Source organism: Ruditapes philippinarum, unplaced genomic scaffold (assembly GCF_026571515.1).
Source record: "Ruditapes philippinarum isolate M1 unplaced genomic scaffold, ASM2657151v2 ctg1578_1_1_1_1, whole genome shotgun sequence".
NCBI classification, from domain to species: domain Eukaryota; kingdom Metazoa; phylum Mollusca; class Bivalvia; order Venerida; family Veneridae; genus Ruditapes; species Ruditapes philippinarum.
In genome coordinates, this window is record NW_026862400.1 from 1 (window position 1) to 409,568 (window position 409,568).

The window sequence follows — 409,568 nt, forward strand, 5'->3', positions numbered from 1 at the left end:
ACAAAACTTAACCAAGGTGTGACGCCGACGCCGACGCCGACGCCGGGGCGAGTAGGATAGCTCCCCTTTTCATAGAAAAGTCGAGCTAAAAAATGAATATGCTCCCTAAAGTTTTGGTAATGAAAAATATGCATTTATTGTCTTAATAAATTCATTCAGATACATGTCTTTGAAATTCTTTTCTATTCATAGATGGGTGGGGTAAAGAACTGAAATGGGAAGAAACACAAAACTGAAGTCCTATAAACATAAATACGGGTGAAACTATGTTTCACAAAATTGATAATTTTAGCCCAGTTTATAATCGTCTATTTATACCTTCTAGTGTTAATAATTCTGGGTCTTTTGGTGGTTCTTCTTCAACAACTCCATTTGTTTTCTCATTCTTGGCAGGACTAGCATCCTTCATTTCAACATCAGTTCCACCCACAACCATCTTAAATTACACTTTTTACGAGATTCAAAAACTTTAATGTCAAACCCGAGAAACGAATGTGATTTATGTATTTCTTTCACTTTAAACACATGCCGGTTCCTCAGAATGATTTGCAAAATGTGACAACAAATAATGGCGAATTGTTTGATAGCGTCGCAGCGAATTTCTTCAGGAAAGGAATGTTTGTGGTTTCGAATGTGAGAAAGGCTTTGAAAGTAATATTTATTAAAATTCTATGTGTTGTATTTATTCATTTTTGAGTGTACTTTGTATAGTTTTTCAACAAAATTCGAATTTGCGGACAGAATAAACCGTTATAAATTTATTTCGTAACGTATAAATGGTTTTAGGTTTAACACTACTAAATTCTGCAGTATGATGAAGTATAAAATGGTTGGACAAATTCATGAATATAACTGACCCCATATCCACAATTTCAGGGATGGCATCTAGGGATGGAGCGAAATAGGTGGGTAGGCATTAGACAGGCAAAAAGGAAAAAAAGAGATATTTAAGTTGTATTAAGAATCTTACAGCTTAAAAAAGCACACTATGGAGTCCAATACCATACATATATATATAGCTGGGATGTACGTATGTTCCAGTATATAGGTACTAGTAATTGACAAAATTTGCCTACTGCAAAGCTAAAGTGATGGTGAATTATTAGTTTTCTCTTGAGCCGATAAATATCTGTAATATTGTAACTTTCATTGAGGGTCAGTGTAATATAAATCCGTGATATAAATAACTTTTTTAAATGATGTACATATAAATTACATTTTTTAAAATGAATTATAAACATAATTCCGTTTGGTTCCTTACCTGCTCCGCCAGTTGTATAATTTCCGTTTGTTTGCCATGATTTAATTCGGCACTCAAGTGTGGCAATATTAAGTTACTGGAATTTGTCGCGTTACGTGCATGAATATTGCTCTCCATTCATCTTCAATAAATCTAAGTCCTAAATGAGAAAATTACGGTACTTATGATAAAAGTATATTTATATATATATATATACAATACGTACACAGTCATCATGCTTTATATAACATAATTAAGTACGTATTCAGTGCAGAAATGGTGCACCTAAGGCGCACATGAGAATATTAATTGAAATAGCGTTAAAAAATGCATGTGCGAATCTCACAAAATGGGTTTCAATATACAAAGAAAAGATTATAGTACTGGTGTTGCTTTAGACAGGGAGTTTGAACTCACTTGTTTGATAGTTATTAAGTAAAACTTTCTGTAAATGAGCTGACAATTGGGCTTAACAAATCATGCAACACGAATTTATAATATGAAGCGGAAATAAAAAAAATCGTTACCATGATCATGTCGAACATAATTAACTGACTAAAATCTTGAGGAGTGAAATTTGGTCACTTTAGTTCTACGTACGTACTTCGCCCGATCCAACATCAAATTTAAAAACAGATGAGAATATGAATTATTTGTAATTATATTGTATGTACGACTTTTTTACTACGGACATAATTATAGCAGCAACATCTATAAAGATTTTTTTAAATATAATTAATGCTTGAAAAAATGTGCTATTGTAGCACGGATTTATATTACAATATAAATCCGTGATTGTTGTAATGTTTTTTTTTTTTTTTTAAAGAAGCAACGCTTATATCAATGCCAAGGGGCAGGAGGTGATGTGTTCGCACACTTGGTTCAAGCAAGAAAATTGGTTGCAAACTTGACATAATGCCTACCGACTCTTTAATATTTACAACACCCGCACGTATTTTCCAGTAGGTTTTGTTGCTATTTTGAAATTCTTAAATATGCCTATTCCATTAAGCAATGATAATCGGTTTAAGGGCTCAGCTTCAAAACTTCTGATATTACGAAGTTATTGAAGATATAAACTGGTTATGTACATTTTTTTAGATTTGACAAGTGATAGTCCACGGCGATTTAAAAGCTCATTTATTCGTATCTGTAAGTACTGCACTACTGCAAAGGCATTCAGTAGGGCACCGAACAAAAGGCAGAAGAGGCCACAAAAGTCCGGACATGGAGTGGTCACACCAGTAAATGATAACAATTAATAACTAAAGAAAGAAACCCCTAAATGTCAACGCCATTTAAAAACAATTTTTAAAGAAAGTGAAAAAACACAATTGCGTTTATATTTTTTTAAGGAATATCTGTGACTTATCAATATGATCTTCGCTGAATCCTTTGGCAGTTTAATATTTGACTGAAAAAAATTAGTGCAACCATAAATGCGTGAACTACCATACCCTGAAGTGGATTGAGGCATTTCTCACAGGCCGCACTCAGCGTGTAGTTGTTGATGGAGCAACGTCCGACCCAGCACCCGTTATCAGCGGAGTCCCCCAGGGAAGCGTGCTCGGACCCATACTCTTCCTGGTCTTCATCAATGACCTGCCACTTCATGTCACGTCCAAGGCCAGGCTCTTTGCTGACGACTGTGTGGTATACCGGGAAATCGCCACTGAAGAGGACTGCCACATTTTACAGGATGACCTGAAGAAGCTGGCATTGTGGGAGAAACGCTGGGGCATGAGTTTCCACCCAGAGAAATGCAGCATAATCAGGGTCCACAGGAAGAGGAACCCCATCATATACCCGTACTCCTTGAAGGGTCACACACTTGAAATAGACTCGATAACCAAGTACCTCGGAGTCCATATGTCTGGAAACCTCTCCTGGAATCAACATGTTGACAAAATTGTGAAGAAGGGCAACAGTACACTCGGCTTCCTTCGACGCAACCTGCGCATCAGCAATGAACAGGTCAAGAGCACAGCCTACATGACCAGGCCTTGAATATTGCTCCACCATCTGGAACCCTTATAGCAAGGACCTTACACGCAAGCTCGAGATGGTCCAGAGGAATGCTGCAAGATATGTGACGAACCGTTACCACAACACCAGCAGCGTATCCTCCATGATCCAACACTTGGAGTGGGAGACATTAGAGTCACGACGGACCAAAGCCCAGCTGACCATGATGTTCAAGATCACCAATGACCTTGTGGACATACCAGTCAGCGATTATCTCACCCCTGCCCCGAGCCGCACTAGAAGTGACCACTCCAAGAAGTTCCCTCTACCATCCACATCTACATCGTACTACAAGAACTCCTTCTTCCCTCGTACAGCCACAACCTGGAACAGCCTACCTGCCTCCGTTGCAGAGGCCCCTGACTTGGTAGATGTAGATGTACAAGTTTGCAACTAAAATGCGCTTGAACAAGGTATTTTCGTGTATTTGAACTTGGAACATGCAAATTCAAACATTTACACAGCATTGAAAGATACATATTTTGTCTTGTTTGGTGAACTTTGAAACTTACCCGGACTTTCACTTGTCAAATCAGGGTTCGACATTAACGGGATCCCGGGATTCCGAGGATCCCAAAAAGTCGGGAGGAATCTCTGTGATTCCTAGCTGGGGATTCCGTTGGGATCATTGAAAAATTGCTGTGAAATATTTTTAAATTGTCTGACTTAATATCATTGAATCACAAATATTCAAGAAAAGTGTTAAAAAAGACTGGCACAACTGCAAGGTTCAAGAAAGAAAAGAAAAATCCCGCCGGTAAAATCTACGCTCTTGTATCATGTACGCCAGTTTTCCTTTGTGCAGTGACTGCTATCAACTCATTTGCGATATATAATGAAAAATATTTTGGCTAAAGAAACATTCTTGAATAATTTTATATCATGCATTGACTTTATAATATTAAGTTGTAAAATATTCAAAAAAGAAATGTAATTATCGTATAATTATTACACAAGCGGTGTGTACTTCAAATATGTGCTGATCGGCGTTGCCGGCGATAGCTACGAAGTTAACAAGTGTTTGTTGTTGGGGGTTTTTTTTTAGTCCTATAAATATGACGTCGCTTTGAGATATTTTTGCTTCTGGGCTTGACCGACAAAAACTATAACAAGCCTGTAACGTCTAATATATTGGACTAGGTTTTTTTTGTGCCAAAATTCGGTATTTGCACAGATATACATACACCTATATACCTATTAAACTCCATGGTATTTGTGATCATTGTAAATTTTCGTAAAAAATAGTGAAAAAAAAAAGATTACTGATGTATTTTTTTTTCTCCCTGCAGTACAGCAAAAGTATGATTAATAAACAGAATACAAATAATCCATACTTTTCAGTTTAAAATCCTTTTTGAAACTCTACAGCCTATAAATGCTAAAAAATATTGTCTAACTAAAGTCTGAAGTGTACAAAGGTCAATCAAGGTCACGCATAATTTACACAAAAAATAGAAAAATCCTTAGGTGAAACATACACCAAATGACGTATATTTCATCTGACAGTTCTTTCAGCCAATCAGTGTTCTGAACTACATGACTGCTGCATGCGGTGACTGCCTTTGATGTGACAGATGTCAAAACTTTAAAAAAAAAATCAATACACACAGAGAGGAAAAGAATCGGACATTTCAGTGTAAAAATTGAGGACAATAAATTTGGATATTACAAATCCTGTCATGGACTTGGTAAAAATGAAATCATTTGAAGGTACCCTACTTGTAATGCAAACAAAACTTTTTTCTGAGTAAAAAAATTAACAAAATATTTATTTACAACAATCTATGGGATATTTCCTTTTAAACAAAAAAAGTGTACAGTAAGCTGAAAATCACTTATTTTTTTAAAGTGATCATAATTAAACATTACTTTTAAATGACATAATAGTAAATAGTTTCCAAAAGTTATCCATTCCAGAACTCACTGGAATATGGAGCCTAATCATTACCTGTAATTTTTTTTAAAGATCTACAGATCATAAGTGGGCTCTATTTCAGTGAACCCTATCTGGGAAAATGTTTCCCCAGTTCATTTAACTTCAAAAGTTCAAATTGCCCAGTCACTTGCATTATACCTTCATTTACAGAAACTGGTTCACAATTATCAACACCAGGGAGAAAATAGGATTTAGCTAAATTTGTATTTTCAAATCGAACTCTTGTTCAGTGAGCTTATATTGTTATTCTGTTTCCGTGCATGTAAAAATGTATTATGTATTAATTTATCTTAGCGGTCCAATTATATATATATATTAGTAAACACTTTGAAACACTTTTAAAACTTTAAACAGCAATATTTCCAGAGGGCTTATAAACTACATTTTCTGCATCTGAAACAAGGAAATATATATCCTGTATGTTGTCTTAAAAAAAGAATTTGAAATCGGTTTGCTGCACTCCCTTGTTATTCTTCGCCTTCATATTTTACTATTTTGATCTGAGGAATCCCTGACATTTAGGAGGAATCCCTGAATTAAATCTCAGGGATTCCTATGGGATCCCTTGTAAAAACAGTTAGTGTCGAACCCTGCAAATATCAAAAAAAAAAATTGTACAATTTATGTAACATAACCAGTTTATATCTCCAATAACATATAACGTAGTACTACTTCTAAAAGCTGATACCTTAAACCGAGTGTGCCATTATCATTTCTTAAAGAAATAGGCATATATTAAAGAATCCCCAATATAAACAGCATACAAACCCGAAAATACGTGCGGGTGTTGTAAATATTCATGACTCGGTAGCCATTTTTTCAAGTTTGCAACCAATTTTCTCGTGTGCAACCGCTTCACGTGCGTCCGTGATTTACAAAAATAAATAGAGTTAAATAAAACGATGTGGAGTGGAAAGAATTCATGCGAAACTGACAGAAAAAAAAACAAGAAGATAAATTTTATTCCTAGCTAGATCTTCATATATAGATCTACATGATGGTTGTACATACATGTAGACTACGTATTTAAGTTAATACATGTATATTGAATCATATATATATAAATATATTTATTTCAACACAGATCTACATTCAACTCCGTGGTAACCCAATGCCCCCGGATCTGGCTAAAGGCCAAATTTTAGTCTACATTCATGCTGCGACCGTGGGTCGTATGCGTGTGAAAAATCGATTTGCGCTAACAAGACTTCGCAATTTCCTACTTTGTGATAAAAGGTGGTCGACGAACGATCAATAAAACAGCCTCTTTATCAGATGAGACTAAATACATTCTACTACATTCACAAAACTACAAAATGCCTGATTATCAAAAGTAAAGCAAAAAATTAGGCAGACGATAAACTTAGCAGACGACCCTTGCGGTTACATACGTCATATTTGTGTCGGTACCACCCAGAGCATGTACGATTCACGTGGGTCCGTCTGCCCAATCAACTCCAGGGGATTCCCGCATGGAGTGGGTGACGTCAGGGTTTACGATCCATATATGGATTTCCTCTCCCCACCCATTTTTAACCTACTGGGGACGGGACATATTTTTGTGACGGTAAACCACATTTATTTTGAAAAAAGTTGGATGATTTCCTTGTTTCATATTGTGTAGTGGTTTGCTATTCGCGTGAAACGGAATTAGCACGCGCTATTGATTCGGAATCCCCCCGTACTGTAATCTTATTATTCACCCATCCCGTGGGGTCGAGGAAAATATTTCAGCGACCACTTGTTAGCAGAGAGTGGGAAATAGCCAACATATTTTGGTAAGAATTTAGATTTTTTCTGCCAGAAACTATGATTTAAACCATGATATTGTAAGCGGGTTAGAGTTCTAGTTTCACTTTAGGATTCACATGTGTTGTTTTGTTGATAAACACTGTTACAGTTTGACAGTTTTTATGGAGAAATTCGTTTAATTACATAAAAAAAGTTCGTATTGGCCGATAATGTGCCTATATCTCGATACAATGGTATTTTGTGATTTATTTTTATTTTAGAAGATTTTGTGATAGAAATAATCAATTAATGAAAATAAGATTTGTGCACGTAATGTACATGTATGTATACATGTTTCTTGTATATAATGTACTGCAAGGGCGTAGTTGGTGACGAATAGGTAAAGGGGCGTTGTCATCTAAAAAGATAAATTGTTCCCATAGATAAACAATTTATTTGTTATTCTCTTGTTATTGCATTTGTGTTGATGTTTTAAAAAGATCTGCTATTTAAGACTTCTGATTCCATGATTATAAGGTATACTGTAGATATCAATATATTATTAGTTTTAAAGATTTTTTAACAGGTTATATGGTCATATTTGAAAGGTTATTTGTATATATAACCTGAGCTGTTAGGTCATATAACCTGTCAGGAATATTTATAACAAATTTATAATACAGCAAACTTCCTTTTTAGTGAAACAAATAGGAATTCTTTATAAATTGACAGCAGGAGCATGTATATAAAACCATATAAACATTATAATTGTAACTGTTGGCTCTGTGTCAGTGTGTGCCGCTTTTCCTAGTAAACATAAGCTGCCATTCCTAGTAAACATATTAAAAGCTGTCACATTTCCGAAAAAAGTTGATTATTTTTATGTGTAAATATAGAGGATTAAATAATTGGAAGCTTAATTATCAGTATCAGCTGGTTTGTAGCCTTCAAACTGAGTACCCCTGTACAGAACCTCCATGTTAATGTTTTATTACAATATATAGTGCCAGGGAAGTCTTCCTTGATTTATTGTATGTCATTGTTTCAACTCTGAGGTCTCAAAGAGATAGTCTATTCATATCAAATAAGGGTTTATGTTCCCTTTCTAGCACATTGAGTAGTGCTGACAAGGGCTAATTTTCATATCGAACAGGCTAAAACAGTAACTTTTAATCAAAGTAGATTAAGTAAAGCTGCGGTCTCACTTACTCCCGGCAGAGCCCAGGACCATCCCAGTAAGTTACCAGGACGATCCGAGGTGAAATTATTGTTGCGGTCACACTTACCCCGGCAGCACTACGATAGATCCCAACTAACCACCCAGGATGCGCTCCGGATCATCCAGGCAGAGCCCAGGTGAAGCTACGGCTCATGCCAGTGCTTTCCCGGTCATTTCCCGGATGACGCCGGAAGAGCCCCGGCTGACCCAGGCAGAGCCCCGGTAGATTCAGGCAGAGCTCGGCAGAGCCCAGGACGATCCAGGCAGAGCCCCAGTAGAACCCCGGTGGATTGAAAATGCCCGAAAATGATAACATTGATACATAATTTTTATTTAATATAATATCTATTGTTCCAGAATAGTAATTCATGATGATTTTCTGAAAAATCCTTATGCCATACTGGATAGAAGGGAAATGGGAAGGGTTTTAATACAAACAAGTGCAATCATCGCAAATTGTCGTTACTCTTTTGAAATGATCCGGGCTTTGCCGGGGCTCTACCGGGATCAACCGTAGCTCTACCTTTATCCTCGGGGGCTCTGCCTGTAGTTACCGGGGCTCTGCCGGCATATACCAGGGCTCTACCGTAGCTCTACCGGCTATATCATACCCGGTTTGTGCCGGCAGAGCTACGGTGCTATAACCCCGGTCGTTCCCGGCAGAGCTAAGGATGAAGCCGGCAAAGCTAGACCTTCCCGGATCATCCCAGACCACCCCGGTGATATTAAATATTTTATTCCATCCGGGGTCGAATGCCGGATGTTCCTGGATCATCCCGGACGTTGCCGGCAGAGTTACGGATGTACTCCGGTTGTTCCCTGTCATACCCCGGTCGTTCCCGGATCACTACGGACGTCTACCGGGGCTCTGCCGTGGCTTTGCTGGGATGTAAGTGAGACTGTAGCTTTATCAGCTCTAATGAAAAGTGTCTTGAAAGGAAAGGAGACAAAAAGATTTCCTTCCCTTCTCTTCAAAAAAAACCCACAATATTTGAAGTCTGATATGATAGGGCTATGAAAGAAAATCCATTTATTTGATACAAGTAAATTAGAGGGTAATTAATTATCTCACATTATCTTTACCTGGTTGGTCCTCCTTTTCTGAGTTTCTCCTTTGCTGAGTTTCTAAATTTACCTGGTTGGTCCTCCTTTTCTGAGTTTCTAAATTTACCTGGTTGGGCTTTTCTGAGTTTCTAAATTTACCTGGTTGGGCCTCCTTTTCTGAGTTTCTAAGTTTATGTGGTTGGGCCTCCTTTTCTGTGTTGCTAAATTTACCTGGTTTGGCCTCTTTTTCTGAGTTGCTAAATTTACCTGGTTTGGCCTCTTTTTCTGAGTTGCTAGATTTACCTGGTTGGGCATCCTTTGCTGACATTGAATTTACTGGCCCATGAGTAACCCAGCAGGGACTACAGCTCTCATTGAAAACTGCAGATTGATCGATATGTCATTGATTTCCAATAGTTGATTTAATATTAATTCACAATTTGGATTGTCGAGTTGAAAGCCATTTACTCCATGTCTTGAGAAAATATTTATTTTGTCTGAGAGAAGTCTATTAGTCACTTCTGCACTCTGCAGTCTTGGCCAACTTAAAGCCTGATTTTATTTTCAATAAATACCATAAACATATTTTCTTTGTTTATAATTAGCTCACCTGTCACAAAGTGACACAAAGTGACAGGGTGAGCTTTTGTGATCGCTTTTCGTCCGGCGTCCGTCCGTCGTCCGTCCGTCCGTCCGTAAACTTTTACTTTAAATGACATCTCCTCATAAACCACTAAGCCAATTTCATCCAAACTTCACAGGAATGTTCCTTTGGTGGTCACCTTTAAAAATTGTGCAAAGAATTTAATTCCATGCAGAACTCTGGTTGCCATGGCAACCGAAAGAAAAAACTTTAAATATCTTCTTTTAAAAAACCATAAGAGCTAGAGCTTAGATATTTGGCATGAAACATCTTCTAGTGAGTGTCTACCAAGTTTGTTCAAATAAAAGCCCTGGGGTCAAAATTGGCCCCGCCCCGGGGGGTCATTGATTTTCCCTATATACATATAGTAAAAACTTAAAAAATCTTCTTTTAAAAGAACCAAAAGAGCTACAGCTAAGATATTTAGCATGAAACATGTTCTAATGGGTGTCTACCAAGTTTGTTCAAATAAAAGCCCTGGGGTCAAAATTGGCCCCGCCCCGGGGGGTCATTGATTTTCCCTATATGCATATAGTAAAAACTTAAAAAATCTTCTTTTTATAAAGAACCAAAAGAGTTAAAGCTTAGATATTTAGTATGAAACATGTTCTAACAAGTGTCTACCAAGTTTGTTCAAATAAAAGCCCTGGGGTCAAAATTGGCCCCGCCCCGGGGGTCATTGATTTTCCCTATATGCATATAGTAAAAACTTAAAAAATCTTCTTTTAAAGAACCAAAAAAGCTAGAGCTAAGATTTTTAGCATGAAACATGTTCTAATAGGTGTCTACCAAGTTTGTTCAAATAAAAGCCCTGGGGTCAAAATTGGCCCGCCCCGGGGGGTCATTGATTTTCCCTATATGCATATAGTAAAAACTAAAGAAATCTTCTTTTAAAGAACCAAAAGAGCTAGAGCTAAGATATTTAGCATGAAACATGTTCTAATGGGTGTCTACCAAGTTGTTCAAATAAAAGCCCCGGGGTCGCCCCGGGGGGTCATTGATTTTCCCTATATGCATATAGTAAAAACTTAAAAAATCTTCTTTTAAAGAACCAAAAGAGCTACAGCTAAGATTTTTAGCATGAAACATGTTCTAATAGGTGTCTACCAAGTTTGTTCAAATAAAAGCCCTGGGGTCAAAATTGGCCCCGCCCCGGGGGGTCATTGATTTTCCCTATATGCATATAGTAAAAACTTAAAAAATCTTCTTTTTATAAAGAACCAAAAGAGTTATGGCTAAGATATTTAGCATCAAACATGTTCTAATAGGTGTCTACCAAGTTTGTTCAAATAAAAGCCCTGGGGTCAAAATTGGCCCCGCCCCGGGGGTCATTGATTTTCCTTATATGTCTATAGCAAAAACTTAAAAAATCTTCTTTGAAAAAACCCAAATAGCTAGAGTTAAGATATTAAGCATGAAACATCTTTTAGTGAGTGTCTACAAAGTTTGTTCAAATAAAAGACCTGGGGTCAAAATTGGCTCCGCCCCGGGGGTCATTGATTTTCTTTATATGTGTATAGCAAAAACTTTAAAATCTTCTTTGAAAAAACCCAAATAGCTAGAGTTAAGATATTAAGCATGAAACATCTTCTAGTAAGTGTCTACAAAGTTTGTTCAAATAAAAGCCCTGGGGTCAAAACTGGCCCGGCCCCAGGGGTGTCATTGTTTTTAACTATATGTGTATAGTAAAAACTTTAAAAAAAATCTTCTTTCAATAAAGCCCAATGAGCTAGAGCTTAGATGTTTAGCATGAAACATCTTCTTATGGGTGTCTACCGAGTTTGTGCAAATAAAAGCCCTTGGGTTAAATTGGCCCTGCAACGTTGGGGGGGGGTTGGGTGGCCTATATACAGGTGAGCGACCTCAGGGCCATCATGGCCCTCTTGTATAATGTATACAGTAATATAAAGTTTTGATTTATTCAGATTTGAGTTAGTTATTTCCCACAATCCCCTTTCTCAATCTGTCATAAAAAAAATTTTTTTTATACCAATTACGCAATTATTGAAAATTTGGAAGAAGAAAAAGAATGGCTCTTAAAAGAAAAATATCAAATATTTTGACATGGAAGCATCATTTTATGATTTAAATATATTATCCTGTTTATTTTTTTTACAGGCAGTGTACATGTATTTGGAATGACATCAACTCAACCTACAAATGCCTCAGAATGGCAGCTTTACAGAGTTCTACAACGTGCTAATTTATTGCAATATTATGATACATTCGTAGCACAAGGTATGTATGTAATACTGATTTAAAGTGTCCAATTACATTATTTTAGAATAAATGAGCAAATAAACTTTTACTCAAAATAAACAAAATGCTTTCAATAAATTATTTCTTTACTGTTCAGTCTTGAAGTGCTTATAGCGAAAATAAATGGAATAAACCATTCGTTTAATAGTTGGTCAGGCTAGTCGATATTTTTGCATGTAGTGTTTCATGACCTTTTACCTTTAACCTGTATTATCGATATTCCAAATTTTGAAATTTACCAGCAGTATAGTGCCAGGCCAGCCTGCGCATCTTTGCAGCCTGACTAGGCTCTATAATTTTGTCTAACCAACTTTCATCTTGCTGTCCCCAAAATTGAAAGTGATCATTGCCATCAAAAAAGGAGGGAGGACAAGTCCATTTAAGACATTCAGCAGCACTTAAAGCTGGGTTTGAGGAGTTACAAAATTGATGATGAATTTTTGTAATTAGATATTTGTGATGAATTTTTGTAATAAGATATTGAATCCTTTGAAAGTAACAACAGTGAAACAGGATAAATCTATTTACAATAATCAGGGCTGTAATTAAAGCTAACATATTTGTTTATACTGAAGTTATAATATCATTATTATTTAATTTGGTTATTTAAAATCTTTATGTAATTGTATTTAAGCTAAAGATGTTCAGTAGAAGGTGGTTAAAGAAAAAACATGCTATTTTACTTAATAGTATTACCACTTTTAAGTATTGTGGAATTAAGGATCCCATGGCTGAGTGGTTATGGTTGTTTACTTCAAACCACTTACCCTCACTGCTGTGGGTTCAAATCCCAAGGACTGTTGATTCTTTCATCTAATGAAGCTATCAAGCTAGTTTACAGAACATCAGTGGTTTTACTTAGATGCCTTTTGTGCCTGAAATAATGAGGGGCGCCTGAGGTCTTCCTCCACCACCAAAGCTTGAAAATCACCATATGGCCTTTACAGTATTGGTACAAAGTAACCCCCCCATAAACATTGTGGAGATAGAGACACTTTTTTAAGCATTGAAAACAAGCAAAGTTGCCATATTTACAAATAGTTGTCAATGGTTTGTTTTGAAAAAGTGATAATTTGTATTCTATGTCATAGTTAAATGTACACAGTTTTTGTATGGACATTGTATATCTTTAGCAAACACAGTGGTGTCTTTTGTGTGTAATATACCGTTAATTTTGTTTAAAAACAGGGGGAGATGATGTTCAGCAGTTATGTGAGGCTGGGGAGGAAGAGTTTCTGGAGATAATGGCATTAGTGGGGATGGCCAGTAAGCCATTGCATGTTAGGAGACTGCAAAAAGCCTTGCAGGAATGGGTTGCAAATCCAGGTTTGTTTTACATAATTATTTTCTTAAATACTGTTACTTGCATGTATTTTCATATGTGTATTTTGTTCCTTGATGATGGGATTTGGGCATATACAGGACTTTTGACTGAAGATTGTGCCCAGACTCTGACAGGCAGAAAGTTGACAGGAACAATGGTCCTTAATCTTTGCAAATACATTGCTTGTAAACATGGTAATGTATACCTTGCACCAGCTTTCTACCCTCGCCCAACTTTGTATACTATTTATATGTGCAACATCTAATTTAGTGTTCCAATATGGTTCTTGTATTCAAAAAGTTTGTATAATGTAATAGCCATGCATGTAAGTCTTTTGCTAAGTTTTGACATTAATTAGTAAATACGTCAGATGCTTGTACATAGGTGCTGCCTGATTTTATCAAGTTTTTAGACATTTGGAATCTTTGGCTTAGTTTTGATTCATTGTGGCACATGTATTAATCTTTATGTTTATAATTATAAAAACCAAGAAGATTTTATTGGCAATATCCACACCAGTTTGAAGTTAACTTTTTTTGAAATTTCACATCATTCAAATTAGCAATTTATCATATTGTACTTGTCTTCTTATTTTTACAGCTGCATTTCAAGGTACAGGCAACACATCCACAAGCTCTGTAGTGAGGGAGCCCCCAACACATGTTTACTCTTTACCCAGCACATCCACAGAGGGGACTCAGTCCCCATCATTAAATTGGAATATCCAGACCACCCCGCAGAAAAGTGTTAGCCCAGTCAGTATGATTCCATCTTCCAGACCTGTTGATCTACACACTGACCTACTACAAGGACAGGTAATTTGATGTTCATATTGCCTATATAATATAGCCAAGTGGTAGAGTATCCACTTTTATTTTCAGGAACAAAGCATGATTTAAATTTATATGTGTGCTGAATTCTATGAGGAGGTAAGGAGGCCACAAAATGGTCCATTGAAAGCTATGCTGCTGAGCTTTAGTGTGTTATTACTAAAGAGATGGATTCAACCATAAAAAATTAATGGTCGTTGTTTTTTTTTTTCTGCCACAGCTTAATCAAAAACAATGCTATGTTATTAAGCGGTTATTTGGTTTCGTTAAGACAAAACTTAAAAGAACAAAAGAACAATGTATTTTCAAACTTTCAGGAAAATATTTCCATCCAAAATATATACTCAGTCAATACTGAAAAAGTGGTTTGTTGGCTCAGTTTGTCTCTTAATGCACACTGAAAGATGCAATCTAATTTAAAGATTTACTATGCTTATATTTAAGTAAAATATTTTTATTACAGAAATTTATTGAAATCCATGAAATCCTTACTGTAAATGTTTAAGTTGAATAAAAAAAATGTACACTGTACATACTAGTATGTATGGGTATTCCCGATTAAAGGTCAAATGCAGTTGGTCTTTTCTTTAAAAAAAACCTGCCAATTTTGTTCATGACACAATATATTCTTATAGAGTGTAGAGTTTCAAATATAACACATCTACTTTGAATGAAGTGGAAACATGTTCAGTTTATATTTTTAAAGAGACTGATTAGTAATTATCAATATTTTCAGCAATAAATTTGAGCATAGTTTATCTTTAACTGAACAAATAACTATTTATACACAGTCATTTCACCTGTCAAGATGTCTTTAAGTTTGTAATACTGCACAAACACTCCTATGGATTGAAATGAAATTTTTTTACATGAACATCCATTTGAAGAAGCTGTGTGTATAGATAATATAAACTAAGTGATTGCCCAATGAAAATGTATGTTACCAAGATGAAAATGTATGTTACAAAGATGCAGTATTATAAATGAGAATATCTTATATGTGTATTAAATTGTGATATAGGAATTTATCTGTCCATCTTTCTTATGTGTTATTTTTTACAGATGAAGAAGCAGGGGGTGTCACCGATTCAAGCCGCGCCATACCTCGGGGAAGACCAGATAAGTGAAATAGCCAACTGTGCTGCTAAACTTGTCAAAAATCTCCCAGTTTTTGAAGCCAAACCCCTTAACACAAAGAAAGAAATCAACAAACAGATCTATGTAAGTATTAATAATTTTGTTGATGATTTTTGTAAAATTTGATAAAAGGTGGATCAAAATATTGATATTCTCAGACAGAAAAATTTAGAGAACTCTAAAAAGTTACTATTCTTCAAAAGTTCTGCTTGTGTTAGAGACAATCATCAGAAAAAGACTGACTCTTTTAATGTTGTACTTTGTAAAATCTGATTGGAAATTTTCAAATAATTAAACTTATGGACAACCTAGCTGGTGATACAAAATGTACTTCTTTACTATCTGGCAAGTATATTTAAGGAAAGTGGTTCAATCCAGGTGCCTGCTGCAGCTGAAATAATGCATGGACGAGGTCTTATTTCACAAATGTCATTAACAAGTTTTTAAGATGGGACAGACCACTGTAGGTTCGAACCCTACAGGTACTTTGGATTCATTCACATGATGAAGCTATCCCGCTAGCTTATTCGAAGGTCTGGTGGTACCTGCTCACACTTGAAATAATGCTCAGATTATCACCCTGAGATTACCATATCACCTTTAACAGTGTCAGTTTGATTTAAAACCCGAACAAACATTACAAATTGTCTTGGTAAGCTAGGTGTCATTTAACCTTGACATTGTTGATGTTACTTAGAATCCTACTCAAACATCAACAACCTTGCAGTGTAAACATATGTTTAATTTTATTTTGCATACAATTAAATAGTACTTATGTTTGTTGTTTCTCATAGAATCATGCCGGAATATTTATGCATGAAATCAGCTTAGTGTTTCTGTGTTACAGGATATAATAGCTCTTCCAATAGATTTTTCCAAGGAAAGGTTAGAGCTGATGAGAAAATATGCTGCTATTTATAGACGCTTTGATTCCGAGAGAATCTACTCAAAGCCTATGTCAATGCATGAGGTATGTATATAAATGTTACAGTATAGGTGGTTTACCCTTACCATGCTTTATATCTAAAGTGGACTTGTCCATTTGTCATTCTGGACAAAACCATTCATCATTTGTAGGGACAATTTCATAATAAGTACTTGCAGAGTAGCAAACAATGCAGACATTGATCAGCCGGCATGATCTTGGTCTGCATTATTACCATAAGAAGAATCTGGATGGCCAGCAGACCAAGGGTTGATTTTTGTATCACTAGCTTTTCACCTAAAATTTAATGTGGTTTAAATCTTTCCTACTTGGAGTGGTTATGTGTGAAAGCTGACCATTTTGGTTTGGGAAGATCAGTTCTACCTTGGGCCGACTGTTGCCAGTCCCGCTTAGGGAGGAGTTGATAATGCCTATCAAGTGAAATGTATTAGGATTAATGATAACTGTGCCAGAGGACCAATTCTTTGGCTCATTGGGACATAGCATTGCGTTTATTTCCTTGCTAGTGAGTTGTTGTATGTTCAATTCCCACACAGGAGGACAACAGTGGGCATGATAGAGGTTGCCTCTAACTCTAAGATATTTATTAAGCCAATTTTCCATAAAATTTCATGCAGTAAGCTTCCTTATTTGAAATTGTAGCCAGTTCCAAATTAAAGTTCTTATGAGCTAAATTTATGATAGGCTTCTCCCAGAGATAGCAAAAGGTCTTTTACAGCTTCATTTACATGTTTGTGTTACAAATGTTAAATGTTCATAAGAAGGGTCATATTCTTTCAAGGTTCACAATGTCAGGCAGCTTCTAGTCAGTTGTAGATTATATGTTCACCATAAATGATCATTAGAATAGATATAGATATTCACTTAAAACAGATTATTCTGCTTTTTCAAACTTATTGTTGGACAAGTTTTCTACAGTTGTTTTATTATGCAAAGTATGTCCTGAATACTGGGACTGCAGGACTAATTTTCTTTTGTAGTTTTAATGCGCAAATATTGTCTGTCTGTCTGTCTTTGAACTGTAACATATAACATTTACAGGTGTGTGTAAATGAGGCATCAGCCCAGCTTTGTTTTCATATGCCGACATTGCTTACAAGACGAGAAGATTTATTTCCCCTGGCAAGACAGGTGGTGAAAGATAGCGGATATCAGTATTCCAAAGGACATTCCAGGTTGGAGCAAAAGTATTGTATAAGATTCTACAGTAACATCAGCATGTTTATACATGTGCATGTATTATACTTGTTATTTTGTGTAATAAAATTGACCAGCTTTTAATTTGGAATTGTCCATTTCAACAATTAAATTGACCTGCCAACAGTATAGGGTATGGGAAAACTTGTCATTTAGATATGCAGGCTTTCCTTGCTGTAACAAATAATTATCTCTGTTAGCCAAGATTGGTACCATCTCTGTTAGCCAAGATTAGCAAGGTAGTCCGTCACCAACTGGGAAAACCCAGGCATTTTTAGGGCTAGGCAACAACTGTGCAATGCTACATGATTATAGGTAGTAAGTTTGAGAACTTTGTTTATTAAAACTGAAAAAAAAGACATTTATTTACTGCTGAAAATAAATATGAAACTTTCTAAATCTTATGACCACATTTTTACAACTCAATATTTTATCTAAGAATGTAATAGTAGGTATGATACTGCAGGTATAAAATCAGTTTATGTATGAAGGTGAAATTCCTCTAACAGTAGGGTTATTTTCTCATTTTGAGAATCATTAAGGGAAGCCTAGTGGTTCAAGTGTCTCTACCCAGGGATTATCAGTTCAAGCTCTTATCAGGTCAACCATGTTTCTTCATATGACACCAGTACTGGTTGGTTCCAGGAAGCAGACTTGAAAGTGATTAATATAAGTTGCAGAAATTTGTTTCATAGTCAAGTTTAGATAAATATGTTTAAACCAACTACAGTCAAAGGACATAACTATTCGCCACTTTCAAAATGGCGGCCAATAACGCGATCTTAAGCAACAAAAAGGAGACGGTCATTATTGGATCATAAGTAATCATCTTACCTTAATATTTTGTCACATTTCCTTTCATTCTTATTACTTCTTTAATTCTATGTGGAATTGTTCTATAAAGACCTTGTATACGCTGTAGAGATATATTTTCCGATATATGTGAAATTTCGGCAATCAGCTGTTTGCGCTTATTTATGTAACTTACCCAGTGTTTCAATCGTCGTTTGATGTGTAAACAAAGATTTTCTATTATATTTAAGTCAGGAGAATATGCTGGCCATGATGTTGTAGTTACATCATTTTCTGTTAAATAATCTTTAACTTACCGGCTCTATGAACGGGGGCATTGTCATCTTAGAACACATAGTCATTATTTCCAAAATGCCTTGCAATAACTGGCCATAAATTATTGTCTAACACATCTAAATATTTCTGTGCATTTATATTACCCTCAACAGCAGTCAAAGTTCCGATACCCCCAAAGCATACACATCCCCAGACCATAACACTAAGCTTAGCCCTGGGAGCGGGACAAACTAAGTGAGGTTTATATTTTTCGTCGTCTTTCCTCCAAATAAAAATGTTGTTATTTTTCCCTGATGACCACCTGACTTTCATCACTAAGTATCCTCTTACTCCAGTGTTCTTCCACAGTCCAATGTTTTCTTTCATTACACCATTCTACACGATTTTTTCGACTACCCCTCCAACAACCATCCTCTTCTGAACAGCCCTCCTTTTATACCCCAACTGGTGAATTTTTCTTTCAATAGTTTTATCACAAAAAGTTTTATCCGTACCTGTATTCATCATATCCGTATCATCTCTCAAAGTCCTTTTCCTTTTACATTTTATAATCCGTGAAAGTTTTGTTCTGTCTCGTTCCGTAAATAATTTTTTCCTACCCCTCCCACTACATTTTCAACACTTCCATACTATTGATATTTCTTTATTACACTTTTAATTGTTGATCTAGGAATACCCAGTAATCTTGACAATTCTGACTGATTTTTATTCTCCTTATAACCATTTATAATCAATTCTCGTACAGCCCTACTTAATTCTTTTGTTTTCGGGGCCATTTTTAAAAACGCCTATGAAATAAACTTTTAAACAATGCAGACGAATTATTGAGCTGTATATTATGTCACCAAAGACTGATTGAACTTTGGCCCAGTTTACATGAATAATACTATCGGCTATTTATAGGACACATCTTAAATTCTAAGGATACATGTATATAGTGTGTAGCGCGAACAAGATTAAAAAGGTTGATTATTATAAATTATTTATATATGACTTACTGTTGAAGATTGCCTGAAAATAAAGATTTGCACTGCAGTTTGTATTATGGCCTTTTTTTATAAGCAATAAAAACTGATTGACTGTATCTTATTATCTTATTAAGCAATAAATTGAAACTTAGATGAAGTAGTATTTGTCAAAGAGGAAAAAGGTTTGATACTATCTATTGAAATTTTGAAAAAATTAAAATTCAAGCATTAGTTAAGTTGAAATCTAATTATCTTGGAATAAAAACAAATGAGATCAACAATATTTTTAATTTCCAATAGAGCAACAGACCTCAACCCTGAAAATCCAAGCAAGCGTCAGAAATTGGAAGCTTTAATATCTGATAGTAAAGGGGACCAGTCTTTAGAGAAAGCCAAGAGAGATGTAAGTAGTACATGTTCTTCTATTATATACACATGTATGAGTTTAGATTCTTGTACAGAAACTTTCAAGCTAGATTGGGGAAAGTTGATAGTTCTACTCCGGTGCCCCCTCTTGTCTGATATAATGTTTGGAGGTGCCCTTGACAATTCTTCCAACAATATAGTTGGTTTATTATAATAAATTATTTATATATGACTTACTGTTGAAGATTGCCTGAAAATAAAGATATGCACTGCAGTTTGTATTATGGCCTTTTTTATAAGCAATAAAAACTGTTAAGGTCATCCTTTTGGATTTCTAGAAAACTTAAAACTTAAAGAGTTGAACAAGCTTTAATGATATCATTTGCTATATTAATGTAGGAGAGATTACAACAAATCAGTCAGGAGTTAGCAATGATATCAGAGAAGCAGGAACAGATAGTGACAGACCTGGAAACAGCCAAGGAAAGCCAGGATATGGATAAGGTAGACACTCTACAGTCACAGCTAGAACAGATCACAAATAAACATCTACAACTTCTCACTGAGCAGAGTGATCTACTCAGAAAGCAAAGGTGAGGTCTAATTCTTTGTTTTTGTAATGTAGTCCCTCGTTATTACTTAGACACTTTCACTTACCTCACATAGATAAAATTTAGATATGTCATAAGTTCTGCCTAGAACCCACAATGATTTAGTTTTACAAAAAACAACAACAACATGGAATTCCTTTCTTCTACAAGTAGGATATATCTGATTGAAACTGGTCACTTGTGATTCATTCTGTTTTTTTTATAGATACAATGTTTAGGAAATAGATATCGATTTTGAGTGCATTGTTGCGGAATAATGCAAGGTTTAAGTTGAAATGCACAGGAATTTAATCATGAAGGCCGATAGTTCTGAGTGATAAATTACAAAGCATTTGAACAATAAACCATGCATTATTATACTATAATGTAAGACAAATTAATATTTACAATCCAACCTCGATTATTCAAATTGCTTGGGACTGAAAATTTACTTTGAATAATAGATGGGTTCGAATAATCAAAGTCCGAATATAGTGATAGACGACAACTATTCAACTTTAGTCATACGCCAATTATAGCAAAAGTACCGTTTACAACATACTTGTTTCCATTAATCAATCGAGAAAATTAAATAGCAAAAATGAATTTTTATCGGTACTGAAGACATAAATACTTGCATTTTATACCTGGCACATTATGTAGCACATAAGGATACGGTACATGAAAATTATCGCTGTCATCTTCAAGCATTAACAGTAACATCATTGGACAAGGTACAAAATTTTATTCATAGACAAGATACATATAATTATAATATATAATAAGGATATATTGTGCTATGGACATAATGCACCAATTTGAAATGAAAAAAGGATTTTGTCATTATTCATATAGAAATATATGTTAGTGTGTGCTTGTTTATTTATTGCTTTACTTAAATTGTATACTTTCATCTTTTTATTAAAATTAATAGATTGATTACTTTTAACCGTCCAATTATTGCATACAAATAATTTTTGGTAATTAAGGTATTGGCACCCTAATGCATTACCTCCACTTTGAAGAGTATTCAAATAGGCTAGAACTACTGTTAACTACATTGAAAATGAGGGGCCGTGGGTTCAATCCCCTGAAGGTCAACTTTTTTTTTTCTTTCTTTTTTTCTTTTAACATTTTTTATGTATCTCTCATGTCCCATTTGGAAAGAAAAAATTGTTTAATTTAGATTTTTTAATTTATTTAGGTATTTATTGGCTAAATTATGCTAAATCTAGTAATAAATAATGTACCTGATATTTCCAAAGTGTAATAAAATCAAAACTATACGGTAAAAGTATTTCATATTTTACAAGATCAACCAATATACCTTTTTTAAAAATTTAGGGAAACTTTGAAAACAGGCACTCATTTGGGTAAATTTTAAGATTTTTTTAAATTAGGCTTCCTAAGTAGAAAAATGGTCAGACATGTGGTAAAAATGGGTGGGGTAGGGTAACATTTTTATACAGATTTCATAAATTTTAAGTAGTAACCATAATTTTGCTTATGTGGATTGTTAGCTGAATGGTACTATTTGTTTCTTACCAAAAATTAATGGGAAAACATTTTTCATTAGAATGTTATTATGCTCCCCGAAAAATTTCGGGGGAGCATATAGTCGGCGCCTTGTCCGTCTGTCCGTCCGTCCGTCTGTCCGTCCGTTTTCTTGTCCGGAGCATAACTTGAAAACCCTTGGAGATAATTTGTTTAAACTTCATACAGTGGTAGAGGGCATTGAGGGGGAGTGCAGTGTCAAAGAACCATAACTCTATTTTGCCCGGTTTTTGAATTATCTCCCCTTATAGAAAAATCTTGTCCGGGGCATAACTCGAAAACTATAAGAGATATCAACATGAAACTTTGTAGGTGAATAGATCTCAATGGGTAGATGTGCAGTGCATAAGACCAATAACTCTTTTTGTCCTGATTTTGGAGTTATTGCCCTTTGTTAATTTCAACATTTTGAACTTTGTCCGGAACATAACTCTAAAACTATAATAGATATCAAGATGAAACATTGTAAGTAGATAGATCTCATTGAGTAGAAGTGCAGTGCAAAAGAACCATAACTCTGTTAAGCCTCATTGTTGAATTATCTCCCCTTATAGAAAAATCTTGTCCGGGGCATAACTCGAAAACTATAACAGATATCAATATGAAACTTTGTAGGTGAATAGATCTCAATGGGTAGATGTGCAGTGCATAAGAACAATAACTCTTTTTGTCCTAATTTTGGAGTTATTGCCCTTTGTTAATTTTAACACTGAACTTTGTCCGGAACATAACTCTAAAATTATAAGAGATATCAAGATGAAACATTGTAGGTAGATAGATCTCATTGAGTAGAAGTGCAGTGCAAAAAAACCATAACTCTGTTAAGCCTCATTGTTGAATTATCTCCCCTTTTAGAAAAATCTTGTACTGGACATAGCTGTAAAACTATAAGAGATATCAACAGGAAACTTTGTATGTAGATGTATCTCAATGGGTAGATGTGCAGTACACGAGAATCATAACTCTGCCTTGCCTAATTCTGGAGTTATTGCCATTTGTTTATTTTTACTTTTTGAATTTGTCAGGAACATAACTCGGAAACCATAAGAGATATCAACAAGAAACTTTGTAAGTTGATAGATAACAGTGATTAGAAGTGCAGTGGAAAGAACAGTAACTCTGCCTTTCCTAATTTTGGAATTATTGCCTTTGAACTTTTTCCAGGGACATAACTCTGAAACTACAAGAGGTGTACTTTCCTGTGTCAAAAACCTATTCGGGGAGCATCACCCGGCTCAAACCGGGCTTACTTGTTGCAGATTATTTAAAGGTTTCCGCATTTCTAAAAAAGGGCCCTCATAACATCCTAGCATGAGTTCAGAAAAGTGGCCATAACTTGATTTCGGTACGGTAAACTTTGTTTAAATTTTGCATACAGGTGTACTTTAAGGTATACATCTGACCTATGATGTCAATTTTTTAGTTTCTGATAGTGCCCATTAGGGTCCTAATACCTTAAGTTAACTTCAAAACAGGCATAATTATCACGATTGTCAAATACACTCATGGTTGTTAAAAAATTTTCACATGTTTTGACGGTCAGCGAGTGGATCAGCGGCAGTTAGTCTTGCTTCGAATAAAAGCTGTGAAATTCTGTCATAATTGTATAGTCGGCACCAAATTTTTACTTCGGAAAATGGGAGGTATTCGGTTAATGCATTTCGAATAATACCTTCATATTTATATTGAATTATATGAAGATGAAATTGGGACTGCTGATCAACTTCGGATAATGCCGGATATTCGAATAAAGGGTTGTCGAATAACCAGGTTCGGACTGTATTTACATTCTAATATGCTTATAAAAAAGAGGATTGATAAAAGTATGTTTAAAGGAACTCCACTGAGGTTCATAAGCCTAAAAACATAAAATTTTAATTTCTCACATAGATCAACTGGTGCACATTAAACAGAAATATATACAAAAGATAATTAAAAAATATACCTAGAAATACACTGAAAATGGTATGTTTGTGTTATTCTCAGTCCAATTTGAGTGAAAAGCTTTTAAAGGCTTTTCAATTTTAGGTCATTTTTGACAATTAAAACAAGTATTCTGGAAAAACAAAACAGGCTAATGATCTGAAATTTTGCACACATATTGTCGGTATAGACCTACATCAGATGGAGTAATAATCTCAAAAATATATTTCCAGTCCCTTCATGTCAAAAAACCTCAGTGGAGTCCCTCTAACTATGTTGAGTGTAGAATAAATTTTCCTGATGTCATTTGGTTTATTGATGTCAAATATGTCGTCATATGATGTGCAAGTATTTTTTTTGTGCTGTGCATATATCGTGTTACTATGCGCTTGATTGCCCTATCTATTTGATAGGGGAATAGTGTGAAGCCTGTAAGAATAATGGTTTTAGCAGATATACTAAGAATTGAAGACAGATGTAGTATAATTTTCTATCTGCATTAATTACCTGGTGGGGCTCTCCAAAAATTTTGATCAAAATAATGTCATGACTGTTCTCTATTTGTTAAAAAAATTTTAGCTGTTCCCTTTGCATAGAAATCTATTACAGTATTGGCATATTTTTGTTTAATGAATTGCTTGGTGGTATGGTTTATTGTATATGCAGGAGTTTAAGGTGTACCAATGAGCCAAAACAGGAAATATGATTTTGGCAAACCTTAGGTGTTGCATGCTTCATAGTAACATCAGGATTCAAAACCAACTCAAATGCTGGAGCCAAGAAATGCAAATTTTGAACCCATTTAGTCGCCTCTTACTATCATGCAGGGTTAAACAGTGGCTGCAATTCTGATACATTAAGGCTTTCAGGCAAAGCCCCAGCCACAAATCACATATATTATTTAGTATCTTTTGATACCACCTACAAATTGTCATGCTTGTTTGTTTTTTTTTATTATTGCCCCCTGTTACTACTATACACATAGAAATCTAAAAAAATTATTCTCTTCATATGCCAATAAACAATCGAATTGAATAATAATAATAAAAAAAATCTATTATTATTTCAGCTTTGAAGTTTATATTGACTTCGACGCAAGCTCAGATCGTGATGGTGAGTGGATATTTTATTGTAGATCATTGTCTCAATATATATTTGAGCCGCGTCACGACAAAACCAACATAGTTCGTTTGCGACCAGCATGGATCCAGACCAGCCTGCGCATCTGGGCAGTCTGATCAGGATCCATGCTGTTCGCTATCAGTTTCACTACTTGTAATAGAGTTGGTAAGCGAAAACAGCATGGATCCTGATCAGACTGCGCGGGTCTGGATCCATGCTGGTCGCAAACTCACTATGTTGGTTTTGTCGTGATGCGGCTCATATATATATTGTTGTCTTTAAAGCTGCATTTTATAAATGTGTCAAAATATTTTGCAACCAGCCTAAAAACTAATATAGTTCCAATAATCTTTTTCATAACAGCGTAGTTGTAAATCTGATCAAATATTGCTTTGAAATAATTATTTTAAAAGGAAAACCTGACCGTAAAACTGAAGTTTAAATACAATTTTTTAATACTTAGGAATACTATTAATTGCTTGTGCATGTAAACAGGAAATCGAGACATCACATTATTTGTAACATGGGATCTGCAGGATTTACCCCTCTAATCTGAGTTTGCTTTGACTAAATTTTACGGCTATAGTTTCATGATGCACTAGGCCTACTGTTCACAATAGATTAATCTTCCTGACTTTGTTGATTTTCTGTTGATGTTTGAATCACCCAATTTTGAAGTGGAAATTGTACTTTCGATTTTTGCCACCTGGAGGTTGTAGATTTATACACTTATGAAACTCATTGTGGTAGCTCAAATAAGCTGGACTCCAGAATAAGACCTAAAGTCTATGGTCAACTCATTTTATTAATAATTGTAGCCTTTTCTGTTTTTATGAGATTAATACAATGCAGCTTTAATTGATTGAATTTGCTATTTGGATGATTGAATATGGTACAATACAATATCGTACAAATCAGATAGCCTCGTGTTTCGGTGCTCTTTCTATTACTAATACAAATTTGGATATTTGGATAAAGGGCGCTTCCTTTCAAGCACATATTACAACAAAATAACATGACATTTGCAGACTCAGTTTGATTAACTTTTTACCCTATGAGCATATTGTGAAAAATGGCCGTTTTCATTGAAAAGCCTCCTGTTACAAGTTCAAACTGCTATGAAAAATGCTTCAATACTGATGAAACTTGGCACAAATGTTGACTGGACCGTAGCCTCTGTAACAGCATGCTCAATCGTAACTTTCCTGTTATCATGGTAATGGGGGTGGGGGGGGGACGTCTCAAAATTGTCAAAAATCACTATTTTGCATTTGTTTTTTTCCATCAAAACTGATTTTAAAGTGCTGCAACTTCTCAATGAATTGAGATAGAGTAAAAGGCTTTTCAGCGTCGGATACTAGTTTCCCTAAGATCGACCTGAGGCCATTTTTAACCTGTCACATGTCCAAACAGAAAGGGGAACATCCCCCTTCTGGCAACCCCCTGATGTACCATTTTGATGGGGGGGGCTGCGCCAAAAAGTGGTCACTTTTTTTAAACAACATTTCTCAAACGAAACAGTGTTTGGAGCCTAAATAGGGCATTTTTTCACTGTTTGGGTTGAAAAGGGGGGGGGGGGGAAGCTGTCGTAACAGCTGTAAAAAGATAATGAAAAGTGCAACATCCTTCATGCCCCTAGCACTGTCTTGAGCGATACTCAATTTTCAATACAATATAATTAAATACAATAGAAAAAAATATATATATATACAATTTCTGTATTTGAAACTTGCAAAGCAGCCAGCATACAATACAAATAATACTGCATGGAACATCAGATGCCTTAGTTTTTAGAACATAATCGTAAATTATATAACATTTTATAACATAAAAAAAACAAAAAACAAAACAACAAAAACATCAGATGAATTATATAAAAGTATTGATTAAGAGACTGACGCTGTCTGACCCAGACATTGTATTTTATTATAATTCAATTTTGTTATGTCAGAGAATTTACTTAGGAACTGATTTCATGATACTATATGTCATTGACATCTGTCTAATGTTTGCTATTATGAATTGCATCATCTGAAAAACTTTTGAAGTGATAACAGATTTTATTGGCATCCTTGTAAATCATTTATATAAAGTGAGCTTATTTCCACTTCCTTTCCTTAAGTGGAAAAAAAAATGTATGTTGATAAATCAACAGTACATGTAGTTATAATGGTTATTTTAGCTTCAGTATTTACATGGGTGCAAGTTTTCAGGCATATGCCTGAAACTCAGGTTTTTTGTGACAAATTTCATCATGTTTTACTATTAGATTATGTAGGAAAATGATTATGAAGTACAGTTTTGTGTTTTTTTTCCAAATTTTCAAATTGCTTCCATGTATTTAATTTGGTAAAGGTTGTGTTGATGATTTCAGACTCAAACCTAGGTGCTAGTGGCTCCTCGTCCCCAGCGCAGACAGATCGCACAGAATCCACCCAGCAACACCTCACCCTGAAAAGTATGCTCACAACGGGACTCATGCCAAAGTCTTCTTTCAATCAACTGACCTCAGCTGGCGGCCCTTCAAAAAACACGCTGTTTGATGAAGGTCTGCGCTTCGCCCAGCAGTATGGACTGGGCGATTTTGCCCAGGAACTGAAAACATTACAAGGCTCGCCGGAGGAGAGCGAGGGGCAGTCTGACTTAATTTCTAGTTTATTCTCTAGTGGGCTGTTACGTGCAAATAAAAATGGTGCAACAAATGGGGACAGAGTAAGCCCGAAGCCTTCAGAAGAGGCAAGCAATGGTGAAAAAAGTCCGGCTAAAGAATCGCCCAAGAGTATAAAAGAAGAAGTTGACAATGTAAATGGTGTATAACACTATTTTCAGTATTAGATATGTAGCTGTCTCTATATATATATCAGAAAATGGAGATATTTAATGAGCTTAAATAAGGTCATTAGGTCTTATATAAGAAATATCAATTTCAAGATATGAAAAATCTGTTTCAAAGATGAAATGTACATATATGAAGTAATGTATATATGTGAAGCAGATGGTTCTATATTATTAGTTTAAACTTAAAGTTAAAACTGTATTTATTAAGATTTTTGCAAACAAATAATCAATTAAACAAATCAGATATTGATGGTCAATATTAATTGATGTGATTAAGTAATGTGATTAAGAGAAATGTTGTAGTCATCTTTAGTATAAAGTGCTCAGAGGGTAAGCTTTTGTGATCACATGATGTTATCAAAATACTTCATCCATACATTTATTATAAACAATCCTGTACTGTTTAGCTTTAAATTTCGAAAGTCATCTTATTGTTGAAATTGTCTAGTTACAATGAATGGAAGCAATTATTAAAGGGGTTGGCAGTAGGGTTGTCATTGAATATTGCAATATCATCCATATTTATCATCCCATACAATATCGATACACACCTTCAAATATCAATACAAGTTAAAGTAAGCAAATATTAAGAGGATATTTTTGCATTTGCGTGAAATATGGAATATATTTTCACGAAACATGATAAAATGCCACATATTTTCATGAGCCGGTACGGCGAGTGAAAATATGTGGCATTTTATCATGTTGAGTGAAAATATATACCATATTTCACGAAAAACGAAAAAATAACCTTTTTATTTAATTTCATTATCAAAGAAAATGGTAACGAATCCCCTTGCTTGCTACCAACTACAATTGTACAGCGCGCAGTAATTTATGCGTAAGCACGCGCTGTTTGGCGCTACATTGTGACGTCATGTAAACAACTCTTTAAACGTCTGTACAGCGTTAACCACTGAATTAAAGATATTGGTGTTCAGATTAATTTTCTTAGTTAGACCATTTTCTATCATGCTAGATAGTTTTCAAAACAATATTCAAGAAAAAGTTGTTTTGTATTTATCAGATTTTTCAAACAAAACGGCGAAAGAAGTCCCTTAAAATAAATATGAGTTTTGAGTGCGCCCACTTTCATATTTATATTTCATATTTATTTTTAAAAAATATGAAATATATTTGACTGATATAGCACCATATTTCATGGGTAAAATTAAATAAACCTGTCTATTTTTCCTAATAAGAGAAGTCACTTTTTTCTCAGTTTTCTTGTCTAACTTGAACTTTTAATCTCCATTTTCAAATGTCAGCGTAAAAAAAAACAGGAGAAAAAAACAAACTTTCTGTTAGTTTGAAGTATTTGCATGCATAGCACCATGATCCCAATTTATAACACATATTGAAATGTTTTTCATTGTATCTTCTGTTAAAGTCGATATATCGTCGAAATTTGTCTCTTGATATATCGATAAAAAATCAATGACAGCCCTAGTTGGCAGTATTTATACAGCTTTCTTGATAGTACTCAACTTTTCAATACAATTTTCAAAACTGCCTTTTTTTTGTCATGTCCACTTACCTGGATAGTTCTTAACCCTTACTACACGAAATATTTTTAACGGACTTGTCCAACAATACCTTAGAAAATTTCAAAGTATGTACTGACTGTGTAGCAAACAGTGCAGACACTGATCAGACAACACAGATGTGCCAGCTGATCTTGGTCTGCACTGGTTGCATGGGTAAAATTCTGTGGGTAAAAAGTACATATTCTTGTAGATGATTTAAATTTTGCAGATTTTTTTAATGAAATAAGTTGTTGTACTCAGTGAGAAATGTGTATATATTCATTAAAACTATGTTATAGACATGTTGATGTTCACATATGTGTATATATTTTCTATGTTCAACATATGTTCACACATGTGTATATATCTCTATGTTCAACATAATTGGCTTTATTTGTGAATTTAGTGTAGATACACAAAATTTATGTACCTGTGATAAAGTTGAGTTTCTATAAAATTAAAAGATACATGTCTGCAGGCTTTCTCTGCAGTACCTTGATGCTTCTGTAATTTCTAAATATATTTATAACTTTGCAATTATTATTTCTTTATTTTACAATAGCTTTAAAAGTACTTACCAATGGACCTTTCCGTCTTTTCATAGCGGAACATTTAGCCACACCTTTTCCATTCATTGCTAGGTTAACTGCTCACAAACAGTATCACAAACATAAGCACGTGTTATTTTGTGCAAACAAGGTCAACCAGTGACTATGTATTATCTCAGTGAAGCGATTGGATAACAAGTTAGCCAATTTACATAAAACTGTAAACACCGGAAAGGTCCATACTATATCATTTCCATTTAATGCCCTCGGGAGCTTCCATTTTTTTCAAAAGGGAATGAGGGGGGGGGGGGCTTATTTGAACTTTAAAAATGTGCTTTGAAATATGTTTTGTATTACAAATCAAAAATCATTATTCATTATTATGAACTAATGTATAATACAGGATTTTTTTAAAATGATTTTACATTACTGGAGTGTCATTAATTGTTATTTTTTTAAATAACAATATTGGTATGTTTGGTTTGCTCTTACTTAATGGATTATAAATCTATAAGGTAAGGGTTTTCTTCTACAAAATGTGGCTGAGGGGGGGGGGGGAGAGATAATTAAAGGGTGGCGTTAAATAGAAGCAATATGGTATGCAAAAATATATTGTTACAACTAATAAAAAAAAGATACAAAGATGAAAGATGAAACTGTCAAATCAATAAATTCTCTTCACTGATCTTTCAAAGATCAATTAATAGAATAATATTAGGGGATTGATTACCTAGAAATATACTCTGAATTAAATTTAGAATCTATATTTTTTGTGCTTTTTAGTCCTTGAATCAAATTTGAGTATAAAGTGTTATAATGATAACATTAAAAAGGATTATTCTAAAAACACAGATGTAACGATGGATCTGAATTTGTGCTCACAAGTATCTGAAATTGTGCTCACAATTATGGTATAGACCTACATCAGATTGTATAAAACACAAAAATTATTTCCAGTCCAAATCATGTAAAAAATGTGGAGTCCCTTGTAATAAGTTTGTTTTCATAGGAGCTAAGACCCTATTAATCATCTAGGTTCATGTAAATGTGTAAACTTGTGTAGTAATTCTATCTATTCATGTCATCATTGTGTTTTTAAAGAGGTCAAACTAGTGTGCATTGGATAGAAGCTTTAATTTCTAATATACATGTATTATTTAGTATGTGTACTACATGTACTTTAACAGTGTTATATTGTATTATATACATGTAGCATTTGTAGATTTACAAGTTTAATTTAGCAAGAAAGAAATACCCAGTTAAGATAAGTGTTTATTAGTTAAAGCGACATAAAAGTACTTGTGCCAGTCATTTTAATTATACATGGCAAGATTGTATATGCTATGCCAAGTTAAAAATGAAGACAGATTTATCTTAGTCAAAGAAGAATATTGGTACTTGTTATACTAAACATGAACTGTGTCACTTTTGAATGTTCAAAGAATTGTACATTTGTACATCATACAGTAATTGTTGTTAACTGTTTGTGTGTGTATTGTTGATTCTGTTGCATTCAGTTTGTAACACTTTCTTAGATTTGATATTTCAGTGGAAGGGTGGGGAGGGGGGCATTGTGGCTGAGTGGCGAAAGTTGCTGCCTTCCTAAACATTCGACCCGTAACCTTACCACAGTGAAGAGTAATCTGTCACGAAATTTAGAGTCTTTCATGCAAGGAGGCTATCCAACACACTTACAGAAAAGTTGATGGTTTTACGCAGGCACCAACTGGTGCATGTATTAATTTACTCATGTGTCCACAAGAGTTCCTCCATCTGTAAAGCTAGAAAATCGTCATGTGATCTTTTCAGTCTCACTGTGAGTTAAAACCCTCAGACCAAATTATTAAAGAAATAAATAAACATTTAACCTACTGAATTTGAGGTATGTATTCGTCCTGCTTTGAATTTGGAACAGTCCATTCAGAGGTTAAGGGATTTCATTGTCAAAATGCAAAAAACTGATCAGCCATCAGTATAGAGTCTGGTCAGACAGCATGTATGTGCAAGCTAATACCAGGCTGTATACTGGTAGCAACAATTGATCACTTTTTTTCCATCAGGTGGAAAGATCAAATTTGCTATTATAAAGTACGCAATCAAGTTTTGTCATTTTGCCAGTTTTAAATCATTGATTTTATATTGATTAACCTATAGCTGGGTGCATTAGGATAGGCTATTGTAAGTTCAAAAGTTTTAATAGCTTTATGTAACATTTTATTTGCTAAATGGCACCAGCTGAAATGATCATTTTGTAAACATTTTCTAACATTTGTGTATACATGTATATCTTTAGAAATTCAGGTTTATAGAAATATAAAAGTACATTTCAATTTTTTATGGAATATTTTTTGTAGAAAAAAAATCTGCATTAAGAGAATATTTTGCTATAATATTTTTTGTATGTTACATTATGACATACCAATAGAGTCACCATTTTGCCAAAAAGTTGACCAAAAAGAATCTCTCATGATATCCATTTTAGGTCTGGATTTATCACATTGGCAGTGTCATTATCTTCTTAAAGTGGCTTCACTGTGCTTGAAAAAGAGTATAATATATAATTTGAAAAATCTTACATAAATCAACTGGGGGAAATGGAAAAAGATCATTAAAAAAAATCTATATTTGAAGTTAAATTTAAAATCCAAATTTGTGCGATTTTTAGGCTGATTTAAGTTTAAAGCATAGTAAAAAAAAGTATTATTCTGGAATAAGGTGGTTAGCAAATGATCTGAAATTTTGTCAACTTATTATTGTTAAAGACATTCAGCAAATAGTATGTATATATCTCAAAGAAAAGCTATTTCCAGTACTGTAAAACAAACCTGAGTGAAGTCCCTTTAAGATCATAATTTGTGTTTTATTTTATTTCATTGATCATGAATACTGCAGTAATATCAGGTATTCTGTACACATCACACCTGTTTTATATTGTTTGAAATGGACACCATACCAATAATATATATTTATAATACAGCATGTCTGGGACATGAAATTTTTCATTGGAAAATTTTTACATCTATATTTAGTATATTCATGGCTGCAGTAAATTTATGACGTAATTTTCTCTCTTTTTTCCCCCCTCTTTATGAAGGACTTAAGCTGTACTATAAATTTGTTATAAAAGTTTTAAACCTTATATGGCAATGATTGAACAGTTGTTCAAATAAATGATAGAGAGGACATTTATAAGCTTTATAGCTTTCTGCCCAATCCCAAAATGTACTTTGTAAATATTGTTCACTTGTTAAATGTTTTGTCGAATAAATATGTTTAAACCAAACCAAATAAATGATAAACAGTAGGTGGTTTTCATAAAAGATAAAAAAAATGCTATGTGGTTTTCACAATGATTTATATACAGTAAATGGTTTTCACAATAAATGCAAGGTGGTTTTCACAATAAATTATACATGCTAATTGGTTTCACAATAAATGATAAACACTAGGTAATTTTCACAATGAATGATAAACACTTGGTGGTTTTCACGATAAAAGATAGAAAATAATTGGTTTTCACAATAATTGGTATAAAAGAAGTGGTTTTCACAATAAATGATATAAAATAAGTGATTTTCAGAATAAATGATGTAAAAAAAGAGGTTTTCACAATAAATGATATAAAATAAGCAATTTTCACAATAAATGATGTACAAAAGGAAATTATCACAATAATTGATATGATATATTTGTGTGTATGTATTTCTTCTATTCACTATTATAGACTAAACATTTTGTCAGGATTGGTACATTTATTGAGAAAGTATTGACAAAGTTATAAACTTGATCCTGTTATTAATTGATGTTCTTGTATATTTAAAACTATTGGACTTTATTTATTTTTGTTTTTGAAAACAAAATATCTATATTTAGTTTGTAATGTCATGGTTTGAACAGGCGCGACCAAACCCTTATCTTACTTTCAATTTGATTAAATTTGATGCTTTTCAAGTGTGTGGGTTTTTTAGGGGGAGGTGGGTTGGAGGAGGAGAATTTGGTGTGGTAGGGTTATACTATTTTGTAATAGTAAAATGTGAAAATATCACTGTCAATTATGTTCTAAATGAGATGTTATTTGGTGTTGTTTTGATGAGAATATTTATGATTGTTTGATTGTTATTATGTTGTGTATACTGTGAATGTTACTGCACTGAATCATGATAAAACATGAATATATTATATAGTGAGTCATAAAATTGTTAAATTGTTAAAATTGTGTTGTTTCTTTTCTTTTTAGCTCACCTGTCACAAAGTGACAGGGTGAGCTTTTGTGATCGCTTTTCGTCCGGCGTCCGTCCGTCCGGCGTCCGTCCGTAAACTTTTGCTTTAAATGACATCTCCTCATAAACCACTGAGCCAATTTCATCCAAACTCAACAGGAATGTTCCTTTGGTGGTCACCTTTGAAAATTGTTCAAAGAATTTAATTCCATGCAGAACTCTGGTTGCCATGGCAACCGAAAGAAAAATCTTTAAATATCTTCTTTTAAACAACCCTAAGAGCTAGAGCTAAGATATTTTGCATGAGACATCTTCTAGTGAGTGTCTACCAAGTTTGTTCAAATTAAAGCCCTGGGGTCAAAATTGACCCCGCCCCGGGGGGTCATTGATTTTCCCTATATGCATATAGTAAAAACTTAAAAATCTTCTTTTAAAGAACCATAAGAGCTAGAGCTAAGATATATGGCATGAAATGTCTTCTAGTGAATCTCTACCAAGTTTGTTCAAATAAAAGCCCTGGGGTCAAAATTGACCCCGCCCCAGGGGGTCATAGATTTTCCCTATATGCATATAGTAAAAACTTAAAAAGTCTTCTTTTAAAGAACCCAAAGAGCTAGAGCTAAGATATTTAGCATGAAACATCTTCTAATGAGTGTCTACCAAGTTTGTTTAAATAAAAGCCCTGGGGTTAAAATTGGCCCCGCCCCGGGGGTCATTGATTTTCCCTATATGCATATAGTAAAAACTTAAAAAATCTTCTTTTAAAGAACTCAAAGAGCTAGAGCTAAGATATTTAGCATGAAACATGTTCTAATGGGTGTCTACCAAGTATGTTCAAATAAAAGCCCTGGGGTCAAAACTGGCCCCGCCCGGGGGGTCATTGATTTTCCTTATATGTGTATAGCAAAAACTTAAAAATCTTCTTTGAAAAAACCCAAATAGCTAGAGTTTAGATATAAAGCATGAAACATCTTTAAGTAAATATCTACAAAGTTTGTTCAAAAAAAAGCCTGGGGGTCAAAACTGGCCCTGCCCCAGGGGTGTCATTGTTTTTAACTATATGTGTATAGTAAAAACTTTAAAAATCTTTTTTTTAAAAACCCAATGAGCTAGAACTTAGATGTTTAGCATGAAACATCTTCTTATGGGTGTCTACCAAGTCTGTTCAAATAAACAAATAAAAGCCCTTGGGTAAAAATTGGCCCGGGTGGGGGGGGGGCTATATACAGGTGAGCGACCTCAGGTCCATCATGGCCCTCTTGTTCTTTTCTGTGTTTGCTTCCAACTGATGATCAGATCATATTGCGACATTTAATGAGTTTATGGTGATGAAAGAAGTCCTGAGTTATCGTAACCCTCATGTCTATGCATTATTTCACAAAGGCCGCCTCTGATAAAGCCACTTGACTTTTTGTCGATCTTTTGCTCATTTCTATGCATTATTTCAAAGAGGCCGATTCTGATAAGGCCACTATACTTTTTGTCGATCTTTCGCTCATGTCTAGGCATTATTCACAAAGGCCGCCTCTGATAGAGCCACTTGACATTTTGTCGATCTTTCGCTCATGTCAATGCATTATTCACAAAGGCCGCCTCTGATACAGTCACTGGGCTTTTTGTCGACTTTAGGCTCATGTCTATGCATTATTTTACAAAGGCCGCCTCTGATAGAGCCACTGGGCTTTTTGTCGATCTTTCGCTCATGTCTATGCATTATTTCACAAAGGCCGCCTCTGATGGAGCCACTGGGCTTTTTTGTCAATCTTTCGCACATGTCTATGCATTATTTCACAAAGGCCGCCTCTGATGGAGCCACTGGGCTTTTTTGTCAATTTTTCGCACATGTCTATGCATTATTTCACAAAGGCCGCCTCTGATGGAGCCACTGGGCTTTTTTGTCGATCTTTCGCTCATGTCTATGCATTATTTCACAAAGGCCGCCTCTGATAGAGCCACTGGGCTTTTTTGTCAATCTTTCGCACATGTCTATGCATTATTTCACAAAGGCCGCCTCTGATGAAGCCACTGGGTTTTTTGTCGGTCTTTTGCTCATGTCTATGCATTATTAGTCCCCTACTGGTTTAACCGGAGGGGACTTTAGGTTTACCCTCTGTCCGTCCGTCTGTCTGTCTGTCTGTCAGTCCGTCCGTCCACAAAACTGGATCCCGCGATAACGCAAAAAGTACTGAAAATATTTTTATGAAACTTGATATATTGATAGATGGCAGTATGGAGATTATGCACGTCTTTTTTTTCTTCCTATGTTGAAAATTCTGGTTGCTATGGCAACAAATAGTCTGAAAATATGGCAAATTTAACACATAAACTGGATCCAGTGATAACTCAAAAAGTACTGAAAATATTTTATGAAACTTGAAATATGGGTAGATGGTAGTCTGGAGATTATGCACATTATTTTCTTTCCTTCCTATGTTGAAAATTCTGGTTGCTATGGCAACAAATAGCCTGAATTTCAAGATTTCTGATTTAAATTTTTCAGCTTTTTCACTATAAGTTCTTTATTTCTTAAGGTGTTTACTTCAAACTTTAAATATAAGTTTCTGGCCATCAACCACGTCATATGTGACAAGGTTTACAACTCTAGCACAAAAATTATCACTATTACCTCCCTTGAACTTAGAATTTTTATGAAAAAAAAGTTGCCTTTTTTAAATAACTTATTTATTTTTCAATGTATCTACTTCAAACTTCATATATAATTATGTTTCTTATTATCACTCAACATTTTTGAGAAGGTTAAATATTCTAGCAAGACTATTTCCAGAATTATCCCCCCTTGAACTTAGATTTTATTCGAGAAATTGGTATTTTTCACTCCAACTTCTTCATTCCTTATAGGATTTACTTTAACATTCCACATCATAATTATATGACAAGGTTGTCTAAACATAATTTCCTTACTAGGCAGGGAAACTTAACACATTACTGTGATATAGACAAACTTAGAACTCAAAAGATTTAAGTTCATTCATGTCATTCATCCACTGGTAAAATTGAATGGCCAATGGCCCATCAAAATGTTGCTGGGGTTCTAACCAGTAGGGGACTTATGGATTGCTTACAATACTATGATAATTGCTTGTTTCACAAAGGCCGCCCCTGATAGAGCCACTGGGCTTTTTGTCGATCTTTCGCTCATGTCTATGCATTATTTCACAAAAGCTGTCTCATAATGCGTTTGCAACAAGCATGGATCCAGCATAGCCTGCGCATTCACGCAGTCTGATCAGGATCCATGCTGTTCGCTTACCGACTGTATTACAAGTATAGAAACTGATAGCGAACAGCATGAGCTTGATCAGACAGCTCGGCTGGTCGCAAACCCAATATGTTGGTTTTCTCATGACGCGGCTCAAATATGTTTTAATTATTGAACGCTGAGACTACGCATCACGTTAAATAAACCCTTTTTCAGTTCAATGTTTTGTCGAATGCTAATAAAAAAACAAAATGTCCACATTATGATTGTGTATTTATTTTCATAATTTTATTTATACTGTCTCGTCTTACAGAAACAGGTTGGGCTAGGAATCTGGTTTGATGTTTAAATTCTCCAGAAGTGTTTTTTGCTATTGATCGCTTTTCCACACGGGTGCTTTTTGCCACAGGAAAATGTTGTGTCGCGTTCAGTGAACGTGTATTTAATTTTCTTGTTATTTTACATTTAAAACTACTTGACAAGCCGTTGAATTTTGAAGATACGTGGGGATGATCAATGTATAACATAAATCTCACTTGCAAAGTTGTTCATCGATACAGACCCTTAAATCTCACTTTTAGAGTTCTGAATTAAACAAGACCCTTAAATCTCACTTTTAGAGTTCTAAATTAAACAAGACCCTTAAATCTCACTTTTAGAGTTCTGAATCGAACCAAACCCTTTGAGGAATTGTTTAATACAACCGACCCTGAGTATAATCTATAGGCTTTTAATGTTTATTGTATAATTATATTATAAGAGCTAGGTCTACAAGTATCAGAGAGGCTAGGCATTTATTACATTAAGGAGGCGGGGCTTATCATAACTGGCAGTTACATTCTTTATCTCGGTTTCTTATTTCATAAATCTTACAGGCGCAAATTTCAAAGAAACTAGCGACATCAACAGCATCGCTTTAATTAAAGCCTATATGTCCGTCCTTGATTTAAAAAAAGTTACAGACGCTCCGAATGTCAGGTTACATAAAGCTTGAAATATCGATAACATATCCTATTGAAACGCTTTATCATCTTGTAGTTATTTTATACTGGATTTGTAATATTCTCCATTGTAATTTTCATTACATTAAAGTCGCATTATGTTCATTTTTCATTGCCAAGTTCAGCATAATTGACTATATATTTCAAAAGACTACATGTACTATGATGGCGATTGACCAACAATGTTAAGCATACAATTTAAATTTACCGAAAATATGAAAAAGATTGTCCCACTCATTTTATAAATTGAATGTTAAAGGTAAATTCCGATGAATATTTACAGTTGTTTCCTTGGTCGAGATGAGTTATTTATCGTGCTTGCAAAATAAATTATAAAATTGAAATAAATTATGACTTTTGATTTTCAACTGTTCACTCAGCAAATGCCTTTGGATTGGCATTATGTCACTTAAAGGGTTTCTCTAAAAAGAACAGAAAAACCAAACAACAACATAATCAAAAACACTAAATTTGAGCATCTTTCAGTATCAAATCTTATTGCACGTAAGAACTTTCGGTATATACACTCATGACATGTGACACACAGGTCTGTAGCTTTCTAGTAAACTAATTGTTTATGCAGTTAGTCATCGGTGAAGTACAGTTATGTCTAGGTTACATTAGGTAGCTTTGTATTTCCTTAAAGCTACAGAAATCATTATAATGAAAGCTTTATCAAATTCCCATTATGTAAAATAAATTTGCTCGGATAGATCTTAATACAGGCAGCAGATGGCACATTTGTATGCATTTGCTATTACTAATGACTAGTGCTATTGCTTGATTTAATACCTTCTTTATTTACATTCACTCGGTGCATATATTTGTCGCAGCAGATGCCTTTCTTCCAATCTGTTAGCACTCACGAATGTTTATGTAAGGAAATAAATATTATTTTTTTATGAACTTTGATTATGTTCCCATATATGTAATAGCCATAAACTGTCAGGATTTTATAATACACTTAACAATTAAGGAAAAAACGTTAATTTTCCTTCTATATACGTATACATTCCGAGCTATATCATGTGTTAAGTACTTGTTTATTAATGTTTTATGTATTTGTATATTAATGTACAACAATTTATGTGCATTTATCGGCAGATAAATCGTATATATTGCCAAGTCAGCATGCATATTTACTAAGTGTTTACAATCATTTACAAACGTATTTACAAATGTATTTACAAACATTTACAAAGCTGCAATGTACAAGCTATTTGCCTGTGTAATATTTTTATGATTTCATGTCATGAAATAATATTTTCATTTAATATTGATACTGTTAAGTTGAATATTCGATACAAATCTTATAATTGACTGTCTAGTAAAAGTATTGGGCCCATTGTGCATTAGAAATGTTATTGATTAATATATTAAAAGTATTTTAAAGTATTTTATTTGGTGTTCTGTTATACAAAAAAAATATTCAATCGGTCTTCTTTTTTTTCTGTCGTTGCCTGTTGGTAATTTATACAGTTACAAGTAGTATATTGATTTAGTATATTTTGTGTGGAAGTGAAAAAAAATCACAGTACACATTTTGCTACTTTTACAACTAATAATTTCATGTTAAGCTTTATATATTTCAGGTGATATATAAACACCTAACATGGACTAAAACCATCATTTAAACATTATATCAATCATGTATGCCCTAACATTTATTTGTTTCTGAGGCATATATTGTGCCTTTTACTATAATCACGGCTGTAAGTAAAGCCGTGCTAAATTAGAAAATTTAACTCTTACCAATAGTGCGGGATCGGGGGCAAAAGCTTATGATAGCTAATCACTTCACTTATTTAGCCATCCATGTATTCATTTATTTTCAATTTTAACGTGTTTTTTATGATGGTAAGTGTCTTTTAAAAATGAACTACAAAAAAACAACAACAAAAAAACAGAAAAAAACAACAACAAAAACGACTCGGTTTATAAAAACTTTCATGGAAATCTTTATTAGCTGAGCATTTTTCTTTGCAATACATTGACGCAGAAAGAAAAGGAACCAAATTTATACATATATAATATAATAAGATGTTAGGATCCCCTTGTCTGGACACAGCAATTCACTAAATTGATCTGTAAAAAACATGTAATGCTAAAAATGCTGTAAAAACGTTTTGCATTTATTTGGCGCAGATGATGCGATTGGTACCTAGTTTTCATACTATAGCTCATTTGTTTTGTTGTAAACCAATGATTTATATCAGCTAAGAATGGCACTCTTTTTGTCAAAAATGAGGCTCATTAGTATGGAAAAAAAACAATCATTCTTTCCTACCATTTAACCTAAATTGTTAATGGGACCTCGTTAATCATTTCTATTCAGGTCGAGACAGGTTGAACACGTATTTTACAAACATCCGCACTTTACGACAGACATTAATACATTGATTACCACAGAGAGTTAACGCATCTCCTTTATGCGCTTGCAAGAAATGATATAAATGGAATAAGATAAACTTGCAAAAATGGTACACAAACCGTGTTTTTGCTCACAATAAACTTATACAAGCTTGCAACAAATGTGATACAGTGATACCGTTTCTACACTGCGAAACAACAATATAATACGAGTATGAAAAGTTAAAACTACCAAAACTTTAGATTTTGAGATTACTAAACCAAGGGCTCTACCAGCGGACATGGCTACATTTTTGGCAATTTCTGTAAAATCAAGGAATTCATTTAATACAACACCAAAATATCTATAACTATGAGTAATCTGTAGGTGTGACGGTCCAATTTTATAAACAAATCTTATCTGTATACAACTAGGTGGTCTAAAATGAACAATATTAGATTTGTTACAATTGACAACCATAAAATTATTATTACACCAAACGTTTAGAATATCAAGCAGCTTCTGTAAATCTGCAGCTTTTTCCGCTAAGATACCAATATCGTCTGCAAATAATAAAATACTTATCAGCTCATAATTTACTATAATTGCAATATTTGCTTCTTTTATAGCAGTAACTGAGTCATTGATGTATAGGTTAAAAAGTAGAGGTGACAGCGGGCAGCCTTGTTTCGAACCGAAATTTACTTCAAACCACTGCGAATCAAAACCATTTAACCTGATACAGCATTATATATGCATTAAATATTGGACGCATATTTCATACTTTGTTTTCATATGTTAACTGTTAACCTGGGGGCATTATTGCCAAAGGACGCATGTAATTCCTATATTCGACTTATTCTACTTGTAATAATTAGGTTTTGTGACTGGCTGCAAGAAAAAATATATATTAAAATTGAGCAACTGACAATTCCGACACTTGGTCGCAAGTCTTAACTAACCTGCTGAATTTGAAAAATTCACTTTTCAAGTTTTATTTTTTTTAAACTGTCTTCCAGTCTGGGAATATCAAGACTGAAATTTTTAAAGTGAACCAGCTGGTTCTGTCTGGAAGGCAATAAAAAATTATTTACTAATATTGAACTTTTATTGAATTTTTCTTGAATAAACTTATAATGTTGGATCCATCTCACGCTGAGTTCGTAGCTAGAATCCACGACACCCGGATTGCTAAGTGGAAAACGTATACAAATGTGTTTATCTCTAAGGTACTCTATTGCATGAATTGTGGTCGTTAGTCTATAAAACCCACTTAGATAACTTCAATTTCAACCGATTATTTTGTACATCGCAGCAAATCCTTTCCTGTTTAATAGATTGCTTGTCCCCATATCGCCTGAATAACCTTAATATTGACATAATTCAAGTTGTGTAACATGAATTTAGATATTGTGACATTTAACGGTAGTGTTGTGACATTTTACGGTAAGGGAATATGGTGCGACATTTAACGTCATCATTGCGACGTTGTTTTTTTTTAATTTGGTCTAATTTTTGCTAGACTAACTTTGTTATCTTTGACTGGATTGGCTTCTTACTGGGACAAAACAATCCTTTGTACTATACTTTAAAGCAGATTAAATTGACTGTGTTTTTAACTAAAAAGTGACCTTGACCTTGAAGGTCAAATTGTTTAATTGTGTTTGATTCTTGCTATAATTGGCTATTACTTTGTTGATATTTTTTATACTTGAACAGATATATACCTGTAGGAAGATGTCATAAAGAACATCAAACACAGTTTGACCTGGAAACATTATTAAATGACCTTGAACTTCAAGGTTAAATTTTAAATTTGCTTAATTAATGCTATATTTGGCTATAACATTGTAAGTAATGACTGGATTGTCTTCATAATTGGACACAACTATTCCTAGACAAAGCATTCAAGAAGATTTAATTGAACCTGACGTTGACCTTGATTTGAACTCAGCATTAAAGGACACATTAGTGAATTTTACTAAAATTGTCATAATTTTGTTCTTGAATTAGGATTTGAAGAATGCTAAACAAAAGAAGTTTCTTTGACAGGACCGATGTCTTAAATCTTGACCGCCATGTTCAATATTTTTTTAAATTAAATTTTGTATAAATTGCCATAAACTTTGTCAATTGTTAATTATAGTGGACAGATTTTATACAAACTGCGACAAAACAAAACTAATGTAAACACCGACATGTTGAAAAGATTTGTTTGACCTTGATCTGTAAATACGTTTGACTGTCAAGGTCAAGGTTATATTTTGTACAAGAATGTTATATTTTCTTTGAAAATTCTTTATTGCAATATTCTTCCTCATTCTTCTTTTTCGATGTATTTGAATTGAAAAAATGAAAATATTTTTACTGTTTAATATCATTTTAACCACTCCTATGTTAAATACATGTATTCAATGTCCACTTCAATATGTTGAAAATAACTTAAATGTGTCAAATATCTTATGTAAATCAGCAGAAATATTTCAGATATATTCAAATATAAAAGTACAGGAATTTTGTATTGTATTGACATCAAAAACAAGGAGTGTTATACGTATGACGATATTTGTTTAAAAAAGACGCATAAAAGACATATGTCCTGAGATACAGATGAAATATGTGCCGCACATATTTCTTAAATCAATCAATCGTATGGCCATTAATTGTCACTTGATTGCTCCTATATCTCATTATGTCACTTCTAATGTAGACATCTTGTAAATGAACTACCGCCTGTTGTATAATGTTTTAAAAACGGTTAATTTTGTTGTTCAAAGGAGTTTTAAAGCAGAATTTTTACATGTAGACATGTGTGGGCTAAGATACAATATCATGTACTTGGTGATATACTGTAAACTTTCTCCAGCAAACTTGGAATAATACTGTTATTACGAAAAGAAACATGCAACAGACTTACGTAACATAAAATACGCGACATTTCTGTCAAGTCAAATGATTATTAGATTTAACAAACCAAAATGATTTAATTCAATTTTATTTCTATCATAATTCACACAGGAGATAGTATACAACTGAATTAAAATTTTAAAGCAAGCAAAAGCAGACCTGTGTGCTTAGAGAGTCTTATATATGTGTTGGTGAAAGTAAATATGTTTAAACTACAATGCAAGAACGACAAAAAACCCGTACAATGACTACAATAATCAAGATTGAAGTCAATTTAAATTTTCATTTTGTTTCGAAATTATATTTTTTTAATTCAATATCTTATGTCAACCAAACTATGGCCTTGGAATGGTAAACAATAATTAAAATGCTAGTTAACAATTATGTTACAGAAAAGTTCTTTTGAATGTTAATATATATTTATGACAATCGTGATCTTGAAATATATCATGTGGTCAAGATAAAAGTACAATTTTACTAATGGTTCTTTTTTTATTTTGCCTCTGGCTGAAATAGTTTTGCATACAAATACTGTGGAATGGTGTCTTTATTCTTTAATGTAATAAGGGTGCATACTATTTTGAAAAGTCTAACCAGGTCCCGATGTTATAAAACTATTTTTCTGAGTTCTTCCTCAAATCTTTGAATTTTCATTGGTCAGTATACATTCTGTGAAAGTTTCTGACCAATCAAATACATGATATCTGATTGTATAAGCTTAGAGAATTTCTTTTTAACCTTGGACCCAGGAGTAGGCTTATCAGGCTTGTGAAACGACACCAAAATGTTATAAATGAATAGAATGCATAGAAGACATTGAATGCATGTATGTATGTTTTAATCTCGTTAGAAGATTCCCGAGTAAATCGATTTAATATAATCAGATGTTCGCGTCAATGTCAGTTATCTTATGAAACAGATCAGACAATTTGACAGACATTATATCATTTCATAAATGCACCATGTGGTCCTACAAATATTGATTAGGTGTTGAAAAGAATTCATGCAAATACATGTATTTGCGATTTTTCCATTTTAAAGAATTCTTGGGCAAGAAAAGAAGGGTTTTCTGTACAACTATTCCAACTATTATATGGTCAAGCGGGGTTATTTGTTTAACAAAGGGACGAACCAAAACATTGTTGTTGTTACTGAAAACGGATATCAGATAGAGTGATTTACAGTTCGATCCAGGGAGGAAGGTAAGTAAAAGACGTTTTCAAACTATCTTCAGATATGCATATCGACATGATTCAAATGTAATATACTAGTACATGTCAGCGGATAAAGCTTCAGTGTACTAGTTATTAGTGTTGTATTTTATAAAGCCGATGTAAATTTACTTTGAAAGAGGGTTTCTACACACAGGCTTTATGTACGAACATTTGTTAACGTTAGGATTTTTTTTTTACTTTTTAGTAGGCATACACAGATGATTTTTTATAACCAGGTGTAATTTTACTTTAAACGATTTTTAAGCATTATTGAAAGCCACCAGACAATAAACACAACACGTTTATTTTAACAGTTCCGTTGGAGCACAACTTAAATCTGTATTTCTGTAAAACCAAGCAAAAAGAAGTCATCAGCCAAGTAAATAATAATTTATGTTTGCACGCATATTTCATCTTTTCTTTGTACGTGATACTTGCTTTATATTCTATTTACAATACCGTTACGCTGATTGTTTATGTTATTCTGTTTTTGCCCGAATATGAATTCGAATATGAATGGAAAATAAAGATAGGCTTCAATTACATTAAATCAACAAAGGAAATTATTGTTATTAACTTTAACAAGAAGCGTACAGTTCTTGAATCGGAGACAGCAATATGTGAATAATAAGAGAACTTTATTAAGAGTCAATTTTTGAGGGGTCCGTGGGCAGATGGATCTTCATTACGCATATAATACATATTGCGTATGTTTCTAATAAAAATACTTTCAACTATCAATTATTTACGGGTAAAGAGGTCATCCCTAAAATTATTCTTTTCCCTTTGTTTTTTTTTAATTTCAAAATGTTACTTGTAGCAAGAATTTATCGATATCCTCCTCTCGTTGTATATTGGCGCTTTCTCGACAATGTTGATTATGTTATATTATGAAAAACAGTTCAGATGACATCAGTGCCACAGAAGGGCAAAACAATACCGAACATAAATAAATAAAAAAGAATACACACATCCAAATAGATTTTAAAAAAAACTGAACCCGAAATCTTTATCACAATTATTAAAGCTTAGATTATTTGCAAGGGTGGTATCTGGTTTTAGGTAGAAATAAATTCCTGAAGTAAAGTAAATGGTGGAATAAGAAAGCAGCACGAAAATTGTTTCTGAACTTGAGATGGCTACTTTTTTCAAACAATACATGTATAATGACGATGATACTATATTCTACATTATACCATTTTCATATTTGAAAGTTTGATTACGTTAAAGATATGCTAGGACCGTAGATGGTGCATCATTGGACACTGTCGTTTATATATAGGTTCAATCAAACTTAGCCTGAAATCATTTAAATTCAGCCATTTTGGAAGACCTTCAATGTTACCGAATTTCCACTATTGAAATAAATAAAATAGCTTTGTACAGTCCGATATAAAACATAATGCTGCTTGTTTACTGTTTCGATTTTTTTTTAATTGCTCCTTTTCCTTACTTTTTCTTAAGTTAAGGATTTATTTGGAAATTTCAAATTTAAAAAATTGGCATGAACACTACGGTTTGAAATTCGTATAAATAATGGTTATTCAAACTGCTTTGACCTTTAAGCTTTTGCCAACAGTTTAGAGCCTGGTCAGTCTGCACGACAGGACACTCTGACCGGTTTCTATACTGTTGGCTAGGAAACTAAATATTTCTTTATATCCCAATAATAATAATTGACAGGCTTGAAAAGTCCTTTTAAGAATACCACGAAGGTAAAGGTTAGAAAATAAGCGTTTTCTTAGGGACTTAGTCTTAGTCTTTTCTGGTAATTTCCAATTCGTTTGGTATGCTATTGTGAAAGATAAATTTGAATTTTTCCAATGTTCATTTATACATAAGATAATTGTCCCTAGCATTGTAAATTTGTCAGTGGTTAAACATTGTTTTCAGAAAACAATAATTGATTTTGTTGTTGTTATTGGTTGTTGCATTTTGTTGGGGTTGAGAGGCTTTTTGTTGTTTTATGATGTTGTTTACATTGTATTGATATTTCCAGAAATATATTTCAATCGAATTTTACTCATTGAAGTATTTATAGATATTACTTAAATTAGGTACGGTTTAGTTAGTACAATCGTTTCACTTAAGAAGACCATATGCTTTTAATTGGTTAAAGATGTAATTTATGAGCCTTTGTGGCAATATTATAATTATTATTCATGTAGTATTTGATATGATTTATATTATTTTAAACATATAAAAAATATGAAAAAAAATGTTTATGCATATAATTGTTTCACTTCTTAACTTAACTTCTACGATAGCATTGACAAGCATACATTTTAGGTTGCATTACAATCTAGTGGACCTCACTTATAGTGGACTGGGATAAAGCGGACACTCGGTTATAATGAGCAGTTCCGCTAAGTCTCGATTTCCCTCCTTTATTTTATATAAAAATCAACAGTTCAAGTTGTGTAGCAATTGTTGCATTGTTTAAAAAAAAAAGTTGAATATCACTTTTGAAAATACATAATATTACTTTTGAAAATACATTTTTGACCATGAGCCGAGGAACAGAGAAATGGTATATGAAATATGTTATAGATATGCTAGTCAATATTTTTTGTGATATGATAGATATTGTATTAAATAGGCCATGTACCATGGAATTATAATATACTTTTTCATTCAGAAAGTCGTCCGTTAATTATGAATAACTGTAATAAAGTAATAAAGAAGTTTGTCGAGAACAAAGCATTCAAAACAATGATATAAAGTGCTGTGTCGCACTGCAATGCCACACTCTTCTTCAATGATGCTCTTTTTAAGTACAAATTCCTTCAACGTATATAACAGCGGCAATTTTATGGTTGGAAATAAAAAAATGTATGTTTCTACATTATCATCATATTTTTGCTGCTAATGGATATGTATCAGTATTCAACGTTTTGTAATAATACATGCCTCTTATATCATAAAATGACATATAAATTGAAGAATCTTCTGATATTCAAGAGCAAGATAAATTGCTATTTGTGTCAAGGATAATGTATATTGCTATTTGTGTCAAGGATAATGTATATTTCTATTTGTGTCAAGGATAATGTATATTTCTATTTGTGTCAAGGATAATGTATATTTCTATTTGTGTCAAGGATGATGTATATTTCTATTTGTGTCAAGAATAATGTATATTTCTAATTGTGTCAAGGATAATGTATATTTCTATTTGTGTCAACGATGATGTCTATTTCTTTTTGTGTCAAGGATAATGTATATTTCAATTTGTGTCAAGGATAGTGTATATTTCTATTGTGTCAAGTATAATGTATATCTCTACTTGTGTCAAGGATAATGTATATTTCTATTTGTGTCAAGGATAATGTATATTTCTATTGTGTCAAGGATAATGTATATTTCTATTTGGTCAAGGATAATGTTTATTTCTATTTGTGTCAAGGATAATGTATATTTCTATTTGTGTCAAGGATAATGTATATTTCAATTTGTGTCAAGGATAATGTATATTTCTATTTGTGTCAAGGATAATGTATATTTCTATTGTGCCAAGGATAATGTATATTTCTATTTGGTCAAGGATAATGTATATTTCTATTTGTGTCAAGGATAATGTATATTTCTATTTGTGTCAAGGATAATGTATATTTCTACTTGTGTCAAGAATAATGTATATTTCTAATTGTGTCAAGGATAATGTATATTTCTATTTGTGTCAACGATGATGTCTTTTTCTTTTTGTGTCAAGGATAATGTATATTTCAATTTGTGTCAAGGATAGTGTATATTTCTATTGTGTCAAGTATAATGTATATTTCTATTTTTGTCAAGGATAATGTATATTTATATTTGTGTCGAGGATAATGTATATTTATATTTGTGTCAAGGATAATGTATATTTCTATTTGTGTCAAGGATAATGTATATTTCTATTATGTCAAGGATAATGTATATTTCTATTTGTGTCAATGATAATGTATATTTCTATTTGTGTAAAGGATATTGTATATTTATATTTGTGTCAAGGATAATGTATATTTCTACATGTACTTGTTTCAAGGATAATGTATATTTCTACTTGTGTCAAGTATAATGTATATTTCTATTTGTGTCAAGGATAATGTATATTTCTATTTGTGTCAAGGATAATGTATATTTCTACTTGTGTCAAGGATAATGTTTATTTATATTTGTGTCAAGGATAATGTTTATTTATATTTGTGTCAAGGATAATGTATATTTCTACTTGTGTCAAGGATAATGTATATTTCTACTTGTGTCAAGGATAATGTATATTTCTACTTGTGTCAAGGATAATGTTTATTTATATTTGTGTCAAGGATAATGTATATTTCTACTTGTGTCAAGGATAATGTATATTTCTATTTTTGTCAAGGATAATGTACATGTATATTTATAAAGACATTCACTTTACGCACTCTGTTTGAACTTTCCTGATTTTACCGATAAGGCAATTACGTGCATGTGTGTTCTCATTTAGCATAACAAAATACGTTGTTTTAAAAATAAAATGACGTTGTTACTGCGCCTTCTTTTAAATTTTATTGTTCTTTGTTCACGCTCATGACAGGTCAATCTCATATAAAGACAAATCTTTTGTTATGTTTTTCTTATCTCAAACCATTTAATTGCTGCAAAAGAATGATTTTGAATTTAATTGATGCACCATATGCCACTAAATGGCATTTGCATTATTGATTGTGCGTTGAAGTTTAAGAAGAGAGCAGCAGTTACGTAAAAATGTTTATTTTGCATTATGCCTTTATAAAAACTGCCATCAAATCTTTTGATATTTTTAAATATAAAAACATAAATCACAGAATGACAAAAAAGCAAAGACTAACGAACGTTGTCCACTACCTAATAAAATGATTCGAGACATTTAAGTTCACAATCGAAAATTTTAGAAAAAACAATCATTTTTTAAATAATTTTTAGTAATGCACAGTAGATCAAACAGACAATGGAAAACTGAAGGACTAACTGATTCACATCGATAAAACACACAAAACGTACTAATGCATCAAAAATTGGAAGTAATGTGCTAAGCCATTGTGTTTCTTGTGTGTTCCTATATGCAAAACATGGATACAATATACCTTTATTGGATTTAATTCTTTCATGATTTTTATCATTGGACCAACTTTAAAAAAGTTATTTAAAAATGTCATAAACATTGTTAACTGTGAATTGACAGTTTAAAATTACATGTTCCATTTTAGGAACATTTTCAACATTGTTGCCCATGGACAGACTCAAAATCAAACAAAGTGTATAACATTTTCAAAATGTTGCTTTTTTGGCAATTTTGTTACACACACAAAAAAGAAAATATAAAGAAAAAATCAGTATAATTTTTGCCGTGATGCTGTTTACTTAAAAGCGTACAAAGTTTTTGATATTTTTTTGTTTCTATCATACAGATTTTAGATTATTTTAGATTTATTTACCAAATACATGAAGGCAATATGACCATAAGAACAACGTTATGCATAATGTACATTTATATATAGAACAAATATTACATCTTGTTCTTAAGGGATTGCTTAAGGCTTATGCCATCTACCAGTTTCTAATTGACATCCTAAAATGTTATAAAAATTATTTAAGTTTTCAATGTTTACCATAGGCAGATATAACTTTAATAAAAAATGAAAAAATAGCACTCTTGTAGCGTCTCTAAATTCTTATGCCAATTTTGTATGAATGTATCAGGTAATCTCTGTTTAACATATGTTCTTAAATTTACATATTTACTCATACGTTTCCCTGATTTATCCAAAGCTCATTAAAAATTGTAAATATCAACAAAAAAGAGTTAAAATACCAGACACCAGACTTAACCTCGGTATTGTATTTGGTTATCTACACAAGATACTGAATGAATATAAGAATTCAATGACTTGAATAAAACATGTAATATGTATCATACGAGCCTCTGGCGACCATTATAATTTAAGGTGTTCTTTAATTTTAAAAGTTCAATAAATTAAGTGACGAAACTACACGAATACAAAATTCTATTTATCACATATTAAAAATAAAAACGGTTTACTTAAAAACAGTAAAACAAAAAATCATTTTTCATTTTCTTCGAGCACTCCACAGATGTTGCGAGCCGTAGTTTAGAACTGATAAAATAAGCTAGTTTACAGTTAACTGCCTATGACCTACAAGGAAATCAAATAAGCTCTTTTTCAAGTTTATACAATGCTTTCAATGATTCTCCAGATTTTGTTTCATGTACAAAACCATGACTGCTAAACGGTAAAAAATTCTACTGAAACTCGCAGCAGAACTTTTTGGTCCAGAACATTTTATCTTATTAACATAAAATATTCAAGTATGTTAAATAGTCGACATATTCTATATTAAAACTTTTGCAAGAATCTTCTATAAGATTATTAAAACAACATATTTATGCCGTTTATGTGTAATATACAGGGGATATTTGTTTGTTTTTGTGTAAGAGGAAATTTTGTTTCATCAAGTGAGCTTTTAATTCAGTATTTCTCATGAGTGGCGTATCTTACACAACAAACAAAAAATATTCTTTTTATTTTTTGTTTCAATACCAGTTAAAATGAAATTTCCTGAATATTAACTAAATAGAAAAAATAAGTATTTAACTGCAAGTTCTATAATTTCCTTTATATATAAACTGTAATATCAAAATCTGATTGGTAGCCCTCTATTTCAGACGAATTCCTCATTAATACATAAAGTCTTGAGTTCAAAAAATCAACGTTAAACGATGAAATTATTACTTTTATTATAAAAACATGAGTGATCACTTGTTTTCATAATTAAAATTCTAGAAGAAGGAAAACTTACACCTTGTCGATTTCATTTCCGTTATTTTCGGCAGAAAATTATACATTAGACTTTGCTTGTAATGAAAGCGGCGGCCAGTTTTAAAAGTTGTGTATTTAACAGGAATAAAATGTGCTTGATTCAGAGGGATTTCATTTTGAATGTGTTAGTCATACCCCTATCATAAGAGAGAATACTTATTAAAGCATTGTAACAAACAATAATTAAATAAATATTGACAGATGTTTAAACATCCATAAAGCGACTGGGAATTTGGAAAACATGGAATTTTTTAAAGGCTTCTTACGAACGCTGGGTTGTTTACTTATTCTTCGGGCTGATGATTTTCATTGCTTTTAACATTGCATTAGGCAGTTATTGCTCGAAATATACTTAAATTTGCCAAAATGTCAACAAGAGCAGTTTTTCATGTGAAAGGAATTGTACTTTTCAGACTGTTAAAAATGAAAAAAAATGAAATTTGTAATTTGAATAAATTGAAGTAAGTTTTATATTTTTAATACGTTTGAAATAAAAGTTATTTATCAATTTCAGGTTTGCTCAAAATAGCTCTGACAATGTGGAAATTGTTTGCAATAATGAAATTGAGGTACTACATGGTGAAAAATCTGTAAAAGTAGTATGTCATTATAAAATATATTTTACACGGAAAATCCACTTAAAAACATAAAATAAAAGGAAATAATTAGTAAAATATAGCTTTATATTTTATGCTTTTCAGTGGATTACTGATTTACCCGTGAAAATTATATTTGATAATTTAGCAGTGAAAATTATCAAAATATAACTTCACACTTTTCAATTTTGAAACTAATTTTTGAAGATTTTCCCTATGTGGTACTTCGATTTTAGTTTTGCTGACAATTCTGACAATGTCAGGCTGATTAAAGAAAAAGAAATGCTGCTGAAATTGATAAATAACTTAAATGTTAAAAGTAATAAAAAGAAGAAAACTTACTTCTATTCATTAAAATTCCAATCACCAAATTTCGTCTCTAAATGTTTTTGTTTCATTTTTACAGTCTGAAAAAATACATTTCTTCCACATGCAAAAGTACTCTTGATGACATTTGGGCATGTTAAAGTATCCTACGAGCAATAACTGCCGTATACTTTATGAAACATTGAAAAGCAATGACAGCCATCAGCCGAAGAATAAGTAAACAACCCAGCGTTCTTGAGCCAGCTTCCAAGTTTTCCAATTTCCAAGCTGAATTTTTTTTGAATGATTTCACATCTGTCAACACTTAATTTTTGTCTGTTACAATCCTCAAATAAGTTTTCTTTCTTTTTAAGTATGACTAACAAATCCAAATGATATCCCTCTGAATCAAACACAATTATTTTCCTCCCGTGAAATACACAACTTAAAAAAAAGTATTAGGATATACTGAAAAGTACGTCACCACGCTTAGCTCAATAAGAAGAACATCGGTTTTGTAACCCTGGGGGTCACCAGTTCGATCCTCGGCTTGGCATCACTTCTCCGTGGCAATTGATCTCGGACAATGAATCTTATGGCCATATGTCACTCACCGCTGATTCAGAAATTATGTCAGATTAATAGTCTGTTACTTGCAGAGAAATTGGTAAAAAGTGGATAGTTATCCTGAAAAGCCCGTTAGTTGGATTTGGAGATGTTGATTACTTATGAAGGTACCAGTTTTCCGAGATGCGCAGAAAATTAAAATCATGTATATAATCTTCACACACAACTAGGCTGGTACATAGATACTGTTTAGTTTACTTTAGTACAACAAGGCAGATTAATAGTGCCTAGTAATATAAACCAATGACAATGGAGTCCTCCTTTTAATTGCTAAAATTGTAAAATACGTATGACTTTTATGCGTGGAATATGGATAGCGCTGAGATGTACAAAAAGCATAATAAATTCAAATTCAAAATGTTTGAGACCTTTTGCACACATCGACAGAGACATCCTTTCTTATAAAATAATGCTTAGGTAGAGATTGCACTGGAATTTTATAACCTATGTTTTTTTTTAAATTTAGATGGAATTTTGTGGACTAAAATGTTAAAAGGGTGATATTGAAGTAGAAACAGTTTTCTGTACTGTTGTCGAAAGTTTTATGTCATACATGTTATTTGATTTAAGCTATGAAATAGATTGACATTTTATTTTTCGAAACAGCTGTGCATATTTTACAAAAATTATTTATTTTAATTAAAACATCACTTAAAGGGTTAATGTCAGAAAACGACATAAAACTGCTCATCTTGCTATGTGTACTTATTCTTGCTGGTTTCATTTCCTATGCAGATAATAAGCAATATTTCCAAATCCCCAAGAACACTTGAGCTGTTAGTTTGCACAAGAGTATGAACGTTTCTTTTTTTAAATGTGTATATAAAACTTTCACTTCTGTGTAATTGTTTTATCTAGAATGCAATGTCAAATTTTAGACAAATCTTGCTGAAGAAGAAATAGAAATTGCGTCGTGTTAAATGAAAACCGTAACATTAAATTCCCTTATTTAAACATTAAATATTTGAAACAGATGATACGATGTTCAAGTGTAATGTAGATCTACTGTGAAATGTTACAAAAACAGTCTACCGCAGTCACAATCACAGTTTACTATTATCTAGTTAATGTGAATTTGATCTATGTTGCATTCTTCGTTATTAGCAAGCAATAATCGAGTGATAATCGTGTAAATATTTTTTTCAAAAATAAAAATGCATAGGTCAAAGCAATTGAACATCATTGTTGTAAACGAAACAAGAAGCAAGATTTTAGGGTGTGGTTTCCGTCTGATTATGTTAAAAAAATAATTAAGAAATCTTACATTAGGACTCGGTCAGCCTGGACTATGATGAGCAAAAACACAATTATGTATGTGGAAATAAATGTTTCATTTCTGTCCCATCTGTATTCAGTATGGTCAAACATAATTATATAGAATTTATGAACTAAAATTTTGCTTTTAAAGCATATACTAAGTTAACATATAGACATACAACGAACTAAAAAAATTAAACTAAAAAACAAAACAAATTTATTCAATCTTTGCATGATCATAGCATATCTTAATAGAAACAATTCAAGAGCAGATAACTTGAAAACGAGATTGGTGACCTGACAAATGTTTCTATGATCATATTCTAAGAGCATGTCGAGTTTAAAATATATCATGTTATGTATTTTTTATCTGTCATATGTCTTTATGTATCCTTAGTATAAGCCTTTAATATTGATAAGGTTAAATTTAATGCCCTGTCATTTTTTAATTAAAAGGGAACAGACTGGGACTTGTGACTCATGTCTCTCGGCGATGTTCTGCTTGTACAAACAACAAAACAGTATATAAATCATACTATTGAAAAAAAATGAAACAGAATGAAAATGAAAAAACATTTTTTGTTCATATGAAAAGCTAAAATAACAGTTATAAAAGAAATATACAAATTTTTATCTGAGGAGTAAGAAATCCGGCACTTAAACCTCGGAAATAGTGTTCACAAATGTTCAATGCCTTATTTTTAATATTGGACCTATCTTTTAACAAATAAAAACCTGTAGTGATTTACAAATAATGCAAAGCTAACTAAGAAATCACGCAGGACAATTTAATTAACTAAGTTTATGACGGCTGAGTATACATGTTTTCTATGTTTAAGCTTATTGATTTCATCAACCCAATAAGCAGATCAAATACAATGATCTTTAACACTTGCTGTGCAGATTCATGCGGAGAATCCACTGAGGGTGTTCAGATTATTTTTCTATAAAGAGACTGATTGTTTTGTATACAATTTGTACCATACGATAAAGGTCTTAACTAATGCTCGCGAACAAAATTCCAAATTATTGGGTTTTTATTGTGCAAAATGATTAAAAATCAAAAAGTATTTAGATGTTTGTAAACAAATTAATTATTGCTAAGAATTACATATTTAATCTAAGTATTTTTTTTGAATGTTTTTCACTTTAAATGCACGAAATTATCATTGTAGGAATTTAAAGTTTTGTGTTTTAGGCTTTTGAACTTCAGTGCAATGTCTTTAATGACATTGTTAATTGTTTTATTTTTATACATGTTTTATATGCAATTACTCGTTTGTGCCTGAAATAATATATGGAAGGATAGGCCTGATCTCTTTGTTTGGTTAACTTCAGCTTTTTTTCGCAACAGATTTATTTAGATATATTTAGACATTTTCTATTTTTTTTCTCACAGTTGCTCAACATGGCAAAATTATTTTCAATTTTAAGGTCAGTAACCGTTTGTCTGATCGTTCGTTTACCGCAATTGGCTGTTTTTGCGTCAATGACATTGCAATGTTATTTTTCAGATTCATTTCTTTACTTTCGTACCGACCAAAATGGAAAACTATTGTTTTATTTTTTTTGATTTCCGAAGTTCAGTAAACTGTGATTGTGACGGCGGTAGACTGTTTTCCTAACATTTCACAGTACATTACACTTGAACACCGTATCATCTGTGACAAGTATTTAATGTTTAAAAAAAAGAAATTTAATGTTACGGTTATCATTTAACACGACGCAATTTCTTCCTCAGCAAGATTTGTCTAAAATTTGATATTGCAGGCTAAATAAAACTGAACGTTTTATATACACATCTAAGATAAAAGAAGCGTTCATACTCTTGTGCAAACTTACAGCTCAAGTGTTCTTGGAAATTTAGAAATATTGCTTATTATCTGCATAGGAAATGAAACCAGCAAGTATAAGTACACATAGAAAGATGAGCATTTTTATGCCGTTTACTTACAAAAACCCCCTTTGAGTGATGTTTTAATTAAAATAAATTAGTTTTGTAAAATATGCACAGCTGTTTCGAAAAATAAAATGTCAATCTATTTCAATGCTTAAATCAAATAACATGTATGACATAAAAATTTCGACAACAGTACAGAAAACTGTTTCGACTTCAATATCACCCTTTTAACATTTTATTCCACATAATTCCATCTGAATTAAAAAAACATAGGTTATAAAATTCCAGTGCAATCTCTACCTAAGCATTATTTTATAAGAAGGGGTGTCTCTGTCGATGTATGCCAAAGGTACCAAACATTTTGAATTTGAATTTATTATTGAACATGTCTGTGCCTTTTTGTTCATTTTAGCGACATCCCTTTTCATCATTTTTATTCGAAGAATTAAAAACATAAGTATACACACGTATATTTATCTAACGTTTAATTTTAGCAGTTAAAAGGAGGACTCCACTGAGAGCTTTTGACATGACTAGGCACTATTTAGCTGTTTTGTTGTTAATAAAGGTTTTATAAAGTTTTAAGCTGTCTTGTTGTACTAAAGGTTATTAAACATTCTAAAAAAATATAAATAGTGTATATGTGTACCAGCCTGGTTGTGTGTAGATTATATAAATAGAGGATATTGAATGAGTGTAGTTTAATACTAAATTTATTGAACGAGTTGAATAAAATCATATTATGCGAGCCTCTGTTGAGCATAATATTGTTTTATTCAACGAGTTCAATAAATTTAGTATTAAATCAACACGAATATAATATTCTATTTATCACATTTATGAAATAAGAACAGTAAACTGTTAAAAAGAGTATTTTTTCAATGACGCGTCGATAGTGTAACACTAACATTAGCGCATAGCGCAAATGACGTCAGGTCAAAGTGTTATTACACTAGTTTATTTCATGCTTTCCAGTGTTTTATTACAATATCTCAGATGATTATATTCTGATAAACCACTAATGAAATTTATAAAATATAATTTTCACTGTGCTTATTTAGGAAAAGAAAGTAAATGTCATCATACATCATGTTAAAAATTTAACAAAATTAAAGAAATTTAACAGAACTATATTTCAAAACTTATGATGTGACGTCATGATAAAATGACGTCACAAAGGAAAATGCGCGACGTTACGCGGCAAAATCAGTAAAAAAAATACTTAAATCACTTAAAAAGCATAAAATAAAAAGAAAATTTATTTGTTTTACATATAAAATTGAAATATATTTCAATCGTGAACATCAGCTTTTATATTTTCACTATATTTTCAAAATATTGCATCTGGTGTTCACTCAGTGAAATTATATTTCAATCTTACATGCAAAACAAACAAATATCCTCTATGTAATATCGTTTTTATTAAATGGCTTTATTACACTCCTGCGCCGCGGTTTATGTGATAAATAGAGGATATTGAATGAGTGTAGTTTAATACTAAATTTATTGAACGAGTTGAATAAAAACATAATTATTATGCGAGCCTCTGGCGAGCATAATATTGTTTTATTCAACGAGTTCAATAAATTTAGTATTGAAACTACACTAATATAATATTCTATTTATCACATATATAAAATAAGAACAGTAAACTGTAAAAATGAGTAATTTTTCAATGACGCGCCTTTGGTGTAACGCTAACATTGGCGCGCTTTAACGCTATGTTTCTATATAGCGCAAATGACGTCACGTCAAAGTGTTATTACACTAGTGTAATATCGTTTTTATTAAATGGCTTTATTACACTCCTGCGCCGCGATTTATGTGATAAATGCATTTTCTGAGCATCTCGGAAAATTTGTACCTTCAATAAGTAAAACCAATATGTCCAAATCCACCTAACCGGCTTAACTGGATAACTAACCACTTATTACTAAATTCTCTGCAAGTGACTAACTACAAATCCGACATAATTTCTAAATCAGCGGTGAGAGACAAATGACCAGAAGGCTAAACGTCCGAGATCAATTGTCACGGAGATGTGACGCCCAGCCGAGGATCGAACCGGTGACCCCCAGGGTTACAAAACCGATGTTCTTCTTATTGAGCTAAGCGTGCGGTCGTACTTTTCAGTCTATTCTATAATGTGTGAATGTATTTACTGTAAGTGAAAATAAAGTTTCCAGTAACGTCAGTGCTTTGATTTATTTGTAAAATAAGCCATGTTGATTAAATAAAGTGTATGCCTGAAATGTAGTATACACTTGTAGAATTATCAGATCAGCACCAGCATTTTGTCAAAATTGCATGACTCGTTTTGATTTTCTTGCAAACCTTAGACATACAAATAAATGGGTATATTTTACGTTAATTAGGTCAAATAAGTACATTTATTATCTTTTGTCCATGAACGCATGACATGCACATGTTGCCCTTTGCAAGCCTTTGTCATATTGACAAAAAACGTTTTATCTTTGACAGATAGAGAACATGAATATTGAAACGATAATTAATAATGTTAATATACAGAAATCAGTTTTTTTACGGAAGATTTATGAGGTCAGAGCGTCTCATTTTCTTGCGCATGCGCAAACTAATAAGAAAATATCGTTATTATCGACATGATAACGAAATGACTAATTTTCTTCTCTAGTTTTATAAGGTCAAAGCGCCTCGCATACTTATACTATATAACTTTTCTCATACTTTGTATTGCAAGTCTCCACAGACAAAAATAAATAGCACCCTTTACATATTTACTTGGCAAGACGAAATTTGTGTCTTTGCAAGACACATATAACATAACATATCATAACATAACATAATCTTTATTTGGCATTAAATAGCTTGAAAATACATAAGGCCAATTTAAATTTATTTACATATAGAAAAGGGATAAACGTGTTTCAAATGAGTGTACAACGTTTAACAATTTACGGAAGAATGTTAAAAAAACGGCATTACAATTAATTATTTCATGCTTTCCAGTGTTTTATTGTAATATATTAGATGATTATATTCTGATAAACCACTAGTGAAATTTATAAAATATAATTTTCACTGTAGCCGGACTATATCTGAATGCAGGTGAAAAGAAAATCAAAACTGAATGGAATAACAGGCAAAAATAAATGCCGTCATGCGTAAATTTTGCTTCTTTCGGAAAAGAACGTCGATGTCACCATACATTATGTTAAAAATGTAACAAAATTAGAGAAATTTAACAGAACTATATTTCAAACTTGTTGATGTGACGTCATGATGTTAAGACGTCACAAAGGAGAATGCGCGACGTTACACGGTAAAATCAGTAAAAATTACTTAAATTACTTAAAACGCATGAAATAAAAAGAAAATTTATTTGTTTTACATATAAGATTGAAATATATTTCATTCGTGAACACCAGCTATTATATTTTCATTCGTGGCTACGCCACTCGTGAAAATATTGCATCTGGTGTTCACTCAGTGGAATTATATTTCAATCTTACATGCAAAACAAACAAATATCCTCTATTTAACCTCTTAATTTACATATTTTTTCAGTTTATTGGATTCTCGATATTCTATAGCTGTCTTGTTTGAAATGCATAATATTAATATTTTGATAAAGGTTGTTAGGAAACACTTGATTTCACTTGACTTATTATTTACTTTTCACCAATTAACAAGTTTATTTCATTTTACATGTAAAGAACCACAATGAAACACACAAACACATGTTCCGTTTACATAGGTAATAGTGTACAGTTTCAATTAATTCTTATTCACTTGAACCAATGACTTTGCCCCTGGACTACCGTATAAAATATTAATAAATAAATGACCTTATTATAGACCAGTTTTGAATATTTTGTTACTTGTAAGTAAAAGATTTTTTTTTTCAAAACTTCTCTTTCTGTTATGTAATAGCGTGAGTTTCTTCGAGTTAAACTGATACCACAACAGAAAAAGCAAAGATTTACACATTTTTCCAAAAATGAAAGTCAGAAGTGTTTGCTATTTTCCCAGATGCTGATTTTTTGTTGTTCTTGTCAGCTTTTATTTTATCAAAAAGAAAAAAGAAAAGAATATTTGAAAAGAAAAATATGTACACAATTTCTTCGACTAATGCTTGACAGACATCTTGACGAATTGGTGCGAATCCATTGATATGGTATGAAAGATATGTAAACCGCATAACAGCAATCCCCCGGTATAATTTTGTATTTCGCTATCAATTTAGGAAATTGTACAAGTATATTGCCAACAAAAAGATCATTTATGTCAAGGGTAAATATGACTGTATCAACTTTCATTTGAGCAATTAAAGCTATTTTTATTTTCAGTGTTTTGTTTAACAACACATGTTTTAATATTTTTTAAGGTAATTCAACGAATTTAAATGTTTACAACGCATTTCATCGTCTATATATTGAGTATAACAGATCTGAAAAAGCACAGCTGTTAAATGGTTTGATAAAAATCGTTTTTTTTTACACATATCACCAATGTTTCCATTTTTGATGCAACTTAAATATATTATAACCTGAAACCTTGATTGTGCTTTTTGTAATTAACGTGAATTTGAAAAAGGTATAAAACAAAGCAAAAAAGCATAGAGTTTACACATCTATATTTTGATAGGTGCGGTAAATTGGCAAAAAATAATAATACATTGGGGACAATAAGACAATAAAGTAAGCAAACAATCATTATAAAAATGTCCTTGAATCTAAGTAGATATATCTATCAATATCATGTTTCCAACATCAACGTTGTATAAGTTAACTTTCAAGAACGTCTAAACCAACCAAAACACAGATGAAATTTATCCATTGATGTGCCATTTTGATATCATAAATAATCTATTATATACGTATTTTATGGCTAAATTATGACTGTAATTTGATTATGTATATGTATAATTCTGTTTAATATACAGTTATTTTCCGTAAATATTTGATTACAAAATATTGCTGTCTGTAGTGCTTTCTTTCAATGCAACCGTGCTGTTTCGAGGGTAGGTTTTATATTATTTCAAAACATATCTTATATCAAAATGGTTCGTGTATAAATTAATTATTGCAACTTCCCAGCTATCAAACGACACATATGACTGATTGTTTGAAATATGATACGCCTATTCTGGACCAAAACATTTTGCATTATGAATCGACATTTTGAATTAATTGCCAATTCCGAGACTTGCGTGTAAAATTACATTTCCGCCTTATTTACGAGCAATATGCCATTAAAGGGTATATTATTACAGAATGCTTTGTGCGTATTAACTTAGCTTGTATGAGCAAGCTTTACACATATTATATTGAAACATAATAGTAAAATCGATATTTTGAAAAGTGATACTTGCTATATTTTGAAATAATAACGATATATCACACATTTGGAATAAAATTGCAATTACGCTATTTCGGGAACGTTAACATATCTAATAATGATATTGTCCCCAAATGTTTCATTGCAGATTTAGCCGATATTTTTATCATACTGAACACTGATGTTATATCTAAATTGAATAAAATTGTTTTATTTGTGTACATACATATTTATTTTTTATGAATCAGTTTGCTATATGTTTTAGCAAATTCATATTTCGTTGCACTGATTCATTATCCAGAGAAAGAGAATAGAGAATATATTGAAATGCAATTGCCATTGTATAAATCTAGGTATTTTTTCAAGTTTCTTTTTAATTGTTTCTTTAACAATTCGTTCTTGCAGCTCATGTTGTGCAAAAGTGGGCATCTCTAGTTGTTCAAGGACACCACAAGGTGGTATTTTCAGCTGTTGGTGCAGAAAAAAATATGACTTTTGCGATATCAAAATCATTGATTCAAGACTCTTGTTTCATCGCTTGTTTGTTTGCACTCTTGAACAGTTGTTTGATGTACTTATAACATCACTCAAAAGAACTTCCTGATTGTTTGTCATGTCCTGTCTGTTTCCTACGCACACACCTGGCACGCACAAGAAACGCGCTCTAGGTGTCCCGATGTAACTTAATCTGAAGATATATTTACTTAGCGAGCCATTCTATTAGAAATAAATCTGGGTATGAAGTACCTTGTCACAGCTGCTTATCGTTATGGTAACTAAATATATCATATGACGCGCTACCTGTTAATACAAATTGTCGATTAGTGCTCACACAGTTAGAGTACCTCTTTCAGTTGGCGCCCGGAGTTAGCACGGGGTAGGTTATTGTTCTATTCTTTTATATATATATTTTTTTGCGGCTTTTCAGTTTCCAAATGATTTTACTAAAATATAATAATAACTGAATGAGCTAAAGGTTTTCCCCGTTTAGTTTTGCTTGTAGTTCATGTGTTTTGTATCATTTGCCATAAAAGCACAATTTGTCATATATACCACGGTCATGTTGCAATAATTACACATCAGTTTTGTTATCGGTAAATTCTGCATATCTGAATAAAACTTTATTTACATGTTATAAGCCATTTGCAAGTAATAAAATTGAGCCGTGTCATGACAAAACCAACATAGTGTGTTTGCGACCAGCATGGATCCAGACCAGCCTGCGCATCCGCGCAGTCTGATCATGATCCATGCTGTTCGCTTAACAACTCTATTACAATAAAAGAAACTGATAGCGAACAGCATGGATCCTGATCAGACTGCGCGTATGCGCAGGCTGGGTTGGATCCATGCTGGTCACAAACCCATTATGTTGGTTGACGCGGCTCAAATACTTATCAGTTACAAGGTTTTCTTGCCTTCTATAGAAACATATTCTCATGAAATGCAAAATGGATGAATGAGTAAATATAAAACACACACACGAAATTATAATTCTAGAAGCAAAAACAATTCTCGATTTGTTTTGTTTGTTTTTTAACTTTTATTTTTTTATATTTTTTTTTATTTAAGCACCCTTTTATTATACCACTAAGATATGAAAATGCACGAGTTTTCTCGGGTTAAGCTTGAACATACAAGGCGAATGACATAATAACGTGGAATGTAGATGTACGAAAATAACGTGCAGTTTTCTTCGTGCATAAATCTGAAGAAGTGCAAATGAGCATTTGTTATCATATTATACGTTTCGTAAAAAGGTACAGTCTCATACATATAATACCGCCAAAATCATGGTAAACAGTTTTGATGGGAACCAATGAGTATTCTTAGAAATTAACAAAAGCAAACGTATATCTATGCAACGTTGATGACAACGAAAACGTCTGTAAAATATGAAATTGTGGACAAAAGACTGAAATCGTTGACTTTGGTTAAATTGTATCTGTAAATGGACAGGAGATGATTGATGCCTTCTTCCGCTTTATTCCCAAACACTCTCCCTTTCATCGGCTTTTGTAAAATCGACTTTTAAAAATTACAAGGGAAGAATTGACAATCAAAGAAACTAAAGAGGTGTTCTTTAAGGCGCGTATTCTGATATATTTTTTGCGTCAAGTCATTTAACCTTTAAAGCGTTATCAAAACGTCATCATGTTTTTTTTTTCACTGCTTAACATATGTTGCGGTGAAGAAATCGAAACATTTCTTTGGCAAGAAGTATTTAAACATAACATAAATTGCTGAGTGTATTTTTCACTTTAATAACAAGAATATATAAGCTACAGTAGATTGAGATTCGTTAGTTTAATGAATATTTTCGCAACGGGCTTATAAGAGGTAATGTGAATTTTTTTATTATATTATATAAAATTATATCGTATGAAATAAAAGCATAAAGGCATCATATGTTATGGTCATTAATTAAACAAAATAACATAAAGTTCGTTGGTAATCATAATATCTAAAACCCTCTAACAAGAATTAAATCATTTTCTAATCTTAAGTTTTTAAATATTTAGTATTATAGAGAGGCACGGTTTCTTAATAAAAAAATGTAAGAAGAATAATGTACATAGCTTAACGCAGATTTACCCTTGTCTACCTACTATAGTTGCTCTATTTATGTTTTCTAAAGAAATGACATTACATACAATATTCTTGTGTTTTTCCACTTTTGCTTCCATCATAAGTTTTATCATTATTTTCCCTTGATTCATATATTAGCTTAGATTATAGAAGTGATATGCGCTCAATTTGTTCTAGTTGAAATCTCATAATAACATACGCCATTGTATTTTTTATAATTAATATAAAAGGCAATGTATCATTTGCAAAGCCTGCCGATCATTTCTTGGATTTATTTTTTTATGGGAATGGCCCATCCACTAATTATGATCAATTTTGATTAGAAAGTGACGCTAAAAATAAACAGACAAATCTATTTATTCGTTTTTCCAAGGCATAATTTTATACGAATAAAATTAATTCGGAAAAAGTAAAGGTTTTAACGGTCCGACATTTTCGCTTTTTAATTAACAACTACAACGTTATTACTATGAATTGATAATTATTATTATTTTATTTTTGAAATTATTTCAATATTAAAATTGTAAACGTATTCTTCTTTAATCGCTTGTCTTATGTATGAATATGTTATTGATATGAAATTGTATCGGTTTTGCAAAGAAGAAAAATACAAACACAATAGAATATTATTAAACTTAACTCTAACTGCAATGCTGTTTAACTGCTTGCACATCTTGTACTCCGTCAATAATAATGATTTACACTTTTGTAGATGTAATAAAAAAATTAACAGTTTTAGGTTTGGTCCAGCAAAAATATTCTATTAATTAATCAAAAAATTTTGTGTCAAATAATTTCCTATATAATAGAAATGTCAAAGTTTTAAACAGAACAGTGATTTAAAGATCTTGAAAATTTCCCGGAAATCGTCACACGTGTTAGATTTGAAACATATTGTATAAAATATATAACATCGGAAAATAAACAAACAAGGATGTACTTTTGCTGTAAACAATAATATTCATATATAGCCCTAGGGATGATATTAAACTATTTTATGTATATGGCATATGTAAACGTTCTTGTAACCATGTGTGACAAGAAGGTATTTGAGTGGATCAACTATAACCAGTGATAAGATTACAATGGAAACTTTTAGACAGCTCTCCTAGTTGCAAAGGGAATCCCTGAAACACAAATGAATGGCAGTTTTACAGTAGCTGTGAATAACGTTTGGTTGAAAAATATGACCATGTGATGCTTTCAATAGCACTTTCATAATCATCAACATCTCTTTGAAATATGTTAGTACATTCTGTTATCAAGAACGTTTGTTATTGTTAGTTAAAGAAACTCCGCTGAGCTCCAAAAAAGCCTTAAAACATACGATTTTAATTTCTTGCATCAGAATAAAATATTATATTGTTAATGTAAATAGAGTGTCGACCTTCAAGCAATGATTTCATGCATATGCTTTTGGCTCTTAAAACTATACAAACATATTTCTTTTTATACAAGTATCTTGGAAGCATTATGTTTCAAAATTCAAACAGTAATTTTGTAAACTATAGCCACCAATTTTATCTCTGTATACACTTTAAGAATATCACTTCTCGTGTATAACGTAAGATGTGTCAAAACATGTTTAAAAGTTCTTATACATTTTTATACTGGGGTAAGACAATGGTCTAATCTAGTTAATTTTAGTATTATTGTTCTTAATTTGTAAATCCAGGATCACCTTGCATAAAACATTTTCTTTTCATCGAATGTAAATAATGATGTATTTCTTTAACGTTTTAACTCATTTTCAATACGCTTTATTTTCTTATAAATTGGTTAACTCAACAAGAGATTAAAATATCTTTTCTTCTAGCTGTAAACAAATCATTGCTATATTTCACTCCGATATATGTTTTAAATGTAGTGAAAATTCGCTGAGAGTTTTGTCATCAATAATCCTAAAGATTTCAATCATGACATCTGGATGAATAATTCAAGATATTTGCCGCAGGCTAGCTTATCAAATTGATGTCATTGTATCATCGTAAAAATAAAAAAAGAATCTATTTCACCTATCAAACTATAGAAATTGATTTGTCTCTATAGAAGGCAAACGAACGTTTTAGGCGCTACAGTGAATAGAACGTATATGAATTTTGTATTAAACTGTCAAGTCTGCAAAGCAGCAATTACACATATATAACTGTGCGCCAACCTCAAAACTCAGCAATAATATGTTACATAATATATTCTTGTATTTTATTTCTATTTAATAACATGTTTATGCACCAGATATTTGATAACAAATGAATATCACAAGTTGAAAAATATTCCTTCTACAAATGATTTAAACGACAAAGAGAGGTAAGTGCAACAAACAATCAATTCATCAGAAAAAGGAATCACAACTTTTAAAAAGTACTTATTTGTGTACAGCTTATTTTACATCTACGGATTTCATAGATGTTTTGAAAGCATTGTCAAATGGGTATGAAATTCTGAAGCAGGACTGGTCCTACATAAGTCAAGAACAATCTTGTTAATTTAAACTGTCAAACTTATTAAACCGGTGATGGGGTGGGACATAGACAGTAGGTAGATTGCATTTATCACTGCCATTCATGGACAAACCGTATCTAAAACATTTTCAATTTTGCTATGTTAGAAACTTTTTAGGGTTTCAGTTTTTTTCTATCATACAATTTTTTTTTTCTATTTCAAGTTTCGTTTTTTTTTGTTGTTTTTTTTTCATCTTACAATTTGTTTGTTTTCGATTTCAGATTTCACAGCTGACAATAAGACTAAGACCGGAACGCTGCAACAGCGGCAATGAGACATTTATATCAAATCGGAGTGGTGCTTTTGCTGGGTAAGACAAATTTTGTAATCACATTAAGCTGTATCGGGATTTTACGGCGGCAAAAAATATGTGCCACTGGACACCTACTGAGCTGTATTTCTGTGTCCAAATGGAAAATGATTGTATTCATGTAAAAGACTGGAAATGTTGTTTTTGTATTTATTTGTTACGGTAGCTGCTCTCATTATATAACATGGGCTAAACGTTTGCAGCATTGATTTCGTCTGGCATTCACATTATATATAATAATAATTATCATACATACATACATGTATTTAATTTACTGTGTGTTTTATTGAGGATATTGAATGAGTGTTGGTTTAATACTAAATGTATTGAACGAGTTGAATAAAATGATATTATGCCAGCCTCTGGCAAGCAATATATTGTTTTATACGAGTTCAAAAAGTTTAGTATTGAATCTACACGAATATATTATATCACATAGATTCAAAATAAGAACGGTATTGACGCGCCAATAGTACAACGAAGTATAACGAAAACGACGTCATCCCAAAATATATGCACGGTCGTGCAATTCCATGTCGAGACATTATATACAATATGCATTTTCGTGAACTTTAGGCCGCACTTCACATACGGGAAAATCTCATTTAATTCCAATTATAACATAAATTGACCGGGAAAGTTGTCACGAGGAAATGGCTTCGCATTTTGGCAAAAAATAGTCAATGTAAGAAGAAAATATAGGCCAATTCCATTAATACAGTGACATTGCTTATAATTCTTATGTATAAGATATGTTATGTCATTAAAATTGTAAATAAACATACATGCATTTAACAAAAAAGCCATGTGCATCAAATTACATGTATTTTTAATGTCTTGCAATTTAAAGAAAATGCTATGCAGGGGAGATCACTCGACAGCAGTAAAAATAAAGAAAGAAAATGATTGAAAATCGCCATCTGTCAATAAGAGATGGTATTTTTGCGGACCTTTACCCTTAACAAATTAACTATCTGAAATGGACTTGTACATCTTCCAAATTGAACTCATCCATTCACCATTCAAAGTTCAATTTTATTTAGTTTGCATATTTCTTGTTTAGGTCATACACATTATTTAACTTGAGGTCCATACGCCGTGTGTTATGTACATGTAATTGCACAATATTCCATATGAACACATATACAGGTTTTTCTTAATTCAAAATATTACCATTTCATTCTTAAATGCTTAAGCCGGTGGTGTTTTTCGGTTGTTTTTTCTACTCTACTGAGTCTGTCCAGATACTGAATATATAATGTATATTTTTACAATAATGAGTGAATATAAATATTAACATGACTGTAGACTAAAACCTGTATATTATTTTTATCCTATCGTAAAATGAAAGGATTATTGTTCTGTAATTTTATGACATTTGATTATAATGCCAAAATTTAAATTAATTGATATTTAGAAATTTTACCAATTTCCTACTACTTAATCCGGTGTTACGAGACTGTGAACTATAGCTTGCACTTACCACTTCTGTACATTAACCGAGCCTGCAACATTTTCAATTTTGCTGTTTTCTGCGTTCCTTGAGGAATCCCATTTTTCAATGTTAGCGCTAGCTGTACAATAGAAATTTGGTAATCTTAAGAACAATTTAGGTTGTCAGCACCTTTGTAAAATTTGTAAAAGGTTGTATTCCGTCCCAGATAATGCAATGAACACCTTCAAACTGTCTCTACAGGAGTAAATATTTCTGCAAATGAAATATTGCCTGATTCGTCGATAGATAGATAGATAAATAGATAAATAAATAAATGGGGTGAAATTGCAGCGCCTTGCTTTCTTCCGCATTAAAACGTTAAAGGTTGAGAGAAAAAAATAGCTATAGATAAATAAAAGGGCCAATATTCCAGTATTATATGATTATGTCTCCAGTGATGCCTATTTCATCAGCATTAGGAAAACCGAGAATTCGATTTTCATTCATTTGTATTTGTTTTCATTGCTCTAGAGTGATCTCCCTTTTCGAGATTTTTTAAAAACACAAGTGCATTGTCGTATATATTTGTATATGTTAAATTTATTAAATGATTTTCTCTTGTCTGTTACATATCACAATCTTCATTAACATTAAAGTAACCTACAGCAATCTAGTGATTTGATTTGATGAATATGTCTTCATTCAAGATTATTTTAATCCTTTGAAACGAAATTTGTAAAATGAAAAAAATGAATCCCGAAAGAAATGACAAACATGTCAAAATTGAAAATGTTGCAGGCTCAGTTTGTTTGAGTCTATCTATGGACTGTAATGGTTATTGCAACTACCAGCCCACTATCACCGGGTTAGGCAGAATTCGACATTTTGAATTTTGAAACATTCGCAGATATGTTCATATAGCGGTTTTCATAGAACCTTCAATGTGACACGTAAGGACCACTCCATGAAAAGCGGCATGTGGTCCCAAAGTAAAAAAATGCGTTGCACTTAACGAGAAAACTAAATAAAATGGAAAATATGTCTACTTTGATAACAGTTGTGGAAAATTTATCAACTATATTAGTTGAAGCTTAATTTTGTTCATAAAGGGGTATATGATGATTATTTAAAAAAATATAAATGTACTAATTCGTTTATCAAGACGCCAGTGTGAAATATATGCAGACTACCACGCTAAATCAACTGCAAAATATGATACTGAAGTTCAAGAAAGTTCCCTAACAGCATCCCCACAATATTTCAACATTGAATACGGGGCATAATTTTTTTTAAAAAAGGTTATCAAACAGTAAAAGACTTTTGCATATGGAACATTTACTTCTTTTTTTCTAGTTATAATAAATAAAAATGCCATGGAATTTTACAGACCTATCGAAATATAAAACATTTAAGAGCAATGTTTCTGTAACATAATTTTGGTTAGGACAATCAGTGAATTGTGTTGGTTAAAGAGAATTAAGCTATATAATATTTGATAGTTTTTTAAGGTTTATTATTTCTGTATTTGTTGATTAAAGTCATGCTACATCTTACTGATTTCCAAATTTGTTAATTTACTTATTATTCGGTGGTGCATACATGAAATAATCGCTTACATTTATCAAATTACAGATGAATATACGGTGAGTGTACAATCTATTCTGTTCACATCTATAATTAAGGTGCTTTAAATAACAAACAACACCTTTTGTAAAGACGGTTCACGTAATTATGACTAAAAGATAACGTGATTTTCAAGACAAGAAAGCAAGTTCTCCTATGTCAAAACGGAACAAAAACATTTTGATAAGATCAAAACATGTTTTTCGTTAGATAACAACGTATCAGGTAACATTTCCGATACGCCATCACGGCATCCATTTAGAATGCCAAGACAACTATGAAAAGAAGTCATTATAAGCGTAAAAAGGTCATAATGTCAATTTAAACGAAAAAAGTATGCGTTTGCTAGTAACTCTTGCTTCTGGACAGATATTTTTTTCATCATTAATGTTAAAGCTTTTTGACAATCTTGAAGCCACAAAATTGGCTCAATCTTTTAGTAGTTTTAATGAACAATCGTGCCAGATGAGGCTATTGATTGAAGTTGAAACTCTATGACAACTAATATATGGTCAAGGCCGGTTGTTTAACCTAAGACAGATCAATCTTTACAAACATAATCACCGCCCACAGATTTTGTAATCTACGACTTTTTAAAAAAATGTTTCTTTTTCATCATTTAAAAATACAAATAATATATATAAGACAATGAGTTTTCGATTACTAAAAAAACCAAACCACGCAATATAGGATTTACATTTTCACGAAGACCAGTCCTGTGTATGCTTTTATCTGATGATTTGTAACATGTGTTGTTTATCAAATAAAGACTTTAAACGAAAGCTGATAAAGAATCTATTGCATAAAAGAACGCCTGGCATGAGGCTATTTCTTTATCCCAATGGTATTTCATTACTTGTTAGAATTACAATAGGAGCTAAGCAAAACAATCATTGGGGCATGTAACATATGCGCTCAATTTGAACGCCTCTTGGTGTCAGAATATTGTGTCTTGTCACAGCTTGATAGGGAGCATTGATGCTATTGTTGCGGTGCATTGATTGACGGTTGGAAATTTTCGTCCTTTTAGATAATTACAATTACGGCTTTTATTGTTTGACTTGAAAGAGAATCGTACTTACAGTATCAAAAGGCTGATTCTTGTTTATTTCATTTGCATATACACTGTAGAAAAAATCTAGACAATCCAACAACATAAACAAACAAAATGCTGTTCTTTCTCACTGAAACGTCAGTTTTTTTTGTTTAAGAAATTGAGTGGTTGCTTAATAATGTGATACTCGGGTTATGTGCTCTCGTGAGTGCATGACGAAGTTTTATTATATGATCTTAATATAGTTACATTCTCATTGGTCCAAATAGTAGTCAACACAACTTTTTATAAAATCATATTCACTGGGTGTACTATCATATTCACTGGCTGAATTGGATTTTTTTACAGTCTGAAATTAGATTGAGACTCATATTGAATTATCATACACTGTAGACTTTTGATTACGCGTATTTATTAAAAATAATTTTTGCTTTTTGTTTAAACTTAAATTTCTATATTTTATGAAAAAAAAAAAAACATTTTGAAATTCTTTGTCTTTTTATGTACTTTTTCGTTCTTTTATATGATATATAACTACAATGGCAAAAACACAGATCAAAATTTAATTGTACTCGTCTTCAATATCATTATTGTTTTCAATATAAGCAATATGCCGATTATTTTTAGGAGCGTATGCGCTTGCGTATGGATGTAACAAGAGCGGAAACGTCGTGTTTTGGATAAAATTATAACAATGAAAATAATTTTACAAGTCTTTATTTGATGCAACAAAAATGAATAATCACCATTATATCATCCTAAACGGAGTTTTATTTGTTAAAATTATGAGTACATCACAGAGCTGTATGCATAGTAGAAATTGTCATTCTAATGGAAATTTTAATATTTGGGATGAAATTTGTTTTTTTCATTAAATATACAATTAAGGTCAATAAATATGATCATTTTTAAAAATATTTTATTGTATTAAATAGCGTAATAAAACAGTCTTTTCACTTATTTCTACATTTAAAAAAATTAACGTAATGGAAATAACAAACTTTATGATAATTAAATACATTTTGTTGATAAAATAGTATCCTATAACTTTTTGATAGATCTTTTTTAATCCGTAAAGGTTAAAAAAAAATATTGACGATGAATGGTCTTATATGGTCAAATTTCCTCACTCATTCACTCACTCACTCACTCACTCACTCACTCACTCACTCACTCACTCACTCACTCACTCGCTCACTCACTCACTCACTCAATCAATCAATTAATCAATCAATCAATTAATTAATCAATCAATTGCTGATTCACTAACGTCACTGTATAACATTTTTTAATTAAAGGTATATTGTCTGGTCAGCTTAAGGCGGAAGATTTGGAAAGTTATGGCTGTTCTCAACATGCATTTACTGTATGTCATCCTAATGCAATATGTACTGACATAGACGAAACAAATTTCACTTGTACGTGCAAGGAAGGTTATGAGGGGGATGGTTTGCTAGCTGGTCAAGGATGTGGACGTAAGTTTATTTTCCAATTTCCCTTATCATATATTTATTATACAGAGAGTTTCATCTACCATTAAAGTTAGAAAGTCGCCATGTACGGCCTTTAAAGTGTTAGTCTTCTTGCGAAGGGGGGGGGGGGGGTTCAGGGTTCATGAATTAGAATTGCAGTCACATTTTATCCTTTCGTGATCGTAAGAGGGACTTAATTGATTCGGATTACTTTAGTCTATGCATCACAAAGCTTCAGAAGGTGAGGTGGTTTTGACTCCTGGTGTTGCCTTGATGTATGTAACACCGCAAGACCATATTTCCTGTTTCGGTGCCATACACCCTAATTGTGTTGGTACACCGAAAAGAAAAATATCTTAAGTGCACCCAGATGATCTATGTTAGAATTTCAAATGGCATGTTTTTAGGTATTTGGACCTCAGTGGAGTTCCTTTAATCTATACAAATTGCTTATTAGACATATGTTATACTTTTTTCAGCAAAACTATGTACGCAAGATAGTGATTGCCACACTAATGCATTCTGTAATGATGAAAAGATGTGTGAATGCAACAAAGGTTACGAGGGAGAGCCAAATTTACTCTGCACAGGTAAATAATTTAAAAGAAAGAATATAAATGAGCCGCGTCACGACAAAACCAACATAATGCGTTTGTGACCAGCATGGATCCAGACCAACTTGCGCATCCGCGCAGTCTGATCTGGATCCATGCTGTTAGTTATCAGTTTCTCTACTTGTTAAAAGGTTTTAAAATGTTTCAACTCTTAAATATTACATATTGAGTACTTTTCTATCAAATATATAAATATATCTCAAGGAAAACATTGTTACTTTTCATAAGTTATTTCTAGTTTACAATGTATATCGTGCCCAAAGAAAATTTGTTTTCAATCACTGTCTTAAACACTTATTTTCACAGTGTATTCAAAAGTTCGAATTTTAGATATATGTCATTAAAATTATTATTATTAGATGTTCTTTGGTTTCATCATTAAATGACCGTTCAATTTAATTCAACATTGGTCTACATCTTTTTAAAACGTTTTGTAAGCCGATGTTGAGTTTCCGTGGTAATTAAATTCCAAATAGTTCGTGACGGAAATAAAAATTTACGATAAAAGTAAAGCTCACTTAAAGAAATAAAGACACCCTTTCATTTCATACCAACCAAGTTTGTTTTATACACAGAGTAAAAAATGATAGACCACGAACTTTTTAGTATTCCTCGTATATAACAATTGTATTTATTTCTTCTATACACAGATATCGACGAATGTTTAATGAACTTGTGTCATCAAAATGCAACTTGTAATAACACAGAGGGGTCATTTGTGTGCAGATGCAGGACTGACCTACATTTCTATGGAAACGGGACACACTGTAGTCGTGAGTTACTGCTTTTACTTATTGTCAAAATATGTCAATATTTATATATTTTCAATCTCTTGGTAATCGGCAAAAACGCGGACCTTTTAATTTTGTCCTAAGTTTACACGGGCCTATTTGATTTTATCCTAAATTTACACGGGTCTTTTGATTTTGTTCTAAGTTAACACGGGTCTTTTGACTTTGTCTTAAGTTTACACGGGTCTTTTGATTTTGTTCTCAGTTTACACGGGTCTTTTGATTTTGTTCTAAGTTTACACGGGTCTTTTGATTTTGTTCTAAGTTTACACGGGTCTTTTGATTTTGATTTTTTCCTAAGTTTTCACGGGTCTTTTGATTTTGTCCTAAGTTTTCACGGGTCTTTTGATTTTGTCCTTAGTATATACGTGTCTCTATAAGTTATTGTATTCTATCAGCCGCACTGTATTGCTGAGTTTTATCGAAGAATTAAACCGATTATTCGGACTTTGTCGAAGTGTGAAACCGAATATTCGTATTATAGCAAGTATGTTGAATTTACAAATTTGAAGTATGAAACCGAATAGTCGTAGTCTAGCAAAGTAAGAAACCAATTATGTTAAATCTACCATTTAAGTCGAAGAATGAAACCGGATATTCTTTTTTCCTGGCGAACAGGGCCTTTCAAATAGAAATGCCAATTACTTTTATTCTTATTTATCGATTTATCGTAAAATCCAACGAGAAGAGTATAACCTAATATTTTGTTTTGTTTTTAACAGATTCATGTGAAAACGACAACCATTGCGAGACAAGAACTGAAGTCTGTGATATCCCTACAGGGCTTTGTAAATGTAAACCGGGTTTCATTGATACACCACAGAATTGTCAAAGTAAGTCATATTACTGAAAAAAAAGTTTGATGTTTTATTTTATCTTTTTCTCAAGATGTAGATTCCTCTCTTCGTGAAAGCTGTGATTATAAAAGGCTTGAGTTTTGCTCATTTGCTTGCTTTTCTCTCTTTTATGGCCTGTTGTTATAATTAGCTGATAACTTTAATAGTAAATTGTTAAAGTGTCATGAATTAGTTTGCCTTTCCTAGGATTTTAACTATATACTTAATTGTTATAATATTAGGAAAGCCGCTAAAGTAACTGGTAAACCTTTGTCGCCGTCTGTTTGGTTGTCAGCGATCTAAAACAGGTCATAAACTTCCACGTACAATATACTTAAAACAATATGTTTTTGCTCATCTTTTTTTAATATTTAATTTAAATGAATTTTTGTTCTGTCAAAAAATATTTCTCTGACATGAATTTTTGTCCGGTCGGTTTTGTTTCAAACATTGCTTTAAAATGTTTGTTTTAACAGGGCGATAAAATTTTATTGTTTTCTTTGTAGACATAAATGAATGTGAGGACGGAACACATGATTGTTCTGAATATGCGGAATGCACGGATACTCCTGGAGGATATGTTTGCACGTGTTTCAATGGCTACAAGGGAGACGGCAAATCTTGTGAAAGTAAGCACTATTTGGTATTATTCTGCTCTATATTATGACCTTTTTATTCCCTTAAAGTGAAAATAGATCAAATCGTCTCAAATTTCCACAACTCTGTGTAAAGACAGTTTTCATATATATCGTTTTTCGGCAAGAGTTGAAATGATTTCCGCTACATATTCAAAGATTGTCACGTTTTCGTGCAGCGGAGAATTGTAAATGCTGTTCAGAACAAAAGACCGTTGGGGACATTTTAACTTCATCGATTCCCGATTTCATCTCCGTTCCCATCGGTCTTTCGTTGTTTGGAAATGGAAGTACAAGTCTATTTATGACCAGAATAAAATAAAACAAACAAAACATATTTCGGATTAAGATTGAAATATACATCACTTTCAACTTCAAAAACATCGAGGGTTTACAATAGATGACGTCATATACGAGTAAATGCAGACGACAATTAAAACACTTGTTAAAATACCGATCATGTAGTTAAGAACTGTTTATGAAGACACTTATAAAAAGTTTGAACACATCTAGATACAAAATACCGCGGAATATCTAACAATTCATTATAAACAAAAGTATAAAAAAACAAATGTACTTTTAAAAATCACCGTATTATTAGCCTATTTATCTATTATAGAATTACCAATAAACTGCCACGAAGTTCGTATCATGTTTCCGAAAGCCTCATCTGGCCGGTATACAATAGATCCTGATGGTACGGACGTTCTTGGACCAATCAATGTAAGTTTGTGTTGAATATGTTCCTAAAATAATCTGCATCATTCTAAAAAAATTAGTAGTGTGTAACACTTTCACTGTACGTAAGTAACATCGATTTCCATTCGGAAATCACGGCGTTTTTATTTGCACTTTTGTGACGTCGTTTTTTTATTGGATATTTGTGACGTTTATATAATCCAGTCATGAGCCCGTGCTTATTTGTGAAAATGGGTGCTGTGCTTTCAATTGCCATGATCATAATCAAACAGAGTCTGTTATCTTATTGCTCTAGATTGCCCCTTTTCCCAAAATTTTACTTATTATTTGTGTCCACTCTAAAGTCTAATTTTGAACTTTAAAAATAAAATTGGTTATACCTTATATATTAATTGATTTCAAGATAAAGATTCGCAACGAAAATATACGAGAAAACGTGCTTGAGTAACATTTGTTTTTAGTGTATACCATGCAAATTTACAACATTATCTTGAGCGCTTTTTTCTTGCTTTTAATAGGTGTACTGTGAACTAAGAGTTGACTTTGGGATAACGAAACTGAAAATTTTAAACCCCAACAACTGGATCAAAGGAAACACAAAGGACATTACATACAGATATGAACAAACTCTTGAGGAAATTAAGGCTGTTATAGAATCATCTCAGTATTGTTTCCAGAAACAGAGGTAAGCCGACAAACCTTGATATTACATTAACCCTAAACCTGCCAGAACTGAACGTTCCTAGGCTATGAGCTTTTACAGTCAATATAGACCCAAGCCAGCCGTCGCAAGCGAGTTATCTGGTCTTGCTCAATATAATTGGCAGCTCAAATTTAGTATTATAATATTGAACTCATTTAAACCTCGAATAGATTGTTCCATACTCAAAGCAGGGCAATTCGATCAAGGCCGGAGATTTTATGAACTGGTCCACTTATACGATTGCATAATTGCCAATACGTCTTCGTATTTTGGGCGATATCTATATATATACATATGCCATAAGTTTGACAGTTTCCCTTTTTCTGAAACTTCGGCCGACCAATCCCTGGGCAAGGGCGGGGAGCAGTTGGGACGATCAACTAAGGATTTACCTCTCGTCTGTCCCTTCGCTGCCTGATCAATTCGGGGTTAAAATGCTATGTTTACAATTAACTAGTGTATAAACTCTTAACAATAATCCTCAGAATTATTAAGATTAAATTGCATTATTTTCGGGAGATGTGCCTTTCTTAGAAATCGAAAAACGACATATATACTCGTACATGTTATATGAAAATTGACACAAATTAAAAGACAAACAATTATTGGAAGTTAAATTTAAAATCTAGGCGAATGTCGTTAGAGTGGAAAAAGATTTTTAGATTGTGACTGTCTTTTGACTTGCAAGCCTTTACTCACCAAAAATTCGTTAAAGTGTATAAAGTTATGTAAATATCTGTTACAAATACATATTGTTTGAATTAAAAATAAAATAATTCAAAAATGTTGTGTAAAAGAAATATGGTAGTATCTTGTCTTAACACTTTTAAAATCCAGCATAATATTTTGTTCGAAAACATTTTTTTTTCTATTTACAATATGAGCCGCGCCATGAATAAACCAACATAATGCGTTTGCGATCAGCATGGATCCAGACCAGCCTGCGCATCCTCGCAGTCTGATCAGGATCCATGCTGTTCGCTGTCAGTTTCTCCACTTGTATAGAGTTGGTAAGCGAACAGCATGGATCCTGATCAGACTGCGCGGATGCGCAGGCTGGTCTGGATCCATGCTGGTCGCAAACGCAATACGTTGGTTTTGTCATGACACGGCTCATATCTATTTATATAACCATTCTATGTAATAAATCATTCAAGAGCCGACCATTACATTATGTAAGCAATATAAATTCACTGTTGAATATTTTCATAAAAGCATTTCATAAGATATAGCTTTATACTTTTAACTGTGTGGCGTATAACTTAACCAGCTAAATATAGCTAGTTTCCATTTAGTTCCGGAAAATGTTATTCTAATTTTATGAAGTATCCATGTGTGATAAATGATAGATAGACTTTTTACTCTAACAACCTCCAGATATAATTGTTGGAATATGATATCAAGGTGATTATACAGTTCTTTTTAATGTTTATTTTAAACATTTGCCAGTTAAAGATGGAAACACGTCAAGTATTTAATATTCAAATTTATAAGTCATTATTTTGGTATAAATTAAGCAATATATATAATCCCTGAAAAACGTGTGTTAAAGTTTGTGCTAAAACAGTCTGTCTTCCTCTTCGGCAATTCGCCCGTATTTGGAATGACAGATTAATTATTTTATTGTCATTTTTCATATACACCCCTTAATTATATAAGGGGTTTTATGAAATGGCTTTTTTTATCCTCTTAAACCAAAGGGGACAATTGTGATGCGTACATATGGTCGTGCGGTCACTTGCTTTACATTGCCCTTGATGCGTGTATGAGGTCGCACGGTCAAATATTGTAACTTTACTCAGTGCATGTACATTACTCACTTAAGCCCATCTTGAACAATATTCCCAGAACACTTCTCACACCATGAACATTACTCACTGAGCACTTCTCACACCATGAGCAGTACTCATTAAGCACTTTTCACACCCTGAACATTACTCACTAGCACTACTCACACCCTGAACATTACTCACTGAGCTCTACTCACACCCTGAACATTACTCCATGAACACCACTCACACCAGAATATTACTCACTGAACACTACTCACACCATGAACATTACTCACTGAACACTTCTCACACCCTGAACATTACTCACTGAACACCACTCACACCATGAACATTACTCCCTGAACACTTCTCACACCCTGAACATTACTCACTGAACACCATGAACATTACTCCCTGAACACTTCTCACACCCTGAACATTACTCACTGAGCGCTACTCACACTCTGAGCATTACTCACTACTCACATCATGAACATTACTCACTGAACATTACTCACATAGCACTTCTCATACCATGAACATTACACTTCTCATACCATGAAAATTACTCACTGAACACTTATCACACCCTGAACATTACTCACTGAGCACTTTAATTCTTACTTCGTGAACATCTCTCACTTTATGCATAAATACCTGACCTGTTATTCTTACTATTACAATGGGAATTTTACGATAACATTTTGTTAAAAAAAGAGCACAGTCATGTCAATGTTTGATGTTAAATCTATTGTTATTTGAATAAAAGATCAGAGTATGGATATATATATCAATTGTGTTAATCGTGTAATGACACTAAGTGTTGTACATGTAATTATCATATAGAAGTATGATTTTAATTTGTTGAAGGATAAAAGGAAAAACTTACTATGCTATATTGTATAAAATTTTAAATATGCAACGTTATTGACGTGTCAGCCTAAAAAATTGTTTTTTGTTTTTTTTGTTGTTTTTTTGTTGTTGTTTTTTTTTATCTTTAAGTATTATTGTCATTTATTTTACAGTAACAAATGCTACAAAGGCGCACCGTTTATGGACGCCTTCAATGATTGGTGGGAAGATGGGAACGGGGATATTCAGTACAACTGGGGTGGTTCAACCGAAACTAACAACGTAAGAAATTCTGTTTGTTTCTTGTATTTATTGAACATATCTTATTTTGAAGAAATAATGTATTACCCTTTTTCATTTGATATTGTTTCAGAGATGTCACATTTCCAAGAGTGATATATTCCAATATTAACTGAATAGTCAAACAAATGCGTATATGTATCATTACATGAAAATGTAGAATCAGATACCGATTGACTTTGACTATTTTATGCTGTGATTTTTTAATTTCACATTGACACTGTTTACTTGTGTTAACGTGTTAAGGTAGAAGATGTCAGATGCCTTTAGTACATTTTACCTATGAGCCGTCATGACAAAACCAACATAGTGGGTATGCGACCAACATAGATCCAGACCAGCCTGTGCATCCGTGCAGTCTGATCAGGATCCATGCTGTTCGCCATCAGTTGATTACTTGTTATAGGGTCTGTAAGCGAACAGCATGGATCCTGATCAGACTGCGCGGATGCGCAGGCTGGTCTGGATCCATGCTGGTCGCAAACACACTTTGTTGGTTTTGTCGTGACGCGGCTCATATATTCTATCTTCAGTGTCTATGCGGACAGTTTGATGTATGTGATACAGCGAGTTCTAACTGTAACTGTGACGGCACCACTTTAACAAAACAGGATGAGGGAAAAGTAACTAATAAAACATTACTGCCTATACAGCACGTGCACTCAGAACCCGGAGTAGGTCGAAGTCTTGTAAAACTAGGAGATATTTTTTGCGCCAACAGAACATTTGGTATGTACAATTATTTTACATACATCATCCCCGTATATGAATAAAAAATAAAGTATATAAATAAAAAATAAACAATAAGTAAATATAGATTTAATCATGTTATGAAAATAAATTTAAGTTATAAGCGACGGATGATCATACGTATACGCCCTCCGACCAATATCTCTTCAACGGCGGCAGCAAATTTTACCCAGGAGACTAGTCAAGCTGGGATATTCCGTCTGATCATGGTCTATACTGTCCGCTACTCGGCCAATACTGATGTTTTGACATTTTTTTTATTTTTTCCTCTTAAAATGATCAATGTTGTTTTTCCAAATTGAAAGATGAACGAGTTTGTTTAAGATATTTAATGCAATAAGGGTCAACAAGAAAGACCTTTCATTCCTTCTATTCTTCCCTAAATAGTTATAAACTAACGCGCGCATGTGTACTCTTGTTTTAGTGTTATTTTTTAATTTGACATTTTTGTATATATCCATGGGGAGAAAATACTTTTACAATTAAAACCACTCACGCATTTTCAGTTGAATTGGAATATTTCGATAGACTATATATGATATAAGTCTCTGAAATATGGGGAAACTTATGTAACAAATGAGCCGCGTCACGACAAAACCAACATAATGGGTTTGCGACCAGCATGGATTCAGACAAGCCTGCGCATCCGCGCAGTCTGATCAGGATCCATGTTGTTCGCTTACAAACCCTATAGCAAGTAGAGAAACTGATAGCGAACAGCATGGATCCTGATCAGACTGCGCGGATGCGCAGGCTGGTCTGGATCCATGCTGGTCGCAAACCATTATGTTGGTTTTGTCGTGACACGCATTATCATTGTCCCATTATAGTTACATCATTGGAAAATAAAGAAATTCTAATGCTATAGTAAAACTTTTACCGTAAGTATCTGTCAATTAACTCACAAGATCACTTAAAAAAGCATTGACAAAATCACAGATAAGACAAGTGTAGGCGTGTGAAAATAAAATACAAAATTGATATACACACTAATTCTCGTTCTTTTGAATTCGTTTAGATATTCCACTGGATTGTAATGATGCCAAATGGAACTACAGAATCAATAAAGATGGGGTTGTTCTCGTTGATTTTGATGGGCCAGATGGTGGACTTGAACCGTATCCCGTTTTATGTGACATGGAAACGTACAAACACGTGGGCGTGACAGTGATAAAAGTTAAAGGGTAAATCAAACCGAGTCTGCAATTTCCACGTATTTGTGCTGATTTTAATGCTTCTGATTGATCACTTTATCTACATTTTATTGTAGATATGCCTAGAGTGACTTGACAGTATCATTTTTGTAGCATTCTTAACCAAACTGTTTTAACAAAGTTACATGTATGGGAATGTAGACTTGATAGGGTTATGTAAAATGTATAAACATAATCTGTTTATATTTTTACAACAAATTTCGTGACAGGGTAATGTGCAAAATGGTTTAACAAGTACAACCTGATGAATTAAATGCTTAAAGAAAACAACTGAATCAGGGATTTAAAAAAAGTAAACAAAGTGACCATATTGATATTTCAGGCCGGTCAAACTTATTTCAGGCCAAACAAACTTATACCTCAGGTCGGCCATATAAAAGCATGACAGGTTGACCATACTTCTTTTTTTCTAATCGTTCATAATTTTATTTTAGGTCAAGCTCGTTCAGTGGGCAGGGGACACACCAGTTGAAATATACTTCTAGCGATGAACATATTATGGCTTTGATCGAAAATTCGAAATTTTGCTCCCAGGACAGCCAGTATGACTGCAAGGTATTAAAAGTTTGTAAAGCACAAAATCTTTTAACAAAATTACGAGATTTAGCGCAAGTGATATTAGTAAAAGGATGCTGTTAAAAATAAATGTTTGTTTTCAGTCGGAATTATTTATATCATTCATGAATATTTTGAAGCTTGCAGATTTATAGGAATATTAAACATTTCATCATTTTCCTGTTTTAATGTTGAGCTGAATGTTTACTGCTTAAGCCGGTGCTAAGGTGGGGGTAACTTAATTGCACTTATCACATCCGTCAACGAACAGACTAAGTCAAACTGATCCTGCAACAATTGCAATTGGGCAAATTTGGGGGCATTCTTTAAGGTGTTCAGTTTTTCTATTGTATACACCATATATGTTGACATATCATCAAAGAATTTGTCATTAATATGAAAGGCAAGAGGTTCATCGTTTTATTCTGAATTATTTAATTTTGAGATGTATGTATACTGACGGATTGAACCCACTTAGTCTTATGATGTATGGGTCAGTTTTTTCGTATGTAGGTATCCGTATGTAAGGTACATGTAAGATACTGTAAAGCACAGTTGCTAGTGTTTGTCATGTGTAACCAATGCGATAGCGGCATAGATAGTGCCGCGTGATCCACACAATCAATCAACATTCCTTGACAATAAATGGGGCGTCCGGGGCCGAGTGGTTAAGGTTGTTGACTTCAAACCACTTGACCCTCACCGCTGTGGGTTCGAATCCAGACAGGGACTTTGGATTTATTTTTTTATGTGAGGAAACTATCCAGCTAGCTTACGGAACGTCGGTGGGTTTACTCAGGTGCCTGTTCGTGCCTGACATAATTTACGGAAGGGCACCTGAGGTCTTCCTACACCAGTAAAGCTGGAACGTCGCCATATGACCTATATGTGTCGGTTAGACGTAAAACCCAATCAAAACAAAAATTTGTCAATCAAAATAATCAGATGATGCAATCAGTCAAGTCCTAGCATAACACCAAAAGCATGTTTTTGGTGACAGATGTTTTCATATTGAGTTGTTTCTTGGAAATGAAGCCACATTTTCTAAATTTATCTTTATTGGAGCACAGCTGATGCATATTTCTACCTACGCAATTTTTTCAAAGTCCTCGTCATCGTATTTTTATGTTCACCATAGTATTTCCTTTTCCTATGTAATGCATTTATGTAGAGTAGGATGGGTAGGGTAAGAGTATGTAGGTGAGAGGAGTATAGTAATATCGGAAAATAACAAGTGGAGTGGAGTGGGAGTGGAGTAGAGTGAAGTGGAGTTGGATGGAGTAGAGTAGAGTGAAAACAGAGTAAAGTGGGAGTAGAGTGAAATGGAGTGAAGTGGGTGTAGAGTGAAGTGAAGTGGAGTGAGGTGGGAGAAGGAAAGGGAGTGGGGTAGAGTAGAGGTAGCGCAGTGAAGAGTACAGTAGATCAATTGAAAATCAGTTTTAAATAAAAAAAATATATATCATTTGATTGTATAACATTTTTATTGGCTACACATAATGTTTTTTTACAAGGCTTTCTTTGTTTCCTTTATAATGTCTTTCATATAAATATGAAATTGTCTAGAAGATTTGCTAATTCTAAAATTATGTTTTTCATACAGAATTCTCAATTCCTGTTCCGTGACGGTGAATGGAAAGGTTACGTAACTGATTTACGTGATCAAAGGCTGGAACATGGTCCAGGCGGTATGGGCATTTCAGGATCATGTGGCTGTGGTGTTTTAAGTGTATGTGCCAACGGTAAGTCTATATCAATATCCACTGTAGTATTACTTTTAGAAAGGGGCTGTGCCTAGTTGAAAAGGTTTTAAATAGGAAAATGATATGTTATAGAATAATGTACCCAAAGCTAAGTTTATAGGAAAATTAACAATAATGCACAGGATTATACTCTGATTCAAACAAAGACGTACATATATACTTTCTATATTTGGGGCGTCCGTGGCCTTGTGGTAAGGTTCTTGACTTCATACCACATGTCCCTGTCCGCTGTGGTCTTGAATCCCCGCAATGGCATGAATTGACCCGTGCGTGCCTGAAATATTGCACGCAGGGACATTTGAGGTTTTCCTCTATCAGTAAAGCTGAAAGGTCGCAATATGCCCTTCACAGTGTTGATGCCACGTAAAAACAAACCCTCAAAAAATCTTTCTATATTTCTATCTAGAAGCCGACAAGTGCAACTGTGATTTAAAAGATGGACAGAACAGAACAGATCGCGGGAAAGAAACCAACAAAGATTTCCTCCCATTTGCCAAAGTAACACTGAATGACGTAGGCGCTGGTAGCACCGGAAAGTTTAGCGTAGGCGCCTTGATGTGCAGTCAAAGAGAGTTCGGTAAGAAAATCCTTTCACCGACTTTTCCTTAACCCTTAACCTACCATATTTCTATAATGTCCAGCTTTGAATTTGGAACAATCCATAACAAGTTCAAGGGATTTCAATATTAAAATACAAAAATTGAGCTGCCAACAGTATAGAGCATGGTCAGACTTCATCAATGACCAGGCTGACCTAGCTTTATACTGGTGGCAAAATTTAATGTTTATCACTTTTGGTTCCAGCAGGTCAAGGGTTAAATATCATGAATAATTTCAAAGGTCAGATCATGTATCATAGCCTTATTAAGGAGCTGATTTTCATCACATTAGTCAGGGTGGTAGATATTTCCATTTTCGATTTCAAAGATTTATGATTATCATTCAATACACAATACGTGTATAAATATAATGTATATTACAACTTGTTAGATCAAAAGAGACTTAAAGTTCCTTGATATTTTGAACAGGCGGCGGTTTGATAACTGGAAAACATCGTCTGTTATTGAAAGACCCATTATGTCATAAAAATGCTTTTATTCTTATTTTTCAAAGATTTTTTTTTTATTTTTGGTGTCTTGATATAGTTCCAAAAGCTTCTCGATGGACAAATACCTGATCTTTCTTTTGATTCTATTGCTTTTTTGGCAATATTTTTTTTTGTATGATAGTTAAAATACTATTTTAATTGCAATTACCACAACCTGAAAGCAAACGGAGTCTGCAACATTTAAATTTCGCTGTTTTGGTCGTTCTTTAAAGTTTCCATTTTTCTTAGTGGGGGAATTATGTAAAAATTTGATATTTTTTCATACTTTCTGGTTTACAAAAGGTGATAGAAATTACAAAAGGTGATAGAAAAATAGGCCTAACTGTCAGTGGTTATGCTTAAATAAATATGCTTATGTAAATTTATAACTTACATTGTTATGAACGTTTAAGTCCATTTATAAATAACTAATTTTTATAACAACAGGAATTCCAGGCACGTGTCAAAATCTTGTAGAGGACGATGAAACAGCGGTGTCCGATGTTTACTTGATTGATCCAGATGGTGCCATTAACTACGACAACCCAAAAGGTAAGTTAATAGTCTAACTTATTGTATGAGTTGCTATTTTATGTATTGGCAATATCTTCCCTCTACTCTGACCCAGAACAAAAACAAATTTCACAAAATCTAGCATTGGATGTCGGAATATTTTGACTGCAAGAAATGTACGTTATTCTGGCCTCAAAGTTCACATAGAGGTTTGTTGTGTTTTTTTAAAGTTAATTTGCTTAGTTTAAAAGTCACATGATAGGCTTTTAAAACTACAATGTAATCTCAATAATTTCTGACAATTTGAACGAAACTGTTTCAAAATAAATATATCTAAAACCAAGATTCAAACAAGTGTGCTTTTTATGATTATTTCACACCATATGTTATAAGGCCCACATCTTATTTAAAACGACTTTTTATAGGTATAATGTCAAGTTTATAAACATGTAAATTAAATCAGTGTTAACAAGTGGGGTTCAGATTCAATGTAGATCTATTAAATAAAAATAATATCTTTGATAAAAGCAGGCTTTGTTAATTTAGTTTTTCGTGCCCTTTCACGCTGATTGTAAAACGTGACCGATTACTAGTAGTCAAACTCACCATGCTTCGGTGTGGATAGCAAAGCAAAGGGTACCATTGCATAGGAGATTGTTCTATACCATTTCATAGGAGTTTGTTCTAGCAAAGCAAAGAGTACCATTGTTATGAGTTTGTTCTAGCAAAGCAAAGGGTACCATTGCGTAGGAGTTTGTTCTAGCAAAACAAAGGGTATCATCGCGTAGGAGTTTGTTCTAAAGTATTTCGTACAAAGCAAAGGTTAACATTTTGCGTAGGTGTTTTTATACCATTGCGTAGGAGTTTGTTCTAGCAAAACAAAGGGTACCATCGCGTAGGAGTTTGTTCTAGCAAAGCAAAGGGTACCATTGTGTAGGAGTTTGTTCTAGCAAAACAAAGGGTACCATCGCGTAGGAGTTTGTTCTAGCAAAGCAAATGGTACCATTGCGTTGGAGTTTGTCCTAGCAAAGCAAAGGGTACCATTGCGTAGGAGTTTGTTCATGCAAAGCAAAGGGTACCATCGCGTAGGAGTTAATTGTTCTGGCAAAGCAAAGTGGAGCCACTAGGGGACTGCCACTGCGTAGGAGTTTGGTAAAGAGTCAGGTTCATGATCTGATTACTAAATTGATTTTTTGAACATTTGCACAGATAATCAACCACCTTTCCCAGTATACTGCGAGGTTAAAGAGGGGCCACGGTACGGTGTTACAATTGTATACCACTCAGAAAGGACCGAGGTAACTATATTTTTTCTGATTTTACACTACAATAGGGCTATCACATTAATTTGAAAATATAGATTTGAAATCTGTTTTACAAACATACATTTTCTTGCGAAACGGAAAAATGCAGTTTGTCTCTTTATGAAAAAAGTGGCTCTGTTAAATGTGTCAGATCTTGGACAAACGATAACATCATTTTATGTCCAAGGTCAGGTAGCAATGGCATATATCACTTTCAATGTTGTTGTAGAGCGCAGTGTGGTAGATTCACTTGGGCTCCGATAAAGGTCACTGATTTTAATCGTTTTGAAAGACACTGCTAATTTCATTTTGAGAAAAATTTAATTACTTTGCTATTGTAAAGGTAAATGGTACATGCAAGCAATGTATACTATTTTCAGTGTTGGCATAAAACTTTATTTTTAGTTCGCAATTTCTGGAAGACTTGAACTTTTCTACCTTTGGGCTAACAGCATACAACTTAAGGCTTTAACAGACCGGTCAACAACATGTGTTCAACGAGTCGAGTACAGCTGCAAAAGCGCACCAATTCACAGTAAGTTTTTTACAAATATTCATTATTGCCGATGAAAGACATGCACAAATAACATTGTGGTCTAATGATTTGTAAATGAACATTTAATGTAACCATGGACACAGAAATAAGTAATACATTACTTTACGCCCACTATGGAGATTTATTTTTCAGGAAACGGCCAACAGATGTAAACTATAGGGGCCTATAAATGCATTAGCAAGAGTTATTGCCCTTTTATAATTGAGAAAGATTGGTGATTCTACTCTGGTTCCCACTCATGCCTGATGTAATGCACCATAGGTCACCTGATTTCTTCCACCACTAGTATGACTTTTTCAAGTTTTACTGTGTGAGTTGTGACTGACATTGATTAAACGCACACATTCCTTTCACATTTTATGTAGTTTACTTCAGTTCAACTTTATGTGGCTTTGTTCGCTCAAAGCTTTTATGATATGAAATGTGTTATTAATTTGTTGTTGGTATTTTGACAGATCCTGATAATGGTGAAGCATTATTGGAGTTTTATTCACAATCAAATGATGCTCTAGCCTATCTCCAGGGTGAGGTTGAACAAAACCCTTCATGTGCATGTGGTCTTGATGTGCCTAACTCATGTGCTGATGACAGTTTTAACTGTAACTGTGATATTGCGGACAATACAAACAGGTATTATATACTCCTTTGTTTTTCACTTCTATGTTTTTCAATTTTTCAAAGCTGGAGTGGGTTTTTTGTGTCTGCGTCCAGATGGTGTTTTAAAATTACACTGAAGACTCACAACAAATAGGCAATGCATTGACTAAGTAGATACAAAATTAAAGATTTTAGTTGAATAATCAAGAATTTTGGTTTAAACACTAAATATCATAAATAGACTTTGTGACTCAAAATAATTGTACTGGATGAAAAGCGAATTTAAGCAATTTGTTTTATTATTCTGAGAAAAACAGATGTAATTAGAAAATTAAACATACAATAGTTTTAGCAGACGACAATTTTCCCAGCATGCAAGAGCTTTACATATGTGTATAACAGCTTAAGTACATATGAGCCATGTCACGACAAAACCAACATAGTTGGTTTGCGACCAGCATGGATCCAGACCAGCCTGCACATCCGTGCAGTCTGATCAGGTTCCATGCTGTTCACTTACCAACTCTATTACAAGTAGAGAAACTGATAGCGAACAGCATGGATCCTGATCAGACTCCACGGATGTGCAGGCTGGTCTGGATCCATGCTGGTCGCAAACCCATTATGTTGGTTTTGTCATGACGTGGCTCATATATCTATATCATAAGTTTCATTTACACATATAGGACGGATAACTGGATGTTTAAAAACAAAGACCACTTGCCGGTTGCTGTAACTGATTATAACAACCAAGGAAATGGAGAGGGAAATCTATTAGTAGGACCATTGGAATGTAGAGGTTTGTTTTAATAATTTAACTTACTATATATAAAAGATAGTTCCAGTTTTTATGCTATTACCAATTTTATTTTGAGTCTACAAATATTTGTATTTCTGTCTGATCCACAACAAAATGTTGTAGCTTGGCTGTTTTGGAACTATATGTGTGTTTCTTTTTTTTTCTTTCTTTTTTTTATCAAGATGAAATAAATAGTGTATTCACTATTCAGGAGGAAAGGCCTTTAATTATGGACGAAAATGAGAGAGCACTAATTGATTAAGGCCTGGGCCTAATTTTGTGAACTTCAATCAAGTTCCAAATGCTGATCCAAAAATCAACAGTTTAAACAAGTGATTTACTAGACAACTTTTAACATACATGTATATCGCCAGTAGGTAACAATTCTTATTAGAAATATAATATCTCTATTTGACAATGTCTTGAATTGAAAGAATAAATATAAACTGATTGTTTTGCAGAACTGAATCCGTCTTGTGCTGATCTGGTGACACATAAAAGTAATTACAAACTGGTTCATGAACAAAAGATGCAAGATGGAGAATATGTGATAGAGCCTTTACCTAACAAGCCATTTACTGTAATATGTACAGGGACACTAACAACTGTTCCAACAGATATAGGTAGGTCATATCCATACTGTTATGGTATCAAGAAAGATAACTCTTTAAGTTATATTTCAAACTGGTAATTGTGTTACTTCCCTTTACTCACTAACAACCAGCCTTACAGATATAGGTAGGTCACTGTCATGGTATCAAGAAAAGATAACTCTTAAAGTAATATTTCAAACTGGCAATTGTGTTACTTCCCTTTACTTATTATATATTTATTATCTAAATTGCTATGTGGTACATTATACATGTGGCCCTATCTGATAACAGCATTCTCACCTGAGATCAGTGTTCATTACAATTAACATATGTTAACATATTCAAAAATAAATAAAAAAAGCTAGAATCTTGTTATATTATCCCTACAACATAACAAAACATCTTATAATCTTACAACACAAATTATGAAAGGAAAAAAAATATGTTTCTGTCTATTCTTGATACATTATGAAAACATTTCTTTATCAAAATTTTTCACAAGATAATGGTCTACCTTTTTAATGCTATCTTCTGAAACAATTTTTTATTCTATACTATTATGCACTTAATTAGTATCTTCAAATCTTGTTACACAATTTATACAAAGAAAATTACATGTTTTATTGAAATAAACTACATCTGACATTGTTTATAACTTTATTATAAAATCTATATTCTATCTTTAGATGATGGTGATCCGACAGGAGGCAAGCCAGATGAAGGAGTCAGTAAATGTTATAATGTTCAATATAAATCTGCTGATAGAGTATCTGAAGTAACCACAGAACAAGTCCAGGTAACCTGAAACAAACTTTCTTGTTTTCCAAAAAAGCATATCTGCAGTGCCTTGTTTGTTAACACATTATTTACCTTTTACCATGGAATTGTAAAACAAAAATTGAAATCTTTCAAACCATTCATGACTTTAAGTGAAAATCTTTAAAATCATTATGATTTTTAGAGAAATCTTTAAAATCAGTATGATTTTTAGTGAAAAATTTTCACTTGCATTCATGATTCTTTGTGAAAATCTTTTAAACCATGCATTCATCAATTTAGTGAAAGTCTTTAAAACCATTCATGAATTTTAGTGAAAATTTTTTAAGGCCATTCATGATTTTTAGTGAAAATCTTTAAAACCATTCCTGATTTTAAGTGAAAATCTTTAAAAACATTCATACTTTTAAGTGAAAATCTTTAAAAACATTTATGACTTTAAGTGAAATTTTTAAAAACATTCAAGATTTTAAGTGAAAATCTTTAAAAACATTCATGATTTTAAGTGAAAATCTTTAAAAACATTCATGATTTTAAGTGAAAATCTTTAAAAACATTAATGATTTTATGTGAAAATCTTTAAAAACATTCATAATTTTTAGTAAAAATCTTTCAAACCACTCATCATTTTTTGTGAAAATCATTAAAATATTATTGTACTCACTGAATATGAACAGTGCATACCATAATATCAGATGGCGTGGATGTGCTGGTTGATCTTTTAGGTTTGGTCACATTGATAGAATCTGTTGCCACCAGCAAGTTTACTTTTAAAACTTGCCATAAATAATTTCAGGACCTGCTTTTTATTTTCAAGCTGTTACCTCATGCCCTAGTTTTGATATTTTTTATTTCTTTTATTTCAAGGCCTTGGTTTCAGTGAGCAGATTTTGTAGTCAGACAGCCAACCACCAATGTGTAAATGCTCCAGCAACTGAAATGACATCTTTTTCAACATGTGGTGGTGATCCACAGACAGGTAGATACATTATAAAGTATATTTTTATACTTTCAGGAAAAGTTTTGGATCCGGTTGTTCAAAACATTGGTTAGTGTTAACCAGTGGTTAAATTCATTATCCGCTCGGTTGGATAAATTCTGTTGCTCAAAACTTATCCAACGTAGGATAAGTAGTTTTAAAGTCCTACGTAGGAGTTATCTTTTTTTATAGAACATGTTAAAGTGGCACTAGGACGCTTCCGTAGTATTGTGGTACTTAACCAGTGGATAAATACGCAATCCACTGGTTAGGTAGCCAGGGTACTATCAAACTGTCGAACAATAAAATTTTTACCACTGGATAGCTGGCCACTGGTTAAGGATTTAACCAGTGGATAAGCTATCAATTGGTTAATTTTAACCAATATTTCGAAAAACCCGGTCCAGGAAGCATGTAGTCACCACTTTGTTCTTCTGTACTGTAGAACTTAAGTACTTCCCACATGTTTTTTCTGCAGCTTCTCATAGAAACTTCATATATTGACCTGGGCAATAACTTTAATATTTGTCAGACTGATACCTTATTATGGTCCACAATATTTAAGTAGAGGTCGGTTAAATTGGAGTCAAGGTCACTAGAGCTTAAAATAAATAGAGGATATTCAAGTTTTTTCTATAAATACATGATTTATTTCATCGAGTGGTATGAAAATAAATATTTCATGAGTGGCGGTAGCCACGAGTGAAATATGGTAATTTTCATGCCACAAGATGAAAATAAATCATGTATTTAATAGAAAAAAACTTGAATTTTCTGTTTATTATATACATTTTTCTCTTTTTTTGCGATAAAAATATGAAAGACTTTCCCTTAAATTTTGTGTACTGGCAGAATTAAAAGAAAGTAGTCCGGCGAGACACCAGTGAAAATACGGAAAATATGTTTCACTGCAGTGAAAATAAATTTTTACAGTGAAAATACGGAAAATGAAAAATATGCATTTTTATTTCATCAATATTTCTCAATATTTCATTTATAAGTATATAATAAATTGCATACTTGTGCTCATACAGCCTGTTTTTCTAGATAAATGTATTTTATATTTAGTAATCGAACATTTCCACTTTGAGTGGAGTAAAATGGCCAATGGGGTCAGTGGTGTTAAAAACAGATTTGAAAATACATAGTTTTAATTCATTGACCAGTGTCTTTCACAGTTTGGTAGTTGTTTTACTTATTTTCTTATAGAACCTTTGTTAATTTATTTGGTAGGTAAATACCTCAGGTGGGCCTCTAGTTTAGATGGAGTGAGGGGTCACTGGGGTCAAGGTCATAAGCACTAAAAATATATTTATACATTTTTGCTCATACATTCTTGTTTTGTTTTTTTTACCACTGACTTTCATATAAGAAAAATTACATCTCAGATAGTCCTCTTTCTTTTGGTAAAGTGAACTATTAACATAGGCAAAAATGCAATTTCTGGGAGTATTTTTAACCTTAAGTGTTATATCTCTTACTTGAATAACAATTGTTGAAAAACAAGGGAGAACCCTCTTGTTTACATTTTTGATGTATGATGTTCATTTCCTTACTTTTACATTGTATAACAATTTTAGGATGGTTTGGAAGCGATGGTGCAGATATGTGTAAATGCGGAGTTGTGGGTGACTGTGATGGCGGTACCGACGCTAAGTGCAATTGTGATGTCGTAGATGGTGACAAACGTAAAGATGGTGGCACAGTCGTAAATACGACGCAGTTAGCTATATGTAAATTTGTGTTTTTGATCTGGTTTCCATTTAAGTTTCACGGGCCCACTAGTGATCACCATTTTTGCTTTCTTATTACGACATTTTTCAATTTGTTTTGCGACAGACTAAGAACTGGTACGTATGTGTAGTCAATGACTATATTTGAACTGCGTCTAGCTTATTTGGTCTTTGGTCTGTTTAAATAAAGTTTGAATAAATGTTCGGAAAATGATGTCATAAATGATGTCATTATTTAATTGCACACCATTTATTTATACATGTATCTAATTTTCTATTTTAAAGGAATTGTTGATGTAAAATTTGAACTAATGATGTAATGAACGCCACTGTTAATAAAACAGTTGATCAAAATAATTTAGTGTAAAACAAAATTTTGATTCATATGCCACATTAGGATCAATATTTATAGAAACCGCTCACTACATGTATTGCCTTTTCCAGGTAAGTTCATCTCTTGTGATACTTAAATAGTGTTTGTATTTAACACTTAACCTGCTGTATTTGTGTAATAGATTTTCCCTGTTTTGAATTTGGAAGTTCGGTTCTTTCAAAGTAGGGGTTTAAGTGAAATCAAAGTACAAAAATTGAGCTACCAGCAGTGTTGAGCTTCAGGTCAGACTGCATGGCTGTACTTCTATAATGATGTCAAAGAACAAGAATTTTGACATATATAGGGTCCGTACTCTCAGTGCCTGAAAGGGAGAATGAACCCTCATTACTAAAGCATAGAATACACACACACATTTTTTATAATATATAATGCCAATGTAATATATTTATATAGGATCGACTAAATCTTGTCAAGAATGGAGAAGACGAGGAAGAACAAAGTCTCAGGCAGAAAGTGTCCACATTGTCAGTGGTGGTGTTGATGATGTTGCCACGGTTATATGTAGATACTCAGTGGAACCTCCCTTTGGTGAACTTGTAAGTTTTTACCACAGGTGTTCAGCGTGAATAATGGTCAGATTATTATTATAAATTAATCTCCCCTTGATCATCATGAACAAAATTACTGTCCTGAGCACCTATTTACATATAATATACAGTAACGGGTACTGGATAGTAATTTTATTATATATTATATATAGTGAATGGTTATATATACTAAACGGGTGCTGGATAGTTACAAATGCCTGTTGTTTTGACCTTTTTCTTTCTGATTAATTTAAAACAATCCTCTTTTTTAGGACACAAACAAGTCCTATGGATAAAGATTTGATTATTTCTTTTACAAATAGCATCAGTGTTTGTAATTTCATTTACTGTACTACAATGACATATAGGTCCCTGGCTTTAAAATTTATAAATGTTCTTAATGGGGTCTTTAAATTATCTTTTGTTTACTGGAGAGTTTGCATTTTTTTCCTAATTAGCAGACCCAATTTCATAACTGGGGGAAAAAAAACCAAAAATCCTTTTTTTTTTAAAAAAAGGTATACTTTCCGGTTGGCTTTCTTTTAGGGATTCTTATTCCCTTCTATTTTATCGCCACATCAAACGTTGTTTGTGTTTGTGGAAGCCTGTAAAAAATCGCCCCGTTACATTTTCAAGCCGGGATGTTATATTTTCCGATCCTTACAAAGATTCGTTTCAGCATGAATTATTGTTTATAAATTGCTTGTAGGTTATTTTAGTTCTATCTATTCGGGCATCTTTTCTTTTTGGTGTGGGTTCCAGTTTCCTCACTTTGAATACTGTGAATCACCTTAGGATATTGAGGGCCTTGGCCTTTTAATTTTTTTTTTTTTCCTTTTTTTTGGGGAACGTTATATCTTGATGAACTGCAGCTAGGCTTCATAAACCCAGATCCCCCTTTAAAAAATTCCATTTTATTTAGTTCCGCCCATTGTTTCTTCGGGTTTAGGACACACGCTTTTTTACTTGGGGAGCCATTTGCTGCTTTTATTGAATGGCCAGCTAACGTGTCACATTGAAGGCTCCATTGGATAACCGACCATATGAACACATCTGCAGATGTTTCAAAATTCCTAAAATTTTACCCAGTTCATGTTTTAATGTAAAATTCTGCTTTTTTTCCGGTGCTAGGTGGGCGACGGTGTTTGCTCTTGACAGTACTGCGTCCAAGAAGCAGGCTTAATCAAACCGAGCCTGCAACATTTTCAATTTTGCCGCATTGGGGCTTTCTTTAGGGATTCTTATTTCACTCTATGTCACTCAGTTTGTAATTTCATTTGCTGACTTCACATAAAACAAAATACTGAATGACCAAAACTGCTCCAATCACAATGTTTATATGTTAAATATATTTATTATATATCAGTGTATAAAGTATATTCTTATCATTTTTTATTGACAGGTGATCAAACCAAAAAATTCAACGATTCCCATTCCTCCAGACGGTGGCACTGTTGTTATAGAATATTTGATAAACAAGTTCGATATTATCCCGAAGTTGATCGACCAATCATATTTCTGCACCCAGGAACTTTACATTGAGTGCAACAATGCTACTTTTGACATAGCAGTTGATGGCTGGTACTCAAGGGATGGCGTCCTTGAAAAATATTGGCCTGGTGGAGATATTGGTAACAATTAAAAGTTTTTATTTTATTTTTCAATCAAAATGTCAACATGTTATATAAATTCAAATTTTTGAAAACTGATGAATATTTTTGTTTTCTTTAGTTTTAAATTACGTCTAGTCACAATTATGGTCTACACTGATCGCTATTCAGTCAGTACATATTACATTGTATTTTGAAATTTTCCCTAAAAATAATGAATGGTTTTGTCCAGATTGAACGATGGACAAGTCCATTTTAGAGATTTACCATGGTTTGATATTGAATTTTTCATTACATGTGTAGAATTAGGTGGATGTAAAGATGGTGTATGTAAATGTAATCTCGGAGGAAATCAGGAAGATGGTGGGATTATCATTGAGTCGTGGAAACTTCCAGTACAAAAAGTGAAATTTGGATCTTCTGACGGAACAAGGACAGTAAAAGTTGGTCCAGTTGTTTGTAGTGGGAAACTTTTAAATAATAAAATTTTTTTAGTTTTAGGAATTTAATTTTAAATTTTAATTGTTTAGGGGAAAAAAAAAAATTTTAGATTGAAAAAATTTTTAAAAAAAAACCCCCGAAGGGGTTTGAACCAAAGCAGTGAGTCTTTAGATTTTTAGTCTGAATTTAACCCCGGACATCTGCCAAACTGAATTTTTCGAAAGAATATCCTTTAAATTGTATAGGCATAAAACCCTGGTGGAGATTGGGTTTTTTTCCAAAAATAAGGGGTTTTTTTTTTTTTTTCTTTTTTTAAAAAAAGCCCCTTTTATTTTCATTTTAATTTTTAAAAAAACATTACCCATTTATAAAAAAAACAATACTTTACAAGTGGGGAAAAAAAAATTACAACTAAATTTTTTTAAAATGTTTTTTAAAAAATTTTTTTAAATTTTGTAAATGAATAATTTTTCGAAAAATTTAAAAAATCTTTTTTTAATGTAAAATTTACAAAACAAATACCGGTAAAAAAATCCATAAAACCTTTCACCACATGGATCCCGACCAGCCTCCCATCGGAGTGATCAGGATCATTGTTTGTTAAAAAAATCTATAAAAGTAAAAAACTGATAGCGACAAGTTTGATCCGACAGACTCCCGGATACACAGGCTGGTCTGGAAACCCATGCTGTCGCAAAGCCATTATTTTGGGTTTTTTCGTGCCCTGCCAAAGTTATTTTGAAATTTTAAATATAAAAATTTTTTTTTCAAGTTTTCGAAAATTTGTGAGAAAACTAAAATAAAAAGAAAAAAATCCTTTGGAAATAACTTATACACCTTGATTAGATGTCCAGGGCCCTAAACCTTTCAAATAACGTGTGATTTTTTAACATCTAAGGTAAAGGATAACAGTGGTAGTTACTAAAAAACAAGAAAACGTTTTCTCTTGTTTATATTTTTAAAAGTTTTATCAAATTTAATTTTTTAAAAAATGCTTTACATCTCAGAAAATCACAAAACTATATCAAAAAAAAAAAAATTCTTTTGGAAATAATTCAACTGTTTATCACTAAAATGCGGCGCAGGAGTTTATAACACTTTAGGGTTACGTCATTTTTTCTAATACGCGGGACGCAAAAAAGGTTGAACTCAATTTAAGCAAATTTTACAGGGGCATGAAAAAACTTTAAAAAATTTTGTTAAGAATAAAAATTTTTTTTTAGGAAAATATATACATTTTATTAAGGGAAATTTGAAAAAAAATAAGAAAAAAGAACTTATTTTTTTAAAAAGATATTTGATAAGTTCAATTTCAACCTTTACAAAAAAATTTTAAATTTTTAATATTTTTTTTTGCAAAAGGGGAGTACTCAAACAACTGTTTTTTCCCCCAAATTTGAGCAAATTTAATTTTTCTTTGTGAAAACGGAAGTATCTCAAACTCATATCATTTTTTTTTTTGGATTTTTAAAAATTGGGGTAAATAAAACATAACTTCTAAATTTACACAAAATATAAAAGGCCCTTTATAAAATAAGAATTTTAATAATGCCCTCGTGTTTTGAATGATAAAAAAAATGAAAGTAAAAATAATCAGTAAAAAATTTTTTAAAGAGGAAGAATGTCCCCAATAGAGAATTAATAAATATAGCCTTAAAACCAACTTTTTATTTAAAAATATAAATTTTTAATATGAGGCCTTTAAAAAAAAAATTTATGGTAATTAAAATTTTTATCTATTTTATAAATGGTAAAAAATGCTATCTTTGACAAAATGACCCTGTATTTCAAAAAAAAATAAACCCCTTCCGGGGCCCCGGCCTTAACCCGCCCCAAATTGATATTAAAAATTATTGACTTTAATTTTAAACGAAATCATCAAAATCTTTTAAAATTAAAGGATAATTCCGGGTTCTTCTGACTTTACTTGGTTTGCAAAATAAAATTTTTGCCCCCAAATTTGCAGGTTTTTGAGTTTAAGCCCGTAATATTTGTAAAAAGGGAAAAAATAACAGAGAAATTTCCAAAAACAACCCGTGAAAAACCAAAAGGTTTTTCAAAAATGATGTGTCTTTTTTAAAGGCTTAAAGCTTTACTCACTAACATCCCGGGAAGGGGTTGGCAAGTCCGGGGGTTTGGGAACCCTTAGGGAACAACTGGGGGACATTCCCAAACCTCCGCCCCAAAATTTTTGGGTTAAGGGATTTACTGGATGGGAATAAAATTTTTTTAATACCCCCCACGGGGTCCGGGAAAAATAAAGCTTTTCAGGGTCATCCCGCTTTTTCCGGGGGAAAAAGACCAGGGTTTAAAACCCGGGGGGGCACTGTTGCTCCCGCCGGCAAAAAACCGGGAATTCCGGGGTTATAAAGCATGGGGGCCCCCGGTGAAGCTGGGGAGAGCCCCAAATGCCCGGGAAGGCCCCCCGGGGGAGCCGGAGAGCACCCGGGAGGTTTAAGAGGGGCACGGGTTTATCAAAGGGGAGAAACCCCGGCCAAAAAACCCCGGGACATTTCAAAAAACACAAAATTTTTTCTTTTGATTGCCCCCTTTTTTTGTTTTTTAAAAAACCCCCTTTCCCCTTTCCCTTTAAACCAGTATTTTGCAAAACATGGGGTTACGTTCTTTTGGGAAAAAGGGAAAATTTCAAATTTAAAAAAAAATTATTATCAAAAGTTTTTCATTTTGCAAAGTTTTTAATCTACCAGGGAGGGCTGGCCCGGTGTCGGAAAGAAAAGCACCTGATAATATTAACCGTAGTTTTAAAGGGCTCTGCCTGGGGGGGTTCCCCGGGGAAACATTCTTGGTTGGGTTTGGTTGGGAAAAGTCCGGTAAAATGCTCGCCGGTTTAAATTTTGACCCCAGGAACAAAATTTTACCCGGGAAATTTTCCCGGGGCATTTCCCGGAAAAAATTAAACCGGGGTTTTGGCCTGGGCTCTGCCGGGGTAAGGGAGACCCCAGCTTTAAAAATTTAGGGGTTGGGGGAAAATCAAATTTTTTACTTGTTTTTAGTTTAAATATCAATTAAAAGGTACTTTGTCCTTCCCGGGGGAAAGGTTTAAAAAACTTAAAAACATTTTAAAATTTCCAACCCACGACCAGTTCACATTAAAAATTTTCAAAAAGTTGTAACATTCCCTTTCCCAAAAAAAATTTTTTTTTACTTCTGGGCATATTTTGGTTGGGAATATTTGCCCAAAAAATAAATTTTTTGGCCGGGTCTTCAAATTTAAAAATTTCATTTAAAAGGCATTTTAATAAACACTTTTTAAAAAAAACGAATATAATTGGGTAAAATTTTTTTATCTTTCACATTCAGGGAAGGTGGGATATTTTTTAAAAAGAATTTTCCAATGGGGGGATCTGATCTGCAAGGGTTTTGGTTTTTATTCCAACCAAAAACTTGGGGGTTATAAGTCACCTTTTTTTTTTTTGTTTTTTTTACTTTTAAATTTTTGCAAAATTGGGAAATTTAAATTTGGAAAATTTTTTAAAAATATCTACTTTTTTGGGAAAACTTTTAAAATTTGTTTTGGGTTTCCTTTTTTTTTACAAGAAAAGTTTTCGTTTTAAATAAACCTTTAGACATAAAGGGCTTTGGAAAATCGGGGAAATTTTCTTTTCAGAAAACCCATGTTTTCAAATGGTTTCTTGGGGACATTTCAAACGTTAAAGGTTTTTGCGCATTTTCAAAACTAAAGGAAAGTAAATTAAAAAAAAAGTCACAGAATAAAAAAACACAAAAAAAAAAATTTTCAAAGATTATTAAAAGAAAGGGCAATTTTTAAAAAATTTAAAAAAAAAAAATAAAAGGGGTTGGGAACCCCGGGATTCGAACCTACAAGTTTATAAATGTCCCAATAAGTCTTTGAAAACAATTTTTTAATTTAATTTTCTTTTCGTTTAAAAAGGGGTTCTTAATTAAAATCATTAAAAACTGGTTATAAATTTTTAAATTTTAAAGATTGTTTTTAAATGGCGCGGGGTTAATTTTAAAAAAAAACAACGGTTTATATAGGGCCATATAACCGTCAACAATCTTTTTTACAAATTTAATAATACAGTAAAGCATTAGTTTTTAGAGAAAAAGGTAAGAATTTTTTTTATAAACCGAAAAGCAGCTTATGTATAAAAAAAACTAAAATAAAACCTTTCAATTATCCAATTGAAAAGTGATGTTTTTAAAAATTTAGGGATTATAAACCATTTTATTAAAAAATTTAAAAATATAAAAAACAAAAGTTTTACGGGAATTTTTAATGGCTTTTATGGGGCAATAGAAGAGTGCCTGGTTTAATAAAATTGGGTTGGGGAAAAAAAATACCCCTTTTTCCCGTTGTTTAACAAAAATTTTTTTAAAAAAAATTAAAAATGCTGGAAAAGTTGTAAAAAAAAGGGTTAAAAACCCCGGGTTTTTTTTATTTGGAATAACCAAATCAAAAACAAACCCAAAAGGAAAAATTTGGAGCCCGTTTCCCCAGACAGAACCTGAACTGGAAATGCACAGGTTTTTTAGGCTTGGGGGGAAAGGGCAAAAACTTTATTTTTTTTTTCCTTTTCCCAAAATGTTTAAAGGTTAAAAAGTTTTTAAAAGATTGTCAAAACAAACCCAATTACGGGAAATTTAAAAATGGATGTTTATAATATTTAAACATGGGCCTCCCAAATTTGGTCTTACCCTAATTTGTAAAATAGAGTTTAATATGGACTTCCTTTTTGGGAAATTCTACATGTATGGGAAAGAAACTTTTAAAAGGCTTTATATTATTTAAACTCTTAAAAAAGTTTTTCTATTTTCATGTTTTTCCCAAAGGGAGTTCATTCTAAAGGTTTTCCCTTTTTAAAAATTTTTCAAATTTAGCTTTAATGGTTTTTTTTGGGGAAATTTTTAAAAATGGGCTTTTTTCCTGCAACTTTTTTTCCATTCCCTTCCAGGTTTTTTTTCCTTATTGGGGATTTTTCAAAGGTGGGTTTTATCTGATGTTGGGGATTTACAACCCCCCCCTTTTTCCCCCCCTTTTTTAAAATTTGGTTTTCCCCCTTTCCCTTTGTTTTTTTTATCTTTTAAATTTTTACCTTTTTTGAAATTTTTTATACGTAGTTTTTTTAAGCCATTTTAACCCAAAAATAAATCCTTTTTTTTAGAATGTAAGATTTCTTTTTACCTAAGAAAAATGGTTTATAAAATTTAAAGTAAATATAAATTTTTTCATAAAAAGTAGCCAAAATGTAATCCCAAACACTTTTACCAATTGACTTCCAACAAAAAATACTAATTCATTGTAACAAGGGGAACTGTTCCCCTTTTCCAAAATTTTTATAAGATTTAAAAAGATTGTTCAGGGTAATTTGCCATGGAAAACTTTCTTGAAAAAAAACATAAAATTTTAGAAACTTTTGAAAAAAAAAAATAAAAGCATTTCTTTAAGGCCATTATGGGTCTGAGCTAGGTGGGCCCTTTACATCCCTTCCCTAACAACTTTCCCCCACAACAATTTTAAGTTTGCTACTACAAACAAAAAACTGAAGATAATTTGATTTGATCTACATGTACTTGTATTTTTTTCAAAATAGGAAAAGTTTGTCTGCCCCTAAAAATAAGGTGGCGCTAAATTTTTTGATCCAAAGGGGGTAAATTTTTGTCCACCTTGTCATTTTAAAAATTTTGTTTAAAATTGGGGGAGGGGGAAAATAGGGGGGGGGAAAATGGACATTTTGTTTTCCTTCAATATTTAAAGTTTTTTTTCATTTACTTGAAAAAACAAACAATTGCTAAAATTTTTGGCAGCTAGTGGGGTCTTTTTTCATTTATTGGAATTAATTTTTTTGGAAAATTGAAAAATATTAAAGGGGAAAAATAACATTTAAAAAAATTTCCAAATGCAAGAGTAATATAAAATCACAATTTAGTTGGGTTTTTTATCCCAATATTTCAGGTTTTTTAGATATATCAAAACAAAAACCTTTTCTAGTGTCTTTATATCCTCCTTTTTTCATGTGATGATTCAAATAAGACAAAGGAGTGCTAATTTACTTCCATTGCACTATCAGGAATTTTCAGCGCAAAAAGGTTGTAACTTGAGATACAACCATTTTGCACTGAAAATTAAGAGCAATTTGAGATACAACCTTTTTGACAAAATTATTGATTTTTAACTTGTTAATTTTCAGAATCCATTTAAAATACTTACTGAGGATATGCATAACCACAAAATACATTGAAAATGTTTAAAAATGTTTTTTGTGGAAAAAAGTGAGTTACAACCGTTTTGCGCTAAGCCCACGAATTATAATTAAAGCGTGCTTATGTTAGCGTACATTAGGGCCCCGTTTAATTGAAAATTTGGGTTTTTTTAAAACAGTTTTAAAACCATACCTTTTTTTTTATAATAAAGTAAAAAAAATGGGAAAAAGTATTTAATTTTAAGATTCCAAAACCAAAATTTTATTGAACTCAATGAAAAAAAATATTTATATTTGGGTCCCAAAAAGGCTCCCAAAAAATGATTTTATTTTACAAATTGCCCAAAAAAAAATTTTTTTAAATTTAAACCTAAAACTCATTCGATCCGGGCCCTTAATAATATTAATTTTAAAAATGTGTAACAGGGAAAAAATAACATGGGTTTTTCTTTTAAATTTAAATTTTGGGGACTCCAAATGAGGGGTTTTTTTGACATAATGGGACTGAAAAATTTTTTTTTCAGAGAAATGTACCATTTAATGTAGGTTTAGACCACTAATCTTTGTGCAAAATTTCAGATCATTCGCGCATTTTGTTTTACCAGAATAATTATTCAAATTGTAAAAAAATGACCCAAAATGAAAAGTGTTTAAACGCTTTTCACTCAAATCGGGCTAAAAATACGATTTACAATTTATTTCAAAGTATATTTCTTACCTATCTTTCCATATATATTTCTGTTTAAAGTGCCCCAGCTCATTTATGTAAGAAATTCAAATGTTATGTTTTTAGTCTTTTATACAATGTACCTCAGTGGAGTGCCTTTAAATAGAGGTTGTAAGTTAAATATATAGCCAGATGGGTTATATTGAAAACAACAGTTTATATATGGCCATATAAAATGTATTGACATCTTAATAACAAATCTTTAATAAAGCAGAATAAATTTATATGAGGAAAACAAAAATTATTTCATAAATTGACAACAGGTATTTCTATGATAATATAAAAAGGTCACGATTATCTAAAAAAAATGCCTCATTTCAAACATATACTTTATCTGATCATTAGATATTTCTATGCTTATAAATATAATAATTACCATACTCATTAATACTATAATTCTTTTGTTTTAATTGCGTTAATAATTTAAATTGTCTGTTTTCTGTTTTTTATTTCTTTATACTCAAAAGTGAATATATTTTTATCAAAATATTTTTTGTTCTAGTTTTCAGTAGATAAATATTAATTGAGCAATAACACTCTTTGCAATATAATAAACTAATATATAATGTTTATGGACAATTATTATGAACATAACAATTATTATCCAATGAAAACAGACATTACAAAAAATACTGTATGATAAAAGTTAACAATATCTGTTCACAACAACAAAGCTTTTTTATCACATTTTATGTATTCCTTTATCAGTTTTTGAGTTATCATTTAACTCTTTACCTGCAAAATATTTAAAACAAACTTAACCAATTTCCAATTTTGGAACTGTACATTGTCAATTTTTGGGGATAATGAGATGAAAATTTCAAGTAAGTCAGCCAACAGAATAGAGCCTACAGTCAGACTGCAAGAATGTGCAGGCTAGCCTGGCTCTATCCTGTTGACAAACTTTTGTTTCCAGCAGTTTATGGGTGAAATGTAGCTTTGTATTTATTTAATATAAATGTAATATCAAACACATGAGTTCTGAACACAGGTCAAGACTATACCAAATGGACCTACTCCAGAATTAAGAATATTTTTGGATTTTTCCCAGTTAATCTGTAGGTACAAACAAATTTTACAGTAACAACATTGAAAATAAGTGCAACAGGTGCACCGTGATGCTATAATGATAAAAGTTTTTTTGTATCAGGGTATTAGCTTGGAAAATCCCACATTTGCTGAGTTCCTGATAACATCTTTTAACCAAGCAATTATTTTAAATAATGTCATTCACATGTTATATTTCTAACTTTCCCAACTTAAGTTTCAATGTAGTAATTATCTTACATAATGTCTAACACATAATTTATTTCTTATCAAAGATCAAGACCATTCCACCAAATAACAAAAATGTGAAGAATAACACGGAGCCTGGGAGTTATACAGTGACACAGGAGTATGTTGGGGCAACACCGGAACAAATTCATGGCTTACAAAAGACATCAGACTTCTGCTTGCAGGTAAAAGATCAGTAATATATCATACTGATTCTAAGAGTGGAATGATCTACAATGGGCACATTTTCCATAAGTACATCAAATATTTTTCCATGAGAGTTTCCCATTTTCACAAAAAACAATAGAAATGCATCATTTGGATATTCTTTTAAAATATATGCCTCCCTAAAAGAAATTTAGGGGCATCTATGTCATATTGATACATTTCTAGTTTATATTTCTGTATTTTTAGGCAAACAATAATGGTGTTTCCATTTTAAACTATGTTTACATGTAATACATGATATCATTTACTTGGTGGTGTTGTGATTGTCAATGTTTGATTGTAATATTATTGTTTGTATTGTATATATTGTTTGTTTATGTCTATTTGCTGTATACCATACATTTAGTTCTGTTCTGTTCTGTTCTGATCAAAATAATTTTTTTTTTTTTTTATAGAGAATAGACCTCACATGTAAAAATACTCCAATTTATGGCAGTAATGTGAATGCACCGAAGAGTTACTACGAGACGTACAGTGGTGTTTCACAAAGTTGGGGAACTGCTGGCTTTACAAATGTGAAAGGATGTGCATGCCATGTTTTAGATACCTGTAAACAGGACGATCTCAACTGTAATTGTGATTCAGAAGGATCTATGAAGTAAGTGAACATGATATAATACAGTACAACCTCTAGATAGCAACACTCTAAAGGACACAAAGATTTTGGTTGCTGCTGAGGGTTGTCTGCTCTAGGGAGGTTAAGTTGTAAATGTTTACATTGTGAAGAAAAAAAGACTGTTGTTGCAAAGAGGTAATTGCTCTATATAGGGTGTCTCTCTGCAGAGGTTATACTGTACAATCTTATGATAATGTACATGTATAATACATGTATCTATAAATTCTGTATAGAATATCTAAATATTTTGAAACTGATTTCTATGATTCAGCCCTCTCCAGCTATTCATTATTCTTATTGGTCTCAATGCCTTTTTTGAGGGGTTTTGATTGGAAGTTGGGGGTGGGGCAGGTGGCTGAGGAGTTAATTAATCGGCAAACAATACCTCTATAAACAAAGTTAACAATATTAGTATTTGTGTCCTTGCCTTCTAGATTGATTTCATATAAACTGACTTACTTTACTACAAACTTGGTACTCTCAAATTTTGCTAATTTCACAGAAATTCAAAGTGCAAAAAGTACTTGAATATAGAAATCATTAGTTTAGTCTAAGCAGACGACACTTAACTGGACTGGGTCTTGTTTGATGTTTTCAGCTTGTCATTATTGGCACAATCTGTAAATCATTTTATATTCAGAATAGTTTTTTAAGTTGGAAAATTGATTATTCATTTTAGTGCCGACTTTGGGTTTGTAACAGAAGACCTTCCTATCACATTACTGGCATTTGGAGGGCAAGGAGATGATTCATATGCCATATATGATGTGTCTGATGTGAGATGTGCTCCTAAACCATTTGGTAAGTTTGGCTTCCATAACATTAACATGAAAACAAATACACTATATGTACAGTTATTGTAGACGTTAAGATTGGTATTGGTTTTTATGGCTTCAAATGTCTAAAAGTTAAAATTGTCTCTATAAAATTGGTATTTAACTCTAATAAACTGTAGTTTAAAAATATTTTAAAACTCTATCCAGACTTTAAATGGTAGCATTACAGCAACAGTTATTTCAAAATTCTCGGAATGTTCTTGCGATGTTGGCTTTTTATTTAAATGAACAATTTTAAACCAGTGGAACAGTTCTTGCAATGTCAGCCAATTGTATTTATAAAAATAAACTATGGCTACAAATATATTAAAACTCTGTAAATGTTCTAGCAATGTTTGCTTTTATTCAAATGAATTATTTTAAACCTCTGGAATGTTTCTTGCGATGTCAGCATTTATGTTACTAATATTAGAAATGTTCTTGCAATGTCAACTTATTTACAAATGATTTATTTCTACAAATATGTTAAAACTTATAAATGATTTTGTAAATCTGCCAGCCAATTATACAAATTGAACAATGGCTACAAATACATAAAACTCTAGGAATATTCTTGCAATGTCAACTTATTTACAAATGATCTACTTCTACAAATATGTTATAATTCTTCTAAAATGTTCTTACAACATATCAGCTATTTATACAAACAGACAATGGCTACAAATATTTTTCAAACTCTAGAATGAATGCTCTTGCAAATATTGATGAATATTTACAAATGCTCTTTTGCTAAAAGTAAATTTCCTTGAAATGTTAGCATTTTTACAAAACAATATGGCTTTAAATATTTTAGAATTTCAGAAAGATTCTTACATTGTCTTCATTTTTACAAATATTAATATAATTTAAAATCTAAAGAAATGTTTTGGCAGTCAGCATTTTTACAATGAACTATTATGGTACACATTTTTTAAAACTTCAGTACTTAGATTCACACTGCATGTATGTACTGTGTAGAACTGTTTTTACAGATATTTTAAAAATAGACATTTTCATTATTTAAGCTGTCTATTTTGTGTTAATATCCATGATACAATAGTGTAGATAAAGATATTATTATTATTATTATTATTATTATTATTATTATCATCATATTAAGTCTGAAAATCACATTTTAAAACATTCAAATCATTTATATAGTAAGCAAAATATTCACTAACAAAATGTTTATCTTTAATCCAAACAGATCTACCAATAGATTGCAATGATGCATTCAAACGTGGAGAGAAAAGGTCCGGGACATATATGATACGACCATCAACTAATGTTCCGCCATTTTTGGTCCATTGTGACATGGAATATCTTCCAAGTGGGGGTTAGTTTAATCACATTTCGCTTAAAAGTACAGTGATTTGATGCAGGTCCCTTTGTTTGACTTTTGTACATACCGTCACATTAGTGCAGTAACGGGTTAACTCCTTAATAATTTTTCAATACGAGTTATCCCATAGTCACTTCATTAGGGTGACGATACATACTTATTTTTTCAAGTTATAGTCATTATTGTTTCTTGTTTTGTTTTGCATATAAAATGATAATAATTATGTTGTACTTTAAATGATTCTGAAGATTTATATTTTAATAATCTCTCCCTATTCTTTTAGCATAAATATTACGTATTTTTTCAGGTGTAGCGGTGATAAAAACGGATGTAGAGGAAGGAACAACTATAGAGTATGGTGGCAATGTTAACGTAACATATTACGGCCCAACTTTTGAACAGATAGTGGAATTGGTTAGGGTCTCTAGTCACTGTTACCAGCCAGCCAAATATGAATGTACCCAAACCAAGGTGAGAAATTAGTGCAACATATTGTTATAAAAAGCAACAAAATAGATATTATCATAATATGGTAAACATGTATTTATCCAGTTAGAAAATTAAGAATGACTGACAAAAATTAACATATTTTTAAGAATTATAATTTCATTATTTAAAAATTGCTGATACCTGTATTATTATAGTTTCACAAAAAAGCAAGATACCAGTATAGGATTTTGGTATTTTATGTCTAGAGATAAAAAAATTGTAATGCAGATATAACAAAAAAACAAACCAAACAACAAAGTGCATTTAAGTGGCACATTAAAAATAGTGCCAACATTCAATAAAAAAATGTCCGATATATTTCATGACCTGTCAAAGATGGTCGTTGATGGAGGTTACTATTCAATGTACGGAGGTAAAAATCAAGCCGTGGAAAGAGACTATTTTGGTTTTGGCAGAGATCACATCGGTGGAGAATGTACTTGTGGTAGAGAAAACAGATGTGGTGGAAGTGAACCAAAGAATATACATTACAATTTAAAGAGGTAATGCTTTAATTAAAAGAAAGAACTATGCAAACATTCATTTTGTTCTGTGCTTGCAAATATAAAGACTTTATATTGAAATTGCTTATTCAAGAAAATATACAAAAGGTTATTGATAGAAGCTATTCTTTTCTTCATTATTTGTTCATCAGTTTCTATTTTTCCCATTTCCAAAGGTATTTAAGTTGCATTCTCAACTTGTTGGAAATCTTAGTTTTTATCACTATTATTTATTATTTTTATAAAGATATTCAGTTTTCAAACTTTTGAAATAATAAATAAAAAACTTTGTAAATCTATTTTTCCCTACCTATTACCGTATATATTGTTTTTACTGAGGAAGGATGATGATAACTAACGGATGTTACAACTATCACAAGTATTCATGAGGCCTATTAAATATCAGAATATAAAGAAATCAGTGTTATTATTGTTTTCCTTGTGACATTTCAAGGGTAATTCACATTCTTATTTTTATTATCAACTGAAAATATTTTGACAATATTTTATAAAATGATGTTAAGTGCTGTTTTCTAGTGCCATCGGTTCAAATAAAATGTAAAATTACTGATTATTTGCTTGTCGACAGAGCGTGTAACTGTGATGCTGCGGACAATGAATCAAGAGCAGACGCCGGAACATTTACAAAGAAGGATCATCTGCCAGTACAAAGAATGCACTTTGATAATCCAGGCACACCAAACCCTTCCGGGATACTATCTGTTGGCCCAGTTATGTGCGGGCAAGAACCATTTGGTACTTTAAATTATGTTTCATGTTAATTCGTTAAATTCTTTTCTTTTATGAAATGTCTTTCAGGTTATATAATTGTCACTATAGTTTTAAAATAACAACAGGCAATGTGAAGAAAATATATTTTCAAATAATCATGATAGATAATAGTTTGTGCACAGCTTTAATTTAAGCCTTGGTTTGTGCATAATTTCACTCTATTTTTTCTTACCGAACAAAAAAAAATGAAACTGTGTACCAGTACTGTATAAAAGGACATGATTTGATTTTTTGTAATTGTAAACTCAGCACCTTGCTATTTATGTTTATCAATAAATTTACATGTTTACTAAAACATGTGACGCTGACTGTCACTAATACAGAACATGGCGACTCGCAACTTTGTTTGCCCTTCATATTATTTCTGCTGATGGGACCAGAGATCAGGTTCGAGAGATCCTATGTAGAACAATATATATTATTTAGGAATTTGCAACAACTGGATGATGAGTTCGAGCTAAAAAAGGTATTCTAGCGTCATCCAAGTTCGAGCGAACAAAGTTTAACTGTATATATTTATTTTTATATGACTGTTATAATCATGCACATGTTCTGTTTTGATGTACATATTATATGTTTTTGTATTTGTTATATTTGACATATTCTTTTTCTGAAGATATTGACGAGTGTAAATTGGGTTTCCACGACTGTCACGAGCAAGCCAGATGTATTAACCTGGATAATACCCAGAATAATGTCGGCTTCAAATGTGAATGTAAAAAGGGCTGGGAAGGTATCGGTCGGGAGGGATGGGCAAATGGACGGAATTGCTTGAGTAAATAATTATTTAAAAATATTTTAGAAAATATTCTTTTAATGTACAATGCATATATTTTAGATTTTCTATGCGGATCAAACTAAAAGATAATTGCTGTATCTTGATACTTATTTTGCATTTTATAAACATATATCTCTTAAACCCTTTTTTTTAAATATAAATGAACTTTATTTTACATAAATATTAATGTTATAAACAAGCAACAATCTTATGTTGTCAGTCAAAGAATATTTTACTAGTAAACTGCTTTATATAAGATCCCTTGGATCGAGGTCTGTGGGTTTAAGCACTACATTGGTCATGACCATGTCCAGTACTAGTTAGTTCCAGGTAGCAAACTTGCAAGTAGTTCTTATAAGCGGATTTCAAGCTTTCTACACAGACAAGCTTAAATGAATAATGTTCAAACTTGATGAAATCTTTTTTTGTCTGATATAAATTTTGAAATATACATGTATATTGTATGTAATTCCGCCTCCGTGGTCGAGGGGTTAGAGTCGATGACTTCTAATCCAGTTACCTCTCTGGCGTGGGTTCGATCCCCGGGAGATGCTTTGGTAGTTTAGCGCGGAGGAAGGTAGTCTAGTACTGGTGTAACTGTCCAGGAACGATGGTTAGGAAACTACCCGCCTATATGACTGAAATACTGTTGAAAAAGGCGTAAAATGAAGCAAACAAACAAACAAACAAAAGTATGTAATTAGTATGAAGTGAATGATGATCGAGACTGATTTTGTTTGCAGACGACAATGAATGCGCCGAAGGAATGAATTCATGCCCACTTTACGCTGACTGTATTGACACCGATGGTTCATTTAACTGTGAATGCCAGGAAGGTTTCGTACCTAAAGGAAGTGCCAAACGAAAATGTATTGGTACGTACATAATTGTAATTAACTTTAGGTTGAAAGTAGTATCATTCTTTGCAAATTTGCTTCATTCTTTAATTAACAAAAGATAACATTGTTCTATGAATGACTTGTAATGGGACTTTCAGCTGTAACTATTTATTGTTTATATTGGTTCAGAACAAACATGAATATTATTTTTTAATTATATAATGTTGTTTGTTACAGACATTGATGAGTGTGCGTTGAACATACACAATTGTGATGTCAATGCGGACTGTATTAATAGACCAGGTACATTTGACTGTCGATGTAAAAAAAATTTCAGATGGAACGGAACCAATTGCACAGGTTTGTCAATACTTTATACAGTTAAATTACCTTAAATAATGGAATAGATCAAATTAAAGGGAATGCAGATATTTTAAAAAAGCATATTGCCAGCCTTGATTTGATTCTTTTAAAATGTTTCTTTTTGTCATATTCTTAGATCATGTAATTTAGATGTAAACATTTTACCCCCTTAGATCAACTAACCCACTTAGTTTAAAACACATAAGATAAAGTAATTTCATTAATTGATGCTGTGCATCAACTAACCCTTTTAAACAACCTAATGATGTAGCAGTTCTTGTTAGACAATTCCAGGTGTTATAATTATTTCATCTTCAGATAATACCCTGTTTTAATTATGAAAAAGTTTTTATACTGTCTACATGAAAACTGTGGCAAGCGTCCTTTAAGATTTTTCAACTTTGCTCTGTAGACAGATAGTTCTATTTAAGCTGTTAGTTACAGATCTAGAGGTAAATTTACACATTAATGATAGTGTATCAATTTAAATGTTAATATACAAACAAAATCAGTGAAAATGGTTTGATATAGTAAATATATGATATTAAATGATATAACATCATGTCACTTAAAGATAGAATAAGCTAATTAGTTCTATTAAATAACTAAATAACTTATAATCCAGCTATGGGAGAGTGTTCCGTATTTGGCGACCCACATTTTGCAACAATTGACGGATATTGGGGCAGCTATCAGGGTTTGTGCGAATATGTGTTGTCTCGAGATAATTGCGGAGGAGGAACTCCTACATTCCAGCTAACAGCCAAGTTCTATCAGAAGTATAAGACATCTTTCGATGCTTCTTGGATAAAATGGATAGCATTAACAATCAATGGTGATGTAAGTTGAATTGTTGAATTTACACATCTTTCATCTTTAACATTTTTTTATGCCCACAAGTATTTAGAGCTGGGGGGTGGGGGGTGCATATACATTTTTCCTTGTTGTTGTATAATAATAGCAGTTCTGTTGTCATTCTGTTCATCAGTAGACTGACAAAACAGCGGACTGTTGGAGCGATATACCAAAAATTAAATAGGCAGGCCATCTAACTGTAAACAGGACAAAAGAGAACGGTCAATGGCCCTCTATTAAACAAACAAAATAACAGAAGAAATGGCTCCTTATTCCATTTCGGTGGCACATTGCCAATTGTGTTGTATGGACATTTTTCTATTCTTTTTATAAAACAAATACAGCTTACTGATAAATGAAAAGAAACACGAAAAATCATTTGCTAGAGTTAATGACTGAATCCAAAATGATGATGTGAAAGCATATTTATTTACCAACAAAGAAAGGAGACATCAATGATATACAAGCAACTTTTCATGACCCTTATCTTGCATGAACCGAAATTAATTTTATCCTTTATCACAAGTATATACCCAGGCCAGATCAATTTTTGTATTTTGGTAATGATCGAAATCCCTTAGAAATTTAAATGGACTGTCCTAAATTTAAAGTAGGGGTAAATCGATTATACGAATCCAGTATGTAAATGGTTAATATTGTGTCTTCCTTATCAAAGTTGATTTCCGATGGGTCCGTTTCATGTTTTCAGAAAATTGAAGTTCTGCCTGGAAACGAGGTCCGGGTTAACGGCCTGACAGTCATCCCAACATTCCTGACACCGGAACTACAAATTATTAGCTATGGTGACCTTATCGTAAGTGCTTTATGTTTAATTTATCACATAAAGTTAACAATGGATTGATTTATTTACAGATTAATAATTCATTTGCATAATTGAAAGTGATAACCAGGGAACTTGTAATAGGAGTAACAAGTGTTCTTTTTCAATTGAGTCTGGTAGCCAATCACCCCATCATGCAAATGCTTTATAATTACAATTACAATTAAAACGATGCATTGAAGGATGCCTTTCCCTTTATGATTTATGATTATTTACCAGTCATAATTCAGAGTGGTAATAAAGGCCCTCACGGTTACACGTTTAAACGGATTCTTTTCGATTTTCATTTGTTAACGGTTACAATATGTTTTACCCTTTAATAGGAATGACCATATTGTCTAACAGTATCTTAATAATTGCCTGTTATAATGGATTTTATCTTTTCTAATTGGTTTATTCCAAAGTAAAAAAATGGAAAATGGGTGTTTACAACCCTCCACACAGTATCACCGTGCAATAATTGCTCGTGACATAATGCATTTTTGGTAAAGTTGATTTTCCTTTGATCTTTCAAATAGCGAAATTTGGATATAATGCAGAAAATGTGTGCCGACTCAATTGTAATGAGCCCTGAACATTATTTACTTGTACTTGTATTTAAAATAGAAAGTAAGTCATCTTTTGGCGACTCAAATACATGGTGTTGTACCTCCGTTTAAACAGTATCGTTTCGGTTCTTAGCAATTGTGAAAAATTGTAAATGTGGGAGCCTTAGTGGTAATTTTAGTTTACTTTTTGAAAAGAGCTTGAAATGATGGTTAGTAATAAAAAGAAAGACTTGTTTTACATTACCATATTATTGAATTATTTGTTAGAGAAAATACTTCCAAACATAAAAGTTTTTGTTGTATTGTATATCTTTAAATCTTTTAAAATTAGTATATGTGCAGTATAGGGATTGCTTTAAATACTATGTAGTTTAGAAAAAGAGTTTTCATCCTGTATTAAAATAAAAATGTAAGTTTATAATGTAATTTTAAATTGTACAGGAAATAAAATCACTAAGTCATGGAATTGAAGTGGTTTATGACATAGATGGTGCCGTCACGATATTAGTGCCAGGCAATTATGCCGGAAAAACTTGTGGAATTTGTGGCAATTATAATAATGACCCCAATGACGATCCAACAGTTGGGCCAGCATGTATCACCGAGGGGAATGTTGTAAGTAGAATTTTACAAAAAAATGAGCCGCACCATGACAAAACCAACAAAGTGCGTTTATAATTTATAATTTTTCATGAGCCAGATTATATAATATCTAGATCTATTATAATATATCATTAATTATATGTTTTATAGGGAAAAAGTCTCATTATTTCTATTTCTTATTTAACAGACAGGTAATGTTGCCGAATTTGTTGAATCCTGGGTAAATCCAGAAGCTGAAGATTGTTCAGCCAACTGTTCTGCTGAAGTAACTGATCCATGTGAGGGTGAAATGAAAGCCATGGCTGAAGTTCAGTGTAATAGGATTTATGGCAAACACAAACATTTCAAGGTACATGTATAACCAAACAGGAGTAATCAATTTATAACTTTTTTTATTGTGTGTAAATTTTACATGAAAAAATGATGAAAAATGACTCCGATATGATTTTAGTTATGAATGAGGTCAGCTGAACTTGTCAGATGTCTGACATTTTAATGTACCGGTATACACTGAGGCACCCCCAAAATACATTTTGTATGCACCTCCTCTCTTTAAAATGATTGTATTTTTAACAAAATTGCTGAACAATATGGATAGATCTCAATTTAAAGCATACAAATTCCATTCAACAAATTATAATGCAGGGGGCCAGGTTGATATAATTGTTAATGTTTTATTAGGATCACAATGAATCAATCTAGCAATATTCTAAACTGCAATTCAATTCAATGGGTTTTGTTTCTACTAGGAATGCCTTGATGCCATGGATGACACATTGAGAGAAAATTATCACAGCAGATGTATATATGACATGTGTCGTATAGAAGGAGATCTAGAACAAGGTGTGTTAGTTTTTGTTTAATTTGTACTTAATGGTCATTTTGATAGTTGTGAAAGAGTATTTTTGACTCCAAGATAATTTTGAGAGTTTTTAGACTTTAAGATAGGTTTGAGAGGTATTGAACTCCAAGCTGGTTTTGAAAATTTTTGGACTCTAAGATAATTTTGAGAGCTAAATTTGGACTATAAAATAGTTTTGAATAAGCATTTTGGACTCCAAGATAATTTTCAGAGAATTTCGGACTCAAAGATAGTTTTGACTCAGCTTTTTGGACTCCAAGATAGTTTTCAATAGGCTTCAGAGAATTTTGAACTCCAAGACAGTTTTGAGAGATTTTGGACTTCAACATAATTAAGTTTTGAGAGCTTTTTAGACACCAAGATAGTTTCCAGAGATAGTTTTGAGAGAATTTTGGACTCCAAGATATTTGGGAGCATTTTGGACTCCAAGATATTTTAATGCATTTTTGCCACTAAGATAATGATAGGATAGATAGTTTTGAGAGAGTTTTGGTCTCCAAGATAGTTTTGAGAGCGCTTTGGACTCTTTATATAGATCATCTGAAGTTTTAACAGTGTTAAGCTGCCAAATGTTTGTTTAGAAAGCATAATAAGTAGTTTCACAGTCTAATGTAAATAGTAAGCATTATAAGGTCAGCCTCTGATCAATTTAATGTGAGATTAATTCTTGAAGTGTATAAAGCTTTATCTGCTGCAAATATGATTGTTTAAAGCAGCAAGCCTCCAGATTCATGTTAAATTTCATGAAAATTTTGATAATGTATTTGACAGTGAAATATTGTAAGGTGAACAAATAAAGTTAATTACATATTGCAACTGGCACTTACAATCCATGCAAATAACCAAAAAGTGGTCAAAATAATTATGCAAAAAAGCCCTTACTGCTTTAGTAATGCAGTAGAAATATGGTGATAAAATACTGCAAAATCAATCTTAAATCGCAAATAACTATAAACTTTAACATTGATCTTTATTGTTTTTTACCTTTCTTGAAATATTAGTACATTTTTCTCAATTTTCATTTTCTTGAAATATTTTGGCTCATCTGGAGGCGTGCAGCTTTAAGTTTTATCAAGGAATATATCCAAAATGCTTGTATGAAAGAAATATTGTACTATATTGTCGTTAAAGTGAATGGCTTGCACACAAAATCATCGCTTAACAGTTAAAGTCCTATTTAAAACTGCAGCATAATATTTTGTTCAGGAACATTTTATTCTGTTTACATACAATATTCAAGCTATGTGTGATAAAAATTAGAGACATTTTGTGTCAAAAATATTTTGAGAATCCGCCAAAAGATTATGGCAACAATATAATTTTACTGTTGATAAATTTTATAAAAATATTTCATAAGATATAGCTTTATACCCTTAAAAAAACATAATTATTCTAATGTCATATGGCTTTCAATCTAAATTAATTTTTTTTCTTGTTATTTATTTGGTATCTACTTAAGTTTGGTAAGTATGAGTGTCTTTGTTTCCTGATGTAATTGACATCCTGTGTAAATATATTCTGTTCTTTATTGCAGTGCAGTGTATTGCATTGCACTGTTTGTTTTGTATTGCACTGTTTGTTGTCTTGTAATATGCTATTAATTAGCATGTCATCATGGGCTTATATGATTGAAATAAAGCTTATAATAATATTATGTCTATGTATTATGTGGTAACTGTATTGTTTGCTTTGCATTGCATGACATCGCATCACATAGAGCTTTTATTGTATTGTATTGTATTGTATTGTATTGTATGGTCTGATCTGATCCGGTCCGGTCCGATCTTGTCTGGTCTTGCCTTGTCTTGTATTGTTTTGTATTGTAGTTTATTGAAATCTATGATAAGACTGTGAAAAAAAATGGACAAATACATTACATGAATTGTTAAACCAAGAACTAAAAAGCCTTGATAAATGCAAACATAAATTGCCTTTCCTAATAGTTTTAAGACTGATAACTTACGATAAAAGATGGTTATTCTAATTTTATGAATGTTATTATAGCTATATGTGCACATGCCCGTCATCTTGTTGCTGTATGTTCGGCTGCTGTAGATGTTGAGGTGAAGACTTTCAGAACAAAACAATTCTGCTGTGAGTATATTATCCTATCGAAATATTTTCTGTTTTCATTTGTAAATAAACATCAATTTTGAAATGCAGTATATAAGTAATAAGCATCTGATACAGTTATGTACCCAGCAATCTTACTAATGGATCATTTATTTCATTATATAATTCAAAGAAATAAATCATACATTGTAATTTTTTCCCCAAACAAAATTATATGCAGTAAGCAATCTTGTGTGTCCCTAGTATCACATCATACATTGTTACAACTGTTAAAAAAACACAATAGTTGCAAATTGTGAAAGTCAGGCATGGTAATATTGAGGAACAGAAATCCCAGTGTCCTGGGTTTGAGTCCCAGTTATGGAAATTTTTCTCACTTTGTGCCATAGATCTTTTAATTTTTACAAGTGAAAACAAATTGATATAAAAAAGATATACCATTTGGTACCCTAAATTGGTCCCTCTCCTAGAGTCATCACCATTTCTATTTATGTCACATTAAGACATTATGCATTCAGAAAGAAAACAAATTGATATTTTCAAAGGTCAAAGTCAAAATTTAATACTTCTGCCAAATATATATGAAGTTAAATTTGAATATTTTATATATGAAGATAGGTAATGGAAAAAAATTTGAGATTTTTATTTTGATCCTGATTTTGATCCTGATCCTTAAATCTAAGTGAGCACGAGGCCTGGTGATTTAGATTAAACTGGATCTAAATTGGTAACTTGTTTATGATATTAACACATGTACATATGGTTGTATATATATGGTTGTTTATATGGTTATATATATGGTTATATTATATGGTTATATATGGTTATATAGGGATAGAATGTGGTGAGACTAAAGACTACAATCCTTGTGTGAGAGGTCCACCGAGAACATGCGCTGACTACCTGCGTAACGTAACGGCTCCTTCAACACTGAACACAGAATGCCGAGAAGGTTGTATATGTAAACCAGGCTACGTGTTAGATGACCAGGAGTGTGTCGAGCCTGAGGATTGTGGTTGTATTTACAATGACGACTATTACCAGGTTTCAATTTCAATTTTTTTTATTTTTACATTGTAAAATTATTTAAAACTGTTAATTTTTGTGCCCCCACTTTAGGGGGAGCATTTAGATTTACCCTTGTCCGTCCGTGCGTCCTTCCGTTCTCTTTTGTTTTGCACGTAACTCAAAAAGGATTTAACCTAGAGCCATGAAACTTTACAGGAATGTTGATCAGCATGTATAATTGTGCACCTGAGTATTTTCATGTGGATTTATTTAGTATTTTTTAGAGTTATTGCCCTTGACTTGCAATTTGCAATTTTCAACTTATGTCGCACGTAACTCAAAAAGTATTTGACCTAGAGTCATGAAACCTTACGGGAATGTTGCTCAGCATGTGAAGTTGTGCACCAGGGGTTTGGCTTGTGGATTTATGCAGTATTTGTAGAGTTATTGCCCTTGACTTAGTAAAAACCAGTTCATTATGTTGTGTTATTTGTTCTTTGAGTACTTAAGTTAGAATCAACCAACTTTAAAAGGAATAATGATCAACATCGCTGTGAAGCTATGCACCTGGGACTTTGCATGTGGATTGTTTCAGTTTCGTTAGAGTTATTGCCCTTGACTTACAGTTGTATAGATTTGCAATTTTCAACTTGTTCATGCATAGCTCAAAAAGTATTTGATTTGTAGGCCTGAAAGGTTACAAGAATGTTGGTCAGCATGTGTACTTATGCACTTGGGAATTGCTTGTGGATTTATTCAGTATTTGTAATGTTCTTGCCTTTTATTTAGTAAAAGATTTTCAGTTTTCAACTTGTGGCATATGTAGTCCGAAAAATATTTTACCTAGAGTCATAAGATTGACAGAACAGTGGAGTGTGGGGGCACCCGTGTCCTATGGACATATTTCTAGTTTAAAAATATCTAATGTTTGATATTTTAAAGGAACTCAACTGAGGTTCAAAAACCTAAAAAGATAAAATTTGAATTTCTTACATAGAACAGCTAAAGCATTTGAGCCGTGTCATGACAAAACCAACATAATGGGTTTGTGACCAGCATGGATCCAGACCAGCCTGCGCATCCGCGCAGTCTGATCAGGATCCATGCTGTTCGCTATCAGTTTCTCTACTTGTAATAGAGTTGATAAGCGAACAGCATGGATCCTGATCAGACTGCGCAGATGCGCAGGCTGGTCTGGATCCATGCTGGTCACAAACCCATTATGTTGGTTTTGTCATGACACGGCTCATTTAAAACGAAAAAATTGCAAAAGATAATTAAGAGATATACACAGAAATAAATTGAAAATCGTATTTCTATGCTATTCTTAGCCCAATTTGAGTAATTTTGGGTCATTTTTTACAATGAGAATAAATATCATGGAAAAATGGAGTAAGTGAATGATCTGAAATTTTGCATATATGTTAATGGTCTTGACCTTGGAGCATTAATGTCAAAAAATTATTTCCATTCCCGTTATGTTAAAAAACCTCAGTGGAGTCCCTTTAAACAACATTATACAGTGAAACTCAGAAACTGTTTTACTAAGGACACCAATTGTCTATTTTAGTCTTATGGAAATATGTCTTAAAATACATTTTATCAGATGATATCTTAAAATCTTTAATTTACATTTTTTTAATAAATCTTCAAACCGTTTTCCAAATAACATTATATGGTTAAACCCCTGTAACATTTAGGATTCCCATGATTCAAAGTCATTACAAGTATACATTACTGCTTTGATGTGTATTTAGGTGGAGGATGGGGGAGGGTGTTCAAGATGTTTTGACCTTTTGCCTTTTACAATCCATGAATTATATTTTATGTATGTTTTATGTTTTATTATGTAAATGTTTAGATTATAAATAAATATTGTTTAAAAGTTAAATACTGAAATGGTAGAACATTTATTTTACATTACAATGTAGTTAATAAAATATTTCTGCTATGTTTTATCACATTCATCTAAATTCAAGATATGTGTGCAAAGTGCCATTGAATGTTTTGATGCTCTCTTTCTTTTATATTGTAGCTAAAATCCCACCACTTTCCCTATGTAAATGATTATTTGGTTGCTTTCAGAAAGGTGAAGTTATAACAACAGACAATTGTCAACGTGTTGTCACATGCGAGGGAGACAATATGTTGTCAAATGTAGATGATATAGAATGTCATGAGCATGCTACATGTACTATATATGAAGGAAAATATGGCTGCCATTGTAAGGAGGGTTACTATGGAAATGGAACAGTCTGTGTTGGTAAGTGCTTTGTATGAGTAAGGACCAACCTTGAAAGCTTTAAATACATGTACATGGATCCCAAAATCAATGAATTCTGTCTCTTCTCCATGGTATATGCATGTTGTTGAGAGCTGCAGGGCTTCAGCACAAGATTTGAACAACTTGGGGTGGTGATCAATAAAGATAACCAAAATTTGTTTCCTGTGAACTAGCCACTGATCTCCTGACTGAAGCTGAGGGGAGTTGCCATACAAGGTTAGCAGGGACAACGATTAAAGGGTACTGGGGTCCATACTTAACAGCAAATGCTTATTTATGTGCCTAATGGTTAGGTGACCCTCATCAAATATAGATTATATAATATATATTAAGTAGTCACAGTTGGCCAGTTAAAAAATGATTTGAATACAAATTTAGGTCTTAAAATTACTACAAATCCAGGTACTGAAGTACAGTCTATACATAATGTAAAGTAATATGAGTGTTACAGATAATATTTTCCATTCTTGTTTTAAATCTTTCTTATTTGTGCTTTACATAATTAAATGGACGAGTTATTACTTTCAGAAATGGAAACTCTGCCCTATATAAGACAATACGACTGAAAATTCAATTAAAATGTTCTGATGCAAATTAATAACAAAGGGCAAACAAGAGTACTGGTTCTTGAACCATCCAGAGTTATCAGGACCTGTTTTACTGGACTTTTACTGTTCTGTCTGAATCCAAATTCTGAAGATTTTAAACAAAGCTTCACTTCTTTCTTTATATTAGGATATCATGCATTAAATTGTTGAGTGTAATGATAATTATTTTATAAATATAATTATTTATTTACTAGAAAATCCATGCCTACCAACGAGCCCGTGTAGGGAGAACGAGACGTGTGTAAACAACATGAACGCAGTAGGTTACTATCAGTGTGAGTGTAATCCAGGATATGTTACAGATTGCGGTATCTGTAAAGGTCAGTATAGTAAATTTTTCATTTGAAAACCGTTTTTTTTTGTAGTGTTTTTGTGTTTGCAATGACCATGTTAGAAATTATACACATCATTAAGGACCTCCTAGCATTGTGAGGACAAATTTGTAAGCCCAAAATCTTTAAAAGACCCCCAGTCAGTGGCTTAAGCTGACTGCAATGTCGATATTTTGGAGGTCTGTATAATGCTTGGAGGTACAAAATTGTGTTTACAGTAGTTTGTACATTACATATACCACAATTTACGTCAAGATCAGGATTTTTTTTGTTATTACAATGTATTAAATTTCAACTGAGAATTTAAGATTCATATATTTCTTATTAATTACAAAGCAAAGTACATAATATTAGACTATAATGCATGAAAAATTGATATCTATTTCCATTCTAACATGCTGATAAAAAGAGATTTGATAAAAAAATATGTTAAACTACATTGAGCTTAGAGGTAATTTTCTGGATGTTATTTGGTTTATGGACATCACATCATTCGGACATCAAAAATTATGATGTATAATTGTTCTTTTTTTTATGCTGTGCTTATATCATATGATAATGCACTTAATTGCCCTATCTCTTTGATGGAAGAATAGTCAAATATAAATCATGTAAGAATGTGAAATATAACTTTGGGAAGAAATATTACGGTTGTTGTAAAGAAGTAATATGAGCAGCGCCATGACAAAACCAACATATCAGGTTGCGACCAGCATGGATCCAGACCAGCCTGCTCAGCCATGCAGTCTGATCAGGATTCATGCTGTTAGCTACCAGTATCCTACTTGTTATAGGGTTTGTAAGCGAACAGCATAGATCCTGATCAGACTGCACAGATGCCCAGGCTGGTCTGGATCCATGCTTGTTGCAAACCCATTATCTTGGGAATGTCGTGATGACTGGTTCATTATATGCTCCATATAAAGGATCTCTCTGCAGAGGTACTGTAACTAGAAGGATAATTTTCTATCATTTTCTTCATTTTGTTTTTAGAATTGGATGAGTGTGAGACAGAACTCAATACATGCCCAGTAAGATCAGACTGTGTTAACACAGATGGGTCGTTCGAATGTAAATGTAAACGGGGCTACGTCATGTCCGGTGGTAAATGTGACGGTAAGTCTCGATTGATTTTGACTGTAAGAAAATTGGTAATGTCTAGGCACACAAGGTTGCTCTGCTAATATTTGTACAATATAGTACTGTAGGTGTCGACATTATTTTGTGGCCCTTACTTGATATGTTTGGTTGAGATTGATTCATTTAAATTATATATAGATCTACATTTAAATAAAGAACAGAGAAGATTTGTTTGTGTTCATGGAACTCTTCTGTGCTTCTCTACAAAAAATTGTATCAAAAGAAGCAATCATTCAGTATAATTGATCAGTTATAAAGACTTTTGATAGGTTATATGACCTTGTTTGGTTGCAATATAACCCTCTTACCTGGCATGTCAGGTCATATATTCTTACAACCTTTTATTCTTGGCCATATTACTTTATTAACAGTCATAAGTCTAATCAAAACTTATAATCTGAGGCTTCTTAGACCAAGGAACAATATAAAGTCATCATCTCTATGCTTCCCTTCTTGGAATTTATGCATGAGACAAAAGAATCTTGACCACAGCTTTTGCATAGAAAAATATAATCACACTTGGGGCAAGTGAAATATGGAATTTATTGAAATGCCATAAATGACTTAATAAAATCTACTACACAAAAAAACATATTATCTTAATTTGACAAAAGAACAAACCTCCCTAACTTGTTTATATTGATCTTCACATTGGTATATTTTAGACCTGAATGAATGTGACATAGCCAAAGTACGAGGAATAGAATTATGCACCAACAATAGCGTATGTGTAAACCGGATCGGAACATATGAATGTAAATGTTGTGATGGTTACGAGAAGAATGCTGACAATGTCTGTATACGTAAGTTTAGTTAAATATATAATTAGCTTTTTTGAATTTTCAAAAAAAAATCAGGTAATTAAAGATGGATGATAGATTCTATGTTGTAGTTTAATAATATCTGTCATATGTTGCGGTTCAGATCAGAATATCTGTCCCCAGAAATGTAGGACAAAACCCCTCACCTCAAAACCCCACACCTCAAAATGTTATAATGGACAGAATCTCACATCTGAATTTCATAGAGTAGACAAAACTAAGGCTCCCACGTTTACAATTTTTTGTAAACGTTTACACGACTGCTAAGAACCGAAACGATACCGTTTAAACGGTGGTACCTCTATGTACTATACACACCATGTATTTGAGTCGCCAAATGATGTAGTTCTTTCTATTTTTAATACATGTACAAATAAAGAATGTGCAAGGCTCATCACGATTGAGTCAGCACACATTTTTTGCATTGTAACCTCATTTTTTACCAAAAATGTATTATGTCACGAGCAATTTTGCACGGTTATGCTGTGTGGAGGGTTGTAAACACCCATTTTCTGTTTGTTTACTTTGGAATAAACCACTAGAATTGATAAAATCCATGGTTACAGGCATTGATTAAGAAATTTTGTAAGACAATATGGTCATTTCGATTAAACGGTAAACAATATCGTAAACGTTTATGAATGAAAATCGAAACAAATCCGTTTAAACGTGTAATCGTGGGGGCCTTAGACAAAACTCCACACCTTCAATTTTATATAGTGGACATATCCCCACACCTAATAAAATTTTAAGGTGTGGGTTTTGACATGTAGGGTTATGTCCATCTTCTTGGTACCCATCCGAAACTGCAATGTCAGATATTTTTTCTTGCATATTCTACTATATTCCATTAATTCTAAACTGTTTTAAAACAATTTTCCAATGAATTTATATCATTATTATATGTAAGATAATAATCAACATACATAATCAGGAGTGAATTAATTTTGATATTCTCAATTTTTAAACGTTTTAATGAATCGCCTTATTTTGTAAATTTTGAGTAAAAAAAGAATTACTCTAAGCATCATAATGGAATATATGTGTATGAATATATTATATAGTGACAGCTCCAGTCTTTCATTTCTTATCATGAAAAATTCTTATGATGATAGACATTTAAAATGATTACATATACAATTGTTATAATATTGAAATATTGAAATTGTCAAGCGTTTTTCATTCATTTATTAAATGTTGTTGGATATTTTACATTATAATTATAATATTATCAATATAATCAGAGGAAAAAAGTTATTTAACTTACATCATATTTGAAAATATGTAAATTTCAATGATAATTTTTTATTTTTTGTCATAAATCAGCAATGGGGGCTGCAACAGGAGGTGAAAAATGCTGCGTATGTGTTGGTGGTAGATGCAACGATCCCAGAAAGGTATTTTACATATACTTTCACATCTGGACTTATGTTTTATAGGACATACAAGACTTGAAAAGAATAAACAAGCATTATCACAAATGCCGATTTTGCACAGCCCTGCATATAATTTGATGTGATTTCATTTGCGTTATAGGAATATAGTATAAAGACGCGCTTATTGATAGCATTACACTATGGCATGTAAATGAAAAATGATTCTTTTGCACTCTTAGCAAATCTTTGCAAAGCAGACCAAATATGGAGGGAAAACCTCTTTATATAACAATCAAGATTCTTTCAAAAGTAAGACTTTTAAGTGATTTTAACCCTCCCTGAGCAACATTTATTGAATGTCAGTCAGTGGTGAGTAGCAAGTGACTATAATATCAGAGGCCTGACAGAGGCCGCTATCAATTTATTTATTACATACAATGTATTTTTGTTACAGGTTTGTGGTACAGATCATGTGAATTACCCAAACTATGCTGCTATGGTGATAGCCATATGTCAAAACAATCTAAGAGGAGTTACAGTTAATTACTACGGAAAATGCAAAAGTAAAAATATTTAAACTTTTTCCCTTCCTTTTGAAAACCTGTACCTGCAGAATCTGTGTACAGATTTGCCCAGGTTTTCATTAGGAACTGTCCATTTTATGTTTAAAGGACTTCCATAATTTCAAAACTACTATAATGGTATACTGTGAATTCATTTTTTAATTTCTTGGTTTTGTGGTTTTGTCACAAAGAACATTTTTGTGGCTTCTAAAATTGCTGGACTGTCTATTTTTCCAAAGGTAAAATGTAAATCCTGTGATGCAAAATAATCTTACAGCAGATTAAAAGAAATTTTGTTGGATTTTATATGTGTGGATTGACCTTTCCACGAAAACCACAAAAATTTATTCTCAACGAATAATAATGATTTTGCAGTAGACTTTTGTCAGACTGCATGGACAAACGGGTCTTACCTGGCTGTATAATGGTGGCTAACACCTTTGGTTCCTGCAGGTTCAGTGAAAAAGTGCATATTTTAAAGCTCTTAGTTGCCAAATATGGTAAAAAAAATCTAAAACTTTACATTTTATATATTGATTTACTATATAATCTAATAACTTTGAATTTCCTTTTTCTGATTTATTTAAATATAACTTTTGTAGAAAATAACACGCTATAAAATTATTAGAGCATATTCACTGTATATCTCCTATCTCAAAGTAAGGAAATCCCCAAGGTCTAATAATTTAAGGATATTTTACTGTGTGACAGTTCCATTCTGAAATACCGGTATACCAAATACCTGGGTTTCCAAATATGAAAAAAAAAATCTTACCTGTTAACAAATGTATTTGATATCCATTACCTTGACTAATGTTTACATTTTTTACTACAAATAAGTATAGCCATTACTAACATGGTTGCGCCATGACATGACAAAACTAACATAGTGCGTTTGGGACTAACATGGTTCAAGACTAGTCTGCTCATCCACAAAGTCTGATCAGAATCCATGTTGTTCGCCTATTACAAGTAGAGAAACTGATAGGGAACATGAAGGATCCTGAATCAGACTGTGCAGATATACAGGCTGGTCTGGATACATGCTGGTCGCACTATGTTGGTTTGTCATGGCGCAGCTCATTTATGTTTTATCATGATGCCAGAGAACATGACATTATGATTTGGATGCCAATGTTGACTTTGATGGTTTTATTCTGAAGACTTCAGAGCTTGTTTATTGTCGAAATGCTTGAATAAAAATAACATGTTGTTGGCGTATTTATGATTATTTGAAATATGACTTATGTCATTACTACAAAGCATTGTGTTCTATATTAATAATCTGGCAGTTTAAGCTTGTTAGGTTAGCTGATTTGACTGTTAACAACAGAACAAGAAAACATTATAAGAAATATGTTGGTTTAGTTTATACAGAATTTATTTTAGTTTGTTTTTGTGGGAAGCAGTAAGCTTATAGACACACTTTCAAAGCCATTCCTGGAATTAACATTAGTACTGAGCAATGGGTGAAAATTTTCTTGTGCATGGAAACAAGGGCTTGCCCCTGATGGGGTTTGAACTCATGCAGCCAGCAATCACAAGATTACTAGTCCAACATGTTAACCACTTGGCTATGACCTATTTATAGACTTTGTAATAATTTTAACAAATGCTAATGGATATAAAGATTATGATAACAAAATAACAATATGATACACTGAAAATTTAGTGTTGATAAAGGAGCATACTTTTTATTATATGACATACATTATTGCAGGTAGATGTCCAGGTGAAGGTCAGCCAAAACTATGTCCAGAATATCAAACTTGCAACGATGAGGAAGGAACAGCAAAACCAAAATGTGAATGTGAAGAATGCACAGAATCGGATATAACAAGTGGTATGTGTGAAAAAAGTTGGACACTGACAATTTTTCATGACTTTTTTATATAACCTTCACCACACTTTAATTTTATATTTATACTTAAGTCTGCCCACTTAGCTGAATAGGGAGAGCATAGGATTTGTGATCTAGCAGTAGCTAGTTGGATCTGAGGCGAGGCCAAATTTCTCTATGACAATTGAGTTTGGACATTTAGTCTAAAATGGCCATTTCAGATATCATGTATGATTGGTAGTTCATGCCATTTATAGAGAAATTGGTAATTACTATTATTTATGCAGCCAAAAGTCAGTTAGGTTTATTATAAGACATACAGTGCCAAGATATGACTGGAAAAAAAATATGTTAAAGTAAATGTGCTAAAATTGGCGTAAAAAACAAACTACTTTAATTAAAAGCAAATCATCCAGTCGTTTTTTTTGGGGATTTTCAATCTCTAAATGCTAAAATAAATCAGTTGGCTGTATATATTGAGAGAAATTATACAGTATAGAAATACATGTTGATCAAGTGTTTTTCCTAGTTATGGCAAATCAAATTAATAATCCATTAAATTTATTAAAAATATCAAGTTTAGTTATATAGGTTTCTTTGTGAAACACTTTATTTACTGCATCTAGATAGGTTATGTAGAAGAGTGTTCATGACAACTGGATTAGAAGTGCTTGCAATACCCTCAAATTCTTTTTCTTTGGGTCCAAGTTCTGATATTGGGTCTTTCATGTGAGAAAACTAGCCTTTGGAAATGTTAGTGGATCTACTCAGGTGCCAGCTTATGCACAGAGGAGCACCTGGTCTTCCTCTATAATACAATTCAAGAACAAATGAATAAAAGATTCAAGATTGTGGTGAACATGACGTACATGTACAAGGGACCCAAGATTTTAAAAACATTCAAAATCATTCAAAAACAAAAAGGAACAAAATTAAATGGAATGAAACTTGTCTTTAACATATATCTAGCCTATATAATTAACATACTGTATGAATAGAAAATCATTTTAAATTATTCTACTTCAGAGAATGACAATTCTTAAAAAATCTTTTCAGGAAGTGTATGTTCAAGTACCTTTGTGATATATACGAACTTATGTAGATTTAAAGAGATCGCATGCAAAATGGACAGTGAACCTGAAATTATTATCAATATGGACTATTGTGTAGATCGAAATGGAGGTAAGCAATTAATTAACATTACTGGATATCTGGGAAGATATATCTGTGAAGATATGAGTAAAATAAGTCATAACTTCTTGTACAAGTTTGTGTGAAATTGCCTATAATTACCGGTAACTGATGCCTTCCATACTAAATATAATGAATCAACTTGTCCATATTTCAATCTGGACAAAACCATTCATGACTGGTTGGGAAATTTGAAAATATGTATTGACTAAATAGTGTACAGTGCAGACCATAATCAAATGGCATGGATATGCCTGTTTATCTTGGTCTGCACTGGTTGCATGGATAAAATCTGTCTTCTGCAGTTGTCTTTAATGTATTTGCTCAAATGTTGTACAGAAAGTGTATGATAAAACCCCTTTTGGTAAAATATTTTTTGAAGGATGAAGACCTGCTCAAAAAAAGTCATTGATTTAGAGAATACCCTGTACTAATACAGTTTATATGGCCGAACAATCTGTCAAATACTTTTCAAATGATTTTTACAGTACTGAACAACTAGGTCTTTTTACTAAAATTATAATAAAATCAGTTATAGATTTGAAGCAGCCATATATGTACATTTTGTGTACATATACATATATATATATATATATATATATATATATATATATATATATATATACAATTTAAATGTCACTATTCAATAACCATCAACATTGTTTGGTTTTTTCCCAGGTATACCAGTCTCGTTGTGGACAGACTGGTCTCCTTGCAGTGTGTCATGTGGTAAAGGAACGATGACGAGAACACGTACAGGTCATGTGAGTCAAGATTTCATCCACAAGTATCCATTGTCGGCCGAAGCTGCTTGTTATGAAGGACCTTGCCCTGGAGGTTAGTTTAAATGACATCTCGTCAGTTTTTTGCCCGTGTGCCCTGTCCTGTTTTGTGTCCTGCTGGGCTCCTTGCCAGTGGTTCTGTGTTGGGGGATGCATTCATTGCTGCCCAGTTCCTTGTTGATCTTGTTTTTCATATTTCAATATGTTGAATTTTAATAACCTGCCTACAGGAATTTTGATAATTTCCCTACTCAATATACCGTGTTAACTACCGTATTGGCCTATAAGACTTATCACTTATCAAACTATAAGGTCCTAATTTTGTCTCAAAAATGGCACTTTTTGCTAAGACGGGTAGAATTTTTTAAAATAGAAAAAATACTGCTGTACCTCAGTTTTCTATGAAAAATTGTCATTAATCATGAAAATGAATTGGCTGATAGGATAGCTGGATAACCATTTCCAAAAATGACTTGGGATGTAATTATGATAACAGTTAAATTGTTTAAAATGCATTTGTGTACATATGCCAGGGGAAAAAAATATTGTTTATGTAATGCCTTGTGAGGATGGTATGTTTTGCATCAATAAATGTTGTTTATTGTAGATCCATGTGATGGTGAAGTATATGAATCATGTAAGAACAGGTCAGCTGAATGTGTCGTTGACGAGAACGGCCTAGCTAAATGTGAATGCCCCACTTGCAAGGATATAGAATTGGACGAAGTTTGTGGATATTTGATCAAAGAGGGTGAGGACCCCAAACCAGAAACATACATGTCTGCGTGCCATCTTCAAAAGAAAGCATGTAACCAAAGACGAGACCATGTGGTGTACAACCATGGACCATGTGACGGTAAGATATGATTTTGAATATGCATATAATTGGCCATGTGACAGTGAGCCTAAGATATGATTTTGAATATGCATATAATTGGCCATGCGACAGTTATATGATTTTGAATATGCATATGAACTGAGTATGCAATGATTTTGAAGCAAGAGAAATACAATACTCTTTATCCACAGTTAAAAATGTTTAACATTAAGTTTTTCTCAATTATTGCCCCCACTTTAGGGGGCACCCTTGTCAATCTGTCTGTCCGTCCGTCCATCCATCCGTCCGTCTGTTCTCTTTTTGTGTCGCACGTAGCTCAAAAAGTAATTGACCTAGAGTCATGAAATCTTACAGGAATGTTGATCAGCATGTAAAGTTGTGCACCTGGGTATTTTCATGTGGATATATTTAGTATTTTTAGAGTAATTGCCCTTGACTTAGAAAAAATTCGCAATTTTCAACTTGTGTCGCTTGTAACTCAAAAAATATTTTACCTAGAGTCATGAAACCTTACTAGAATGTTGCTCAGCATGTGTAGTATTTTTGTGTGGATATTTTTAGTATTCTTAGAGTTATTGCCCTTGACTTAGTAAAAGTTTTTTTTAGTGTGTTGCACATAAATCATAAAGTATTTGACCTGTAGGCTTTGAAAGTTTACAAGAATGTTGGTCAGCATGTGTACTTATGCACCCTGGAGTTTTCTTGTGGATTTATTCAGTATTTGTAGTATTTTCCTTTTACTTAATTAAAGATTTTTAGTTTTCAACTTGGGCACATGTAGCCAAAAAAAAAATTTGACCTAGACACACAAGATTGACAAATCGTGTGGGGGCAACCGTGTCCTATGGACACATTTCTAGTTAAAAATTGAAAAAAAGAGGTCTAACTATTGATCAATGGGTATTACACCATTCTAACTAGCTGGTGGTGTTGGTGGTGGTAGTTTTCACTCTGGATCACGACACTTAGCCACACTTAGCACATCCGCGCAGTCTGATCAGGATCCATGCTGTTCACTTACAAAACCTATAACAAGTAGAGAAACTGATAGCGAACAGTATGGATCAGCGGATGCGCAGGCTGGTCTGGATCCAAGCTGGTCGCAAACCCATTATGTTGGTTTTGTCATGACATAGCTCATATTGACCACAAAACCAGAAGTCTAATTTAATAAAAGGATTAAGATAAGTTCATAAAAATGTACAAATGTGATTATCTTAAATAAGTTGATTTTTTTTTTTAAATTCTGGTGAACAATGTATGTGGTAGTCTGAAGTGTTCTGGTACTAAAATAACAACAATCTTGTTTTTTAGAGGAATTATTTTGTTGTAAACAATATAACATGTATTTTTGTCTAAAACTTGAAAATTATTGATTACAAAATTATAACTACAGTTGAACCCGTGGAATGTGCAATGGTTCCTGATGTCAGGCACGCATTTGATGATGAAAAGGAGTACAAGAGTGAGCTAAAAATAGATTATGGCGCCTGTAGTGGGGAATGTGACGAAGGCATCGACTATTGTTGCGAACCACATCTTGTGAAGAAAACTGTTGTTTTAAGAAAGATAGGGAATTCTACAGTACCTGCTATAGAATTAGATGTAAGTTGAAAGAAAATATATATCAAAATAACTCTTTAAGCTGCATGCACTTCAATGAAAAAAGTTTGTTTTTTTTCAATTTAAACAGTCACTTTTGGGTATGTGATAAAAAGATCATTATATTTGTGAAAGTACATAACTGTATTTACTGAACCAGTTGAATAAAATAATTTGTGTCTCCAGGGGCTCGCATTATATTTTTTTGTTTAACTGGTTCAATAAATTCAGTATTGAACCTTAGTGACGACACTCATTCAATATACAAAGTAATTTATCTTACTGAAAAGAAGTGAGGTACATAAGAGCAATAATTAAGACTCTTGAATTGAAAGTTGTTTCTTTCCCCACCTCATGCCATACTCTCGTTTGTATCTGCATTACAGTATTCAGTGCCTGTATCACAGGAGGGGGAGGGGACCTTCCCTAAAATTTTAGAAAAATAAAACAATACTTCTGTAAAAGGTGAAGAAAAGAACTTGATGTGAATTGAATTTTAGGGAAAATGGAATGATTTATTGATTTCAAAGAATTTTCCTGAGGGGGATGCTGTCCTTAAACAACCCCTACATATGATCTAATTATATATTTGTTATTATTGGATGGATTTTGATTATTTAATGCATGGTCATTTTTATAAATTTTGGTCATTTTTATAAATTATATAATATTTGATGTTGGTTTTTTTTTGTCTTCAGGTGGACGTAGTGGAATCTTGCTCATGTAAGGAGTTGATTGGCGGGTAATGCTTGACCGCTGATGTAGCAAGATGCAGTCAAGTAGTGAACATCCAAGCAGTTTAATCATTTAAACATTACTCTTTATCTTTCAACTTAGTTTCCGAAGCCTCATTCACAGATTTTCTTACTTTATATCTATGAAAACACACCACACTTTAAATATTACTTTTAGAATCCTGTGATTTAGAGATCAAGTTACAAATTTGATTTGTGGTTAAGTGATACGCATGAAATATCCAATGCATTCATAAACAAACATTTATTTTTTTTAACACAAATATTATAAGACCTTTTATAGTATTTTTCTTTTCATTTAATAAGCGGAAATGCTCAATGCTTGAAAAAAATTATCTTCACAACCTCTGTTTATACTTCTTACTATAGTTTCATCATTTATGTAGAACATAGAATTTTTCCTTGACTAAAAAAAACACATATGGTCAATACAAATAGAATTTTTTTTCCTATATTATGCAATTGTTAAAAAAATAAACACAACAAAGTGCTTAAAAATATCATATTGTCAATTTTTGAATAAAAAAAAGGAAAAATGAGAGTTTATGGGGATAAATAAAAAGGAAAATTGATCACAAAATACCATGGAAACAAGTTTTAATTTTCAAAACAGGATCATACATGTGTATTTATCTAGCAACAGATTGATTTGTTCAACTTGATAACTTGTGGAACATCTTCTTAACATATCTTGCAAATACTGGAAAAATAAAAAAGCTTTTAACCCTTTGCATGATTGGAAAAATTGACGTCTGCTAAAAATGTTGTCTGCAAAAATATTTTTGTTCTTTTACTATAGTATTCAATTTTTTTCAAAATTGAAAATAAAATATGGAAGGTACCTGTTTTTAAAGGTTACATAATCATTCAGTAGGCTAAGGAATAATGCATGAAAATAATTTAAAATTTTGAAATTAAATTAATGTATTATGTACAAATTTATACAAGCTTCAATGGCAACTTTTTCAGTGAATATAATAAAATTTTTGAAATTATTGATAATTGTAATATATACACATATAAGAAGTCAATGAGTTGAAGTGTAGTTACTGGAATTCATTTTCTTTCCTTGTTTTATTTGTGGTTTGACAGTTAACATTTCACATCTTGAATTTTATTATTTGTCTCCAAATGCTTTACTTTATTTCCATGTACACTTATATTAAAAGTTATCACAAATTGAGAGACAGAAATAATTTAGATTCAGTATCTACAGTTTTGTTGCCAAACTTAAGACAAAGGTGTCACTGCATTTGTGTCCGGGCCGATTTTGCCCGCCCTTGTCTTTAGGTAATAGACCAATCCAGCGACAGCACTCAGTACGACCACGCCTCCTGCTGCAGCTCCAGCTATAATACCAATAGGGGGCGCTTTACTAGCCGCACTACTGGCACCAGTCCCCTGAAAATATATTTATCAAACAGTAAATGATAGTTTGTCTGTCAAACTATGCATATTTTATAACAATTTATGTTTTAATAGCAAATGCTAAGTGCTAAACTGCTAAATGAATAAATCTAAACCATCATTGCATCAGTAAATTGTAACCCCAAACAATCGTGACAAATAGTGCAGACTTTTTTATTTGAACTATTTAGCCACCCAGTAAATAAAGGCTTTGCATGCTGTGAAGTTAGATGATAAAATTCCTGCTAATTTTTTTTTTCACACTTCCATTTGGATTTTTTAGTGAAAGCATCTGCATTAAACAGACTGTAAATAGACAATGAGTAAAAACTTCATTAATTTCCCTACAGTGATGCGAGGGTTGCATTCTGAGTAAATTGAACAATTTAAACTGATAAATCATATAACAATGATACTGTGTGTATAACATATTTTTTTTCCAAGAAGTTAACTGAATTTATCAATTGTCTCCATGCATTATATTCTAAGTTTTATTTAGACATATAAATGGCTTAAGCTGTATTATAGTAGAAATCTATTTCTCAGTTAACATTTTACAGTATTACTTTTTTGTTTAAAGTGAATTGGTCTATAATTGGTTGTCTGTAATACAACGAATAATTACTTGATAAAACTTAGTATTAAACATAACAACAAATCACGAAAGAATTATACACATGGAATTTGTTGCCAATTGTGAAATATGTGATCCCATATTTCATATATAATAAAATGATATAGAGCAAAATATTATTCATCATATAAATTTTCATTCAACATCACTAAGAACTTTATTTCAAGCTACATTTCAAAAGAATATCCAAATGATACATTTTTATTGTTTTTATCAATATTTGAAATAATTCTGGAAAATGTGCCCATTGCAGACCAATCCACTTTAAAACTGTATTTCATTTGGGGTTGTTGTTGCCAGGGGTTTTCACGTGTGTACAAGAAAAGTTCATGTCTGTTTAAGAGTATTATATGAATTTAAAATGTGATATTTGCCAAGCCTTTATTTCTACTTAATTTTTTTTACATGGACTGTTAGAGGACATGAAATTACATACAAGTTACTAAGGTGATATTTATTAAGTTTTACCATTTTTCTTGTTGCCTCTTTTTTAAACGTAATTTGACTAAAAGTTAAATCATTGGTATTTGTTAAGTTTTTAAATATATTTTGTTTTGTTTTCAGCATCATCAAAAAGTTATTGTTAGCATATATATATATATTAAATAAAACACTATGTGAAGGGGCACTGTGTGCATTTATTCATCCTACCTGCCATTATGAAAACTGAACATTTTCGCTCTTATGAAAATTGTGAATCATTTGTCTATATGAAAATTGTGAACATGTTGCCCATTTGAAAATTGTGAATCGTTTTGCCCATTTGAAAATTGTGAACATGTTGCCTATATAAAAATTATATTAGTTTAAAAAATAGATCAATAGCTTGAAAAGGGATAAGACTATATTTGTAAAATGCGCATTGGAACATTGCTCATGGTAGACGACTGCTATCAAGTTTGAGGTCAAAGGTCAAGGACGCAGGTCCTCTTTATCTCACCGGTTTATTAGTGCTGGCGGTTATCTGTGTGTGACACTGGCCGGTATTGCCAGCAACATCTACCACATTGATATAAACATCCGGATGACAACAATCCGTGCTGAAATAAATTAAACAACAACATTACAAATTGTTGTAGTGTACGATATAATGTATGGCTCTGTAAATTATGCTGTGGGTCACTCATAATTTAAAATTTATATATCGAAAACAAGCATTTCAAAAGGAATTCGGTATCTGGTCTTATTGCATGTGCACAGGTTGGCTTGTCAAATTATAATACATTCGAACAGGTTTCAATTATACATAGTTTATTGCGCAAATATCTATATAAAAGTCTGTAATTATGGTTTTCCATTGTAAACGGCGTTCTGTTAACATAATTAAATTGAATGTAAAGATGTCTCAACAGCAGAAGACAACCCAGGTTAATATACGTTACCTTTGGCATATAAATCCTCAAGGAAAACACATTACCTTAATTTAACTGTATGATTAAGTTTAGTAAGATTTGCATGTCTCCCGGCATTCACTGCGGCCACTTGAATACGCCCAAAACCTTCATTGCCAAGCTGGGCTTCAGCAGACCAGAACGTATTCTCACACGGCTTCCGGTTTCCAGAGGCATTTCCGTTGCACGTGTCAACTATGTTAGTGATGTTGCACGAAATAGTGGTGACGTTGGCATTGGTCGTAACTGGTTTCTGAGAGAATGAAATGGCGCAAATAAATTTCCTGTTCTGCTATATGTTTGGCCCGGCAATGGGTCGAATCGAAAATTCAACAAACGGGGAATGTATCGATATTTTAGATCCTTTGCATTTTCGCCATGAACACTCATATAATTCAAAATAATACAGTTTGAGTGTTCATGTTACGAAGTTGAAGAGCAAAATACAATAGACATGGAATTAATATAATTGTGCATATAAATCAATTGATAAGTAAAGGTAACATTATCAATGAACATATCATAGCTCGTGCATGGTAATTATTTAACTATTCGGTTTTGTAAAAAAACTAACCACTACGTTTTGACAGAACCATTTATACTCATTCAACAGCAAGAAATTAAGTATTCAAGTTTACATCAAGACTAAGTATGGTATAAAAATATAATGGAATGGAGACACTTGGGTGCGAACATGTATACGGTATTTCGTTGCAAAAAAGTTTAACTCGGCTTCTGACTATTTAATTATAATAAATACAAATTATAGATTGCAGTTTTATTCTAAATGACTCAATTATTACGTTGAGGTCAACGAAAACGACATAAGAAGCTAAATGCAGATAACTTACAGCATTGTTTGGATGTATACAGAGTTTGGGATCAGGGGCGACAAATCCAGCTGTAATATTCACATCGCATAATCCAACATTTCCGGCCAGATCTACCACGGTTATCTTCGCTTGCTGGTGACAGCAATCAGCGCTGCAACAAATAAGACATGTTAATATGCACCCGTCGATTGCAGCTAAACCCTCTACCCCCGGGACAGTGGGAGATATCTTGGGGAAATGATCAAATTTAGTTTTTGCTCCAAATAAAGTAGTGGCTTATAGTGGCATTTAGCATGCATTTTTTTACGATGTGACAGTGTCCGCAGCAGATTTGGTAGTTCCCAATATTCCCCGAGGGTAGAGCGGAATACAATTTACTGAGGTATTACATGAACTTTTTTTATCAATAATTGTATCTTTATGCGTTATTATTTAAATAAATAACAAGTACTTGAGCTGCATTAGTAAAAGGTGAACATCTTAAAACGCCATTTATGATTCATTATGAAAAAAGTGTACCGTACAATAGAATGTTCATACAAACAAACCTGTGAACAAAGGCTACTCAATGGAGAGACAAAACATGGACTATATATACATGTGATCTTTGTTATGAGGTTATTTATTCAATTTTATCATTATAAAGAGGCATCAAAAAGTGACTTTTGTTTACAGTGTAATCTTTATTCAGAGATGGTCTTAAACAAAATATAATTATTGTCCTGTAACCTAACAAATTTCTAGCTTGTTATGAATAAAATTTAAAATACAATATGTATCGAGCAAAGTGATACTACAATATTCGAAAAGTTCTTCGATATGTTTTACCATAGATACGTTTTACCATACGGACTAAAATTGCTAGACACAGAAAATTTATTACCAATATTTACTGTAACTGAAGGCCCGAGATGTAAAATAATTTTGAAAATATTTTTATCAAAACTTAACAAAAAACATGGATACCTTAGAGTTGTATGGATAACGCCGCTGGACAGTTTGTGTCCAATACTGAACGAGTCATTCTTGAAGGTTGACTTTGGACCAGCACCAGAAGAGAACACGGACAGCAGACCATCGCCATCGTCGCCAACATTTGCTTTCATCTCCCAAGTTTGTTTGGAACATTGGCAAATATCTGCCCCGAAATCACATTTTCCTGTCATGCTTGTAATATTACATGTAGGCGCTTTTGTATCAATAACCTGAAATCATGACTATTAAATGTATAAATCAATTGATGACAAAGCCGCTGACGATGAAATAGCATGGGATACCAACTGATGTTAATAATAATAGCAAGCCATGCGGGGTCAATTTGAAAGGCACCAAGATCAAATATATTGTTATAACGTATCATATAATTACCCGGATTATTTTCTCCTCAACTGTGATTCTTTGCACGTTATATTGGACCTTATTGTTTGATGACCCTGATGCTTTCGCCGATATAGTCACCGTGCTGAAATCACAAAAAACACAATAGAAACATAAAATTATATAATTGTAATCTTTGGTAGTGTAACTACTAGTTATAATATTACATAAAGTTGCCTAGTAACACAGCCATCACTTAAGAGCTTGCCGAGTACTCTTGAAAGGCCAAAAGTCAAAGTAGATTTTGTATTATATATCATACATACGCTGGACCTATATTTAATAAATCTTGAGTATATTCAAAGCGTTTTAAAAGTTAGGAAAGTAAAATCATTTGTCACTCGATGCTTATAATGACATAACTCAACGATTGCTCGGAACAATAAAGAACTGCAGTGGCCGTGTGCATCGGACTAATCTAAGGATTGCTGACCACGTAGGGTTTAGTCCCAGTCAAGGGCAAGCCATTGTTTCGTCGTGCAAGAAACTTAACTCTTTGCTTAGTATTGGTTTGTTCCAGGAACGTACTCGAGCGTATCTATATAAATGATATAACTTCCCATATATATGAACATAAATAAGTTCCGTATTTTCACTCAGTAAGGACTTGTTAAGTTAATCTGCCATTTCGACAAGTTTTTATGATGTACGTTAAGACAAAGTCACCAATGGGCGACTCACTTCTGCGGACTGTTTTTTATTCTAATTATTGTATCTAGATACAGAAATTACAGCGCTCCAGAAGAAGTGAGTCTGGCTTGTAACCGTAAATTTATTACAGTCATGACATACGTTGTTTCGCCTTTTATGGATCCTGCCTTTAATGTGAACGACCCATTGTTAGACGCCATACTGCTGACCGTATACGTGTTACTGGTCGGTGACTGCGCAAACCCTTTGTCGTCGGTAATAGAGACCGTTATCGTAGCTGTGCCGGCGCCGACGTTTTTCACACGGTATGGTATAGTGATCGATTGTTTAAGATACAACGTTCCTATAGCAAAAATGAATGCAAAACAAAGTACATGTATATGTGAATAGCGATACTCTATAGTGTTAATAAAACATTTACAAAATGATTACATATACTGCACAATTAAAATATTTATTCATGAATCGCCAACATATCATATAATCATGATTTTTCCAGGACTTAAATTACGGGACTGTCAATGCTTATAAAAACATCAAACGTAGCTAGAATTATAGTAAACAACTAATATGTACGAGATGTAAATAAAAGAACACGAACAGTTATATGTTATGTACATATGTATATACATTGTAATTACAATTTGAGGTTGGTTTCAAGTCGGTGGTGAAATGGCGAATTTCTAGATTTACTGGAGGAGTAAAACCTTGTACATCCGATGATATATTCGTATTTTTATTTGAATAAAAAGAAGCAGTTAAAAAATCTTTAGTATGTAAACAGTATGTATCTATACATTTATACTACAAACCATTAGATGGCAACACTTCCAGCTGTATTGCCAGAGCAGTAATTATTTTTGGATCAAGACGTCGAAATACATTTCCAGCTTTATCCTTTCCTTCTAGTGCTATTTCAAACTCCTGAAAATATTTAGATGACAATGCACGTGGTAGCTCCAGACATGTTTGTGTTAAATATCAGTTTAGAGACGATAGAGCTTGGGTAAAACTAAAAGTACAAGGATCATGGGTAAAACAAAAAGTACAAGGACGCTTACTCCTCGAAACAACATTATGAGGACGAAAAATCTCGAAGAGACCAACAGTTCGGGGACAATTAGTACTCCACAAAAGTGACAGTGAAGGGATGAAAACTCCTAGGAAAATTTACATGCCAAGGACAAACATTCTCAGTAAAATTAACTAGATTTCCTATTGCAATGAACATGCACAAGAATTTAAAATCTAAAAAAATCTTATCCGGCCTTTTCAGAAAAAATTTCTCATTGGTGTTACAACATAAACGAACGCACAGACGACACTAAAAATGTATATTTTCGCCATATCGGCAGTAATGACTGCTTCTCCAATGAGCCTTAAGTGCTCAAAACAAAAGAAGTGTATGATGTAGATTGATAACACATAAATGACACAGCATAGTTTCGTGTCAGCACATAATAAGGTACTATTAAATAAGTTTGCTAGATAATTATTAATAAGTATTAATTAAAGGAAGAACTTGTATATACCTTTGCCGGAATGACAACGTGCGTCTTAAACAAAGATTTCCCGCGTCTTCCGCCGACATTTCTCAGGGTACTATTAGCAACAACTTTTCCATTTCTGTCTACCAGCAATAGACTGTCTATGGAGCCAACTTTGTCTACAAGAGGTACCGACACCTGAATTGTCATATTTTCACCTGAAATGAAGGGATTTAGCTATTATAAGAAGTATAGTGTTCGGTCATAATTTTGCGGAAAAAAATTAAACGGTACATACAACCACCTCAGGGTCGTTAAACAAAAATGTTGGAGTTCTCAAATTTGTTGATGGAAAATATTTTCTGAATTTTTCAAATTTGACTTGATTATCAATGCAAACCAGGTTCAACTTGCCGAAATGAAGGTACAATATATGCTATTTCTGAATACAAACGTTTTTTTTACGTCATAACTATTCTAGAATAAAGTAGTTTTTATAACCTGCAATCGGTCTTCCTATCAGAGGATAGTCTCCGTAACCACCCGGACCTGGCTGCATAAATTGGTACGAAAATTGAAGGTCGGTACTTCCTGTGACGTCAACGTCAATTAATGACGTTGATACGCGTTCCATTCTCCATATACCTGGGGCGGGATTCTGGAAAAAACCAACAATAAAAAAATGTTGAAACAGTTTTAACTATCTACTGAGTACAAAATGTATATCTTATGGGAACACATACTACATGTAGTTGGATTGTTTGAGTAACATCATTAAACATGTTTTGTGTGTGAATCTTAAGGGGTGTTCTTATGTGTTTTCGTACTCAATTCTGTGGCATTGCACTACCCCAGAATGTTGCAATCTCATTAAAATCATATGCTAACTGTCGCTCCACTACCCTAGATTAGTTATGGAGCGAAAACGATGAATCTGATTTTAGTGAGATTAGGAAAGTTGTAATAAATGCGATATATTACTTGTATACGCGCAGTGTACGTATTGTGTACATAATGTGTAATGTTTTAAGTAAAAATAAACATACTTACGTATATATGAATGACCCTTAACTTTGTGCCAAGAATTTGCTGTTTACTAACTGAAGCGTTACTGAATGTTTCTTGCGTACCTGCATACAAAAAGAATTTTACACAAAGTTTTAAGTAAATAAAATTACATTGTAAAAATATAGTATACGTCAATTTTTAATAAATTATGTTACAATATACAATGTATACAGATTCTGATAAACCGGGACCAAACAGTAATAACAAACAGGAATTTTCAAATATCTTACAATCAATTTGAGACGTTTTGTTATGCGCAATAAAAAGGAAATTAAGTAACTTTTAACTATTACTTAAAAGTATTAACAACTGAATCGAGAAAAATGCTATAAAGATGACTAATAAACTTTATGCTCACACGTAGTTAACCGTCTACGATGCATATGTGTCCGTGCTCTGTTTTTTCACGGTATACACGGCTGGTATAGTGTTACGCCAGTCAGAATTCGAAAAATTCACTCATGAAATATTTATTTTCATACCACTCGATGAAAATAAATCATGTATTTATAGAAAAAAATTTGAATTTTCTGTTTATTATATACATTTTTCTCTTTTTTGCGATAAAATTTGAAAGACTTTCCCTTAAATTTTGTGTACTGGCAGAATTTAAAAAAAAGAAGTCTCAATATTTCATATATAAGTATATAATAAACTGATGTATCAACACGACTGAATATCCTAACTTAGCATAAGTATCCTAGCATAATTATAATGTGTATTAAAACAGATTAGACCAAAGGTTATACAAACATTGTCTAGGATATTCCAACTTTAAAGGGTTTCCATTGAGATTTTTTGAAATGATAGGTCTGGAAACATTTTTTGAGATTAATGTTCCATTTCATGTAGGTCTAGAAAAGTAACTTTTGTGCAAAACTTCAGATCATTCGCTCGCTCTGTTTTTCCAGAATGATTATTCCAATTGTGAAATATGACCGAAATAGTAAATCGTTGCAACGCTTTTCACTCAAATCGGACCAATGCGACTTCAATTTATTTCTGCGTCTATTTTTATTTTTTTATTAATTATCTTTCACATATATCTTTCTGTTTAAAGTGCTTCAGTTGATTTAATGTAAGAATTTTATTTATACTTTTAGACCTCCACGGAGTTCCTTTTACGTCAGATATACAACAAATGGCGGCACCACAACTGATCTTTAAATTTTGATTAATGATGGCAATTAGGCCTATAATAAAAACTTTGATTTATTTTAGCAACATATTAACGTTACCTGACGGTCTGTATAGGTGCATTGTGGGTACAGATGATGTGGAGCCTTGTACCTTGATGGTTAGGTTTTGAATCAGATTGTCAACTGGGATCTCAAACGAGTTATTGCTTGAAGTCAACAATTTAAATTTCAAAATCGTCAATGGAGGTTTCGTTGTGACAGATTCCTGCAAAAGAGGATATATGCATATAAAACCTGATAGTTAGAGTTCAATTCAGATTACTTATTCCCCTCCTCTGTCCCTCAAGGGAAGCTGATATATTTTTATAAGGACTCTGCTTCGCAAAGTTAAGACATATTGTTATCCGTGCCTGGAGAATGCACGGATAAGCAAAGTAGGATCTATTTAACATCAAAATTAAACATATAATTTATTTTTTCATTTACAATCGTTTACGATAAAAATAGAAATTGAAATAGCCCGTTTGCTGTATTCAACGTCAATTCTGCATATATAATACTTAAGTAATGTAGTAACGGCAAAACTAATTTGCCAGCGTGAATCATGACCAGCACACAGATTTATATTCGTGCAATCTAATTACTTTTCATGTAAGTTTTCTTAATTTTAAGTATTATTTGAAGATTGAAATCCCTTTAATTAGCAATGGAAATTTCCAAAATATAAAGCAGACATGTAGGTCCACTTAATAAAATCAGGGGAGGCAGATACTTACTTTAATGATATCAACAACAGCAGCGATGTTACTTTTCGTTGTTTCGTAGACAGTACCACCAGAAGTGTCCGCAATCAAGTGATAAAAGTCAAGGCCACCTAGAGCTCTCCTCTGTCTCGATTCTACAAAAAAAAATGTAAAATTAAAAGGTTTTAGTAATCTTTCAGTTTACAGCTATCTTCATATATAAACCAAGTCGTTCCGCCTTAAACGTTACCTCGTGATGTAGGTAGAATGTGAAATTGTGGTCTTACGCATTTGTGCTGTGCCTTCTGAACGACGCGTAAGCCCACGTAGTGTAAGCCTACGTAACGAGACTCAGGGGAGGAGAGAAGTTGCGATGTAAAGAAATTCATCTTTATAAACGCCACTGAATCAAGTGGTTATTGCAATCTATACTAAGGTGATGAATACAAGTCACGCCCACCTATCTGCCTTAATATTTTAAAGAAGACACAACCAAATTATTTCTGAATATTACTAAAACTTTCCAATATACATGTACAGATATTGACTGGTTACCGTCTGATATAAATTTTTATTCTTGTAAGAAGCGAGGGGAAAAAAAGACAAATACCAGAACGTATAAATGTGCAAAACTGATAAAAACTAAAATATATCTTATTCTTCGTACACAGAGGAAAAGAAGTAAGTAATTAGCATAGTACTAACAAGAAAAGTGAAGTACAAAAGTTAAATACTAAAATCTCTATTCATCAACATATCAATTGGTTTAATAAATAACTTCATAGTTATTTTACAAATCATTCTACGACAGACACGCGTGATTTATATACAAAATGTAGATGATAAAAGATTTTAAGAATTATCCATTAGAAAACGTTTATTTTTCATAAATTATCAGTAATCCAGTAGATTTTTTTTATTTAAATTTAATTTTTTAATTAGACCGAAAAAGTATTAAAGAGGATAATATCGAGGAAAAAATACCTTGAGTGTCCTCACCGACAATTTTTATGTCATATACACGAATATTTTTATTATCACATTGCCAAGGTTCTTGACCCTGTGTTTGTGATGAACTGGTGTTATATCGTACCACAACAATTGCATCGTCTGTGTGCCCACATACTGCAATAAAACGACGCCATTATGGAAACATTTGTATTATACATAAATTGTTGCATTAGATATCTGGATGGAACCAAATTCCGAAAAAACAGCACGATATTTTTAAAAATAGCGAAAACCTTAATAATTATATCTAAAATAACCCATCCGTTACATGCTGTTAAACGAATTGCCTGGTCTACGTTTTCGACGAGTACATACAAAAATCACCCTTTTCGTGCAGTGTTTGCCATACTTTTCTGTACATATTTTGAATTTTATAAAAACAAAATATGATGAATGATTTAGTATATATTGAAAGATGAATTAAAGACATTTTGCGTGTTATGGGTAAATGTCTATGCTCGAAAGGTTTTAAGGGTCCGTGACTCATTCTAAAAATGTCATTTATTTCATTGCTTTCAATTCCATAAAAATGTTTGTATTGTATTATGTATAATATATATGCTTTAAACGCGCTGCAATGCATTTTCTGATACTTTCCAGCATTACTTCGACCTGCGACATGAAATTATAGAAAGAAAAGTTGTCCATATCTACCATCTCCTAACGAGATTTTATTCAGCACGTGCATGTCTGAGTCTTTCAATTTTTGCACGAGCTCGTGCCGGACATCTCCATTTTCTACGTCGACAAAAATCGACGCTGGTTCCGTGACAGTTGTTAAGAGTTTGTTGCATTTTTCATGTCCGAAAATATTGCATAGTCCATGATCTGCAAGGATAAAAAACAGCAATAGATCTACCGGTATCTTATTTTTACATGACAGTGAGACCTTCAGGATACAATCATCGACGGATAACCTCCTTAAGTACGCCGTGCGCACGAAATAATTATGTGGTACGCACGAGAAACTATATCGTGGTCACGAGTTACTAAGTCGTGCGCACGAAATAATTAAGTCGAAGGCACGAGATACTATGTCGTGGCCACGAGTAACTAAATCGTGCGCACGAGGTAATTAAGTGGTGCGCACGAGATACTACGTCGTGGTTACGAGTTACTAAGTCGCGCGCACGAGATAATTAGGTGGTGCGCACGAGAAACTATGTATGTACGTATGCCTATATGAATACTTTTGAATTAAAAAGGGAGTTGCATTTAACAAAAAAGAGTAAGATTAAGAGCAAGATTACAGTAGCATAAAAAGACAAACGATACATCATGCGAAACAGAAAATTTCTCACAACTAAATCGAGTACAACATATCCGAATAACACGCGTAACATTGTAAACAAATTTACAAAACGACCGCACTCTCGTCTGGATATCAGAGGAAAATGACAATTCATTTTGTCAGTCACCTAAATGTGTATTGTACTTAGCTCTAAATATAGCTGTACACGCACTGCGCGCCTCTTTAATTGAAGCCGTGATATATGTTAACAGATTTAAATAATTAATTAAAATAGCGACTGTTCAGATAATCATAAACCATGCGTGCACATTATTTAAAATCCGCGGGAGAACCTGAGGAAAATATATTTTGCCGAGTTCCGGATAACATGTATTACACACAGCAAGCCATGTACTTTCTATTTTTAGCAGTCATACTGAATCTAAATTTAGCATTTTAGAGAGAGATCCGTAATCCGATTTGAACGGTATTAACAGCTTAAAATGTGTGCTATAAACTAAAACCTTTGTTTGTATAGCTGTATACCTTTATCAAACAAGTAAAATCGTGTGTGTTCAATAGCTAATGTTGCTGCATTTTTGTGAAGGAAATAGTGAGGGGAGTATTCTAGATTTTCAGATAGTTTATTTATTCCTCCGGGAACGGCTCCTGATGCACTGGCACGGTCGATAACTCCACCAAACCGACACTTTCCATACTTTTGTACATCATTGTCGCCGGGTGTATTATTGGCTGAAAAGTAAGTTGATATATTGCTTTATTTGTCACTGTTTACACATGATTTCTTGATTTAAACGGGTAATAAAATTTTATGTCATAAAATTATGTTATAATAATCAACTGTCATTGTATCTTTACTACAATCTACATGAGTTGTAGGCTATTGGTGTACATGTAACTTATATCATTATATATGTCTTTATAAACAGATAAAAAGAAAGATAGGTACATGTACAGCATTCCTGATATGTTGAAAATAGTAGATACATGTATCTGAAGTTTTATTTTGATATATCTATACAGGGTCAGTTCTACAAAAGTTTTTGTGTTAGGAAACTTAGGTACATGTACATGTAGCTTAGATAAAATTACATGTACTTATTGTAATCAGAAACATTTAATAAGGTACATGACTTGTATATTTATATACATACATGTAAGTGTCTCTGTTGTAATATATGATGTGTTTATCTGTTTACCTAAGTTTGCAAATTATACAAACATGTACATTATGCATATATGTAGTATATTGTACATTATGTAACATGTATGTGGTTATATGTATATCCTATTCAACATTTTATTATAAATATCTCTCTAACAGTCTTTAACTAGGATATTACAAAAAAGGTTGTTGGAAGTGGTTGGAACCATTACAAGCTTTTAATCATCTTACCATCAGGGCTACAGAGTTGTTTTTGGTAAAAGTAAATAATTATATTTGTAAAGTTCCTACTGTTAATTACAAACTGCATAACACCTGGGACTAAAAATAGATTTTTATTTTTAAGTTTAAGGGAACACAAATTAACTGATAGTTATAAAAGCACCAGTCTCACTATACACGCAGGTTAAAGAAGCTTTGCGTTTGATTGAGAAATATTGATTCAAACAATTATCCATTAATATTTAATACAAAGTCATGCATGAGTGAATCCCATATGTCACTGGTTTCATTTTATTTCTTTATCTGGATTGAATAGTTTATTAATTATTGAAAGTTTGGTTTATAAAGTTTAATTATAAATGTTTAGCCTACTGTCAGTGGCTAAATCTATATACATATCATATGTGTATATCCATCAGTTTTAAAGGGATTCCACTGAGGTTTTTTTGACATGATGGGACTGGAAATATTTTTCTGAGATTATTACTCTATTTTATGTAGATCTATACTAATAACTTATGTGCAAAATTTCAGATCATCAGCTCGTTCCGTTTTTCCAAAATAATAATTGTAATAGTGAAAAATGACCCAAAATTGAAAAAACTCGAATCAGACAGAGAATAGCACAAACATACGATTTTCAATGTATTTCCTGCATGTTTCTTATTTATATTTTATTTATATTTCTGTTTTAATAGCTTGTGTTGATCTATGTGAAAAATTGAAATTTTATGTTTTTAGGTATATTAACCTCAGTGGATGTCCTTTAACTTATCAGTGCAGACCAAGATCAGCTGGCTTATCCTTAGTGATCAGATGATCATGATATGCACAGTGTTCACTTTCAGGTCAGTTCTTCTTTTGAAGTTTTCCCCTATAATGATTAATGGTATTTATCTAGATTAGAATATGGACAAGTCCATTTAATATGGACGATGCATGATTTATTTTATAAGCATGGAAAGGGCTGAATATTATAAGAATACAAGTGCAGTAAGGTTAGTGTATTTTGTTTTAAACACCAACCTTTTTGTGTCTGCCCAAAATATCCACTTGTTAAAAACTTGTCTGTAAATAAATTATTTCTGCACGATTGTTTGACCAGTTCCCTAGGAAACAAAATAGTTTGCAAGTTATTTAATGTTTAAATTAGCTTAAGGTATTATTTTATCTTTTTCAATCTTAATGGAATCTTTAAAGTTTATTGACATAAGTCAGCTATGTTAATATATTACTATAACTATATTATGCTATAAAATACTTTATACATTTTATATTAAAAATATTAAAGGGCCATTAGTACTTATCCAGATGCACATATACATTTTATATTAAAAATATTGAAGGGCAGGTTACTTACCCACATGCAATGCACATGTCTATATTACTGGGTGCGACAGGAATCATGTGTCTTCCAGGGATACCTGAGTAATAAAAAGCAAAGAATATATAGGGTAAACAGGAATGGTTTGTTTCATTTCAATGTAATGCTATTAATTCAACAGTTCCGATTCCATAGTATGTATATTAACCTTCTACAGACATTTAATACATTTGACAACAGACATGTGTAAATGTAAAAAGTCCAAGTTTGTGAAATGTTCACATACAAGTCCCAAATGTTAATAAGTTCAAAATCCATGTTTATATATGTGTATATAAGTTCAAAATTAGTGATTATTTTGTGTATAATTATCCTATAAGTTCAATATTTGTGTTTATGCATAAGGTATATGTGTATAAGTTCATTTTATCTATATTTTAGTTCCTTTAATGTTAATACGTTCAAAACCCATGTTTGTGTGTGGGTATTAGTTCAAAATATGTGTTTAAATAAATATGTGTATAAGTTCAAAATGCATGTATATATATGTGTATAAATTCAAAACCCATGTTTTCTATGTGTAAAATAATGTTCAAAATTAACATGTCTATTTGCTCTAACGTGGGATTAGTTTGTCTTCATCTAGTTATATAGGTCTATATTGATTACTCATTAAGTAAAATATATACCCTTTTAGACTCACGAGTGCCAAGCACAGTGAGTTATATACATGTATAAAGCTAGCTTAATTTAAGTAAAAAAAATTAACACACAGGTCAAATGCTGCTTAATGATTCAATTTATTCATCTAAGATAATTTAATTTAAAAAATTCTAAGTTAAAAAAAAGAACAACATAAAAAAAAACAGTTATATACAAGTATATACTAAATATAAAAATATTCAACATACCCAGACTCTTGTATATTCCTTTATCTCCAAGCTCCACCCAGTTTGTGTTACTGTAAAATTTCAACAGGGGATAATAAATCTGCCCCAAAGTTTCTCGTGCTGCACTATAATCAGGGGTTAGCTGTGATAACTGTTGAACTATACGATCTCGTATTGACACTAGAAGATCATGACCTATAATAATAAATTTTGGTCAAAAAAATAAAAAGTATATTTCTCATTGCAATTACAATGCAACATATTTTTAAACCCCCAAAACGTAGTTTGGGGGAGGGGGTATATAGGAGTCACAAGAACCATAATTCCATCTTCCCTAAATACAGAGTTATTGCCCTTTGTAACTTTTCCTTGTCCGGAGCACAACTTGAAAATTACTGCTTGGAATTCAAAACAACTTCATACAATGGTCAAGCACGAAAAGGTGAAGTGCAGTGCACAAGAATCATAACTCTATCAAAAGTAATTACAGAGTTATTGGCCTTTCTTACTGTACCATTGCTTTCTTTTGTCGGAGCATAACTTGAAGACTAATGGTAGGAATTCAATACAACTTCATACAATGGTAAAGCATATTGAGAGGAAGTGCAGGGCACAAGAACCATAACTCCATCTTGACTTATTACAGAGTTATTGCCCTTTGTTCCTTTTTCATTGCTATATTAGTCCCAAGCATAACTTGAAGACTAATGGTTGGAATTCAATACAACTTAATACAATAATCAAGCGCATTTACACAAGAACCATAACTCCATCTTGCCTAATTATAAAGTTATTACCCTTTGTTACTTTTCCTTGTCCGGAGCATAACTTGAAAACTACAAGTCAGAATTTAATACAACTTCATACAATGGTCAAGCACATTAAGAGGAAGTGCAGTGCACAAGAATCAGTACTTCATTTCACAAATTACAGAGTTATTGCCATTTGATACTTTCCTTTGTCCAGAGCATGATTTGAAAAGTACTGGTTGGAATTCAAAACAACTTCATACAATGGTCAAGCACAATAAGAGAAAGTACAGTGCACAAGAACCATAACGCTAACCAGAGTAATTATAGAGTGATTGCCCTTTGTTACTTTTCCTTGTTGCAGAGCATTACTTAAAAACTAATGCTTGGAATTCAATGCAATTTTGCAGTGCTCAAGAACCTTAACTCTATCTTGACTTATTACAGGATAATTCAATAAAACTTTATCAATGGTCAACCACAGTGAAAGAAAATGCAAGTACAAGAACCACAACTATCTTTAATTGCTCACAGGGGGGGGGGGGTTATTAATCATATGTGTGATAGCTCTTGTTTTCATTGAAAATATCACAGTTTGTGCAAGTTGCACTACTAAAAAAGTTTGAATTTCAACCTGTCTGAACCATATGATGTATTACTTGGTTTTTATGACTGGTCCCTATATTTTCTAGAATTATCTCCCTTTAGAACTTTCATGTTAATAGTATTATTGTCATTTTTGTGTCGCCTCTATGGATTAGTGGCCACATATAGGGATCAATTTTCCGTCGTCTGTCTATCCATCCGTCACAAATCTTGTCCGGACTACCCCTCATAAACTACTGGTGCAATTTCATCCAAACTTTACAGGAATGATTAGTACCAAGTCTAGTTGTGCATATCCGGTTCAATGATTTTTGTAAGAGTAATGGCCCTTTAATAATTTTTATTTTTAAGTTTGTCAGGACTACTTCTCTAATACCACTAATGCAATTTCAATAAAACTTTACAAGATTGATCTGTAGCTGAAGTCCTTGCATATGTTGCCATGTTTTCCAGTTGAATGATTTTTTACCGAGTTATGGCCCTTTGATAAAAAGGTGTTTTTTTCTGTGTGTTGCCAGATACACAAAAGCTTGTCCGAACTACTCCTCATAAACTACTGGTGCAATTTTATCCAACTTTACAGGGATGATCAGTACCAAGTCTAGGTGTGCACTGTCCATCTGTCTGTCCGTCTGTCACAAAACATGAAATTGGCCATCATGAGGCGACACATATGATCACTGATCGCTCTTGTTTACACTTCCTTAAAAGGTTGTGTTTTCTCTATAAAAAGTTGGTTGAAAGCATTGCTCATGTAGTTTTCATCAAATAATCTGTTTTTGCTACGTATTCCAAGGCGGTGCCCTTCCTTGTTCCGTCATGTATTTCTTCTTCACAGTTTTTTATGAGATGACATTTTCAGATGTTTTATTTGTATGTCTCTTTAATAGATATTATTTGTTGTCTACGGTTAGTGGTTTTTCGTGCTTGGCCAGTCCCGTTCTTTTACTTCCAGTCCCTTTGGTATCCTGTTCGTTTTTGTTTGCGCATTTTATGGCTAAAATGTAATCTCGTAAGGTTGTCTGTGTTGTCGGTTGAAAAAAGTTGTTATTTGGTTCACAATCCCTCCTACACCCTTACAGAGTAAAAGCTACCGTATATCTTATGAAATTTTTTTATAATATCAATCAACAGAAAATATAAATTGTTGCCATAATCATATGGTCGACTCTGGAAGAAGTTGTAACATAAAATGCCATATACATGTAGTTATACATGAACGTAACCTGAACAAAATGTTCCAGAACAAAATGTTATGCTGCTATGTTAAGAAGGGCCGTAACCGTTAAGCAATGATTTCGTACATGAGCAATATAATATAATCCAATATACTACCATATATATTTCATATAAGTATTTTTAAATTGAAACAATGGTTTTTGCAGCAGATATACACTTTAATGTCCTCTGCCGGGGTTCCCCGTTTCTGTTCGATGGCCGGTTCGGTGCTTTTTCGGTAGCCTGTCTTCACTATTGCAGCTTGATGTCGGGGACTGCATTCTGTGAACGTGGCTATTCCTTGCTGGTCTTTGGTTCGAGCCTGTTCCTGGGAGACTAAGAAATATGTGACATCCCTCATCGGCTAAATAAGCAAGCTTACAACATTTTCAGTTTTAATGTGTTGGGCCTGCGTTCTTTTAAGATGTACATTTGTTGCTCTTAGCAATATTCAGGCTCCGGCGTTTTCAAATGAATAAATTAATGATGTGGCTTTTGTCTTTTGTTTCTCTTCATTGGAACTAATCTGCTGATTCAAGAATATTAGAATAGATTGTTTTCATTGGCGAAAAGTTCATCTAAAATAGCGAGAAAAAAAGGAGTCCCTAAAAGCACACCTTAAACGGCAAAATTGAAAATGTTGCAGGCATAGTTTGATTAAGCCTGTTCACTGATGAAAATGGAAAGTGCAAGCTACCGTCCACGCCCGTAGCACCGGTTTTAGCAGAGTTTAACATTTAAACACGAAAATGGCAAACTTTTGAATTTTGAAACATCAGCAGATTGCTCATACCGCGGTTGGATGTGACACTTTAGGGCCATTTCTTGAAAAACGGCGTGTGGTCCCAAGTAAAATAAAATATGTATATGCACACTGGGCGGAAATGAATAAAAAGTAGTTATGAAGAAGCTACGTTAAAACGTTATTTGGGGCGTCCTTTGTCGAATGGTTAAGGTCTTTGACTTCAAACCACTTATCCCTCACAGCTGTGGAATCGAATCCTGTCAAGGACTTTGGATTCTTTTCATGTGAGGAAGCTATCCTACCGGAACATCGGTGGTTTTACTGAGATGCCCGTTCGTGCTTGAGATGTCTTCTTCCACATTAAAGCTGGCAAGCCGCCATGTAACCTCTTAAGTACTATGTTGGTGCGACGTAAAACCCAAACAAAACAAAAGTCGCCATTGATGATGATTAACAGATTAATGATTGCGGACCAGTTACATTTAAGAAGAAAAAAGAAAACGATATAAAAGAATGATATAGTACTTTTGAAGTCATCTTATTAAACGTTGTTATACTAAAATGATTTTTGTCCACCATTTTAAGCTGGAAATAAGCCCAGGATAATAAGCGGTGAACCTGTCCTGCAGTTTTAACTGACATTACCAGTAAAGCAGCTGGAAAGTGGCCATATGTCTTCAATAGTGTCGCTGTGACGTAAGCAGTTAAGACTCAACAAAAATATTTCAAACAAATCCTATAACGTTCAAACTTTTCATTAAATAGCCATTTTACTCGGGCAATTTATCTTAACTGTCAATTTATAGAAACTATAATAACTATACACAAACTTGACTTTCATTTTTTCCCAATAAACATAAGCATTAAGAGGTATCAAAACACTTCATTTAATACAGCAATGGAATTGACAAGATACAAACTAAATCAAATAAATCCGATATCCCATTGACATGTCACAGGTGCCATCCGGATTTGATAAATTCCGTCTAGTTTAGGTAATTTACCTGTTTGTTTTTCTTAATGTCTGTTAAGTTTATGAAGTGCTTTTGTGTAGGTATATAGTATATACCACGAATAAAGAATTTCGTATTTTATTTTATCTTTTCAAAGAAAACTACTCGAGAAATCTACAAACACCTTTTATCAGTTTATAGTTAGACCATTTAATAATCTTCAAGTGGCATTTTGTAAAATATAAAACAGTATTTTGAACTTTTATATTGGCACCCTTAAAAGTCAATTTATATAACATGGCACCACACGACCCCATCTCATGCTTTTCCCTTCCCTTTGGTCTTAAGCTATTTTTCAAGTGTATGAAGTAATTTGTACTAAACAAAATCGGTGCTTATGCAATAAAAATGGTCAAAAATGGAAGCATAAAATGTCTGCCATGAAGGCCGGTTTGATTGAGCATGGTCGTGGACGAATGTAAGTGCATGCTTCCGTCCACGTCCCCTTTTCCCTAGCTCTAGCACTGGTTGACAGTGAAGTAGAACGTGAAAAAGACTTTCCGTTCGAATTGTGTTGATACCAAAAGTTGCCCACTCGTTCTGATAAAGTTTGGTTATTGTGGCTAAAATTTAATATAGCGCAATCTTACGCCATTGTATCGAATCATTGCAGGCGATTGTCACACCTGAACTCCGTATGGCGCATGCGCATTAAAACTTGACTTTTGCAAAGATGTTATATTAAGATTTGATTTTGTTCCTAAGAGTTGATTTGTGAAATTGGCTTAAAAATATCTTAAAATCATCAAGTGTTTAAATCTTAAGATAATCTTCTGTTCTTGAAATCGCAAATACGATCTCCGTATACATTCGTGTACTTAATCCTCTACATATTGACCCAGCATTAATAGTTAAGCTGAAGATTTTCTTTAATTGAATATTATGGTTTAAATCTATTAGATGATAACTTGTCATTAGCTCGCCTATGCATGCATGTTTTAACGGGAGAATTACCGTGTTCATTCGGGCTCCGGAACCCATTTTTATCCGGGTTCCGGGACCAACGTCAGCATCAGACATTGGTTTTGTTTGTATTGCTGAGCAATTAAAAGATAATGTCTGTTGCTTTGTGAAACATTGACTATCATCATTTTGAGAGGTTCGCAAAGGTGCGCACTTGTAATTAAGTAACGGAAAAAGGTCAGCTTTCGTTTTTTTTTCTTACACCAAATGCAATCTTTATATAGCGTTCGGTTTATTTTCTGACACCAAATACATACTTATACAGCTTTGGTTTTTCTGACACCTAATGCAGTCTTTATTCAGCCTTCGATTTTTTCTGACACCAAATGCAGTCTTTATACAGCGTTCGGTTTATTTTCTGACACCAAATGCAGTCTTTATAAATGTTAAATGATAACGTACCTTCTGATATTTTTTCGTCGGAGAATGACCAAATAGGATTTTCACGTTGGGTGTAACCGACCATGTTACATGCCTGAACTATTCCTGATATTGCTTCTTCCCGAGACTCTCCATCTTGTATGAAAAAGAACAAGAAAAAAGTAAAATGAACATGAAATATAACAAATGTGTATGCCAAATATAGATTAATTAAAATCCTTCAAAACATTATTCTGCTGAAAATTAAATGGAGCATAACCATTAATGATAAGTTGATTGCAAAAAAAAAAATTGAACTTGTCAGACCAGTGTTTTGATATTACATACTTACATACCAAATCATAATCACAATCATTGGAATCCTTCAAACTTTACGCTGCGGAAACCAATTGAATACGGTCAGACGGACGGACAACACAATACCGAAGTTATTCGAGCGTATAAAAACATCACTTCAAAATTAAAACTTCCTTTGTTCTTTTATTACTGCAGAAAAACTTCAAAGCTTCATTTTGGAAACTGGGAGGGTCACTTCTTACCTTAAACATTTCATGTTAAAAAGCAGATGCGTTAAAATAGTTCAATAAAAGATTTGTTCTTATAAAAAAACAATGCTAATAAAAAAGTAACAGAAAAAAGCTCAATCACAAATCATTTCATAAAGTGTTATTCTTTTATAATTCAAAGGAAAATAACGCGAAAACTTCACAATTACAAGAACAAAATCATTCTCGTCCGGGCCCGTTTACAAGTTGGAGGAAAAAGTTTAATAAAATATAATACACCGACTTTTTTAACGGCGGGAAACAATTTGGTACGGGTGTCGTATGTATTCTAAATTTCTAAGCTACATATTATTTAACCGGTACGAAATTTATAATGGATTTTGTATTTTGCGACCCAGTTGGAACATAATTTGCGAAAATAATATTATATAAATAGCCTTCCTAAAACCGCCGCACTGCATGACTAGTGCATTGACAGAGGGAATGCATCCCAGTGTACAGAAAAATTCCAAATGTATAATTCCTTTACGTTTCAGAGTTTAAGTAGAAATTTTAAACGTATTTCTTAAGAATGACAAAATGGACGTTTAGAAATTGTGTTGCTTGCATTATACCGGTATATTATATTATTATTATATTAACAATTATTACGGTATATTACATTATATCTTTTACTCTTGGCCAAATTCTTTGTGATCGTCTTGGAGATATTGTAACATTTTCAATGGAAATTTTTCATGGAAATATTGTAACGTTTCAGTTGAAATATTGTAATGTTTTCAATGGAAATATTGTAACATTTTCAGTGGAAATAGTGTTACATTTTCAATGGAAAATTGTAACATTTTCAATGGAATTATTGTAACATTTTCAATGGAATACATCTATTGTGACAGTTTTATTGGAAATATTGTACAATTTTAAATGGAAATATTGTGACATTTTCAACATTTTTAGTGGAAATATTGTCACATTTTCAGTAGAAATTTTGTAACGTTTTCAATGAAGATATTTTAACGACGCTGTCAATGAAGATATTTTCACTTTTTCAATGAAAATATTATAACGTTTCCAATGGAAATACATTTATTGTGACATTTTCAGTGTTCAGTGGAAATAATGTTACATTTTCAGTGGAAATATTGTAACATTTTCAGTGGAAATATTGTAACGTTTTCAATGGAAATTCAGTGGAAATAGTATAGCATTTTCAGTGGAAATATTTAATATTTTCAATGGAGATTTTATAACATTTTCAATATAGATAATTGTTACGCTTTCAATGAAGATATTGTAACGTTTTCAATGGAAATATTGTTACATTTTCAGCGGAAATATTATAGCATTTTCAATGAAAATATTGTAACGTTTTCAATGGAAATATTGTAACATTTTCAATGGAAATGGAAATATTGTAGCATATTCAATGAAGATATTGTAACGTTTTCAATGGAAATACATGTATTGTAACATTCTCAATAAAAGCATTGTAACGTTTTCAAATATAAACGCTCTGTTGTTCAAAATATTTTTGTACATGTATTTTACCCTCCAACCTGCGTTAAAATGATTTTAGTGACAATTTGAAATCGCTATTCTAAAGCTTTTTTTTCGATTGGAAATGTTTTTAATATTAATAAACACAAACAGAAAATTAAAACAATAAATTTACGAGTAAAAAAAAGTCTTTTTTATCTTGAAATATTATTGAATAAATCTTAATGTACCGCAAGTCTTACTTGATATAGTGGAAACGAAATGAAACTTATGAAAACATTTGAGTAGAAACGAATGTCGGAAATTATCAACAAATATTTTATAAAAACTCAATGAGACAGAAAATGTCTGCGGTCACGAATATATTTTTCTTCGTATTAACCAGAGTTCGATATAGACAAACTATGAATTAAAGTAAGATTATATGACATATTTTTACGGGATAAATGATTTTGGTTAATTTTTGATTTATTAATTTTAATTACCTTCCGCGCCAAAGTATTCACTTGTCAGATCGGACAGTCCTGTCCTTATAATGTCTTCCATGGTAAAGTCGGATTCCAAAATCGCCGAGCTCCGTGTCGGCATGAAACAGTAACCGCATTTTAAAATCTGCGATAGAAACAGTAATTTGTAAAATAACACCACCATAGTTCTGAACGTTAGTTCCATTTGTATCAATAATTTTATTATAATTTCAATTTATCTATATTAAATCAAACTGTTTTTATTGTGACGTCACTTGCAGAAAAATATCTTCTCTACATTCCTTCACGCTTAGAAAAAGTCACGTAATTTTTGGTACATTAACTTGGTGTGGATAGTTTTTATAACACCGTCTTCTTCAAAAAATGTGGAATTCTTTTTGGAATGTCACGTGTTTATAACAAAAAGGTGTTTTCGTGGCACTTACTTCGAATGTAATGTTTATGCGTTTATTGGCCCGTTACCGATGAGGTTCTGCAGAGTGGATACGTTTTTTGTACGTTGATAGCGTTCTTTTTTCTGTAGATACCTCTAAATATACTCATTAATTCTTAATGGGCTATATCATGGTTTTTATATTGATAATTACTTACACATATGTTAAATTGTATTAATTGAGAGGGAGAACTTTGAATGAGGGAAGTGTTGTTGCTTTTTGTTTTTTCTCAGCGTGAATATTTTATACTAAAACTCAATCTTTCTTAATGTACAGTACATTTGTATTTTGATTGTGTCTTTTGATTGTAAATGTAAAAATTCTTAAATGTTTAATGAATGAAAGAGAAAAGAAACTAAAGAAAGCAAGAAAATCGTTATTTTGGACAAGGCGAAGTCCTAGTCCAATATATCAGACGTTACAGACTTGTTATAGTTTGTTTGCACAGAAGCAAAAATATCTCCAAGCGACAACATATTTATAGGACTATACTAAGCCCATGATGACATTATAAGCATGAAGAACAATATATATAAACATTTCATTTTGATAATTATTTCAATGTTTGGAAAGGTTTTAGCAATAGTTGTTTTGAGTATAACTAATATAAAAAGGACGTCCGTCATTAGGCGAGACGTAATGGGGTGGTGGGTTATAAATCGGAAACATATTTTAACAAGTATGCAAAATTAAAATATACAATATACAGAGAAATGCGGGCCTCATTGAAGAGCTCAAATTAATCAGTAATCAATGTCAGAAGACACTCTGATTGGTTGTCACTTTTTGTTTCAGTATAAGCAGAATGTATTTCAACAAACAAATATACATAAGATACCCGAGTATGTGTTTGGAATTTTCAAGTACTCTTACACCGTAGTACCGTGATAAAAGTAAAGGTTACTAATACAAATAATGTGGTCTAGATACGTTTCAAAAACAGAAACCTTCAAGCACATAAACTATTAGAAGTTCTTTACTTATATGTATAAAGGGCATAGATCGTGGGGTATGTTTTTTATGTTGAAATCACGTGATAAATTGATAGTTATAATTGATAAATGATATTTGAATCAAAAGTGAACCTTCGGAGGTCTTTAAACGAAACGGTCTTATCGTCCACTTTATGTCGTCTGCTTTTCATATGAGATACTATAATTTAGCAATAAGAATAATCCTTTGTATTTCAGAGGTCTTATTACCATAAAAATTGTAATTTTGTATTTTTAGCCATTTTCACTTTATTATTTCAGGTTTAATTGAAAAGACATCATTGGTTGTAAGTGTCGCCATCTTATGTCACAGATTGCCTATCATTTACGTTGGAACTCCTTAAGAACGAGGAAGACACTTTGGTTTGGACTGTGAGGTCCCAGGTTTGGGCCACAAGAAACGAATTACAAAAGTGCATGCGACATAGACAGCCAGCAAATTCGAGACAATAAACATTAAACACAATATGCACGGGTTAAAATATGAGATGACTGTTTAATTATTCGTCCATATATATGCAAAATATAAAACTTATTTCAACGACTTGGATAAAAAGGTATAAAGTGGGTTCAGCAGAAAAAATAATGTTTCAGAGTTTTAAAATGACAACAGAAGAGCATGCATCCAATTGTAAAAGGCTGATTTTAGTTAGGGGTACAAGACGAAAATATATTTTGTTAGCTCTCCTTTTATTTGTCCCATTACTAGTGTATTTATATGACCCTTACATAAGTTTTCATTTCTCAGGGAGAACGCAAGGACAACCATGCAAACTTCATGAATTAGACCCATGGGATAAAACGCTGAGCCAATACCTTAAAACCCCACCACCAATTCAATGTGCACCGACAAAATTTTCATTACTTTACGTTGATGAGAAAGGAATTTTGCAATTAAATAAATCCGCCATTTTGCAATATTCACTGACGTCATTGAAATGTGTGTACATGCCTATTCACCGTATTGATGGAGATCAAGAAATCAAACAAGACGACGAAATCCCCTTTGTGCCTCCAATCTTTATCAACAACCGAGTATTTCGTGTTTTATGCCGTAATACAGACTCTGAAACTGTGTACGACTTTATTCATTTCAATGTAATGACAAACGATTCTAACACCCGGCTGAAGAACATCGGGTATGAGACGGATGATAAACTAAGTGTACTGTTTTTCGGATTAGACTCCGCCTCCAGATCACACGCGCTTAGAAAACTTCCGAAATCATACAAATATATGAAGGAAACATTAGGTGCTTTCGATTTTCGTGGTTATATGAAAGTTGGACTGAATTCCTTTCCAAATGTTATTCCAATGTTAACGGGCGTGGAACACTATAAATATAGGGTAGAAAATATCCTCAAAGCTTATTTGGATAAAATGCCCTTCATATGGAAAGAACAAACAAAAGGAAACTATGTGACATTCTTTTCTGAAGATCGCCCGGATATATCTACAATGAACTTTTTACAATCTGGTTTCAATAAGGCCCCTGTGGATTATTATTTTAGGCCTTTTGGTTTGGCAATGCACACTCATAAACCAGTGATTATTGAACCTCTCGGAAAATCAACTTGGTGGTGTTATGGAAATAAAAATCATTACTTGTTACAATTAGATTATCTTAAAAGGTATATAGCGAAATACACGAAACGATTGAAATTTTCTTTCCTCTGGAACAATCAAGTAGGCCACGAGGATTTCATTTCCTTAGGTCGTGGTGACCAGCCTCTGTTGGAGTTACTTCAGTGGATGAAAGCGAATGGTCATCTTGAAAGGTCAATTGTTATTGTGGGAAGTGACCATGGGTTTAGGTTAGGTGGGGCAAGTACGACCTATATTGGCAGAATTGAGAACAATATGCCTTTTCTTATGGTCTACATACCGGAAGTGTTGAAGTCAAAATATCCATGGTTACAAAAGAACTTAGAGTACAATACAGACAAACTTATTTCTCCTTTTGATATCCATCAAACCATGGTGGATGTTATAGAGGGCAAATTTTCTGATCAAAAATTAGAAACTGTTAACACCTGGAGAACCGGCCGAAGTTTACTTTCGAAAATTCCAAAAGACCGCACATGCGCAGACGCGGGAATACCTCCTCAGTATTGTACATGTTTTGATTCTAATACTGTCAGCGTTTCAAATCCTTTAGTTGTGAGTTTAGCTAAATTTGCAGTGCAGCATTTGAATTTTGTGCTAGATAAACATAAAGATGTATGCCGGGAATTAACGCTGCTCAATGTAACAGACGCTAAAGTAATGTATACGGCTGAAGGTGATAGAGACAACGACCATATTGAAAGGGAACCAGGGTTCTTTAAACGGTTGCTAGGTAACACAGAAACTGATTATAGCGGTCGGTATGTTTTGATGTTGTATACAAAACCAAACAATGGCCTTATAGATGTGATGATAGATTATCAAAAGCGCGCCGCCGACGGCATCCATAACAAAATGACGGTAATAGGGGAACCAGTGAGGGCCAATAAGTACGGGAACCAATCACATTGCCTAACTGATACAACTTTGAGACAGTATTGTTTATGTAATGACGTCACTAACTTAGACCTTTAAGTAACATGGGTCGAAATATAACACAAACTCAGGACACTAGAAGAAAACGGTACATTATATGTACTCCAAAACCACTTTTGAACTTTCCAATAAATGATACTCCATATTTTGTGGATTAGTGTGTTTTGGTGATTTATAATCATCGTTTGACAAAAAGCAGGTGATATTTATTGTACATTTTATATGTATTTGTAAACACAGGTTGTATCCGTTATGCAGGGAACGGTTTTTAAGTTTGAATCACAAGTGAAAAAGGTAAATTAACTTGTTATCTACCTCACTATGTAAAGATGGTGGCTATGTAAAGGTGTCCGCTTATGCCAGAAACTATACACAGAAAAGAGACCTGGTCTTCATTCGCCGTTTGTTTTGCGTTCAGGTCGCCAAATAAAAACTCGAGGGTTTTAAGTCGCCACAAAACTGTTACATTTAAAATCAAACCAAGGAAAGTTCGGTTTTACTTGTATGAGCAAATTTTGTTAACTTATGATGTCACTAGGTGATGTCATACTAGTATCAAATGAATTATAATGATCTGATATTATCAAAACCTACATGTATATATAGAAATTGTTAACTTATATACACAAAAAATGTACATGTGCTTTTTATGTTGTTTTTGTATACAGAGCATTTGGTGCCCTAATTTAATAATTATTTGAAGGTCTTTTTAAAATTGTTTTTTGGTATTTGAGCTTTATTTATGACAAGTGCAATTTAAAAGTTTATATTTGAGTATTCAAGCAATGCCCTATGTGTGCATATTAGTCTGCCGATAACTTGTCTTTATTTTAATTTTACATTTGTATCTATTAATGTCTATTTAGTATTTGTTATATCTTAATTTATTTTTCCTGTTATACCAGAAACATAGATTATCTATATCTCTGGTTATACAATTTAATTTCTTGCATGTCAGACAGGATTATCAACTGTTTACTCCGGTACTAGTAAAACCTATCTAGCTGTCGGGTAACTGTTTAGCGGAAACTCGACAGAGCCTCAGTAGCGCCGTAAACAGTTACCCTCGAGCTAGATATTCCGGTCTGTACCGGCAGCCGGTGAAAGATCCTTACACTCTATAGCATTTAATCTGCACAGCGTGTTTGCAATAGTAGAACTAATGTACCTCAATATTATCTGTTCTATACTCATATATGTAGTGTTGTAAATTTCCCAAAAAATTATGAAAATGGCGTAGGTTAGTGACTTATTTTCAAATGGTATTATTTCAATAGTTTACAAAAGTTTATTATTATCTCCCGCCGATGGAATCGGGAGGGGGATATAGTTATGGCGTTGTCCATCCGTCCGTCCATCCGTCCGTCCGAATTTCGTTTCCGGAGTAGTTCTCTGCAACTAATGGCTGGAATTCGACGAAACTTTATGGGAATGTTGATCAGCATGTGAAGTTGTGCACCTGGGTATTTTCGTCTGGATATTTTTAATATCTAAAGAGTTATTGCCCTTGACTTAGTAAAATTTTGTAATTTTCAACTTGTGTCGCATGTAACTCAAAAAGTATTTGACCTAGAGTCATGAAACTTTACAGGAATGTTGATCAGTATGTGTAGTTGTGCACCTGGGTATTTTCGTCTGGATATTTTTAGTATTTTTAGAGTTATTGCCCTTGACTTAGTAAAATTTTGTAATTTTCAACTTGTGTCGCATGTAACTCAAAAAGTATTTGACCTAGAGTCATGATACTTTACAGGAATGTTGATCAGTATGTGTAGTTGTGCACCTGGGTATTTTCGTCTGGATATTTTTAGTATTTTTAGAGTTATTGCCCTTGACTTAGTAAAATTTTGCAATTTTCAACTTGTGTCGCATGTAACTCAAAAAGTATTTGACACACAGCAACCAAACTTTACAGGAATGATCCTAGGGTGGTCCCCTGCCAAAGTTGATCAAATGGTTCCGGTCTGTTGCATAAGTAGGTCACAGGGCCAGAAAAGGAGTTTCAAAAATGCAAAATTAAAAAATCTTGTCTGAAAGTACAAGGCCTAGAGCTTTGATATTTGGTATATGATATAACCTATAGGTCCTCTACCAAAATTGTTCAAATTTTAGCCCTGGGGTCAAAATTGGCCCCACTCCAGGGGGTCATAGATTTTCCTTATATGTATATAGTGAAAACTTAAAAATTCTTCTTGTTTGAAGGTACAAGGCTTCAAGTTCAAAGAATATTACAGTTTATGCCATGATTAATATATAAATAAAGCCTTATGTCTTCAGTTGTTGAATTAATAATAACCAGTACTCGGCGGGGGATATAAATTCAACGAATTTGCTTGTTAGATGTACATTTGCCGAATTTGCATACCAGTTATGGAATTTATATGTTAGTTAATTGAATTGACATACATGTATAAGTTATTGAATTTATATGTTATTGGATTTACATACGAGTTATTGAATTTATATGTTAGTTGTTCAAATTGTTGGATTATCATTCCATTTAACGGGTTTTACATACCAGTTACTGAAATTACAGTTTTATCATCGCATTTATCAACATTTTGTGTCCGTGATAAGCTAGTCGAAACAAAACATGCATTGCACACTAAGTCACCACACATGTCTAGGACACTGGGTATTGTCCAGTGCAGAAAAATTACTACATAGATTCTCTAGCTAGATTTGACTTCTAACCTTACCTAACTTGATGTCATAAATGGACTTGTCCATCTTTCAATAAAAATAAATCAATTCATCAATGTTTTGAAAAACTTCAAAATACCGGTACGTACTGACTGAATAGCGAACAGTTTAGACCAAGATCAGACGGCACGGATGTTCTTGCTGATCTTCGTCTGCACTGCTCGCGCGTGAACATTCAGTCGGCGCCACTAGGCTGAAGGTTAAACTTCACAATTTAAAATAAAGATTAGAATGTTTATACCATTGTTATTAAAGCAGTGGAATAGAATAATTCCGAAAGTATGAATAAAGTTGTTTATGATGACATAAAAATTAATTTGGCTATTTGATTTCAAGATTCATTGCATCAAGAAGAACTGTAGTCATTTTTATGTTATTTCTAAGATATTGCTTTCAATGCTACGTTAGCGTTACTTATGTACTTTTGAAATCCGATTTGCTTCACCATTTTATTCCATTCATTTACAAAAATAAATATGAATGAATGAATGAATGAATTCTAGTAGCAATGACAATGATCTTTATGTAATGAATATTCCTTATTTATTTTTGTATGTTTATAATTGATGTGTTCGTTCACTAATGATTATTTAGTTATGATTATTACGTTTTTGTAATATTTACTGCATTTGTAAAAAAAAACTTATGTAATACTGATTTTGTACTGTATAATTGACTTGTTATTTCTAATATCTTGACATGTTCTAGGGGTTAGAACGGTAAATGAAAACCCTAGAGAGACACATTAGATTGCGTGGATTTCCACCTTTCCTTGCTTTGTTGTCTGTCGTAAATGCTCAAATTTGTAAATGTTGCTAAAGCGTTGTTTTATGCCTTCCCGGAAATAAGTTTGAAACCTTCGCCTTTTCCTAACATGGTTCCGCAGATACTTTGCGCTTCTTAACAGTTTCCTTATGCCAGATATAGATATATTTACCGACAGCTTCCATTATTGGTAGGTTGATACCTTGGTTTTGGGTGTAATTTGGCCGCTAGGGTCAATGATACCGATTTTAATAACCTTGGATGCGGGTGTAATTTTGTCCGCTAAGGTCAAGGTCACCGATTCTAGATATAGATTTTCACAATTGAGCTTATACAACTTTTATTTATTGACCCATTTCTTTCATATTTAATAGGAACTTAACCTGTTGATAGCAACATAACCTTGGTGGTCCTCTTACCTTAGGTTGAGGTCACTAGGTCAAGGTCACCATAGCATTTTAATTATTGGCCGATGTGCATTGGTAAACATAAACAATTTACAGGTTCGGTGAGAATACATTACCTTGAGCGATATGTCTTGTTATTTTTACCATTTTCATGTGAATGTTTTTTTTTTATTTTTATATTTTTCGTTTGGAACGCAAAAATAAAGAATAAAAAGTATTTTTGCCTTTATGTTCAAGCCTTAATGAGATCTCATCTCGATGATCAATGGACTACGTTGTTCAACCTTCATATGCATGTGATAGACTTCGTCTCATTTTGAATTCCGAACGGTCCATTATCCTTTTATGTGCTTCATTAAACTATCAAAAGTTATAATTTAGAAGACAACCGTAGTGTGTTTGGTCAGACTGCACGTATGTTATCAGACTGGCTTGCCAAGGCTTACTTTGTACAGGCTTGTTTTAAGTTAAGGCAAACCATTATCACGTTACAATTCTCCTAGCGTTATTGGTAGTTCTACCATGGTTGTCTGCTCCTATCTGAAATGATGTCCAAAAAGTGCAAATGTCAGGATCTAGCATTGCATTAGCGCATTTATTCTTCTAAGGCTTTTTTCCCGCCCTGTAGGACAGGCACATGCTGCTTATTGTTTTGATATCAAATAGCAGAAAATATTTGGTTCAATTAGTCATTTAAAAATGCCATATTATGGACATTATTTCTGATAGTTTTAAGTTTTACTTCTTGGCGCTATAAGAAGGGTATACCGCTAAAATGTTGGACTTCTGTTCAATGTACAGCTCAAAATGCAAAACAGTACAAATGTATTGAACACATTTTGCAGGGAAATGGTTAATACCCAACAACAACAACAACTCTTTGAAGGGCCGGCCATTAATCCATATGGCAATATAAAAATAATGCTATGCTCGCCGATTTTTTTTCAAACCAGATGTTCTCGCCTTTTGAAACCAAAGAGCTTGCTCTAAGATGAAGAAAGCCCTGTTTAGCATTGTATTTTTTTCAATACAGTGTATGTTCAAATAGGAAAATGATCATGTATATGTCGAAATATTTAGAAAAGTTCATCTGGTCATCTGTAAATAGCAATGATAATGATGTATCATAAGTAAAACATTATATCCGGAGCCCACCTTTCCCTTCCTCTACTACTGATTTCAGTGTGGATTTGTTGCTGCGATATTCAGTGGTGGTGGTTGTTGTCACTCCAGATCACGGCAGTAAGCCACTTTGAATTCACCAGATCACAGTTTAACCACTGCATCGCTTATGGGCAGGTTGTAAAGCAGTATACCAGTACTAGTTGCCTTCACTTTCGCAAGGAACTAAAATTTCTGTACTTACCAGAGCAGAGGTACAGTGCGTAGAAAGGATTTCATGATCAATCACAACGAAAATGACCTGCGCCGTCGGGGAATCGAACCCGGGTCGCCCGATTCACAGCCGAATTGAGCTAACCGGACGGTCCGGGAATCGAACCCGGGTCGCCCGATTCACAGTCCAACGCTCTTCTTATTGAGCTAACCGTCTTTTGCAATACTCAGAAGCTTGCAGGTTACTTTTATAGCGATATAAACAAACCATGGTCGTATCGCATTACCGTTAGTCCGCGAGGCCATTTATTTGTATATAAACTCAATAAATTTTAATAGAAAAAAGGGTCAGATGGGCCGGTGAAGGTAATTTTATGACCGTTTTCAACATTATTTAATTCGGTGAGTTCATTGAATTTAGGGCTGCGTGTTACAATGGCCTTGGAAACAACAGCTTTAAATTGAAGGTTAGAAAATGGGAATAGTTGCTCTACTTTCTCTTATCTTTATTGTAATCTTTCTACAAGTACCTTTACATAGTAAAAAGAAGTCAATAATGGAAGTCGCAAAACAAATCGGTAACATTTGATAATACAAGTATTGTTTAATTAGGTTTAATATGAACAAAAATGTTAACACTATAAAAGATAGTTTCTAAATTATCAATTGCAGGATACTTTACACATACTCGTATGTTCATTGGCAGGCATTTAGTTTCTATTAAATGTTATATTAAGATTTTTTTATTCTAGTCAAAATAGTAATAATATTTGATTTAATTTATTGTATAATTCTACTTAATATATAAATACAAATTAAGGTCTTCATATGATAGACGGAATAATAACGTCAAAAGTTATATAACATCTTGACCACCTAATAGCTCACTTTTAGAAATTGGTATTTTGTTGATTTTGTTTTTGGTATATATGTTCCATTGCCCTTTAAAATAGATGAAGTAAAAGCTCACCCGCTCTTTCATTCAACCGACTGAAGCGACAGCTTTGCACTACTGTTTTTCAATCTTAATTGATCCATGTCAGTAATATTTATGTTCCAATTTACAAAGAATTGTTCGTACGTATTATAACTTCCAAATTGTAAAATGCACAAATCAACAACCTTCCCCCGGGGAATATCTAGGGCTCTGACCATAGTATTTTCAAACCTCTGTTTGTGGTCTGAGGAGACAGTCCTCGCTAAAGGCCCCACCATCTGGGCATTCTGGTGCCAAAACAAAACCACCGCAATGACCCAGCTATACGGGGATAAGCAAAAAATTACATCGGCCCATTTCCACATCTTAAAATCCTCGCCCTTTTCATGTGGGTGGAGGTTGGCTGTGGGTGAATATTTCAATGTTTCCTCTTTCGTATACTTCTTTAATGTTTATACTAAAGTACAATTTTTATGTATTTCTCATATCTGCCAATAATGTTATTTTATAGCGCATCCATATACTACATGTTCAAACACCATCATAAAGTAGCAATTGCAACAAGTCTAAGAAGTTAACAAAATATCTCAGATATCAAAGCATATTGGCAGCACAATTTTCTATAAGTATATGATAATGTTTAATTTTCACCCTAAGTATTTGCCTCTTTCTTATTCTTTTTCAGGAACACTTTTGGTTTTCTTGTGTGTACGAAATTCAGTTTTCGGTAAGACCATCATTGATTCTTTATTCTGAACTGCAGATACCTAAACCAAACCTGCTGAATTTCTTAAAATAATTTGCCCAGCTCCTATTTTCGAAACTGTCCAATATCAAGTATGGTGATTCCAAGTTGAAAAATTAAAGTTACCCAGCCAACAGAATTGCAAGCTGACCTGGCTCTAAACTGGTGTCAAAAGCTTATACCATTTTATGTTCTTGCAAGTTAAGGGTTCATGATAAGTCACGTCTTCAACCCATTAAGACAAACATCATATTATTTCTAAGGAGAATTACCAGTAAACTAAAGTAGAAGTTGTACGCGTACTACTCTTTTTATATTGATTAACAGCAATAACAACAATAAAAATAAAATTTTAATACACATAACAAGGATTGAAATGTATTTACATGTGATTTTAATGCATATCAGGTCTGGTGTGCTACGATTGTGGAAGAGACACTGTGAATCAACAGGTGAAATGTAACGCTACAACTACGTGTCCTCAAGGCCAGGTAATAATGAGAAAAAAAAATGTTATACATGTAGAATTTACTTTCGATCATCTTCAGTATATATTATTCCAGAAAAAGAAACCCGTTTTTGATCAAGCGGAGAAGATAGTGTGAAGGGCAGATTACAGAATACTGTTAGGGCCATCCTGGCTACACTTTATAATCCAGAGGGCGACAATGCGACAGTACGATAGATATCAAGATGACGACAATACGACAGTGCGATGACGACAATGTGATTGTGCGATGGCGACATTGCGATAACGCGATGGCGACAACGCGATAGCACTATTGCACTACCGTATTGTCGCCATCGCACTGTCGTCATCGCATTAACGCATTGTCGCTATCGCATTATCGTACTGTCGTCATCGCACTGTCGCCATCACACTATCGCATTGTCGTCATTACGCTGTCGTATTGTCATCATCACACTAACGCACTGTCGCATTGTCGCGATCTGGATTGTAAAGAATAACCACGATGACCCTAACGGTATTCCGTAGCAGATGGCGCATGGGCAAGTTTCTTAATTATTTTTCAAATTTGGAGATGTAAATCGTGAAAATGAAAAGAAATTACCTGTTATATTATTTTACAGAGATGCTTGTTACAGACTTTGGTGTCATCTACAGACGGGCACAAACGGTTCCAAATGAGATGTGGAAATCTTGAGGTAAGTATCTTTAATAGCCCATATTGAAATCAAGTGGAAATATACAATAGTGAGCCAGGTCAGGTGACCCGGCTCAATAACCCTTGTGGCTATATATTTAGCTTATAACCTATATTACAGTGAACCGTATATTGATAGAATAAAAAAGTTCTATTGCTTCTTACCTTTCCTCTCATATAAAGAACCACTAGTATCTGCTGATTCGTTCAGAGGCCGTAACTCACTGAAGTATAACGGAAAGATTCGTGAAGTAAATATTCTTCCTTCATTATAAAGGGTCACAGAAATATTACAAAAATACGCGAAATACAGCTAGAAAAACTTTGGAAAATTATACCCTCCAAAATATTTCAGGAGTGTGATGGAGTGGAACTTTTGCCTGTTGGAAAACGTGCAGTGCAAACTCGTAGTTTAACAGTACAATGTTGTACAACTGACTTGTGTAATGGTGTTGCCTCCAGTGGTCATGTGGACCCTTCTGGTAAACCACTATTTTCAGCATATATGCACGTGCATTGGCATATACGGTCAACTTTCCCTGGTTATAAGAATAATTTCACATCACATATAATTATCAAACAGTTTTATTACTGCTTGATACAGTTATAGTCAAAATTAGAAATAGGCCTACAATTATTTCAATGCATACTTTAGACATATATGTTAGGCATCAATAATTGTATTATTCATTCAAGTCGTATGCAAATATGTGCATTTAGTTCAGTAACTTATTGACTCAATTTTCTTTCTTAAAAAAGAACGAAGAAGATGTAAATGGCATTTTAATACATAATGAGATATAGTATTTAAGAAATGTGACATTTTCAGCGAGTACATGTAATCGTGATATTGAGGTAATGTTGGAAGACTCTACCGGGGCTGCCGTTACCGACCACCAAATTCTGAAACAGTTCCTCCAGTCCATGGTCGATCATATGAACATAGGCGCTCAAAACAATCAGGTAGCGAAACTATTCTCTTTCATATTAGTTCATAACACATTTGCCATCATTCAATGAGTGTGTTGTTGACTTAATTATTAAAGAGTCATCTAGGGGGTTGAAGTTGCTATTCACCTTATGACCGTAATTACAGTGTTGTTGTTGCTTAAAATGCAACCAACAATATCGGAGCCAACTCTGAAGCAACTTCAAGCAAGTTGGCTCAAGCAATCCGGTTGAAAAGTTTGAAGAGAAGGCGTGACAAGTTTGCCCAGTCTTAGTACTACTAGTATAGTTAATAAATTGTAACTAAAATATGCAAACTTGCTATAATTCTACGAAAGCGGCACCAATGGATGTCTCAATCAAATATTGATCAAGTGTTATACGGTAATACAAAACTGTATCTAATCATTTAAACTAAGATAATTTTGCATTTTCACTCTGTATAACTAGTACCAGGAGACTTCTCTGCTAGCAGATATAAAGGTTATCCCAGTTGTGGATAATTATGACATTTTGTATGTGTATATATATACTATTTGAGAAAATTGCAAGTATTTGAATTTAACGTTTTGACTGATATTCCTCCTAAAACATTTTCAGATGGGTTTATCTACGTACGACACGAACATTGATCATAAATGGGACCTGGATAAACACCTTACAAATGCTGAACTGAAAGCTGCCCTGGGTCGGCTAACATTCAATGACCACAACAAAAACACAGCGGACATTCACCGCGTTGTTGATTTCCTTACTGACCATGCCTTTACTCACATAAATGGCAACCGCAATCTCTTTTCGGACTCAGTTGTAATATTCGTAAATCAGAACTCACATGTACGTCTTAGAGATGCCATTCTTAATGAGCAGCATAAATTGAATGGAGTCAGTCGCGATGTTGTTATCGTTGTCGTTGGATCAGGACAAGATTCACCGGAAATTACGCAACTATACCAGCTTGCTTCCAGTTCCGGTCACGTGCTTCATGTCCCCAGTTACAGTAATTTAGCAGGTTTAGAATTGAAACTTCTGAGCTTATTGTGCCATTAAATGTCCAATATATTAAATACGGGAAACTGAATGATTCTTTCTTGCATATTTCATTTTATTAAGTTCAAACTCGGTCTATGAATATATCTACAAATAACTATGTATCCAAGGGTGGTCCTAAGCATTTTACAGTGCTTAGTTTGACACACTATTTTCTAATGATCCAAGCGTTCAATGTTAAAGAAATTTGGTAGATACATTAAATTTACTTTGATCTTTAAAAATATCAACCGTTTTCTTTCTTAACGAACGTTTGTTGAGACTTTCTAACATACACAGTACTTACTAACGGGTGTTGACTCTAGGACAGGGACGAATTTAGGGCACCCGACGATGCATATGTGTATATTATTTTTACAATGATAGTACTGTAGTACATTAGCGTTATTACCTAAATATAATTGTTATCAATTTTCATGTCTGGACTTTCATATATGACTTCCAGTTCCAGATACGTCATATGTACATATTTCAACAGATTATTGTATACTATACACTTATTTTCCAACAGTTATATATTTCTGACCTTGCTCCAGATGTTTAACTATTGGCAAGAGATAAGCTGACAAATTAAGATTAAGAAACAAATAAGATTTAATTTTAGACCAATATATATAACAACTATATATAATGGCAAAACCTTTACATCTCATTTTTACAAAAGTTTTCCTTGAAATTCATAGCTTGTTCTTAATTAAACGTTAGTATCATGACAACTCTTTCATACCTTGTTGCCATGACAACTTTCATATATTTTACTCTTTATATAGTTTGTTCTAATATATTCTACTCTTATGGCAATGCTAATAGTAATGCTTCCATACTTTTTTCTTTAGTTTTTTTTTTTTTTTAAGCAATGCTTCTTCATGTTCTTTATCTTCTCTAGTTTTGTATTAATCTCAGAACTCTTTCGAACCTCATTCTGTGACAAAATTTCCTATCTTGCAACTTTCCTACTCTCAATCATTTTAGTTTATTCTCATTGCAACTTTCCTATATTCTATATTTTAGTAACTTTTATATATTCTACTCTTTGACAACTTTCCTATGCTCTACTATCAGTTTATTGCCATGAATATTTCCCCTATTCTATCCTTTTAATTTATTTTCGTTGTATCTTTCCTATTCTTTAAGTTTGTTTTATTAGAAACTTACCTATATTCCGTTCTTTTAATTTGTTTTCATGACAACAATATACTCGGCGCTCACAGTGTGAATATATTGTCTACAGGGCAGTTCTTGCATACCCCTGCTGGAACACAAGTATGCAGCAATAACTTCTGAACTGTTCACATTAAAATACAATACCATTTAGAACAATGAATCAGAAAACATGCAAAAATGTAAAAAATGTTGGTAAAAACAACACATATATAGCGGATAAGGTTCAGGTAAGGGGATAATGTAGCAAAACTTTTAGTCCAAACCCTTTATATATTGTGACAATATTTTTCTGTATAAATGACATATAAAGTAAAAGATCATTAAACAATGCAGGAATAGTGTTAAAAAATAATTTTATTTCTTATTCATATAAACAATACTCTGATTAACAATAACACATAATTCGTCACCTTGGTGCAGCAATAGATTAACTCCTATTAAATTTGAAAGGAGTTAACCTGATACTTCACTAAGAGGACGATCTAACATCGACTAGTGTCTAATGCAATTGCCTTCACTGTCTTTATAAAATAACACTTAAAGGTGGCAAAAATTATCTTTCTATTCATATATTATGGCATAAGTGTAGTTTCATATAAACCACAATGCATTGAAATAAATGCATCTGATTTAGTTAACAACAAGTAATATAATACAATATGTATTTAGATACCAGATAACTAGATAGCCATTTCATCTGAAGACATTACAAATCTGTTTATTAAATATCGACAAAATGGATGCACAAGTAGTCTCCATTTTCCATGGAAACAAAATCATTATATACAACAAAGCACATGTAAAATCACCATTTCCTAATAATAAATAAACACTTAATACTTATAAAGTGTAAGAAAAGTTATTTAAAATGTGATTTCATAAAAATTATGTAGCTTTTATGACAACATATGATACATCAACTGGAATGCTAAAATACTCATAATTAAACAAATATCAGTAAAATAAAGGAGAAGTATGATATGACAGAGACATTAACCTCTAACCTAATGACATACTGTACATGTAGTGACTTGTGGATGAAGTGCATGGCAGAAAATTCTAAAAAAGTAACCCTCATGCAGGTATGCTTTTGTGATTATTTTGTTTTAGAAGAGAATGTATTGAGTGGTAGTATGACTGCTTTGTGAACATGTCAGACTAGTAACCTAAGGATTGTTGGCCGTGTTGATTCAAACCCCATCATGGGCAAGCTGTTGTTTCCAAAAGCAAGAAACTTTACACTCATTGCTCAGTGCTAGATGGTTCAAGGAGCAGATTCGCGAGTGTTTCAATAACCTTCCAAAACGATCAAACTGAGAAAAAATTTGTTTAAACTAAGAGAATGTATTTTTTTCCAATAGAGTACAAACATATAAAGTGCTACATCAAAAGCTCATTCCTAAGATGTTACAAACTTTGTGTAAAGTCTCTCAGACTTTCCAAAATATTTCCCAAATAATTGTTATAATATAAGTAATTGTCATTTACTGAATCCATTGAGATATTATGACAGAAGAGTCATTTTTTCTGTACATGGCCATCATCATTCAAATTAATATTCCAACAAAATAACACATCAAAAGTATTGAGTATTAAAAGCAAATTGCAGAAGCTGACAAACTAAATTAAACAAACTTTTGTTTGGAAGACATGAAATATTTTGATGATGTAATGAATAAAAATATGTATACAAAATAAACCAGATCACAAAAATGAATTTAACAGCTGTTTAATATTGAGATAAACCACTAAATGCAATTTTCAAATTTACAAAAGAGATTTAAGCATTGTTTAAATAGGCAAATTCTAAGACAAAGATTTCAAGAGAGCTGACATACAAATAATCACAAATAGTCACTCTGTTAAAATTGATAGATTTTAAAGAACCATAAATTATAAAAAACTGATTTTTAAGTTAATAAGCTTGGTTCTAATTTTACTTAATCTACTAATCTTAAATGATGAAGTCTTGTGATAAAATAATAAGTGCATTGTATGATAGTTTCTTGCAAGAAGACTTATTTAAACAAGAGGGCCATGATGGCCCTGAGGTCGCTCACCTGTATATAGCCCCCCCCAACCCCCCTAAATATCTTAGCTCTAACTCTTTTGGGTCTTTAAAAGAAGATTTTTTAAGTTTTGACTATATGCATATAGGGAAAATCAATGACCCCCTGGGGCGGGGCCAATTTTGACCCCAGAGCTTTTATTTGAACAAACTTGGTAGAAACCTATTAGAACATGTTTGATGCTCAATATCTTAGCCATAGCTCTTTGAGTTCTTTAAAAGAAGATTTTTTAAGTTTTTACTATATGCATATAGGGAAAATCAATGACCCCCCGGGGCGGGGCCAATTTTGACCCCAGGGCTTTTATTTGAACAAACTTGGTAGACACCCATTAGAACATGTTTCATGCTAAATATCTTAGCTCTAGCTCTTTGGGTTCTTTAAAAGAAGATTTATTAAGTTTTTACTATATGCATATAGGGAAAATCAATGACCCCCCGGGGCGGGGCCAATTTTGACCCCAGGGCTTTTATTTGAACAAACTTGGTAGACACTCACTAGAAGATGTTTCATGCCAAATATCTAAGCTCTAGCTCTCATGGTTCTTTAAAAGAAGATTTTTAAAGTTTTTTCTTTCGGTTGCCATGGCAACCAGAGTTCTGCATGGAATTAAATTCTTTGAACAATTTTTAAAGGTGACCACCACAGGAACATTCCTGTGAAGTTTGGATGAAATTGGCTTAGTGGTTTATGAGGAGATGTCATTTAAAGTAAAAGTTTACGGACGGACAACGGACGGACGACGGTCAGACGACGGACGGACGACGGACGGACGACGGACGAAAAGCGATCACAAAAGCTCACCCTGTCACTTTGTGACAGATGAGCTAAAAAAATACAATCATAATTTAGTTCTTGATCAATACTTGTGGACTTGTATAGTATTTCTATGTTGAAAAGGTATGAAAAATATAAAACTCTTTTAAGGCATAATATAATAAATCAATGCCATTTATGCATTAAAAGTTGAACTTGATAAATAAAATTAAGAAAAAACTCAATGAATAATCAAAATGCAAGTGATCAAAAATGTCATAATGCCTTACATAATAACAGGGGGACAAACTCAATGGCATGTTGGTGCTACTTTGCCATTAGGTATGTCCCCCCTGATTACCCGGTATTTTAAGAGTTATAAATAAATATTGATATATCAAAAATGTTCTGAATTCATGTTAAATAAATAAATAACAGAACTTGAATGTTTAATTTTGAAAATATATAAATAACTGATCTTTTAATCAGGTACTTAATCAAACTGGGTATTCAAACAAATTATATATCCTGACAAAACAAAACTTAGTATCCCAAAACAGATACTTTCAAACTAAGATAACCATAAATATCTATATAACATTCTTAAATTTTAAAAAACATACTGACTTGACTTATGGAAAAAGAACCCAAAGTGCATTTCCATACATTATTTCAGGTACAATAAAAACAAATATCTTTTCTCTTCATATTTTTGATTAGCACCTTTTTAACTAAAATTAAAAATAAAAAGAACTAAAATAGGTCCAGACTATTTCTGATTTTGAGCTGCTTCTCTTTCCTTTCTTTCTTTTTCCTCAATTACAGCCTTTGCCGTCTGCTCTTTAGCTTCCTTTAGAATGGTAGCTGCCTCTGTTGCTAGGAGACGGTTGGCAAGGTCAATCCCAGCATTCTCTGCTGTCTCACATAGTGACAGGTCTATGCTACCATGTACAATAGCGGAGAAGGTGACCCCATTGGTAGAAGACTGAAATTGAAGTTATCAATCAAACTTATAAACCATGCCTTAAGAACTAAGAAATGACAAAAGTATCAATGATGCGGGATTTCATTTTAATCTATGGTAAATAGCTTAGACGGTAAAGTCATATACATGTACAGTTTTATCCCGGAAATCAATGTAGTGTGACCTCTGAATTCAACTGTAGTTAAATTCATTTATACAGGAAGTATGACTGATTGTAGGACAAAGCTGCATCATACAAAACCCACCCTGTGTATTTTACAAAGGCTGACATAAACCCACCTTTAAATTTTCTATTCTTTCTTCCAGTGTGATCAATAAATGTAAATGCAATGTAACCACAGATTCATAAATTGATTTTTGGGCACAAAAAAACTACTATGTTTCTAAAATTTGGTACCGGTAAGTCTTGTAATTATGTTTATGTTTGTTGAAAAAGCAGAAACATTCAATCATTTGTGAAGAGCACTGAATATAAAAACATACATAAATATCATTTAAAGCATTCCTACCTTTTTCTTGGCTGGTTCCCCTGATATATCTTTTGTTACAGAATCAATTACGCACTGGGTACCATCTATACTGAATACACCTCCTTTTAGTGTTATCTACAAATAAATTGATTTCCAAAAACTTAAATGTCAAACATACCGTTTATAATAATTTAAAAAGAAATTTGTTGATTTTTTAAAAAAAATATTTTTTCATGTCTGTCTATATCAATAAATTGCGCGCAAAATTTCAGACCATTTGCAGAGTCTGTTTTCCTTAAATAATCCCTCTTTTTATGTAACTTTTTTGTTGTTATTTATTTAATGCCTGCCACTCCCCACCTCTCCTTTGGAAATGTAACACCCCAGGGTCTTTAATAAGTGAGTATACTTTTATCATTATTGTACTTGTTACAGTATCAGGCCAATAATTATAGCAGTAAACCCTAGAATGGGAGTAATCTCATCAATTTCCCATACCACTGATTGTTCATAGAGACAACTGTGACATATTGTATGCATATAATCAATCACATGTACAGATTAACTATAAGTTAATTAATAACAGACCCCCCTCCTTGTCTTAAGGTTATAAATGAAGTATATGCTCGCCCATATGGTATTTTCTGGTGGTGAGGGTAAACAAACCACACACACACACACACGCACACACACTCATTTCATTTGTAAGATGTCAAATAAGTTATTTACCTGGGAGTCAGTGAGAGTTGAATGAACACATACTGGTACACTACATCCTCCTTCCTGTAAACATATCAGTCATAATTAGAACAGCTTGGTTAAATTTAAGCATATTCATGTTTAAAATTCATATGATTATAGCAAGATTGTGATGAAGGTTCAAACTTTTCAGTTCCACTTCTACAACTTACCTAGTTACCAATGATTGGGCCATTTGAGGAAATGTGGCTATGACTCTAATGTAAGACTTGAACCCAAACTCTCTAGGTAGGAGGCAGACTCCTTATCCACTAAGTCATTTCTCTAAAGCTCTGTTATTTACATGTATTTAAACAATCTTTCACAACAAAATTGTTTCAAAATGACTTCCATGAAAATAATCATAATCAACATTATTGATAACATAATCAAAATAGAGTTGTTTAATTACCAAGGTGTTTTTGTTTTTGTTTTGTATTGCTGTAGACTAATAATATTTGCAAGGGGTGAAATTTCCCTAATTTTGCGAATTTAAGATTTTCACAACAATAAATGATCATTAAGGGCATCTCAGAACAATAGACTTTATGGAAAGATGATTAACAATGGTGAAAATATTTTTCTAACAAATTAATCAAGGCTAATGGCAACATACCAGTTGTTTCAGGAATGCTCGTTCAGCTATACAGCTCACTGCTGTATCTTGGTCATGTATAGAAGACAATAGTGCCAGTGTTTTCTCGTCACCTGTGCGGCACTCGACTGCCATCGCACCTTGACTTACTGCATACATACACTCTGATGGATCTAACACCTGCAATAAACAACTTTGTACTCAAAACATGCTACTTCAGATATCAAAATAAATCCTTACATAAAGAATGTCACAAGATACTTGAGGGAGACCTGCATAGCAATTTCAAGAACAGAAGTACATGTTTAAGATATATAGATACTGGTTTGGCAAGTAAGATATCTATTCTTACTTAAGGACCCCAAATAAGTAAACAATTCTTATTCAAGGGCAGATAACATTAAAATATATAAACAGTGACCACGAATTTCTTTTCGCTTTAAAATGTTTCTATTATTAATTCTAAACAACATGCCAAGTTTAATGAAATTCATACTAAGTCAAGGGCAATAACTCTAACAAAACTGAAAAAAAAATTCACATGCAAAATCCCAGTTGCATAGCTTCACAGTGATGTTGATCATTATTCCTGTTAAATTGGTGGATTCTAACTCAAGCACTCGAGGAACAAATAACACAACATAATGGAATGGTTTTTACTAAGTCAAGGGCAATAACTTTACAAATACTGGATTAATCGACAAACGAAACCCTAGGTGCATAAATACACATGCTGACCAGTTTCATGACTTTAGGTTAACTATGCATGAGCTTCACATGACACAAATTGAAATTTGCAAATTTTCACAACTAAGTCAAGGGCAATAAATCTGACAAAACAGAATAAATCCACAAGCAAAACCCCAGGTGCACAACTACACATGCTGAGCAACATTCCTTTAAGTTTCATGACTCTAGGTCAAATACTTTTGAGATATGTGCGACACAAGTTGAAAATTGTAAATTTTTACTAAGTCAAGAGCAATAACTCTAAAACTTCTTAAGAAATCCACACGAAAATACCCAGGTGCACAACTACACATGCTGATCAACATTTCTGTAAAGTTTCATGACTCTAGGTCAAATACTTTTTGAGCTATAAGCGACACAAAAGAGATCCGACGGATGGACAATGCCCCCACAAAAATCAGTCTTTAACCCCACAAAACATCTAAATATAACTTGGATCTTGAATGTTTTTACCTTTCTTAAAATATAGTACATTTTTATCAATATTGATTTTCCTGAACTATTTTGGCTCATCTGGAGGCATGCAGCTTTAAATCAGATGTTTAATATTTTCACAGGCATTTATAATCTCATTTTAAACAAGAATAATAAATCTGTCAATGTAAAGATTTATACTTCCTCATTTGAACAATTTTAAACACAACTTTGTGATAGACAGTCTAGAAAGTTAATTCATGTTTTAGAGAAAAAAAAATCATGGCACATTCAAGGTTAGACTTCAGTGCTTCATTAACACAGGACTCTGATGAAGTTCAGGAAATGTTTTGTGAACATTGTGATAAACATGACAAGCAATATGTTCCTGCTGAAGGATTTTGTGAGGACTGTTTTGAGTACTTGTGTGGTACTTGCCTTAAATTTCATAAAAGATATATGGTCTCTCATACTATCAAGGATAAGAATAACATGCCACAGGATTTCTGTCTTGAGAAATGTTTTGTTCATCAAGATGAATTAGTCAAGTTCTATTGTCAAGCTTGTAAGAAATTTGCCTGTCCTGAATGCAAGACTCAAGACCATGGGACCTGTAGTATGGTCAATCATTTGCCAGCTCTTGTTCCAGGGATTGAAAACAGCCAAGAAATTAAAGAACTCACTGAAAATCTTGATATGTTAATGAAAGATTTGGAAATTACAGAAAAACATGTGAACATAAACATGAAATATGTTGCTTCACAAGAAACAAAGATTTTAGATACAGTCAAGAAAAAAAAGAAAGAAATAATGTCAGTGTTTGAAAAACATCAGACAGATATAATTCAAAACTTTGAGAAAAAAATTGAAGAAACCATACAAAGACTCAAAGAAAAGAAAAATGAACAAATTGACAAATTACAAGAAAATCAAAGAAAATTAGAAAAGTTATTAAATGATGAGCAAAATGAAATTAAGAGGAAAATTGAAACAAGATATGTTTGTAAAACATGTATGCCCCCTATCAGCAGCCAATTAGTCATGTGATAAGGTTATTATGCATGACGTCTGACCCAGTGATCAAACAATTAATAAGGGTTATAAAGTATCTACTGGTCATGACCTTGACCTTTGACCCCTTAAACCAAAACTCAATAGGGGTCATCTGCTGGTCACGACCAATCATCATACAAAGTTTGAAGTTCCTAGGCCTAGGCGTTTTTAGTAAATTGATCAGAAACCGTTTTTACCTACAAGGTCAATGTGACCTTGACCTTTGACCCCTTGACCCCAAAATCAATAGGGGTCATCTGCTGGTCATGACCAATCACCATGCCAAGTTTGAAGTTCTTAGGCCTAAGGGTTCTCTTATTATTGATCGGAAACCGTTTTTAACATACAAGGTCAATGTGACCTTGACCTTTGACCCCAAAATCAATAGGGGTCATCTGCTGGTCATGACCAATCACCATGCCAAGTTTGAAGTTTCTAGGCCGAAGCGTTCTTTAGTTATTGATCAGAAACCGTTTTTACTTACAAGGTCATTGTGACCTTGAGCTTTGACCCCTTGATCCCAAAATCAATAGGAGTAATCTGCTGGTCATGACAAATCACCATACCAAGTTTGAAGTTCCTAGGCCTAAGCGTTCTTGAGTTATTGATCAGAAAGCATTTTAACTTAAAAGGTCAATGTGACCTTGACCTTTGACCCCAAAATCAATAGGGGTCATCTGCTGGTCATGACCAATCACCATGCCAAGTTTGAAGTTTCTAGGCCGAAGCGTTCTTTAGTTATTGATCAGAAACCGTTTTTACTTACAAGGTCATTGTGACCTTGACCTTTGACCCCTTGATCCCAAAATCAATAGGAGTAATCTGCTGGTCATGACAAATCACCATACCAAGTTTGAAGTTCCTAGGCCTAAGCGTTCTTGAGTTATTGATCAGAAACCGTTTTTACTTAAAAGGTCAATGTGACCTTGACCTTTGACCCTTCACCTAAAACTTAATAGGGGTCATCTGCTGGTCATGACCAATCATCACACAAAGTTTGAAGTTCCTAGGCCTAAGCGTTTTTAGTTAATTGATCGGAAACCGTTTTTACCTACAAGGTCAATGTGACCTTGACCTTTGACCCCTTGACCCCAAAATCAATAGGTCATCTGCTGGTCATGACCAATCACCATACCAAGTTTGAAGTTCCTAGGCATAAGGGTTCTTAAGTTATTGATCCGAAAGCATTTTTACCTACAAGGTCAATGTGACCTTGACCTTTGACCCCTAGACCCCAAAATCAATAGGGGTCATCTACTGATCATGACCAATCACCATCTCAAGTTTGAAGTCCCTAGGCCTAAGGGTTCTTTCATTATTGATCGGAAACCGTTTTTACCTACAAGGTCAATGTGACCTTGACCTTTGACCCCTTAACGCCAAAATCAATAGGGGTCATCTGATTGGTCATAACCAATCACCATACCAAGTTTGAAGTTCCTAGGCCTAAGGGTTCTTTTGTTATTGATCAGAAACCGTTTTTAATTAAAAGGTCAATGTGACCTTGACCTTTGACCCCTTGACCCCAAAATCTATACGGGTCATCTACTGATCATGACCAATCACCATACCAAGTTTGAAGTTCCTAGGCCTTAAGGTTCTTTAGTTATTGATCGGAAACCGTTTTTACCTACAAGGTCAATGTGACCTTGACCTTTGACCCCTTGACCCCAAAATCAATAGGGGTCATCTACTGATCATGACCAATCACCATACCAAGTTTAATGTTCCTAAGCCTTAAGGTTCTTTAGGTATTGATCGGAAACCATTTTTACCTACAAGGTCAATGTGACCTTGACCTTTGACCCCTTGACCCCAAAATCATAGGGGTCATCTACTGATCATGACCAATCACCATACCAAGTTTGAAGTTCCTAGGCCTTAAGGTTCTTTAGTTATTGATCGGAAACCGTTTTTGCTTTTAAGGTCAATGTGACCTTGACCTTTGACCCCTTGACCCCAAAATCAATAGGGGTCATCTACTGGTCATGACTAATCACCATACCAAGTTTGAAGTTCCTAGGCATTAAGGTTCTTTAGTTATTGATCGGAAACTGTTTTTGCTTTCAAGGTCAATGTGACCTTGACCTTTGACCCCTTGACTCCAAAATCAATAGGGGTCATCTACTGGTCATGACCAATCACCATACCAAGTTTGAAGTTCCTAGGCCTTAAGGTTCTTTAGTTATTGATCGGAAACCGTTTTTGCTTTCAAGGTCAATGTGACCTTGACCTTTGACCCCTTGACCCCAAAATCAATAGGGGTCATCTACTGGTCATGACCAATCACCATACCAAGTTTGAAGTTCCTAGGCCTTAAGGTTCTTTAGTTATTGATCGGAAACCGTTTTTGCTTTCAAGGTCAATGTGACCTTGACCTTTGACCCCTTGACCCCAAAATCAATAGGGGTCATCTACTGGTCATGACCAATCACCATACCAAGTTTGAAGTTCCTAGGCCTAAGGGTTCTTTAGTTATCACTCGGAAACCATTTGGTCTACGGACCGACGGACCGACAAGTGCAAAGCAATATACCCCCTTTTTTTCAAAATGGGGGCATAATCATAAAAAAGAATGACAAGAAAATTTTGCAGACAATCATTGAAGAAACCTCAAAAATGAAAACAAAACTAAACAGTATATCAACAGAGTTGGTGCATCATCAAGGTATAGATCAAAGATGTCAAATGTTTGTTGCCATGAAGAAAGGGCAGGAAATCATTGATCATTTAAAACCAGATGCAGATAAACAATGTAAAAACAATTCCATTCATTATTACAAAGTTGAATGCAAAGCTTTTGAACAAAATATAACCAATTTACAAGACTGTGACAAATTTTTCACCTATCAAGAAATACATGAATCTGAAGTACAAAGAACTGCAATTAATCACACAGATATTAAATTCACAAATGACTTTGTGCCATCTTTATGCTTGTTAAAAAGAGACTGTCTGCTTCTATGTAACAAAGCATATTCAAAACTAATTATATTCAAGGATATGTCAGTCAGCACTTCATCATATGATACAATAGACCTGCCGCCAGAACCTTGGGGTGTTGCTAAAATTGACAATTACAAAGCTGTTATCACATTTCCTGAACTTGGAATTATAAGACTGATAACATTCTCTAAGTCTATGACAGTAACCAACACTGAAGATATAAAAATAGGAGAATGTTGTCGTGGTGTTGCCTATAGTAACAAACAAGCTTATAGTATCATACACAGATAAACTAGCAACAGTGAAGATATTAGACATGTCTGTAAAGTATTGAAAATATTTGATAAGATCAGCATGAGAATCGTCTGTTTTCTGATCCTTTTTACTTAACAATCAGTGCAGACAACACAGTTATATATGTATCTGACTTGAGGAAAAACTGTGTGTTAGGTTTAACCTTTGATGGGAAAGTCAAGGCCATTTACAATGATGACCAGCTGAATTTGCCATATCAAGTGACTGTTGATAGGTCTGGGGCAGTGTTTGTATGTGGACATTTGTCAAACAATATACATCAATTATCATCTGACCTGACCAAGGTGAAGATTCTACTGGATATAGAACAAGGAATATATGGACCAGAAGGTGTGGCATACTGCCAGGATAAAAACAGATTGTATGTGCACAATGGTAACATTAAAGTGTATGATTTAACACTGGAATAAAACTGTTTCTATCTGAATAGCCTGCAGAAAAGACTTGAAAAAATATTATATATATAATTTCATTTCATATTTTTTTAAATTGCAAAAGGATTATAGTGATGAATTTTTATAATGAACAAGATTGCTTTTGTGAAAAATGCTATGCCACCGCATTAATACAACACTAAATAGTAATGTAGGAACAGATTTTTTTTGTTTCTATACAAATGAAGATTGCCATCATGCATAGATCACTGACCTATCTAATTCTTATTATTAGATTAGTGTTTAATCTATTGTTATTCAAATAAAAGATCAGAGTAGGAATCTATCAATGCAGTTGAGTCTAGTGTCAAATTGGTGGTGAAGGTTATTGATCGGAAACCATTTTTACTTACAAGGACAATGTGATCTTGACCTTTGACCCCTTTGACCCAAAAATCAATAGGGGTCATCTGCTGGTCATGATCAATCATGATACCAAGTTTGAAGTTCCTAGGCCTAAGGGTTCTTTAGTTATTGATCGGAAACTGTTTTTACTTACAGGTCAATATGACCTTGACCTTTAACCCCTTGACCCCAAAATCAATAGGGGTCATCTACTGGTCATGACCAATCACCATACCAAGTTTGAAGTTCCTAGGCCTAAGGGTTCTTTAGATATCACTCGGAAACCATTTGGTCTACGGACCGACAGACAGACAAATGCAAAGCAATATACCCCCTCTTTGAATTGGGGGCATAATAAGATATAAATTAATAGACTGCTGTTAAAAATATAAAGATTATAAAGCTGTCCCATACTTTATAATCATCATAAATTAATTAGCTTTTTCATTTGTTGTAAAGTTGTTGTATACAAAAGATTTTATTGATAAAGGTGTGTCTGGCATCATATTTCCTTTTTGTCTTGTTGATTAAAATGTACTATTGAACATAGTTAACATGCTTAACCTATAACTACACTTAATTCATATAATTGACAAGCCCTCCTTTGAATTTGAAACAGTCCACTATAATACCAAGGGTTTTTCAATATCAAAATGCTGCTAAAATAAAGAAGTCAACAGAATTGAAACTGGTCAGGCTGCAGGGCAAAGCAGGCTAGCATGAGCATGCAAGTATATTTGTGACAAATCATTATTGCTGCTTGTATTCAGAGAATTGTCCAACCTGTGCAATCCTGTCATCCCAGCCCATTCTACGTAGACCAGCCTCCGCCAGTACGATGGCATCATACTTGGTGTCCTCGTCCAGTTTCTTGAATCGGGTATTCAAGTTACCTCTCTTAAAACATTGTTAAGGATTTATTATGCACGATATATACATAAAACAGTCAAGTAATTAATTGTACATTCTTTGTTTTATAAAATGACTACTTGTACTTTTAGGGATTTAAAATCATAAAACTATTTAATTTGATAAGATTGTTTTAGTAACAATATATCGGCAAGAAGGAAAAGCATTATAGTTTGAAGTCACAAGCCAAAGTCTTGGAGTAAACACTCCAAACTTCCACTCATGGAAGCTCGATGTTTTAAAAAGGATACGATACTTTCAAATTTAAAAGTTGGAAATTTTCTCTGTAGCTGTGCTGCTCGTCTCAAGGAACTGGTACCAATCACACTGAAAAACATACAAAATATCATACATGTAAAATGCCATACCGTAAACTGTTAAAAGTGTATAAAGCTATATTTCTGCAACAAAAATTTTGTTAACATTTTGAAAAAAAGAAAACTAGTACCTCCAAAATGCCTGTATGAAAAAAATATGTAAGGACTATTTCCTTAAAACCAAATGGTGCATGCAAAAAGTCATTGCTAAGTGGTTAAAAACCTACTTAAAATACATTTTGATACATAATACTTTTATCCAAAACATTTTATCCTGTTTACATACAACATTCATGTGTGTTAAATAAAAGAGACACTCAATGTAATCACTCTTTTTAGAGCCCACCATATGATTATGGAAACTAAATAGTTTAACAGCTAATGAATTTTATAAAAAATATTTCATTATTTAAAAAAACAAAACAAATTAATACCCTTTAACCTGCTTGAATCAATAGTAATTGTTATTTGCCACCAGTATAGGTCCAGGCAAGCCTACATATCCATGCAGTCTGACCACTCTCTATACTGTTTTAAGCTTAATTTTAGTATTTTAATATTGAAATCTCTTTGGAATTTTGGATTCTTTCATTTGAGTAACTTTTGCAGCTAGTTAACTGGGTAACTTATAAAGCTTGTCAACAGAAGGTCCCTTGTTCTATTGAGGTACCTGCTTGAGCCTTAATTAAATAATGCACAGCTAGGCACCTGAGGTATTCTACAAACAGTACAGCTAACATTGCCACAACATGGTAATGACTTTCAAGTGTCATGGGCTTTAAACACAACCAAAAAACAAGAAAAAAAAGAACGTGTTGTTAAACACAAATGCCCCCGGCTCAGATTCTTGTCAGTTACAATATTTAAAACAAGAGCCGGTTGAACCGGGTGATGCTCCCCAAATAGGTTTTGGACACAGGAAGGTATACCTCTTGTATTGTCAGAGTTATGTCACAGACAAAGTTCAAAGTGTAAAAACAACCCAAATGTTGTGCATGACACATTGTCTCAATATGGTGATCATTTCTATGAAAAAGTTGTAAAATCCGACTTCAAATAACGAAGTTATGGGTCGAACACATTTTTGCTGCAAGGTTATGATGTGACCTTAACCTTCAAGGTAGCTACCTAAATGATGCATGCGACACATCGTCTCAATATGGTGATCATTTCAGTGAAATAGTTGTAAAATCCAATTTCAAACAACGAAGTTATAGGCCGGACATTTTTTTTGCTCAAAGGTCATGCCGTGACCTTGACCTTCAAGGTAGCGACCCAAATGTTATGCGGGACACATCGTCTCAATATGGTGATCATTTCTGTGAAATAGTTTTAAAATCTGACTTCAAATAACAAAGTTATGGGCCGGACAGGATTTTGCTGCAAGGTCATGCTGTGACCTTGACCTTCAAGGTAGCGACCCAAATGATGCACACAACACATCGTCTCAATATGGTGATCATTTCTGGGAATTAGTTTAAAAATCCGACTTCAAATAACGAAGTTATGGGCCGGACACGATTTTGCTACAAGGTCATGCTGTGACCTTGACCTTCAAGGTAGTGACCCAAATGTTGAGCGCGACACGTTGTCTCAATATGGTGATCATTTCTGTGAAATAGTTTTAAATCTGACTTCAAATAACGAAGTTATGGGCTGGACACGATTTTGCTGCAAGGTCATGCTGTGACCTTGACCTTAAAGGTAGTGACCCAAATTTTGCGCGTGACATGTCGTCTTATTATGGTGATCATTTCTGTGAAATAGTTTTCAAATCAGACTTAAAATAATGAAGTTATGGACCGGACATGATTTTGCAGCAAAGTCATGCTGTGACCTTGACCTTCAAGGTAGCAACCTAAATGTTGCGTGCGACACGTCTTCTCAATATTGTGATCATTTCTGTGAAATAGTTTTAAAATCCGACTTCAAGTAACAAAGTTATGGGCCTGACGCGAATTCGGGACGTATGTACATACGTACGTACTGACGGACAGACGGAAAACCCGACGACTATATGCTCCCCCGAAATTTTTCGGGGAGCATAATAAAGGCTGTATGGGCAAAAGTGTCAAAATTCTATTTTTAGCACTGGTGACCTTGACCCAACTGACCCCTAACTCCATCCAAAGGAAGAATATCATGCAACTTATTTTCCTACCAAATATGAAATAAATCTGTCAATATCCACAGGCTGTATGGGCAAAAGTGTAAAAATCTATTTTTAGCACTGTTGACCTTGACCCAACTGACCCCTAACTCCATCCAAAGGAAGAATACCATGTAAGTTATCTTCCTACAAATTTTAATACAAATCTGTCAATAAATAAAGGCTGTATGAGCAAAAGTGTAAAAATCTATTTTTAGCACTGGTGACCTTGACCCAACTGACCCCTACCTCCATCTAAATGATAATACCTCAATTTTATGTTCCATCAAAATATACAAGACATCTGTCGATAGAATAAGGTTAATTCACTTGTAAAAGTGTAAAAAATCTATTTTTGACATTGGTGACCTTGACCAAAATGACTCCTTACTAAAGGAAAAGGAAGAGGACCTCCCTTGGTATGACTATTATAAACATGAAAGACATTAACTTAAATATAAAGGCTGTATGAGCAGAAATGTTTAGATTTATTTTTTTACACAAGTGACCTTGACCTTGACCTAGAGACGCCTAACGCCACAAAAAATTAAAGGACCTTTAAAAGTATCCACCTACCAAATATGAAAGATATTGAAAAATTAAGTATGAAAAAGAACAAAGGGCAATAACTCAAAAATTATAAAAGGTAGAGTTATCATTCTTGTGCAGTGCACACCTCCTGAGTGAGATCTATGCACCTATGAAGTTTCATTTTGATATCTCAAAGGCTTTTTGAGTTATGCTCTGGACAAAAATTAATTTTGAAAAATAACAAAGGGCAATAACTCAAAAATAATGCAGGGTAGAGTTATCATTCTTAAGCACTGCACTCCTCCTCAATAAGACCTATCCACCTATGACATTTCATGTTGATATCTCAAACACTTTTCGAGTTATGCTCCACTCAGGTGAAAAATTAGGTATGAAAAATAACAAAGGGCAATAACTCAAAAATTGTATAGGGAAGAGTTATCATTCTTGCACACAACACTCCTCCTCAATAAGATCTATCCACCTATGACATTTCATGTTGATATCTCAAACACTTTTCGAGTTATGCTCCACTCAGGTGAAAAATTAGGTATGAAAAATAACAAAGGGCAATAACTCAAAAATTATGAAAGGTAGAGTTATCATTCTTGTGCACTGCACACCTCCTGAGTGAGATCTATGCACCTATGAAGTTTCATGTTAATATCTCATAAGCTTTTGGAGTTATGCTCTGGACAAAAATCAATTTTGAAAAATAACAAAGGGCAATAACTCAAAAATCATGCAAGGTAGAGTTATCATTCTTGTGCACTGCACTCCTCCTCAATGAGGTCTATCCACCTATGAAGTTTCAAGTTGATACCTCAAATACTTTTAGAGATATGCTCCGGACAAAAATGTCGGACGGAAGGACGGACGGACGGACGGAAGGACGGAAGGTCGGACGGACGGAGACTATTTCTATATCCTCCGCCGAAATTTTTCGGCGGGGGATAATTAAGTAATTAGGTGAAATTTTTTTATAAATCCAACTTGGCGGAATAGATTAACCATACAAGGCCCTATTTTCAAAGTGATAAAAAGGGAAACTACTAGAAAAATGGATGGCACATTTATATAACTTGGCAATATCAGGTACATTGTATTGATAAGTAAGTGTGAAAATTATTAAGCCATTAGTTCAGATAGAACATAAGATATTTCCAACTTGCCGGTTTAGGTTAACCATTATTCATTTTCTAAGTGCTGAAAAGGGCCATAACTTGGTGCAAATGGAAGCCATGGTTATGTAACTTGCCAAGATCAAATACTTTACACAGATTAGTAAGTGTGTAAATTATGAAGCCATCGGTACAGGTAGAACTTAAGAAAAATCCAACTTGCCATTCTAGGTTAACGGACGGACGGTTCAATTACTATATGCCCGGGGGCATAAAAATATAAAATTAACTAGAACTGCCACTATCTTGGCGTGAATACCCCCGCATACCACTTTGTCAGAATCAACAGTGGCCATTTAGAGCGCAAGGACAACCTCCCTGCCAAATCTGAGGTTACTAAGCCAGTGCATTGCTAAGTTATGTATTCTACATGCTTCAAATGTGAAAATGTCAAAATCAATACATTGCAGACAGGACATTCTTAAGCAAATTGAGAAGAAAAGCTTTTTTTGTCAAGGTCCCTGTGACCTTGAACTTTGACCCAGTGACCTCAAAATCAATAGGGGTCACCTTATAGTCATGATCAACATCCATGCCAAATATGAAGACTGTGGGTCATAGGAATCTTAAGTTATTGGGCGGACAAACTTTTTGAAGTCAAAGTCCCTGTGACCTTGACCTTTGACCTGGTGACCTCAAAATCAATAGGGGTCATCTACTTATCATGACTCACCTCCATGCCAAATATGACGACTGTAGGTCAAAGGAATCTTAAGTTATTGGGCGGACAAGCTTTTTGAAGTCAAGGCCCCTGTGACCTTGACCTTTGACCCGGTGACCTCAAATTCAATAGGGGTCATCTACTAATCATGACTAACCTCCATGCCAAATATGACGACTGTAGGTCAAAGGAATCTTAAGTTATTGGGCGGACAAGCTTTTTGAAGTCAAGGCCCCTGTGACCTTGACCTTTGACCTGGTGACCTCAAAATCAATAGGAGTCATCTACTAATCATGACTAACCTCCATGCCAAATATGACGACTGTAGGTCAAAGGAATCTTAAGTTATTGGGCGGACAAACTTTTTGAAGTCAAGGCCCCTGTGACCTTGACCTTTGACCTAGTGACCTCAAAATCAATAGGGGTCATCTACTAATTATGACTAACCTCCATGCCAAATATGACGACTGTAGGTCAAAGGAATCTTAAGTTATTGGGCGGACAAGAAAAAACCGACGGACGGCCGGACGGACGGCCGGACGGACAAGCTGATTCCAGTATACCCCCCTTACAACTTTGTTGTGCGGGGGTATAAATATATATCACCTTGCATCAGGAAGGTCGGCTAATTTCTTTCCTTTATGTTTAGGGTGCATAACTACAGCATCAAACTCACTGTCTCTCCTGAAATATAACATAAATATCCATTAATACGATTTTATAACTAAAGTCAAAATCAGAAATTTTCACCAACAATCAAGTTGTGTTAATGTCACAATTTTCATGAAATTAAATGTTTCAGTTTCATATAAATTTAATATAGAAATTGTAATTGGTTTTCCCTTGTGGGGGGGGGGGGGCGGGGATTGGTGAAATTTGAGCTTTTTGAAAGATCTCATTTTACAGTTTGCTGGAATAACATCAAGGGTTTACTCTGTACAATTGAAAATAATTTTTTGAGATAAATGAACAATCTGTTATAGATCTAGACCAAAAACTTGGGTACAAAATTTTACGTCATTTGCTCACTCATTTTTTTCCAGAATAATTCTTCTTATTATGCAAAAATCACTCAAAATTGTAATGCTTTTCACTCAATTTGGGATGAGAAAAGCGCAAAATATGATTTTCAATATATTTTTCGTGTATTTTAGTTACTAGTAATTATCCTGTGGATATCTTTCTGTTTGAAGTGCCGCAGCTGATCTATGTGAGAAATTAGAATTCTATGTTTCAGACTTTTGGATCTCAGTGGAGTCCCAAATTAATTAGAAATGGATTAAAAGTGATGTACATGTAATTGCAGTCATGGACTTTATATACCATTACAGTTTGACTGCCAAAAATATTGCTCTGTTTCATTTAAATTTTGCCGAAATACAGTGCTGTAACTCAACTGTATGTATTAAATTTATATGTTAAATGAGCCAATCTAATGGAATCCGCCTATTTACAAAATGCACTCTATTTAAATAGGCGAGGCTAACTGTAAGTTGGTTATAGCTTACCCCGGTACATGTATATGCAAAGTTTTAAGCAACTAATTTTCTCGCTCAAAAATAAATTTCTTAAAACTCTGTATATAACCTATACTAATAAACAATACTTTTATCTCCAGGTAAAAATATTACTGGATACATTCTTATGCAATTTATGAAAACCATTCAAAAATACTTTTTCTTCTTTTAAAAATAACAGGTTGTGTAGAGCTTAATTTAGATATAAAATGAACTGCAATGAAGATTGACCTTTGTTATAACCAGGGTTCGAATTTAAGCTGGCATACTGGGATAATGCCAGTTAAAATCTAATAATGCCAGTAAAAATTATTCTAGCTGGCATTGATTTGCAAGTGACTGTTGATTTTGGACGTTTACCTAATTGATATCATCAGAGCTGAGGATGATGCTTGGCAATTGCTCGCTGCAGAACCTGATGGATGTTTACTGTGCCGGGTGCAGTAACTGATGACATTTACCAAAGAAACTTAAAAATCAATTTTTGGTTGCCATACTTATTTTTTCTGCGACTATAATTTGATGGACTATTTATAACAGCCAAACACTATTGGTTAGAGCATCCATACAATGCTTTATCTGGGTCCAATGTAAATGCGTAGCTCTTGTCTGTAAAGTGTTAACTTTTAAGCTGAAATATTTATTTAAGTTGATAAGTACCTCTGAGCTTTCAGGATGTTGGTGTAATCTTTACAAAATATGGAAAAATTAATGAAGGTCCCAAAAAATTACATGACATGAACAAGTTTATAACTGTAGGCTACATTGTCATCAGTGGATGTTCCTCTGATATATTTAATCTGATCCCTAAAACAATTGTTTATCATTTATGATATAATGTGTTGAAATGTTTTTGTTTCATTACAAGAAGAGATCTCGCTCTGTGTTTACTAGTGATAAAGATGTTTCTGACATTCAATAGACATTCAATCTTATTATCATTTGTTATACAAAAGATAATTTGTCATTGTGTATTATGATAATAATAAGATACGTGATCATGGAAATGCCAGTTGACTACCTCATATTGCAAGTTAAACATTTGATCACTTGCAAAAATCTGCAAGTAGAAAATATTGCTAAATTCTAACCCTGGTTACATAAAGAGTTTTTCAGAATATTAAGTTAAAAAATTAAGAACATTTAAAAAGAATTTTAAAAAAAAATTTGAAAATCAGTGTAAGATTCCAGACTCCAAATAAAAAAAAATTTCTTATGGAAAATTACCCTCAGCCATTTCAAATTATTGCAACATAAGTTTATTGTACATGTACATGTACTAGAATTTTATTTTATCCACAACAGTTACTGTGTCCAAAGATAGTACGCTATGCACTTATCTTCAATTTATAAATTTTATATAGACTAATATAATGTATGGATTATTTGCTTTTATCATTTACAGCCCTACTTCAGTGTACTCCTGTCTAGATTTTATGAGTGATATCTGTTTATATAATTTGTACTGGTTTGAAGTTTAAACAAATAAATCAATCATATTAAACTAAACAAAAGAATTGTAATATATAGCATAATCATTACACTCTGACCTTTTCATAATATACTCTCCTTCAAAATTATAAAGTTCACAACATACAAATATAGGCTATAATTTATAAAACTTATTTTTTAATTAAAGGAACTCCACTGAGGTCTAACAGTGTGAACTCGAAAATTTAGAATTTCTTACATAGATCAGCTGGCACACTCAAAAGAAAGATATGCAAAAGATATTTTAGAAATACATTTTGAAATAAATTGAAAATTGTATTTTTATGTTATCCTTCAAGCATTGCAAAGTTATTTAATTTTGCAAAAATTTTCAGGTTTCTAATAAAATTAAATAATTATTTTGAAAAAAAAAGAGAGAGCAAATGATCTGAAATTTTGCATACAAGTTATTTGTCTAGACCTACATTCAATTGAACAATTAAATCTCAAAAAATTATTTCCAGTCCAGTCATGTAAAAAACCTCAGTGGAGTCCCTTTAATGACTTCAAAAAAAATCTAATGGCCCATTTGATCTATGGTTAACTTAACTTGTTTCTGTATCTATGGTAAAATTCAAATATCCAAGATCACCATTCCTCTAAATATATGGACAACTTATTCATAAATCATACTCATAGGACAATATAGTACTAACAATTCATTTGACAATTTGTTTCTAAATCTAAAGGCAAGTAATGTAAAAGCACAAGGAAAACTAATACAACTGTATACATGTATAAATCTATAAGTATGAACATCTTTAAATACTTTTAAATAAAGGCTATTATATGGGCAAATCTATGAACAACTCATTTACAAATCAACAGTTATCTTATTAATAAATCCTAGAGAATTAATTTATAACTAGAAAGACAATCTCACAAATATCTTGGCAACTTATTTACAAATTATGAAAAACTTATTTATATTAAAATCTATGGACAACTTATTTAAAAATCTATGGAAAACTCACTTGTAGAATGTAAATATAAGGACACCTGACTCAAAATTTAATCAACAATTTATTCTGATTCTAACAACAACTGAAAATTTTCTTGATGACTTGTTTATAAATCTATGGACAGCTTATTTATAAATCTATGGACAATCTATTTATAAATCTATGGACAGCTTATTTTATGAATATATGGATAATTTGTATATAAACCTATAAAAAATTTACTTATAAATATAAGGAAAACTATAAATCTAGCAACAATTTATTCATAAATCTAAGGACATCTAAAAAATCACTTGATAATTTATTCCTAACTCTATGAAAAACCTTTTATTCTTATAAATCTATGAACAACTTCTTTTTAAATCTATGGAAAACTTACTTATACACACATCCTATCACCAGGTTTTCTGCTATTCTTGTTGGCAAATCTTTTAGAGAGTGGACAACAAAATCAACCTCACCATTCTCCAAGGCCAACTCTAACTCACGTGTGAACAGATCTTTAGCGCCAATCTGTGAAGAAATGTATTCTTAAACTTGATGATGCACCAGGAATAATGAGAAACATTTTATTGAAGAGATAAACACATTGAAGAGATGTTTAAACTTCCCATAAGATTATTACTAGTACTTTTAAAGCTGCATTACTCCAGATGAGTTCACAATTTTAATCAAGCACTACATTTGAATAAATGCGATGCCTCTTTGGGTCTTGACCATGGTGGCCTTGACATTTGATCCCATGATCTGAAAGTTGGTTTGGTAGGTATAGATAATCAATGTGCATGGATCTGTGAAACTTGGAGGCCTGTTCATGGAAGGACTTTCTGTATGTAAGAGTCAAGGTTAAAGTTTTGTGACCAAAAACAGTACATCCTCCCATATGTAAAGATCAGACGGGCATGAAATACTACAGCGAAAAGACTTGTATAAATATTTATTACCCAAGTGCCTGACACTTTGTTATGTTTTTTATGCATATTTATTTGGTTTTTTAGCATTATTTTTAATTACTAATCATAACAGTACAAGGGCTATTTCAACAGTTTCCTATGTGTTATAGGTAAATATTTCTTTGCCTTGTTACTATGGCAACAGACTGCTCTTAATAACTTCTTCATTTTTTATGACAACAAAAATTAGGCGTATGCATTATAAATGTACTTGACAACACCTTTACTCCAAGTTTTATCCCTTTAAGTGACAGTGTATGAAATATTATTTTAATGACACACGATGATATGTAATTAGTTTAAACTGACTAATACAGGTAATATTTTGTATATATAAATGCAGTAAAATTACTTAACATTACTTACATTCAGAAGTCATTAGATGAAATAAACAAACCAAATTGGGGTTTGACATTTATTTTCAAAAAAGAAGAAAAAGAAATGCTGGCAAAAAAAATACCAGTACATGTAATTACTTAGATATATAAATTATTTACCTTGGATAGGGCGGAGTCTAAAATCTTGTCACCAGTTGTAGTCATGGTAACTGAAAATTAGAAAATATGGCATAAAATAAATGAAATATGACCACATCACACCATATGAATAATAAAGGAAATATTTTAATAAATGAAAAAAGAGAGGAAAATTTAATGTCAACTATTTTCAAATAAAACATGCAGAATCATGTAGAATCGTGTTTACGTCAATTTATAATAATTATACAACATAGATAACTAAAATTGATTAAACTTATCATTAACCAATTGCCAGTATTATTGAGTCTAGGCCAGTTGAAAAATTGTCAGTCTGGAAAGACTCCATCCTTGCTTAACTTTGGAATTTCCGGTAGAAACAGTTCTTAATTAAAAGCAGGGCAAGTCCATTACACAAATGTAGGGGATAAATATATAGAACACTTACTTATTTCAAAGTCATGGTCAGGATTTATTTCCTTCAGTTTGTCTATGATGGTATTGGTCTGAATCAGTGCCAGCTGAAATAAATCAAGCAAACTTTTCAATAACTTTCAATATACATTTGAGCCGTGTCACGACAAAACCAACATAGTGCGTTTGCATCCACGCAGTCTGATCAGGATCCATGCTGTTCGCTATCAGTTTCTCTACTTGTAATAGGGTTTGTAAGCGAACAGCATGGATCCTGATCAGACTGCGCGGATGTGCAGGCTGGTCTGGATCCATGCTGGTCGCAAACCCATTATGTTGGTTTTGTCATGACGCGGCTCATTTTGTTTTTGTTTTGTTTTACATCACATTAACACTGTAAAGTTGTACAGCACTACTCCAGCTTTACTGGAGTAAAAAAAAAGTTGAGCTATTCTGAAATCTTACGAGGTAATCTTCAACCATTTAGGTTCAACCTGCTGAATTTCTTTTCATTGTTAATTTTGAAGATATTAAGATGAAAATTTTAAGTACATTGTATTTCATAGTTAAGTCTGGACAGACTGCAGTCAGACCAGGCTCTATATAATGTTGGTAGCTCAAAATTTGTATTTTGATAATGAAATCCCACTTCAAATGCAATGAAGGGCAAAAAAGCCATCCCATCCAAAAATGACAAGGCAGACAAAAGCCCTCCTGTTCAAAAATGACAAGGCAGACAAAAGCCCTCCCATGAGTATTGTAGGTCTTTTGTGCATAGGAAGGCTTTTGTCCGGGAGGGCTTTTGTCCATTTCCCCAAATTGACTTTTGAGTATTCTAAACTCAAACTCAAAGCATGGTAAATCTCCAGTAGGTTAAGGTAAAAAAAACCCAGACAAATGAGACAAATTGTAACATGATTACTGCGGTTAGTAATCAACTTGAGAAGTATAATTATTATATTGCTTTATTGCCATTACAATGATCTGTGTCAATGGTAACAATTAGTTAAGACTGAAGGAGGGCTGATGGTTTAGAGTATATACTGTAAATAACAGCATACACTGTAGAAGTTTTGTGAGATAAAGTGTACAAGTTATATATCATATTAACATTTATAATTTATTACATATTTAAATATTTTTTTTTTATAAAACTAGATAAATACACATGGGAATAGGAGAACCACACAACACAACCATACACTGCTTTTGTTCCTTACATTTTGATAACCTATCAATTTCAGTTACCTATCAATTTCAGTACAAAAATTTAATTTCATGCTATAGAGGGAAAATTTTCTAATCAATCATTTTTTACTTCAAATTTTTGCTGGTTTTCTTTCCATTTTTTTTATAATTATCTGAAGTTATCTTGAATTTACAAAGTTACTGGGGAACCCATAATTGGACAGTTATTACCATATTAATTGAAATTTGTTACTTTAAATAATATGATAAAATTTGACACATATGAAGGAAGTAAAAACATGGAACTTTATTACAGTACAACAAAGGGAAATAGTTATACATGTACATACATGGTGGTATAGCTATGGCCTTAGGCTGAAAAACACTGTCTACATCAAAGAAAAACAACAACATTTCATATGACAGAAATGTATAATGTTCAACATCAAGGAAACAAAAACAACTTTTGAAAATGTATGATCTGTCAAAACATTAGCACTTTCCATTATCATTTTAATTACTATAGTATGTCCTTTAATAAACACCCCTGTGTATAATATTATGTGGGTGTTATAGTTTTTGGGGGATCATGGGTGTTCTTGTTTTTGGGGGGATCATGGGTGTTAATTCAAGTACATTTTTTTTATGTAAAATAAAGTGCCATTGTCTTGGTATTTCTTAATTATTCTTTGTCAAAAAATCAGGGCTGTTAGTGTTATTTTTTAGAGAATATATTTTATATAACAATTGATAGGGGGAGTGGGTAAGGGTTTTTGAAGTGAATAGAATCAAGAGTCATAGAAATATTTTTCATTCTTTCATATGGCACTAAGAAATCTGTCACTATGGTCTGCTTAAATCTTATCAATTACACATAGAGATCTGCCAACGGTCAGTCGCATGACTTTAATTAGGGCAATATGATAAGAATTCTAACACAATACTGATTTTCATACACCTATGATTTCAAAATCATGGCTTCAGTTAAGTTGTAATTTAAGGAATACCCAGACATTTGGATTTAATTTGAAAAGAATCTAAAAAGAAACAAAAATACACAAGAATTGTACAAAATATAAACTTAAAAATACACAAGAATTGTACGTACAATGTTATATAAACTAAAACTAATACATGTACATAAATGATAAAATTTATTAATATAAATTAAATATCAACCTGAAGCACTTAGATCCTTAAGGTCATGGTATATATTGATATAACACCATCTGAAGGCTTGTCCCCATAGTCAAACCATCACTGATCAGATAGAATCTGTCCAAAGAAGATCTGTGTGAACAATGGGTCAAATCTGACAATGGACGCACATACACTGTTACCCACATCATCGTAACCATGGTAACTTAAATGGCACTGTCAGACTATATATTCATTGTATTGACTTAAGTATAAGGCTCTCCATGATGTACAAATCAGGAATGATATACATGTAGTTGCCATCCAATAAAAGTTATCTCACCCCATTAGGGAGACCCTCGGTCTTGACATGCCTTTAGATGAGCTATAGGTTAACCCCAGGCCAAACATACTACATGTATTACAAATTCTCTTTCTTTCCAAGAAGTTGGAACAGTTCACCACCTAATGTCATTTCACTGCCCATACTTAAACAGATCAAAACAAAAGTAGTGTACCGCTTTAAGCAGTGTTTAACATATTTCACTTTAACACATATCCCAGATTGTTTTTACTATTATTAAAGAAACATTTCCCACTGTTTATGTTAAATGACTATGTATGTAATATTTTAAAGATTTTAAATACCTATTCTTTTATTGTCATTTTTTAAACATTTCTTAGTGGATTGAAGGCACATGCAAACAGCTTAAGGTCTTCAGCATACCCGTTTATATACTAACTGACATGACAGACCGGTAGGGAAAGTCCACCAATAATCATGCCAGGAATCTGACACACTCATATTCATTCATTGAACATGCCATAAATTAAAGCGAAGCATACCTTGATAAAACTATGTATTATCTGTTTATAAGTCAAGGATGGACATATAAAAAAACTTATTACAAACATAATTAAACTACTGAATACATGTGTAGTTTACGACAATAATAAAAATTCAGCACTTGGCCCCCATATTGCCAAAAAACCTGTGATAATGAGATTGACCTTTACAGGTTAATTTGCGTTAATTTAAGTCAGAACTAACACGCCAACTGTCTAAATATGTCCTTGAAAGAGATTTAACAGAAAAGGCAGATAGATACATGTTGTACCTCACTAATGATAATCTCTCATATTGCTGATTGGTATAGTTGTCAGTCACTTGCGACGAAATTTGTATAATAATAACTGGTGAGCTATCTAGAAAAAGTGGCTTAAGTGGACTGTCAAAATTTAACCAAAATATATAAAATAGGTGTAAAAAATAAACAAACACTGATAACTGAAAAGCCAAAGTCAAATAAATTAAATATTGTATCTTCAGACTTTACCTGACTCTTTCTTGATCCAACTTTAAATAACTTTGTTGTGTTATCCATATTTATTAACAGGTAGACAGCACGTATCAAGCAAGTGTAGAGTTCGGTCAACGCATTAAAGTGTTTAATGATAACAACAACAGTCCTCGATCAGCCACGTTTTGAACCCGGAAGTTACTGATCTACTTTCGTTTACAAATGAGGCTGTCAAAAAAGAAATGGGGTTTCCTAAAGATTATTTCTAAATGACAAGGACAAACACCCATCACTTCTCCTTCTAAAATTGTGAAATTTGCATTCTTTATATCATTCTATCAATAGCTCTTAATATCAAATTATTTTAGATAAAAACTTTGAACTTAAAATATTTTTTAAAATACGTCACTTCCGGAAATCTCAATGCATTGAAAAAATAACATGGGCTCCGGGAAATCCGGATTATCAGATCTGAAAAGGTAATTAACAATTTTATTACGAGATCATTTATTACGAGAGTAAGGCATTTTGAACTATTGACATTTCTATCTATAGGTCACATAAATATGAGTATTTATATGACAATGTTAAGAAATAAATTTTCTTCACGGTGTGCCGTGATTTTTGACAAATCGTTACATGTGAATTTATCGCGAAGTGTTCCGAATGCTTTTACTGTTTGTTCTATATTTTACTCGTGCTTCTTAAGTAATTAATGATTTAGATGGCATCTAATACTCACAACCGTAAAAATCAAGCTCAAGGAGATGGCGAAATGAATCATTTAGAAGCTGTAGAGCAAAGATTGAAGGAGGCCGGTTGTCTTGAACTTCATTATTCTGTTCTTGATTGTATGGCTGAAAAAAAGGATTGGAGACAGTGCCAAGGTCAAGTTACAGATTTCAAAAACTGTTACACATCATTTAAACAAAAGGAAAAATCCAGAAATAAGTATGATGATGATGTTCTTTGAAATATATTTTCTAGAATTCAGCTGGAACATACGATACATCCCAGAATTCAGGGATCATAGGGACCCAGCACAGTGTTGGGATAGTGTAAACAAGTAATTTTAGAAAAAAAAGAAGTTTATATGTAATAGATATAGACTATATAGACTGTATATTATATATAATTTTATAATAAACTATATTTTTTTTTCTAAAATTACTTTTTACACTATCCAGACACTGTGCCTGGTCCCTTTGTCAGGGATCCAATGTTCTGGTCGTCTGCTTGTGATCTAGGCAGGACAAGTATCAAAATACAAAATTTGAGAACAAGTTGAAATTCGCTGATAAACCGGAAACAAAGCTTGTAATTTAGGTTATAAATGCATAAATCTCTCACTTTATAAAGTTAATTGGATATGGATGTGACTGTAATGTGCCTGACAATGCTGTATAAAGTGTGTGATTTATATGTCTGAAGGAAAAGAGTCAACTCGGCCCTATACCAACTCGGCACGGGTCAACTCGGCACGGGTCAACTCGGCCCACTTTACAAAAATATATAGACCTATAACGTATTTAATTTGCTTTGCATGTTGTTAAGGTAAATGAATAATAAGAAATATCTTATTATTATTATATAATTATACATTGTACCTCTGCTGAAATAAAGTATATTTAGAAAAAAAAAGTTATTTATTTGTCTTGCAGATTCGATAAATTAATATAGACACAGGCACGATTATCGAACCTGGGAAGAAAAAATATGAACAGATTGATAAAATAACTTAATTCATATGTTTTCTTCCCAGGTCCGATACTTGTGCCTGTGAATATAGATATAATAAAAATGTGTTTCCTTAGATGCATTTTGTTTGTAAAGAAATTTTCAAAAAAATATGAAACAAAAACGTGTTTACTTAATAGCATAAGCTTCTAATTAATTGCAAGTGGTTACTAATCAAATTTGAATGAATGAGTCAATCATAATTATCACCTAATTAATCGGTATCTTTATACAAATATACAAATATCTTTATTTCTCTCAGGTCAAGACATTGACAACATGAGGTAAATAAATATTAACAAAGTTTCGAGGCTCAATAGAATGCATACAGAAATATAAGCATATATAATACATGAAAAGGGAGAGTACCTTGGGTACTTTTAACATACAAAGCATTTGCATGTAATGAATTTACACTTGTTATATGCATTTAATTTTCATTATATAAATTTTTCAACTATATCCCTATTCAACTATATCCATATCTTTAACATACACATTAATTGATAATAATAGCCCGTGACAATAGGAGTCCTTTGATGTCCTTTACCCATTTTTAAAAGTGGGCCGAGTTGACCCGTGCCGAGTTGGAATAGGGCCGAGCTGACTCGGGGGCCGAGTATGTTTTAGGGCCGAGCTGACCCGGATTCTGTCTGAATAGTGTTTATTTTTTCACCAAAGTATTTGCCAAATTCGGCCCCATTCCCTGTCAAAATGGTTTGTTTTCTACCCTCCTCAAAGCCTAAATTATCCCCATACTGCAGCCAGAATTTGCCGGCAATGAATATCGTTTCTTGCAAATATCTAATTTATGCCTTTAAGACTTACTGTTAAGTAAGGTTGTTTACAAATTGTTCCTGGGTAGGTAAGGGGAGCTACTCCCCATGTCCCAACAAGTTTAACATGTGACCCTTTAAATTCTGTTGTAGATATTTTAGATCTGTATACAAAAATGTATTAAGAAAAAGTGACATATTTAAAACTTGTGTTGAAAGAGTTGCTACCGGAAAGAAAACTGTTGCACAACAGTATATCTTACAGTGGTAAATGGTATATAAAATATGCATTGGATTCTTTTCTGTTTGTCCTCATTTGTGAAGAAATGAAATTCCCACTCCTATTGCATTTTTCCCTCTCCAAAGGGCACCGACCCCCTTCACCCAAAAGTGAAGAAAAAAACACTGAGTACTGTCATGTGGTCAATATTCGTTAAGAATATCGTTTTATGTATCATTTTGTCCTAGTATTATTTGTATATATATCTTTTGTAATTGTCTGTTATTTATTTGTTATATTACTCTGCATCCACTGACCTATAATAAAGGCTATATCATTCCAATTTCATTCCCATTTATCACCTTGTCATTCTAACAACTAATTACTTATGTGCATTTGAACATAACTTGCATGCCGGGCCTCAGTTTTTGTGTCGCCTTGAAAAAGGCGACATATAGGGGTTACTTTTGTCGGCGGTGTCGGCGTTGTTGTCGGCGTCCCCTTAAGTTTGTCCGGAGCATAAGTCAGTCATTATAAGTCAGATTGACTTCAAACTTAGTATGCATGCTTCTTACAATGACCCGAAGTGCAGTGCACAAGAACCGGTACGCTGCACTTCTTATTTTTAGCTCGACTATTCGATAAGAATAAGTAGAGCTATTGTAGTCACCCGAGCGTCGGCGTCTGCGTCGGCGTAACCACTTATGTTAAAGTTTTTGTAATAGTTCAAATATTTTCAAAGTCCATTGACATATGGCTTTGAAACTTTGCACACTGGTTCACCATCATTACCCCAACCTGTAAACAGGAGGAGGTAACTGTATCAAGCATTTTGACAGAATTATGCCCCTTTTTCGACTTAGAATTTACGTTAAAGTTTTTGTAATAGTTCAAATATTTTCAAAGTCCATTGACATATGGCTTTGAAACTTTGCACACTTGTTCACCATCATTACCCCAACCTGTAAACAGGAGGAGGTAACTATATCAAGCATTTTGACAGAATTATGCCCCTTTTTCGACTTAGAATTTACGTTAAAGTTTTTGTAATAGTTCAAATATTTTCAAAGTCCATTGACAAATGGCTTTGAAACTTTGCACACTTGTTCACCATCATTACCCCAACCTGTAAACAGGAGGAGGTAATTGTATCAAGCATTTTTTTTACTATCAAGCACTAAGAATAGTCGAGCGTTGCTGTCCTACCGACAGCTCTTGTTTGAGTTATTGCCCTTTGTTAATTTTCATACTTTATTTTTGTCCGTGCCATTTCTCCTAAAGTATAAAAGCTATGGACTTGAAACTTCATAGGATGATAGATCTCATTAAGAAGAAGTGCAGTGCACAATAACTGGTACTCTGCATTTCTTATTTTTTGAGTTATTGCCCTTTGTTAATTTTCATACTTTATTTTTGTCCGGGCCATTTCTCCTAAAGTATAAAAGCTATGGACTTGAAACTTCATAGGATGATAGATCTCGTTAAGAAGAAGTGCAGTGCACAATAACTGGTACTCTGCATTTCTTATTTTTTGAGTTATTGCCCTTTGTTAATTTTCATACTTTATTTTTGTCCGGGCCATTTCTCCTCAAGTATAAAAGCTATGGACTTGAAACTTCATAGGATGATAGATCTCATTAAGGAGAATTGCAGTGCACAAGAACTGGTACTCTGCATTTCTTATTTTTTGAGTTATTATCCCCCGCCGAAAATTTTCGGCGGAGGATATAGTAATAGTCTCCGTCCGTCCGTCCGACCTTCCGTCCTTCCGTCCGTCCTTCCGTCCGAAATTTTTGTCCGGAGCATATCTCTAAAAGTATTTGAGTTATCAACTGGAAACTTCATAGGTGGATAGACCTCATTGAGGATGATTTTTGAGTTATTGCCCTTTGTTATTTTTCAAAATTGATTTTTGTCCAGAGCATAACTCCAAAAGCCTATGAGATATTAACATGAAACTTCATAGGTGCATAGATCTCACTCAGGAGGTGTGCAGTGCACAAGAATGATAACTCTTCCTTTCATAATTTTTGAGTTATTGCCCTTTGTTATTTTTCATACCTAATTTTTCCCCTGAGTGGAGCATAACTCAAAAAGTGTTTGAGATATCAACATGAAATGTCATAGAAGGATAGATCTTATTGAGGAAAAATGTTGTGAGCAAGAATGATAACTCTTCCCTATACAATTTTTTGAGTTATTGCCCTTTGTTGTTTTTTTCATGCTATTTTGTCCAGAGCTTATCTGAAAAAGTATTTGAGGTATCATCTTGAAACTTCATAGGTGGATGGATCTCATTGAGGAGGAGTGCAGTGCTAAAGAATGATAACTCTACCCTGCATTATTTTTGAGTTATTGCCCTTTGTTATTTTTCAAAATTAATTTTTGTCCAGAGCATAACTCAAAAAGCCTTTGAGATATCAAAATGAAACTTCACAGGTGCATAGATCTCACTCAGGAGGTGTGCACTGCACAAGAATAATAACTGTACCTTTTATAATTTTTGAGCTATTGCCCTTTGTTATTTTTCAAACTTAATTTTTCAATTCAATTTTTTTCTCAAAAAGTATTTGAGGTATCAACTTGAAACTTCATAGGTGGATAGATTTTACTGAGGAGGGATGCAGCACACAAGGATGATAACCTACCCTGCATTATTTTTCAGTTATTGCCCTTTGTTATTTTCAGCCATCAGTATTCACATAGGTTTAAAATCTGTAATCACTACAGCCATCAGTTTTCATTACCAAAAGACCTTTTAAAATGGAATTATTCTGCTCTACTACATATACATTCTTCCAATGAGCAAACACATTCGGCGGGGGATGGCCATGTTGACATGGCTCTTGTTGCCCTTTGTTTATTTTCATACTTTATTTTTGTCCTGGCCATTTCACCTTAAGTATAAAAGCTATGGACATGAAACTTCATAGGATGATAGATCTCATTAAGAAGAAGTGCAGTGCCCAAGAACTGGTACTCTGCATTTCTTATTTTTTGAGTTATTGCCCTTGTTAATTTTCAAACTTTATTTTTGTCCAGGCCATTTCTCATAAATTATAAAAGCTTTAAACTTAGTAGGATGATAGATCTTATTGATAAGAAGTGCAATGCACAGATACTGCTGCTCTGCATTTCTTATTTTTTGAGCTATTGCCCTTTTTTGATTTTCAAATATCATTTTTGTCTTGGCCATTTCTCCTAAACTATATTGTTCACAAGGCCACACATCCGACTCGCGGAGTTCTAGTTACAAACTTACAAACCATCTCCTGCATGCACACTTTGATGAATATATTTCTTTGGTTTACACCAGAAATTGTTGCTCTTGTATTGATTAAATTATAAAGGTGTTTGTGTATGTCCTTTACAGGTTGTTGTTAATCATTATGTTTCATTATCATGCTTTTTTCCATTGACCTTGTGTTTAACGAACACATTCTTGTTTTTTGATGTCAAATCATTCAGTGCTTTTGTTTTTTTGTATGTTTCAGATAACAGGTTGTTCTGGAAAAAATATCATTGACTTGTGTAAAAGATTCAGTTAACTTTAATAAGGAACAATAAAACAGATACAATTTCAAACAAACTAATCACAGTTCTGATTTTTTAATACCTTTATTAAATTTTATTAAATTAAATAATAATATTTGTAATAAAAACACGAAAACAATTTTGCAATCATGGTGAATGTTATGAAAGGTATATTGGTCGAGTGTGACCCTGCCATGAAACAGTTTCTGCTGCATCTAGATGAAACCGAATCTCTAGGAAGAAAATTTGTTATACAAGATCTAGACGAGACTCATATATTCATCTCCGGGGACATTCTACCTGTGCTTAGAGACAGAATTGATGATCTTATGGACAAACTGTCTTTCCCGCTCAGTGAAAAGTAAATAAGTGTTTTAACATTGACAATATTTAAATTTGTGTTCATATTGACTGACTTAATGTTATACTTTTGTGCTATTGAATGATATATACGTAGAAAACAAGTTTATAAAAAAAACTGCTTAGTTTCAAAAAAGAAAAGATTTGACGTAAAATGATCATGGAAGAGATGGAAAAAGAATCAGTTGTTGATAAAGTGTTGACATGGTGTTGGACGATTGTTAAACGACGGCTCGGACCAGATGCAGCATTGTTTGAAGAGGGAGACATGTTCTTGAGACTTTCATCAAAATATGTACCACTGGATGCTCAGAGAGCTGTACAAACGAAAAGGTAACATTAACAATATTGTTTTATTAGCTCGACTATTCGAAGAATATGAGAGCTATTGTAGTCGCCCCGGCGTCGGCGTCTGCGTTGGTTAAAGTTTTTTGTAAAGTCAAATATCTCAATTATTACTTGAGATATTCAATTGAAATTTACAATACTTATTTATAGTAACAAGGTACATCAGATTGACAAGTTTGATAACTCTGCCTACAATATTGACAGAATTATGCCCCTTTTTAACTTAGAAATTTTGGTTTAAGTTTTTTTGTAAAGTCAAATATCTCAATTATTGCTTGAGATATTCAATTGAAATTTAAAATACTTTTTTATAGTAACAATGTACATCAGTTTGCAAAATTGCATAACTCTGCCTGCAATATTTGCAAAAATTATTTGCCCCTTTGAAACTTAGAAATTTTGGTTAAAGGTTAAAGGTCTTCAAAGATATTTACTTGAAACTTTACACATGCACTTGGGGTCATAATTGTATGTCACTGACCAAGTACCATAACTCTATCTTGCATTAAGGCTGATTCATATCCCCTTTTCTACTTAGTCTCTTGGTTAATGTTTAAAATTTTTAATGCAAGTTTTACATATCTCAATAACTATTAAAGATATTTATTTAAAACTTCACATATGCATTTAGGGTCATAATTGTAGGTCACTGACAAAGATCCATAATTCTATCTTGCATTTAACCCTTTTTCAACTTAGAAATTCATGGTAAAGTTTTGCTTATAAGCTGTTATCTCAATAACTTCTGAAGGGTTTGTGCCTTTTTTGGGACAATTTTATGCATTCATAATAACAAAGCAGTGATTTACTTGATAAAACATCTTAATAACAAGCCTATGTACCTTTTCTGTCAAATTTATGTATTCATAGGTAATTAGTATTATTATACTCAATAAAACACCCTTGTGACATTACCTTCCAAATAGTCAAGCCAATACTGTATTATTAGGCTCTCTCTAAGGCCTATAACATGAATTTATAAAAAATTAGCCCATTTGTAAACTTAAAAAATTTAACATTTTCGAGGCTCTTTTACTATCAAGCACTTAGAATAGTCGAGCGTGCTGTCCTTCCGACAGCTCTTGTCTACTTTGTACTAGATTAATATGCTGCATTTTGAATGTTTTTTTTTTGGTTGAGCATTTTAATGTCTGGCTGTCCTTCCTCGTACAGTTTTTCTTAGCTTCTTTATGAATTGACTGATATCTTTGATATAAATTTAGGATGTTGATACCATACATCATGGACCTTGGCTTTTACATAGACCTTTCAGGTTGATCATGCCTAAGTCTTGGCTGAGTGGTTGAGGTTGTTGCCTTCAGACCACTTCTCCTCACTGCCGTGGGTCCTATTCTGAAACATCAGGGACTTTGAATATGAGGCAACTATTCAACTATCTTACGGAATATTATTGGTTCTACTTGCACTTTTGTCTAAAAATAATGCACAGAGGTGCACCTTAGGGTTTCCTCCACCAGCAATTACAATTACGACTTAAAATTGACCAAACAATGTCAAGGGCACCTTGGCTAAATACAGTAAAGACATGTATTTACCTTTGTAAAATTGACACTATTGAGTGTACTTCAATGTTACATATATTATCTTGTATATAGTGTCTATCATTGATAAAATAGTAATTTTGTTAATAGTTTGCATTGCTTATTGATCTTTATTTTTCAGAGTAAAGGAGTTTCCATGTGGCATAGCTAATTGTACCCAAATATTTGACAGTGTGTCTAAGTAAGTAGTTTTTGGTTTCAATATTTAATGAAAATTGTTCGGGGTAACAGGGCCAAAACACCATATTCGGGGAAGGGGCCTCAGCCTTTTTCTTGGGGAAAATATGCGTGATTTTGGCATACTTTGGGAAAAAGGGTCTCAAATTTAACAAAACTTTTAACAAGCTCTTCAAAATAGAAAAGCAAAAGCACTGGGAAATACAAATAAGGCAGTAAAAATCCTTAATTCAACACCATCATTTAATTTTGTTCTAAATTCTATGGGAATTTTCAAAAGACTGGGGAATTTTGAGGTCCAAACTGGGGAAAAAAAGAGGCTAGTTTGGTTGGGGAAGTAGCCTATATTCGGCCTCTACAAAGAAGGGTTTTTAAGCCCTGGGTAATTACACATTATTCTTCATATACAGTAAATTACATGTCAAAATCTTTATGAATAGCTATGATACTAGAATGTAAGTTAATGAAACATATAAGTTGTCCGTAATAAATGCGTATATTTTAATATAAGTAACTTTTCATCCTGATTAGATCTAAAGTTATTTTATGGGCTTCAATTAGTCATGTTTAGCATATTACATAAATTTCTATTATTTTTGCTGAATCATGCTCTTATTATGGGAGAATACACTATTTTCATTATGGGAGAATCCATATTTATAGAGGGAGAATTTATTATTTCATAAGTGATGATATTAACACATCTTGTTTATTTTGTAGGTACGAGGCTCACTATAATAGTTGTCATCGTAATGTATGCAAGACATGTCACCGGATCTTGCCATCAGGGCATCTACTTGAGATCCATATCCTAGAAACACACGATGTCATGTTTGCCCTGCAAGCAGAAAAGCAAGATATGGTTAGTTAGTTTTGACCTTGCATTGCTGTTTTAATTTGATATCGAATTGTGAAATATTACAAATTTATTTTAGTTGACTGTCTTTTAAGCAAGTGAAGAACAGTTTCATGCTTTGAATGGGTCTTGCCATATTTGATGGTGGGTAGTACATGCTTTCTCACTTCGATACATGTGTACATGTTTTGAATGCTTAATTTACTTTATAGAGACAGAAATGTATTAAAGTGTTTTGAATAATTTAACAGGGGTTAATTTAAAAGAGTATTGGACAGTTTTCAAACTTAATTTTTTACTGCAAGTTTGCAAAATGCATTGCCCGAAAGGTGGTAATATGAGGGTACATTTATATATGATAATGCTAGGAAATTTTGCAATAGCTATTTCTTAAAAATATTATTCATTTCAGTACCAGTGTTTATTGGAGCATTGTAAGACAAAGTTCAAGGACACAGCAGCTAGACGTAACCATATGGTGAAAGTACATAAATATCCTAGCAACTACAGATATGATCGTCATAAACAGAAAAGGTAAAAGTTAATAACTTAGCCTACAACTTGCTGAAACCTAAAGTGATTAGCTTTTTCCAACAGTGTATAGAGCCTAACCTATGTGACCAGGTCCATATTGTTGCTAGTGATCATTAGATTACTAGTCTGATGTGTTAACCACTCGGCCATGCCACCACTAAAACTTTGATTAGAATCATTCCAAATTCAATGCAGGGAAATTCCATTACAAAAATTCGGCAGGTTATGGGTTAAATTTAATAAATCTATTAGTAAGACATCATTGTATGGTTAAGATAAATCACCAGATGGTAGCAGAACTAGTAAGCTGAGTAAAGCTTAAAATCTAGTTTAGCTATTTCTAGCTCAAATATTTTTGACTTGTAAAAGCTAGAAATACAGGCAGCTTGGAAAAATTCCATGAGATTCTTTGGTCATATCTTGGCAGTTGGTTCACTTAACAGTCTTTTCTGGATAACTTAACCAGTAATTTTCTGCAACTTGTAAGTGACTAACTACTACAGTAATACCACATGATTTCTTAATCAGTGGTGAGAGACAATTGACCATTAAACTCGATGTTTGAGATCAGTTGTCAGGAAGAAATTTCGATTTCCTAAGGATCAACCAGTGACCCCTGGTTTATAGATCTGATGCCCTTTCTATTTAGAAAATCATGTGTTGCAGGGTTCGTAATCCTTAATACATGTATATTAAAATGCTTAACTTATTGACTTTATGTACTAAGTGACTGTTTGTTTCAATTTTAAATCTTATTTTCAGTACACAGAAAAAGAAAGATTCTTGTCAAAATGGGGAATCTATTGCCATGGAAACAGAACCGATTCCTGTTGTTAGACCAGTTACTGGTGAACTAGACCAGCCTGAATCTCATCAAAAACCCAGTGGAAGAATATTCAGTCACAAGTATGAACATTTAACATATTGTTGAAAAACCTTTTTCTGATGTAATTTCAATTTTTCATATTGCACGGGTTTTCCGGTTGAATGATTTTTGGCCGAGTTATGGCCCTTTGATAAAAAGGTGTTTTTTTCTGTGTGTTGCCAGATACACAAAAGCTTGTCCGGACTACTCCTCATAAACTACTGGGGCAATTTTATACAAACTTTACAGGAATGATCAGTACCAAGTCTAGTTGTGCACTGTCCGTCTGTCTGTCACAAAACTTGTCCCAACATGAAATTGGCCATCATGAGGCGACACGTGATCACTGATCGCTCTTGTCTCTTTAGGAAGCTATCCAGCTAGTTAGGAATGTCTGGTTCTACCTGGGTATCAATTAGTGTGTTAAATAGTGTATGAAGGTGCATATGTAGTTTCCTCCACCAATACAGCTAGAAAGTCTCTGTATAACCAGGGATGACATATATTCAAAACATAATATGTTATTGTATGTTCCTGTTATAATAATCTTCATGCATAGTGTTTGTGTGATTTTAAATATTACCCAATTTAAAATTTCCGGACATATATTTTATATCACTTGTGTCATATGTAATTATCTTAGTTTCAATTTTATACTTAAATAATATTCATCATTGCTTTATTCATTATAAAATAAAATTGCAAGCTCAAGTAATTTCTGCTCACTGTATTTTAACTGGCATTTTGCGAGCTTAAATTCGAACCCAGTGTATCAAGATTCATACTAGACATAAGGACCAGAACTCGGAAAAAAGTATCGGATCAACCTGATTTTTGCTAGACATGTCCGACAGTCCAGCAAATTTCGCGGAGCCTGATATTGCTATCATTATTATAAATTTTTGTAGAAGATTCAAACTAAAAACTTTATGAAATACATTATAATACTATTTCAAAAATTTACAGATTTATAATTTCATTCTATCATTTTAGAGTACCTAAGAACATTTGCTTTGGTCAAGGAGTGTCAAGGGGATTCTTAGGTGGGCGTGGCCGTGGGCGGGGCAAGCAGCCAAAGAAAAAGCACTGGTATAACAAAGATCAAGCCAACATGGATACTACTGTAGATATAGAAAGTGTTGACATGTCAGAATTATCTACAGCACTTAGTTAAACAACTGTATGATTCTAGATTATGAACATTTGCAGAAGATAATGTAAAACTAAGAAGAACAATTTTGTGTAAAATAAATTGTGATGGCATTGATGTAAACTTTCACAGAACAAAGAATAAGTAACTACGTGCTTATATAATATGCATTGTACATTGTTGAGTCTTAAAGCATGTACAGTATTGGGGAAAAGGTGGCGGTTTCTTTCTTCTGTTTGTTGAATATTTACCTTCATATTTCACGATGAAGTGTTTGGGTCCAGAAATTCCAGGTTTAACCATATCGTTAATGGCTGGAATAAATCATGCTTATGATTTAGGAATATTATACTGAATTTTATTTCTAACACTTGTTACTTTTAAGTTATATTCATGTACCTTTGTTTGTTATCTTCTAAATATGTAAATATGGTTTAAATCATATATGTCAAGGTTTTTTTTTATTGAACATGTTTTTCATATAAAATCAGTTGTTAAATTCCAATTTTGATAAAAGTTATTAAAGGTTTTCACAAGTCTGCAATGATGTTTTCTGTAGAATAAAATTCTTAATGTTTTTTTTTTTAAATCTTTTTAGCTCAGATGTCTGTTGTTATTCATGTAGAATTGAATAAAGGACATTTCCCGTGAAACTGAAGGGCCAACTTGCCTCGGATGTTCCTTGCACAGGTTTATCAAATACATGTAGCTGTTACCCGAAAATGTCTTTTTTTTTTCTGATATAAACTTTGGGTTATATAACTGAGAACAAATGTTCTCCATGATGATTTCGTTGACTTGCGCAAAATGAAAGTCAAGGTCACAGTTCAAATTAAAAACATCAAAATTTGGTTGTTAGCACAGTATCTTGCTTATGCTTTGAAGTATTATGCTTAGTGGTCAGAGGTTTTCTGTCAAGCCCGCTTGGGCTGACCTAGACAAAGTTGTCAAAATATGTTCAGTGTTGTGTGTGCATGCATCCAAACTTGTCCATGCCATAACTTCTTTGTGCATGGAGGAATTTGCACATAACAGTGAATTGAGTTTTTAGCTCACCTGAGCATGCTCAGGGTGAGCTTTTAGGATAGATGATTGTCCGTCGTCCGTCCGTTCACATTTTGTTGTTAACACTCTAGCGGTCGCATTTTTGCCTCAATCATCATCAAACTTGGTCAGGATGCTTATCTAGTTGATGGCTCGGATGAGTTCGAACAATTGTAATCTCGGATGAACAAGCAATTATCATAGTATTGCAAGCAATCCATAAGTCCCCTACCGGTAAGAGCCCAAGCAACATTCTGAAGGGCCATTGGCCATTCACTTAGGTTCCTATTTTAATTAAATTTGTCGAAAAAGTTCTTTAAAAGTGATCACAGGAAACAGTTTTTATGTACAGACAGACGGACTGAAGGACACTCTAAAGTTATTTTTTAAACATCCCTGTTATCAAAATATAACATTTTTAAAATCCTATCATGATTGAAGAAGTTGGAGTAAAATTTACCAATTTCTCAAAAAAAGTCTAAGTTCAAAAGGGGCATAATTCTGGAAATAGTCTTGCTAGAGTATTGAACACTCACAAATGTTGAGTGATAATAAGAAACATTTATATGAAGTTTGAAGTAGATACATTCAGAAAAAGAAGTTATTAAAAAAACAATGTTTTTTTTTCATGAAAATTTTAATTTCAAGGGAGGTAATTCTGAAAAATTTTGTGCTAGAGTTGTAAACGTTGTCACATATGATGTGGTTGATGACAAGCAATTTATATTTTTAAAGTTTGAAGAAAATACCTTAAGAAATAAAGAACTTATAGTGAAAAAACTTAAAAACTAGAATCAGAAATCTTGAAATTCAGTCTATTTGTTGCCATAGCAACAAGAATTTTCAACATAGGAAGATAAGAAAAGAATGTGCATAATTTCTATACCGCCATCTACCCATATGTCAAGTTTCATAAACATATTTTCAGTACTTTTTGTGTTATCACTCGATCCAGGTTATGTGTAAAATTTGCCATATTTTCAGTCTATTTGTTGCCATAGCAACCAGAATTTTCAACATAGGAAGGAAAGAAAAAGACGTGCATAATCTCCATACTGCCATCTATCCATATATCAAGTTTCATAAAAAATATTTTCAGTACTATTTGCGTTATCGCGGGATCCAGGTTGTGTAAAATTTGCCATATTTTCAGTCTATTTGTTGCCATAGCAACCAGAATTTTTAACATAGGAAGAAAAGAAAAAGACGTGCATAATCTCCATACTGCCATCTATCCATATATCAAGTTTCATTAAAATATTTTCAGTACTTTTTGCGTTATCGCGGGATCCAGTTTTGTGGACTGACGGACGGACAGACGGACGGAGGGTAAACCTAAAGTCCCCTCCGGTAAACCGGTAGGGGACTAAAAACTAGGTCACAAGAGCTAAAAATAGAAAAACCTTGTTAACACTCTAGAGGTCACATTTTTGCCTCAATCATCATCAAACTTGGTCAGGATGTTTGTCTAGGTGATAGCTCGGATGAGTTCAAACATGGGTCATCTCGGATGAAAAAGTAGGTCACCGGAGCTAAAAATAGAAAAACCTTGTTAACACTCCAGCAATCACATTTTTGCCTCAATCATCATCAAACTTGGTCAGGATGCTTATCTAGTTGATAGCTAGGATGAGTTCGAACATGGGTCATCTCGGATGAAAAACTAGGTCACAAAAGCTAAATATAGAAAAACCTTGTTAACACTCTAGCGGTCACAATTTTGCCTCAATCATCATCAAACTTGGTCAGGATGTTTGTCTAGGTGATAGCTTGGATGAGTTCGAACATGGGTCATCTCGGATGAAAAAGTAGGTCACCGGAGCTAAAAATAGAAAAACCTTGTTAACACTCTAGCGGTCACATTTTGGCATCAATCATCATCAAACTTTGTCAGGAAGCTTGTCTAGGTGATAGCTCGGATGAGTTCGAACATGGGTCATCTCGGATGAAAAAGTAGGTCAGTGGAGCTAAAAATAGAAAAACCTTGTTAACACTCTAGCGGTCACATTTTTGCATCAATCATCATCAAACTTGGTCAAGATGCTTGTCTAGGTGATAGCTTGGATGAGTTCAAACATGGGTCATCTCGGATGAAAAAGTAGGTCACCGGAGCTAAAAATAGAAAAACCTTGTTAACACTCTAGCGGTCACATTTTTGCCTCAATCATCATCAAACTTTGACAGGATGCTTCTCTAGGTTATAGCTCGGATGAGTTTGAACATGGGTCATCTCCGATGAAACACTAGGTCACAGGAGCTAAAAATAGAAAAACCTTGTTAACACTCAAGTGGTCACGTTTTGCCTCAATCATCATCAAACTTTGACATGATGCTTGTCTAGGTTATAGCTCGGATGAGTTGAACATTGGTCAAATCGGAAGAAAAACTAGGTCACAGGAACTAAAAATAGAAAAATAGTGTTAGCACTCTAGTGGCTACTGTTTTGATCCAAATATCATAGGTATTGGTCTGAAAGTTTGTTCTGATGATTTCTAAGTCAAGTTCGAACATGGGTCATCTTGGATGAAAAACTAGGTCACACCGCCCAAATATTGAAAAACCTTGTTAACATTCTAGTGGTCACATTTTCGACTCAATTATCATCAAACTTGGTCAGGATGCTTGTCTAGGTAATTGCTCGGATGAGTTCGAAATCGCATGTGAAACTAAGTCACCGGAGCTAAAAATAGAAAAATCTTGTTAACACTCTAGTTGCTACTGTTTTGATCCAAGTATCCTGGAAATTGGTCTGAAAGTTTGTTTTGATGATTTTTAGGTCAAGTTTGAATATGGGTCACCTGGGTAAAAAAACTAGGTCACACTGCTCAAATATGGATAATCCTTGTTAAACTGTAGTGGTCACATTTTTGACTCACCTGTCATGAGACTTGGTCAGAATGCTTGTCTAGATAATTGTTTGGATGAGTTTGATGGGTCAGGTGAGCGATCTAGGGCCATCATGGCCCTCTTGTTTAGAATAAGACTTTGTGTCATGCACATGAACCAGGTCAAGGTCACTTTAGATGATGCAATTTTAAGATTTTGTTAAGGGTATAGAGGATGTGTTGCCCACATCTCACCAATGTTTACATCTGTCCTTCATCAGAAGCTCATAGGTTCAGGTTTTGAATTAAGACAAGCAGGCTCGATATTCTGCTCCTGGGCATGTCTTGTATTATCCATACAACTGGAAACCCCATTTATATACATAGTGTAGATTGTAAAAGTATAGTTTGATGCAATTTTTTATGTAAATGAATGAACAACTTGAGAAAGATATATAATTTTATTTCACATCATGAAAAAAAAGACATTAAATAAGCAAATTTTCGGAAATCCACTCGCAGTCAGACCTAAAAATGCATGCACACAATAGCATTCAAGAATATGGCATACAAATATTCTTTAATACTGTCAAAGGTTTCAATAAACTTGGGAGACCTAAAAATAGACAAAACCATTCAGCAAACAAATATCTTACAATACAACTGGAATAATCGCCTACTCCAAAAGGTTTCAATAATTTTGTAGACCTAAAAATAGACAAAACTATTCAAGAAAATAAGGGAAACAAATACATGTATTCTATAACACAATTGGAACTGTTCTATTCTGCATATTAACATAATCTGTAATCGTAAGACTAATATAAGTATTTTGTTCTTTTTAAATACCTGCCAGGCAAGTTTTCCAAGGTTCAAATTACTGAAAGCGATAGAATACTTGTCCCGCTGAATATTAGGCATAGCAACCAAATATGATATTTTGTAGTAATGTGGTAATTACTTTTACATGTTCACTTATGAAACCGAATTTTCCCACTTCTATAGACTTGGAAATCACATGCCCTGAAATGGTCTACAGAATGTAATGGTAAGCAAATGTTGCAGAGTAAATGAACTACTAGTATGATGTGGTAGAAATACTGTTGGTTATCATTTAAAAAAAATCCAGTTATTCTTTATTTTTCTTCCTCTGCACTTTTTGCTACTTTCTCTCAACGACTAAAACATATTTTGACTGAAACACGTTTATTTCACTTAAAACAAAATGTTTCCAAAATTAACAATGCTTAAACATGTATATCACATACAAAAATTGTGAAAATTTTGCCATTAGCGTAAAGTTCAACAGTATGTGGAAATGAAGCTTTCATGAAGAGATACATATGTTTTTGCCATCATGAAGGTTTCAGCTTCTTACAATGAATATGTTATATAAGAAAGGTAGGTTAAAGTTATGACAACAGAAACAACAAATTCGAGCATGTGGAAGTATAACACTATTAATAGAATTTCATAGTCGGTTAAAAGTGCACTGAACAATAAACAATTGAAATTTGTGCCTTAAAAATGAATCAAAATGCATAAGGTAACAAAATAATGTTATTAACAGGAAACATTGCAAATATTTTATACATACTATATAAATTTTATAAACTGAAATATACATAAGAATTTTAATTTCACATACAAGGTTTAAAACACTTCTTAAATTTCTTATGTCCTTTTATATGTTACATTGACACAGTGACCATGAAAGCGGAACCACCAATTGCTCTATCCTCGTCTAGATATCTTCAACTTATACACATTCATTATAAAGTATGGGGATTGATAAGAATCACATCAATTGATTAATACGGTTGTGTTGTAGTGAAATCTCTTGCAGACAATTTTCCTATCGAAAAATAAATTGTGAAGTACATGTAATTCAAACTTTAAGCAACATTTGTAACCCTGAAACATTCACATTTTGCATACATTATGAAACAAATTTGTGTTGTCAAAAGGTCCTTCCAGACCTACTCTTTATTGGTCCTCATTACTTTTATGGTAGCACCATAAAGAAATGCTTTTAACAAAAATTTTATTCAAAGAATATGTTGCACAAGAAATACAATTGATCACATTCCATAGAAAATACTAGCAAGCTGCAAGGAATCAATATACCTACAGAGTATATTAACTATATTTATATAATGCTTTCCAGCAAACAATTCAACTGGTAAACTCTGTGAGAAGTAGGGAAGCATATTATTGTCCAATTAAAAGACTTCTTAGAGTATGGTTTATTACTTAAAAAACAAACTAAAATCTATTTAATATTTTTCCTCATTATCCAACTTGTAAGCACAAAGCAGTAGGGAAAAAGCAAGGCCAAATGTCATGATGATCAAAAATATTTTTAAAAAAATCAATCCTTTTTGTTGTAAATCTAATCAGAGCTACACATGATTCTTGATGCAGACAACTTCAGTGCCTTCAATGAAAGTGGAGTCATTTAAGGCTATTAATAAACATTTTCATGTGAGCAATTGGAAAATATTCACATACACTGATAATGACCAAACTACAAGTGTAACAGGATGAATTATGAAGATTTTTGAGTGTGTAAATGCAGCAGTTCCATCAAGACTAAAATAATAAAACACGATTTTCATAAAGATAGGCGTGAAATTATCAAAAACTTGTGAAAGACATTTCAACACACACCACAGTACCAACTGAAGATGGTCTATGAATAGAAATTCCCCATGTGTCGGCGTTAATTGAAACAACAAGGTGCTAAGAAGTGAATTTTCACAAGAAAAAGTCAGCTGCTTTTTTCCTACGATTGGGCGTGGCTTTCTTTTTCTCAAAACCAATGGTTACCACAGGTGTGCTTGTGCTCTTTCTCTGAGCCACAACTTTATTAGAAGCTTGTCTTGTCACCGGGGTTTCAGGAGTACTGTTACTATTTTTAGCTATATCTTTTTTCGGCCCTTTACTAGCCAGGGCAGAACCCGGTGATTTGAGGATTCCAGTATCTGGTTGCTTGGCTGGATTATAAGGCGTCAATGGACTGTTTAAACTCTCCTTAAAACCTGAATGATAAAAAAAAATCCCATTAAATATTAAATATACAATACTTTACTGAAAGTATCAGCACCTAATGAATATAAGATTACTTTATATTCAATGGTGCACGTGTCTATATACAGCTACATGTACATTTGAAGTCAAATTAAAAAAGTTTTTTTTCACAGGCAGGAAACATCAACGCTTTCATGTTTGAGGCAAATGATTTTGCCTATGCGACCAGTGCAGACCAACTGTTAAGATCAGCCTGCACATAATATGCATTCTGATCAGGGTCTGCAGTGTTTGGAATTTAGTCAGCACTTATTTCAAACTTTTCCCATGAAATAATTAATAGTTTTGTTAAGATTGTAAGACTTATAGTGTGGGCAAGTTTATGTAAAGCATTGCATAGGTAAAAACTAAAATAAAACGAGCAAGTTTTGCATTGACTATCAAGCTTACGAAGGGAAAGACCTGAAAAATGGCACCTGTATAAAACTACTGACCTAATGTGGGCGGCTGTGACTAAAAAAAGGATTGGAGCACCACACTAAATACCGTATTCCGGTATATACCGGACAAGGCGCTTGAATGATAAAATGCTAAAATCTTGTCTTTTAACCCAACGAAATGAACTTTAACAGGTCTAAATCATCTTTTCACACCGAATCAAGTACGATTATCAAGGAAAAATGTAAAAATTGGGGAAAAAAACGATATTTGTCTATTTTGTGATCATGATTTCTGCAAGCGTCTAGAGGTACTGCTCTAATCCTGTATTGAGCTAAATCCAATGTGGGCATAGTTTCCTTACACAATTGTTCAAACAAAGTCCTTCATAACAAGTCAATCCCAAGAAGACAAGAAGGAATTCTTCATTCACTATGATCTTAAAGAGTTTGTTCGACAGATAAAACCTTAAATTTTGCTGCCAAAACCGCAACTGTATGATTTGCATGAGAGATTTCTAAACAATACTTAAATTTGCTAGCCCAAAATCTGATCAGGCGCCACACTTTTAGATTTTCATTTTGATTTCATTTTTAATTTCCCCTAAATTGATAATGAACTTATTCCCAAAATTGGAAACTAGGGAAGTCCATTTAAGAATTTCAGCAGGTTATGGATTTATGCTTTAAAATTTCTTACCTTGGGCTTTGTTTTTCTTCATATCAAAACTGACACGTTTAGCAGACCCTGTCACACCACTTGCTGTTGGGGTTTTCTGGGAACTTGGCGTCTTTTTTAAAGATTTACTTAAAGACCTCTTAACAAATGCTACAGGAGGTCTAGACTGATCAAATGATGCAAAGTTCGTCTTTGGAGTAATGTTTGTATCTTTATTTCCTTTGTATTTTTTATTAGGAATCCAAATCTCCACTTCACCATCTTGGAGACCATTACTAACGGCAGGAGACTTTGTTGCAGGGGTCCCAGATTTCACAATTGGCGTAGGTTCTTGTACAGTAATTGAAGGTACTGTGCTCAAATTCTGAGCTACCGGTGTTGAAATTTTATTATTTGTCGAGTTGGTGTCATCATTAGCCAACTGTGAATGCGTTCTTTTACCTTTCTTTTTCAGAGTGTCTGGAGATTTCTTGTCTGCCTGTTTCTTAAAAGACGCTGGCACCTCAGCACTAACAGTCACAACTTTAGGCGTATCCTTAGTAACAGCGTTATGTTCCTTTTTATTTTTGTCTAAATTTTTTTCCACATCCTTACCAGTTTTCTCCGACACAGGTTTTGTAACACTGTTCGATTTTTCATTCTTAGACTGTGCCACTTCCTTAGACTTATTCTCTATTTGAAGCTTCTTCTCTTTCTTCCCTTTCATAACTTCTAACTTTGAAAATTTATTCTTCAACTTTTGAAATGTTTTCTTTTCATTAACATTATCCTCTAATTTACTTTCTTGCTCAATTTTTCCTTTCTTCATTTTAGTAAATGGTTCCCCATCCATTGTTTGGGAATGTTTACGTTTCCTCCCTGCATTGGATGTCGAGGGCATCTGGTTTTCTGGACCATTATTCTCACCAGCACTGTTGTTATTTGGATCAGCGTTTTCATTCACACCCACATCTTGTAAAAACAATAATAAGAAATTAGCTACAATATCGAAGTCTGTAAAACTTGATGAGAATTTCTGTATTTAGTACTTACAATGTTTGGATTTAACTATTATAACACAAATAACTGAATTTATTACCAAGAAATTCATTACAATCACAGTATTTATTTCCAAGCATTTGTGTAATTTTAACAAATAATCACCTTAGAATGTTTGAATTTATAACACAAATTACTGCTTTTATTACCAAGAAATATTGTAATCATTACAATCACATATTACCAAGTGAAGAATTTGTGTATTTAAAAAAAAAACTATATCTATACATCGCAAATTACTGTAATTTGTATCAAGAATTACGGTATATATTGCACTACATAAATGTAATTTTGACTGTAATTGTTACTTGTATATAAACCGTTACGAGATGGAAATGAAGAAATTTTTTCCACAAATGCTCAAATTTCAAAAACAACGAATCAAATGTAAAATTTAATTTAAGCACCATTTAAAGTTCTGTACAATGACTTCATATTGTATACTTTATAAACAAGAGCTGTCTGTAGGACAGCAACGCTCGACTATTCTTAGTGCTTGATAGTAAAAAAAAATGCTTGATACAATTACTTCCTCCTGTTTACAGGTTGGGGTAATGATGGTGAACAAGTGTGCAAAGTTTCAAAGCCATATGTCAATGGACTTTGAAAATATTTGAACTATTACAAAAACTTTAACGTAAATTCTAAGTCGAAAAAGGGGCATAATTCTGTCAAAATGCTTGATACAGTTACCTCCTCCTGTCTACAGGTTGGGGTAATGATGGTGAACAAGTGTGCAAAGTTTCAAAGCCATATGTCAATGGACTTTGAAAATATTAAAACTATTACAAAAACTTTAACGTAAATTCTAAGTCGAAAAAGGGGCATAATTCTGTCAAAATGCTTGATACAGTTACCTCCTCCTGTCTACAGGTTGGGGTAATGATGGTGAACAAGTGTGCAAAGTTTCAAAGCCATATGTCAATGGACTTTGAAAATATTTGAACTATTACAAAAACTTTAACGTAAATTCTAAGTCGAAAAAGGGGCATAATTCTGTCAAAATGCTTGATACAGTTACCTCCTCCTGTCTACAGGTTGGGGTAATGATGGTGAACAAGTGTGCAAAGTTTCAAAGCCATATGTCAATGGACTTTGAAAATATTTGAACTATTACAAAAACTTTAACATAAGTGGTTACGCCGACGCCGACGCTGACGCCGACGCTCGGGTGACTACAATAGCTCTACTTATTCTTATCGAATAGTCGAGCTAAAAATTAAGAACAACTATTTTTTTGTAAATATTATACAACATGATAGTTTAAAACAATTCAAGTTTTACTGTATAAGTGGATATGTAGTCGAAATGCTGGCAAATCTTAAACTCCAGACATTTTGTGTGAGGAAGCGTATCATCATCATCAAAAGCAAGGGTATAATTTAATGACAGCTTGCTAGAGAAAATTTAAGCAATTTTCTCAAATTTGTTAACATAACCATTATTATGACATCAGCTTTTTTTTTTTTTTTTAAATTGCCTTGAGAAGTTTAAGTCTATTTCTGCATGAATGACTAAAAACCTATATGCATTACCATTGTGGTTTTCTTTCTTGTTCTTTTTCTTTTTGAACTTCTTTTTCCCATCTTTCTTTGTCTCCAAATTCATCAACGTATTTACGGCTGCTCTCACATCGTGACCTGTAACACCTTCAGTAACAACAATCTCTTTCTTCTCCGGTAACACTCCTTGCTCCACATCTTGTAACCTAGCAACAGTCAAACTTCTGTTAATACATTCTTTATACCCATTATAATTATCTTTTATAAAAACTTGCCAATAAACACTTAACAGGTTGACCAGCGTTAATTTCAAGTTTACGTTTAAACAGGCTCTATACTGATGGAAGCTTAGTTATTGAAATCCCCTAATCTTTGAATGGACTATTCCAAATTCAAAGCAGGGCAAATCCATTTCACAAATCCAGCAGTTTTAAAGCTTAAAGACCTCCAGGCATTGTGAAATATTTTCAGTCACTCGTCCTGCAGAACGACTAGCTTCTAAATCCACTCTGCAGGTAACATATCTGTACTCATCCTGCATCAAGTTCTCTTAAATTCTACTCTTAATTAAGAGTGAACGGGTGGAATTTTTCAAGCTCTGATCTCATAACTTGTCCATTTGACACTTGGAATGATCATAAATCTAATCATTCATTTGCAAGAAAAATGATATCACTTGCGAAATACAATACACACGTATGTAAAATATACTAACTTTTTAACTAGTCCATACATTGTAGGTCTATTCCTCAATAGTACACAATCTTCTTGGCTCACACGGAATATGTATTCAGATATTAACTTCCCATCAAACTGGAAAATAAATGTTCACATATACATGTATAACAAAGAATAGGAAGCAAGTAAGTTTATACAAGAACCTGTGTTTGGTAAAGACACATGGCCCCAGCACCAACTCTTGTTTGGAACCAATCTTCAAAAACTAAAATCGTGTGATTGTGTGTCCATAGGCCATGATTGACTACCCAAAATTGCACAGTTTTGTTTTGTCAGTCTTCAAACAGTCAGTGTGACAGCCAAACTAATAAATCTACACCCCTCAAAATTTCTTATTTCTTCAGTTCAAAAAGAATTGACCATGTAAAACCTATATTATTTATTTTTTTGTTTTGCAATGTAAAACAAATGTATTTGTTTGTTGTAATAATGGTCACCTTACAAATGATCTATTTGTACCAGTACATTCAGTGTTGTACATTACCTTTAAAGTACGGTAAGGTATATCCTCCATTTCACTGGCATCAGTGTCCATGTTCTGACTCTGTTTTAACTTTATTTCATCAGCAAGTCTTGTGATGACTGGATCAAATACACAGGATATCATTCTCTTTATTAATGTTCCACTGAAATTTTAATAGTGTTTATAACACTACAGAGTACAACCAGCAAATATGACGGGCCTATGCTACCAGCATAAGTGTGTGGAATTTAAAATTTTAAGTATACAGTCTAACGAAATATGTTTCTACTGCCACAGTTTTGTGCTTCAATTAGCATTTTGTAATCTCTTAAATAAATATAACATTTCAACAGTCAAAGCAAACAACTTCAGAAATGTAAGGGTTAAAAATGTTGAAGAAGTAAAATTGTTTGTTGATGCACATACAAGACTGAAGGCCAACATCAGGCAGATCAAGAAAGCTAAACAATGACCGCAATATGATCAGGTATATTACAGCCTACAAAAAAGGATATATGTATTTTACACTTACTTTTTCGCTTTCTGCATAAACTTGATGAAGGGAACCAATAACTGTAGTAACTGGGAACCAGTCAACTGACCATCGCCAACTTTCTCCACCTCCTCCAGGTAAATGTCACAGAAATGTATCTTTAGACCATCCGGTATGTTTTCTGCGTCAGGATTCATTATAGTGTCATAAAAAACCTGTGTCAGTCCATCCAGTCTGTTTTTGTCCCACTTTAATTTTTTCACGAGCACCAGTGACTGGTTCAGCATATTCCTAACCGTCTAATAAAGAACAACATCATCATATACAGAAGTGTGGTTTATTTAAGATGTCTTACAAATTTGCATAAAAATAATTGTATTAATTTTGAAACTGGTACAGGAATTTAATATCAAACTACCATAATTGAGTAGCAAAATTTTTCTATTAAGGGCTTAAAGTCGAGTCACAGAGACTGTTAAGGTCATCTGGCGACATTCCAGCTTTATTGTTGAAAACACCTCATCATGCATTTTAAGACACTGTCAGAATCAACAACCTGTCATAAGCTACCTGGATACCATTTACACATGAAAAAACATTGTTTTATCCTTTACTTTCAGTACTTTGTTAATGGATTATTTATTTTACATTCAAAAGACCTGATGGAAGGAGCAATCAAGTCGAAGTCAGCAAACTAACTTCTCATAAGACTCTAAGATAGGTTACAGATATATATGTACTCACCATCATGAACTTATCCAGCCTCCATATATCAATACTGTGCCATTCCCTTGCCTCTGTTACAAAGAACACCTTGATAAACAACAGCTGGGCCTCAACAGTTGACAAATCATGTACCAAAATGTGTCAATGTGGTACTTAACTCTTCCTAGTAAAGAACAATAAAAACATGTTATAATATTTGTCAATTTTGCCACTGTAGTATAATGATGGCTTAAGTCATGAATATGATATACTGTATATTGAATTTAAAGGGGGAAACTGCATCATTTTAAAGAATTTCCTGAGGGTGGGGACTTCTGAAAAAATGCTGTTGTCTAAGTTAATATATTTTCTGAGGTCTGTCTCAAACTTCAGCATTTTTTATTGGTCAGAGTTCTGGTTCCCAAGATCAAACTCAGATCTCGTGTACAATATTTTTGTTATGAATATTTGAAGATTTAGCAAATAATTACAGGCCATACTAAACTGAAACAGCAGGTCTAGACTTTAATATCTATTATTACTATTAGTACATGACTTGTGTTTTGCCTATTAAGCAAACTGAGTGACTATTTATATGTAATGTGTACATTTCAAGTTTCCCAATATTCTTATAAAGCATCCTAAAATTTCCTGATTTAAAAGTTCATTGTTTGAAAAATTGATATAAATAAATAATATAAAGGAGTATTCACCTGTAAAAGAGGTTTGTCCTGCATCCACATACAATAGTGTAAACCCTTCCATAGCTTGAGGAAATCTTCCTCACTGAAGCCATCTGAAACAATGATGTTTGTCATGATATAAATAAAATATGTCCTTTAGAACCTTTTTTAAATATAGTCCTAAGGTTTGTTTTTTACATGGGTATATAAGCAACAATTTTATTCATTATCCAAAATAAAAAACACTTAAATATTTTATATCTGATTATGTTTTGTAAAATAATTTTTTTTACATACATTGTAAAAATAATAAAATGAATGATGGTGCCTATGGTAACCTGTACTTTAATTTATACAGGTATTCAACGTCATTTTCACATATATTTTTATTGATATCAAACTGAAAATTATATTTGCATCTTTTCCAAAAGTAATAGCATAGTCAACTCAGTCCTAAAATGCATTTGTTTATTGTTGAACCCACAAAAAAAATATATGGACTTATTCACAAATGTGGAAAGATGTTTTCTTAAATTATTATCACCTGCTAGTTATAAGTATTACCAATCAATTACCATGTTTCTGTTAAGGGTAGCGATAAATCAGGTAATAATTATGATTGAAGCAATCATTCAAATTTGATTAATGACCACCTGCAACTAATCAACAATTAGAAGCTTATAATAACAAGTCAACATGTTTTTATTTCATATTTTATTGAAGATTACTTTACAAACAAAAAACATCAAAGGAATCACATTTGTATTATATCTATATTAATCTTTAACAAATCTGCAAGAATAAACATAGCGAATTACTCCTAAATTTACTTTCTGTGGATATAATAATATACCAGATATCTCATATTTTTTATTTCAAACAGCTTACCTTGATAACATGCAAGTTGAAGTAATCAGAAAAAGTTTATATGTTTTGCCGAGTTGGTATAGGGCAGAGTTGACCCTTTACCGCAAAGTTCCTGGCATATCATGGTGTGTTTATTAGCTAGAATACAGGCAGTGTGAAGGGTGTATATAGCAGACATGGGGTAATCGTAATCGGTAATTTAATTTAATCGATTACAATTTTTTGAGTAATCACGGTAATCAGTAATCATAATTTTTTTCCTGTAATTTAATCATAATTTAATCAATTACATGACCAATTAATCAGTAATCACAATGATTACATGTATGATTACAATACATGTTAGATAAGCTTAAAAAAAATTGCTGAACAAACATACATATAAAGGTTAAAAAAGTACCAGTGTCAATGCCTACTAATTGTCTTAGGTAGTGTAGGTGAATTAAATGCAGTCACCCAGGTCAGATTTGATGACACCTGTGTTTTAATAAGGTGATGAAAAGATCACTGACAGATTGACCCAATACATAAATGATTGTCACAATTATACCACTTAAATTTACCTGTGAAATTATAACAATGGCCTGGATAGGTATATTATCACTTATTGCGAAGACTTTACAGGTTCAGTAAAGAGCAAGTATAAGCTGCAATTACTGACAAAAGTGAGATATGGTTATATTTTCAGTTACATTTTGGTATTGTTAAGTCCATGTAGAAGCAAAAAGTACAAAAAGATTTTCATCATATCGAAAAGAGAGCAATACGCAAGCATGGCAGGAAATATGCCTGCTGTTTTTAAATACTTCATATTGCCAGAAATGTTCAATAAAACGATAGTGTTGAAAAATTGCATTTCTTAACTTATGTACATGTAATCAGTAATCATAAATGTAATCTGATTACTCCTGTCAGTAATCAGTAATTTAATCAATTACAATGTCAAAATAGAGTAATCAGTAATTTAATTTAATCAAGCATTTTGACAAATAATCATAATTTAATCAATTACAATTGTCAAGTAATCGCCCCATGTCTGGTATATAGGATCAAAATGCCAAATAAATGACATTGCAAAGAAACGGGACAGGGAATTTTTTTTGCTTATTTTATAGCCGTTATTGGGTCATATTCCCGGTTGAAAATAGTATATTATTTTCCGAATCCATAAGAAAAAATTCGCAATTGAAAGTTACAATATAAAAATATTGAATAAAAATTCTAAAATCTTTGCAAATAAAGGCTTCTTCACTGTAATAGTGCTTAAATATAAGATGCCATCATAGACAGTAATTGTTTGCATCCATTTAATCACTGCAAAATTTCACTCAGTCATGCATTTTCCCCAATTTTTAACAAAACACTGCTGAAATTCTCAATTCCATTGGTATGGGTCGTGTTCCCAAAATCATGGAAAAAATCCCTGCGGGACCATTTCTGCAAATTGCTTGGTCATTTTTGGAAGCCTTGATCTTTACTTTATTGGAACTTGCATGATGTCAAAGCTCTGGGATTTTTCAAATTCGTGTGGACATTTAGCCTAATGAATTTGGCAGAAACGGTTTGACCCATTTTACAAACTTTTTTTTAATCCTGTCAAACCATCCCCCGTCAAAAATTATCTCGATGTCTCATTGTCAAGTCTAATTAGTTGGATTGTGGTCATTGAAAAAGAAAAAATAGACTGTGACAAAGACATTGGTGTTTTGATACCCGATTGATTCCTTATTTCCCTCTATATATCAATTAATTCAATACAAGCCGCTTTGGATGAATAAAACTGTAAATGATTTTAAAATAAAACTGAAAAGGAAACTAAACTGCTAAAAATTGATTGCAGTACAAAAATGTTCTGATAATCTTTTAAATATGCCTCATGTTCAATGATACTTATTAACTAAAATACGGGTCCAGTGGTTGATATCACCAGGGGTGGTAATGGGGACAAGCTCCCATTACTTAGAAAATGCTCCAACGGTGTGCGGAAAATATAGCCTCTGTCAACCTAGTCCAGCTCCTGGCCTGCACGCATGGCTTGTTACTAGCCCGGCGGACCTGCTTATACTAACAGGAGAAGGGGCGAAGGCGGTTCTCTGGCGCCATAACCACTGCTTCGAGTAGACAGAACTCGTAAGCCTAGGAAGGCAGTCTGTCTAGGAGAAGGAAAACTCTAACTTCAAACCTCCGCTGCCTTGCGGCTATACCCCCTCCGGGGAAAGTGCTAGGTGAAGGAAATCACCAATATAAAACCAAGGACGGAGTAGGTTCTATAGCCCTGACAGGCAGCTATTCTTTGGGAGGAGGCCACCCTGAGCAAAAACCTCAACCACCGAAGTCGGCGAATGTCAGCCTTTATCGGCGTGGGAAGCGAATCGGACATTCACGCACAACCCATCAGTATGGCCGTACAACTAACGTTGGATCGATGTGGTGTCGTCCTGTTGAACCATGGAGAGGGTAGGGCGGCGCCGGGACCCGAGCCTCGAAGGGGCCCACCAAAAGCTACTGACTGCGGCTCTGGTACTCCTATAGTGACTAGGGGAGGACAGAGTACAGCTACTAGTCACAACCAGCCCCTCCGCATCATGCATTGGAACGCAGAGGGTGTGCAGCACAAAAAGCTAGAGCTGCAAAATTTCCTGAAAACTAACAGCATCGACATCTGCTGCATCCAGGAAACCCATCTTAATGAAAACCACCGATTCTTCATCAGAGGTTATGAACTTTACAGACATGATAGACAAAATAGACCTAAGGGTGGGGTCTGCACCCTAGTGAAGAATAGTTTACCATCAGTTGAGAAAGAACGCTCCATTGATTCAGACACAGAGTCCATCAGTGTAGAGGTCATCCTGCCAGACAGAAACCTGACTGTCCTCAATCTCTACAGCCCTCCAAACAAGCAGATCAAGCTACCCCAACTAAATGACAACCAGACCAACTGGATAGCAGTAGGCGACTTCAACAGCCACTCTCCTAGTTGGGGATACAAGGAGCTTAATGCCAAAGGCGAGGAAGTTGAAGACTGGATTGTGTCCAATCGTCTCGTCCTCCTTAACAAACCAGATGACACACCAACATTCTATTCTAGAGTCTGGCACACGACAAGCAGCCCGGATCTAGCTATTGCCACAGACGACATTCAGAAAATCTCGCACCGTGAAGTGTCATCACAACTCGGGGGCAGTGACCATAAACCAGTTATCATCACTGTCCAGAAAAGTATCAACAGAGAAGGCAAACTACCACCAAGCTGGAACTACAAGAAAGCTGACTGGAATGTCTTTAAGATCCTGACAGACAGAAACTGTAAGAACATCCAAACTAAAACATCAGATGTGGACAAGGCTGCAAGTTTGTTCACTGAAGCGATTCTCAGTGCCGCTCAAGAGTCCATACCCAGAGGTAGAAGGCGGGACTACAAACCCTTCTGGACCTCAGAGCTGGACAAACTTCAAAATCAGATGAATGAAGCCAGAGAAATCATGGAAGAAAATCCCTCTGAACAGAACATCCTAAAACATAATCAACTAAAAGAACTTTTTGAGGAAGAAAAGGCAGAACAGACAAGGAAAAGCTGGCATGAAAAAACTGCATCTCTGAATCTCGAGAAAGACACCACAAAGCTCTGGCATCTTACCAATCTGCTGAACAACGACAACCGACAGCAGAAGAAAACAGTCCTCCTAGTTGACAGCGAACCTGTCACAGGAAAGGCCGCTGCAAACCATTTGCCAGAGTATACGAGGCGGAGAGTAGCGTCAACCTCCCACAAGAACGAGTCAGAGAAGTAAGACAAGAGACCAGAACACTTGAGAACCATAGGGAAAGTGAAGTGAGCCCATACATGTCTGACAGTCTGACCATGCAGGAGTTACAGGGTGCACTGAAGAAGTTGAAGAAGAAGAAGTCACCAGGCGCAGATGGCATTACCAATGAAATGCTAAAACATCTAGGCTACAAGGCCAAGACTACTCTTCTCTACATCTTTAACCTCAGTTGGCACTCTGGTAAATTCCCTTCCAAATGGAAAGAAGCACACATCATACCCATCTTCAAGAAGGGTAAAGACAAGAGCAAACCAGAGAGCTACAGACCCATCAGTCTACTGAGCTGCACTGGTAAACTCCTGGAGAGGATCATCAACAAGAGGCTAGTCTGGCACCTTGAGTCAAACAACCTGCTTGTCCCAACTCAGACTGGATACAGACAACATCACAGTACGGAAGACCAATTAGCCTACTTCACGCAAGACATAGAAGATGCTTTCCAAGAGAAAAAGAAGGTGCTTGCCGTCTTCTTTGACCTTTCTAAAGCGTTTGACAGAGTCTGGAAGGAGGGTCTGCTTTTGAAGCTGCTTCAGAACGGGGTGTCTGGGAAGCTGCACAAATGGATCAGGGGCTACCTTTTCAAACAGAACAGCAAGAGTCAAGCTCGACAACACTCTCAGTCAGCAAGTAAAGATGAGAGAAGGGGTGCCACAAGGAGGAGTAATATCCCCCACATTGTTCCTCGTATACATCAACGACCTTGTGTCCAACCTGCCAAGATGCGTGTCGAACACCCTACATGCTGACGACCTTTCTATCTGGAGCTCCGAAACAAGTGTAGGTACTGCTACAGTTCGAATCCAAACAGCTGTGAACAAGGTAGCAGAGTGGACAGACAGGTGGGCCCTAAACATCAACAAAACCAAGACAGTCACCATGCTTTTCTCACTATCAAGATCCAAGGAGAAAATCAAGTTAACCCTGGACAACATCTCAGTACCCCAAGTGGAAACAACAACATTCCTTGGTGTCACACTCGACTCACGTCTAACTTGGAAACCCACACATAGACAAACTTCAAGAAAGAACCATCAAAAAGTTATCCATTATGAAAAAGCTTGCTGGCACAACCTGGGGTGCAAATGGAAAAATCCTGAAACAGATTTACACTGGCACAGTAAGACCGATAGCAGAGTACGCCTCCACATCATGGACAACAGCCTCGAAAACCACTAAGAGCAAACTTGACAAAGTCCAGAACTCAGGCCTACGTATCATCCTAGGGGCAATGAAGACAACACCGGTCGCAGAAATGGAAAAGACAGCCAACCTCAAACCGCTAGAGTCAAGGAGGCAGTGCAAGGTGCTAGTACATTCTGAGAAAGCACGGAGACTATCATCCCATCCGCTCCACTCAAAACTCCAGAGCAGACCCTAAAGCAGACTTAAAAAGACAAAGCCTGAGTCACATTGTCAGAGATCTGAATCGTGAAAAGGGAGTGGAAGTTGACACAGACATAGAACCACTCACCCCAGACACATGGATCCCTAGACAACACACTCCAACAATCAGAGTTGATGTCCCAGGAGTTGAGAACAAGTCACAAAATCCTGTCCAACAAAAAGCCCATACACTGGACATGATCCATCAGCGCTATCCACCACACTCATGGATCCAAGCCTACACCGATGGATCAGCTGAAAGAGCAGTCAAAAACGCTGGAAGCGGGGTGTACATCAGCTACCCTGAAGGGACTCCCTTTACCCTAGCTACTGCAGTGGGCAAACAGAGCTCCAACTACAGAGCCAAGGTACAGGCCCTTCACTCAGCAACACATCACCTGATTGAGCAAGGGATACAGCGAAGGAACGTTGTCTTCCTGACAGACTCCCTGTCAGCTCTACAATCCCTCTCAGCAGGACCATCAAACACCACCACGAGACAGCTGCTGGCACAACTAGACGGCCTGTCAGAACACAACAACGTGGTACTGCAATGGATTCCTGCCCATGTTGGCATTGCCGGCAACGAAGCTGCAGACAAATTAGCCAAGGAAGGGTCAAAGAAGGAGCAACCCCAACCCCCAATATCCTATAATGAAGCAAAGACTTTAGTAAAGTGCTCATTCAGAAACACATGGAAAGAAAAAAACGATGGCTACAAATCCCAAAACGACAATATCAACAAACTAAACAGACCCAGCCAAGTTACCATCTTCAGGCTCAGAACTGGACACTGCCGTCTACCAAAGCATATGAAAAGACTTGGTCTCGCCGATACAGCTTCATGCCAGTGTGGAGCAGAAGAACAGACGCCCTTCCACATCCTTCAGAACTGCCCTAACCTGGAAGAGGCCCGCCAGACGTATTGGCCTACAGATACAGCGTACAACAACAAGCTATGGGGCAGCAAAGAGGACCTGAGAAGAACGGTGCAGTTCATCACTGCATCGGGACTTCAAGTGTAAAGGCCGTACAGAAGATGGAACGCATAAATAAATAAATAAATAAAACTAAAATACATAATTTTATGTATAAGAATACCATTTATCTGAAATGAAATCAATAAATTGACAATGATTCTCATCTATGATAAATATAGAAGTAAAGCTATTTTTAGAAGGTCGCGAAAAAATATGTCATTTGGGAGAAACTCTTCGTACGAAGACGACACGCGAGTTCTTACCTTTTTTCGATGCAGATTTTGCACGCAAATACTTTTTCAATTTTTTCACAGCTTTGTTTCGAGTTTTTGTTTCATTTCCAGCGAGGTTTTGGGCAAATTTTATCTCTACAGGTAAATTTTCCATTTTTCCACATGTCCGGAAGTATTCTTTAAATAGCTGGTACCAGGCTCAGATATAGACAGAAAAAGAAAAAGCCGAGAACCAGTTATTTTTATTCGTTTGCCTTTTGACATCTTCATTGTATATTTGTTTACATTGGACACTGGAGTTTTAGGATGGGTGCTATGATGAAAGTTTAATTAAAACGTAGATAAATAGTTTATGTCATATTGAACTATATCTATACTATTAATTAATTATTGGTTCACATAATTTACTATACACTTCTGATAACCAGAGTTCTTTAAACTTCTTTAATTTGAATTTCACAAAATTATAAGATATAAAAAAATTGACCCTTAAATTTCTGCTTTATTGAAAATAGCCTTCAGTTACCACCTTTTCATGAATAAATAAAACATATACAGTTGAAGTATCAAGTATAACATGATATGAGATATTGAATATCATTTAGATAAATAATCAAATGATTTATTTGATTGAATTTTTGGCTTCCATAACAACTTCACAAGATCTTTATCTATCTTGGACATACAAAATGTAATATTATGGGGACAAGCAGACTGACATTATCAATCTGATGTTAGTTTCCAATTCATTGCTGAATGATCGATAAGAATAGTGACTATAAAAGCCATTGTTAAACCAAATGTACAAAATTAAATACACTATTTAAAAATTATACAAAATGATTTGTGTATACAAATTTATTTTAATTTGATAGAGAAGGAAGCTATAAGCTTATTGAAACACTCTTGAATCCATTCCTGGAACCAACCATTGAGTGTAATTAAAGTTTCTTGCTCACAGAAACAATGACTCTAATACCTCTGATGGGGTTTAAACCCACATGGCCCGCAATCCATAGATTACTAGTTTGAGGCAAGTTGTATTATGATATCTTATTAACGCAGTTTTTTAGCTAGAAAATATTAAAGATTCTAAAATTACTAAATTATTTTTGTGTGAAAAAAACCTATTCAGACTCAAAAGGCAGATTTATTAAAACAAATTCTCTAGTACTTGTATTATCTTTCCTGCCAGGTGACACCATATTAAGAAATATGGCTGCTGTGGCCAGCACAAGACGGCTTCGTATGTCCATGACTGATGAAAATCTTCTTGAAGCTATCGGAATACAGAAATTTACTGTAAGTTGATTGCATGTTTGGTTTAACTTAAATTGATTATGTGGGCAGGCATGTATGCATGTATATACTTCATTTTCTCCAGGCAGGCCTTCTTTTGGATTATATAGTTACTACAGGTTTATGGAGATATGAAGCATAAAATTCTCAGTCTGCATTAGTATTGTTGTTTTTCTATGTTTTCCTCAAAAGGGAAGCATTTGAAATAACTTACTTATGAATTTGCAAAGGCTAAAAATAGAACTATTCTTTTCTTAATTATGTATTTATTAGTTTCTATGACTATAAATTCACTTTTTGGTCTTATTATTATGAAAAACTTTTTCCCAATTCCAATGTTGTTATTGGAAAAATGTTGAAAAAAGGCCTGCATACTGATGTTAATTAAGAAGTTTCAACGCTTAAATTCATTAACAAAGTTGCACATCAATTGATATTAAATATTATAACAGGTAAAAGGGAAGAGTGAAGAAGAGGTGTTGGAGGAATATAATGACAAATTTAGTAAAGGAGCAAAAGGTCAAGACATCAGACTTTTCATACCAGGTATTAATGATAAAATGCTGAACTTAACCCATAACTTGCTGAACCAATAATGAATAGCCTTTAAATTGCAGCACAATTGTTTAGAGACAGACCAATGGTAATTAATAAATGGATTATCTTCATACTTGGACAAAACAACCCTTTGGACAGTACTTTCTAAAGGATTGAAATGACCTTGACTTTGAACTTTAAATGACCTTGACCATTAAGGTCAAATTATTGAATTTTGGTGTATATACATGTAGTCTGACTAGGTTCTATACTCTTGGTTGCACAATTCTTGCATTTTGATATAAAATCCATTATGTGCTAAAAGTTCAATGAAAGGCAAATTTCTGACACATATTTAGCAGCTTAAAGTAGCAGCTTAAAGTAACTTAAGTTTTAATATCTGTCTTGTTTGGTTTGATCTCTTGACTTATAAACTTATGTAACTACAGTAAGTACCATCAAGCGCTTTAAGAAGCATTTTAATAGTACTGAAAATTGTGTATTTCAGATAAAGATTTTTTTACGCCAATGGGAAAGCCAAAGAGAGGTGACTGGCTAGCAGAACACAAGGAATCTGGTCAAACTTACAAGCAGTTTATGACAGGTAATGTACCATATTAATTTTGAGCATAAATCAATATGAACGGTGTTTTTCGTCAATCTGCTACACATGGTTATGTTGTTTAATCCATAAGTGTTGTAAAAGAAATATGTCGGGAGAGAAAATGCTCAAATTAAATCTTTTTCCTATCTGGCAGAGGCCACATATGTCACATGTGCTCTATGATCAATAATTTTTGAAATTTTCCCTAAAATGATGAATTGTTTTGTCCGTTTAATAACTAGACAAGTCCATTTAAGATATTTAGTGTGGTAAGGTTTAAATTGAGTAGTCAACAGTATTGTCTGCTCTGACACCATGGGTGTGCAAGTTGGCCTGGCTCTGATCTGTTGATGTTGATCTGTTATTGATTAAACTTTTGAAAGCCTGATGGTAGCACAGCCATTTATTAAAAAGATCAAATAATTTAATTGTAAAAATAGATAATTTAGCATAAATCAAAGGTCTAACCAACATAACACAAGAAACAATTTTTTTTCGGCTGAGAATTAATTTTAGAAATGTTAACTTGTTTTCATTATAATCTTGTTAGGTAAGATTTTGATTATGATTCAGGTGGGTATCGAGGCCCTGACAAGATTCACAACACTATTTATCTTGCACCAATTGCATTTAAAGAGGAACCTATACCTGATGAAGTTATTGATCCTCTTAAAAGATTTGCGGAAATCTTCTTCGGAGTAAAAGTAGAATGTTTAAAGCAACGCAACTTACTAGGTAAAGTGACAGATAGGTTGAACGATGGTGTTTTTCAAGCTCAGGCTGGTAAAATACTTGACAGACTTGATGAAAAAGTGCCAAAAGATGCATTCTGTGTGGCCGGAATAACATTGTGCGATTTATATCCGAAGAAAGAATGGAATTTCGTATTTGGATTGGCGCGTTCACCTGGCCGGACAGGTGTTTACTCATTAGCTAGGTACCTTTCAAATTTTGGAGAGAATGAAACTACTCAAATAGATCTAGACTGGTGAGTAAAGCTAATTTCTATTAATGCTTTGTGTAGTCTTTTGTGTAATGTAAAGATTTATTTATGAACCAAAAAAACCTTACATGACTCTAAGCTTCGTACAATACAGGTGCCTGCTTTAAATTTGGGATTGTTCATTATAATTTCAAGTGCTTGAATATTTTTAACAAACATTATAGTCTTGTCAGGCTTGATTTTAAAATGGTTTAAAAGTAAAGTCCTTACCATTGATAGCAACCAGTGTTAAACCTTATGGCACACAGCTATTACAATTGCGTGCTGATATAATGTAGACTTTTAGACCAAATGTGTTTGGCACAGCTAGGCAAGCAGGTAACATGATTTTGTATGGCTTTACTGGTGTAACCAAACAATGCAAATGAATTTCAACTTCAAAATTTAATAAGGTATATAAATTTTGTATTTTGTTTTGTTGGTACTTCTTTTAACAAATAACTTCTTTAGTACAAATTATACCACAGTATAACCATTTTCAGTTCTGATCAAATAAAAGGAACACTTTTAACTTTCTCTTGTTTGTGACCTGCAAAGTAAAAACTTGCTAATTATCACAAGAAAAATTCTTTCATCATTTTAGTAAAACTATGTTTTTCTGTTGTTTTCTTATTTTCAGTGATCCCATATCTACCATATTAGTGCGAGCATGTAAGACAATGTGCCATGAGATGTGTCACATGTTTGGACTGCGTCACTGTATTCACTTTATGTGCCTAATGAATGGTTCTAATCATTTAGCGGAATCTGATTCCCGGCCCAGCTTTCTGTGTCCCATTTGCCTTAGAAAACTACAGCATGTGTGTAAATTTGATATTATACAGCGCTACATGGACATGAAGACATTCTGGTCAGAGCAAGGATTGAAAGAACAAGCAGACTGGTTGGAAAGGAGATTAAATAAACTGTTGTCATGAGTTTTCCTGACTCAAAACAAAGATTTTTAAACCAGACTATGGTACTTAACCAAACTGAAAAAGTCATATTTTTTATCTCTTGCATTATTATAATTAGTAAGTAATTACACATTGTTTATATTTTAGGGGTCGATTTTAGTCAAAATAGGGCACCACTCAAACTTATATTTTCCCCAACTTTGTTTAAAAAAAATCAATATTTTATACATAGATCTGAATTTTTTACATACTTTCCCTTTTGAGATTATACAAAAAGTATCTGACACAGAAATTAAATCCAGATAAGAATTAAATTAATAATGTACCGCATAAAGAAAATGCTGGCTGTTCAGTGCCAATTGAAATGATTTACCAAGTCTTATGAAAGCCTAGAGTTTCAAATTTGGATCTGGGAACAAATAAAAAGATCTGACTGTCTGCCTAATATGAGATCTGACTGTCTGCCTAAATATATTACATTTATAAAGAGATCTGACTGTCTGTCTAAATATATTACATTTATAAAAGAGATCTGACTGTCTGCCTACATAATTATATTACATTTATAAAGAGATCTGTCTGCCTAAATATATTACATTTATAAAGAGATCTGACTGTCTGCCTAAATATATTACATTTATAAAGAGATCTGACTGTCTGCCTAAATATATATTACATTTATAAAGAGATCTGACTGTCTGCCTAAATATATATTACATTTATAAAGAGATCTGACTGTCTGCCTAAATATATATTACATTTATAAAGAGATCTGACTGTCTGCCTAAATATATTACATTTATAAAGAGGTCTGACTGTCTGCCTAAATATATTACATTTCCTAAAGAGATCTGACTGTCTGCCTAAATATATTACATTTATAAAGAAATCTGACTGTCTGCCTAAATATATATTACATGTACATTTATAAAGAGATCTGACTGTCTGCCTAAATATATTACATTTATAAAGAGATCTGACTGTCTGCCTAAATATATAACATTTATAAAGAGATCTGCCTGTCTGCCTAAATATACTACATTTATAAAGAAATGTGACTGTCTGCCTAAATATATATTACATTTATAAAGAGATCTGACTGTCTGCCTAAATATATATTACATTTATAAAGAGATCTGACTGTCTGCCTAAATATATATTACATTTATAAAGAGATCCGACTGTCTGCCTAAATATATTACATTTATAAAGAGATCTGACTGTCTGCCTAAATATATTACATTTATAAAGAGACCTGACTGTCTGCCTAAATATATATTACATTCAGAAAGGGATCTGACTGTCTGCCTTAATATATTACATTTTAAAGAGATCTGACTGTCTGCCTAAATATATTACATTTATAAAGAGATCTGACTGTCTGCCTAAATATATAACATTTTAAAGAGATCTGACTGTCTGCCTAAATATATTACATTTTAAAGAGATCTGACTGTCTGCCTAAATATATTTCATTTATAAAGAGATCTGACTGTCTGTCTAAATATATTACATTTATAAAGAGATCTGACTGTCTGCCTAAATATATTACATTTTAAAGAGATCTGACTGTCTGCCTAAATATATTACATTTATAAAGAGATCCGACTGTCTGCCTACATAATTATATTACATTTATAAAGAGATCTGTCTGCCTAAATATATTACATTTATAAAGAGATCTGACTGTCTGCCTAAATATATTACATTTATAAAGAAATCTGACTGTCTGCCTAAATATTTATTACATTTATAAAGAGATCGGACTGTCTGCCTAAATATATTAAATTTATAGAGATCTGACTGTCTGCCTAAATATATATCACATTTATAAAGAGATCGGACTGTCTGCCTACATAATTATATTACATTTATAAAGAGATCTGACTGTCTGCCTTAATATATTACATTTATAAAGAGATCTGACTATCTGCCTAAATATATATTACATTTATAAAGAGATCTGACTGTCTGCCTAAATATATTACATTTATAAAGAGATCTGACTGTCTGTCTAAATATATTACATTTATAAAGAGATCTGTCTGCCTAAATATATTACATTTATAAAGAGATCTGACTGTCTGCCTAAAAGTATTACATTTATAAAGAGATCTGACTGTCTGCCTAAAAATATTACATTTATAAAGAGATCTGACTGTCTGCCTTAATATATATTACATTCATAAAGAGATCTGACTGTCTGCCTAAATATATTACATTTATAAAGAGATCTGACTGTCTGTCTAAATATATATTACATTTATAAAGAGATCTGACTGTCTGCCTTAATATATTATATTTATAGAGATCTGACTGTCTGCCTTAATATATATTACATTATGATTTATAAGGATATATGACTGTCTGCCTAAATATATTACATTTATAAAGAGATCTGACTGTCTGCCTAAATATATTACATTTATAAAGCCTGGTCCAACTTTTAATTCCACAACAGAAATTATAAACATTTTATAAATCTCATGTACATCATTAGTTAGGTAATATTCATATAGACTTACATGTATTTGCTTTATCGGTATTTATTATTTTTACCATGACATATCCAGAGATTATACTCTTTTTGCAATATAAAAAATATAATTTACATTTTAACTGGATTTAGTGATAACTAACCACTTGTATTTCAATTTTTTTGTCTGTTTATTTTATGTTTCAGGCAATGTTTGTTATGTACATGTATAAAATATTATTTTCTTTTTTAAATAAATACATACATACAGATATTTTGTATTTTTTCTTATAACTGTGTAACAGATATATAATTATATTAAATAGTTTACATAACCCACAATTTCTGAAAGCTGTAAAAATAGATTGGCTCCAGATTTTATTTTGTTTCTGTTATAAAAAAAAATTTAAATAAAAAAGCTCAGACAAACTTGATGTACACTTTCTGACACACACATCAATACAATAAAATACATATAATTTACTTTTGCACAGGAAAATTAAACCAATCACTTAACTCTGTCACTGTGAAATAATCATACATACCAATGTGAAATGCAAAAAATCCACTAAAAACCTTATTTGAGCCGCGTCACGACAAAACCAACATAATGGGTTTGCGACCAGCATGGATCCAGACCAGCCTGCGCGTTCGCGCAGTCTGATCAGGATCCATGTTGTTCGCTGTCAGTTTCTCTACTTGTAATAGAGTTAGTAAGCGAATAGCATGGATCCTGATCAGACTGCGCGGATGCGCAGGCTGGTCGATGCGCAGGCTGGTCTGGATCCATGCTCGTCGCAAACGCACTATGTTGGTTTTGTCATGACACGGCTCATTTGTACACTGATGATTGAAATACAAATAACAAATTGTATACATGTACTCAATACTTTCACACTGAAACAAGAATATTTCTTACACTAATGTATGGTTCCCAAAATTATTTTGACAAAACCAAAAAGATGACCTTTTAATGGAAGTCTATTTTTAGCCTAGATGACCTTGACAAAAACTGACCTGAAAATGTCCATGTACCAACACACCAAATACAAAAAGGTAATGTATCAGTCAAAAATTGAAGGTGATCTGAGAAATGATAATCAAGTGTGACAGAAGGTGGAGCAAAAGCACAAATTGGCAACTACATGTACATGATTATGCGCCACCAAAAAAATACAAATTACATTTACAAGTATTATAAAATCAGTCACACTATCTAGACATATGTAAATAAAATGGATAAATAATAATCTTGATACAAGAAACTTCTGAGATAAACAATGGGTAAAGATGCTGGGTTAACAAATGAGGTTATTCATATACAATACATTCAAAGATCAAGTGGTAAAGATGGACAATAAAATCATTATAATGGCAGTACAACGGCAGTAAGTAAATAAAAACCTGTGTTTCTATTTAGGCTGTGATAGAATCAATTCCCATAACTACAGAATAAATCAAAATGTTTGTTTTAAAGTAATACTTAAATAATGATTTTTGTTTCCATAGATACCTTGCTAAATTTGTATTCCTGAAAACCTCTTCTGAATTTGAAAATGTCCTTTAATACTTGAACAGACTGCTATCAAAATACTGACGCATAATTAATGTAAAATTTGTACATAACGTAAGATCATACAATTTCTGTCAGCAAAATAGCTAATCCTGATTTGTTCTATGACTTTGCTTGTTAAACTGAGGCCTAATTATTGGAATGTTTCTGCAGTTTAGGAAAACTAAACTACCATAAAATTTTCTTGATTTTCAATCAAACATATAATTATGTCATATGCTCACAATATCAAATTGCACTACTGTACACATTATTTTGTTAACTGAATTGAATAAACCTAGACATTGAACATTACTATCAAGTTTTCCTGGGTTTATTTTTCTTTCTAAGTACAGGCGAGTCTTGTAAGTCAAAATCTTGTATGGGAGAGTATTGGGTGGGTTGTTGTTGTTGTTGCTGGTGAACATTGACCGCAGCTTGACGTTTCTGTACAAATGCCTGTGCCTGGCTCAACAACTGCTGACCAAATGGTAAAAGCTGGAACAGTATATAAAATACGGTAAAGGTGAATAAGTATAACCAAAACTTACGAGTAAGAAAAAAGTATATAAAATGGGTAAAAATAAAAATCTCTTCTATGTGGTACTGTACAGCAGAGGGTCTGAATCTAACAGTTGCTTTAATAAAACAGAAATCAACAAAACCCATTAAATAAAAGTCTACAGCATTCAACAAATTTTATGAGTTAATCAAATATTCCTTAACTAAGTTAGTGACGCTTTTTTATTGACTAAGGATAACAATCAATGACTATAAGGTTACACCTGAATATGCAAGAAAACTTGTTTCCGTATAGTTATTAAAGAAAAAAAAATAAAGGTCTTTAAGAAAGTTTGGCATAAAAGTTTGACAAGAAGCAACATATTTTTTCACCAAATATTTACATTAAATTCTTTGCAAAGGCTGACAGAATTAAAGCATAACAAAACAAGAATCAAGCTAAAAAGGTCATATTGTTACTATTTCCCTCATCATTTTAGTAACCTATAGCTTCTTTTTAATAAAATACAAACAACTAATAGTTCCCAACTCAAAGTAAAAGAACAATAAATGTTTGAAATAGTCTATAATACATGGGACTGATGCAATATTTCATGTCTGTTAAGTAATAGAGCATCAAACAAGAGGCTATCTGTTTTGTATGAAGGGGCATAGCTCCCGAGTATAAATCAGATTACAGAGTATTTTGATGTCCTTTCTCTTTGTATCATAGGCAATATGAAACCCCAGAAAAAAATAACCAATGAACTAGCATCTGAATATGATATTTCTAAGGCCACTATCCCTTTCTCTGCCGTCACAATATGTAAACCCCAGAAAAAAATGAGCCAATCAATGAATATGCTTTGAAGTGACAGTAATTAAAACCTGCACTCTGTCTACGATTTAACTCTGACACATTTTTAACAGAAAGGTCCCCAATTTAATACAAGTTGTTTGATAGAATGACATCAATTTTGCATCAAGCACTGAAATATGTATACCATATTAGGAGGCATATATTTTTTTTACCTTTTGATAATGGTAGACAGCAACTGCTATAAGGATGGTGAGAGGTAACACAAGTACAGAACTCTGACTCAACTCTTGTTCTACCGACTTCCTCTGTTAAATTAAACAAACACTAGATTCAAAATACACATTATAACATAAACAGAATATAACATTTGATTTCAGTGAAATATGGAATTACTTTTAGTTTATGCTTATATCTATGAAATACAGAGTTGAAATACTGGGTTTTAAAGCTGTACATTTTCAGATGGATACCAATAAGTTTAAAAAAAAATTTTTTTATGAAAAACCATGATAACAATTTAAGAAATGTTGCACTATTCAAAATCCAAGTGAAATTTATATTTACTATTTTTATCATAATTTTTCAACATAGTTACTCACTGAGGAAAGGTTTACCCTGATAAATTATTTTTTGGACACATTGTAAGGGATAATTTCCGTGGATAGTTAATGTTTAAGTCTAGCATAACAAATGCACTCAATAGGTTAATATTTCAACAAAAGATTTATTGACACATAGTTTCTAACAAAAGATGTGCTTAATCAAATCAACATAACAGATGGGTATACTGAGCAATATATGACAATATGTATTAACTCTTTTAAACAACGTCAGTATTGATTTACCTTTGGTTCAAATCTAAATGTAATATGCTTGTATGATAGGTTGGCCCTAATTTCTATCTCTGGCTGTACAAAGTCATGAGTATTCTTGGACAGCGAGGTTTCTAGACGCACAGTATATACCTGTAAAACATTGAATCAACATGTAAAATACAATCAAATTTAAACTGATTAGGTGAAAGTTCTAAAGTTACCACAATTAAGTCTTACACAGTGACTGACAATTGTATCACAAAACTTTTTTGTATAATCCAATTTCATAAAATCGGCTGTGAAAAGGTTAAAATCAACACCCAAGTATACTAATGGTGGTAATGATACCACCAGTATCAAGCCAGCTTCTCTCTCTACTGTAAGTGTTGGTAGCTAAATTTTAGCTTTTTGATATTATTGAAATCACAACTTGCACTAATGATAGACAGTTTCAAATTCAAAACAGACAAAGCCATTACACAAATTAAGCTTTTAAAGAGTGACAGATACCATAGGCAAGCATCCTATTGGATCTGAGAAGTATAAAATTTAATGTGTTTATAGGACATGAATGCCCCCATATTGCATTGTTTTGTCAGTCTACAGACAAACATGGGCAAATCAATATCTGCCCCCAACCCCCACCCTTTAAAGTGGGCTGAAATAGTTTAAATCACAAAATATACAATTATGTACTATCAGTAAAACAAAAGTTTATAGTTTTGTTAACTTACCGAATCGTCCATTTGAAGAGATGGTAGATAGAAGAAACTGACCACACCTAGTGGAGCAGTGAACATTGGTACACCTGGATTATCCTCCTTGTACAGTCTTACCTATATAATGGATTGAAATAGTTTCTATACATTGTATTATTTGTTCCCCAGGTACAATTTCACATTAAATTCAACCTTTCTTAAAGGGTCTAAATCTATATTTTATGAAATATTTCAATAAAAAATTTTAACAGTTAAATTAAATTGGTTTTATTATCTCTAAGGTTGCTGCTCTGAATTGGTTTTTCTCTTATTAACTTTAAAACTGTATGAAATGGGGCTTGTTTTTTTTGTTGTTTGTTTTTTTGTTGTTGTTTTTTTCACTAGGTTTCATATCAAAATGACATAGAAGAGATCATATTGAGACTTTCCAGCTTTAACTGGTGGAGGAAGACCTCAAGTGCCCCTCCGTGCATTATTCAAAATGGAACTGGCCAGTTTATTATATAGATATAAATCTGTTTCACTAAAAATTATTTGGCAGCTAAGTAATTGTGTTTATCTAATGAAATTTATGTTTAAATTACAATTTGTACCATTCAGTCATATTAGTTTATGAAAAAAAAAAATGTTCATTAAAGAGAACATAGATTACAATTTGTAACTTATGATTTACTCACAATTCATAGCATAGCAATACTGATTTAAAACTAAGCTTACTTTAAGAGAAGGTAAGAATTCAGGTTCTGTTACAACATTTCCACTGATGTCCATCTGATTCATACGTCTGAATGCAATAATGTTCACACCAACAAAGTCCGTCTTTTCAACCTGTTCGACAGAAAATCATATTCAGCTTTGGTAACATTTTAAAATTTTTTTTTACCAAAAATCCTAATTTAGCAATAAGTTCACATCAACAAAGACTATCTTTTCAATCAATCCGGTTGGAAAATATTCACAAGAGATAAACAAGCGGGCCATGATGGCCCTTAGGTCGCTTACCTGTATAAAGGCCCCCGGAGCGGTACCAGTTTAAACCCCAGGGCTTTTATTTGAACAAACTTGGAAGACACCCAATTAGAAGATGTTTCATGATGTTAAGTTTTTACAACACACATATAATGAAAAACAATGACCTCTGCTGCCCCCCTTCCCCCCCCCCCCCCCCCCGGCAGGGCAAATTTTAACCCAAGGGCTTTTATTTGAACAAACTTGGTAGATACCCACAAGAAGATGTTTCATGCTTAACATGTAACCTCTAACTAATTGGGTTTTTTAAAAGAAGATTTTTAAGTTTTTACTATACACATATAGTTAAAAACAATGACACCCCTGGGGCGGGGCCAGTTTTGACCCCAGGGCTTTTATTTGAACAAACTTTGTAGACACTTACTAGAAGATGTTTCATGCTTAATATCTAATCTTTAGCTATTTGGGTTTTTCAAAGAAGATTTTTTTAAGTTTTTGCTATACACACATAAGGAAAATCAATGACCCCCTGGGGCGGGGCCAATTTTGACCCCAGGGCTTTTATTTGAACAAACTTTGTAGACACTCATTAGAAGATGTTTCATGCTAAATATCTTAGCTCTAGCTCTTTGGGTTCTTTAAAGAAGATTTTTAAGTTTTTACTTTATGCATATAGGGAAAATCAATGACCCCCCGGGGTGGGGCCAATTTTGACCCCAGGGCTTTTATTTGAACAAACTTTGTAGACACTCATTAGAAGATGTTTCATGCTAAATATCTTAGCTCTAGCTCTTTGGGTTCTTTAAAGAAGATTTTTAAGTTTTTACTATATGCATATAGGGAAAATCAATGACCCCCTGGGGCGGGGCCAATTTTCACCCCAGGGCTTTTATTTGAACAAACTTGGTAGACACATACTAGAAGATGTTTCATGCCAAATATCTAAGCTCTAGCTCTTTGAGTTTTTAAAAAAAGATATTTAAAGTTTTTTCTTTCGGTTGCCATGGCAACCAGAGTTCTGCATGGAATTAAATTCTTTGAACAATTTTTAAAGGTGACCACCAAAGGAACATTCCTGTGAAGTTTGGATGAAATTGGCTCAGTGGTTTATGAGAAGATGTCATTTTAAGTAAAAGTTTACGGACGGACGACGGACGAAAAGCAATCACAAAAGCTCACCCTGTCACTTTGTGACAGGTGAGCTAAAAATGTCTATAAGGCGAATACAAATATATCAGAGATCGAAAATTCCACTTGTCCCCTCATAATTACGAGTAGAATTTAAGAGAACAATGCAGGACGAGTAAAAAAATGTTGCCTGTACTTTGGATTTAGAAGCAACTCATCCTGCAGGACAAGTAACACTGAAAATATTTTCCGATTTGATAGTGGAAGAAGAACAAGTCTTTGACAACAGGCAGCATATTCAACCTTTCACATTCATTGACAAAATTACAAAGATTCTGTAAGTTATAAAACTATACCTACCAAGACAATTCTAGACTTTGGTGCCGCCCGTTCAATATGTTTGTTCATGTCTCCAATTTTCAGTCTTATCTCATACTTGCATTTTGGCTGCAAACAAGAAAACAGATGCATTATTCTTGTACTAGTTTATAACAAAGATTGTATGCTTTTTACATGTCTCAACATTGCTTTTTGAAATAGGTTTTACCAAAGGAAAAAATTCATTATTACATTGATATTCAACAATGTCTTCTGTGCGCAACTCCTCCAATTCTGAAGGGAACTGAACAAAACATTCATCAAACTATTGTCACAAAGTGCTTATGCCCAAGAAATGCTTTTATTTTTATCTTTGAAAATCTTTTTATTTTGTGGTGCACTGAATAGTTTCGAGTAAGTTACACATTGAATAATTATCTGAACCATCTTTTATTTCTGTTGCTTTTTCGGCAAATGGTACAGTTATAGTGATTTGTATTTCTAAGAAAGTCAAAATACTACCTTGTTTACATTTTGCTACTTTTTTTGACAAATTATTTTGCATTAAGCACTACTTTCTTCAGGTAACAAGTATCTAACATGCTCTAAAACCGTTTTTCTTAAAGTAATAAAATTCATGTTTGTTCTAAAGAAAGTTTATTTCTGACGCATTAGTGCCTTTTACATAGGATATTACATAAGTTGACATATTATTAAAGAAGTATAGCATAGTGTTACAGAGCAAAGCTGGAACTTATTAAAATCAAGTCAATTTGGGTTTCAAGTCACATGCGACTTTTCAGCTTTACCGGTAAAGAAGATTTCAGATGCCCCTTGCTATATAGTATATAGCTATCTTCCAAATGACCAAACACAGGCCATGTAAAGAATTAGTACAGAGTAATCATATATATATATTATTTTATATTATTAGTTATAAAGATCGTTGACAGGTTATATGGCCCTATATAAACGGCTTTTTTATAAATATAACCCGAGCCATCAGGCGAGGGTTATATTGCAAACAGCCGTATATAGCCATTTATATACGGCCATATAACATGTCAACAATCTTTATAACGAATTTATAATACAGCAAGCATCATTTTTAGAGATAAAAACTAAGATTTCTTCATGAATCGACAGCAGCCGTGTATATAAAACTATATAAACGTCACGATTATCCAATGAAAAATGACGTTACAAACGTGCAGTATTATAAATATATATTATTTTATCTATTACCTGTAGACCTCGTATCCTGTAGTTACCATTGGCTTCTGTTTTACTCTCTTCCTGATACATAGAACAATCATCAATACCTAGCGCTTCCACAAATACACCTGGCTCTGGTTCCCCGTTTAATGATGTAACCTGACCGTAACAACTGAAATAAACATAGAATAGAATTGGTCGGTCTAATTACCCCAAGACACCCTATGACTACTCCAAGACACCCAAATAGAATACAGTTTGAAGTTCTTAACTGTTAAAAAAACTTCAGAGATAAGAGTGCCATGGAAACTGAGCAATAAGCCAATATATGCACCAAAAACAAATATTACCATAAAGGATGCAAAAATTCATCAAATAGCAATCATGACATCCCTCAGATGTTACTGCTTATAAAATTGTTTAAGCTTTTTTAATTGTTGTAAGCTATTTTTGTGGCTATTTTCCTTTACGTGGCTACAAAGAACAATGGACACAACAATGGAGTAGCCACATAAGTGTCTTCTTGTTAGAACTCCTACCATATTGTCCTTTCATAGATTGATATACAGTGAAATGTGTGAACACCTATATACTATAGATACATTTTTAGTTATATTTATGAGCTCAAATATTTCAGTCTGTGTTTTATTTATTTATTCTAAAAATCAGGTTACAAAACTTCTGCATAGACTTACCTGTAGGCTGTCCTGACACCTCTAATGCTGACCTCGACAGTGGTACCTTCAAGGACTTCGAGCATTTGTGACACGGGCTCAAACTTGTACTCCTTCATCATAGGACGTAGAAAATATTGACCAGGACTCTGTCAAATAATTATTATTATACAATGAAATTATGGGGCAGCATTCTTCAAGAATCAAATTATTTTACCAGGTCAAGAAATATTCCATCTCACAAAAGGATATTTGTCATGGTATAAAATTGCTCACTTAATGGAGAAAGAATGTATGAGCAACCTGGTTGACGGTCAATAGAGTTTGCTATATCTACTGATGCTTTAATTCATGCAACATTTCAAGCTTTGAATTAGGTTTTTTTAGTCGTGTAAAGGACTTAAGGTCATTTTGTAACTTTCCAGCTTTACTAGAGGAGGATGACCTAAGATGAACCTTTGCGCAGTATTTCCAGAACAAACAGGTATCTGAGTTAAAATCTCTGGACACCCGAGTTAAACCATCAACCTTCCATAGTCATGCATAAGATCCGTTTGAAACTTCTAACTTAAAAAGATATTATAGCATAAAATTGGCTATTTTTTCCTCTTTTGCCCATGTTATAACGGGACCAAAACCATGTGTTAACATAGTCACGCGCTCTTGTTATAGCCCGGTTTCACCTATGCGCAATACATACAGGGCCCAGTAAACAAACAAACAAAAAATGACGATTTGGCCTGTTTGCCAAAGAGTCATGCGCTCTTGTTATATTGAAATTTATTGATTCGAGGGCCTCAGTCGCATATTCAAGTAACTATGCCGGAAAAACGGCGTATAGACATCGGTGCTAATCTTGGTTGTCGCCCTTTCTAAGAAACGGACAGTTGTCAATGTAAACAAATACAGTAGAATCTACCTGTCATTCAGTTTAACACTCCGATTAACTTACAAAACTAGATAACACAAAATTAATATGAGAAAATGTTTTTTATTTATGTTAATGTTGATAAATGCTCTTTATATTTCTTTGAGAGAATAATGCTTAGTGCCTGATTTTTTTGTAAACTTGTTTGCTTGAAAAAAAAACCGATTCTGATGTCACTGATCTTTTTCTACCGTCAATCTGAAATCATTCTAAGAATTTCTGAGGGTCATGTTTTGTCTTGGGTAGAGGGTAGAGTAATGTAACGTTTTTTTTTTCTTGAGATAATAAATCTCCAAAGGCCAAGCTTTGTTAAATCAATTAAAATTCAAAATTTCGTTCGGTTCCGAGAATTTTCCAAGTTGTTGGCCCCGGAAAAATGAAACGCATACGTAAAACATAGAATTGGATAAATACCGTCCAAGCACAAGAATTTAATGTAATTGTGTTTTGTATAAACTATACATCACGAATCTGTTTGAAAATTTTATGCTATAATAGCGTCAACGCACGTTTATTTCGTGTTATAAAGTCTGCAGAGTCCCTCGGAACTGTTGGAGCCCTCGCCCTACCGGGCTCGGGCACCAACCGTTCCTCGGGACTCTGCAGACGTTATAACACGGAAAAACGTGCTTTAACCCTATATTGAAACTTTTAACTTATGTAGATAGCTATGACTTACGAGATTCATAAACACCATAGTTCCATCTTCATGTGTAAGATTATTACTCCTGTATTGTTTACCTCCACTTAACGAAAGTAACACTTCCGATAGTGGCTGATCTGCTTCATCAATTATCTATTAATAGAACAAATTGTTTCATAGTACTATAATCTTTTTCATCAGACATGTGTTATCATATAAATCAGTTGGTAAAACAGATATAAATTATCAATAACTGTAGTTACTCAAATTTATGAATAAAATGTTAATATTCAAATTTAAGGAAAGTTAAGAAAACATCTTTAAAACTACATAATTCAACAGGATTTATTCTTAAATATGTCTGTTAATATAATAATACCATGAAGCCATTCTCGTCTTCTTTTTACACAGTTTTCGTATATAAAAATTTTTAATACATGTGTGCCATATGCGAAGGTCTTTCCAACTGTGACTAATTATTCAAAAAATTCCAATATGGCGGCTTGCATACATACTCATTAGACTCACTATAGTCCTTACGGTTTTCAAACAGAAGATGGTTTCACATTTTAACACTTATAATATTACTATAAGCCTACCTTGACGTCAACTCTACTGAGTTTTCTAGCCTTAAATACGGCCATTTCTTCCTCATCTTTCTCCAGTACATATCCATCTTTCTCGGCCCTTACCTGGTAATCAAAACCCTTGTGAAGGGGACCAATTCTGTGAAGAAATAATAAATAGGGAATAAATGAGATTGTTTATAAACCAGAGAACTATCTACCTTTAATTATAATATGAACAAGCAAATTCAGTGAAATAATAAATGTGCAATTATAAATTACATGTATGTTCTGACAAAAATGATTTCTTAACTTAATCAAATATTGAATACAAGCAAATTCAGAGACTTTGTACCACCAACAGTATGCGAAAGAGAAAGGTCAAACTAGAAATGTGTCCATAGGACACGGGTGCCCCCACACTCCACAGATTTGTCAATCTTATGTCTGTAGGTCAAATTTTTTTTGGCTACATACAAGTACTACAAATACTGAATAAATCCATAAGTACACATGCTGACCAACATTCTTGAAAACTTTCAGGTCTACAGGTCAAATACTTTTTGAGTTACGTGCAACGCAAGTTGAATATTGTATTGAATATGTTTTACTAAGTCAATGGCAGTTACTCTAAAAATACTACAAATATCCACAGGAAAATACCCAGGTGCACAACTACACATGCTGAGCAATATTCTTGTAAGGTTTCATGACTCTAGGTCAAATTTTTTAGTTATGTGCGACGAAAGTTGAAAAATGGCAAATTTTTAATAACTCAAGGGCAATAACTCTAAAAATACTAAATATATCCACATGAAGATACCAAGGTGCACAACTTCACTTGGTGATCAACATTTCTGTAAGGTTTCATGTCACTAGGTCAATTACTTTTTGACCTACATGCAACACAAAAAGAGAACAGACAGATGGACGGACAGACGGACAAGGGTAAATCTAAATGCCCCCCCCCCCTATAGTGGGGGCACAATAAAAATATTTCAATCCTTAACCCTAAATCTGATGAATGGACAAGTTGAAGCAGTCCAGTATCAGTTTTAGGGATATCATTTAGAAAGAAATGGTCAGACTGCCTTGGGATTTATACTGCCTATAAATTGGTGTTTTTGGTCCATAGTAGTGCTGCAAATCAGCCCATTTTACTAGCCTATTTAGAGGGGTAACTGGTCTATGTCAGCCAACAGCAAGTTTCATATACCAAAATGTTCGTCTGGGTCTGTAGTTTAGAGATCCAAGATGGCGTCAAAGATGGCCGCCAAATCCATAAATATTCTAGTATATTTACGTTGGCTTATTTTCTTTTTCAGTTTTGCAAATCAATTGAAATTTTGCATAAAATTTCTTATTTTCAACTTACTCATGCTATAAAGTTTGACTTTATTGATTTTTTTTCTAGTTTTCATAGCCTAATTTAAACGAAAGAAGAAAAAATATGTTGCAAACTGGGTGTGCTTTCTGAATATGTGTAACTTATTAGTTTTATTCTTGTTTAAACTGAATTACATTCATGATTTCGTTTAATACAGCTTTAAAACTATATCTTCACATATTTAAAATAAGTTAGAATAAGCCAACTATGCCATAAATGTGTTTTATTAATCTGAATTCATATACAAAGTGGGTGGGGTATTACGAACGGGGAGTCAACTTTAAATTAAATACTTTTTTAGTATTATATTATAATAGTGATATTAAAATAATTAACAATTTTATTTAATTGGTTAGTGATGAGACATCTTACCTTTCATAGAAAATGCCCTGCATGTGTGTCTAAATGTTGAAATATCTCTTTTATTTGTTGTATGCACACAATAAGGAACTAATTTACTGATCTGCAATTCGGTATTTGCGTTGACCTTGTGCTTGCCTTTTGTTAAGGATTTGTTTGCAAGTTTGTTCCTCCTTAGCCATAAACATTCATTGTTAGTCTTCAAATATGATTTTTGATTATACTTGTAGGTCACTGTTCAAGACCCATAAGCTACCAAGCATTTATTAGGAAATAATAATAATCTATTTATTAACTTACAGAATTTTTCGGACAAGATTAATCTCCACAACCATCATTATTGTAGGTTACTTCCCTCTAATATGTTTTTATTTCAAAGAGTTATACTACTTTATGAATAAGAGAATTTCTTTATTATGCAGGCTGTTGATTTTAAATAATCGCGTGTGCTGTCTGACATGTAGCTCTTGTTTTAAGGCATTGGCTTAACATATGATAATCTACAATTGAACCATATTTGGAGTTTTGTCATTATTGATAATGGATATAATATATACATTAAAATGTAAGATGCAATTTGCTAGAACATAAAACGGGTAGGTTATTCAGTTTACAGTCTTTTTCTGCTAGACTGGATCTGAATTATGAATAAAATATTATATAAATATAAATATATATATATTGAGTGAATTGAAAATATATATTATTTTCTTTTTAGCTCAACTATTCGACGATTAAGGACAACTATCCTAGTCGCCCGAGCGTCGGCGTTAAAGTTTGCGTACCATCTCAAAGTCCATTGACATATGTCATTGAAACTTGCACACTTGTTTACCACCATGTCCTCCACTTTAACACTGGAGGTCTATCAAGCATTTTGACAGAATTATGCCCCTTTTCTCAACTTTGAATTTACGTTACCACCTCAGATAATTTCAAAATTCCATCGATATATCGCTTTGAGACCTTGCACACTTGTTCACCATTATAATCTCAACCTGTGTACAGAGGAGGTCACTGTATCAAGCTTTTTTACAATATTATGTCCCATTTTTTTACTATCAAGCACTGAGAATAGTCGAGCACGCTGTCCTAATGACAGCTCCTGTGTATGAGTTTGAGCATTTTGTTTCAAGTTTGTTGTTAACTTCATGGGAGGAATTAAGAAGAGCTTTCACTTGGACGAAAATAGCTAATCTTTTCCCTGGCGGGTACTTGATAGTAATACTATGTGCTAGGGGAGCGTAGAGTAACATGCACTTTTCAGTACCGTCCATGAACAAGCTCAATCAAACCGAGTCTGCAACAGCAGGTTAACAGGTTCCCCGTACATTTAATCAATGATGTTATATTTTCGATCCTTGAAGATCGTTCAGCACAACATTATTGTCGTGTACACATCATGACATGTAATGTGGTACTTTTTGTTTCTTCTATTTGGCCTTTTTCAACTTGGGTGGTTCCAGTATTCCTACTTGAATACTGTATAATCACCCTTAGGATATGTTGCCTGCTTTTTAAATTTGTCTTTTGACGTCTTATCTGTGATATGCAGGCTTCATAACCTCAGATCCCCTTCCAAAATTCCATTTTATTTAGTTCCGCCCATTGTTTTCTCGTTTAGGGCAAAAGCATTCTTTTACTTGGGGACCATACGCCGCTTTTCATGGTATGGCACTACTGTGTCACATTGAAGGTTCCATGATAACCGCCGTATGAACACATCTGCGGATGTTTCTAAATTCAAAATTTCACCGTTTTCGTGTTAAATGTTGAATTCTGCTTAAGCCGGTGCTAGGGGGCGTGGACGGTAACTTGCATTTTCCAGTACCGTCCATGAACAGGCTCAATCAAACCGAGCCTGCAACATTTTCAATACTGTCGTGTTGGACTTTCTTTAGGGATTCTGTTTTACTATATCAAAACAGCGTTATATTAATAGGTCCTTCGGGATGGTGATGTTTGTGTCGGTAGTTTTCAATCCGGATCACAGCAGTAACCATATTGAATTTACCAGAGCAGTTCAACCAACGCATCGTTCCTGGGCAGGCGGTCAAGCAGTTTACCAGTACTGGTTGCCTTCACTTTCGCAAGGAACTGAAACTTCTGTACATAGCAGAGAAGTGGTACAGTGCGAATAACCGTAGAAACTATTTCATTATCAATCACAACGAAAGTGACCTGCCCCGTCCGGGAACCAAACACGGGTTGCCCGATTCATAGTCCAACGCTCTACCTATTGAGCTCACCGGACGACTTGGTCTTTCGGAATCATTGATTGCAAAACTTTTATAGTTGAGGATTGGATACTACTTAGTCGGTACTAAGAGACGTGAGATATGGTCTCTCATGAACAGACCCCATCAAACTGAGTTTGAATTATCAACTTTGCCATGTTTAATTGCTCTCAAAGGATCTTCTCTTTTCCTGATTTTTACAATCATAATGTCAATGACATGTTAGTTTACTTTATTTACTTTTATATTGTTACTTGAGGGATTTTATGTTAAGTCTCTCTACTATTTCACAACCGGGAGCTATACGTTGCATTAAATAGCACTTACCGCTACCTAGATAATATCCTTAACATAATTAATCAAATTTGATCAAGTGAAATCTTAAATATATCTAAGTGAACGTAAAATGAATAATACAAACTCTTAATATTTTCAAATTTAAACATTTCTATCATTAACAATAAGATTGTACATAACTAAAATCTATGATAATTGTTTTTTTTAAATGACGTTGTTAACTGTTCACATGTACTTCATGCAACATCATATTGGGTACATATATTTCTAAGTTAATTAGATTTGCCTGGGATGATTCTAATGAACGCAATTTATTTATTACTGGCAAACTTCTTTGACAAGGCTTTCGCTATCATAAATTACGTAAATATTTTACAAAGTCCTGTCGTCGTAATTCAGATATATTTAAAATTTAATTGTACTTTAAAAACTCTTTTACGTCTAGGTATAAGCAGGCCTGATTTATGTGGAGATGACAGCTTATCTGTGGCATGAAGGCTTCATAACCTCTGATCCCCTTTCAAAGTTCCATGCTATTAAGTTCCGCCCATTGTTTTCTTGTTTAGGGCACTCACATTCTTGTACTTGGGGACCATACGCCGCTTTTTATGGAATGACACTAACGTGTTCCATGATAACCACATTATAAGCGCGTCTGTGGTTGTTTCTTAATCCAAAAGTTCACCATAACCATGATTTGAATGTTGAATTCTGCTTAATTCGGTGCAAGGGGGCGTGTACTGTAGTTTGCACTTGACAGTGCTGTTCTTGAACAGGCTAAATCAAACCGAGCCTGCAACATTTTCGTTTTTTGTGCGTTCTTTATTGTTTTAATTTCATCTTCTATCTTGGTAAGTGATGTTCTTGTTGCTCTGCCTTCCTTTAAGGCATCGAGAAGTTTAGTTATGGTAATTAGGCTGTACCTTAATTGTACACGATCAATTGTATGTATTTAATTTGTTTCGTCTAATGTAACCATAACAATTGTTAGAATTTTGCTTGGCGGGGATTTATTTTATTTACACTGTGATGTCATATAGGAACACACCGGTAGTGGTAATTGCAAGTTACCTACCATCCACACCCTCTAGCACCGGCTTAAGCAGAATTCTCAATTTTAAATAAACTGGTACACTTTTAAAGGAAGTGAAGACACGTCTTTAAATGTATACATACGAAGTGATCATGGTATCTTCAATGTAAAATGTTTGTGCAATTTCACAACATACAACATATTGTCCACAAGAAATAGAGAACAATGGGCGAAACTAAATAAAATGGATTTATATAACGGGATCAAAGGTCAGAATACAATCTTTAAAAGCAGGTAACATATTCAAAGGCATATTATAGACTATTTAAAACATATAAACCTTATGTTTTATCCGACTACTATGCATGTTTCATGTAACCGAAGGTCAACAGAGTAATGATCTATGTAGATAAAATATCAAACTTTTTAAATGGCTATTTTGTCAATTTAAGAAAGTTCAAAAAATAAATTACATTTCATTTGACATAAAAAGGTCTGTAATATAAAAATAAATGAGCAGAGGTTGTTTTGCATACATAGTACTTTTCAAATCCTTAGATGAACTTACAACAAAATCATGCTTATTAAATTTTTGAACAGATTTTTAGATCTGACAGGATACCTGTAATAGTATCACACTTTGAAAATCACCTTATGTTTATTAACTTACGTAAATATTGTCATTCCATATAATCAGTATAATCGAGGGGTCAGAGTTTCTTTAGATTTTTATTCATAGTGGGTGGGGTACGATTTGAACAATAATTCATTAAATAACCAGAAGCAAATTGTCATATTCCTGGTTTATTATGTTAATCAGTTACATGGACTGCACTAAAGAAGCTATAATTTGACAGAAACACAAAATTTGGGGAAATAATTGATAGAACAAATAAGTACCAGTTACAACCTTACTTAGAAAAACTATTTTAATGTACCGCCTCTCATTTTATATGTCTTACTGCATAATTACAAAGAAAGATTTCTTCAGATATGATATGAATGCATTAAAGCATTACTCTCATGAATACATTACAATAGTGGAATAACAAAATAAGTGATAAATATTTCTCTGTTTAAGCTAAGACAAGAGTATCATAGCAAAAAACTAGTGATGGAAATCGGATGAAATTTGTCCCAATCGATCGTCGGTTCAATCGGATGGGACATAATCGATTACTTTCCGATTAAAGTCGCGTTAAAAAGAAATAGGGAAGAAACATTTTCTCCCAAGGCACTTGATTATATTCAGTAATATGAACTTCATTTAGCACTTTTCAACACAGTTTTAACCCTATTTAGTTTACGAAATAGATTTAATTTTCCAATGGATGTCAAATAATAACATTCACATCACATTATATTACTATTGTTTACATCACGTATTGATCCTATTCAACTCCAAATTGTCTCTGAGATAATTTTTTTGCCATCGGCGAGGTGTTCCTTAAAGAAAATTATCGTCAGAATTAATTCGTTTTGATACTTTAAACATTTTCGACGACGTCGCGGAACAATTTTTTGTGAATCGATTATTGTCGCTTTACATAACAGTAACTGATTATCAGCGACTTGCGACAATCGGAACATCACTACAAAAAACCACAAGTTTAGCATTATTTTGCTTTATTACGTATAAAAAAGCAAAAAGCAATCTGTTTTCTCAAATAAAATTAAATCTCTTCGTATAAAACGCTTTAAATGATATCTTCCGTGCAAAAATTTCACTTGAAATACAAAAGCGGAAACAAATATGAGCAAATATTAATATTCTAGAATATTTAGGGATTTGGCGGCCATCTTTGACGCCATCTTGGATTTTTAAGCTACGCATCGGACTTGAACCAAATGAATATTCATTCCGGAAACTACAGACCAAGACGAACAATTTGGTATATAAAACTTGCTGTTGGCTGACATAGACCACTTCGGTGTCATTTTACCCTATGAATTTGCAGCACTATAGGGAAGGGTCATATGTATTGAGACAATACATATGACCCTTCCCTATGGACCAACACTTTTGAAATAATGGAAAAACTTTCCAGTTTTTTGGTGTGTGTTTTTTTTCAGGAAGTAAAACCACAATTGTTTAAATATTTTCAACTTACTTGAAGCCTCCATTACTACCGGTCAGTGTTGTGACAGGGTCGACTTTCTCCTCACTATCGTAAACAGTGATCGTGACATCAGCTAGCGCCGGCTCAACGTGACCTATTATAAACAAACCTCGTTCGCCACTGAATTTTATCATTTCTCCTGGACAGGAATCTAAATATGAAGAAAGGGAACATTTGATAAGTCATTTAATACTACTGATTAAATTTTTTTGTATACTGACGCTAAATTTCTTTCAATATACTTAACTGTTTTTAAATATGTATGAAATTCACTGAACATCAAAAGCAAAAGTAAAATTTCTGTCCCATCAGTATAGAGCAAAACCAGTCTCCACTTAATGGATTGCAGTCTAACAAAGATTTTATATTTCTGACTGGTTAACTTTTGCATTTTGATCTTGACCTTAAATCCAGTCTGTTTGATTAAAATGTTAACTAATGTTGACCTGAGGGTCAAGATTTATACAATTTTTGTAGAAATCTACATATTAATACCACATGCCAAATATCTTAGCTCTGGGCTTGGTAGTTTCATAAAATTAGACTTAAATGTGTTTTTCTCTATTAGTTTATATAAATCAAGTGACCCCGGGACAGGCCAATAATGACCCAGGCAGGTGCGTAACATTATATGTCAAAAATTTGCAGGAACATAAAAATAGTGTATTGGCTTTATCAGGTATAAATATAGATAATTCAGTTACCTCCAACAATGTTAACTTCCATGGAGGGTGGTGTGTACAACATCTCTGAGCTTTTCACTGTTACAGCAAGTTTCTCCCCTGATCTGCAAAATACAATTTACACAAACAATTAAAAAGACCCCATTTATCTTGTATATAGTCTGAGAATTTTTTTTATAACTTTGTGAAATTTTTAACAGTCTAAGGCATGATCAGGCATCTAAATAGAACCATCTTTTTCCTTAAAGGCACCTACTATCCATAGGAATTACCAGTAACATGTCTAAATACGCTGGAATTTCCCTTTTCTCTATTAGAAATAGGTAAAATTTTGACAATAAAACTACTATATTCTGTCATATTTTGCTTATAATACATTCAAAGCATCACTTTGACTGAGAATATTTATAGATTTTCTTATTTCTTTAATTTTTTTTATTCTAATTCTTTCTAAAGATTTATTTCACTCATCAGAAGGCATGCTGCTTTAAATTTTTCAATTCCATTTTGGCAAATGATATACTGGTAATAAACTTTCAAAAATATATTGAAAATATTTCAAATATTAATTTCAAAAATAACTTTAGACTGGTTACCTAGTCCAGTGGGAGAATTTATAAACTTGTGGTCCTTTCACTTCCTGTTTAGAACCATTACCACCAGGTGCACTGTCAACTTTGAGCGGTCCCAGGTTTGTGGTAGACTGGTCCAGTCCTGACACAATTGTCACCATCAGATCCTGGACTGGTAGCTCAGTTTTTACAACACCGTGTACAAGGTGTGATACTGCTGTGAGGGTGAGTGTCTCCGGATTTGAGCTAATGTGTTAATAACAAGATGATATATCATTAAAATACAGAAATTATGAAGTACTGAAAAAAAACATTTATCACTTGCCAACATAATGTTTAAATTTCTTTCCATAACAAATTTTACATCTTAATTAGAACTGACAAAATGAGCTTTGATTTTTTACCTTCTTCCTCTAACTTTTTTGACTGTCAAAAAAAATTAATTTCACATGAATTTCAAGGATAACACTGAAAGTTTATGACAAAAATATGATTATCTAGAACTAAAGAGGACAATTGCTTGTGTAAATTTCCTTTTTAAACACTGGTTACAGACTCACACAGCCAAATTTATATAATGAACTTGGCCAACTTTGAATTTGGACCTGTCCACTGTTATTTACAGGTGGCTCAGTATTAAAACTAATAAAATTACTTAGGCAACAGTATAGAGAGTCAGTTTTTACCAATCTGCAAGTTGTTTCAACCTGGGGCCAGTTTCTCAAAGCTCTGTTAAATTTAACCATCTGTTAAATTAACAGTCCGTTAAAATAGCTAACCGACTGTTACTTAACATTCGGTTAAAAACTTGTTGCTCAAAACTTTTTAACAGGAGTGTTAATTAACACCCCTGTTAAATTTTAACCAGCTGTTAACAGGTTCATTCAATCCCATAATTCCCCATTCTGTAGTCTGCAAAATGTCGTCTGAATTACCAAAGTAAAACATGTTGTCTAAAATAATCATGATTAAAAGATAAGAGCAACAAATTTCAATATTAACAAAACTCTTCTTCTTAAGGAATAGGTAAATGGAAATTTTGATGTGTTAACTCAAATTCTGACACATTTCACATTATTCACATATATACATTATGTACACTGCATAAAAAATGGATGCTGACATCAGACATGATCAATAAACCACAGGAAAATTACTTAGAAGTACGCTATAAATTATGTAGTTTGGTTTATTATTCAAATGCTTTGTAATTTATTACCGATACAGGTCTATCGGCCTTTGTGATTATATACCTGCACATTTGAATTCGAACCATGCATTATTCTACAACAAAGCAATCAAAATTGATATCTATTTCCTAAATTTATCAGTGACAAATTCATGGAAACCTGAAATTTATAAGGACACAAGATAAGTAGCTGTATGATATAATCAACATACAGAGCAACGTGTATTGAAAAGTGGACCAACCTAAAAAGCTTTTGTGTTAAGGCCCATACATGTTGCTGGAAACTGGTAATTCTATGCTACCTGCTGAGTAATGAAATCAAATTAGATGTATAATTCAAAAAGCATAACCTCTTTTACAATAATAAACATTGAACTTCGAACTGTGATCATTTCCCATGTGAGTTGATTGAGGATATTATTTTATTTAATCTCTGAGAGATCATTGTCAGAAGCAAAAATAATATATATGTTTGAAGATAATCGTAACATAATCGTAACCAATTATCATTACAATTTTTGCTTCGATCGATTATTTTTTACGATATCTCAGAATACCAATTAAAACAGAAAAAAGTGATGTAGAACTAAATAAATATGGTTAGTTACAGAATAACATCCACACAAAATTGTCTAAATGGACACTTAAAATTGAAATACCTTATTTTATTCATTGTATGTATCATTGTGTGTTTTAAACCCAAGCAAAAACAAAAAAAAAACCTAACCCTAACACTATAATTTATGGTAATGATTAAATACATTTATAAAATTTAAACAGCGTCATGTAATAGAAGAAATTTCTATTGGAGAAAAATGAACTATTAGGAATTTGTTAAATTTGTTTCTTCATTATATCTATTTTGATATTCTGCATATATTTCATTAAAGTACGACTGTCAATGCATAAAAACAGATATCACACATACAGATTCATTTCTAGGATCCCTCCGTTAAATTTTAACGGAGGTTCAAACCTCGATTAAATTAACAGACAGATTCAGCTGTTAAAGTGGCAGTTAAAGTGAGCGTTAATTTTGAGCAACAGAATTTAACACAACGGTTAAATTTAACCGTCCGTTAGTGGATTTAACAGACGGTTAAATTTAACAGAGCTTTGAGAAACTGGCCCATCTATAAATTTGGCAAAGGCTGTCTAAGGTTTAATAACTTTGTTATTCTTTTCAAAATACAGCTACATGTATGTGTATATACAAGAATAATTTTTCTAAATTTTTCAATGTAATAAGTTTGTGTATTTAAAAAAGACATTGGTCATCTATATATATGTATAAACATACGTGTCATAGGTATAAATTTCCTTCTCAAACTTGTGGCACGAGTCTGGTGTGAGCTTGTAAATACCTGGTTGAGCCAGACAAAACCGGTTCTTGCCTTTGTTTAGCTCAAATGATCCCACACTGCCTTCCTTCTTTTCCTGGGCAAAATGCTGTATAAAACCAATTTAGAACATTCTGTTTTTAATCTCATTAAAATAATGTCTAAGATTAGCTGGCAAAACAGTGCCATCTGATCATGGTCTACTATTCGCTTTTCAGTCAGTATATATTAATTATGAAATTTTCCCTATAAATAACGAATGGTTTTGTCCAGATTGGAAAACAGACAAGTCCCTTTAAGATATTAATGGTGGAATGGGATAGTTTCGGACTTAATGCTCTCTAATTTATGGGAAGCATTTTATAAGTATAGTCAAAAATAAATTTTAAACATTCAAGTATAACATGTCATAGGAATCTTTTGAATAATATAGACAAAAGGTATATCAATCCAGAAAAATTTTCGCATGCTAAACAAACATTACTATTGCAATACTATTGCATCACATTGCAAGTGGCGGCGTGGCCAAATGGTTAACATGCTAGAACAGTAATCTAAACATTGCTAGACTTGTGGGTTCAAACCCAGTCAGGGACAAGCTGTTGTTTCTGTAAGCAAGAAACTTTACACTCAATGCTTAGGACTGGTTGGTTTCACTTAGGGAGTTTAGTGTGATTTAATAAACTTAAAGACTCCAACACAAACTAAAATAAAATGCTATTAACTAAACTAAAACTAAACATGACAACTAAACATTACTATCCAGAACACATGGGTTGTCCATATTGTATTTAAAGACTCACCAATGTTATAGGATGAGATATGGTACACTTCAGTATATATCCTGTCTGTAGAAACTGTAGATTCTCTACATTAGAGTTGCCCACTTCAAAGTCTACAGTCTTCTCTTTCCAACATAAACTATCCCTCATTATAGTTGCTGTAATTCAACAATGTTCAGTAAATGTAATTTGACTTTAATTCAAAGGAAATTCCATAAAAAAAAATGGACTAAACAATTCAAGGTTATAAACAGAATTGTAATAAAACAAATTTCAGTTGATATAAACTGATCTTTATCTTAAGGCAACTCTGTAAAAAAGCTGGATTTTTACATTTCAAGGTTAAACATAATATTCCTAAATATATATCATAAAGAGTTTATTTCATAAATCAAAATTAAATACAAAAATTTATTTTAACATATATGTATATCTCCCCCCATCCCCTTATTAAGGTTAAGATACCAATTATTTACCTTTGTATTTTCCAGGTAGAACATTCTCAAAGATAAAGGTGGCTGTATTCTGTGATGTAAGGGTCTGCAAAAAAAATTAAAGTGCCATTAATATGAGTATTATTTCTAAATGTTATTTTTTTTTGGATGTAAAAAAAAGAAAGAAATTTGCCTGTGAAATGATCTGTTTATTAATACACAGGTATCTTGACTTCAGCTGACGTATGACATACCACAAACATTTTTATCGGTTTCATTCGAAGTATTTGATTATCTTTTCCTAATCAGCCTTTCATGTTATAAACAGCAATTTGTATGTTTATTGCCATTACAGTCAAACCTTTGCTTAAAGATTACCTTAAAGTAGAGACCATGTCTTTCATTACAAGAATTCTATTTAAGAATAACTAAAGTAATTTCACTAACATGTGAATGAATAAATAGCACCTTTAAACAGAGGCCAACTATAAAATGAGTGATTTTTAAAACAAGTCCATCGACACTGAATTATGTTTTAAAATAAAAATTAGTAATGAGACAAATTTGTGGATAGACAACACCTTTCAACAAAGACCACCTGGTGGCTCTCCGATGAGAGACCATTCTAGATAAGTCTAAAAGTATAATAAATTATTACCTGAGAGATCTGTTTATCTGATCTTCCTACAGCATCGAGGGAAACTTCCATTGGTCCACATTTCTCCATACATTTTACAGTACCTGATACCTGGGCACGGAACTGAGAAAACAGGACGTCCAATACTGGTTTACTTGTCACCGTGACCAACTGTTCAACTGGGGCTATTGTCAAACCAGCTTTAGTTTCAGTATCAGATAGATGGACCTAGACAAAATAGAATTAAGCAATATTTTAAACCAGTCTTATACTGTTATAGAGTATGCACTCAGTATAGAAATTGCTTTACTTGTTTTAAATGTGCAAGTTACTACATTCTGGTACATAACTGAAATGTCATATACAAGAAATGGCTCTAATTCCAAAACAATATAATATAAGAATCTTACACCGGCTGCAGGTACAGACCGGAATATCTAGCTTGAGGATAACAGTAAACGGCAGTAACGAAGCACCGCAAAGTTTCTGCTAAACAGTTACACGAGTGCTAGATATTCCTATCTGTGACGACAGCTGGTGTTTGATTCTTTTTCTTGCCTATCACAAATTAATGATATTACGAAAAGAAATTACGAAACTAATACAATGTATTTTCATTTAGCACTTTTTCTTATAGTAGCATATGAATTTACAACTTCATTCATAAAAGGCCCATGGAAATGACGTCATTTAAAAACACAACTTATTAGGGATATAACAAGTTTTTCTAGCACTGGTGTAAACAGTAGATAATCCTGTCTGATATGCAAGAATACTTACTCTAACAATGTATTTGCCAGGTTTAACAGGCGTACAGAACTTTCCCTCATCATCAGTTTCCTTGGATACCGCTGCAGACCCTTTGCCTTCTGGGAAGATGATCAACTTCCTTTTAGTGACCTGCTGCGACAGACTGTCTGGAAACTTGCTTATAGTTACTCTACCACAGATGTTGAAACTGCATAAAATATAAATATTGTTCCAAAATAAACTCTTTGAAAACTAAAATGCAGAATCACAAAAGAAATCCAGCAATCCGTACCCAAAAAACCCGCTTTCATTTTCAGGTAGCTTGTTTTGATACTGTCAAATGTTACATCACATTTGCCCATGCTGTTTTTTTAGCGGGCCAATTTCGATTATAATTTTTCAGCCTCAGGCCACACACTATTAATTGGTCATGTGATACTCATAACCAGTTAAAAGCATGGTCAAATTTGTTACTTTTTATTGTGACATGTGTATAAATAAACATTAACAGTGTTAAATTACCTTGAAGGGACAATGGGAGGTAACTGTGGAGTGTTTGGGGTAATCTTAATCTCCTGTTCATCGAAGAAAATATTGTCAGCTTTGACCTGTAATTTATATGTGTTTGTCTTCATATTCTCCAGATGATACACGCCATCCACTCCACTGGTTGTTACTGGTCTGCCATTCAATAATATCTCTGCCTTACTGATCCCGGATCCCTGCATAATCAAAATACCATTTAATACATGACTGTGACTTTATGTCATGTACAGTCGAGACTGTCATATGTGACTTTCCAAGGGATCTTCAGAAAAAGGTCACATATGACAGGGAGTCTCTTAATACAGTCTCAAAGAAAATTAAATTTAAGTATCATCTAGCTGTCTATATACTATTGTGACTTAAAGATCCCTTATGTTTTGTGATTGATATTGTTACAGAGTGTATACCACACTTGCAAAAAAAATATATATGGATATAATTATGCAAATAAAACAACTTTCAAACATCAAAGAATATGTAAAATGTGTACTGAAATTATTTGTGCACATTATATTTAATCAATAGATTACATGCATTGATTACTTATTGGGAAATTTAACTTAGAATTTATAGAAAATAAAGTTCTAATTACCTCCCTTTAATGGCCTTTATTTATATTAAATGTTAAATTGGGTGATATCTTTATAAATAATGCTTATATTTGAACTTACAATATTGACAAATCTTAATTTGAGCATCATATTTATAAATAAAACATAAAAAATTGTGTTACAGGATCTTTCAACATATCCATATTCCAAAGCTTTTTCTGGTTTAGTATCAATATTTTTTCCGTATTAATTATGCAGTCATAGAAAGGTAAATAAAAAAAATATGCTGCCTAAAAAATCTTCCGTGGGCACTTTATAATTAAAAAAAAATCTAACACAAGTCTTAACCAGTTTACTCAGGCCATAATGTACATTACACACACATTGATTGCGTCATGCTTCCCATAAACAGACGCTACGTCACTTGATACCTGCATTTATACATGTCAACTGTGTAATTGAGATAGAGGTGTGTAGACTTTGTTTGCTACTGGATTATAATTGGACTTAATTATTTTGGCCCTCAAGGTGTTATAATAGGATTATTTATCTGATTTAACGGACAATTAAAAGGTGTGAAAGTCGTTTAAATCAGACCAAACATTGCATTGGGACCTGACAATTAGGGTCGCTTGTCACATATGACAGGGAGTCGTTTAATTCAGACCATTTATATAGGAAAATACGTTGGGAGTACTGAAACAAGGTCGGATAAGACAGGGAGTCGTTTAAATCAGGGGGTCGCTAAGGCAGTCTCGACTGTATATAAAATATTAAGTTGTAACAGCATAGACAAATATAATTCATGATATTGGGAGAAGCAAGTAAGGATACCTTGTTGTCAACAAAACAGAGAGTAAGCAATGTATATCAGAAGTGACACATGCCCCTTTCTAAGTAGTTAGAAAATAAGTAACAGAATGTTTAGTGCTTCTTGTAAAGGTCATATTGCAACTTTCCAGCTTAAGAGGTGAAGGAAGACCTGTGGTTCGTATTATTTCAGAACACCAATAGGTTCATCAGTAGAACCACACATGATAGCTTTCTCATAGGGATAAATTCAAAGCCCCAGACTGGAGTGAAACCTGCAAAGGTGAGGGATAAGTGGTTCAAACTTCTAACAATTAGCATCATTAACCACTCAGCCATGAAGACCATGTAGTTTTCCTTATTATCTTGATAAACATGCTTTCCAATATAACATGCTGGTGCCTTGTTTGAAAGTAATACGGTATATATATTATTACAACTGTATGATTCTTAAGTCATTGAATGCAATAATGATACATTATTTACAATATACTCAATGTTGTTAACAACAAAGAGAGGCATTAAACTAGAACTGTGTTCAAAGGACACAGATGCCCCCACTGACAACATATATATGGTATATACTGAAAAAATCAACAAAGGGTCATAATTCTTTAAATTTGGTCGCAGCAAAAATTCCTTCCTTTGCTACCATCTACACATTAAGGTTGTTCATCCCTGGAAGTTAAAGCAAAATCTGCCAGCCGGTTTAAGAGGAGTTGTGTTCACAAAATTTCTATATGGTATATAGTGAAAAATCAACAAAGGGCCATAATTCTGTTAAATTTGGTCGCAGCAAAAATTCCTTCCTCTAGTACCATCTACACTTTAAGGTTGTTCATCCCTAGAAGTTTAAGCAAAATCTGCCATCCGGTTTAAGAGGAGTTGCGTTCACAAAATTTCTACATAGTATATAGTGAAAAAATCAACAAAGGGCCATAATTCTGTTAAATTTAGTCGAAGCAAAAATTCCTTCCTTTACTACCATCTACACATTTAGCTTGTTCATCCCTGGAAGTCTAAGCAAAATCTGCCATCCGGTTTAAGAGGAGTTGCGTTCACAAGATTTCGGGACGTACGGACAGACGTGCGGACGGACAGACGAACAGACAGACAAACGGACAAGTGCAATGCTATATGCACCCAACTTTGTGGGTGCATAACATTAAGTGAAGCTAAGAGTTATGGTAACTGAGCATTACACATTATCATGATTTACTCAATCATGTCTGATAATTATCTAAAAGACTCTTCTACTCACCTTTTCAGAATCTAGAACACGTCCACTTACAGAAAAGCCTGCAACTTGAAATACAGTCTGAAAATAAAAAGGTGACAAATTCATACTTAATACTGTAATCTACATGATGTTAGCATTCGAGTATCATAAATTATAACATAATCCATTGAGTAATAAAAATATGCAAATAGCAAGGGATGTCCGAACAAACTGTTTTGTAAGTCTACAGAGGGACAGCATTTTTCCATTTAATTTTATTTCCACCACCGGATTATGTATTTTTCTTTTATTTTTACTAAGATTATGAACAAAATAAAGCTCAAATGCTCATATACCATTGGATGTGGCCAGGATTGTCAGATGGACAAACGGACTGACTGACAAAAATGCTGCCCGACAAGACAAAGTGATTTCATTATAACCACCTCCATCTGATGTGGTCAAGGTATACAATAATGGAATTAGGTGTACTCTCATATGTAAAAACTCACCTCAAGGTTTAACGGTCCGTGGGTTACTTGGAATGGAAGTTTCTCTGGTTTAACATCAAATGTAATATGTTCGCCCTTGTAAAATGGCACCTGTAAAATAGTCAATTGTACACAATATTAATAATATAATTATAATAAATTGATGTGTGCTAAAAGTATTTTGTAAGGTGCAATGAAATTTACTGGACATACTGTTGAGTCATATCATTAAAAATTATAATTATAAACATTCAATTAACCAAATGGTTAAATAATGAAATAAATAAAATGCATATTTCATCTGGACATATATATGTATAAGCATTGTTGCATTTAGAGCCTGGAATTGTGGAATACCATTGATATCTGAATATATATTCCTTAAAACCCTGTCTCCAAATTTATCCTTTTCACCTTTCCTTTAACTTGTCCTCAATTCACTGATTACAGGTTCTTTAGCTTTACATACTGGTTTCTGTATTCTAGACACTGGTTACTGTCTTCTATGCAGTACAAATTATATATAAGTTGATTCAGGTGATAGGATAGACAGTTTTAAAAATAGAAAAAAGAGTGGTTTCAAAATAAAACAACAACTTTCTACTTTCATTATCCATTTCTCTCTCTAAACTTCTGGCCAAAGTTCTTAAAAAGCATATATGCTTGTGAAAAAAACAAGTTTGACAGTAGTAGACTGTAGTTATCACAAATTATTGTGTTCACATGTCTCTCAAAGTTCTATTCAACAGGCCTTTGTGTCCACTAAAACTTTAATTCTAGAAGCAATACTGAGCAGGGATATATAAATGAAGATGTATTCACCAGAAAATATTCCCCAGTAGCCAGACAGGGAAATGTAAATTTTCCCGTGGTGTCCGAGCTCACATGACACAGTGGGTCTAACTTGTCAACTTTCCCGATCCCTGCCACAGCTGACTTGTCACACTCTAACACATCCTATAAATAGAAAATAACATAATTATTCTACAGTACAACCTCTGCTCAGCAACACCCTTTGGGTGACGGACCTTTTAGTTGTTGTCGAAGCGTTGCTCTAAAAAAGTTAAATTTTTGCTCTAAAGAGGATATATTTAAAGTCTTTTCTCTTTTTTTAGGAAAAATTTAAACTGTTGTTGTATAAAGGTAATTGGTTTACAGAGGGATGTTTTGTGGAGGTTACACTGTATATATAATACTCTCTGAAAATAGCTCTAATTGCCATTTAAAATCAATTACAGAAAATATTGGTTGACTGTCATTCAACCCAAAGTTTATTTGAAAGTATTAACTAGCACTAATCTGTCATAGTTTTTTTTTTTTCAAAAATGTAATAAACCAAGAATCTTTTCTCTTTTCCTAATCATTTTTTTTTTTTAAAAAGAACGAGGTCTTGGAATTTTAGCAAGAGCTTGATGCATAACTTAAGTTATTACAAGCTAGCATTAGATGTGTCAAAATTATTTTACAAAAAGAAATTATACCTCTTATCATAACAGGATGGTACTATGGTGATAAAAAAAGTAAATTTAATGTTAATTTGCTTTTGATATGTGAATCATTTTACTGATAATAAATATAAATTCTCTGCTTTCTTGTTACATATTTCTAGAGTCTGAATTTTTCTGGCACTGAATAAGCATGAATGATTTGATAATGGAAGAACACTTACGTTTTTATTAACTGTCGATGAATACAGGAGGAAATTCACTCCCTTTATAGGTTCCCCTTCACTAAATACTTTACCCTGAAATATGATTTTTTCTATAGATAAAATATTAAGAATTATTGATGAAATAAAATGCGTATTTTCATTTTTCGTATTTTCACTGTAAAAAATCTGTTCCACTGCAGTGAAACATATTTTCACTGTTGTCTTGCAGGACTACATTCTTCTAAATTCAGCCAATACACAAAATCAATTTTTCGAATTGTAATGTCAAACAAAAGAGAAAAGTAGATAAAAAAACATAAAATTCAAGTTTATTCTATCAATACGGGATTTATTTTCATCTCTATAAATGAATATGATCAAATTTAACTTTTAGTTGCCACTCGTGAAATATTTATTTTATAAGAAATCCCTTACATACAGAATAGAAAAACTTGAATATCCTCTACATTTTTTACTACAAAATATTTCTATCTTTATTCTTAGATGATTAAATCAAAAAATCTGTTTTGAAGATTCAATTAATTTATACATGTGTTAATATGTAGAGTTTATTGAATTCGATGAATGCAACAACCAGGAGCAAAGTAGCAGTGGTAATTATTTACCGAATGTTTTTAGTTCTTATCTATCTGAAAAGTTTAATCTTTTCAACTTGACTGACTAGGAAACAGTGCAGACCATGGTCAAAAGGTACAAAATGTGTCGGCTGATTTAGATCTGCTCTGGTCACATAGGTGGAATCTGTTGCCACTCCACACTTTGGCAATTTTTTAAACTTATTTCAAAACATAATTCTGTTGAAAACAAAACTTACATGCTCAAATTATAAAACAACATGCTACAATTTGTGCATCACCTCTATATAACATGAGGTTGAATCAATATACTTTTAACCTTAAAATAAACCAACTATTGTGCACTCAACTGAGATGAGTTCATATGATAGACCCTAATGACAATAATGATTAACATGTGACAATTCACTATATCCTGGAGTAAATATTACTTACTGTAACTGCATATCCAGCAATAATCAAGCTACTACCTGCATCAGCATTGTCAGATGTTACTTCTACACTTACTTCAGACTGAAAAATATATATTCAAAGTAAATATCCCATGCTAAAATGTATACAAATTAAATATCTGAAATACGTGTATTAGGAATATCAATGATTGATCCCCTATGGTGAGCCAATTTGACCCCAGGGATGGTATTTTATTTGAACAAACTCGGTAGACACTCACTAGAAGATATTTCAAGCTAAATATCTATGTTCTAGCTCTTTGGTTTTTTTGTAGAAGATTTTTTTCTTGTTTTTACTATAAACATATATGGAAAATGAATGACCCCCTGGGGTGCGGCCAATTTTGAAACGAGGGCTTGTATTTGAACAAACTTGGTAGACACCCACTAGAAGATGTTTTTTTTCTTCCAGTTGTCATGACAATCAGCTTTCAGTTGCCATGACAATCAGAATTTAGCATGGAATGGAATTCTTACAACAATTTTTAAAGAGCTTCATGCAAGGAACATTCCTGCTCAGTTTTAGCAATATTGGCTGATTCGTAAAGGAGATGTTGTTTTGAGAAAAAGTTTGATGCCATTTAACAATGCATGACGGAAGCAGAGTGATCCCAAAAGATCAACCTTGAGCACTTTGTGCTCAGCTGAGCTAAAAACCCTGTGAGATAAGTGAAGTTGTGGAAGCATCTTATAAGACGATATGAGCCGTGTCATGACAAAACCAACATAATGGGTTTGCGACCAGCATGGATCCAGACCAGCCTGCGCATCCGCGCAGTCTGATCAGGATCCATGCTGTTCGCTTTCAGTTTCTCTACTTGTAATAGGGTCTGTAAGCGAACAGCATGGATCCTGATCAGACTGCGCGGATGCGCAGGCTGGTCTGGATCCATGCTGGTCGCAAACCCATTATGTTGGTTTTGACATGACGCGGCACATATGTCTTATAAGCTGGTATGTACTGTAGCAATGCTGATAGACGCAACATGTTAATAAATGTACCAGCATAACAGAATATTCTTTTGTTTAACCTTACCTTTTCAAACTTAAATTGATCTTGAGTGGCTTTTATGTCGTATTTTCCAGGCATGATTCTCTTGAACTGGTAACTGTATTAACAGGAAAAAGAATATCAGTCATGCACAACTAACACTTTAAACATATACATCTTTGGGATTTGATATCTGAGTAATTATTGGTTTATCAACATTTTTTACTTTTTCTTATAATTTTGGTTCATTTTATAAAAAAATAATTTTATCTTACAAAAAAATATACTTCATATTTCATATCTTCTTTAGAAGATTTCTGTAATTTCTTAGAAATATCCCAGGTGAAATACCCTGTAATCATATGTAATTAAAGTGCTGGCAGCCCCAGGATTGAAAGAAAGTAACTGTGCATAAATTAAGATAAAAAGAATATAATAACTTTTTAATATTGACAGGTGTTTTCACTTGATATAAATGACTATATGCAATATAACTGTTTTGAAAATGAGCCATATAACAGGTCAAAACTCTTTGAAACATATAGAAGCATATAATAAAATCAGGGGTACTGTAGTCATCACAAGTCATATACAGACTTACCTGCCATCATCAGATGTGGTAACCGTCTGTAGAACATCTTTAGATCCTGACTTGTATAGGTTAACCTTCACATCAGCTGGACCTGACACCTGTCTTCTACTGATCACCTGACATACAACATACACTCTGATTGGTCATTATAAATACACATTAACCAATGAAAGTACTAAGACTTTAGACAGAGCTCAGAAAAAGAGTTTTATAATCTCAAGACCTGGGAATTTTGTCATTTTCAAACCTAAGGTAAAATTCCAGCCTGCAGGGATGCAATGATGATAAAATGGCCGCTAAGTGTCTTCACACTCGTAGCTTGATATACATGTATCCTTTGCTATTTAGGCACTAGAATAAAACCAGCACATTGATGCATCAATGCAAAGACAGTTGGAAGGTAAAAACCTGAACCTGACTCACTTGAACTGCTATTTCTCTAGCAATGCCTGGAGAGTGAGAGGGACAGCACTATCTCTAGCAATGCCCTGGAAGTCAGAGGGGCAGCTATCTTCATCAATACTCTTGGAGTGTTTGTTTGTTTCATTTTACGCCTTTTCCCAACAGTATTTCAGTCATATATGTGGGTAGTTTCCTAACCATCGTTCCTGGAGAGTTACACCAGTACTAGACTACCTTCCTCCGCGCTAAACTACCAAAGCATCTCCCGGGGATCGAACCCACGCCAGAGCTCTTGGAGTGAGAGAGGCACAGCTATCCCTGACTATGCCCCTTAAGCATTGCCTCAGGAATCCATTTGGATGGATAAGGCAGAAATGCTCTGGGTACCTGCTAGAGTATCAGAGGGCAAGACAGTGATTTTTCTTACTAAATTGGGAAGAGACCTTAGCCTCTTGATTTTGGGAAGAATTATCTCTGAAATTGCAATTTTGGAAAGTTAAGTAAGTTAAGATTTTTTGGGGATTATTCTAAAGAATATTTCCACTGGGAAGAGACTTTGTAAAGGTATTTGTTATATAAGGTGAAAAATCACTGCAGGGTTACAACTGACTAGTATACAGGCAAGTTTTACAAGACCAGTAAGAAGACAACAAGGGAGAAAAGATAGGATACATATGTTTACCAAAAAAGTTAAATGTATTAAAATTTCACCATACATTTAACAAAATGTTGAACATATCCATATGTGAATGGCCACAGGTGGGATTAGAGAAATGATTATAAAAAAAAATTACCTTGCCATTGAGAGAAAATCCAGTAAATACAAAGTTGATATCTTCTCCAATACTGCATTTGTCCTTTTCTCCATCAACTTGTAACTCTACACTCTCAGGTTCTGAAAGTATATTTTCTTGATTAAGAGACTGGGTTTTAAATCACAACATTCCTGTAAGATATCATGAATTTTCTTTATAAAATAGACAAACACTAAGGCAAATCCCCTTTGCTCACCCATGCATTATTTTAGTGAAACACTGGCTCCTGAGAAGAGCCATCAATTTTTTTCTGTTAGCCTGATAACTCCTTTCGTACTTAAGAACTCATCATTCTGAATCAAATAATTATAACCATAAATCTATATTATGGCAACATTTTCATAAGAAGAAATAGTTAAAATAACAGTTACATTTCTATTTTATAACAAATAAGTTAATATAAAGCTGCCATCCTTACATTCTGGAACAGAAAGTAATACTTTGCCAACAGTATAGAGACAGGCCAGCCATCATGCTCTATCTAAATCATTCAAATATTTGTAATTTGATATCTGAAATCCCTTAAACAGTTGAATGGACTGTTCCATATTCATAGCTAGGCAAATTCATTATGTAACATTCAGCATGTTGATCGTTAAAATCTATAGTTCATTGAGACGTAAACACTGCAAATTTTAGTAAATATCTCACCGAATGTCCATCCTTTAGGTGGTTCTACTTTAAGGATGAAGTCACCTTTATCATATAAGGGAATAAGGTAGTAACCAGTGTTTGGTGCACAATCAGTCTGATATTTAATGCTCCAGTGTGGAGTGTACAACTTCACCTGTAGAAAAACATACAAATTAAACAAATGAACCAAACCAATATTACACATATACATTAATAAGAAAGTAGGCAAAGCCTATAAACAGGGAAGTCAGATAAAAGAAATTTGTTCATTTTTATATTTTCCTTTTAAAAGAGACAATCGGTATTTCATGCACAGCTTACATTTTCAATTGAAACACCTTCGCTATTAATCTTAAGCTGTAAAGTTTTTGAAATTGGTCCTTTATCCAAATAACCCAATTGTTTATCATTGAATTACTTCAAAACTGCTGTTGCCCAATGAGTACTTGCTAGATATGATGGTTTTGAAAACTTTCGTCCGAAGTACCGTATTGACACATCGCAACTTTTCGAATTAGAGCAAGTGCTACAGTTATCGACAGTTTAAACTCAAATTACCAACGTACATTTATCTGATTGTTTATTTTCATTTGATGGAATCCCAGTGCGTAAAACAATCGTTGATTGGTTGTTTAGAAGGGTATTTCCCGGTTTCAATAATTTTTACGGGGGATACTAATCGACGGTCTCCACAAAATCGACGGTCTTTGACGGTCTCCAAAGACCGTCGAAGACCGTCTATTGTAGGAGACCGTCGATTAGTAGGTTATCACACAAATCGACGGTCTCGCGATGAATTGATAAGAATAATTTAGAAATAATTAATAATACGTCAATTAACATTTTTCTTTTACGACGATACTTTATTTAAGTCAATATTTAAGGATATTAATGGGGAAAGAAATGATTAGATAAAAAAGGGAAAAATATAAAAAAAATATGGGGAAATAAAAAAAATAAGATATTGTTATGCAGCAAATTAGATGAACAAATTAACAATGAAATATATTGAAATATAAAAATGTTATTGAATTTATTAATAAATATCAAGGTCTTATATTTTTATTTAGATCTATATTATTATTGTTAGTAGTAGTTAGTAGTAGTAGTAGTATAAATATAAATTTGTGAGTTTATGCATATTTGCATATAAAATTATATTCTAAAGACCGTCGAAGACCGTCAAAATGGGGAGAGTCCGTCGATTTGTAGTTTATAGATAAAGACGGTCTCATGGTATAGTTTTATGTCTACAAAGGCCGTCGATTGTAGTGGACGGTTGATTAGCAGGTTACTATACAAATCGACGGTCTCGTGATTATACATTAATTTGATGGATATTACATAGTTATTAATTAATTTTAGCCGGTCAATAAGCAAATTCTCTAAGATAATGATTTATTGATTTCAGTATTTTTTTATAATTATACGATTAAAAAATTGAATAAGATGAAACATAATTAACATGCCATTTTTTTTTTTTTTTTTATTCTTTTTTTTTAAGACAATGAAATATATTGGAGTATAAAAATGCTATTAAATTTATTAGAAATATCAATGTCTAATATTTTTATTTATATCATAAGTAATAGTAGTAATTAGTAGCAGTAATATAATTTCGATGTTTTAGCTTAAAAAATACATACACAAATTTGTGAGTTTATGCACATTTGTATATATTCTAAAGACCGTCGAAGACCGTCAATGGTGAGAGACCGTCGATTTGTAGTTTATAGACCGTTGATTGTAGGAGACCGTCGATTAGTAGGTTACTATACGAATCGACGGTCTCTTGTTAATCTATGTTGCCAGCCAATAAGCATTTTTTCTAAGACGATAGTTTTTTTGGTCAAACTTTTTTGATTAATTGTAAAAAAAAAAAAGAAAGTAAGATATTCCTAAAAAAAGGATATAATATAATTAATATGATTTTTTGATGACTGTCAATTAATCGATAGATCATTGTTATTTTTCCAGATTTCCCCTTTTTGTATTTATGAGTGTTTTTTATTTGTATTTTTTTTAAATATCAACTTCATCGATAATATTATCATTTGTATAAGTAATAATAGTATAGTCAGAATAATTGAAACAGAACAAATATTAATTTGTAAGTGTGCACACAATTGTCTAAGACCGTCGAAGACCGTCAACAGGGAGACCGTCGATTATAGTCTACAGTAGTTTGATAAATATTGACGGCCTCGTGGAGACCGTCGATTAGTAGGTTACTACACAAATCGACGGTCTCGTGATTATACATGAAATTAATGGATATTATATAGTAGTTATTAATTAATTTAGCCGGTCAATAAGCAAAACTTTTTTTCTCTCTTCTTTTTCTTTTTTTTTTTTTTTTCTTGTTTAAGGTGTCAGATTTTATGTTACATGAACTCCCTCTATATTATTATTATAAGTAGTAGTATAATCTCGATATTTTTAATTTAAAAATCTATAAAAATGTGTTAGTTTACGCACAATTGTATATATTCTAAAGACCATTGAAGACCGTCAATTGAGAGAGACCGTCGATTAGTAGTATTATAAATATAGACGGTCTCGTGGTATGGTTATGTGGATGTCTCCAAAGACCGTTGATTGTAGGAGACCGTCGATTAGTATGTAAATATACGAATCGACGGTCTCGTGTTATTAATTTATGTAGCCAGCCAATCTAAGACGATACTTTATTTGTTTCAATTTTTTTTGATGATTTTTTAAAAAAAGCAAATACGATATTCCTTTAAAAAAGGATATAATATAATTAATATGATTTTTTTAATGAATGTCAATTAATTGATAGATCATTGTTATTTTTCCAGATTTCCCCTTTTTGTATTTATGAGTGGTTTTTATTTGTATTTTTTTTAATATTAACTTCATCGATAATATTATCATTTGTATAAGTAATAATAGTATAGTCAGAATAATTTAAACAGAAAAATTGTTAATGTAAGTGTGCACACAATTGTCTAAGACCGTTGAAGACCGTCAACAGGGAGAGACCGTCAATTATAGTCTACAGTAGTTTGATAAATATTGACGGCCTCGTGGAGACCGTCGATTAGTAGGTTACTACACAAATCGACGGTCTCGTGAGTATACATGAATTTAATGGATATTATATAGTTATTAATTAATTTAGCCGGTCAATAAGCAAAACTTTTTTTCTCTTTTTTTTTCTTTTCATTTTTTTTTGTTTTTTATTATTTTTTTATTTTCTTGTTTAAGGTGTCAGATTTTATGTTACATGAACTCCCTCTGTATTATTATTATAAGTAGTAGTATAATCTCGATATTTTTAATTTAAAAATCTATAAAAATGTGTTAGTTTACGCACAATTGTATATATTCTAAAGACCCTTGAAGACCGTCAATTGAGAGAGACCGTCGATTAGTAGTATTATAAATACAGACGGTCTCGTGGTATGGTTATATCTCCAAAGACCGTTGACTGTAGGAGACCGTCGATTAGTGGGTTACTATACGAATCGACGGTCTCGTGTTATTAATCTATGTTGCCAGCCAATAAGCATTTTCTCTAAGACGATATTTTATTTGTTTCAATTTTTTTTGATGATTTGTAAAAAAAGCAAATAAAATATTCCTTTAAAAAGGATATGATATAATTAATATGATTTTTTTTTATGACTGTCAATTAATTGATAGATCATTGTTATTTTTCCAGATTTCCCCTTTTTGTATTTATGAGTGGTTTTTATTTGTATTTTTTTTTTAATATTAACTTCATCGATAATATTACCATTTGTATAAGTAATAGTAGCATACTCAGAATAATTTAAACAGAAAAATTGTTAATGTAAGTTTGCACACAATTGTCTAAGACCGTCGAAGACCGTCAACAGGGAGAGACCGTCAATTATAGTCTACAGTAGTTTGATAAATATTGACGGCCTCGTGGAGACCGTCGATTAGTAGGTTACTACACAAATCGACGGTCTCGTGAGTATACATGAATTTAATGGATATTATATAGTTATTAATTAATTTAGCCGGTCAATAAGCAAAACTTTTTTTCTCTCTCTTTTTTTTTCTTTTCATTTTTCTTTTTTGTTTTTTTATTTTTATTTTATTTTCTTGTTTAAGGTCTCAGATTTTATGTTACATGAACTCCCTCTATATTATTATTATAAGTAGTAGTATAATCTCGATATTTTTAATTTAAAAATCTATAAAAATGTGTTAGTTTACGCACAATTGTATATATTCTAAAGACCCTTGAAGACCGTCAATTGAGAGAGACCGTCGATTTGCAGTATTATAAATATAGACGGTCTCGTGGTATGGTTGCGTCTCCAAAGACCGTTGATTGTAGGAGACCGTCGATTAGTGGGTTAATATACGAATTGACGGTCTCGTGTTATTAATTTATGTAGCCAGCCAATAAGCATTTTCTCTATGACGATTGTTTGTTTGTGTTATTTTTTTTATGATTTGTAAAAAAAGCAAATAAGATATTCCTTTAAAATGGATATAATATAATTAATATGATTTTTTTGATGACTGTCAATTAATTGATAGATCATTGTTATTTTATTTTTTTTTTGTATTTTTTTAATATCAACTTCATCGATACTATTTTCATTTGTATAAGTAATAGTAGTGTACTCAGAATTATTTTAACACAAACATTGTTAATTTGTAAGGTTTGCACACAATTATCTTAGACCGTCGAAGACCGTCAACATGGAGAGACCACAGTAGTTTGATAAATATTGACGGTCTCGTAATAGTAAATTTAACTCATTGACTTGATTGCAGTAACAATCATACATAGTGTGATAATACATTGATAGAAATGCATAAACAATTAAAACAATACATTACTAATTTTCAATGAATTAAAACAAACTTTAAAGACAATGTCACGTTACTTTAGTAATTATTCTAGAATGTTATATCAAATTAACAAAAAATTATATTATAGTGTTGAGGATAAACTGTTTTAAACATAATTAAATATACATGTTTACATAGCAGACATATCATCAGAAAAAATCTATACATAAACAGATGTTTTTAAGGCTTCAAAATTCAACACCTACTTGATGTCATGCGCTTACAGAAGGGGGGGGGGGGGTAACCAGACCTAGTTCTGTTATTTTGACATATGACATTAAAAGAGGGAAATTGACCAACAACAAAAAGAACATTTAAAATAAACTATAGCTCAGTTTATAAGTAAATAACAGGATATTTTTCAGTGGATATATATGTTTGAAGATACTGAAAACGGTTTTAAACGTAAAAAGTTTTGTTATAGTTTAACTGATAAGAACCAATTCTGTCTTTTGAGAAGACAGATTTATTAAACATTGTTTCACACTTTAAGACAACTTCTTTTCTTTTTCAAATCAACCAAAAATTAACAAGGTTTTATTACAGAAATTAAGGTCGTTACCCTTTATATCATTTAATGAAGTCTCCTCGCATGTACAAATATAATACACCAAAATCCATGTCCAATACAACCCAAATACAAACCACTTTATTTTTAAATTGTCATAGATTACATAATATACATTTAACATGTTTCAGGCAATAACACGTGAAAGGAATGCAACATAGATATTTAGTATGGGTAACATCTTGATCATAAATAGTCTAATTAATTATATGTATTTTTGTTTTTAGTGTTTATGTATTCGAGGTGGAAAGCGGACTATATTTGAAGCATTTATTTAAAAGTGGTAAAAAATAATCGTTTAAATCAATCTGTTGGAGCGGATTGTTAATTAGTAATAATGGCAAATAATCGAAAACTGTTACGAGAATTGTTGCGTGAATATGTTATAGCCATCTATTAATTACACTAATTGTCGCAATCTCTGTGGGCGGAGTATTAGTTAATTATCGAGAATTAGCCAATCAATTAGCATGTGTGCGTTACCAAATTATATTACCGTAACAATTTATTGGTCATTTGAAAGCTTTCTAGTAATATAGTAATATCTATCTATGTCTAAAGTGAAATTTCCAAATATCAGAGATACTAAAATGAATTTTGTAGCAGACAGGGTTCCAAGTGTCATTAACTAAAGCAGTGGAGAAAAATTTCCCGAAAGCGTCAGTATTTCTTTGTTGGAATCATGTTAAAAGGGACGTTAGAGAATCCATGGCTGCGTCAACGAAAAACGCCAATATCAAACGTTGATCTGTATATTGACAGAAAATTAAAATACTTTCAATTAATGCACCATTGTCTTAGAAAGGAAAATGGCGGACTTCGCAGGCATCTTAGCGTGAAACTGATAACGATCGCTGATTAGCTTATCTCTGTGACCCCTGTCAGCTTGATTGACAGGCGGCGAAATGTTTATTTTGTTTTATTTTACATTGCATTTAAGTGAATTTTTTGTTTGTTTATATTTGCATTTTGTATATTACAAAAACAATTATTTTTGCCTTTTTATTTGTTAATTTTACAGGTTTGATTATTTTAAACTTTTTTTTTTTTTGCATTCATTAAAAAGTAGGCCCTTATATTAACAACTTTTATGTTTTAAAATTTTATTCCTGACCGATTTTTAAAACAAAATTTTTGCTATAAAGAATCAATTCTAATAAATTACTGAAATAATTTTTTGTAACTTGTCTAACTTTTCTCGTGCAAAATTGCAAAATTTATTATAAAATATTCTCTCACTTTTTTACATTATTCCATAAATTGATTGCATAAATGTTTACTATGTTCATGTTTTATTTTCACTTATGTACTTCGTAATTTGAAATTTAATAGCTGATTTAAATTTTATTTACATTCCCTTTAAGTAAGTGTTTTTTTTTGTTTATATTTGCATTTTGTATATTTCGTAAACCATTATTTTTGCCTTTTTCATTTGTCAGTTCAACAGGTCATTTGTCAATTCAACAGATTTGATTATTTTAAACATCGTTTTTCTTTGCATTCAGGAAAAAGTAGGCTTTTTATGTTGTAAATTTGTCAATTTCTTTCTTTTTTTTTATTATTACTGTATTTTTTTTCATCAAAAATACCCGTTAATCACCCTAAACTATTGACATTAATCACTGAAAATAAAAGTGTAATTGCCTATTGGTCATTCTGTCTAATTACGTATATAATCTGGAGACCGTCGATTTGTGTTATAACCTACTAATCGACGGTCTACTACAATTGACGGTCTTCGACGGTCTTTGGAGACCGGGGACCGTCGAAGACCGGAGACCGGAGACCGTCGATTAGTATCCCCCAATTTTTACACAGCGTGACACTCGGTAGTAACTACTCATTCTTACGCTATAGTTATCGACACGTGGAGACAATTATCGATAGGTAATTTTAATTGACGACTGTAATGCTTTTAAATGGTTGTATTGAAAAGTTTTATGTTTTATACTATTAAGACAGTTATTATATTGCAAAAAATATTTATTTAAATGAATTAATTGTAATTTACCATTGCTTATTTTACATAAATTGAATTATCCTTTCAACTCAAGTCGCAGACCTCTTAATTTTCAGAAAAGTTGATAACAACACAATAACAAATTTCAATTTTTATTCAGATATCGATGTAACCAAAGACAGTATGGATGACGTAAGTGTAAGCTCACATACTAACATAGTTATTTCAACCAACCATGGTAAACTGCATTTAAACATTTTATTGCTTTTGTTATAAGACATACAACAATAATCATATAGGGAAAATTTGATCAACACCATCAGATTAATCTAGAACTTTGTCATATAATTAGTTTGCACAATTATCACATACAAAGTTGACTTCCTTTAGTGAGGAAGCTCTCTTTCCAAGAAAATCCTCTCTCCCTGTGCAGTCTATATGCCACCACAGTGGACAGTTTTCACAACCGATCCACTCCCACTCACCACCCTCTCCAGAATAACATACAGGACAGCGAATACCATCATCATCAGAATCCATGTATGGTATCATGTTTTCTTCAGAAGAGGTATCGCTGTCATTAGCCTCTACCCTTTTTTTCTTTTCCATCAATTTTATTTTTTTCTTTAGTTCTCTTTCCCGCCTTTTTCTCTCTTTTTCTTCCTCTCTCTCACGTTTCTTATTTTCTCTCTCAACCTTTCTTACTTCTTTCTCTTCTTCTGCTCTCTTTTTATTTTCCTCTCTCTCTCGCAACATTTTCAATGCAACAGACCCTGACAATGCCTTAGGGAGTTTATTTCTAATAGAATTTACCTTTCTTTTCTTTATTTCAGGGACAGCAAGTTTATTAAAGGCAGGGGAAATGTAATTGGGGTCATTTCTTTGCCTGAGCACAGATGCTGGAGGGTCATTTCCATAAGTTGGCCTTATTTGACTGGTGGAAATTGATGAAGATGGACAAACATCAGTATTAAAATGACTGAAAACAGGAGAAGCTATAGGGATAACCACTGATGGAGTGCAGACAACAGAAATTGTAGGGTTTAAAAATGACACAGACAGACTAACATCACTATTTGAAGGACTGCTATTTGGAACAGTAGTTGTGGAACAAACAGGGACAGGCAATTTAGGTAGTAAGCAGGCTTCAGAGGGCGTCTGAGCAAGAACACATTGTCCTGCTGCTGGTGAGGGAGCAGCTGTAGACGGACAAGCAGCTGGTGAGGGAGCTGTAGCAGCTGTAGACGGACAAGCAGCTGGTGAGGGAGCTGTAGACAGGCAAGCAGCTGGTGAGGGAGCTGTAGACAGGCAAGCAGCTGGTGAGGGAGCCGTAGACAGGCAAGCAGCTGGTGAGGGAGCTGTAGACAGGCAAGCAGCTGGTGAGGGAGCAGGTGTAGACAGGCAAGCAGCTGGTGAGGGAGCTGTAGACAGGCAAGTAGCTGGTGAGGGAGCAGGTGTAGACAGACAAGCAGCTGGTGAGGGAGCAGCTGTAGACGGACAAGCAGCTGGTGAGGGAGCAGATGTAGACGGACAGTTTGTTGGTAGGGAGCAATTGCTAGTTATTTTAGATGGCCCAAGCTTTGACTGATCAATGCCATCTGGGGTCAAAGGAAAGAGACCTGACCTTTTGAAGGCACTAACACTATTTGTAAGGTTAGCCACACTGTTCCAAGTGGACTTGAAAACCTCTGGAAAATGTGATTTGGTAAATGGTTCACCAAGGTGCTCCATTTGCCATTTTTTTACCATTTCTTTCCACTTAGACTTCATTGGACTAAATAACCCAATGTCACATGCCTGCAGCACATGGGTGGCATTTTGCAACAAGCAATAGAGAATTATATTGTTCTCAGAACAGAAGTTTGCTGCAGGCAGAGACATATGGGTGCTGTGCCCATCGACAAACAAAATTACAGGGCGGTTAATTTTCTTTTCTGTCAAAAATGTATTAAAATGCTCTAAAAAAGCAATAAATAACTCGGAATCCATCCAGCCATTTTTAGTAATACCAAAGATGGCCTCCTCAAACCCAGACAGAACTGTATCACGGAACCTCTGACCTGGATATATAATGAGGGGAGACATATAGTCTCCAAAGGCATTTAAACACGCTAATACAGTTATCTGGGTTTTATCTCCCGGTAAAACTTGATAAACATGTTTAGAACCAACTGGAGCCAGGACTTTGGTTGATTTCACACAGATCGGAAATCCAGACTCATCTGCATTAAACACTCTCCTGGGGTCACTGATCATGGCTTGGTAGTTAGGAACCTCTTCTTGTAGGAAGCGAAAGAGCCCATCATACCAACCTACAAAGACAGAAAAAAAGGAATAAGGAGGCATTTATGTGTGCAATTTTATGTGATTCATGTACGAGTAAGTGATATGGGAAAATCAATATAATTATGGTGATGATAGAAAAAGCAATGCTTAAGCTTGGATTAAACAGTGGTAGTCAATTAAATTCAAGTCCTTACATAATAGAAAAAGGATTTATTGGAGAATAAGTTCATTTATATAAATTTTAATTTAAGGCAAGATAACACGGGTTCAGACAACAGACCCTGTATCATTGAAAGTGATATGGCAGCTCTTTGATTTCCTAAGGCAGCGGGTGTTCTCTCTACTAGTTCAGGATTTCTTTGCCTAAATGCCTTGAACCACCCTTTCCCAGGAAGGTTATCCTTGAACACTGTCTTCCTGCCATCAATGTCCAGGTTTCTCTTGGTCTCATATACTAGTTCTTTCCTTGTTAAAGGGTATCCTAAAGTAATAAATATCATTTTACAGTCAAACTGTCACACATGAATGTAAGTTTAGTTTATGTGTTAAATCGCTGTATGCACACGAAAATATTTGCTTTTTTTAGATTATGCCATATATTGTTTTGTTGAAGATATTTATATAATTTATTATATGTTTAGTAATTAATTATATCTATTAAAAAAAATAAAAATGTTTTCTTTCATATCATGTGTTTATTCATGAATGAACAATTATGGTAATTGACATAATTATGACTAGTGAAAATCTAATAGTAAAAAGTACTTGTGTACCAATTTGTGCCATTAAGTCCGCGTATCTGACCAACGTTTTTTCTTCTGCTGGACTCAACACTGAAGGTGGTCCAGGTCTAGTGGCCTCTTCAGGTACACGACCTGCTAATTTGTCAATAAGGGTTGTGCGGGGCACACCAAACAATTTTGCTGCTTTGGCTTTTGCCATGCCATTGCAACGCACCATCTCAATGGCAGCCCTCATTTTGGAGGGGGAATATTTCACTCTTTTGTTGTGTTGTGATGACATCTGAAAAAGGTATTTTTGAAATTAGATTTACTTGCTAGACACTTTTTTACATTTAGCAGCAACTTAAAAACATATTAATGGAATTAATTAACATGATTTATAAAAGTGTCGATAACTGTACCCATTAATTATTTTCGGATACAGTTATCGACACCCCCGGTATGGGACTCGTAACTATATTGTGTTATATTTAGTGGTATGCAACCTTCATATATACATCTTTCCGTTAAATTAAGTGTACACTAACCGCAAGAAAAGCATTGCAAATTTCACAAGTAACAAAATTTATGATACCGGTGTCCTTACCTTGTGACGTAAGAGTTTCTATTTCTGTAAACAAACAAACGGAGTACTTGCAAAAAACTTCGATTGGCTTCAAAAAATATGGCGCACGGATTTTTGTTGACAACAAAAAGAACGCTGTTGTATATGTTGTTGGAAAAATGATGTCATTAATAACTGATGACGTCATTTAAATAAAAATATAAGATCAATTATAATAAACTGTCGATAACTGTAGCCTGTCGATAATACATGCACCTGCTCTACAAGATAACAATAAAATCCAATCAGTGATTTTTCTCGCTTAATTGGGAAGAGGCCTTAGCCTCTGTATTTTGGGAAAAATTATCGCTAAAATTGCTAATTTGGGAAGAAAAAAGCATGTTTCAGTTCAGATTTTGGGAAAACTGCATGATTTTAAAGAAAATTTCAATTGGGAAGAGGCCCTTTTTCGGAGTCTGTTATATAAGTAGGAAAATCACTGCCAAGGTATTCTGATTGAAAAAGGAAGCATAGACTGTTGTCCTGCGCAATTATATGGGAACCAGAATAAAGGGAAGCAGTGTACAAAATACCGCAAGGAAAATGTAAAATAAAAATGATCGAATATTTTATACTATATTTCACGGTAAAAGAAAATCGAGCTCGCTTTGAGGCTTTGCCTTTTTCATATTATTGATTAAAAATACCGAATAAGGACATAATTCAGGACACGTACATATACATCCTGATGAATCTTTTTAGGTAAATTAAGGTGTGTAGAAAATCTAATTTTACAGCAAAATACATGCCTCAACCAAGGAAAAGTTGATGTCAACATCTGACTTGACAAACCCTCCACAGCCTAATACACCGTCAGAACTTACAGTAGATGTATTTAACAACAAAATTAGCGTAAATATTAGGAAAATATTCATTTTTGTCGAATACCCAAAGCCGGTTGGAAAAAGGAAAGTGGTCTGTACCATCCAAATCAATAAGTGCTTACATGTGCCTTAAATTTCAAAAGCTTTTATACGATACAGATTACTCTTTTACGACAATAGGCCTTAAAACACTAAAATTATTTATTTGGCTGAACACAACTAAGTATCTTCTGGATATGTGGCTATTTACACTTTATACCGTGCTCCTCTTAGTTCACGCTACATAACGCTTTGAAACCAGAAAGAAAACAACAAATGAAACTAATGGTACAAAAATTGTCATATAACATATAGGTATTTTCAAGGAAACAACAATATATTCAGTCAAAGTCAATTTAAAATAGTGGACCAAACGTAGACCATATGTCGGCCATTTTGAAAACAGTATGTCATCATTTAAATCACAGACTCAGTAATAGTGTTACATTTCAGTTTTTTCATGTTTCAGTTAATTTCTACATGTTATTTTGCTTGATTTTAAATATTAAAATAATCTTTATTTTGTAACTCAAAATTTGTTTTTCAACAAACAAGAACATTTAGAAAATGATTTTTGTTTCAGACATAGCAAAAATTTAATGGACTATTGTTGCTTTTTGCAGGAATTTGTAAAATGTCGTTCTGTTTTCTATTTTAATATTTTGCACAAAAACTTTGTTGTATAGGTGTATTCATGAATAAAAATATATGTCAATCGATCCTGACCAATTTTAACACTGGTCACATGAAAATATGCCATTACCGTGAAAAAAGTGATAACGCGGAATTATGTTTAGTATATATAGAAGAAAAAAATACAAACTTCTACTTATGAACACAGAAATGTTTAAAATTACAACTTTAAAAATCTCTTGTAAGGCCTTATCTTGAGTACAGCTCCGCAATTTGGTCCATATTTGGTCACCTAAATTTTAAAAAAAGATGCAGTATCCATTGAAAATCAAAGAAGAGACATAAGAATATTAAGTGAATATATTGCAAAAGACTGTTACAAATATTCCAACTTTAGAATACAGAAGAAATAGAGCAGGCGTGATTGAAACTTGTAAAATAATTAACAACATTGATAAAATAGATAAGGAAATATTTAAAATACGAGGAGCCTCTACCAGAGGTCACAAATATAAAATATTCAAGCCAAAGGCAAGAAATAACACAAGAAAAAAAAACACAATCAGCCATAGTGTTGTGGATTCGTGGATTCGCGGAACACATTAAATCCCGAGGTAGTAGAATCTACATCATTGAATTCATTCAAGACAAAATTGAATAAGCTATGGATCTGTCAAAATAAGTTTAATGCAAATTATTATCAAACCCAGTGAAGTTACAATAAACAGTTAGAAAACAATAAACGAACTGATTCACGCCCAGTTGTTTTTAACAAGAAAATTTAATGTGTAATATAATCTATAAGATGTAAAAGAAACTGCTATATTGTATATAATACATTGAGGATATACAAATAAACATTCACAATAATATTAGAAACTGGATGAAAATAAAAAGAAGGGAAAAACGCTCCCAAATCGGCCTAAGAAGCACAGCTTATTCCACTTGATGATGTTCCGGCCTGAATACTACATGAACTACATGAAAGAGAAAAGCTTCGATGTGCACAACGTCCTATGGTCAATAAAATAAGCCCGTAACACAGGCAACTGAAATTGCTAAGTAGGAGGTTAAACGATTATCACCTGATATTCTAAATATGAACAATTATCATTCAGAATATATATCGCAAAAATACCCGATGACAGTGTGCACTGCGATCCAATGAATTGTTTAAAAGGGTCTTTTCGTGATTTCGAACACATATACGAGTGATGTACCAGGAAAATATTTTATTTTCCTAAGCAACAGCCTTACGAATTTTTTGTCTCCGTTTGAAGTTATTGCGTTGAAGATAGTTTTAATAAGAAGGAATATCTCTTGTATAATGGTCAACTACAAACATTTTTCATCAAAAAGTGTATGGAACCTACTGCGCATTCTACGTTTTAAAAACGATATACATTTAAAATACAAACTATGAAAGGCGTTATCAAAGAATTTAATCCACGTCAGAAGAGGCACAATGATCGCTTAATAATGCCTTATTAAAATGAGAAAAACAATAAACTAAGTTTGACAGAACAGAACATATTTTATGTATATGTTAGTGTTCATCCGTGCTGTTCTACAGAAATTAGAAACTTCGACGGGAGCGATAGCGACCGGAAATGTTTCTTATTTCTGTAGAACAGCTACGGATGAATAGCCAAACTTTATTTGGCCTCATTAATATTCACTTTATTACGTCATGACCAGGGTGGCTTTAGATTTGACCTTATAAATATGCATGATTTACGTCACTACGCGTTTCAGTTGGGAATATGGAGGCCGGCATAATATGGCTGAGTTTTCATTTGCTCGATACGGAAACATTTATTTTCAACAAACATTTTTAATGAGTTAGACCATTGATACTCAGTAGCTAATATCTATGGAAGCCTTGGAGGGTCACTTTTGAGTTTCGACTTATAGATTTATTTTACTATTTTCTTATGACTTTTGATTTATGACTTTTGATTTATGACCCTCCAAGGCTTCCATATCTGACATGAGTTATACATGAATACACTTAATGTCAAGTGTTAACACGAGGTCACGAAACGTATTTTCCAAAAACTTTATGTACTTTCACTTTCTGTCTTCCGAAAAAAAAAGTGAATTAACACACGTGACTCCTCTTAATTATAAATTAATTAAAAAATTTCCTACATTTGTAACAAAAAATATGAATTGACTTTTTGTATTGGTTTTTACTTTTACACGTGCAGTATCTTTTTCGCCAAGACGTGGATTTAAATCTGAACTGCATGTATATCCTTTATCAGTATCGTTTGAAATATGTAAACGTTCATTCATTCATACATTCATTCATTCATTCATTCATTCATTCATTCATTCATTCATTCATTCATTCATTCATTCATTCATTCATTTATTCATTCAAACGGAACCCTATCATATATACGCAAATAAGTCCACTGATTAGATAATTCCTGCTAGCATTTGATTGGTTAGCAATTTATAGGAGTTTCCTAATCGTTAGAACGAAACTGGATAAGCCGTATAACGAAATATGCATTTTTCGTTTTTTTGTTTGATTTTGAAATTGGTTTTTTTATCATTTCAATAAAACAATATATTAAATTCTTTTACATTCATTACATAATGATTCGTTATTTATTTCTGATTCTTATTCCAGTTTTTGGTAAAAGTATAGTTCAGTATTATCATTTTTACTCAATCGGAATCTGTTTAAAATGAATATCTTTATTCTGTATAACAAACAACAGATTAATTCTAATAAATATTTTTAATTTGACCAAAATCACAATTTTATCGGTAGATACGGACGTAATAGAACACAAAGAAATGAAAGATTATGCCAATTATGTAACTTACCAGAAATTGAAGATGAGTATCATTTTATTTTAGTTTGTCCATGTTATCAAGATATTCGAAGAAGATTTATCAAGCGTTATTACTATATTAGACCTTCTATGTATAAATTAGTAGATTTACTACAATCAGATAATAAAGCTATACTTGTAAATTTAGGAAAATATATAGATGTAGCTAATAAAAAGCGACAAGAATTGTTACTATCCGTTGTTAATTCATAACACATTTTGAAATGTTAATTGGTTCAACTTATTATCCTTATTATCGTTAGAAAGATACATGTAATATTATACTTTTGACGCTGTTATTGTCACGTCTTTTCTGTTTTTGGTGTTTTTCTTCTTACTGGAACTTTTTATTTCTATGAATGATAATGAAATTGTGATGCTTTTTGTTCCTTTATTTGCAGCTGTCTGTTCTCCGTTAGAATGTCATCAGTTAAAACTTTTTATATTCTTATTATTATTTTTTCTTTGCCTATGTCATGTGACCACAGAATTATTATATTTGTAATTATTGTATGTAACGAGATACTGTACATGTATAAGTTACCGAAATAAACTATTTTTTCTTTTTTCTTCAATATTCATACTTAACATGTTTATTGCAATTTACGTGTCTGACACATTTATGTTTATTTACGTCACATGTATAACAACATAATTATTATCATTAATTTTATCTACAACATTTATTTAAAGTTTTCTTATCTAATTATCTGTTTGACTTAAAGAAAGGAATTAACAGGCCGCTGACTTTTGACATCTGGCGTGTTAATCAATCTTAATCGAACCATTTTTATTGGTCAAATATTTAATTTCATATTTAATAAAATGTATTTTCATTGGTTAATATTTTCCTGTTAAGGGTCATTTTTTCATTGGTTAATTATTGAAACCTTTGTTACAATTATTTTTGTATTAATAAAAAAAAAACTTTTAAATATAGAAGGATTCAGACATTTATACAGTAAACATGTAAAGTGTTGGTGCCGCAGTTTTCTGCGGTGCATTTTAATGTACATATACATATATATTTGTTATTTTGACCGGTCGGAACTGTTGGTGTAAATATAAAAAAGGAAACTATATTAAAAACAGAAAAAACGGACTTACTGAGTTGTGTGTTTATGATGCCAAAAGGATTTTTAAATAAATACCAAAAATAAATAATTACTAAAAAATTAAACAGACTATTTCACAACTGAGTAATACGGAAGCATGGAGAGGACATAGTCGATAGAATAAAAAAAGATTTTTCTCACAAAATATGTTGTTCCCACAGAATAAAAAAAGATTTTTCTCACAAAACATGTTGTTCCCACAGATTAATAAAAAATATTTCGACAAATAAGTTGTTCCCACAGATTATTAAAATAAATCGACTATGTCCTCTCCATGCTTCCGTAGAGTAATGTGCGACACAAAAGTGTTTTATTTGTTAAAAAATAATAATGGACATGGAAACCTACCCTAACCTACCCCTCCAGTTCCTCCTTAAACCCCGCACCACACTTTACTTAATATCAAAATTATACACAATTGTATCGTTTATATTTAACTAAAATTTGATAATGATTACGTTTTTATTGCTGGTATTAAAATTCGTTTTTTTTTCTCCAAACGCAATCATTATCTGTACTTTTAATCAATTAATTACACGAATTAACAAAACACCTTTCATAGTTATACTATTAACCTGTAACTTTTTTTGTCCAAGTTATAATACACGTCTAAGTATATGTTAGTGTTCATCCGTGCTGTTCTACAGAAATTAGAAACTTCGACGGGAGCATTAGAGACAGGAGAATGTTTCTAATTCTGTAGAACAGCTAAGGATGAACACTAACATATTTAGTGTCAAGCTTTATTTGGCCCTTGATTACGTCACTACGCGGTACTATGAAGCACTATGAAAAATAGAAGGCGACTATGAACGGATTTCAATATAGTATCTACTTTTTTTCTTCTATGAAAATTAACACACATAATTTTTAAGAAATACAGCGTTTTCATTGGATGACAAATAAAGCTGGACACTAATTACATGTATGAATATGAAAAATGGTAAATCATATATATATCAATAATTGAAATAAACTAGCGAGTGTTAAATGCAACACATGTAATATATACAATCCTTATTTAATTTTAAACAATACAACAAGGTGGTATTATATATCATTATCCGACATTCAATGAATCAAATCTTAATTTTAAAGCTTTGTTACAATATATAGCTAATTTTGTTAACATTGACTTCCTTTCAGCAATTTTAAAAATTTTAATATGTTAGCTAGGGTTTCTTGCAAAATAGTTTGATATACAAATGTATACTGTTTCCTAAGAAAATCATACAAAGAGTAAATTAATACAAAGTGATATTTATCTTCGATGTCATTATTGTTGCAAATAGAACATTTTCGGTCACTTCTATTAATATTATTTCTATGAATAAATTGTGTGATGATAATCTGAGTCTAGCTAATGTATTTCTTAATTTTATAGAGTCAACAATATCCAGGTATTTAGACCTGCTAAAATCGGTTTTTATATGTTTATACAAAATCAAAGAAGAACAAATATGTACACTAGATATTAATATCTTTTAATTAAACCATTTTTTCTCCAAACGCATAATCATTATCTGTACTTTTAACCGATTAATTACATGAATCAACAAAACACCTTTCCGAAAAAATATCTCCCCTTTTGTCATAGTTATAATCTGTGACAAAAATTTTATTCATTTATTTTTTGTCCCATGTATATTACACGTCTAATGTATAGATAATCTGACTTACGATCGAAATACTATTTTCCCTGTGCCGTATTATATTCTAATCCCTTTAGTTATAGAACGCGTCTATTAGTTATATAATACACACTACTTGATTAAGTATCTATATAAATGCTATAAAAGCAAGAGTTAAAGATTTTCAAGATTTTATTCATTCACCAGGGATATAATATGCATTCGATGAGAACATAAAAGAATTTGTCAAAGTTGTTCGGAGAAAGTGACAAAATACAAAATACGGCAACAAAGAATTAAAGAGAGAGAAACGCTCATTTTAACAGTTTACAGCCCTATAAACTCTCCACCCTAAATCCAACCCCTTATGCCTGCCAGTCTGCCCTGACAAGTGCAAATACACATTAAGAAATTTGTTTATAATATTAATAATGGTATCAGAGTGATAGAATGAAAAGTAATTAGATGATGAACTTGATCTGTTTTGTCAATAATAACAACAGCAAGAGACTTTAACTTTACAAAAACAATGCTAATTTGGTTAATTTTGATTTTCTGTTACAATTCATAATTATGTTGATCTAACTGAAACGCGCGTGGATGATGACGATAACTCCTATCTCTATATCTATTTATATTATCATTATAATGAACACATTCCAAAAGATAATGAAACTCATCATCAATTACATTTTTATCACAAAAAGTACATTTTCTTAGATGTCGCTGAATACCAAGATGCTGACCACTTTTTTTTTGGCAGACAATAAATAATTGTTCTAAATTTACATAAATTTTTATTTAAATCAATAGACAGGATATCTAAATAATTTTCAAAGCAGAACACATTTTTGTATATTTGATATACTAAACAAATGGGTGAATTTTCTATTGTACTATGAACAAATTGATCTTCTAGTCTCAACTTAACAACATTCTTAAACTGGTTAAAGCTAATAATTATTGACTGTTAATTCAACAGCCCGACAAGTCCAAACTATTTAAAACCTGTTTTTAAAAAAAGAATCCATGGAATATAATAACAACTATCATGTTGTAAAGATAGTACAGTGTGACATAAATACTATAAAACCAAACTGACAATAGATTACATAATCGCATTCAAACTATAATCCAAAATGGCCGCCGCGCGTTCGCAGCACGTGAAACCGACCCATATATGCTACTATTGTCCTAAATGTCAAGTCGCTGATCGCAAGAGAGGATTCTTAAAAAATCATCTTTTCCTTGTCTTCTTATGACAATTTTGGCAAAAAGTTATAAATAAATCTTTTGTGTTTTTATTAAAAGCTATTTTACATAATTTTATACTTTTTTATTATATTTTTGTTCGGAATTGTGTGACAAGGAGTAAAAACTTTTAGTTTCAATTTGAAGGTATAGTACAACAATTGAGCCGCGTCATGACAAAACCAACAATATAGTGCGTTTGCGACCAGCATGGATCCAGACCAGCCTGCGCATCCGCGCAGTCTGATCAGGATCCATGCTGTTCGCTTACAAACCTTATTACAAGTAGAGAAACTGATAGCGAACAGTATGGATCCTGATCAGACTGCGCGGATGCGCAGGCTGGTCTGGATCCATGCTGGTCGCAAACGCACTGTGTTGGTTTTGTCGTGACGCGGCTCAATCTTTTTTTAATATTTTCTTTTTCTACTTTATTTTGCAAAACTTAATTACCTCTCTTATGTTTTGTGCATGCCAATAAACCATTGTTCGACATTATACATATCAAAATTATAAAAAATACATATCGGCATGTATATCAAAGTTATAGGGAAAAAACAACAACATAGAACACGCACACGCCGGGAAATAATCAAATGATTTATCCATTAATGCTACATATAACTAAAAATAGTGAAAGAAATATAAAAAAAATAAATAGTTTCGAATCTGCAACTTCGCGATTTTACCTTGCAATATTCTACTTACCACTAGGCCATCGGGTCGTAATATGTTCGAGAATTTGACTATCATTAGAAATAAATGGTCAAATCGTAATACATTTCGGAAACTAATTTACAAAACAACAACAACAACAACAAAACAAAAACAAAAAACAAACAAAAGAACTCCCGAACATTAAAGGCCCATTATGAAACCTCAGAAATGTTGTTGTTTTTATTTCTCACAATCATTTTAATTTTAGTATCTTTGTATGTTTCAAATAAAAAAATTATTTCCCATATAGATGAACTATCTTTTGCTTCTTTTGCTCTTTGGCAATTGGTATAATTACAGGGAATTAGGTTTTTGTATGGAATTCAAAATACCACATGTACATTGTTTACATTTTGCTACCTTTATACGATGCATAACTGCACGTTCAGCGCAACTTTCTTCAGTTGTTAAACATCTAACACGCACCAAATCCATAATTAAAACATTATTAAACACACGTTTGACATTCCTTGTGAATTAGAAAAATACAGATTTCGGAAGCAAAATGTGGACAATATTGCCAAACTTGACCACACCAACGCAATACCAAATGACCCTTTGGTTTACCGAAAGTCGTTTGCGAATCATTAAGCGGTCACGAGAAGTATTTTCGGAAAATTAGGATTAACGTTGATAAATATCCGCTTGATAAACATTAGCCCGTCTCTAACAGGGAAGTTAACTGAAATTAAATCCATTTTTGCTGAAAGATACTTTTTTCGGAGTTATAGAGAGAAAAAAGGTAACTTTTAGATATATTTCAAATAAAATTAACGCGAACTAAATATTCTATAATTATATAACTATAATTATAATTAAAATGGTCGTATCAAGATATAGCAAAAGTCCGTAAACTTCAATTATTGAAAAATGTTTAAGTTCTTGTTTATGTTTAACGTAAAACGAAAATGTCTCGCACTCTGACCGTGTGTAGCTTAATAGTCTGCATGTTAATTAGTAAACTAAAAATGTTATAAAATTTGAAAAAGAAATGGCAGATAAGTTAATAATGTACTTATCATTATATGTAGATGTGGTACAGTACTCGTCATTGCCCGGGAAAGGAAAACACTAAGCAGATTATTCTACCAAATGGCATGGTCATAGAATTACTTGTTTGGGGCTTTGTTTTCAAACAACTGACTTAATTAACCAATTAATCGATTGATTGATTCCGAACAAAAATAATAATATTAATAATTCAGGAAATATGAACAAATTCATTTGTTTGTTTCATTATATTCTATCCTGTATCGAGTGGAATCGAAAACGTGAACCATAGAAACATGTACTGTAACTGCAATACAGAGCTGATTTTGAAAATAATATACATGTGTTTATTGAAGAAAACATGTAATGTGAGTTCCTCACATATATACGTCTTTGGCATTATATAATTGCGAGAGAGATGTTTGAAAGGTTTGAAAAAAAACAAAAAAAAGAGAAAAAAAAACAAAAAATAAAAAAACACACACACACAAATCGTATGTGGTTTTTATGGCATTCTAATCTTTATTAGATATTTGTGATGGAAACCCGTGATACCTCTTTCTTTTAAAGAAACAGATTAAGCCTCAGAAATAATCACAATTTCCATTAAAAAAAAGGGGGGAAAATGCATTTTATACTGGTGTCATAATGCATTAAAAACATGTGATTTACTTATAATCTAACTTTAATCTGGAGTAAATATAGTACAGAATGTGAAAAAAAAGGGAATGTAAATAATATAAACGAATAATGGCAGGTTTAGGCTTAATGGGCAGATCAGTAATTTCAAAACACTGATTTTGCAAGATATCAGAAATCATGCCTAAAGAAATTATAATTAAAAGCATAAATGTGTTGCTTTTAAACCATAGAAAACTTCGAATATCACTACATGTGAAAGAATTTTATGCTACACGTATACACGGTGATAGGGCGATTACCACAACTTTTCCGCGCAACGTCAAAATACCATCCTTCTGACCGAGACACCGTATATTTCTGGACAAAATATTAATGGCGGGATAAACAAATTCCAGGTTATAGCTTACAAAATATCTTACTGCTGGATATTGCAAGATTATTCCAATTGTTTAAGTATTCCATCGAATTTTTGAGACAATTTATCGTTAATCTAGCACAATACAATTCACAAAAAAACACATACTTCGAAGAAATAGTGTTTACAAAATATCGTGTGTACCTCAACATGACTCGTACCTGTCACAAAAACGTGTGTTTAACGACGATGTCTTTGTTCTATGACCTAACGAGCTCGTATATTTATTATGGTTAACCCTAAGTTCAAGTTCCATGCAAAATTGTGTGTTTCTATCGTAAATTTCAGGGAATATATGTTGAAAAAAGGCCTACTGACCCGAATATTAGAGCACCGTACAACACTGAATTCAAACACCGCATTCTTTTTCCGTTAGACCGATAAATACTGGCCACCGTCTTCTTTTGAATTATGCAATCTTCATACAAATATGTTTCATTTGATGAAGATTGTTTACTTGCTGTTACGTTATGTTGCTGTTATCATACGTTATGTTATGGAAAATTTCAGAAGGTCTGATCTGTGTTAATACTACCAGTTATAGATAAGTGCAATGTATCTATATATAGATAAGGATGTCTTTTCCTTTTCGAACTTATTCAAACTGATAAACCCCACATGGAAAGATTGAAGTTCTTGGCAGACTATACCATCTTACAACATCGAGAAAAAAAGGAATGAAATATTTTTAATGGGAATTTCTTATTGCATACTAATTTGATAAAGTTGCAAAAGTCATAACATAAATTTTCATGGTGTAGTTTTTGCAGGAACCCGGGCAATATTTCCATAATCTCTTCAGTCATGGTCTCCAATGTGCTTTTATTAAACAATCTTTTGCGAAAGTTTGACTCTAATGAGGTGCGTTAAGCATATCGTCCTGAAAAACAGGGAGGCGCTGATCCATTGGCGCACTGCTGATATCAGAAGACTTAGTTGGGCGCTCTCCAGTTGCTGCAGTATCTTCTGGAAGTATATGCAGCTTTGCAAATTTCGCACGTTGCTTTGGCTTGTTCAGACATAGGTTTGAACGTCTTCTTTTTCTGAAAGCAAACATTAATATAAAAAAATAAACGGTGCTAAAAAAATCAGAAAAATGCGGTGATTTTAAGGAGGAAGAATGCGGTGCCCTAATCTTATGATTGACAAAGTTGTGCGGTGCCTTAAAATACACACGTGGAAACATAAAAATCGTACCAAATATAAAAAAACGGGTTATTTATGTATTGTAACATGTTCATACGACAACAATGTACATATTTATATTGTATTTTGGCCAGTTATATGAACTGAACGGACTAGAAATACGTTATATTTCGTAATCAAAGCAAGATTTTTTTCAGTATGCCCTAAATGTTTTCACTATCCTGACTTAATTAATGAAGCATTTTGCATGTAGTAAGGATAAATAAGTTTCAAATTAAATGGCACATTCGATGAAAAAGAAAAAAATGATGATTTTACCTTGTTTTGAGCAAATTATCTGCTGTTTTCGTCTCGGTTACAGACTTGCTGTCCATTTTGTACCACAGAAATATACGGTGTCTCAGACAGAAGTAAGATATTTTGACGTTGCGCGGAAAAGTTGTGGTAATCGCCCTATCACCGTGGTATATGTGTATACCATTTAATGTCAAACTTGTTTACAATAAGCAATATAAATTATGCAATGTAACATTGCAGCAGGGGTCAAGCCTTATGACCTTTTCAACACAGTAGCAATAGCTAGGGAATAGTATTCTTTTATAATGATTGTTACTTTTACAGCATTTTATGTATATGGCTATTGCATACTTTATTTTGTGCATTATATTTTCAGTTTTTGAAAAGTTAATAGTCGTAGATTGAATACGTAATCATTTTACTTGGTTATGAATTTTTAACGACTTGTCAAAATGCGAGCATGGTCTCTAAAATCTCATTAACCCTAGGTGGTCCAGTGCAGTAGAATTAATAAATTGAACGAGACTTACCTGAAAGTTGAAGTTCAATTATTATTCTACTGCTACTGGACCACAGGGTTTAATGCCCACCCGGTTACCCCTCCCATATGTATAAGCCATTGTCGCATTTTGCATAATTATGTATGCTCTGAAAGTCTGCTTGGTCATCTGATAAGATCATATGTTCATCTATTAATTTTGCCTCAAAAATCCACATATATTTATTTCATAGACATGTCACACACATGTTTCATAATGTTTAAATAAATTGATTAAGAAAATATGAGATGTTTTACAGCTGAAAAAAAGGAAGCGTTGAACCCGCAGTTATGTGTTGAAAGGTAGCAAAATGTAAAAAAAAGTAGTATCTGACTTCCTTACTAAAAACATTATATAATTAATTATACCAATTGCCATCAGAGCTAAAGATGCAAACGATAGATCATGTACATGTATATAACAAATAAGTATGTTGTTTTTTTTGGAAACTGTAGCATTAGAAACCAAATTTAAACTAGTTTTGAGATGTAAAAATGATAGCATTTCTAAGGCATAATGGGCCTTTCTTATAAACATGATCAGTTACTTGTTTGTAGACTTTGAAATAAATGGTATTGTCTCGGTATGCGAAAATGTTTATTTAAGAAGTAATACATGTATATTCCCAACGGTGATTTTATCCGCTACAAAAGATCACTGTATTGTGTTCGGATGCGAGGAATTACATAATTTTTTTTTTCAAATTAAAGTATTTAAGTTTATTTCTGTCTTATCTATACATTCATACCTAGAATAACATAATATTACATTCATATTTCAACTTTATATATATATATATACTCGTATATTTAATATGTCATTAAATCTGAAATTGACATCTAATCAAGATATAATGATATTTTTGTCTGCAAAAATCATTGATAATATGCACATAATTATATGTTAATAATATAAAACACATATATAGACACGAGGCGTTGATTTTTCCTAGAAGTGTAAACGCTGTTAGATTTATATAAGTCTTACTTCGATTTTTAACGTGGATATACAAGTAAAATTTATACATACAGGACTTGTAGTTTGAAATTTAGTAAATACGAGAATAATAAATGATATTATGCTGCACATCCGATCGGCAAACAGTGATTCAGTTACAGGGAATTATATGTGATATAAAGCTGCACATTCGAACGGCAAACAGTCATTCAGTTACAGGGAATTATATGTGATATAAAGCTGCACATCCGAACGGCAAACAGTCATTCAGTTACAGGGAATTATATGTGATATAAAGCTGCACATCCGAACGGCAAACAGTGATTCAGTAGCAGGGAATCATATCAAACTTCTCGTAGTGGTTACTTCCCTTTATCAGGACAGTAAGAATATGCCAAAAGAAAAAAGGGGAGATCTCTGCTTGGAGATTAGAATTATGTATGATATAATGCTGCGCATCCGAACGACAAACAGTGATTCGAATGCGGGAAATTATATTAAACTCCTAGCAGTTTTTACTTCCCTTTGTCAGGACAGTAAGAATATGCCGAAGGATGAAGGGGAGATCACTACGTGGAGATTGGAATTATATGTGATATAATGCTGCGCATCCGAACGACAAACAGTGATTTTTATGTAGAGATAAAACCACTGCTTGGGATATATTATTTCGATTCTAACACGAAATCAACAAAAAATTGCTGCCGTACCTGATATCAAGCTAAATTGTGCCTGATTTGTTTCCGTTCTTATTTGCAGCGCTTCGCATTTTAATGGTTACGTCACATGTCTGTAAATAGATCGTTAACAGTGATGTTATTGCATATTTACACACATTTTTGGTCCTTCTATATGTTCATTAGGGATACATGCTGCTCGTGGTAGAATAAGTGACTATCTACCGACAGGACGATTGGATCAAGTCCGCAAAATTCAATGACATATTTACTTAAATGTGCATGCAAACAACTTTTAAAATATAATACATGTATAGCTTTTAACCCTTATCCCACATCGTCGATTACCAACAGCTAATTTCTATATCTGATATAATAAGGAATAACTTCTACATTAAAGTTTTACGCAGACAATCATTTGTCATATTCTGTTTTATTTAGGAGTAATTGTATTATTCAAGTGATTTAAAATCCATTTTTGTACCGATCTAGGTCTACGAAAAAAGATACAAATGGAAGCCAGAATAGAAATCAGAATGGAATCAAGGCAATTCGAAGATCACGCGAGAGCATTTGAACCAATACAATCACATGATCACATATCAACACATTCTGAATTGACAGACAAAGATTTTGGACCTTCGAAATCTTGGCTTAACCAGACAACACAATCATCTGAAAAGCATCTCATCGAAGAAACGCGCCAATCGTCGCAGGAAACTTGTCAAGCTAAGGGTTCGACAGAAACAGACGAAAGTCAAGTATCCTTTACAGGCGAAGATGTATTGCAAAACGTTTCAGCAATTGAACACAGTAATACATCAGATAACCTTATTAATGCCGCAGAATTTGACAGCTGGATGGACAGCATATCGAAAACTACACAAGAAATTGATCAGGGTGACTCTGGCATAATAGAAGATGACGTATCTATGGAAAACGGAAGTTCGTGTATATTGGTAGACATTGAAACGGATGATATGGTCGAAAGCCCATCCATTCTGGATGATTCGCATATATCAGAAAGTCGAAATCCGGTACGCTTTCCTACGTTTTTTTCTGTACGAAATCTGCTGTGGTCATAGTATTATTTTTACAATAGTTTCGTCTTACAATTGGTCTGGGATTTATGTGTTGATCATGGTCATGTAAATACATCATTAAATAAAGAGAGAGACGCTTGTTTTTGGTTGAGTCCATTATGTTTTATTTAGGGGTGAAATGTAAAACCTTTATTTACAATTTATATAACATTTAATGTTTTCGGTAATTTTAAGATTTTTGTTAATTCTGGAATTGTTTCAACATATTTTTTCGGGGATTAAATTGTGATTAAAACAATTAAAGTCAGAACTGCAATGGAAATAACTTAGTCCACACCTATGTTGATTTGATCACGTGACAATGTAAGCCAATGAAAAAACATCAACAAACAGGCAGCCATTAAGGAAGATAGAGGGTTTATTTCAGAGCGATAATTTAAATGTACTAGCAAGTTTAAACTGTAAGTATTGAATTTTTATGCTTTATTTATATTGTAGATTAGTGTTTATTTAATGATCTGCTTGATTTCCCATTGTCAGTTCGTGTTAGCTATGATTAAGAATGTCTAGGTGACCTAATTACAAGCTGGCTTGCAGAACAAAGGACTTTTTGGCGGGAAGAAATGGTTGGTTTGTTATTGTTTGTATATATCTGTCTTTGTTCTATTTGCTTATGTTTTATATTGTTGTTTGCTGTGAAGGTTGTATATTTTTCATAAAGTGATTAAAAGTAGTAAATAGTTTGTGCATTTAGCCTACGTAGCGCCACGGGCAAATCACAGGGGGCCCACACAGTGTTTGGATGGTATATACTGCTTGATAGTGACCTTAAAATGAGATTTTAGTCATAACCTTATAATATGTATATAAATATAGACAAGGGGCATTACTCGCTAAATAGAGAATTTTCGATCACCCTCAAATTCATGCGAGATTTTCCACTAATTAAATAAAAAAATTCAAAAAACTATACTGCGTTGCATAGCTTATATAATCCACAATTGATAAACACTAACTCTTTTCTGATTCCCTGAGCCCATTTAAAAAAATTTATTCAAAACCGTTCACTTCTGTCACAAAATTGCTTAGTCGTACGAGATGTCGCAACACCAAATTCCACGGGTAAAATATCAATTTTAAAAGGGGTAGGTACAAATAAACGCATGCAAACAATAACACAACATAGTTTCTATTACCTACCTGCGCAAATAGTCGTGAAGCGCTCTATATTCGTCTGTTTCGAACGAAATCTTCAAATCAGTGCAGAAATCTGCTTCGGCGAATACATGTTGGAAATTCTGGTCATGGTGAATGGAAACCTTTCATTGGTTGTCGTTATAAACAAAGTTCCTACCGAACCAATGAAAGGTCTCGATACACCGGCTTGTGACGTGACCGGGGTTTCCCCAAGATGTCTACGTCGAAGCAGATTTCTGCTCTGATTTGAAGATTTCGTTCAAAACAGACGAATATAGAGCGCTTCACGACTATTTGCGCAGGTAGGTAATAGAAACTATGTTGTGTTATTGTTTGCATGCGTTTATTTGTACCTACCCCTTTTAAAATTGATATTTTACCCGTGGAATTTGGTGTTGCGACATCTCGTACGACTAAGCAATTTTGTGACAGAAGTGAACGGTTTTGAATAAATTTTTTTAAATGGGCTCAGGGAATCAGAAAAGAGTTAGTGTTTATCAATTGTGGATTATATAAGCTATGCAACGCAGTATAGTTTTTTGAATTTTTTTATTTAATTAGTGGAAAATCTCGCATGAATTTGAGGGTGATCGAAAATTCTCTATTTAGCGAGTAATGCCCCTTGTCTATATTTATATACATATTATAAGGTTATGACTAAAATCTCATTTTAAGGTCACTATCAAGCAGTATATACCATCCAAACACTGTGTGGGCCCCCTGTGGGGCAAATTATATAAATCCGTGGTATCGCCTTCTATCGGTCATATGGTTGTTTGAACGTTGGTTTTTAGTCGATTTTGTAATTTTTTCTTTTCTTCTGGAATGTTTGACGGTCATGTGGCTGGTGAAAATGCCTATCAGGCTTATGGCATAGGAAATCACAATACCAGGGAAAATATAAAGATATTTCTTTTGAACTTGGACTCTTTGTTATATGACATAAACAGAAAGGAAAATAATTGGTTACTGTCACTTGATAAAAAGATTGTTGTTGTTTATTATGTAAAAAAAACCATAGTAGATTCTCTTTCATACTATGCCTGTATCAATTGTTTATATAGAGTGTAAAAAAAAACATAGTAGATTCTCTTTAATACTATGCCTGTATTAGTTCTGGCTTCCAAAACTTTATAAGCAGCTCTTTAACATTTTTGTTTTTCATCTGATGCGGCATGTCATAGTTTATAAACTGGTACGCTGAAGACCTTAAGCTATGCCTGTATCAATTGTTTATATAGAGTCAATTATAGGGATGGGTACCACCAATTTTTTTGTACCGCGGTATATCGCGGTATTTCACCTGTGTACCGCGGTATGTACCACGGTATTATGAAGACACTTTTTAATGTTTAACTTATGCAAACTAAGACCAACTGCCATAAGAATGTTTAAACATTTTGATAAAACACAATACATTTTAGAAAAACAGATTAATATCTTTATTTCTTTCAACTAACATCTGTCTACCTGACTGGAAAATAATAAATAAAAGAAAGAATATCACACTTCATACATACGGCTGTATTATCAATTAATTTCTGTGTTATTTTAGACTTTTGGAGCCCAAAATGCCTCCAAATATCCGATTTCCCCTTTGGATTTTTGACCGTGGTGAATTCGTCCATGACGGTATGAGCTGTTTACAAGTTGGGCTATGTCTAAATGCTTTACGTTTTGTTATTGTCGCCACTCGTCAATACGTCAACATGTTTACTAGCCTTAGACTGAGCACTAACATGGGTGTCCCCTTTTAATGCATTTAAATGAAGAATGATATATAGAAATTATAAAAATGTCGGCGGATGAAATGTATTTACACTACATAATAAATATGAAAAACAACCGGGAAACGATCCGACCTTTCCGCGACTAATTATTCGTTAGAGTATTATACTGTGCATTTACTGCTGCTCTAAAAATAGACTTGGAATTCCACTTTAATTTAGGTTGAAAGTTGAAACACAGATTACAGGGTAAATAACGTCCGAATCTTACAAAAATATTATGTAAAATTATATATATTAAAAAACCGGTATTCCTAGGGGTCGTACCGGTACGTACCGCGTCTGAACGAAACCGCGGTATACCGGTATACCGGTAATACCGCACATCCCTAGTCAATTATTTTACATAATAAACAACAACAATCTTTTTTCATTCTTTATTCATCACTCAATATAAAACCTAAAAACTGTCCTCATAAATCCTGTCGTTGAAGTTATTGGATTGTGGGTGCATAATCTCAGTAGTTGGGAAGTAGTCATTACATCAACCAGGCGTCAAATGAAGCTTTAATGTTTTTTTTTTTTAAATATTTTTTTTCTCAAAACTTACTGAATTAATCCAATAAAGAACAAATCATTATCAAAATAGGTATAATAAATAGACATACTTCTTCAATGTATTCTATTCATTAATGAAATTTTGTGTCATAATTTGATTACAACAAACATATTGATGATAAAACCACTTTATATACATGAACCATGCCTACTATGCCTTTAATTATAAAATAAGATTGACGAAACCTCTTTCGCACCTTTTCATAATGTTAGTCCGCCGAAACAGTAGTTTGACGAAACCACCAAAATTCATATAAATCCATGGTAGCACTTTCTCTCAGGCCTAATTTTTGTTGGAACGGTGGTTTTTTGTCGATTTAGTAATTTTCTCTACTCTAAGTACTGGCATGTGTGGCGGACATGGTAAGGTGCCTAAATGTTGACATGGTCATTATAAATATTCAAGGTTTATTCGCCTGTGATTTTCATGGCCTTTGTGGTTTTTTTTTGCCGCAAAGGATCAACTTGGACTTATACTGACTCGGACCAGTCAACTCGGCCTTCTATTAGAAACCTATTTCGGTATGGATTGTTAACATTGTTATGAAAAAAATTTAGGAGTGTATTACTATAGAAGTATTCAAAGGTATAATCGCATGGCCAACAGAAATTGAAAAAGTTGGCAGTGAACACGTACGTGTTGTTTGAAATAATCTTTGTTAGGAAGAGATGTTGCGACAATAAATGTTGAATATTGGTCTTTAACTAGAATTTTTATGACAATAATGGTACTTGTTTTTTGCACTGTTCCTTGAAATTATCTTTGTTAAGAAGAGATGTTCAAGTTGAGACAATAGATGTTGAATAGTTATCTTTAAATTGAATCTTTATGGAAATAAATGTAATTGTTGTTTACACTGTTTGTTCCTTGGCGGCCAATGAAGTTTGAACAGGTACGTCCTGCAAAGAGCAGATGAAGTGGGCTAAGGAAATTGGCATTCTATAAGGAAATAATTCTGAATTTACGACAAATGTACCCCTGTATGCTATAAATATATGCAAGGAATGCATTGCTTTCTTCACAGTTAATACACATTTGATCTAATTATGCACTTGGGAAATCAATGTCAACAAACTTGTTTTGATGCACAGTACAAATTTATTTCTTTTACAATTCAGGGGGTTTTTTTTACAGAAAGGGGAAGATGCTGGGTGCTGGTAGGGAGGGGAAAGATATGTGAAAAATGTCGATTTGGGGAAAATTATGAGGTTAATAATTCTATAATATATCTTTTTTCCCCTGAAAAACTTTATCATCATGCAAAAAAAACTTTGTGGTGTAACATCTCATTATGTATGGTGGTGAATGGTTTTGTATGAAATTTAATGCGGCATACTATAGGTGTAATAGTGTATCTGTGACACACTTCAACTCCATACAAGTCATTTTCAATGCAAAATATATTACTTTCATAAAAATAACCAAGAAAATGGCAATATTTTGTTAGCACCTGATTTGCAGAAATAGTACCGTTCAGTACAGGATATAGCTAAGAAAAAAATGGCAACCTCATTGTTGAGATTTTGCTTGCAGTTTCCGGCATTTTTTTTGGTTATTTTTGGCTGCAATTGGTGGGTTATCCTTGATAAAACTCAGAAAGTTAATATTTTAAACCATAATAATATTTTATTTGATTTAGTTCAATAGGAAAAATTAATGTTTCATGAAATATCACTCATGTGGTTATATATACTTGGTTTTTAGCTCGACTATTCGCAGAATAATCGAGCTAATGCAGTCACCCATTTGTCGGCGTCGGCGTCCCTGTCCCTGTCCCTGTGGTTAAGTTTTTGTATGTAAGCTGGTATCTCCATAACTACTGAAGGGAATGGATTGAAACTTCACACACTTGTTCTCTGTGATTATCTAAGATGATTGGCACAAGTCCCATAACTCTGATTTGCTTTTTTTCATAATTATGCCCCTTTTTCGACTTAGAAATTCTTGGTTAAGTTTTTGTATGTAAGCTGGTATCTCCATAACTACTGAAGGGAATGGATTGAAACTTCACACACTTGTTCTCTGTGATTATCTAAGATGATTGCACAAGTCCCATAACTCTGATTTGCTTTTTTTTATAATTATGCCCCTTTTTCGACTTAGAAATTCTTGGTTAAGTTTTTGTATGTAAGCTGGTATCTCCATAAACTACTGAAGGGAATGGATTGAAACTTCACACACTTGTTCTCTGTGAATATCTAAGATGATTGGCACAAGTCCCATAACTCTGATTTGCTTTTTTTCATAATTATGCCCCTTTTTCGACTTAGAAATTCTTGGTTAAGTTTTTGTATGTAAGCTGTTATCTCCATAACTACTGAAGGGAATTGATTGAAACTTCACACACTTGTTCTCTGTGATTATCTAAGATGATTGGCACAAGTCCCATAACTCTGATTTGCTTTTTTACATAATTATGCCCTTTTTCGACTTAGAAGTTCTTGGTTAAGTTTTTTTGCGTGTAAGCTGGTATCTCCATAACTACTGAAGGAATGGATTGAAACTTCACACACTTGTTCTCTGTGATTATCTAAGATAATTGCCACAAGTCCCATAACTCTGATTTGCTTTTTTACATAATTATGCCCCTTTTTCGACTTAGAAATTCTTGGTTAAGTTTTTGCATGTAAGCTGGTTGTATCTCCATAACTACTGAAGGGAATGGATTGAAACTTCACACACTTGTTCTCTGTGATTATCTAAGATGATTGGCACAAGTCCCATAACTCTGATTTGCTTTTTAAACATAATTATGCCCCTTTTTCGACTTAGAAAATTCTTGCGTTAAGTTTTTGCATGTAAAGCTGGTATCTCCATAACTACTGAAGGGAATGGATTGAAACTTCACACACTTGGTCTCTGCTGATTATCTAAGATGATTTGGTACAAGTCCCCATAACTCTGATTTGCTTTTTTTTGCATAATTATGCCCCTTTTTCGACTCATGAATTCTTGGTAAAGTTTTTGCATGTAAGCTTGTCTCTCCATAACTACTGAAGGGAATGTATTGAAACTTTAAGAGTTTTGTACCTTTTCGGACAATTTTATGTATTCATATAGGTAAGCATTATTATACTCAATGAAACACCCTTGTGACAATTTTCGAATAGTCGAGCGTTACTGTCCTCCGACAGTTCTTGTTATTGCATACAGTATCGCTTAACAATGGTATTTCTGTTTATGTCCACCTTCAAATTTGATGATTCTTTTGAGGGAATCTTTCAGTGTTGTACTGGGGATTTATCTGTCATGGATTGGGAATTACTTGTCTATTTTCTATTGGGAGCGTTGCCTTTTTACCAGTATCAGTTGTATAGGGGAAAACCATTGCAACAGAATTGTGCACACTATGAACTGTCATGACAAATTCCTAATGAGAAGCCCAAATTACTTCCCTTTTATGCTAGAGTTGCATGTCCTTATTAGTTTTTGGGTATATTTTTTTGTTCCTATTTAATGAAAAGAACAAAACTATTTGTTAAACATTTGACATTTGGTTAAGAATTTATTTAAGAACTAATGCTAGAGGGAGCAGATTTTTTTTTGGAAAAATAAACAATTATCTTCAGTCGGTAGCAGTATAGTCAGTGACATCGCGCATGGAGTGCCTGTGACTTTTTGTAGGGGAAAAGATAGGGCAATAGATTAGAAAAGGGGGGAACCTGAAATCAGATTTAAACATGTGAAAATGGTATTTACCTTCATATTTGTGGAAGAAGAAATTATTTCAATTTGATTTGCCATGCATACTATTGTGGGGAAATGCTTTTTCCTTGATTAAAGGAAAATATTACAAAAGTTGGGTTGAAAATAGACACATGTTATTTTATATAAAGGACGTTTGAGTGATTAAGATTTAATAGATTGTTTTATCCCTTTTTTAGGCATTATGTGCTTGTGAAGTTTAAAAGTTAAGTGTAGATGTGTTTATGGAGTTCAAGTATTGGTAATTGGCAACAACTAAGGCGTTGGGAGGCACAGATATAGCGAAGTGTTCATGTAAGTTATTTGTTTTCTTTGTGGAAATCATGGGTTGGTTGGAGCTGCTATCAACATTTGTAGTGCTTGTGCAAGTGTGTGCTTTTGTTGTTGATGAATACTTTTTTCTTATTAAAAAAAAAAGAAATTATGCATTTGCCTTAATATTTTGGCAAGAAATTGTTACTGAATTTTTTATGTGCATTTGTTTTTCTAAAAAAATTTAAAGTTGAAGAAAGAAAATTTGGTGTGCATAAAAAACATCCAACGGTCTGTTAAAGATATAGTTGATGGTTTGCTCGAAACAATAAATGTCAAAATCTTAAGTTTCTATTTTTTACAAAATTTTGGGCAGCAAAGTTTATTGTAAATAAGCATGTCTGGAAACACAAAAGCCTTAAAGCAAGGTATATGCTTATCTTTTTTAGGTTGAAAAGTAATTGCATCATAAACTGGTAAGTAGGCATGTGTAGTGTTGTGTTCCTGTGACAGTCCCTTTATTTATCATTGTTTGCCTTCATTATTGTTCTTTTCCCCCTTTTTTAGGTTTGGCTTTGTGGAGTTGAAGAGTCGATATTGGCAAAATTTGGAACATTGGTTAGATTGGGATTATAGAAAAGTGTGCGTGTTATTGGCAAAATGTAGAAACATAGGAAGATAAGGGTTATAGTGCATTGTGCAGCCGTATGTTGATTCTCCCCCTTTTCTAGCCCTTGACTAACATAATTGGTAGGTTTTTATTATAGAAACTTGCCATTAAATGGGGTACATGGAAGTGTTCAATTTTATGGAAAACTGAAAAATAATGAAGACTTTGTGATAAATAGTTTTCAAGATAATGAGATATTAGAGAACTAAACTAGTGACCCAAAATCAGTAGGGGTTCTCTTATAGGTAATCACCAATCAGTATTTGAAATATGAAGACTTTGTGATAAATAGTTTTCGAAATTAATAATAGGGGTCATCTACTGCTTATGAACATTTATTAATAAATAAATTAAACATGGAATTTCAAAATGCTGGACAATAATATGGTTGATAATCTGGTAACAATTAATTAATTGATAACTGAATTCTAATTTAAAAAAGACCTACATTTTGTATCTTCTATTAACCCTTTAAAAGAACGAAAACAAAGCGCAAGGCATAATATTTCTGATTCAAAAACCAGACCATGAAAGAATTTTTTTGAGTTAGGGGGTAAATTTTGTTGAGTCGGTCGCGTTACTGCAAAACAAACATTTTTTTAAAGGATGTCCTAACTATGTAAATTTTGAAGCATTTTTCATAGACACAGCAAGTTTTTGAACTTTGTTACAGGGACTTTTCAATGAAAACGGCAAATTTTTGCAATATGCTAATGGGGTAAAAGGTTATGATAACCCTACACTAACATAATATTCTATAAATCACATATCCTGCATTCAGACTGTTCAAGCAGAAAAAGAATAATTTTTCATTTGACAACATCTATAGTGTTACACTGTGTATTTGCACTATGTTTGTATAAACATATAATGCCACGTCCAAAATATCAAAAATGTTTGTTGACACTTAAGAACCAAACATTCATGAATTTTATAAGCCTGAATTTTAGCTTAATCAATTTTAATAAAAAAAGTCATAGACCTATGATCAAGCTTTCTAGAAAGGGAATACAGTTTCAACTTCGTTTCGCTCGAGCTTGGAAAAGGCTCGAATACCTCCCTCCGCTCGAACTCTCATCGCCAAGTCCCGGCAAATTCCTATCAAATATATTGTTCTACCTCGGATCGCTCGAACACCCATGGGCTCGAACCTGATCTCCGGTCCCTTCAGAAGAAATATAGTGTAAGTCACACCTTTTTGGTCGAACACAAACAGGCAACAAAAGTTTGCATGTCGACAGGTTCTAAAATAATTGACAGGCGTGACACATGTTTTTAACACCATGTGATGGTGACAAGGGCAATTAAGGTTAACTGATACAAATTAAAAGGTGTTGATACCGATTTGTGTTTGTTATGATAAAATTGTATATTTGCCGTCTTTAGTAATAATAAAAAAGAAAATAACCCCTGAAATGCCAAAAGTCAATTAAATGAATGACGATTACCTGGATGGCTTTTAATTACAACCGTGCTTCATGCAATGTGAATTGTAACAGTGTTAATCTTTTTATATATGGTACTTGTACGTGTGTTTATTTTTTTTGTAAATGACTACAAAATAGATGCTGCTGTAAGATGTTCTTTTTTTGATATTTAATTAATGCATTGTTTAAAATAAAATTCATCCCATAATAAACATATAAATATATTTTGAACTCATTTGTTCACAGTTTGGATAATGATTGCCCCATCGAACCCAACCAATTACAATATGCATGAATATAGATTAACACAGTGGACCGTTTTAAATTTATGTTTTCAATAGGATTAATAATTTCTAACTAGGAAAATTTTCAACAAATTTTGAATGTACTGTAAACATTTTATTTGACGTAAATTTATCATTTGACCGATGTAGGGTTTGAAAACCTAGAGGCCTTTGTTCTATTAATAATAGTTCGACCTCGGTTTGGCTCGAACTACCGATCTCTTGAACAAATTTGCACATCCCTCGGGAAACTTTGGACGCAACGAAAGTTCCCGACTGTGTATTAAAGGAATTACATTTGGCAGCAAAACTTTGGGACTTTAGCCAAAATCTTGTCTTTTATATTAAATTGTAAAAAGCTTGTATTTATCAGTAATACATAATTTATAAATTTACTACTGTACATTTAGGCACTCCACCATGCACTCTTGATGTAGAGTACTCCTACCCTTTGGATTATGCCTAGCAAGTGCACTATCCAATTCCCTATTCTCAATATGTTTGGTTCAATATGTATTAGCGACACCCAAGAAAGTTCCATGAGATTTGTGTTTGTGCAGAGGGATCAGGTTAGTTTTTGCCATAATATTTTTTGACATATTTTATCATGAGCATGTTGTAAAAAATATTTTAAGAATTATTATAAATATAAAGGTATTTTTTTGTAATTTTCTTGATATCAAATGTGTTCCTTTGCCATACATTTTTAGCTCACCTGTCACAAAATGACAGGTTGAGCTTTTTGTGATCGCTTTTCGTCCAGCGTCTGGCCCCGTCCGTTCTGTGAACTTTTACTTTAAATGACATCTCCTCATAAACCCATTAAGCCAATTTCATCCAAACTTCTCAGGAATGTTCCTTTTGGTGGTCACCTTTAAAAATTGTTCAAAGAATTTAATTCCATGCAGAACTCTGGTTGCCATGGCAACGGAAAGAAGAGACTTTAATTATCTTCTTTTAAAAAAACCCAAAGAGCTAGAGCTTAGATATTTGGCAATGAAACATCTTCTAGTGAGTGTCTACCAAGTTTTTCAAAAAACAAACGCCCTGGAGTCAAAAAATTGGCCCTGCCCCAGGGGGTCATTGATTTTCCAAAATATGCATATAGTAAAAACTTAAAAAAATCTTCTTTTAAAGAACCAAAAGAGCTAGAGCTAAGATATGTAGCATGAACATCTAAAGAGTGTCTACCAAGTTTGTTCAAATAAAAAGCCCTGGGGGTCAAAATTGGTCCTTCCCAGGGGTCATTGATTTTCCCTATATGTATATAGTAAAAACTTAAAAAATCTCTTCTTTTAAATAACTCAAAGAGCTAGAGCTGAGATATTTAGCATGAAACAATGTTCCAATGGGTGTCTACCAAGTTTGTTAAAAAAAAATAAAAGCCCTGGATTCAAAATTGGCCCCGCCCCAGGGGGTCATTTATTTTCCCCATATGTATATAGTAAAAACTAAAAAAATCTTCTTTTTAAAGAACTCAAAGACCTAGAGCTAATAATATTTTAGCACAAAACATCTTCTAGTGAGTGTCTACAAGTTTTGTTCGAATAAAAGCCCTTTGTTTAAAATTGGCCCCTGCCGGGGGTAGGGGGACGGCAGATCATTGTTTTTCATTATAAGTGTGTATATCATGAATCATCTTCTTATAGGTGTCTTTCCAAGTTTGTTCAAAAAAAAAAGCCCTGGGTTCAAACTGGCCCAGCTCCGAGGGCCTACATACAGGTGAGCGACCTTAGGCCATCATGGCCCTCTTGTATAAATATTCTTTTATTGCCATGGTATTTTTTTCAGTTTGTGAAAAGAATTATTCAATTAAAAATAATCTTAATTATGCCCCCTACGAAGAAAAGGGGGTATATTGTTTTGCAAATGTTGTTGATCTGTCCGTCAGTAGACCACATGGTTTTCCACTGATTATCTTGAAAAACTATTTATCACAAAAACTCTTTAATTTTTCACATAGTGATTGGCCATAACTAGTAGATGGTTTTGGCCATAACTAGTAGATGGTCCCTATTGATTTTTGGGTCACTATGTTAAAGGTCAGGGTCACAGAGGCTTCAAATGTCAAGATGGTTTTCCGCTGATTTATCTTGAAAAAGTATTAAGCACAAAGAAGGTCATATTTCACATAATTGATTTGGTCATTAGCTAGTGGATGGCTCCTATTGATTTTTTTGGGTCACTATGTTAAAGGTCAAGCCATCACAGTGGGTCTTAAAAATGTCAGAACGGTTTTAGCTGATTATCTTGAAAAGTATTCAACACAAAGTTAGTCATATTTCCCATGATTGATTAATCATAATTAGTGGAATAACCAAAGTATTTTGTGGGTTTCAAAGGTTCAAGGTCACAGGGTCATCATATTTCTGATTTTGATTGGTTTGGCCTCTAATTGATTTTTGGGGTCTGTAGTTTTCTAATATCTGATTATCATTTTTGAAAAACTATTTTTTCACAAAGTCTCCATTATTTTTCTTTTTTCCATAATTGAACACTTTCCATGTACCCATTTATTGGCAAGTTTCTGTAACAAAACTACCAATTACCGCCTCCGTCGTCGATGGGGTTAGAGTCGATGACTGTTTATCCAGGTACCTCTCTGACGTGGGTTCGATCCCCGGGAGATGCTTTGGATAGTTTAGCGCGGAGGAAGGTTGTCTAGTACTGGTGTAACTCTCCAGGAATGATGGTTAGGGGAACTACCCGCCTATATGACTGAAATACTGTTGAAAAAGGCGTTAAAATGAGACAAACAAAACAAACAAAATGTGTGTCAAGGGCTAGAAAAGGGGGCATATGTGTCGCTTTGACATTTTTGTTTTTAAGTTTCATTTTAAGTGCTATTTATATTTTCCTATACAATTTTTTTTAAACTTCTAATTTATATGTATTTTAGGACTTAATGGGAAGTGTCAGTCTCAACATGCTCTGGAAAGGGAGGAAAACTAATGCAACAGGGTTGCCAGTATTGTCCTGCAGACATCAAGACATGGTCACAATATCCCACTTGCTTATAGATGATCTAAAAAGCCATTGAAAGTCATTTTAATAGTAAAACCCCTGAGGCCTGCTTGCTATAAGGACTTAATGCTATATCGACTAGTGTGTGGATCATATTAATTTTAATGGTTGCCTATGTCAGCTTACCAGTAACTTACTTCCCATAATGTTAAAAACTTTTCATGTGATTGTGTTTTGTGTAATACAACATTTGTCATGTCACTTTAAGTATAGAATTGCATTGAACATATGCATTTCATGAATTTGATCAACTGTAATCCTGTCTTTATAAAGTTTTTTAAAGTATTGATTTCAAGATAAATAAAACAGTTTTAGTTGTTTTGTGTGACTATATTCTCATTGAAAATGACTGCATTAAATGTGAAGTGATAAGCTTCAGTACTTGCTGTCAAGTTTTTTTAAATATTTTTATACTTTTAGGATATGAAAACTATTTTATCTATGACAATGATAGATGAGTGAATTTTTTATATGTTGAATATTAGTGTAGAATGACTTGGTAAAAATTTTGCATTAATCCTGAACAGAAGCATCAAAATCAAAGAAAATTTGCATGGTAGCTAGGCAACTAAAAATTTCCTTCAGTTAAAAAGGATTTTTAACAGGAAGAACATATTAATATTAAAAAGACTCTGTATGTTTGATATCATTGTAACTCTTTCAGAACTTAAATCTCCTGCATGCCTGAAAATTTGGAAATTTAGAAATTTATAACAAAATAATATATGATTAACTCGAAGTGCAGTGCAGTGCAAAAGAATTGGTACTGTGAACTTCTTATTTTTTGAGTAATTGCCGTTTGTTTAATTTTCATACTTCAAATTTTGTTCTGGGCCATTTCTCTTCAAAACTATAAAACCTATGGACTTAAACTTCATAGAATGATAGATCTCATTTAGAAAAAGTGCATTGCACAAGGACTGGTACTTTGAACTTCATAATTTTTGAGTTATGGTCCTTTGTTTAATTTTCATATTTTACTTTTGTCCAGGTCATTATACCCCCACCACAAAAATGTGGGGGGGGCTATAATGGATTCGCTTTGTCGCGTCGGTCAGTCGTCCGTCCGTCTCCATTTTCGTGTCCGCTCTATAAAACTCCTATACCACTTGAAGGATTTTCTTCAAACTTGGCTCAAATGTTCACCTCAAGCAAGGGGATGTTGGCAGAACCCATGTTGCCCATGTGTCAGGTTCAAGGTTCAAGGTCACAATTGAAGGTCAAATATCAAACACAATCATATATTAGACAGTATGTCGTGTCCGCTCTGTAGATCCTACAATAATTGAAAGATTTTCTTCAAACTTGGCTAAAATGTTCACCTCAACAAGGGAATGTGCAGAACTCATGTTGCCCATGTGTCATTTTAAGGTCAAGGTCACAATTGAAGGTCAAAATATCAAACAATCAAATATTTACAACAATATGTCGTGTCCGCTCTGTAAGTCCTACACTAATTGAAAGATTTTCTTCAAACTTGGCTCAAAATGTTCATTTCAACAATGGGATGTGCAGAACCCATGTTGCCCATGTGTCAGCTCAAGGTCAAGGTCACAATTGAAGGTCAAATATCAAACAATCAAATATTACACAGTATGTCGTGTCCACTCTGTAAGTCCTACACTTATTGAAAGATTTTCTTCAAACTTGGCTCAAATGTTCACCTCAACAAGGTTATGTGCAGAAACCTATGTCACTCTTTTTGCCGGTTTAAGGTCAAGGTCAGCACTTGAAGGTCAAAAATTAACTTAGAAAATGTTCTTTAATTTTAACATATATCTGAATATTTCTGAATCTAGAAAAGGTATTTTGCTTGAAACTTAAAATATAAATGAGGTGTCAAACAACTAAGATATGCTGGTCAAGTTTTCATAACTCCTGTATTGCATTTTAACAAAGTTGTGCCCCTTTTTTAATCTTCAAATTTACATTACAATCATATTTAGACAATATGTTGTGTCCGCTCTATAAATCCTTTACTAATGGAAGAATTTTTCTTCAAAACTTTTCTCAAATGTTCACCTAAAAACAAGGTTTATGTGCAGAATCCATGTCACCTTTGTGCAGGCTAAAGGTCAAAAGTCAGACTTTGAAGGTCAAAAATTGACTTAGAAAATGTTCTTAGATTAAAACATGTTCTTGAAATTATTTCGGAAACTAGCATAGGATTTGCTTGAAACTTAAAAGAATATATGAGGTGTCACAATTACGATATGCAGGGTCAAGTTTCATAACTCTGTATTGCATTTTGACAAAGTTATCCCCCTTTTTAAGTCTCTTAAATTTACATACAATCAATACTAGACAATATGTTGTGTCCGCTCTATAAATTCTATACTAATGGAAGGATTTTCTTCAAACTTTACTCAAATGTTCTCTCCAATTGGGCGATGTGCAGAACCCATCATACCCTTGTGCCAGCTGAAGGTCAAGGCCACACTTGAAGGTCAAAAATTGACTTATAAAAGTTTAGTATATTGGGAAAATGAAAGGTTTATTTGTAACTGTTTCGAACATGAAACACGACTATTTGATAATAGATATTTTTACTATTACCTGTACAATTAGTCTTTTTTTCACCAGAGATAATTTCTTTTTATGTATTTGTGCCACTTAAGTTATTCCCTCAACCACCTTTCCAAGTTGTCTTCTGTCAAGGACATTGGTGGGGGTATGAATCGCATTCAGCGATAGTTCTAGTTACTCCTAAAGCTACAAAAGCTATGGACATGAAACTTCATAGGATGATAGATCTCAATAAAAAAAATGTGCATTGTACAAGAACCAATAATCTGCATTTCTTATTTTAGTTATTGCCCTTTATTAATTTTTTCAAATAAAATTATAAGAGTTATGGACTTGAAAACTTCATAGGATGATATATCTTATTGATAAAGAAGTATAGTGCAAAGAAAATGCTGCTCTGCACTTCTTATTTTTGAGTTATTGCCCTTTGTTATTTTTTCTTGTTTCTGGCCATTTTCTCCTTAACTACATTGTTCACAAGGCGACATATCCGACTCGTGAAGTTCTGGTTCATTCAAATAGCCAGTTGTGCACTTAAAATTTGTTAAATTTTAAAACAAAAATTTATGGAATATATTGTGGCTGCTTGGCAACACTGATTGATTTTAGCTTGACTGTTCGATTAAAATAAGTAGAGCTTTTGTAGTCACCCAAACGTCGGTGTGATACGTAACAACTTATGTCAAAAGTTTTTACGATATACCTCAAATATTTTCAAAGTCCATTGCCATATTTGGCTTTGAAAATTTCCCACAATTGTTCGCCATCATGATTCCAACCTGTAGACAGGAGGAGGTGACTGTATCAAGCATTTTAGAATAATTTTTTTACTTAGTATTTACGTTAAAAGTTTTTGTAATACCTCAAAATATTTTCAAAGTCCATTCACATATGGCTTTGAAACTTTGTGCACTTATTCACCAGCATGACCCTTACCTGTAGACAGGAGCAGGTAACTGTACTAAGGCATTTTGACAGAATTATGCCCCTTTTTTTCGACTTAGAATTTACATTTAACTTTGCATATTACCTCAGATATTTTCAAATTCTATTGACATTTAGCTTTGAAACAAGTTGAAATTTTATACTCTTCTTTGAGAGCATAATAGGACTCTCTTCAAGGCGTACTGTAACATGGTTTTAAAGGAAAATTATTCCCTTGTTAACTAAGAAAATTTTACATTTATCGAGGCCTTTTTACTGTCAAGCACTAATAATAGTCCAGCATTGCTTCCCTACCTACAGTTCTTGTTTCTAATTGTTTAGGTATTAAGTAAACCAGTTATACAGCAGATAGATATATATATATATATTATATTATATGGAAATTAACAACTTGATCAAAACAATAACATACAGGCAAAAATACTGAGAGTTTTTCTGCTAAAATTTAACATGGGGTTTTCTATCACTAGCTTCAATTGTACAGAACTTATGTAATAATCTTTTAAATGAAAAGATTTTTTTTTAAAAGTAAATTTAAAAAGACATTGTAAAATTTTATTGAAAATTAAATTTATCTCTGTGCTTTGTTAAGCTGTATTTTTGCCAAAGTTAAATGATGTGAAAACTTTAATAATAAATTTTTAAAAAAATATTCAACGGTTTGCTAGCTGCCTTTATGTTTTATTTGTGTAATATATCCTTTATTTTGGTACAACTACCCTTTTATTTGTTACACTTAAGTTTCATATTTAATTTTACTGTTGTATTTAAACTTTAATCTTTGGTCACATAATGTTTGTCAGAATAAGATTAAAAATAAATAATAATAAATGGGACACTGTGTTTTAGTTCTTCTTAGGTGTTTGGGACTTTACATCTCCTGGATGTTTCACCATCCCTGTAACGTTTCACCCTCAAAACCCTGGTCTTTCATCTCCACTTTTTATTATATTATGGTATCTCTAAACAGTATTATAACCTGTTAGCACTATAGAAATGCAATAGAAACCATTTGGTATTGATTGTTGCAAGTGTTATAAAATACACATTACACACACCAAAAAAAAACAGGAATAGGTCCGTTGCTATATCTCATGACCTGTTCATTTTACATTACACCTTTCATGCAGCAAACCTTAAGTCTTCACAAAAGAAGTATGCAATCGTACCTATATTACATACGAATGTATGTAATATTTTTCTTGTTTATATAGCCTTTTCATATATTTAATACAAAATGCTAGTCGTTGCCATTGCAAAGATAATTTTAGAATACAAGTGTATAAATGTTTACCTGTATCCTGCCAGGAACGTTATATAGTTATTATATAAATCGCCTGTACCATAGTTAGTGATTTGTGTTGCTTTTAGTTTGAAAATATTATATAACTTTTAAAATTAAAATGGCCTCGATAGAGCCGGATATTTTTGTGTAATGAACTGGTCTGGTTTGGCTTTTTGAAAGTCCATTATTTTCATACCGAAGTGCTAAAACTACGTATCCAACAGTTTCGAACTTGGTCGGACGGCAAAGACGTGTAGGCCAGACCTTATCTGCACTAGTGGCATGTCTTTTTCGCTTTTAGAATTTCAGACATAAGTATGAGCGTAATGATATTTCTATTACAGATTGAGTTTGGCAGTGACGAAATATCACCCATGAAATGTCCGATATTTCGGACAGAGCTTGGAGGAGCCACAGTTACTGAATGCGGGCTGTGCATGTGTTCACATTGTTTCAGTCAAAGAAAAGCCGATCTAGATGAGCTGTGTAATGTCTGTGGCATAACTATCAGTTCACATCACATCGTAGAAATGGAAAAAGCCAGTGAGAATATCCTAAGATCACATTACCTAACTATTGAACAACTGGAAGGTAATATATGATCTTCAAATTATGAATATTACACGATCTTAATTTCAATCAATTTTTAGAGTTATTTCTTTTTTCTTATTTCATGATTCAGGGGATAAATACCTGAAAAACTTACTTATTCATTTCTCTCTAAATGTTTTTTTTCTGTTGTAACTATTGTTTATTCTGACAATGAAAACAATCTTAGATATGTTTGTAAATTTGAAAAATGTATTTTTGCTTATTCAAACTCGGAAATAAAAATAAAACTGAAAACCCAAATATATGAAAAACGACAATAACAAAACAATAGTGGTGTACTAAGTCAACAACGCAACAACAAGTTTGAAACCTGTCCTTTCATGTTAGGAAGCGACCCAACTTGCCTACGGAAGGTCAGCTAAGGGGTCCGATCGTGCCTGAAATAATGCACGAAGGGGCGCCCGAGATCTTCCTCTACTGTCTAGTTAAGCTGGAAAGTCACCGTGTGACCTATACAGTGTGATGTGACTTGAAACAAAAACAAAAAATAGTCCGTCAACAAGCCGGGCGGTATTTCTAAACTTTAAATAAATTACAATTGCTTCTATATGGTTCGAAAACATGTACTTTTTTGTTAGTGATGAGCAAATAAACAAATTAAATTGTTTGAAAATAGTTTATATGTCGTCATACTCATTATTGTGATCATCATTGTCATCAACAGGATCTTCATCATTTTGTTTATAATTGTCATTATTTTCATCATTATTACAATGATACAATGATAATAATAATTATTATTATTTAAGATTACGACATGAACCTTACTCAAGAAGTCATTAAGAAACAGGAAGAGATTGAAGAAGAGCAAAGCCAAAATCAAAGACTTCAAGGTAATTTATAGTCGTCAGGGTTACAACTGTTCGGGACATCTCGCCGATTATCCATACCAAAGACAAGCAAAAGTAGCGAAAAGTTACGATTGTCGGACATTGTATGGACTATTTAACCGAATTTGTAAAGTTTATTTGTGTGCACTCTTTTATAAATTTTGGGGATATCAAAATGAAAATTTGAAATTGGTCAGCCAATTAATAGTCAAGAGACTCGTCTGAATCCACTTATGCACATCCTGGCCCGGCTTTATAGTTTATAGATCTACTAATGACAAAGGCTTTTTACTTTCGGTGCCAGCTGGTTTTGGGTTAATGTTTGTTTATGTCACATCATAATACATGTTTTAGATTTTTTTTAACTGCCTCCTGGGAAAGAAGTTTCTATTTTGTTAAAAAAGAGGGGAAAAACAACATTTTCAATGAATGAAGATAAGAATAAAATGAATTTTGTCTCGATTAATTTTGTCTTAGAATTCCATTTTTATTTAACCAGATTTGAAATATTCCCGAAAAGTTCGTATGATTTCGAGTACCTTCGTCTTTCTCCGTATATGATAGGTTCGGACCTTTTTATTGTTGCTCCGGGTCTTTGCGACGTTTAGTTGATCTATGTAAGTCACGGAAATAGGCGATATATACCGAGTTTTCACGAGTGTGTGATAGATAATAATTACTGAAATGGGAGATATTATTGGTATGTCATGTTATGCCTTGAGCTTAAAAAATACTTATTCTTTTTTTTGTAGCTGAGCTTTATGACGCTAAGCAAGAAGTACGTTATCTCAAGGGCGAAATTGAAAATCTGCAACAGTTTAAAACATTATGTTGTACACAGGCAAAGGAACTTCGAATCTACCGGGAAAATATTGTGCCGAGCAAAGACAAAGTCATAGAAGAACTCAGAAATGAAGTGACAAAATTAACAGGTTGGTTGTTGATAAAAAAGAAAAGACATATATAAGCTAAAGCTTTGATCTCATATCCTATATTATATTCTCTCATGTGAGAAAGCTATACAGCAAGCTTCTGGAACATCTGTGGTTCTAATCAGGTACCCGACCGTGCCTAAATAATGCACGGAAGGGCACATACAAGGTCTTCCTCCATCAGTAAAGCTGGAAAGTCGCAATATGACCTTTACCTGCTTTTTTATTCACTACAGGGGTGTTCAGCCCAGTCTTCTTAAGCTCATATTATAGTCAACACGTAATCATGGTTAATTGTGTTTTTGTAATGGTATATTAACGCATTATATGACTTTAAATGGTCTTTATTTTGGGTATGTGATAAATACGACAGTTTATAAAGTTTGCACTTTAATGGACCATCTATATATCAACAAAAATGTTATTTCAATGAATAACCTTGAATTTACTTTGCTAGACAAGAAGGCTAGCCCGTACGAGGATGTTGCGTAAAGCAATAAAACAAGCAAAATTTGAACATATACAGAAAGAAAGAAAAACGTTTCGTATTTCAAACATGCATGACTTCACTTAAATATTATGCTTTTATACATTTAACTGGAGATGAAATTTCTCTACAGCGTTAACTTAAAGGCCCTGTACGTTGTATTTGAAGTTGCATACCCCACCTAAGTGAAATTATATATATGTATGTATATACATGTATTTATGCTATAAAACAATTTTCAAACATCGAAGAAAATGTAAAATTTGTACTGCAAATATTTGTTTATATAATATGTTATCATTAAAATATATGCATTTATTTCTTATTGAAAAAATTGACTTAGACTTTATAGAAAATTATTTTTTATTACCTCCCTTTATTTACACGAAATGTTAAATTCGGTAATATCTTTATAAATAATGCTTTTTGGAACTTGCAAAATTGATAAATTTTAATTTGAGCATCATATTTATGATATAAAACCATAAAAAAATTGTGTTACAGGATCTTTAAATTTCAGTACGCCTGTAATCTTTTACACACACATCAAGCGAACTTTTCTTTCTTTCTTTCTTTCTTTCTTTCTTGTAGAACGCGATAGATAAACGTATACAAATTATGTACAAATTATGATAAATTTACTATTTTGCAGTGTTTATAGCACTTTTTATTTCCTTTACGCCACTTCGTTTACCTTATTTTGACGTTTTGACGTTACGTTCTTCTTATGATATCATGACGTCAATGGCTATATAACTGTCGATTTTGAACTAATATCTATAATATAAACCTTTTAAATATATAAAAGATATAAAAATTGTACATTAGTAAGTGGAAATTATCGTATTTCCATAAATTGTAAAAAGTAAAAATGTCAAATTTTTGCACTATGTTGGTTTTCTCATGAGCAGCCCATATATAAAATTCACATTATTTCTAATTCATCTACCTTTGTTCTTCTTATGGTTTTATAGGTGATTTTTTTTTAAAATAACTTTTTCATGGTTTTGTAGTACTATTTCTTAAACATTATAAAAATTGAATTAACAGATAATATATTTGATATTTCCTTTGAATTTAGGACATTTACAAGAAAAACATAAGGAAACGGAGCAGCTTATGAATCATATTGGGACGTTAAATGGTAAGAAAATAATTTGCTGATTACTTCTCAATTTTTATCACGTGAGCACTATCCTCAGTACTAAATGAACGCTACTCACTCTTGAGAACTGTCAATTTATTCACTAGATATTACTCACACCCAACTCTTTACTCACATAACTCACTGAGCACTACTCACTCTTGAGAATTGCCAATTTATTCACTAGATATTACCCACATATCACTCTTTACTCATCACTACTCACAATACGAGGATAACTCCCTAAGCAATACTCCATGAGAGTTTTCATTGTTTTCTTTTCTTAAGTAAAATGATTAATCTCTGCATATTGTTAACTATTTTTAGAAGAATATTAATATATGTTACAAATAAACCACTTTCAAATTCTTTATAGTATTTGCGTGGTAAATATTTAAATATTTAGAACAAAAATACTTAAGGAAGTCTAAAATTCTTCCCAAGTTTAATTATAATAGTGATGTAATTTTAAATAATTGAGCTTTATTTTATATCTTGTAATATCTTTTCCAGATGAAATCGCTAATCTTAGACGGGTTACTATACCCATAAATCAACTGGAGGTGTTAACTGGAGGGAATCTTTGTCGGGCGGTCCAGCAGCTTCAATATTTTTATGGTACAATCTTTTTGAAGAAGCTATAAATTAAATGTGTAATAATAATAACAATAATAATAATAAACATAATCATAATAATAATAATAAAAATAATAGAATCTAATAATACGAAAAATAATTCAACAATGCTATTACGGTGGATGATAGATGAAAAAGTAAGAGCCACAATACCGGTAGAACTGTTAATTCACTTAATTTCGTGAGCATGAAATTTCGTGGTCGTGTCACACAGACACTTTTCGTGGGTTGTTAAATTCGTGGACTGTCTATTTTTCCATATGGTAAAATGTAAATATGATGCAAAATAATCCTACAGCAGACAAAATGAAAATTTCGTTGGATTTTAAATTCGTGGATTGACTCATTCAAACAAACGATGAAAATTAGTAAACCACGAATAATAATGATTTTGCAGTAATAAAAAAACAACTAATAAATGTATTTCTTCGGAGAAGTTTTTCCCCGTAAAGTTTTTAACGATTTTTACAAAAATGAACCGCAAATAAAACATATACCTACACTGCCTGCGTTGTGAACATTTTAATATATGTATTTACATGTATAAATATACTTCCAGACAGGGATTATCGTTCTAGACATGATATTACAGACAAGATGGAGATTTTGTTACAGACTCGACTCGAATCCGTTACGAACGAACTTTGTCAGCAACAGGCAATTGGAGGTGAAATTTACATGATTTGTAATATCTACAATTTAAAATGAGTTTTATCACAAAAATTTCAATAACTTGACTCTAAAACAGGGTCTACTCGGACTGAATTGCAGGATTCGAGTAAATGTTGAGTACTGGTTGCAATCACTTACTCGAGGAAGTCACGTGTACTTGATTCAGTAACCGAGGTACTCCGAGTAATTTATTTATAATTACCAACGAGTAAACTAATCACATTCATTAACACGCTTTAACCAATCAGACAAAAGTTCAGATCTACTTATATTTCTTACATGTAGCGTTATTTAGGGACTAATTGAGTCAGACTGACGCATTAACAGACTTTTTCTGAAGAAATTACTCAGTAGACATGATTTTAATCAAATAAATATTCTTCAAGAATTTCTTTAGACCATATTTTGTATCATTATCCAGACGTACCATTTAACCTGCGAGATTTTCTGAATGGATTCGCCCTGCTTTGAAAATGGAAGAAACCATTTGAAGTACAAGGGATTCCAACATGCGTGTATATAACAAAAACATAACCGAAAATAAAGCTATAACCGTCAGCAGAGTCTCGTCAGACTGCACGGATGTTCTAAACTCAAAGCTGGGTTAATCCTTTACACAAAATTAGCAGGTTCTGAAGGTCAACACTTATCATTGAAATTAAGGATAAATTGATATTTTTTATTTTAAAATTTAGATCAACTTGCCACAGTTATAATGACTTACACAAGTATGGTTCTAGAAAACGCAAATTTACATCAAGGTTTGAGAAGAAATCAAGACAAGATTCGGGATTTGCAAGCAGAATTACGTCACACGAAAGGTATTTTATTATCTTTTATTCTTACAATCAGTGGCTGCATTAATAATATAATTAAAACAATTTCAGTTTTAGGCGATGAAGTAGAACTATGAACTTTAAACACATGTCCAATAACTATGGGTTGCATTTTTACAGTGTTATGTCCCTTTTCTTACTGTCAAGCAATTAGAATAGTCGAGCGCGTTGTCCAACAGACAGCTCTTGTTTATAACGAAACTTTAAAATTTGAGAAGTAATTGTACCACGAGTGCAGGAATGCAACTTTTTACGACTTGTTTATAACATCTTTAAAAGTTTCAATTTAAATAGTTTCAAGGTTAATGGTTAGGTGTGGTGAATTGTTTATGACTGAGAGTAAATTGACTTTGAAACAATTTTAGCTACGATTGTGGTTAAAATTAAAGTCGGGTTAGAAATGCAATTCAACTTGAAACTATAAAAATTTATGATCGGTTGTTACTAGTAATTGGTAACTTATTGTCTTTGGTCGAACCTATTAATAGCAGTATATTACACACATTTAAAGTTAGATAAGTTTATTAAAGTCTACATACGATATACATATATAAAACAGAATCTGAAGACGATCATGCAAAAACTTCCAAATAAATTATGAAAGATTAAAATAAAGAAACAATAATAGAACATTTTATACAGTTTACTTGTGATTCGGTGATTTTAATATAATACAAAATGTACACAATATTGAACACACACCAACTTTATTTCTTTTTCTTTTGCAGCTAGAATTATTTCGCCACGGGAGACAATTAGATACTTTTAAGTTTCTGCGTCTTGAATGAAACGGGGTCAGGAATAGTGAGGAACATTAATATTCGGTTTTCCTTGGAGTAACATGAGGCAAAGGTTACAGTTAGTAATCACAACAAATAAATCGTGAATCGCCGGTGAAAGCATTGTTAAAGACATCGGGAGGAAATAATTTCGCGGCATTTAATGACATTGGCCTTTGCATGAGTGACCGTCAAGGTCAGATTATTGTATATTGTTTAAGTTGTCATTACTTTTATTATTAATTTGAAGATTTACAGAAGAACACTTATGACAAAATTGATACGATGTATATCTCAAATATGACCTCGATCTTTAAATGACATTGACCGTCAAGGTCATATTTGTGAATTTAATTATGATTGTCAATTTGATGTGTTATTATATAATCTATACTTGGATAAAAGAACTTTTATGTGAAAAATCCCGACATATTCTATAATTCAAAAATGACCCTGACCCTAAAATGACCTGAACATGCAATATCTAATTAGTACATGTAGTTCAAGTTGCCATAACGTTGTTATTTATTTAGATTCCACGAAATATATTCATATGTTAACAAAATATATTCATATTTTAACAAAATGGCGAATATGACACAACAGATTTGTTGAACTATACAAATAAAACCTTGACCTTAAAATGATCTTGTCTGTTAAGGTCAAATTAGTGATTCTTGCCTTAACCCTTTACCTCATATATACGCGAAACAACGCACTTTCGACCCCCCCCTTTTTTAGGCCTCAAATAGTGAAAAAATGTCCTATTTAGGCTCCAAACACATGTTTTTGTTTGAGAAATGTTGCTAAAAAAATTGAGCACTTTTTCGGCGCCGCCCCCATCCAAAAGATACATCAGGTGGTTGGCAGAAGGGGGATGTGCCCCCTTCTGCTAGGGGGGTTTGAAGGGGGGCGGAGTCCCCCTCATCGCCAAGAAAATTTTGGACTTGTGAGAGGCTAAAAATGACCCCAGGTCGATCATAATGTAACGTGTAACCAACGCTGAAAAGCTTTTGACTCTGTCTCAATCCCTTGAGAAGTTGCAGCACTTTGAAATAAATTTTGATGGAAAAAATCGAGGCAAAATAGTGATTTTTGACAATTTTGAGATGTCCCCTCGTTGCCATGGTAACAGGAAATTTAAGACTGAGCATGTCGTTACAAAGGCAATGGTCCAGTCAACATTTGTGCCAAGTTTGATTAGTATTGAAGCATTTTTCATAGTTTCATAGCAGTTTGAACTTGTAAGAGGAGGCTTTTCAGTGAAAACGGCCATTTTTCACAATATGCTCATGGGGGAAAGGGTTAATTGTGATAATTTTATGTATTTATTATTTTTATCATGTTTTTTTACAGTTTCAATGTATACTTGAACAAAATAAAACAAAAAAAAAAAACAACTGAAATGTTGCATTAATCAAGTTTTACCTTGACCTCAAAGTGACATTGACCATCATGGTTAAGTGTTTATACAACATGAATTTTGATTGGTACTACCTATAATGGACATATTTGATTCATACTGAGACACAACAATACTTGCGACAACACCGACATGTAGAATAATGTACATATGACCTTGATCTGTGAATGACCTATACTGTTAAGATCAAATATGAAAATTTTATTTTATTATTCTTTATTGCAATATTTTCACTCTGATGTTTTAAGTTAGAAATAACAAATAGTCGAGCGTGGCCACCACTTGGCGATGGCTCTTGTTGCATTTATGTATGTATATATAAGATTAATGTATTTTTTCTGTTTGTTTTCTACAGTTATCTAAATCGGGGAGTTACTTCTATTTTATACTTATTTACTTATTTCGAACGAAATTGTTTAAATGTATGCAGTACAGACATATATGCAAATGAACAATTTATCATTTATCACTATATTTGATTTGTTTATGTATACATTTTATTGAATTTTTTTTCAGAATAAAATGTTTTATTTTTCAACTTCTTTTTATTTATTAGTAAAATTCCTAATGTGACTTTTATAAATTTATATGTACTACCTTACACATTTGCATCCTCAGTTTGCACAAGGGTTATTTTGTACAGCATTAAAAAAACTATAAACAATAGCTTCACACTTTACAAATTATTGTTGCAAACTAGAAACTATTTTGTAAAAGGGATGCGGATTTCCCGAAACGTTTTCAAGTCAGCAGTTTGGTTGGTTGGAAATTTTACGATAACATTATATATGCATTATATGGGCCCTAATCTCTGGTAACTGCAGTGAATGTAAAAATGTAAAGCAAAGGGGGATCGGTTGCTAGGATTTTTAAAAACTCGAGACTAGGTTTATAACGACCAAACTTTTATAAGTTTAAACTTAAAGCAATTGTACGGGCACTTTGTATTTGTTTATAAAGTCACACCAACACTGCGAATAAACATAATTATGACGATTTTTCAAATTTAATGAGGAGCGTTGAATTTATTTCATATTCAAATGATGAAACTTTCATCAAACAGACGTATAAATATTGTGCAATGCCAATAAATTATACAAATGTTATCACTAAATTAAAACTTCAATATACTAAATTATGTATGCAAAAGCCAACATAGAGGGATAAGACACTAGTCTGTCATATTATTAGTTAATTTAACATGTTAAAACATATGGATCTATGATTACAATTCTTGCAAAGACCAAGTAAAACACTCAAAATGGAGAAGTCTGCAAAGCATTATTAAAGAAATATACACAGAATTACATTAAATATCGATTTTATTTGCAATTCTTAGCCCGATTTTAGTAAGAAAAAATAAAAAATAAGTCTGTCCAGGTTGTCACATTAAAAACACCTCAGTGAAGTCCCTTTAAAGTGATTTGAAGTTATATAAATGTTTTGGAGGTTTTGTTTTGCCATTCCTTATCACAGCAAAAAACAACACTTTGGTATAACAAATTATGACCTAGCTTTAACTATCAAGGTAGTGCAGATTATTATGCACGTTTAACGCTATTGAAAATTGTTTTAATAGTGCATTTTCGGAAAATGAGATTAAAAACCGATATATCAGTTACATTTACAATGTAAACACAAATGGGCACAATGATATTTCGGAAAATAAACCTGACTAACTCCATTTTTGATTAATAATCATACATGATTTTTTATTTTTCGGAATTTTCTAACAGGGAAAAAGGTAAATTTTAAATATAATTAAAAATTAAAGACTGATAGTATCAAAGTAATTTATTATTTGAGCCGCGTCACGGCAAAACCAACATAATACGTTTGCGACCAGCATTAATCCTGATCAGCCTGCGCATCCGCGCAGTCTGATCAGGATCCATGCTGTTCGCTTACAAACCCTTTAACATGTAGAGAAACTGATAGCGAACAGCATGGATCCTGATCAGACTGCGCGGATGCGCAGGCTGGTCTGGGTCCATGCTGGTCGCAAACCCATTATGTTGGTTTTGTCGTGACGCGGCTCATATTGTTTTCTATATTGTATTGACATACCATATTGTATTGACCCGCTGTATTAAGTTATAGCTACAGTTGGCAAACTTTAGTGACTTAAAGTGTATAAAGCTATATATCTATTGCAAAAATTATTGTTTGAATTTTAAAAAAAAATACTTCCAAAATGCTTATATGAAGTAAAAATGGTAGTTAATCGCCTTAAAAAGGAATGGCGCATGCAAAAATCATTGCTAAACGGATAAAACGCCTACTTAAAGTAGCAAACGGAACATTTAATTCTGTTTACTTACATTATTTATGCGTGTTAAATAACAGAGACATTCTATGATTCAACTTTCATCGGGAATCAATCATATAATAATGGAACCAATATAATTTTACTGTTGATAAATTTTATAGAAATATTTCATAAGATATAGATTTATACCTTTAAAAAAAAAAGGTTTGTGTAAGTTAAAAGTTGGTATCATCAACACCCGTAGCCTGCTGGCACCGGAAGTGATATACATTTGCCATTAGTATAGAGCCAGGGTAGTCTAGACACATGGCAGTCTGACCGGGCCTGAAACTTTGGGTAGATTGTTTTTTAATTGGGACATAAAAACCTCTTATCGAATGGACCGTTTTAGATTTAAAGCAGGTAGAATTTACTTACAGTTCAACCTCTATTGCAACCTTCTGTAGAGCAACCACCTCTTTACAATAACTGGCTTAACAATATGTTAAATCTTTGTAGTGCAATACCTCTATGCAAAGGTGCTAGTGGCATTGATTTGACCTAAAATGTGTTTAACCTTGTTATTTATGCACTAAAACATCAATAGATCATCATAGACTATATAATAATATAACAGTGAATTTTTTTTTTTTATTATTTTCATTTAGTCAATAATTATATCATAGCTAAACTGAGACTAGCTAGGATGGCAACAAACACACAATTTAAAAATACCACAACATACGACGCATTGGGTTAATTTGTTTAATTAGAATATCTAGTTTTCAAGTTTAAATGTATTAAAGTATATATTCATTTTTGTTAAAGACGCGTACTAAGAAAGATAACTCGATAAAGACGGAATGGAAACCAGACAACCAGAAGATCACGTGAGCACTTTTCAACCGATTCACCCAGCAGGAATCACCAATGAGAGCCAGACACCGTCTACAGGCGAAGATGTATTGCAAAACATTTCGCCCATTGAACATGATAGCACCTTAGATAACCCAATAAGTACTGAAGAGTTCGAAACCTGGATAGAGAACATTTCTAGAACTCCACATGACCTTGATCAGGAAAACATTGATTCTGCTGAATCGGACAGAATTGGAGATAACGTGTCAGCTAATGAAAATACTAGTATATTGGTAGACATTCCGGACCTGAATCTGGGTGATACTGCCGAAAACCCGTCCATTCTGGAAACTTCACTGATCTCAGAAAACCGGAATCAGGTACGCTTGCCTAACAGTTTGTTATATGGCTATTTCGGATTCCTTTATCGGAATATATACTTTCTGTTGTGGGAAGGCCTCTTTACTGACTTAACTTTGATTTCTTCTGCATTTCTTCATCTTTCTCAGTATGCTCAAGTCTTGCTCGATTTGGAAATGTTAATTGCTGATATAGGTATGATGTGTTTTAAAATCAAAATGATAAACTTAAACTTGTTTTTTTTTGGTTTTATGTCACACCGACACATAGGTCTTATGGCGGAGCTTCTAGTTTTTCTGGCGGAGGAAGACCTCTGATGCTGAGTAGCTACCTCACCTGAAAAATTTCAAGGCCTGTCGGGATTCGAACCCACAGCGGTGAGGGGCAAGTGGTTTGAAGTTAACGACCGTAACCACTTGTTCACGGACGCCCCGATAAACTTAAACAGCTTCAAATTATAGAGCCTGCTAAAGTTGTGTGCTGAACTTGTCCTACTCTGATTTTGGAACAATCCATTGATCATATGAGCGATTTTGAAAGCGAAATGCTAAAACCATGCAACCAACAGATTCAAACCTGGTCGGACGGCAAGGACGTGTAGGCTGGACCTTCTCTATACTAGTGGCAATTCATTTTCGCGTCTAGAATTGAAGTATAAACATAATGATATTTCTATTACAGATTGAGTTTGGGAATGATGAATTCTCACCTATGAAATGTCCGATATTTCGGACAGAGCTAGGGGGAGCCACAGTTACTGAATGCGGCCTGTGCATGTGCTCACATTGTTTCAGTCAAAGAAAAGACGATCTTGATGAGCTGTGTAATGTCTGTGGCAAATCTATCAGTTCACACCACATCGTAGAAATGGAAAAAGCCAGTGAGAATATCCTAAGATCGCATTACTTAACTATTGAACAACTGGAAGGTAATATGTTGCTTGAGGAAACGAGCAGATTTATTACAATTTTCAATTGTTTCAATTTTTATTTTCTATGAGTCTATCAGGCTATAAGTAACAGAAAAACATACAAACACATCAAAGTGCACTAAGCCGAATATGTACGAAAGACCGGTGGGGACATTTCAAAACTGCTCCAAAAGCATGCAAGTCGTGAGAAAGTTATTCGAATGATGTTTATACTTATCATCGTCGTCGTCGTCGTAATCATCATCATCATTATTATTATTGTCATTATAAGAACCATCATTATTGTCCCCCACCGAAATGGCGGTCTCAACTTTATAAGTGGATAAATATTATTGAGCAAGGATGTAGTGATAAATAGAGGATATTTGTTTGTTTTGCATGTAAGATTGAAATATAATTTCACTGAGTGAACACCAGATGTAATATTTTCACGAGTGGCGTAGCCACGAGTGAAAATATAATAGCTGGTGTTCACGAATGAAATATATTTCAATCTTATATGTAAAACAAATAAATTTTCTTTTTATTTCATGCGTTTTAAGTGATTTTAAGTAATTTTTACTGCTTTTGCCGCGTAACGTCGCGCATTCTCCTTTGTGACGTCATCACATAATGACGTCACATCATCAATTTTGAAATATAGTTCTGTTAAATTTCTCTAATTTTGTTACATTTTTAACTTGATGTATGCTGACATCGACTTTCTTTTCCTTCAGAAGCAAAATTTACGCATGGCGGCATTTATTTCTGCCTGTTATTCCATTTAGTTATGATTTTCTTTTCATCCGCATTCAGATATAGTCCGGCTACAGTGAAAATTATATTTTATAAATTTCACTAGTGGTTTATCAGAATATAATCATCTGATATATTACAATAAAACACTGGAAAGCATGAAATAAATGATAGATAACTTTATACATGTACTGGATAACTTTCACTTACGAGCAGTGCAGTGTACAATTATTATACATTTTAACTCTTTACTTCATTCTTTTAAGTTATTGCCCTTTGTTTCATTTCTTGCATAATTTTCGACCAGACCAAAACTCGTAAAGCTCTAGAGACATAAATTCGAAACTTCAGTGGATGATAGACCACAGTAAGAAGGAACGCAGTTGACAAGAACTCGTCTCATCATAAATAATTTCTGGAGTTATTGTTGATTTTGTGTTTTTATGCATTATTTGTATTTTTCCAGGTTTTAACTCAAAATGCTTAGAAGATAATTGTTCTGGCTTCCAAAACTTTATAAGCCGCTTTTTAACATTTTTGTTTTTCATCAGATGCGGCATCAAAGTCACGCCATGTCATAGTATATAAACGGATATTCTGAAGACCTTAAGCTAAGAAGAGAAAAGAATTGAAAGGCGAATTGGCGCCAATATATCAGCTTTGTACTTTTCTGGTTATAGCCTTACATATGTAGTTACATTTTAAATGTCGGTGTAGTGTGTGCAGATGGACCGTCCTATTTTTTAACTTTCCGCCTGTTCGGCGGGGAATTTGGCAGTCTGTGGTTGTTTTTGTTGTTGTTATTATTATTGTTGTTGTTGTTATAGATACGGAACATGTACTTACACAAGATGTCAGAAAGCAACAGGAAGAGATTGAACAAGAACAAAGCCAAAATCAAAGACTTCAAGGTAAGTTCCATGCAGTTTATCGTCGTCAAGGTTACAACTTGTTGTATTTGTAACTATTTGCCTTTCACCTCTGTTATCTACCTTATGCTTCAATTGTTTGATAATCTGTGTTATTGTTAAAGCAAAATACCAGAGAGTTTTTTAACGACCTGCCGACGAAAGTCTCTTTCTCTGTAGAAAAAAAAAGAATATTTTTTATGGAACAAGGCAAATGTGTAAAAATTATGCTGTGATTAATTTGTCATTAAGATCGTTTTATACTTATATTACTAAATTGGACCAGCTTTGAATTAAAGTACATTTTGTATGCCTCAAAAGCTCGTGTGACTTCGGGGAAGCTCGTTTCCTTCCGTAGATCCCTCTCATTCCATATATAATCCATGAACTTCACGGAAAGTGACGAGCATGTTATAGAAGGAGAACAGTGTGGAATTCAGTGACAGGCACCAAACTTCTAATTCTCTTGAAACATTTTTGTAGCTGCGCTTTTTGACACCGAACAAGACGTATGTCGTCTCAATGCCGAAAATGAACAACTGCAAATATTTCAATACTTGTGTTTTACACAAGCAAGTGAACTTCAAAACTACCGCGAGTACATCGTCCCGAGCAAAGATAAAACCATAGAAGAACTTCAAACTGAAGTGGCAACATTAAAAGGTTTGTTGGTTGATAAAAAAATGTTGTTTTCCAAATTTACGTTAATTTATGGAGTAAATGGTAAAGAGCTCTTTCTAATACATATACAATGAAATGCTTTCACCAAGTTGATAATGTTGATTATTTTTAGTTATTTTTCACGTTTGTATGGTTCAATAACTCTATAAATTTCAAGAAATCATTGACTTTTGTTCGCTTATTTTTATTGCATTTTTAGGACATTTGCATGAAAAGCATGTTGAAACGGAGCAGCTGATGAATCACATTGGGACGTTAGATGGTAAAAATATAATCCTTGCAATGTAATGTAATTAATTCCTGTAATGTAATGTAATGAATTCCTGTAATGTAATGTAATGACTTCTTTGGCCTTCAATAGTGACAGGGCAGCTGGCACATTCTTGCAGTTTTGTTCTGAACACGCGCCATTCTGATTTAGCAGTTTGGTCGTACAACACTTGAATTAATAATGGCGTTTTCACAATTCAGAATGGTACAGGAACCGCATTGATATAAGTAGTTTTTGTAGTTTTCTTATCCAATCATGTATTGTTGTAGTATGTTTGGTATTAATTGTATAATGTACATGTATTATACAAATATGATTCAATTAATAGTCGTACAAAAAGGTATACAATTGTAGATGGAACGGGATATCCGCCAGTATGTTTATGATGCTAATTTTCAAAGATAGGTTGGCTTATCTCATTGTTCCTTCTTGGATTAGATGAAAGTCTATCATTGTGCCAAATACATACTGCCATTATAATTATTATATCAATAGCATTATCATATGTAGGGCAATTGTCTTTCTCCGATGAATATTTCACATTCGCGAGAAATGGAAAATATCTTGCCCATTGCTAAGCAACGGGCAGCATTGGAGAAAAAATAACTTTTTTTGCTAATTGTTTAGCAATAGGCAGCATTTGCGAGAATATGAAAATATCTTGTATATTGCTAAGCAACGGGCAGCATTGGCGAAAAAATAACTTTTTTGCTAATTGTTTAGCAATAGGCAGCATTTGCGAGAATATGAAAATATCTTGTATATTGCTAAGCAACGGGCAGCATTGGCGAAAAAATAACTTTTTTGCTAATTGTTTAGCAATAGGCAGCATTTGCGAGAATATGAAAATACCTTGTACATTACTTAGCAACAGGTTGCATTCGCGAGAAAATAAAAACTTTTTGCTAATTGGTTAGCAATAAGGCAGCATTTGCAAAAATATAAAAATAACTTGTATATTGCTTAGCAACAGGCAGCGTTTCGCGAGAAAAAATTGTTCATTGCTAAGCAACAAGCAGCATTCGCGAGAAATTGAAAATATCTTGTTTATTTATTGGAAACAAGCAACGTTCACGAGAAAAAATGAATTTTTTTTTTGTTCATTGTTTGGCAACAGACATCGTTCACGTTTGAGAAAAAGCATGCTTTTGAAATTTTGTATGTGGACACATATATGCATTTCTAACCAGTAACGACTTTTTTTCCAGATGAAATCGCTACTCTTCGGCGGTTAACTGTATCAATAAGTGAACTGGAGGTGTCGTCAGAAGGAAAACTTGGTCGAGCCATCCAGCAGCTTCAACATTTTTATGGTATTTTATCTAAAGCTAAAAGTTAAACTAATAATAATAATTACGGTGACGATGACGACGATGATGATGATGATAATATTAATATAAATTTAATAAATGATTTTAACATAAAAAATATAAAAGTACTGTTACAGTTAAGGTAAAGTAAAGGGAAGATGACAATTTTATACATAAAAATACTTTTATAATAATCACTGATTAAATTAAAAAACAAAACAAGAGGTGGTCCCCAGAAAAGTTTATTATGCCTTAAAAATGTACTGTAACATAAACACTTTTTTGTACCTATATATATGTATTATAAGTAATTGAATAGTTATTTATTAACACTTTTTATTATTGTGGCTGATTTGTGTCATGTTATATTTTCGCTTCGCGGGAGAAAAACACGAAAATACGACAGTACTTTCGCTTCGCGGGGTGCTAAGGCGAAAACACGAAAATACGTCAGTACTTTCGCTCCGCGGGGTGCAAAGGCGAAAACACGAAAATACGTCAGTACTTTCGCTTCGCGGGGTGCAAAGGTGAAAACATGAAAATACGTCAGTTCTTTCGCTTCGCGGGGTGCAAAGGTGAAACAGGAAAATACGTCAGTACTTTCGCTCCGCGGGGACCAAAGGCGAAAACACGAAAATACGTCAGTACTTTCGCTTCGCGGGGTGCAAAGGTGAAAACATGAAAATACGTCAGTACTTTCGCTTCGCGGGGTGCAAAGGCGTAAAAAAGCGAAAATACGTCAGTACTTTGGCTTCGCGGGGTGCAAAGGTGAAAACACGAAAATACGTCAGTACTTTTGCTCCGCGGGATGCAAAGACGAAAACACGAAAATACGTCTGTACTTTCGCTTCGCGGGGTGCAAAGGCGAATACACGAAAATACGTCAGTACTTTCGCTGCGCGTGGTGCAAAGGCGAAAACACGAAAATATGTCAGTACTTTCGCTTCGCGGGGTGCAAAGGCGAAAACACGAAAATACGTCTGTACTTTCGCTACGCGGGGTGCAAAGGCGAAAACACGAAAATACGTCAGTTCTTTTGCTACGCGGGGTCCAAGGCGAAAACATGAAAATTCGACAGTCTCCACTTTGTCGTGCTTTCGCTCAACGTTGCGCATGGCACAAAAGCCTTTAATAAGACAAAGTGTTGACTCGTATTTTCGTGTTATCGCCTTGCACCCCACGAAGCAAAAGTTCGACATGGCACAAATCAGCCACTATAATCTATTAACGCATCCGCATAATTATAAACATATACTTTCAGACAGAGACTATCGTTCAAGACATGATATTACAGACAAGATGGACGTTCTATTACAGACTCGGCTGGAAACTGTTTTAAGCGAACTTAGTCAACAGCAGGCAGTTGGAGGTAAAATATACGTGCTATGTAACTGATCTTCATCATTAAAAATACAAATTGAACAAAATATGTTAAATGATGACGAAATAAACGATCTTGAGAGGCATAATACTAAATTAAGTACAGTATCCAGAAATGTATTGTAATCTCATATCATACAGACTATAAAAGTGGGACTATAATTATGGAAATTTTACTTTATATATATATAGTCCAATGAAATATTGAGTAACAAAAAATAAAAAAAATATCCGCGCCGAACAAAAATGGTTGTCAATTAATATAAAATTTTCGCAAATTTAATGACATACGCTAGATTACACGAGAGGCGTCCAATTTATTATGAAACAGTTTTAAAACCTGCCTAATTATTTACGCACGTGTGTTTTTTTTGCCTGGGGATCCATTGCAATAGTAAATAATTCTCCACCCTTTTGGCCAGCTTTCTAAAGTCCGGTTTATTGCTCATGTTTGCTCCATTCGTCTTTGAGACCGGACATGGTATAAAGCTTGCGTTTCTGTAGCATACGTTTCAGTATATCCCAGATACCAAAGTCCATGGGAGCTGCATCTGAGCTTTTTGGCATCAATTCTGCAGGTGTTATGTTATTCACTTTGCGTTTGTTGAGAAAGCTAATGGTCGTTTTAGCGGTATGACTATAGAGGCAAAAATCCTCCGCCGAGCAAACACGCATGCCCAAACTGACTGGCCAGACCGGCTGTGGGTATCCGACGATGGGCGGGTTGATATTGTTATTGTAACGGTATTTTTTGTTTTGTTTTGTGTTTCAATATCGAAGTCTCCGAGCTAATACCTTTATGATATGGACTGTTGTCACTGTTTTAAATTTAAAGTTTGGTTAATTCAGCAGGTCAATACTTAACATAAATCATTGGCATTATGGATAAATAAAATTGACATTTTCTCATTCTAGATCAACTTGCCTCAGTAATTATGACGTACACAAGCATGGTCCAGGAGAATGCAAATTTACATCGAGGTATGAGAACGAAACAAGACAAGATTCAAGATTTGCAAGTAGAGTTACGTCACACGAAAGGTATCCTTCATTATTATGATCATGTACCTGCCGTTCTAAGCTTAAAGGGACTCCACTGAGGTTTTTTGACATGACGGGACTGAAAATATGTTTTCCAGATAAATGTACCATTTGATGTAGGTTTATGCCACTAATCTTTGTGCAAAATTTCAGATCATTCGCGCACTTCGTTTTTCCAGAATAATTATTCAAATTGTAAAAAATGACCCAAAATGAAAGGCGTTTAAACGCTTTTCGCTGTAAAAAAAGACCATAAAAATACGATTTTCTATTTATTTCAAAGTATATTTCTTATCTACCTTTGCATATATTTTTGTTTAAAGTGCCCCAGCTCATTTATGTAAGAAATTCAAATGTTATGCTTTAACTTTTAAGGCTTTTAAACCTCAGTGGAGTCCCTTTAAAATTATTTCATAAACTGATAGTTATTTCATTTTCTCTGACGAAGCTTTCACATCTAAGCAGCCATCACACTGGCTATTGTAAGTCGAAAACAATAAGTAAAGGAAATTTAAATTCTCTAAGATTTTATAATTTTTAATAATAAGTTATATATATTATATCTTTTGTGAACTCATAAGAAAAGTATGCGCTTAAGAAGATTTCAGTGCTTTTAACAAACGCGGCAAAAACGTATAGTCTAGAAAGCGCAACATACCTAGATTTGAATAATTAATTTTTGTTTTGCAGCAAGAAATGTTTCGCCATAAGAGCTCCGTATAGAGTCTGACACCATTTCAATGGAGGCTTATGAAAATCCGGTTTACTATTTTAATCATGTTACTTTGATTGAAACATTGTGAGATGGAATTACGGCAAAATACCTTGAATAATAGTGTATCCCGGTGAAAAATTACTGAACACATGGAAAGGAAATGTTGATATTTATTTTCTTTTTCCGACATTTAATAAACTTTATCATTGCATATTTTATCACTTTCAACTGTGAACGGAATATATAGAGGATATTTGTTTGTTTTGCATGTAAGATTGAAATATAATTTCACTGAGTGAACACCAGATGCAATATTTTCACGAGTGGCGTAGCCACGAGTGAAAATATAATAGCTGGTGTTCACGAATGAAATATATTTCAATCTTATATGTTAAACAAATAAATTTTCTGTTTATTTCATGCTTTTTAAGTGATTTTAAGTATTATTTACTGATTTTGCCGCGTAACGTCGCGCATTCTCCTTTGTGACGTGATCACATCATGACGTCACATCATCAATTTTGAAATATAGTTCTGTTAAATTTCTCTAATTTTGTTACATTTTTAACATGATGTATGGTGACATCGACTTTCTTTTCATAAAGAAGCAACATTTACGCATGACAGCATTTATTTCTGCCTGTTATTCCATTTAGTTATGATTTTCTTTTCATCCGCATTTAGATATAGTCCGGCTACAGTGAAAATTATATTTTATAAATTTCACTAGTGGTTTATCAGAATATAATCATCTGATATATTACAATAAAACACTGGAAAGCATGAAATAATCAGAGATATTTTTTGAGTGAAATTTACCATCATAAGTGTATACAAAATTTGCATTCTAAATCTCTTGAACTTGACAAAAACGCTACTAACTATGCCAAGTAAAAGATTGCACGTAATAAAGAAAGCAAAAATCTAAAAAAAAAACACAAAAAAAGAAGAAAAAAGAAGCTGACATTCTCAGAATGAAATTAAAAGACTGTTATAACCGAATGTTTCATATAGAAGCTTAATATTTCAGGGTAAGTATATCACAAACGTGATCCAGACTTAAAAATTACGTAAGTGAACGATTTTCAATACATCAATACATAATACAATGGCAAATAATAGTTATAACAGGCAAATGTGATTTTCTTTGAAGACATTTTATCATGACAGGAACATTTCAAAATGAGCTTTTTTGCATAACTACTATCGGAACACCTCGGCTATTGTCAGCTTTTATACGTTTGCTAAATACCACCGAAAAGTTGCGATTGAATTTGACTCATTGACGTATTAACTAACACTCACACATGCTGTTCTCTTATTCGTCTACTTTGATTTTATAACTTTATAATGTTTAAATGCAAAATGCAGTGTTTTGTAAAATTAAAAAAAAACAGACCAGGATTTCTTTACATAGATTAGTAGGCTCGGCTTCGGGCGATGCGTCTGTTTTATTTTAAAACTTTCATTTATGTAAATATGAGATGAGTTGAAACATAACTAAAACATGTTTACAAATATTTGTACAGTGCAAACAAACCATTACAACATCTTCTCGCCAAACATTACTACATCTTCACGCCAAAACTTGAAATGACCAATTAACCCAGATGAAATAGTTTAGTTCAACGCCTAATGACGTATAACATAAAATGGAAATTATGGAGGCAGAGCTGAAGAATCTCCGTGTATTTATAAAACATGTGATTGAAATTCTGGGACACATTCTGGGGAAAATTTGTCATAGGGGTTCATTGCACTAAAATTATTCTGATATGTATTGCGTTACAGATCACGCACATTGTGTATGTTGTGTATAAATCAAATTGTGTTGATATTCTAACTCGGTTTCGAAAATGACAATGCTGAAATAAGGCTTAAATTTACTGAATTACATCCATTGCATTTCCCTATGCAAAACAAAATACATTAATTGATTAATTAATTACATGAATAGCGGTATAAAAACTATTTTCAGACTTATTTTCTCTTTTGAAAGATATGCGTGTATATTATAACTGACCATTTTGACGACTATTTTATTGTGAAAATAAAATTTGTAAGACCTTCATGACTGTTGTCAAAAGAATGCAGAACAAATTGTCAGGATAACTCTGCACTTCACCCCCATGTAAATATAATACTGCATCAATCACTTATTAATATATTTTGTTTTCCATCTTCGTTTACCATGGACTCGTCTTTAATACAGGGAGTTAATTCTATTTTTATAATCTTAATTTCTACCGGAAGTATTTGAAATAAACAGGCAGATACCAAAAACATAGTTTATTTACATTTTTAGTTGGTATATTTATACATTTTATTGAATTGCATAGAGTAAATATATGTTTAATTTTCAAGCTTTGTTTGTCCATAAGTGACTTTTATAAACTATACTTCTTGGCAAATTTTTTATAATTCTGCTTGCACAACGATTAATTTGTATATCTCTAGTTAAAATCTATACGATAGTGTTTATTTTCCAGCCTTTCAACTACATGTATATTATTCCAATAGCTTCTGCAAAACAGGAATTTTGTACTTGATACTCCACCTCACAATGTTGAACATTTGTCCCAAGTTATATTGAAATCCCTCTATACATGTAGAAGTTTTGCTCCAAACAAGCGTTTTTCAATGACCTTTAAATTTGACCTTTGACATACTATATGTAGATACCTGGTTAATGCACATGACTTTGCTTCTCATAGTTGTGAATATTTCTATGTAGTTTCATTAAAATCCCTCCATGCATGTAGGAGATATGCTGCGGACAAATTTGGACGCCACCTGCCTGCCAGGGGCAAAACTATAGTACAACCCGTTTTTCAAACGAGCACGCTCGCCTTGTACAATTAATTCGAGACTAATTTACACTTCAAGCTTTAACATAGAAGCTTAAAACAAATGGAATGGATTGTCAATATTTAAACCGGCATTTGTTTTGTTTGGGCTACAAGTTACATCAACACAGCAAATGTCATTATGGCTATTTTTCAAATGACTGATGATGAACTTCGGTAATCCCCTACATGTATATCTGGCACAAGTGGGCACCGGAGTAGAACCACCAGTCTTCCATTAGCTAGCTGGAGTCAAAGATCCTGAAGAGATTTGAAACTGCATCAGGCGGGGATTAAGGGACGATCACCACTCATAAGACCACATATGGTGATGAAACATATAAGAAAAGAGATAGTTTTTATTTTATCATGTTTTATTCATGATTCATCAATACTGTTACTGTACGAGGAGTCGTTTTTTAAAAGAAATTGGTGAAAATAGGACCTACAGACACTTGCTGTAGATCACTCTTTTTTCTGAAGTTTAGAACGTTTATGTAGTAGAACAAATGATAAAACTTTCAACAAATATAAGTATCAATTTTCAAAGAAGTATTGCCAATAAAGCATACAGCTGTTAGCACTAAAATTAAAATTCCACTGTCTACAATATCATTAAGTGATAAATCATTAATGTCTTTGTTGGTTTTATCTTCTTCTCGGAAACAAACCCTGGTACTAATAACCATAGCTGTTAAAAATGATCAGTGTTTACCACCAGTATAGAGCCATGCCAGTCTGTACAACCAAGCAGTCTGACCAGGTTCGATACTAATAGTAGTTCACTTTTTTGTAATTTTTCTATTAAAATCCCTAAAATTTTGAATGGACTGCTCCGAATTCAAAACAGGGCAAGTCCATTTACATAAATTCAGCAAGTTAAAAGGTAGACTCTAGAAATTAAGTAGAATCGTTTTAAAAATAATTTGATAACACTGTTAGTATAACAACTAATGCCCCAGACAACATCCCCTCGAAAACTTATTTTAAAAAAAAAAGAACTTTCCTAACACAGCATTCTTAGTTAACAGCATAACATTACCATTTTTGTTCAAAAAATTTTATGCTCTGGCCAGACATTAAACAAATGAGCCACGTCACGACAAAACCAACATAATGGGTTTGCGACCAGCATGGATCCAGACCAGCCTGCGCATCCGCGCAGTCTGATCAGGATCCCTGCTGTTCGCTTACAAACTCTATTACAAATAAAGAAACTGAGAGCTAACAGCATGGATCCTGATCAGACTGCGCGGATGCGCAGGCTGGTCTGGATCCATGCTGGTCGCAAACCCATTATGTTGCTTTTGTCGTGATGCGGCTCAAATGTACTCAATGTACATGTATATATTATAATATAGACATAAAACTTTTGATTAAGTTCATTAAGGAGGCATTTAAAGAAAATCAGATACACTTCCTCAGTATTTAAATTCATTAAGTTAGATTGAATACTGAATTCATGAAGATCAAATGTGACATAAGAGTGTTTATTAACTTTCCCTAATAAAATGAATAACTCTTCATGTGTTTCTTCAATATTTTGTATATATAAACATTTTTTAGTAATTTTCTTCACAGAAAAAACAAAACTATGGTAACTTCTATGAAATAATAGGTTATAGATATTGTCCAACACTGGTTAGAGCACAGTCACCAATTTAAGCCCAGCAACAAAGAAATTGTCGTATTCTGAACAGTAACACTGGTAAAAAAAAAATTCAACACACTGTATCAAACTATTAGTACATTAACAGCAAATACAGTATCACTCCTCAATTGTGACACACAGATACCGACGACGTATAGTATAGATGAATCAGTCTTGACACAAATGAACAACTAGAGGTCTTTGAAAATAATGAAATAAATTACTGAAATTCAACAATGTTTTTTATATATATATCAGGTACAAAAAAACATAAAAACTCTTATGCGCACACATTATATATCTTTTGCACTCCACAATTTTTTAAAAAAGGAAAACCCCTTTAAGATTTCACACCTATTCTTAACACAATGGAAATATACTTATATACAAAAGTCGTTTAATTATATACACATATTTATTTCTCACAAAAAAGATAACTATTCCTTCAACAATGAACATAATAAATGCTCTTCATCCATTAACAATGTTATATAAAATGTATCATGAGGAATTATACCTGTAGTTGTTATATTACATTGGTTTGCTTGTTTTGTGTTGGATTTTATGTCACACCAATACTGTTAAGATCATATGGCGACCTTCCAGTTTTACTGATGGAGGAAAACCTCAGGTGCACCTTCTTGCATTATTTCAAGACACCCGAGTAGAACCATCGACCCACTGTGAGCTAGCGGGATAGCTTCCTCCAATGAAAATATTGTTGAAAATTTGTTGGGAGAAATGGGTCATATATTTTAGGTCATGAACCTTGAAGAGTTACATAGTTTGAAAAGTTCCCACATGTTTATGCCATGCTTTTCTGGAATTATTAAACAATTATTGCAATGTAAGGTTATTCATTCAAAAGAAACAAAGTTAACATAATTATTCAGTAAATTTTCTGCAAAATAACTACATTTTGGCTACAGGTATTTCCTGAAAACAAAAACCTAATGCAATGTTTAATACACTAGTAATCACGAATTTGTTATTTAATTACAAAAGTACAAATAAATTAACTGGTCAATCAATTGTTAATGATGGACAGACCTATTTTAAGATCTACATTAGCCCTTTACCTCCTGGCAAAGATTTGCCACCAGTTTAGTGCCAAGCCAACCTGCACATCCATGTAGTCTGACCAGGCCCTATACTAACAGCTAAATTTTGGTATTTTGTGATGAAAACCCCTAAAATTCAAATGGACTGCTGGGAAAATCTAGTACACAAATTCAGCAGGTACTGGGTAAGGTTATAAAAATTTTAAACAAACTTTTCTTGTCTTTAATGTATCAAATATATACAAAATGTATATATTTTTCGAGTCCTGGCTGTAGCTTGCGAATTTTTCATGTGATTTTTCTGTATATATATATAAATTAATAGAATATGTAATCAGACAATGATGAAATATATAAATGATCCAATATTTATCTAAATGTTTCAATATTTAACTAAACGATCTGATATTATATTTAAATGATCCCATGCTAATGCCAGGTTTTCATCTCATAAATTGAAGGTTAACCAATCTTTATCAACAACTTCAATATAATATTTTCTTCCGCTGCAGAAAAAGAAATACATTTTCTATCCTATTATCTATGAACCATAAACAATGGACGATACAGTTTTTAAATTTAACACATTTTCTCTTAATATAAGTGTGACTTTCAACTTTTGCATTCTTAAAAAAATATTCCAAACAACCTACCCGCCCCTAAATGTTTAGAAATACCCGCCCCTAAATAAGCCACACCCATTTCCCTGCCCGCCCCTAAATGTTAGAAATACCCGCCCCTAAAATAAGCCACACCCTATTTCCCTGCCTACAAGGTGACAGCAGATACCGTGTGTATATCTAATGTTGCTGAGCACAACCATATACACTAACTTTAAATAATGAATAAATTATACAAAAAAAAATAATAATAAAAATTCACTGTCTTATAAACGTTCAAAAATTACAACATAAGGACAACATCTTGCACCTGCTTTATACGTGTGAACAAAAATATGACAATTTTAAATTATTTCTGAACACTAATATTAACAATTTAAAACACTTGACAGAATGGGGTTTGAATAATTCAACTGTATGAAAACTGGATTTAACACTTCAATTCTATTTTGAACTAGTTTGGAATTATTTCCTTCTGAGTTAACTTGTGCACTGACAAACACAATTGCATGTCATTTTATGTTTGGTTGAAAAAAGTTTGATATTGACTGTGTGACAAAAAATTTGCTCCAGAAGGTCAGTGTGGCTCAGAATTAGTATGTAGGTAGGTCTAACAACTGTAATAGCACTAACAAGGGAGACAACACATGCTGAGCTTAACCTATTTGAAAAAAGTTTCAAATTCCATAGGAATAAATTTTTTGTTTGTAATTTCTAAAAATAGTAACAGATCTTCTTAGCACTGCAACAAGACAAATGCCCTAGCCACAGGATAGTATGTACTATGTCTCTGTAGCAACGCAAAGAGTTTCCATAGCAACAGACCCTGCTTCTAATAGCAACATGACAAATTCCGTAACAGCATGGTGGGTTTCCGTAGCAAAAGACCCTGCTTCTAAAAGCAACATGACAAGGTCCCTAACAACATGGTAAGTTTCGTAGCAACAGGTCCTTTTATCTCCAATGCAACAGAATAATAAATGATCACAGTTTAGCTTGTATCACTATGCTAAATAGCTGTATGTGTCCTTCTGTCCGTCCACACGTTCCAAATACTCTTTCTCTATCAAAATGTCTATACATTTCTGAAAACACAAAAGCAGAAACATATGGTAAGTCTCTCCTTATCTTAAATATATAAAGTAACAAATTTGTATATACATGTAAATTAATCGCAATGATATCATTTGTTTCCAATAAAATACACCAATTGTAAATTACTAAACTATACTACTACACTCTGTGGTATAAATACATGGTGGTTGTCTTCATTTTTTTTTTCTACCATGGGATAAACAAGAGCTATCAGTAGGAAAGAGTGCTTCACTAATCTCAATGCTTGATAGTAAAACAAGGCCTTGATAAGTTTCCAAAAAGGTCATAATTCGTCAAAATCCATGTTACAGTTATGGTTATAACCTATTAATGCTCATCAATAAGTGTGAAGCTTTCAAACATTCCTCATAGTTTGGAGATACCAACATGCCTCAAAAACCTTACAAGTGTGATGAATACTTCCCTTTCTCAACAGTCGAGAATAATATCTAATGAATATGACAAAAGTTTCACAGAAGTGATGATAAAGAAAATTTATCCCTTATGACATGACTCTAGCGAATAGCCAAGCCAAAAATTATCTAATGAATGACACAGTTTCAGTTGGAATGAATGATATAAGAACTGTACCTTTATGACATTAACTCTAGGTTTAAACCTGGATGATAGTTGATTGAGCACTTCAGCGAGCAACTGTTGATGTTTTAGTTGCTTCCTCATCTTCATGATACGTACTATTGCAGCCTGTAATACAAATTATATTTATACTCTTACCACACTAAATATCACAAATAGACCTGTCCATCTATAAATCTGGACAAAACCATTCATCATTTAAAGGGGCAATTTGAGTTCATAAAAGCATATTTTTCTGTTGCTATACTTTCAATGCTTAGAATGACAGAATCAGTAATGTCTTTTCTCCTTTGTACATTATAATAACAATTTTTGTATTTTTGGTTGCCTATGTTACACTGACACACATTTTAAGTGTAACAAGATTATTTGCTTCACCATGCTTCAGTTTGTTTTTGGTTGGGTAACGCTGGTTCAACATGCATAGTCCACTTTACTGGTGAGAAAGACCTCATAAGGTCCTTCTATACATTATATTAGAGATGCCCCCTATATATTATTTCAGACACAAACCGGCACCTGAGTAGAAGCACCAACATTCCATTAGCTAGGATGTCTAAGTTCAGGCTGGAGCAGGCACATTAAGTAAATCAATCAATCTTCTTTGTTTGTTGTCAATACAATACCTGAATAAGTAATTTTCTGTCTTCCTCTATATGTTTATGTGTAGCTTCTTGTTCAACTTTGACCTCTGATTTCATTGGTACATTGATATTCACACGTAACTTTTTGCTGTAAATGACAAAACATCATTTAACTTACTGGTAGACTGTAAATGACTGGTATGACTACTATATATGTTTTCCTCAGATACATGTAAAGACTTAAAGACTTAAGTAAATATTAAACTCTGAATGTAGGTCAGTTACTGGTATAATCATAACCTTTAACATGCCAAATTTTTTAAATGGACCTGCCAGTTTCTGCTTCTGCAACTTCCGATGATAATTTTTTGGGAAATCGTGGACGTATACTAGTGGCAAAACATATCACTTGTGGTTCCAGCGTGGTTAAGTATTTTATATACTCAAGTAATGAAAAAGTACCCTCCAACTTATTATAATATCTGCATGTTTAACATTTTCATTCAATTTCCGCAAGTTACTTTATGGTCATGGAAATTTGGCTAAATTTAAAGTTATTGGATTACTCATTACTTTATGGTCACCAATTTGGATATTTTTCATGTAATTTCAACAATTTACTTCATGATCATTTGAATTACTTTATGGAAATTTGGCTTTTTTACAGTCATTTGGGTTACTTTTTGATAATTACTTTTCGAACATTTGGGTTACTTTTTGTCCATTTGGGTTACTTTAAAATTAACAGCTTACTTTTTATATCCCAGGAAGAGGGCCAATTGTGAAGAAGGCTGCAGATCATTCTCGTCATCTTCTGTAATCAGAAGTTTGGATTTCAGCAAGATCTGTAACACCTGTGTCAATGTGTCCTGTAAAATAAATCATCACATTCAATCACTCCTCTTGTTTCCATAGAAAAATAAATTCATTATTATCTACACACCTACTTGATTTTATTCTGAACAGAGGCATAAAACCATCAGTAATCATGATGTAACAACAGAAACTCGCTAATAATTGTGATTATATAGAAAATGGTAGCAGATAACCCATATCACTTTGCAGAAAATGAAAGAATAACAATCGGCAGCAGATCAATATTTAGATCAACTCTAGATTTATTTTAAGAAAACATGTAAAATGTTTAGAGATATGTCTGAATTTAGAAATGTTTAGGACTCAAGAATTGTTTTAACATTCTTATAATTGTACACTATACACAGAGTCAGTATCAAAGACTGTCATATACATGTAAAAGTGCGAAAACTCTATGCCTTTAGATTTGAATTAAAATTTATGCTCAACATTTATTGATGATATATATACAGTTGAGCACGGATTCTCATGTACAGACATGATGACAAGAAAGTAGCATACCACAGCCGTAATTGCTTTCAGAAAATAGGTAAGGTAAAAAATTTCAGTAAAAGACCACTCCAACCCATGCTATTTATTTTGTAATCAACAAGAGCTGTTGGTAGGACAGCACGCTCGACTATTCTAAGTGCTTGATAGTAAAAGAGTCTTGATAATGTTAAATTTTTTAAGATCACAAAAGGTCTAATTTTTTTTTAATAAATTCATGTTATAGGCCTTAGAGAGAGTCTAATTATACAGTATTGGCTTGACTATTCGGAAGGTAATGTCACAAGGTTGTTTTATTGAGTATAATAATACTAATTACTTATGAAACACATAAATTTGACAGAAAAGGTAAAAAGGCTTCTAATTAAGATGTTTTTTATCAAGTAAATCACTGCTTTATTATTATGAATGCATAAAATTGTCCCAAAAAAAGGCATCAAACCCTTCAGTAGTAATTGAGATAACAGCTAACAAGCAAACTTTTACATGATTTCTAAGATTGAAAAGGGGAGAAAAAATCAGCCTAAATGCAAGATAGAATTATGGATCTTTGTCAGTGACTAACAATTATGACCTAAATGCATTGTGAAGTTTTAAATAAATATCTTTAATAGTTATTGAGATATGTAAAACTTGCATGTAAACATTAACCAAAGAGACTAAGTAGAAAAGGGGATATGAATCAAGCCTTAATGCAAGATAGAGTTATGGAACTTGGTCAGTGACATACAATTATGACACTCCAATTATGACCCTAAGTGCATGTGTAAAGTTCAAGTAAATAATCTTTGAAGACCTTTAACCTTTAACCAAAAATTTTCTAAGTTTCAAAGGGGCAAATAATTCTTCAAATTTTGCAGGCAGAGTTATGCAATTTTGCAAACTGATTACATTGTTACTATAAAAAAAAGTATTTTAAAATTTTCAATTGAATATCTCAAGCAATAATTGAGATATTTGACTTTTACAAAAAACTTTGACCAAAATTTCTAAGTTCCAAAGGGGCATAATTCTGTCAATATTGTAGCAGAGTTATCCAACTTGTCAATCTGATGTACCCTTTGTTACTATAAATAATATTGTAAGTTTCAATTGAATATCTCAAGCAATAATTGAGATATTTTTGACTTTACAAAAAACTTTAACCAAAATTTCTAAAGTTAAAAAGGGGCATAATTCTGTCAATATTGTAGGCAGAGTTATCCAACTTGTCAATCTGAAGTACCTTGTTACTATAAATAAGTATTGTAAATTTCAATTGAATATCTCAAGCAATAATTGAGATATTTGACTTTACAAAAAAACTTTGACCAAAATTTCTAAGTTCCAAAGGGGCATAATTCTGTCAATATTGTAGACAGAGTTATCCAACTTGTCAATCTGATGTACCTTGTTACTATAAATAAGTATTGTAAGTTTCAATTGAATATCTCAAGTAATTATTGAGATATTTGACTTTACAAAAAACTTTAACCAAAATTTCGAAGTTAAAAAGGGGCATAATTCTGTCAATATTGTAGGCAGAGTTATCCAACTTGTCAATCTGATGTACCTTGTTACTATAAATAAGTATTGTAAGTTTCAATTGAATATCTCAAGTAATGATTGAGATATTTGACTTTACAAAAAACTTTAACCAACGCAGACGCCGACGCGGACGCGACTACAATAGCTCTCATATTCTTCGAATAGTCAAGCTACCATAATATACCATTTTGATCTGCGTATTTTCCTGTAGTGATGAGACTGTATGAGAATCTGTTGTGTTGTATTGCAACAATATAGCCATTTGAAACGTTGACGCCTGAAATAAACAATCATTATATAAGAATATGTCGTGTTGTATTGCAACAATATGACCAATTGAAATGTTAACACCTAAAATAAACACACACAATAAGAAAATGTGTTTTTACTGTTGTATTGCAAAAATATAGCCATTTGAAATGTTGGACCAAATAGATGAGCAAAATCGAAAATTTCAGAATTTATATTTGACAAGTAAGACAGGTAAAGATTAAACAGGGATTTCAAGATATTACCTGTAATGTGTATCTGTTTTTAAAGCAGTTAGTGACAATTTCTCCCTTTGACATCTGATAAAGCCAGCCTAATTTACGACCACTGTGTCGGTTATTATAGAATGCTGTAAACCGTTGGTAGCTTCTCTCCAGCTGTATAAATATAACATTCATCAATACAACTTTTAACACATACCATGCTAAATATTTTAAATGGACTTGTCCATTTATTAGTCTGAACAAAACAATTCATCATTTTAGCGAAAATTTTAAAATAAGTATGAACTGAATAGCAAACAATGCAGATCATGATCAGACAGCACACATAAATAATAATCAACAGCTTGGCATGTAAGGGTTGTAACTCCTTCTTTATTCAATATGAGTTACAACCCTTTCACACCAAGCCCAAGATATGTTAAATGATCTTGGTCTACACTGTTTACCTGGCTTTATATAAATTTCAGAAAGTATACAATCACTGTGTTGATCATCTTATGGTCATTTTACTAAAGGATTTTAACAAAAGTTTGACTCACTTATTAAATATGCAAGATTATTTTAAGTAAAACAGAATAAAAAATTCAATAGAATGTTTATTTTACTGAAGTTTGTATTCCGTTTTCCTCATACTGATCAGTAACAAAACATTCTACTGACATTTTGTTTGTTTCATTTTACGCCTTTTTCCGACAGTATTTCAGTCATATAGGCAGGCAGTTTACTAACTATTGTTCCTAGAGAGTTACACCAGTACTAGACTACCTTCCTCCGCGCTAAACTACCAAAGCATCTCCTGGGGATCGAACCCAAGCCACAGAGGTAACTGGATTAGAAGTCATCTACTCTAACCCCTGGACCACAGAGGCGGTCTCTACTGATATTTAAAAAAGTTTTTAAGCAATGACTTCATGCATAAGTTTCTAGATTTCCTGGAAATTTACAAAGGTACTCAAGTTTATGAATTAAATTAAATTTAAATTTCATTCGTAACCACTATCAGTTTTAGATCATTTAATAATGCAGTGGTTAAAAGCTTACCTCTTGAGGCAGTGAAAATGGACATGACTGCTGGAAAGGCCATGAACCTGAACTTAATACTTGGATACTGAAATCAACTGAAATATAAGAAAACATCACTATTAGTATTGATAAAGTTATATGACTTATATGTTTTAAAGCAATAATCTAAATGTTAGACAAACTAATAGTAATAAATATGGAAAAAATATAAAACATTTTAAAAACTTTTAAACAGTGCATGAATTTTGCATTATCTGTATCAAAAATGTCTTACATCAAAAGAAAGGCATCAATTGCAAGGTATTACCAACTTCCCATAAAATCTTAAGCCTGCAGACTGTTCTCTAGTGGTTTGTCTAACAACCTTTGGTGGTCAAGGTCTCAATCAACCTTGAGCATGGACACACAGACCTCAAAATCACAAGAGGTCATCTAGTAATATTGATCCACATCCACACAGCAAAATCATTCTGCATTTACTGTTCGAACAAGGCCTGGTGTACAGACAGACTGACAATGTAAAAAGGTATATTTCACGAAACTTCACACGGAAGAGTAATTATTGATTACTAGATGGCAGTAGATGGGGAATAAGCAGAAAAGTTGACATACCATCTAAAGGTTCCCCTGACTGTGCTAGATGTGTCTTGAAGGAATCATTCAACTCCTTGCTTACACTTATATCCTGGAACATTCTCTGTAACTTAGATGTGTACTCAAAACCACACGCTTGCTGTAAATAGAAAAACAAAACTTTTACATACCTTAAAAGTTATCAAAAGCCTACAAATTTTTTTTTTCTTTAGATATGAAACTGTCATTCTGTTACATTTCAGAGTCAGCAGTTATCCAGTAACTGCCTGTACATGTTAACTGTGAATTGTATATTTTCATGACATTCCATGGCATTTATGCTAGATCATGGCATTACAAAGAAGCCATAGTAGAACTTGTCAAGCATCCCCCAAACCCAACACTGTCATAATTCATATTGCGACTTTCCATTTTTTTGGAGAATAAAGTCAGTAAAGTATAGAACCACTTACCTTCCTCGAATAGGCACGCTTGATGCATAAAACAAATTTACTTCACACAGTGAGGAATAAGGGGCGGCATTTTGTTTAAATAGGAACTGCCTGACAGACACTGTGCTTGGTGCTTGATAATCCTTGACTGTTTTCGGTACTTGATAGTGCTTGACTATATTCAGGAGTCAAGATATTGACGAGTCTGGTTCTTACAGGAATTTTAAGTAAAAGTACATGTACATGTTAAAGACTTGTATAAAGACTTAAGTTAAGCTAATAAATATAGTCATACTGTTTAATGTAACGTAAACACATTCAGTGAACATACCTTAAGTTTTGAGATCATACTGGCTTCAGCATCGTCGCTGGCTGACATATGACCAACAAGACGTTTTGCCAGCATTTTACTGTAGAACTTCTGGAACACATCTTTATCTTCTATATACTTGAACGCCACCATCTGTTATAACATACATAAATCATCAGTAATCACAGTGTATTACTCACGACATTTATAACTGTTATGTTGGTAACAGTGATCATTTTTCTTCTATTACTTTAGCATGAAGCTAAAGTAAAGTAAATTATTGATTTTTCTTTTACTTCACATTATAAATTAACTTCCTGCAGAATGTCACTGGCAATGTCATTTTTTTAGAATTCTTTACTTGAGATTATTACTTTATTTACTAAAGAAAATGTTACATGGCAATGTCAATTCATATACTTGCTATGAAGATTTTTAGGTAAACAGGATTTTTTAAAGATATTTTTTTTTTACTTTTGGTTATGAAAGAAAGAAGTGTACAAACTTACCACTTGATTAAGTGTATCTTCTAGTTCCGCTTCCTCAGGGTTCTTTGAACTGCAAGCAAGATAAAAATAGCAAATATTCATTTTTGATAATAGGACAAACCTTTTAGCCTCATACCTATTTCACTAGAATAATGACATCGCCTTCTTTCCCTTCAATAGAATTTATACTTCTGGATAATCTTTAACAACTTGGAAAACATAACACTAGAGAGGATATTCAAATTCACTAGATAGCTAGGTTAATTGTGAAAGCTTTTACCTTTTCTTTAAGAGAAGATCACAGTATCTTGCTAACAACTCGGGTGATTTACTTGAAGAGTTTGCTAGTTTGGTCACAGAATTGTTATTGATAAACCTTCCACACGCCTGAAATATAACAAATACATGTTTCATCAAACTGATTTTTTCCTGTATATCACTAGACTGCACAGTTAGGGATAAATGTGAAATGGTTCTACAAATATAAATATCCATTTGTCCTGACCAGTATTTTCAAAAGATATGCATTTTCCTTTATTAACTAAACCTAAATGCATGAATTAGTTAGATAATGAAAGATTATTGAATGACCATCAAATAAAGGTTATGGTGGACATATAGCTTTGGTGGTACCAAAGTGGCTGAGGAATACATTTCACTACCATCTCGCATCATTATTTGACATCAGTGTTAATAAATCCAAAATAGAAACTCAGAATTTATTAATTAATCTATACAACATAAGTTACTAATTCCTGTCTAAAAGCTAGTGGTGAGAAAGTCAGGCATATTTAACGATTTCAGTATAATGCCAACCTGAAAATCTGTTGCAGTTTGACCAATTTCTTTTTCTGGCCTCAATTTTTTTAAAGAGTTTTATATGACATATCACATCTCAAAGAATGAAAAAATTTAAATTTTTTTTTTTATTTGATAACTCATACGCCCTTTATACAGGTTAACCCTTTTGGTAAAAGTGGCCCCGATGAAACACTTAAAAACAACCCAATTAGCAAAAAGAGAGCAAGAAAACCCGTTCATCCTGCTGTCTGACCAAACTTTTTGTTTCAATCAATTATATTTTCATTATTATTTTTCCTGACTATTAAAAACAGTCAATTAATAGGAAAAAAAAGCCCCAAAAAATTTATGAAGAAGGTTAAAAATATATTAAATTTGATGCTTTCCCTTTGTCTAAAGCCCCACAAATCCTGGTCTTCTAAAGCTTCATCACCGCTGTTTTTCTTATAACCCAAGATGTCTTTAATATCTTAGGATCCTGAAATAATTACATGATATTGTAGAGTCACTACTTTATAAATATCAAAGTATGATTCTTTACCTAAATAATAAAATGTTTATATTATATAAAGGTTCAAATTGAGATATCAAAAAAGGGACATGCATATGACTCTTATTAACTTGAATATCAAAATAACAATTGTCTAAGACAATAGATTACTGATGACATTTAACATTGACTGAGGATGTTACATTGTCAGCATAACTCATTGCTGGAAAATACATTTATGAAAGACTTTTGTGTGAATAAATAAAATGTTTTGAAAAAAGGCATCTAACATAAGTCACAATGTAAAAATGATCCCACAAATGTGAAAGCATTGTTAAGTAGTGTAGTCTCTAAATAACAAATCTAATACATCTATCTAAAATTATACCTGAAAACCTCACAATTAGAAATTAAATTTGAAATTTCTCTACATTAGCTAGCATAATATACTTACATTAAGAGCTGATTCCCCACATTTTTCTATTGCTGCTTGACCCTGGTTATATATATGTGTCTCTAGAAGTGTTTTTAATTCTCCTAACCCATCTTGTACCTTGATACAAAACGGTACATCCCCAAAATCTGAAACAAAAATTTTATTTTTTTATTTTTTTTTTAAACTAAAAATTTTTTTAAATCTAAAATATAACTACCCCAAAAAAATTAAACCCAAAAACATTTTTTTAATTTTCCATAATTTCCCTTTTGTAAAAAATTAAGGTATTTTTAATTCAAATTTAAGGAAAATTTTGAAAGAAATAAAAAAAACCAAAAAAGGGGTTTCTTTTTGTTTTTCATTTTCGTTTTTCAAATTTGGCTTCTTGGAAAACCTAAAAAAAAAATTTACCAATTTCCCCGGGGTTTGACACTTTAAAATACCCCAAAAAAATTTCTAATCAAAGGGGAGAAAAAGCCCATTTAATCAAAATCCAAAATTTTGCCCAGAAAAACCATAAAACCCATATTTTTAATGTTTAAACAATTTACATTTTCCTATTTGAAAAAGGAATAATTATAAAAAATTTTTAAAAAATTGAAGATTTTACATGGAAATCATTCATTTCACTCACCATCATCTTAATATTTTGAATCTAAAAGATTTTCAATGGAATTCATAAAAATGGAATATCATTCATTTACTCCCATTTTTCTCTATGAAGGACTTCTTTTCTTAATGGAAAATTTTTCTAGATTTCTATGGGGCTTCTAAATTTTTCCTCGCCAGAATATCGTGTGTACTCTCGTGTAAATACAACTGTACCCTTTTCTGTTCCTCCATTAACCTTGCCTCTGCCTGAAATATCCAATCATATCTTTGTTTTTATTAACTATAAATGAAGTTAATCAATTCAATCTATAGCATATATTTATCCCCCTATTATACCTCGAAGGAACAATAGTTACCAACAGCAAAAAACTATTAATTGAAAAAGAATAATTTGCCTTACTTTGTAACTGAGTAGCAATTTGGTGTGAGTAGTAATTTGGTGTTAAAAATATTTAATTTGTAGATAAAAATATTGAACAAAGTTTCCCCTGTATATACTTAAATTTTCTTTAACTACCAGTACATGTATAAATATTTAGCTTGATTTTATTGCAGATTTTATTATTTTACTCCTCTGGAAGCATGTGTCACTTTCTGCCATCTGACACAAAGACATTATAATAGAAATATCTCCACAAAAATTCCCACCTTTTTCATGTATTCTGTGACTGGATTTTGTCTAAGAAATTCTGTACTCTCCAGCTTGTAGAACCTCTCTGTATCTTCCAAGAAGGGTGTCTCAAAATGTTCCTTGTACACACTCAATGTTGGACCTTTGGCTGATGGATCATCCTCATTCAAACCTAGCTCAACTGTAAAATGTATCATACATACATATATAAACTGTTTTCTTATGAACTTATTTAAATGCAAACCCAAGACCTAAAGATCTAAGTATTAAGTTAATTACATCAATCAATTTTAATTACTGAAAAAAAAAGAAGGTAAGAAGTCCTTTGGTCAATGATTTCAATTAATCAATTTCTATGGAAAAGGGCATTTTCATCCCATCATCGGAGGTCGATTAAAGGTCCCATTCCAAATAAATAATTCCCAATATATATATTCTAAATTTCAAAACAAAACATTCCTATCAGCAGCCTAAGTTGAAGCTGATTTTAATTATGATTATTTAATTTTGAGAAGCATTGAACTGTTTTGACTTGTTTCTTAAAAGACGTGACAAGTTTTATCATCATAAACATGTCAAAAACCACAGAAGTCATAATATATAATATATAAGATATTTTTTCACATTATCAAATTTCCCCAAAAGCTAAATTTATGCCAGGGACCTTTTTTCGAAACAGATGAAAGAGGCCCTGATGGTTTAAACTTTTGTATATGGAATTATAGAGATCTGAATACTCAAACTGAGGACCTAACAGCTTTGGCATCCATTCCACCTGTACAAAACATACAGGCCTGGTTAAGCATTATTATGGTGACATAGACCAAATTTTTATCTCTTATGTTACTTCAATTGAGCCTCTATTGGCTTACCATAACAGTTAATGACTCCACTGACCAGTCTTGTGTTGATTGTTTCACCATTTCTTTCTCGTTCTATCAATTTAAGTACAGCATTTGTGACTTGTTTATTCAATGGCTTAAACAGACAATCTCGCCATGTAATCAGGGCAAGCTGAAATGAAAAGAGATGTAAGGAATTTATCATTTTTCATGATATGATGAATTAAACACTGAATAAACAATGAAGCCAAACTAAACACAAGCTTTCCTAAAGTCAAGCTATACCTTTAATTCATTTTTTCTTACTTTTAGTCACCTGTAGGTTTTAAAGGGTATAATGATAGTTTTATAACAAATCACATGCCTTATCATTCTTGATTAACAGTTCAACTTGAACAGTAAAAAGATGCTGATGTTAGTGATAATAACCACTCACTAGCAAATTCTCACAATTTATACAATTTATGGCACAAGAATTGCACCTGCTGAAATTGTTAAATAGATTTGTCCACCTCTGAATAAGGATCAGTGTATTTTAAGTTTTATGGATAACTATCAAAGTACAAAAATTTAGCTACCAACCAGTATTAAGCCTGGTCAGACTACATGAATCTGCAGACTAGCCTGTCTTTATACTGGGGGGCATAGGCCAATCAAATTCAGTTCCAGCAGGTTAAGGGTCAAGATAATAGTACTAACTGAGTAGATCTCGTAGATTCCCTTTGTTCCCTCATCACATTCACGGCGTACCCAATGTCTGTTCAGGTAAGCACAAATACCATTCAGCACTTTACTTGAGAACTGATATTCCTCCCATTGTTTTGTGTAAAAACTTAGCACTTGCTCATCTAATAGGTCATGCCCATTCTGACAAAATGTACAAAGCATATTGATTTGTATTATAAGTACAATAAACTAATAAATACAACCAAGATTTATTTCCTGAATAGAAATATCTTAAAAGATTTATTTAACAAAAATATATATTTAATACTCAGTATAAAATAAAGCACTGAGTAAGTTAATAATACCTACAAGACTGTTTACTAAATACTTTGATTTTGATCTTAGCAGAAATAAACAATATACATCACTCAAAGTCACACATGCTTCCCAAAATTAAACCTGATTAAAAAGACTCAAAATGTTGTCATTGTGATCTTTGACACTAGACCAGGGTCTTGCACCCAAGATACTGCAATTTCATATATCTTTATCTAATGAACATTTGTGCTGCATCTGACACATCATCTCCTCCTGCTGGTGAACATTTGCGCTAAGTATTTTCAAAATCTTTCGAGGACTAAACACTTTTTTGGACAGAACCCCATGTGCCATGATCATCTGAATGAAATTTTTACAATACAGCATTAGATTCACAGAAAACATTCTGAACTTACCTCTTGTAAATCTAGAAGATACTTCTTCAAATAGTCTTTCAATCTTTTGTACAATTCCAGACCAACAAACTGAGCGCCACCTGTTGGTTGTTTACTCTTTTTCCCAAGGGTGCCACGCCCACCAGCCTGTGCTCCACCCCCTTGACCAGATTGATGTACACTTGTACAATAATTGTACACATGTCTTATCAATGGTTAAGGGTTTCAAAACTTTTTCTGTTTAATCATTCAACATTAATGATTTTTCAAAGACATTTTTAATCTTGCACATGTATATTAAATAAATAATAATTCATTATATTTACTAATTACCAACATTTTGATTGTAAGAAACTAACAGAGAAAAGTAAAATCATCGGCTTATCATTTTAATAATAATTTAAGATTTACAAAAGACTAGAAAAACAAGCCACTGTGGTAAGATGTTGCTGTTGGATAGAGTACTATTACGTCACTGTTGATCACTAAATGATTGTGTAAATAAATACAAGGGCATACCAGTACATAGCCAAATCTACCCCAAAAACCTAAGTAAAGTTGATGATCAAGCTTATCATATACTAACCTTTTACTTTAATATAAATTAATTTTTATAATAACCCATTATATCACATCTCCCTTATATTTAACTACTGCAAATATCAGTTGCAAAGTTTAAAAGTTTACATAAATTTCACTAACATGCTAAGGAAGAAATACATGTTGGCTGGTGCAATGGGAAGTAAAGTTTCAAGTTGAAACAACACATTTAAGAAGATAAATGCTTTTATCATTAACAGAAGTGAAAATGTAAAGCAATTAGCAACTGAGAGCAGAGATATTACAATAGGATTAACTGAAAGCAGGGCTCTCAGTAGGGTCAGAATTTCACGAGTCAAAGACTCTTTGGCCAAAATTTTCATGAGTCAAATCATTTTTTTGTTAAGTGTCATTTGACTACATGAATCATTTTTATGTTACAAAATTGACTGTATTGGAGGTCATTTTTGGAGATTCCAAAGTCTAAATTGACAGAGAAAATCCATAATTATAAATGTCTATACCTCCCCCCCCCCTAAAAAAACAAATAAAACAAAAAAATGAATTGCTGTGAAAGAATAAAATAAGCAGCAGCTTTTCTGATTAAATGTAAAAAATAGGAAAAAATTATCTTAACTGGTATGCTATATCATATTAATTTTAAATACCAAAATACCTTGGAATATTTAATGGAAAAAGAAATAACAAATGCACAGGTACTCCAAGTAAATCAAAGACGTATTATAAAACTTTAAAAGCAATCAATAATTGACACCTCAAGTATGTAAATCTTATCAGTTGTGTAGAGCTATTTTTAGCACTGTCAAATTGCAGCCACTGAATTGTCACGCTTCAATGCACAGGGTATAAACAATGCAGTGTGTTAAGCATTTTATACACGGCTTATACTGCCTGTTGACATTTTTAATGAGTGAGATTTGAACATATGTAGGATTTGATAGGTAATTAGGGTGGATTAAAGGTAATTATTATTGCATAGCTGAAAATCCCATGTGGCAAATTGACTCTTGAGCAGATTTTATCACGTGTCAATTTTGTGCATTTCCCGATTTTCACGAGTCAAAACCCGGATCCCCGTGTCAATCGAGAGCCCTGTGAAAGGATACGTATACAGTTTCATGTATCTCACTTTATCCATACTTTGTCTTCTATACACCGTGTTGATGCCGGCCTTTAAATCATCCCATATCTGATCTAATCCGATCTGCTTCAATCCATGCGGGTTTTGTGATCGACTCGCCATTTTTATACAGTTTATGTGGTTAGTACTTTTAAATAAAACAATCTTAAGAACTTTTCTGCAAACTTATTTGCTTCAAAATGCCTAGAGACACTTATCTGTAGAGAATCTCCATTTTAGAACCTGAAAAATATATTTATAAGGTATAATTATAAGTTATTAACTACAAATAAAAGGGTAAACAAGGGTTATTTTTGTACTTTTTTGGTGCATTGCATTAAATTTATTATAAGTACTAAGACCTACTTACTAATGTGAAATTACCAAAATAAGAATTATTACCAGCAAGAAGCAAATAGAGAACAAACACAAAACCCAAAATTTTCCTGACCTATGGGGTTATGTTAGGCAAAGGCCAAACAGTTTAAATTGTCTGAAATATCACAATAAAACTGTGAAACAGCCTTAGGATCTTATACAGGGCCAAAACACCATTTTTGGGGAATGGGCCTCAGCCTTTTTCTTGGGGCAAATATGCGTGATTTTGGCATACTTTGGGAAAAGGGGTCTCAAAATAGAAAAGCAAAAAGCACTGGGAAAAACTAATAAGGCAGTAAAAGACCTTAATTCAACACCATCATTTAATTTTGTTCTAAATTCTATGGGAAATTTCAAAAGACTGGGAAATTTTGAGGACCAAACTGGAGAAAAAAAGAGGCTATTTTGGTTAGGAAAGCAGCCTATATTCAACCTCTACAAAGAAGGGTTTTTTTGGCCCTGACCACGTTAAGGTAAGACTTATTCTTAACTAAATATGGGGCCGATTTGGTAAAGGGCCGAAACGACAAGGGCCGAGTAATTTAGGGTCGATACGTCTTGGGGCCGAAATGACTCGAAATCATGTAAATACCATAGAACCCGTGATATCATAGGAACCGAGTATACAACTTTGACATCTCGTACAAGATATTTTACCTGCCCTGGTAGAGTACCTTTCATATTATACCTTTCAAGTTTTAGACGAAAGTCACGGCTTTCTTTCCTTCAATAGCAGGGTTTGTTATAGGGCTGCATACCCAAAGAAAAATTCTTTAAAATCATACAGTATTCCCCAAAATTGAATTAACATCAAGTTTTTTCTTCCCCTTTTGCAAATATACCGTGTAGTTTTCCCCAAAAATTAAGGGCAGGGCTGCTTCCCCAACCTGTGAAAAAAAAACTGAAAGTAATTTAGAATAGATCTAGATCTGTAAGAATTCAAACGGCTCATATTCAGAGACAAACATGCTTACATCGATGATGGAGATGTCCAAACTATGTTATAAATCAACAGTATTTTGGCAAGTATTACTCAAATATATTTCAGAAAATAATTTCCGCTTAAACACATTTGATTATTTCGACTTCACTGGGTTAACTATTTTTAACAATGACTTTTCAAATATGGTCAAAACACATCATGTTTTGGATAAAATCTGCTAAAAATTATGAAGATGGCGGACATCGAACGAGCAGCAGCAAATTCGTGTCTAGTTTCAGTATAATTAGGTCTATTCTTTATGTAAAAATTTAAATGAGAAAAGTATTCAAAAGAAATTGTGGATTGTATTCAAACTTACAATCATTAAACTAGTATATAGTTCATTGTTTTGTACTTTTGTTGCTTTACTCTTTCTTCTGACTCAAATCTCGCAAGTTATACATCTCGTTCATTGCGAGATCTTAATTACATTTAAATGCGAATAGAATTGTTTAGAACAGATGGGATCGACAATATTTTTTATGTTTACCACTATTCCAAATAACATGGTTTCACATTAAGGTTACAATATTTGAAGGGTTATTTTACCGTGTCTTATTCTTATAAATACAATTAACTACTGTACAGTTTTTTGCATGACTGTATCACTAAGCACTTCATCAATCCGTCCAGATGTACGTTTCATAATATAATATATTATCATATGATATAAGGCCTAATTTAATGAAGTAGGTAAAGTACATTTTCTCAATTATGAACATATATTTTTGAAAATATTTTTACGGATGATACACAGCCATTTCTAGAGAATGATATTATATTTCGATCTGAGATGTCCCAGATTTCGATCTATAAAAATCAGTAAAAAATAAGTTCATGATTTGAAAGTTTTCGGTTACATGTGTAAATTATGAGTTATTAACTAGTTTTACTTTCTTATAATTCAACTCTAAGCTGGGACAGAAGATATCTTCTGTCCCAGCTCAAAGTAGAAACCAGTGGAAACTGGAAGCTGGAATATGGAACGAAACATCACCAGCGAAAGTGCACACTTTGTAATTGCATGTACATGTATGGGTAGCATTGGTGATGAATTTCATTATCTGTAAATGTACTAAGAAAAAGGCATGTAATTATATCACCAACATACCGGAAAACAAATATTTTTTTTTAATCTGTAATGAATACAGATACAAAGCATTATGATAAGTGCAAGCACTTTTGTATAATTGTTAAGGGAATTATTATAAAATTTGATAACAGATAATGTTGCAATCTGATGATGTGTGCCACAATGTGTGCCTTGTTATAAAAATTTTGTCGCATGTTTAACGCTTTTACAACAATTATTGAAGTAACGAAAGTTTTAGATCATTATGAGGGATCTCTATAACACAGCATATATTGGTAACATTATTGTTATTTTATATAAAATATATGGAATACAAAATGTCTCTCCCTCGTATGAAAATGCGAAATATGTCTAAGATGCGTGGTATATACATGCCTCTATAGTAAATATGTTATAGATCATATTATCATGTTATTCATGAAGTGAGTATTAAATAAACTTGTAAACTAGAACTACCACATGCAGGCAATTGACCAAATTAGCGATGCGGTGAAATCGTTTTGAATAAAAAAAAACTTTTAATGATCAGCAGACAGCTTTCAACAATTGTAGCGCTTTTTTCTGTGCTGGCTTCTGGCTAAATTTATGCACTTTGAAGTTAAAATCTCCTTTCTTATGATTACTTCTTCAATGTTCATATGCATTACGATGACTAAGCTAGATTTCATTTAGATATAATTGTTAAATTTTAATACTCTTAATACTCATCAGTATTTTGACTATTTTTTATTCAAAAACTATTGACAAACACTGTTTTAATTGTATCAACCGCTCAAAGTTCATTTTCATTATATTTTGTAAAATCACCTTCTAGAAACACAAAGTGCAAGTGCTAATGTTCATGTTCAAAAATCCAGATGTATGCATAAACTCTATATACCATTTTCATTTAGAGATCGTCATGTCTGCTCGCTTAGCTAAACAGGGGAGAGCATCAGATTAGTAACCCGATGGTCCTGGTCTGGTACTGCTTTGGACATGGCTAAATTTCTCAGAGATAACTTACTAACGTCTGACATTGAGTCTACTCATTGCTGAAATCATGTGGGATTAGTAGTTAGTCCTTCACTTGCGGGTAAAGTGGTAAAAAATATCTGATTAGTGATCCAGTAAAGCCGTTAAGATTTACGAAATATGTGTGTCACACAGAGAAAAAAATGTGCAGCCTGACCGGGACTCAAACCTGGGACCCCCGTTCCGCGGCTCTACCGACTGAGCTATCCGGCCGCTTACACATCTTCTCCCCTAATTAGTGAACGGTTCTGAACCGTGACATACCCCTTTGCTATATTGAAATTCGTTCTGGAATTTCACAGAGTTACAGAGCAATGTAAATGAGCTATATCCATTCACGGTCTCATGTTGGACGCCAAATGTCACAGGGTGAGAAAAATGAGCTGTCCGGCCGCTTACAATCTCTCCACTAATTAGTGAACAGTTCTGACCATGGCATGTGTAAAATTGGTGTAAAACAACACAAAAACAAATAATCTAGAATTCGTTTTCGAAATCGAATTTTTAAAACGTTTTTAAAAGTGATCTGTAATGGATATTTTGCTTTTAGAATATTCATTTTAATTCGACGCAAACATCAAAATCTGAATCAATCTTATAACCAACATATATAATGATAACTGATCGAATCATATTTGTAAATATAATCAGCAAAATCCAACATGCTTCACTTTCAGGTCATGTCGCTGGCAGACTTCTTTATGAAACTCACAACTGAAAATAAAACAAGACAAATCTGCAATGATTTGTCATGTACTATATACATTGAAAATAGTAAAAAAGATAAATAAATTACAAAGTGAAATGAAATAAAGATATATGTATGTTTAAAACATATAAATGGTGCAACATTGAAAATTTGTTTTCAAGCCTCTAAAAATGTTTTTTAAAGGTTTTCTTTATACACCAATCACCTTTATAAGAGTTTTTATAAATACATGTAAATTAAGATTCTTTGTATAGAAAAATATATAACACCCCCCCCCCTCCCCGAAAAAAGACATCCCCAACAACAACAAAACAACAACAATAACAACAACAAACAAACAAAAACGAATGCTCACTAGTTGATGTACGTCCTGTCGTCCGAACCACATACCGGTTCAATATCACTGGCACATCTGACATTGGCTATAGTGCTACATATAACCGTGAGGGGACCCTTGCTGGTAGATTTTGATGCCAGGACAGTTGTTTTTCTAACGTCCATTGTTGTTGGCCGAGTTGTAATGAAAGGCCTTGCTGTTAACGATTGGTCAATATCTACATTAGCTTAGTTTTGAATCAGTTTTCTTAAAACAACAACAACAAAAACAGCAAGTTGAAAATTGTAGAGGTTTTTGAAATATTTTGCAACACGATAATTCTGCAGGAAAAATCGTGTCTTCTATTGAAATATCGTTATTTTGTCTAAATTATATCGTGTCACCGTGTCGGAGCCCTCAAAATTCGAAGGCGAAGACACGATTAGTGAGCACATTATCGTCGCCCATGTCGCCTTCGACTTTTGAGGACGAAAACACGAAATGGCAGTAATCAGCCACCATAATTATAAATGAAAAATGTAAGAAAAAGGCGATATTTTCCTACTTTTTGATCATGATTTATGCAAGTGTCTAGAGGTTCTGCTCCAACAATGTACGAGGTATAGTCAAAAAGTTCTCGTTGTGAGTTAAATCCCTTAACATTTTAAAATATACATATATTAGAACAACTTACTGTAACCGGCTGAAGCGCAGGTACCATTAGCGACGAAATATATTACCGAGTTTCCACACACTGCTTGAGCCAGAAGACAACTTTATAAAAGAAATGGAATATACGTAAGGAGCTTTAAAATACAGGCATTTTTTATATAAAATTGCGTGCTTGTTTTATTTTTTCTCTATTTGTACAGTTTCTGATTACTAGTAACTCTATTATAGACCAGGCTGAAAATAGCATAGTTTTTTTTCCATGTTATCTAGAACAACAATAATTGTAACAAAGGCTTTCCATACCAACTCCAACGGACGGAGTTATTTTTGCCAAGCAATAGCAACTTTTTTGTTGGGATTTTTCCGGCCATAATATCGATAGTCGGCGGGAAATTCTGAATGGAAACTTGTAAACGATATGCTATCAGTTATACAAGTTACGGAATATACGGGAGAATATAGCCTGAATGAGATAAATATGTCCCCAGACGTTAACTGTGGGTTATATTTTTCATGTCAGCAAAGCTCCATTCTCCCGTATTTTCAGTCAACAACGTTTTTATGTCGGGGCAAAGTCAAACACTGTTTCAGTTTGCCATCACTTTGCCCCATACACCGTTTGTAACAAATAAATCATGAAGTTATGATAGTTCACTGATGTTAATTTGATAATACGTGTAAAAACCACATTGCATTGATTTTTAATAAGGAATTGCATTATATTATGATTTTCAAATCCTTTAAAAAGTTTTACTATTGTAACTGCAAGATACACAATATACGGTGAAATTTTTTCCCGTGTACGAAAGTAACACCTGTGTTTCATTTTGCCCCGATCTCCAGTATAAGTCAGCAGTTTCCTGGATGATGAGATGAAGTTGGTTTCCGGAGGCGACTTTAATTAAGAAGACATGTTAATATATAAACCTGTTATAGTAATCAGTCCCGTCACTGCCACACACTACACCAGGCCCATACAGTTGACATGGCGCGTGTATAACAGAGTCACAAGGCAATGGAGAAGGAAATGGGTACTGGCAATAACCAACTGTACAAAAAGAAAAAAAAAACTGCGATAACCCAAAGATCCCCATTGTTGAAATTATTTTATTTTTGCGGACACCAACGACCTGTTATAAGCTAGCTATAGATTTGTCCCCCTCACATTTAATATGACAATATAAATTAAAGGTGGGATTGTGGAAAAGACTTCAAGTGCTGATGCAGCATGTCTTCTGTTTCATGTTAATGTTCATCAAAAGTTTTAAAAATGCATTTCAATAGTAAATAATTTGTTAAGTAAACAAAAAATAAATAGAGAATTTACTCGTTTCAAACGGCACTTTGAGCCCACGTAAATTACCAAATAAAGGTCAAAATATGCAGAAACAGCCCCTATACTGCGCTAGCCACACAATATAATGGCAATATACTGCAAAATCAGTCATTCATTGCATATAACATGTAAATCATTACTTGAATCGTGAAATACAATATTTTTACTTTTCTTAAAAAATGAGTAAATTTTATCAAAGTTGATTTTCTTGATTTTTTTGTTGCTTATTTGCACGGAGGCATGCATCTATAACCTATATTCCACAGGAAACAACCATTTCCCCCACATAGTCCAATAATTGGAACTACATATAAAAATAGTTTACATAAAGATAAACTTTGTCGACAATGGATGTCGGACGATATGTAATGGTTGTTTACTAAGCTTAATTAAACCACTTTAACAGGAATTAACTAAATTTAATATGTAATACTGTATATTCTTTTCTCTTCAACTTCTTTCATAAAGAATAATACAATACATACCCACAAATAGTAATAGTTGTAGAACTAATCCAGTTGTATGACCAAACATGTTAAATGTAGAAAACACTGTACGTGTACTTGACATAATGTTGTAATTAGATTTCTTATCTTTTAAAATTACTGAAACAAATAGTATGGTTGGAAATAATCGCCATACATTCATTTTTTGAATTTGAGGAACTATTCTTCATAAATCAATTGTTCAAATTTTTTTTTATCATGATTAAGTTGATTTCTTTATTCTTATCCGCTCCTGCGTTGCATTCGTTACAACTCGGGGTTCACCGACTACTCCCGAAGAAGGGCTTTTTTAAGTCCAGTGCCGTGTTGTATCTATTGGCAATTTTGCGACCCATTCTCATGGAAAGCATCAACATTACAAAAACTAGTGGTGTTTGCAAAAGAATAAAAATAATAATATCTCTGCCAAGTGTTGGGGCAATCGAATCGATAAGGACACAATTATAGTAAAAAACACAGAATGGAACTAACCTACGTCAAGAAAACTGAACATTGAACTGTTGACTATGGTAGCGGATGTGTGCTATCGCGTGTTTTCGTCCCGCGACTAAGATTTTTCCTAGTAAAAGTCCACCTTAATTATGTAAATTTATAGACATAATAGAAAACAGTTCGTTATAGATACTAGTAAACTTATTGTTATGTTTGTAGAAACCGAAAAGTACAAAATGTCTACAGGTTGACATTAATTCGGATTTGTTTATAATTCTACATCAGTGGGCATTTTTAATTTGATTATGTTTGTCAGATTTACATTAGTGCTCGCCAATTTTTTTAAGCCAATCACCGACGAGGATTTTTCAAATTTTCAGGTTTCAAATCTTAATAGAACAGATTTTATATAAACTGGACGTTTTATATTATAAAACGCAAGTGGGCGGAGCACTAAGCCAGTTAGAGTGCATATTGAATGTTCTTCGTAAATAAGAAAGCTACAGTCTCTTCGCAAGCTCCGCTCCTTTTTAGCTTTCTTATTTACGAAGACCACCCAATTTGCACCCTAACCTATACATAATAATTTTACCAAAAAAAAAAAAAAAGAATATTTTCCTTTGCATGTCAAAGATATACATGTAGTCGTTATACATTTTCAAAGATTACACGATCTGTTTTTGTTTTCATCTAACACCACGTGGTAGAACTACTTTCAATCCGCATTTAGTTCGAGGTTATTATGAATAAGAGCCGAGGTGTACCTATTAATGTTGCGGTGCAGATCGGAAAATCCAAACTGAGGGTACCCGCAAATTGGACGGTAACGAGGCCTGTTGCTGATATGCAAGAACCATGAGAACAGCACATCTGTTTCTGCAACTACATTTGTGAAACTGGTACCCATCTATAGGTAATCAAATACTACATCAGAGATTATAAAGAACTTATTTCAATCCATGCAATCGTGCAGAATTTATTCGTATCGACAGGTATTGACGACTATAATTGGATCTAAAAATGCATAATTATTAATACCTATGAAATTATTTCTTTTAGTGATTCAATAACATTATTTATTGATTTTGATCACGAGTTTCTGCACATATATAAGCGAGTTTAAAACAAACACAATGCCCACGGACCGTGGGTCACGGCAGAAGATTGGAAGAACTTCGGACGGCGATAAAGATTACCGAAATTTGTATCTTGCGGACCAGCTGCGGAATTCCTGACTTATGCCGAGAGGCGTAGGCAGGGACGACGAGGAAAGTATGCTAGGGTGCGTGAGTCCCTAGCACAGAGAGTGACTATACACAGGATATTGAAAGAGTGTGCATGGGTTCAATAATTTTAATTAATAAATTCAATTAAGTTCAAGAAATTAGTATTGAATCTACACGAATATGATATTTTATTTATCACATACACAAAATAAAAATATATATATTTAGATAAAATAAACGTTCATAAAAGTATAAAAAGTATATATGCTAAAGTATTAATTTGTAGATGCAAATATTTTCACAAACCTATAAATTCATATACAAACCTTTAAATATATATACATGTATAAAAGTAATTGAAAATATGCAATGTAAAATACTGGTAAGTATCAAATATAATAAGTTAATCCCATGACACACGCATGCGCAAAGATAGAATATGAAGCTAAAGGTAATAAACTTCAGACAAAAGTTTTGTCGACTACCTCGAAGCAAGGATTTTCTCTCAAAGAATAAGTGGCGAAATCGATGTACACAGCCAACCTTTCACGACAGTTTCACGACAGTCACAGACAAGGTACAAACATGCTTTTTTCACCTTTCTCAACAAACTTTACATATTGCTGTTTATATAAAAATATATTCCGAAAAAAATTAAAGGTATCAATAAATTTAGTTTTTTGAAGTTCTTGAATGACAATTTCAGAACATAACATTATGCTTCCAATGACTTTTCTAGCAACTAACCTTTCCAGGTTTGCATGTACCGTTGTGTCATATGTGACAGGCGATTAGACTTAAATTACGACTGATTATAACTTAATCAATGCTACCGCATTTGGCTTTATTTTGTTGAAAATTTTAATGATTTAAAACTTTAAAGAAATTGATATAAAATCTAGATGTACGTGTATTTTTTCAGGCAAATATATTGTTAGAGAATATGTGGTTATTGTATTTAAAATGTAAAATTCTAACACGACCAGCATTTTTCGAATGAAGTTTGTTTTATTTAAGAAATAATATATCCAAAACAGCTAATCCCTCGTGATATAATGCTGGGCATTTGAACTCCAAACTGATTTTATTTAGCAATAAAATCCCTGTTTTGGATATATTATTCCTTAAACAAGTCGCATATAAGGGTTCACACACTAAATGTTTAGTTATCTAGATGATCTCTAGGTGGTGGCGCATCTGGTTGTTGAGGCTGTGGTTGTACGCAGACTGTTTTTATAATGTTTAAATCTGGTGAATAAGATCCTGCTATCACACTGAAATATCCTCCTAATATCCCGAAATATATTCGTGGCTGTATCCTTATCTCGAAATGTTTCACTGCTTGTCTCCTAGATCCTGCATCTATCACGAAATAATTTGCAAATATTTGGAGAAGTAACCAAAGGTCTCCCTCAGATAGCTTTAAAAAACTGTCAGGGAAATTGTTATTGCTTCCTGTGTTAACTAGTTCAGCATCCTGCTTTCCGTTCCTGTTGTAAAGTTTACTTGTCTGTGAGACGCTGTCAGAATCCTGATAAATAAATACTACTACAACAAATAAGAACTCAGCAATGTTCTTCAAAATCGCTCTCCAACACCCCGGCCTGAAAGATAAAACACAACTAGGGATGAACGAAAACAGGAATATGGATTTAATTTGAATAACTATGCAATTTCTTCATGATAAATATTATATAATCTACGTATATTATACATGTTTATTAGTACTCTGGGGATGGGAGAGGAGCAACTCACGTAATGTTCTGGTTTCTCGGGATGCTTCTGCAAAAAAAAAAAAAAATTGTTCCGCTCGACATTTTTTTTAGCAGAAACATCCCTTGATGTCGCCCCTGCCAGTGTTATACGCGTTTCATATACTGTAACTATTAGTACTTTTTTCTGCGGGAACTTTATTTCTGTTATTTCTGCGGTTCATAACGACACCGCAGATTTAAAAAACTCAAACATTTAAGCCTTTTCACTATGTACATGTCGGAATATTTCAACAACCGGTTTACCATGTATCATTATCGCCTTTTTAGTTTTTTTCTTTATGTATCCGTCATGAATAAAAGATTAGAAAAAAAAGATCGTACTTGAATTAATTATATTAACATAGGTATTGACCCATACAAACCGCCGAGCAGGGCACACGTTTGACATTTTTCTAATTATCAGAGGAAAATTAGTTTGGGATTAAACACAACCCATCATATATTGTACATAATTTTATCAAAATTTCATATTAACAGTCAATGTCAAACTGAGGTAGTTATTTATGTTTTTTGTTGTTGATTGTTTTGTCCAAGAATGAATCAAAACAGTTAATATATAACAAAGTCATCATGATTTTAGTATTTTTTCAAGGACATTTAAGGTCAATGTCTGATCTTTATTATTCAGCATAACCGTGTTGTCTCAAATACAAAACAAGTCATCATCATCGAAGCAAAATTCAATAATTTGACATTGACTGTCAACACCATTTTGATTAAGGACAATGTCTTATCTAATTTATTCAGCATAATGGGTTTGATGTAATTGCTGTTAAGTCCAAGTTTGAACATAAAATTTTATCATGATTTAATTAAGCTTAATGCAATAATTTGACGTTGATGTCTCAAAGGTCAAGGTCGTATTTGAATCATTCACCATGTCGATTGTGTCATTTTATCTAAGAATATGTCATACATGAGCAACATCAAATCATTTGACCCTGACTGTCAATGTTATTTAAAGATCAATGTCACGTTTGAATAATTAAAAATTGAAAGGAATCAGACAAATATGATTGTGGCATATACGGCTATTTACTGTATATTTACAGTGGAATTATGCCCACCCAAGGATATCAAGTGAGTGAAGAGGTGAAAGTCAAAATGAGTTTTCATTTTGCTATAATTCCTTTAAAATTAATAATTTACTTCGCATAAACAGTAAATAATGCATGGATCCAAAAGAACTTTTAATAAATAATCATTAGAAATTACCTGTAATATTCAATGGGTAGTCTTCTTTATATTTTAAGCACATTTAAATTTTATTCTAAACATTTTATCAATATCAACTGTTGGTAGAACACCATTTTAAGAGTGTAGGACAAAAGTCTTTCCCGGAAAAAGGCACCCATCTAAAAATGACATGGTGGACAAACACCCCGTGAAATATACACGTAGGACAAAAGACCTCACCCCTCTCCCATCAAAAAAAAATTGGTAGGGCAACGCCCCCAAGGTTTATAGACCAGACTGACTACTATCTTTTTTCACACGCCCATGTGCTCAAAATCATCAAGATTCACACTAACTTTTAAATAAAAATGAAAAGAATGTGTTTCTCATGTTTATTTATAATGCACATATTGAAGTGATTATAAAACATATGATAACAGATGAAATAACGCATGCATGCGGTACTAAATTCATAGCTTTTCATATCAGTTATTCCTCTTACAAAACAGTCTAAGATTAGTAATGTTTAATCACTTTATATTATTGTGATGTCCACACATGAATATTGAAAGATTGCAATGTAACACCGCATTTCAGGGTCAAACGCACTTTGGGGTCAAAATCAAGAAATTGACCTCAAAGTGCGTTGATATGTTTCAGAGTTCTGAAGATGTCAACAGAGTTCTGCTTAAATTCTGAGTACTGACTTATTTTTTATCTGCGACACTGAAATATTTGAGGTTGAGTTCAAGATGACGGTTGATACATATATACATCAATATTTCTAAGTGTCATTTAAATGCTGATGTAGCAGTAATAAAAATATGTGTTTGATCAGGTACGTATATTAATTTCACAATTCTCGGGCAAAAAATGAAGAAACAATAATAACTTGTTGGCCTATGAAAAGATTTTGTGTGTGTAAATCGCCATTTGGCTGGTAGTAGATGATGCGTTTTTAACTCGTTACAATTCCGAAAATATTTTAGCTCTGTAAATAATAATTACACGGTTAAAAAGAAAAAACTCTCAGCTTTCTTTTGATAGCTATTTTGCGTAATTCGGACCATAAATGACGAAAATATCTTATATTTGTTAAAAGAGGGGGTCATTATTTTGACTGAATTTTGACGTAATCGGGAGACAAAAAAAAAACTCTGTGTTTAACTCGTCATAATTTGCTTCATAGTAAACGCACCGATTTATAAAATATATATTTGAGAACATCTATGTTTAAGCTTTCTAGAATATGTTACTTTTAGAAAATTGAACAGAAAATAACATGTTGACGGTAATTTAAATAACCCATGGCAAATATCATATCGCTTAACACCGCTTAATGGTGCGTAATCGTCGATAAAAATCAATAACGGTCGACAATCGGGGTAGATTATCTGCCACGACAGCATATTTTACCTTTATTGATTTACTGTATAGAGTTGCGGATACCGTTAATATATATACCTGGTTTGATGTTTAAGTATGTAACGCCGTGACTGTCTTATGCTATCAATGTTTTGGCTATCTTGTGAAATGATGATATTATTTTGTCATTTAAGCATATTAACATGTGCAATTTACATCGTATCTTGTCTAAAGACAATGCTGACTTGTTCAAACGACATGTTAACTTGTCAAATAATCATTATGACATGTGCAGACAACATGTTAACTTGTCAAAGTATCATGATGACTTGTGCAAACGACATGTTAACTTGTCAAAATATCATTATGACTTGTGCAAACGACATGTTAACTTGTCAAAATTTCATGATGACATGTGCAAACAGCATGTGAACTTGTCGAATTATCGTGATGACATGCTCATAATACCTTAACAAGTTAACATGTGTTTTGCACAAGTCATCACAATTCTTTGACAAATTAACATGTTTTCTGCACAAGTCATCATGATAATTTGACATGTTAACATTGCAATTGCACAAGTCATCATGATACATTGACAAGTTAGAATGGAGTTTGCACAAGTCATCACGATACCTTGACAAGTAAAATGCTGTTTGCACATGTCATCATGAAATTTTGACAAGTTAACATGTCGCTTTCACAAGTCACCATGATAATTAGACAAGTCAGCATGTTGTTTTCACATGTTATCACGATGATTTGACAAGTAAACATACTGTTTGAACATGTTATCATGAAATTTTGACAACTTAGCATGGCATTTGTACGGAAGCTTGTATGTACCCCCGCTATGAAGACATGAAGTCGTCTCCCTCGACTTATAGAACACTACAAGTCGTCAAAATTACGACGACAAGTTTATATATACCATGTCATTTTGACAAAATATATGTCATCATGTCGAGATACGGCATCCCGACTTTCTTACATAAATAAATTTGTCGACTTGAAGTATCATGTATGTCGACATCCATGTTATTTCTAGTCGACAAATATATTAACGTATGAAAGTCGGGATACCGTATCGCGACATGATGACATATATTTTGTCAAAATGACATGGTATATATAAACTTGTCGTCGTAATTTTGACGACTTGTTATGTTCTATAAGTCGAGGGAGATGACTTCATGTCTTCATAGCGGGGGTACATACAAGCTTCCGTACATTTGCACAAGTCATCATGATACTTGGACAAGTTAACATGCTGTATGCACATGTCATAACGATAATTCGACAAGTCAACATGCTGTTTACACATGTCATCATGGAATTTTGACATGTTAGCATGGCATTTGCACAAGTTATCATAATATTTTGACAAGTTAACAGTAAGTTTTGACATGTCAGCATTAAACAAGATAACATGTCATTTGCACAAGTCATCACGATTCTTTGACAAGTTCACATGTTGTCTTCACAAGTCATCATGGTAATTTGACATGTTAACATGCTGTTTGCACAAGTCATCATGATACTTTGACAAGTTAACATGCTGTTTGCACATGTCATCACGATAATTCGACAAGTTAACATGTCGTTCGCACAAGTCATCATTATACTTTGACATGTTAACATGGCGTTTGCACAAGTCATCATGACACTTTGACAAGTTAACATGCTGTTTGCACATGTCATCACAATAATTCGACAAGTTAACATATTGTTTGCACAAGTCATCATTACATTTTGACAAGTTACCATGTCATTTGCACAAGTCATCATTATACTTTGACAAATTAACATGTTGTTTGCACAAGTCATCACGATACTTTGACAAATTAGCATGTTGTCTGCACATGTCATCATAATAATTTGACAAGTTAACATGCTGTTTGTACAAGTCAGCATGTTCCTTTGACAAGACATGATGTAAATTGCAAATGTTAACATGCTCAAACGACAAAATAATATCATCGTTTCACAAGATAACAAAAACATTGATTACATAAGACAGTCACAGCGTTCCATATTTAAGTGTTAAGTGTGTTATTCATTTTACCACTGTGGCTTTATAACAAACTACTATAGTACTTAACTTACAAATTCGAAAAATATCCTGACAGTCATTTAGTAGATAACTTTTGGTGCTATATTGAACCCCGTATTAAATATGATTGGGTGTAATAAAATGCATATAATCACACTGGCCATAGCTTTCGCAGAAGCGGTGGGTCTATCGCAGCGGCGGTGGAGTATTCGTCGCAGAAGCGGTGGATAAAATATGGCCGTTTGCTGTTGTTGGTAAGTATATGACTGAATTTTGTTTTATGTTTTAATGTTTTACTGGTAACACTCAGTGAGACTGGAGCACACATATGTACTCTTTCAACCTATTACACGCACACGGTGCAATTCATTGCCGTTTATGCAAACACTTCGGTACAGTTTGATGACGGGACGCCACTTTTGCCTAATTTTGGTTGAAACACATACAAATGTGTGCAAAACTATCCCATAATACAACGGCATCACATCGAATGAATGATACTTCCACAAATTAACCATTATTTGTAAAATTAAGAAATTATTATTGCCTGTTTGTAAAATAAATGACAAACATTTGTTTTTCGTCGCAGACGGCGGTGGATTTGATTGCATCGCAGTGCGGTGGGCCCGATACCATTTTTTGTATATTTTAAGAATTTAACTTGACGTTAGGCACTTTTCAATGGAGTACGGTCCTTTCTTACTTTGACATCTGAGAAACGTGTTTATTTGATGTATAAAAGGACATTAATTATTATATATACGCTCGTACAAATATATGTCCGAGGTCCGCTTTCATTTTCCTTCCATTAAAAATTACTTCAGCCATAATTGTCATAGAATAATCCATGTTCAAAAATTTATTGCAGGTTATAATTATCAAGTATTTTTGAGTGTGAATGCACCATTCCAGTTGAAAAACGCAGGAAAGTAAGAACATATATAGTGCCCTTTATCATATTTGTATTTCCAAGTTCATATTAGGGATCATGCATTTGACAACTCGGACCGTAGAGGAAACGGCGGAAAATAAGAGTCATCATATTTGCATCACATCGAATGAATGATACTTCCACAAATTAACCATTATTTGTAAAATTAAGAAATTATTATTGCTTGTTTGTAAAATAAATGACAAACATTTGTTTTTCGTCGCAGACGGCGGTGGATTTGATTGCAACGCAGTGCGGTGGGCCTGATACCATTTTTTGTATATTTTAAGAATTTAACTTGACGTTAGGCACTTTTCAATGGAGTACGGTCCTTTCTTACTTTGACATCTGAGAAACGTGTTTATTTGATGTATAAAAGGATATTAATTATTATATATACGCTCGTACAAATATATGTCCGAGGTCCGCTTTCATTTTCCTTCCATTAAAAATTACTTCAGCCATAATTGTCATAGAATAATCCATGTTCAAAAATTTATTGCAGGTTATAATTATCAAGTATTTTTGAGTGTGAATGCACCATTCCAGTTGAAAAGCGCAGGAAAGTAAGAACATATATAGTGCCCTTTATCATATTTGTATTTCCAAGTTCATATTAGGGATCATGCATTTGACAACTCGGACCGTAGAGGAAACGGCGGAAACTAAGAGTCATCATATTTGACCTTGATGCACCACCGAAAGGAAATTTAGCGATGTGCAGAGAATTCCACAAATGTAATGAATCAAGCCAAAATATCACATTTGTCAGACATTTACATGTTACACGTGATCACGTGTTATACCTTATAACCAATGCCGATTTCTGACTTATTAAAAGCGGCATGGCAGGGATGTATATGTGCATTTATTTTTGCATTACGGCATATGAGTTATAAAAAACATAAAGTTAACACATATTCATGGCATTTTCGAGAGTATCATATTTTGAAAGGCTATACAATATGGCCGTATATAAACGGTTGTTTGAAAATATAATACATAAACATACAATTTCTTAATAAATAAACAGCAGTCGTGTATATAAATATATAAACTTTATAATACTGCATGTTTGTAAGCTAATTTTTCATTGGAAAATCGAGACGTTTATTTAATAATAGAGATTTTTGGTTTATTTGTAGCTTTATTTTCTGATTTTTACACACATGTACAAGTATTATGAATTTCGATTGCTATTAATTAATATTGCGAACAACCGTTTATATTCGACCATATAACCTGTTGGATTTATTTAAAAAGAACTCATAATACATCAAGCATTTATTTTGGAAAAAAAAAAGATAATTTCATAAATCGACGGCAGCCATGTATTTTAAAAGTACATTGTATGTATATAAACGTCATGATTATCCAATGAAAAGTGAAGTAACAAACGTGTAGTATCATAAACACATACACACAAAATTAAGGAGGTTCGATATATTTATATTCTTTAAATTAAGCATGATGCTAGAATATGATAACATAAACATTTAGAGCGAAAAAAAAAAAAAAAAAAAAACTTAGGGGTCACCGATCTCATTTCCTGTAGGTGAATTTGATTTTTTCCTTAATTGTGGTTATTTCAAGGTCATATAACTTAAAATTAATGTAGGTCTGACAAATCTTTTTTTCTCCTGCTTGTTATGTTTTTCACTATAAAATATTTCTATGACCTTTTTTTAAATTTCATTTCATACTTTAAAATTCTTTCAACATATACCATATTTGAAACCATTTTCTTTTGGATAAATGTCAAAATTTAAGAAAAAGAAGAAAAACTAAAGCTATTTAACGCATAGGTCTTACAAAAAAAGTAATAGAGAAAACTTTTCCTGAAATAACTCTTACGCTGTAAACATGAAATTTATTTAAAGTGGTGTTCTCAGTATATGGTAATATAATACAGTGACATTAAAAACTGAGGTTGCTTTTGTATTCAAGAAGCATGTTCTGTTTATCTTTACGAGTATCTCATATATGTCTATATGACAAAAAATGTTGGACCTGGAACATACGGTCTTTTTAAGTCCAAGGTTGAACGTGGATTATTTTATGATAATTGTCGCTGATGTCATTTTCAATGGGAGAAAATGAAAGCGGACCTCGGACATATATTTGTACGAGCGTATATATAATAATTAATATCCTTTTAGACATCAAATAAACACGTTTCTCTGATGTCAAAGTAAGAAAAGGGCTGTACTCAATTGAAAAGTGCCTTACGTCAAGTTAAATTCTTTAAATATACAAAAATGGTATCGGGCCCACCGCACTGCGTTGCAATCGAATCCACCGCCGTCTGCGACGAAAAACATGTTTGTCATTTATTTTACAAACAGGCAATAATGATTTCCCAATTTTACAAATTATGGTTAATTTGTGAAAGTATCATTCATTCGATGTGATGCCGTTGTATTATGGGGTCGTTTTGCACACAATTGTATGTGTTTTAACCAAAATTAGGCAAAAGTGGCGTCCCCTCATCAAACTGTACAGAAGTGTTTGCATAAACGGCAATGAATTGCACCGTGTGCGTGTAATAGGTTGAAAGAGTACATATGTGTGCTCCAGTCTCACTGAGTGTTTCCATTAAAACAGTAAAACATAAAACAAAATTCAGTCATATATTTACCGACAACAGCAAACGGCCATATTTTATCCACCGCTTCTGCGACGAATACTCCACCGCCGCTGCGATAGACCCAGCGCTTCTGCGAAAGCTATGGCCAGTGTGATAATGTCATCTCAGCGTATTTCAATTTCTCTTGAAACGACTTGTAACAAGTAAGTTAGAAATAAAACTAAAATAAATTGAATAAAGTTATGTGACGGTTACATCAAGCCTTTTGCACATGAGCTCATGCCTTACAGTAAATTTTTGGTTTTCATCCCGTAAATCCTCATGACTTTTACGTTTGTCAGGTGCCAGTCACGTTATTCTATGACAGGAACAGCGACTATAAATAGATTTAAAGTTTTCTAAAATATACTTTAATATCTCCGCAACGACATACTTTTAATTTATGGCCATTGTGGACGCCGTCCTGAGATTGCAAAATAAACTGAAATGTAAACGTTAATTTACAGCACAGGGCAGTTTATACTGTGAATCAAAATAAATTTACGTTTCTGTTTGATGAACCACCTAAAACCGCTGCCATTTTGAAATGAGACGAGATGTCTTTTTTCCGAAAATTACAAAATATACGTGATTGAAAATAACTCCTGCCATAATTGAACTTGAATTTCATTTAAATGGTTATAAACTTCTTATCTTGTTAAGCATGGTGAATTCTAATAATATTGCATCCATCTTGGAAGCGATCTTAAATGGTTATTTTTTTCCAGAATTAATTCGTATAGAGGCAGCTTGACACAGCCTGAATTCCTTTCAATGCAAGTCTTTTTTTTCTACTATGTTATCTATGCAACATATTACATGTATATAATTTATATCTGACCAGTTTTTACAATATTATCATTGTTCTATTTTTAGAACATAAACTACATGTATGTACTAGAACTTTCTTAACTGTTGTAGAAAACTCATGCACATGTATGTACTAGAACTTTCTTAACTGTTGTAGAAAACTCATGCATTATATTTAGATAGAAACTTCTGGAATGATCTTTATTATTGAAGTTGCTAGATTATGATTACTGTAGTAAATGGAAGACTATTCTAGAAACTTCTTAGCTTAATATATATAGAAGACATTTTTCTTTCGTATTACCTTTTTAAGTCATCAGTGATCTTCTAAGTCATCAGTTACCTTTTAAGTCATCAATATATTTGGAGTATTATTCAACTTGGATATTAAGTGAATTATTGGAGCTTGGATTTTAAAATAAATTAATCTTGTGGATTTTATTGTGGGAATTTATTCTAAAGTGTTCTTGGATTTAACTTGGATTTAACTGTGCTATTCAAAAAGGATCATTCCAGGATCAGACTAGACATTTAAGATTTCATTTTAATTTGGACTTCAGGTATTTGTAAACATAATTTGTTATTTTGATTTTCTTTATTAATTTTTCTGTAATAAATTTGTTATTGTTACAAGTTTGTTGCTGGCTTTTCTTTCTCGTTACGCCTGGCTCGTAACAACTATAAGTAATCAAGTAAGGTTACCTCCGTTTAATATAACTAGAAATAGAGTAAATCCAGATTTTAATTGGTTATGAAAAGGGCCATATCGTATAAGGGACTGGATTTTAATTAGATGGAAATATGTATGACATGCAATTTCTACAATTATCGCTAGTTCATGGATATGTTCTCTTATGTATTATTACACACAATACACATCAATCATATCAATAAATCTCATAAGTTTCAAGCAAATATCCTATGGGACAGTTAATTGAATATAAAACATAATTATAATAAATTGGAACCATAAGATATAACAAAATAATCAATCGTCTGCTATATATTGTTAGCCAACTTAATACATGTAGCCTACTTCGTTTTACGATTGGCATCAACTACAAGATATTATTTTAGAGTATCACTATAATTCGTTCTTATTGATTGAATTTTTATGATCCCAAAGTGCGGTTTTTTTTTCGGATGTCAAAAAATTCATAAGTACCTGTGTAACGCACTTTGGGGTCAAACTTTGACACCAAAGTGCGTAACGCACTTTGGGAATGGACTCCAAGGTGCGTTTGACCCCAAAGTGCGGTGTTACATTGCATATACCTGTACAATACTTAATATGGTATTATTATTTTGTTTCCTCTCCAAAAGTAAAAACTTCATAAATGCCTTTTTCCGGGCGTTTTTATTGTATCATACCTATAATATAGAAGGTCAGTTATAGTCCGTTTCAGAAAAAAATCGCAAAGCAGTCGACGGAGTATAGAATGTTAATTCAATACAGTCATTTTTAATGTGTAGCAAGTAACTGTTGTTAATTACGCAAGAAGCTTATTATTGCACTAATTAAGTAGCGCATATAGTCTAACTAATTGTACTACGCGTTTAGTTATTGAGATATTTTTCTTATTGGCAATATCCCCAGAACAAAAAAAAAAAAAGAATCTAACTGAGTTCGTCTAGAACGGAATGGTAGATAAAATCTAGTATTTTTGTTGGCTTTATGTGTTGACCACACACAATAAAGGTATTTGGTAAGAAATGAAATATTATTTTATGTATTCATTGCTGAACGGCGATTTCAGGCATTTTTGGAAATGCAAGTAGTTGTAATTACTATAGTCATTTTTTAAATGTAGAATAAACATATTTTGAATACACGCACAGAAAATATTTTGTGTTGTTAACTCTACTCACGGTAATCACAGTATGATTACAGTGTCATTAAAAAGCTGGCATTTTTATAAGAATTGACAAAATTAAATTGACAAATGTAATAGGGGATACGTCTATCCAAATATTATAATGTTATTATCCCAAAGTCCGAAGTAGAGGATTTGTATATTTTCTTTAATTACATTTCCGTGAATATTAAACTATATCATAATCCTTTCATGCAACTTCATGTTCATTTCATTGTTTTGGTATTCGATGTCATGGCACTTGACAAAGAAACAATATGTATAAACGTTCATATTGTGCAATTGTTATTTCAACACTGCACATCAAGCCTCAAAACACTAGATATAAGTTCCTAACAGCATGTACTGGTAGACATCTGATAAGTAGATATTCTTATAAAAATTTTTACAGTGGTTAATTGGATTTTACCATAATTGTATATCATAGATAAATAGGAGGACAAAGGACAAGACATTGTTCATCGCGAACGCACGAGCCGACAAAGGACAAAATTGTGTACAGACGGACGGTGGGCTAACCTATAGTGCCGTTTCACTGAAGGGAGAATAAACCTGTACTGTCAACTAAAAACTTGCAGGTGTGACATATTCGCTCGAACAAAAAAACTAAAAACTTGGTTAACATGTACAAATGTTGCTGCAATGCAGCAATTGAGAAGCTCCGCGCAAAAAATGCCCGCATTACATATACCTTACCAAATCATTCCTACGAACACATGCAGGTCATGTTATATTCAGATTAAGTACTTTTGTACATTTTTCGGAATATTTTATAAATCATTTTTTTGCATCATTATACTTATCGTATGCACTGTCCATAAGAGAGGGGCCAGATAATTTTTTTTTAAAATATGCTTTCACTGATGCCTACCTGGTAAGGGAAGTAATTCAATTGAATACAAACAAGACTTACAAGACTTGTAAATGTAATGTGACATGACGGTAATGCAACAGTTTTCTGGTTGTGTCACTACTGTAGTCAGTAACATAAGATGATAAAAATATCAAAGCATGTACATTTTGTTTGTACAAATAATCCTACTCATTTTTCTACAAATATCAACAACTAATCCTGGTAAGAAATATAAACATACATATGTTAATAAGCCCAAACACAAACTTTCGTTAACTTTACTTTTCAAAATGTCTTTTGCAGGTTTCGCGGCAAATGGTATATCAAGATATAACAAGAAAAGCATTTATGCAAAGCATCAAAGGGCGCCCAAGCAAGAAATAGAGCAAATGACGATGTACTGGTAGACATCTGATGAGTAAATATTCTTATAAAGTTGGATTTTACCAGAATTGTATATCATAGATAAATGGGAGGACAAAGGACAAGACATTGTTCATCGCGAACTTTGGTAGGTTTGCTAGAAATTAGAATATTAAATGTATTTTCTTTAGATCATATTCGGCAAATCAACATTCCACTCTCAAACAACCATTAAACCGAATGCCTTTAAACACAATAGAATCAGTTTCGAGAAATCAGGGTCGATTTTAATATTTACGGTAAGAAATGTCAGAGGTGCAATCAGCAATCAGGGCGGTAAATAGAAAAGTGCTATATACCGGAAAGAACTACGCACAAGACAATTTCGTTTAGACTAAAACTACTTCTATAAATAGATTTTCGGACTTTCACAATGTTAAGATCATCTAGCTATTTATAGCTTTCGGATTCATGTACATCAATACTGCTTTCCGGTTCTCATTCACTAATTTGACATGCTGCAAATCACCGAAGGGGAAACCAATAATAGAAATCGGAAGGAGTTTTTGAATCTGAATTTATTTTTAGCTGTAAATCGAAGTGATTAATTGATAAAAGCCGGGCCCATGGACAAAATAAATACTAGTAGTAAACACAATAAGATGTTGAGGTGTGACACATGCGTTTCTATGTTCGTATGGAATATATGATAAACAAGATCAACAAGGAAAGGCGACGTTAAATGAACAGAGCCCCCTATCGGACCTAGTAACAAGAGCCAGTGGCAAAGAGCCCAGGAACACCCCAAACAAAAACAGGACATGGCACAAGGCAGAACACGGGCAGGCAAACCACTACATAAGATAAGTTATTCATAATTAATTGTAGTAATAAAATGATTCCGTGTGTAGTGGGGCACCAATATAAAAGTTACGAGACTAAAGTATCGGTGCCACATTGAACACAGAACCTGCAAAATGGTAAGATTAAAGAAAATTTGGGTATGGAAATTATAATGATAAGTTGAAAAATATATAAACCATTAGACTATGAAGACTGGACAAGGAAGGGGACACCTACACTGAAATTTGTGTCCGACAGTAATTGTCATACTTTTTATGACGTATTCGCACGAATATTTCACACTTCAATACGTTTGGTTAAAATTGAGGTTCAACAGAGTTTTAACTTCTTATATTTGTAAACAAACTTACAAATAGATTAAACAGGTGCATCATTTCTCTTGCCCTATCAGCACCATCACCGTCATCATCACCGTCATCATCACCGTCAACATCACATCTATCATTACCTATACCTCCAGCATCAAAATCACCACTATCATTATAATCATACCCACGGTAATCACCATTATAATCACCACCACCATAACCACCACTATCATCATCAACACCATCATCATCATCACAGCCGTCATCACCATATCCTTCACCTTCATTATCACCACAACAAACCTCGCCACCGTCATCTTCATAATTAACATTCATTATCATTTTAATCACTGTAATCATTAGAAGTGTATTTAATAAGTTAATCATTGTTAAGTAAAAAATGCATCGCAAACCGCACTTTCAGTCCAAGTAAACTACAAAAATAAAGATAAAATATTCAAGTCAGCGCATTCTACGTTAGTCACGAAATATAAATATGGCGATTTATACTCCATACTTGCATATAACATGAAAATCATTACTTAAATCGTGAATATTTTTACTTTTCTTAAAATATGAGTACATTTTTTTCAGAGTCGATTTTCTTGATTTTGTTGGCTCATCTGCACGGAGGTATGCATCTGCATGTAACCGATATTCCACAGGAAACCAACAACCAATTTCCCTAAAAAGTCTAAGAATTGGAAGTACATATAAAAACCAGTTTACATAAAGATAAACTTTGTCGACAATGGATGTCGGACGATCTGTGATGGATGTTTACTAAGCTTAAACCACTTTAACAGGAATTAACTAAATATAGTATGTAAAAAACTACATATGTACTGTACTCTTCAACTTCTTTTCATAAAAAATAAAACAATACATACCCACAAATATTAATATTTGTAGAGCTAATCCAGTTTTATGACAAAACATGTTAAATGTAGAAATCATTGTACTTGACATAATATTGTAATTAGATTTCTTATATTTTAAAATTACTGAAACAAATAAAGTATGGTGGGAAATAATCGCTATAAATTCATTCATTTGAATTTGAGGAAATATTCTACAAAAATCAATTGTTTTAAAGGGCTACCATGGTGAAGTTGAATTTTTCTCTCAAATCCGTTTCTGCGTTGCAATCGTTACAACTCGGGCTTCACCGACTACTCCCGAAGAATTGCTTTTTGAAATCTGGAAACAAAGTGATCCCTCGGAAGCATTAATCACAACAAAATTACAAGAGAATTGCAGACGACTCGGTTTGATTGAGTCTGTACATGAGGGATAATGAATACTTGCAACATCCCTCACGCCCCCTAGCACCGGCTTGAGCGGTACCCAATTCGCAACAATTAATAGTGCTGGCATCAATGAAGTTGCCCGATGTGTCCCGAGTGCCTGTGTTGTATGTAATGGCAATTTTTCGACCCTGTCTCATGTAAAGTATCAAACAGAAGCATAAAACGTTACAAACACTAGTGATATTCACATAGCCTTTTCCGATAAGGACCTCGAACACATTAGTAAGAATACACAGAACGAATCCGGTATTTCGTACTAATCGACGCCACGAACGAAACATGTAAACAAATAGTTATTTAATAATGGGAGTTTTTGAATACGTGTTTACTAATATATCTAGTAAGAGCCAAGTGAAAGTAAATATATATATACTATAGTAATTTAAACAGTACATTTTAATATACTTATTGTAGAAATAAGTAGAAACTGAAAGTACAAAATGTCTACCGGCTGACATGTACACGGATTAATTCAGTTTGTTTATAATTCAACATCAGTGTGCATTTTTTATATTGATTATGGTTGTCAAATTTTCAATCATTATTTTTACCAAAAAATACTTTATTTTCCTTTGCATGTCTTATGCGGAAGGGGATGGCCCTACAAAGTAGGCAGGGTGACGAGGAAAGTGTGCTAGGTGCGTGAGCCTCTAACACAGAGAATGACGGTTTCATTTCATCATCGTCAACATCATCATCAAAATCAACAACAACAACACCACCTACATACAAACAAACAAAATTGTATATTCTTTCTTTCTTTAATTCTGTTACAAATCGAAAACAAGATATGATCTACTTTGCCATTTCATAATAACACTATCAAATTGTTAATTATTCTTCGCCACTCACAAATTCAAATTCATAATTATTTTCTGCCAATCACAAGTTCAAATTGGCAATTATTCTTTACTCAGCAGTTCAGTCTTCCATTTGCAAGTTCAAATTGGCATTTTTGTCTGCCAATCACAAGTTCAAATTGATAGTTATTCCTGGCATTCAAAAGTTCAAATTGGCATTGACTGTCAGGCATCTTTTATTTATCATATCATTTTTGTTACATTTACATGTACATGTATATTACATATTTTAACAAATGTCAACCAAAGTTACCTATATATCTAGTTTGCAAAGATTTCACGATATGACTTTGTCTACACTAATGGTTGATCTACACTAACACATGTTCGTTTGTGAGTCGATTCTCTAGTAAGATTTTTGGTACCGGCTGTCACCTTTGTTGTTATACATGCATGCCATTACTTATAATTTATGGAGGATATTGAATGAGAGTGGGTTCAATACTAAATGTAATTAACGAGTTCAATTAATGTAGTATTGAATCTACAAGAATATGATATTCTACTTATCACTTATCCAAAATTAGAACTATTTATAATGGAAAAAAATCAGTTTTACATTGATGCGCATATAAAGTGTTGCGCTAACATAAACGCCAATGACGTCACGTCAAAATATATGCACGGCCGTGCAATACCATTTTTACGGAGTCGCATAATTATGTGATAAAAAACACTTATTACATATGAATTAATAATACTTGCATAAAAGTCATTGAAAATATGTGATGTAAAAGGATTTTTTTATTTTTATAATTGTATTACATTAGGCCTACTGTGAATCTTGATGAGTGTCATGATAAAGAATAAGTGGAGAAATCGATGTGCACAGTCAACCTTTCACGACAGTCACAGAGAAGGTGCAAAAATGCATTTTTCACCTATCCCAACAAAATTTACAGTTTGCTGTTGACATAAAAATATATTCCACTATTCTGTTAAAGGTGTCAATAAATTTTCACTGAAAAGAAGTACGGAAGCAAATCAGGCGCAATTTAGCTTAATATCAGGTACGACAGCATTTATTTGTTGATGTCGTGTTCGAGTTGAAACAATATAATTATCCAAAACCAGTAATTTTATCGCTTGATAAAATCACTTTTTGTCGTTTGAGGAATTATATCACGATCTCGTGATATAATGCTGCGCATCCGAACTCAAAATTGATTTTTAGCAATAAATCACTGTTTTGGATATATTATTTCTTAAATAAATCGCATATCAGGGTTCACACACTAAATGTTTAATTATCTAGATGATCTCTGGGTGGTGGCGCATCTGGTCGTTGAAGCTGTGGTTGTTCGCAGACTGTGTTTATAATGTTTAAATCTGGTGAAAGAGATCCTGCTGCAACCCCGAAATATCCTGTTAGTATCCCGCAAAATATCCGTATCCCGTAATCTACTGCATTTATCCATGGTGCATTTATCCCTGAATTTTGTATTGCGGAAAATGCAAATAAATGTACCCTGGTATATTCTGCATTTATCACGTAATATCTTTCCTCAGATAACTTTGAAAAACTGTCAGTAACATTTTTATTGCTTCCTGTGTTAACTTGTTCACCACCATGCTTTCCATTCCTATTGTAAAGTCTACTTGTCTGTGATATGTTGTCAGAATCACCACAAATGCCCTCATGACAGACCATACAAAGAAGTGCTACAACTAATAACACATGAAGAAAATCCTTAAAAATCGAACTCCCACACCCCGGCCTGAAAGATAAAACACAACTTTAAATGAATAGAATTAATTTTGATTTAACTTAAATTATGCAGATTCTTCGTAAATTAATCTTGTCATATCTAAGTCTTAGTATAAACATGCATAGTAAAGGGGCCTACTCACGCCATGCGCATTGAAAACGTTTTTTATAAAGTATATCGCTGAAATTTAAAAACTCATCCAAAAGACCGTTACTAATTGTACTACATAATTTATGCGACCGACCCTTTGCGATGGGTGGAGGATAGACTTGCAATATCAGGGTTTGATGCTACATACAAAGAATTAAAAATGGATATATCATCGTATTTTTTAGAACGTAAGTATACAATTCTGATCTCTTTTCCTAGTGTACAACATCTGAAAGATCGCGTGCCGACAAATGACCGAAAATTTGCAATTCCGAATGACATTTTATCAATTGACCATGCACTCCCTCTACAGCTACATGTATATAAAATAATGTTATACATCTAACACTTTTATCTTATCTATATGCGAATAACTGCTTATCAGCATGTTGCAAATATTGCGATAAATATAAATCGTTTAAATTGATTCTCATATCAACATAATATTATGTAATTTAACTGATAAAAGCAAGGAAGTAAACAAGATTGCATTTGAGAAAAATGCTATGCCACCGCATTAATACAACACTAAATAGTAGTGTAGGAACAGATTTTTTTTGTTTCTATACAATTTTGAAGATTGTCATAAAGCATAGATCCCTGACTTATCTTATTCTTATTATCAGATTAGTGGTTAAATCTGTTGTTAACTCAATAAAAGATCAGAGTAGGAATATATCAATGCACTCGAGTCTAGTGAATTTGGTGGTGAAGGTCATATTTCACACAGCCTAAATTTCATGACTACATCAAAAGGACAACACAGTAAGACACTTTGTCAAAATCTAGGTCAGCTGAAATCAAAGTTCACTTTACATCTAAATCTGTGCACATGGTTCAAATTTCAAAGCTGTACATCAAAGGACAAGAAAGTAGGTCACATCAACAAAATCTAGGTCATCTGATATCAAAGTTCAATTTTACAACTAAAACTGTGCACATGGTCAAAATTTTATTGCTGTATATCAAAGGACAAAAAAGTAGGTCACTGTCCCCTTGGGCAAGGCAAAATTTTGGACCCAAGGGTTTAATTCAAAACAATCTTGATACAGGTCCACCAAACAACATTTCAAGTCAAATATCTAAGCTGTAGCTTTCTCCCATTCAGAAAACATTTGTTTTATTTTCTGTTTTTACTACGTGTACATAATGAGATGATTTTAAGTTTTTACTATATACATTTAAGGAAAACCTATGGCCCCCGGGGCGGGGCTATATTTGACACTAGAGGCAAAATTTGAACAACTTTGTTAGAGTTCCTATAGATGATATAATTTAACAAATATTAAAGCTCTTAGCCTTGTACCTTCAAACAACAAGATTTTTTACTATATATATATATATATATTGAAAATCAATGACCCCTGGGGCAGGGGAAATTTTGACCCCAGGGCTATAATTTGAACAGTCTTGCTAGAAGTTCACTTCCAATGTTTCATGCAAAGTATCTAACCTCTAGCATTTGTCAATTGCTAGAAGAAATTTTTTTAAAGTCTTTACTATTAGATTTTACTATATACAAATGAGGAAAACCAATGACCCCCCTGGCGGGGCCGATTTTGACCCCAGGGCTATAATTTGAACAATCTGGGTAGAGATCTACCAGACAATGCCTTGTGCAATATATCTAAGCTCTAGGCCTTTTTGGTCTTTACAAGAAGGTATTTTAAGTTTTTATTATATGTACATATAGTGAAAATCAATGACCCCCGGGGCGGGCCAATTTTGACCCCAGGGCTATAATTTGAACAATCTTGGTAAGGGTCTATCAGACAATGCCTTATGCAATATATCTAAGCTCTAGGCCTTTTGGGTCTTTACAAGAAGGTATTTTAAGTTTTTACTATATGTACATATAGTGAAAATCAATGACCCCCGGGGCAGGCTGATTTTCACCCTAGGGCTTTAATTTGAACAATCTTGGTAGAGGTCTACCAGACAATGCCTTATGCAAAATATCTAAGCTCTAGGCCTTTTGGGTCTTTACACGAAGGTATTTTAAGTTTTTACTATATGTACATATAGTGAAAATCAATGACCCCGGGGCGGGGCCGATTTTGACCCCAGGGCTATAATTTGAACAATCTTGGTAGAGGTCTACCAGACAATGCCTTATGCAAAATATCTAAGCTCTAGGCCTTTTGGGTCTTTACAAGAAGGTATTTTAAGTATTTACTATATGTACATATAGTGAAAATCAATGACCCCCGGGGCAGGCTGATTTTCACCCTAGGGCTTTAATTTGAACAATCTTGGTAGAGGTCTACCAGACAATGCCTTATGCAAAATATCTAAGCTCTAGGCCTTTTGGGTCTTTACAAGAAGGTATTTTAAGTTTTTACTATATGTACATATAGTGAAATCAATGACCCCCGGGGCCGGGCCAATTTTGACCCCAGGGCTATAATTTGAACAATCTTGGTAGAGGTCTACCACACAATGCCTTATGCAAAATATCTAAGCTCTAGGCCTTTTGGGTCTTTACAAGAAGGTATTTTAAGTTTTTACTTTATGTACATATAGTGAAAATCAATGACCCTCGGGGCGGGGCCGATTTTGACCCCAGGGCTATAATTTGAACAATCTTGGTAGAGGTCTACCAGACAATGCCTTATGCAAAATATCTAAGCTCTAGGCCTTTTGGGTCTTTACAAGAAGATTTTTTAAATTTATTCTTTTAATTCCTTTTGGTTGCCATGGCAACCAGATTTCTGCATGTAATGAAATTCTTTGAACAACTTTGGAACCCCTTCACCCAAGGATCAATCCTGTCAAGTTTGGTTGAAATTGGACAAGTGGTTTTTCACAAGAAGATTTTTTAAGTTCACTATATAATCTATATAACACACACACACACAAACAAACAAACACACACACATACACACAGGTGAATCGCTATATGCCACCGCATCGCAGATGCTGCGGTGGCATAAAAATATCGTTTGACTGGTTCATTATTTAAAGTCGAACACCTTTCCTCCAAACAAACTGTACATAGTGGCAAAAACAACATAGTCCGTTTGCGACCAGCACGGATCCAGACAATCCTTCGCATCGGCGCATTCTGATCAGGGTCCATGTTGTTCGCTTACAAACCGTAGAGAAACTGATAGCGAACATCGTGGATCCTGATCAGACTGCGCGGATGTGCAGGCTGGTGAATGAGTGTGCGCCCAATGTATTTTTATGAACATTATATTTAAAAGGTTTGGACAGTGCACGAATTGTTGAAAATATACATATCAACCGATGAGTCTTATTAAAGATAAACTGTATACGTGTTTTTGTTTGTGATTTTTTATCATATGTCGTTTAATACTATTTTATTGTATAAATATACACACATGAATATACAATTTCATAATTTTACAGACATAATCAAGTGTAGATACAAAATGGTTGGGCCAAAAGTTCTAACAACATTATCGTGGGCCTTTCCCTTGTTTTTCTATCATATCATGAAAATATACATGTAATATAAACCGTATTTAAACCTTTTACTGGAAATCACTGTCACTGATTACATAACAAAGACGGCAGCAACAGCAAAATACTAGAATATAATTCATTTCTTCATTCAAAGCAAAAATTACATTTTTAATGCTTTTTAAAACAAAGTCTGAAAAATATATATCCTGATATAACACTGTAATAGTTATAAAGTGCGTTATCAGTATTATGTTATCTAAACAATGCAATGTTAATATCCAGTGCCCGGCATACTGAAATAGACCTTTTTACAGTACGATTATCCCATAGCAACCGATGTTGAATTTTGCGCATGCGCATTCTGCGTAGGGCAAAAGCGCAATTTGAATAGACTATATTTAGCGTAGTTGAAGGCTTTAAAAGACATGATTATAAGTTTTGACACTCAGAAAACTGAAATTTTGGATTAAATTAAAGCAGTTAGCACTTAAAACGTGAATTGATATTCTAACAGATATACAAAATTAGCGGGACTATAAGACTTCAATGACAAAAAGTCCTCTGTACAAGGTATCAATAATGACTTTTTAATGAGTAATTTAAATTGAAACAGCATGGTGTTACAGATAAGTTCTATTACCCATGTATTACATAATATTTCACAATTGATATTCCTTTCAAAGTGGATTGGCAAGGCGGAAAATGTCAAACGGATTGACACGTGACCGGTTGTTATTTGCCAGCTAGTTTACAATATCATTCAATTAAATATTCAAATCTGCATATCACAAGTTCAAATTGTTTGTTAATTATTACTGTCATTCACAAGTTCCAATTGGCAAATATACAACTGATCCTGACTGTCAGGCATCTTTTATTTGTCATATCATTTTTGTTACATTTGCATGTATTTTTTTAACAAATGTCAACCAAAGCTACCTATCTATCTAGTTTGCAAAGATTTCACGATATGACTTTGTCTACACTAATGGTTGAACTTCACTTGTGACTCGATTCTGTAATAAAGATTTTTGGTAACGACTGCCACCGTTGTTGTTATACATGTATGTCAATACTTACTATATATAGGATTTTGAATGAGTGTGGGTTCAATACTAAATGTAATTAACGAGTTCAATTAATATAGTATTGAATCTACAAGAATATGATATTCTACTTATCACTTATCCAAAATTAGAACTATTTATAATGGGAAAGAATCAGTTTTACATTGATGCGCATATAAAGTGTTGCGCTAACATAAACGCCAATGACGTCACGTCAAAATATATGCACGGCCGTGCAATACCATTTTTACGGAGTCGCAAAATCGGCACGGGTGTGTGATAAAAACACTAATTACATATGAATTAAGTATACTTGTATAAAAGTCATTGAAAATATGTGATGTAAAGAATTTTTTTAAATTTTAGAATTTAATTACTAAAGACCTAATGTAAAGTCTTGATGAGTGGGAAAAATGTCATGCAAAAGAATAAGTGGCAAAATCGATGTGCACAGTCAACCTTTCACGACAGTCACAGGGAAAGTGCAAAAATGCATTTCTTTACCATTCCCAACAAAATTTACAGTTTGCTGTAGATATTAAAATATATTACACTATTCCGTTAAAGGTATCAATTAATTTTTACTGAAAGAGGTACGGAAACAAACCAGGCGCAATTTAGCTTAATATCAGGTACGACAGAATTTATGTGTTGATGTCCTGTTAGAGTCGAAATAATATAATTATCCAAAACTGGTGATTTAATCGCTTGATAAAATTACTGTTTGTCGTTTGAGGAATGATATCACGACCTATACTAGTAGTGATGCGCATCTGAACTAAAAACTGATTTTATTTAGCAATCAAATCACTGTTTGGGATATATTGTTTCTTAAAGATCCTGTATGTTGTTATTGAGGTTGTTACCACACTTAAGTGAAATTATATATATATATATGTAATTGTGCTAATGAAACAATTTTCATAGATCGAAGAATATGTAAAATATGGACTGCAAATATATGTGCTCATTAAATGCAAAAAAAAAAAAAAAATTAAAAAAATAAATAAATAAAATTTCAATAATTTGAATTTCAAAGACAAGGTCATTTATGAGTGAAGGTCAAGGACTGTCTGGTTATTTTAAAGGGCCATCCTTGAAGATTTTTATGTTCAAGTTTGAAGACAATCCATTCAAAAATAATAAAGTTACAGCCAACAATAGCCAAAAAATAATTGAAAATTTCAATAATTTGACTTTCAAAGTCAATGTCATTTATGAGTGAAGGTCAAGGTTTGTCTGGTTTTTTCAAAAGGCTATCCTTGAAGATTAGATTATTATGTTCAAGTTTGAAGACAATCCATTCCAAAATAACAAAGTTACATCCAATCATAGCCAAAAAAAAATGAAAATTTCAATAATTTGACCTTCAAAGTCAAGGTCATTTATGAGTGAAGGTCAAGGTTTGTCTAATAACTTAAAAAGGCTATCCTTGAAGATTATTATGTTCAATTTGAAGATAATTCATTCAAAAATAACAAAGTTACAGCCAATCATAGCCAAAGAAATGAAAATTTCAATAATTTGACCTTCAAAGTCAAGGTCATTTATGAGTGAAGGTCAAGGTGTGTCTAATTATTTTAAAAGGCTATCCTTGAAGATAATTATGTTCAAGTTTGAAGACAATCCATTCAAAAATAACAAAGTTACAGCCAATCATAGCCAAAAATATGAAAATTTCAATAATTTGACTTTAAAAGTCAAGGTCATTTATGATGAAGGTCAATGCCTATCTGGTTTCTTAAAAGGCTATCCTTGAAGATTATTATGTTAAAGTTTGAAGACAATCCATTCAAAATAACAAAGTTACAGCCAATTATAGCAAGAACAAGCAAAATTCGGACTTTTGACCTTGAAGGTCAAGGTCATTTTTGGATGAAGGGTTAGTGCAGTCTACTGAAAGGTCTTGACCCAAGGGTTGTTATGGCCAGGTATGAAGACAATACATCAAGAAATAAGAAAGTTATTATCCACATACAAGTTTGCGGACGGCAACGGAAACGTCAACGGCAACACCGCCAGGACTATACATTACCTCTACTTTTTTTTCAAATAAAAGTCGAGCTAATAATGCTTTTTGCAACTTACAATAATAATGGATCTTAATTTGAGCATCATATTTATTATATAAAACCATAAAAAATTGTGTTACAGGATCTTTAAATAAACTGCATATCAGGGTTCACACACTAAATGTTTAATTATCTAGATGATCTCTGGGCGGTGGCGCATCTGGTCGTTGAGGCTGTGGTTGTTCGCAGACTATCTTTATAATGTTTAAATCTGGTGAATAAGATCCTGCTGCAACCCCGGCATATCCTGTTAGTGACCCGGACAATATTCGTATCCCGTAATGTACTGCATTTATCCATGCTGTATATATCCCTGAGTTTTGTTTCTCAACACCTGCCACTACTTGTCCCCTGGAACATCCTGCATTTATCTCGGAATATCTTGCAAATATGTGCGGAAGTGACTCAGGACCTTGATACAGGTTTTCCTCATATAGCTTTGAAAAAGTATAAGGAACATTTTTATTGCTTTCTGTGTTAAATAGTTCGGCATCATGCTTTCCATTCATATTGTAAAGTTTACTTGTTGGTGATATAATGTTAGAAACAATACAAATGCCATCTTTACAGACCAAACAAAGAAGTGGTACAACTACACGTAATAAGGACACAGTATCCTTAAAAATCGATGGTCTGAAAGATAAAATACAACTCTAAATGAATAAAAATAATTTGGATTTAACTTGAATTATGCAGATTTTTTGTAATTTAATCTTATCGTATCAGAATATAAACATGCATAGTAAAGGGGCCTACTCATGTCAATTGTATCTCATATCGACATTATATTATGTAATTTAACTGATAAATACAAGGAAGTAAAAAAAAATCGTTCGACTGGTTCATTATTTAAAGTCGAGCATAAGTCCTCCTCCAAACAAAGGACAGTAATGGCCAATACATAACAATTCATTTTCTATTAATTTAATTTAATTTAGGTTCTATAATTGTATTGCTTTGGCATACACATTGGAAACAATTTTTTCCACAATTAATCTGAAATATGAAGATGTTACAAGTAATAGAAAGAGCATCGAAACACGAGGCTATCTGATTTGTACGAGGGGCGTAGCCCCCGAGTATTAATCAGATTGCGGAGTGTTTTCATGTTCTTTCTATTTTGTATCATAGTCAAACATATAAACACGTTCCCTGTTGTCACAATATGAAAGCCCAGAAAAAAGTAACCAATGTACGAGCATCTGAATATGATATTTCTGTCGCTTTCCCTTTCTCTGCCGTCACAATAAGTAAACCCCAACAAAAATGAGCCAATCAATGGGCATGTTCTGGAGTGCAGGTAACTAATACCTGCACTCCAGTTAACACACTGTGTATGTATACGATTTAACACTGACACATTTTCAACAGAAAGGTCCCCAAACTATGATACAAATGAAACTTGTAACATCTTAATATTTCAGATTTATTGCGGAAAAAATAGTTTCTAATGTGTATGCCAAAGCAATATAATTACTTAGTATAGAACCTAAATTAAAATAATAGAAAATGAATTGTTGTGTATTGGCCATTACTGTTGAAAATGTGTCAGTGTTAAAAAGTATACATACACATGCACAGTGGGTTAACTGGAGTGCAGGTATTAGTTACCCGCACTCCAGAACATGCCATTGATTGGCTCATTTTTGCTGGGGTTTACTTATTGTGACGGCAGAGAAAGGGAAAACGAAAGAAATATCATATTTAGATGCTCGTTCATTTGTTACTTTTTTCTGGGGTTTCATATTGTGACAACAGGGACTTGACTCTGATACAAAAGAGAAAGAACATGAAAACACTCCGCAATCTGATTAATACTCGGGGGCTACGCCCACTCGTACAAATCAGATAGCCTCGTGATTCGGTGCTCTTTCTATTACTTACTTACGTAATAGAAAGAGCACCGAAACACGAGGCTATCTGATTTGTACGAGGGGGCGTTTTTTACGTAATAGAAAGAGCAAGTAAACCCAAGCAAAAATGAACCAATCAACGGGCATTATCTGGTAAACAAACCCAAACACACACGCATTATATGGAGTGCGGGTAACTGATACCTGCACTCCAGTTACCGCACTGTGCATGTATATGTATATGATTTAACTCTGACACTATGATACAATAGTAGTTTATTTTCATTCAGTTTAGTTTAAACATATACTGAATTTAAATTTTGGTCCTGATAGCGCTAGTGTGATTTTATGCAGGATTATTCTAGCCACCTCTTTTTTTTGAATGAGTGTGCGCCCAATGTATTTTTATGCACATTATATTTGAAAGGTTTGGACAGTGCATGAATTGTTGAAAATAAACATATCAACCTAAAGCGAAAACATGTTTTGATGAACTGTATACGTGTTGTTTTGTGATCTTTTTATCAGTTTAATAACATTTTATTGTATAAATATACACACAATATACACTTTAATAATTTTACAGACATAATCAAGTTCTAACAACATTATCGTGGGCCATTCCCTGATCTTTTTTTATCATATGAAAATATACATGTAATATAAACCGTCTTTAAACGTTTTACTGGAAATCACTGTTGACATCTCTGAATACATAACAAACATGGCGGCGCATATTCGAAATTGAAGCATCAAAATACTAGAATATAATTTATTTCTTCATTAAAAGCAAAACTTACATTTTTATTGCTTTTTAAAACAAAGTATAAAAAATATATATCCTGATTGGCGTCTGCGCCGAAGCGCGGCGCCTTTTATGTAATGAAATCAGATTTTGTGAAAGGGCGACAGCAACTTCTCGAGCCTTTTATAGTTGTTTATAATAAAAGCCGACCATTCCGATCGGTATGAGGGTGCTTGATTATTAATAAGTCGCGATATGTACAATGAATAGCGAACTGGAGAATTTCGCAATGCAAACATTTTCAAATTAAATAACCTTTTCCGTCAATAAATCGCGCTCTTCAAGGTATTTTTATTTATCATTTTGTAGTACAAAGTGGATTATTATGGTATGTTATTCCGAAAGCTGTAAATAGAATGATGAGTTGATGACCTAAATATTCCGAAAATCTATTTATAGAGGGATGTACTCCTGTCGTTAATTCCCGGTCTCTCCTGGTCTATTTTGACGACCGGTGAATAGTACCACACGTTTATTGTCCGGTCTCTCCCGGTTTTGGAGTAGATGTTTGGTATCTTTACAGAACAGAACAAATATTTTACAGATAAATAAGCTTTTTTTTCAAAATGAATGTTTGTCACTTAGTTTGGTTACAATAATTAATAAACACAGATCAACTCTCAAAATTATTGCTTATTATTATACATAAACATACAATTCGAAAAAAAAAACCAACAACACAAATCGCATGTTTTATTTTATCTATATGAGATAAAAACAATAAATATGAACAATAATTGAGAAAAAATGTACATTTTTATGGCATTAATATGACACTATCAACTTTGAAACATTTTATTTAATTTGTTATTCGTGTTTAGTAAAGATGCCGAGGAATTATTCAAAGTTACAAATCTGATTTTATGAATTATTCAATTGATTGATAATTTAAGAAATGATAAAGAAAAATACAAATGTACATGTATATGGTTTAAGAATAAACAATATTATATATTGAAAGATTAACCATAATTTACTGACTTTTTCCAGTTAAGTTTTGACTTATAATCGTCGGTCATTATGACAATTGAATTCTTAAAATAATAGTAAACGTAAAAACTCAGTATTAAAATAGCGCATAAAACACAGAAAAGAAAAGAAAACAATATTCATAAAATCTGTATTTTTTTATTTAAAAAGATATTACAATTAGTGTATAATAAACATTTATGCTCAACATGGTAATATAACAAGTGTCATATTGTTACTAAGTGCGAACAGATACTTTAAGAGGGGGTCTTCGCTAATAGCGATAACATAATAAGGGACAATTACACAAGTGTGGTGTTGATCATGCGTTACTCATATGGATTATAAATGATTGTATACATGTATATCCGTTGCTATTAATAATCACGATCATAAAGAAATAACAAGTAATATTCTAATTTCTAGCATGCCAATCAAATTTATAAATAATGAACAATGTCTTTCGTTCGTTCATTCATAAGTGATATACAATTCTGGTAAAAACCAATGAACCATTGAACAGTTTATCATCATATATCTACTAGTTCATCTGCACCTGCTGCATTTCTTGCTTGGACGCCCTTTGATGCTTTGCATCAATGCTTTTCTTGTATATCACTGTAATAGTTATAAACTGCGTTATCAGTATGTTATGATATCTAATCAATGCAATGCAATGTTAATATCCGGTACCCGGCATACTGATATACCGGCAGAAATTAACAAAATCACGGCTGTTCCTTTCCTAAGGCGTACACAAAGGGAAGGGCGTGAAGTGGTTGCACACTTGGTTCAAACGAGAAAATCATTAATGGGTTGCAAACTTGACAAAATGGCTACCGAGTCATGAATATTTACAAAACCACACGTATTTTCTTCGAGTTCCCTAAAGCAATGACAATGGCACTCTCGGTTTAAGGTCTCGGGTTCAAAACTTGTGATATTACGAAGTAAATAAAGATATAAAATATACATATTTTGAAATTTGACAAGTGACAGTCCAGTGCGATTTATATGCTGATTTATTCGCATCTGTAAATTTTAAAATTCACCAAAACAAGGAAAAATATGTATCTTTCAATACTGTGTAATAAATGTTTGAATTTGCATGTTCCAAATAAAGTAAATGATTACAATTGACAACTAAATAAAGAAACACCTTCATGTCAGCGCCATTTAAATTTCACGACTCGGTAGCCATTTCGTCAAGTTTGCAACCCATTGTCTCGCTTGAACATGTTGCATTCTGCATTTTAAGTTTAATTAGTCATACATATCTTACATAATTCAAATGAATGACGAACACAGATTTGAATATATGCATTCATTTTATTCATAATGTGAACTATTAACATGACATTATATTACAATTTAAGAAACAGCCTTAGATTGTACTGGTCAAATGTCAGAATGATTGATAATATATTTGAGAGTATAGTATTTTGTAAATTTTATGTGGCTAGCTGTCATGATATACATGTACTCGTATAGTGGTCAAAAAACCCAGTTAGTTAGTTCGAATTTGTGAGTTGACTGGAGTAGTTATATTTCTAGCAAAGTCCACCGATTAAAATTTAAAAAAAATTGTAGATATATTATTAAACAGTACTTACGTTATTGCTATACTGGTACTTATTGTTATGGTTGTAGAAACCGAAAGTACAAAATGTCTACCGGCTGACATTCATTCGGATTTATTTATAATTTTACATCAGTGGACATTTTTAAATTGATTATGATTGTCAAATGTTCAATCATAATTTTACCAAAATTGTCCTTTGAATGTCAAATATATACAGTCGTTGTAAATTTTCAAAGACTACACTGCCTGTTTTCATTTGAAACCAAGTGGTAGAACGACTTACAATCCGTATTATGAATTATGACCGATGTATACCGATTGATGTTGCGTTACAGATAGGAAAATCCATACCGAGGGTACCCGCAAATTGGACGGTAACGAGGCCTGTCGCTGACATGCAAGAAAGGCACATCTTTTCCAGCAACTTAAAATAGGTAATCATTAAAAAAAGATTATAAGGCTCAAATGTCACTCCATGCAATCGTGCAGAATTTATTTGCATCGACAAAGCTTGACATTTCTTGGAAAACGAATATAATTGGATCTAAAAATACGTAACTATTATGTCTATGAAATTATTTATTTCCTTGATTTAATAACATTACTTATTGATTTTGATTACGAGCTTGCGCATATATAAGCGAGTTTATGGTAGACCACCCCTAATGTGCACTATAAAGAAACATAGGACAGTTATATGCCTTTAAGGTCACCTGTATGCAAAATGTAAACAAAATAAACCGCGTGGTTTATGAGTTATGGGCATTTTTCTAACAAAAACTTTGCTACATGTACAAATGTATTATAGAAATGAGGAAACTCCAAATAATCTATAATATCATCATTATGCACATTTTTCCTATTGCTCATTGTTTAGAAACAAATAATAACATTCATGTAACAAATTGAATGAGCAAATGATTGTTTCTAAACAAAATGTTTTTAATATGTATAAAAATGTTACCGAACCGCACCCACTTTAAGCATTTATTAAACCATTTCCCTATGTAAAAAGCCTTATTTAAAATATCAATGAAATTTACCACAATGAGGGGCTGTTTTCAAAAAAAATTGCCTATTTTATTTTAAGTCTTGCAAAATATAAAATACTTTTATCGTGTAGTTTTCATTTTTATTAAACTTTGAAAATATCTGGTATCACATTTGCTATTAAATTTGGCATTATTTAGCCAGTAAATACCTACAATAATTATAAAATTAAAATCAAACTTTTTTTTCTTTCCATAAGGGATCTGATAAATACATAAATAATGTTTAAAAAGTTGCCCAATCTGGGGTTGAACCCACGCTCCTCAGTTCAATGCAGTTGGCAGCGATTCTAGCCTATTCAAATAATTTTCAAAGTTAAGGTAATGCATTAGGGCAGTCTACCTTAAACAATCACAATACCAAAACCTCTTTCTTCCCTCGTCACAGAGAAGGCACAGGGCATCGGCAGAATTTTAAAAAAAACTTGGGAATTCGAAATAGGAAACCAAAACTTCCATTCTGCTTACCAGCTGCCAGTGTCTTGACTTATGCCGAGGGGAATAACCCTACAAAGTAGACAGGGACGACTAGGAAAGTGTGCTAGGGTGCGTTAGCCGGTTTCATAATATCAACAAAAACATACAAACAAACAATATGTTTATTAATTCTTTCTTTAATTATGTTACAAAACAAAAACAGGTTATGATCTATTTTGCCATTTCTGTCTGTAATACTTATCAAATTATTAATTATTCTCTGCCAATTAAAAGTTCAAATCTGCCAATCACAAGTTCAAATTGTTAATTATTCCTGTCATTCACAAGTTCAAATTGGCAAATATACAACTGATCCTACTGTCAGGCATCTTTTATTTATCATATCATTTTTGTTACATTTGCATGTATATTACATTTTTAAACAAATTTCAACCAAAGTTACCTATCTATCTAGTTTGCAAAGATTTTACGATATGACTTTGTCTACACTAATGGTTGAACTACACTAACACATTATTTGCGGTAACGACTGCCACCTTTGTTATCATACATGCATGTCAATACTATATAGAGGATATTGAGTGAGTGTGGGTTCAATACTAAATTTGATTAGCGAGTTCAATAAATGTGGGTTCAATACTAAATCTAATTAACGAGTTCAATAAATTTAGTATTGAATCTACACGAAAAGGATATTCTATTTATCACATTCCCAAAATAAGAACTGTTTATAATGAAATTGAATCACTTTTATATTGATGCGCATATAAAGTGTTACGCTAACATTAAGCTTGTTAAGGGCTGTTTCTGTAATCGACTTAATGCAAATGGATGCAGCTGTTTTAAGACAGTCATGACTGTGTTTGACAAGATAATATATAATGATAAACGACGAATTTTTTTAGAATAGTTATAATTACCGTTATTACAAGCATTTGTGTCGTAAAGATCGTGTAAGTTACTTTATAACATACATATATATAATAACCCACATGATTAAGAAAAAAATCGAAGACAACGATTAATTGACGGATAAGATAATTTCATTTAAAAATGTTTGCATTGCGAAATTCTCCAGTTCGCTATTCATTGTACATATCGCGACATTTCATTTTTGATAAACAAACACCCTCATATCAATCGGAATGATCGCCAATCATCAATTTAAATTTGTTCGATACTAACTGCTTATTGCCTATCGCTGTAAAATGATATAAATTGAATTTTAAGTAATATAATAGCATTAATAGAGATTTGTGTCTTGTTACTTTTGTATGCAAGGTCAAGATACTAGAAAAATCTTCATGTGACGATTTAATCTGCATAACGACGAATCGAATTTCTGAAATTCTATAAAGGTAATTATATATTTTGAATTATATAGTCGTTATGAAATGTTTCTTGTCTTTGTGTCATTAAATGTACAAATTGTTGATGGAATATATGGGATAATATAGCCTGAATGACATAAATATAAACCGATGTACAAGCTGAGGGTTATATCTATCTCGGAGATATTTCTCCCGTATATCTAGACAGCAACTTATATTAGGGATTATAAAACGCTCATTACTATATTGACGGCAATATCCTGTATAAACTCCCAGCAATTATTGACAAAGAAGCGCGAGGACAAGATAGTCATAAAGGAGATCAAGTCTGACTTTAAACGACAACACATGCGCTGCGTCATTAAAGTCCATTGTAAAATTCATCATTGTGGCGAGAAATATAGTAGATATAATCAACCAAACGCTGCACACACATAGTAAACCATAAAGCAATGTCATTTGCACGCGCTTCCAATTTCTATAAATTATTTTGCATTTTTCTAAGATATTTTCTATACCCCAACACCATACTTTGTTATATGAATTTGTAACAATACTAAATATAATAACTTGGATAAGATATAAATAAATTCACTTTTTCTGACTGTTCTTTGATGAAAGCTTCTAATAAGGAGATCAACACACCATCACAATGATAAGTGATAAGTTGTATACTAAAACAGATGCCTTTCATTCTGTTGCCCTTGTCAATTCCAGTAAATTAAAGTTATTACAATTTTAATTTTAAAGGAGACTTTATCGAGATATCTCATTAAAGTGATAGTTGTAGATTAGGACCTTATAGGGCAATGGGTTGTGGTAGAGTATGATGGGTTGCCATATACAAGAAAGATATTAGACGCGGATGCAAAATGACGTTGAAGTTAAGGTATATTCTTTATCTAAAACTTCTTGACGGGCCCCCAAAGAAGGTATTAACGGGGAGACATTGCCAGGCTCACCCTGACATTTGGAGTGCAATTGAAGCAGAAATGGACTTGTAAAACCAAACTGTTCAAATTGTTTGCTTTGATTATAAAATATTCTTAACTGAAATAAAATAGTTATGACAACATGTTAATTAAAATGTGTTATTGTTACATATAATTTCCGTAACGAAGCATTCATGACCGTAACATCTTTTAACTTCCGTAACAAATCAGATAATTTAAATTAAGACTAAAATCGAGTCAGCTTATCATATTATGACTACTTGTAATATATTTCATTAGCCTATAAAGATTTAAAGGTGCCATGCACCTACTCAAGACCAATAGCAAACGTGTTATTATACAATCTTATCGAAAAACAACCAATCTTCCATTTTTCACCTGCATAAAAGAGGTATTTTACTCTTTTAATCCATTAATATTTCCTCGGCCAAATTGCATTACGGTAAAGTAGTTTGTATTTAGTCTTGTATAAAACATGGAGGAATATCACGTAAAGTTGTTAATTTCTCATTGTTGATTAAAAATAACAGCAAGAGCGGTGTAGAAATTTTTTGAAAAATGTTGATTCATCAAATTTTATTGTGTTTTCAAAAAAAAATCTAGAATGACCCACTACGATTTAACTCTAACACATTTTCAACAGAAAGGTCCCCAAAGTGAAACTATGATACAAGTATACGATTTAACTCTGACACATTTTCAACATAAAGGTCCCCAAACTATGACACAAAGTTTCATTAATGACCAACACAAAAGAAAAGAATTTATTATCCTTTCAAACACAGCAACTATCATGTTCCGGTGTGACTCAGTCTAGGTTCACAATACCTAGCGGAACTTTTCTGAAATAAAAAAACCTCTTTATCCTTCGTTATGAAATATACTTTTACATTAAAGGTTAATTAAAGTTCAACCCGCGATTCACACAGAAAACCAGGGCAACATTTTACGATATTATACATATGATTTTTTTTACTTCAAATGATAGGCACAAAGCATATACCGTTTGAAGTGTTCGCAGTTCATTTCATTATCTGTTTATATCAATATTGTCAAAATAGGGGTGTCGATAATTTTTATGTTCAAGCACATTATTTATAGCACCAATCTCTCATTAGCATAATATAGCGTAGTGGTAGAGTGTTCGCTTTCTGAATGTAGAGACCCAGTTCGAATCCTGGAAAAGTTTTTTTTTTACATTTCTTTTTTTTTTTTGTTTTTTTTTTGGTTTTGTTTTTGTTTTGTTTTTAGTTGTTTTTAGTGGATTTTAGTTCGCCATGAGTTACATTCACAAAATGATATTTTAGAAAATTTTTAGTTAAACACAGAGGTTAAGTATAAGATACAGTTTGGAAGAAAACATATATAAACAAATGAGCCAAAATTGTTAAGAATGTGGCGAATAGAATTCACATTTCAATCAGAATAAAATAGACAATACTATTTAAGCTGTTCAATGACAATTTCAAATCAAATATATTCAATTTTGCTTAACGGTCATAAGTTTAACTTTAAAGGTACTCTACTCAGGTTTGTCGAATGCCACAAAAAGGTAAATTTTCACGAACTGATAGTTTTTCGTTACCTGCGTGTTAGGGACATTTAAACAGAATTAGTGATACATTGATATGAGTGTAGTAGTATATGCGTCACTTGAACGTCACGACTGCACACGTGCGCTTGAACGCCACGACTGCACACGTGCGGCAGCAAGACTGCACACGTGCGGCGGCCATCTTGTTTCCATACATAGTAATATATTTGCATACAATGCGAATATTGGTACATGTGCGGCGGTTATTTTATTGAGTTATGTTTTAATATCCCATCGATGCACAGGTCCTAGATAAATTATTTATATGGTATATGTGACATGAAATATACTTTTACCCGGTTTTACGCAAATGACCGTCATTTACATATAACGGAATAAGCCCACAAACGCAACAGTCATTTGGAGGTTTTAGTTTTAATATACAAATTTAATCTTTTATCATAGTCGGTATTTGGCCAATCTCTATATACATATTCCAAGTAATATTGAATTTAAAAATATGTATCGGAGCTAATTCATAAACAACTCAGTTGAAATCAGCTTTAATTAATAAATGACACATTTTATATACCCGTATGCTGTACCGTGTGAGATGTACATTAAAATCAAATATGAATATATTACACCTTAAGGCTGAACATTTAAATGATGTTTGCATCATGTTAGCCTTTTTAAACCATACTAAAAGTAATAAATCCTTAATAAATGACCTATTTTATATACCCATACCCATAGATAAGCCGTATTTTAAATATACATTAAAATTAAATATGAATATTTTATGTTTATAACTAAAGATTTAAATGATGTTAACATGATGTAATGTATTGTAACCGGGTTATCTGAATAAACTCAAATACAAATAGTTAACACAGTGTATATTCAAATGTTATTCAGTTTAATAATCGTTTACTAGAATATGCATTTACACTAAGTTCAACATTTATTTATAATCAAAGTTTCCAAGTTAAACAACTCAAAGAATAAGTTATAACTGCGTACCAAAATTAAGAGAGCTCCTAACTAACATTAAAACCGAGGATAATCAACCTACGCTATGTATAATAAAAGTGAATTAATTAAACCAAATTTTACCGCTTTGTGACAGGTAACAATAAACTTATATATGCATTCGCTTATACTTGACAGGAGAACCTTTAATTTCGTATTGTACCATTTAACTCTATACTTAATTACCGCTAATAAAATGTTTATTCTCATTTTACTAATTAGAGATCTTTATTAGGCGGAAAGTAATATCGTTGTTTTGACATGTGTTTATTACGAGCTGTCTAATATAATTGACCTACGGGTTTTAATTGATGAAATGCGTACTATATATATATATATAAGCCCTAAATTAAAAATACTATATGAAAGGTTCAACAGAAAAGCACACAAACTACATAAATACAAGGAAGTGACATATTTCTAAACGATACTAAATGTCATTATACAAAGACAGTAATCGATATTAAACCCTTTTTCATAGTAAGCGCTATTTTTATCCAATAAAAATGTCATCTTAAATGATATTAAACTCGTTCCGATGTAGTGTGACCTATTTTTAAACGATACTAAATGTCATTTTACAAAGACAGTAATCGATATTAAACTCATTAAACTTATTAGTAAGCGTTATTTTTAGACTACATCTTCCTATAAAAGCCCTATTTATCAAGACCACGTAGCACAACATACGGTGACAGTATGGTAACAAGAGACCACTAATTTATGAAAGAATAGAGTAACGGTAAGATTTCTTGCGCTACTATTTTATTTGTTATACCTACTTGAAAGCAAAATATTTCTTAGATATTTTAGTTCGTAAGATCTCTCGCGCTATTTTGTACTTATATTTTCGCAAGGTATTGAAGGTCATTAATGACATAGAAATAAAAATAAGAGCGAACGAGTTACTTAGCTCATTTTTATTTTAGAATTCTAACAAGAAACATGGAAAACACCTTTGAAGCCGTATTTGAGACTTTGATAAATACTTTTACTGATGAAAGTCAGCTGATGAATTTTGCGGCAACGTGGGGGATACAAGATTCCCCCGGGGTGCGGTTTCGACTATTTCAGTTAAGGAACCCGCAATATGGAGATAACTTTGTGAATGAAGAACTGGAAAGTATACTTGAAAGTTTAGACGGTACATTACAGAACCAAGAAGACACGAAAAATTTAAATATGGAGCGGGAGAATGTAAGAGAGCAAGAGGAGATCGAAGGTGCAGCGAAAGTATTATTATTTGATGTAGAAATGGATAATATGGCAACTGCCTGTGTGGAAGATGGGGAGTGGAGCCCCCAGTCCCCAATAATACAAGAAGGGGGTGGGGATGATCCTCAACCGGGACCGTCTCATAGACCTGACAACCCGAGAGAGCTTAAGTATACGATAAGGAAAAAATCAGAAAGGACATACGCAACAAAAGCAGCGGTGGATCGGACATTTCGAGTGAAAGTGGATGAGCAGCATTATGGCCTCCGGCTACAGGATGTAAGGCGAGGTATTCACCAAATGTTTGAAGACGTGTTGGAAGAACCCCGTGGCAATTTGGCGGGGAACGATCTTGGCCGTGTTGTCATTCATCATCAAGGATTACACGACCCCATTATAGTTCCCCTTTAGCCCTTGGACCAGTTGAACGCCAATAAAATCATGGAAATCATTGAAAAAGTACTCAACAGCAACCAAAACTTATCCATCGATGATAGTTTTTATATCTCTATAGGCACTGTCGAATTACCAAAAGGAGGAGCAAGGCGAAGAATCACCAAATTAAAAGGAAAAAACAATTCATTAAAATTAAAAACGTCTATAGTGACCATTGAAAATAATGACCAACTGTGCATGGCTAGAGCAATTGGTGTTAGTTGGGCGAAATTAAATAGATGTTTGTTAGAAGAATGGAAAGAAATTGCTAAAAACCGTCAAAAGAAGTCCAATTTACAGCTTATACTAGAACATCAGCAAGTGCCAGAGAGTTATTATAAACATTTAGTGAATAAAAAGAGAGATGAACAAAAACAGTTGGCGGTAGCCATTAATCAACTAGCCGGACTACCTTTAGATCATCCCGCCAGTTTAGATGATGTGGAGGCGTTTGAAAAAGTGTTGGGAGTGCGAGTGATGGTCGTTAGCGCCAGACTAGGTAACAAGTTCATTACCAGCCCTAGTAAGGACAAACGTCCATGTATTTACCTGTACCTCGTGGACGACGACCACTTTCACGCCATTACCAACATTACTGGCTTTTTTAGCGCAATATATTTCTGCGACCAATGTCTCAAACACTACGATCACAGAGAAAATCATCAGTGTGAAACCTCCTGTATCGTGTGTAAAACGGATAATTGCCCCGAAACAGACATAACAGTCAAGTGCCCAGACTGTAACATGATTTGCAGATCAGACAAATGTTTGAAACAACATAAAACGGTACCAGTATCTAAAAAAGGAAAATGTAAAGGAAAACCTAGCGGACTATCACAGTGTCAAAAATATTGGAAATGCCCTACCTGTTATAAAGTATTAAGAACCGATAGAAGGAAAAAAGAAGATCATCAGTGCGGAGAATACCTATGTACGTCATGCGAACAATATGTAATGGAAGGACATTTATGTTATTTAAGAGCAACACCAGCCAAGGAACATTATAATTCTAAATTCATTTTTTTTGATTTTGAATGTTGCCAAGACGAATTGTTAGAGTGTGAAAATGGATATGTACCAAATAGACAAAGCAATTGTAAAGAATGTCAATCACAAGAGTTATGTAACTCTTGCTCTAAATGTCAACACTGTAAATCATCTTGGTGCGGTAAAGCCACTCATCGTCCCAATTTTGTGGTAGCACATACTGTGTGTCCAAAATGTATCGATGAACCCTTGACCCCCGAATCTTTATGTAAAAAATGCGGTACACGGTGCGACGAATGTGACAACTCTGATTTACACGACAATGAAGACCCTGGACCGTGTCCTGGGAAATGTGGATTCAGAGAAGTCACGTTCGAAGGGGACAATACCGCCGAAAAATTTGGTGAATGGGTGTTTTCCCCTCAGCACGAATATTTCAAAGTGTTTGCTCATAATATGAAAGGTTACGACGGCTATTTTCTTTTAGAGTATTTAATAGACCAATCCTTAAGACCAGACAAGATTATTTACAGTTAAGTAAAGCTGAAGAAATAACAGAAGTGCTTTAAAATTTACAATCCAAATTTACTATGAAATGAAATTAACTCAATATGTAATAAAGGCACTTCAAATTCTTATTTAGTACATATATAAGGGCTTTTGCTGAACTGTTAGGCATCAAACAAAGCTGCCCGATGACTGTACACATGATTAAAACATATCTTTAATCAAAATTGAGGATAATGTAATACTGTAAAGTATTTATATTTGAATTATAGGCGTGCACTCCAATATAATTCAAATAAACACATCTAGTAAATATAATAGATAAAAGAGTACATTTGTACCTACTAGTACATCATTAGTACATTTGTACTAAAATGTTTCTTTCAAAATTGTTCAACTTATGAACAAAACTTAATGGGGAACAAAAGTAAATAAAATGTTGGATAAATATTTGAAATCTTTGCTTTATTTAAGATTTCTACAAAATATAGAAAACTCAATTGTGATAAAATCAAACATATATGTTTTACAATTAAAACAAAATTGTCAAATGAATATGTCACAACTGATATACTACTATAAACAGCATTAAGAATCAGTTGAATTACCATACACTATTCCTCATCCATGCAGGCTGGGCCCTGTTTCTTCTTTGTCTCCTAAATGGTTCATCAGACTGACATGGCAGCTGCTTTTGCTTATCAGTACTATTCTGGTTCGACAACTTCCCATCAGCTTTTGATTGATTATTCCGACGTGCTGGTATAATATATTTACCTGATGAGTCTGAAATAGAAGAATCAACATTTTGTTGAACAGAATTATCAGTATTAGGGATGGTTGGTGTAAAAGTATCAGGATGATTATTAGGACATAGACCAGGAGATGTACCTGAATCACTCTTATGATCAACTGAGATATCAGGGTCACAAGCTTTACGCTTTGATATCGGAATACCTGTCAATGGGAGTAAGAGATTCCTGTGAAGGAGTCTATGTTTTCCCTTACCATGCTCCCGTTTGACTTCAAATATAGGGATATCGGACGTAGGTTGACTGACCACCACATAAACATTTTTCTCCCATCTATCAGCCAACTTTGCTTTACCCCTTATTCCAACATTCCGAACAAGAACCCTATCTCCAATTTCAACCTTGGCTTCCCTGACCCGCAGATCATACCATTTCTTATGTCTTTGACCTTGTTTACGAGCTTCACGACTAGCTGCCTTATAAGCAAAGTTAAGTCTACTACGTAATCCAGATACATATGTGGACTTATCTGTTGGCTTAGTACGATTAGGTTCGATACCTAAAAATGCATCGATTGCTAGCCGAGGATGACGTCCAAACATTAAAAAATGGGGTGTATAACCTGTGCTTGAATGTGGCGTTGAGTTATACGCATGAACAAGTGCAGGGACATGAGCTCTCCAATTCGACTTTTTGTCTTCTTTCTAGAGTGCCAAGCATGTTCAT

General features: G+C 33.0%; 18 protein-coding genes across 21 annotated transcripts; 10 read left to right on the forward strand and 8 right to left on the reverse strand.

The window, feature by feature from the left end:
• Positions 1-6,332: 6,332 nt before the first annotated feature.
• On the forward strand, positions 6,333-30,000 carry LOC132718983 (NAB transcription cofactor mab-10-like). 3 transcript variants are annotated; one of them, XM_060702711.1, is made up of 11 exons: positions 6,333-6,979; positions 11,957-12,076; positions 13,286-13,423; positions 14,022-14,236; positions 15,314-15,472; positions 16,236-16,358; positions 17,376-17,521; positions 19,889-19,991; positions 20,354-20,547; positions 25,091-25,134; positions 27,518-30,000. In XM_060702711.1, exons 2-11 carry the CDS (start codon positions 11,977-11,979, stop codon positions 27,958-27,960), a joined length of 1,665 nt encoding a protein of 554 aa, XP_060558694.1. In that variant the 5' UTR covers positions 6,333-6,979; positions 11,957-11,976; the 3' UTR covers positions 27,961-30,000. The 3 variants fall into 3 exon arrangements, with proteins under 3 accessions (XP_060558694.1, XP_060558696.1, XP_060558695.1); XM_060702713.1 differs by having other exon boundaries at positions 6,336-6,979; positions 17,376-17,509; XM_060702712.1 differs by lacking the exon at positions 6,333-6,979 and adding an exon at positions 7,047-7,186.
• Positions 30,001-62,623: 32,623 nt separating this feature from the next.
• LOC132718978 (uncharacterized) lies at positions 62,624-132,838 on the forward strand. The gene is made up of 57 exons (XM_060702704.1): positions 62,624-62,688; positions 67,124-67,212; positions 72,623-72,799; positions 73,276-73,386; positions 74,061-74,183; positions 74,924-75,034; positions 75,544-75,666; positions 76,292-76,395; positions 76,890-77,056; positions 79,872-79,980; positions 80,532-80,727; positions 81,767-81,932; positions 82,397-82,517; positions 84,118-84,256; positions 84,684-84,854; positions 85,812-85,916; positions 87,087-87,175; positions 87,587-87,716; positions 88,193-88,367; positions 89,021-89,133; positions 89,595-89,756; positions 90,413-90,522; positions 91,371-91,482; positions 93,063-93,332; positions 94,003-94,145; positions 95,539-95,767; positions 96,050-96,205; positions 99,509-99,513; positions 104,422-104,559; positions 104,998-105,200; positions 105,898-106,019; positions 107,241-107,369; positions 107,683-107,846; positions 108,201-108,367; positions 108,957-109,123; positions 109,776-109,934; positions 110,681-110,812; positions 111,014-111,136; positions 111,765-111,979; positions 112,704-112,808; positions 113,825-113,998; positions 114,174-114,335; positions 114,736-114,829; positions 116,853-116,942; positions 117,754-117,965; positions 120,015-120,192; positions 121,016-121,141; positions 122,147-122,269; positions 122,959-123,096; positions 124,441-124,511; positions 124,945-125,053; positions 126,774-126,896; positions 127,950-128,075; positions 128,763-128,921; positions 129,474-129,722; positions 131,101-131,309; positions 132,005-132,838. The coding sequence occupies exons 2-57, from the start codon at positions 67,173-67,175 to the stop codon at positions 132,050-132,052; spliced, it is 7,872 nt and encodes a 2,623-aa protein (XP_060558687.1). The 5' UTR covers positions 62,624-62,688; positions 67,124-67,172; the 3' UTR covers positions 132,053-132,838.
• Positions 132,839-133,205: 367 nt separating this feature from the next.
• LOC132718984 (uncharacterized) lies at positions 133,206-147,578 on the reverse strand. The gene is made up of 17 exons (XM_060702714.1): positions 147,468-147,578; positions 145,580-145,786; positions 144,457-144,630; positions 143,776-143,916; positions 142,825-142,946; positions 142,148-142,313; positions 140,892-140,971; positions 140,343-140,499; positions 139,887-140,059; positions 139,167-139,278; positions 138,496-138,697; positions 137,695-137,788; positions 137,293-137,531; positions 136,345-136,477; positions 135,520-135,746; positions 135,043-135,142; positions 133,206-133,462 (listed from the first exon to the last, which is right to left on the reverse strand). Exons 3-17 carry the CDS (start codon positions 144,488-144,490, stop codon positions 133,292-133,294), a joined length of 2,151 nt encoding a protein of 716 aa, XP_060558697.1. The 5' UTR covers positions 144,491-144,630; positions 145,580-145,786; positions 147,468-147,578; the 3' UTR covers positions 133,206-133,291.
• Positions 145,660-162,079, forward strand: LOC132718985 (uncharacterized). Of its 2 annotated transcripts, XM_060702715.1 has the most exons (3): positions 145,660-145,793; positions 147,183-147,289; positions 158,509-162,079. In XM_060702715.1, the coding sequence occupies exon 3, from the start codon at positions 158,764-158,766 to the stop codon at positions 160,825-160,827; it is 2,064 nt and encodes a 687-aa protein (XP_060558698.1). In that variant the 5' UTR covers positions 145,660-145,793; positions 147,183-147,289; positions 158,509-158,763; the 3' UTR covers positions 160,828-162,079. The 2 variants fall into 2 exon arrangements, with proteins under 2 accessions (XP_060558698.1, XP_060558699.1); XM_060702716.1 differs by lacking the exon at positions 147,183-147,289 and having other exon boundaries at positions 145,663-145,793.
• Positions 147,798-157,184, reverse strand: LOC132718979 (von Willebrand factor A domain-containing protein 7-like). Its single transcript, XM_060702705.1, has 4 exons — positions 156,819-157,184; positions 154,352-154,465; positions 148,677-148,850; positions 147,798-147,865 (listed from the first exon to the last, which is right to left on the reverse strand). Exons 1-4 carry the CDS (start codon positions 157,003-157,005, stop codon positions 147,798-147,800), a joined length of 543 nt encoding a protein of 180 aa, XP_060558688.1. The 5' UTR covers positions 157,006-157,184.
• A 4,460-nt stretch (positions 162,080-166,539) lies between the features above and the next one.
• Positions 166,540-170,875, forward strand: LOC132718980 (uncharacterized). Its single transcript, XM_060702706.1, has 7 exons — positions 166,540-166,576; positions 167,621-167,662; positions 168,089-168,171; positions 168,773-168,847; positions 169,202-169,328; positions 169,676-169,809; positions 170,395-170,875. The coding sequence occupies exons 1-7, from the start codon at positions 166,555-166,557 to the stop codon at positions 170,842-170,844; spliced, it is 933 nt and encodes a 310-aa protein (XP_060558689.1). The 5' UTR covers positions 166,540-166,554; the 3' UTR covers positions 170,845-170,875.
• A 1,469-nt stretch (positions 170,876-172,344) lies between these two features.
• Positions 172,345-199,682, reverse strand: LOC132718986 (porphobilinogen deaminase-like). Its single transcript, XM_060702717.1, has 12 exons — positions 199,565-199,682; positions 199,102-199,293; positions 195,474-195,546; positions 195,047-195,096; positions 193,976-194,109; positions 190,233-190,310; positions 185,039-185,114; positions 184,662-184,775; positions 177,643-177,801; positions 177,018-177,071; positions 176,328-176,423; positions 172,345-175,818 (listed from the first exon to the last, which is right to left on the reverse strand). The coding sequence occupies exons 2-12, from the start codon at positions 199,147-199,149 to the stop codon at positions 175,603-175,605; spliced, it is 1,098 nt and encodes a 365-aa protein (XP_060558700.1). The 5' UTR covers positions 199,150-199,293; positions 199,565-199,682; the 3' UTR covers positions 172,345-175,602.
• LOC132718988 (E3 ubiquitin-protein ligase TRIM33-like) lies at positions 178,948-179,900 on the forward strand. The gene has a single exon (XM_060702720.1). It carries the CDS (start codon positions 179,068-179,070, stop codon positions 179,830-179,832), a length of 765 nt encoding a protein of 254 aa, XP_060558703.1. The 5' UTR covers positions 178,948-179,067; the 3' UTR covers positions 179,833-179,900.
• Positions 199,683-199,694: 12 nt separating the features above from the next.
• Positions 199,695-205,426, forward strand: LOC132718989 (cytochrome c oxidase assembly factor 4 homolog, mitochondrial-like). The gene is made up of 2 exons (XM_060702721.1): positions 199,695-200,016; positions 205,293-205,426. The coding sequence occupies exons 1-2, from the start codon at positions 199,790-199,792 to the stop codon at positions 205,294-205,296; spliced, it is 231 nt and encodes a 76-aa protein (XP_060558704.1). The 5' UTR covers positions 199,695-199,789; the 3' UTR covers positions 205,297-205,426.
• A 285-nt stretch (positions 205,427-205,711) lies between these two features.
• LOC132718987 (zinc finger protein 511-like) lies at positions 205,712-211,763 on the forward strand. Its single transcript, XM_060702719.1, has 6 exons — positions 205,712-206,025; positions 207,724-207,783; positions 208,500-208,641; positions 209,048-209,169; positions 209,932-210,075; positions 211,028-211,763. Exons 1-6 carry the CDS (start codon positions 205,847-205,849, stop codon positions 211,206-211,208), a joined length of 828 nt encoding a protein of 275 aa, XP_060558702.1. The 5' UTR covers positions 205,712-205,846; the 3' UTR covers positions 211,209-211,763.
• Positions 211,764-215,500: 3,737 nt separating this feature from the next.
• LOC132718990 (ribosomal RNA processing protein 1 homolog B-like) lies at positions 215,501-232,307 on the reverse strand. The gene is given in 10 exon segments (XM_060702722.1): positions 215,501-218,094; positions 219,221-220,150; positions 221,773-221,945; positions 222,455-222,552; positions 222,962-223,103; positions 223,473-223,732; positions 224,178-224,294; positions 224,296-224,322; positions 224,852-224,934; positions 232,145-232,307. Coding segments are annotated over 10 exon segments (2,238 nt in total). The 5' UTR covers positions 232,269-232,307; the 3' UTR covers positions 215,501-217,810.
• Positions 232,308-232,341: 34 nt separating this feature from the next.
• On the forward strand, positions 232,342-236,953 carry LOC132718991 (archaemetzincin-2-like). Its single transcript, XM_060702723.1, has 6 exons — positions 232,342-232,451; positions 233,310-233,416; positions 233,866-233,959; positions 234,459-234,554; positions 235,128-235,542; positions 236,177-236,953. The coding sequence occupies exons 2-6, from the start codon at positions 233,330-233,332 to the stop codon at positions 236,472-236,474; spliced, it is 990 nt and encodes a 329-aa protein (XP_060558706.1). The 5' UTR covers positions 232,342-232,451; positions 233,310-233,329; the 3' UTR covers positions 236,475-236,953.
• Positions 236,954-239,379: 2,426 nt separating this feature from the next.
• On the reverse strand, positions 239,380-285,315 carry LOC132718992 (BOS complex subunit NOMO2-like). Its single transcript, XM_060702724.1, has 29 exons — positions 285,118-285,315; positions 273,366-273,501; positions 272,694-272,794; positions 271,507-271,613; positions 270,951-271,023; positions 269,898-269,975; positions 268,885-268,959; positions 268,038-268,172; positions 267,237-267,326; positions 266,767-266,823; positions 264,121-264,320; positions 263,629-263,806; positions 262,870-263,076; positions 262,254-262,317; positions 261,799-261,935; positions 260,956-261,104; positions 258,491-258,712; positions 257,916-257,998; positions 257,203-257,362; positions 249,811-249,937; positions 249,248-249,364; positions 247,662-247,789; positions 246,997-247,138; positions 245,794-245,880; positions 244,054-244,164; positions 243,352-243,453; positions 242,648-242,767; positions 242,015-242,107; positions 239,380-240,979 (listed from the first exon to the last, which is right to left on the reverse strand). Exons 1-29 carry the CDS (start codon positions 285,292-285,294, stop codon positions 240,800-240,802), a joined length of 3,636 nt encoding a protein of 1,211 aa, XP_060558707.1. The 5' UTR covers positions 285,295-285,315; the 3' UTR covers positions 239,380-240,799.
• Positions 282,299-284,579, reverse strand: LOC132718982 (uncharacterized; the record flags this gene model as incomplete). The annotated part of the gene is made up of 3 exons (XM_060702710.1): positions 283,795-284,579; positions 283,302-283,502; positions 282,299-283,047 (listed from the first exon to the last, which is right to left on the reverse strand). Coding segments are annotated over exons 1-3 (1,200 nt in total), but the record flags the coding sequence as incomplete, so codon positions are not given.
• An 8,555-nt stretch (positions 285,316-293,870) lies between the features above and the next one.
• LOC132718993 (uncharacterized) lies at positions 293,871-324,822 on the forward strand. Its single transcript, XM_060702725.1, has 10 exons — positions 293,871-294,169; positions 299,583-300,127; positions 318,139-318,385; positions 319,156-319,239; positions 319,989-320,168; positions 321,737-321,799; positions 322,313-322,417; positions 322,995-323,102; positions 323,803-323,928; positions 324,672-324,822. The coding sequence occupies exons 2-10, from the start codon at positions 299,603-299,605 to the stop codon at positions 324,710-324,712; spliced, it is 1,479 nt and encodes a 492-aa protein (XP_060558708.1). The 5' UTR covers positions 293,871-294,169; positions 299,583-299,602; the 3' UTR covers positions 324,713-324,822.
• Positions 324,823-327,738: 2,916 nt separating this feature from the next.
• Positions 327,739-337,972, forward strand: LOC132718994 (uncharacterized). The gene is made up of 10 exons (XM_060702727.1): positions 327,739-327,889; positions 329,222-329,631; positions 330,293-330,539; positions 332,105-332,188; positions 332,669-332,848; positions 333,066-333,128; positions 334,346-334,450; positions 335,709-335,816; positions 336,743-336,868; positions 337,559-337,972. The coding sequence occupies exons 2-10, from the start codon at positions 329,257-329,259 to the stop codon at positions 337,576-337,578; spliced, it is 1,308 nt and encodes a 435-aa protein (XP_060558710.1). The 5' UTR covers positions 327,739-327,889; positions 329,222-329,256; the 3' UTR covers positions 337,579-337,972.
• A 3,448-nt stretch (positions 337,973-341,420) lies between these two features.
• Positions 341,421-359,321, reverse strand: LOC132718995 (cullin-1-like). The gene is given in 19 exon segments (XM_060702728.1): positions 341,421-344,846; positions 345,448-345,561; positions 346,080-346,185; positions 346,791-346,906; positions 349,114-349,206; positions 349,445-349,576; positions 350,465-350,541; positions 351,059-351,179; positions 351,803-351,934; positions 352,291-352,339; positions 352,550-352,713; positions 353,504-353,548; positions 354,015-354,142; positions 354,701-354,854; positions 355,257-355,420; positions 356,112-356,253; positions 356,781-356,948; positions 357,482-357,665; positions 359,128-359,321. Coding segments are annotated over 19 exon segments (2,307 nt in total). The 5' UTR covers positions 359,265-359,321; the 3' UTR covers positions 341,421-344,765.
• Positions 359,322-363,065: 3,744 nt separating this feature from the next.
• On the reverse strand, positions 363,066-366,256 carry LOC132718981 (ovomucoid-like). The gene is made up of 5 exons (XM_060702707.1): positions 366,127-366,256; positions 365,233-365,353; positions 364,328-364,407; positions 363,673-363,850; positions 363,066-363,322 (listed from the first exon to the last, which is right to left on the reverse strand). Exons 1-5 carry the CDS (start codon positions 366,209-366,211, stop codon positions 363,256-363,258), a joined length of 531 nt encoding a protein of 176 aa, XP_060558690.1. The 5' UTR covers positions 366,212-366,256; the 3' UTR covers positions 363,066-363,255.
• Positions 366,257-409,568: the final 43,312 nt, after the last annotated feature.

What these genes read in the sequence shown, in the direction of transcription:
- LOC132718983 (XM_060702711.1), top strand. Translation starts at nt 11,977, where the DNA reads ATGACATCAACTCAACCTACAAATGCCTCAGAATGGCAGCTTTACAGA. An exon ending in TGATACATTCGTAGCACAAG is followed by an intron (nt 12,077 to 13,285) that starts GTATGTATGTAA and finishes GTTTAAAAACAG; the next exon opens with GGGGAGATGATGTTCAGCAG. An exon ending in GATCTACTCAGAAAGCAAAG is followed by an intron (nt 20,548 to 25,090) that starts GTGAGGTCTAAT and finishes TTATTATTTCAG; the next exon opens with CTTTGAAGTTTATATTGACT.
- LOC132718978 (XM_060702704.1), top strand. Translation starts at nt 67,173, where the DNA reads ATGAGACATTTATATCAAATCGGAGTGGTGCTTTTGCTGG. An exon ending in ACGTTCTTGGACCAATCAAT is followed by an intron (nt 76,396 to 76,889) that starts GTAAGTTTGTGT and finishes TGCTTTTAATAG; the next exon opens with GTGTACTGTGAACTAAGAGT. An exon ending in AACTGTTCCAACAGATATAG is followed by an intron (nt 89,757 to 90,412) that starts GTAGGTCATATC and finishes TTCTATCTTTAG; the next exon opens with ATGATGGTGATCCGACAGGA.
- LOC132718984 (XM_060702714.1), bottom strand. Translation starts at nt 144,490, where the DNA reads ATGCACGTGCTGAATAAAATCTCGTTAGGAGATG. An exon ending in TCCATAAAAGGCGAAACAAC is followed by an intron (nt 137,789 to 138,495) that starts GTATGTCATGAC and finishes TTGTGATTTCAG; the next exon opens with CACGGTGACTATATCGGCGA. An exon ending in TTGAGGAGAAAATAATCCGG is followed by an intron (nt 137,532 to 137,694) that starts GTAATTATATGA and finishes TCATGATTTCAG; the next exon opens with GTTATTGATACAAAAGCGCC.
- LOC132718979 (XM_060702705.1), bottom strand. Translation starts at nt 157,005, where the DNA reads ATGGAACTAACGTTCAGAACTATGGTGGTGTTATTTTACAAATTACTG. An exon ending in CGACGAAAAAATATCAGAAG is followed by an intron (nt 148,851 to 154,351) that starts GTACGTTATCAT and finishes TTATTATTATAG; the next exon opens with GTCATGATCTTCTAGTGTCA. An exon ending in AGGAATATACAAGAGTCTGG is followed by an intron (nt 147,866 to 148,676) that starts GTATGTTGAATA and finishes TTTATTACTCAG; the next exon opens with GTATCCCTGGAAGACACATG.
- LOC132718985 (XM_060702715.1), top strand. Translation starts at nt 158,764, where the DNA reads ATGCAAAATATAAAACTTATTTCAACGACTTGGATAAAAAGGTATAAA.
- LOC132718980 (XM_060702706.1), top strand. Translation starts at nt 166,555, where the DNA reads ATGGAAGTCGCAAAACAAATCG. An exon ending in CTACGTGTCCTCAAGGCCAG is followed by an intron (nt 168,172 to 168,772) that starts GTAATAATGAGA and finishes ATTATTTTACAG; the next exon opens with AGATGCTTGTTACAGACTTT. An exon ending in TAGGCGCTCAAAACAATCAG is followed by an intron (nt 169,810 to 170,394) that starts GTAGCGAAACTA and finishes AAACATTTTCAG; the next exon opens with ATGGGTTTATCTACGTACGA.
- LOC132718988 (XM_060702720.1), top strand. Translation starts at nt 179,068, where the DNA reads ATGGCACATTCAAGGTTAGACTTCAGTGCTTCATTAACACAGGACTCT.
- LOC132718986 (XM_060702717.1), bottom strand. Translation starts at nt 199,149, where the DNA reads ATGGATAACACAACAAAGTTATTTAAAGTTGGATCAAGAAAGAGTCAG. An exon ending in TTGGATCAAGAAAGAGTCAG is followed by an intron (nt 195,547 to 199,101) that starts GTAAAGTCTGAA and finishes GATTTATTTCAG; the next exon opens with CTGGCACTGATTCAGACCAA. An exon ending in CAACTCTCACTGACTCCCAG is followed by an intron (nt 176,424 to 177,017) that starts GTAAATAACTTA and finishes ATTTATTTGTAG; the next exon opens with ATAACACTAAAAGGAGGTGT.
- LOC132718989 (XM_060702721.1), top strand. Translation starts at nt 199,790, where the DNA reads ATGGCATCTAATACTCACAACCGTAAAAATCAAGCTCAAGGAGATGGC.
- LOC132718987 (XM_060702719.1), top strand. Translation starts at nt 205,847, where the DNA reads ATGATCATGGAAGAGATGGAAAAAGAATCAGTTGTTGATAAAGTGTTG. An exon ending in AGAGCTGTACAAACGAAAAG is followed by an intron (nt 206,026 to 207,723) that starts GTAACATTAACA and finishes TTTATTTTTCAG; the next exon opens with AGTAAAGGAGTTTCCATGTG. An exon ending in ATATTTGACAGTGTGTCTAA is followed by an intron (nt 207,784 to 208,499) that starts GTAAGTAGTTTT and finishes TTTATTTTGTAG; the next exon opens with GTACGAGGCTCACTATAATA.
- LOC132718991 (XM_060702723.1), top strand. Translation starts at nt 233,330, where the DNA reads ATGGCTGCTGTGGCCAGCACAAGACGGCTTCGTATGTCCATGACTGAT. An exon ending in TCGGAATACAGAAATTTACT is followed by an intron (nt 233,417 to 233,865) that starts GTAAGTTGATTG and finishes ATATTATAACAG; the next exon opens with GTAAAAGGGAAGAGTGAAGA. An exon ending in ACTCAAATAGATCTAGACTG is followed by an intron (nt 235,543 to 236,176) that starts GTGAGTAAAGCT and finishes TCTTATTTTCAG; the next exon opens with TGATCCCATATCTACCATAT.
- LOC132718992 (XM_060702724.1), bottom strand. Translation starts at nt 285,294, where the DNA reads ATGGTACAGACCACTTTCCTTTTTCCAACCGGCTTTGGGTATTCGACA. An exon ending in ATCAATTTAAGTTTGAAAAG is followed by an intron (nt 269,976 to 270,950) that starts GTAAGGTTAAAC and finishes TATATTTTTCAG; the next exon opens with TCTGAAGTAAGTGTAGAAGT. An exon ending in CTGGCAAATACATTGTTAGA is followed by an intron (nt 263,077 to 263,628) that starts GTAAGTATTCTT and finishes TATTTTGTCTAG; the next exon opens with GTCCATCTATCTGATACTGA.
- LOC132718993 (XM_060702725.1), top strand. Translation starts at nt 299,603, where the DNA reads ATGGAAGCCAGAATAGAAATCAGAATGGAATCAAGGCAATTCGAAGAT. An exon ending in CCAAAATCAAAGACTTCAAG is followed by an intron (nt 319,240 to 319,988) that starts GTAATTTATAGT and finishes TTTTTTTTGTAG; the next exon opens with CTGAGCTTTATGACGCTAAG. An exon ending in TCATATTGGGACGTTAAATG is followed by an intron (nt 321,800 to 322,312) that starts GTAAGAAAATAA and finishes TATCTTTTCCAG; the next exon opens with ATGAAATCGCTAATCTTAGA.
- LOC132718994 (XM_060702727.1), top strand. Translation starts at nt 329,257, where the DNA reads ATGGAAACCAGACAACCAGAAGATCACGTGAGCACTTTTCAACCGATT. An exon ending in TCTCAGAAAACCGGAATCAG is followed by an intron (nt 329,632 to 330,292) that starts GTACGCTTGCCT and finishes TTTCTATTACAG; the next exon opens with ATTGAGTTTGGGAATGATGA. An exon ending in AACTATTGAACAACTGGAAG is followed by an intron (nt 330,540 to 332,104) that starts GTAATATGTTGC and finishes TTGTTGTTATAG; the next exon opens with ATACGGAACATGTACTTACA.
- LOC132718981 (XM_060702707.1), bottom strand. Translation starts at nt 366,211, where the DNA reads ATGTCAAGTACACGTACAGTGTTTTCTACATTTAACATGTTTGGTCAT. An exon ending in ACAACTATTACTATTTGTGG is followed by an intron (nt 365,354 to 366,126) that starts GTATGTATTGTA and finishes CTTTTTGTACAG; the next exon opens with TTGGTTATTGCCAGTACCCA. An exon ending in GGGACTGATTACTATAACAG is followed by an intron (nt 364,408 to 365,232) that starts GTTTATATATTA and finishes TCTTTTATAAAG; the next exon opens with TTGTCTTCTGGCTCAAGCAG.